General features: G+C 42.5%; 5 protein-coding genes, 4 long non-coding RNA genes, 3 other non-coding genes and 7 pseudogenes across 17 annotated transcripts; 8 read left to right on the forward strand and 11 right to left on the reverse strand.

Annotated features, from left to right (window-relative positions):
- The first annotated feature begins 13239 nt into the window (after positions 1 to 13239).
- On the forward strand, positions 13240 to 32937 carry LOC134809937 (uncharacterized). Of its 2 annotated transcripts, XR_010156764.1 has the most exons (7): positions 13240 to 13466; positions 13612 to 13689; positions 13794 to 13940; positions 16195 to 16267; positions 28462 to 28576; positions 30829 to 31342; positions 32380 to 32937. It is a non-coding gene; the product is annotated as an uncharacterized LOC134809937 (long non-coding RNA). The 2 variants fall into 2 exon arrangements; XR_010156765.1 differs by lacking the exons at positions 13612 to 13689; positions 32380 to 32937 and having other exon boundaries at positions 13249 to 13466; positions 30829 to 31927.
- On the reverse strand, positions 18770 to 33412 carry LOC134809938 (uncharacterized). Of its 2 annotated transcripts, XR_010156767.1 has the most exons (4): positions 32879 to 33412; positions 27229 to 27380; positions 20114 to 20242; positions 18770 to 19148 (listed from the first exon to the last, which is right to left on the reverse strand). It is a non-coding gene; the product is annotated as an uncharacterized LOC134809938 (long non-coding RNA). The 2 variants fall into 2 exon arrangements; XR_010156766.1 differs by lacking the exon at positions 32879 to 33412 and having other exon boundaries at positions 20114 to 20238.
- Positions 24448 to 25806, reverse strand: LOC134809850 (survival motor neuron protein-like; annotated as a pseudogene).
- A 151-nt stretch (positions 33413 to 33563) lies between the features above and the next one.
- On the forward strand, positions 33564 to 35054 carry LOC744083 (CBY1-interacting BAR domain-containing protein 1-like; annotated as a pseudogene).
- Positions 35055 to 93759: 58705 nt separating this feature from the next.
- LOC134809939 (putative uncharacterized protein WWC2-AS2) lies at positions 93760 to 94758 on the reverse strand (annotated as a pseudogene).
- Positions 94759 to 95087: 329 nt separating this feature from the next.
- WWC2 (WW and C2 domain containing 2) lies at positions 95088 to 310191 on the forward strand. The gene is given in 24 exon segments (XM_054683510.2): positions 95088 to 95484; positions 188971 to 189080; positions 203304 to 203507; positions 204305 to 204381; positions 235509 to 235588; positions 240789 to 240918; positions 244126 to 244272; positions 245332 to 245405; positions 249150 to 249392; positions 255069 to 255158; positions 256348 to 256967; positions 260422 to 260551; positions 261132 to 261212; positions 261309 to 261395; positions 264406 to 264598; positions 266508 to 266669; positions 276146 to 276283; positions 276285 to 276337; positions 278369 to 278567; positions 279887 to 280051; positions 281627 to 281719; positions 285053 to 285295; positions 304003 to 304130; positions 307336 to 310191. Coding segments are annotated over 24 exon segments (3645 nt in total). The 5' UTR covers positions 95088 to 95353; the 3' UTR covers positions 307403 to 310191.
- LOC112209167 (small nucleolar RNA U3) lies at positions 172172 to 172352 on the reverse strand (annotated as a pseudogene).
- Positions 269886 to 269989, reverse strand: LOC112209125 (small nucleolar RNA U13). Its single transcript, XR_002943792.1, has one exon. It is a non-coding gene; the product is annotated as a small nucleolar RNA U13 (small nucleolar RNA).
- CLDN22 (claudin 22) lies at positions 310115 to 311958 on the reverse strand. Its single transcript, XM_001160888.7, has one exon. It carries the CDS (start codon positions 311868 to 311870, stop codon positions 311208 to 311210), a length of 663 nt encoding a protein of 220 aa, XP_001160888.2. The 5' UTR covers positions 311871 to 311958; the 3' UTR covers positions 310115 to 311207.
- Positions 311959 to 313415: 1457 nt separating this feature from the next.
- Positions 313416 to 314175, reverse strand: CLDN24 (claudin 24). Its single transcript, XM_063810014.1, has one exon. The coding sequence runs from the start codon at positions 314076 to 314078 to the stop codon at positions 313416 to 313418; it is 663 nt and encodes a 220-aa protein (XP_063666084.1). The 5' UTR covers positions 314079 to 314175.
- A 6776-nt stretch (positions 314176 to 320951) lies between these two features.
- LOC112209124 (small nucleolar RNA U13) lies at positions 320952 to 321053 on the forward strand. Its single transcript, XR_002943791.1, has one exon. It is a non-coding gene; the product is annotated as a small nucleolar RNA U13 (small nucleolar RNA).
- Positions 321054 to 371281: 50228 nt separating this feature from the next.
- On the forward strand, positions 371282 to 372658 carry LOC100611507 (N-chimaerin-like; annotated as a pseudogene).
- Positions 372659 to 409871: 37213 nt separating this feature from the next.
- LOC100611609 (rRNA 2'-O-methyltransferase fibrillarin-like) lies at positions 409872 to 411322 on the reverse strand (annotated as a pseudogene).
- An 18199-nt stretch (positions 411323 to 429521) lies between these two features.
- Positions 429522 to 439849, forward strand: CDKN2AIP (CDKN2A interacting protein). 2 transcript variants are annotated; one of them, XM_517548.8, is made up of 3 exons: positions 429522 to 436719; positions 437190 to 437320; positions 437742 to 439849. In XM_517548.8, exons 1-3 carry the CDS (start codon positions 436448 to 436450, stop codon positions 439079 to 439081), a joined length of 1743 nt encoding a protein of 580 aa, XP_517548.2. In that variant the 5' UTR covers positions 429522 to 436447; the 3' UTR covers positions 439082 to 439849. The 2 variants fall into 2 exon arrangements, with proteins under 2 accessions (XP_517548.2, XP_009446894.1); XM_009448619.5 differs by having other exon boundaries at positions 435297 to 436719; positions 437190 to 437289.
- Positions 439850 to 454360: 14511 nt separating this feature from the next.
- LOC129143797 (uncharacterized) lies at positions 454361 to 456928 on the reverse strand. Its single transcript, XR_008547675.1, has 2 exons — positions 456461 to 456928; positions 454361 to 456357 (listed from the first exon to the last, which is right to left on the reverse strand). It is a non-coding gene; the product is annotated as an uncharacterized LOC129143797 (long non-coding RNA).
- On the forward strand, positions 474955 to 476023 carry LOC461624 (vesicle transport through interaction with t-SNAREs 1B pseudogene; annotated as a pseudogene).
- On the reverse strand, positions 486101 to 496289 carry LOC134809940 (uncharacterized). Of its 2 annotated transcripts, XR_010156768.1 has the most exons (3): positions 495237 to 496289; positions 489152 to 489231; positions 486101 to 487366 (listed from the first exon to the last, which is right to left on the reverse strand). It is a non-coding gene; the product is annotated as an uncharacterized LOC134809940 (long non-coding RNA). The 2 variants fall into 2 exon arrangements; XR_010156769.1 differs by lacking the exon at positions 495237 to 496289 and having other exon boundaries at positions 489152 to 489727.
- A 16-nt stretch (positions 496290 to 496305) lies between these two features.
- Positions 496306 to 502365, forward strand: ING2 (inhibitor of growth family member 2). Of its 2 annotated transcripts, none has more exons than XM_517550.8 (2): positions 496306 to 496937; positions 501551 to 502365. In XM_517550.8, the coding sequence occupies exons 1-2, from the start codon at positions 496766 to 496768 to the stop codon at positions 502219 to 502221; spliced, it is 843 nt and encodes a 280-aa protein (XP_517550.2). In that variant the 5' UTR covers positions 496306 to 496765; the 3' UTR covers positions 502222 to 502365. The 2 variants fall into 2 exon arrangements, with proteins under 2 accessions (XP_517550.2, XP_009446895.1); XM_009448620.3 differs by lacking the exon at positions 496306 to 496937 and adding an exon at positions 497667 to 497888.
- A 69846-nt stretch (positions 502366 to 572211) lies between these two features.
- Positions 572212 to 572318, reverse strand: LOC112209142 (small nucleolar RNA U13). Its single transcript, XR_002943809.1, has one exon. It is a non-coding gene; the product is annotated as a small nucleolar RNA U13 (small nucleolar RNA).
- Positions 572319 to 576716: the final 4398 nt, after the last annotated feature.

Consider the following 576716-nt stretch of genomic DNA (forward strand, 5'->3'; position numbering starts at 1 on the left):
TCCACCTTTAAACACGGGGCTTGCAACTTAGCTCACACCCGACCAATCAGGTAGTAAAGAGAGCTCACTAAAATGCTAATTAGGCAAAAACAGGAGGTAGAGAAATAGCCAATCATCTATCGCCTGAGAGCACAGCGGGAGGGACAATGATCGGGATATAAACCCAGGCATTCGAGCTGTCAACAGCTACCCTCTTTGGGTCCCCTCTCTTTGTATGGGAGCTCTGTTTTCACTCTACTAAATCTTGCAACTGCAAAACACACACAGACACTGAAGTACAAAGATGAATGACACCATGATGAAACTGCATCAACTAGTGTGCAAAATAAGCAACTAGCATCATGATGACAGGATCAAATTCACACATAACAATATCAACCTTAAATGTAAATGGGTTAAATGTCCCAATTAAAAGACACAGACTGGCAAATTGGATAGAGTCAAGACCCATCAGTGTGCTGTATTCAAGAGACGTATCTCAAATACAAAGACACACATAGGCTCAAAATAAAGGGATGCAGGAAAATTTATCAAGCAAATGGAAAGCAGAAAAAAGCAGGGGTTGCAATTCTAGTTTCTGACAAAACAGACTTTAAACCAACAAATATTTAAAAAGACAAAGAAGGACATTACATAATGGTAAAGGAATCAATTCAACAAGAAGAGCTCACTATCCTAAATATATATGCACCCAATACAGGAGCACCCAGATTCATAAAACAAGTTTTTAGAGACCTACAAAGAGACTTAGAATCCCACACAATAATAAGGGGAGACTTTAGACTTTAACACCCCACTGTCAATATTAGTTCATTGAGACAGAAAATTAACAAGGATATTCAGGACTTGAACTCAGCTCTGGATCAAGTGGACCTGATAGATATCTACAGAACTCTCTACCCCAAAACAACAGAATGTACATTCTTCTTAGTGCCACATGGGGAGGGAGAGCATCAGGATAAATAGCTAATGCATGCAGAGCTTAACACCTAGGTGAGGGGTTGATAGGTGCAGCAAACCACCATGGCACACATTTACCTATGTAACAAACCTGTATGTTCTGCACATGCATCCCAGAACTTAAAATAAAATAAAATTTAAAAATTTAAAAAAAGAAGGGGACAGAGGAAAAAAATGATCAATGTAATGAACCATATTAACAGAATGAATAACAAAAAACACATGATCATCTCAATTGATGTAGAACATGTATTTGACATAATTTAACACCCGTTAATGATAAACACACTCTACAGACTTGGAATAGAGAAAAAGTACCTCCAAATAATAAAAGCTACATATGAAAATCCACAGTGAACACCATACTTATAGTGAAAGACTAAAAGCTATTCCTTTAAGGTTAGAAACAAAGCATAGATGTCTACTTTCTCCACTTCTATTCATCATAATATTGGAAGTTCTACTCAGAGCAATCATTCAAGAAAAATAAATAAAAGGCATCCAAGTTGGAAAAGAAGAAGTAAAATTATCTTTGCAGATGATATGATTTTATATGTAGAAAACCCTAAAGATTCCACATACAAAAAGTTGAACTAATCAATTAATTCAACAAAGTAGCAAGACACCTTTGTGTCTTTTGCATGTTGACTTTTCAACATGCAAAAATCAGTTGCATTTTTATACACTGACAATAAACAATCTGAAAAGGAAATTATGAAAATAATTATATTTACAATAGCATCAAAAAGAATAAAATACTTGAGAATCAACTTCACCAACATGGTAAAAGATTTATACAATGAAAACTACAAAATATTGATGAAAGAAATTTTTAAAGGCATAAGTAAATGGAAACATATCCCTTTTTCATGAATTGAAAGATTTAATATTGTTAAGATAGCAACACTATCCAAAGCAATCTATAGACTCAATGCAATCTCTATCAAAATCCCATTTTTTTGTAGAAATAGAAAAACCCATCCTAAAATTCATACGAAATTTCAAGGGATCCCAAACTGACAAAACAATCTTGAAAAAGAAGAACAAAGCTGGAGGACTCACATTTCCTGATTTGAAAACTTAATACAAAGCTACAACAATCAAAGCAGTGTAGTATTGGTATAAAGACAGAAATATGGACCAATGGAATTGAATAGGAAGCCCAGAAATAAACCTGCACATTTATGTTCAAATAATTCTTTTACAAAGGTGCCAAGATCCCTCAATGGGGAAAAGATAGTCTTTTCAACAAATGGTGCTGGGAAAACTGGACAGTCATATGCAAAGAATGAAGCTGGAGCCTTACCTAGCACCATATGCAAAAATTAACCCAAAATGGATAAAAACCTAAATGTAAGCCCTAAAACTATTAAAATCTTAGAAGAAAACATAGAGCAAAAGCTTCATGACATTGAATTCGGCAATGATATCTTGGATATGACATTAAAGACATGTGCAACCAAAGAAAAAATACAGAAAAATTGAACTTCATAATAATTTTAAATTTTTATGCATAAAAAGCTATACAACACAGTAAAAAAGGCAACCCACAGGATGGGAGAAATTGTTTGCAAATCATATATCTGATAAAGGATTAATATCCAGGATATAAAAGAATTCCTGAAACTCAACAACAATTTAAAAACACAAACAAACCACCTCAAAAGCAGGCAAAAAAAAAGGTCAGGTGCAGTGGCTCATGCCTGTAATCCCAGCACTTTGGGAGGCTGAGGTGGGTGGATCACTTGAGGCCAGGAGTTCGAGACCAGCCTGGCCAGCATGGTGAAAACCATCTCTACTAAAAATACAAAAACTATCCGGGTGTGGTGGCACATGCCTGTAATCCCAGCTACTCGGGAGGTTGAGGTGGGAGAATCACTTGAACCTGGGAGGGGGAGGTTGCAGTGAGCTGAGATTGCGCCAGTGTACTCCAGCCTGGGTGACAGAGCAAGACCTTGTCTCCAGAAAAAAAAAAAAAAAAAAAGGCAAAAAATTTAAATAGACATTTCATTAAAGAAGATGTACAAATAGCCAACAAGTACATTAAAAAAATGCTTAGCATCTCTAATCCTTAGAAAATACAAATCAAAACAACTATAAGATACCACCTCACACCTATTAGGAGGGCTACTATCAAACAAACAGAAAATAACAAGTGTTGGTGAAGATGTGGAGAAATTGAAACCACGTGCATTGTCGGTGGGAATATAAAATGGTGCAGTCCTTGTAGGAAACAGTATGGCAGTTCCTCAAAAAATTAAGACTAGATTACCGTATGATCCAACAATTTCTCTTCTGAGTGCTGAAAGAATTGAAAGCAGAGTCTCAAAGAGATATTTGCACACCCGTGTTCATAACAGCCTTGTTCACAATAGCTAAAATTTGGAAGCAACTCAAGTGTTCACTGATGAATGGATGAATGAATAATCAAAATGTAGTATATACATACAATGGAATATCACACACACTTACAAAGGAAGGAAATTCTGACATACGCTACAACACAAATGAATCTTGAGGACACTATGCTAACCAAATTAAGTCAATCATAAAAAGAAAAATACTGTGCGATTCCACTAATAGGATGTATTAATACTTAGAGCTATCAATGTCATAGACACAAAAGTAGAATGGGGGTTGTCAGGAGCTGGGGGTAGGAGAAGATGTGGGAATTTAATGGGTACGGAGTTTCTGTTTTACAACGTGAAAAAGTGATGGAGATGAATGGTGGTAATGGTTGCATAACATTATGAATATATTTAATGCCACTGAACTATACACTTAAAAATGGTAAGATGGTAAATTTTATGCATGTGTATTTTAGCACAATTTTTAAGTGAGGGGAAAATGAAATCTGATATATGCTACAACATGGAGGAACCTTGAAGACGTGATGCTAGGTGAAATAAGCCAGACACAAAAGACAAATGTTGTATAATTCCTCTTTTATAAGGTTCCTGGAAATAGTCAAATTCATAGAAACAGAAAATAGAACAGTGGTCACCCAGGGCTGAGAGGAGGCAGGAATAGGGAGTTAGCGTTCAATGGCTACAGAGTTTAACGGGGGCTAATGACAAGGTTCTGGACATGGATGGTAGGGATAGTTGCACAACAATGCAAAGGTGCTTAATGCCACTGAATGGTACAAGGAAACATCAGTAAAATGGTACATTTTATGTTATATATACTTCACCACAATAAAAAAGAAAGATTTCCAGCTCAGATTTGGAGTCGGTGCAGAGGAAGACACGTTAGTGAAAGAGTACATTCTTAGGCAGAGCTCAATTCTAAAGAAACAGGCCGTTTCACTAAACCCTTAATTGTGTGGCTCCTCAAAAGCTCAGAAGGAGCTGGTGTCAAAATTAAAGCACCTCTTCCACCAAAGTGCTGCAGCGTTGCAAGGAAAGCACCCGTTATCTTGATCTCTGTGCCTGAACACATCTTCTCATGTTTGTTGTCACACTTTGATGAATGCCCCCAGCCAGCCAGCTACACTACGCGGCTGTGTAAACTCCTCCTCTTGCCCTCAACCCCGGGGGTGACCTGGTGCGTTAGTGACTCCTGGCTGAGGTAAACGATCCGGCACGGTGGTAATGGCAACTGTCAGATCCTCCCCTTTTATCTCCCTCCATCCACTGTGAAGCGTCTCTCCCCAGCTCCCTCCTACCAGGGATCAAAAACCCAGATAAAGGGGAAAGGAGTTATCTGAAGTATTGTGTGTCCCCTGTAAGAAATCCAATTATTTATTGTCACTGGAAACATTTTCTTTCAAGTGTGTTAGTGAGTGACCTAAACGCATAGTTTTCCTCCTACCATTAACATAGCTCTTCGTCTATCCCACATTTTAAAATCTTAAACAGCCCTCTCCCTCCTTCAAAATGGAGACAAAAGTTAGTGGAAACACGGTATGGCCAGTTACAACACAGAGAAGACACAGGATATTGGAGCCCTGTTCTTTAGTTTCTGGTTTTTGCTTAAAAAAAAAAAAAGAAAGAAAAAAACCTGCTTCTAGGACTACCACTGATGTAATTTTAAAATGAGAGGTGAGCGGTGCCATTATTCCAGAGGATACCTTTCTTAAGTTCTGCTCTGTGAAGGGCAGAGAAGCCACACAAAAGAATTCAGTTATTGCAGCCACTTCCTCAGTCCCCTGTATGAGTGACAAGATAGACCCCTGAGGTCACAGGAGTAAAGCCTGACATCCCACTTTGGTGGAGGAATCTTTAGGTAGACCTAATGATTAGCTTCGTTTTCCAAAAAGCCTTCAACCTTCCCCCACCCTTGGTGCCAATTACGGGAGAGCAGTTGGGGAACAACACACATGTCCCAGACCAATAGGGTCCCTGGGGGATCTGTGAATTGGATAGATGGAAGCGTCTTTGAATCCTTGCTCTAGAAAGTGTTTCCACTTCAGGTGTCCCCGAGCTGCTTAGGGAAAGGAGCTACTGTGCTTTTCCTTGAAGCCTTTTTGCCATTGCCGTGTGTGAGATAAATCTACCAGTGAAGTTTCTAAGGAGCTGGAGGACAAAAGGTCGGGATGAAGATCTAGCAAGAGATTCCACTTACTGGCTGTGGTCTGTGCCTTCTCTGAACTTGCATGTTCAGAAAGAATGAGAAAGAACCCGAGGCACCTGGGGCTCCAGGTCATCCCCCCATCATGGTCCCAGACCCCCAGCAGATGCAACAACCCACTGAACAGCCGCTCACGTCTCCTGGGCCTCTCCTCTTCCCTTTGCCCAGTGTTTCTCAACCTTGTTTTCATTAGCACCCCTATAACCAGCCTTTCTTAGACACTTTTGTTCCTAATCACCCCCTCCATGAGATGTTAATAGCACAGGCATGCTGGATATCTGTTTATGTACTATATTGGCGCTTTACAGCAAGAGAAAGATTCCTGCCTCTTCTCAAGAACCAATTTTTGCCCCACTGGGGACAATATCGCACCCATTGAAAATGCATGCCCGAACACCTTTGGAGAGCCAGCTGGAATAGGCATGACTTGAAGACGGAGCTGTGGTGGGGCATCTTCCCGCGGCCAGTCTGGCGGAATGGGAAAAACACACTAACTCTGGGGTCAGAAAGGCTGTGTCAGCATGCCAGCTCCACCTGCCCCTAGCAGGACCAGCAGGCTAAATTTAGGAAATACCCATATTCCCTCAAGGCTCAGTATCCTCATCTATAAAATGGGAATCATTTCTATCTTCAGATTGTAGTGAGAATTCGGTGATGAAATCTGTATTACAGCAACAAGCATCCATCATATTGAGTTCTCATCTCTCTCTCTTCCCTTTAGCTTCTGTCAGAAATATAATATTCTGGTTTACAAGAGCCAGTTTGGATTCTTTAGCAAGATTTTACTTCCCTTTCCAGAGACATACTGGATTGAAAACTAATTTGCAAACGAATGTAAAATGTGTTGCTACTATAGCTGGTGTGTAAATGTTACTATCGAGAGGTAGTAAACCTAATCATACATCAAGGGGAAATAAAAAGTTACGCACATACTCAAACTTTACAGCTCGCTGAAATTTCTTTGCACTGGAGAAACTGAGTATATTAATCACCCTCTTCTCCCTACTTTCCTTCCCTAATAAAATTTCACTATTCTTTATTTAAGGTTCCATGGTAAGATTAGCAACAAAATAGAAAGCATTTTCTTTCTTTCTGAAGGTATAACAGACTCCCTCAGGTACATCACTCAAGAGAATTATGAAGTAAGTAAGCCTCTCAGATGAGATTTTAAAAGGTGACTAACTTTCTCTGGTCTGCCCACCTACTCCTTTCTATATACCCGAAAGTCAGGGTTTGTTTTTGAATTTAGCCCATTGATGGGGAAGGTGCAAGAATGAGAGTGCTTTGGAAAGTTTGTGATGGAAGCAGCAGGGCTTGATGGCAGCCTAATTGGGGAAGAAAAAGAGTCTAAAATTCCTTCACATGACACGTTTCAAGAGATACTAATCTTCCATCAAGTACAAAATGTACTTTAATGCATACTGAAAACTAAGAAAGTCACAGTTATTTTAAATAAGTAAACAGACAAGATTAAATGACATTAAATATCAAAAGCTAATTTGAGTTTCTGGCATCAGAGCCAATGCTTCCTCCACACATGTGGGTAGTGGGTGATAGATATTCCAGACTTGGATTGTCACCAGCCTTCAGAGTTTGGGATGTCATCAGTCACCCACGGGAACAGTGAACGATGAGTCAGAGACTTCCATGGAGAAAGCGCTCTTCTGGAAGGGAGTTCACTGCTATGTCCGCTTGCATATAATAGGGGCACAGTAAATGTTTACTGATATGTGGTTTTTCTTGCTTTAGAAAAAAGATAAACAGTCTACTAGTGTGTGTAGGCAGTGATATGTTAGGGTAACAGATAAAGTCTGAAAACTCAGTGACTTAGCGCCATGAAGGTTCATTTCCAGCACACACACAGTCCATCGCGGTTGCAGTGACTGCAGCTGTGTCTTCCATGTCATTGAACCAGCTTGCTTATGACCACGGGCTTTACCCATTCAACGTGCAACTTCAGTCCAGAAATGAGGCTTATCCACTTCCCCTCTGCAGGGGCTGAGCCTGCAGGGGAGCCTGGGAAATATCTGCTGAGTATTCTGTCTCTGTCACACATGGGTGGACTTCTGCACATCTCCCTTTCAATACCGGATGATGGGTTCCTCTTGACTGTGCTTCCTATTGATTTGGGATGGATGGGAAAGGACTAACTAGAATTATTTATTAAAGGGCCAGAAAGCTATTTCCCTCCCAAATACATCAGCTTCTAAGCAAAAAAAAATTCAGCACGGTTGGCTATAGCAGTAGAACCACCAACTAGCAAAAGCACAGCTATTGTGTAGTCCACGCTATGTTAGCTACAATTTGAGTGATAAATTTTAAGCTTAAGAGGTCAATGAATATTGGTTGATATTAATGAATACTCATCAGCTGACAAAGTCAGCATCTTATTTACCCATGTCTTCTTCTTTCCTCAAAGTATTTCTGGAATAAAATGGGATTTAGTCTCCCAAGACTCTGTTCCTTCTGGTAAAAGCCAATACTCAAACCCAGGAGTTTATCCGAAACGTCCAGACATCTGGGACCACAAATAGTGAAAAATGGGACTGTCCCAATAAGCGCAGATGGCTAGTAAGCTTGTGGTACCATGGACTCATTTGCAGGTATGAGATCAGTCGTGATGGAGCCAAGTTATTTTCTTTTATGAACTTTTAATGTTTTTTGGCATACTTGAAAAGTGCAATAAAAATGAAAAAATATTCATCAATATTAGTGTTATCTCTGTAGTCCTACTGTTGCATGGTAATATCATTAATTATGTATGGCTCCCACAGGGTAGTGTGTTTCAAGGGAGTGGAAATTGAATACAAAGTCTTTTATTCTTGTTTTCACTCCAACTCAAGTCATTAGTTCTCTCAGCAGATCTGCCCCCAACCCCAAGCCCCCAATCCTAATGCCCCCATCCTTGCCCACTCACAGCAACTTTCTGGCAAGCCAAAGCGCTATACCTTGAAGTGAATTCGTGGTTTTCCTCCAATTCCCAGCAAGCGAGCATTCCTATTTTGAGAACTGGCTTAGGCTAAGATAGCCACTCATTTCTCCAAGTGCCGTCAGCACAATTGTATTTTGTGTGTGGCATACACATTTAACCTTCCGCCCTTGGAACAGTGTAATTGCTTGACATTTTGGCTGCCTAGACACATTTGTATCTCTGACCCCCCAGGTCCCATACCCAGAGCAGTGACAGGCTGGGACGGGTATCTGAGAGAAAACATCTTCCTCCTCCCTTGTGAGCCGCTCCTAACAGCTGCGCTCCGTTCTTGAGACCCTCCTTGCTTTTTCATCCTCGCAGCCAAGAAACTGAATTGAATCCACTTGCAGGGCCATCCTTCTCCTGAAGATGGCAGAATCTGAACAGCCAAGTGAAAGACAGGGCCCCCCCCCCCCCCCACAAGCCCCCGTCCTACCCACGGATCCCGAAATAGAAGGAAATGCCCTAAGCTAGGAAGAAAAGCGCACCAAGAAAAGTGCATTCTGAGCGACACCTTCCATGTGGATAAAGTCAAGACTTGGGTTTCTGGAAGCGGAAATCTTGTCACTTTCCTTCATCATTCGTTTTTTCTTCCTCTTCCTCTTCCTCTTCTCTTCCTCTTCTCCTCCTTCTCCTCCTTCTCCTCCTCCTCCTCCTCCTTCCCCTTCCCCTTCCCCTTCCTCTCCTTCTCCTCCTCCTCCTCCTCCTCCTCCTCCTCCTCCTTCTTCTTCTTCTTTTTTAGAGACAAAGTCTCACTCTGTCGCCCAGGCTGGAGTGCAGCGTAATCAGAGCTCACTGACCGATGGAGAGGGAAGCCAGATGGGGACAGAAAAGAGGTTTAGGGGCGAGAGGGCAGAGAGGTAAATACAGACAGGTGGAGACTGATGGCAGAGGGGAGGGGCACAGGGAAGGAACAGTGCCCTGCCCTTCTCCCGGTCACACGCGGGAGGGCAGTATGTCCACCCGCATTTGGCCCGCGGGGGCGCAGCACAGTACTGCCAGGAAAAGGCCCGTTCCCCGGGAAGTGGGGATCACCAAGGGGGCTGAGCTCCTTTGATTCCTTCTGAGAAATCCTCCTTCCCTTTCCGACTCTCCTCCAACCATAAGCCACTTCTCAGGCCTGGCCATTCTCCTCTCTCATCAGACTAGACAGAGCTGGGGGCATTTGAAGATGCAAACTTCACGGAACGTTACCAACGTTCCACGTTATCACGGAAAGTTACCAACGTTCCACGTTATCACGGAAAGTTACCAACGTTCCACGTTACCACGTTACCAACATGCCTCCTCCTCTGTGAAGCACCCCCGATTGCCCCTCCCATCTTCCGTCTCAGTGCACTGTTTTCACTCACCCGCCTCTCCCTCCGGCTCTTGAGCTGACCGAGGGCAGGGACTGTGTCGTGTTTGTTGTTGTATTCTCGGTACCCTCTAAGCTGCCTGGGGCATGGTAGGAGATCGATAAATATTGGACAAATAAATTAACAAATGAGTGGGGTGCGGTGGCTCACTCCTGCAATCCCAGCACTGTGGGAGGCCAAGGTAGGTGGATCATTTGAGGTCAAGGGTTCGAGACCAGCCGGGCCAACATGGCGAAACCCCGTCTCTACTAAAAACACAAAAGTTAGCCGGGCGTGGTGGCGCACACCTGTAATCCCAGTTACTCGGATGCTGAGGCAGGAGAATCGCTTGAACCTGGGAGGCGGAGGCTGCAGTGAGCCGAGATCAGGCCCCTGCACTCCAGCCTGGGAAACAGAGCGAGACTACATCTCAAAATTGAAAAGAAAAAAAATTAATTAATTAACAAATGAATGAATGGAGCACATTATTACTTCTAAAAACGCAATGCTGAGTGTGGCATTCTTCTGCAAAAATAGAGACTGGAACCCTTTGTATGTGGTTTTTCCCTCAAGGAAAACCAGGGCTAAGGAAATTCAGCCCTTCCGGACAACACCAAGGAAAAGCCTGGCCAGCACAAAAAACCATTTAATTTCCTTTCGCAACATCTCTGGTCACCACTGTTCTTTATTTAATCCTATAAATCCCTCTTTATAAATTTACTTATTTATATTTAAGTTAACATGGATACTCATTCACTACTACTGAGTTTTTCAAAACTATGTGTCTGTCTCAGCATATTTTATCGTCTGAAGCCCATGCCTGGCCAGCTGCTAGAGCCGCTGGAACCGGCGTTTGGATCAGTGCTGGAACACGAGTCGGGGCCAGAGTGATTCCGGCTGCGACTGCTGACAGCCAGCTTGTGAAGCACTCAGGTGCTGATAGACCTGGCATATAAACAAACCTCGACTTCTGATAATATTTCTAAAATAATTAAGTGTTGTTGGGTAGACCGTAGTATTTGATGACAGAGGCTAGACATTCTGGCAGAACCATCTTAGAAATGAAGATAGACATATTATCATTTAAATTTCCAAGGAAACTTACAGCACTGGTATATTCAATCTGAGCGACACGTTCCCTGTGGATAACGTCGAGGCTTCGGTTTCTGGAAATGGAAATCTCGTTAACTTTTCTTCACCTTTCAGTTTCTTTCTTTAGGAATGAAGTCTCACTCTGTCATGCAGGCTGAAGTGCAGTGCGATCATAGCTCACTGCAGCCTCGATTTCCTGGGCTCAAACAATCCTCCCGCCTCAGCCTCCTGAGTAGCGGGGACTACAGGCACACACCACCACACCCGGCTCTTTGATTCCTTTTAGTTTTGTTGAAAGTAATCAACTCAAATTGATCATCTTTTAGAGAATACGTGAGGGATACGGTACCTAACAGAATTCTTACCAGCTAGCAACACAAAGAGTGGACCAAGCCAATCAGACCAGGTTAAGTCTGTAACACTTTATGCTAAGTGAATTTCCCAAAGACCTGTTGAGACGCTAGGCTATTCCAAGTGGCAGAAACCATCCCCTCTGGTGTCTGCATTCTCTGGTCCTTATTCTGTATAACTTCACTGCAGTTCCTCCAGTAAAAGGCACAAACTGCCCATTGTGGGCTGCATTTGGCCTACAGACATTTTCCTTTGCTCACTCAGGAGTTTTGAAAGTTTCCGTTAGGTGTTGACATTTAAAAATTGGGAGACCTCATTTAAAAAAAAATCTAGGTTTTATTTTCTCTTTAAAAATCAGAAGATGTAGCAACACTGAATATGAATTCTTTTATGGACACATTGAGCTCAAATAGGAGCAATGGACTCTCTAATAACATTATAAGAATAATAGTAGTAATAGCTATTCGTATAATAGGATGTACTATGTGCCACCTGCTCCTTAAGTGCTTTGCATATATTACATCATTTTATCCTCACATCAACCCTATGAGGTGGGCACTATAATTACCTGCAGTTTCTAAGTAAGGAAAACAAGACCTGGTGAGGTCAAGTCACTTGCCTGTAGTCACACAGCTATTTATTTATTCGTTTATTTATTTATTTTTGAGACGGAGTCTTGCTCTGCTGCCCAGGATGGAGTGCAGTGTCATGATCTCAGCTCACTGCAACCTCCACCTTTCAGGTTCAAGCAATTCTCCTGCCTCAGCCTCCTGGGTAGCTGGGATTACAGGCACACACCACCACACCTAGCTAATTTTTGCATTTTTAGTAGAGACGGGGTTTCACCATGTTGGCCAGGCTGGTCTCAAATTCCTGACCTCAGGTGATCCACCCGCCTCAGCTTCCCAAAGTGCTGGGATTACAGGCGTGAGCCACCGTGCCCAGCCAGTCACACAGCTTTAAATGACAGAACCAAGATTTGAACCAAGCAGTCCAAATGGTTAAATACTCATAAATGCAGTCTCCCAAATGATGCTGGGTAGGAACAAACTATTGTAGGCACACGGATGTCTAGATGTAAATGCTGTTGTGACTAACATATAATAGTTCAAAAGAGTATGGGGTCTGGAGTCAGATTCCCTCCATTTGAATCTAGTCTCAGCCACATTTCACCTGGGAGAACTTGGGCAACTTGATTAATATTTTTAAGCTTTAGTTTCATCTGTAAAATGAGGAAATAGTACCTTCCCCATGGATTATTTAGACTTTACAGAATTAAGTGAGGTAATAAAATCCTTATCCTTAGCATAGGTAAGCAGTGGCACATAGTAAATGCTCAATTAATGGTCACTATTGTTATTTTTATCTAGGTAACTTTTAGCACTGAAAATTTCATGTGTCTGATTGAGAGAAGTCTTAAGCTGATGCAAAACATATTCTCCAATTTCTAACATTTTGTAGTTTAAAGGAAATTATTTATAGACAAAAATAATACAGCTCTTTGGGAAATAGTGCTCAAGTACTATTTCGCTGGAGAGCACAAACATAAAATGAAACGCCGCTTTAATTTTAGTTTCAGTCTTTCCGTAAGTACAGGAGTCCCTCCTTATCTGTGAGGGATATGTTCCAAGACCCCCAGTGGATGCCTGAAACCGCAGACAGTGCCAAACCCTATATACAGCAATTTTTTCCTGTGCCTACATACTTATGATAAAGCTTAACCTATAAATTAGGCAGAGTCAGAGATTAACAACAACAATAATAAAATGCACCAATTATAATGGTACACTGTAACAAAAGTTATGTGAATCTGGTCTTGCTCTCTGTCTCAAAATATCTTACTGTACTGTACCCACTCTTCTGATGATGATGTGAGATGATGAAATGCCTTTGTGATGAGTGAAGTGAGGTGAATGTCATTGGCATTGTGACATAGTGTTAGGCTACTGCGGACCTGCTGACGTTATGTCAGAATGGGATGAGGTGCTACAGGTGGTCCGGGTCACTGGGCCGTGACAGTGTTGATGGTTGAACGTCAGGAGCCAATGATGTTGATAGTTGGGGATCCTGGATAGTTGAAAGATTTTTTGCTGAAAACTTTTGGAAGAACATTGTAATCAGAAGTTGTCCCTAACTCTTCAAAGCTTTGCTGCAGACGTTCTAATCCTTTGGTGATCATGCAGGTGACTTTAATGCTGCATTCCAACTAAGGATCACATTTCATAATTTTGTCTTTAAAAGTCTGTGAAATCTGAAACACTTCAGCAAATGTTGGTAATGTCCACGTTGCTGGTTCTGCTTCAGTTTCTTCTTCCTCTTCCTCTGTAGATGACTCAAGTTCTCCCAATTCCTGGTTTAACACTTGTCAATGGCCTTCAATGTGTTCTCCCACTTCCTATCAAGCAGGTCGGCAAATCGTTCTCCACCAACTTGTCTTTCTGCATGAGTGATTTTCCTAACTTCTTCAATCCCAGAAAGCCTTTAAAATCATTCTTGACTTCACTCCACAGGTTCTTGCAGCAGACATTTATCATTGCTGGTTTCGATTCATGCATTGTAGCTTTGGTGAGTGTTATTGTGTCAACGATAGTGAATAATTTCCAGCACCACATTATGTCCAGATTAGAGTCTGCATCGATTGCTGATCAAAATCTCAGGTGGGTGTATATGGTTTTGACAAGCCAAATGATGTCATGCCCTGGACAAAGGGCTGAAGCAACAAGGATGTAATCGGAAGTAAAAACACAACCTTGACATTTTAATTTTCACAACAAACAAATTCAACAAAAGTTGTACTCGGAAGTAAAAACACAACCTTGACATTTTAATTTTCACAAAAACAAATTCAACAAACAAAACAAAAAAATTGTCCAGGTGCAATGTCTATTGTCCAAACAGGACTTTAAATTCCAACTCTTCCACTTCCATTTATTTTTTCACTTCTGGGATGAAGCATCGGTGAAGCCATTCCATAAACAAGATGATTCTCACCCACACTTTCTGATTATTTTGACAGAAGATGGGCAGATAATTGGGGGGGGTTTAAATCATGAATTTTTTTAATTTTTAATTTTTGTGGGTACATAGTAGGTGGTGGTGGTTGTTGTTGAGAGCACATGCGTTCTTCACTTTGTGCATGACACCTGGCTTTATCGTATGCCCTGCAGCATTGCCACCTGGTACCAGGGTTAATCTGCCCATCCGTGCTTCATGCCCCAGTGCCTCCTTTGAACTTTTATGAATATAGGTTCTGTCGGGCATCTTCTTCCAGAAACACCTCATTTCATCACAGTTGAAGATTTGCTTTGGATGGTATTCTTTCTTCTTAATCAACTTCCTCAGCTCTGCCAGAAATGCAGCAGCTGCTTCTTCATCAGCAGGTGCAGCTTCTTCAGTAATTTTTTTATTTTTTCGTCCAAACCTATTCCTGAATCTGTGTAACCATCCCTTACTTGTAGTAAATGGCTTGATATCACTTGTTTCAGGGGACCCCTTGCTCAAGGCTTCCTATAAGTTCAGTGCTTTATGGCACAACGCATTTGTCATCAATTGAAACACATTTTCCATTCATGTCCTCCACCTGCAAATCTAGGTGGTTCAACCTACTACACACCTAGGTACGTGGTATACCCTATGGCTCCTAGGCTACAAACCTGTGTACCATGTGACTCTACTGAACACTGTAGGCAACTGTAGCAAAATGGCAAGGATTTATGTATCTGAACATATCTAAACACAGAAGAGGTACAGTAAAACTATGGTATCAAAGACAAAAATGAAACGCCTGCATAGGGCAGCTCCATGATAATCTTGACCGATGCTGATCGAAACATCGTGATGTGGTGCACACCTGTGTTTATAAAAACCTAAAATGGGCATACTTTATGACCAATTAATTTATCTTGCATAAATTAATTTTAAAGGCCGGGGCGGTGGCTCATGCTTGTAATCCCAGCACTTTAGGAGGCCGAGACAGGCGGATCACCTAAGGTCAGGAGTTCAAGACAAGCCTGGCCAACATGGCAAAACCCCATCTCTACTAAAAATACAAAAATTAGCCGGGCATGGTGGTGGGCACCTGTAATCTCAGTTGCTCGGGAGGCTGAGGCAGGAGAATCACTTGAACCCAGGAGGTGGAGGTTGCAGCGAGCTGCAATCGTGCCACTGCACTCCAGCCTGGGTGACAGAATGAAACTCCATCTCAAAAAAAAAAAAAATTCAACTTAAAATATGATCTCATTGATGAAAATGAGCAAAAAGTGATAAACCATCCAATAGGAAAAATAGGCAAAAGATATGAAAAATAGAGCCATCGTCCCTGTGTTCCAAGACCTCCAGTGAATGCCTAAAACATGTTTTCTGTTCATGTGTTCCACCCACAAATTTGATGCCTTTTTTCCACCTTCACTGAGCGCTTACCACACGCTGTGGCCATGACTATAGCAATCTGATGTGCAACAGCAGAACCAGCACACATTTCTCATTCCTTCTTCACAATTTCACGATAGAAGATTTGACCTTACTGTAGATCTTAAGAACCTCAGCATACAAGTTTTTTCCTTCCTTATAAGTTGAAAACTTTCTCTTTTTCACATTCACATGGCTTCTCTTTGGCATATCCAAATTGCCAGCATCACTACTCTTGCACTTTGGGGTCACTAGAAAGTAAAATAAGGGTGGCTTGGATGCGAGCATTGTGATACCCAAGACAGTCAATCTGATAATCAAGCTGGCTAAGGGACTAGCAGGCAGGTAGTGTACACACCACAGATATGCTAGACAAAGGAATGATCCACCTCTCAGGCGGGACAGAGCCAATGTTGCAAGATTTCATTATGCCACTCACAGCAGCATGCACTTTCAAAACTTATGAATTTTGTATTTCTGAAATTTTCCATTTAACATTTTCAGACCAAGGTTTGCTGCAGGTAACTGAAACCATGGAGAGCAAAACTGTCCATAGGGGGAATCCATTGCATTTTCAGTAAGTATTTATTGAGCATCTACTATATCATATTCATCATTCTATCTCTAGTATTTTAGCCTAGCCTATAGTAGGATTCAGATAAATGTCTGCAGAACAAGTAAAGCCAAAAGTGAGAAATTGATAGAATTTGGTTTGTTCTTCCAAAAGGTAAGATGCCAGAAAAAATTCTGAAAATCAGTTCATGTTAGAGTAAGCAAACAAAAAAAAAAAGTGTAATCAAAGAAATTTTCCTTGTTAAAATCAGAATGCATTAATACTAATGAAAAGGAGAATGCAGACCCCGTCTGACATATTTTATACTGTTTAAAGATAAACATTTGTGCACTGCAAGCCGCAAATGGATTGAAACTCCAGTGAGGACTTTATAAGCCGTCTGCTAGTCTCCTAATGAGGCTAGTAACTATCATTGTTTACAGTTAGGCACCAGGGGTCATGGGTATTTGTTATAATGAAAGCTGCAATGCATCACTGCAGAAACTAAAAGAGACTTTCTTCATAAGGGCTAATTACAAATATAATAAAACAACATTTAAAAAATCTCTTGAAGCCCACAGAGAAACCTAACTTGGCACACGAAGTACAAACAGTAGTGCCCGCTCTGTTTTCATTTAGTGGATTCTGATTACAGAAGCCATATCATATTTAACTACTAACAATACAAGGCCACCGATGGGTCCTTTGCCTCAGATCACTTAATCACAAGATGCTGTGTGAACCATCTGGATCTCTGAGATATTTGCTCTGACAATCTATGCATAGAGTATGCAAACTCACAGCAAGACCCATGGGGTTTTTGTGTCTGTGTGTGTGTTTTTAATAAGATGCTACTTTAAAGTTCTGCCTCCCTGGTGTCCACACTGAACTTTGTGAGTTAGTTATCTCAGTGTAGGGGTGGAATGTGAAAAATTGATTGCTTAGAGTCATACAAACAAAGGAACTAATAGGCTGACTACATTTTTTTACTTTTTATTGGCAATTTTAGCATCCTAAATATGTAGTCCAATCTTAATTGTTTTGGCCAATAGATAGTGGCAGTATCTCCACAGTCCAGTGGAGAAATAATTTGGCCTGTTGCATTAGTGGATGACAACCACATCAATTCATGTGTTCCCAGCATCTCAGACTAGGAAAACTTAAGAGTCACAATATGAAGGGCTTCTTATAAAATGTTATATCAGTAACAGTATCAAGACCTGAGATCTCCCAGATGAGAAAAGGTTACCTATTTTATTAAAATTGCCTGTTAATAGGATTACTAATAATAAGACTACAAGAAGAAAAATGTCTCATATTTGTAGAGTGCTTCTCGCTTATTCCAAAGCCTCGTGCATGAAAACCAAAACCCAAAAACCACTAATATATGCACATCCCCTGAAGAATAGCCAATAAAAATGTGAAAATAGAAGAGAAATTATGTGGATCTCGCACTACCAAATAGGAAAACATACTAAGCTTAAGTAAAGTAGTGCAGTGCAAATGCAAGAGTAGAATAAGGGATCAAAACGTGGAACAGAAAGAAAAGAGATTTGCCTGCAGGGCTGACATGAAGGGCGCCCCTGAAATTGTGCTGAAGGCATATAAGAACGTGTGTGTGATCAACATGGCAGTGGAAATAAATGGAGAAAATAAAAATGATTTCATGAGTACTACCGAGATAATATGTTAACTTTCTGGAGAAGGAATGAGATTCTTATATTATATGCAAAAATAAAGTCCAGAGGGCTGGGTGTGGTGGCTCCTGCCTGTAATCTGAGCACTTTGGGAGGCCAAGATGGGCGGATCACCTGAGGTCAGCAGTTTGAGACCAGCCTGGCCAACATGGTGAAACCCCGTCTCTACTAAAAATGTAAAAATTAGCTGGGCACGGAGGTGGGAACCTGTAATCCCAGCTACTCAGGAGGCTGAGGCAGGAGAATCGCTTGAACCCAGGAGGCGGAGGTTGCAGCAAGCCAAGATCACACCACTGCACTCCAGCCTGGGCAACAGAGCAAGACTCCATCTCAAAAAAAAAAAAAAAAATCCAGAGAATTAAATAACTAAGGATAGAAAATAAAACTATGAAAAATAACTTTTAAAAATGTGAGCAAATATTTAATTTGCAAGAGAGGAAGAAGAAGAGAAGGCAAGAGGTGGAGAGCAGTGTGGCTCACACCCCCTGGGTCATCCCTGTAAGGCTATCATGCATCCCACAGGCAGCCTCAGAGGAAAAGCTATGAGGCAATTTTGTTCATATTCATGTCATAAATTTAAAATGTAAGATAAACTATGCTTTTCAAGAAATGCCATTAACATGCTAAAAATAATTATGTGTTCAGAGGTTGCACATGAGCCACAAATTGTGCTGATCATTTTGGAGGGAGCTGCTATCCGGTAAGTAGGGTCTGCTACCTTGTGGCTTATGCGCGTCTGAATCATTTACATAATACTGCTTACTTTATTCAAGCTGCCTTTTTATTTTTACGCACACATTGCATTTTAACTTCATTTCACAAAAGTGGATTAGTGGTGCAAATGGTTTATTGAGGCATAAAGGCAATAACGAAATAATAACATACATACTACAACCAGAATAACACCATACACAAACATAATAAACAAGACTCCAGCACAAATGTGGAATGGGAACTCTTACATGTTGGGACAAGTGAATCTGTGAAGGTGATGATTTCACACAAGCACTGGAAAAGAAAAGTGTGAATAGGATGTAGCATCATGAATATCTGAAAATTGGATTTCGTTCGACAAGTGATTCATTCACTTTTTGCCCTTCATGCTTTGTCTGTATTGAATTTTGTCCCATAATGGCACAAAGCCATCCAAACTTTTGTATCACTTTCACACAAGCTCAGTGACCTTTCCAGCATCCACATGAGGTTTCCTGGAATAAAAGCAAAGTATCACTTTTCAAGTATGAAACCGATCAATTGTATCACTAAAGGCAGAGAAGAGGTAGTAGCAGTAAGAGATATCAGTGACATGAACATTAAGAAATAAACAACACCAGCCCCAAAGTTAATGGCCAATATTATGCATAAAGAGAAAGCGGAATAATATGGCAGATAAATTGAAAGAGTCTTTACTACCACATCCTCTTGCTAGCAGATATTTCTCACCAAGGCTGGACAGAACTGAGGAACAGGGCATGAAGCTGCTTCTAGCGTACATGTTTTCCTTGGGGATAATGTTCTACGGCTTTTGATCTTTTTTATCTCTGAAAGCACAGACTCTATAAACAGGTATTTTCTTGTTTTGTTAATGATGATCTTGTGAGCTGTAGGGCACTTGTCACTGAAAAGGCTTTGGGATCAGAGCTGACAGAGTATCTGCTATGCATGAACATAGAATGTGAGTGAAAGAGAATTCAGGTGGCAGGGTGCGGTGGCTGGTGCCTGTCATCCCAGCACTTTGGGAGGCCAAGGCCGGAGGATCACTTGAGCTCAGGAGTTTCAGACCAGCCCGAGCAACATAGCAAGACCCTATTAAAAAATAATTTTTTTCTATTAAAAAAATTTTTTAAAATGCCAGGTGCAGTGGCTCACACTGTAATCCCAGCACTTTGGGAGGCTGAGGTAGGCGGATTACCTGAGGTCAGGAGTTAGAGACCAGACTGACCAACATGGTGAAACCCCATCTCTACTAAAAATACAAAAAATAGCCAGGCGTGGTGGCAGGCACCTGTAACCCCAGCTACTCAGAAAGCTGAGGCAGGAGAATGGTTTGAACCCAGGAGGCGGGAGGTTGCAGTGAGCCAAGATTGTGCCACTGCACTCCAGCCTGGTGACAGAGTGAGACATCGTCTTAAAAAAAAAAAGAAAACATTTAACCAGGCATGCTGGTGCTTACCTACTCAGAAAGTACGCTCCTACTTGGGAAGCTGAGGTGGGAGGATCGCTTGAACCTAGGAGTTCGAAGCTGAAGTGAGCTGTGATCGCACCACCGTGTTCCAGACTGGGTGACAGAGTGAGATCCTGTCTCAATTAAAAAAAAAAAAAAGAGAGAGAGAAAGAGAAAGAATACACCTAAATGCCGATTCATCCACTGCTTTAATTATGGAGAACAGTTGGTGGACAAAAAGATGCCTTTTGATCCAAATTAGGTGTTGAAGGAAATGGTGAAACAGGTAAATATAATCAAACGGCCACCACTAAGTTTGCGCTGTGTGGAGAAAAGGAGGAGCATGCTCGGCTTTTGAATGCTGAGGCACACCAGGTATTTAACGGAGAGACAATCAGAGAAGACTTCAGTGTCTTTGGGCAATTTTTATGACATCACTAATACCCATAACAACCGTTTTGTGATTTCCAGTGATTTGTTGCCAGTAATTTAATAGGAATATCTTTGCTACTATCTGCCACCTTGAAACTCTCAGTCTTACAGCTTTGTCTGAAGCTTGTTGGCTTAGCATCCAACAAAGCAGTGAGCGTAGACTTTAGCAAAAAAGCTTGACATATTTTCAAGATCTACCTTCTATCTTCATATGCAGAACTAACTGACAGACTATCAAATACTTGTTGTCATTCCTGAAAGCTGAAATTTCATAGAAATAAACTAGAATGGAAGGATGATATTCTGAGGCAAGACAGTGAAAGCCTACCGCAGTTCATCCCACGGAAATGAGAACTAATGCGCTTTCCTAAAGGGTATTGAAAGAATGCCCTTCCTAGATTAATAGCTGCATACCACAGACCCAACCTGGGTTCATCTGCTCTGTAAGGATACCATATCCAGAACAGCAGCTAAAATTAGGGTTAAGTTTGTGATTGTCCACTGTCATCTGCCATGATGCACCTAGATTTTGCAGAGGCGAGACCGGTGAATTAAATGGAGTTACAAGAAGGACCGCCAGCTTTGAACTATTAAAGTCTTCAAGGGTGGCACCCATCTCTGCTATATCTCTGAATGAGATATTTACTATCAAGGTCAGAGGGGGTAATTTCAGGAACTTTCAGGTGGCCTTTCCTACTATGGTAGTTCTTATTCTACAGTCAAGGAACCAATGTAGGATTCTGTCTGCCAGTTGCCACATGTGGTCAAGAGCTTGTCTCTGCTGGGCCCAGTGGCTCACACCTGTAGTCCTAGCACTTTGAGAGGCTGAGGCGTGTGGATTACTTGAGCTCAGGAGTTCAAGACCAGCCTGGGCAACATTGTGAAACCCCGTCTCTACTAAAAATACAAAAAACTAGCCAGTTGTGGTGGTGTGTGCCTGTAATTCCAGCTATTTGGGAGATTGAGTGGGAGGATCACTTGAACCCGGGAAGTTGGTGGTGCAGTGAGCAACGATCAAGTCACTGCGCTCCAGCCTGGGCAACAGAGTGAGAGCTTGTTTCAAAAAAACAAAAAGGGAACTTGTCTGTAAAAGAATAAAAATGAAAAACTTACTTAGGAGACTGATGAATTCTGGGACTAAGGAAATGACACCCAGTGTTGTGGGTGGCAGGATGCATAGACCCAATGAGAGACAAACTTTATCAAGGACTTTCTTTTCTTTTTTTATGAAAAAAAAATTTATTATAGACTTTTAAACATAAAGAAAATAGAAAAATAGGACAGTGAACATTCATAAATATACCAATTAGGTTCATTAACATTTTGCCATATATACTTTACACACACAGACACACACACACATATGCACACATTTTGCTAAACCATTTGAAAATATCTTAGAGACATTTTAACGCTTCACTCCTAAATACTTCAGCACGCACATTTATAAAGACATTCTTCTATAAACTACAATACCCTTATCCCAGCTCATAAATTAGCAATAATTGTCTAATATCATTTAAAATCTAGTCCATATTCGAATTTCTTCAGTGGCCCTTTGCCCAGGTCTTTTACAGATGACTTTTAAAACCAGGCTTCAGGCTGGACACAATGGCTCACACCTGTAATCTCAGCACTTTGGTGCGGGCAGATCACCTGAGGTCAGGAGTTCGAGACTAGCCTGGCCAACATGGTGAAACACTATCTCTACTAAAAATACAAAAATTGGCCAGGCATAGTGGCGTGCACCCAGCTACTTGGCTGACTGAGACGGAAGAATCACTTGAACCCAGGAGGCAGAGGTTGCAGTGAGCCAAGATCGCGCCACTGCACTCCAGCCTGACCCTGTCTCAAAAAACAAACAACAACAACAACAAAGCATGGGTTCCAATCAAAGACTGCGCATTGCATTTAGTTGTTAAGTCTCCTAAGTAACTTTTATTTTTATTTTTTTAGAGACAGTGTCTTGCTCTGTCACATAGGCTGTAGGGCAGTGGCGCAATCATAGCTCACTGCAATCTGGAACTCCTAGGCTCAAGAGATCCTCCCATCCCAGCCACCTGAGCAGCTGGGACTACAGGCATTCACCATCATGCCTGGCTAATTTTTTAAGAATTTTTGTAGAGAATGGGTCCTGGCTATGTTGCCCAGGCTGGTCTCAAATTCCTGGCCTCAAGTGCTTCTCCCGTCTCAGCCTCCCAAAGACTTGAGCCACCCTGCCTGGCCTTAAGTAACTTTGAGTATAGAAGAGTTACCCACTCCACCTCCTTCTTCTTCTTCCCGAATGCTGATATTTTGAAGAAATGAGGCCAGTTATCTCTACAACATTCCACATTCTGAACCTATCTGATCATTTCTTTAATGGTGTCATTTAACTTGTTGTTCTAGCCTCAGTATCTTCTGCAAATGGGAAATTAGATCTAAAAGCTCGACTAAATTCCAGTTGAACTCTTTTGATAAGAACACATCATAGGTGCACACTACATGACAAATGAAAAAGCATGTCTGGTTGTCTGACTCCTGGTGGTGCAATGTCATTAGATGCTAAGGATCTCTTCATTGTAAACGGATGTTGTGCCCACAAAACCGATCAGCAAATCTTTGGTAAGATGATACTTTGACACCATGAGAATTCTGGGGTGGATGTAGATCAATTTTTTATCTAATAGTTTTGGCATCAAAATCCCTTTAATGTTGTTTTACATTAACTTTTCAACTATTTAACAATCCGATTTTTTAAATATTGTAAAACATTTGTTTTCCACAAACCATAAAATGTATGCAAAAGTAAGATTCACTTTTATAATCATAGCAGAATTACTCCTTAATTGACATGTGAGCACCTTTCTTTTTTATTTTTATTTTGAAACTCACCGGGCGTGGTGCCTCATGCCAGACATGGTGGCTCACACCTGTAATCCCATCACTTTGAGAGGCTGAGGTGGGCAGATCACTTGAGGCCAGGAGTTCAAGACCAGCCTGGGCAACATGATGAAACTCTGCCTCTACTAAAAATACAAAAATTAGCCAGGCGTGGTGGCGCATGCCTGTAATCCCAGCTATTTGGGAGGCTGAGGCAGGAGAATCGCTTGAGCCCGGGAGGCAGAGGCTGCAGTGAGCCTAGATTGCACCACCCATCTCAAAAAACAAACAAACAAACAAACACATAAAAAAACCCTCATATGTATTAGTCAAGGTTCTCCAGAGGGACAGAACTAGTAGGATATATGTATATGTATATACATGGGTTATATATATATATATAACATATATATGTGTATATATATATAATATATATACATATACACACACACACCGTTTATGTTAATATTATATATATATATCATATACATATCATGTATTGTGTATGTGATTGTGTGAGTCAGTTCTTCCTATGAGAGAGTTTATCAGGGAGGATTGGCTCACACAATCACAAGGTGAAGTCCCATGATAAGCTGTCTTCTAGCTGGGGAAGAGAGAAGCTGGCAGTGGCTCAGTCCGAGTCTGAAAGCCTCAAACCAGGGAAGCTGATTATGCAGCCCTATGCAGACTGAAAGTCTGTGGCCAAAGACCCAAGAGCCCCCAGCAAGCCACTATGCAAGTCCCAGAGTCCAAAGAACCTGGAGTCTAATGTCCAAGGGCAGGAGAAGTAGGAGGAAGCACCCAGCACAGGAGACGGAAGGCAGCCAGAGGACTCAGCAGGCAAGGTTATCCCACCCCCTTCCACCTGTGGCACTGGCATCTGATTGGATGGTGCCCACCCACATTGAGGGAGGGTCTTCCTCTCCCGGCCCACCGACTCAAACGTCAGTCTCCTCTAGCAATACCCTCACAGACACACCCAGAAACAATACTTTACCAGCTATCTAGGCATCCTTCAATCCAATCAAGTTCACATCTAATATTAACCATCACACCATATAATAGCCAGTATGATAGCCAGTTAGGTACCAAGAGATGATCACACTTCCCAAAGCAAAGCATCATTAAGAGACTCTGGACATATGAGAGGTGGGAGTGGAGGAATTATTGATGGTCCAGAGGGAAATGAAGGCAGCCAGCATGACAGGAAATGGGGTGCTGGTGGAGGAACATTGAATTTTAGACCTGGCTTTCCTGGTCTCAGTCCTGACCCTGGCATGGGGGTGGCAGAAGGAGAAAAGAGTTTCATGGAGTAGCTTTTGATTTGATGTTATTTGGTTTATTTCCAGGAGACCTGGAGTTCTCATTTTCATCCATTGGAACTTGACTTTCATTCTCTCGAGTGTTCTATTCTATATTATCAGCTACTTCAGAGGTTGGGGAAAGTAGTAGATCAGGCAGATTTTGCTCTTCTCCATTTCCATATCCAGTGTACACCGCAACATGGGTTTTTCCGTTAAAATCAACCTAAGTGGCTCAGGCTGTGGTGGCTCACGCCCATAATCCCAGAACTTTGGGAGGCTGAGGCAGGAGAACCGCTTGAGCCCAGGAGTTCAAGACCAGCCTGGGCAATGTAGTGAGAACCTGTCTCTACGAAAAATAAAAATTAAGTCCCAGCTACTCAGGAGGCTGAGGCAGGAGGATTGGTTGGGCCCGAGAGGTGGAGGCTGCAGTGAGCTGTGATGGTGCCACTGCACTCCAACCTGGGTGACAGAGCAAGATGCTGTCTCAAAATAATAACAATAAAAATAAAATACAATCAACTGAAGCAATGATGTAGCTGGGTGAAGGCAGCTGTCTTCTGACCTAATGGCAGAACATGCGCCACCAGCTTTCCTGTGTTTCAAGGGAGTTGCATATTCTATTTTTGGCTCTTCTTGGGTTTTCTTTTAGGTGTGACATTTGGTTATCTGAAGTTTCACAAATGTCATTCTTGTGAATGGTGGCTTAAATGAAGCATGGCTTTATCATAAGCTTCTATCAATGCTGTATCATTCCAAATGTCACAATCATCACTCTGGCCTGCACTGCCCAGGAACAACACCCAGTCCTCCTATCCAGGACTCCATCTCCACCTCTACCACCACCACCGCTGCTGCCCATGGCCATGCTGAGCCTACTGCCTTATTTATTTTCTCACACCCGCATTTCTCTAACAGGGAGGCCACAGTGACATTTGACTTCTTAGATATTGCTCTATTCAAGGGCCTTGGATATAAGATCTGGGTGTTCCCTTCTTTCCAAGGTATAGCACCTACATGGGTGGCTGTAGTTTCTTTTGGGAGCACTGGGGAATCCATACTGCATAGGCTATGCTGTATATCCTGCATGTATGGATCCTTCCTCATGGACCCGTATGGACCTTTTCTTTACTCAATGAATTCTGGGTCTGAGAACTGGCTTAGGTCTTGAAATTGGGCAAGAAGGTATAACTTCCCACTAGGAATGGCTGACTTTAGCCTCCTTATCATCCATTCTTTTTTTTTTAATTTTTGTGGGTACACAGTAGGTGTATATATTTATGGGGTACATGAAATGTTTTGATACAGGCATGCAGTGAGTACTAATCACATCACATAAAATTGGGTCTCCATTCCTTAATGCATTTATCCTTTGTGTTACAAACAATCCAATTATACTTTTAGTTATTTTAAACTGATCATCCATTCTTGATCTCTCTTTAGAGCTTAAAACTGCACTAAGATTTTTAGGATACCCTGTAAACAATGCCCTTGTTGCCTGCCCACTTATCTTTCCCCTAGAAACACCATGTTTCTAGAAACACCTCCCTGGATCTCCCCTGACTGTCATTCCAGATTTACTGTCCTTATTATGCCATCTAGCTTCTGACAATTAAGTGCTGCTGGCCTCTGCTACTGTGTGATCAGTTCTGTAGTGTCATCTCTTGTCAGCCCCAACCTACAGAAGACAGCTGCCACTGAGTTTCTCAATGTGCTGGTGTCCTCACTGTCATGGGTAGCAACTATCTAGGGCTGGTGGCACAGATGGTAAAAAGAATTTATCAAGATAGTTTTAGGTAAAGAAAGGCAGATTTATTGGAAAAAGTAGGAAAATGTATTTCAGGAAAGCAATGGGCAAGTCAGCAAGAGAGGAGCTGACTGCAAGGAGACAAAAGCTTGCTGGGGATTTTATAGGATGGTGCTTGTGCTGTGTGCTGAAGAGGGCTTTGTGCGGTACTGATAATGCCAAGGTCGCAGTGAGCTAACTTGCATTTTTCTATCAGCCGAGGGTCTGGTGATAGCTGGGCGCAGGAAGATTGTGAGTTATTTGCACAGGATGGCTCTGTGTCCTGGACCACGAAGAAAGGCAAACTTACAGCTTATCTGTTTTTTGCTTTACCCCGGTCCCAACCATCTTGACTCCTTTTCCCTAATTAGGACTCCAAACTCACCAGTGCATTCCTTATCACCTGCATCCATGCAGTGTTCTCCCCAGGAGCATGGTCAACTGACCTCCCGTGGGAGAACTATTCTAGCATGTCCACTTCTCCAAGCCTCTTGATTCTTTTCTCCACAGTCAGTGCTGGTAGTTCTGCCATCTTTACTTCATTTTTTTGTAGGCCAACACTTTCTGCCAGTTTCCAGGACTTATCCAAGCAGTGTATGAGACCCACATCCTGGGACCCTTGCCAGGTAGCTAATTCTGAGTGAAAGAGGAGTGCCCCCTTATAGAGAAACTCTCTCTTATCCAGTTTTATATTCCAACCCTTTGGTCCAGCACCATGGAGATTCACTTCCAGGCATACTCACCAGTTCTTGCCAGTACACATCAGCCAGGTTCTGAGCTGCTTGGGTGTAGAATCCCTCTTCTCCCTTAGCAGGCTCTGCTTTCCCCGTTAGGTTGTGCTGACATCTGACCTTAATTATGAATCTTGTGGCTGGGAGTGGAGGTAGAGCAGATCCTGAGGAAGACAGATGTTGTCTTATAAGGCACTGTCTCACTATCTGGTCTTCAAGTAAGAAGGGCCCACTATCTTCCAATTAGGCCATGTGGGCCACTTCTGAAGTTCATGGATTCCAGAGAATATTACAGTGAGAGCTCTCGATTGCATCTACCTATTGTCCCCAACCTAAGCCTTGGGATCTCACTCCTTCCCTACCAAAGCTCTGAGTTCATCTTCCCACCAAACCAACCCTTCTTGGTTTTCTTTCATATCATAAAAAAGAGTCATTTATTGAGAGCACTGGGCTAAATTTTGGAGCATAAAGAGATATGACTAGTGCCTTCCTTCATGGGACAAGAGTGAGTTCACATTGGCTCAAGCCAATGACCATTTCCCATCTCCTTTGCCACATGACTGTGTTAGGGTTGGGAATTTAACCCAAGTGAAGCCAAGAGGACATGAAGACTTAGCTGAGGCTCTGGGAAATAGGGTCCTGCACTCTTTATTGAATTTGCTGCTCCAAAGACGTGAAGCTTGCAGTGGGCTTCCTCTGCAGCATCTTGAAACCAGGATGGGGAATCCCAGAGATTCTGGGAGTTGAAGTCAGGAGATGCTGCCATAAACACCTGGCAGGGGAACCAAGCTAGAAGCAGCACTGTGGAGAAGAGAATCCTGCTGACACAATTCCTTCTCTCAGTCAGGCCATACTCAACTGCACATCTGACTTGTGTGAAATGGTAGCCTCCCACTTCTGTTTAAGTCAGTCTGAGCATTTTGTCATGGTGTCCACCCTAAAGAAGTTCATAGTGCAGCAAAAATCAGTCACAGTTTATGATAATCTGACTCATATTTTATACGATTCCCTCAAAAACTGTTCAGTTATTGTTTCCTTCAGTTGGGAAGCTAGATTGTCTGCTCTGTTGAGTCCTGGTCTTAGGCCTTCTCCACCAGAATGCATATTTATAGAGGACATTCAATATACACTTAATGCATTGTGTAGAAATTAAAAGAAGACCAATCAAATGAGAACTATGAAAAGTTGTTCATTCAGAGCTTGCTACAACAAGGGAATCACCCACTATTACTTGCGTTGTTGCAGAGACTCAACAGAAGGCAGAGGAGTGGGAAAGCTTCAGAGTAGAAAAAAGAGAAGGCATCAGGTGTGCCCTGATGGAGACCATGGCCTGGGGAAGCTGCAGGCGGGCTGGCTAGAGGTGAGCATCCTATGTGATTGGTTAGGGGGGCATACTTGGTGTTGGAAGCAGGGACAAAAGTTAGGGAAGCTGTCAGTTATTAATCAAATCTTGGCCATTTAGGGCCAGTTGTTACAGAAGCATTTTATATATGGTCTGGCCATGGCTCATTTTGTATATTCAGTCTCTCTATTGATTGAATCTCCTTTCCCTAATTTATATCAAAAATAGACTTTTCAGGAATAGTTTGGGGATTGTTGTCTTTGTTGCTAAAACTTAAAAAAAAAATGTGTCTAGTACTGTCACTGCCTTCAGGGCTGATTCAAATCCAATATGGATTTAGAGAATTAAACCCAATCTATGGTGATATTGAAGAGAAGCTCAAAATGAGAAAAACAACTCTACTCAGACTAAATACACAATAATTAATTTGGATGCTGCACTTAGCAATGAAAGACAGAACCTAAAAGGGCATTTCTCAACCCGTGGAGTGTGTCTCGAGCAGTGAAACCAAAATTAGTGATGATTAGGAATTGAAAAAGTCTTCCTCATCAGGCAGAAGTTCTAGAAATTATTAACACATTTCACATGTTAAATGATGATACCAAGTATAAATATTATGTAAGTACAGCCACATATCCAGTGCTGGGGGGTATATTTTTAGACTGAATTTAAGAAACTTAAGGGCTGGGCGCGGTGGCTCACGCGTGTAATCCCAGCACTTTGAGAGACCAAGAAGGGCAGATCACCTGAGGTCAGGAGTTTGAGACCAGCCTGACCAACATGGAGAAACCCCGTCTCTAGTAAAAATACAAAATTAGCCAGGCGTGGTGGCACATGCCTATAATCCCAGCTACTTGGGAGGCTGAGGCAGGAGAATTGCTTGAATCTTGCAGTGAGCCAAGATTGCACCATTGCACTCCAGCCTAGGTGATAGAACGAGTCTAGATAGAAGAAACTTAAAAAAGTGCACAGCAAATATTTTTTAAAAAGAGGAATAAGATTCTAGGATAAGTTTAATATTTGTAACAATTACCCTTTAAAAATAGAAAGCTGATCAGCAAGAAAGACTCTCATAACCAATTTGATGATGTTACAGCTACATTTTCACAGTATATGTTCATAAACTTAAGTACTGGAATTAAAACAAAGCAGCACATATGGTAAGACTAACAAAATGTAAAGTGACAGATGTCTGTAAATATGAAAATCATGTATAGTATAGTTCATTAATTACCTGTCATTGGATCTTAAAATTAGGAATGATATTTATTCCCACTCAGCCATTTAATGAATAGACTTTGAATGAGGAAAATAAGATATAACAAGCTGGGGCTTTTTATATATATATATATATTTTATTATACTTTAAGTTCTAGGGCACATGTGCACAACGTGCAGGTTAAATATGTATACATGTGCCATGTTGGTGTGTTGCACCCGTTAACTCGTCATTTACATTAGGTATATCTCCTAATGCTATCCCTCCCCCCTTCCCCTACCCCAAACAGGCCCCAGTGTGTGATGTTCCCCTTCCTGTGTCCAAGGGTTCTCATTGTTCAATTCCCACCTATGAGTGAGAACATGCGGTGTTTGGTTTTTTGTCCTTGTGATAGTTTGCTGAGAATGATGGTTTCCAGCTTCTTCCATGTCCCTACAAAGGACATGAACTCAACATTTTTTATGGCTGCATAGTATAAGCTGGGGCTTTTTTAAGGTGTTACTTTACTTTTAACAATCATGCAATCAGAAGTATTGTGTTGATTTTTGTGGGGGAAAGTGGGGTCTCACTATGTTGCCCAGGTCTCAAACTCCCAGCCTCAAGTGGTCCTCCCACCTCAGCCTCTCAAAGTACTGGGATTACAGGTGTGAGTCACTGCACCCAGCTTTGTGTTGATTTTTACTACACTGTCATAGTGTGAATATTGCAAACTAGAGCTTAATTTAAATTTAAATATACAGTTGGCCCTCTGTATCTGGGGGTTCCGCATCCATGGATTCAACCAACCAGGGATCAAAAATATGTGGGAAAAAAAATGGATGGTTGCATCTGTACTGAAAATGTACAGACTTTTTTCTTGGCCTTATTTCCTAAACAATACAGGGTAACAACTACTTACATAACATTTACATTGCATTAGGTATTATAAGTAAATGGTGTAACTAGTAGAATCAAGTATATTAAAGGAAAATTATTAATATTTGACCTGTTTGATATCAACATTAACATCAGAGTAAAAAAAAATAGCAATGTTCAACTCTCTTTCTCCTAGGAAACATTCCTAGGTGGTTGAGGAGGGTGACTTACGACTTCCTCTCAAAGATATCTAAACCAAGACGTCTTCAACTTTAGCCTGCATATGCATCACCTGGAAATCGAGGTGTAGGGTGGGCCCTGAGTTTGCCTTTCTAAGGAGAGATGCTAACAAGATCTGGACCATCAGCCACTCAAGACCTTTAACATGTTTCATACCTGTCGACACCCTGATACACCTTGGCCTCTGAAATACTTTACAAGCTTTGCTAAAGAACACGTTCATAATGTACCAGTTCTTTAGCACTGATTCCCTTAGGGAAATCTGTTCTTCAAGGCAAGTTTCCCATTGCAGTTCTCTATCAACCTGGCGGGGTAAGTTACTGCCAATCATTGACCAAGCAGCACAGATCGGGAGAACTCCGTACCTTGGCTCTATAAGCAACATCACTGTTCAGAATGGTCATCCGAAGCATGCACATTGGAGATACTATGAACTCTGATCACGTAAATGAAGGATTCACTGTACTTTTGTAAGCAGACAGAGAGGGTTTCCAGGGATTTTAGGAAATGAATAATCAACCTGAGCAAGCAGCCTGTTTTACAGCCTCTTGCCCTGCAGCCTGTGTGGAATGCAGTCGCCTTGCTGGTTGGAACCAGCAACTGACAGACCCCAGCAACTTATAGATGAACCCCAGTGAAGTTTCTTCATGCCATGCTAAAGCCCTCCTCCCCTAGAGGAGCTATAGCTTTATTATCATAACCTGTGACCCATCATGGCATGTAGAGGGGGTGTCTGGGCCACTGGGACCCCCCCATACACATGCCATGATGCACCTCTCCCTTCTCCATCACTCCATCAAACCCTCCTGTCACTTTCCCTTGGGAAGATACGGCTTTGGAGAACACTTCCCGTGTGTGTCTTACTTATGCCAAGTAACACAATGCCTATTGATCAAAATCTGAGTTCTCCTGGAGAGTCGTTTGTTACTCACCAGGCAAATAAGCCCCAGTTTTTGGGAGGTAACATTATGAAATATTCTGAAGTAGTCCCATGAAAGATTTCTACTTTCCTTTTCAAATTATTCATAAATAAATGAGCTTGCTTTGGGCTATGGAGATAGTTTTACATGAATAAATCAATTCCTCTGAGCAGGGGCACCAGTGTGGAGATACAGGCTGACCCACCAGCTCTCGCCTGTCCCTGGGTGGGAGGGGCTGAGCCGGTGCCTCCCCTGGATTGTTTCCTGTTTAGGCATTGCCAGAGGCGGGATGAGAAGAAAGGGCTGTGGGGATCTGAGGCTTGGAATTCCAAGATTGCTCCCAACTAAGCTGTGGTGCTTAGATGGACACCTGCACACCCCGTTATCCTCTGGCTGGTCCTACATGTTCAAGGACCCTTAAGGGGCTCTCCACAACAGACTTTCATCTCTTCTTCCGAATTGGCCTGCTCTCTGTTCAATTCCCTCAAGGCAGGGATGGATGACTGGCAAAGTTATCCAAGTGTTACGTGAGAGAAAGAGAACTATTTCTTTTGTCTGAGTCCTTTGTCTATCTTTTTCTTTTCAAGTATTCCCTGTCCTTCAAGAGCCAGGTGAATGCCACGTCCTCTTCAGAGCCTTCCTGGATGTCACAGCCGACCATTGCTGGGGCTCAGAAAAAGCTACCTGAACATATGGCGCTCTGGCCTGCAGAGTACTTTGAACTGGAGGAGATTGGAAGGCTTCAGCAACGGCCTCAGCACTAAGATCTCTCTGACCTTCTCTTGCCCTTGTGTCTCGCTCCTCTTTCTCCCCTAAGCACAGGGAGGGGCTGTCCCTGAACTTTCCTTGTCTCCTTAAAGATAGATCTAAAAAGGAACTCAGTTTCTCCTCCAGAGACAAGATTCACTGTATCATAGGAGAAGAGACTGGGGGTCCGGGCCACTCACAGACATCGCCATAGGCTATCACCTGTTCGTCTTCCCCAAAAAGCACTTATTCTCCCCTAAGCAGCCTACATGCCCGATCCCCTCTTCTTTATGAAGAAGTAGATAAGCTTGTCAATTTCACTGGGTTTTGGGTACTCACTTTTGTTTCTCCTGCTGCTCCCATCCATGTAATAAATGTGCATGTTTTTTTCTCCTGTTCATCTGCCTACTGTCCTGGAGTCAATTATGAAAACTCAAGAGAGTAGAGAGAAAGTGTTTTCTGTCCCTACAGGAGGCAGCCGTTGCTCTCATGGCACTCATCACTGTCTGCCTGGCGTCATGCGTAAGTACCCGGTTGACCCTAAAAGATTGCAAGCTCTGTGGGGGCGGAGACTGTGTCTCATTCATCTCCTGCAGGCACTCAAGAAGGAGGAAGAAATGGATGACGCCTCTTATGTCCTAAGGCCTGCTAAGGTGCTTATGTAATCAAATTTTATCTTATCCTTATAATATGTGTTGCTTTACCTTTGATCACTGTAATGCCACTTATATAGCATGTTATAATTTATAAAGACATTTTCATATACTTTCTTTTTACCAACATTAATTTCCAACATCCTTCCATGCGTGTGATATTTTGGGGACAGTGTAGCTATCTGTTCTTTTGCCCCAAAATTACAACCAGCAGATGGCTGCCTCCATCCCCACTTAGAGATGTTGCCTGGCCGACAGCTCTCTGACTTCACAAAGAGGTCATCAGTCATCACAGAACCACAGAATCATGATGTGAGGGCGGCTCGCACCCCAGCGCGCACCCAGGCGCCTTAGAGCCCCCGGCTTTGGCTCCCCCGGGGCCCCTGGTTGTGCGCCAGGCAAGATGTTGAGATGCACACTGGAAAACCGGAACGCTCAAACCAAGCAACTGCAAGCAGCTGTCTCAAATGTGGAGAAGCATTTGGGAGAACTGTGCCAAGTCTTTGCTTCCTGGGTGCGGAAAACTGCCAGATTGCGAGACAAAGCGGACCGAGGATGAATGAAATCAACTCATATGCCGCTACAGAGGCCCCACATCTAAGGCTGGGCCTGATGAACTTTGCTGATGAGTTTGCCAAACTTCAGGATTATTGACAAGCAGAGGTTGAAAGACTTGAAGCCAAAGTAGTTGAACCCTGGAAAGCTTATGGAACCATTGTAAAAATGAAACGGGATGACCCCAAAGCAACATTCACAGCAAGGAATCGAGAAGCTAAGCAATTAACTCAGGTAGAAGGAACAGGTCAGCGAAACCCACCTCATCTGATCGACATGTTATTGTATCCTTTGAATTTCGACCTTTAAAAAAAACGTTTTTTAGGCCAGGCATGGTGGCTCACGCCTGTAATCCCAGCACTTTGGGAGGCTGAGGCGGGCAGATCACGAGGTCAGAAGTTCAAGACCAGTCTGGCCAACATAGTGAAACCCCATCTCTACTAAAAATACAAAAAAAAAAAAAAAAATTAGCCAGGCGTGGTGGTGGGCGCCTGTAATCCCAGCTAATCAGGAGGCTGAGGCAGGAGAATGGCGTGAATCCAGTGGCGGAGGTTGCAGTGAGCCAAGATCACGCCATTACACTCCAGCCTGGCTGACAGTGCAAGACTCCGTCTCAAAAAAAAAAAAAAATGTTTTTTTAAAGTTGTTACTGCCCAGCTCAGCCAGAAACCACATGAGGAGTGGCTCTTTGAGAGCCTGAGGGGCTCATTCCTGAGGGGAGTCCCTGGAGCAGGGGTTTGGGGCTGCGCCAATTGCTTGGTCCTTCTTCCTTTGGACCAAAGGCAGACACAGAATTACAAAGAGCTGCAATGGATGCTACCCGAACAAGTCATCATCTGGAGGAAACTATTGACAACTTTGAAAGGCAGAAAATAAAGGCTATAAAGACTATATTTTCCAAATTTATCACAATCAAAATGTTATTTCACAGCAAAGCTTTAGAGGTCTACACAGCTGCCTACCAGAATATACAAAAGATTGATAATCATGAAGATTTAGATTTACAGGTTTTCCTAAATTCCCTGTACGCACCAGATTATTCATCTCGTTTAGATATGGTAAGAGCAAATTCAAAGTCACCTCACCAGAGATCATGTCAGCTAAGTGTGTATCTGGAACAGGACAGGTATCCACTACCAACTAAGAAAGGATCAGCAAGCAGACGATAATGAGGATGAAGAGTCAGATGTTACAGAAGAAGACAATTTTCTCAAGTAAACTACACATTTCCATTTTCATCATAAATGACATGAAATCCACAATGACTAAATTGTAGAACTTTATACTCACTTTGATATGGTAAGGCTCAAAATGAAATTCAACTAGAAATGGAAAAATAATTAAAGGAAACTTACGCTGACCAAAAATGAAGGCTTTAAAAAATATTATACACCAGTCATTTCAACATCCAAAAAAAAAAAAAAAATGACTTGAGCGTAGCAATTTGTTCTCTACTACAGCTGAGGGAAAGAAACCCTTGACCCTGAAAAGAAGTGTTTTGCTTAATATATTATCAGAACTGGGAAGAGGGTTGTCTCTTTTCTCCTCCTCCTCTTCTTTTTAAAATTAACACCCCTTTTTTCCAAAAATCTACTCTATTAGCTTCAAATTGCCTTTTTGTTTCATTCTACTTTTCATTTAGATTGCCTTCTTTTGTTCTCATTTCTTTCTCTATTTCTTGTAAATTTTCATCTCTTCTTTGCTATTGTCCGTTTCTTTGAACCCTTTATATATTTATTGTCTAACCATGTAAAATGTGGTATGAACAATAGTCATCTTATTCCCTTTCACTTAATTTTTTGGTATCATTTATTTTCTGTCCTTTCATCAGTGTCTCATTTTATGAATTTTCTACATTATCACTTCCTCCATTATTTCAATTATTTTTTCATTTAACATCCAGATGATCCAAAAACAAACAAACAAACAAACAAAAAAACAAGTTCAGAGAATTATATTACAAACACCTGTGGGCCCACTGTTCGGCTTTATCTGAAATTTTGCCAAATTTGTTTCAGGTTTTTGTTTTCTTGGGAAATAAAAAATAGGTTAAGAAAGTCCTCTTCTACTCCTGTTTTGGTAAAAACAAAATGTTATCATGAAGTGATGTTGAATTTTATCAAGAGCTATTTCTGTATTTCCCATGATGCTCCCATTTTTTCTCAATTTGTTGGTATGACAAAATAAACAAAATTTTCTGATTTTATTTTATTTTATTTTATTTTTTATTGATCATTCTTGGGTGTTTCTCCCAGATGGGGATTTGGCAGGGTCATAGGACAATAGTGGAGGGAAGGTCAGCAGATAAACAAGTGAACAAAGGTCTCTGGTTTTCCTAGGCAGAGGACCCTGCGGCCTTCCGCAGTGTTTGTGTCCCTGGGTACTTGAGATTAGGGAGTGGTGATGACTCTTAACGAGCATGCTGCCTTCAAGCATCTGTTTAACAAAGCACATCTTGCACCGCCCTTAATCCATTTAACCCTGAGTGGACACAGCACATGTTTCAGAGAGCACAGGGTTGGAGGTAAGGTCACAGATCAACAGGATCCCAAGGCAGAAGAATTTTTCTTACTACAGAACAAACTGAAAAGTCTCCCATGTCTACTTCTTTCTACACAGACACGGCAACCATCCGATTTCTCAATCTTTTCTCCACCTTTCCCCCCTTTCTATTCCACAAAACCGCCACTGTCATCATGGCCCGTTCTCAATGAGCCGCTGGGCACACCTCCCAGACGGGGTGGTGGCCGGGCAGAGGGGCTCCTCACTTCCCAGCAGGGGTGGCCGGGCAGACGCGCTCCTCACCTCCCGGACGGGGCGGCTGGCCGGGCGGGGGGCTGACCCCCCCACCTCCCTCCCAGACAGGGCGGCTGGCCGGGCGGGGGGCTGACCCCCCCCACCTCCCTCCCGGACGGGGCGGCTGGCTGGGCGGGGGGCTGACCCCCCCACCTCCCTCCCAGACAGGGCGGCTGGCCTGGCGGGGGCTGACCCCCACCTCCCTCCTGGACTGGGTGGCTGCCGGGCGGAGACGCTCCTCACTTCCCAGATGGGGTGGCTGCCGGGCGGAGGGGCTCCTCACTTCTCAGACAGGGCGGCTGCCGGGCGGAGGGGCTCCTCACTTCTCAGACGGGGCGGTTGCCAGGCAGAGGGTCTCCTCACTTCTCAGACGGGGCGGCCGGGCAGAGACGCTCCTCACATCCCAGACGGGGTGGCGGGGCAGAGGCGCTCCCCACATCTCAGACGATGGGCGGCCGGGCAGAGACGCTCCTCACTTCCTAGATGGGATGGCGGCCGGGAAGAGACGCTCCTCACTTCCTAGATGGGATGGCGGCCGGGCAAAGACGCTCCTCACTTTCCAGACTGGGCAGCCAGGCAGAGGGGCTCCTCACATCCCAGATGATGGGCGGCCAGGCAGAGACGCTCCTCGCTTCCCAGACGGGGTGGCGGCTGGGCAGAGGCTGCAATCTCGGCACTTTGGGAGGCCAAGGCAGGCGGCTGGGAGGTGGAGGTTGTAGAGAGCCGAGATCACGCCACTGCACTTCAGCCTGGGCACCACTGAGCACTGAGTGAACGAGACTCCGTCTGCAATCCCGGCACCTCGGGAGGCCGAGGCTGGCGGATCACTCGCGGTTAGGAGCTGGAGACCAGCCTGGCCAACACAGCGAAACCCCGTCTCCACCAAAAAAATACGAAAACCAGTCAGGTGTGGTGGCACACCCCTGCAATCGCAGGCACTCGGCAGGCTGAGGCGGAGAATCAGGCAGGGAGGTTGCAGTGAGCCGAGATGGCAGCAGTACAGTCCAGCTTCGGCTGGGCATCAGAGAGAGACCGTGGAAAGAGAGAGAGAGGGAGAGGGAGACCGTGGGGAGAGGGAGAGGGCAAAATTTTCTGATTTTAAACTATCTTTGCACTCTGAGATAAATCCAACTTGTTCATGATATATTCTTATTTATATATTGCTAGAACTATGTTGGCCAAAATTTATTTAGGATTTTGTAACTATATCCACAAATGAAATTGGCTTATAATTTATTTTTGTATTGTTCTGTTCAAAATTATATGTGTTCATAAGATAAGTTGGGAAACATTCCTCTTTTTCTGTTTAAAAAGTTATTAGATTATTCAGAAAACCATTTGTTATTCATGTAACATTTCTTTGTAAGATTGCGTTTTTGATGGTTTGATTTTTAACTGCTGATAAAATCATGGAAGCATGATTATTGATGTATGCAAGTTTTCTGTTCCTTTTCAAGTCTCTTTTGATATGTTACATTAATTTTAGGAAAATGTCCATTTTATCTTTTTTTTCAATTGTCATTAAGTTGTGAACAGCATTCTCGTAGGGTTTTCAAAACCTCTATTCCCTCTTTGCAATGACTCATTTTAGTCCTAGTGTATTTGTGTGTGTGCTTTATCTCATTTTTTCTACTCAATCTTGCTTGCAAGTCATTCCATTTTATTTGTTTTTACAGTCAATCAGCTTTAGGCTTTACAATCTTCTCTATCATTTCATCAACTTATGCTTTCTATTAATTCCTTGTATCTACTATTTTGGGGTTTACTCTGTTGAGTGTTTACGTCATTACTTTTCAGTCGTTTCTTTTTTACTAAGATACAAGCATCTGAGATAATACACCTCCCACTTACTACACTTTTTAAAAAATTTCAACTTTTATTTTAGATACAAGGGGTACATGGCAGATTTGTTACGTGGGTAGATTGCATGATGCTGAGGTTTGGGGTGTGGATCCCATCACCACCCAGGTAGTGGCATAGTATCCAATAGGGAGTTTTTCAGTCCACTTCCCCTACTTCCCTCCCCGCTCTAGTAGTCCACAGTGTCTGTTGTTCCCACGTTTATGTCCATGTGTGCTCAAAGTTTAGCTCCCACTTACAAATGAGAGCATGAGGTATTTGGTTTTCTGTTCCTGCGTTAATTTGCTTAGGATTATGGCCTCCAGCTATATCCATGTTGCTGCAAAGTATGTGGTTTTGTTCTTTTTTATGGCTATGTACTTACTACACTTTCGATGTGTTCTGCATATTATACTTTTCATGATCATTCAGTTACATTTTTTTTTTTTTTTGAGACAGAGTCTCGCTCTGTCACCCAGGCTGGAGTGCAGTGGCACAATCTTGGCTCACTGCAACTTTCGCCTCCCAAGTTCAAGCGATTCACCTGCCTCAGCCTCCTGAGTAGCTGGGATTACGGGTGCACGCCACCACACCCGGCTGATTTTTGTATTTTTAGTAGAGATGGGGTTTCACCATGTTGGTCAGGCTGATCTCAAACTCCTGACCTCATGATCCTCCCGCCTCAGCCTCCCAAAGTACTGGGATTACAGGCATGAGCCACACCCCTGGCCTCAGTTACATATTATTTTCTAAGTGAAGAAGCAGTTTGGGGTTGTGTTAAAAAGGATGTGTTCTGCCTCTGGGCAGAATCACACTGTTCCTCAGTTTCATTATCTGTAAAGTGGAAATAATGACAGTTCTTACTTGGGGTCCTATCAGGATTAAATGAGCTAAACATGTAAAATGCATGGAAGAATGTCTGGCACATCATAGAAGCTCAACTACTGTTGGTAATTATCATTGTTATAATTTTTTGATTTTTAAGTTTTTAGAAGGTTTTTTAATCTCTAGAAATATATCCTTTGTTGCCTATTTTTTATTAATTTCAAATTATTGTACTGAGGTAAGAGAATGCAGTCAATATGATAAAAAATGTTTTGCTCTCTACTGAAATTCCAGTATCATTTTTCACAGAAATAGGAAAAAATCCTAAAATTCACATGGAATCACAAAAAAAAACCCCAAATAGCCAAAGCAATTCTGAAAAAAAAAAAAAGTTGGAAACATGACACTTCCTGATTTAAATTTATATTACAAAGTTATAGTAACCAACACAGTCTGATACTGGCATAAAAACAGACACATAGACCAGTGGAATCAAATATAGAGTCCCAAAATAAATCCAAACACAGATAATCAATGAACTTTTTTTTTTTTTTGAGACAGAGTCTCGCTCTGTCGCCCAGGCTGGAGTGCATCGGCATGATCTCAGCTAACTGCAACCTCCGCCTCCTGGGTGCAAGTGATTCTCATGCTTCAGCCTCCCGAGTAGCTGGGATTACAGGTGCCCACCACCACACCCGGCTAATTTCTGTATTTTTAGTAGGGACGAGATTTTACCATGTTGGCCAGGCTGATCTCAAACTCCTGACCTCAGGTGATCTGCCCGCCTCAGCCTCCCAAAGTGTGGGATTACGGGTGTGAGCCACTGCACCCAGCTGGTCAACTAATTTCTGACAAGGGAATCAAAAAAATACAATGGGCAAAGGATCATCTCTTCAGTAAATGGTGCTGGGAAAACTGGATTTCCACATGCAAAAGAATAAAATTAGATCCCTATCTTACACATGCATAGAAGTCAACTCAAAATGAATGAAAGACTTAAAATATACGACCTGAAACTGTAAAACTACTAGAAAAAAACATAAGGGAAAGGCTCCATGACATTGGTCTGGGCAAGGGTTTCTTTGGATAGGACCCCAAATGTTCAGGCAACAAAAGCAAAGATAGACAAGATTGCATCAAACTAAAAAGCTTCTGCACAAGAAAACAACTAACAAAGTGATGAGACAACCCACAGAGTGGGAAAAAATATTTGCAAATTATATATGTAATGAAGGTTAGTATCCAAAATATACAAGGAATTCAAACTACTCAGTGGCATGAAAACAAATAACCCAATTACAAAATGGACAAAGAACCTGAACAGACACTTCTCGAAAGAAGACATAAAAGTGGTCATCAGGTTCATGAAAAAAAAAGTGCTCATCATCACTAATCATCAGGGAAATGCAAATTAAAACTGCAATGAGATACCACTCCCACCTGTTAGAATGGCTCTTATCAAAAAGAAGAAAGGTAAGTATTGGTGAGGATGTAGAGAAAAGGGAACCTTTGTAACCCATTGTTGGTGGGAATAAAAATTAGTACTGTCATTATGGAAAATGGTATAGAGATTCCTCAAAAATCTGAACATAGAACTGAGAGGTGACAGCGTGCCGGCAGCCCTCGCTCACTCTCGGCGCCTCCTGCGCCTTGGGGCCCACTCTGGCCGCGCTTGAGGAGCCCTTCACCCCTCCGCTGCACTATGGGAGCCCCTCTCTGGGCTGGCCGAGGTCAGAGCCGACTCCCTCTGCTTGCAGGGAGGTGTGCAGGGAGACGCACAGGCGGGAACTGGGGCTGCGCCCGCGCTTGCGGACCAGCACGAGTTCGGGTTGGGTGTGGGCTCTGCAGGCCCCGCACTCAGAGTGGCCAGCCGGCACCGCCGCCCCGGGCAGTGAGGAGCTTAGCACCCAGGCCAGCAGCTGCGGAGGGTGCGCTGGGTCCCCCAGCAGTGCCGGCCCTGCGCTCGAATTCTTGCTGGGCCTCAGCTGCCTCCCGGCAGGGCAGAGCTCTGGACCTGCAGCCTGCCATGTGCCAGACTCCCCCACGCTGTGGGCTCCTGCGCAGCCGAGCCTTCCCAACAAGCACCACCCCCTGCTCCATGGTACTGGGTCCCATCGACCACCCAAGGGCTGAGGACTGCAGGCACACGGCACAGGACTGGCGGGCAGCTCCGCCTGCAGCCCCAGTGCAGGATCCACTAGGTGAAGCCAGCTGGGCTCCTGAGTCTAGTGGGGACTTGGAGAACCTTTGTGTCTAGCTAAGGGATTGTAGATAAACCAATCAGCACTCTGTGTCTAGCTCAGGGTTTGTAAAGGCACCACTCAGCACTCTTGTGTCTAGCTCAGGGTTTGTGAATGCACCAATCAGCACTCTGTATCTGGCTAATCTGAGGGGACTTGGAGAACCTTTATGTCTAGCTAAGGGATTGTAAATACACCAATCAGCACTCTGTGTCTAGCTCAAGGTTTGTAAATACACCAATCAGCACCCTGTGTCTAGCTCAAGGTTTGTAAATACACCAATCAGCACTGTGTCTAGCTCAAGGTTTGTAAATACACCAATCAGCACTCTGTGTCTAGCTCAAGGTTTGTGAATGCACCAATCAGCACTCTGTATCTGACTAATCTGTGGGGACTTGGAGAACCTTTATGTCTAGCTAAGGGATTGTAAATACACCAATCAGCACCCTGTGTCTAGCTCAAGGTTTGTAAATGCACCAATCAGTGCTCTGTGTCTAGCTAATCTAGTGGGGACTTGGAGAACTTGTGTGTCTAGCTCAGGGATTGTAAACACACAAATCAGCACCCTGTCAAAATGGACCAATCAGCTTTCTGTAAAACCAACCAGTCAGCTCTCTGTAAAATGGACTAATCAGCAGGATGTGGGTGGGGCCAGATAAGGGAATAAAAGGAGGTTGCATGAGCCAGCAGTGGCAACCCACTCGCATCCTCTTCCACACTGTGGAAGCTTTGTTCTTTTGCTCTTTGCAATAAATATTGCTGCTGCTCACTTTTTGGGTCCGCACTGACTTTATGAGGTGTAATACTCACTGCGAAGGTCTGCAGCTTCACTCCTGAAGCCAGCAAGACCACGAACCCACCAGGAGGAATGAACAACTCTGGACGAAAGGAACGAACAATTCCAGATGCACTGTCTTAAGAGCTGTAACACTCACCGTGAAGGTCCACAGCTTCACTCCTGAAGCCAGCAAGACCATGAACCCACCAGAAGGAAGAAACTCCGAACATGTCCGAATATCAGAAGGAGCAAATTCTGGACACATCACCTTTAAGAACTGTAACACTCACTGCGAGGGTCCGCGGCTTCATTCTTGAAGTCAGTGAGACCAAGAACCCACCAATTCCAGACACAGAACTACCATGTCATCCAGCAATCTCACTTCTGGGTGCATATCCAAAAAAGTTGAAATCAAGATGTCAAAGTAATATCTATATTCCTATATTCATTGCAACGTTAGTCCCAATAGCCAAGATAAGGAATCAACTAATGTCCTTCAACAGATGAATGGATAAAGAAAATATAGCATATGTATACACAATGGAATACTAATCAATCTTTAAAAAATAATGAAATTCCTCCAACCTGGCTAACATGGTGAAACCCTATCTCTACTACAAATACAAAAAAAATTAGCCGGGCGTGGTGGCAGGCACCTGTAGACCCAGCTGCACGGGAGGCTGAGGCAGGAGAACGGTGTGAACCCGGGAGGCGGAGCTTGCAGTGAGCCAAGATCGCACCACTGCACTCCACCCTGGGTGACGGAGCGAGACTCCATCTCAAAAAAAAAAAAAGAATGAAATTCTGTCATTTGGGACAACATGGATTAATTTAGAGGACAATATGCTAAGTGGCATAAGCCAGGCACAGAAAAACAAATATTGCATGTTCTTTCTTACATGTAGGATCTAAAAATAGTTGAACTCGTAGAAGCAGAGAGTAGAATGGTGGTTACCAGAGGCTGAATGGTTTACTAGAGGCTGAGTGGGAGAGGGAATGGGGTGTTGCTGGTCAAAGGGTACGAAGTTTTAGCTAGACAGGAGGAATAAGTTTTCAGATCTACTGTACAGCAGAGTGACTATAGTCAATAATAATGTATATTTCAAAATATCTAAGAGAGGAAAGTTCAATTGTGTTACCACAAGAAATGTTGAGTGAGATGATGTATTTGTTAACTAGCTTGATTCAATCATTCTACATTGTATACATATACCAATCATTGTATTCTATAAATATAATACAATTATGATTTATCAAATAAAGTAATATTAATTTTAAAAAGCTTTGTATGGGTATTTGCTTTGTGACCCTAACATGTTACATGTATGCCTAAACATTATGTGTATTCTCTGCTTGTGAGCCATAGAAGTTTTCTGTTTGTTTAGTTTTTGGGTTTTTTTCTTTTTTTTTTTTGAGATGAAGTTTCGCTTTTGTTGCCCAGGCTGGAGTGCAATGGCACTATCTTCTCTCAGCACAACCTCTGCCTCCCGGGTTCAAAGGATTCTCCTTGCAGCCTCCTAAGTAGCTGGGATTACAGGCCCACGCCACCAAGCCTGGCTAATTTTTTTTTTTAATTTTTTTTTATTTTTAGTAGAGACAGGGTTTCGCCATGTTGCCCAGGCTGGTCTCCAACTCCTGACCTCAAGTGATCGGCCCGCCTCAGCTTTCCAAAGTACTAGGATTACAGGCGTAAGCCACCACACCAGGCCTCCATTTAACTATTTTTTAAATCCCCAATAATACTTTTTGCCTTCAACACCAAGATGCCCAATATTGTTATAGCCCACAAGGTTTGTTCCGTTTTGTTTTGTTTTGTTTTGTTTTGTTTTCGGATAGTAGATGTTTGGTTGCCCTTTTTTGATTGTTTACTTTTGACTTTTCCATATCAGTAGGTATATCTCTTATAACAGAATACAGCAAGAATCTTTAAAACACAAGTTTTAACTGATACTTTATCTATTTATATTTGTTAGAATTACTGATATATTAGATTTCTGCAATCTTGTTTTTGTGCTTCTTTCCATACTTTGCTTCTTATTTTTCCTTTCTCATCCCCTAGTAAATTAACCATTTTCATCATCCCTCCCTTTTATTTTCAACTCATTTTAAAGTTCTATGTTCTCTTTATTCTTTTAGGAATTACCCTTACATTTTCTCGATGTATTTTGACTTAAAACCAAAAGTTAATCAATATGCTCACTCGTTTCCCAAACATCATTAGGATTTAAAAACACATTTTAAAACTCCCAAAACCTTATGTGTCATTTTTCCAGTAGTTTAGTTACAACATTGTTTTTACACCCTCAAATTAGCTATTATTGAGTTTGTTCTTTGACATAGTTAGTGCTTTTTAGACTTTGCCGAAAGTTTATAAATTTCCTTGCTTTCTATTTATTTTTGTAACTTGGTCTTTCCTTCTGAGCACAGTTATCTTCTTCCTGAGGAGGAAAATCAAATGGTTCTGTCAGTGAGTCTGTGAAGACAAATACATGGTAGTGGTGTTCCCAAGCCAAGAAATGCACATAAACTGGTATCCTTGAGTTGGGACTGTGGATTTATGCTGATCTTTCTCTTCGAGGTTATTGCCTTTCACAGTTCTCAGATTTATGCAGGGATCTCAGTTCTTACCTTCCATCAACAGTAGGCCTAAGGCCCCATTCCTTGTGCCTGCATGAAAGTTAAACCCAGGTCCCTGTTCTCCAGGGACGCTCGCCTACGGCTGCTTCAGACCATGTGCTAGCAGCTCTGGTTGTCATTTCTGGATATTTCTCCAGGCAATGCTTTCTTGAGCACTCAGGTTTACATTTTAGAAAATATTTGTTCTATTTTTACTAGCATTTGTAGTTCTTTAGAGGCGAGTTTTCAATACATTAGGTCCACAGTATTGACAAGCCAGAAGTCTTAGATCTACAGTTTATTTCACAAAAATTTCCTTTCTGGATTTGGATCATATTTTTCTGTGACACTGTCATGTATAACTTTTCTCTCTCCCAAAAGGCTTCAGTAAATTCTAAAATACATTGTACAAATAAAATTTTTCAAAATAACTTTAATAACCACTTTTACACTGAGCAGAATATGTCTCTCATTCTCTCAAAAATGGTCAGGAGATAATTTTTTCATTTATGAGTTTCTATTGCAGCTTTCATTTTCTTAGGTAGACACAGTTTCAGAGACAATTCAATTTCAAGTTTGTTGCTGCTATTATAAAATATGGACTCAGTATAGACATTTAGAATACTAATTGGTTCATAGAAACAGAATGTTTCTGCACTAGACAGGCAGGCTGCCAATAGTTTCCTAGTATAAGTTCTGGCAAATCCCTTTCCCAAGAACCGTATGAACCAGGTAACCCTGTGAGGAATGCACATTACAAACTCCTGAACACACTAAATATATAAATTGCTTTTCAGAATATCTTTAGCAATAAGTTCTTTAGTGATATGTTAGTGGCAGTCTCGAAAGGTCCTAATTTTATGTGTCAGACACACACACACACACACACATATTTGTTTGTTTTCTAAATCAAAATATCTGGAAAAGGATAATATTGGGTTCATGTCTCCCCTTAAGGCCAAAGAAAAACAGTAATGGAGAAAGAAAAAAAAAAAAAAGCTCCCCTGTTGATGTGCCCTGTACTGTGATTAAGATAAAGAAAAGATTTTTCTAGATCATAAAAGTCAGCATCTTATTAGTGTCCAGGAACTCAATAAAATATTAGCAAATCAAATTCAACAACACATCAAAAAGATTAAACATTATGATCAAGTGGGATTGATTGCTGGCAGGCAAGGCTGGTTTAACACATGCAAATCAATCAATGAGATACATCACATTAATAGACTAAAACATGAAAACCACACAATCAGATCAATTGACACAGAAAAAGCATTTGACAAAGTTTAACATTCCTTCTTGATCAAAATTCTTAACAGTTTAGTTATAGAAAGAAAGTTCCTCAACATAAGAAATACCATTTACAAAAACCCACAGCTAACATCATAATAAGGGGAGAAACTGAAAACTTTTCCTCTAAGACCTGGTACAAGGCAGGGATGCCCATTCTCACCACCCTATTCAACATAATACTGAAAGTCCTATCAAGAGCAATTAAACAAGAAAAAGAGACAAAATCTATCTGAATTGGAAAGGAAGAAGTAAAATTATCTCTATCTGCAGATTACATGATTCTATATGTAGAAAATCCCAAAGATTCCACCAAAAACTGTTAAATATAATGAATAAATTCAATAAAGTTGCAAAATACAAAATCAGCATGGAAAAATATGTGGCTTTTCTATACACAAGTAACAACTTAGCTGAAAAAGAAATTTAAAAACCATAGATCATGATGCTCATCTAAAGAGGAAAAAGAAAGAGGAAAGGAAAGTAGTTAATTAAAATTTTTTTAAAGAAATTAAAACACCATCCCATTTACAATATCATAAAAAATAGGAATAAATTAACCCAGGAGGCGATAAATCTGTACAATGAGACCTATGAAATAATGATGAAAGAAATGGAAAAGGACACAAATAAATGGAAACATATTCCATGCTCATGGACCAGAAGAACTGATGTTATTAAATGTCTATGCTACCTACAGCAACATGTGGATTCAGATTCAATGCATCTTTACCAAAATCCCAACAACATTCCTCATAGAAATAGAAAAAACAATCCTAAAATTCATATAGAACTGCAAAAAAACTCCGAATAGCCAAAGCCATTCTGAAAAAAAAAAAAAAAGTTGGAGACATCACACTTCCTGATTTAAATTTATATTACAAAGCTATAGTAACCAACACAGTATGGTACTGGCATAAAAACGAACACATAGACCAGTGGAACAGAATGGAGAGCCCAGAAATAAATCTAAACACATATGGCCAACTAATTTTCAAAAAGGGTACCAAAAAGACACAGTACGGAAACTATAATCTCTTCAATAAATAGTGCTGGGAAAACTGAATTTCCACATTCAAGAGAATGAAATTGGACTCATCTCACACCATACACAAAAAAACTCAAAATGGATAAAAGACCTAAAGGTAAGGCATGAAACCATAAAACTCCCAGAAGTGTGCATAGAGTAAAAGCCTTGGCAATGATTTCTTGAATACCACAGTAAAATCCAGGCTACAAAAGTAAAAATGAATAAAGGGACTATATCAAACAAAAAGACTTCTGCAGAGCAAAGGATACAATCAACAAAATGAAAAGGCAATTTACAGATTAGAAAAAAATATATTTGCTAACTATATAACAGATGAGGGGTTAAGGTCCAAGATTTATAATGAACTTGTACAACTTAATAGCAAAAAATCCCATATAACCCGATTTATAAATTTCTCCAAAGATGACATAAAAGTGGACAACAGCTATATGAAAAGCTTCTCAGCAACACTAATGATTATGGAGATCAAAACCATTATGACATATCACCTCACACCTGTTAGAATAGCCATTATCAAAAAGACAAGAAATAACAAGTTTGGGGAGGGTATGTGGGAAAAGGAACACTTGCATGCTGTTGGCGGGAATGTAGCATTGACCCTTGAACAACACAAGTTTGAACTGTTTGGCTCCACTTCTATGTGAATTTTTTACAGTAAGCATATTGAAAACATGTTTGGAGATTTGTGACAGTTCAAAAAAACTTGCAGACAAACTGTGTAGCCTAGAAATGTCTTAAAAATAAGAAAAAGTTAGGAATGTCATGAATGCATAAAGCACGTGTAGTAGTCTATTTTATCATTTACTACCTTTAAGTATACACAAATATATTATAAAAAGTTAAACGGACAAACACAGACTGTACTTGGCACCATTCATGGTCAAGAGAAATGTAAACCAATGTAAAGATGCAGTATTAAATCATAACTGCATAAAATTACCTGCAGTAATACTGTACTACTGTGATAATCTTGTAGCTACCTCCTATTGCTGTTGTGGCAGAGCTCAAGTGTTGTGAAAGTCCGCTTAAAATGCCGTGTGACGCTGATCATCTCTAAGTGGGCAGCTCATCTTGCCAGTAAATTGTGCGTTGCAGTAAAAAGTGATCTCTTGTGGTTCTCATGTATATTTTGTTGTGTTTAATGCAATACCATAAACCTCGAATAAGACCACGGGACTCATACGAAGTGCCACTAGTAATGCTGGAAGTTCTCCCAAGGAGCAACTAAAAATCATGACATTATAAGAAAAACTTGAATTTTTTTGATATGTACTATAGATTCAGCTGTGGTTGCCACCATTTCAAGATAAATGAATCCAGCATTCAGACCATGTTTAAAAAAAAAATGGAAAGGAAATTGTGAAGTTGTCCCTACAGCTACACCAGAAGGCATGAAAACCTTGCACTTTTTATGAAATGCCTATTTGTCTCATATAGAAAATGCAGCTTTTATGTGGGTGCAGGATTGCTATAAAATTGGCATAACTATAGGCTCTAATATAACTGTGGGAAAAGCAAAGTCATTAGATGATGAGTTAAATGACAAGGAAGGTGAAGGATCCAAAGGTAGAGAATTTGGTCGGGCATAGTGGCTCACGCCTGTAATCCCAGCACTTTGGGAGGCCGAGGTGGGCGGATCACCTGAGGCCAGGAGTTCAAGACCAGCCTGGCCAACATAGTGAAACCCCATCTCTACTAAAAACATACCAATTAACTGGGTGTGGTGGCAGGTGCCTGTAATCCCAGCTACTCAGGAGCCTGAGGCAGGAGAATCGCTTGAACCCGGGAGGTGGAGGTTGAAGTGAGCCAAGATCACACCCTTGCACTCCAGCCTGGGTGACAGAGTGAGACTCCATCTCAAAAAAAAATAAATAAATAAAAGTGGAGAATTAAATGCCAGCAAAGGATGGTTTGATAATTTTGGAGAGAGGTTTGACTTTTAAAATGTCAACATAACAGGAGAAGCAGCTTGTATTGACCAACAGGCAGCAGATGAGTTCCCAGATGCCATTAAGATAATCACTGAGGAGAAGAGATACCTGAATGAATCAGTTTTTTTGTTGATTTTTTGTTGTTGTTGTTTTGAGACAGAGCTCACTCTGTCACCCAGGCTGAAGTGCAGTGGTGATCTCAGCTCACTGCAGCCTCTGTCTCCTGGGTTCAAGCGATTCTCATGCCTAAGCCTCCTGAGTAGCTGGAGTCCCAGCTACAGGTGTATGACACCACACCCGGCTAATTTTTGTACTTTTTGGGAGAGACAGGGTTTCACCATGTTGGGGGCTGGTCTGGAACTCCTGGCTTCAAGTGATCCACCCGCCTTAGCCTCCCAAAGTGCTGAGATTACAGGCATGAGACACCACGTCCGGCCCTGAATCAGTTTTTAATGCCGACAAAAGTGCCCTATTCTGCAAGAAAAAAAATGCCACAAAGGATATTCATTAGTAAGGAAGAGAGGCAAGCACAGGATTTAAGGCAAGAAGGGATAGGCTAACTCTATTGTTTTAGGCAAATATAGTTGAGTTTATGAAAACAGGACTGCCCTTATCTATAAAACTGCAAACCCCAAGCCTTGAAGGGAAAAGATAAACACAGCTGCCAGTTTTTTGGTTATATAATAAGAAGGCCTGGACAACAAGAACACTTTTTTTGGATTACTTCCATCAATGTTTTGTCCCCAAAGTCAAGAAGTACCTTTGCAGTAAGGGATTGTTTTTTAAAGGTCTTTTGGACAATGCTCACTGGACACCCAGAACCTCATGAGTTCAACACCAAAGGAGTCAAAGTTGTCTACTTGCCCCCAAACACAGTTTCTCCAATTCAGTCTCCAGATCAGGGGGTCATAAGAACCATAAGGCTCATTACACACTGCAACTCTACGGAAAGGATTGTCAATGCTATGGAAGAGAACCCCAAAAGAGAACATCATGAAAGTCTGGAAGGGTCACACCATTGAAGATGCCATCATTGTTAGGGACAGAGCCATGAAAGCCATCAAGCCCACAACAAGAAATTCCTGCTGAAGAAAACTGTGTCCAGATGTTGTGCATGACTTCACAGAATTTACAACAGAGCCAATCAAGGAAATCAAGACAGATATTGTGGCTATGAAAAAAAAAAAAAAAAAGCTGGAGAGTAAAGGGTTGCAAGATATGCATCTTGGAAAATAAAAACAAAATACACACACACACACACAAAAACACAAAAAATGAGTTTTGGTTTTTTTTTTTTTTTTTTTTTGAGATGGAGTCTCACTCTGCCACCCAGGCTAGAGTGCAGTGGCACGACACGATCTCGGCTCACTGTAACCTTCGCCTCCCAGGTTCAAGCAATTCTCCTGCCTCAGCCTCCAGAGCTGAGACTACAGGTATGCGCCACCATGCCCAGCTAATTTTTTTGTATTTTTCATAGAGATGGGGTTTCACCATGTTGGCCAGGCTGGTCTCAAACTCCTGACCTCAGGTGATCTGCCCACCTTGGCCTCTCCAAAAAAAGTTTTAAGATATTGATGTAGGAGAAATTCAAGAGTGAATAGACACCACCCTAGAGGAATTAACAGACAACGACGATGGAGTGAGTGCTTCCAAACCAGCGCCAGACAATGAGGCAGTGCCAGAAAACAAGTTGGCATTAGATGATCTGGCAGAAGGGTTTTGATTATTCAAGACTGCTTTTGACTTCTTTTACAACATAGACCCTTCCATGATATAGGCAATGAAACTAAAACACATGGTGGAAAAATGATTGGCATCATATGCAAATATTTTTAGAGAAATGAAAAAGCAAAAATGTCAGGCAGAAGTTACAATGCATTTCCATAAAATTACACCTACTGTGCCTGCCTCTCCTGCCTCCTCTTCCACCTCCTCCACCTCTTCCGTATCTGCCAACCCTGAGACAGCAAGACCAACCCCTCCTCTTTCTTCCTCTCAGCCTACTCAATGTGAAAATGACAAGGATGAAGACCTTTATGGTGACCAACTTCCACTTAAAGACTAGTAAATATATTATCTTTTATGTTTAATTAACATGAATACATAACAGTTATACATATTTATGGGGTACATGTGATATTTTAAAACAAACAAGCAATGTGTAGTAATCAAATTAGGGTAATTAGAATATCCAAAACCTCAAATATTTATCATTTCTTTGTATTAGAAACATTATAATTCCACTGTTTTAGTCATTTTGAAATATACAATAAATTATTATTAATTATAGTCACCCTATTGTGCTCCCAAATACTAGGTCTTATTCCTTCTATCTAACTGTATTTTTGTATCCATTAACTATTCCCTTTTTCTGTCCACCCTTCCCCTCCTGACCAACTACCCTTCCTAGCTTCTGGTAACCATCATTCTACTCTCTATTTCCATGAGTTTACTTTTTCTTCCAAACTCCCACAGATAAGTAAGAACATGAGATATTTGTTTTTCTGTGCCTCACTTTTTTTCACTTGACATAGTATCCTCTAGCTCCATCCATGTTGTTGCAAATGACAGGATTTCATTCTTTTTTGTGGCTGAATAATATTCCATTGTGTATATACCCCACATTTTCTTTATCCATTCATCCATTAGTGGGCACTTAGGTCGACTCCATGTCTTGTCTGTTGTGAATAGTGCTGCAATAAACCTGGGAGTACACATATCTCTTCGACATACTGATCTCCTTTCTTTTGAATATGTACCTATCAGTGAGATTGCTAGATCACATGGTCGTTCTATGTTTAGTTTTTTGAGGAACCTCCATACTGTTGTCCATAGTGGCTATACTAATTTACATTCCAACCAACAGTGTACAGGTGTTCGCCTTTCTCCACATCCTCTCCAGCATTTATTATTGCCTGTCTTTTGAATAAAAGCTATTTTAACTGGGGTGAGTTAATATCTTATTGTAGTTTTGATTTGCATTTCTCTGATGATTAGTGATATTAGACATTTTCTCATATACCTGTTGGCCATTTGTATGTCTTCCTTTGAGAAATGTCTGGTCAGATTGATTGCCCATTTTTAATTGGATTAGTTGGGATTTTCTTCTATTGAGTTGTTTCAACTTTTTAAATATTCTGGTTAAGAATCCCTTGTCAGGCTGGGTGTGGTGGCTCACGCCTGTAATCCCAGCAATTTGGGAAGCCAAGGAGGGTGGATCATGAGGTCAAGAGATCGAGCCAACATGGTGACATGGTGGCCAACATGGTGAAACCCTGTCTCTAGTAAAAATACAAAAAATTAGCTGGGCGTGGTGGCACGCACCTGTAGTCCCAGCTACTCAGGAGGCTGAGGCAGGAGGATTGCTTGAACCCGGGAGGCAGAGGTGGCAGTGAGCTGAGATCATGCCACTGCACTCCAGCCTGGTGACAAAGCAAGACTCTGTCTCAAAAAAAAAAAAAAGTGTGTTATATTCAGAATTTTTGCTAAATGGGCAGATTATAGTTGTACTTGTCACCAGATGGGGCCAAGGAGAGTGTGGGGCTGAGGAATGGGTAACTATGTGAGATGATGAATATGTTTATTAATTTTTTCCATCATAGTAACTATTTTACTATATATGTATTTTGTGGGTTTTTATTGTTGTTTTTTTGAGACAGAATCCCACTCTGTTGCCTAGGTTGGAGTGCAGTCACACAATCTCGGTTCACTGCAACCTCTGCCTCCTGGGTTCAAGGGATTCTCCTGCCTCAGCCTACCAGGTAGCTAGAACTACAAGCGCGCACCACCATGCCCGGCTAATTTTTGTATTTTTAGTAGAGATACGGTTTCACCATGTTGGCCAGGCTGGTCTCCAACTCCTGGCCTCAAGGGATCCTCCCACCTTGGTCTCCCAAAGTGCTGGGATTACAGGCGTAAGCCACTGCGCCCGGCCTATATATGTATTTTATAACATCATGTTGTATGCCTTAAGTATACACAATAAGAAAAAAAAAATTTTAGATAGAAGTTTCCGGGTAGCTGTGTGGAAAAATCACCATAGCAAACATGATGGGATCCCCTTCACGTTTCCCACACTCAGTAAAGCAGCCCTGTGCAGACAGAGCTGCTCCTCTGTGCTTTTCACTATTGCTTTGGGCGATAGAATAGCTATACATGTAGAGTTTAGCCATTAGTTATAAAGCCAGCCGGTGTAACTGTGACCAGAGTGAAGGAAAGCTGTGGCAGTTGTCCCAGAGCCACTCCTGATACCTCCTCCCTCGCTCCCTGCAGAAGTCACCACTCGCCTGACTTCTGTGGTAGTAATTTATTTGCTCTTTATCTCCTCCATGTGTGCACTCTAAACAACAGAGAATCGCTTTGTCTATTTATGAACTTTTTAAGGAACTTTAAATAAAACCATTGATGTTTATATTGCTTTGTGATTTGTTTTCTCCTTGGCATTGGTTCATCCTGGTCATGAGTAGCTTAATTCATTCATTAGGGTTGCTATATAGTAATCGCTCTATGACCATACCATGATTGATTGATTGATTCTCTTGTTGCTCTGCCATATTTTATGACAATAACCTCCTCCAAGTCCTCTGTATTTACCACTGTGCCTCCCATCCTCTGCACCCAAGGGGTGAACATCTAGCTCTTTACATACTTTGGACGTGATATATTACTTTTGTCTTTGGCACTCAAGAGAATCTACAGTTGTTTATACTTTTCTTGAAATTCTTGGAATGCCAAGAGTTGCTTCATTAGTAATAAATAATATTCTTAAAGTCTTTTTTTTTTACCTTCAATCACAGCATTTATCTCAGACAAGGCCCACAGTGAGCAGTCAGCAAATTCTTGTGTATGATAATATTGATGATGCCTGGCTGGTCACCAGAAACACTTCAAAGCAGAGGTTTTTTGTTTTTTTGTTTGTTTGTTTGGTTTGTTTTGTTTCTTGAGAAAGAGTTTCACTCACGAAGTTTCACTCTTGTTGCTGAGGCTGGAGTGCAATGGTGCGATCTCAGCTCACCACAACCTCCACCTCCCGGGTTCAAGCCATTCTCCTGCCTCAGCCTCCCGAGTAGCTGGGATTACAGGCATGCGCCACCACGCCCGGCTAATTTTGTTATTTTTAGTAGAGACGGGGTTTCTCCATGTTGGTCAGGCTGGTCTCGAACTCCTGACCTCAGGTGATCCGCCCACCTTGGCCTCCCAAAGTGCTGGGATTACAGGCGTGAGCCACCTCACCCAGCCCAAACCAGAGTTTTGAGTTAGACATAGTTAAAGCACATCTTTCTTTTCCCCATTGAATTGAATAATCAAGATTAAAGAAATTCACTTGTTCTTTTTTTAAAAGTGGTAAAATATACATAACAGAAAAGTTACCATTTTAACAATTTTTAGGTATACAATCCAGTGGCATTAAGTATATTCACATTTTTTCTGCAACAATTACCACTATCCATTTCCAGAACTTTTTCATCATCCCAAACAGGAACTGTTCTTTTTAAGCACTATTAGTTCCTTTTAAGCACTAATTCCCATTCCTCCCTCCCCTCTAGCTCCTGGAAACCACTGTTCTCCTTCCTGTCTCTATGGATTTGACAATTCTAGGTACCTCATATACAGGCAGTCGTACAATATCTTGCCTTTTGTGACTGGCTTCTTTCATCACGTGATGATTTTGACCCACGAATTAAATGAAGTGTCATGAATAGTTAAAAAGTAAAATTCAAGCCCCAGATCCAATTCAGAGACCAGCCTTGCACGTGTATTCCTTTAACTTCTCCCGCCTCTTGCCACAGTGCCAGGCCTGGCTCCTGTGATGCTGGTGGCTGGAGAGCTATCAGTTCCAGACCCACCAGGGAGAATGAACGGGAAATCCTAGAGTTGTTTCACTGGAAGGCTGTGAAGTGGTTTCCTTAAAACTGTTAGTTGCTTTTGCCACAGTATCATCTGATTGAATAACCATAGAGCAGTAGCATGCTTTACACTTATTTATTTATTTATTTATTTATTTATTTATTTATTTATTTATTTTGAGACAGAATCTCGCTCTGTCACCCAGGCTGGAGTGCAGTGGTGCGATCTTGGCTCACTGCAACCTCTGCCTCCAGGGTTCAAGCAATTCTCCTGCCTCAGCCTCCCAAGTAGCTGGAATTACAGGTGCGCACCACCACGCCCAGGAGTTTTTGTATTTTTAGTACAGATGGGGTTTCACCATATTGGCCAGGCTGGTCTCAAACTCCTGACCTCAGGTGATCTGCTCACCTCAGCCTCCCAAAGTGCTGGGATTACAGGCGTCAGCCACTGCGCCGGTCTGCTTTTCTTTTTTAACTGTGAAATACATCAAGGACAGAGAAGAATACGTGAAATATATGTGCAGCTAAAAAGAGTCATAAAGTGAACATCCACCTAACAACCCAAATCAAGATATAGAACTTGGCCAGCACCCAAAAGTCCCCCGCCTCCCTCTCCCACTAGAGAGAATAACCATTCATCTTGACTTTTACAAGAATAATTTCCTTGCTTTTCTTTGCAGTTCTACCATCCATGAATGCAAGCTTTGCTCACTTTTGAATTTTATGTAAGTAGAATTCTATTGTACATATTATTTTGTGACCTGCTTTTTTCTTTTTAATTATGGTAAAATATATACAACAAAGTGGTTACCCTCTGAACCATTTTAAAATGTACAGTCCAGTTACATTAAGTGCAATCACCTTATGGACTTATCACCACCATCCAGCCACGGAACTCTTTTTGTCTTTTGCAAAACTGAAACTTTGTGACCATTACACAACTCCCCTCCACAGCCCCGAACAACCACAATTCTACTTTCTGTCTCTGAATTTGCCTATTTCTAGGTACCTCAAATTAGTGGAATTACAGTATATGTCCTTTTATGACTGGCTTATTTCACTTAGCATAATGTCCTCAGAGTTCAGCCATGTTGTAGCATATGTCAGAATTTATTTCCTTTTTAAAGAAGAAACATATTCCATTGTATGTATATATATATATGTGTGTGTGTCACATTTTCTTTTCTCTTTTTTTTTTTTTTTTTGAGACAGAGTTTCACTCTTGTCACCCAGGCTGGAGTGCTATGGCGTGATCTTGGCTCACCGCAACCTCCACCTTCCAGGTTCAAGCGATTCTCCTGCCTCAGCCTCACAAGTAGCTGGGATTACAGGCATGCGCCACCATGTCCTGCTAATTTTGTATGTTTAGTAGAGGTGGGGTTTCTCCATGCTGGTCAGGCTGGTCTCAAACTCCCGACAGGTGATCTGCCCACCTTGCCTCCCAAAGTGCTGGGATTACAGGTGTGAGCCACCACGCCCGGCCCACATTTTATTACTTTTTTTTTTTTTTTTTTTTGAGATAGGGGTCTCATTCTGACGCCCAGGCTGGAGTGAAGTGGCACGATCTCGGCTCACTGCAGCCTCCACCTCCTGAATTCAAGCAATCCTCCCTCCTCAGCCCCTTGAGTAGTTGGGACCACAGGTGTGTGCCACCATGCCGGGCTAATTTTTGTAGTTTTTGTACAGATGGGGTTTCGCCATGTTGCCCAGGCTGGCCTCAAACTCTGGGCCTCAAGCAATCCACCTGCTTCAGCCTACCGAAGTGCTGGGATTGCAAGGGTGAGCCACCGCACCCTGCTCACATTTTCTTTATCTATCCATCCCTTGATGCTTGGGTTGCTTCCTCCTTTTGGCTATTGTGAACAAAGCTGCTATGAACCTTGGCGTACAGATATCTCTTTGAATATCTGCTTTCAGTTCTTTTGGATATATACCCAGAAGTGGAATTGTTGGATCATATGATAGTTCTATTTTTAATTTTTTGAGGAACTGCCATGTTTTCTACAGTAGCCACACCATTTTACATTCCCATTAACAGGCACAAGGATTTCAATCTCTCCACATATCTGCCAACACTTGTTATTAGCTGTTTTTTTTTTAATAGTAGCCAATCTAATGGATGTGATGTGTATGTATCTCATTGTGGTTTTGAGTTGCATTTTCTTTTTTCTTTCTTTCTTTTTTAGAGATGAGGTTTTGCTATGTTGCCCAGGCTGGAGTGCAGTAGCTATTCACAGGCACAATCATAGTGCACTGCAGTCTCAAGCTCTGGGCCTCAAGGGATCCTCCTGCCTCAGTCTCCTGAGTAGCTGGGAGTACAGGCTCAAGGCAACATGCCCAGCTTTGATTTGCATTTCCTTAATGATTAGTGATGTTGACCATCTTTTTGTGTGCTTATTGGTGGTTTATATGTTTTCTTTGGGGAAATGTCTATTCACTCATTTTTAAAACTTGTTGTTTGTTTGCTTTTTGTTGCTGTGTTTTCATTCTTTATATATTCTGGAAGTGAACCCCTTATCAGACATATGATTTGCAAATAATTCTTTCATTACATAGGTGGCCTTTTCACTTTGTTAACTATGTCCTTTGATGCACAGAAGTTTTAAGTGTTTGGTGTAGTTCACCTAGCTAATTTTTGTTTTGTTGTCTATGCTTTTAGTGTTAATACAAAAAGTCATTGCCAAATCCAGTGTCATGGAGCTTTTCTCTTATATTTTCATCTAGGAATTTTATAGTTTTAGGTCTTATACTTAAGTTTCAAATTAATTTTTATATACAGTGTAAGGTAAGGATTCATCTTCATTTTTTTTTTTGGCATGACAATATCCAATTCTTCCAATACTATTTGTTGAAGAGACTGTCTTTTCCCCAGATATTGGCACCCTGTTGAAAAACATCTGACCATATATGGGAGGGTTTATTTCTGGATTCTCTATTCTATTCCATTGGCCTACATGTGTGTCTTTATGCCAGTTACCACACTGTTTTGATTATGATAGCTTTGTGGTAAGTTTTGAAATTAGGATGTTTGAGACCTCCAACTTTGTTCTTCTTTTTCACCATTGTTTTGGCTATTTGGAGGTCCTTGAGATTCTATATGAATTTGAGGGCTATAAGAATGTAACCTGCTTCTTTTCCTCAAATTAAGCTTGTGAGTTTCTCCCAAGTTGCACATTGTGGTAGTTCATTTATTTCCACAGTCATATTTATCCAGTCTACTCTTGTTGAACATTTGGGACCTTTCCACTGGGGCTACTAAGAACAGTGCTGCTATATACATCCCTACATATATTTTCCGGCATGGTTGTGTAACAGTTTCTCTAGGGTATATCCATAAGAGTCGAATTTGTATGTTTATCTGCAACTCTATAGAATATTCCCCTACTATTTTCCAAATGGTTGATACCTGTTTATGGCATATAAGATTCCATTGCTCCACCTTTTTATGTATTCACCTGCTGTGGTTTAAATGTTCCCTCCAAAGCTCACCTTGAAGTTTAATTGCCATTGTAACAGTGTTGGGAGCTAAAACCTTTAAGAATTGATTAGGTCACAATGGCGGGGAATGGATTAATGCCATTATCATGGAAGTGGGTTAGTTATGGTGGGAGTTCAGCCCCCTTTCTCTTTGCCTCGTATGCTCACTTGCACTTCTTCCCTTCTGCCATCTTACGATGCATCTGGAACTCCTTCACCAGACATGACCCCTTGAACTTGGACTTTCCAGCCTCCAGAACCATAAGCCAAGTAAATCTCTTTTCTTTAAAAATTACCCAATCTGTGGTATTCTGTGATAGCAGCAGAAAACAGACTAAGGCATCACCAAATTTTGTTTTTTATCACAATAAAAAATATTAGAAGCAACTCAAATAGCTATCAATGGGCAGTTAGCTAAATAAATTATTACAGAGCCATACAGCAGAATATTTTACAGCCATTAAAAGTGACAAGAACAGCTAACCTTTATTATCTAGGCACCAGGCTCTGTTCTAAGTGCTTTCCATATATCATCTAGTTTGATTCTTACAACGACTCCATGAGGTAAATGTTACTATTCTGCCCATGTTACAGGTGAAGAAACTGAGACACAAAGATATTAAACTACTTCATTGGGTGGGGTGCAGTGGCACATGCCTGTAATCTCAGCACTTTGGGGGGCCGAGGGGGGTGGATCACGAGGTCAGGAGTTCCAGACAAGCCTGGCCAGCATGGTGAAACCCCATCTCTACTAAAAATACAAAAAATTAGCCAGGCATGGTGGTGCATGCCTGTAGTCCCAGCTACTCAGGAGGCTGAGGCAGGAAAATTGCTCGAACCCGGGAGGCAGAGGTTGCAGTGAGCCAAGATCGCACCACTGCACTCCAGCCTGGGCGACAGAGCCAGACTCCATCTCAAAAAAAAAAAAAATTACTTCCTCGACTTCACATAGCTGATAAATAGAACAGCCAGGATTAAAACCCAGCCAAGCTGATTCTGTAGCTATTATTAAATGGTCCAAAATAAAATTTAGAAATGAAATAAAAATAATCAAGAAAACCAGAACTAGGCAAATCCTGTTAGTCTTAAAGCTATCTAACCTCCATATGAAATTTTGTGGATTTCTTTAGACTGGATTTCAGAAAAAGAAATACAGAATTTTTCCCATGGTCACTCTTCTGAGGCATAGTCAAAAGTGCTAGGTCATTAAAAGAGCTACTAAAAGTTGAAATATTGACAGAAATATCTATATTCCTCATACATGACACATAGCCATTCAAAATCCATTTTGCTTGCAGAATACTCAAAATGTATTTATGTATTTTCAATCAACTCCAGGATTTGGTAGTTTTTAGAATTTTAAAGAGTCAGTTCCTATTTTAGAATATCTTTCTCTGCAAATGTCCACTCCTCTTGCCCTATCACCTCTTCCCCTCAGCTGATAGCCTCGTGTCCTGTTTCATAGAGACAGGCAGTAACCACCGTGTGAAGCCCACCCCAACTTTCTGTCACCGAAACCAGAAGCCACCCAGATCCGAGGCCAAGCCCTTCTCCTTCCCTTAGAGGGAGTGTCCCTCCTGATAGTGTCGTCCAATGAGCCCTCAACCCCATCTCTGCACCCTGTCTCAGGAAGTTCAGTGCACCAATTATCCCCTGTACTCCTCCTCTCAATTTGGCCTTTCCCAGAATCACATAATCATGCTCTGACAGCTCCCACCTTAGCAAACAAACAAACAAGTAAACACAAGTACAAGTATCCAAACAACAAATCAGACATCTGGTCAAGATGGTGCAATGAATTTATGCTTTAAAGCACTCCTCTTCTTAAAACTTAGTCATGAGAGATAAAATATAAAAATAGAAACCAGACTCAAAAAGAAAACAAAACAAAAATCTCTATCTCTTTGCACTGGAAATAGAACAGAACTGCAAAGCAAGGCCAGATGGGCTCCAGCTCCAGAGGAGAACAGTATGGTTGGGATTGATTCCTGTGTGATAAAGGGGTGAAGCCAGGCTCAATAACAAGGCCAGGACCTGGGGTGGAGCTTCCCTAGCATGTGAAAAGGGGTGGAAAAAACTGTTCCTGCACACTGTATTAACCACATCTTTCATTTTCTGTATTCTGATGCTTTGGGCATCCAGGGCCTGGTTGACCCTGGAAGGACTGCTCCTCCCAGGGTAAGCCAGTTTTTAGAGATAGTAAACAACTCATCCACAAGCATGTTTTTCAAATACCAATGAACCAATCCAGAGCCCAACCACCTCCTGTATTGGGCTCACATACTCTGAGCTAGTATCCCCTTGCTCTAATCACCACAGGACTAGGCCAGGCAACTAGGGCCAGTCACTGTGTCCAGAGTCCACTGAGATGATTCCAGCCAGCCATCCTAAGCCTGTTTACTCGGCCTTGCCTGTTTGTTCCTGTGGAAACCACAGTAAAGACTCTGCCCAGCTAAGCGCGGTGGCTCATGCCTATAATCCCAGCACTTTGGGAGGCCGAGGCAGGCAGATCACGAGGTCAAGAGATCGAGACCAACCTGGCCAACATGGTGAAACCCCGTCTCTACTAAAAATACAAAAATTAGCCAGGTGTGGTGGCGGGTGCCTGTAATCCCAGTTACTCAGGAGGCTGAGGCAGGAGAATTGTTTGAACCCGGGAGGCAGAGGTTGCAGTAAGCCGAGATCGTGCCACTGCACTCCAGCCTGGCCACAGAGCGAGACTCCAACACACACACACACACACAAAAAAGACTCTGCCCACAGTTCCTACTCTCTTCCTCTTCCTCCTGAGCAACTTGGTTTCCCTTATAGCCCTGCCTGGCATGGTGTGCCCTTTTTCTCCTGGGAACTGTAAGTAACAAGCTCTCTTTGCAATGTCAGTCCTCTCCTGATATGTTGGCCTTACAATACCTCGAATTTTCTACTAATAGACTATATTTTAAAACAAACACAACCTAGGGCTAAATATTTTAGCAAATAGCAGACCTAAGGCATGGATGGTCATGGAAACCCTTCATGACCAAGTATTATGGCTTGAGTTGTGTCCTCCAAAAAGATGCCTTGAAGTCTTAACCCCTTAACGGTCAAAGACTGTTAACAGTCTTTGTAGATGTAATGAAGTTAATATGAAGTTGTTAGGATAGGTCCTAATCCAGTATGACTAGTGTCCTTATAAGAAGAGAAGAGAGGCCAGGTGAGGTGGCTCATGCTGGTAATCCCAGCATTTTGGGTGGCCAAGGCAGGAGGATTGCTTGAGCCCAGGAGTTCCAGACCAGCTTGAGCAACATAGAAAGACCCCATCTTTACCAAAAAAAAAAAAAAGGGAAGAGACACAGACACACTGAGAAAGACAGCCATGTGAAGATAAAGGCAGAGATTGGAGAGATGCTGCCATAAACTAAGGAAAGCCTGGGGACCCCAGAGGCCAGTTTACAGAACACTGAAATAACGGAAGGCAGTTCCTAGAAAGGCCAGGACAGATCCTCCCCTGGAGCATTCTGAGGAAGCGTGGCCCTGCAGACACCTTAATTTCAGACTTCTGGCCTCCAGACCTGTGAGACAATAAATTTTTGTTGTTTTAAACCACTCAGTTTGTGGTAATTTGTTACAGTAGCTCAAAAAAAATGAATGCACCAAGCATTGACCAAGCAGAAGGATTAGATGTACATTATGGTTTGAATTGTATCTCCCCAAAATTAATACATTGAAGTTCTACTCCCCAGTACCTCAGAATGGGACTGTATTTGGAGATGGGGCCTTTAAAGAGATAATTAAATTAAGATCAGGACATTGGGTTGGGTCCTAATCCAATATGACTGATGTCCTTAAAAAAGTGGAAATCAGGGCCAGGCGTGGTCATTCACGCCTGTAATCCCAGCACTTTGGGAGGCCCAGGCAGGCAGATCACGAGGCCAAGAGATCGAGACCATCCTGGCCAATATGGTGAAACCCTGCCTCTACTAAAAATACAAAAATTAGCTGGGCGTGGTGGCGCATGCCTGTAGTCCCAGCTACTCGGGAGGCTGAGGCAGGAGAATTGCTTGAACCTGGGAGGTGGAGGTTGCAGTGAGCCAAGATCACACCACTGCACTCCAGCCTGGTGAAAGAGCAAGACTCCATCTCAAAAACATCCCCCACCCAGAAAAAAATGGAAATCAGGTCACAGACATGCACAGAGGAAGGCATTGTGTAGACACAGGAAAAAGACAGCATCTACAAGCCAAGGAGACCTCGAGAGAAACCAACCCCTCCAGCACCTTAATCTTGGACTTCCAGTCTCCAGAATTGTACAAAAATAAGTTTCTGTTGTTTAAGTAACTCAGTCTGTGGTACTTTGTTAAGGTAGCCTAGGAACCTAAGACAATGTGCAACTCAATATTACTACAACACAAGAGCCCCAGAATGCCACTATAAGACTAAAAACAGGCTGGGCACAGTGGCTCATGCCTGTAATCCCAGCACTTTGGGAGGCCGAGGTGGGTGGATCACAAGGTCAGGAGTTTGACATCAGCCTGGCCAAGATGGTGAAACCCCGTCTCTACTAAAAATACAAAAATTAGCCAGATGTGGTTGCAGGCACCTGTAATCCCAGCTACTCAGTAGGGTGAGGCAGGAGAATTGCCTGAATCTGGGAGGCAGAGGTTGCAGTGAGCCAAGATCGTGCCATTGTACTCCAGCCTGGGTGACAGAGTGAGACGCCAACTCAAAAAAAAAAAAAAAAAAAAAAAAAAAGACTAGAAACACTTTTGTGTTGGGGATTGGGGGCCTTGAAGCCAAGTGGAAACATCTGAGTAAGATAGCGAACGATCAGTTAACAAATGTAAAAGATAGTTGATGGCCAGGTGCAGTGGCTCATGCCTGTAATCCCAGCACTTTGGGAGGCTGAGGTAGGTGATTGCTTAAGCCCAAGATTTCAAGACCAGCCTTGGCAACATGCCAAGACTCTGTCTTTACAAAATTAAAAATTTTTTAAATATAGTTCAGAAGCTCCAACAAACATTTCCAGAAGAAAACGGAAAGAATGGCAGGGAAACAACATTTGAATAGCCGAAAACTGCAAGTGTGAGGTGACTGCACATTGAGAGTGAACTCTGAGCAACAAGCAAGATTAGGATGAATTCCCATGGAGACACATTCAGATGAAATTAAACGACAAGAAGAGAAGGAGTAAGTCTCAAAAGCTATCAAAGATAAAAGACAGATTATTTACAAAAGATTAATCATTAAATTGGCAGCAAGAATAGATAGATGCCAGAATAAAGTAGTCATATATTTAAAGGACTGAAGGAAAATAACTGTCAAATCACAATTTTGTGTCCAGCTTAAGTTTCACACAATTATGAGAGCAAATTAAGGATATTTTCAGACATGTACCAAAAGAAACATTGAAAGAGGTGCTTCAGCAGGAAGAAATCTGATCCCAGGAGAAAAACGTGAGTTACAAGAAACAAAAGTGAACACAAAATTTGATAGACTATGTCAGTAAATGTAACTGATTTGTAAATAATTAATATATTTGAGTTTTAAAAAAATCCAACAGACTTTTCTGGCAATCAGACAAAGCTGATTCTAAATTCATATGGCGAAAACAAACACATCTGACCTTTGTTGTCTGGTAATGATGTGCTATTTCCACCAACCTTCCACCCGAAAACAACTAAAAATGCTAAATAAAATATTTTTAAAATCCTCATCTGATCATGAGGAATTACCCTGCAAATGTTGGAGGAGAAACAGAAACCCAGAATGGTAATGTGGAGTATGAAGGCTACATTTGCCCAAAGGCTATCTGTGGATCCTAACAATTGTGAATTTTCAGTTTGAAGCTGAAGAGGACAAAGGGAAAAGAAAGGAAGCCCTGGGTCTGAACAAGGTGGAGGCTAAGAATAGAGTTATATTCTCAGGAGAGGGCTCATCCTCCCTGAGATGAGCAGCCCAGGTTTATGTTACCTGAGAAATCCCAGAGGACCTGAAGCCAACAACATGGTGCAAGGTGCTCCTGGGCCAGTGGTATTTCCAGGTGCCTAGAAGAAGCAAATGAACATCTTTTTTGCAGAAAACCTTCATCTCAGATCCCAGGGAAAACCCCTTAACTAATAGTTTAATGATAGTGACGAACACACAGTCAAAGATAACCAGGAACACAAGGAAATAAGGCACCATGAATGAGAACAACAGAAATAACAGACCTGTTAGTCTGCTGAAAAAAGCAGACACCATGATGGGGTTAAATGAGAAAGAGATTTATTACGGGAAACACCTAATACTTCTCGAATGCAGGAAATGAGGGAAAATGGGCATAAGCCAGAGAAGATGGGGAGAGCCATCAGACTGTGACGCAGGTGAAGGAGAAAGAGAAGGAAGGAGCGGGGGATAGAAGAGTCTTACCCTGCAGGTACAGTTCTAAAAGAGCTTGTCAAGGCCGATGGGAAACCCTGAGCCAAAGGTGCCCATCAGAGGAGTTTTGTGTTTCCCAGGGATAGACCCAGCTTAGCATCCCTGCCCTGCTTGGGCATTAGCTGGGAGCAGCTGAGGCCGTCGGTCAGTTATACTCCCTGAAACTGGAGACCTGAGAGAAGTATCTCCCAGCCACCACCCCTTGTACTGTCCTGCACTTCTCCATATGGGTTCAGGGAGGAGTTCCTCTTTGGTTATTGTGGGAATTTATTCTTAACAAGCGGAAACCTAAAAGAGGAGTGTCGGGGGAATGATGCCTCTATCACTGCAGCTGATTTCAGGGCTGCAGCTGTTACTCCTCTCCCCAGTTGGGATTTGCCTCATCTTCAGCAATCATCTCAGCAGCTCTTGATGGCTCACCTGGTGGTGTGAACCAACTCTTCATTCCTGAGAGGTCTGAGCCCCTGATGATCACACTCTCCTAAGGCTGGGCTTGTTGCATGTGTCCATTCACAATTACAGCAGGGCAAGGGCATACCAGGATGCACCCAAGTGGATCATGTGGGTTCCATTCATTCTCCTCCACTGCAGGAGACAGGGCCCCTTTGTAAGTTACCACTGAGCCTCCTACAGTTAACCATGAATAATGTGTTAAGGGTCCCAGTTTCTCATTATCTCTCTGCATGGCATCAATACAATGTAGCAGTAACTAGCCACTCTGCTGTCTTGGTAGGCATGGCTTCCTGCCCCCACCTCCAAATCTTTTGAATGCCTGCATCTCTACCACGGCCCTTTCACTGGGGCGTTTTTTCACATCATTACTGGTGAAATCTCTAGTAATTAAGCCTCACTTTGTACCAGGGACTATTCACACCCCACCTACCAACCAGGATAGCATCATCTTTGCCCACCTGGCAGTGTGTGAAGCAACTTCAAATCCCCATTTATCATCTGTTTTCTTCAATTATTCCTTGTACCCTTTATGTTGGTCCAGGTTCTACAAGAGGCAGACACCAAGACAGAATTAGACATGCAAGAATTTATTAGGGGAATGCCTGTCCCGGAAAGTGGGTAGGCAGCCAAGGGAATTGTGGAATAGGGGAGAGTTATACTACACTGCCGTCCTGGTCCCTGTGCAGCAGAGAGGGAACAAGGAAGGCCAGGAGGAAGAATCTTGAGCTGCAATGCAGTTCTAAGGAAGTTCAGTAAGACTGATGGTGAGTCCTTGAGCCAAAACACCTATCAGAAGAATCCCACGTCTCCCAGAAACAGGCTTTGGGCACAGTGGCTCACACCTGTAATCCCAGCACTTTGGGAGGCTCAGGCAGGAAGATCACTTGAGGCTAGGCCTTCTAGACCAGCCTGGGCAACACAGCAAGCCACCATCTTTACAAAAAAAAAAAAAAAATCATGTTTTAATTAGCTGATATATCAGTCTGTTCTTGCAGTGCTATAAAGAACTACCTGAGACTGGGTAATTTATAAAGAAAAGAAGTTCGATTGGCTCATGGTTCCACAGGCTGTACAGGAAGCATGGCCGGGGAGGCTTCAGGAGATATACGATCATGGTGGAAGGTGAAGGGGAAGGAGGCATGTCCCACATGGCTGCAGTGGGACAAAGAAAGTGAAGGGGGAGGTGCTACACACTTTCAGACAAACAGATCTCACTCACTATCACACTATCACGAGACCGTCAAGGGGAAAATCTGCCCCCATGATGCAATCACCTCCCACCAGGCCCTTCCTCCAACACTGGGGATTACATTTAACATGAGATTTGAGCAGGGACTCAAATCCAAACCATATCAGCTGGGCATGGTGTCATGCACCTGTAGTTACAGCTACTTGGGAGGCTGAGGGAGGAGGTTGAGACTGCAGTGATCTATGATCACACCACTGCATTCCAGCCTGGGCAAAAATAAACAAAAACAAACAAAGAAACAAAAGAAACAGGCCTTCCTCAGAGTCCTTGCTGTGCCCAGCCACCTGTTTTTACGTATTAAGAAATAAAAGACTACCCTGAAAAATATCTCTGGGAGCCAGGCCCTGTGGTTCATGCCTGTAATCCCAGCACTTAGGAGGCTGAGGGGAGAGGATTGCTTGAGGCCAGAAGTTTGAGACCAGCCTGGGCAACATAATGAGACTCTGTCTTCACACACACACACACAAAAACATAAATAAAATTAGCCAGGTACAGTGGCATGTGCCTATAGTCCAAGCTACTTGGGAAGCTGAAGTGGGAGGATTGCTTGAGCTCAGGAGGTTGAGGATGCAGTAAACTATGATCTCACCACTGCCTTCCAGCCTGGGCAGCAGAGCAAGACCCCATCTCAAAAAAGAAAAAGAAAAGACAAGAAAATGTCTTTGGGGAATCAGGAACTATAAAATTACACTAACAAACAAACAGAACTCCAAAAAACAAACAACTCTATAACTAAAATTAATTACTCAAATATAGTTTAACAGCAGGCTAGACAGAGCTAAAGAGAAAATTGGTGAACTGGTTGTTGGTCAGAAGAAATTATGTAGAATGTAGCACAGAGGACAAAAAATACAGAAAAGAGGTTAAAAAACATTGATGATAAAATAAGAAGGTCTAATATACATTTAATAAGTGTCCTAAAAAGAGAGGAGAAAAAATAACTAAAAGACAATATTTGAAATGATAATAACTAATAACTTACAAGAAAGACAAATCCACAGATTTAAGAAACTCATCAAATCCTAAGCAGGGGAGAAAATCTACAACTAGATACATGCAGTGGAACTAAAACAAAACAAAACAAACAAAAACATGAAACAATACAATTATTTTAAAGGTGCAAAGACAAATTTTCAAAACAGCCAGAGGGGGAAAAAACTAATTACCTTAGAGGGAGTTAAAACAGACTGTGTGAGACCTAATTCTTTAACAGCCACAGTGGAAACCGGAAGACAAAGAATGAGATTTTCAATGTGCTAAGAGAAAATAATTGTCAATTTGAAATTATTTCAGGAAGGAAACAAATAAAGACATTTTCAGACAAAGAAGACAAAGAGTTTATGACCAGCAGAAGCTTGCTAAAGGGAATTCTAAGGGGCATATTTTAAAAAAAGAAAAATGATCCCATATGGAGAGCCAGAAATGATGAAGGAATGAAGAACACAGGAAGCTCTAAATGTGTTGATAAATCTAACAAACATTGACTGTATAAAACAAAAATAATGATGTCTTTGGGGATTAAAAATAAATGATAGAAATGTAATTAGTTTAATCTCTATGGAGGGAAATTTAGCATTACTGTACTTATCAAAATTACAAATGTACATATCCTTTGATTTAGCAATTCCACAAAGAATTGTAGGAATTTATTTGAAGGTTGAGTATTTCTTATTGTAATTAGTCTTCACATTGTTTTGACTGCAGGCAAGGATATTTCAGATATGTGAGCGCTTACTGGAACCAACGAAATTCTTAAGTTGTATAATTCTTCCAAATTCTTTGATAATTCCTGGTTCAATCTGTGTTTACCCCCACTAAATTTATGACTACTTCTGTTTCTAAATGCTTTACAATTGAATCACAATTAAATGTAATGAGAAGATCATATTTAAAACTCCATGATTAATTATTCTATAAAATAACACTTTTTTTCTATCATAAAGAAAATAGCCTCTAATTTATCTGTTTTTCAAGTGCAGAAAATTGTCATGTTGAAGTGGACTGCATTGCAAAAGCTTTTAAGCTGCTCGTGTGAACTCTGAATAATTTTTCCCTAAAAACCATTTTATTAAAAATGATTGTATTCACAAATAATCTTAAGAAAGCTGATTTAATCCACAATGAGTTGAAATGGTCCACACTTGTGATGAAAAATAGTAAAAAGCAACATTTGTTATTTCCAGAAAAATGAAAATGGATAAGAACAAGAATAAATCTTTTTGTTCAATGTCGGTGCCTCAGGAAAAGTGGGTAAAAGCAATGTAGACACACAATCAGATGAGAAGACGACAAGAGCCTTCTGTAGAACTCTGGGCCCTTTTTGAGGCCTTTATGAGTTTATGGAGAAATCATGAAATGTATTATTTCCCTTTTCCTTTTCCTTGGAAAAAAATATCTAAGACCATAACACGTTTGCTTTAAAGTTGTGATTAGTGTCATTACTGCTGCACAAACAGAACTCGAGAAAGAAGAAGGGAAATCATCTTTTTTTTATTATTATTTTTTATTATTTTTTGCGAGACAGAGTCTGGCTCTGCCGCCAGGCTGCAGTACAGTGGTGCGAGATCTTTGCTCACTGTAGCCTCCACCTTCCGGGTTTAAGCGATTCTCCTGCCTCAGCCTCCTGGGTAGCTGACACTACAGGCATGCGCCACCACACCCAGCTAATTTTTGTATTTTTAGTAGAGATGGGGTTTCACCATGTTGGCCAGGATGGTCTCGATTTCTTGACCTCGTGATCCGCCCGCCTCGGCCTCCCAAAGTGCTGGGATTACAGACATGAGCACTGCGCCCGGCGAGAAATTATCATTTCTAAGGAAGCCAAACGGGTTAAGAGAGGCAAGGAGGAAGAGGAGGGTTTAAGAGAATATGAGTGCCAACAAAGCAACTGCATGAGACTAAATAAACTGAATTATAAATGGAAAAACACAAAGGAAAAGTAGCTAAAGACAGGTCTGTCCCCTGGGTAAGGATCACAATGCCTGGCCTTCGTGAAAGCTCAATGAAGATTTATTGAACAGAGCAGAACTGAACTGCCCCCGAGAAAATCGTTTGAGGGTAGATGTTAGTTACCCATGTGGACCACCAGGTGGCAGCATGATCTCGTGACCCCTCAATTGTCCCAGGTAAAACCCGGATGGGTAAGAAGCCCATCTACCACCAGATTTTTGTGGATAGATGTTCATTAGTCAAATGTTCATAATTTGGTAAGAATTTGTATGACTTTTCTCAAATCAGGTGAAGGACGGCTGAAGGAATCTTACTGATGGAATTTGGGTCCCAAACTCCCTACCTATTTTAACCTGAAGTCATTATTCTTCAAAAATTACCCAAAAAACTACATTGCTACATTTCTAACCATTAATATCAAGTTAAAAACACATGGAATGTGTGAGCTAGCAATAATCTAGATGACCGACATTCAGATAGAACTATTGCTACTACATGTTGCCTTTTGCTTTTTATAGCTGTGAATTGACCTGTTTCCCAAAAATACAATTAGTCCAAGCTTTATTATTTCAGGCTTATTCATACATGAATATTCCTCTGAGCATTACTAAAATAAAAATCAAGTAAAACAGATTAAAAACTATATTTAATGGTCCCCAAAGAAACCCTTAAAAAAAATCGTCTCTCTGCCCATACTGAAGAATGATACCAAAATAGTTTGAAAGTTTAAAGCAAATAATTAGAAAGTAAAACAAAATGTTCTTAGGCTATGTTGATGGAGATCTGGCTAAACCCTTGAGAAGACAGGAAACGTAACTGAGAAATACGCTGCTCTCCTTTATCTAAGTGTGATTAACTACAATGCTTGCTCTGCAAGGTCGGGATCACTTTTCATGAATTCTTTCTCCGAGTGCGTCTTGCAGGGTCAGGCCCTCCCCTCCTGAACTCCATGGTTGACAATGGATCCACTGGTACAGTTCTGCTTCTCTCCTGGATGTGGAAAACCCCAAAATTGCACTCCTCACCCAGATCTCTTTTCCACCTACGCTCAGCACTCTGTCTACTGAACATTTGCAATGGTGAACCTGAGGGTCTGGAAGCCCCCAGGAAGAAAAGTAAAGTGAGATTCCATTTCATTGCCATTACTGCTAAGGGTTATTCACGCAAGAATTCCAACAATTTATATAAGGATCATTAGCCTCACTGGAAATGCATTTCATTGCAACAGACCTGAGTCTTACATTCTTGACATTTTCCAAGGAGTGGCACTGGGCATTGGCCATCAGAAATGGCCATGGTGATTATGCAGTTTTAGAAATATGCCTAAGATACATGAGGGATGCATTCCCCCAAACCATTATCCTCAGCCCTAGAGTGATCTGGATAAGATGTGCTGAAGCTCCATGGAGTTTAAAGTAGTATTTATTGGCCGGGGACAGTGGCTTATGTTGAGGTGGGAGGACTGCTTGAGCCCCGGAGCTCAAGGTTGCAGTGAGCTATGATTGCCCCATTGCCCACTGCACTCCAGCCCGGGGGGACATAATGAGAACCCGTCTCAAAAAAAAAAAAAAAAAAAAGCACTTACTAAAAAATCTGAATTCCCCTTTGTTTCATTCACTGTATAGGGTCTACTTTGAAGGGAAGTGTTGTAATCTACAGAAGGCAAGGGTGACCTATTAACATTTGCAGAAGATAAATGATTACTCTGATTACTATTTGTAGGATCACCAATTTACACTGATTCTGCACTAGTCTGATACAGCAGCAGTCAGTGTAAAGTGTACTAGGTGATTTTGTGGAAGCCACAATTTGTGCAAAATATATCCTCTCAAGCTGAAAAGGATGTTTAAAAGATCATGGAAATCACGAATGCCAGTGGGAGTAATTTGGGGCTTTATTTGTTAAATTAGGCAACAAAATATCAGTAAGATATTTCAAGAGGAAAATATTATTTGTAATTTAGGGGAAAAAAATCCCTGAAAAATGGAGATCTGAAACCAAAGGTAGGGAAAATCATTAGGAAGAAATTGAAAAATATTAGGCAAGAGATGAATCCTGGGTCTGTGTAGCGGGGAATGGGGAAAGAGTGAAAAGTAAAGGAAACTGCGGGAAATGAGTTATAGGGCTTAGGGGAAAGAGGGTGATAAGAGAAGGAAACAATGGTTGATTTCATAGCAGGGGTCACTAAGGCAATGATAAAGGCATTAAGGGAGGGAGGAGAAGCAGGAGGAAAAATCTGGATGAAAAGACAATGAGCTTGGTGGGGGGTATATTAGCAAGATATCCTCATGATGTCTAGCAGGCATTTGGAAAGTCTGTGTGGATTTCAGGGGAGTAAAACTAGAGCTATAGATTTGGGACTCCTGGGCATAAAGGTGGCAGTTGGATCTATGAAAATGGACCATCAGTTCATCCTCACGGGGAAATATAGAAAGAAAAAGTGTTGAGGAAGAGCCTGGGGAATTTTACACTCTGGGGACAGAAAGTGGCGAAGGAAGCTGTGAGATGGAGATGAGGGGCATCTAGAGGGATGGGGGAATCAGAAAGGTTCAAGGGCAGAGAACCCCAGGTTGGAGCCAGTTGCAAGGACAGAGCTTGTGACTGGACAGTGTATTCATTTGCTGGGGCTGCCAAAGCAAAGTACCAAGATATTAGCACCACAGGCCGGGGGGCTTACAGAACAGAAATCTATTCTCTCACAACTCTGGAGGCTAACAGTCCAAGATCAAGGTGTCAGCAGGGTCAGTTTCTTCTGAGGGCCTCTCTCCTTGGCTTGTAGGTGACCATCTTCTCCCTATATTTTCATGTGGCCTTTCTTCTGTGTGTCTGTGTCCTGATCTCTTCTCGTAAGGACATCAATCATACTGGATTAGGGCCCACCCACATGACTTCATTTGACCTTAATTACCTCTTTTTTTTTTTTCAGAGTCTGGCTCTGTTGCCCAGGCTGGAGTGCAGTAGCAGGATCTCAGCTCACTGCAACCTCCGCGCCCCCGGGTTCAAGCAATTCTCCTGTCTCAGGCTCCCGAGTAGCCAGGATTACAGGTGCCTGCCACCATGGCTGGCTAATTTTTGTGTTTTTAGTAGAGATGGGCTTTTGCCATGTTGGTTAGGCTGGTCTTGAACTCCTGACCTCAGGAGATATGCCCGCCTCAGCCTACCAAAGTGCTGGGATTACAGGCATGAGCCATGGCGCCTGGACAGTTTGACCATAAAGGCCCTAAATTCAAAAACACAGTCACTTTCTGAGGTACTGGAGAGTAGGCTTTCAACATATGAATTTGTAGGGGGAGACACAGTTCAGCCCATACCAGGCTGTTAGGTCTGGAAGTTCCCCACTGGCCAACTGAGGGATACGCATTATAATGGCAATGGTGAGCCTGTCCTCAGCACATGCTACCTGCTGGGTTCCGTGGAGAGTGCTTCACATGTATTAGCCCATTTAACATTCACAAGCACCCTATGAAGTAGGTACTATTATCATCAGCATGTCTTTTTCCAGAGGAGGAAACAGAGGCACCAAGAGACACTTTGCCCAAAGTCACAAAGATAATAAGTGGCAGAACCCACGAGCTCGGCTTCTACACAGTGAATTTCATCAGCGATTTCTAGCTTGCTCCACCCTCAACAGACACCTGAGAAGTAATGATGTTGCTGAATTACTCAAAGGAACAGATGCATTTCCCATCAGCTGTCACTGACTGCAGGCTCTCTCTAAGGTATAAGGTGAATTCCGCAGGTAGATGTGACAGCTTGAAGAGAAAGGAAAATAAACAATAACTAATAGGTGGTTAAAGTGTCTCAGATTTAAAAAGCAAAGAGAGCAACCCTATTATGACTTCAAATATGTGTGTTTATTTAAGTTGTGTTTCTTACATTTGGGGTTGTGATTCTGGAAAGTACTGTAAAATGCAATGAGAAGGCCAGGTGTGGTGGTTCACCCCTATAATCCCAACACTTTGGGAGGCCAAGGCAGGAGGATCGCTTGAGCCCAGGAGCTTTAGACCAGCCTGGGCAACATAGCCAGACCGTGTTTTGTAAAAATACAAAAATTAGCTGGGTGTGGTGGCTCTCACCTGTAGTCCCAGCTACTGTGGTGGTGGAGGCTGGAAGATCCCTTGAGCACAGGAGTTCAAGGCTGCAGTGAGCTGTGATCGTGCCACTGTACTCCTGGGTGACAGAGTGAGGCCCTGTCTCAAAAGAAAGAAAAAATAATGCAATGAGAAAATATTTAACAATGCATTTATACACTGAAAGCCTTTTTTGTTTGTTTTTGTTTTGATTTGTTTTTTGGAGACGGAGTCTCTGTCACCCAGGCTGGAGTGCAGTGGCGCTACCTCAGCTCACTGCAACGTCCGCCTCCCAGATTCAAGTGATTCTCCTGCCTTAGCCTCCTGAGCACCTGGGATTACAGGCGCACACCACCACACCTGGCTAATTTCTGTATTTTTAGTAGAGACGGGGTTTCACCATGTTGGCCAGGCTGGTCTCGAACTCTTGACCTCAGGTGATCCACCTGCCAAAGCCTCCCAAAGTGCTGGGATTACAGGCGTGAGCCACCATGCCCGGCCCACTGAAAGGTTTTTTGACTTGCAATATGTAAAAGCATCTGTTAAATTCTAGATTTTCTATCGTTTTGGCTTTATTGGTTTTTAACCAGAGATGACTTTTTGAACTATTTTAACTTCAGGTTAGCCTTTAACATGAGAAGAGTGAGGAGAAAGAAACACACACAGGTACACACAGAGATGCACGCACGCACACACACACACACACACACCTTCAAACATGGATACACGGAAATAAAGAAGTGAGAGGAAAAGAAATAAAAATCAGGTTACTAAAATTAAAATTCAAACAGGACCCTCTGGTGAGAATTCCTGCGAGAAGCTGGGTAGCCTGTCACTTTTATCTAAGAGAGAAGAATTCCCAGGACAATGGCACAAAAGCTGGGAAATGGCTCTAAAATGTCTCTATCTTCACTTCTTAAATCCCTCTCCAGTGTAACTGCATGGCGCAGGAAGCCACAAAAGCCTGAAAGAAACTGCCTGAGGGTGAGTGGGGCTCTTCCGAAAAGACTGAGTGAGGGCCCCCCTCTTGGGCTAGGCGGGCGTACCCCTGCACCCCACCCCTGCAGTACCTGCAGATGGGTGTTGCTGCCGCCTTCGCTCTCCCAGCTTTGAACCACTCGTCTCTGCGTCACTTCCCGTTGGAAGCATCTGATTGGCTGAGTCCAGTTCAGAAGCACATTGGGAGCATCTGATTTGCTGGGCTAAGTTACTTACTACCTGCATCCCCTTTCTAGTCCTCTAGGTGGAGACATTCCCCGCCTTCCATCAAGGCTCCTGCGCCAGGCGGTACCCAAACTTAGGAAAAGGGTTGAGATGTTACCGGAAAAAGGAAGTTCATTACATATTTTAAGCATGTATTTTCAGAGACGCTGAAACATCTGAAGGCACAAGATTTCTAAATTAGAAACTTTAAAAGTTTCCATTTATTTGGTAAGGTCAAACTATTGAAAAACATACTTTTTTTTTTTTTCTTTTTGAGACAGAGTCTCGCTCTGTCGCCCAGGCTGGAGTGCAGTGGCACGATGTCGGCTCACTGCAAGCTCCGCCTCCCGTGTTCACGCCATTCTCCTGCCTCAGCCTCCCGATTAGCTGGGACCACAGGCACCCGCCACCACGCCCAGCTAATTTTTTTGTATTTTTAGTAGAGATGGGGTTTCACCATGTTAGCCAGGATGGTCTCGATCTCCTGAACTTGTGATCCGCCCGCCTCAGCCTCCCAAAGTGCTGGGATTACAGGCGTGAGCCACCACGCCCAGCCTCTTGTCTTCTTTTTTTGAGTCTGAGTCTCACTCTGTCACCCAGGCTGGAGTATAATGCTGCAATCTCGACTGACTGCAACCTTCGCCTCCTGGGTTCAAGCAGTTCTCCTGCCTCAGCCTCCTGAGTAGCTGGGATTACAGGTGCGTGCCACCATGCCTGGCTAATTTTTGTGTTTTTAGTAGAGATGGGGTTTCACCATGTTAGCCAGGCTGGTCTCGAACTCCTGACCTCAGGTGATCCGCCCACCTCGGCCTCCCAAAGTGCTGGGATTACAGGCATGAGCCACCGCACCCGGCCAAAAGCATACTTTTTTTTTTTTTTTTTGGCCATGAAAATGCAAATTTCATGTTGGGGAAGGAGATAAACAGAAAGAGATGGCAAAGACAGACAAGACTGTTAGAGGGCAGAAGATGGAGAAGCAGCAGGAGCCAGGAAAGTGAACTAATTCTGACTGTCACCTGATGTCAGACACATTGTCTCAGTGCTCACTGCGATTCTGTGAGGTGGGCGCTTTTGCTCCTATGCAACGCATAAGAAGATGGGAACGCAAAGTAAAATGACTGTGAGGGTCACCCACTAGTAAGCAGTGCAGCCAGGAATCCCGCAAGATCTGTCTGACCCCAAAGCCCAGGCTTTTTCCCTAGGCTACTATAGTTTCGCCTAGTGCTCCTAAGAAAAGCTGTGGGGCACAAATACACTAGAAGAAATACAACCAGAAGAGAAATGAGAAAAAGGAATACAACACACATATTTATACATATCTCCAAATTTATGCCTGGGGATATTGCTGTCTCCGTGTCATTCAAAGAAAAAGAAGTGAGAAGGGAGAGAATTCTGTAGATTCTGGAATAATAGTTAAGCTCTCTAGCTGCATCTTTCCATGTACCAGGGTTGTGGGATTCAGGGTTCTACCCATTCCTATTCTTCATAGTTCAACAGCTCTTTATACCTGCACGTGAAGGGTCCTGGTTCTGGACACTTGCAGGGACATTCAGGCAGGGGAGTTACTGATTCCCAATGAAGCCAGGGTAGCAAAGACATTCACACCCCAGGAACCCTTAAATGGAACCAAAAGCTCCATTTTGTTCCATGGAGGCTGCGTCACCCCTTTGCAGCTTTGTAAGAAGAGTCTTCCAGCTTGCACCTTGGACTTTTCAAAACAGTCCAAGAATGTCCTCTGCCAAAAGGAAAAGACCCTGTTGTATCTCTACCATATCTCTTGTCAACACTTTTTTTTTTATTGAGTAACCAGAGCAAAACGCTGAAGTGAACTTTGTAGCTGTTTCACTAAAAAATCAAACACTGGCCAGATTGTTTAAAAGCTAACAGTGATCAGATGGCTATGCCTTTTAACTGCACGTTTGCAAACACACATGTATATTGTCTTGTGTATACTGGCCTACAAAATCATTTTAGTTGGACAATCTTTCTACGGTTCAGTATGAATCAATATTAGTGCTGTGGTACATTTGTCTGCCTTCATTGAGTTGAACAGAAATCCACCAAGAGGTTTGGCTAATATGTGGCTCTAGTGTATATGTCTCAGTCAAGAACATCTGAATGTGTGACTTCTCTGGGCATCGAGCCCAAATTAATTATGGTGCTCACTCTCTCATATTTATTTTAAGTGTTTATAAATTATTATTCTGCTATTCATAATATAGACTTTAATGGGTCTGTATATAAGAATGAAAAAGCATACAGCTATGCAAATCATAATCACCATGGAAGAAAAATGGTCTTTTCATGCCTGTTAAAATTTAAGAGCCAAAATAGGAGAATTTTCTGGCCTTTATGGCTGGTCAGAGTCCATCTGTTTCATCTGCTATTTGGCTGTCTGAACGGTTGGACTTTATTTCCTCTACATCATACTGAACTTTTAAGAACAAACAAAAGACTTTTATCTGAGGATAGTACACAGATGTGTTGTGTTACATACTTAAATAGGCATTTATATGCACCTCGTTTTTATATCTGAAATAATTCAGTGAATGTTTCTTTTTTATCTTTTTTAGCATTTAATCCATGACTCTCACCAGTTCAACTAACATACTACAAAATGTCTTATGCAAAACAGCCACTCAAGAATGTTGGATGTTTAAAAGACATTGTTAGTCCAAATAAACTAGAAAAGCAAGCAAAATTATTTAGAATCAGTACTAGTAAAAGATTTTTATGTGTTAAAATTTTTTTCATTACTCTTATTTGTACCAAAAAGTGTAATTTCATGAGGTTTGATTATATAATACAATAAAAGTTATTATTACTAAGTATACTCTATTTCAGAATAGTCTATATGACATATATTTCTTAGCATTCATAGATTACTAGCCACTGTTGCATAAATTGAATTTTTTTTTTTGAGACGGAGTCTCGCTCTGTTGCCCAGGCCGGAGTATAGTGGCGTGATCTTGACTCTCTGCAACCTCTGCCTTCTGGGTTCACACCATTCTCCTGCCTCAGCCTCCCAAGGAGCTAGGACTATAGGCGCCCACCACCACTCCTGGCTAATTTTTTGTATTTTTAGTAGAGACGGGGTTTCATTGTGTTAGCCAGGATGGTTTCGATCTCTTGACCTTGTCATCAGCCCGTCTCGGCCTCCCAAAGTGCTGGGATTACAAGTGTGAGCCACCGCGCAATTAAATCAAATTCCTATTAAGTTGGAATCATAGATCTGGAAGAAATCTCAAGACAGCAAATGATGCAGCCTCCTCCCCTAGTAGTAGACCGACCTACCGGCTATAAAAAATAATGATTGCCTTTGCACATTTCAAGATATTGCCAGGGCCAGGTGAGGTGACTCACACCTGTAATTACAGAGCTTTGGGAGGCTGAGGTGGGAGATCATTTGAGGTCAGGAATTTGAGGCAACAGTAAGCTATGATCATGCAACTGCACTCCAGTCTAAGGGACAGAGTGAGAGTCTGTCTCAACAACAACAACAAAACAAAAACAAAAAAACAACAATATCTTTAGAAAGGGGTATTTCACATCATTTGATTTCTTATTCCAGTACGATATTTGATCTTACAGAAAAGCAGTTGTTGCCGGCTGGGCACAGTGGCTCACACCTGTAATCCCAGCACTTGGCCCAGGAGTTTGAGACCAGCCTAAGCAACATAGGGAGACCCGGTCTCTACAAAATACCTCAAAAATTAGCTGGGTGTGGTGGCACATGCCTGTAGTCCTAGCTACTCAAGAGGCTGAGGTGGAAGGATTGCTTGAGCCCAGGAGGTTGAGAGTTGAGGCTGCAGTCACCTGAGATCGCACCACTGCACTTTAGCCTGCGCATCAGAGCAAGACCCTGTCTCAAAAAAAAAAAAAAAATGCCGCTCACGGTGGCTCACACCTGTAATCCCAACACTTTGGGAGGCAGGTGGCCAAAATGATGAAACCCTGTATCTACTAAAAATACAAAAATTAGCCCAGCACGGTGGTGCATGCATGTAATCCCAGCTACTCTGGAGGCTGAGGCAGGAGAATTGCTTGAACCTGGGAGGCAGAGGTTGCAGTGAGTCGAGGTTGTGCCACTTCACTCCAGCCTGGGTGACAGAGCGAGAGTCTGTCTCAAAAAAAAAAAAAAAGAAAAGAAAAGCATTTGTCTTAGCTCTACCTAAGCTATTTTTCTGTTTTTAATTCTTTACCTTGGAATATTCTGGACTTACAGAAAAGTTGTAGGATGAACCATTCACATGCACACTTTCTCCAGTCTTCCCTAATGCTAAAATCTTACAAATCTATGGTACATTTGTCAAAGTAAGAAATTAACACTAGCACATTATTGTTTACTAAATTCCACACCGTATTTGGATTTCATCAATATCTCGTTCTGTTTTAGCATCCAATCCAAAAAGCATTTAGTCATCATATCTCCTTAGTCTGCTCTGTTCTGTGACCGTTTTTCAGTCTTTCCTTGTCTTCCATGACTTGTTTTATAGAATGTTCCTCACTCTGGGTTTGTCTAATGTTTTCTGAGGATTAGGCTGGAGTTAGGGACTTCAGGGGAAGCCTATATCAGGATGAAATGCCCTTCTCATCACATCATACCAGGGGTACATGCTACCAACGTGACTTATCACTAGTAATATCAACCTCGTCACTTAATTAGGTAGTGTTTGCCAGATTACTCCACCGTAAAGTTATTTTTCCCTACTCAATTTTTTTTTTTTTTTGAGATGGAGTTTTGCTGTTGTCGCCCAAGCTGGAGTGCAGTGGCGCAATCTCGGCTCACTGCCACCTCCACCTCCCGGGTTCAAGCAATTCTCCTGCCTCAGCCTCCCGAGTATCTGGGATTACAGGCACCCGCAACCATGCCCAGCTAATTTTTGTAATTTTAGTAGAGACGAGGTTTCACCATGTTGGCCTGGCTGGTCTCAAACTCCTGACCTCAGATGATTCACCTGCCTTAGCCTTCCAAAGTGCTGGGATTACAGGCATGAGACGCTGAGCCCGCCTCCTACTCTATTTTTAAAACGTGGGTCACTAACTCCAGCCCACAACCAAGAGGGAAGGGATTAGGCTTTGTTTCATGGAGGGAGAAGTATCTACATGTATCATTTAGAATTATGTGAGGAAGATTTGTCCTTTCTCCCCATTTATTTATTTATTCATTCATTTATGTAATGCGTTTGGACTCACATACATTTATTTTGTTTTGGGTTATAATCTGTGATGGTTATTATTGAGCGTCAACTTGATTGGATTGAGGGATGCAAAGTATTGTTTCTGGGTGTGTCTGTGAGGGTGTTGCCAAAGGAGATTAACATTTGAGTCAGTGGACTTGGAGAGGCGGACCCACCCTCAATCTGAGTGCGCACCATCTAATCAGCTGCCAGCACTGGTAGAATAAAGCAGGCAGGAGAAGGTGGGAGGACTTGATCGGCTGAGTCTTCCAGCCTTCATCTTTTTCCCGTGCTGGATGCTTCCCACCCTCAAACATCAGACTCCAGGTTCTTCAGCTTTTGGACTCTTTGACCTACACCAGTGATTTGCCAGGGGATCTCAGGCATTCGGCCACAGACTGAAGGCTGCACTGTCAGCTTCTCTACTTTTGAGGTTTTGGGACTCCAACTGGCTTCCTTGCTCCTCAGCTTGCAGATGGCCTATTGTGGGGCTTCGCCTTGTAACTATGTGAGTTAATACTCCTTAATAAACTCCCCTTTATATATACATCTATCCTATTAGTCCTGTTCTTCTACAGAACCCTGATTAATACATAATCCAATTCTGTGTATTTATTTTGTTGCTCAAAATTGTGTCAGATTTGATCATTATAGACTTTTTAAAGATGACTCCTGTGTGACTTTGATGCACCCTCCTTGTTTTGTTTCTTGGGCACTTCCTTACTCTGAGCCTGCAAGATTCCCAGGCTCACCTTGTATTTTCCCTGCTCTATCTCTAGAATCAAATCAGCCATTTTTCCAAGGACCCCTGATTTCTTTTATTAGAGAATGGTATTTAGCAACCAAGATCTGGGTGCTGGGTATCCTCCTTATGACTGGAGTGGCATTGCTTCTAAACCTAGGAACACAAGCTCAGAAACTCGTGTGTCTATGCTAACCCAAGCATACACACACATCTCTCATTTTCTGTCTGTCTGTCTGTCTGTCTGTCTATCTATCTATCTATCTATCTATCTATCTATCCATCCATGCATGAGTTCATACCCATGTCTCCAACCTAATCCTGTATGACAGGATTCATTCTACACTTCCCTCTTGCTTATTTGTATTTGTATTTTTTTTTTTTTTTTTTGAGACGGAGTCTCGCTGTCGCCCAGGCTGGAGTGCAGTGGCGCGATCTTGGCTCACTGCAGGCTCTACCCCCAGGGTTCACGCCATTCTCCTGCCTCAGCCTCCTGAGTAGCTGGGACTACAGGCGCCTGCCACCACGCCCGGCTAATTTTTTGTATTTTTAGTAGAGACAGGGTTTCACTGTGTTAGCCAGGATGGTCTCGATCTCCTGACCTCGTGATCCGCCCGCCTTGGCCTCCCAAAGTGCTGGGATTACAAGCGTGAGCCACCGCGCCCAGCCGCTTATTTGTACTTTCTTTCTGTGTTAGTGAGAACCCTGGCTCAGGTCTACCTAAACTTTTGCCAGTAATAATCACTAGGTTTTGAATGGAGACAGAAAGTAAGGAGACAATGTGCCCTCTTCATAATCGTGCATATTAACCACTGCTCCACTGTGCTATGGCTAGTAACACAGACACTGAAGCCCGTCCCTTGGGTTTCATCCGGCATTGTCATTTAATAGCTGTGTGATCTTCGGTAAATGACTTAAACTATCTGTGCCTCAGTTTCTTCTCCTCTCAAAAAAGAGTCATAATAATGAATATCCCATAGGGCTGAAGGGAGAATTGAAGAAGTTTACACAAGTAAACACTTCAGAGCAGTGCCCGTCTCATGCTAAGTGCTCAAGAATTAACTTTAGAAACAAGTTTATACCAGAAGATTTATTTGACTGAAATATCAACAGCCAACAGGGGCCTGACAAATTAAAATTTTAAGAGTGTCTGTATATATTATTTATAAATCAATATAATAAATAAAGAAAAATAGACCAGGCTCAGTGGCTCACGCCTGTAATTTCAGCACTTTGGGAGGCCAAGGTGGGAGGATTACTTTAGCCCAGAAGTTTGAGACCAGTCGGGGCAACATGGCGAGACCCCATTTCTACCAAAAAATAGAAATAAATAAATAAATAAACAAAACAGCCAGGCGTGGTAGCCTGCACCTGTAGTCCCAGCTACTTGGGAGCCCGAAGTGGGAGAATCTTATGAGCCCAAGAAGTGGAGGTTGCCGTGAGCCGAGATCACGCCACTGTACTCTAGCCTGGGTGACAGAGAGAAATAGTCTCAAAAAATAAAATTAAATTAAAAAAGTAAAAATATCTGAAACAGCCTTGACAAAGGTACAAAAGTTATGTTCTGAATCTATCATTCACACATATGTCATTTGAGTGTTATAGCTACTCTGTTTGCCTGTATCCAGCCTGCACTATTTTCTTTAAAGTCCATGGTTATTGCACTATTTTCTTTAAAGTTTCATGGCTATAGGTCCCTAATTAAATAAAGTTTGTAAAGTTGGGCAAAATCAAAATATTGTAGAATGGAAGAGAATATTCAGAGTCAATCAGGGCAGTTTTTTATACATTAAATGTATAAAACCCATTTAATCAAAGGAGTAATGTGGAACTTGCTCAAGAGAAGCTCAAGGTCGTTGTTAAACACACAGACTCTCATTCCTTTCCTTGGAGAGTCTGAGGTAATAAATCTGAGCCTGGGAATAAGAATTTTATTTTTATTTTATTTTATTTCATTTTATTTATTTATTTATTTTTTTGAGATGGAGTCTCATTCTGTCACCCAGGCTGGAGTGCAGTGGCGCGACTTGGCTCACTGCAACCTCCGCCTCCCAGGTTCACGCCATTCTCCTGCCTCAGCCTCCTGAGTAGCTGGGACTATAGGTGCCCGCCACCACGCCCGGCTAATTTTTGTATTTTTAGTAGAGACGGGGTTTCACTATATTGGTCAGGCTGGTCTCGAACTCCTGACCTCTTGATCCACCCACCTCAGCCTCCCAAAGTGCTGGGATTACAGGTGTAAGCCACCACGCCCGGCCTTATTTTATTTCATTTTTTAGAGAAGGGGTCTTGCTTTGTTGCCCAGGCTGGTCTTAAACTCTGGACCTGAAGCAATCCTCCTGCCTCAGCCTCCCAAAGTGTGGGATTACAGGTGTGAGCCACTGTGCCTGGCCATGAATCAGAATTTTATTTTTATGTATTTATTTTGAGGCAGGGTCTGTTTCTGTTGCCCATGCTGGAGTGCAGTGGTATGATCACAGCTCACTGCAACCTCAACCCCCTGAGCTCAAGTGATACTCCCACCTCAGCCTCTCAAATAGCTGGAAACACAGGTGCGTGTTCCCACCCCTGGCTAATTTTTGTATATTTTTTTAGAGACAGGGTATCACCATGTTGCCCAGCCTGGTCTCAAGCTCTTGGGCTCAAGTGATCCAACTTCCTCGGCCTCCCAAAGTGCTGGGATTACAAGTGTGAGCCACTGTGCCTGGCCTGAATCAAAATTTTAAACAAGAGTTCCAAGTAATGCCCATCAGGCAAATTCCGAAAAACTGATTTAATCCAGATCCTGATTAATATGAGAAAACTGAGGCCCAGAGGAAAGACAATCTACCTCTCCAATGTTCATTAAGCATCTACTTCTATAGGGCATTACGGAAGTACAATGGGAATATATCAAAAGGTTTGGGACAATGCATTGCGATGCATTTCTGGTGGACTATAAATTGGTACAATCTTTTGGGCAGACAGTTGGGCGATATGTATCAAAATATTAAGTGTGCTTATCCTTTGACCCAGTAATTCCAGAAGAAAATATTTCTTAGAGTTTTCATTCAGACTACCTGAATCAGAACCACCCAGGGTTCCTGCTGAGGATGTAGATTTCAATGTCTCAGATCAACTGAACTAGAATCTCTGGGAGTGGGACCTGGCATTCTGCATTTTAACAAGTTCATCAAGAAATTCTGGCTGGGTGTGGTGGCTCATTATTATTATCTCAGCCCTTTGAGAAGTCGAGGTGGGAGAATCACTTGAGGTCAGGAATTTGAGACCAACCTGGTCAACATAATAAGACCCCTTTTTTTTAATAAGAAAAATTAGCCAGGCATGGTGGCACATGCTTGTAGTCCCAGCTTCTCTGGAGGCTGAGGCAGGAGGATCACTTGAGCCCAGGAGTTTGAGGATACAGTGAGCATTGATCATGTCACTGCTCTCCAGCCTGGATGATACAGTGAGACCCTGTCTCAAAAAAAAAAAAAAAAACAAAAAACAAAACAAAAAAACCCCACCAAACTAAAAGAGAGACTTATGTTCACTAATTTGTAAGAAATGCTTCCCTAACAAAGGGAAGCAGAGGGAGAGTCCTGAGCTCAAGCGATCTTCCTACTTCAGCTTCCTGAATAGCTGGGACTATAGGTATTCGCCAACATGCCCAGCTAATTTTTTTTTTTTTTTTTTTTTTTGAGAAGGAGTCTCACTCTGTCCCCCAGGCTGGAGTGCAGTGGCACAATCTCGGCTCACTGCAAGCTCCGCCTCCTGGGTTCATGCCATTCTCCTGCCTCAGCCTCACGAGTAGCCAGGACTACAGGTGTCCGCCACCACGCCCAGCTAATTTTTTTTGTATTTTTAGTAGAGACGGGGTTTCACTGTGTTAGCCAGGATGGTCTCGATCTCCTGACCTCGTGATCTGCCTGCCTTGGCCTCCCAAAGTGCTGGGATTACAGGCGTGAGCCACTGCGCCCGGCCTAATTTTTTATTTTTTATGGAGAAGAGGTCTCACTATGTTGCCCAGGCTGGTCGCAAACTCCTGGGATCCTTCCGCCTCAGCCTCCCAAAGTAGTGAGATTACAGATGTGAGCCACTGCACCCAGTCTGGATAATTTATAATGAACAAAAACTTATTTGGCTCATGGTTCTGGAGGCTGGAAAGTCCAAGATTGGGAGGCTGCATCTGATAAGGGCCTTCCTGCTGCATCATCACATGGCAGAATATATGGCATCACAAAGAAGCATGCACAGGAGACAGAGGAAAACTGGGCTGAAATCCCATGATAATTAACCCACCCTGACTATAACGGCATTAATTCATTCATGGAGCAGGGCCCTCACGACCTAATCACTTCTTAAAGGGCCCATCTCAGTACCATTGACATGAGTTTTGGAGGGGATGTTTAAACCACAGCACAGGGCAAAAAGGGCTACACAGACGGGCAGCTGGGCATGGGGTATTAGAGCCCAAGAGGGATCCGAAAAATGTCCACAGGGATGGGGAGTAAGACAAGCAGGGTGAAGATGGTGTCCCCATAGAGGAGTGTACCTTGTACCTGTGTGGGGTGTCACAGCCCCAGAAGATGAGGAGATCATGTATATGAGAGGACGGGGGGCCCGGTATGGGTGCTAAGAAAGGGTGCCTGTGCAAGCGGGTGGCCTGTACGAGGTATATGAGCCCACCAAGGGGGTTGGCCAGGTGTGAGGTGTGGAGGCCTGAAGGTACAAGAAGGGCATCTCCTTGGGGAGGGGGCAGTGGCAGCCTCAGGAGATTGGCTATGTTCAGGGTGTTGACTAAATACATAAGTATTTTAAATTTAAGGAGAGTCAGGTTTCTCACTGTTGTAGAAGGGAGTTCTGAATATGGAAGGGAAACTGTATTACTTTGTTTAAATGCTGCTGATAAAGACATACCCAAGACTGAGCAATTTACTAAAGGAAGAGGCTTATTGAACTTACAATTCCACCTGGCTGGGGAGGCCTCACAATCATGGCATAAGGTGAAAGGCACATTTCACATGGTGGCAGACAAAGGAAGAGAGCTTGTTCAGGGAAACTCTTGTTTTTAAAGCCATCAGATCTTGTGAGACTCATTCACTATCACAAGAACAGTACAGGGAAGACCTGCCCCCATAATTCAATCACCTCCCACCAGGTTCCTTCCATGACACGTGGGAATTGTGGGAATTACAATTTAAGATGAGATTTGGATGGGGACACAGCCAAACCACATCATAAAACTAGAATGAATGCCGAGATGTTGGATTTGAATGGAAGGAATTTGGCGTGAACTTGTGGTTTTCAATAGGTAGATAGATACTATGTACCTAGACAGTGTCTAAACTCCGTCTACTAAGAGGGTGACACTCCAATAGCAATGAGTTCTCCTGGAAGCCCAGATCTAACTACCTTTTCCCACTAAAGGGAACTGGGGCCCTTGGAGAGATGACCTACTCCAGCTCTGGGATAGGGAAATCATAAGACGGCCAGAACATCTTCTCATATCAGAAGACAAGGAAGTGCTCAAAGAATGTGGGAGCCATGTTAAAGGACATAGGAGCCAGCTTGTGGCCAAAGGAGTTCCCACTGGCCAAATCTAAGACCATTTGAGCATGATTAAATAGTGATAGTGTAGTTTTCAGGAGCTAGGGAGAGAGAGGAATGCAGTTAGTATTGATAGGTATAGAGTTTCAGTTGCAGAAGATGAAAAAGTTCTGGAAATGGATGATGATGATCATTGTACAACAGTGTGAATGTACTTAACGCCCCTGAATTGTACACTTAAAAATGGTTTAAAAAATAATTTTGTTATGCACATGTTATGAGAATTTTTTAAATGATGGCAATAGAGTATAACACACTAAATAAAAAAATAATCCATGAGTCCTGCTGTGGACTGAATTGTGTGCCACCCCCCTGCAATTTACATGTTGAAGCCATAACCTCCCAGTGTGGTTGTATTTGGAATAAGGAAGTAATTAAGGGTGAATGAGGTCATAACGGTGGGGCCCTGATCTAATAGGATTAGTATCCTTATAAGAGAAGACACCAGAGAGCTTTCTTTTTCTTTGTGTCATGTGAAGACACAATGAGAAGGCGGCTGTCTAAAAGCCAGGGAATGAGCCCTCACCGAAACTAAATTTGCCAGCACCTCAATCTTGGGCTTCCCAGTCTCCAGAACTTCAAGAACATAAATTTCTGCTTTTTAGGCCACCCAGTCAACAGTATTTTGTTATGTCAGTCCAAGCTAAGACAAGCCCCTAATGATTTTTTTGTTTTGAGACAGAGTCTCACTCTGTTGCCCAGGCTGGAGTGCAGTGGCATGATCTCAGCTCACTGCCACCTCCACCTGCCAGGTTCAAGCAATTCTCCTCCTTCAGCCTCCTGAGTGGCTGGGATTATGGGCATGCACCATCACATCCTGCTAATTTTTGTATTTTGAGTAGACGTGGGGTTTCTCCATGTTGGCCAGGCTGGCCTCGAACTCCTGACCTCAAGTGATCCACCAACCTCAGCTTCCCAAAGTGCTGGGATTACAGGCATGAGCCACCACGTCCAGTGCCCCTAATGATTAAAAAAAAAATAGTAATAATGGCAGGAAGGGATAGGAAAAGTCTCCCCACATAAAGATGCTGGCTCAAAAATGTAGAAGAAATCCTGCTGTTTTGGAGCTATCAATGTAATAATTAATTCAAGCATGGATCTTCAATGGATGTCAAATCCAATGAATGAAAGATTTGATGAGGAAGAGGATATCCATAGTTTTACCGTACCATCCCCACAGACAGTTATTAATTGCAGAGGGAAAAGACACCTTTAAAATGGTGTCAGATACACCTGTCAGGTACCACTTAATGATCAAATTTAGTATCACCAATGATGAGACAAAACTGACATTACGTACTTTTCAATGTGATGGAGGGAGAAGTATACAACCTCCCCATAAAGTTTTCTTAACAAAAATGCGAACCTGAATCTAATGAGGAAATACTCTAAAACCAAATTGTGGGATATTGGCCTAGATTCTATGTCGTTGTCAAGAAATATTTTTTTTTTTAAGGAGGTGAATGATCAAGATTAAAGGAGACTGAAGAGATATGACAACCAAGCTTAATGTGATGAGCTTGCCCAGATCCTGTTTTACACAAACAGACAAAAAAACAAAAAATAGTTACAGGGGGTGTCTTGAGGCAATGGAGGAGATTTTAATATGAGCTCTATATTAGTCTGTTATCATACTGCTATAAAGAATATATAGCCTGGGTAATTTATAAAGCAAACAGGTTTAATCGGCTCACGGTTCTGCAGGCTGTATAGGAAGCATGGCTGGGGAGGCCTCAGGAAACTTATTGATTATGGAAAAAGGTGAAGGGGAGGCAGGCATGTCTTACGTGGCCAGAACAGAAGAGAGGGAGAAGGGAGGGGTGCCACACACCTTTACACGACCAGATCTCATGACGACAGCTCACTCACTATCACCAGAACAGTACTCAGAGGAAACGCGCCCCCATGATCCAGTCACCTCCTACCAGGCCCCAGCTCCTGGAAATTACAATTCAACATCAGATATGGGCGGGGACACAAATCCAAACCATATTCAGCTGTATACTAGATAATATTTGCTGTATCAATTTTAATTTCTTAGGTTTGATAATATTGTAGTTATAGGCCGGGCACGGTGGCTCACGCTTGTAATCCTAGCACTTTCGGAGGCTGAGGTGGGTGGATCACCTGAGGTCAGGAGTTTGAGACCAGCCTGGCCATTATGGTGAAACCCCGTATCTACTAAAAATACAAAAATTAGCTGGGCATAGTGGCGGGTGCCTGTAATTCCAGCTACTCAGGAAGCTGAGGCAGGAGAATCGCTTGAACCCGGGAGGCAGAGGTTGCAGTGAGCCAAGATTGTGCCATTGCACTCCAGCCTGGGTAACAGAGTGAGACTCCGTCTAAAAAAAAAAAAAATGGTTATATAGGAGAATGGCCTTATTTTCAGTATTGAGGTATTTAGAAGTCAGGTGTCATGATGTCTATAATTTATTTTCAAATTGTTGAGCAAAAAACCCTACATCTCCATAGAGAGAAATAAAAGCAATGTGGTAAAATGGCAATCTCTCCTGGTGAATCTGGAACACAGATACATAGGTACTCATTTTATTATTGTTTCAAAGTTTCAACAATTTTCACATTTTTCAAATGAAAAAGAGTCTAACTCTCTTGGATGTGTCTCAAGAAATACATAGGTCAGATTTCTTACTTATTTTTTATTTTATTTTATTTATTTATTTATTTTTGAGACGGAATCTCGCTCTGTTGCCCAGGCTGGAGTGCAGTGCACGATCTCGGCTCACTGCAAGCTCTGCCTCCTGGGTTCACACCATTCTCCTGCCTCAGCCTCTGGAGTAGCTGGGACTACATGAGCCTGCCACCACACCTGCCTACTTTTTGTATTTTTAGTGAAGACGAGGTTTCACCCTCTTGCCCAGGCTGGACTTGAACTCGTGAGCTCAAGTGATCCTCCCACCTTGGCCTTCCAAAGTGCTGGGATTACAGGCATGAGCCACCATGCCCGGCCCAATCCTGTCTTTTAAAGAAGGTATTTTCCAGACTATAAAGTTGGAACAGAAAAAAAGGATGCAAATTAAAGATGGTCAAAGGAAAACAGAATCTCATATTATTTCGTTACATAAGAAATAATGTAAGCCAGATGCGGTGGCTCATGCTGTTATCCCAGCACTTTGGGAGGCTGAGACAGGAGGATTGCTTGAGGCAAGAAGTTCGAGACCAGCCTGGGCAACATAGTGAGATCCCCATCTCTATTTTTTATATAATTAAAAAAAAAAAAGAAAAAAAGTACATGAATTATTCACCCTAAAGCCCTACCCTACAGAGAATACAAGAGGTGCCCTCTGAGACCCTCATATGTATATAAACGTGGTATTTGAACTTCTGCTTCTTTTTGCTAATGAGACAGATATTTTAAATGTTCACTTCTTTTTTTTTTTTTCTAGCAACCACAAAATTTGCCCAATGTCGGTCTCCTACCTGCAGTAAATAAGGTAAAACAGAATCTGTTTGATGTTGCTTATTATTAAATGGGAATGACTTTTTGCCTAAGGTGTTGGTGTAATCATTAACTGCAAGGGAAGTGGTTATGGTAATTGAGGATTCTGGTCTGACCCAGCTCTGGGAATTTTTTTTTCTTTTTTTCTTTTTTTTTTTTTTTGAGACAGGGTCTCGCTCTGTTGCCCAGACCGGAGTGCAGTGGTGCAATCTTGGCTCACTGCAACATCCACCTCCCAGGCTCAAGCAATTCTTCTGCCTCAGCCTCTCGAATAGCTGGGATTACAGGCATGCGCCACCACACCTGGCTAATTTTTGTATTTTTAGTAGAGATGGGGTTTCACTATGTTGGCCAGGCTAGTCTCGAATTCCTGACCTCAAATGATCTACCCGCCTCGGCCTCCTGAAGTGCTGGGATTACAGGAGTGAGCCACCACGCTTGGCCAGCAGTGGGAATTTTTAAAGATCACATGCCTTTCTTCTTAAGGACTGTCTAGACAATAAAATTTAGAATTGCGGCTTGGGGTTACCTAATCACAATAATTAGAGATATTTGTTTTAACCAGTTCAGTTGCCAAGAAAAAAAAATGCCACTAGTTTGATTAAGAAACAAAGCACATTCTTTTATTTAGAATTTGAAAAGTGTATAATCCCTGATCTCCTTGAAGAAACAAGGGATATTAAAATATTGAAAACCAGTTCATCTTGTCCTACACAGAGCTGACTCACTAGCATAGTGAAGACGGTTCATACACTAACAACTAATTCTTACACACATAACTGAAAATGTAGACCACATTGTACAAAGAAATAAAATTATATCAAATTGTGGAAGGCCAAAAATAGGATTATAGATGGCTTACTTAATTCTATTTGACTTGCACTGATGTTTCCCTCCCAAGGTTCACTCCTGCATACTCAGTTCTCTACAGACTTTTAGATGATAGACATTCAGCCATATATTTGCAGTCCTGACCTTTGCTTCGAGCTTTAGTCCTGACCTTTAACTTTCTGCTGGGTATCTCTAATTTCTAAAGTCAACTGCATCTCAGATCCCCCTTTGGACTTCCTCATTTTTTCCAGCCCTTTGACAGTCTAAAACCTTAGATTCACCTCAGATTCCTCCTTCTAGCTTATTTGCCTCTCTCTTCTTAATCTAATCAGTTGCAAATTCTTGCCAAACCATTTCTTTTCATCCTTCATTGCCTTATTTCTGATCCAGACCTTATCTGTCTCATACCTGTACTATCACAACAGCCTCCTAACTGGATGGCTCCAGCCAGTCTTGGGCTCTTTCGTGCTAGCTTCATCTTTGAACTTTGCACACCCGTTTCTTTCCTCAAACATGCCCCGCCACGCCTGTCCATTTTAAACTCATGTCTATGCTCATCTCTCCCCATCCTTTTTCTTTAATGATTATTTACCTCATGATACTTCTCTGATGGATCTCCCTGACAGCACTAATCCTCTATAAGAATTTCCTTCCTTTACTATCTGTGTTCTTCCTTTGACAGGAAGGAAGTGTACAGGAGGCTGTGTTCTTTACATGATCGGCCCCATCTCCAGAACTGACTGGATTGTAACGCCACTGAACTTAGCCAGCCAAGTGTCTTTTTGCACCTTGCTTTTTTTCACTTAACATATACTGGAGATCTCTCCTTACCAGCACATATATGTTTATCTAATGCTTTTAAAATGCTTGCTAACTATGGATAATTCATAATTTATTTAATTAGTCCCTTACCGATGGCTACTGGTGGTTTTTCTGGCTTTGTTATTATCAAACACGCTTCAATGAATATCCTTGTATATCTAGAGCAACTTTAATGTCACAGGAAAATAATTGTACTGGGATTGCTGGATTAAAGGTGTGTGTGTGTGTGTGTGTGTGTTTACATATAAACATTTTTTTTAAGAGGTAGGGTCTCCTTATGTTGCCCAGGCTGGAGTGCAGTGGCTATTCAAAGGCACGGTTATAGTGCCTTGAACTCCTAGCCTCAAGTGATTTTCTTGCCTCCTGAGCAGCTGGGACTATAGGTGTGCTTGATATATTTTATTTTTATTTTATTTTTTTTAGATGGAGTATTGCTCTGTTGCCCAGGCTGGAGTGCAGTGGCAGGATCTCGGCCCACTGCAACCTCCGCCTCCCAGGTTCAAGCGATTCTCCTGCCTCAGCCTCCCGAGTAGCTGGGATTACAGCTGCCTGCCACCACACCTGACTAATTTTTGTATTTTTTAGCACAGACGGGGTTTTGCCATGTTGGCCGGGCTGGTCTCGAACCCCTGACCTCAGGTGATCCGCCCACCTCAGCCTCCCAAAGTGCTGAGATTACAGGCGTGAACCACCACGCCCGGCCCACCTGATATCTTTTAAATTTGTACATAATAGAATTATCTTTTAAAATATTTTTCACTGTCTACTCCCATTTTTGATATTACTAATTTTCCTGCCACTCAAGATTAGGACATTGACAGTGGGAGCTTTGTTTATGGTGGCTTATCCCCACGGATTTAGCGCTGGAGAGAAAACGTAAAGCTAGGAGAAAAGAACATTTTGAAAGCCACAGAATAGGCTCTTCAGCGGCTAGAACACGGTTCCAGGCTAGGGCAATATGGCGTCCTGGACACCGGATTGCATCATCTTTCTTTGCCAAGGATCATCTGGAGCTCAAATCAAATCTAAATGTGTCCACCTCTAAAATGGGGATAATCTTCACGTTTCTTTTCCTTTTACAGATATAAATGCAATTTCATTGTCTTGACCGTTAGGAATTCTCTGAAGGTCTGTTACTACGTAAATTGTGTGAACTCCGAACAGCAGAGTTCAAACTTGATCAGAACAAAAAAGGCTAGAGAGTGGCAACTCTCCTTTCCGTCATTTTAATGGCTTTTGTATGACCAAATGTTTCCTTGCCAGTCACTGGGGAAGAAGCAGCGAGCTTGTCTCTTAATTGCTTTAGAGTTCTGTTTGTCTATTTAGCGTTTCTTTTTGAAGTCTGAAGATTTATGGAACAATAAACGTCATTTAATGCTGCGTGCTATTTTGGATTCCTCACTGGTTTTAGAATTTGGGTAAAACTACTTAGCTGAAAGTTTAACAAATTTGAAATTACAAGTATTGTAGAATAGTTCATCTCAGTGACATAAAATTACGGCAGCAGCAAAGTGTGTTACTTTGTTTTTTTTTTAATAGTAAGATGTAGACATTTTAGTATAACAAATGTTTTCAAGTTGTTTGGGAAATAAATAAGCTAGGAAGCAAGGTTTAAATAAGAATGGTTTGGTTTGGTGCTGAATGATGTTAGTACACCGCAATTCAAGTGTTGGCTATGCATTTGGGCCAATTTAGGGAAGTCCAAAACAACGCACATTCGCTCAGTAGTGTGAGAGATTAATTGTAGGCAGGTCCCATCTTTTTTACAGTATTCAAACGTTCAACCTTAAGACCCCACCAGGGCGTCTCATTCCACCGGGAACTAGAGAAGCTTGACTTGTGTATCACCTCCTGATGAATGGACTGGGGCGGAACACAGATCCGGAGGTGGGGGCTTCTCTTCACGAAGCGCAAAGCCTACCTTCCAGAAGGCTGGCTGCACAAGCGGCCGCCCTAAATGCGGTCAAATTCGCCGTGGGTGCCTTCCTTCCCTACCTCCGGCCCACTCTGGTTGCTCCTTCCCAGGTGCTCCAAGCTCTCCAGAGTTTCTGGTGGTTTAAAGTTTCCGCTTCACGCCCAGACTGCTCTAAGGGCAAACACGACCCCTTTCCTCTTCTAGGACCCCTTCCGTGAAGTCTGTTCCAACCCTGAGCCTCTCCACCTTCGAGATTGGCCGCAGATGCCCCGACGGGATGGCCTGGGGAGCCAAAAGCTGTCCCCAGCCCCGGACAGCTACTGCCCACGCCGCGCAGGCCAGCCTCACACAGTAGCGAATCTCCTTCACGCGACTTCCTCGCAGGCCTGTGAACCCGCAGGGGAGGCGGAGGTCGGTTCAAACCCTGCGAGAGCCCCTGCCCAGCGCGGAGTCCTGCACACGGGGGAAAGTCCTTACGCATTAGCGGGCAGGATTAAACGACTTCACACCACGAGGTGCAAGACTGGGCTTCGGGGCCTTCCCCGGTGTTGCTATTTTAAAAGAAGCTGCTCAGTAACCCAGAAGAAGATGACGGGGGACGGTGGTGTAGACCCGGCTGGAGAGGAGTCCAGGGCCTGGGAGGCGCCCCCTCTGACTGAGGGGCTGGGGACCCTGAAGCTTGGGGTCCAGGCCCCGCCAGCGCTGCACCCGGCATTGTCCCGCCTGGGGCAGGCGTCCGGTCCCTCGGCAGTGCGGGCCAGCACGTAGTAGCTGCTGAATAAATAAATGCCTATGCAACAGGGAACGTCCCGGCCCACCCCGGCCGGGCCAGGGCCTAGGAAGGGCGGGCGTCCGGCGCCGCCGTGGGTCCCTCCGGCGTGGCCGCCCACACCTCCTGGCCACGGCGGGGCTGCGGTGGGGGGACATCCTGGGGCGGGCGGCTGGACGGAAGGGACTAGAGTCGGGGCGCGTCCACGGCCAACCGCCCCGAACCCAGCAGGGGAGGCCAGGGACCAGGAGCTTCCGGGGCCCCGCGGCTGGAGCGCCCGGACGCGAAGGGGCGGCGGGTGACTTGGGGCGCGGTGCGGGCGGCTACAGGGCCGGACGGGAGTTCCTCCGCTTTCCGCCGCGCGGCTCGCGGTCTCAGCCGAGGTCATCGAGGGCCAGGAGCCCTGCGGAGGCCCCGCCGTCCCGGACCCACCGACGCACTCCCAGGGCTTGGCGCTTTCCCACCACCCCGGACCGCCCTTGGGGTGCCGGAGGGGCTCGGGGCGCGGCGTGGGGAGCCTTTGTGCCCTCTCCGCTTGTTGAGGTTTTTTCTCCGGAGGAGAGCTCCCCGCCCGCCACCCCTTTCCTCTCGAAAGTTTTGTGGTTTCCCTAGAAGACGAAAGAGGTTGAGAAGGTTGCGGAGACTTTTGCAATCTTCCCCGTCCAGAAACTCTAAAACCTCTCGGCGTTTGGCCCAGGGGAGCTATCTGGGGTCAAGGGGAGGGAGCTGGCCGCACATTCCTTCGCCCGCCTTCCTCCCACCTGGAGCCGCGGCCCCGCTGGGGCAGTGCGTCCGAGCTGGTGCGGCGACGCTGGCAGCGGCGGGGTTAAGCTCAGGAATGCGGCGCGAGGAATGCGCATGCAGATGAGGCGGGCGGGCGCATGCTAATCGCATGCAAATGAGGGGCCCGCCGCTGCCGCGGCAGCGCCGCAGCTTCCCGGATCCGAGCCCAGACGGCGGCGGCTCCGGCAGCCTGGGCGCCGCGACCCTCGGCGGCCACAGGGGGACGGGGCGGAGGAGGAGGAAGAGGCGGAGGCAGCGGCGGCGAGGGGGAGGAGGGTTCGCTCGCCGGCTCCGACGCAGACATGGTGGACTGATCCCCAGCGGGGCCGCGAACAGCGTTTCCTGAGGCACCTCCCGCGCGTGGTTCCGCCGCGCCCGGCGCCCTGCGCCCCTCAGCCCCTCGCCGGCGCCCGCGTCGCGGGTTGGCAGCCTAGCCCGGCAGCCGCGTTCCCGCCGCGTCCCGCGCCCGGTACCTATGGAGGCGCCGCTCGCCGGCGAGGCCGCCGACCATGCCTAGGAGGGCCGGGAGCGGTCAGCTGCCGCTGCCCCGGGGCTGGGAGGAGGCCAGGGACTACGACGGCAAGGTCTTCTACATCGACCACAACACCAGGAGGACCAGCTGGATCGACCCCCGGGACAGGTGGGCGCCGGCCGCGGGGGCGCGGGCCCGTTCGGACACGGCGGCTGTTGTCCCGGAGACCCGGCCGCGCGGGGGGCGGGGGCGGCGCCGGCCCGCGGTGCCCCGAGGGGTCCCGGGAGGGATGTGGGGCTGGCTGCTCCGGCGGGGCCGAGGAGCCGCCCGTACCCGGGCTCCTCCGCCCACCGGCTTCCCGACGCCCCTCCGGGGACCCTGCGACACGCCCGGCCCCGAGGCAAGGCTGGAGTCGCTGCCCCGGGCCGACGCCGCACGCCAGGCTAACGGACCCGAGGGGCCACTTGAGCCCTGTTAGGAACTTCCCTAGGCTTCGAGGTGCCCACGTGGAGGCTGCAGGACACCTTCGGCCTCTGGGCAGCGGGGGTGGGCTAGGGCCTCACTGCCAGTTGGGGAACGAGCCCTCCGGGCCACCTGTGGCATCCCTCAGGCCGCCCTTGGCGCGGGAGCCTGGGCTGCGAGCTCTTGGCGGGGGCGCCCAGACTGGCCGGAGGTCCCGAGCTGGGAAGGGGCTCCCGCCCCCCGCCGGGCCCTGCTAGTGGGTGTGACTGACTTTGCCCCTCAGAGTTTAAAAACGCGCGTTTGGGGGTTTCACTGTCTGTCGTTATTCTTCACCTGAAAACTTGAACCGACTCCCAGATCGGGAACAGGCATATTCTGTTTGGAAGGGAGATGCAGTGAAATTAACGTTGGGTATTGAGGCACTCTGATTTGAGCTTAGCCTGGTTTCTTTGTTTTTTGTTTTTTAAATTAGTTCAGGAACTGAAGGTTCACAAATGTTTCTGTGTCCCATATATTTTTTACCCTTAAAATTTCTTAGAATTATTGTAAGAATAATAGGAGGTATTCCTAATTATAAATTTGTAAATTATCCATTAAGGAGATATTCCTAATTGTAAATTTAAATAACGTGCCACCAGGGATAACTTTGACATTTGGACTTTTGTCATTTCTGAAAATTACAACTTTTTATTGAATGTGGCCCTTTGGGCTTTATATACTTTTTAGGTGCTTCTCCTATTTAACATTTTCCCTTTTCTCAATTTGAAGCTGAAATACCTAACTACTTTATAGTCTCAGTTACTTTTGCCCTAAAAATGTTGTTTTTGAAAGCTACTAAAAGGCAATTACAAGAAAGTTGTAAATAACATTATAAATTTATGGAACAATCCTTGTTCAATTATCCATGAAGCTACGGGCCTAGGTTTCCCTCCTGAAATGAGAAAAGGCACCTGTGCTGAGGTTCGGTCTTGCCGCAGCCTGGCTGCCTGTTGCTGGCCTGATGAAAATTGTGACAGGCATCACACCTTCCCAGTGTCTCCAGACGTGCTAGTTGTTGTCGTAAACTTCACGCTCCAAGCCAGTTATTTGACTTATGCTATTGCACTTTGAAACTACTTAACAGATAGTAAATGTCAGTGCTGATGGTGTGCACCCAACTGCGGCTTTTAAGGCACCTGTATAAATATTTGACTTTTACAGTTGTGTGGTAATTCTTTCTGCTTTCTGATACTTGGAGTTTCAGGTAATTGAAATAGCAATAAATTCTTGAAATATTTAGGCATTCTAGGTTCTCTTCTCCTTCGGTTTACATGCTTTACTATATTATCTCAGTTGTGTTTACCGGAAAGGATTACAAGAATATGTAATGTCTGGGTAAAGTAAATAGAAAGTGGAGTGAAATTATATGACTTGGCGTATCCATATCACTACTTTTTTCACAAGTCAAGCATGTCCTTTGTTTTAAACTCTTAATGGATTAGTAATTATTATGAACTATTTTCAGGAAACTGGATAAACAATTCATTGGATAGGGACAAATAGTTTTGACTAAGATAGCTTTTTATTTTTCCAATTTTCCTTGCAGCTGTTAGGTCTTAAATATTCAGAGACATAAATTTGACGACTTACAAATATTTCTGGATCTCAGAGTTTTAAAAGATATTCTGTTGAGATCAGAGTCACCATTATATACTCAGTTTAAATTTGATTATATTTTCTTTTAGGGCAATTAAGTGACTAAATCTTACTAAATAGAGTAAGAGCTGATGGGAACGTATATTTGGAGTAACTATTAACTCCTGTCAGTTTTGTTACACACTTACCAAACATATAGAAAGAGAGATGTTACACAGGCCAGTAGGAGTGTGTGGATTCTTCTGCAGGATCAACTTACAAATTCTGAAAGAAAAACAACTTAATATACTATGGGTCTGCAGTACTTTTGAACTGTTTAAGCCATTTAATTAGAATGGTCACGATGATTTACCTTGCATATTTTTTATGTTATTCTGTTAAGGAAAAGAATTTTGTGTTTTTGATAGTCTATCAGAATTTGTTGAATATTTCTGATTATACAGATAATTATGCCGATTTAGTAGGGGAGGCTAGGGCACTTTATAAGAACATAATTTCATTCAACAGGTAGTCATGCCAGAATGCTGAAGCATTATTCTAAAATGCTTTTAAGCCTTTGGAGGTGAATGACGTCATTCAAACTTTGCTGGGATGTGATCAAAGCTTTTATTGCTCCACCTCTTACTTTTATTGACTAAGTTTATGTGAGTTTCTGAATCCCTCTAAACCTCCATTTTTCAGCTCTAAAATGAGGATAATATCATCTTCTTCATAGGGGTGTTTGTGGGCTCACCATTAGGGCCCAGCCTAATTGTATTAGTGTAGTGTTGACATTCCAGTTTAGGAACTGAGTGACCCTGGAAATAGTAGAAATACTAGCATGGACAGTATTTACTCAGTGTGTATTGTGTGCTAGGCACTCTGCTAAGCTCTTTAACTGTGATCTCATTTCATTCTCCCGTTGGTCCTGTGAGGTAGGTACTACTGTCATCTTCCAGTTACAGATGAGGAAATTGAGTCACAGAGAAGTAGCCCTTGTTAAGTGTGGAGCTAGGATTTAAAGCCAGACAGCTTGACTCTACAGCATGTGTCCTTAATCATTCCTTTAAATTGTCTCGACGCTTGCGCATGTTCAGGGGTCTTTGGGTGGAGTGCACAGAGGGGCAGAACCTTTTTGCCCAGTGTTTATTTTTCAGGCTGAGCGACTAGGCTAATCCTGGGGAAATCTCCCTGTTTGTGATTAATTCCTTGTCCCCCTACCCTGCCTGCATGGGCCCACTCCCCGAGTGTTATTTTGTAGGTTTACCCCCTCTTTTTTTGCTCACCATGGACCCTTTTGAACAAACCAGTTGGTGTTTATGGTAGGCCATAGGTCTTGGCCAAATGGCCTGGTGCTTTTTTTTTTTTTTTTTTTAATTACATTCAACAAAGGAGAAAAAGGTGGGATGGATTGGCTTCATTGCCTTTTGGAGGAGTAGGGAGCTTAAGTGGGCAGGCCTCAGAGATAGGGTGGGTTGGCTTTACCAACTCCCAGTAGAATTTTGCTCATTTTCTATCCTTGGATTGAATGTTACCCAGAGATACAATGACTTTGTCTAGTTGAACTGAAAGATTTCACACCATGCAAAGTGACTTTCCATTAAAACCCGCTGATAGACACTAATCTGTGGGTTATGGCAAGGGTCAGATGTTGAGCAACCTGTACCTTCTAACTGAATAAAAATAATCTTGGGGGGTGGGGAGGGTGAAAAGGGAGGAAGGGGGTGCCAGCTGGGTATATCATTGATGTCACAGTTAACTTTTGGCTCTCCACACCCGTTTGAGGCATATGACTAGGATCAGAGGAACTCTGTATTGTCTTCTTTTTTTTTTTTTTTTGAGACGGTGTTTTCGTTCTGTTGCCCAAGTTGGAGAGCAATGGCGTGATCTCGGCTTACTGCAGCTCCCGGGTTCAAGCGATTCTCCTGTCTCGGCCTCCCAAGTAGCTGGGATTACAGGCGCCTGCCACCACGCCCGGCTAATTTTTTGTATTTTTAGTAGAAATGGGGTTTCACCATGTTGGCCAGGCTGGTCTCAAACTCCTGACCTCAGGTGATCTGTCCGCCTCGGCCTCCCAAAGTGCTGGGATTACAGGCATGAACCACTGCACCTGGCCTTGTCTTTCTCTTTTTTTTTTTTTTTGAGACGGAGTCTTGATGTGTCGCCAGACTGGGGTCTTGCTGTGTCGCCAGACTGGGGTCTTGCTGTGTCGCCAGACTGGAGTGCAGTGGTGCGATCTCGCCTCACTGCAACCTCCGCCACCTGGGTTCAAGTGATTCTCATGCCTCAGCCTCATGAGTAGCTAGGATTACAGGCACCACCATACCCAGATAATTTTTTTGTATTTTTGGTAGAGATGGGGTTTCACCATGTTGGCCAGGATGATCTCCATCTCCTGACCTTGTGATGCGCCCACCTTGGCCTCCCAAAGTGCTGGGATTACAGGCATGAGCCACCACGCCCGGCCTGGCCTTGTCTTTCTTTCAAAGTCTAAGTAATTTCTTTTTTTTTGAGACAGAGTCTCACATTGTCGCCCAGGCTAGAGTGCAATGGCGCGATGTCGGCTCACTGCAGCCTCCACCTCCTGGGTTCAAGTGATTCTCCTGCCTCAGCCTCCCGAGTAGCTGGGATTACAGGCACCTGCCACCACGCCCAGCTAATTTTTCGTATTTTTTTTAGTAGAGGTGGGGTTTCATCATGTTGGCCAGGCTGGCAAATTAAGTAATTTCTATGAACCCACTGCTAGAGTGTAAACTCCTGGAGTCCCCGATTGCTTATTACTGCTTTTTGAATCCTTTATACATGGTATGTTAAATAAATGTTGGTTAATTTAGTTAATGAAGACAGTTTGTTGAATTAATGAAAGAATATTAATTGAGCTACTCTCTTATTTCCAGATTCTTACTGTTGGGCTTTCAAAAAATAAACCCATAACCACCAACAGAGACAACTGACTTTCCAGTTAGATTTAAAATAATAAGAGAATTGAGCTGCTACATTTTGAGTAATAGTATAAATATGAGAATTACTTATAAGAGCAAAGAAAACAAAATGAACCTTGATAGTCTTAATCACAACTGCCATTGTCATAGACTGCTGGAATTGTTCCTCTCCAGCAGGCCCTGAGTCTGGGTGCCAAGTGGTTACTGTGAATTATTTGAGTGATTATAGTATTTGAAGTGTGGAGAGGTTGTTAAAAGAGGATTTAAAAAATCACTCTAGGAAGCACTAATTTAAAGTATGCTGTCTTCCAAAAATTCCAAAAGAAATATTCTTTTTAACACAGTTTGGTATAATGCTTGCTGGAGTGAACAGTACTATAGTTGCTTAGTATATCGGAGGGACTAAGAGTTCTCCAGTGACGTTATTAGTCCATAGCTTGCAGTGTAATTTTGTTGGAAGACTCAGGACAATAATTGCTTTTTAAATAAAATAAATATTTTATTTATTTATTTTTTGAGACAGAGTTGGCTCTGTCGCCCAGGCGGGAGTGCAGTGACACAATCTCGTCTTACTACAACCTGTGCCTCCTGAGTTCAAGTGATTCTCCTGCCTCAGCTTCCTGAGTAGCTGGGATTACAGGTGCACGCCACCCTGTACCCGGCTAATTTTTGTATTTTTAGTAGAGATGCGGTATCACCATGTTGGCCAGGCTGGTCTCAAACTCCTGACCTCAAGTTACCTGCCCGCCTTAGCCTACCAAAGTGCTGGCATACTATTATCTTTAAATATGTTATTTGTTTTGAGCTGCAAATCCCTAAGCTTCATCTACATAGTCAGCCATTGTGACATGTGGCCTTCAACAAGTTGGTATTTAAATTTAACCGGAGGAAGCCCAGGTGCACCAGGAAAAGCGTGGAAGTTGTCTGTTGGCCCACACTGCCGGGCCCTGCATTGCCTTGTAAATGGCTCTTGCTTACTTATTTTCAGTAATTTTCTGTAGGAAAATGAGATTATCACTTTAGAGGGGCATGGCCAACTTCTTCTTGCCGATGCAGGAGTTACTAAATTAGCAGGAAACAGTGTTAGCCCTAATACACTGTGAATTCCTTATGATAGGGCTTGAGTCTGTATGTATGCCCTGGTTCCTATGAACTTGATTGAAATTGGTTAAACTGATCTTGTGTTAGAATTTTGGACTTGCCGGGCGCTGTGGCTCACGCCTGTAATCCCAGCACTTTGGGAGGCCAAGGCGGGTGGATCACGAGGTCAGGAGATGCAGACCATCCTGGCTAACACAGTGAAACCCTGTCTCTACTAAAAATACAAAAAATTTGCCAGGTGTGGTGGCGGGTGCCTGTAGTCCCAGCTACTTGGGTGGCTGAGGCAGGAGAATGGCGTGAACCCGGGAGGCGGAGCTTGCAGTGAGCAGACATCGCGCCACTGCACTCCAGCCTGGGTGACAGAACGGGACTCTGTCTTAAAAAAAAAAAAAAGAATTTTGGACTTCTTTATGCATTTCTAAACTCCTGTTACTGAAAAAGTTACCACAGAATAATGTAGAAGAGGAAAGGGATTTTTTTTTTTGACAAGAGTTTTATTCTTGTTGCCCAGGCTGGGGTGCAGTGGTGTGATTTCGGCTCACTACAGCCTCCGCCTCCTGGGTTCAAGGTTCAAGCAATTCTGCCTCAGCCTCCCGAGTAGCTGGGATTATAGGCTCTCGCCACCACGCCCAGCTAGTTTTTGTATTTTTAATAGAGATGGGGTTTCACCATGTTGGCCAGGCTGGTCTCGAACTTCTGACCTCAGGTGATCTGCCCATCTCAGCCTCCCAAAATGCTGGGATTACAGGCATGAGCCACCACACCCGGCTGAGGAAAGGGATTTTTAAAGGCCCAGTGTGTATGTAAGTTGTGAGATACAAATGATTTATCAAAATATAGGTTCACAATGTTTTCAATGTCTTCAGTGATTTTTTCCAATTATTTTATCTTTATTAGATTAAAAAAATTCCTCAGCATAAAATTATTCATTTTAACCATTTTGAAGACTACACCTTAGTAGTTTTTAGTATATTCATTGTTATGAAACCATAAACACTGTATAATTCCTGAACATTTTAATCACCCCCAAAACAAATGACCCCTTACCTATTAAGAACTCACTTCTCATTCATCTCCCGTCTCTACAGCTTTTTGCAAAAACTGATCTACTTTGTGTCTCTGAATTTGCCTATTCTGAACATTTTATATAAATGGAATAGTAAAATTTGTATCCCTTTGTATCTGGCTTCTTTTTTTCTTGGTGTAATGCATTCAGGGTTCATTTTGTAGCATTTATTGTACTACTGCATCATTTTCATGACTTAATAATATTCGATTGTGTAGATATACCATATTTTGTACTTTCATTAGCTGATGTGCATTTGGGTCGTTTCCTCTCTGTGGCTGTTATGAATGATGCTGCTATGAATATCCCTGTACAATTTTTGTATGAATGTGTGTCTTCAGTTCTCTTAATTATACATGTCTAAAAGTGGAGTTGCTGGGTCATATGGCAATTCTATGTTTAACTTTTTGAGGGGACTGCTAGACTGTTTACCACCATTTTACATTCCCACCAGCAGGGTATGAGTGTGCAAATTCCTCCACATCCTCACCAACACTTCTCTCTCTTTCTCTCCTTCTCTCCTCTTTCTGTCTCTCTCTTCTCTTTCCTTCTCTTCTCTCTTTTCTTTTCTTTCTTCTTTTGAGACGGAGCCGGTCTCTCTTGCCCAGGCTGGAGTGCAGTGGTGATCTCGGCTCACTGCAGCTTCCACTTCCACCTCCAGGGTTCAACAGATCCTCCCACCTCAGCCTCCTGAGTAGCTGGGATTATAGGCACAAGCCACCATGCCTGGGCAATTTTTGTATTTTTAGTAGAGATGGGGTTGGGCTGGTCTCGAACTTTTGACCTCAAGTGATCTGCCTACCTTGGCCTTCCAAAGTACTAGGATTACAGATGTGAGCCACCACAACTGGCCTCACTTCTTTCTTTTTTTTTTAAAAAGTTATTTTAGTGGGTGTGAGGTAGGATCTTACTGTGGTGTTGATTTGTATTTCCCTCTTTGTAGTGTTTTGATAGCCTTAATTTGACCCAAGCCTTCCCCCTTTATTCTAGCCTTTTATAGCTGTTGCTATTCTGCCCCCCTTTTTGTTTGTGTACTCTCACTCTTACTTGATCAATAAAAAGTTAGGTAAGAGAAATTAGAGGGTTTTTTTAGTCTCACATTGCTCTTCCCTTTTCTCCCTATCTGATTGCTTTGAGTGATTATTTAATACTGACATTGTAGATATGCATTAATTAACAGTTTTTATTGTATCAACCAGCCAGGTACCCTGGACTCTGGGAGATAAAGATGGATAAGATTTGGTCCCAGCTCAGCTTGCCTACAATCTAGTGTGCATAATCATCATTTAAAAAGTGAAAGAAAATTTTGAGTATTATCTGTTAAATTTTCTCTATATTCCTATATTTCAGTTTAAGGGTACCTTCTTCCTAAACACTCAGAGGGAAGACAGTTGAAAGGAATTAAAAGCAGAATATATTGGCAAAGTATATATTAATTTTTTTCTTTATTTCAAATGTGATGTATTTTATGAGGCATTTGTGTGAGTCACGTAATGAATCATAGGTGCAATGTATATACATCAGCTTATTCAAAATGATTTGACATGTAAAGGCTTTTCCTTTTAGCTCGTTATATATGTGAAGAATTAAATTTATTTTTGTTCATTGTTTTTTTAAAAAATGGCAGGAGCAAACCTGACAAGCGCTGCCTCCATCAGGTGATCAAAGGGAACATCCAGGGCACTAAGTCCTGCTGATACACCCTTAATGTGATGTGGTGACAATGGCATTTTATCTTTGTGGTCTTTCTCCCCCAAAACCGTAGTAACTCCCGTCTAATCTTGAGAAAAACACCTACTGGATCCCAGTAGAGGGGTATCCTATAAAATACCTGACCAGTACCCCTCAAAACCGTCAAGGTCCTCACCAATAAGGAAAGCCTGAGAAACCCTCACAGCCATGAGGACCGTAAGGAGACACCAGGACTAAATGTAATGTGTCCCAGGGGTGGAGGAGTCCTGGGCTGGAAAAAGGACATTAGGTGGAAACTAAGGAAATCTGAATAAGGTATGGATTGTAGTTAAAATTTTTTTTTTTTTTTGAGACACAGCCTCACTCTTTCGCCCAGGCTGGAGTGCAGTGTTGTGATCTCGGCTCACTGCAGCCTCAGCCTCCCGGGTTCAAGCAATTCTCCTGCCTCAGCCTCCCCAGTAGCTGGGATTACAGGCATGTGCCACCACACCCAGCTAATTTTTGTATTTTTAGTAGAGATAGGGTTTCACTATGTTGGCCAGGCTAGTCTTGAACTCCTGACCTAGTGATCTGCCTGCCTCGGCCTCCCAAAGTGCTGGGATTACAGGTGTGAGACACCACACCCGGCCAGATTGTAGTTAATTTTATTAATGTTAATAGATGTACCATACCAACAGGGAAAAGTAAGTGTGGACTATATATGGCAACTTTCCACACTAATTTTGTGTTTTTTTTCCTATAAATCTAAGACTGTTCTAAAAAATAAAATTTTAAAAGACCTCTTAAAAGTCACACAAAACGAAGTGATTTTCTTTGGTGGAAGCATAACCATGTTTGTTGTTTATATGAAAATTCTGCTTTGTAGGCCTCATTTTAGCCCTCCAGCTAAGAATGGGTTTTAAATCATGAAAGGCTGTAAACAAACAAACAAAAATAAAGAAGAATATGTGACAGAGACTAAATGTGGTTCACAAAGCCTGGAATGTTTACTTTGGCCCTTTACAGAAAAAGTTTGCCATTGTCTTTAAAAATTTTATAGCAATATTTTTAAATGTTTCTATAAATATTAACCTTTTATGATAAAATGGCACATTTATTAGTGATCATTGCACATTCTTTTATGCCAGCAGTCCCCAACCTTTCAGGTACCAGGGACTGGTTTTGTGGAAGACAATTTTTCCACAGAATGGGATTGGAGGAGTTGCGAGGGATGGTTTCAGGCTGAAACTGTTGGATCTCAGATCATCAGGGATTAGTTAGATTCTCATAGGAGCGCACAGCCTGGATCTCTCACATGTGCAGTTCATTACAGGGTTCGCTCTCCTATGAGAATCTAATGCCACCACTGATCTGACAGGAGGCAGAGCTCAGGCGGTCATGCTTGCTCGCACCACACACCTCCTTCTGTGCGGCCCAGTTCCTAACAGGCCATTGACCGGTACCAGTCTGTGGCTAGGGGTTGGGAACCCCTGATTTATTCCACAAGGGATTTGGACTCTAGGTACTGTGTGGGACAAAGGTGAGTCAGACATGGGTGCTGAATTTGAGGAGTTGTCTTGTATCTCATGTTACTTTTTTTTTTTTTTTTTTAAACAAGGAAATGCAGCATGTTACTTAGTTTCCCAAACTGGTTCTTTGAATTAGCTGGACCTAATGGTAGTGGAAATAGGTCTGTTACTCTTAAGGTAAGAATGATTTCATGGGTCCCTGTTCAAATGTAGCAGCCTGTGGATTCTGTGTACCTCATGATTATTTTGATGGAAAATCAAGAGACATCTCTGGGCACCTGGCTTTGCCATGGCAGGGCCTAAAGTAGAGATTGCTTTTGTGGTGTAGAGACAGCTCAACCCCAGTCACTCAATAAAGTTACCAGATACCAGGCGCTGCTATATAATTCTTAAGAAGAGTTGTACATAGGACATGAGAAAAACAGGCAAAATGAATTTTTGGAAGTACCATAGTTGTTTGTTTATACTTGACTGTTGGAAGTATATAGTATTATGCTTTGGTAGTTAGAAATACTGACTTTCTTGTGGCATATTGATAATATTTATAAAATTACTAGGTGATGATCAAGCAAAAAATTATTCCATGTATTATCTTTGTGATGCCTGTCACTTTGAAGCATGTCCCAAAGACTGCTCTGTAGAGCTTTTTTTTTTTTTTTTGCTTTGTCAGTAATTTTTCCTATACTGTTTGCCCTGATGTCACTAAACAAATCATGGTTCCAAAATGGAGCCAGCTCAGAAGTGAGGTAGTCATGCACTAACAGAGTTATGTATTGGGAGCTGTTTTTTCACTCCTGTAGCTCATGAGGAATTACAATAGTTCCAATAGAGCATTTGAATAAAGGTGTACATTTAATGTACTTTGGTTTCACTAGGAGTGGAGGTAGGAAATTTAATTTTAAAGAAGCATAGACATTGTGTTATGACAGTAATCACTTTTAACTAAGTAAGTGTCCCTGGTATTTTTGTGAAAATGAGTATGTCAAGATTTGGAAGGCAAAGAGGCTTTCCTTTGGTGTGAACTTTGCTCCTGCTGCATGTGCAGTGTTGTTTTCTGGTGTGGCCTGGGTTGTGTTGGTCACCAGTTCTGAATGTGAACAACAGAGGTAAATGTTGAATTATAGAGATTGGTGCTACAAACCCCTGATTAAAATCCTGACTTACAGGGCTGGGCGCGGTGGCTCACGCCTGTAATCCTAGCACTTTGGGAGGCTGAGGCGGGCGGATCACGAGGTTAGGAGATTGAGACCATCCTGGCTAACATGGTGAAACCCCATCTCTACTAAAAATATAAAATAATTAGCCGGGCGTCGTGGCAGGCGCCGGTAGTCCCAGCTACTCGGGAGGCTGAGGCAGGAGAATGGCGTGAATCCAGGAGGCGGAGCTTGCAGTGAGCGGAGATTGCACTACTGCACTCCAGCCTGGGCGGCAGAGCCAGACTCCATCTCAAAAGATAAAATAAAATTCTGACTTACTAATGGACTGTAGAATACGTTACATACTTTATTGACAGTTGTGCATTTTATAATTGCATAATTGGTATGAAGTGGCAGTGATATTCAGTTAAGTTTAAAATGTGGTAGACAACTTTGCACAAGATTTGAAGAGCATGTAGTTTTATTTAGTGTGAAACTTGAATCTACTCTGCAGTTTTCCTTAGCATTATGGTTCTTAATAGAGATACATTAGAATTCCAGTCTTTTTTTTTCTTTGAAACTGTGACAGTGAATGAATGTGTGGAATCTGCTTTGTACATAGTATCACTGGGTTATCAGTTTTGTTGACTTACTGGTCTAGGTGTAATTTTGGGCTGGTTGGTAATTCTGTCCATACCATATGTTCTTTTCTTATCTGCTGGTTATCAGTGTTTGAGTTTGATAAAAACAGATCATTTACTTTCTGTTTTTTTTTTTTTTTTTGATACCAGGTCTCACTCTGTTGCCCAGGCTGGAGTGCAGTGGCGTGATCATGGCTCGTTGCAGCCTCAATCTCCCTGGGCTCAGGTGATCCTCCCACCTCAGCCTCCGGAGTAGCTGGGACTACAGGGGTGCGGCACAACACCTGGCTAAGTTTTTTTTGTACTTTTTGTAGTGTCAGGGTTTCGCCATGTTGCCCAGGCTGGTCTCCAACTCCTGGCCTCAAGCAGTTCTCCGATCGTGGCCTCCCAAAGTGCTGGGATTACAGGTGTGAGCCACCACGCCCAGCCAGATCATTTACTTTTTTCCTTCTTTGTCTCCCTTCCCCTTTTCTGCTAAATGACATAGCTAATGATATTTCTCATAGGACAGCATGACTAGAAACCAGTATTTAACTTGGCAGAATGTTTAACATAACATCAGTGCCCTGGTTTGCTATTGTAGATTGAAAGACTACAAAACTAACTTGATTGTCTAACTCTACTTTCAGTCCTTCATTTACCCCTGAAGGTATGCCTGTAGAACGTATGTAGATGCATTCTTGAGAGATTTCCTAGTGTCTCATGTGTAAGGAGCTTGTGTGTGTCTGCATCACTAATGTTTTCATAAAATTGATTCTAAGTTATTTGAGAATAGAGACCTGCTTTGTGTGTGCCCCTTCATGCTCTGTGCTTAGATTGCCTGTCCCCACAGGGACACTTAACACGGCGGAGGCCTGTACCCATAGAAATGAAATGTATGCATTTGAAGGACCTTTTCCTTCTTCCAGTAACCTCCATAATTTGTCCCCAGCTTACTTTACTGACTTCACCACCTAGTCATTCACTCAGTCACTCATTCATTCATTCAATCAAACTATTCGTCACACATTTATTGGAAACACTATATGCCTAGCACATACATTTCGGGGACACGGTGTTGAATGAAATAGGTGAGATCTCTGTTTTCATGGATTTTATATTCTACTTTGGGGAAGGCAAACAGATTCTAAAGATAGTAGTGAATTTGCTTTGATTAAAATAAACAAGATGAAGTGATAATAGTGTCGGTGGGAGCTGCTTTGGGTTAGGTGATCAGGAAAGGCCTTTCTGAGGAGCTGGCATTTAGCTGAGCTATGAGGATAAGAAGGAGCCATTCATGTGAAGATCTGGGGGGAAGAGTGGTCTAGGCAGAAGAAAAGACTAAACAGAAGTACTAGCCCTGCGCTTTCCACTATGATACCTTCTAGGAGTATGTGGCTATTTAAATTTAAACTAGTTAAAATTAAGTTAGAAATTTAGTTCCGCCGGGCACGGTGGCTCATGCGTGTAATCCCAGCACTTTGGGAGGCCGAGGCAGGTGGATCACCTGAGGTCAGGAGTTCGAGACCAGCCTAACCAACATGGCAAAACCCCATCTCTACTAAAAATACAAAAATTAGCCAGGCGTGGGGTGCATACTTGTAATCTCAGCTACTTGAGAGGTTGAGGCAGGAGAATCACTTGAACCTGGAAGGCGGAGGTTGCAGTGAGCTGAGATTGCACCACTGCAAATACAGAACATTTCCATCAGCACAGATTGATGTAGAAACAGAGGGAGGAGGGTCTTATGAAATGAGGCAGAGAAGTATTAGGTTGGTGCAAAAGTAATTGCTTTCAATGCAAAAACCACAATTACTTTTGCACCAACCTATAGAAAGGGGTCCTATCATGTATGCCTTGTAGACCATCAAGATTTTAAGGTTGTTTGGGAGCTATTGGAGAGTTTTAAATTGAACTGAGGTAAGGTGGGGCCTGTGTGTGTGTGTGTGTGTGTGCGCGTGCGCGCGCGCACACATGCACGTGCATGCAAGATGATCTTACTCATTTTTGTTTGTTTGTAGAGACAGAGCCTCAGTATGTTGCCAGGCTGGTCTCAAACTCCTGGCTTCAAGCAGTCCTCCCTCTGCAGCCTCCCAAAGTGCTGAAATTTACAGGTGTGAGCCACTGTGCCTGGCCTTTCTTTTTTTCTTTTTAAACATCTTATTTTAAAAAAGAGATCACTACTCTATGGAGAAGGAATTACAGATTTTTTTTTTTTTTAGTGAGATAATCTGGATGAGAAACAATCAGAGCTTGCACTAGAATGATGGCTTTGGCAGTGGGAAGCAGTGAGTGGATTTGCTTTTACCTAAAAAACCTATTTTTTTGGGTAAAAATGAAAGAACTTGCTCATGATGTGGGTACATGAGGCTTGAGGAAAAGAGAGAATAAAAGAGTTACCATTAGGGAAAGACCGAGGGAGAATGTGGTTGGTTGGTATCCATTTGGATTGCTAATCCAAAGTTCTGTTTCCAATGTATAGGTGTGATAGAGTTTGAATATGTGTCCCCACTATTGTAATTTGTAATTCCTAGTTGGAGGTAGGGCCTGGTAGGAGGTCGGGTAGTGGGTGAGTTCTTGCAGTATCTGGTTGTTTAAGTGTACGGCACCACCTCCTCCCCCCGCCATCCTCTCTCTTGTTCCTGCTCTGGCCATATGATGTGCCTGCTCCTCTTTTGCCTTCTACCTTAATTGTAAGCTTCCTGAAGCTCTTCCCAGGAGCTGAGCAGGTGACTGGGGCCATGCTTTCTGTGTAGCCTGCAGAAGTCATAGGTCCAATTAAACCTCTTTTCCTTATAAATTACCCCATTTCAGGTGCTTATAGCAATGCAAGAAATACAAGGTGTGAGACCCCTATGAAGACATACAAATAGAGAAATCTAGTAGACACCCAGATATAGAATCTTTTGTTCAGGAGACAGCTCAGAGCTAGAGATACTAAATTTGGTTTATACATAGGTAGTATTTGAAGTTGTGGGATGGGATGAGATTACTGGAAGAGAGGAAAAGGAGAGGTTCCAGGATTGAGCCTTGAGACATGGCAATATTTTTTGTGAAACCTTGTTTCAGCTAAGATGGTTTATTTGTTTTCACTGGAACATACCTTTTTTTTTTTTTTCTTCCAACATTTATTTCAGGTTCACAGAGTACACACGTGGATTTGTTAATGTGGGTAGATAGTGTGTTGTGGGGGTTTGGTGTACAAATTATTTCATCACCCAGGTAATAAACATAGTACCCCGTAGGTTGTTTGTTTGTTTGTTTTTGTTTATTTATTTTTGAGCCAGAGTCTCATTCTATCGCCTAGGCTAGAGTGCAGTGGCAAGATCTGTGCTCACTGCAACCTCTGCCTCCCGGGTTCAAGCGATTGTCATGCCTCAGCCTCCTAAGTAGCTGGGAATAGAGGCATGCACCACCACACCCAGCTAATCCCCATAGGTAGTTTTTTGATCTTCACCCTCCTCCCACCTTCCACTCTCAAATAGGCTGTGATGTCTGTTGTTCCCTTTTAGCTTCCATGTGTACTCAGTGTTTAGTTCCCACTTATAAGTGAGAACATGCGGTATTTGGTTTTCTATTCCTGTGTTAATTTGCTTAGGATAATGGCCTACAGTTCCATCCATGTTGTTGCAGAGATCATGATTTCATTCTTTTTTGTGGTGCATAGTGTTCCATGGTGTATATGTACCACATTTTCTTTATCCAGAAATGGGCCTTTAGGTTGATTCTATGTCTTTGCTATTGTGATTAGTGCTGCAGTGAACATAAATGTGCATGTGTCTTTATGGCAGAATGATTTGTATTCCTGTGGGTATATACCCAGTAAAGGGATTGCTCGGTTGGATGGCAGTTCTGTTTTAAGTTCTTTGAGAAATCTCCAAACTGCTTTCCACAGTGGCTGAACTAGTTTACATTCCTACCAGCAGTGTTTAAGCATTCCCTTTCCTCTGTAACCTGGACAGCATCTTTTGACTTTTTTCTAATAGCCATTTTGACTGGTGTGAGATGGTATCTCATTGTGGTTTTGATTTGCATTTCTCTAATGATCAGTGATGTTGAGAATTTTTTCATATGCCTTCTTTTGAGAAATGTCTGTTCATGTCCGTTGCTCATTTTTTATGGGGTTGTTTGTTTTTTGCTTGTTGATTTGTTTATGTTCCTTATAGATTCTGGATTTCAGACCTTTGTCAGATGCATAGTTTGCATATATTTTCTCCAATTCTGTAGGTTACTCTGTTGACAGTTTCTTTTGCTGTGCAGAAGCTCTTTAGTTTAATTAGGTCCCATTTGTTGGTTTTCTTTTTTGTTGCAGTTGCTTTTGGCCTCTTTGTCATGAAATCTTTGCCAGGGCCTACGTCCAGAATGGTATTTCCTAGGTTTTCTTCTAGGGTTTTTATAGTTTTAGGTTTTACACTTAAGTCTTTAATCCAGCTCTAGTTGACTTTTGTATATGGTATAGGAAGGGGTCCAGTTTCAGTCTTCTGCATATGACTGGCCAGTTATCCCAGCACCTTTTATTGAATAGGAAGTACTCTCCCCATTGCTCATTTTTGTCAACTTTGTCAAAGACCAGATGGTGGTAAGTGTGTGACTTTATTTCTGGTTTTTCTAACCTGTTCCATTGGTGTGTGTGTCTGTTTTTGCACCATTCACTGGAACATATCTTATACTTTCACCACTGTGCTAAAGATGATGATGATGACAAGTACCATAAGTTATGTGAAGAGCCCTTCATATATTTATCTCAAGCTTCATGAGGGCAGGTGTTGTGTCTGTCTTGTTCACTATTGTATTCCAATGCTCAGCTTTGTGCAAGCTCTTAGTAACTATTGAATAAAAGAAACTTTGATAGGTACCATTATTATTTCCATTTTAGGAAACTGAGACTGAAGAGGTTTAAGTGACTTGTCTAAGGGCACAAAGCTGTTAAGTGGTGGCAGAACTCAAGCGTGTCTGTCTGACTTCCAAGCTGTACATCTAACAAGATACTGCCTTCGATTCCTGCTAGGAAAGGCCTTTGGCCGCCTCCCTGGCTTTGGAAGATAGAGCCTCCTTCAGGATTTAGCTGAAGTTTCATCACTTAAAGTTTGCCTTAACAACTTAGCCACACATAATCTTCCAGTGCTTAATTCTTACGCTACCTGTTTTTAGCATCTGTATTAAAACTACATGTGTACTGTATTTTGACTCCTTGAATTAAACTATTACTTTTTCAGAATTTATTTTTTATTTTCTCAAATTAGGTTATAGGCTCTGTTTAGTTAAATCATGCACAATATTATTTATTTATCCTGCCTTGCAAGATACCCAGTACAATGTCTTGTGGATATTAGTTGCTCAAATAAATCCTAATTTGATTCTGTCATTTCTGCCTTGTTCCAGTGTTTTCAGTTCTTTTAGAGGCTGAGATCTATATGCTATAAATCCTCTTCATTCCTGTCCTGTCTCTGATTCTAAAAACGGTTCGGTGTTGTCCCGCAGCTTCTCCCAATCTAGGCTTCTGTGGAACCATCTCCTTTTCAAATGTGCCACTTACACCACCTGCACTTCTGCATATCCCCTCCCTTTTCGAGACAAGTTGAACTGATCATGAAGGATAGAGAATTTTCAAAGTGATAAAGCGGAGTTCCAGCTCTTCCACATTCTTCTTTTTTTTTTTGACGGAGTCTTGCTCTGTCCCCCAGGCTGGAGTGCAATGGCGTGATCTTGGCTCACTGCAACCTCTGCCTCCTGGGTTTAAGCGATTCTCCTGCCTCAGCCTCCTGGGTAGCTGAGATTACAGGCACCCGCCACCATGCCCAGCTAATTTTTGTATTTTTAGTAAAGATGGGGTTTCACCATATTGGTCAGGCTGGTCTCGAACTCCTGACCTCAGGTGATCTGCCCGCCTCAGCCTCCCAAAGTGCTGGGATTACAGGCGTGAGCCACTGCGCCCGGCCACGTTCTTTTCTATAGTGCTTTTTCATTAATTTAAACCCTGTTGGGTGTCTACTATAATCCAAGAAAGCCTTGATTTTACCACAAACATGTAAATTACAAAGCTTTTTTTTTTTTTTTTTTTTAAACACTGAGACAAGGTCTCATCTCCCTGTGTTGCCCAGGCTGGTCTTGAACTCTTGCGCTTAAGGGATCCTCCTGCCTCAGCCTCCCAGAGTGCTGGGATTACAGGCGTGAGCCACCATGCCCAGCCTGCAGACCTTGATTGGGGATCTTTTTTTTTTTTTTTTGAGGTGGAGTCTCGCTCTGTCGCCCAGGCTGGAGTGCCAGGCTGGAATGCAATGGTGCGATCTTGGCTCACTGCAACTGCCGCTTCCTGGGTTCAAGCGATTCTCCTGCCTCTGCCCCCCAAGTAGCTGGGACTATAGGCTCGTGCCACCATGCTCGGCTAATTTTTGTATTTTTAGTAGAGGCGGGGTTTCGCCATGTTGGCCAGGCTGGTCTTGAACTGCTGACCTCGTGATCCACCCACCTTGGCCTCCCAAAGTGCTGGGATTACAGGAGTGAGCCACTGCGCCTGGCTGATTATGGATTTTTTTTTACCTCTACTCTTATAGTCGAGCCTCAGTCTTAGAGGAAAAATAGTTTCTTTCAGTCGATTGCCACGTTATAGTTTGCTTTAAACTACTTAGATTTGGATTCAGGGTAAAGAGCCTTCATAAATAGCAAGTGATAGAAATTCAGAGGGAGTGTGGCATGTTTTTGTTTGATTTACTTATGCTGTGAAACTTACCTGGAAGTGTACAGGCAGTCACTAAACTATGGTTAAAGAGAAATCTTTTCATTTGTACATTCCTTATCCCTGTTACAGGTCGCTGCACTTTTTTTTTCTGTCTTTATGGTAGCTAGAAATATATTGTGTATCTGATTTTATGTTTTCCTACATTTCTACATTTGACTTGGTTTGAGATCAAGTTTGTGAATTTTGATTAAATGCCTAGATTATGCATGTGAAAAATCTTTTGTCCTGTGTTGCTATGAGCAACAATTGTTAAAATTAACTTTTTTAGAAAATGTGGACAAATACATGAATCTTAACAGATTTTTAAAAAGTCATCATTTAGCATTGTGAGTGTTCTGTCTATAAAATAAATTGTTACTGTGACCATAATTATCGTGGTGAAGGGAGGAATGCAGTAGAAGTGAATAATCATCAGACACATTGACAAAACATTCCTAAAATACTATTCAAATGAGGAAAGACATGGGGCTGCAGCCGAGTAGCCAAGCGTTGAGTCCTTTTAGCCAGTTGTCTGACCGGATTTACTATTGTGACCAAAAAGAAGCTGTGTGTAGTGGTTTGCATAGAAGGGTCATGATTTATCTGAAATATCTCAACTTTTTTTTTTTTTTTTTGTAATCCTGTCTCTCATCCTCCCCTGACAACACTTTACCTCATTCTTAAAGACTCCTTTTGTCCTGATGGTGTTTGTTTCATTGCTTTCCACCGTACTCCAGTCTGAATTTTACTGACTCCTAGTGATTGCTTAGACTTGCTATTTGATTCTGTTGTGTGATTTTTTATTATACTCCTTTGTGCTATTTAAACTAGCAGTGTTTACCTAAATTAGTGGTGGTAGTGAAGGACACAGGTTGGCCCATTTGAATGAAAATCAAGAGCATTGCCCTGGCCCTGCCGTTGAGATGAATTTCCATGAATTCCCTCTCCAGAAGGGCACTAGGAATTTGGCTGGACTACAGAAGTCACTTCCCCAGTTAAAGGCATGGAGTCTGGGAATGGCTTAGTTTAAGGATATATAGTGATAATGTAATTAATTCTCCCACTGAGAATATAGGACGAAGTGAAGAGATGCCCTTTGTCCTCTTCCTGCATCCTCGCCTCTTCTTCAGGTCACTATTGAGAATGAACCCTGAAGCACTTGTCCTTTACACAGTTAGCAAGAAGAAACCATGACTTACTTCTTAAGATTTTGGAAGAACCTGCTGGGCGCCTCATTTCAAGACGGGGTGTAAAGCCCCTCCTCATATTTACTTCTCTGTGTAACCATGCACTTTGCCCATGTATGTTGGAAAACAGTGAGTTTTTTAAAAATAGAAGTTTTAATTTTAAAAACTAAAAATGGACTTTTTTTTGGTTAAGATGTCAGTTTTAAAAACATAGATATAACTTAGGATAATTCCAAAAGATATTCTGAGTTATGGGTGGGAACTTAAAATGAGCACATAGTATATTGGAGATGGATATTCATTTAACCCATTGGGGCAAGTTTTTTATGTGTAAATCATGGAAGTCTCTTAGTACTACGTTCATTTTCTTTCCACGATTTTCATTTCTTCTGTGGTCAGCCTTTAACCTCTGGGTTCTTTACTCTGATATACATCCATAGTGATAATTATATGATTCTTAAACAGTTCATTCACAGAACTTAAATTTATTTGTTATTGGGTTTTTTAAAAAGCCACAACGGAAATGGAAATCATTTAAACAGCTGGTTTCATCAAGACATCAGAAGGGATATCCTAGCCGTAGAGATGAAAAATTACCTTTACAAGTATAGAAAGGATGTTTTGCTACTTTATGATTAAGTTAATAATTTAGGAAAGCTGGTATCCTTTTTGGCCTTGTAGAGGAAAATGAGGAATCAGTTAGTTGGAAAACCAGTTATTTAAACATTTTCAATGTCAGCTGCCTGAAAGGGAATGTATATAAATTTTATTGAAAAACACCTTTATTCATGTTAGTTAAATCATGGCATATAGAATGAAATACTGTGAATTGATAACAAAGATGTATTAGTGCCCAAATACAAAGATCTCTACTGTGATTATGTTTGGGTTAAAATGCATGTACACAGATTGATGCTGATGTTTATGAACTAGAACCATTTTGAACAAGGCATCTTTATTAGTGGCTGCTTCTGGGGAGTAAGACTGTAGACTAGGGGAATAACTTGGAGTTTATGGAATTACTTTTTGGGTCACTTGAAATGATTATGTGTATACTGCACTGTTTTACACATTTAATTTAAATGAAAATTCCCTTTATAGAGAAGAAAATGTTCAAATATTCAAATTTGTACAGAGAAAATGCAAGCATTTGTTAAAATCATGATATTCCCTAAATTTCTGTTAATATTTAATATTATTTAATTTTACCTTATCTTTAGTTTTGGGGAAGTTCTTTTTAATTTTGGTATAAGTTGGATGTGAACAATAAAATACATTTATTTAATTAATGGCTGGTCTTGCTTTGTGGCCCAGGCTGGAGTGCAGTGGTGCCATCATGGCTGCCTGCAGCCTTGACCTCCTGGGCTCAGGCAGTTCTCCTGCATTGGCCTCCCAAAGTGCTGGGCTCACAGGCATGAGCCACCATGCCCAGCCAGAACACATTTTAAAAAGTAACATTGTGGCCAGGAGGGGTTGCTCACACCTTTGATCCCAGCACTTTGGGAGGCCGGCAGATCACTTGAGCCCAGGAGTTTGAGACCAGCCTGGACAACATGGCGAGACCTTGTCTCTACAAAATAGTACAAAAGTTAGCCAGGCATGGCGGTGCGCACCTGTAGTCCCAGCTACTTGGGAGGCTGAGGTGGGAAGTCAAGGCTGCAGTAAGCTGTGATGGTGATCCTGCCACTGCACTCCATCCTGGGCAACAGATAGAGACATTATCTCAAAAGAAAAAAAAAGTAACATTGTGGAGGAAAATAATTAAATTGTTGACATGTAATTTTCTGTGATGATTGTTGTGCTAATAGAGTTTAGGTGTTCTTGATCTGAAATGCTTGGGACCGGAAGTGTTTCCGATTTTGGATTTTTTTTTTTTTTAATTTTGGAATATTTGCATTATATACTTCCCAGTTGAACATCCCTAAACCAAAAATCCAAAATTCATAATGCTCCAATGAGCAATTTCCTTTGAGTGTTATGTCGGCATTCAGAAGTTTCAGATTTTGGAGTATTTTGGATTTTGGATTTTCAAATTAGGGATACTCAATCTAATAGAGGTGGGTCAGAGGTATATACATTTATAATTTTGATAGATTGTTTCAAATTGTTCTTTATGAAGGTTGTACCAATATATATTCCCAGTAACCCATGAATTTGTGCCTGTTCCCCACACCTTTGTCAAACATTATATTTCAAAATAGTTTATATTTGTTATAGATAAGGGAAATGCAAATTATAACTACAATGAAATAGCATTTTTCACCTATTATGAGTGAGGTTGGACATTTTTTCACTTGTTAAGAAGCTTTTTTTTTTTTTTTTTTTGCGACAGAGTCTTGCTCTGTTGCCCAGGCTGGAGTGCGGTGGCACGATCTTGGCTCACTGCAAGCTTTGCCTCCTGGGTGCACACCATTCTCCTGCCTCAGCTTCCCGAGTAGCTGGGACTATAGGCACCCGCCACCACGCCCAGCTAATTTTTTGTATTTTTAGTAGAGACGGGCTTTCACTGTGTTAGCCAGGATGGTCTCGATCTCCTGGCTTCGTGATCCGCCCGCTTCGGCCTCCCAAAGTGCAGGGATTACAGGCGTGAGCCACCACGCCCAGCCAAGAAGCATGTTTTTTCTGTGAACTAGATTTCATATTCTTTGCTCTTTATTTTTATTGGAAAGTTGCTATTTTATTACTGATTTATAAATGTTATTTATGTATTAGGCAAATTATAAAATCAGTGGGGCAAGAATGGATTATTTAATAAATGGTGCTGGTACAATAGGCCATCTGTTAGTATATTAAAAAATAAAATTCTGATCCCTATGCCTTCCCACACACACAAATTAGTGCATTGATTTATGCCTAAAATCAACAGGGAGAAACAGATTTTAAGCTATTAGAAAATTATAGGTGGATGGGTATCTGTATTTCATAGTGGATTACAATAAAATTAAAATTCTGACATGACAAAAGGCATAAATTAAAGACAAAGGGGAAATGTTGGCATATAATCAGTAAAAAATTAGTATCCTGAATAAATAAAGATCTGTATTTTATTTTATTTTTTTTGTGACAGAGTCTCACTCTGTTGCCCAGGCTGGAGTGCAGGTGTGATCTCAGCTCACTGCAGTCTCCGCCTCCCAGGCTCAAGCGATTCTCGTGCCTCAGCCTCCTGAGTAGCTGGGATTACAGGCATGCACCACCACCCCTAGCTAATTTTGTGTTTTTAGTAGCAATGGGGTTTTGCCATGTTGGTCAGGCTGGTCTTGAACTCCTGGCCTCAAGTGATCCACCCAACTTGGCCCCCCAAAGTGCTGGGATTACAGGCATGAGCCACCGTGCCTGGCCAAGATCTGTATTTTAATAAGTAAATGAGAAAGAAGAAAATGGGGTAAAAGTAACAGCCAGTTCCCAGAAGAGAACAGAGTGATCAATGAATATATGGAAAGATCTCAGTTTCATTAGAAGTAAGAGAAATGCAGAGTTAAACTACAATGAAATACCATTTCATTTCCATGACATTTACCAAAATTAATAGGCCTAACAACATCAGGTATGGAGAGGATGTAGGGAAATAGGAACTTTCATCATTGTTGATAGGAGTGTGAGTTGATATTACTACTAAGGAGAGCCGTTGGCACAATGTATGTCAGGTTAAACATTTGCATCCTGTTCAGCTCAGGATTCCATTTGTATATCCTAGAGAAACTCTTGCATGTATGTTCAAGTAAGTTCATTGTAGCTTAATTTGTAAACCCAAAAAATTTTGAACAATACAAATGTCTGTCAATGGGAGATTGTATTAAACAATTTTTATGGTTTAATTACAGAGTGCTATACAGCTGTTAAAATAAATGAACTTGAATCTTCCTACAAATACCAACATAGACAAATCTCAGTGACAGTGTTTAGAGAAACACAGCAAGTTTCAGGTGTGTGTGTGTGTGTGTGTATATATATTTCATGTAAAATTTAAAACCCCACAAAACTAAGGCATATAGCATTTATGGATATATACATAGGTGGTCAAGATTTTAAAACAGGAATGCTCTACCCCAGCATCAGGATAGTGATTGTCTGTGGGGAAGGAAGAGTGTAAGGGGGTCTATCCTGAAAGATATCTACAGTTCTTTGTTTTTTAAATCTGAAGGCAAATATAGCATAATATCATTTCTTAAATCTTGGTGTTATAGACATACATGTTTATTGGCCTTCATATTTTTTGACATATATTAAATATATATTTTGAATTTTCCGCATGCCTTTTCACTATACAGAGATAGTTTGTGCTTTACACTATTAATATGATGAATTTTATTAATAAATTTAAATTTAAAAGATTTCCTAATTTTGATATGAAGCTGGATTCTATTTGTTAATTTTTTTTTAGGATTTTTACGTGAATATTTGTGAGAGTAGTCTAGTTTTATTTTCCTCCTCTTTTGATGCCTTGTTTACCAGATTTTGGTTGTAATGTTATGCTGACTTCCTAAAAAAATTCGGAACATTCATTCTTCTCCATGTTTTGGAACAGTTTAAGTATCATTGGAATTAAATATGTTCCTTGCAGTTTGGTAGAATTCAGATTTATAGATTATGAGATCTTGTACTTTTTCTGGGAAGGGGTTGTTCTTCTAGATATCCATATAGATACCCAAACAGTTCCTGTTAGTTATCTATTTGGTAGCAGATAATTGTTTGGGTATCTATATGGCTGATTTTCTTGTCTTCAGGGGTCAGTTTGGTATTTACATTTTCCTGGAAAGAAATCTTCAGTGTTTTCAAATTTATTGGACAGGATAATCCTTTAATATTATTTTCTTTTCTACTGTAACTGCAGTCGTTTTCCTGTTCTCATTTATAGCTTTGTGTATTTGTGCTTTTTTCTTTTTTTTTTCCTTTCTCTAGTTCAGGTTACCTAACCTCTCAGTTATTTGGGTATTTTTTTCTTAAAGTAACCAGCTCTTGGACTTATTGATACAAATGACTCTTTCAAATTCGGTACTTTATGCTTTTGTTTTTAGTTTTTCTTTCTGCTTTTTCTTTTTTTCCTTTTTCTTTTTTTTTTTTTTTTTTTGCTGGGATTACAGGCATGAGCCACCATGCCCAGCTTGCAGATCTTTTTTTTTTTTTGAGACGGAGTCTTGCTCTGTTGCCTAGGCTGGAGTGCAGTGGCATGATCTCGGCTCACTGCAACCTCCGCCTCCCGGATTCAAGCAGTTCTCCTGCCTCAGCCTCCCGAGTAGCTGAGATTACAGGCACGTGCCACCATGCCCGGCTAATTTTTTGTATTCTTAGTAGAGACAGGGTTTCACCATGTTGGCCAGGCTGGTCTTGAACTCTTGACCTTGTGATCTGCCTGCTATGTTGTGATTTCGTTATCTTGTACTTACAGTTTTGAATTCTTTATTCAGAACTTAGAATCTATGGTAGCTCAGACTCCTCCACAAAAGCGTGGAAATGATTAAACACACTAAATTTTTCTGATGGAATGTGTAGCCAAAGAAATAGTCCCAAGAGCAGGAAGCGTTCCCAGTGCTCACCATTGCCAGGGTGTTTGGAGGGGACCCGGGGCTATGAGGGCTGCTTGTAATGTGTGGGACCGATGCAGGGATAAGGGCTGGAATTACAGGCTTTCCTTCAGGGCTGCTTCATGCCCGCAGTGCCTCAGGGATGGAAGCTTTTATATCAAATAAGGCATGTTTCCTGGAGTGAAGATGCAGGTCCATCCTCGATTTTTACAGGTTCAATTTGCAAGTGACTCAGTTCAAGGGTACCATGAAATCTGCTTTTGGGTGCTGTGTTCAAATTATCTGCACATATTTCTAGTTATATATGAGTGCTCCCTGACATCTGTCCTGTTTTGGTATTGTAGCTGTCATTGCTTATAGCTTATAGTTATTGTAATACTTTAAGTAAATTCTTTATCATTTACAAAAGTGAATGTTAAAAAGTTTTCAAAAATGCTATTTCTAGTGAAAAACATGAGGATTCCTTTGCTTCAATTAAATGTTTGTTTGATTTAAGCCAGTTGTGTACGTGTTCCGTTGTGAAAGAAAATGAAAAAGATTTAGTTTGGTATTGCATTGTGTAATACTGGGTCTAAAGTTTTATAATATTGTCTAGTCTTCTTGCTCCTGCCAGTCCCCATATAACATTAAGCCCTTTGAAAGCTTTTCATACTCAACTTAGTATGCCTTTTTAGGAATTGTTTTAATATCGAAGTAGAAAACTCCGTACAGTCTTTGAGTTTACTTGAGTCTGTAGGTGTTTTATTTATCTTCGGTGTTCCAGAAGAATTCATGCTCATTCCCATGTTCCTCTCTCCATGTTAGAAGGGAGAAAACATCCCTCATTCCCAGCTGCATGGCACTGAAGGCCTTTAGGACTGTTTAATGAACACACACAATTGGTGAAATGAGAAGGATTGGCCTTGTTCATGTCCACGGCTGGACTAGGGTGAGGCAAGGCATCTCACTAAGGAAAGGCCCAGGGTGCAGAATTTAAGGAGGCACTTGCTCTGCCATGCATGTAGATGCAAGGTCAGCATGGCATAACCCTCAGAACAAGTGCCCCTTAAATGTTGTGCCTTAGGACCCTGGCTTGCCTCACCCTGGTCCTGGCCCAGTTCAGTTCCTCCATGTGTCCACTCTTTCCTCCTTCTGCAGACTCTCTCTGAGCCTGTTTATTCTCAAAGTAACTAGGAAACCACTGCCTTGTTCATTGGGGTATTCAGATAAATTTTGTCCACTGCTGACAGAACTGGGTGAGAACAAGTTGTTATTATGGATCGTTTGAGAGGTAATGTCAGTGTTTCTCTTCCTGGATTGCGTATTTAAAGACAGTCTTGCTACTGAGAGCTTGTTGCTAAAGCCAGTCCTCTGGGATCCTATTATGCCAGAGAAGGTTATCAGATGCAATGACATCCTGGTTCTCAACTCAGCAGGCATCATGGAGCTTCTCAAATATCTAGTACTTGCCCCTAAATATGTCTTGGGTGATAGGTATGTGTTCTTTCTATCCACTGTTGTCATTTTTGTGGCAAATAACACTAGGGGGTTCTTAGGAATAGGAGAGGACTGTTGTAGATCAAGTGGCAGCAGAGTTTCCTTAGCACTTTCCAAAACCTACATATTTTACTTTCAGGTCAAAGGATAGATTAGTTTTTACATCAAACCTAGTAGAGTGAATATGAAGAAGGAAAACTGTGATTTGGAAAGTCTTCTATGGCCTATGTATGCACACACACTGGTTTATTTTATTTTATTTATTTTTTTGAGACAGGGTCTTGCTCTGTCACCTAGGCTGGAATCATGGCTCACTGCAGCCTCCACCTCCTGGCTCAAGTGATCTTTCTGCCTCAGCCTCCTGAGTAACTGGGACTACGGGTGCAAGCCACCATGCCCAGCTAATTTTTTTTTTTTTTTTTTTAAGAGAGATAGCGTCTCACTGTATTGCCCAGACTGGTCTCAAACTCCTGGGCTCAAGGAATCCGCCCACCTCAGCCTCCCAAAGTGCTCTGATTATAGGCATAAGCCACCATGCCTAGCCAGGAAAGAGACCTTTTGATGAAGAAAGGGTCAAAGTCATGAGAATTACAAATGTCACTGGAAAGCAGAATTGGTTTGCAAAAGAAAGGAGAAGAGTTTGACCTTGAGCATGTTAAATAATAAGAAAATATATTTCTGATGATTCAAAGATTAAACATATAAAATTATTCCTTAAGGAAAGCAAGAAGAAAAATAGATGAATAATCTTCAAATAGAGAAGGCCTTTCGAGGCATTATATAAAACCCAGAAGCATAAAAGACTGGGAAATTTGATTAATAAAAATTCATGTTCATGCCACAACACAGATGGACCTCAAGGACATTATACTAAGTGAAATAAGCCAGACAGGAAGAAAAATATTGCTTGATCTCACTTACATGTGGAATCTTTAAAAACAAAAAGTCAAATATATATATGGAGAATGAAACAGTGGTTATCAAGGATGAACTAGGGGCTAGCAAGTGGGGAGATGTAGGTTCAAGGATACAAAGTAGCAGATAGGGAGGATGAGCAAGTCTAGAGACCTAATACACAACATGAGGGCTACAGTTAATTATAGTGCATTATATTTGGGATTTTTGCTAAATGAGTAGATTGTAGCTTCTCTTGCCCCCACCAAAAAGGGGGGAATAACTATGCAAGGTAATAGATGTGTTCATATGCTTCACCATATTAATCATTTTACTATCTATATTATATACCTTAAATGTGTACAATACAATTTTTTAATTGAAAACACGAAACTATAAAAATCCATAAAATCTAAATTGAAAACATATATATGTAACACATTACAAAGTGCCAACTGTCCTAATTATATAAGAGCTTTTTACAGATCATAAGATGCATCCAATTTAAATGTGAGACATTTTCCAAGGAAACTATGAGAACAATCCAATCTAATAAAGAAATGTACATTATAATTATACTAAGTGAAATAAGTATAGGGTGTTGGGACTAGGAGTTCAAGACCAACCTGGGCAACATAGTGAGACCCCATCTCTGAAAAAAAAAAAAAAAGGCCAGGTGCAGTGGCTCATGCCTGTAATCCCAGCACTTTGGGAGGCTGAGGCGGGCAGATCACAAGGTCAGGAGTTCGAGACCAGCCTGGCCAATATGGTGAAACCCCCTCTCTACTAAAAATACAAACATTAGCCAAGTGTGGTGGCACTCACCTGTAGTGCCAGCTAGTCAGGAGGCTGAGGCAGAAGAATTGCTTGAACTTGGAAGGCAGAGGTTACAGTGAGCCAAGACCGTGCCATTGCACTCCAGCCTGGGCGACAGAGCGAGACTGTCTCAAATAAAAAAAAAAAAGAAGACAAAAATTAGCCAGGTGTGGTGGCACATGCCTGTAGTCTCGGCTACTCAGGAGTTTGAGGTGGGGAGGATTGCTTGAGCCCAGGAAGTGGAGGCTACAGTGAGTTGTGATTGTGCCACTGCATACTAGCCTGGGCAACAGAGCAAGATCCTGTCTTAAAAAGATCAAAATATGTCTTTTTGTGGCTCTTCCTATAAGACAACCTCCTTGTTCTTCACCTTCATCATTTACTTTCTACTTGTTTTTTGATTGTGTCTTCCAACCCCTTAAAAATTGGTGTTTTTCAGAATTCTAGGTAGGTAGGGGCCATTTATCTTGCTACCGTTGTATAATCAGGGCCAGCGCAATGCTTGACACATGTGAGAAGCTGTATTTATTGAATGAAAGGATGAATGTACCTCTGTCCTTGTCCTCCAACTGTTTTCAGGATTTTCCACATTGGCATTCAGATGTTGCCTCCAAAATAATGTGTCCCAGAACAATCTCATGCAGTAGATGTAGTGTATCTGAACAAGGTATTTATAACATTCTTATGAAGAACACAGTGAAATATAGACTTACTAGCTTTTTAGTTAGGCATACTAGTAATTGAGTGATTTATTATATAAGTACTGTATTGCCTGGTGGACATATAAAGGGAAAGGACTTAAGAGTTTTAATTGATTATTTGGCTCAACATAAGCAAAGAGTGTGACCTGATTTTTGAAAATGCTAAGGTGATTTCATATGATCAGAAGAATAAGTTTTGCTTTTTACTATGACACTATACCTGGAATATTGCATTTGATTTAGGGATAGCAGTTACTTGGAGTTCATTTAGAGCTAACGGCTTAAAGAATGGTGAAGGGACTGGAAATTATGTCACAGGAGGAATGGCTAGTGGAAAGGTGAATAGTTAGCTTGAAGGAGAGAATGTTTTTGGGGGAGGGGTATCTCTTATGACTGGATGATGATATAATTTATTGTTCAAACCAGGGCTCTTTGAGACTGAAGGTCATCACTATCTATACTTATCCTGGGATGATGGGCATGGACTAGGACTGTCTTAGCAAATGGAAACATGGTTACCTACTTATCTTCAAATATTTTAAGGTCTGTCTTGCAAAAGAAAGATCAAACCTCATTTATGGGAGATTTAGGACCAGTGGACACAACTACAAGAAGACCTGCATCTTTTTCCTTATAACAAGCCATAATCCAATTCTTCAGTTGTTGAAGAATGTAAGGGCTGCCTTACGAAGTGGTATGTTTCTTATCACTGTTGATGCCAAGAATCTGTACAGTTGTTCTTTCTAAGTCTTGATAATGTACAGGTTAGATGAATCGATTTGTACCAACCCATCAAATGTTTGGGTATTTTATTCTTTTCAGGTACTATGCAGATGTCCATGTACTTATTACATTTAGTTTAATCATTTGGATATTTCTGGCCTTTTACTAGGGAAAGTTAGAATCCATGTCTTTGATGGCTTTTGTGATAGCTCTATGTCTACAGTCATGTGATCACTTACACCAGCTGCACAACTTGTCCATTTTATCTTACAGCACAGCTCCCTCTTTTCTCTTCAGCAGAGTGCAGGGCTGTTGTGTTTTCTGTCTCTGGCCTTTTTCTCCACTTTCAGCATCTGCCCTTGTTTTGCCTGGAAATGTAAGCGTATGCTCTTATTTGGTGTAACACTCTTCTTTATTCCTAAGTATCTTTTTTTTTTTTTTTTTTTTTTTTGAGACAGTCTTGCTCTGTCGCCCAGGGTGGAGTGCAGTGGCATGATCTTGGCTCACTGCAAGCTCTGCCTCCTGGGTTCACGCCATTCTCCTGCCTCAGCCTTCCAAGTAGCTGGGACTACAGGCGCCTGCCACCACGCCCTGCTAATTTTTTGTATTTTTAGTAGAGACGGGGGTTTCATCGTGTTAGCCAGGATGGTCTCGATCTCCTGACCTCATGATCTACCTACCCGCCTCGGCCTCCCAGTGCTGGGATTACAGGCGTGAGCCAACGCTCCCAGCCATTCCTAAGTATCTTTAAAATTAAAAAAAAAAATATGTGTGGCTGGGTTTTTATGCTAAACAAAAGGTGTTTATTGTGATCTTCATGGCAGAGTAGTTAAAGGGATGCAAACTTTGGATGTGTTCAGTTTGTACTGTGAGTGCTGTGGTCTTTCCTTGGCTTTCCACAGGGCACTGATTATGTACTTGATTCTTTGGTACCTTATTTAGTCCTTAACAGCAACTCTAAGAGGTAGACGTGACTATTTCCATTTTTTAAAGAGGTTTAGAAAGGTTAAATAATCTGTCTGAGGTGACCTAGCCAGGAGGTATCTTAGCTGGATCTGAGCCCAGTTTCTTCATTTGTCCACGTATTTATTCATTCAGCCACTGTCTGAGTGCTTGCATTGTGCCAGGCATCATGCCAGGTCCTGTCTGCTTCTCTGGATTTGTACCTAACAAGTCACCTTCTTCTTTCCCTGCAAATACACACTCTAATCACATTGGGCATTCTCCTCTACCTCCTGAAAAAAGACTCAAAATGTACTATTTAAATGTTAAATCTCATCCGAAAAGTACTTTCACAGCAACATCTAGACTAGTGTTTGATCAAATATCCGGGTACTGTGTCCTAGCCAGTTTGACACATAAAGTGAACTATCACTGCAATCAAGACAGTGTGGTATTTGTGAAAGTTAGATATAGATCAGTGAGACATAATAAAAAATCCGGAGGTAGAGCCACACAATTGTGGACATCTGATTTTCAAAAAAGCTCAAATGCTGTTTAATGAAGAAAAGTTACTCTTTTTAACAAATGGTATTGGACATCTATATGCAGAAAACAAACTCCCGTGTAAACTTCACATCTTACACGGAAATTAACTCAAAGCTGATCATAGATATGAATGTAAAATATAAAATTATAATTTTATAAATTTATAATTTTATAAATTTTAGAAAATACATCAGAAAAAATCTTCATGACTTTCTGTTGGGCAAAGAGTTCTTAGACATGATACCAAAGCATGATTCATGAAAGAAAAAATGGTAATTTAGACTTCATCAAAATTAAATACTTCTGTGGATGATGCCGCTAAGAAAACGAGGTTGAACATATTTTTGTATGTTTATAGGCCATTCGTTTACCTTTTCTTTGAAATTCCTAGATGGGGTTTTTGTTTTTTCTTGATTGTTCATGTTCTTATTGGTTTGTTAATCTTTTATTGATTCTTACAAGTTCCTTAAGTATTTTAGAAGCAAATCTTTGTTCTATGTGCTACAAATATCTTCTTCTACTTTATTGCTTGTTTTTTAACTGTCTTTGTGGAGTTTTGGATAAATGGCAGTTCCAAAGTTAGTATAGTCAGATTTGTCCATCTTCTTTCTCATCTGTGCTTGCGCATTTTGTTTTATGTTCATCCTGAGGTCATAATATGTTATACTACATGATCTTTGCAAAGCTTTAGAGATTTGCCTTTATATTTGGGTCTTCAAATCACTAGGATTTGATTTTTGAGTATGGGTTATAGGATGAGACCAATTTCATTTTTTTCTCCTGTATGTCTAACTTGTCATCACGGCTCTGTGTATTGAAAGGTCCAGCCTTTTCACACTGAGCAGCTATGATGCCTCTTCCACACCAGTTTCTTCTATAAATCAAGTCTCCAAGTTTGTGTGGGTCTATTTTTGTGTTGCAGTTCAGTTCCTTTAGTTCTTTTATTCATTCCTTTTGCCAATATCATGTTGTCTTCAATATTATAGTTTTATAATATTGATAACAAATCTTGATATTTGGTAGGGAAAGTCTCCCAGATTATTTATGTGAAGACAGTGATATCATTTACAAATAATGACACTCTTGTTCTTCCTTGCTTATCCTTAATCCTTTTATTTTGTTTTCCTGCCATTCAGTACTAGCTCAGACTCCCAGTACAGTGTTGAATTGAAGTAGTAATAATGAGCATCTTTGTCTTGTTCTAAATCCTACAGGGAGTACTTTCAATGTAAATAGATATTTTGTAGACACCCATTATCAGGTTAAGGAAGTTCCCTTCTGTTCCTAGCTTGCTAAGAGGTTTCTTTTTTTTAATATACGGGTGTTGAATTTTATAAAAAGATTTTCTGTTTCTTTTGAGGTAATCAAATGATTTTTTTTTCTGTGAATAGTAGAAGTTATATTAAATACATTAATTTATATTCTAACATCAAGCCAACTTTACATTCTTGGAATTAACCAAAATTTGTCACGAATGATTGTTATTATTATTGCACTTGCTAGGATTTGACTTATCAATACTTTATTATTAGCCCCTGTTCCCAAATTTAAAATGGGTCCCTATTTCAGGGATATTAAGTTTTCTTTTCTTTCTTTTCTTTTTCCCTTCCCTTCACTTACCCCTTCCCTTCTTTTCCCTTCCCTTTTTTTCCTTTTCTTTTCCCTTCCCTTTTTTTCCTTTTCTTTTTCCCTTCCCTCTTCCCTTCCCTTTTTCCTTCCCTTTTTTTCTTTTCTTTCTTTCTTTTTTTTTTTTTTTTTTTTTGACCAGGTCTTGCTCTGTTGCCCAGGCTGGAGCTAGAGCACAGTGATGTGATCCTGGCTTACTACAGCCTTGAACTTCTGGGCTCAAGCCTTTGTCCAGTCTGTGCCTCCCAAGAGGCTGGGACTATAGGAGCACACCCCCTTGCCTGCCTGTTTTCTTTTTTCAAATGACTGATGATAATTATAGGATGCCATAGATTAAGATGTATTCTGGTTTTAGAGATTTAAAAATGTATGTCTTAATGTCAGTTAAATGTTCTGATTTTTTTTGTTTTATATCTATGTTCTCAGGTGAGCTTGGTTTACAATTTTACTTTCTCATGCTTTTCTTTTACTTTTTCTTTTTGAGATGGAGCCTTGCCCTGTCGCCCAGGCTGGAGTGCAATGGTGCGATTTCAGCTCACTGCAACCTCTGCCTTCCAGGTTCAAATGATTCTCCTGCCTCAGCCTCCCGAGTAACTAGGATTACAGGTGCACACCACCACGCCCAGCTAATTTTTGTATTTTTAGTAGAGACGGGGTTTCACCGTGTTGGCCAGGCTGGTCTTGAACTCCTGACCTCATGATCTGCCCACCTTGGCCTCCCAAAGTGCTGGGATTACAGGCGTGAGCCACCGTGCCCCGCCTTCTCATGTTTTTCTTGTCAAGTTTTGGCATTAAGATTATGCACCATGATGAAATGAATTGAGAAACGTGCCCACATTTTCTAGACTCTGGAATTGTTGGTGTAATATTTATTTCTTGACTGGTTGAACAAGCCCATAAAAGCATATGGTTGTGGCATTCTAACTACTGATAGTTTCTTTATTGCTTACAAAACTATTCAGGTTTTCTATTTCTTCTTGATTCTGGTTTTTTCAGTTTCATTTTTTAAAGGAATTTGTTCATTTCATCCCTATGTCCGAATTTGTTAGCATAAAGTAACTCATAATAAATTCATGTATGATTAACCTATATAACATCTGTTGTCTCTCTCTTGCTTTTTTTTTGTAGTTCTTTTTGTTTGCTTTTGTTAGATGTTAGTTTTATTATTCTTTCAAAGAACTAAGTTTTGACACTGACATTGTTCATCTTTTTTATAGTTTGCATTCTGTTTCATTATTTTCTGTGCCTATTATTAATATTTCTGTACTTCTACTTTGGGTTGATTTTACTGTTTTTTTTTTGAACCTCTTAAAAGGGATGCTTAGCATAGTAGATGTTGGTCTTTTCTCTTTAAAAGTTATGCTTATTAGATAATAAACCTAAGTACATTGTGCTTTACTTGAATCTCATGTTTTTATATGTGGAGTTTTATTATTTAGTTTTACAAAGTTTGTAATTGTTATTTCATTTTCTTTTACCCCTAACTATTTAGAAGTACCATTCTGGCTTTACAGACAACTGTTCTATATGTATGCATCAGATCACACTTGTTAATTTTATTGCTCAGGTGTTTTATCTTGTTGCCTCTTGTCTGTTTCATCTCTCTCACCATGAATTCTAGTTTGTGAATTTTTTCACATAATTCTCATGATTTTTGCTTTATATGATAATTTGTTAGTAGGTACGTGCAAACTTAGAACTATGACATCTTGCTGAATTGTCCCTTTTACTGTTATGTAATAACTTTTATTTCTAAAATGCTTTTGCCTTAAAATCTATTGTTTCTATTATTAATATAACTACACTAACTTTTAGTTAGTAATTTCCTTATTTTCCTTGTTTAGATGTGTCTTTTGAACATGATATATTTAAATTAAAAAAATCTAATCCGATATGATCTTTATTTTTTTTTTAAATTCGAGACAGAGTCTTGCTCTGTTGCCCAGGCTGGAGTGCAGTGGCACGATCTCGGCTCACTGCAGCCTCCACCTCCTGGGTTCAAGCGATTCTCCTGCCTCAGCTCCCGAGTAGCTGGGACTACAGGTGTGTGCCACCACATTTTTTTGTATTTTTAGTAGAGATGGGGTTTCACCATGTTGGCTAGACTCGAACTCCTGACCTCAGGTGATCCACCCACCTAGACCTCCCAAAGTGCTGGGATTACCGGAGTGAGCGACCCCGCCCGGCTGATCTTTATCTTTTAACTGGACTACTTAGTTTACATTTATTGTAATTATTACTATGTTCATATATATTTCTACTGTGTTATTTTGTACTTTTTGTTTCCCCTGCCTTTTCTTCCTATTTAGTTGATTGATTAGTTTTTCTCTCTACTAGCTTAGAGGTTTGCTTTTTTTTTTGGTGGCTACCCTAGAAATGATGAGGTTCATATTTACTTTTTTCTGATTCCATTAATAATTAGTATCTTTATCTTCTTTTAGGACAAGTCGAGAACCTTGTAGTACTTAAAGTATCCTTTCCCAATTTATATGCTACTTTTGTTCAGTACTTTTATTATATATATAGATAGATAGATAGATAGATAGATAGATAGATACACATGTAGAAAGAGTACATGAGAGAGAGAGGACAAAAGAGCATTAATGTTTTATATAGTATGTTTGTTTAATTCACTTGCGTACCACTTTCTTGTTCTTCATACCTTCTTGCAACTCAAACCTACCAGCTGGGATCACTTTCTTGCCTCAGTGCATACCTTTTCAAGTGTCTTTTGTCAAAGATCTGCTGGTTGCACGCTCAATTTTTCTTGGAAAATGTCTTCATTTCATTATCATTTTTGACAGATTTTTTGCTAAATATTGAGTTATAGGCTGACAGTTATTTTCTCACAGTACACTGTTGATACAATTCCACTGTCTTCAGGCTTTTATTTTTGGTTTTTTAAAATCAGCTAACAGTATGTTATTCCTTTAAATGAGTTTTCTATTCTCTTTTCTTTTCTTTTCTTCTCTTCCCCTTTTATTTTTTGAGACCAGGTCTCACTCTGTTTAAAACATTTTCTTGTTATCTGTGGTGTTCCTCAGTTTCTCTTTGATGTGTGTAGGTATGGGTATAGATTGCTTTCTATTGATGCTTCTTGAGATCCACTAGGCCTCTTGAATCTGTAGATAGGTGTTCTTTTTATGAATTCTAGAAAGGCTTTACATAGTATCTCTTTACATATTGCCTCTCTCCCATTCTCTCTTTCTTCTTTATGGAGCTCTATTTAGAAAAATGTTACTTACTCTATGGTCTATACCTCTTTCATATTTTTCATTTCTTTGTCTTTTGGGGCTTCCTTTTGGATAGTTACTTCAGTTGCGACTTTCAATTCACAAATTCTGTCTTTGATTGTGTCTAATCTGCTGTGAAACTTCTTATTTGAATTTTTAATTTTGGTTATATCTTATTTCTGGGAGATCTCATTGGTTCATTTTCAAATCTGGTCATTCTTTATTCATTTTTAAGACTTTCCTGGAAACATAGTACGCATGCTTATTTTAGGGCCTGTGCTTGGTAATTCTTACACAGTCACGCTTTGCTTAACGATGGGGATACGTTCTGAGAAATGTGTTATTAGGCAGTTTCGTCATTGTGTGAACATCATAGAGCAAGCTTATCCAACCGTGGCCTGCGAACCGCATGTTGCCCAGGACAGCTTTGAATGCAGCCCAACACAAATTCGTAAACTATCTTAAAACATTATGAGATTTTTTTGCAAAATTTTTTTAAAGCTCATCAGCTGTTGTTAGTATATTTTATGTATGGTCCAGGATAGTTCTTCTTCTTCCAGTGTGGCCCAGGGAAACCAAAAGATTGGATACTGCTGTCATAGAGTGTACTTACACAAACCTAGATGTTATAGCCTGTTAGGCCTATACCTAAAACCTAGGGGATGTGGTGGTGCCTATTCCTCCTAGGTTACAAATCAGTACAGCATGAGATTGTACTGAATACTGTAGGCAGTTGTAACACAATGGTAAGTATTTGTGTATCAACATATCTAAACATAGAAAAAGTACTGTTTAGGGCCCTTAACATGAATGGAGCTTGCAGGACTTCCAGGAAGTTGCACTGAGTGAGTCAGTGGTGAGTGACTGTGGAGGCCTTCAACATTACTGTACACTACTGTACCCTTTATAAACACTGCACACTTAGGCTACATTACATTACATTTATTAAAAAATTTTTCTTCAGTAATTAATGCTAACGTACTGTAACATTTTGACTTTAAAACTTTAATTTTATTGAACTTTTTGACTTTTTTAAAATAACAGCCTAAAACACACACACATTGTACACCTGTTCAAAAATATCTTTTCTTTGTGTCCTTGTTCTATAAGCTTTTTTGTTTTAAAATATTTATTTATTTTTTCTTTTTAAACTTTTTTTGTTAACAGCTCAAACGAACACACACATTAGCCTAGGCCTGCATAGGGTCAGGACCATCAAGATATCCCTAGGTGATAGGCATTTCTCAGCTTCTTTGGAATTTTTTTTTTTTTGAGATGGAGTCTCACTGTTGCCCAGGCTGGAGTGCAGTGGCACGATCTTGGCTCACCGTAACCTTGACCTCTCTGGTTCAAACAATCCTCCCACTTCAGGCTCCTAAATAGCTGGGACTGTAGATGCGCACCACCATACCTGATTAATTTTTGTATTTTTTGTAAGGACAGGATTTTGCCATGTTGCCCAGGCTTGTCTCGAACTCCTGGACTCAAGCAGTCTGCCTGCCTCGGCCTCCCAAAATGCTGGGTTTACAGGTGTGAGCCACCGTGCCTGGCCTATAGTCTTATGGAACCAAAATGTCATTGTGTAGTACATGACTGTACTTGACTTTTCGTTGTTACTGTGTGATAATGCAGACTTGTTTCTTTTGATTCTTGTTCTTGATACCTTTGTTTCCTTGTATGTTTAGTGATTTTTGACTGTGAGCTAAGTTACTTATTTTTAATAGAACTTTGTATGTATTGATCCTTTGAGGCCTGGCAAAAGATGGGTTCTTTCAGAAAGGGTTTATATTTACTTTTTCTAGGTGCTGAGGGGCTCTGCCAGTCTGGAATCACCTAAATTCCTATCTTTGCTTCGTTTTAGCCACCACATAGGGTAAAATTGGGCTGTAAAACCTATCTGGAAGTTGTATTGATTTTATGAATTCTTGGGGGAGGTAGGCTTCACCCTCCCCCTATAACCTTTGGGCTGGAGTTTCGGACAGGCTCTTTTTTTTTGCAGTCTTCTGGGGTTCTGGGATGGACGTGAGTATTACTTTACCATTATAAGAGGATCTAGTCTCTTTGGCATCTGAACTTAATGGTAGGGTTTTGCTTAGTTTCCTCACTTTGGTCAAACTCTGAGTGTGGTTGTAGATCCTAATTAGGAAAACTCATGCTTAGCTCAGGGGTTTGGACATTGTGGTCTGCAGACCAAGTCTGGCCTGGTGTTTTCTTTTTGTAAATAAAGTTTTAATGGAACACAACAACATCCATTCTTTTATATGTTATCTATGGCTGCTTTTGTACTTCAGTGGCAGAGTGGAGTAGTTTCCGCAGGAGACCATATGGTCTGCAAAGCTGAACATATTTATCGTATGGTCCTTTATATAAAACTTTGCTGACTCCTGCGCAAACTCATTAACCTGATGGACACCCTATCTAATTAGGTGAAAGTCTCCTTTAGGGCCCCATTTCCTTTTCTGGTTACTGCTTTCCTTCAGTTCCTGGCCTGAACATTCTTTATTTTCTCGCTAGCTCATGGACAAAGGCAAGTTTTTTGTTTTTTTGTTTTTTAAGTAACACATTTAGTTGTCTTAAGCAGGATTGTTGGTCTGGCATCTAGTCCTTCATGTGGCTGGAAACAGTCTCTACGTATGTATTTTTATAACACGGCCCCAGTGATGTATTGTCAGGCTTGGGATGTACTACAGGTAACAGCTGGATAGGTGAGTTTGCAGAGAATGCTATCACATGTACTCTGCGTCTTGAATTCTAGTCAAACTTACAGAAGATGTGGGAATTGGAAGAGTGGCAGTCGATTGTAGTGGAGGTTTGTATCAGTAACATATTACTGATTCTGTCTCTTAGCAGCCAAGAAATCTAGGAGGGACCAGCTGCTTTGTAGCCCCAGACTGCAGGATCACAGTGATAACTCTTTTGCCTCCTTCCTTTAATCAAGGTTCAGTTGGGAGTCAGGAGCTAGAAGCTGGAAATCCAGTCATTGTTCCCATTTGGATGGGGTAAGCGGAATGAGGACACTCACTTCCTTGGTGATCTCATCTAATCGTAGGTTTAAATTCTACCTCTGTATGCTCAGAAATCTCCAGTTCACATTGCTGGCCTAAACTTCAGACTCTATAATGGCCTACTTGACAGGTCTACTTTGATGTCTAGTGGGCCCCCTCATCCAAAACATGTCCAAAAATGAACTCCCCATCTGTCCCCCACATTTGGCTCTTTCTTTTCCATCTCAGTAAATGTCAACAGCATTCCACCAGTAGATCAGGCCAAAAACCTTACAGTCATTCTGTACTTCTTTTTTTCCTCTTGCCATTTGCCAAAGTCCTTGAGCAACCACAAAGAACAGAGCCCACTCTTGACAGATGATGAATATGATAGTGTGAGTGAGAAATAAACTTTGCTGTTTGAGATCTTAAACTTGTTTGTGGTCCTAGAATAACCAGGCCTATCCTAACTGATACAGTTTATTATGCTGTAAGTACACACACATATGCATTCACCCGTGCCCCCCTACCCCTGTCATCTGCCACCACATAACGTTAGTTCTCAGAGCAGGGAATTGGTTTTTGTTTTTGTTTTTGTTTTAAATTGAGACAGAGTCTCATTCTCTTTCCCAGGCTGGAGTGCAGTGGTGTGATCTCAGCTCACTGCAACCTCCATCTCCCGGGTGCAAGCAATCCTCCTGCTTCAGCCTCCCGAGTAGGTGGGATTACAGGTGCACACCTCGACGCCCGGCCAATTTCGTATTTTTAGTAGAGACAGGGTTTCACCATGTTGGCCAAGCTGGTCTCGAACTCCTGACCTCAGGTAATCTGCCTGCCTCTGCCTTACAAAGTCCTGGGATTATAGGCGTGAGCCACTGCGCCCAGCCTGGGAATTTGTTTTGTTTACTGCTACATCGCTGGTATGTATAGGTGCTCAATAAATACTTGTAAATGAATGAATGAATGTGTACTGTGTTGTAGGGATTGAGAACTGTTCAGGAATGTACAGTGGGGAGGAAGATAGATGTTTAACAAATATTACTCTAAAACAGTGAGTACATTGTAAACTGTGACCTTGGTGGTCCAACATGTATCTGAATCCTGTGGGCTCCCGATTAAGAGTGGAGATTCCTGTGGTGCCTTGCCCGAGACCTACTAAGTCAGGATTTCTAGATGTGGGGCCTGGGAATCTTCCTTTTCAAGCAGTTATTGCAATGATTCTTTCATACACAAGATTTGAGACCACTGCTTCAAGGGGAGAGTGGTCTGGTGCTGCCAATAGATAAAGACAAAGCAGATTTGCCCTTGTGTTGTTAATGGGAAGATACTGACTCACGTGGGAGTCATGAGTATAAACTATTAGAACTTTTCAATACTTTAAAGAATATATTGGGTTTAACAAGTATTTTTTTACTGTATATAAAGAAGCATTATTTTTAATAAGCAGAATTACAGTTTTACTGCTAGATCAAATTATTAATAAGACCTTGGAAGAACAGCATGGAAAAGGAAAAATTCATTTACCTTCTTGACTTGTGCCCACTCTACTAATTTTATAGTTTTTATAATAAAAGCCACAGCCTTTACTGAATTTTTACTCTAGGCCAGACACTGAATTAAGAGCATAGACTCTAGAGTGAGACTGCCTGATTTCAAATTTTTATCAATCTGCTTAATAACTATGTAACCTCTCTGTGCTTCAGTTTCCTGAAATGAGGGTACTAGTCATGCCCACTGCATAGTATTATTTTGGGAGTAAAATTGGATAATTGTGCTCTGAATAAGTGTAGCACAGGGTGAGAAAAATTTGTGGGAAACCACAGGAAGTACTGAACAGCCAGAAGAATGAGCTGAAGGATTTCAAGGCTGTTAAGGAGCATCTGATTTCTATTCTCCAGGTATTAGTCAGCTCAGGCTGCCATAACAAAATACCGCTGACTGAATGGCTTAAACAACAGAAGCTGATTTTTTCACAGTTTTGAAGTCCAAGGCTAAGGTGTCAGCAGATTAGGTTTGGGTGAAGGCTCTCTTCCTGGCTTGCAGAGACTGCCTTCTTGCTGTGTCCCCACATGGCCTTTCTCACCATGCGTGTGTGCTTGGGAAGGGGAGAGTGTCAGTTCTCCCTTGTCTCTTTATAAGAACATCAATTCTATGAGATCAAAGCCCTGCTCTTATGACCTCATTTATCCTTAAATACCTCCTAAAGACCCTGTCTCCAGATATATTCACATTGGGAATTAGGCTTCAACATATACATTTGTGGGACCATAATTCAGCCCACAGCACCCTACTACCACCCCAGGAGGCAAATATATAGCATCCTCTAAGCCGAGATGATTTCTCTAGTATCTTCTAATGAGTGTCAGTTAAAAATTATTACCAAGTGGCTAGATTCACCTTTGTATCACCAAAATACTTATTTCAAAGTATTTGGCATTTCTGTAGGTGCCGGTGTGTTGCAAAAATAAGGTACAAACACCCTGGGAGTCAGTCTTTCTGTATACTGAGAGGTGTATCATTATGTAGATATACAGTTCTGATATCTTCATGAATTATATGTGACAGCTTTATGTTATTTTACATTTCTAACTAAATAGATATTATCTAATACTCATTTAACAAATGTCTATTTGTCCTGCTGTATGCTAGGCACTGCTTGTAGCCATGAATACTACAGCAAAAAGCTTAGCAGAGACAAGGCTCTGCCTTCATGGCATATAGACTATAGCAGGGGACATGTGTTTAGTAAGTAACAGACAAAGAAATACATAGCACAATGTCTATGTGCTGTGAAGAAAACACAGAAAGCTATGGTAATTGTTGAGGAAAGCAGTTTGGTGGATTGGAGTGCTCTTTTAGAAAAGTGATAGGAGAGCATGGGCATTCGTCAGGGAAATATTTGAGAAAAGAACATTTTCTGGACAGAGGGATGAAATACCAAATACAGAGGCCCCATACCTGGGATATTCTTGACAAGTAGTATAAGGGTGACACCCCCTGGTTCTGGGGTTATATTGCCTGGAAATGCTCAATAAATGTCAAATATTGCTGTTATTAATGTGAATAAGGTCCAGATTTAACTGCAATACACATTTTCCTGTCTGTCCCAAATATGCTTTTTTGTTTGAGGCTAAGTTGTTACAGGGATTAGGTTGCCACCCCTCCCCTTTTAAAATCAAGATAACTGTTAAAATTTCTGAGTCAGTTTTCAGTTTATGCACACTGATGGAGTAATGTGTTGCTGAGTTTTCAACCCAAGTACAGTACTCTTAATGGAAAGAAGGTTGACCCCGACAAAGAGAGTGTGTATAGGTCCTTCCAAAAAGAACACTTCTTTGTAATCTTTTCGTTTTCTTCTAAAGCTTCATGCCAGTTTTGTATTCTTTTAGAGAATATATTTGTGCCTATTTTAATATTGGAATAATGTTTTAAATGGTGGTTTGGGGAGCTGTGTCATGTCTGTCTTGTGGATTTGAATACCCTTGCCCCCAGGCACACTCCTGGCTTGCACCAGTATGAGAAGCCCTGGACTAGAGCCATGTGGCGTATGTTCTGGCTTACATTCAGCAGCAGGCTAATGTTACCCAAGGGCATTAGGGTGTGGGCTGGGTGGTTTTACTGTTCAGTATCCTGTAAAGCAAAACACAAATGTTCAACTTCCTTCCATAAATTATATATAAAATAAAAACCACGAAAATGCTGTTTTCTTCCCAGAATGAGCAATAGAAAGTGAAGCATGAGAAAATCCAATCTCCTGTCAGAAATGAACAGTGAAATTCATCATTCTGTCACTGTCAGAAGAGAATCACCAGATAGAAGGTGTAGCAACAAGCACTGTCCCCACACCATGTTTATTTGGCTTTGGAATTCATAATGAGACACTCATTTTTGCAGGCTAATTTTCTTTTTAAATTATGTTTTATTGAAATAATATTAAAATTAACTTAGCAGTTTCTGAGTATTTATCAATAATGGGTGTAGGTGACTCAAGCATGGCCTTGGGTCAGAAGAAAGCCAAACTCTTTGACATTTTGCCAGAAAAAAAACTGCATCAGTGATGGCGTCGATGTGGCCCCTGTACTCTTGATTTGCATTCCAATCATGGCATCTGCTTTCTCATACTCCTTCTCAACAGCTTCTGCAGTAAGTCATTACTAATTGATGAGAATTGCCAAGAGATGAAACTCATTTGTCAACTCTGTCCTGTTAAGTATAGATGAACCCTATTTGGATAATTAGAAACGTGCTATAAAGTAGTGAACATTTTTAAAGTTTCATGTGTTTTTAATAATATACAAACATTTTTTGGCTGGGCATGGTGACTCATGCCTGTAATCCCAGCACTTTGGGAGGCTGAGGAGGGTGGATCACTTGAGCTCACAAATCGAGCCTGGGCAATATGGCAAACCCCATGTCTACAAAAAATGCAAAAATTTAGCTGGGCATGGTGGTGTGAGCCTGTGGTCCCAGCTACTTGGGAGGCTGAGGTGGGAGGATCGCTTGAGCCCAGGAGGCAGAGGTTGCAGTGAGCCGAGATTGTGCTACTACACTCTAGCCTGGGCAACAGAGATAGACCCTGTCTCACCTCCTCCCCGCAAAAAAAAATACACACAAACATTTTAAGGCAAGAATTATGTTAAGTTTTACTTCTAGAATATTAAGTGAAATATATTTAAAGCTTTTACTAAAATTGAAGGTGGTACGTATTTTAAGTGATGACTTTGTATGGTTTGATATTCCAGAATGAACTCTTTTCTAACAGAAAGGCCAAACTACTAGTGAATATGAAATTAAGATAACAGATACAGAGAAATAAAGAAGGAAATTATAATAAACTCTTCTGAGTATCTTCAGGTATATGTATTTCAGAAGCCTGTTTAAATGGGAACAGTTGATATGTCACTTGCATTTCTTCAGAACTTCTGAATGATTTGTGTCTTCCATTTGAATTACCTAGTATTTGAAAAATAACCAAGTTAGTTTCTTTTAAATGGTGAGTTGATTTTATTAGTTTTTCATTAGTCTGAATCGAGGAGCTTTTGCTTTGCTGTTTGTTGTATCTGTGTTGAAAGGAAGTGGTTGCAGAGATAATGTAAGATTATAGTTTGGTGAAATGTCACCATTTGACATGAATAAATAATAATTGCTCACTCTGAAACTTTAAAAAAACTGCATTTTTTTTTTATTTAAAAAAAACTTTAGTGTCCTATTTTGGAATTTCAATTGCAGGTTGAAAAAAATTACAGATTTAGAGACTATAGTGCTAAGAGATTAGTACTAAAATGTACTATGGTGAAGAAAACTGCTTGGCATTTCATAATTGTGGAGCATTGCTAAATCGTTATTTTGAAGATTAAAATTAATATTTGAAAGTAATAATTAAGTCCATGGCTGCCAGGACTAATTGAAATTTTTGTAGCGAGAAAATATATGATCCCAAATGCCATTACTTATTCACGATATGTCTTACTAATAAGAGGTTCTGGGTTCAGTAGTTTTCATACTCATTGTTTATAACAGACAAGATTTGTTTAATGATGTTTATCATATACAGAACGCTGTTCATTGTAAATACACGTTTCATTCTAATTAGAAGATAATGTTGTAAGCAAACATTATTACTTTTAACTATTGGGAAAAAGTGTCATGGCAACATCTAGGGCATTCTTAAATCCACTGTGCTTTTCTTGCTTTTCTTAGTCCTTGTTAGATTTGGTTTTGTTTAGCTGTCAAAGTCTGACAGAAATCACAACCTAAGGGAGTATAGCCGTAGGCGAGATGCTGTGCTCATAGAATTCCCGGTGCTTCTTTAGAGTGGTTTGATACCCTGTAGTTAGAGAGAAGGCGTTATCAATTTAGCAACTGCAGTTGGGAAGTAGCATGGCCTGTGGTTGAGGCTATGGTTTTAATTTTGGCACTGTAGATTACTGACTTTGTAGCCCTGTGGCAAGTTTCTTTGCCTCTTTCCCTCATAGCGTTGTTAAAGAGGTTAAATGTGTGTCATTTGTAACATTTAGAATAACAACTGCCTCATAGTAAGTGAATATAAATGGCATTTAAAAAGAATATTCCTGGCAATATTTATTTTCGAGCTATTTGAAAGTATATTTAGAAGGATTATTTTTTTTTATTGTTAAAAAGATGATAGAACAACAGTATTAGAGAAGAGTTTAAAAATAGTTATCCATATTATCAATAGTTTAAAATAATGTTTGTTTGCTTAATATCTTGTAATTTCAATTTACCTGCATGCATATTTTATGTAACTGAAATCATAATTACATAGCAAGCTTGCTAGGGAATGGGTTGGGCATAGTGGTCACAATATAGCCACATGGGAGAGGGCAGAGCAGTCTTTCCTCAGAGAGAAGGACTGCTAAGCAGCTGGAGCAACTTCTTCAGGAAGTTAAATGCATAAGGAAGAAGAACTGTTTTCCCCTTCCAAAACTGACAGACTTGAAAACATCAGTATATAAGCACTCTTGCATAGCAGTAGTGAGACTGTAAATTGAATATTTCCAGAGCCAATAGCAGAGAAACAGAACAGTTGTTTGATCTGAACTTAACTAAAAGGATAATCTCGGATTGATGTTTTTATGTATCATGAAATCTTCTTCTGTAACCCTAGTTTTCCTGTGTAGTTTATGGGGCATGCCTGCCTTCATCTCTTATACTTGTTTGAGATCATTACTCTGACTTCCCTGTCAGAGATACTACAATTCCTTAAGTTTTGAAGTTTGGTTGATTAATGTGTCTACTTGAAGGATTTATTATGACACATGTAGAATAAACTCCTTAGTTGGGTATCTCATATTGATGGTAGGAAGGTCTGAGTAACAGCTTTTGCTTATCCTGGCTCCACCGTTGGAGAAGTTGAGCCGACTTATCTTTTGGAGGCGGTTGCAACAATTCATTGCCAGAATGGTGGTCCCAGTCCTTTCTCCCTCCAGGTCTGAGGGCTCATGCCGAGTGGGGTTCTGATTGAACTAGTGAGCATGTATTAGTAGAGGCCAGCCTCTTGAAGCCAAACAGATTGGACCATGATTTCATTTTCATCGTCGGCTTTAGGTGTTGGTAGAACTGGACTTTGAGAGGGCACTATTCCAGAGGAAAAAAAGAAGGAGGAATATGGATCACGAGGACCTGAAGATCAGTTGCTCTCTCTCTAGATGAGGGCCGTAGGGGGTGGATTCAGTTATGGTAAACAGAACAGCTAGTTTTTTTTAAACCTTTCTTATTTGACTTGTTGGAAAAGCTTTGACAATGAGATGTATGGAATTCAGAGTTTGAGGGAGTTCTTTCATGCCCAGGTACCATAGGTTTGCAGCTTGATGTTTGGAACTTCCTTTTCTGGGACAGGGTGGGGAAGGATCACAGGAATTGAGTGTGCACAGGCTGGCCTGCTCATGTGCGCAGCGTACAGCCTGGGTGGACACTAAGCCCTTTTAGATGTCTGTCTGTATGACAGGGTGGGGCTGGGGCTGGGGAATGTGACAATGACAACATTGTCAGCACGAAAAGACTCTGCCAGGAAGGTTAGAAACCAGTTGTGTTCTGAGAAATGAGTTGGTGAAGCCAAAAGTGAAATCTGCACAGCTGGGCAGTTGAAGGATCTGGAGTGACCAACAGAGAAGGAGACAGGTAAGCAAGGATCAGAAAATGGGATCCTTAGTCAATCATGGGAGGGTGCTGCATAGATCTATTTTGTTTTTCAAGATCAGTGGCTCTCCAACTTTAATGTTCTCGAGAAACACTTGGAAACACTTGGAAACGCTTGGAAAGCTTGTTAAAATAGTTTCCTATACTCATCTTCAGAGATTCGGATTTATAGGGTTGAGCTGAGGCCCAAGCCATGAACAAGCTCACAGGTGATGTCAATGCTGCTGGTCCTGGGACCACAATTCTGTGTTTACACTGTATCACAGGCAAACTTTTCTTACTCCTCCAGTCTCAACTTTTCTGAAAAGAGAAGGAAATAGGAACTTTTGAGTTCTTGTTCTATCCCAGATGCTTATATATATGTATAGCATCATTTACTTCTCACAGACATAAAAGTCATACTATCTCTATTTTCTATGAGGCTGTGGCGGCTCAGAGAAGCTAAGTAATTTGCCCAAAGCCACACAGCTAGTCTGTGTTATGACTGGTTTTTTGAGTTAATGCCAAATCCTTATTGTAACTCTTAGATTATTTTCTCTACAAGTCGCTGCACAACAGGGTGAAGCTTTAGGCAGTGGAGGGAGACTTCCCTTCAGTCATGGGTGAGAAGCACTCAGATCACTCTGTTGTTATTGTAGATTTCTGTATTCACCAGGATCTAAAACGTGACAGTTAACACCAAGTGAATTTCAGAGATCTGTCATTGGTAAAACCCCTTCAGCTTTTTGCTTAAAAATGTCATAAAAGAGAATATTGAAAAATAATGAAATTTTAAAAGCTTAGGATCAAGCTGAAATGTTACAGAACTTTCTGGCCTTTTTCATTTAGGATTTCAGTTTTAATTTTGTTATGAGAGATTTTGAGTGATGTTAAAACAAAGGATTGTCTGCATTATTTAAGTTCTGTGTTTTGAAATGCCATGAAGACAAAACATAAAAGCATATCAAGGCAGATAGAAGAACAATAAGGTAAAACATGTTTTTCTCTGGTAAGGTATATATTTGCACATGCTAACATACTTCGTTCTGTTTCATTGTTCAAAATGAATGGGAACAGCCTTTATAAAATAAATACTTAGAGTGATTGTACTGAATAATCCTTTTGTTTTGAGTAGTTAAAAAAAAAGCAGGTTATAAGAAATCTTAGAACTCTGTGAAATTCCAGCTCTGCTGTGAAATGATCTCATTAAAGCCAACCTTATACTCTGCTTTACCTCCCGAGTACAAAAGATACATGTAACGTGTGAGGTTGTGGCCTCTCACAGTACCTTAGGAACGCACGTTTTCCCCTTTATAGACAAATACCTGACTTGGCAAAACTGAGTTTTTTTGGGATATAAAGTACTAATGAAAAATACTGCTTAAAAAAAACTATCCAAGGTTTCATCTGGTGATGATATTATTCCTTATTTATATCATTGCTGATGAATAGTGAATTGTAGTAAACTTGGTCTAGGAAGCTTGTTTAACCTTATTTAAATTAGATGTGAATCTTAGATTTTAACTAAGTAAATGTATTTGAGATTATTCTACTGCTTGTATGTCCTCCTCCCCATTTTAATATAATGTAAAGAACATTGATATCCATCTCTGATTTTCTTGTTAAGCTATCTTAATGTTTACTGAATTCTATGAGTATGTTCCCTGCTGCCTTCCCCATTTCTCTGCTTAAATCAGAAATGGCTTTCCTCCTCTCCAAAGGTGGCACTATATAAATGACATAAATAGGCTCAAGATTTCAGAAAATGATGGTATGTCTTCGCTTCTTTCTAGATATCTTTGTTGTAGCTCTCAGCTCATAAGATAATGATCTGTGTTCCTATGCAACTTCTGTTCCTAAATTTGAGCTCCTTGCAGCAAGGACTTTCCTATTCAACTAGGAATTTCTAGAAGAAACTGCTTCTTTCCTGTGCCAGGGTGTCCCGAATGAGTTAGAAAAAGCATTTCGTGTAGATGAGCAATTAGGAATGGACCCAGCCGGGCACAGTAGCTCATGCCTGCAATCCTGAGGCAGGAGGATTGGTTTAGGCCAGAATTTTGACTTTTTAAAGTATCAAATCCAAATTTTTTTTTTTTTCGTAATTGGAGTAGTGGTAGTAGGGAAGGGCCTTATTTACTGATGCTCAAAGTGCCTCAGTACATACTTAGCTTAATGGATAATCTGGAATTACCTTTAGAATCTCACTCATCTAAGTCTTTTTTTTATTGTAAAAAATAAAACCTATAGAAATCCACAGAAGACAAAGTAGTATGGCTTTAATGAATTGTCATAAAGCGAATACCCTCCTAACACCAACCAGAACACTAGAACTTTGCCAGCCACCCCGGAAGCCTTTTACAGTCCCCTTCTCATAAAAGTAATTATCCTGACCTTTATGGCAATCATTTCCTCGCTTTTCTTTAGGAATACATGCTTGGGTGACAAAATGACAAATATCATAGGTGGTTGTTTCTTTTGAAAAACAAATCTTTGGCCGGGCACGGTGGCTCACGCCTGTAATCCCAGCACTTTGGGAGGCCGAGGCGGGCAGATCACCTGAGGTTGGGAGTTTGAGACCAGCCTGACCAACATGGAGAAACCCCATCCCTACTGAAAATACAAAATTAGCCGGGTGTGGTGGTGTATGCGTGTAATCCCAGCTACTCAGGAGGCTGAGGCAGGAGAATCGCTTGAACCTGGGAGGCGGAGGTTGCGGTGAGCCAAGATGGCGCCATTGCACTCCAGCCTGGGCAACAAGAGTGAAACTCTGTCTAAAAAAAAAAAAATCTTTAAGTATTTTTTTAATCTATAGCTTCTCTTTTTTTTTTTTTTTTTGGCTGATAGAATCCCCATTGTGCAAGTTTGTATTTCTTGTAAATTGATAGTGGATCTAGAGATTTGCTCACATTCAGAATATATGTATATGAACATTTCGAAAGCACACAGTGTCTGAGATGTTAGCAGCCGTTGATATCTACTGTCTAGATCCATGAATTAATATGGGGTTGCAAAACAATGATCTCATTCAGTCATTTCTTTTTCATTTGTTCGCTCAAACATTTCTATAAACTGGGGTTTCTCTTCATCTGCTTCTTTGTTACCCAGTAGTATAGGGTACCCAGGAGGCTTCTGGGTTGCTGGGATTTACTAGCTATGGGGTTCTCCTGGGACCTCTTTGAGGTTGAGAAACTGAACATACCTAGAAAGGGCCATTTGATAGGCATAGGTCCAGTGACAGTGTCTTGGTTCTTAGGTTGGACAGGGAGTGAGAGGTCCTGGCCTGCAAGCCTGTTGCTGCCATTGAGTACTTCAGAAGAATGGACTCTGTACCTGTCCATTTCAGCTGCCCAGTTTTTGGATCTATTCCTGTTTGTTGACAGATTTAAAACCTTATTTTGCTATATGAAACTACTAAATATCATCTGGTCCTATCGCTTGCCATTAGTAGTTTAAGAGATTTCAATAGGTGAAGAGATTTCCATCTTACAGAGAGTTCAAGGTCATCAGAGGCCAAGTTCATAGATTTTAATCTCAAAATCAAAGTCTGAGTTAGATTTGCATCTTAAACAGAGTTCAAGGTCATCACAGAAGCCAAGTTCATCAATTTTAATCTCAAAATCAGAGTTTTACATTGTACGTTGATGTCATTATATAGTATTAGGTTTGTTTTTTAAAAAAAGATTTTAAAAACTAAACTTTTTAAAATTATTATACTTTAAGTTCTGGGGTACATGTGCACAACATGCAGGGTTGTGTGCTGTGTTGGTTTGCTGCGCCCATTAACTCGTCATTTACATTAAGTATTTCTCCTAATGCTATCCCTCCCCCATCTCCCCACCCCACAACAGGCCCCAGTGTGTGATGTTCCCTGCCCTGTGTCCAAGTGTTCTCATTGTTCAATTCCCACCTATGAGTGAGAACATGCAGTGTTTGGTTTTCTGTCCTTGCGAAAACCAAACTAGTTTGCTCAGAATGATGGTTTCCAGCTTCATCCGTGTTGCTACAAAGGACACGAACTCATCCTTTTTTATGGCTGTATAGTATTCCATGGTGTATATGTGCCACATTTTCTTAATCCAGTCTATCATTGATGGACATTTGGGTTGGTTCCAAGTCTTTGCTATTGTGAATAGTGCTGCAATAAACATACGTGTGCATGTGTCTTTATATTAGCATGATTTATAATTCCTTGGGTATATACCCAGTAATGAGATTGCTGGGTCAAATGGTATTTCTAGTTCTAGATCCTTGAGGAATCACTACACTGTCTTCCACAATGGTTGAACGAATTTATACTCCCACCAACAGTGTAAAAGCATTCCTATTTCTCCACATCCTCTCCAGCACCTGTTGTTTCCTGACTTTTTAATGATCGCTGTTCTAACTGGTGTGAGATGGTATCTCATTGTGGTTTTGATTTGCATTTCTCTGATGACCAGTGATAATGAGCATTTTTTCATGTGTCTGTTGGCTGCATAAATGTCTTCTTTTGAGAAGTATCTGTTTATATCCTTTGCCCACTTTTTGATGGGGTTGTTTGATTTTTTCTTGTAAATTAGTTTAAGTTCTTCGTAGATTCTGGATATTAGCCCTTTGTCAGATGGGTAGATTGCAAAAATTTTCTCCCATTTTGTAGGCTGCCTGTTCACTCTGATGGTAGTTTCTTTTGCTGTGCAGAAGCTCTTTAGTTTAGTTAGATCCCGTTTGTCAATTTTGGCTTTTGTTGCCATTGCTTTTGGTGTTTTAGTCATGCAGCCTTTGCCCATGCCTATGTCCTGAATGGTAATGCCTAGGTTTTCTTCTAGGGTTTTTATGGTTTTAGGTCTAACATTTAAGTCTTTAATCCATCTTGAATTAATTTTTGTATAAGGTGTAAGGAAGGGATCCAGTTTCAGCTTTCTACATATGGCTAGCCAGTTTTCCCAGCACCACTTATTAAATAGGGAATCCTTTCCCCATTTCTTGTTTTTCTCAGGTTTGTCAAAGATCAGATGGTTGTAGATGTGTTGTGTTATTTCTGAGGGCTCTGTTCTATTCCATTGGTCTATATATCTGTCTTGGTACCAGTACCATGCTGAAAAACTAAACAATTTAAAAAATTACATTTTATAGTAAACACTTTATATAAGCCTCCATATACATTGGAATCTAGAATTGGGATTTGTTAACCTCAGTGTCGTAACTGAAAGTGGGTGTGGAGAAACATTGCTTGTCTCTTGGATTCTGGAAAGTATCAGTGTAGTGTGGACTTAGAAATCCACAGAGACAATGTATCTGTCCTTGTTTCTTGTAAGAAAGAAAAGGATTTAACATTTATTAAGTTCTTCCTTTGGGTCTGGTTGTTCTATGTACATTTTAAAAATATATAGCCCACCATGGTGGTTCATGCCTGTAATCCCAGCACTTTGGGAGGCTGAGGAGGGAGGATGCTTGAGCTCAGGGGTTTGAGACCAGCCTGGGTAACATAGTGAGACCCTGACTCTACAAAAAATAAACAAATTAGCTTGGCATGTAGGTGTGTGCTTGTACTTCCAGCTACTTGGGAGGCAGAGGTGGGAGGATCACTTGAACCCAGGAGGTGGAGGTTGCAGTGAGCTGAGATTGTGCCACTGCACTCCAGCCTGGGCAACAGTGCAAGACCCTGCCTCTTAAAAAAAACAAAAAAGGTAAAGTGAAACTTAAAAAAAAAGAAAAAACGCACACACATGTGTTCACATGTGCATATAGTTTTGTTTTCGAGAGTTGGGGTCTTGACCGGGCACGGTGGCTCACACCTGTAATCATAGCACTTTGAGAGGCCAAGGTGGCAGATCACCTGAGTCAGAAGTTCAAGACCAGCCTGGCCAACATGGTGAAACCTGTCTTTACTAAATATACAAAAAATTAGCCAGGTGTGGTGGCGGGTGCCTGTAATCCCAGCTACTCGGGAGGCTGAGGCAGGAGAATCGCTTGAACCCAGGAGGCAGAGGTTGCAGTGAGCCAAAATTGTGCCACTGCACTCCAGCCTGGGTGACAGAGTGAGACTCTGTCTCAAAAAAAAATAAAAAATAAATAAAAATAATAGAGTTGGGTTCTTGCTCTGTCAGCTAGGCTGGAATACAGTGGTGTGAACACAGCTTACTGCAGCCTTGAATCCCTGGGCTCAAGTGATCCTCCTGTCTCAGCCTCCGCAGTAGCTGGGATTATAGGTACATCACACTACGCCCAGCTAATTAAAAAAATATATATAGTTTTTGTAGAGACAGAGTTTCTTTATGTTGCCTAAACTGGTCTTGAACTCCTGGCCTCAAGCTATCCTCCTGCGTTGGCCTTCTAAAGTGCTGGCATTGCAGGTGTGAGCCACTGCACATGGTCTTATATGTTTTTATGTTTGGGACTTTTAGGCTGTTGATGTTATTTATACCCATTTAATAACTGAGTGAACCAAAGCTCAGAGAGATTAAATACCTTATCTGAGATTACAGAGTAGGAGATTCAAGTAGGGCTTCAAAGCCTGGACTTAGTCCTCTTTGCTTCACTGCCTCTCAGGTAAAGGAATGTGAAGACTGTGTCACATTCCAGATACATTTGGTAATCTGGCTGAAATGTTCTAAAGATTTAATTTGTGTTTACTTCATTTTGGTTTGAAAAGCCACTATAATTCATATGTGTAACTAAAATAGTTAAACATTTGAAGTGTGTGCCATTTAAAAATATTGTTATTAAAGAAAAATATTCATACGATACTAATGTGTTATTTTAACTAATAATTGAAATGTCAGTTTTTAGTAAACATTATTGCCCTAGAAGTAGTCTTTTTTTTTTTTTTTTTTGGTAAGACATGGTTTTTCTGTCACCCAGGTTGGAGTGCAGTGGCGCAATCACGGCTCACTGCAGTCTTGATCTCCTGGGCTCAAGTGATCTTCCGACCTCAGGCTCCTGAGAAACTGGGACCACAGGTGTGTGCCATCACGCCCAGCTAATTTTGTATTTTTTGTAGAGATGGGGTTTCACCATGTTCCCCAGGCTTGTCTTAAACTCCTGAGCTCAAGCAGTCACCCACCTCATCCTCCCAAAGTGCTGGGATTACAGGCATGAACCACTGTGCCTGGCCCAAGCAGTCATGATTAGTGGACTTGCTCTTTTAACAGTGAATTGCTAGCTTTAAAAAGCAAAAAAAAAAAAATCCCCAAATCTAATTCATCATTTAGTTCCTTTTAAATTAGGCTGCATTTAAGGAACTGCAATTAAAATATTAAATTTCTGGGTTAATTTTTAGAAAGCATAACTTATTTGATCTTTGTAAGCACATTTGTGTTTTTGTAGTAGTTGAGTTCATTATGGACTCTGGAGACAGACAGACTGCCTGCATTTGAATCCTGGCTCTGCCTTTCACTGGCTGTGTGATTTCAGGCAAGTTACTTAATCTTTCTGGGCCTCAGTTTCCTTATCTGTACAGTAGGGGTTATAGAAGGACCTTAAGTCAAAGGCTTATTATGAGGATCCAGCGATACCTGCTCAACATGTGTTAGTGTGATGACCTTAAGTTGTGAAAACTGTATTTGGGTTATGTGCCATTCCTGAAGGCCATGATCCCCAGGGAATATCTCATGATGACCCTGAAGCCCTTGTCCTGAATGAGGAGGAAAAGGTCAGGCACAACCTTGTGATTTCCCCGGTGTTGGACTTCTGCGTTCACCAGCAGGATCTCCATTTCTATAACCAAATGGCTACATCTTGCATAGAGACTCTACCACTGTGCCTGAAGGTATGGCAACATTTCGCAAATTTGGATTTATCTCATTATAATTTTTAATAATTTAACCAGATTAAGATGAAGCTCACTCTTCTGTCTATGGTGGCATTATTTGCTAACCTTCACCCTCTTGCAGCCATCCCCCACATTCCCCTATCTGCAGCTGTGGAGCCTAGGAGGATAGTAGATATGCCGTATAGCCAATGACAGTATGCTGCAAGCACAATGCCCACCTGTGGGTTGGGCTCAGAACCGCTCTACTGCCTAACCCGGACTCTGGCCCCTCTCTCAGACCGCAGATAACAATCCTTCAGTGCTGGTTTTGCTTTCATGCTTCTTTAAGCACTAAATTCCTTTGACACCGCCTTGCTCTCGCAGCTGCTCTGTCCCGTTGTATTATAGAATAAGCACATGCTAGCGTACCTGCAAAGCAGGAGCAATAAAAACAATGAGAGGAAGGAGGGACATTGTGGGCACAAGTTAGATAATTGACATTCAAACATGAAGGAAAAAATTAGAAAAGTTAGAACTTGGGCTGTCATACTGCTTATTTATTTGCAGCAAGTTCTAATGACTTCATCTTCTGAGGAGAGAGAGAGAGAGAGAGAGAGAGTTGGCGTGGTGAGGGCAGGCTTCCTGCAGTCAGCTGGCTCCACATTTGGCTTTGAGGATCGGCAGGCAAAGTGCTAGGGGTCAGCAGAGGCATAGTGGCCAGTTTTGGCAGAAGGGAGATGAGAGAAGTAGTTTGGAAAAGAAGCTGAAGACTAAATGATAGGAGGCCTTGGATATTGAGAGTAAGAAACTTGGACCTGATTCTTTAAGTTATAAATATCTTTTGAAGGGTTTTGCTAAAGGAGTGTGACGTGGAAGGGGTATTTTAGAATGAAGAATCTGGAAGAGTGTTGCTGGAGAGGTTGAAAGGCAGAGTGACTGGAGGGAGGAGACGAATTTGGACAATACTATAATGGTATAGGGGTGAAAAAGGTGTCTGTGTAGAGTGCTGGTATTGGAATGAGATTATGTTAAGAGTCACTCCATTATTCTCCCTGTTAGCAGTTGGTTGGACTACATGTACTTTAAAGTCATAAGATGTACTTTAAGAAAATGTCGTATACAGTAATGCTGACTTTTCACTCAGTCCTTTTCTGTACGTGAGTGCCTTATGCTAACAGAGAATCTACTCAGAGTCATTGAACCAAGACACCCCATAAGAAGAAATAGTAGTACCTTTTTCCAGTTCTGTCTGTCAAGGTTGGTGGTTTAAATCAGGATTTTTCAGTCTGTTTTACAGAGCCTGATTACTTCACAAGTTTATAATATTTTTCAAGTTTTCTGAATTGAGATTTTAAGATGATGTGATGATGTCACTTGTGATTTGCCAATTCCGTTGTGTTGTTTTTTTCTTTCTTTCCTTTTTTTTTTTCTTTTTTGAGACGGAATCTTGCTCTGCCGCCCAGATTGGAGTGCAGTGGCGTGATCTCGGCGCATTGCAACCTCCACATCCCAGGTTCGAGCTATTCTCCTGCCTCAGCCTCTTGAGTAGCTCGGATTACAGGTGCCGCTACCACACCTGGCTAATTTTTGTATTTTTAGTAGAGATGGGGTTTTGCCATGTTGGCCAGGTTGCTCTCGAACTCTTGACCTCTGGTGATCCGCCTACCTCAGCCTCCTAAAGTGTTGGGATTACAGGCGTGAGCCACCATGCCTGGCCCTTTGTTCTTTTTTTTTTTTTTTTTGAGACGGAGTCCCACTCTGTTGCTCAGGCTGTAGTGCAGTAGCACAATCTCGACTGCAGCCTCCACTTCCTGGGTTCAAGTGATTCTCCTGCCTCAGCCTCCCAAGTAGCTGGGATTACAGGCATATGCCACCATGCCTGGCTAGTTTTTGTATTTTTAGTAGAAACGGGGTTTCACCATGTTGGCCAGACTGTTCTCGAACTCCTGACCTTGGGGGATCCACCTGCCTTGGCCTCCCAAAGTGCTGGGATTACAGGTGTGAGCCACCACGCCCGGCACCTTTGTTCTTCATTTATTCTCCCATCTACTCTGCAGTGACCTCACTGTTCTCAGTAAATGAATTAAGGACTTGACCAGAAAGTACACATTGGAAAGCTAAGTACAATTTATCTTTTGCTCTTTTTTCTTATTTGGAAATAATTTCATACTTACAGTATAGATGCAAAAAGAGTACAAAGAATTCTCATTTACCCTTTACCCAGATTCCTCAAATGTTAATATTTTACCATGTTGACATTGTCATTCTCTCTCTCGCCCTCTTTCCTTCCTGCCCTTTATACACACACATACATCTCTTCCCTCGTACTCATTAATTTTTGTTCTGAACTGTGTTAGAGTAAATTGCAGATATGATACCCTTTACCCCAAAACAATAGCATTCACTTACCTGATCACACTATAATGATCTATATATCTATTCAAATTGGGCAAGATTGTCCCCTACTGTCCTTTATAGGGCCTTCTTTCCCCTGGTCCACATCCAATTCAGGCTCACCTGTTTTATGTAGTTGTGATGTCTTTTTGTTCTCCTTTAATCTGGATGATTTTCTCAGTTTTCTTTATTTTTCATAAATTTGACATTTTTGAAGAACACAGATCACTTATTTGGTTCCTCAATTCGTGTTTGTCTGATATTTAAACATTAGATTCAAGTTATGCATTTTTGGCTGAAGTACGCTGTGTCCTTCTCAACATACCATGTCAGGGGGCACATGATGATGTCTCTTGGTTCGATTCCCCGTGATACTAACTTTGGTCTCCTGTTGAGGGATGTCTGCCAGGTTTCTGGCAGTGTCCTCTAGTGGTTGCTTTACTGGGTGCTTTACAGAAATGGGAAGGGGAAAGGACTTGTGTGTCACTCAATTTTTTTTTATATATTTATTTTGAGACGGAGTCTCGCACTATTGCCCAGGCTGGAGTGCAGTGGTGCAATCTCAGCTCACTGCAACCTCCACCTCCTGGGTTCAAGCGATTCTCTTGCCTCAGCCTCCCAAGTAGCTGGCATTACAGGTGCATGCCACCACGCCCAGCTAATTTTTTGTATTTTTTAGTAAAGAAGGGGTTTCACCGTGTTAGCCAGGATGGTCTGGATCTCCTGACCTTGTGATCCGCCTCCCTCTGCCTCCCAAAGTGCTGGAATTACAGACGTGAGCCACCGCGCCCAACTGTGTCACTTAATTTTTTTTTTTCACTGTCTTCTGAATTTCTCCTTTTCTTCTTTTCTCTTTACCATGCAGTTTTCAAAGAAGGTCTCCTTTTCTAACTACTTTGTTTTCCCCCAAACAGTTGCCTTTCCAAGGGACTGCCTCCTAGAGTCCCAAGGTGTATTTTTAAGTTCCTTTTCTGTAGTATGCGATGATGCACCTTCCCCCCTTTCCTCCATCTCACCTTAGTATTTTCACATTTAGATGGACTTTGTCTTTTAGGGAGTGATTTTAGATCAATCTTAGGGCCACATCTAACACCCCCTTATTTCTTCCCTTCCATTTTTCCCTGTATACTCTTGTTCCTGTTAGGGCTTATAGCAGAAACTTGAGATATACAGTCAGTTCTGTTACAATGCAGCGTATGCATTCTTGAAAATCATTGTGCTATGCAAAATTGCACAATAAAAACCACAGCGCTTGTGGAAAAAATGAGGTTTGGGTTATATATTAGTTTGTAGGGCTGCCATAACAAAGTAGCACTGACTGGGTGGCTTAGACAACAGAAATGTATCTTCTCACAGTTCCAGAGGCTGAGTCTGAGACCAGGGTGTAGGCAGGGTTGGTTTCTTCTGAGACCTCTCTCCTGGGCTTGCAGATGCCGTCTTCTCCTTGTGTCTTCACATGGTCTTTCCTGTCTGTGGGTCTGTGTCCTGATCTCCTTTTCTTACAAGAGTGCCAGTCAGTCTAGATTAGGCCTACCTACATCATCTCATTTGACCTTAATTATGTCTTTAAGGGCCCTGTTTCCAAACACAGTCAAACCTCAGGTTATGGTGTCGAGGGTTAGGACTTGAGCATGAATTTTGGGGGACACAAGTCAGCTCATAACAAGTCACAGTGCTCAAAACGTCAATGACACATTACAAAAATACAGAAACTAGTAAAAACTGTAGCACCATTTTACCCCTGTTAAATCATTAGAAATACATAAACATTCCAGTAAACATGGCACTTTACCTTGGAAAAGATGGGAAGTTTGCTTGTGGGAGTGGGCATAGGAAGGAGACTGTAGCGTGTAATTTATTTTGAAATGATGCAGGCAGGTTTATCTTATGTCAGATGGAAAGTTAGCACCAGATGAATGGCTGTGGCTTACAATGGCTGTGGTGAGCCAGGGTGGCTGGCAGATGCTCCAGGTGTGCTGTGTGCTTGTGCCTGTGTGTGTTTTGTATATTATTCCTGCCAGCTTGGTTCTGCTGGGTGCAGTTTTCTGCATTCACCTAGTATCTCAGCAGATGAAAATACCCATAAAATGCAAAATTCTCATTATGTTAAAGTTGTTCTCTAATATATCAATCACATTTGAACACCAAATTTTGTGTTTTTAAAACAGATATTACAGCAGAACTGATAGTAGTTCACTAGAATTTGATGTTCACTTTTTTACTTACAGGTAATTTGAAATTACCCTAGTTTTCTGACTAGGCATGGATTTATGTAGTCCCACTTGTTCTTGCTTTTTAAAATTGTCTTTTTATATTTCTGGAGAAGGCGTTGGGAGGTTTGACTTTGCACAGCTGCCATTACTGCTGCTACTCAGATTCTTCTCTCAACATTTCTTATCTATTTATTTATTTATTTGAGACAGGGTCTCACTCTGTCATCCAGGCCGGAGTACAGTGGCGAGATCTTGGCTCACTGCAGACTCGACTTCCCGAACTCAGGTGACACTCCCACCTCAGCCTCTAAGTAGCTGGGACTACAAGCATGCACCACAACACCTGTCTAATTTTTTGTATTTTCAGTAGAGACCAGTTTTTGTCATGTTGCCTAGGCTTGTCTTGAACTCCTAGGCTCAGGTGATCCATCTGCCTCAGCTTCCCAAAGTGCTGGGATTACAGGCATGAGCCACTGTACCTGCCTGAACTTACCTTTTTAAAAAAAAAAAAAAAATTGATCACAATGCATTAATTTTGTGGAGTAATGTATTTCAAAGCAAAAATTTGTAACTCCTTTTCCTCCTTCCATATGCCTTATTTGTATAATGAATTTGTCCATATTTGATCACAGTGTAGGGATCTGCTTTTCCCTAAAGTTTCATCATTTCAATAAGAATTGAAAATCTTTAGCTCAAATTGACCTAAACTAATTTTTGAGCAGGTATTGGAATGAAATAAGACATTTCTCACTTTGCCTGATTCTGATGTGCACATATGTCAGTTATGATGGTTTACTTAAATGACACCAGTCCCCCAGCAACTTGATTGAAATTTCACCTTCCACAGTTTATTAACTGCGTAAAGTACAGATTTTGCTTTTGGCCCTTCAGTCCACAAATCCTGTATAAGTAACAAATGTGCATCATGATCAGTGACAAATCTCATTTCTTTTTCAACTCTATCAGTAATTGTCACTGTTAATCTGTTATTCAGTTCATACACAGACAGCAAAGTATGTAGTTGTATTGCCTCTTTGTGTCACCCACTGATAAACTCACATAACACTTTGTAAGAATGAATAGTTGAAAGACGAATTAGCCAACAAAGATAAAAGTGCAGCAAAGAAATGAAAAGTGATAAATGCTCGAAGTGAAATTGGAAGTGATTAGAAGATCTGAAAATATTGATAGCAAAGCAAATGTGGGATGAGAGGTAGACCTGCATGAAGCAGTGGTATGAACCATATTGAATCAGTCCTGTGAATATAAAAAACAAAATAAAATCAAGTCACTATGTTTTAGTTTAAATTTTACTAGGAACAGAAAGCTGCTTATGGCTAAAGTGGAGTATTACTTTCACTTTGGATTGAAGACCGTTTAAAAAAAATCCCAATCAGTTTGGTTAGCATTAAGTTCAAAGTATTGAAGTTAGTTGCCACATTGAAAGAAAATGGTAATTACACTGAGATTGAAGAAGAAATTCTACCAGTAAAGACTAGCTTCATCATTCAGAAGTTGGCGTGAGTTGATTAATCTGTTAGGTGAAGCTGTAGCACAGAGAAGGATGCTGCTGGGAAATTTGCATCCAGATTCCAAGGATTATTTAAGGTGGGTGATGATAATGATCATCAAATATTTAATATTGATGAGATAAGTTGTAAGGCAACTCCATCAGGAACTTGTGCCACAGAAGATGTAAGATCGAGAAGTAGCTTTAAGGAGTTAAAGATAGAGCAACTTATTAGGAGACAACACAAAAGGTAACTGTAAAATAAAATCTATGCTTCTCTGTCTGAGAATCCTAGAGCATTAAAAAAAAAAATCATGAAACAGGCATCTCAGCCAGTCATTTGGCATGCAAATAAACAATCATGGGTTACAGTACCATTGCTCCAAGACTTGTTTCAGTTGTGTTTTTGTCCAGAGGTTGGCAAAATAATTTTAACTTTTAGAGCACAACTACTACTGTTGGATAATGTTGCAAGTCACCCCAGTTCTCTTGAGTACTTAAAAGAAAATGTGAAAATCTGCTTTTTACTACAAACAGAAACTTCATTAATCCAGCCAGTGAACCAAGGAGTTATTTGAGCTTTTAAGGCCTGTTATCTTAGATGGAGTTTCAGACAGGTTATTAATGCCAGAAGTAGAGATTATGCATTTCTGTAGCTGAATTTTGGAAGAAATATGACATAAAGCATGCATTAGAAAACAAGCATCATAGCGGGAGGTAACAGTGAGTAATGTGTGTGCAGTATGGCAGAACGTTTACCACACTGTGCAAATAACCTTGCAGAATTCGAATTGAACATAGAGTTATAGAAGAAACACAGTCACACGCTGCATAAGGACATTTTGGTCAGGATGGACTGCATATATAACAGTGGTCCCATAATATTAAAATACCATATTTTTACATACCTTTTCTATGTTTAGCTACACAAATACTTACCATTGTGTTACAGTTGCCTACGGTATTCTGTACAGTATCATGCTGTACATGTTTGCAGCCTAGAAGCGAAAGGCCTTTCCATATGGCCTAGGTGTGTAGTAGGCTACACCTCCAGGTTTGTGTGAGTGCACTCTATGAGGTCCGCACAATGAAATCACCTAACCACACATTTCTCAGAATATATCTCTGTTATTAAGCAACATGTAACTGTAGTTGACTTTGTGAATGTTCCACCATTTGAGAGACTTCAGATATGTACTCATAGGAATGTAGTGAGGGCAGATTTTTCAGCATAAATGAGGAAGGATGGAGATGTCTCAGGGGAAGTGATGCTACCAAATGTCTTTACTTTAAAAGAGATAATACATGACATTGAAAGTACAAAGGAAAAATTGTTGATAGTGAATCCAAACTTAGGAAGGAGTATTGCGACTTGTTAAGATACAGAAAAGATACTTGCTCTGTATTGTAAGTTATACAACAAAGAAGGCAAACCCTGTTCAAACTACCCCTGATGAGTTTTTTTTACAAAGAAACAAACCCTAATTCTCAGTGTTTCTAATGTTTCAAATTGCAGTGTACTAAATATTATTTTTACTATATTTTTCATTTGCCTATACACTTATAGAGAATTTTAAACGTTTTGATAAAAATTCTCAAAGGTCATGGAATAATTATACTCTGTTCTCATAATTATTAAAATTACTTTGCATATTTCAGCTTGCAAGGTAATTTTTATGGTGCAGCACTACCATGCAAAGCAAGGACTGCCTTTCCAAAAAATAAACGTTCTTTGCCTCTTCCTGCCATCACTTTCCTTCAGCAAACATCACCATCGTTTTATTGTCTTTATTGAACTCTTCCTAGACTCTTAGTAGTATTCCCTTTACTCTTTGGCACCTTGTCCTCCAGCTGCTCCTTGACTGACATTTCTTCATCTTCCCTCTTTTCTGATCTGCTGTCTTGACAGCTGGTTTTTTTGCAGGAATTTTAGGTTGTCTGACTCATGAGAAACTACCATTATAGTATCATTCAACCATTCTTCTTACCCCATTCCTTCTTCCCACAGAGGCCCCTTCTCCCCTTCCAGCATCATCATTTCCCCCTTGTCTAGTTAATCTAGGTTAGTGGTTATTTGGTTATTCTAGAGCATGTCCTTAGGGTCTCATCCACAATCCCAAGGCCTTATCAAGGGCTTTGCCTTTTCTAATGTATTCATCTTTCTTTTGCGTTCCAAGAAGCGCCTTTATTTCCTGGTGTTCCATTTTTGTTTTTCTCTCTAGTGCCTTGGTGAGATGAGATGACTTCAAAGGAAGGAGCCCTTTTACATGAGTGCCTAGCAGTAAAAAGCTTTGAGATAAAACAGCGATTTCCATTAGGGACAAAAAGAGGGTAGAGCAAAGCTGTAAGACTTTCTTCAGTGAACCCATAAAGGGGAAAAACTGGAACTATTAAAAAGTGGTGACAGTAAAAGGAAAGCAGGCAGACCTGTTCACGTGGCCACAGAGAGATTAGAAAATAAGTGTCTTGGGAGATGTTTAGTACTTAAAGTGTGCCAAGGTGATGTTGACTGCCAGTAGCTCCTCACTCTTTCTAGTCCACACCCCACACTGCCAGCTCACCCCTGCCCTGGGCTGCCGGAATAGCCATCCATCAGTGGAGTGCAGCTGGAAGCTGAGAAATCTGTTCTTTCATCACCAGAAGAGAAGCCCAGAGCCCATAGCCGCAGGGGATAGTAAGAACAGAACAACAAATCAGTCCAGTAAAAAAACTGGTCACATGATAGGGAGGATGCAGAGAACTTTATTTAGGTAAGCTGTGAGGTTGAGACTTCTGTGATCTGGTTTGGGGGCATGACAAAATGAATAACCTGAGTGCGAAACAGCTGACTACCAATGAGTGTTTGGGGCATAACCTCAGTGTAAATTAGGATACGTCTCTATTTCCTTTATTTTTCATTTTGGTTGTTTGACTTGACCTACGTTACAGGTCATTGCTAAATTACTTTGGAAGTACCCTTTGTCTTGATTGTGTTACTGTATGTGGATGGTGCTCAAAATTATTAAATTTAATTCAGAAGTTTCAATTTTGTGAAGAGATGGTGGGTATTTTCTAGGTCATAATACAAAAGTGATTTGTGATCTAGCTATTGGGTGCCTCAAATTGTATAACATAATTATAGTTAGAATTGAATCATCAAATAAGGTGGCAAGATTAATGGGAGTGGCTAGCTTTAATGTTCCAGGTTATATTAATTTTAGATAAAATGAAATTAGTATTCCTATGGACAATTGAGTCAAGTTCTTGAATTACTGTATTCAGTTGGGATTGACTCAATTTAACAAAATGGTACTATTAGAGTTTTTGAGGATAATGAGAAAATGGAACTGAAATTAAAATTGTCTCTTGCACTTTGGACAAAATAATTTCTGTGAGCAGCAATTAAGAAGGTCCATATAAGAGATTCACCTTCTGCTCTAATTTCATTTAGTAAGATTGCATGATCTTAAGCTCCGTGATATTTTACTTGGAAAATGTTATGACTTAACGTAGGTCAGTGTCCCCTGCATTATGTGATTTGGTGTGCGTATATATATATATAATATATATATTTATATATATTTTTAATATATATATTTTAAGTAGTGGCACAGAAAGAAGAGATTAGGAGTTGATCTTCAAAAGGCAGAGAAAATTAGAACTAAGGAATTCCTACCTTTTTTAAAAAAGCTAAAAATAATTTTGGGAAGCTCTTTAGACAGTTCACACTGTTGGAGAAAAACCCTGTGATATGAATGGCTTTGAAACCAGCAGCAGAGAAGTAGGTCCTTTCCTGTGGGTATGGGTCCTGGAATGGATTGGGTTTAGGCCCACTTGGCTCACCTGTTAGGAGGATGCTCCTTGGAGCCAGGCCTTGTGGGTATTCTTGGGCAGCGCTTGACTTCTGAGGACATGGGCACATGTTTTCAAGAGACCAGGCAAATTATAGTTGGCTGGGTACCAATTCCATGTGGCAGCCTCCAGTTAAGTGACATCCACATTCTGGTTACCATAAGGATTTTTAATGACCAATGGTATACTGTAGAAAAGGCACATTTTAGGCATTTAGTATACTAGAGGTATTGATAACTAATAATAACTAATAGTAATAAGTACTGCTGCAGAGGTACTAATAACTAATAGTAAATGTTAGACTCATTTAAGAGCTGGATTAACAATCATTACCTCTAGCATAACACAAACATTCCTGGGTCTGTGCATTTCACATTCCATTTGTTTCAGAGTCTTGTATTTACTGGGTAAATGCCCATGGGAATTCAAATCATGGTTGGGCAAAGTTGGTTTGAGGGTAGGACAGGGAGTACGGGATTAGAGAGGGTAGAAGAGGTACAAGGGCCTCTTCTGACTTGGAGTGTCAGGGACACATTCATGTCAGGGCTTTGGAAGGGCCTCTTGACTGGGGTTTGGTGTGTGGAGAGTGGAAAGCTGAGTTGGGAAGCCTTCTTTCCTCCTAAATTCCACCCTGATAACTACAGAAAAGCATCTTTGGCCTCTATGACATTAAAATATTTGAGCATTAAGGGTCAGGTGCTAGGCTTGAGAAGCTATTTAAGCCAGGCTAAATACAACTTTAGTGGAGATGTGCTGAGGAATAGGTACACTGTTTCTTTTAGTAACTAATGTTTAATTTTTAGAGAACACAGCAGGCCTTTTGAAGGCAGTTTAAGGAATGGGTGTGGAAGGGGGTGTGGGGGAAGGAAATCTCAGCAGAATGCTTTTAGATATTTCCTGTTATATAAATGCTACATACTTCTCATGCCTTCAGACTCATAGCAAATAGGACTGAAGCCCGTTGAGGCTTACATTTAATTACTGTTACAAAGAATGTAGAAACTATATAGGTAATCAAAGAACCTTAAAAACTGGCACCAAATGCAACTTTTTCTTTTTCATCCAAATCTTACATTGTGGAATTTGAATGTGGTGTGATGAAATACACTTGGACAAAAAATAAGTGTTTGATTTTTAAAAAATGCTTTTGTTTAATTCATAAGACTTTCTGTCATAGTAAAAGAGTCTGTCTTCAGGTAGACATTCCAGATGACAAAGTGTCTCATTTATGGAGTCCCCAGAGTAGTAACTCGATACATTTATGTAGCAGTGTTTTAATGCGTGCTTGTGATGAAGAGTGCCACACTGATATCATACTGTTAGTACCTACATGTAATGTAATAAATTGAGATCTTGTGTTAGTAATGAGAACATACACATTAAAGCTTTCTACTTCTAATTTTGTCCTACATTCTTTTTTTCTCTCATTTATGTTACTCCCTCCCCCAGATATAGCCAGGTTTATCTGTACTAGTGGCTAAAAGACACAGATACTGAAAGCTTTTTTTTTTCTTCCTTGATTTCAGGGAAATTGATAGAATTGGGTAAGGCATTTGGGTATTTGTCTGCTGTAGCCTGTGGCATTCAGGGATGAGAATAGCCATCAAACTTGTAAATATTTTCTTTATATAAATGTCATGTCTGTCAAGTTCATTGCAGTGCTCCTGTGTCGGCAGAATGTCTCGATTTCAGAACTGGCTATCCCTTGGCTGCTCATTCTGGACAGTGCTCTTCACTTTTGTGAGCCATAGTGTTTTGTAAAGTGGAGCCTCATTAAATCTATCTCACAGGATATTTTTTTGCCTATAAAGGAGTTGGAATACATGAGTGAAGCAGGCCTGAGTTCGTGTATATTTGAAACATGCTTCAGCAGGGCCATGAGAAGTCTTGTTTCAGTTGGTGAACAATCTCAAGTCATTTACTCACTCGTTTTTGAAATTAATTCAGCCAATATTTGTTGAATATGTATAATATGTGTTATTCTGTGTACTCTGAGGTATACAAAGATCAGTGATTACAGCCCTGGACCCTCAGGTGTCTAGAATATATAACTAGAAGGTAGTCAATATCATAAGAAAGGTAAGATCAAATACTTTGGGATCCAGGGTAGTCAAAATCTTATTGGATTAAAAGGTAATCTCTCAGCTCTGTGTCCTGAGAGCTGAAGCTCTCCTAAGTTGAAACAATGCTCTTCTTGAACTATCTCCTCACAAATTGGAAGCACAGAGTTCTGTAGGTCTTGCACCAGAGCTTAGACATGTAGTTAATACCAAGGCACCAAGTAGCTGGGCAATATGGTTTCTGTCCCAGCCTGTATGACGTCATATATGGATTTGTCATTTGCACCATGGAAATTTCACATCAGGACAAACCACCATGGTTTGTGAACATGGGACATCTCTGAGGAACACAGAACTTTCATATGGCCACGGAGTGTGGTTCTTCTCTGTGTGAACTCTGGTGTTGATTTTTAAAAGGCATGCACTGATTCGAGAAAACCTAATTTTATATACTGGAGTTAGACATACCTAGGAAATAATTCATCCCATTAGACATTTATTGAGAACCTACTGTATGCTAGACATTGTGGGGATAATGATGACTCAGGTTAGTGAGGGAGAATAAAGCCTTTTATACACATAGCTCGAATACATGCAGAAATGATAAGTGAGAAGAGATACAAGTGAAAAGTGTGGCAGAGATTTAAGGGAGAGAGAGGTTATTTCTGATAGATGTGCATTTGAGTTGGGCTTTGTGTAGAGCTGTCGTATCTCCCAGTCTGCTTGGGTCAGCCCCGGTTTACTCCGGATGTCCTGATGTCCCCTCCAATTAACATCTTTCTGGTCAAAATTGTTCCAGTTTGTGTGATAAATTATATGGATGGTCCCCCTAGCTTTGAGAATCAGGAAAGACTTGGCTTAGTGGAGATAGAGAACAGTCTAGGTAAAGATAAATGGCATAAACAAAAAACATGGGTGATGGAACACTTTGGTGCACTTAGAAAAAACATGTTTAGTTTGACTGTAGCTTTGGGAACAGGAAAGCGAATCACTGGAAATGAAGGTTGGGAGGTGAGTTGAGGTCAAATTTTGAGTATCCTGAATGCCAGACTAGATACCTTGATTTTACGTAGTTGGCCATGGAAGTTTGTGATTTTTTTTTTTTTTTTTTTTGAGATGATGTCTTGCTTTGTCACCAGGCTGGAGTGCAGTGATGCGATCTTGGCTCAGTGCAACCTCTGCCTCCTGGGTTCAAGCGATTCTCCTGCCTTAGCCTCCCGAGTAGCTGGGACTACAGGTGTGCGCCACCATGCCAAGCCAATTTTTTTGTATTTTTAGTAGAGACAGGGTTTCTCCATGTTGGCCAGGATGGTCTCCATCTCCTGACCTCGTGATCTGTCCACCTTGGTCCCAAAGTGCTGGGATTACAAGCATGAGCCACCACGCCCGGCTGACTTTTTTTTCTTTTCTTTTCTTTCTTTTTTTTTTTTTTTTTAAGATTTAGAAAGATCCTTGTAACTACTGCGAGATACAAAAAAGGGCTCTTTTGGGTAACAGGGATTTAAAACAAAATTCTTAGGACCCATTGCCAATTAAGGATCATTTAGATATTTTTCTAAATTAGTGGGAAAATAAGATATAAATTAGTACAGTGTACAGTGAAATGTCACAAAACCTAAAAAAATCATTAAGTTTTAGAGCATGAATTGACTTTGGATCTTTGAGTCAAACATTATCATTTTATAGAAGAAGAAAATTGGCAATCAGACAGATTGTTAAATGTCAAAACTCTCCCAGCAAGCTCTTCATAGAGATGGGGTTAGAACCTAGATGCTGTGGTTTCTTGTGCAGCGGGTATTTACCTTTCCTATAGAGCTTTATTTGGAGACTCCATTATTGACTGTTGTTGGGGCCACATCAATGTCTGTGTCTTGACTGAGCTGTGATGGAACTAATCATTCCATCCCTGGGTGTCATTGCCATTGTATGCACTGGCTGTAGTGGAAATTGTTAAGGATAAAAATGAAAAAACGAGGACAACAGATACCATTCTCATTCAGTGAAATAGGGTTTCAAATTACGGCGTGTGAATACAGGAGTTTTAAAAAACTCTTTAAATATGAAATGTCATTTTATGGCATATAGTATTATAATTTTTTTTTTTGAGACAGAGTTTCACGATCTTGTTGCCCAGGCTGGAGTGCAATGGCACGATCTCGGCTCGCCACAACCTCCGCCTCCCGGGTTCAAGTGGTTCTTCTGGCTCAGCCTCCCGAGTAGCTGGTATTACAGGCGTGCACCACCACGCCCGGCTAATTTTCTGTTTTTAGTAGAGATGGGGTTTCTCCATGTTGGTCAGGCTGGTCTTGAACTCCCGACCGCAGATGATCTGCCCGCCCTGGCCTCCCAAAGTGCCAGGCTTGCAGGCGTGAACCACCACGCCCAGCCTCTAAAATTTATATGTGCATATTTAAAAAACATTCAGAAGTTGTAAAATCAACAGAATTGATCAGTTAGGTATAAACTTACAAATCATTGGCACATGAAACTTTTAATTTTGCTTAATCATTATTGATGCTCCTTGAAATTTTACGTGTTGCTATAAAGCTGTTAAGAGTTGAGGAAGGACTGACTGACAAGTACGCTTAGTGTGTTTTTTACACATTTATCGAAGACTGGAAAACCTGCTAGATGAATTCTAAAAGAGCTGTAACAGGGACTCAAAGCTTTTAAAATAATTTTTTTTTTTTTTCGTAGAGGTGGAGTCTCACCATGTTGCCATACTATTCTTGAACTCCTGGCCTCAAGTGATTCTCCTGCCACAGCCTCCTAAAGTGCTGGGATTACGTGTGTGAGCCACTGCACCTGGCCATGTTTTTCTTAATCATTATGTTTTTTGGGTGGCCATCAGAGAGACCCTGTAAAAAATATGATTTTGGAATGACCATGGGATACCTAAATAATAGGGTGAATATCTTTATGCATATAAGCCTAATTTGTTTATATAATATAGTATTTATGTTAAAGGAAGCAAGTAATTTTGGAGATTTAAGACTGTGCATAAAGAAGCATTAAAGTGCTACAAGTTCCCCTCAAACCAGTGAATCACTAAATTTCTAATAATTGTATTATCAAGTAAATATTCATGTAAAATTATGTTTTCATTGCAGGAACACTTTTGAAAACCCGATTTCTAGCTTACTTTAATATAAGCAATTAGGTAGACTTTTACCTAAGTAGAGAAGCTGCTGTAAATCAATACTTTCTCATGGATACTAATTTGAGCTTCAAAAGAACAGTATAATTCAAAGGATGCTTTTATTTGGAAAGTAGGTTTTCAAGTTACTTGAAGGATAGTTGGTTTGTTGGAAAAAGTGAACAGAAAGCTATAGCAGAAATAATGCTGAGAGGATTAGTATTCCAGATGCTTATTAACTTAAAAAGACACGAGCATTAGTTTAACAGTTATTGTGCCCTTGGCCAGAGAATGATTTCCACTGTAGAAAATAGTGGGTCATGCTTGATCCATTATCTGTCTTAAAACAGATTCAGGAGGCAGACACCTAGAGTCACAATGCGGGACCAGCTAACCAGTTCAGCCTCACTGAGGCTCGAAGTGTATAAACTAAAACATTCCATAGCCTTGCACAAACATGCTCTTCAGACACCTGACAACAGTTTCAGGGGCTTCCTTGGACAAACTTTCCAGCTCTCAAGTTCTGGAGTCAGTCATTAGGATGCCTGTGGGGTACGTGGACGGTGGGTGGGGTAAAGAGAAAAGCACTTTTGAGGAGAGCAGGCTTGGGAACATGTATTGCAAAGGGTTGGCACAGGGAGAGGTAAAAGTCCTGAAGGTGAAACCTGGGGAGCCTGGGATGCTGAGATGCACTTTTGTGACATGATTTTGCATTTCTGTTGATTTTCATACTATTTATCGAAAGCACGGTAGAAATAACAGGGAAGAGAAATAAATAGTCATCATGTTGTGATTTATTTATTTATATTTTTTTAAAGTGACAGGGTCTCGCTCTGCCAGCCAGACTGGAGTGCGGTAGCATGGTCATAGCTTACTATAACCTTGAACTCCTCAAGTGATCCTTTTGCCTCAGCCTCCTGAGTAGCTGGGACTACACCAGCTAATTAGTTTTTTTTTTTTTTTAATAGAGAGTCTCGCTATATTTCCTAGACTGGTCTTGAACTCTGAGCTTCAAGTGATCCTCCCGCCTCAGTCTCCTATTATGACATTTAGAAAAAGTAATTTCTTCAAATCAATGTGGTTTTCCACTTTGTAAAATGAAGAGAGAATGTAACTGATGAGAGCTTACAGTGACATCCATTATTTCAGATGCAACCATAAGGAAGCTTTTCTAATCAAAGGCCTTCATTTCTTCTTTGTACTGTTTACAGGGTTCTTAACACAAACTGCCTTAGATTATAAACATTTCTGCATGTGCCTTATCTTTCCAATTAGACTCAGTCTTTCCAATTAGCCTCATTGAGAGCAGGGTCAAGGGTTAAAAATAAAAGTGAAAACATTTATGTTATGCTTTAACTCTTTATAGAATACTTTTCATATATATTATTTGGTGTGTTTTAACAATATATTGACTGGGATTTCCAAATGAAAACTGGAAGAACAAGGTATAATATTTATGTTTTCAAATTTGATTTAAGATTCACTAGAGTTTAGTTATACTAAAAGCGTATATTGGTAATATCTTCATATTTTTATATTATGTATTTTGGAGTACTGAAAAATATACTTTACATAATCTCTGAGCAAATGTAACTAAAGTTTTATGAGATTTCTTTAGAGGTAAATTTGAAATCAGTAAATAAACATGGTAGGGAAACTTTTCTGACTTTTAAAATTAAAATTGGAAACTTAGTGGGAGATTTTAAAACTTTACGTTAATCAAAGTTATATCTGTAAATGATTAACAAACACTCAACTAGGTTCCCAAAGCAAAGACAGGCATCCTGTGACCCACTACTCTCCCCCACACTTGATTCACTGTCTCTAGAGTCGACCACATTTACATATTTAAAAGTTTCTTTTGGTATTTGCCGCTGTGTTTTTAAATAACTTTATCTATCTATCTTGACTTCTTAGCTTTGGATTTTGAGAACTGACTTCCCACCCTGGTTGAGGATTCAGCTTTCTTACTGTGCCTTCCTCATGCACATGTGCCTCCCTCCCCTCATCCTCTTGGTGTTTTCTATCACCTTGTAAAGAAATCAGTAGTCTGTGTTTACATTTTTATGACTATGTAAATATTATTCATGGATGACCTATCTGGTGTACTATGATTGCATTTCCTTTTGTTTTCTCTGTAGTTAATAATCATCTCTTTTTTCCATTGGCTTACTTCTCTATATTCCTATTACCAATTTGTGGCCAGAATTATAAATCTCCTTTCAGTACATTCCAACACACTGTGTATTCTGTTGGTTTGGAACCTCCTGCACCTTCTGTTCTTAATCTCAAGTTTGTCCTGGTTAATCATTGTAACTGCTGCACATTGTCATCCTATGGCCTCCATTTACTGTCATCTTGTAGGTTTCATTTGTCATTTTCCTGTGTTGGGTGCTCATTTGCTGGATATCATGTCTTCCAGTTTTCTTGGTTTATTCTGTTTTGGTGGAGTAGTGTTGGAAAGGGAGCATAGATTTGTTGAGGCTTTGCATCTCCACAAATGCCATTATTCTGCTCTCATATGTGATTAATGTTTTAGCTAGGGACATAATTCCAGGTTGGAAGTAATTTGGAGTAAAAATTCGATGGTACTGCTTTACTGACTTGTATATTCCAATGTTGTGTTTGAGAAGTCTGATGCTTTTATGTTTCTTGTTTTTTTTTTTTTTCTTTGTTATTGTTATTTGTTTGTGTCCTCTTGGTGACCTGATTCCTCTCTGAAGTTTTTGGGTTTTGTTTTTGCCCTCATGTTCTAAAATTTCACAATGTTGGGTGTTGATGTAGGCCTTTTGTAACCATTGTGCTAGGTGGGTCATATATAATCAAGAAACCAGTGTCATTCAGATTCAGTTTAGGGAAATTTTCTTGCACTAGTATTTTGATAATATTTTTCTCTTTGTATTTACTTTGTTCTCTCTCTCTGGAACTCATGCAAGTCAGATATTAGACCTCCTAGATTGGTTGTTCACTTTCCTTATCTTTTCCCTTCTGTCTTACTCTTTGGGAAATTTTTTAAACTTGATCTTTTAATTTGTCAATAGATGGTTTCTGCCATCATATTGTTCATTTCCAGGAATTTTTAAATTCTTTTCTCCAAATATTTATGTATGTATTTATTTACCTCCCCTCCCCTTCTCTCCCCTCTCCTCTCCTCCCCTCCTCACCCCACAGGGTGCTCTGTCACCCAGGCTGGAGTGCAGTGGTATAATCACAGCTCACTGCAGCCTTGACCTCCTAGGCTCAAGTGATCCTCCCACCTCATCCTCCTGAGTAGCTGGGACCACAAGCATGTGCCACCATGCCTGGCTAATTTTTTAATTTCTTTGTTTTTGTAGAGGTGGGGTCTTGTTATGTTGCCCAGGCTGGTCTCAAACTCTCAGGCTTAAGCGATCTTCCTGCCTTGGCCTCCCAAAGTGTTGGGATTGCACGTGTGAGCCACCGTGCCGGGCCACATATTTTTCTTTTGATGGTAACCTGTTCTGTCTCTCTGATATCTCTCTGTTCAATATCTCTGAAGAAATGAATTCTTCAGTTTTATTTTTTCAGTGTTGTTTTGGTTTCTGCTTTCATTTTAGGGGACTAGTATTCTTAGCTTTTGCGTTTGAGATAAGTAATACCAACCATTCTGGCTCTTCACTCCTTCCAGACACAGGAGACAGGATTAACTTCCCTGCCTCCATGTGACTTGTTTTGACCAGTGGATTGCAAACAGAAGTGATGTGCACGTCTCCCCTACCTGGATGATCGATGCTTGTGTTGAGATTGGAGATGCCACAGGCACCCAAGATGCAGTGTGGAATGCTCCACACTGAGGGGGCCAGCTGCCTGGGGATTCATCCAGAGCCACTTTGGACTTGGCTTGAATGGGAAGTAAATGTTTGTTGTTTTTAACCACTGAGACTTTGGTATTGTTTTTTATCGCAGTGTTATCTAGCCTGTCCTACTGAGACAGCTCTCAGTCATATTTAAGAATGAGGCACAAAAAGCTGTTTGGAAGCTCTCTACTAGTGGGTGGGGTAGTCGTATGGCAGTGATCTGGCTTAGCATTTCTGTTAAGGCACTCCCAGATGTTAATGTCAGTAGATCTTTTCTCTTGGTCTGGTCAGTTTTCCCAGGAAAAACCCTCCAATTCTTCGGCCTGACAAATGTAAGCCCAGCTCCTGGGTTCTGCAAACTGAGTAATGGAAATGGGGCTTGGGATGCTTGCTGTTCAGTGTGTGCACACTCTATAATGTTCCCTGTTTTTAATAAGGTACTCCTTTCAGCAGTCCCAGCCACCTGGAAGTCCACGGCCCATCTGATTAAGTCTTTCTAGAGAATAAACCTTCTGTTTCTGCCCAGGTTGGGCAAAGGCAGGCAGGGGGTCTGACTGCTTCTTAACAGACTTCTGGCGAGTCCTCCATGGTCACACCCTCCGTCTGAAGTCTTTGGTGCTGGAATTCCTGAGCCGTTTCAGGCTTTTGCAGTATGAATGGATCTGCTTCTGGGCTTTCTCTATGACTAACCTAGGCTTTCTGTTTCTCACGTCTCCTGAATCACTTACCACGCTGCAGTTTGCTTCCCACCGTCCCAAATTTTGTTGTTCTCAGCCGCTGACCTTCCCATTGTCCTTTTGTGTTTATGCCTTTTAAAAAATCCCCTTTCTGCTATTTTCTAGAGGGAATGTAGGGAAGCACATATATTAAATCTGTGTAGTGTTTACCGGAAATTCTTTAATAATGAATTTTATCCTCCCAACTTTTTATTTTGAAAATTTTCAAACATAAGAAAAAATGAAAACAGTAGAATGGACACCATTGTATATATCCCGCTCTTAGATCTGACAATTAACTTTTTGCCAATTTTATCATCTCCTTTTCCTCCTCTCCTCCTTCTCCTTTCTCTCTCTCTCTCTCTTTTGCGCTCTCTCTCTCTGTAATATTCTACAAGTATATATGGTATATGTAAGATAAATATATCTATGTCTATATTTTCTCTTTTGCTGTAACATTTGAAGGTAAGGTACAGATATTATGACCCGTCACTCCTAAATAGTTCAGCATACATTTCCCAGTATATATGGTATATGTAAGGTAAATATATTTATGTCTATATTTTCTCTCTTGCTGTAACATTTGAAGGTAAGGTACAGACAGCTATTATGACCCTTCTCTCCTAAATAGTTCAGCATACATTTCCCAGGAACAAAAATATTCTCTTACAGGACTATAATTATCATACCTATGGAAAATTAAAAAAATAGTTCCATAACGTCATTTAACATCTAGCATGTCTAACATCATCTGACATCTAGCATAAATTATATAGTTTCAAAATTTCTTATTTATTTTTGTTTTTTTTTTTTTTGTTTTTGAGGCAGTGTCTCTGTTGCCCAGGCTGGAGTGCAGTGGTGTGATCTTGGCTCACTGTAGCCTTGATCTCCTGGGCTCAGGTGATCCTCCCACCTCAGTCTCCCAAGTAGCTGGGACCACAGGCACACGCCACCACACCCGGTTAATTTTTTGTATTTTTTGTAGAGATGGGGTTTTATCATGTTGTCCAGGCTGGCCCCAAACCCCTGAGCTCAAATGATCTGCCCACATCAGCCTCCCAAAGTGCTTGGATTACAGGCGTGAGCCACTGTGCCTGGCCTCAAAAATTCTTTTATAACTATTTTTGCCTTAAAAATTGCGATCCCATCGTGGTAAACATGCTGCAACTGGTGGTTATTTCTCTTCTGGACTAGAACAGTTTCTCAAAGCATCGTTTTTTGTACTTGATTTTTTGCTTTTAATTAATCTTGAACAGAGCTAGCACCTATAGAAAAAGATAAATAAAGATGAGGCCCTGATAAGGAGATGTTCGTGAAAGCACTGGGAAACAGAGCACATTTTATTTTTTAATGGTTTGTTTTTCTAACCCAGGTGCTACTAGTCTAAAACTTAGCCACGCAGTGCTTTGCACATTCAATTAAAACAAAGAAGCAGTATTTGTCTTCACTGTGATGAGGAACTATATTTAGAGTTTTCCCAGCCCACCCCACTTCACCTTGCATACTTTGCCAGCATTCAGCCTCATGACTTATGTTTGCTTCAAACTGAATTTGAGTCTAAGCTCAAAGGGCATGCATTTTTGTTTATGACTAAGGGCTGATCTCTGAAGTTAGTGTAGTTATCAAACATTCCTCACATTCCATATGTCTAATTTTTAGTGCTTGGAGGATCTGGTGCTGTGCCAGAGGAACATAGAGGCTAGAGAGCACACGGAAATATCACCAAGGAAAGTCTCCATGTAAGCTATAAAAATTCAATCGTATGTTTAAATAGCAAAGCAAATAGTAGGTATGGGATTGATTTGTGGCATGTTAGTACCATTCTTTAGGCTGCTTAGGAACGTTTCTTAGTTTTCTCTTGGTTCTTGAAATTCCAGCCCCAGAGCTTAAAAAAATCTGTGATTCTTTCAGTTTGTCTTTTAGTTGTACTCAGGGCCAGAATAAGGAGATTTTTTATTTTTTATTTTTATTTATTTATTTTTTTGAGACGCAGTATCACTCTGTCACTCAGGCTGGAGTGCAGTGGCACAATCTCAGCTCACTGCAACCGCCACCTCCCAGGTTCAAGCGATTCTCCTGCCTCAGCCTCCCGAGTAGCTAGGATTACAGGCACCTGCCACCACGCCCAGCTAATTTTTGTATTTTTAGTAGAGATGGGGTTTTACCATATTGGCCAGGCTGGTCTCGAACTCCTGACCTCAGGTGATCCACGCACCTTGGCTCACCAAAGTGCTGAGATTACAGCCATGAGCCACCATGCCCAGCCCTTTTATTTTTATTTTTGTTTTTTTTTAATTTTTTTGAACCACTCAGACTGCATCCTCTCCTTACTCTCACAGGGGAAGAGAAGAATGATCATCAGTGGCAAATGGCAGCTGCAGCCAAGCAACACTGGCCTCACACTCCAGGCAGAACTCTGTGCCCTCCTCATGAAGGAGTTTTTCAATACTGCAAAACAAATACTTGCAGAAGCTAAGCGTGACTTAGTGTACGGTTGAAGGGGTCACCAGTGCAGATGTAGTGGTCACCAGAAGATAGGTTCATTGAACACATGTTGAATGAGCAGCAGTCGCTGTTCTAGCCACTAAGGACCACAGTGGTGGACAAAGTAAGTCATGGGGAGGTAGGAAGGAGGACTAGAGCAATAAAGGAGATAAATTCAGACATGATAATAGCATTAAATAAATCAACTGTATGCCATGATAGATAGTGACTACTTTATATAGACTCATGCATTAGTCAGCTCTGCTGTGGTAATAAGCAACCTGTAAATCTGTGACTTCCACAACAGGTGTCTCCTTCTAGCTCGTATTACATTGTCAACTAGAGAATAAAGTGAAATAATTATGTAAAAATCTCAAGTCTAAAGATCATGCAAGATCTGTGAAATAGTTTGGTCACTAAATGTTTAGAAAAAAATTCAAATTGGTCTTGGTGAAATATATGCATAACACAAAAGAGTCAGATTATGACAATAAAAATAGAACCTTTGTAAATTTAATATGAAACAATTTAATATAAAGAAATCAAAGAAGGAAATTGTAGGGCCTTTGGTCAGAAGCTCCTTTGTTGTTTAGCAAGGTTCAAGAATAAATAAGGCTGTTTCCTCTTCTTAATAAAGACATTATATATAAAAAAGTGAACATTTTGTAGAAACAGACTATAATAGAAACTTGAATCTAAGTTTAAAATGCCTTAGATGATGTTAGAAAAAAAAGAGTAACATTTATGAACATGGGCATATATTTTTTGGATGTCTATAAATAGTCATCTTTGAAATGTTAAGCATGCTTTCCAGCATGTGCTTTTTCTCTGGCCTGAGAAGCTACAGGTGCACCGAGATTGATTGACTCATTTACCTTCTTAAAGCTTTTTTGGGAAGCAGTTAGACTTGGTTTAATTGTCTAGTAATCTGGCCAGCTGCCTCCATGATCTTCACATTCGGGAAGGCCCGTGCTTAACTGAATTTCTTCTTCACTTTGGGACCCTGGAAGATCACTGAGAGTCAATGCTGGGTAACTCCATTTAGGTCAATTATGTAGAGATCCCTTAGTTAAAGACCAGGCCCTGCTAACAGCATCACTATAGTGTTAGGATATTTGTTCAGGTAAATCGCACAGAAATGCAATGATCATGTGGCCAAACCAACATACTTTCTTCTTGCATTTATCCAGGCAAGATTAAGAGTTGAGATATACTGAAATAACACCAACTTCACATTATGAACATTTTGAAATTTATTGTGAAAATCATTTATTTTGTCTCTAAATGTAACAATAGCTGTAGACTGCAAAAGAAGTTAAAATCAGGGCCAGAGAGTGGCTGATGCCTATAATTTCAACTCTTCGGGATGCCAATGTGGGAGAATCACTTGAGCCCAGGAGTTTGAGACCAGCCTGGGCTACACAGTGAGACCCTGTTTTTACAAAAAAAAAAAAATAAATAAATAAATTTAAAAAATTAGCCAGGCATAGTGGCACATACTTGTAAGTCCTAGCTTACTCTTGAAGCTGAGGCAGGAGGATCACTTGAGCCCAGGAGTTCGAGGCTGCAGCCCAGCCTGAGCAGTAGAGCAAGACCCCTGAAGTCTTGCTGTGCTGCCCAGAGTCTCTTAAAAAAAAAAAAAAAAAAGTAAAAATCAGAGGGTGGAACTGAAGCACCAGGTACTTCCCCACAAGCTATTAAGGCTGAGTTAGTTCTTATAACTCTCCACTGACAGCAGCTGTGCCTTTACACCAGGGAGCTTGCTGCATGGAAGCTCGGACTCAGTCTGATCTAGCTGAGCTCTCCGTTCGGAAGCAGCAGGCTTCAGGGCGCATAATCGAGAACTACAAGTAAGGCTAAGGCACCATGGCCCCAAGTCCCCTTACTGCAGGAGCTGCATAGCAGGCAGTGCTTCCTGAGGTTAACTTTATGAATCTGTGACTGAGTAAAATACTTGTCAGTATGTAACTTAGGGCTCATTCAAGGATATTCAGTACAGTGTTGTTTTGGATACAATTAAAATGGCTATCAGTACCAGACAATACTGGAAGGGCTAAACTGTGATCTAAGCTTATTGTAAAAGATGCTCCCGTGACATAAAATAAAATTTAAAAAAACTTACTATTAAAAACGAGGTAGCAACATGAAAAGCCTCATAAATTATATTGTTGAATGAAAAAAGTAAACTTCAGAACGATGTGCACAGTATATTATATTTTCTAGGCTGTATGTAGAGAAAGGCCTGGAAGAACACATACTGCCCCGGTGGTCGTGGATACTTCTGAAGAGAGGAGTGTGAGAACTGGAATGAGAGCTGGTGGTCAAAGAGACTTAGCATTGTCTGCAGTATTTTAATATTTTACAAGGAGGGTATATTCATGTATTTTTTAACTAAAATCTTATATTAAAAGTAAGATTTTAATAACTATTTTCAAAAGACCACCAGCTGCTGTGTGGAGAATGGGTTATAGAGGGATGAGAGTGGAAATGTAACAACTAGTTAGGAAGTTAATCGGGGCAAGAGATGCTAATAGGTTGGATTAGAGAGGTGGTGGTGGAGGAAAAATAGTTGTAAATAGGGCTGTGTTCTGGAGGGTGAGCCTGCAGGATGTTGATGGAGAGGGGGGCATCAAGGATGACTGCCTCCCGGGTTGTGAGGTGAGCATCTGGGTTGATGATGGTGCCATTTTCCAAACAGGTCATTTGGGGGAGGAATGGGACTGGGGAAGTGGTCATGAGGGGGAAGTTAAAGCGTTGTTTTTTATGAGTTGTTTGATGTGGCCATTAGATACCCTGCTATGGAATGATCAGGGAGATGCTCTCTGATAAATCTGGACCTCTAAGGAAACGTCTCTCTGGAAATCACTCACTCACTGTTTTCTCTAACAAACATTGAGCACTGTGTACCATGTATGTGCTTGGCATGCAGAGATGAAACAACCGCTAGGAACTCGGTGAACTGAACAGAGAAGTCAACTAAAAAATGTAAACTGTGTGAAATATTTTAATGGGAAAATACTTCCAGAGCTTAACAATGTCACTAAATAGTGACAGCTTTGGGAAAACATGATGTCTTCCCCAAGAAGATGATGTTTGAATTAATTTTTAAGGACGTTGAATCTTAGAAGAAGACAACTGTTTAAGTGTGAAACTATAAAAGGGGCAGGATGGTGGAAAAGTGGAGGGAGAGAAGATGTTCCAGGTGGAGGGAACTGCACGTGTTAAAGATATTTTTACTACTTGTATATCAGGCCGACTGGCTTCTCCTTGACCTCTCCTGGGCTTCTTTTGGTAGATTTTTCAGTAGTTGGTGTCATAGGCATCTGCAACGCAGATGTCCTGCCTCTGAGCTGTGAAGTAGTACTTCCACACTTTGCCGTCTTGTCTCATGATTTCCTTGTATTCATGAGGGTATCTTGTTGGTATTAGCTGACATTTCTTTCTTCTTAGATGTTTAGTATTCATAGAATACTGTGCCTGTAACTCATGCCAACGATGTTCTGAAACCTGGCCAGTCTCACCAAGCTTGAAGCCTATTTTATTTTATTTTATTTTTGCCTCTCGAAAGCTAGACTGGGATGCAGACATTTATAGCAACATCATTCATAGTAGCTAGAAGTGGAAACAATCCATATATCTGTAAACTGGTAAATGGATAAGCAAAATGTGGTATCTGTGGAGTGAAATACTATTCAGCAATAAAAAGAATGAATTCTTAATGCATGCTATATAATAACATTATATATCTTGAAAACATTTTGCCAAATGATAGAAGCTAGACACAAGAAACCACAAATTGTATGATCTTATTTATATGCAATTCCAGAAAGGGCAAATCTGTAGGGACAGGAAGTAGATGAGTGGCTGCCTGGGGCGGGGGCGGGGAGATTTCCCACAATTCGAAAAAACTTACGTGAACTACATAGTCTACAAACATTGAAAAAAATTAAGAAAAAGGTATGGCACGAATGCATAAAATATATGTACATACTAGACTGTTTTATTATTTACTACCATAAAATATACACACCATTATAAGTCTTTAAAATTTATCAAAACTTATGCACACATTAAAAATTGTGCATGATGCCATTTGTAGTTGAGAGAAATGTAAACAAATGTAAAGAGGCAGTATTAAATCATAACTGCATATAATTAACTATAGTATATACTGTACTACTGTAATGATTGCATAGCCACCTTCTGTTGTGGTGAGCTCAAGTTTTGGGAGCATCTGCTTAAAATGCCCTGTGATGCTAATCATCTCTGTGTGAGCAGTTCCTCTCTTTGGTAAATTGCATATCACAGTAAAAAGTGATCTCTCACGGTTCTCAAGTATTTTTCATTGTATTTAGTGCAATACCGTAAATCTTGAGTACACTGTGGGACCCATACAAAGTGCCACTTGTGATGCTGGAAGTGCTTCCAAGAAGTGGAGAAAAGTAATGACCTTACAAGAAAATGTTGACTTGCTTGATATCTACAGTAGGTTGAGGTCTGCAGCTTAGGTTTCCACCATTTCAGATGGACGATTCATGGTGTATAAGCAGATAACCTAAACTTAAAGCATCAATAAATACAGTACGGTACTGTAAATGTATTTCTTTTTCTTTTTGGTTTTCTTAATGACTTTTTCTTTTCTCCAGCTTAGTTTATTGTAAGGATACAGTATATAATACAGTGTAGAAAATACGTTACTTGACTGTTTATGTATTGGTGAGGCTTCCGGTCAACAGTAGGCAATTAGTAATTAAGTTTTGGGGGAGTCAAAAGTTATAAGAGAATTTTCATCTGTGCAAGGAGTTAACACCTCTAACCCCTGCATTGTTCAGAAGTCAACTGTACATAAGTTTATACATGGACTGAAAAAATACCAAAGTATTGGAGTAGATGTCACTCTACAGGAAGGTGAAGCAAGGACTTTAATAACAGTTCATCCTGTTATTTTCTGTATTCTTCATAATGAGAATCTATTAACTGTTTTATAAAATGTATATTTTTAAGTCAACATTGAAAACTACAGTATACATAGAGTTTGTTTAGTTTGATACCAAAATATGATGTATATTTTGTACATAATATTATATCTACATATGTATATATTTATTTAAAAAACATAGCCTAGAGTGAAACACATCACATTGTTAACTGGGATTATTCCTATGTAGTGAGGTTATAGAGATTTTTTAAAGTCCTCTCAGTTTCTTAAGTTTTGATAAAAGTAATACAGGTGTATTTTAATCATTTAACTTCTTCAAAAGGGAAGTTGTGGCCCTTCAGAAAGGTGTGCCATGTGTCATTTCTTTGTTGTCCTGACTGGAGCTCAATTCTCCAGACTGAATACTGAAGCCTCTTCTAGTCTTCGTCCATGAGCAATTATTATCCACCATGAAATTGACTGGCTGTGTGTTGAACTACAGGTTGGGAATTGAGGCAGCCTTGGTGGATTTCTGTTATTTGTTTGGACAATAATCCTTTTTAAGTTCTCTACCTCTCTCAAACAGTCATACTTTCTTTGCTGGCATAGCCACTTAAAATTTCAGACTATTTTTCAAAACCAAATAATCTGACAAGCAAACATTTCTTGGCACTTAGGAGAGAAAAAGAGGTTCAGGTTAAAGTGTTTGTTTGACCACTTTGTTTTCTTCCGTGGCATAAAAATACTTTAAAAACCTGCTGAATTATTGGAATGCTTGAGATAAATTCTGTTATGTCTTTGTCACTTAAATCTGTTTTCTGTTAAGATATTCATTATGATACAGAATGTAATAATAGCAAAAATAAATCACAAGACCAAATATTTTGATGCAGTATTGAAAGATTTTCTTGTATCTTGTTCCATTGTCAGGAAACATATGTATCAACTAACACCTTAATACCAGCCTTCATATTGTTATTTGAATAAATGCATATACTATTACTTCTGTATAAATAGAAAATTTTTGAAAGAATAAATTATAACCCTTTCATGATGTAGTTGATGTTTTCTTTCTGCCTTCCTTCCTACTCTTCTTCCATTTAGTCAAAATTTATTATGTGTCGACTGTGTGTGAGGTAGGCATTAGGCATTGTGCTAGAGAGCGAGAAGAAGGCAGGGTCCCTGCCTAGAGACTGAGTCTGAGTGTAGTAACATGCCTTAGGTGGCAGCTGATCCCTGTGGAGGTGGGACAAGATTCATGCAACACAATCAAGAATAGTATTTCTAGGTTAAAAGGAATTAACATTTTAAAAAATTTAAATATTTTTATTTTAAGTTCTGGGGTAAGTGTGCAGTAATGCGCAGGTTTGTTGCATAGGTAAGTGTGTGCCATGATGTCTTGCCGCACCTATCACCCATCACCTAGGTATTAAGCACAGCATGCATTAGCTGTTTTTCCCTAACAGTCTCCCTTCCCCCACCCAGAATCAACATTTTAATGGTTTTTTAACACTGCCAAATTGTTTCTTAAAAGGACTGTATCGAGTTACAAAGTCACCAGCAATGAATGAAAGTAGCTGATGCCCCACATCCTCACCAGAGTGAGTTTCATCACTAAGACAAAGCAAAACAGCCGGAAGCAGTGACTCATGCCTGTAATCTCCACGCTTTGGGAGGCCAATGAGGGCGGATCACTTGAGCTCAGGAGTTTGAGACCATCCTGGGCATCAGACCTCATGTCTACAACGGAAAAAAGACATTTAGCCAAGCGTGTTGGTGTGTACCTGCAGTTCTAGCTCCTTGGGAGGCTGAGGTGTTAGAATGGCTTCAGCCCGGGAGGTTGAGGCTATAGTGAGCTAAGCCATGATCGTCCCACTGCACTCCAGCCTGGATGTCAGAGTGAGACCCTGTCTCAAAAAAAAAGAAAAAAGGCAAAAACTTGATATTTTAATAGGCTTAAATTTTAGCCTCATTATTTTATTGTATTTGGCGTTTCTTTTTATTATTAGTGATGTTTAACATTTTCCCATGTTTTTACTATCTTTTGTGAAAATATTTTATTCACTTTAAGTCTTGGCATTGTTGTTTACTTGCTACTCCTTTTGAAAACCACCTTACTGAAGTGAAATTCACCTAATGTAAATTAACCATTTAAAATGATCAATTCAGTGGCATTTAAGTACATTCACAATGTTGTGCAACCAACCCCTACATTTAGTTTCAGAACATTGTCATCCTCCTCCAAGGTACCCACTGAGCAGTTTCTATTTACCCCTTTCCTTGTCCCCTGGCAACCATCAACTACTTTCCTTTTTTATGCATTTGTGAACTAGCTATTTCATATAGTAGAATCGTACCATATGTGACATTTTGTGCCTGGCTTCTTTCACTTAGCATAATGTTTTGGAGGTTCATCCATATTGTAGCATGTATAAGTACTTCATTCTTTTTTATGGCTGAATAATATTCCATTTCATGTATATACCACAATTTTTTTATCCATTCACCTGTCTATGGGAATTTGGGCTCTTTCCACCTTTTGGCTATTATGAATAATGCTGCTATGATCATGCACACACATGTACTTATTCAAGTACCTATTTTCACTTCCTTTAGAAGTAGACCTAGAAGTCGTATTGTGGGATCATATGGTAATTCCATTTTAACTTTCTGAGGAATTGCTAAACCATTTTCTACAGAGGCTGCACCATTTTACGTTGCCACCCACAATGTACAGAGTTCCCATTTCTCCACATCTTTGTCAATACTCGTGTCTTCTGTGTGTGTGTTTTTTAGTGATAGCCCTCGTAGTGGGTGTGAACTGGTGCTTCACTGTGGTTTTGATTTGCATTTCCGTAATCACTAATGATGTTGAGTACTGTTACTATTTGTATATAAGTGAGAAAATGAAGGATAAAGAAAGCCTTGCTCTTGAAGTTATTTTCAAATTAGTTAAGTATCCTTTGAAGAAAGGAAATGTTTACTTAAAATTAAATGAAGTGTCTACTATTCCAAATAGGAGGACTGTTAAGCCATTATCTGTTTAAATATTTCATTGTTTTCATAACAGAGATACTTGTAAAGCCTTCAGGTTTATTTTTAACTTGAGCTTGTTTTCCATTTCTCCATCACCTGGTTGGATTAGGGATCCAATCTAATTTACGTCTTTTAAACAATAGCACTCAAGGTGAACTTCTGGTCCCTGAAGTTTACCGATCAGTATTACCTCAGAACTTAGAGATGTAAATCCTCAGGTCCTTCCCAAATCTACTGAGTCGGAAACTGAGAGGGTGACCCCAACAGTCTGTGCTTTCATAAGCCTTTCAGTTGAGTCAGATCAGATGCACGCATAGGTTTCAGAACCGCTACTGTAAACCAACATTCTCAGATTGATTCTATGATAAACAGCTCTTGTGGGAGGTGTAATCCACAATGTTGGTCTCATTAGCACCAACTTTTTTTTAGCTCAAGTAGTCAGACAATATGAACAATTAACTTGGAATCATGTTATAACCTCCTATTTAAGGAAGCATAAAGCATACAGTTTTACCTAGAAATTGCTATTCGGTTTACAAATCATGTAAAAAAGAGGAAAGTATTTTTCAAAAGCGACTTTTGATCTTTGGCCAAATACTGAAGTAATTTAAGAGGCACATACCCATGATGTATATTTTTCCTGTTATTTGTAATTTTTCAATTTTTTGGCCCTGCTTTTCATGAGCTATGTTTCCTTTTATTCGTAACTAGACTTTATTTTTTACTTCTTCAGAGCCAACATTGTGAAGGTTTTTAGTGTGAAGGGCTATGCGGCAGAGCTTGCAACCACCACTGCCCTATAGTACAAATGTTGACTGGAGAGATGTGTGTGTGTGACCCTAACACATGCTTATTTGGAGAGGAGTGTTTATTTTTTTCTCTGCCCAGGCTATTCAAATGGAAAAAGTATACCTACTTTGCAGAGTTTTATGTATGTACGTTTATGTATATTAGAGCATGTGTGGTACATGATAAACATTCAGTAAGTGTTTTATATTATTAGTATAATTGCTGTATGTAAAATTTGACCTTTAACATAGATTTTTTTTTTTTTTTTTGTGATGGAGTCTCACTCTGTCACCCAGGCTGGAGTACAATGGCGCAACCTCGGCTCACTGCAAGCTCCATCTCCCGGGTTCACGCCATTCTCCCACCTCAGTCTCCCGAGTAGCTGGGACTACGAGCGCCCCTCACCACTCCCGGCTAATTTTTTGTATTTTTAGTAGAGACAGGGTTTCACCATTCATAGGATGGTCTCGATCTCCTGACCTTGTGATCCGCCCGCCTCGGCCTCCCAAAGTGCTGGGATTACAGGTGTAAGCCACCGTGCCTGGCCTAACATAGAATATTGTAAGCATTGAAGCTTTTGCAGATACTATATCTGGATCCCAAAACCCAACAGCATGAGCCATGTGCTTTTTCAAAGGCAAATCACCCACAAATACTGTCTTTCAAGAGTGTATTCATGAAGTAACTGTAGGATTAAGTGTTAGGTGGCAGAAGGGAAATTCTATGATAGGGCCTCCTAAAGTCCTCCTGTTTACAGCCTCTAGGTTAGGATGAGGGAATGGTTAGGAATGGTTAGTAAGTGAATGTCAAAAGAAGAATCAGAAGGTTTGAGGAAAGGTTTTTTAGGGTAGGGGGCATTGAATATAGACTGAAGGAGAAAAAATTAACCATATGAGAAGAGATAAATATCAGATAATGAGAGATGGAATGAGACTGCAGAGTAGAGAGGAGCGGCTGGGGTAAGGGCAGGAGACTGGCAGGCTAGCCTGGAGTGGGGGATGCGAGACATGTAGAGAGGAGTGGGGTGTGTGGGTCTCGGGGAGCAGACCTGGGAGACAACACAGTTGTGTTCAGATATTTGAAAGTCTGTCATGTGGAGGAGGTGTCAAACTAATTCTCGTTGGTACCAGGCGACAAAACTCATGCCAGCTGTAGGAGGACCAGACCTAGGACCAACAGAGGGGAGAATTGTCTGAGGACCCAAGCAGGTGCAGACATAACATGAACTAATCTGAAGAAATGGTCTTGGTTAGGCTACCTCGTTATGTTTCCTGCCAGCTCTGTAGCACTGGGTGAATCATTTAAATCTTGGAGCAGCAGTCTCCTTCCTAACCCATTGCACCACGCTAGGGGCCTTCCTGGCCAAGTCCTAGGGTGACAAATTAGTTATCTGCTTGGCTGTCCTCACCTTGGCTCCCCAGGGCAAGCACCAAGTCCTTTCCTTGTTATATCCCCCCACTGCACACAGACAGGATCTAAAACACAGGATTTTGTGACACGTTTTATGTTTCACGTAAAACACAAAATTCTGGATGTGTCACATACAGAATTAAATCTGTAAAAAATAGGAATGGGGCTGGGTGCAGTGGCTCACGTCTGTAATCTCAGCACTTTGGGAGGCCGAGGCGGGTGGATTACCTGAGGTCAGGAGTTTGAGACCCACCTGGCCAACATGGTGAAACCCTGTCTCTACTAAAAATACAAAAATTAGCTGGGCATGGTGGCACGCACCTGTAGTCCCAGCTACACAGGAGGCTGAGCAGGAGAATCGCTTGAACCTGGGAGGTGGAGGTTGCAATGAGCCGAGATTGTGTCACTGCACTCTAGCCTGGGCGACAGAACGAGACTCCGTCTCAAAATAATAATAATAATAATAATAATAATAATAATAGGCATGGTGCGGTGGCTCACACCTGTAATCCCAGCACTTTGGGATGCCAAGGTGGGTGGATCACCTGAGGTCAGGAGTTCGAGACCAGCCTGACCAACATGGAGAAACCCCATCTCTACTAAAAATACAAAAAAAATTAGCTGGGCGTGGTAGCGCATACCTGTAATCCTAGCTACTCGGGAGGCTGAGGCAGAAGAATCACTTGAACCTGGGAGGCAGAGGTTGCGGTGAGCCAAGATCGTGCCATTGCACTCCAGCCTGGGCAACAAGAGCGAAACTCCGTCTCAATAAATAAATACATAAAAATAAAAAAAAAAGAGACCAGAAATACCCATTTTGAAGGGTTGTTGTTAGGGCTAAATGAGATAACATATGAAACAACCTTGCATAATTCTTGGAACATAATAGACAACTAATAAAATTAGTTTCTTTCCTTTCTGAAAAAATTAGTATGTCACAAAATGATCTTCAAAATATTGAGTAACTGTTCTAATAAACAGTAATATAAGTTGCCAGACACCCAAAAGGGCTCATGGCAGGAAGAATGGGGGAGTGAGGCTAGATTGGAGCCTCCAGATGTTGCCCAGTCTATTTTTTTTTCTTTAGGTAAAAATGATCTTAGGAAGAGATGATTCTCCCCATTGTGACCTGTTCTTTTGTTTTGTTTTTGAGACAGAGTCTCGCTGTGTCGCCCAGGCTGGAGTGCAGTGGCACAATCTTGGCTCACTACAACCTCCACCTCCCAGGTTCAAGAGTTTTCCTGCCTCAGCCTCCCGAGTAGCTGGGATTACAGATGCCCACCACCACACCTGGCTAATTTTTGTAATTTTAGTAGCGATGGGTTTTCACCATGTTGACCAGGCTGGTCTTGAAGTCCTGACCTTAAGTGATCTGCCTGTCTCGGCATCTCGGCATCCCAAAATGCTGGGATTACAGGTATTAGCCACCGCACCTGGCCCATTGTGACCTATTCTGATATCTAATGTTTGTTTTCTAGAAATTCTATCTAATATGACTTCTCTCTCTCTCTCTCTCTCTCTCTCTCTCTCTCTCTCTCACGAAGTCTCGCTCTTGTCCCCAGGCTGGAGTGCAATGGCCCGATCTTGACTCACTGCAACCTCCACCTCCCGGGTTCAAGCGATTCTCCTGCCTAAGCCTCCTAAGTAGCTGGGATTATAGGCATGTGCCACCACGCCCGGCTAATTTTTGTATTTTTAGTAGAGACGGGGTTTCACCAAGTTGGCCTCGAACTCCTGACCTCAGGTGATCCACCCACCTTGGCCTCCCAAAGTGCTGGGATTACAGGCGTGATCCACCGTGCCTGGCCCTCCAATATGACTTCTTTCTAATCATTTAAGCTAATTTCCCCACACACAGGGAAGGAATCTCATTATTATCTTCCGAAGTGGTTTGTATAATTTTTCTTGAAAGCCATTTTTTTTCTTGTTGCCTCCATCCACTGTTTTCTACCATTCTCCTTTGTTTGTTTCTTTGTGTTGCTAGTTTCCCTATCTAGTGATAGATAGAAATTGTTGGCCAGGCGCAGTGGCTCATGCCTGTAATCCTAGCACTTTGGGAGGCTGAGGGAGGTGGATTGCCTGAGGTCAGGAGTTTGAGACCAGTCAGGCCAACATGGTGAAACCCCGTCTCTACTAAAAATACAAAAAAATTAGCCAGGCGTGGTGGCAGGCGCCTGCAATCCCAGCTACTCGAGAGGCTGAGGCAGGGGAATTGCTTGAACCAGGGAGGTGGAGGTTGCAGTGAGCCGAGATCGCGCCACTGCACTGTGGCCTGGGTGATAGAGCGAGACTCAGTCTCAAAAAAAAAAAAAAAGTTATTTCGAGGGAACTAATTGACATGATTATAAATGAAGATTCTTTTAGGACTGTGGAAAGATTTCTAGTGCTTTATCCTTGCTTTAAAATTCAAGTTGTGAAACACATCTTTACTTCCTCCCTGTTCTCTTAGAGCAATTCAGTGATGTTTCTGTGAGCAGATTCTGTAGTAATCATAACCAGTTGACAGGATTGGCTCTGCTTTGTGTTAGCTAAACAATGAGAACAGCAGATGCTACAAAGTAAAAATAACTGTTAAGACTTTTAATGTGTGTGCTAAACTGTACATTTGGGAGGCTCTGAATTGTGGCAAGAGTTTTAGTAACCTGAAATGTTTTTTTCAAGTGCATATTCATTTAGTGCAGTTAGTACAAACTCAGGTTTTTTTGGAGTTGTGCTTGTACTCACCATCATGTAATTGTGAAGTGAACAAATACATCACTGTGTGGCATCTCATGTCATAGGACGTGTATTTGAGTTGACAATAAATATTAAATGACTGTGAAAGAATGATATAATGCCAGCAAGGAGAGGAAATACCACGCAGAGTTAAATTTTGCATATAAACGTTGGCAAAGTGCTGCAGTAAATTACCGTTTTCTTCATAATATGAAATTCCTTTGCATGGTGCAAAGGAAGACCTTTTTAAGCAAAGAGTAATGTCTGGAATTCAGCATTAAGACTCTAGTTAATTTCAGGATTTTGTTGTTGTTGTTGTTGCTTGTTGTTGCTCCTTTGCAGGGAACCAACCAAAAACAAACTCCATCCATTTTTACTGACTTAACATCAAAGAAAGCTTGAATGTGTAAGAAATTCCTTGTGCACAACAAGAGGAAGAAATTTAAAAGTTAATTAACATTTCCGTTCACTGTATTTGTTTTAATTTATATTTTTTGTAATTTTGGAATACATCTGTTAGTTCTTTTTGCTTTGTGTTACCTCTTAGTACGTCGTAGTAATATTTTCTTTTTATCAGGATAGCACCATAACTGGGTACTTAATTTGTTTGGAACCTGAGAATGTTGTTCTATTTATATTTTATAATTTGCGTAAGAATTCAATCCTAAAACTTTAATATTTACAAATATCTATGTAATGGTTTTACTATTGATAGAGTGCAGAGAAGGTATATATATTTATCCATATATAGAAAATAAAGTATTAAATTGATATTTGAAGGAACTCTGCAGAGAAATTTTTGTATTAAAAATTTTAAGAATGGAATCTTCTGAATTTTTCAGAGTTCACAATTACATGTATACCTATAGATGTAATTGTAGTCTTAGAACAGTGACAATTAAATGCTTATCTGCTAACCAGTTAGTGGAACAAACTGGATTATTTCCAAATGTAATCAAGTTACTATTAACTTGTAATCATAGCACATGCTCTCAAGCTTTTGTAACTTCTTATTCTTAAAGTAATAAATATATTCCTGTCATACTCACGCTTAAGCACATTGAATTGGTGCCTGGGTAATACTGGTCTAATATTTCTCTTTTGTCACTTAAACTTACCGTTCTCGTGTTTTCTCCTTCTTCATTTCTTTAGGATGCATGTGCCTTTTAGACAGCATTGATAATGGAGTTAGTGAAAGAGAATCATCAAACAGTGATACAGAGGGTGACCTGGCACCGGAGCTCTATCTAGTTGCTTTATTGAGATAGTCAAAGAGACCATGTATGCAGACAAGGAGGTGTCCTAGGATGTAGGAATTTTTGATATGGTATCTCACTCTTTGTCAAAAGAAAAATCAATTTTCTGAGGCAGTTTTTGATAGAAGACAGAATTTGAGCACAATTCTAAGAATAAAATGTTTTGCATTTGAACTCAGATTGAGTTCAGATGCACTCCATGTTTACAAAGTAAATATGGCCAGTTTCCATATTTGGGCACATCGCTTAACATGTTTGAGATTCATTTTACTCATCTAACATATATTGAAGCTTACCATTTCTCGGGTGTTATACTGTTTAGTTCTCATCTAAACTTAATCTTTCCTCCTACCCCCTTAAAAAATACATTAGGAAGCTAGGGCTTTTAAGGCTAATAACTTGCTCTAGGTTGTATAGTGAGTAAGTGGCAGAATAAAGATTTGAGCCCAGATCTCTTTGATGCCAAATTTCAAGCTCTTAACTTCTAAGCCGGTGGTTCCCGCACTTTAGTGTGGAGCAGAATTACCTGGAAAGCATACATTGCTGGGACTTAGAGTTTCTGATTCTACAATAGGGCTCAAGAATTTGTATTATTTCTATTATTATTTTTTAATCATTTTAGTTTTTTTTAGAGACAGGGTCTTGCTCTGTTGCCCAGGCTGGAATTCAGTGGTGCAATCATGGCTCACTGCAGCCTTGAACTCCTGGGCTCAGGTGATGCTCCCATCTTGGCTTCCCAGAGTGCGGAGATTACAGGCATGAGCCAAGATGCCTGGCTAATTTTTTATTTTTTTAGAGACAGGGTCTCACTGTGTCGCCCAGGCTGGTCTTGAACTCCCGGTCTCAGCCATCCTCCTGCCTCAGCCTCCCAAAGTGTTGGAATTACAGGCGTGAGCCACGGTGCCCAACCAGAATTTGTATTTGTAACAAGGTCCCAGATGTTGATGCTGCTGTTTCTGGGAACTATATTCTAAGAACCACAGTTCTATGCTGTGCTGCCTGACTTGATTCCTCTGAGGGATAAATGAGAGAATTCACATGTGCTTGTGTTAATAATCACTGACATTTATTGACTACTTATAACGTCCTGGATGCTCTTCCAAGTTAATTCCTTTTTATCCTGAGTTTATTTTAGGAGCTAGTTAAATTGCAGGGAGAGTACGTGAGGGTATTCTCACTACTTCAAAGAGAAGGAAACTGAGGTAGGAAGAGGTGCCCAGTAAGTGGTCTCACAGTGAGTCAGTGGTAGAGCAGGTTACCCTCATTATTGCTTCTGTCTGCTGAGCTGGTTTGGAAGGCCAGTGTCTTCTTTGGAGCCATCTCCAGAAGGAGAGATTTCGTGCTATAGGAAGGTTGAGAGAAAAGTAGACCCTTCCTTTCATCTATTGGTGTTTTTTGTCCTTGGAGGACTATTGCAGAGCAGGCCTGGAAAAAAAGAATTTTCCTCCTTTTTATATCATTCTTGAGCATTCTGAAGGGTGGATGATGTACTTTGTTATTCTGATGAATGATATGATTCTGAAAATGACCTATATTTCAGTTGAACTGTGAGATCTTTGATAGTCATTAGCATGAATAAAAGGGATTCCAGGAGATTTTGTATGTAAGAACCATGCTAGTGGTGCCAGTGCATTAAATTAGAAAATGTGTTGACTGATGGTGGCCACACTCCAGCAAGGCATCTGTGGGGTTCTGCCCATGGCCGCTCCAGTAGCCAAGGAAAATCTCAAAAGCAAAATGCAAGAGAGTGAGAAAAAAAAAATCTATTGTAATTAAGTCTGAAACCTGTACTCTGCTTAGGAAACTGTGTGGTTTCTTCATTAGTTTTAAAGAGAAAAATCCTACAGAGAAAGCGTCTTAAAGAAAAAAATGGTCTTAAGAGAGAGTATAAAGCAATTTCAGAAGGTGAGATCACATTGATATATGAATGAATACTTGATGTATTTGGTTCAGTTAAAAATTTTGTTGAGTGACTGTTATGTACAAGATACTTATAAAAAAATTTGTCCTTCATCTCAAGGAGAACTTATAGTAGCCTTCACAGTTGAATGTTTAGTTAATTTATAAACGAGCATCCAGTCTGAAATTAGTGTAACCTGATGTGGATCTTGTCTCCATGCTACTGATAGGATTTTCATGATACCAGTATTTGAATCTTGGGACACATTTTTCTTTTTAATGGGGTATCTGTTTCACTGCAGAGCTAGAGCTAGATCCCAAGCTTCCTCACTCTCAGCTTGGCATTCTCCCTGATTTAGGATGCCTTTATTTATTTAGTGTATAGATTTATCTCCAAATATTAAGCAGTGAACTTTCAAAAGGGTATTACGACTTGTCCTACTTTTTTTGATATATACATCTGTATTTTATCCTTGGTTTTTTGTTTTCTTTAAGATTTTAAATGCAACCTAGACACTTGTGGTTAGGGTGCTGAATTTTGACATATGCGGTTTGACAGAAAGAATCACTGGTGTGTCAATTCTGGTTTGTTGTAGGTTAACGAAGCCCTTGTCATTTGCTGATTGTGTTGGGGATGAGCTGCCGTGGGGATGGGAAGCAGGGTTTGACCCTCAGATTGGTGTCTACTACATCGATCACATCAACAGTAAGTTTTCCTTTTTGGTAAAAGCAAACATATCAGAAAAGTAATCCCCCAAAACCTACAGTCACACAAAAGAATAAACATGTTACAAAGTGAATTTCCAAAACGCCATTTTCTTAGTGACTAATATTTAACTGAAGTGCCTGTCTTGGTATTTGGGGCATGTACATAGAGTTGTCCTTATGGGGGCAGAGAGGGAGAAAGGGTGTCTGGCCCGTGTGCCTGCCTGCCTGCCTGCCTGCTGGGGAATGAGGATTCTCCTTCAGCACAGGTCTGGGAACCTGTGGGGATCAGAGCTGCTGGGCTCCTCTTTCCATGGCCACTGCACCTTCTGACAGGTTCTTCCTTTCCTTGTGTTTGCCACAGAAAGACTTGGGCGTTGGCACAGTGTGGTTTGTAGGCTGGGACTGGGGAGGGGTTGGCCCGCATCAGTGGCTCTGGAAGACATAGCGTAGCTGGGAAAGGTCCTAAACCTCTTCCTTTTTTCTGTTTCCTGATTTCTTTGTCATTGGAAGGGAAAAACCTCTCATTTTAACAGCTTTTAAATCTGTCACATCTCTGACATGGTCAGTCTAGGGCAGAGGATTACTGTGGCCGTGAATGACTTTCAAAAACACATACTTTGAAATTTTTTTTATATTTTTGTGTATGTTTGTGTGTGTGTGTTTATATGAATATCTAGCGCTCTATCTACTCCTTTAAAAATTTATTCAGATGGTAGCATACAATACTCATTCATTTTGCTTATTCACTTAAAATAATTATTTTATTTTTATAAGTTTTGGGGAATACATAATGAATTTATTCCTCATTGTCTTATTTCTTTTAGATCTATTCTTACATTTAAAATTTGTATATGCAGTACTCTGTAGTATCTTTAGGAACAGTATCACTGTAGCAAAGTGTTTCATTTGATACTCACTCATTAGTGATGGCTTGCAGCTGCCCTTGTGTAGGTAGATGATGTATTTCTCAAGAGGCCAAAAAAGCCTGTATTATTAGCTGTGAGGCACCATCTTCCAGGCGGGTGAGGTGGAAGGGCAGAAAGGAGCGTAAGCACTCTGAAGTCCGGTGAGCACATATGGTTAGTGATCTGTTTCAGTAGAACACCTGTCATACACAGCTTGGGAACCAGCTTTCATGTATACTGTACATTATTAGTTCAACACAAATACAAATAATAGTTTCTACAAGTTGTTACCTCAGCCTCTTTTATATGACCAGAAGAAATGTGACTTTTTTGTAGAGCTATTATTTATCTCTCCCTGAAAGTTTCTAAAAGTCCTATGAAGAATCAATGATTGTGTTTTTAAGTTAGCTTTTAATTTTGTTTTCTAATAAATGTTTATTGATATACTGTATTAGTATATACCAGGTTTTATTGTGTATCAGTCACTGACAACCAAATGTCATCTGTAAGGGTGAAATGAACTAATTTTGATAAAATTCAGTTCATTTTAAGCACTGTGTCTCACCCTTATGTCATTGCAAATAAACAAGTCAGTGAAATACCTGAAATGTATTAACTATTTAACTCTCACTTTTATGCTTATTTTAGATGAATAATTGTGTAGCTTTCTTTCCTTAAAGTAGTATTTGGGAAACCAGAAACCAACCTCGCCATCCTGGGTCAACAAAAATAAGCTCTCTTGGTACCAAAATGAGAAAAGGAATCCTCTTAGCCTCCTTCTCAACACCTACAAACTCTTTGGTATCTAAACCCACCTTCAGGGCTTCCTCCTCTTTCTCAGTGAAGGAGGCATTCCTCTGGACACCTCCACCCCTACAGATACCTCTTAATAACTTTTCTATTTCATCATTCTCTCCTGTTTGGTATCTTTACTAGTTATTTCCTGATTTTAAAATGTTCTCCCACCATTTCTATTAATAAATGATTCTTTTGTCTTAATGTATAAACACTGGAAACTCTCAAAACAAAACCAAAACTGCAAAAGAAATACAAACAGATGGCATTAAACTCCCTTTCCTCACCCTCTCAAAACCATCCTTCAACCAGAATCCCTTGCCAACTGTAGTTGCCTCCTCTTCCCTTCACAGCCAGACTTGCTGAAAGCTATAGTCTGCAAGAACTCCACTTCCTCCATTGTTCTCCACTATCTCACAGAACCTGTTCTTGCTGAGGGCACCCGAGACCCCACGATGTAGTTTGGATATTTGTCCCATCTAAATCTCATGCTGAAATGTAATCTCCAGTGTTGGAGGTAGGGCCTGATGGGAGGTGATTGGATCATGGGAGTGGATTTCTCATGGTTTAGCGCCATCCCCTTGGTGCTGTCTTTGCTGTAGTGAGTTCTCACAAGATCTGGCTGTTTGAAGGTGTGAAGCATCTTCCGCTTACTCTCTTGCTTCCTCTTTCACCACATAATGTGGTGCTCCCGCTTTGCCTTCCGCCAAGAGTAAAAGTTCCCTGAGGCCTCCCCAGGAGCCCAGCAGACGCTGGGGCCGTGCTTGTATATCCTGCAGAACCATGAGTCAATTAAACCTCTTTTCTTCATAAATTACTCAGTCTCAGGTATTCCTTTATAACAAGGCAAGAAGGGTCTAATACACCCCGCAAACTGTCAAATCCAAACAACACTGTAGTCTTGTCTCTGTGACTTGCCACTGTGAGTTATCCCTCCTGCTCTTTACTCTTTGGATTTTGTGACATACTGTTCACATACCTGACCACACCTGCCCAGCTTTCTTTTGCCTCTTTCTTCTTCACCGGGACCTGCTGTCAGGATTTCTATAATAGTCTTTAGTCTTCTGCTGTTTGCATGCTGCAGATCTCCTTGGGTGATAACTTCAGTTACTTCCTTCAGACTGCTGGCTGCCACATCTGTCTAAGTCTTTCTCAGAGTCCAGATGCATGTGTTCTATTCCTTGCTAGAAGGCTCTTCCTAGTCTGCTTGCATGGGCCTCTCCTTTTTCATCTCCTGCCCTGCCTGGCACTGGAGGCCTTTAGGAGGACCCTGTGCCTCCTCAGCTGGCTGCCTTTCTTTGCATCTGTAGAGTCTAGCCTGAGCACTCTCTGCACAGCCCCTAGGCCCTCCCTTTGTCTGAAGGCCACATCCTTCTAGGGGCAGTCTGCTTAGGTGCCACTGCTTCCCACAGGCCTTCTCTGATACCCACCCCTCCACCTCACAGGTCACCGTCCCATTCTGGTCGAGTGCCCCATCCAGATATTTCCAGAGGACCAGGTGCATAGGGATTTTTTTAAAAAGCATTTTCATATTGCATTTATATTATTTTTTGTATGTTTTCCTCACTAAATTGTGAGCTTCTTGAGGGCAATGACTGCATCTTTTATGTTTTCATCGCTGGGCAACTAGTATAACGATAAACTCTTAAAATGTTAAAAAGAAGAGCTTTATTGCTTAACTCAGCAACCAAAAGCTTTCTGTTATTTAAAGGAATTAAAGTACACTTCAAGTATAAATTGTGTGTCAAAAAAAGCCATTTTGAATATTTTAAAACTTCACTATTAGAATATAAAATTTTAAGTCTGCTATTTTGCTGTAATGGTAATGGTATTCTGGTGATCTGTTGTACCCAAATGACCAACAGCAAACAGTTCACCCACTGAAAACGATCTGGTCCATTGTCTCATTAATCTTCAAGACATTCCTGTGAAGTAGTTTAGGAAGCAAATGGTATTATCTTCTCAAACAGCTGTTCCACACATATGTTGTGTTCTGACATCGTATAGTTTCAGCATCATTTTCTCATTATTTAAATAAAAAATGAAATAAGGAATGTTGGCTGTTTAACACTATTTCTAAGAAACACTATTGAATATTTAGAAGTAAAAGATTTGACCTTGACTGTGAAAGTTATTTTAGGCCATCAGTGTTGTATGATCATATTCACCTTCCAGTGGGTATATGTGGAGTGGGGGTGTAGATATCAGTGAGGGATGTTTGCAGCTAACTAGAAGGTAAATAAGGAGGTATGGTTTATAAGGTTTTGATATTATTAATACAACCAGAAGTAAATCACTTTTTGGTAGAGTCAGAGTTGTACTGTAATTTTTTTTCTTTTAGTAATCAAGGTTTCATTTACATACACAAAAATGCACTGATTTTAAGCGTGTATTTTGGGTGGACTTTGACGTATGTATAGTCCTTTGTAACTTGCCCCCGCATCAAGGTGCAAACTTCGTCCGTCACCCTAGTAAGTTCTGTCCTGCCCCTTTCCAGTCAGCCCTCCCTACTGCGGCAGACATTGTTCTGATTTCTATCACCATAGCTTAGTTTTGTCTGTTCTGGAACTTCATATAAAAGGATTGTGTTCAGTTTTGGGAATAGATCTTTCAGCGTGTTTTGCAGTTTGCACCTGTAGTCCCACCTACTTGGGAGGCTGTTTGCACCTGTGGTCACACCTACATGGGAGGCTGAGGTGGGCAGATTGCTGGAGCCTAGGAGTTCAAGGCTGCAATGTGCTATGATCACACCGCTGCACTCCAGCCTGGTTGACAGAGTGAGACCCTGTCTCAAGAACAAACAAACGAAAAGTAACGGTATATAGGAGAAAAGTAGAAAATATAGATAAGTGAAAAGAAGAAAAATTATCTATGTTCATACAACCCAGAGTTAACTAAGTATTCTAAATCTTCTGACATGTATCCTTCCAGACTTTTTCATATTGATACACACATGCACATATACACAGTTTCTTAAAATTTATTTTTGTTTTCATTTTTTGGGGGTAGAGATGGCATCTCTCTGTGTTGCCCAGACTGGTCTTAAATCTGACTTCAAGGAATCCCCCCACCTCACACACAGCTTTAAATGTATTTTACATCGCAAATGGGATTATATTATATATACTGTTTTATAAACTTTTTCATTTAATGTATAATTTTCACCAAAAAATTTTTTGCACCATGATATCAATTCTTTTGATAATAGAACTTCACATTTCTGTCAGATGATTTTCATAGAATATAGTCAAGATTCTTTGAAGCTGAGCATGGTGGCTCTTGTTTGTAGTCCCAGCTACTCAGGAGGGTGAGGTGGGAAGATCGCTAGAGCCTAAGAGCTCAAGGCCAGTCTTGGTAACATATAAGACCTCGTCTCTTTACAAAAAAAAAAAAAAAAAAATCCTTTTGTGCTCTTGCATAAAACCCTTCTGTGGCACATTACTGCTTTCAAAATGAGTTTCATGTTCATTTACTGTACATTCAGGAGATCATAGGCTAGTCCTTCTTGGGGTATTGGTAAAGAAATGAGATTGTGTAGTGAAATAAGGAAAGGACCACCACCATGCCAGGAGAACACGGGGAAACATGAAGAAGCAGCCTTTCCATTCTAAAGAGTGTAGCCACAGCTACTTGGAGAAAGTGCTTCAAGCTGAAACCAAAGAGATGACTGAGTTAACCAGGCTGGAGAAAAAGATGGTGGGGAAGAAGGAGGACCACAAGTAGATTCAAAGGTCTCAAGAAGCAGGACTTGAGGAAAGACATGCAGGAAATTCAGTGCAGCTGAAGGCTGGTGTGACTGGGGTAACCGGGGGTTTTGACTGGGGCAGGGAATGGGCCAGGTTCTTTTGTCGGGAATCTTTCAAAGCCATCTTTAATTACTGCCTGTTCCACGGAACTGTACTCTTTTCAGCCAGAAGAAACGCATTTGTCTCTAAACTGCCATGGTACTAGCCATTCTCATACACTAGCCATGCACATAGCCATTCTCCGCTCGAGGCACTAATTGTGTTCTACATACATCTATGTCACTATTTCTTCTACATTTTGTAAGTTTCTTGGAAGGAGGGATCATGCCCGATTATCTTATTTTTCCAAACCCTGTAGTAGATGGCCAATAATTGTCTGTAGAAATTAACGAACAAATAATAAATAAATATAGCAGATACTTTATAAAAAGGAAGATAAGGAAAGTTACTTATATTCATTTGATTTATTCTTCCTAAGCACAGTAGGAAGAATAGAAATATGCATTATAGACAAAAAAATCTTCTTTGAAGAATCTAATGTTATCTTCCATGATAAGCTCTTGTAATTCACATGTGTTCTCTACCTATAAAGTTTCACATCTATAAAACTGATGGAATGTGAATTCCCTTGAGGTACAGGGCATTTTGACAGTATTATATATTGCTTCTTTAATATAGTAGAAAACAGCAAATTATATTATAATGCCATGAGCTCCCAAGGCCACTGGGTCTTAATAAAAAATACCACATTTGTATAATATACTTGAGTATTTACATTTAAAAATAATCTTCACAAATCTATTCTGCAAATACAACGATGGAGATGAAGCACCATCCTGCTTTATGAAGCCTTCTTCTAAGGTGCCTTTGGGAACCCTCTTTTGTAGTTCATATTTGAATTGTGCAGTATTTCAGAAATGAGAATGCTTCCCACTGACTCTCTTGTAATATGCGGTGTTTAAACCAGTCTACTGGAGTGTTTTTCCTGACCTATCCAAGACAAATGCTGATAGTTTATTATCATCATCATTATTGCCCTTTATTCATTTAAGTGTCAGTCAGTGTTTCTTGGCATTTTAGCCAGTGACAAGTATTTTTTTGAAATATACCGTGTCCCCAAGATGGAGGGAAATATGATTGGCTGAAACCTCAAAAGATTGAGAGAGAACTGAGAGTACATATCTTATAATTATTATAACTTAAGAACATTTCAGATTTTTAACATACATTTTTAATTTTTATTATCTCTTTATTTCATTAGTTTATTAATTATATATCTCATTGTCACAAATTGTCCCAAAACTTAGTGGTTTAAAATAATATTTATTATCTCATGGTTTCTGTGGGCCATGAATCTAGGCAGGACTTAGCTGGATCCTCTGGCTCAAGGTCTCTGTGGTAGTTTGCAATCAAGGTGTCAGCCAGGCTGCAGTCATCTCAAGGCTGACTGGAGAAAGATTTGCTTCCAAGCCACTCGTACGGTTGTTGGCAGGATTCACTTCCTTGTTGGCTGCTGGCCACAGGCCTCCCTCATTCCATGCCACGTGGGCCTCTCCACAGGACAGCTCACAATGGGGCAGCTTGCTTTGTTAGAGCCAAAAAGCCAAGAAGAATCAGGGAGAGAGAGAGTGAGCAGGACAACAGCACAGTCTTTTGTAACCTAATCTCAGAAGTAATATCTTGTCACTTATTCTATGTTCTGTTCATTAGAAGCAAGCCCTCAGATCTAGCGCATACTCAAGAGGCATAAATTACTAGGAGATGAGGATTATTGGGAGTCATCTACAGTTCTGAAAACTTTTAAAGACCATACATTTATGTTCGTTAGAGGATGAGTTCTGTACTTTGAGGCAGGTTGCACTCACATATATAAATATTGGAAATAGATACAGGTATTAAATATTAGGATAATCAGAGACCTGAGTTATAATGAATATTTAAACCTGAGAAGTTTGGACTCTTATTGACTGATCTCCGCCCATCTCCCACATTCTCCAGATGGCTGGGCTGCCTTGTGGTGGTGATGTCCTTGAAGATTCTTGGCTGGAGGGTCTGTCCATCCTGTACATCTCTTGTTTAGACATCAGCTCTAGCATACAGTTTGTTTTTTTTTTTTCACAGTTAGGTGAGATATACATCTTCTGCATATTTAAATATTTACATCTTTAAAATTAGTGTTTAAAATACTACTTTAGAGAAAGCTCAACTTTAGCCAGTGAGTGTGAGGCAAGAGCTCTAGGTCTAAAGCAGTGGTTGCACTGTGCCCGTCTGACTCAGGCCATTTTGTTGATCACCCAGGGCTTCTCTTGGCCTCAAAAGGACCCAGACTTCACAGCCTGAATCACTTTAGTTTAGAGTCATCCCTTATCCCTAGAGGCCAGGTTAAACACCCACAGAACCAGTCTGGTCTCTAGAAATTCCTGTGGGCCAAGTCAGATGCCCTCTGACTTATTAACGAACAAATAATAAATAAATATAGCAGATTGTTCTCTAGGTTTTGACTTGCTGTAGCTCTTGGGGCCAACCAGAAATACTTCATTGGGCTGCATTAAGATTGAGATTACCAGGCAAAGCTTTTTGAAGACAGTATGTGCCCCTGGGCATTCCAGAAAATTGATAGTATTTCTATTCTAATCTATCAGGAACAGGTTCTTACGTTCATATAGTGGCCAGCCCCATGGCCCATCTTGTTTTGATTATACCCAGGATTTAATTTATAGAGGTGACTGAATGATGATGGGAAGAGGTCAGTGCCATTGAAAGAAGTTTTATTATAGTTCTCAAGGGAAGGGGGCATACTACACCATTCTGGGCCACATAGTGGGGAAGCGCTTGGGTTGGTTGGAAGGCAGAAGGAGCAGAGGAGAAATCATGGCCCAGAGCCTGTATTGTGATTTCCTGGGGAAGGAATGAGTGAGGCAGGGTAGGCAAATCTGAACAAGTTTAGGATTGGCTAGATTGAATAATTTCGGCAGACTCTGGGTTATGGGAATGGTCTCTAGTTGTCCAGTATCTTCTCTGGGGGGTGATGTAGGGCTGGGGAAATATTGGTTTGGAGTCTGAGTTAGATAAAAGAGGAGGTTAGGGATATGGGCTTTGGACTGTTGGTTTACATATGAAGGATGGGCTCATGGGAGTCATTTGGTATCCCTAAGAATTAAATTAGCCCTGGGAGGGGCAGTTTCTTCCCAGACAGCAAGGCCCCCAAGACATCAAAGCATCATAAAATATATAAAATTTTTAAAAATGATCAATACACCATCCACTGACAGATGGAAAGTGCAACATTATGTGTCATACTAAGAAACTTTGAGAAGCAATATTTTCTTGATTGTTTTTCAGTCTCATCTGCTGATCTGCCCCTGACATCTTGTATAAATACATATGTGGTGGAGTGTGCAAATTCCACTAAAGGAAGAGGGAGCAGAGTGGATATAATTTTATAATTTATTAAGTTACAAGTCTCTTTTTTCCCCGGTGTTGCTGCCATGTGCACAGATTGAGGGGAAGTGTTGAGCATATGTATATATAATTCATTTGTTACAGCTGACTCTATCCCATTTTCATCAGCTGGTTCAAGCCAGGGTCGGTTAACATGGGTGCAGAGTGATCTGTGGAGCCTTAGTTCTAGACACAGATGCTCTCTGGAGTCAAGGCTGGGGAAAGGAATGTGACTTTATAATTTCTTTGCTTTTGCAATCTGAGTATCAGAGACAGTGTTATAGCTTACTAGCATTAAAGGCTTTTTATATTTTGCAGTATCTCATTTAATCTTCCAAACAGCCCCCTGAATTAGCTCCATTTTATTAAGGAGGAAATTGAACCCTGGAAAGGTTTAAGAACCTGCTCAAGGTCACACAATTTGTAAATGACACACCTGAATTTGAACCCAGTTAGACTGAATACAGGGTTTATGATCTTGACTACTGGGATATTATATCTCAGTTCTTTTTCCAGTATTCATATTCTTAAAACTTCCTCAGGACTCAAAATAATTCATTTGCTTTTTTTTTTTTTTTAAACTTTCATTACGACCTGAGTCTCAGTATTCTCAATGTACATTCCAATATGGAATCATTTTAATCATTCAGGTATTAGGTGGAAGGAAGAGTTATCCCTCCTTTTCCTGTTTAGTTTTTCACAATGCAGGTACCTCAGCCCTTCTGAGGTACCCGCATTATCACCCAGGTGGTAGTGCTACCATATCGTTTTGTTTTTTTCTTCTTCCTCCTGCACCTCTGTACCTCCTCATCCCCTTCTAGTAATAAGTGCTGAGGTTCTTATTGGAACACTTTCCTTTTATGTGTTCCATAGTCCTTCTGTATCCACTCCTTTCATTTCCAGTGTGGCCTGGGCTGACTAATGTACACTCTCTACACCCCTAAGAAAGGGGTTGTGGAACTCTGAGTGGGCTGTGGAAGTATTTTCAGGTATGATATGACATCAAGGGCTTAAAATCTAAGAGTATTGTTACTAATGGTGCACAAAAATGATTTTACTGAGTCAGTTAGGCTGTGCCTTAATCTAATTTTGTTTTACAATAACCAGAGCTGCTTATTTATTCAGTTCTCTAGTAGAATCTTAGAAAACAATTGCTAGAACTAGCCGTTACGTTTCTCTATTAATGACAGGTTTATTTTCCTTTTTTATTTTCAAGAGTGATTCTTCCTCTCGTTTCTCCCCTGCCTTGCCCATACACACAGTGTTACTAGGAGCCGTCACAGGAGGGTGTGAGTAGTACAGTCCAAGACCAAACTTCTTCAGTTTCCATTTGGTAGATTATACAAGGGTATGCTGGGTTGAGTTCTCTCAGAAGCAAGCCCTAAGCCAAGAATTTAAGTGAAAGTGGTTTATGAAGGAAATCCCAGGATAAACCAGTAAGGAAATGAGGAAAGAAAGAAAGTGGAGGGAAAAAAACAACTGAAGGTTTTATTTCTGCAAAGTCTCTGACTCCACATGATTGTGGTGGCTCTAAAGTACAATTTCTACCTCAGAGTTTGCCCTACCTGGGAGTTCTGTCTGTCTTCTTCACTAGTCAGTCACTGGCTGCAGGTGAGTTAGCGAAGTGCTCTAGAGCAGTCAGACATCCATCAACAACAAACAGCAGGCTGTGGCAGAAAGACCCGAGAATACCAGGATAGGACACCAACAGTGTCCGCTACAAAGGCTACATCGGAAAATATTCGTCCATATTTCAGCCTCTTTTTACAATCGAGAGACATGAGAGTAAGAGAGGTAAAATACTTCTCTTAGAGTCTCACATCTGGCTAGGTGGATATGGAACCCACACAGCCTTACTCCCTAACCAGTGCTCTTTTCAACAGCTGGTAGTGGCAAAGGATTTTATTGCTGTTCCATTATACCTCATTTCTCTTTATCAGTCATCATCAGTCATTCATTTGAACCTTGTAAAGCATATTTTAATAATAAACTGTAAATCAGCTTTATTATTATATACAAATACGTAAATTGTATCTATTTTCACTATACAATTCATGAGTTTTGACAAGTGTATACCATGTAACTATCACAATAATCAAGATAGGGAACATTTCCATCCCCTCAAAAAGAGCTTTCTTCTTGCTCTGTTGTAACAAGTACTTCTTAGTACTGCTGGGCCCAGGCAACCACTTTCTGCCATTGGATTAGCTTTACTTTTGCCCGAATTTCATATAAATGGAATCATACAGCATGTGGTCTTTTGTGTCCGGCATCTTTTCACTCAACATGTGTTTGAGAGTCTTATATATTGCTGTTGAGTATTTTGTTTCATTTTATTGCTGAGTAGTATTTTATTGTATGGATATACCACAGTTTGCTTAGCCATTACCTGTAATAGTTTTGTCTATTATGAATAAAGCTGCTAATGAGCATTTGTTTAGAGGTCTTTTTGTAGATACATATTTTCATATCTCTTGGGTAAATAACAAGTTGTAGGATTGCTGGGTTGTATGGTAATTGCTAAGTTGTTCTCCAAAGTGATTGGACCATTTTAGATTCCCAGTAGCAATGAATGAGAATTCCAATTGCACCACACCCTCTTCAACACTTGGCATTGCCAGTTTTTAAATTCTAGCCATTTTACATAGTGAGCAGTGGTATCCCATTATAGTTTTGACTTGTATTTCCCTGATAATCAGTGATGTTGAGTCTCCTTTCATCTGCTTACTGGCTATTTGCACAATAGTCAGTAGATGTGCAGGTTTATTTTTGGACTCTATTCTGTTGCAACATAGCTGTTTTATCTAGATTATGCTTATTCCATCATTTCTACATTTCAAGATCTGTTTCTATTGACTGATTTTTCTCCAGATTATGGGCCATATTTTTGTGCTTTTTATGTTGGTAACATTATAGTGGATGCTAGACATTATAAAGTTGGTTTTGTTGTTGTTGTTTTCATTGAGTGCTAGGTTTTGTGCCTTTTAGGGAGTTTTATACTTTTTTTCTTCTGACCGGCAGTTAAGTTACTTGCTGACCAGCTTGGTCTTTTAGAAGCTTGTTTCAAAGCTTTGTTAGGTTAGGTTCAGAGTAGCCTTTACCCTATGTCTTATTTAGCTCTGTTGTTAAGGTGTAACTTTGCTGTGGTCTCCACTGGATTCCCTAGATGTTCACTGTGGCCTTTCTCCTCTGGCTGGTCATAATTTGAAACTGTCACAGCCCTGTGTGAGCTCGGGGAATTTATCTGCCTATAGCGTCCCAGTTGTCCTTTGCCTGGCCTTGTGCATTTCCCGTTGTCATCTCAGCATTCACTCACAGACTTCTTATGACCCCTGTGCAAATTTCTGGAACTTCTTCAGTCTCTGGAGCTTCTCCTGTGCTTTGCTTTACAAATTCCACCTGTCATGGCTTCCGTGAAATCTGCTTCCCTCTCCCTGCAATTCAGCAGTGCCTCCTTTCTCTGCTTGAGTTACCCCTCTTTGCACTGCTGTCCAAAAAGTGCTTTCAGACAGAAATGTAGGATAATCGTGGGGTTCATTTCCTCTCTTTCAGAGATCACAATCCTGTACTACCTGTTGTCCAACATCTGAAAACCATTGTTCATATATTTTATCTTCTAGTTACAGTGGCCCTGTTATTCCACCATGGCCTTCTTTGTGTTTTGCTTTGTTTTTAAAAAATCTCTATTAACCTTTTGTGTATCAAGCTTCATGTGTTTTCTGTATTAAAGCCATACTTCTTTTTGTCCCAAATTATCCCGTTTGTGTTTGCTGTTGTTGGGAGTGGGGTCCACTCGGATACAATATCCTGCTAGAGACGAGATCTTAAGTCACAATACCATAGTTTTTATGCCTTTGAACTATTCCACTTTTATTTTAAAACATGTATTACTGAATACAACACACAGAAAAGTGCATAGACTGAAATAACATAGTTTAACAAATATTTTAGAAGTGAACTGTGTAATTTCGATGGGTGAAAGAAATAGAACATCAGCATCCAGGAAACCTCTTTTATTTACTCTGTCCCATTCTCAACCCCTTCCTCTACTGGCAAATGGCCACTCTCCTTTCTTTCACAGCAGAGGGGTCCAGTACATGTCTGCAGACACAGGGGGATAGCTCTTAACCAGCCTGCACTAACCATCACCAAAACTGTCCATTCTCTTGTATACACCATGGTATCCCAATGCTGGACAGCAGTACACTCCAACGCCTTGGCCCAACATGTGGTCAAAAAATATGTTAATTTTAAAATGTGAGAACATAAAATGTTTAGGGTAATCTGATTCTTTTGTTTTTGTTTTTCTTCATGTTTTGTGGCCCCTACTGTAGCTTCACCGCACAGTAAAGAATGTGTTTGGAGTTTATAAACTGAGCATAAGCTGCCATGGAAGACAGAGGATAAAGGGCTGACTTGCAGATGAGGTGGCTGGGGCACCTTCTGCGGGAGGCAGCATGTGAATGCTGTTGCAGAGCACTGGTTCTTGGGCTCGGCTGCTCATTGGAATCACCTGAGCAGCTTTGAAATCTACAGTGCCTGGGTTCCATCCACAGAAACTCTAGTTGGTCTGGGTTTTTTTTAAAAAAGGGTCTCTGGTTGATTGTAGTTTGTGGAAGTGCAGAATCAAGAACCAGGGCCTTAGGCTAGAGCATTCTGTATAAACAGGACCAGGGTTCTGTTTGTTTGTTTATTTTTAAATTTCAGATCCACTGCGGACTCACTGATATTTTTGTAAAATACAAGAAAAAGTGAATTACTAGAAAAGTGATAATGTATACACACAAAGAAATGCACAGTATTTATCAACAGATAAACAATAACTGACTAAAATCGCTATAATGATTACAAAATGTTTTCTATTTCTGTCATTACTGTTGCGGACATGAAACTGAGTTCATGGACTGGTGTTGGTCTGCAGAGTAGACCAACTTTGATTAGTGCTGATGCAGAGGGCAGTGTGTCCACAGTCCTGTATTAGGTGAATGAAGGTGGGTTGGGTCCAGCTTATGCAGGGCATTGAGTGCTGGAATGAATAGCTTGGCTTTTATTCTGTAGGCACTGGGGAGCCACAGAATTCTTGAATGATCTGATTGACAACATTGTGTGTGGTAGATTTATAGTGAGAATACACTGTTGATCAGAACCTGGAAGAGGAAGGAAGTTGATGAGACTGGGTAAAATAAAACTAAAATTTCTGGAGAAGTCACTCCAGCACAGCTAAATAAACTCCTTAGAGGATACAAGAACTTAAGCTAGCCTACTCCATAAAGCTTAAACAATCTGGAAAACAAAGTTAAATTCTAAAAAGTACCCTCCACTTAATGTTTTCAGAAACCACACAGATAGAAGATCCAAGAAAACAATGGAGGGGGGAACAGGAGAAGATGCTCAAGGACTACCTCTCTGTGGCACAGGATGCCCTCCGGACACAGAAGGAACTGTACCATGTGAAGGAGCAGAGGCTGGCGCTGGCCCTGGATGAATACGTGCGATTAAATGATGCCTATAAGGAAAAGTCAAGTTCTCGCACAAGCTGTAAGTACAATGTGGCTATTCAGACTTTGGAAGTGGAGACTGAATTGTAGATAACAGAAGACCACTTACATTTCTATGGAGTTTAATTTTGAGTTCTTTTCCCTCCTAAGCAGGAAGAGTCTCTCAAAACCGTTGAGAGGTGAGGGAACACCCCAGATTTTCTCACCCCTACTTCAGATAAAAGAATCTCCATTTGGGTGTTATGCATGCCTTCTGTTTCTGCACCTGCCTCTGCCAGGTTGCCTTTTATGCATTTACGAGTTAATTTTTACCTTTTCAGAACAGTGCAAGTAGTTTGGCCCTTTTTGCTACTTTTGTACAATATTTTTAGTGGGGAGGAACTGGGACTATTACCTAGAATGTAATTTCTGTTGACCATCTGAGTTGATTTACCGCTCCCTCATCTGACAGATTGACTATTTGGAGCTGGCTTTGTTTAAAGAAGCAGCTGTGATGAGCTCAGAAGTTCTGCTTAAATTATAAATTCCTTGATAATGCAAAACTCTGATATACTGCTGCAGTATAGTCCTCTGAGGACATAGTGTGTATAAAATCCAGAAGAAAATTAAGCACCAAGGTCTTAATGACATTTCTCTTTACAGAGTTAAAAAAATGGTAGTGGTTTGAAGATTACTTTTTATATTTAGGTGTCTGATGAATGGCAATAAAGGAATTATAAAAAGAAAGCAAGTATTCACAGAAGCACATAAATCTTGTTTTTAGCTTCAGTAAATTCTAAGCTGAGAACTAGTTATGCAACTTGTAAATAATTAGTTTTTCTTTTTTCTCTATAAAAGTATTCTCAGGATCTTCATCCAGTACTAAATATGATCCCGATATTTTAAAAGCTGAGATCTCCACTACAAGATTAAGGGTAAGAGGTTTTAAATTGTGGTTCTATGTTGACCCACATGCATAGAGTCTGAAGGCTGTGGAAGGGGCTTTAGTGATCAGTTCTCATCTCCATTTGGTGTAGAAAACTCCTCCCCTTATCCCTGATGAGTGGTCCTTCTACCTTGATGTGAACAAGTTCAGAGTGTGGGATAGTCTTTATTATTGAGACAATGTGTTCCATTATTGGGCAGTGTTTTTTTTTGTTGTTTGTTTGTTTGTTTTTTGAGATGAAGTCTCACTCTGTCACCCAGGCTAGCGCACTGCAATCTCCACCTCCTGGGTTCAAGCAATTCTCCCGCCTCAGCCTCCAGAGTAGCTGGGATTACAGGTGCGTGCCACCATGCACAACTAATTTTAGTATTTTTAGTAGAGATGGGGTTTCACCATGTTGGCCAGGCTGGTCACATTGGTCTTGAACTCCTGACTGCAAGTTATCTGCCCGCCTTAGCCTCCCAAAGTGCTGGGATTATAGGTGTGAGTCACTGCACCTGGCCTATTGGGCAGTTTTATTGTTAGCAGTTAGAATATTGAATTAAAATTTGAGTCTTGTAACTTGCTTTCCCTCATTGTGCTGAGTTGTGTCCTCCAGAGTTAAGCCAAGTTGCTCTTTTGTCAGACAACCCAATATTTCAAGATGCCCACAACTTAAAAGTCCAAGTCAGACTTTACTAGGTCCTCATAATGCCTCATGGAGAGGTGTTTCCTGAATCTTGGCCTGAATCTTTTTAACTAAACTGATGTTAAGGCCAGAACTTGTTTATCCTTGATTTTTAGAATATTGAAGTCTGTTCACCAAGTAAATAAACTCATGTAACTGATACCCCCTGGTCATGAACTAGGTTATTACCATGATTTCTCCTCATTATTTCACCTCTCCATTAAGGTGGTACTAGCCTCATGAGCACTGAGGGTTAATTTTTCACCTGCTTTGAACTTCCTAAGACTGGAGACCGTATGTGTTAATTTGATGGCTCGCCTTGCTCAACAGCATTTCGAGATCCACGTTCATTTTTGTTGCTGTATAGTGTTCCACTTTTGTGTAAATACCATCAATTCTTTATCTCATATAATATTGATGTACATTAAAGTTTATTTCAATTTCTGATTATTAAAAATTATGCCTTAATGTACATATCTATTATGCATTATATGTGGAACACTTATATGTGGACCCTTAAAAGGAGATCAAATATACTGAGATAGAGAATAAAACAGTGGTTACCGTGGACCTCGGGGTGGGGCGGAGGTGAGGGGAGATGAAATGGTGAGATGTGGTTCAAAGGATAAAAGGTGCAGATATGTGGGATGAACAAGTCTAGAGATGTAATGTACAACATGAGGACTATAGGGAATAACATTGTATTGTATTAGGGATTCTTGTTAAATAAGTTAAATAAGTAGATTTTGTGACAAAAAATGGTAACTGTGTGAGCTGATAGATACGTTAATTTGATTCACTATAGTAATCAGTTTACTATCTCCATGTATCCCATAACATCATGTTGTAAGCCTCAAATATACACAATAAAATTTATTTTTAAAAAATACAACCACGGCTCACTTAACAACGGGTATACATTCTGAGAAGTGTATTGTTAGGCAATTCCCTTGTCCTGTGAACATCACAGAGTATACTAACGCAAGCCCGTATCACAGGGCTACTACACACCTCAGCTATATGGGATAGCCTATTGCTTCCAGGCTACAAACCTGTACCGTATGATACTGTACTGAGTACTGGAAGTACATATTGTAAGTACATTCAGTACCTAGAATTATAACATACAGTGGTATTTGTGTCTAAACTTATCCAATGGTAGAAAAGGCAGTGCGAGACATACCGTCTTATATGCAGGGAAATGTGGACTTGTGGCACCTGACTGTACATATCTCAGTGGATACTGCCAGTTTCAGCCCTTCTTACTTGCTCATGTCTGCACTAAGTCTCTAAGTTACTTTCTGCACAGGCTTTTGCCTACATCTCACAAGTTTTGAATTTTATATTTCCACTGTTATTCAGATCAAAGTATTTTCTAACTTCCTTTATGATTTCTCATATGAGTGCATTGCTTAATTTTCAAACAATTGGAGATTTTCTTTTATATTTGAAGCTGGGTGCAGTGGCTCACACCTGTAATCCCAGCACTTTAGGAGGCCAAGGTGGGAGGATCGCTTGAGGCCAGGTGTTCAAGACCAGCCTGGGCATCATAACGAGACATAATCTCTATTAAAATTTAAAAAAGTTTTAATCTCAGAATTTCTATTTGATTATTTTTCAATTGTTTCTAGTTACTTGCCCAAATTCTGCACATTAATGTGTAATTTTTGAACACTTTGTTATCCTAGAGAGGATTTAGTTTTGTTTCTTTTAGGTAGTCAGGCCAGGGGCAGGTAATTTTAATATAATCATCATTTGAGCTGACTGTAGCCTGGGCTTCAGTCCTTCTCTAAGGGCAGGTCAATTTCCAGTTTCCCTTTTCTTTTAGGGCAAAGCTCTTCAAAATCCCAGTTGAACTCTTGAGGTGTTTTACCAGGGCCCCTTCCGTTCGATAGATGCTGAACTTCACGTCTCTTCCCTATGCCTTAGCTCTGTGGGGCTGCCAGCCCTTCTCTGTGTCTCAGGTGCTCAGTCACTGCATGCTCCCAGCCTTTCACTTTCTCTGTTGTGTGGGCAAATACCTCAAAAGCAGAAACGGTGCCATGTTTGGATTATGACACTGAGCTTCCCTTATCTTTTGGATTTTTTTTTTTTTTTTTTGACGGAGTCTTGCTCTGTTTCCCAGGCTGGAGTACAGTGGCGCTATCTCAGTTCACTGCAAGCTCCGCCTCCTGGGTTCAGGGGATTCTCCTGCCTCAGCTTTCCGAGTAGCTGGGACTACAGGCACCTGCCACCACGCCTGGCTAATTTTTTGTATTTTTAGTAGAGATGGGGTTTCGCCATGTTGGCCAGGCTGGTTTCGAACACCTGACCTCGTGATCTGCCCACCTCAGCCTCCCAAAGTGCTGGGATCACAGGTGTAAGCCACCGCGCCCGGCCTCTTTTGGATTTTTAACACAAGTTCTTGCTGCCTTAGTCCTCGAATGTCCTCAAATAGATGTATGTGTTTGTTTTCTCATAATTTTTCTATTTCTTTTTAGAAAAAGAGTATGAAAAAGGTTTGTCTACACTTACTGGAAGTAAATCTCTTTAGTTTGGATTTCTTTATTTATGAAGTCGTCATTCTATGTCACTGTACAATAATACCACTCCAGGGTGTCCTGGACGCTTTACTTTGTCAGTCCATCCATAATTCTCTGTTCTTGCAGTGGTTTGTCAAATGCCTTGGTACTGTATCTCTGTACCGTGTCTATATGTTTGTTTCTGTGATCTACTAGGCTAGTACCTTATCTTACAAAAAAGGAAATGAAGACATTTTTGTCAAAACTTACTCTCAATAAACTTCAATACTCGAGCTGTGCGCTTCTCAGCAAGTTATTATTACTTCCCTCTGAAATTTTCACCCTTTTCATAGTTCTTATCCTTGCAAGACACACTGTAAATGGAATAACCACAATAAGCTGTTAATCTGTACACTTAGATCCGCTAAGAAATATGCAAACTGAGGGAGGGATTTAGAAACAAAAATATATTAGGATATCTCATAAAACTAACCATTTAGAAGGAAGTGGAGCCTCATCCCAATCAGGGGTAGCACAGGAAATCCCAAGTGGTCACATTCCCCAGAATTGTCTTCTAATGTAGCGGAATCTCTTAGATTAAGCTTCTTCTATGCCAGGTTTAGTTCGCTCTTAATATCAGAGGCCTATATTATATATAACATATAATATATATAATATTTATCACCTTGTGACCACAAAGATGAGTCGGAGAGAGACGCCCTCTTCAAGAAGGTGCTTCCCTCACAAAAAGAAGACAAGATATTCATACATAACTATAATAAAAGATCAGAAATGACACTGGTCTCATCCCTTTCATTAGTGCCTAGGTGCTTGTTTAATACTTCTTGGCACTGTGAATGCCTTTTTAGAAATGCTGCCATAGCAGATTGGTCCTCACGGACTGTGTTGCTGTTGTGATGTTTTGAGCTGTGTTTGAACACTTGGGCACAGATGATGCGCTGTTTGGTATCTGTGTCCGTTTTGACCAGGTAGCACTTTAGGAATGGCCCAGCCATTCAGAAGTGGATGGGTAACTTGGCAGAGTCTGTTAGATTTTGATAATCTGGCCCTTCTTGGTTTGCGTATTCTGTTAAAAATCCCTTTCACGAATTAATGCCGTAGGAGTAGTAACTCTTGAATAAATTAACTCATCACTTTGGTGTTTTGGAAGACTTGCCTGCATTTTTGGTCACAATAACAATTTTTAAAGCAAAGCCAAACACTAGTTTTATGCTTTAATGTTTTGTTGCAACAATATTAGCAGGTGTACCTCAGTTGTTTTACTGAATTAGTACTAGCAGGTCAAGTATTTGGGAATCATGTATTTAGAAGCACCTGTCTAAAATATGTTTCATGTTATATTATGGACATAGGTACTGATAATCATTGGGCTTGTTTCCTCTTTGGTCAAATGGGATAACAGTACTTCCCGATACCTTATTTTTATTTGTCAAAATGATAAAATGAATGCATTAGTGCTTTTTATTAAGATACTCTTAACTTTTAAAGCTGGTGTTTAATTGCTTGAGAAAATCTCAATAGCCATTTTTTAAGGAAGAAGAATATAAATGTTTTTACTGCAAAATTTATTATTTATTTATAATAGATCTTAGACCATAGTCACCTTGGGTTAAAATATAAACTGTCTCATGCAAATTAAACTTTAAATTCAATTGCCGTTAAAAAAAAACACAATACCGAAGTTTATAAATAGGTGAAATTTGGTGAAAATTTTGTGGAGAAAGTTTTTGGCTAATTTTTATTAAATTTTTACTATTGTTAAGCCTAAATAGAGTGTTAGAAATGTAAAAGAAAGTCTTTAGGAATACTAATGTATTTGAGAAGTGTATTGAGTACCCATTGCATGTGCTTTAATACAACTTTTAATTTTGTGAGAGTGAAGAACAAAGACCCCTTTGGTTAAACTATTTGCACCGCATTCCAAACACATAGCTGGCTAGGGGGCACTGTTATTAATAACAGTATACTATCTTTTGTTCTCAAGTATGTACTGCTCACACATTGTTAATATAGACTCACTTTGAATTCGTTTTAGCAGTGGTGATGAGCTTAGAAAAGTCATCCACAGTCTTAGCTATTTGTAATCTTGGAGACAGATTTAAAAGAATGGCAGTCAAATTTAAGGTTCACTTTGTAACTGTGAGTAAAGTAGTAATGTGCACATCAAAATATGACACTTTAGCTAATTATCTCACACAGCAAAAATCATATCAGTATTCTTCAAATAAAAAGAAATATGCTGGCCAGGCACGGTGGCTCATACCTGTAATCCCAGCACTTTGGGAGGCCGAGGTGGGCGGATCACCTGAGGTCGGGAGTTCGAGACCAGCCTGACCAACATGGAGAAACCCCGTCTGTACTAAAAATACAAAATTAGCCAGGCATGGTGGCACATGCCCATAATCCCAGCTACTAGGGAGGCTGAGGCAGGAGAATCTCTTGAACGTGGGAGGCGGAGGTTGCGGTGAGCCGAGATTGCACCAGCCTGGGCAACAAGAGCAAAACTCCGTCTCAAAAAAAAAAAAAGAAATATGCCTTTGGAGAATGTAAATTGCCGCAAATATTCTCTCTTGACTAGACATGAGAGATATCCTTATTCTCATACTATGTTTACAATTTAGCTTACATTTCAAGTTCTTTCAGCTGTGACTTTGCTTTCTTTTAGGGTGTTGAAAGAGAATGATGCTAACTTGCAACACCAAACTGTAGATAAGGTTATTCTTAGGATATTTGGAAATGAATTTGTATTGTACAGTAGCTCCCCCTTATTCATAGGGCATATGGTCCAGGCCCCCCAGTGGATGCCTGAAGCCCCAGATAGTACTGAACCCATTGTATACTGTTTTCTCCTATACAGCCATACCTGTGATAAAGTTTAACTTATAAATTAGACATAGTAAGGGATTATGACAATGACTAATAATAAAATTGAACAGTCATCGCATTATACTTTAATAAAAGTTATGTGGACGTGGTCTCTCTCTCTCTCTCAAAATATCTTATTGTATCATAGTCATCTATTTTTGGACCGCAGTTGACTGCAGGCAACCTAAACTGCAGAAAATGAAACTGTGGATAAGGGAGGACTATTATAGTTAGTGTTGGGTTAGAAAATAGTGCAACAGTCTTAGTGAATTTTGAGTGAAATTAGGAATGAGATGACTTGACTTACATTCGCAAGAAAAAAAAAAGCAAGACAGAAAGAAAATGAGAGATTCTCTTTAATACAAGAACTGGTGTTATCTAATATGACATGCTAGTAACTTGAAATAATTAAAATGTATAGCACAGTAGTGTCTTCTTTCAAAAGCATACCAGAATTTGAGCAGAGTGAACTTTAATACTTAATCAATTTATTGATTTTATAATGTTTTATTTCTCTCGCTCTCTTTCTATGAGTTTGGCCTCCTTTTCTAGCTTTGAAGGGTATGAAACTGCAGGCTAAATATGTATTTTAAAAAAGAAATCATTCATTGGCACTGTGTTGTTGAGGAGGAGATATTTAGTTTCTCTTCACCTAGCTAAGCTACCATGTCAATCTATATACATCCTAATTCTTAAATACCCTTATATTCATAATGCTTGTGGCATTTTACAATATTAAAAGCAATTAATTTTTCCTGTTAGAGAATATATAATCTGAGCAAACAGGATTGACAGGAAAATATCACTCATAAATGATCTATTTTAAATGATTCTATAAAGCCTACAAAGCTCATTTGCTTATATTTTGAAGGTCATAGGGGCTAAGCTTTGTGGAATGTTATGAGATAAAGATATAATGAATACATTCAAACCAACACTTCCTTATATTTTGGTACTTTTCTTTGACATGTACGCAATAAATACATTGACCTAACATGTTCACATTGAATTTTGAAACAACCTCCTGACGCCATGACAGTGAAAGTATGAAATAGCTATTTATTGTACATATGTTTTGCAATCTTCAGCAGCCTCGGGTGCACATTTATTTCTAGAGCTGAGGGTGGTAGACATAATACTCTCAGCTTCTACTTAATGAAGGCATCAGAATTTTAGCTCCTTCAAGATGTAAGGGAATAAAATTGTGTGATTCAAAAGTCGTCAGCTGGATGACAATTTTAGATGTGTCTTTAGAGAGAAGGTGATATTGGTGAAATAGGCTCAACAAGAAGACATTTTGCCTAAAATTCAGGCTGTCAAAATCATGTGGATATATTTTAAAAGATCCAGCTTACTTCTGTTTCTGTCCATGAAAGATTAACTACTACAAGAATTGCCCTCTAACAGCAGGTGATTAGAGAACTAGACAAAAATCTAGGAAACAGCTGTTTTCAGACTTCAGGTAACAGTAGAAGACTGTAATTCTTAACTGAAAGGAAACAGATGAAGTGAGCCCTGGGATTGCACTGTTTGCAGTATGAGGAGAAGGACCCAAACATAGTCTAGTGGTGTGCATGAGTTGATGAGACAGAAGAGAAAAGTTCATTGGCGGAGAAGTGGCTAGAATATATAGGAAATACCGGAGAGAAGGGAGCTACAGAGATAGAAGAGAGCAAGAGCAGGCAAGTGCCAGTCTAGAGATTTCTAGTAGGGTCTCCTCAAATCTTTGACTGAATACTGATTGAGTAGCCATGGTACACAATACCGTGAGGCTGGAGAAAGAAAGTGATAGAACAGTTCTCAGAGCTCACATAGGGCTGGGAATAGTTTGTGTTTCCATCAGCCAGCATAGAGACATAGAACCTTGAACAGAAACATCAGAAGGGTAATGCCATAGTAGTGGGACCAAATTAGTCTGAGGCTAGGGCTGCATTGGACTTATTCTAACAAAAATTGAAAGCAAACATTGAAAGGATCAAATTGATTTAAAATAATTTATTTGTGTGCTAGAACAAAGTCCAGGATCCTTTAAGATAATACAGTAAAATCCAGCACCAAGAATGTAAAATTCACAATGGCCAGTATCTAGTCAGAATTTTTCATGTGTGTTGGGGATGAGAGTAGTGTGGAGGGGCAAAAGAGGGCTTACCAAGAGGGCATCAGGAAACCTTTGGGAGTGTTAGGTATATTCTAAAAGTGTATTGACAGTTACATGTGTATATACATGTGTCAACACTTATGTATGTAGTTTAAACATATTCACTTTATTATATGCTAGTTATACATCAATAAAGCTGTTAAGAATGCTCAGGTATGCAAAGAAGCAAGAAAATATGATCCACAACAAAAAGAAGAAATGACAGGTACAATTTAATTAGCAGACAAACATGTTAAAACATGTTATGCATATGCTCAAGAATGTAAAGGAAAATGTGAAAATGGGGAGAAAAAATATATTAAAAAAACAAAATGGAACTTCTACAGATTAAAAATACAATATCAGAAATAAAATAACTATATGGGAGTAACAGCTGATTATACATTACCAAATAAAAGATCAGTGAAGTTAAAGACATAGGAATAGAAACTACCGAAAATGAACTACACAGAGAAAACAAAGTCTGGTAAAAATTTATCAGCGTATCAGTGTCCTGTGGTTCAATATCAGGTAGTTAGACGTGTAATTAAAGTTCCCTAGAAACAGCAGGGGAGGAAATCACAACAATTATTTGCAGAAACTGAAATTATTAATCCATCAATATAGGAAATTCAACAAACCCAAGGCAGAATGAAAAAAAAGATCATACCAAAGCACATGATAATCATATTGCCAGAAATCGATGGTAAAGAGAAAATCTTAAAAGTAGCCATAGAAAAAGGCATTATGTACAGTGGAATAACGATAAGAATTACAACAGACTCCTCATCAGAAATAATACAAACTATAAGATAGTAGAGTGGTATTTTAAGAGTACCAATACTAAAAGAAAAACTGTCAGCCTAGATTTCTATACCTAGTGAAAATATCTTTTAAATTGAAGGCAAAACAGCCAGTATAAAAATGGGCAAGAGACTTCAATAGACATTTCTGCAAAGATATACAAATGGCCAATAAGCATATGAAAAGATGATAAACATCACTAGTCATTAGGGAAATGCAAATCAAAATTACAAGGAGATATCACTTCACACCTATTAGGAAAACTATTACTTAAAAAAAAAAAAAAACAACTGACTAACACAGGTTGGACATTGGTATATAAGTATCTGTTTGAGTCTCTGCTTTCGGTTCTTTGGGGTATATATCCAGAAGTGGAATTGTTCGATCACAAGGTAATTCTAAATTTAACTTTTTGATACATATCTATATAGATTTTGATACAAATCTTCTAATCTAGGAAGATATTTGTTATAAAGAATTGGCTGACACAATTATGGAAACTGGCGAGTCCAGATTTGCGGCATGGGCTGACAAACTGGAGGCACAGGAGAGCCAGTACAGTTCCAGTCCAAAGACCAGCAGCCTGGAGACCCAGGAAAGCTGATGGTGCAGATGAAGTCTGAAGGCTGGCAGGCAGAGACCCAGGAAAGCTGGCAGTGCAGATGAAGTCCAAAGGCAGTCTGTTGAATTCCTACTAGGTTAGAGAGGTCAGTTTTTTTATTCTGATCAGGGCTTCAACTGATTGGATGAGGTATATTCACATTATGGAGGGCAATCTGTATACTCAGAGTTCACCAGTTTAAAAATTAATCTTATCCAAAAATATCCTCCAAATTGACACATAAAATTAACTATTACATACCTACAACCTATATGTCCATCACAGGTAAATGTCAACAAAATATGGCATATACATATAATGCAATATTATTAAGCTTTAAAACATAATGAAATTCTGGTACATGCTACAACATGGATGAACCTTGAAAACATTATGTTAAGTGAAATAAGCCAGACACAAAAGAACAAATATGATTCCTTATATAAGGTACCTAGAATAAACAATTTCATAGACACAGAAAATAGAACAGTGGTTACCAGGGGCTGAGGAAGAAGAGAAAGGAGTTACTGTTTAATAGGGACAGAGTTTCAGTTTAGAACAATGAAAAATTTCAGGAAATGACCAGTGATAATGGTTGTACTTAATACCACATGATTGTATACTTAAATGGTAAGTCTTAACATTTATATTTCACCACAAAAATAAAGAATAAAATAATTTTTCAGACAAACAAGAGAACTGAGTGCCTGCAGAGCTGTAACATATTAGATGTTAAAGGTAATTTCTTCAAGCAGAGGGAAAATGATACCACATGGAAATTTGGATCTAAATAAAATAATGAAAAATGTTAGAGATGATACATATTCAAATACAAGACTTTTTAAATAATTTGAAGTCTCTTTAAATAAAAATGCCTATTTAAACAAAGATAATAAAATAGGTTGTGAGGTTTATAAAATATTTAAAAGCAAAATATAAGACATCACAGAATGGGGGAGAACGGAAGGATGCTGTCATAAGGCACTTTGACTATTCATAAAGTAGTGACTTTTATTGGAAGTAGACTGCACATTTTATACATTAGAGCAAACTTTTTCTATAAAGATCCAAATAGTAAATATTTTAGATGTTGCAGGTATAGTAAGCAGAATTCTAAAATATTTTCCAATCCTCCAAGGTTTTCCCCTCCCCCACCTTTCCTAGTATACATGCCTTTCATAATTTCCAGGCTGAATATGATTCATTATTTAATATGGCAGAGTTAACTTTAAGATAGAGAAATTATCCTGGGTGGTAGAGAAATTATCCTGGGGAACTGGAGGTAACACACAAGCCCTTTAAAGACAGAGTTTCTCTGGCTGGTTGTAGGGGAGGACATTAGATGTCAAAGCATAAGAGGGTTTAAATGTACCATTGCTGGATTACAGAGGGAGAGGCCAACATGGGAAGAAACTGAGAGCAACCTTGACTGATAGCCAGCAAGGAATACAAGTCTCAGTCCTAGAGCCACAAGGAACTGAATGCTGCCAAAAGTGAGAATGAAGTTTGGAGTGGATTTTTCTGCAAAGCCCCAGATGACAACTCAGCCTGGCTAACACCCTGATTTCAGCTTTGTGATAATTTGACCAGAGAGCCCAGAGAACCTAGTGAGCTATTAAATAATTGTAATTAATTTTAAGCTGCTAAGTCTGTGGTAATTTGTCCTGCAGCATCAGAAAACTCATATAGCAGGCCATGTGCAGTCTCTGGTGCAGATTTTTGCTCTTTTTTTCTACTTTTCTTGGATAATAGTTAAACATTTGCAAACCTTTATTAACTTGTGGGCCATAAAACAAAAACAAAAATCAGGCCACAAGATGAGCTGTCATTTGCTGATTCCTGCCCTAGAGTATCCACTTAAAAAAAAAAAAAAAATGGCCGGGCGCGGTGGCTCACGCCTGTAATTCCAGCACTTTGGGAGGCCAAGGCGGGCGGATCACAAGGTCAGGAGATCAAGACCATCCTGGCTAACACAGTGAAACGCCATCTCTACTAAAAATACAAAAAATTAGCTGGGCGTGGTGGCGGGTGCCTGTAGTCCCAGCTACTCGGGAGGCTGAGCCAGGAGAATGGCGTGAACCCGGGAGGCGGAGCTTGCAGTGAGCCGAGATCGTGCCACTGCACCCCAGCCTGGGCAACAGAGCGAGACTCCGTCTCAAAAAGAAAAAAAAAAAAAAAAGGTAACACTTTTAAGCCAATAAAGGAGATAAAATGGAACCATTAGAAAAAATTTAGTTAACCCAAAAGAAGGCAAGAATAGAGGAAGAAAATATGACAATAAGAAAGCTAATATACTAAATGTATTAATAAATGGCCTAAATGCTCCAATTAAAAGGCAAAGATTATCAGAATGGTTAAAACAAGACCCAATTTCATGACAGCTGCAACAGACCTACTTTAAATATAAAGGCCTAGATAGGTTAATTAAAATATTCAAGAAGATATATCATGAAAATACAAATCCGAAGAATGTTGCAGTTGTCATATTAATATCAGACAAACTAAACTTCAGAACAAGGACTATTACTAGAGATTTTATAATTATAAATGGATCAGTTCATCAAAGGACATAAGAATCTTAAAGATGTATGCACATGCTAACAGAGCTTCAAATACCTGGAATAAAGACCAATACAACTGCAAGGTGAAGGACAAATCTCTAATTATAGTTGGACATGATAGAATGTGTAGTCAGATAATCAGCAATGCTGTCGAAGATGTAAACAATAACAGACCAACTTGATCCAATTAACATTTATAAAATAGAACATACCATTTAAAAACAGCAGAAGTGCACACGGAACATCACAAAAGTAATCCTTACTCTAGAATATGAAAAGAAGTCTCAGTACATTTAAGAGGACTCAAATTCATAGAGTATAACTACAGTGGAATTAAATTAGACATCATAAACAGAAATATATCTGGAAAAATTGTCAAATACTTGGAAATTATTAGCATACTTCTCAATAATTCATTGGCCAAAGAAGAGAGCTCATGAGGAACATTTAAAAATATTTTGAACTAAACAAAAGGGAAAATACACTGTATAAACATTTATTGGGTATAGCTACAGCAGTGCTTAATGGGAAGCCATTAGCAAATGGAAGTCTCATACATTGCTATGGGAATGCAAAATGGTACAACCCTTTTGGAAAGCGGGTTAGCGATTTCTTACAAAGTTAAACATATTTAACATACTATCTAGCAATCCCACTTACAGGTATTTACCCAATATAAATGAAAGCATATACCCATACAACGAATTCAGTGTAAATATTTATGAGAGCTTTATGCTTATTAGCCTAAACCGGGAACCAGCCTAAATGTCTATCAATAGATAAATGGATAAACAAATTGTGATATATCCATAAAATGTAATTTAAAAGGAACAGGTTACTGATACAACATGGATGAATTTCAAAAACAGTGAAAGTTTAGTGGTTGCTAGGGGCCAGGTAGGGATAGACTATAAAGAGGCATGAGGAAATATTTTGTTGTCGTCCTGGTGGTACATGATTATATATACTTGTCTAAACTCATCATATTGTACATTTAAAATTTGTGCCGTTTATTATAAATAAATATGGTTAAAATACCATTTTCTATGTGGGAGGAAGAGATTCAGATGAATAATTATTAGAACTAATAAATAGAATCTATATGTATTTTATATATATGTAAAATCTTTTAACATATCTATGATAGCCATTCGTAATATATAAAATAAAAAAATCATATTCACAATAGCAAACCCAAATCATAAAATATCTAGAATTAACTTTTATCAAGAATTATAGTGGTCCTATCTAGAGAAAATTATAAAACATTTTTGAAGGATATAAACAAATTTTAATAAATGAAAGACATATTTTAAAAAATAGAAACAATATAAGGATGCAATATCAAAATCCTAATTTGGGGATGTAGGAGGGGGAACAAGAGAGAAATTTTCAGAATATCATCTGGACATGTTACTAGAACAAATTTACCTTACATATAAAAATATATTTATGTGGCCAGGCGTGGTGGCTCACTCTTAGCACTTTGGGAGGCTGAGGCGGGCAGATCACTTGAGGCCAGGGGTTTGAGACCAGACTGGCCAACGTGGTGAAAACCCATCTCTACTGTTAATAAAAATACAAAAATTAGTCGCATGTGGTGGTGCACATACCTGTAGTCCCAGCTACTCAGGAAGCTGAGGCACGAGAATCACTTGAACCTGGGAGGCAGAGGTTGCAATGAGCTGAGATTGTGCCACTGTACTCCAGCCTGGGAGACAGAGTGAGATGCTGTCTCAAAAAATAAAATAATAAAAATATAGTTACGTGCCAAATAAATGACACTGCAGTCAATGACAAACCACATATATATGATGGTAGTCCCATGAGATTATGATGCCATGTTTTTGCTATACCCTTTCTATCTTTTGATATGTTTAGATACACAAATGCTTACAATTATGTTACAGTTGCCTACAGTTTTCAGTACAGTAACATGCTCTACAGGTTTGTAGCCTAAGACAATAGGATATGCCAAGTGGCCTAGGTGTGTAGCAGGCTATGCTATCTGGTTCTGTGTAAGTGTACTCTGTGATATTCACGTGATAGCAGAATTGCCCAACATCGTATTTCTAAGAGTGTAATCTGATGAAGTGACACATGACTAAACTTTATTATGGGAAATACTAAACAATATACATGAGTAGAGAGAATAGTATAATTTTCTCCCATATTTCTGTCACGTGTCATCCATTTTATCTTTTACTTTCAGCCTACCCTCTGAATTATTTTGATGACAACTTGAAATAGTGTATCATTCACCTGTAAACATTTCAGCATGTATTTTTAAAGCTAAGAAGAAAGTAACTACAATGCCATTATTATTTTTGAAAAGTTAACTAGAATTCTTTATTGCTGTCCAAATGCCTTATCAATATTTATGTTTCTCATTTGTTTTTCTATTGGCTTTTTTGAATCAGGGTGTAAATATGGTCTATATATTGCAATTGGTAAATATATTTCTGAAGTCTAATTTTATTTTATTTTTTATTTATTGTCTTTTTTTGAGACGGAGTCTCACCTTGTCTTACCCAGGAGTCTTACCCAGGCTGAAGTGCAGTGCGGCAATCTCGGCTCACTGCAACGTCTGCCTCCTGGGTTCAAGTGATTCTCCTGCCTCAGCCTCCTGAGTAGCTGGGACTATAGGCACCTGCCACCATGCCCAGCTAATTTTTGTGTTTTTAGTAGAGACAGGATTTAGCCATGTTGGCCAGGCTGGTCTCGAACTCCTGACCTCAGGCTATCCCCCCCCTCGGCCTCCCAAAGTGCTGGGATTACAGGTGTGTGCCACCGCACCCAGCTGAAGTCTAATTTTAATCGCCCTCTTTTCTTTGTAACTTAAAACAAAACAAAACAAAACTAGGTCATTTGTGGAATTCCTTGCTGTCTGATTTTTGTATCTTACATCCCCATGGTGTACTTAAATTCCTTTGTTCCTATAATTCCTGTAAATTATTAATTAGATGTAGAGGATTATGAGATCTAGTTTTTTTGGGGCGGGGACATTCACCATGGGTTATGCTGTATATATCCATCATGAAGTGCATGTCTCTTTTTTATTGTAGTAGTAATTTATGATCGTCTAGATTTGTTATTTCATTAGGGATTGCAAAAATATTACAGTCTAAGTATACCATTCCTTATTTATTTATTTATTTATTGGAATACCTCTATAAAGAGAAACTTTCCCCCTGCATCACCACTTCTGTTTGTTATTTACTGATCCTCAGCTCATATTGGAAAGATAGATGAAATTATAAACTGTGCCATATCTCTGTCTAGCACCTGCCAGAGATAACCAACAGAGTTGAGGTTTTTGTTTAGTTTTGTTTTTGTTTTTGTTTTTTGTTTATTTTTTGAGACGGAGTCTCGCTCTGTCACCCAGGATGGAGTGCACTGACGCCATCTCAGCTCACTGCAACCCCTACCTCCTGGGCTCAAGTGATTCTTGTGCCTTAGCCTCCCGAGTAGCTGAGATTACAGACATGTGCCACCACGCCTAGCTAATTTTTGTATGTTTAGTAGAGATGAGGTTTCACCATGTTGGTCAGGCTGGTCTCAAACTCCTGACCTCAAGTGATCTGCCTGCCTCAGCCTCTCAAAGTGCTGGGATTACAGGTGTGAGCCACTGCACCTGGCCTATTTGTTTAGGTTTTAAAGTATCAATTTGTGCTCACAGATTTAAACATAACTGACATGTTTTAGGTCATTGTAATTATTATGCTTATTGATCCACAAATTTTCCTATCTTGTGATAATGGAACCTCTTTATGTTGACTCCTCATACCTTTGATCCTAGTATTCTGAAAGTTTTCTTTTACTCTGGCCTGAAAAGATGTTTTTGACTTTTTTTTGCACTAGACCTGGAATCAGACATTTATTCAAGAAACTCTTTTTGTAAAATGTTGTATTTACAGACCATACTCTATATGCATGAGTGTTTATTGCAACTGAATTGGCAATAAAATTGAACTTGTGTGTAAGTTCTTATCTTACTGTATTTAAAATACATACATTACCAGTAATTACAACAGTGTGATAGTGACACAAAAATAGGAAGATCAATGGAACTGAACATCCACAAATAGGCAGAAACATCTTGTTGAATTTAAAATATAATGAAAGTAGCACTTTTTATGATTAGAATAAAACTGGATTATTCAGTGAATATGTAAGGATATCTCTTTGCCCATGTTAAAAGAAATTAAATAAAGGTGAAAAGAAAATAAAGGTGAGTCCCTACCTTACTTTTTGTATCAAAGTAATTCCAGATGGACCAGTAATTTAAACATGAAAAGTCCAATCATGAGCTCATTTAAATTAGTCACAAAACATTTAAAGAAAAGATCGAGAAAACAATGGGGGGGGGGGTAGCAGACAAAACCAACCTGCTGGTAAGACATTTTAAAAATCAAATGCAATAACTAACAGGATGAGAAGCCTTTAGTCGTTCATTCATTAAGCAGTTATTTATTTAGTGCTTCATATATGCCAGACACTGTTTTACACAAGTGATGTAGCAGAGAACAGATACATTTCAGACACTATTCTAGGCAGTGAGATGTAGCATAAACAAAACAAACAAAAGTAACTGCTCTCATGGAGCTTATGCTGTATTGGGGTGGGGAGATTTGAACAACTAAGTTAATAAGCTTGGTCTAATGGTTGTATGTGGAGCCCACCAAATATTGAATGCAGATTTCTTTCCATTACTCATAAAAATTAACCACATGCTAGTCATAAAGCTGCCCTTAAAAAATTAATACAATGGATTATGAGCATACTGTCCAGCCTGGATGCCAGCTAAGTAAGAAGTCAATAACAAAAAGCCGAAAAATGCAGAACTCGTCTGTGAAACTTTTCTTTTCTTTTCTTTTCTTTTTTTTGATACAGGGTCTCGGCTCTGTCATTCAGGCTGAGTGCAGTGGTGGAATCACACGGCTCGCTGCAGCCTCAGCCTCCCAGACTCAGATGATCCTCCTGCCTCAGCCTCCCAAGTAACTGAGACCACAGGTGGTATACTACCATGCCTGGCTAATTTTTGTATTTTATGTAGAGACAGGATTTTGCCATGTTGCCCAGGCTGGTCACAAACTCCAGGGCTCAAGCAATCCACCTGCCTTGGTCTACAGGAAACTTTTACACATACTTTCAGTATAATGCATGGGTTAACAAAATTAAATAGAAATATAGAAATAGAATTAAGTGGTCATAAAAATACATATAAATTTCGTAGGCTGCAACTAAAGCAGTTTTTAGTAGGGAATTCATATAGGCTTAAAGAAGAATACTAATAATAACTAAGCTTTGCATTAAAAATCTTAAGGAACAGACTAAACTGAAAGAAGACAGGGAGAAACAGAGATAAAGACAATAATTAATGAAAATTTTAAAATGGGTACAATAGAATAGCTCTGCAATATTTAAAAGCTAGAAAACAAACAAACAAACAAAAAACACCAAATCAGGCTTTGTCAGGATTTCACAAGAAGAGAAGAGAGAAAGCACCAAAAAGCCAACATTAGGGAACTTTTTTTATCCAACCATTCAGTGGACAATATGTCCACACTGTATGTCTCCTTCTAGTGATAACTAAAAATTGTGAATGTAATATAAATGAAGATAAATGCAAGTCTGGATAAGGTAGAAAGAAAGATTTCATAGAGACTGTAGACCAGGTTCAGAACTCAGAATAGTAAGCAGAACACTAAAGCTGGCTTTGCCCTGAGGAAATTTGATAAGCTAGGCGCATATTCCCTTCTATTGTGTCCCTTTCTTGGTCTCATGGTGACAGACCCCAGCTGCATCAAGTGGGGACTCAGACAGTCACTAAGCCTTCAGTGTAAGAACACTAGAATTAAATTCAGCCAGCCCAACCACCCTAGCATACCTCCCACCACCACCACCACTACTACTTGTTGAAGACAGCAAGAAAGGTTGCCTATCTAGAGCAACAATGCTAGGTAGATAAAGGAGGAAAAAAAACATTGGGACCGTTGGATTTATCACCATCAGATACCCCTGAATTCACATTTACCTGGATGGTCTGAAAAAGCCCAAGCTAAACACTTAGCTGTGACAGTTGAATCAGTGACAGATGGTTGTGCCTCCAGACACTTGCAGATGCACATCTTCTCCAGAGTAATACACCTTCAACTAGTGCTTTCAGTAGGAAAGTATGAACGCATAGCCCAAATCACAGATGTACAGAGAACAAAGAACTGGCAGGATAAAAAGAACAGACAATAGAATTTGATCTTCAGATGCTTGAGATTTTTGAGAAATTAGAGAAAATACAAAATATCCATGTTTAACGTGTTTTTAAGAAATAAAAAAAGAGATTGGAAATATAAGTAGGGAAGATACCATGAAAATTATCAAGAAAATACGGAAACAAACTAAGTAGAAGTTCTACAAATTAATCACGTAATGAATTAAAAATCAAAGCTGGTGGGGAATTATTTGCAAAGGTCCAAAATTAGCAAGTAATAGCTTATTTTTTCATACCAATCGTGTTTTCTTATACCTTCGGTGTTCTATGAGAAAATAACCATTAACCAGAATGTTATACACAGCAAAACATCTTTCATACATATGGGTGAAATAAAGACATTTTCAGGCAAAATTTGAGAGTAATGTATGGCATCAGTTGTTCACTATATTACTATAGAAAGCAGGAAAGGAGAGAAAAGAATAAAAAATACAGGGCAAATGAGTCTAATATAAGATGATAAACGTAAATCTCAGTGTATCAATAATTAGAATTAAGTGTAATTGGATTAAATGCTGTAGTTAAAAATACAATGATTAAAAGACTGGATTTGGAAAGAAAATCTACCTATATGATACTTAAAGAGACACCTAACAACAAAGATACAGAAAAGTTAAAAGGACGGGAAGAAAAAGATACACCAATCAAATCCTAACAGAAAAAAGCTGGTATACACAAATAAATAAGTAAATAAAGCTTTGTTAATGTCCGAAGTGATAGATTTTATGGCAAAATGCTTTACTGAAGAAAAAGGACCATGAATCTGTAATGTGTCCATTAAAATATGGGCCCCAAAATATATAAAGCAAAAATTGGCAGAAAATCCACAATCATAGTGAGAGATTCCAATATAACTTTTGGTATTTGATAGATCAAGCAGATTTAAAAATTAGTATAGAATAGGTAAATACACGTGGGTGACAAGCTTTATTTAATTAATGTATACAACATGGAGCTTATGCTATATTGGGGTGGGGAAAAATGGGAAGCAAAAATATTTTTCAAGCACATTTAGCACATTCAGGAAAACTGACCATATTCGGGCCATTAGACTTGTTTCAATATATTTCAAAGTATTGGTTAGACCACATTCTCTGTAGTGAATTTGTTAGAAATTCATTTAAAAAATAACAACAAAGCTGTTTCCCACCTTTCAGAAAAGCTAAAATCCAAAAGACGAACAATATGAAGCGTCGTTAAGGATGTGGGGCAGCTGGAACTCTTTACTGCTGGTGGGAAACTGGCCTTTACTAATAAAGCTGAATGTGTGCATGCACACCTGCTACCATGCAGCTCCACCCTAGAGTGTTTGTAGTGTGTAGCCTGTGTCTGGAAGTATGTGTCTGTAGCCTAATGGATGAATGCATTGTGTATGGTCATGCAGTAGAAGCTCATCTAGCAATGCAAATCCACGTACACAACTGCATGCAGCAGCACAGCGATGAGTGGGTGAAGCTAGACACAGAAGAGTACACACTCTGAGTCCACTTATATTAAGTTCAGAAAAGACAAAACTATTTACAGGCCTAAACGTTGAGATAATGGTTACTTTTAGGGAAAAGGGAAGGTTTAGTAATTTGGAGGGCACAAGAATGGCTTCTAGGATTCTGATAATGTGTTGTTTCTTCAGCTGTTGGCCATTACCTGGCTGTTTCTACTTCGAGGACACTCACTGAGGTGCTACGCTTAAAGTTTTTTTACTTCCAGTGTCTATGTTGTTCTAAGAAACCTGGAAGCTACATAATTTGGAACTCTAGAGTAATACGCTTCTAAATAATGGGTCAAACATACATGAATGTTCTTTGCTAAAATTAGTGAGTAAAACTTTGAAAAAGAGGATATTTGCATTGCTTCAAAGCATCTCCCCTCAACTTTGTATTACTTGACCCTGGTGGTTTGAACATGTCTGCTAATTTTGGTACCTCTTTCTTCTTCTTGAATTTGGGCTGGATCCAGTGAGTACCTCCTGACAAATAGAGTATGGAAAGGAAAAACAGCTGATTTACACTATAGAAACCTGGCAGATCCCACTGGAACCAATTGATGAATGTTTCCATCACCAGGGATAAGTCATGTGGAGAGCATATACTCATACATCATTAGATGAGAAGGGCATGTCACCTCTGTGGTATTCTTTTCCAGCATCCATCATCTCAATCTAATTATGAGAGAGTATCAGGCAAACCCAAATAGGAGTACACTTTATAAAACATCTGACTAGTGCTCTTCAAAAATGAATAGGTCATTAAAGACAAGAAAGTGAGGAACTGTCACAGACTGGGGGCAACTAAGGAGACTTAACTGCTGAATAAAGTGGTTTCCTGGTGGGTTTTTGTTGTTGTTGTTTTGAGACAGAGTCTCGCTCTTTCGCCAAGGCTGGAGTGCAGCGGCTCAATCCGGCTCACTGTAACCTCCACCTCCTGGGCTCAAGCAATCCTCCCACCTCAGCTTCCTGAGAAGCTGAGACTACAGGTGCACTCCATCACAACCTGGTAAATTTTGTATTTTTTGTAGAGCTGGGGTTTTGCCGCATTGCCTAAGCTAATCTCAAACCCCTGGGCTCAGGCAATCTTCCTTCCTCGGCCTCTCAAATTAAATTGGGATTAGAAGCGTGAGCCACCACACCCAGCCTCCTATTGTTTTTTAAGAGTGGCAGGGTCTCGCTACGGTACCTAGGCTGGACCTGAATCAAAAAGGACGTTAGTGAAAAATCTGGGGAAATTCAAAAAAGTCTGTAGTTTAGTTAATAGTATAGAATGAATGTTGGAGAAAAACTTAAAGCTTTAAATGCTTGTACTAGAAAAGAAGAAAGTCTTAATGAGCAATGTAGTCAACCTAAGAACAGAATAAGCCAAAGCCAGTAGAAGAAGATAAATAAAATTAAAAGCAAAAATTATCAGCTGAGCACAGTGGCTCACACCTGTAATCCCAGCACTTTGGGAGGCCAAAGTAGATGGATCACTTGAGGTCAGGAGTTCGAGACCAGCCTGACCAACATGGTGAAACCCCATCGCTACTAAAAATACAAAAATCAGTTGGGCGCAGTGGCGCACGCCTGTAATCCCAGCTATTCGGGAGGCTGAGGCAGGAGAATCGCTTGAACCTGGGAGGCAGAGGTTGCAGTGAGCTGAGATTGCGCCATTGCACCCAGCCTGGGCAACTGCCAAGAGCAAAACTGTCTAAAAAAAAAAAAAGTAATAGAAAACATGGCTATAATAGAAAGGATCAACAAAAGCAAATTTTGGTTTTTTAAAAGAGTAATAAAATTGACATGTCTCTCAGCATTGACTCAAAAGTAAGAAGAGAAAATGAACAAATAAAAAAGTACAGGAAATGAACACATGCTTAAGAAATAGAGACATGAGAAAATTTATACTATTACATTTGAATTTTGAAGTGAAATGACTAGATTCGTATTGAAATATTATTAACCAAAACTGATTCGAGTTGATAGAAAAAATCTGAATGGCCCTATTACCATGAGTGAAATTCCAGAGAAACGCTCAAGATTAGTCTAGCACAACTTTGACATCAAATTGTGACAAGATTGTATGAACAAAATAAAAGCCGACCATATTCGTAAGCAAAGAAGCAAAATTCCAAAACAAAACATTGTAAACTAAATACAGCAACATTTTAAAATTATATGTAATAGCTAAGGTGGGCTTATCCTAGGAATATACAATTTAGGATTTGAAAATTATTCACTGTACTAACAGAGTGAAGGGAAATTATTAATTATTCCAACAGATACAGTGAAAGCTTTTTTTTTTTTTTTTTTTTTGAGACAGAGCCTCACTCTGTCACCCAGGCTGGAATGCAGTGGCGCGATCTCAGCTCATCACAACCTCCGCCTCCTGTGTTCAGGCGATTCTTGTGCCTCAGCCTCCTGAGTAGCTGGGATTACAGGCGGGTACCACCACACTCAGCTAATTTTCATATTTTTAGTAGAGACAGTGTTTCACCATGTTGGCCAGGCTGATCTTGAACTCCCGACCTCAAGTGATCCACCTGCCTTGGCCTCCTAAAGTGCTGGGATTACAGGCGTGAGTCACCATGCCAGGCCCAGAGAAAGCATTTTGATAAATTCAGCTTTTATTCATGTTTTAAAAAATTGATTCAGCGAGGAATGAGTGCTACAGAATAGGACATAGGGAATGAAGGAGAGCAGGTTGCAGGATTTTTGTTATTGTTTTGGTTTTTTGTTTAAGAGACAGCAGTGTTGTCCAGCTTGGACTCAAACTTCTGGGCTCAAGTGATCATCCTGCCTCAGCCTCCCGAGTAGCTGGGACTACAGGTACACACCACCACACCTAGTTTGGTTGCAGTTCTGAATAGGTGTTCAGAAGAAGTCTCATTGAGAAGGCAAAATTTGAGCAAAGACTGGACAGCAGTGATGAAGAAATTAGTCAGGTGGGGGAGAATCAGCGTACATACAGGTTTTGACACAGGAGAAGGTGTGGGATCTTCCAGAAACAGTTTGAAGTCAAATGTGGCCTCAATAGAGAGAGAAAGGAAGAGAGTTAATCCAGGTGATGGAATGAAGACAGAAGAGCGTGTTGGCCTGACACACCACTGGAAAGGTTGTGGATGTGCATCTGAAATGGGAAACCATTTGACCATATGTTTATTATTTGTGTTTAATGTTTGCTAGTTTAATTGGTATGTAATGACATAATGCTTTTCTGTTTTGTCTTTATTAGTAGATGATTTTTAAATGATGTTTTACCATGTGTATTTCCATTTGCTAGTTTATTTTTTTTTAATTTAACAGCTTTATTAAGAAACCATACAATTCACCCATTTAAAATGTACATTTTAATGGATTTTAGTACATTCATAGTTACATGCCCATTATTGCAATCTAACTGTAGGACATTTTTGCCCTGTCCCCAGAGGGAACCTTGTGCCCATTAGCAGTTCTCCCCATTCCCCACACCTCCCTCCTCCATCCTCTGAGCCCTGAACAACCACTGTTTCCTGTCTTTCCCAATGTGCCTGTTACAGACATTTCATATAAATGGCATCGTATACTGTGTGATCATTTGTGACTGGCTTCTTTCACTTGGCATATGTTTTCAAGGTTCGTTCATGTTGTGGCATGTATTAGAACTTCATCCCCTGTACTGCCAAATAATATTCCATTATATGAATAAAGTTTTATTTTATTTTATTTTTGAGACAGAGTTTCTCTCAGTTGCCCAGGCTGGAGTGCAATTGTGCGATCTTGGCTCACTGCAACCTCTGCCTCCCGGGTTCAAGTGATTCTCCTGTCTCAGCCTCCCGAGTAGCTGGGATTACAGGCGCATGCCACCACACCCAGCTAATTTTTGTATTTTTAGTAAAGACAGGGTTTTGCTATGTTGGTCAGGCTGGTCTCGAACTCCTGACCTCAAGCAATCCATCCACCTCGGCCTCTCAAAGTGCTGGGATAGTAGGCGTGATCCATTGCGTCCAGCCGTATTTTATTTATCCAGTCATCAGTTGGCAGATAATTGTTTTTTTGCCACTTTTTGGCTATTATGGATAATACTGCTGTGAACTTACATGTACAAGTGTTTGTGTGGACATAGGTTTCTATTTCTCTTGGGTATATGCCTTGAAGCAGAATTGTTGGCTCATGTGGTAATTTACTGTGTGTGTTTTTTTTTTTCTTTTTAAACCTTTTTTTTTTTTTTTTTTTTTTGAGAGAAGTCTCGCTTTTGTCCCCTAGGTTTGAGTGCAATGGCTTGATCTCGGCTCACTGCAAACTCTGCCTCCTGGGTTCAAACGATTCTCCTGCCTCTGCCTCCCAAATAGCTGGGATTAAGGCACCTGCCACCACGCCCGGCTAATTTTTGTATTTTTTAGTAGAGACAGGGTTTCACCATGTTGGCCAGGCTGGTCTCGAACTCCTGAACTCAGGTGATCCACCCACCTCCGCCTCCCAAAGTGCTGGGATTATAGGCGTGAGCTACTGTGCCCAGCCTTACTGGTTTAATTATTTGTGGAGATCTAGCATTGACCTTCCATATATTAATATTTGTCTGTTATTTGTATCTTGAGATAGTATTTTCATAAATGTTTTATGTAATTTTTCTCATTGGCTTTTGTTTTATTTCCTTTTTATTATTGTTAAACAAAAGATTTAAAAAAAAATTGTGTTTAGCCATCTCGTTTCTGATGGCCAATTCCATTTATTAGCCATCATACATGGTTCTAGCAGCATCTGGGATTCTGCTTTCCTCTGTGCTTTATGAAAGTTAAACAATGTTTTATTCTGAATTCTTTGACTATCTATCTGGAGTTGACTTCTTGTTTTCTTTAAAGGTGGCTTCAGAGATGAAGTAGGTGTTGAGGATTTTCAGTAAGGTGGAAGTGGTAGTCAGGAGAGGGATTTCCAGAAGGAGCAAGTTGACAGTTGCCCTTTATTGGCTTGCTTAAGGAGCTCCCTGCAAGACAGTGGAGAAAATGGTGAAAAGGGAAGGCAGTCATTAGTAAAATACCATTTTGCTCGTTAGAACTTTAATGTTGCAAGATTCACTTTTAGGGCAAACTTTTGAAACCTGTCTGTCTTGTGATCTTTCTAAGGTCTACAGGTTTCCAGAGTTTACTTTTCCTTCATTGTCATCTTCTTTCCCCTTCTTTTAAAATAAAACCTATGACACTAGGATTATAAGAAGTGGTAAGAAGCTCTGGATTTTCAGTCCTACTTATCACGTTTAATCACAGTATCTTCCTGGTTTTCAGAAATAACTGAAATCAATGTAAAATATCAGTTGCTTTAGCGTAGTTAGTGTAGACAGTGGGAAATGCGCAGAAATTGTGGGCTCTTGCTTCCAATTTAGCACTCTGGGTTGTGAGATTTGGCTCCACAGAAATAAAATTAGGTGGTTAGCTACAGCTGTAGTTAAGTTCAGTGATGTGAGAGAAAACACACACACTGGGGATTGTGGGCTTTTCATGTCTTCATTTCCAGTGGGATACAGGAATAATGAAGTTTCTAAGGCAGAATAAGGGTCACAGATTTTATTTAGGTCGTTTTGCTACAATTCTAATTTGTCTTTCTTTTTACATGTATTATCATGCCATTAATAACAAAACTTTTTAAATTGTATTTTTAGAAGTTCTCCTGGGTTCTAGATAGACTGTGATAGCAGGGTAACCTTTAGCAGGTTACTTACCTTTCCTCTTTAGGTCCCGGGTTCTTTACCAATAAAATGAGAATGAAAACTGTATCTAGTAGTGTAGTTTGAGGATTGAAAATGGGTATTTGTATTTAGCACAGTGCCTGGAATACGTTAAAAGCACTTATGAACTTAGCTCTCATTATTGCTTCCTAGTAGAGTCTACATTGTGCTAAGCTTCTAGGTCAGCATTAGCTTAATCTTCTAGTTGGGATCTAAGGACATTAGTTTTTACATTCTGTGTCCTACATTTGAGGCTGGGTTAGAGAACAGAAGAGTGAAAACAGTGATCCTCCAGTAGCTAGAATGATGCCAAGTGGTTCCAAAGAAGAAAGGTTGTTGAACTACTAATTAACACCATACCGATAAAACCAAAACAACTAGAAATAATGTCTGCTTGGAAATATTCATTTCACTTATGGGAGCAAACTTTTTGATAGTTCATAAAATGCCATCTCGGTATTTGGGAGCTAAGAATCATTCAGGTTGTCCATTAAGAAGACTCCCCAGTATAAAACCAGTAGCGTATAGCCAACTTTAGGTAAACTAAATAATATGGGGGACAAAGAAAGCACAGGTTAGCTTCCTATGTGATTGTCACCCAACATAGAATAAAATTTCACTCATATCACCTAAACAGAGGAGAGTCCAACTTTGTCAAGTCAATTTTAGATTTTTTTTGAATTTCCATTTCTTTTGTAGTAACACTTAACATGAGATCTGCCCTCTTAACAGAATTTTTAAGTGTATAATATATTCAACTATAAAAACAATGTTGCACAGCAGAGTTCTAGACTAATTTTCATGTTGCATAACTGAAACTTTATTTCCTTTAGCAACTCTGCCTTTTCTGTACACCTCAGCACCTGGCAACCACCATTTTGCTTCTATGAGCCTATTTTAGATACTTTATATAAGTGGAATCATACAGTATTTGTCCCTCTGTGACTATCTTGTTTCACTTGGCACAATGTCCTCAAGGTTCATTCATATTGTCACATATTACAGACTTTCCTTCTTTTAAAGGCTGCATAATATTCCATTGTGTATACACACTATGTTGTTTTAATCCATTCATCTGTCAATGGACATTTAGAGTATTTCTATATCTTGGCTATCGTGAATCATGCTACAGTGAACATGGGAGCACTAATATCTCTTCAAGATAAAGAATGTCTTAAACAATTTTTAAAAAAATTTAAATTGACCTATCATCATAATCCAAATGATTTTTTGTGTAATATTTATCTCATGTAATCCAAGTGATTTTAAGACTTCTATTTTATGTCAGTAAGATATAGTAATTGTTTTAATTCATTATTTCTAAATGGGTTCAATATCATCCTTGTTTTAATCAACTGTTTTCACTTGATTTTTGTATATGAGAGAGATAGGGGTCTAGATTCATTCTTCTGCATATGGATATTTGGTTTTCCCAGCACCATTTATTGAAGGGACTGTCCTTTCCCCAGTATATGTTCTTGGCACCATTGTCAAAAATGAGTTCACTGTACATTTATGGATTTGTTTGCTGGTTTTCTATGTCAATGTGTCTGTCTTTATGCCAGTTGTGTGCTGTTTTGGTTACTGTACCTCTGTTGTATAATTTTGAAAAAAGAAAAACTTCAGCCGAATTAAATTTAAAGGAGTTTAATTGAGCAATGAAAGATTCGTGAATCGGGCAGCCCCCAGAATCACGGCAGACTCACAGAGACTCCAGGGGTGCCTTGTGGTCAGAACAAATTTATAGACAGAAAACGTACAGTGATGTACAGGAATTGGAAGTGAGGTACAGAAACAGCGAGATTGGTTACAGCTTGGTGTTTGCCTTATTTGAACACAGTTGGAACATTCAGCGGTCTATGAGTGGTTGAAGTATGGCCACTGGGATTGGCCAACACTCAGTTATTGTTACAGGTGTATACTATTAAGTTAGGTTTTCAGTTTTGTCTGACTATTAAGCTAGGTTACAGTTCATCCACAAGGTCTCAATTATAGAAGTATGAAGTCCTTCTTAGGCCATATTTAGTTTGCTTTAACAATTTGAAGTCAGGTAATGTGATTCAGTTTTGCTATTTTTGCTCAGGATATTCTGGGTCTTTTTTGGTTCTGTATAAATCTTAGGATTGTTTTTTCTGTATCTGTGAAAGGATTTTGATAGGGATTGCATTGAATCTGTAGATTACTTGGGGTAGTATGGACATTTTAATAACATTGATTCTTCCAATCCATGAACATGGTCTATCTTACCTTTTTTTGTGTGTCCTCTTCAACTTCTTTAATCAATGTTTTATAGCAGGGTTGTTCAATCTTTTGGCTTCCCTGGGCCACATTTAAAGAAGAATTGTCTTGGACCACACATAAAATACACTAGTACTAACAACAGCTGGTAAGCTAAAAAAAAGAAAAAAAGAAAAAATCCTCATAATGTTTTAAGAAAGTTTACGAATTTGTGTTGGGCTGCATTCAAAGCCATCGTGAGTTGGGCAAGCTTGTTTTATAGTTTTCATTGTAGAAATCTTTCACTTCTTTAGTTAAGTTAATTCCTAGGTATTTTATTTTATTTGTAGCTGTTGTAACAAACTATTTTCAATGGTAAAGACAGGTTTCAGCTCAGATATTTGAGTGCTGTCAATTTTTGGACTGATTTTTTTTTTTTTCAAAAGATAAAAGTGTTGCTGTCTTTTTGGCAAAAAGCACTTGAAAATGCTGTTCTAAATAGAAATACATGTAGAATGAGCTACTGATTGCTGTGGCTGTTTTGATATGATAATAGTTTAATATTAAAACTGAAATGTTTTTGTGATATACTGCGAATGAGCTCATTGCTCTTAATTCATATTACAACACCTTTAAAATCCTGTTCAGGTAGCCTTCTCCAGGAGTTCCACCCTCATCCCCAAGCCATAAGTAATCCCTTCCTCCTTTGAGTTCCAGTAGCACTCTTTATACCTCTCTTTGTATTTATAAACTGGGCCTTGAAACATAATTATTTGTATTTCTTTTCCCTAATAAAATACAAGTACCTAAGCACAAACTGATAAACATTCAGGTTAAACTCAACGGATATGTTATTGAATATCTGCTTTGTCCAAAGCACTGTGCCTAAAGCTATGCAAACATGAGTATTACACCGCTCTTGTCTTTGTCACGTTGTTCCTCATAGTGCCTGGTCTCCCTCTTGACATTTTTCTCTTGTATTCGAGGATGCCCTTTTTTTTCCCTCTTACATCTCTTGCCACTACTTCACAGTGTATTTTGTCTCTGTCTCTAGTAGACATGTGAATAATGAATATGCCCAAGGCTTGCTCTCGAACACTCTTCTCTTTTCAATACACACCCACTTTAGGTAATCTTGTTTATTCTCGTGCACCTAAAATATCTTTATGCCAGTGACTCTCAATTATCTATCTCTAGTCCAGACACTTCTGAACATCAAGTTCACATATTCTAGTTGCCATTGAAGTCTCCTGGGCATCACGGAAATGAATGTCTTAAAGAAAACTCTTCCTCTTTTCTTCCACATTTGGTCCTGTTGTCCAGGAAAGCACCTTCGTCCACCCTGCTGGCAAGCCAAAATCCTGATGTGATCTTGGTCACATGCTTTCCCCCACCCTCCACGTTGAGTCCATCACCAAGTCCTGTTGATTCTGCCTCTGAAGTATCTTCCTCCTCTGGCTCTTGCCCACATGCCAGCCCACAGTGCTGGCATAATGGACCCTCGTGGCACTTCTGCTCAGTCCCCACAACGTTGTCACAGTGACTATTTAAAATCATAAAGCAGGTCTTGCTTTAATCTCCTTGATTCTCGTTGTTCTTAGAGTAAGATTTAGAAATTCTCAACGTGGCATCTGTGTATCAGTCCTTTTCCGGTTCCATCTTTTGACACCCCCACCCTCTGTAATCCAGCCACAGTGGCATTCTTTAAATTCCAGAGGTTTGCTGAATACCCCTCACCCCGCTGTCCCTTCAGGGTTTTGCACAAGCTCTTCCTGTTGAGGACCCCTTCTACCAAGTGAGCCCCACTAACCCTCTCAATTGAAACACTGTTTCCTCAGACAGGCTCCACCCAAGCCCTCAGACTAAATTAGGATCTGTTCTCTAGGCATATCTAGGTATCCTGAACTTAGAGCACCTTTGGTAATTACTAAGATTTCTTTTGTTGGCTGATTATTTGCTCAATATCTGGCTGCTCCATGGTCTGTAAGATCCCTGAGGGCAGGGATCATGTCTGTTTTGTTCACACTCAGGCCTAGCACCAGACACATAGTAGAGAGTCAATACCTATTTGTGGAATGAGTAAAATAAATCAACATAAAAGTTCAAAAGCACTCTAAAATATTGCGCAACAGAATGTGTTTAAAACTTAAGGCTCTGGCTGGGCATGGTGGCTCACGCCTGTAATCCCAGCACTTTGGGAGGCCGAAGCGGGTGGATCGCTTGAGCCCTGGAGTTCGAGACCAGCCTGGGCAACATGGTCAAACCCCATCTCTACTAAAAACACAAAAACTAGCCAGGCGTGGTGGCGGGCGCCTGTAATCCCAGCTACTCTGGATGCTGAGGCATGAGAATCGCTTGAACCCGGAAGGCGGAGTTGCAGTGAGCCGAGATTGCACCACCACACTCCAGCCTGGTTGACAGAGCAAGACTCCGTCTCAAAAAAAAAAACAAACAAACAACAGAAAAAAACTTAAGGCTCTAACTTAATATATGGAAGTAAGTTTCTAACCCTTGTGAGAAGACCTTTATTAGTTTGTGACTAAACCAGGCATGTGCTGCTTTTCTGATCTGTCCAATTTTAGAATTGTTATTACCAAAGTATATATTTGACAACAGGAAAAATATATTTTATCAGTTTGACAACAAATATTTATTGATCATCTGCTGTTTGCTTGGCATGGTTGTAGATGCTTGGGATATAGCTGGTGGGTTGCAGCTTACTTTCCCACGGAGGACAGACAGTGTACACGGAGAATTTCAGCTCCTGAAAAATACTCTGGTCTAAATAAAACAGAGCCGTGGCAGGGGCAGGGGGGCTAGAGAAGTCCTATTTGAAAAGATAACATTTCAGCTAGCATTGGAGGGACAGGGAGTCAACTGCGGGAGATCTGGGGAGAGCTTTCCAGGCAGAAGGAACTGCCAGGACATCTGAGGAACGGAGGGGTGGGCAGTGGCCCTTGGCACAGTGAATGAAGGAAAAACACACACTTTTATAGAGATGCCATGACTTGGAGTTCTTATTCTGCCCATTTTGGTTGGAGACAATGATGATGTCCAGCTCATAAGAATGTTGCTAAGTAAGGTAATGAAGGTAAATAGTAGTAATAATACACATCACTGATAGTTTTAAACATCATTAATATGCCTTCCACAGAATTTATGTGAAGGAGAAACTGATAAAGTAAATGTTACTTTAACTCATGGCTTTGTTTATGTGTTTGTTTACTAATTTATTTTAAAACTGTAGACTGTGTTGCTAATTATCTGCAAATATTAATGTTTATGTTGATTTCTCTTTAAAGGTTAAAAAGCTAAAGAGAGAGCTCTCACAGATGAAGCAGGAACTGCTCTATAAAGAACAAGGCTTTGAAACATTGCAGCAGTGAGTATGAAAAGACTGAATCAACTTTAGAATAAGCTCTCTAACTAGTATGAATACAAAGAAAATAGAAGTACAGATTACATAAGCGATTTCTTAAAGAAACGTAAAGTAAAAAGTTCAGAGCTCTACACCAAAAGAAAACAAAGCAATCAACCAACAGATAAAAAAACTTGGGAAAGATCTATGCACTTGAAAAGATCCAAAGTTTTTATTAATCATTGGAGATCCAAAGAAACCAAAGTGAAAAGCCTTTGTCTTACCTTTATCTCCTGGACCCTTGCTGGCCTCCTCTGAGATTGTGGTACAGAGCTAAGAGACTAGGCACAAGAAATTCCTCTCCACATTCGGCTGGGCTGGCTGTACTTGACCCCTGTGTGAGCCTGCAACTGCCCTGGGCCCTCGGGTGGAGGCGTGTCTGTCTCTCTCTCTCTCTCTGCCAGCCCCAGGGATGACCTAGAGTCTAACCCTGACAGATGGCAGGGGAGCAAGAGCAAGTTAGGATTATTAGCAAAGGAGCGGGAGTGCGCTCCTCACTTCCTGCGTTCCTCTACCTTTCCCGTTTGCTACTGAAGTTGGCTGGGCCGTTAGCAGAGCCCTAAGCTGGGCCAGGTAAAGTGGAAATGGAGGTGACAGAGGGTAACAGGATGAGGATATCCCTTCCGCATTCCCGGCCCCTGAAAGCCACTGTTCTCCCTGCTGCTGAGGCCCAGCCTATCCAAACCGTGACAGGCACACCTGAGACTTTCTAATCCTGCAGTCTCCACTCCACAGGGCCTCTTGTGGGAGAGAAGCAGTCCGTGGTTTTCACAGCCACATGACCACGGAGAGGAGGTAAAACTTCCCTCCTGCTTGGTGCCTCCAAGTGCGGTGCAGTATTTTTAGGGATGTCCCTGGTCAGTTTTGTGTTCAGGCAGGTTTCGTGTTCTTCCCAGAATCTCCCGTGGTAGCACCTCAGGAATGCCAAGCTGGTCTCAGGCGCCACCTCTGTGGAAAGTACCCAGCTGTGTTCCTTTTCCCTGTGGAATCTTACTTTGCCTTCTGCTCTTATTTGGGATGCTCCAAGCAGCAAGCCCCTTTAAAGATCCTGTGTGTCACTGGCCAGATAAACAAACTGGTTGTTCTTGTTTGGGTGATTAGACATATCTTGGGATACGCAGGCACTGCTCTTGACCACCAGTCAGACGCATGACTTTAATTTCACACGTGCTGTTATCATCCAGACTCCTTTTTTCCTGCTCACCGCATAGAATCATGACCCTGATACTCCTTCAGATGCTCCCATCCTAGTGGTTCTCAAACCTGACTGCATATTAGAGTAATCTGGAGAGTGCTTAGGAAAATAATGTTTCTAGTCTCTATGCCAGGTATATTTTATGAGATCCCAAGTGCTTCTCAAGTCCAGCCCTGTTGTAAGAACCTCAGCTGGTTGCAGAGCTCCCCGATAAACCAAGCAGAACTAGAATGACATAAATGCATTATTTAGTAATTGTTTATCAGCATAAAGCAGGGCTTCGTGGTGGGGGTGGGGAGAGAAAACAGAGTTTGAAGAGTGCCGTAACGTGTTTAGCCATATGTTCCACATTTTTAAGGCACGTGAAATTATAACTCGCGTCACCATTTGGGATTAAAGGTTAGCCATACTTGCTGTCTTTGTTATATTGATGTAACAATGCTGTATTGTTTCAAAGCAGTTTGCTTGCAAGCAATTTTTATAGGAATCTAAGGCATGTTTAAGAATCTGTCAATAACATTCCACAAGAAAACAATAGACATTTGTTGTAGAAATTCAGGCATTCTCTTGGAATGATTCTAATCCCTTGAACCGAGAGCAGAAAGATATGATATCTAACATCAGAGACCTCTCCTGTTTATCTTAACTATAGACAAAATAAAGCTGTTCTTATTCAAATGTTAACCACCATACTACTAAAACACTGAATGATCAACAATCAAACCCAGCAGCCAGACTTTTTAAGAAACCACATTCTTGATACTATAAAGGGACTTATATTTGTGGCATGACAGAAAATATATTTCAGGAAAAGATTTAAATAGAATCTGATTGTAGGCTTTTGTAACTTTTCATTTATTTACAATAGAATGGAATATATTTGTTGAATCTGGAATTATAATGTAATTTAAACTTGAGCTTTCATTTTACTTGGTACAATAGTTTTATACTGGGTAGACAAATGTGGCATTGTTCTCTACGTTATTCATTTCAGTTTGTGGTCCCAAATTTGACTTCAGCCTAAGCAGCAGTGTAGTATATGTGTAAATGGATACCAGGAAGATGCCTATTTCCATTTGCTGCCTCCAGTGTGCATTCAGAATTGGAAAACAGGCTAGTGATGAAACAGCAAGTCACAGGCATATACAGATTCTGTGAAAATTTGGTTCTCAAGGTATACACTTTCCAGAGAAGGAATGCAAGTGAACATATTTTATCTTTCAAAAGAGACTAATATATTGATTGAAAATTAGTTATAGGGCACACTCAAGTCAAGAACTTCCAAAAGAAATTTTAAGAAAAAAAACAGCTTTTCTCATATTAAGAACAAAAAGCATGATACTTTAAGTCAGCAAATGATGCTCATACTTCGGTTTATTTTATGACAAGTTAGGGTCAAAAGAGAAAAGGTGGGAAATGAAAAGTGGAGGAGAAAAACAAGAAACAGTGAAATAAAGGAAAAAGGCAGCACTTAGAGAAGTTCAAAGGAGGCAAAAGAAAAAGAGCAGAAACGTTCCATGGTAAAAGCTGAGCTGTGTTCTTCACATTTAGCATTCTGTTGAGCAGTGGATAGCCAAGAAATTTTCATGTATTCAGAGCTCTCTGAAATTTAAATTAGCAGTCTTGAACCAGTCCTGCTTTTATTTTTTAAATGTTAAGGTTTTTTTCTGAAAACAGCTTACCTGCTTTTATTTTCAAATGATAAAGTTTATGTTCATTTCTGAATCAAAGATTTGTTTTATCATTAAATTCTGAAGACTTTACACAAACAGGAAGAAATTACTTGAGTTTTAGAAATTCACTTTGACACAATTTCAGATATCCCTATTACTACCTATTTTATGAAACCCCACATTTTAGTTTTTATTTTTAGTTAAAAGGTGCTACATTTGAAAATGCCAAAATGCTATATTTGGAAATATCATTTGTTTTATTTAATAAGCCATTTCCTCAGCCAAGTTGGTGGATATAATACTTCAGGGAGTCAGAAATTCCATTGATAAATCTCTTCCCAAATAAGTAGAATTAGCTGATATTCAAAGTACTTCACTAGTCCCATCAGATATTCTAAATGTGGTAGTCATAAGAGCCCCAGTTCTGAATCTGTCATTTTAGGATAGTTCCCCTACTAGCTAAGTGTCTGTGCAATTTGGGGTATAAATTTGCATTCAGTTTCTCCCTTGCCTTCTTCATTTGGAAGAAATGTGACTAGGGGATCTTTAGGGGCCCTTCCCATTCTAAACACTGTGTGTGTGTGTGTGTGTGTGTGTGTGTGTGTTTAATCTGTGACTTGATTGGTTGTACTTTACTATCAGATGATCTTATGATCAAGTTTATTTTATTTTCTTAGGTTCTTGAAGTCTTTAATTGCTTGTTCAGCAGCATAAGATAGTTACTAAAACAGTACTTGGGGAAATACATTATCTATAAACCGCTCTTGTTTGAGTGGACTTTGTTTGGAAGAGTGATTAAGATGGCATTGCTTTATTTTTTTTCAGATTATACCTTTCACATTGAAAATAAGTATTAATTATTAAATGTTTTAAACCAAACGAGTTTAAAACAACCTGTTTTCCCCGATTCAGTAGGTACTATTTCTCTGGAGACTCTGGATAAAACCAAAAATATGTCTAAGAACGTGTATAGAGTTGTTGGGTGGGGCAGAGGCATAGCCATATGTCCCACAAGGAGAACTCGTGCAGTATTCATAATGAATCCCAGATAGCACAGGCAGCTGAGGAGGACCAGGAGAATGATCATGAATTGTATTCATAATGAATCCCGGATAGCACAGGCAGCTGAGGAGGACCAGGAGAGTGATCATGAAGAGTACATGAAACTATTTTTTTAAAAGAATTAGGTAATTCGATTAGGCCCTTCAAACACAAAGAATTAGGTTACATGAAATCCTCTAGCCTAAGGTGACGATGTGAACTGTAAGGACACTTGGTAAGCAGCTCTGCAGGGATAATAAATTAGCTCATTGAAGAGCTGTTTATTCAATATGAGTTGAGAAATGACTACTGCCCTTCTGCCGTTTTCCTAAGTTTGAACTCATCCAGCAAGTCAAGCAATTTTATCTTGACTCATAACTTTCATAAAAGCAGAATAAATATTATATACATATATATATAGAGAGAGAGAGAGAAATAAAAAACTAACCACACAATCCAAACATTGTAGGATACTCACTAGTATAAATAATAATTTATTTATTAACCATTTATTAAAGGCCTCCCAAGCTGCAGGCCCTGTGCCAGGTTTTGCACAGACATTACAGCAAAACATTATGTAAAATCAGGTGGCAGTCTACTTGCCTCTGTGTTCTTCAGCTAAAGCATTTGCCCACGTCTTTTACCTTTCTTGGGTGAAGATCAGGATCAGCACTTGATAAGGTTTGGGTTCAGCCAGCAGTGGGATCATTCAAACAGATTGAAGGCAAAGAGACATGCATTTGTTTGAGCCCAAAAGTGATTAGAAATGGACTGGGTTTGAAGTGAGGGATGGGAGAAATCTTAGCTGCCTGTGATTGAAAGAGAAAGGAGGGGCCGAGACGTGCGGATCACGAGGTCAGGAGTTCAAGCCTGGCCAGCATGGTGAAACCCCGTCTTTACCAAAAATACAAAAATTAGCCGGGCATCGTGGCGGGTGCCTGTAATCCCAGCTACTCGGGAGGCTGAGGCAGGAGAATTACTTGAACCCAGGAGGCGTAGTTTGCAGTGAGCTGAGATCATGCCACTGCACTCCAGCCTGGGCGACAGAACAAGACTCCATCTCAAAAAAAAAAAAAAAAAAAAAAAAAAGAGAGAGAAAGGAGGAGAAACCGCCTGAAAAGATGATTGCTGGTATATGACAGTCAGCAGTGAAATAATCATCCAACTGAGACAATTCCAAACCACTTCCTACTCTCTGCTTAACTTATATGCTATCATTCTTTGATATTTTTTCTTTCTTTTTCTCTTTTCACAGAATTGATAAAAAAATGTCTGGAGGCCAGAGCGGGTATGAACTCAGTGAAGCCAAAGCCATTCTAACAGAACTAAAATCTATCAGAAAGGCAATTAGCTCAGGAGAAAAAGAAAAACAAGATCTGATGCAGGTACATTATAAAACATTTTGTTAAGCCAAACTTCTACCTTCTGAGGCCCCCAGAAACTCTTACTGGGGCAGAAGTGCTCCCTCAGAGTCTGGATGACCCTTCTACCTCTGCCACATTTGTGCAGAATGGGCCCTGTGGAGATTGTTGCAGGCACAAAGGTAGCCTGCTGCCTTGGAGGAGAGCAGAGTGATTCCAAGTGACTGGTAGGCTTCGTTGTAAGCAGCCTTTGGATGGCCTTTGAGATAGTGGGTGGTGGGGCCTGGAGCTCATGTGAGGAGATTAACATCTTGGTGCACCCTGAAACTCACTGAAAACTTCATATGAGTCCCCAGTAAGCAGAATTCTCAGCCCAGGATACACAAGGGATATATCATTTGCCATCAGTAAGTAGAAGGCTTGCCTTTTGGGGATGAGGCTATGTGAGGAGCTTAGAAAAGTTTTCCAACCCAGTTGATTCTGGGGTGCCAGCTAAGGGTGGGGCGGGGAGTGCTGACCCAGCTGGGGGATGCCTATACAGTTACCCTAGCAAAGCTGCCAATGGCCATAGATCCCCTTACTAAACCTGTTCGCTTCTCAGCCTGTGGGTCTTAACTCCCAGTGATCCAGCATCATGTGTAGAAAACACAAAATAGCCATTAAGTGATCAGTATTCTCAGTATCTATACTATCAAATACAGTCAAGTTTTTTTTTAAGGGTGTCTCTCTTCCTCTCCTTCCCTCCATCCCAAACACTAAGAATTCTTCTTTCGTATATTTGGAGTTCTTACTTAGCTGAGGGATAATTTAGTCCGCATCTATGGGAAAATGTTAGAGTCACTGATGATGTTTACATTCTCAATAGAACATCTACATTTAAATACCATATTTAACTACTTGATGTTGGTTTTCAAAATATTAGTTGAATATAGATAAATATTCTTGGGTCCATATAATTTTGCATTACTTGCAAGAAGAAATCTAATAGAAAAGACAAAATAATAATAGCATGTAATTATAAATACTGACTTTGTGCCAGACATTCTTCTAACTGCCTTGCATATAAATAATTCCTTTGATCCTTACAACAGCCACTAAAGGTAGGCACTGTTATTATTCTCAGCTTACAGACGAGGAAATTTCAGCACAGGAAAATTAAAGTTTCTTAAAGTCATACAGCTGGTAAGTAGCAAGACTATGGTTCAAACTCAGGCAGTCTGGGTTAACGTGGTTTTAACATACATATAACACATGCAAGACTTTACTTGTGTGTATTTTGGTTTTGTTCCACAATTGTCTTGCTGATTAAGTCAGTCATTCCAGAAATGCATGTAGTAGGTCCTTTAAAAAAAAAAGTTAATAGAACTGGAGCAAATCTACATTGGAACCTTCTAATTCAACAATTTTAGGTCATCTTTCGTTCTTCCTATAAACTTTGGATTCATCTGCAGGCCTGATTAAATTAAAAGATTAGATCCCTTTTCAGTTACTAAATTACATTAATTAGTAGATGCAGAGATTGACAATAGAGTTAGAAGAAACTTTAGATATCTTCTGTGACTTTCAAACCTCTTTGACCACAGTAAGAAATAGATTTTACATCAAAACCCAGTAACACACAATTGTGTGTACCTATAGATACACAGGTGTGCATGCACGCGCACACACACACATACACACTCCAAATGAATTTCACAGAAATATGCCTAATCTTAAACTGGTGATGTACTCTGATTTTATTTTCTAGTATCTTCTATTTCATTTAAAAAAATACTAGTAACAACCTACTAAATTGATAGAATGCATTGCCATCACAGATGAGTTTGAGGAACACTGACTTTTTTTCACTGTATAGATGGAAAAATAGAAAAGACTTGCACAAGGTCACTAAAAGGTTTTTTTGTTCTTTTCTATATTATTTGATGTGACCATTTAAGTTTTATCCTCATATATATATACTATATATACTATTTATACTATATATATACTATATATACACTATATATACTGTATATACTATATATATACTATATATTATATACTATATATATGCTATATATACTATATATACTATATATACTATATATATGCTATATATACTATATATACTATATATACTATATACTATTTATATGCTATATATACTATATATACTATATACTATATATGCTATATATACTATATATACTATATACTATATATACTATATATACTATATACTATATGTACTATATACTATATATACTATATGTACTATATATACTATATACTATATACTACATATATAATATATAGTATATATATTATATATGTAGTATATAGTATATATATCCCTTTGAGAGAAAATAGAGAAAGTTAGGTAAAAAATTTCAGATCTCTGATATTTCCAATTCCTCCTAATCATGAAAATTTTAAATATCAGGATTAAATACAGGCTCTTTTGTTGATAATAATGGTTTCTTATCATTTTATTAGGATTACCCTAGGGTTTCCTTTTTATTGTTTTGAGTGATTCGGATTAGTCTTCCCTTTTCAATACTTTCACTTGTTCATATCCTTACTCTAAAGTAAACACAGTTTATTAAACCTGAGTGCCCACAGCAGGCACATTTGCTTTTGATTATTCTCTTTACCAAGCCAAACATGTCACCACAGGCAGTGCCATGCAGTAGACACACAGATGGGCTTGTTCCATGCCTGTGCCACTCATTAGCAACTTCTGAGCCTCAGTTTCCTAATCCCTAACATTGATGTGAGCTAAATAATCTCTTGGGTCCTGTCCAGATATACAATGGCTTAATTGAAAAAGTCTTCAAAGTAGGAAGTTCTTTTACTGTATCTAAAATGAGAGATTATGTTATAGATATTCTGTTTCCACAATTTCAGCTGCATGAAGTGAGTGGGTTCCTATTGAAATAGAGATAACTTCTTAATGAAATTTTTAGAAATAAGACATGCATGTATTTTAAAGATACCGTTCATAGGAAAATGCTATTTTGAAATAGATAAGACAACTGGTTTAATATGATCTCGCTTCCAAAGTCACATGTATGTAGGTGCAAAATTATATCCTGCTGTTATTTTTTCAGTTATATAAAATGGTAAGTACCTACTAAAATAAAGTTGTTTTTTTCCATTGAGATTAGCTCTTTCCTTTTAATTTCACCTGGTAGGGAAGGTTTGCTGTCTTACATGTTAAGCTTTATGAAACACTTTGTGTTTTCTGAACAGAGTCTTGCTAAGCTGCAGGAGCGGTTTCATTTGGATCAGAACATTGGCAGATCTGAGCCAGATTTGAGATGTAGTCCTGTGAACTCTCATTTATGTCTCTCCAGACAGACCCTTGATGCTGGGTCACAAACAAGCATTTCCGGAGATGTAAGTTATCTATGCTGAAGAGTTGGCCCAGTGTTGTCCTTGATGGGCCTTAATTGCAATATGGATGGTGAACTGGAACCAGAAGTATATGTGACTTGGATTCTGGCTGTGTGCATTCAGTGTTCCATTTTCGTAAGATTAGTTTTAAAAATCATAGCCTTATCTTTTCTATCTAGGTGCCAAGCATGTCAGGATTTGTCCATATGAGTAGCTTTGTTCAAACTTTCTCATGCTATATTCCTTTAGAGACACGCTGAAAGGCTAGAGGCATATAAGAATTTAACTTTTTCCTATTACGTTTAGAGTCTTGGAAATGTAGGTCCTTTCAAATAAACATTAGGCCAATGAGAAACAGAAAAACATGCCTTTTAAGACTAATAAGAAAACTTGTTTTTGTAAATCTTAATTGATTATATTAAAATGTTTAATTTGTGATTTATATCTGCCATTTAAATATTTAATGTGGCTTGGCTATTGTTAACTATTTTACCTTCTCCATTTTGGGATGCCATTAGCAGGTATTTACTTCTCAGTACATTCCCATTTATTTTCATATTCTTTTATGCTGCTTTGAAATATGTGCTGTGAAAGTAAAACAGGTAGAGATCAACAGTAGGGCTTACCTGTTTGAAAATTAATTTTTGAACTTATTTAGTTTATATTTTGTACAGTTGAAAGCTAAATGCTAGAAATTAGGCTCATAAAGGCAAAAAAATTAGTTCCAGTTCATAAATTTTATTGACCTGTACACCCTTCATAAACTCTGAGATACCAGACACATTTACCTTGGTATTTACAGTATCAGGATATTTTTTATCTTGAATTTAACGTGTAGAGAAAATAATGTTAGAGTCTTTGAAAAACAGATGAGCTTGAATTGAAAGAAATGTTTTGCCCCTACTGAGACAATAAAATAAGTGTCTTTTAAAATTGGTATTTCCCAATTTCAGTACCATCTTCTTTAACTTTTCAATTACACATACTTCCCAGAAACAAAAGCAATTTACTTCATTCATTAGCAGAGTTAATTGACTTTTTTCCTTTTTCTTTTTCCACTAGATTGGAGTAAGAAGTAGATCAAATTTAGCTGAAAAGGTCAGGCTAAGCCTACAGTATGAAGAAGCCAAAAGAAGGTAATGACAGAGAAGCTGTTTTGTGCATGGCTCAAACATTTTCTTTTCCAGAATTAATCTTTACTCCTGTGGTGACATCTGCTGGGCACTCCCCATACATTCTTACCAAGGCCACCCTTCGGTTTTTAGCATGTCAGGGCTGCTTCCTCTCTGGTCTACCTTTTCTTCCCCCCACCCCCCGCCCCCCAGCCACCAAAAGCTAAAGAACAGGGAGAATTAATGAGAAGTATACAAATGAAATTGCCCCCTTCTCCTCTGAGAAAAAAGAAGCTTTGAGTTGGTACAATACTTAACTCTCAATTAAAAGTGAGAAGATTGGTTGCTTTGATGGAAACATGATACAGTGGTTCAGGTATAGGACTAAATGGCTGTTGAGGAGTTCTAAGGCAAATAAGTATTGATTTATTTGCCTTTGATTTGAAGGGAAGTCTTACTGCTAATGTCCTTGAAGGTGCTGAGGTGGCAGTTCCAGTCGACTTACGTTAGGGAAAAGGAAGAGAGATTCTCATTTCTCTCTTTTACCTCATAAACTCTTCTTAATCCCTGTGCTATCTTTTACTTACTTTGTGATTCTGCTGGAGTGAGACACAAGAAACTTCCGTCTCAACAACAACAACAAAAAAGAGATTTCACTATCCGTATCTAGTAGATAGACTCAAATATTTTTCATAATATAGAACTCCTTATTATGAGGGAAAGGATTATACTGATACATTTGATTTCATTATTTTCCTCATAAGAGCTTTAAAATGCCATTGGGTTATTATTTAGGAGGACATTGGGAGAAACTGCATTATCGTCCTGCAAGAAACAGGAATTTATCATGTTTCTCCCCATGACCATGAAAAGCTCAGCTGAGAACCAGATATTGAAGTATATTCCTTATTATTGGTGATGATGATAACTTAAAAGCAATTGGCCGTAGTCCTTAGAGGTTATCAGGCTTTAACAAAGTAAAATAAATACAATATTCACCTCTATGTAACCTGTATTCTTAATATTACTTGGTTCCTCACTTCCTGAAAGAAACCTAAGCTTCATTCCACAAATTATTAACCATGTGAGCTCGAACAAGTCACTTAGGCGATCTGAACAGCAATTTACTCAGCTAATTTTAATGCCTTTAAATTTTCTCTGGGAGATTCTTAATTTCTTCAGGTTAGGAAAAAATGTTTAGGCTTTATTATCTCCTTCTCAGTGCCCAGATTAGTGCCTTCCCTTCAATAAGTATTGAGGATCAACTTCTGGTTTTGTGGCCCGGCAATGTGCCAGCTTTCGGTAGATAGTGCCTGTGGTCCCCTTGTTGTGTGTCCACCTGGGCAGGGCTGTGGACAAAGCCATGAATTGGGTCTGCTTTTCTGAAAGAGAATCTTGGAGAACTGGGCCTTATGCCCCTGCATTCTTTCAGTCTTGACTCTTGCTTCCCATGGATCAGCTTCAACTTTCACCCTCCTTTGACTTCTAAGTTAATTTTATCTGGAGCTCACATCACATTTCTCTTCCTAGGTGCTTCTAAAACTCTTCTTCATATTCTGCTTCCCAAATTTGGAACACTCCTTCTAAAATAAAATTTAAGACCTGCCTAATGTCTGATGACACAAATAATAAACGGGCGCCTCTTTTTCCTGTATTATGTTATTGTTCCTGGTTCAGTTGGTTAATTCAGTCACATCAAAACTTCAGACATTGGTTCTTTCCCACTTGGTTGCATTGGCGTGCCATTTGGGGTTTTGTTTTAAAGTTACTAGTGATGCTGATGAGAAAGTAAATCTCAAGCGCTTATGCATATGTTGAAAATGCTTTTTCCTCCTCAATTCTGATTAAGTAAAGAGGCAGGTTGTGTTTCTCTGAAATCTGTTTTCTCCTCCAGCCCTTGTTTTATGTGCTTAATGAAGCTAATAATATCATGCTTATTTAGCATTTTGATGATGAATTTTCTAGTATGTTGAGACAGTTGTTTATAATTTTGTGGTTAAAGCTGAAGAATAGCTGATGTTACTTACATCTATCATAAGTGCAGATGGTGGGAGAAAATCAGAAGTACACTGCATACACCGTGCCAGTCTAACATGCAATTTTATTTTTAATTAGAACAAGAAACTTATGGCACAAAGGTATAGATCTACTTCCATCTTTGCTCTTGATTATGTTTTTCATTCACCTTTTCTCTTCCCTTCTACAAGTTCTCCCATGAAAATGGGAAAGTATTTCTTTTCTGTTTTTCGTATTTTGGTGTGTACTGTTAACAATATCCAAAGTAATCATCCAACGTTTTTCTGTAGAAACATAGATTCCTTGTGCAGACATCAGTGGAGTTCATAGTTCACTGAGATCTTGTCGTTATGGTCGAAAGAACCATGTGCCGCTTACCTTATGAACAGTCCTGATTGTCTTTACAGTGCCACGTAGCAAATTATTTGACTCAGGTGGTTAGGACATTCGTACTGAGTCGGGGGTAATGTTAACTCTACCATGTGTTACGAAGCTCTAGACATAAGAGAAATCTGGGGTCAGGCAAAATTATGGAAACAGTGAGATTTGCCTTTGGTGCATTTTCCTCCTCCTTCTCCTGTCCCTGTCCACATCACTTCAGCACCTGTTGTCACTCCGGTGGTGTCATGCCAGCTGCCTGTACTAGTGAAGGTCCACCGTATGCTGCCTGTAAATAGCTGTGTACAGAGCAACCACAGGGCTAGCACAATAATGTATAAAGTGTCAGTGCAATGACTGCTCAGTAAATGGCTTGTACACCAGTCGGGGCACTGATGGGGAGGAGACTCACATGCAGCTTAAGGAGAATGTGAACGGCAGAAGGCCAAGCCCTGCCCCTTCTCTTTGGCAATGGGGGAGCCTTGATGGATCAACCCCTGACTCCCTCCCAGGGTCTTGCTCTGTCACCCAGGCAGGAGTGCAGTGGCGCAGTTATGGCTCACTGCGGCCTCAAACTCCTGGGCTCAAGTGATCTCACCTTAGCCTCCCAAGGAGCAGGGACCACAGGCACACACATCACCACACCTGGCTAATTTTTAAAATTTTTTAAATATTTTTGGTAGAGACAGGGTCTCGCTATGTTGCCCAGGCTGGTCTCGAACTCATGGCCTCACATGATCGTGCTGCTTGTCCTCCCAAAGTGTCAGATTACAGGCATGAGCCACTGCACCTGGCCCAACTGCTTTCATACCAGTTGGCCACACCACTGCTCTCTTTGCTGCTCTCTCTTTCCCTGACTTACTAATGTCCTAGTCTCTGTCCAGCCTGCCCTGGGGTTCCCGTTTTACTAGCGGACAGCATCTAAAACACATTGGAATAAAATGTATAGTGATGGCATCTCAGACATCATTCACCTCAGTTTTTTTAAAGGGAACCCCCCAGGCATCTTTCCTGTCACCTACACAGGCAGTCACACGTCAGAGCTGGCCTCTCGTGGCGCCCAGAGCACTCAGCTTTTGAAGCCTCTGTGTACTTGGCCTTCACCCTTTTGTCAGGTAGCTGGGTATGCTCACTTACATTTTAAAGATGGGGGAAAGAAGTGGGTGACAGCTGAGTGCAGAGACAGGCCCAGAGACTGGTGTGCAAGGCTGCTGCTCCCACTCCGGCCTCTCACCAGTAGACCACACCTCTTTCTGGTAAGGTCAAGTTAGGAAAATCTGGACAGCATGTCAACCCCAAATTTGGCTTAGGCTGTGTTTACCTTTCTCAGGAGTTTTAAGTATGTGCATACCTCTTTTATCTTTTTTTTTTTAGTATGGCCAACTTAAAAATTGAACTGTCAAAATTGGACAGTGAGGCCTGGCCTGGGGCACTGGATATTGAGAAGGAAAAACTGATGCTGATTAATGAAAAAGAAGAACTTTTGAAAGAGCTTCAGTTCGTCACCCCACAGAAACGTACCCAAGATGAATTAGAACGCCTAGAAGCTGAAAGGCAGCGGCTAGAAGAAGAGTTGCTGTCTGTGAGGGGAGCACCAAGCAGAGCTCTGGCCGAGAGGTTTGTTTTCCTTCTGGAAATAGGGCAGCTTAACTCTTGTGGGGGTGTCTTAACTGGATACTATTTTCCCTGGGTTTGGAAATCTCAATTGCATCTGTTCTTAGTGGACTGAGAAACAGCACAAATGGACTTTCTGTAGAACAATAAAGTGCACCATCCTAATGCCCAACAGGATAAGTTCTGTGTTTTAGGAACGTGCAAAACCTGTGACAGATGTTGAATAACTAAGGAATGCTGACATAAAACCAGGAATGTACATCATTGATGAAGTCTGATAACAATAGCTATAAACTATTGCACTCCGATAAGAAAAATTATCTAGACTGTTAGAGCAACTGAAGCTTCCTATTCTGGGTTTTATTACTCACAGGAATGCAAAAGTTTATTGCTAGTCATTTCACGAGGAAAAGACAGCTTCCTCCCTGTGATACCCTAACAGGTCACAACGTACTCACTTGCATTTTGTTTGTCAGTTGCAGCCCTCCCGTGAAACAGGTGAAACTGTAAAGGAAAATACTCTAGGCAATTTTCCCATCTTTCTCTGGGAAGGTGTGAGTTGATTATTCCATCTAAAAAAATCCAGTTCTGCAAAACAGATCAGCTGGAATGTTAAGTGAAGGGACCTCTGTGTGTCAGTTTGACATGAACGCATCTGCATAAGAGCCTGGGTCCAGGCCTTGGTGGCAGAATGGGTTGGATACCTGTTTCAGGACAGACCAGAGAGCCATTGAGAACGACCGCATGTACATCCTTTAGGCCAGCCAGTAAACAGCAGTGCCTGTTTCAGGGTGATGGGAAAGAAATTCACATTGATATAATTTCAAGTGGCCTGGAAGTAAGTTTAAAACACCCAGCCATAATCCAGTTGCTTCCAAAAAAAAAAATTGTGGCGTCTTGCCTTCTAATTCCTTGTCCTCAATAAATGTTAGGGTTGCATGGCTACATAATATCAAAACATTTGAAAAGCAGGGGGAGGGAGAGAGGAAGACGTCTCTGACATTCCCAGGTAGGTGTTAGCATGGGGACTCACCCACCCCAACATTAACCGTTTTAGGAGAGTTGACTTCTGTGGGTTAAAATGTTGATCAAGGTAACACGCAGCCTCAGTGTCATAGCTGTAGGGAACATGAAAACGTATCAAAAGGAAAAGCCTCTGAACTATAATCTTCTGCCCTCTTAATAATTCTCATCTTTGCCTCCATTTCCCCTTCTTTTCTTCCCTTCTTGTTCTGGCTTTTCTGTCTAATTTTGCTGACCAAACGGTCAGCCTGAGGGAAGTGTCAGCCAGGCTGGCAAAGCAAGGCCCCATCTGACAAAGACCAAAAGGAACAAAAAGAGTAAGAAGGCAAGGGAGAATTAATTTGTTTTTGTTGTTGTTGTTGCTGTTGTTTTTCTGAATTACCCTGATATGTCTAAATTTGTATACTAAAGTTTCTAGCTACGGATAGTCATCAGTAGCTATGATGAAACAGGTAGCTTTTATGTGGCCCATGTATAAAACAGCAATGATGTTTCATACTACTACATAGCATTTACATATTATAAAATTTTATATAATCATACGTGTCTAATGTGCCACGTCCATCTCAGCTGTTCTACTTTGTAGTAGGTGAATCTAGGAAGGACTTACAAACCAGATTTGTTCTGGCAGAGAAAGAAGACATATTTGTTTGTCTTAGTTTTTATTGAGGTGGCGTCTTGCTTGCCTTTTTTATTAGGAGTAGAGCTTCCAAAAAATGACTCATGATATAACATTAAAGATAGCAATTTGTTCCTGAGAACCTAAACTTTGACTTTTTCCTAAGTACCTAAACTTTATACTTTTGTTTGCACACACATAGTAACTCAAAATTCCAGCGAAATAGGAGGCTTTTTTTCCTTTTTTTTTTTTTTTTTTTTTTAACAAACAGCCCAAACCTCACCAGAGACAGTAGGCTTGAACTCATTAGGAAGAGGAGCTATAAGATATTTATTTTAAAAATTATTTATTTAGTGAGATCCAGCCACTGGGTTTGTGTCATCTGGGGAGTAAGTGGTGTGGATATGATACCTCCATGGCCCTGTCTCCCATGATTGGATGTTAGCAGGAAGGGAAACGTGTATTTTATATATGTAGTATGTTGACTTTCTGAGTTACCTGGAAGAGCCAGGTCATTTAGTATTCCAAATAAGTGGATACTAGTTTCCTTATCAGTGTCTATGGCCAAAGGCAAATCCTCATACTTACATTGCCATCAAAGGTTGAAGGACTCAGACATTCTTGCTTGATCAGCTTAAAGCTTTCTAACTCCTATCCTGGGATGCTCAAAGTGACTCAGTAGTTCACATGTCCAGAAGAGCAGAACCTGCTGCCATTGGGAACACTGAATCCTTTCTTTCCCAAGTAGATACAACCTCGTCTGGCTTTGGGTTTTGCTGTTGCTATTATGGTTTTGCTTTCTATTCCCCCATGCTCTGGCATTTTTTCTTATGGCTTCACCCTTTCGTGTCTTCCTCCTGTGTGTGTGGGTTTCTGCTCTGCTCATTGTTGCTGTTGCACTGACGCCGGGAGTTTAAGAGGGAAGAGAACACCCTTGCCAGCAGTGTCTCCTCAGTGTCAAAGCAGGGCTGGCTGGAGCTTCTTTTGGGAAGTAGGATTTGCTGTGTGAAACTCAGTTTCATCATAGAACAGATTGTGTGCCACCAACCCCAAATCCTTCCTTTTCTTCTTGGTACCTACATGACTGTCAAAGCTACCTGCCGTATTCCCCAACATATTCCTGTTTTCCACTTATATTTGGGGTTCCCCATTATTTCAGGGGTGACCTCTGGCAAGATTCTGAGTCATTGCTGAACGTTGGTATCTGAAGGAGCTAGATGCACATGAATTTTCAGTCTCTGAGTGTGATCCTACAGCCCCCCCGGCTCTGTTCCTGCCCCCACAGGGCTGCAGTGTCGCCCACTGGGCCTGATGGCAGCGACTGTGCTCGCCACCTGGTGGTGGGAAAGAGGTGCTCATGGTGAAGCATTGCCAGGCCTAAAGAGAAATTGCTCGCAAATGAAAAAAACCATGCAGGGAAGGTGTTTCTATGCATCTTTCGTATTCTTTCCATGCAGTTATTGAAATTCCTTAAACTCTGTGCTTTCCTATAGCTGGTAAGATCTTAACATTGCTCCTTGTTTTCTCACAAGTGTTGGGGGTTTGCCTTGTAATTGCCAAGACGTCTTAATTGTTTCTTAATTATTTGAATGTTTTTGCCACTGCTTCTGAAAAATTTTTTAAAGCAAATAGGTGGGGGCATGAGTGTCACTTAGTTTTGAGTGGAAAAGGGACTTCCTGCTTCTATAGATGACATGAAATTTTCCCTAGGTGCAGAATTCTGAGTTCAGGAGAAACCAGGCTGTGCTTCTCTCCTGCAGGGCACTGAGGGCAGAGGCAGGCAGGTGTGAAGGCCCACACTTCACAAAGGGCAGCTTGAAAGGGGATGTGGAGCAGATGGGCCAGGGGGAGGAATCTTTTAAGGGCCAAGTAGAGGAAACCCTTTCTCATCCAACAGACCAACAGGCAGGAGTTGGAGAAGAACCTAGAGAGACAGGTGTGCACCCTTTTGAGAGGGCTGATGTCTGCAATTTCTTCTAACCCCTGGTTATGGGGAAGTTGGGGAGAGCATTTCACATGAAATACACCTGGATTCTGAGGAAGACTTCGGGCTTTCGCTAGGAGAGGCTTTGGTGATAACATCAGAGACAAACTGCGGCCCACTAGGAGGGTTTCTGTGCCTCTCCCCAGTGCCTTCCTCATGCTTCTCCCAGGGAAGGTTTCATCTCAACACCAGCAAGAACGGAGGGACTGGCCAGGGCACCCTGTGCTGCAGGGAGAAAGGGCTGATGTCTGCATTCTGGGATTGTAGGAGCTAAGTGGGAAACATGAACAAGAACACAAAGACAGGCATCTGTGGTTCAAAGCAGACATTAAAGGGCTGGAAGAGCAGCTGCCGAGCATCACCTGGAGAAGGCTGAGGACGCTCCCTAGTGATGGAGAAGGGACAGCACTGAAAGTGTGGCTCAGGGTCACATTCTGACGTCATCCTGGTGCCTCCTGAAAGCACTAGAAAAAGGCTTCATTTTAATAAAAGCAATATTGAGTTTTAAAACTTCCTTCCGAAGTGTTTCTCTTGTTTCAGAAGACATGGATTTTAGTAGAGTTTGGGGCTTTCTTCAGACCTGTGTGCACTTTTAATTCAGTTAGTCTACTTCATATTACTTTTTTCCTTGTTGAGTTTTTATTTATATTTGAAAGATTTTAAAAATGACCGCTGCTTTTAAAAATACACCTTTGAAAGCCATGAATTAAGAATTTATCGCGCTTTTGAAGTATTAAAGAAAATGGCAAGAATTACTTTTTTTAGTTTAACATATAATGGAATAGTGTTGTTGACACATCAAAGGGATAGATACCTATAAATAAAATATGGGCATGTTTCCTTACTGCCAAAAACATATATAACATTTCAAAGAGATTAGAAATTAAGGAAATTTTATTTTTCTCCAAAGAAAAGTGGCTAATTTTTATATCACCACTTTTCAGGGCATGCTGAGGCTTTGAACAAGTCAGATTTGTTTTTCTTCTCTGTCGAGCACTTTCTCATACATTACTCCATTGATCACTTTAACAGCCTTACCAGGGAGACACGGGAATTATAGTCACCATTTTACAGATGAGAAAAGTAAGACCCTTGATTCAGCGACTTACCAAGGATATGCAGCTAGTAAGCTGCAAATCAAGATTAGAAACCCAGGTGCCCTTTTTCTGAATTCCATTCTGCTGCTTACTGCTCTGAACTACTTTATTTCATGATGTCTAAAGACCTTCACACGACATAGACTATACTTGCGCAGACTCTTAGTTGCATAAACCCCTGGGTACTTGGTATATTTTTAAATGACTTACTATTCAAGCATACAGTTCTATAATGCTGTACTCTAAAAAAAAGAAAAACTTTTGCAGTTGAATGTGGATGAAATTTTATGATAGTCCGACGCTTTGCAGTTGAATGTGGATGAAATTTTATGATAGTCCGACGCGGATGATGAGATGTGCTGTAGCTCGGAAGGGGAATCACTTTTAGGTCATCCTCTTCCCTAAACAGTTGAGCCCAAATTAGCCCACAATGGTATTGTGGACTAAAAGTGTTTCTTAATTGCTAATTCTTACCAAATCAGGGTTGGGAATGTTATCACTAAATACTATGTTGGAACAAGCGTTACTAAATTCGGTGTTTAGGGTGACCTTTACTGTTGCTGTGAAATGTTTTAGGAAAGGGTTCCCAGGTCACAGATCTGTGTCAGGATTCTAGTCTTTGGTTAGTTTTTTGTTTCCTTGGTTATTTTCCTCCTCACTCTTCTTCCCCAACTCAAAGGACCATATTACTTACCCATTTAAAAAGATTCTAGGCTACCAGCAATTTTAAATTCTCAGTGACATGGTGATGGGGCATAACGCTCTCTCCCCATCCTTCAGCTTGGCTCGTGCAGCTCTGCCCCCCACACTTCTTGCCGGTGTCCTGTTTTCTGTCTGTGGAGCCCATTCACATTTTTCCCTTGTGATCTTTAATGTTTGTACAATGAGAATCTTTCTTTCCTTTTAGTTTTCATATTTTGTTATAATCATTTGAAAATAATTTTTTTTCTTCCTAGATTGAGATTGGAAGAGAGAAGAAAAGAGCTGCTACAGAAACTTGAAGAAACTACTAAATTAACTACTTATTTGCATTCACAACTTAAAAGGTGAGCTTATCAGATTTTTGAGGGGAAGGCTTTTTCTCCGAATACATTCAGGCATGTTCTTGTTCATCTTTGATTACTTTTCACTTTAGTTCCAACTACTTTAAATAAAATCATTATAGTAGTACAGTTACTGTTTGAGTGATCAGATTTAAAGTCACATTTTCTTTTGCATGAACCCAGTGTCATATTTGGAATACATTTGAAATATGTTATAGAAAGAAGATATGTTTTAGCTGTCAGTACACTTAGGAAAATAACGCATTTTTCCCATTGCCCCATTTTTTAAAAAGGGAAAGTGGGGGAGCTTTGCCTTAAAATAGCCATAGATTTCCTTACATTGATGAGAAAAATACTCACTCCTCACATTCACACACAAAGAGGAAACGTGAGCGAACCCAAGGGTCTTTTGTGTGACTTCTCTCTTTTTATAAGCTTGCCTTCTTTTCTCTAAAAATAAAAAGCTTTTTTTTTTAATAAAAAACTACATTAACGCTTTTGCCCTGTTTTTTCTTGCTTTCAATATTTTTTAATGGCAAAGTGGCTTCTAGATGTCTATGCAAATAAACTTATCAACAGGTATTTGATTCCTTTTATTTTTGCAAAAGGAGGATAATGTTTAATAAGAATAGATTTGCTACTTAAAGAGTATTTGGAGAGCAAGGCTGAAAAGGTTAGTGAAGAAGCATAGACATGGTATACAGTTAGGTGCCACATGATGACTTTTTGGTCAAGGGCAGACTGCATATATGATGGTGGTCCTGTAAGATTGTAATACTGTATTTTTACTGTGCTTTTTCTAGTTTAGCTATGTTTAGATACACAAATACTGCCATTGTGTTATAATTGCCTACAGTATTCAGAACAGCAACTGCTGTGCAGGTTCGTAGCCTGGGAGCAATAGGCTATACCACATAGCTTGGGTGTGCAGTAGGCTGTACCGTCTGGGTTTGTGTAAGTACACTCTGTGATGTTTGCACAGTGATGAAATCACCTAACCATGCATTTCTCAGAACTAGACCAGGTCGTTAACTGACACACGGCCGTAATATAGGAGTTCCTCTGTCCCTGGCCATTGATTCCATTCTTTAGCAGGTTTCTTCCCTCTGCAGATCTGAAGGAGCCAGTAGGGATTGTGATTAGGTTTTCCATTTTGTAACAGATTTTATGGTGTGTGCTTTTTGTCTTTCAGCCTCTCTGCCAGCACCCTGTCCATGTCATCTGGGAGCAGCCTGGGTTCCCTGGCATCGAGTCGGGGCTCTCTGAACACCTCCAGCAGAGGGTCACTCAACTCCCTCAGTTCCACCGAACTCTATTACAGCAGTCAAAGTGATCAGATAGATGTGGATTATCAGTATAAACTGGACTTCCTTCTGCAAGAGAAAAGCGGTTACATTCCTTCTGGACCCATCACCACCATCCATGAAAACGAGGTGGTCAAGTCCCCTAGCCAGCCTGGCCAGAGTGGACTCTGTGGAGTGGCAGCGGCAGCAACAGGCCACACTCCTCCACTGGCTGAGGCCCCGAAGTCTGTGGCCTCCCTGTCCTCGAGGTCCTCCCTTTCCTCCTTGTCTCCTCCAGGCTCTCCCTTGGTTTTGGAAGGCACGTTTCCCATGTCTTCTCGTGATGCCTCTCTCCATCAGTTCACTGCTGACTTTGAAGACTGTGAATTGAGTAGCCATTTTGCAGATATCAGCCTCATCGAAAATCAGATTTTGCTGGATTCTGATTCAGGAGGAGCCTCCCAGTCTCTTTCAGAGGATAAAGACCTTAATGAATGTGCTAGGGAGCCATTATATGAAGGAACTGCAGGTAAATGCAGCCCTTTGCTTTCATGTATTCCCTGTTAGTGATTTTAAGGAGAATGATTGGAGCATTATTTTTCCATATAAACAAAGGGTATGATTCCCCTTCTCTTTCTTTTGAGTAATCGTTTTGGCTTCATTTAAGAAGGAGCTTTTATTTATATACCTAGATATTTTTCATTATCAAATAAAAATTACCTTCCCTATTTAGTAGACTTAATCATTTAGTACCTGCTCAGTTGTCCAGAGACACTCTGTGTGTGGTAGCTGACTGGGAACATATTTTGTGAACATATTTCCAAGTAGATTCCAGTTCTGAAATAGCAAGGCAAAGAAGAGGATTTTCTTTTAAAAGTTGGCCTAAAACAGATTAAAACCAAGGCAATTAACATAGTAGCTAATTAGTACCAAGGTTCAGTGTTTAGATTGTTCAGGGAATTCTATATAAATACAGTTTTTGTTTCAAGCCAGACTCCTTTTCTGGCAAAAAGTTAATTTAAAACAGCAGGTTGCAGTGTATGGTATTACCCTGCCACCTTCTGGCCAGGTTAACAGTTGCAGCCCCGGGAAGGGATTACTAGAGATTGTAGTTCTTAGGCCTGCGTTTGTATTCAAAAAGACAGAAACAGGAAAAATATCATTTTTTGTTTGTTTGTTTGTTTTCCTTTGCAAAGCAGGAACTTTGAATATGTTAGATATGATTGTAAAGAGCACAAGATGTTTCCCTTGTTGGCAGATGATCACTGTTGGTCTGAGGAGGATGATCTGTTCCAGAGCTAGCTTGAGACAAAATGTGAAATAAAAGCCCCAGTGCTCATCTATAGCTGTCCTGTTCATAGCTACATGTTTTACTGACCACACAAAACAGGGCAGGGCTCTTTAGAAGTGCTCTCTTCCTGTTCCCAGAAGCATTTTTATTTGTATGTATGGTCCTAAGAATTCTGAGTAATTGATTGGCCAATTCAGATGTGTAAAGACATTGACAAATCCACCTTGTTTCTACGGTTTCAAATACTGAAGAGCCAAGTGCTGTGCCCTGTCAGTGGCCTGGGCCTGTGGGAGGGCCCATGAGACATTTGTGTGGTTTGTGCGCCCCCTCCTGGGGAGATGTCAAACCTACAAGTAGCAGGTTATGGAAATAACCACAAAGAAAATAACCAGGGGAATGGTGTGTGTACATAATGGCCCCAACAAAACAGAAAGCCGCGTGGGGCCTTCACCACTGCTTCTGGGAAGGAGTACGGTGTGTGTGTGTGCGTGTGTGCGTGCGTGCGTGTGTGTGTGTGTGTGTTAGGGGGTGCATACCACTCCTGGAACCAGCCAAGCCTCCACTCACATTTTAGTCACCAATGTGTTTGGGTAAGCACACTACCCAATCTCTCAGGATTATGATTCCTTATCTGCAAAATGGGGTTGCTACAGTAATCCTTGGGTCAGGCTGAAGGATTAATGCAGTGATAACATGTGAAGCACTTAACTGTGTCTGGCACTCAGCACACAGTTCATGATAATTATTAGTACTCTGTGACAGTGATGATGATAAGTAATAAACTCTGGCTAAACACAGTTCTTACTGTAAACCATGGAAAGCTATGAGAAGAAGAAAGAGAAGAAAATGGAATGTTCTGTGCCAGCATTCCTTCCTGTGCTTTGAACTTACATCTTTTGACCTTTCAAGGTAGTTTTGCTCTTCCTGTATTTGGAGTGGTATCTAGTGACCACTTCTAACGTTCCGTCAATTTGGAGGGGCAGTAAGTGAGGCTGGATGCTGGAGAAGAGGGGAGAGAGTGATGAGGGAAAAAGTTGCCTAAAGTCTGTCACCCACCCAGTAACCCTGAGGTCTGGGAGTCCTGTCTTGCAAGTGTGTCTGGTTGGCCCATGCCTTGCTCCTGACACTTGGGTCTTGCTGTGTCTGAAAAGTTTGTGCATGGAGACAGTATCTGTGAAGCTTTTGTGAAACAGTTTTTAACTTTTTAAATGCATATATTAGAAAACTGCTGTTAAAAAGTTACCCTAAGAGAAAATACATCCAAGAGCTTTGATTGCAGATAATATTCAGTTGCATGTCCGAAAACAAGTGAAAGCGTATATTTAACCATAAAGGCTAATTCTCACAAATTAGCTGGGCATGGTGGTGGACATCTGTAGTCCCAGGAGGCTGAGGCAGGAGGATGTCAAGGCTGCGACGAGCTGAGATTGCACCACTGCACTCCAGCCTAGGCGACAGGAGTGAGACCTTGTCTCAAAAAAAGGAAAGATGAATTCTCTTCAGGTCACCAGCACTTTTTTTCAGGGGACGTCTGCCCTGCATGTGGGGTGGTGGCTCCCTATCAGGGATGTTTGTCATCTCCCTCAGTGCTCTAGAGGCTTAGGCAGGTAAAGTCAAGTCCCTTTTATGTAAACTTTGCTGTCCAGTGCCAGTCCCTGCTGGATGACACCAACCACGTTGGAATAACTGCAAAGGCCTTCCGCAGTCAGTCACTGTCATTGTCAAAGTCAATTTCAGGCTGCTGTGGTTATTCCTGGGGGTAATCAATAAATCATGTCATCACCTTCACCCTTCACAAAGGGGGGTGGGCGGAGAGAAGGCACTTCATCATCAAGGAAAAAGCATTCCCACTGCCAGAAATAAAGTGGAAAATGCAGCAATCAATCCTGTAATCTGAAGCCTTAAAACTTAAACATCTTCACAAGATGTAAAGTCACTGCTCAGAAGGGGGCCAAAATGCATACCAATACAGATCCCTGCGCTCACTCTCACTCACTGGAGGATGAAAGAGCACCACAGGCTTGCAGCTCATTACAGTACAGAGCACAGCCTTAAATGAATGTTCCTTGCTCACTGCAGGATGCTGGTGTATGAATATGAGTTCGAGATAAAAGTTAAGTGGTCATTGGTACTAAAGATTCAGTAGCACAAAAAGTTTTTTAATGGTATTGGCTGGTGAGGAGTTCCTGTGAGTCAAAGACATTTTTTCTTTATTTCTGTTAGAACAGTAGCACAGGAGATGTAGGATATGGCATGTGGAGAGAAGGGGAGACCAAAAGAGGTGGAAACTTATCCATTGAGTAGCTAGAAGCTCTCTCTGTGATAGAAATGTCACTTGAGGGAGATAGATCATTTCCTGTTCCTGAATATATGAACACTGCAGTGAATGCTTGAAAGAAAGAGACTAAGGACCAATGAGAATTTGTGTAACTCATCCCTTCCCTTAAAATATTTCAGGACAAAGAAAAACCATATTCCCTTCCAAGTAATGACTGAAAAAACTGGCGTCCCAGGAATCTTATAAGTCATAGTGCCTTGAATTGTTTACATCTGTAGATTTGAATATTAACATCCTTGACTCCCAGAAGGAAATCTTATTTTGGATTGCTCATGACCAAACTGTGTATGTATTTAATACTTAACTTTTCCAAATAAGACATTCTGATTAGTGCTCTCACCCTCCCCTCCATAGATGTGGAAAAATCATTACCAAAAAGAAGAGTGATCCACTTGCTTGGGGAGAAAACCACTTGTGTGTCGGCTGCTGTATCTGATGAGTCTGTGGCTGGAGACAGTGGGGTCTATGAAGCTTTCGTGAAACAGTAAGGATTCAGCAGGGGTGCTTTTAGCTCCAGCGAATCTCCGTCGCCGTGGATGTGGGTTATATGCTGTAAATGGACTGCTACCATTAGTCCGCTCTTTGGCTTAGTAAGGACTTTAGCCGTTAAAGAAGTGGTATGCCTGAAAATTTCAGTATATCAAAAATGACTTAGCCATGGAAATTATCGATAAACAGATTGGTGTACCCAGAGGCAACTGACCCTCTTTAGAATTTAAAAACCTTGAATTTAGTGGGAATGTTGGAAGAATTCACCAGACCCTGTTTGGCACATGAAGCTTCTCACGTGTATTTCTGAAAGTCTGAAATGTCTCAAGGGTGTGGTATATTTCTAGTAATAAGGAAAGTAGTCATCAGAGAGGCTTTGCCCTAAAGCCCAGAGGCGGGCTCTTCTTGAAAAGAGCCTCTGAAACAGTAAGCTTTCACTGGGATCAGTTCCACTGGGAGGGCATAGGAGTGCTGTTAATTTGGATTTTCATTCAGAATCACTAAGTGGCAAACTGTTAACCATAACAATCGATAACCCCATTAATTAACTGTTCATCTACTCCCTGTCCATATAGACCTAGTGAAATTGAAGATGTCACATACAGTGAAGAGGACGTAGCCATTGTAGAGACCGCCCAGGTTCAGATAGGACTCAGGTAAGGAATGTACGTGGGAAAGGAGCAGTTCTGACATCTGTGCAGGGCAAGTGGCCTGTGGTGATTCCTGACTTCATTTAGCCTCTCTTTTGACAGATACAATGCAAAAAGTTCAAGTTTCATGGTGATTATAGCACAGCTCCGAAACCTTCATGCCTTCTTGATACCTCATACTTCAAAAGTGTAAGTAAAATCAGCGAAGATCAAATTGAGGAACTTAAACATTTCCATGTAAGAGAATTTTACACTGTAATCATGCAGTTCATCAAAATGAAGATACGGAAAAGACATAGCAGGGCTGATCATGTCTAAATGAATGGCAGATAAAGATGAGAAGGGAAATGTGAGGAAGACGTATTGAGTTTTAATTCAACTGATTCTTTTTAAGAGTAGAAGGCAAGACATTTAATCTCTTTTTTGTAACCAGAAGCACTGTTTTATGCTGTGTTGGAATTTGATTGAAATATGGGTAAAATTTTTGTTTTTGTGTAATTGTTACTACTGTTGTTTAAGGAATTTTCTAATCTTTTACATTAAAATGTAGTGATTAAATTTTATGTATCTGTACAACATTGCCAGTCAAACATTTTATCATGCTACATGTAAGAGTATGTTTTTATCATCAAGCATTTACTTCCCTGTGACCAGTGAGTTCTTAAAGTTATTTCACTTCATCAAACCAAGAATCCCAACAAAGTGATGACATAATGCTACACAGTCCATTGCTTAGAGACTTTTTGCTTCCTGACAGATAAGCCTAAAGATCTCATGACAAATAAGTCTGGAAGTCTTAGACACCACCATTCACATTTTCTGACATCAGAGTTTCAGTGACTCTGAAGGGCTCATGGCTGGAAAGTACCAGGAAGAATCCAGACTTCGACTTAGCACTATGACGTAGAATCTGGAATATACATGTCCACTCTGCATTGAAACTTCCTGTAAGAAGTGGATCTTAATAATATTTTGAATATGCAGTGCAAGGCTTTGGAAATTTAAAAAGAGCTGTTGAGGGGTGATCCCCAAGACTCTATACCCAGCCAGGTGAATGTTTTCCTTAATGATAGAGTATATTCCTTAGGATAAGACTTTTAATAGAATAAATTTAAGAGTTCTGCATGTTTTTCCTACAGAGTTGCTTGTAAGTTCACCTCCTAACATTGCAATAATCATCAGAAAGAAGAAACTGGATCTAAGAGAAAAAGAACTAGATAGAAATTATGTAGTTGACAATAGAAGAATAGAGATAGTGGCTTTCTTTTTTTTTTTTTTAAGAGATGGGGTCTCACTGGGTTGCCCAGGCTGGTCTTGAACTCCTTGGGCTCTCCCACCTTGGCCTCCCAAAGTGCTGGGATTACAGGCATGAGCCACCAAGCCCAGCCAAGATAGTAGATTTTAATGTGTTGCCAAGCATCAAAGCTGGAGGTAGGATAGGATTCCAGGAGGAGGGTGAGCTTAGAGAACTTCCTGAATCAAGGTGTGGACTGTCCACATCATTAGTGAGACCAGTAAGGAGAGCAGGCATCACATAGAAGTGCCTAGATCAACGCAGAGAGCCTGCTTCCCAAATGCGAGATGAAAAACACCAGTCAGCGGTGTCCAGGAAGACTGGCTTGATATAAACTGTGACTTCTCCCTACCAGTAGATAAGCTGTGATGTTGGAGCATGCCATTGGTGGCCTTTTAGTAAAGCAAATCATGGAGAAGACCAGTCTACCAGAGACTGAAACAAACAGTGAGAACTAATGCACAACTTCAGGAGAAAACTACAGAATACCCCAAGAACACACACCTTCTTTAAACTCACTGTAAGGGTGCACCTGCAATATGCTCTACTTCAACTAAACCAATCACAGTCATTCTCACTTACCTCATAGGATGTCACCAAGTCCCTTCTGGAGGCATGGTGATACCTGCGTAGTGTAGGACCAGTGAAATACTCAGCCCAACCAATGAGCAGACATTTGCTCTTCGGCTCCCCAGCTTGTATGCAGGCACTTGTTGAGTTGGTGCGAACCTTCCTGACATATATAGCAATCTTTCCTTAAACCCACATGTAAAAGCCTTGGCCTAAATAATGACACTGCTAAACATGACAGCTAGTATGAAATATTCTTAAAATTGTTCTTTTTTTTCCCAACCTCAAAAGTTATTTTTTGATTATTAATTGTGACAAGCAGAAAAGATTTTCTTCTGCTGAATCTTCGGCCTCCCAGGGACAGTGAGCTGTGTCTTCGTAAGGCTCTTTAATCAACAGCAGTGGGCTTCAGGCCCACTAGGTTTTCATTGCTGAATCTCCATAATTAATATTGATATGAAATACAAAATAATATGACATTCCTCAGTTCTGCATTTGAATTACAGGTTTTCTAACGGAGAAAGGCATGTTTTAGAATCTAGATTAGACAAGCCTGGAAATGGGGGTGGAGGGGATAGACTTAGCGGTATTCTCTTCCTGGGATTTGAAGGAAGTTACCTCATGCTGTTTCTAAGAATTGTGGGTCCTCATACAATGTGTGCTCAGAAAAGTCACTTTAAAGTAGTATTAGAAGTTATTGTTTTTCTATAATTCTTCCTCTGAATTTTACAAAGCACGAGACTCTTAAAACAGTTTGTCGTATCTCAGAATTTGGAGATGCTAGACAGTGATATTTTTGAACTGTTATTTCATCTGTTTTAAATTTTCTTAACAATATGCTACTCAGCCTTTCTTTTTCTCTAGTAGGATAATGTATTCCATTCCTGGGAGGTGATCATCAGCATCTCTTGTTTAATACTCAGGATGAGGATTCTGTGAGATAAAGTCACCAGTATCTACTTAGTGTGTTCCCACCTTCCCAGGCTCAGAAATAACTTATTTTGGAATTGGCTGTCCATGGGGCAGGTGGGACGTTAAATTCGTCTGCCCTACGGATTTTCTTCCTCTTCACTTTCCTATCATGTGCCTTTGCTGCAGTCTCGTGGTGAGTGGAGGCTGGGCCGTTGCATGCTCAGGGGCGTAGTCAGCTCGGGTGGGTTAAGAACAGAGCATCTATGCAGCTGAGCACGGACCCGTGATGGCAGCAACACTTTAGATTAATCTTGAACTCCACGATCCCTCATTTTCTCTCTTTGCAGATAATTTCAAATGATAGCTGTGAATCTGGTATAATTAAAGTACCTATGAAATCCATTTTATTCTTGTTCTTTGCAGATATTTTAGGGTTGCCGTTCTTCCTTCCTCAACTGATGTCAGCTGTCTGTTTCGCACAAAAGTTCATCCGCCCACAGAATCCATTTTATTCAATGATGTGTTCAGAGTCGCCATTTCCCAAACAGCCTTACAACAGAAGACACTGAGGGTAGACCTTTGCTCTGTCAGTAAACACCGAAGGGAAGAATGCCTGGTAGGATTCTTCATAATTCCCATTACCAAATAACACTTACGATTGGATGGTCTGAGGATATATTTTGTAGTTGCTATTTTGCCAGCCCTAGAAATCACTACAGACCTGCCCAACATCTTGGGATACATCTAGTGTTTGTTCATTTTTTTCTGAAGTAGTGGTTTCTGTTTATTCTCTTATTCCAGACCTTTAAAATCTGCTTATAAATTGTGATTTTCTATAAAAGTTGCTTTCTATTTCTACCTTTTCACCACGGAAGAACTTTACCTTTGTGACAGCTATCACTCATGGAGTGTGCTTACCACTCCCAGTACCAATGCCAAGCTTTGCGTGACTGCTGTGTATATATTATCTCATTTAATCCTCATGACAACCTGATGAAAGATTGGTTATGAAATGGATGATTATCCACTATTTTCAGATAAGGAGCTGCTTAGAGAGGTAATATATTCAACGGTCATACAACTAGTAAGCGATGAATCCAGATATCAAAAAGATATCCCCACATAATTCACTATTACAAATTAAAATTAAGCAAGACCACTGAGTACTATATAGTACCCTTATTCACTTCATTCTCCTCCACCACAGTATTGGAGCTTTCGGGAAGATGTGATGTTACTGTTTAAAGCAATATGATATTTAAATGCTACAGCAGAAGACTTCACAGTTAACTAATTGTGAGTTTAATACACTTTGTGCGTAATAACCAGAAAACCATTACGTCCCAGTAAAGTTATATAAGTATTCAAATGCAGGCATCTAGAGATGTGCCATGTGTTCAGAAAACAATGTGAGTCTCCAATTGAGCTTTTCTCTGCAGTCCAGTGGGAAGCACAGAAACACATGTTTCATGATGAACAAAGTTTAAGAGGGGTAGGTTTCTTCTTAATTTTTCTTCTTGTTTTCTTTACTTGAAAAAAATATCTGATGATATTGTCTGACAATAAAGTTAGAAAGAAGCAGAGCTAACAGACTCGTTAGGCTATCAGAAAGGCTTTAGTATCATAGATGTCATATTTAGTATAATAGATGTCAGAGGCTCCCACAAAGTTCATAAATATGTTAATTGATAGCCTTAAAGAAGAGTGTAATTGAATTTAGATTTTGTCTATGTGTGGTTTGGTGGAATATGAAAGCCTTTATCCTTTACTTTTTTTGCCATTCTACTAACTTATGTATCTAAAGAAAACTGTTGCTTTCTGATGTCTTATTCAAGAACCAAAGTGGAGTTTTTATTTTTTTTTTCAGTGGATAATGGGTTGTTTGTGAGTAAGTCACCTTTACAGCATATTATAAGAAGTACTATGAGGCCGGGTGTGGTGGGTCATGCCTGTAATCCTAGCACTTTGGGAGGCCGAGGTAGGCAGATCACCTGAGGTCAGGAGTTCGAGACCAGCCTGGCCAACATGGTGAAACCCTGTCTCTACTAAAAATACAAAAATTAGCTGGGTGTTGTGGTGCGCACCTGTAATCCCAGCTATTCAGGAGGCTGAGGTAGGAGAATCGCTTGAACCCAGGAGGTGGAGGTTGCAGTGAGCTGAGATCACACCACTGCACTCCAGCCTGGGAGGCAGAGCAAGACTCCATCTCAAAAATAATAATAATAATTTCACATTTACATAAAAGGCATGCTTAGTCATTAGGTCTTTGCAAAATGGTATCTCACAAACTAATCCCAGGATTAGCTTTTAGGTTGGGGGTTATTTCTTATGTAGTCACAGCTGAAAATATAACATATCCCCATGTTTTAAAAAATCCAGCAATGCTTTATGTCAGGAGAATTGCATTTTTTTTACCCTAAAACAAGCTCATTCAATAATCTTTATTGTATCAGAACAAATACTAATGTAAACATTTTATTTTCTCTTCTTTATTTTTTTTTCTTTGTTTTCTTTCACTTACATAGGCTGGAACTCAGATCAGCCTGGCAGATTTACCATTTTCCAGTGAGGTTTTCACTCTATGGTATAACTTGCTTCCTTCCAAGCAAATGCCTTGCAAAAAGAATGAAGAAAATGAGGACTCTGTATTTCAACCAAACCAGCCGTTAGTAGATTCTATAGACTTGGTGAGTCAAAATTACAGTATAATATGAAAGTAATGTGAAATACATATATGAAATACATATATGAAAGTAATACGAAATATGGAATGCTACGAGACCAACATGCTTTTATCACTTTCACTGTCCTTCCTTTTCTCCTTTCACAACTTTGATTTTCCCAGCTTCCTAAAAAAAAAGAAAGTTAATTTCCAGCTTTGTTTCAAATATGGTTTATAAAAGGAGCACTCTTTTCTGCTCACACTTCCTTGTAAAAATAAACTGACATAGGGGCTTCACTGGTTTTAAGTGATGATGGAAAAAACCTTTTAATTTAAATATATACTTTTCATGCATTGTGTTCACATTGTTTGATTCCACTGTCAGGTTATACATTTGGCCCTTTTATATTTTGCAGATTTGAAATTATGAAGTCAAAACAGTGTGTTAGCTTTTCATTTGTAACATCAATAGCCATAAGTATTTTCTATTAAATAGTTTTGTGAAGGCCAGGCATGGTGGCTCAGGCCTGTAATCCCAGCACTTTGGGAAGCTGAGGCAGGCGAATTGCTTTTGCTCAGGAGTTCAAGACCAGCATGGGCAACATAGCAAGACCCTGTCTCTACAAAAATAACAAAAAAATTAACTGGGTGCAGTGGTGCACGCCTGAAGTCCTTGCTCCTGGGGAGACTGAGGTGGGTGGATCGATTGACCCTCAGAAGTTGAAGTTGCAGTGAGCCATGATCATGCCACTGCACTCCAGCCTGGATGACAGAAAGAGACCCTGTCTCAAAAAAATGGGGGTTAGGTTGTAGCCAGCAACCATACTTCAATGTAGTACTTCAAAAAATTTACAAAGGGGCCTTTTGTGAGGCCGTTCATGAATTTGGCATTTGTGGATATTGTTATTGAGTTCAAGTTTGTTTTAGATTATGAGGAAGGCATTTCCTAAGCAGAAGTCAGATAATTAAACAACAGTGTTTTGTGGATCATCTACTGTGTGTGAGAAACTATAGTAGACACTGTAGTGGGTGGTGAAAGGGAAACAAACATAACGGTACATTTTAGATTACATGCCCAGGCTTGTGATAGACGCTGAACAACACATACAAGATGGCAAAATATGATGTTTTATCCTTAAGAATGCTTTTACAATGGTCACACTCTATGTAAGTTCTTAAAAATAGCTTTATTACAATATAATTCATACATCATACATTTCACCCATTTAAAGTGTGACAGTTTATCCATTTGAAGCACCCAACCCAGTGGTTTTTAGGATATTCACAGAGTTGTGTGTGCAACCAACTTTACAGTCTAATATTAGAACATTGTCATCATCGCCAAAGAAGCCCTGTGTGCACGAGCAGAGACTCCCAGTTCTCCCTAACCTCTTTCCCCAAGGCAACCACTAATCTCTGCTACAAGGTAACCACTCATCCCTGTCTCTAAATTTGCTTCTTCTGGACATTTCATGTAAGTGCAATAATACAATATTTGTTCTTTTGTGGCATCTTTCACTTAGCATAATATTTTCAAGTTACCTCCATGGTGTTGCAGTATTAGTATTTTATTCCTTTTTATTCACACATAATATTCTATTGTGGATGTACCACATTTTATCTATCCATCAGCTGATGGGCATTTGGGTTGTTTCCACTTTTTGGCTATTATGAAAAATGCAGCTATGAACATTTGTATACAAGTGTTTTTGTGGACATATGTTTTCATTTCTCCTGGGTAGGTACCTATGAGTAGAACTGTTAGGTTGTATAGTAACTTTGTGTTTAATATTTTGAGGAACAGCCAAACTGTTCCTAGGTGTTTGCACCATTTTGCATTCCCATCAGCAGTGTGTGAGGGTTCCAGTTTCTCCCTTGCCATGTGTTATCTGTCTTTCTGATTCTGGCCATTCTTGTGGGTGTGAAGTGGTGTTTCACTGTGGCTTTGATTGACATTTCCCTAATGACTAGTGATGGTGAGCATCACAGCCTTATTGGCCATTAGTATATTTTTTTTTTGAGAAATGTCTTTTCACATTCTTTGTCTATTTTTAAAAGATGTTATTTATTTATTTTTAATTTATTATCATTATTTTCTTTTGAGACGGAGTTTTCTTCTTATTGCCCAGGCTGGAGTACAATGGCACAATCTCGGCTAACCACAACCTCCCCCTCCCAGGTTCAAGTGATTCTCCTGCCTCAGCCTCCCGAGTAGCTGGGATTACAGGCATGCACCACCATGCCCAGCTAATTTTGTATTTTTAGTAGAGACGGGGTTTCTCCATGTTGGTCAGGCTGGTCTCGAACTCCTGACCTCAGGTGATCTGCCCACCTTGCCTCCCAAAGTGCTGGGATTACAGGCGTGAGCCACTGCACCCAGCCTGTTTATTTTTTTATTATTGAGTTATAAGAGTTCCTTACCTATTCTTGATGCAAACCCCTTATCAGATAAATAATTTGCAGATATTTTCTCTTATTCTGTGGATTGTCTTCTCACTTTCTTGATGGTTTTATTTACAGCACAAAAGTTTTTAATTTTCCTAAAAGTCCAGTTTATCCATTTTTCAAAAATCCTTGTGCTTTTGGTATCATAGCTAAGACTGCTTTGCCTAAACTAATATCACAAATATTTATTCCTGGGTCTTTTTCTAACAGTTTTAAAGTCTTATATTTAGGTCTCTGATTCATTTGAGTTGTTAACGTGGATCCAGTTTCATCTTTTTGTATGTGGATATGCAGTTGTCCCAGCACCATTTATTGCAAAAACTGTTCTTTCACCTTGAATTATCTTGGCACCCTTGTTGAAAATCAAGTGTGAGGGTTTATATTTCTGGACTCTCAATCCTGTTCATTAATCCACATGTCTGTACTTAAGCTAGTACCGCACTGCTTTGATTACTATAGCTTTGTCGTCATTTTGAGATCAGGAAGTGTGGTTCTTCCAACTTTGTTTTTCTTTTTAAAGATTATTTTGGCTATTCAGAGTCCCTTGCATTTCCACAAGAGTTTTAGTATCAGTTTACTAATTTCTGCAAAAAAAGATAGCCAAGATTTTCATGGGGGTAGAATTGGACCTGTAGGTCAGTTTGGAAGATACTGTCATCATAACAGTTCTAAGTCTTCTGATCCATGAACATAGGACGTATTTCCATTTATTTAGGTCTTTAATTTCTTTCAATAATATTTCATAGTTTTCAGAGTCAAAGTTTGCATTTCTTTCATTTTTCTTTTTTTATTTTTATGTCAGATGGGTAATGTGCTGATGTCCTAATGAGATTTGAAGGAGGCACATGTCACACATGAGCATGAAAACCTAATCATCACACTTAGGAACTACAAAAGGATCAGTATGCGACTTCTTTTGTTAAACTTATTTCTAAGTATTTTATTGTTTCTGGTGCTATTGTGAATGGAACTGGGCTTTTAAAAGTTTTGTTCATCATGGCCCCATACAACAACATGAAAAAGATCTATACTATGACCAAGTGAGATTTATCCTAGGAATGCAAGGTTGGTTTAACACTTGAAAATCAATAAGTTATATCAGATATTTAATCATTTAAATGTTTTAATCATTTAAAACAAAGTTTGAGGACCCACTGAAACAGTGTGATGTTTCAGTACATGTATTCATTATATAATGATCAAATCAGGGTAAATTAACAAATCCATCACCTGAAACATTTATCATTTCTTGTGATGAGACTATTCAAAATCCTTTCTTGTAGCTGTTTTGAAGTATGTAATACAATGTTGTTAATTACAGTCACCTTACTGGGCATTAGAACAGCAGAACTTATTCTGCTTCTCTAACTGTAACTTGATGTTCCTGTTGAATAACCTTTCCCTTTTCCTCCTCACCCTCCCTACTCTCTCCAGCCACTGTGGAACTGTTTTCTCAGTTGCATTTTTAAGTGTTTGTTGCACAGTTGATTTTGTTTATCTTGTATCCTGCAACCTTACTGAACTCATTTATTAATTCTAATAGTTTTTTTAGTGGATTCCATTAGATTTTCTATAAGATCATATTGTTTGCAAATAGAGGTGATTGGCTAGAACTTCCCAGACAATATTGAAAGAAGTAGTAAGAGCAGACATCCTTGTCTTCGTCCTGATCTTAGTGGAAAAGCTTTCAGCCTTTCACCATTAAGTATGAATTTGGCTGTGGCTTTTTCATAGATGTCCTTTATCAGAATAAGGAAAAGCTCTTCTTTTCCAAGTTTGTTGACTGCTTTTCATCATTAAAGGCCGTTGGATTTGTAAAATGCCTTTGTTGCATCTGTTGAGATGGTCATGTGGTTTTTGTTCTTTATTCAATTGATATAATTTATTGATTGATTTTCAAGTATTAAACCAACCCTGCATTCCTAGGATAAATCTCACTTGGTCATAGTGTAGATCCTTTGTATGTTGTTGGACTCAGTTTGCTAGTATTCCATTCAGGATTTTCGTGTCTGTATTCATAGTATTCTTGTGATAGCTTTGGTTTTTATCACGCTAATTCTGGCCTCATAGTATGAGTTAGAAAGCATTCTACCTTCTGGAAGAGTTTGAGAATAATTTGTATTAATTCTTCTGTAAACGTTTCATAGAATTCACAAGTGAAGCCATCCAGTCCTGTACTTTTTTGTGTGTGGAATTTTTTGTTTACAGATTCTATCTCTGTACTTCAGTCTATTTAGACTTAGAAGTATTGCTTTTTGAGTCTGTTATTAGGTAAAGTAAATTTAGCATTTACCTTTAGCATTGCATTGCATCTTTCTGTTCAACTGAACCTTTTATCATTATGAAATGTTCCTTTTTATTGCTAGCAATACCTCTTGTTTTAAAATCTACTTTGTCTGGTGTTAGTAAAGCTACATATCAGCCTTTTTGGGTTAGTGTTTGCATGATTTATCTTTTTTCATCCTTTTACTTTCAACCTTTCTGAGATATTATATTTAAAGTATTCTACTTATAAGCAGTATGTAGTTGGTTTTGATTCATTATCCAGTCTTAAAATCTTCATCTTTTAATTGAAATATTTAGCTCATTTACTTTTAATGCTATTATTGATATATTTGGGTTTGATCCTATTATCTTCCTATTTGTTTTCTTTTAATTCCATCTTTATTCTTTTTCTTCCTTGTTTTGAATTATTTTTAAATTTTCATTTTCCTCTCTACTAGATCTGCAGTCTTTTATTTTTTGCAGTTTCCCTGGAGATTATAGCATGAGTTCTTAACTTATTAAAAACTACCATGAATTCCTTTACTTTTTCCCAGACAATGCAAAGATTTTCAAAGACTTTAACTCCATTTTATTCCCTTTCCTCCTTCTCTGCTATTATTGTCATATATTTTGAATCTCACAAGATATTATTATTGTTTCATTGACAGTTAGTATTCATTCAGATTTCCTCACGTTTTTACCCTTTTGTTATATTTTATTTCCTTCTGCATTATTGTGCTTCCATTTGAGACATTTTGCTTCTGCTCAAAGAATTCCCTTTAATATTTCTTTTAGTATAGACCTGTTATCTATTTCAACTTCATTTGTGAAGGATAGTTTTTTTGCTGCATATTCAGAATTCTAGGTCTGCCGTTATTTCTTTGAACGTATTAAAAATACCATTTTATTGTCATCTAGCTTCCATTGATTCTGTTGAGCTTTTGGAGGACAACTTAATTGTTAGTTCATACAGCATCATTTCTTTTTTATTATTATTATTATTATTATACTTTAAGTTTTAGAGTACATGTGCACATTGTGCAGGTTAGTTACATATGTATACATGTGCCATGCTGGTGCGCTGCACCCACTAACTCGTCATCTAGCATTAGGTATATCTCCCAGTGCTATCCCTCCTCCCTCCCCCCTCCCCACAACAGTCCCCAGAGTGTGATATTCCCCTTCCTGTGTCCATGTGATCTCATTGTTCAATTCCCACCTATGAGTGAGAATATGCGGTGTTTGGTTTTTTGTTCTTGTGATAGTTTACTGAGAATGATGATTTCCAATTTCATCCATGTCCCTACAAAGGACATGAACTTATCATTTTTTATGGCTGCGTAGTATTCCATAGTGTGTATGTGCCACATTTTCTTAATCCAGTCTATCATTGTTGGACATTTGGGTTGGTTCCAAGTCTTTGCTATTGTGAATAGTGCCGCAATAAACATACGTGTGCATGTGTCTTTACAGCAGCATGATTTATAGTCCTTTGGGTATATACCCAGTAATGGGATGGCTGGGTCAAATGGTATTTCCAGTTCTAGATCCCTGAGGAATCACCACACTGACTTCCACAATGGTTGAACTAGTTTACAGTCCCACCAACAGTGTAAAAATGTTCCTATTTCTCCACATCCTCTCCAGCACCTGTAGTTTCCTGACTTTTTAATGATTGCCATTCTAACCGGTGTGAGATGGTATCTCATTGTGGTTTTGATTTGCATTTCTCTGTTGGCCAGTGATGGTGAGCATTTTTTCATGTGTTTTTTGGCTGCATAAATGTCTTCTTTTGAGAAGTATCTGTTCATGTCCTTCGCCCACTTTTTGATGGGGTTGTTTTTTTCTTGTAAATTTGTTTGAGTTCATTGTAGATTCTGGATATTAGCCCTTTGTCAGATGAGTAGGTTGCAAAAATTTTCTCCCATTTTGTAGGTTGCCTGTTCACTCTGATGGTAGTTTCTTTTGCTGTGCAGAAGCTCTTTAGTTTAATTAGATCCCATTTGTCAATTTTGGCTTTTGTTGCCATTGCTTTTGGTGTTTTAGACATGAAGTCCTTGCCCATGCCTATGTCCTGAATGGTAATGCCTAGGTTTTCTTCTAGGGTTTTTATGGTTTTAGGTCTAACATTTAAGTCTTTAATCCATCTTGAATTGATTTTTGTATAAGGTGTAAGGAAGGGATCCAGTTTCAGCTTTCTACATATGGCTAGCCAGTTTTCCCAGCACCATTTATTAAATAGGGAATCCTTTCCCCATTTCTTGTTTTTCTCAGGTTTGTCAAAGATCAGATAGTTGTAGATATGTGGTGTTATTTCTGAGGGCTCTGTTCTGTTCCATTGATCTATATCTCTGTTTTGGTACCAGTACCATGCTGTTTTGGTTACTGTAGCCTTGTAGTATAGTTTGAAGTCAGGTAGTGTGATGCCTCCAGCTTTGTTCTTTTGGCTTAGGATTGACTTGGTGATGCGGGCTCTTTTTTGGTTCCATATGAACTTTAAAGTAGTTTTTTCAAATTCTGTGAAGAAAGGCATTGGTAGCTTGATGGGGATGGCATTGAATCTGTAAATTACCTTGGGCAGTATGGCCATTTTCACGATATTGATTCTTCCTACCCATGAGCATGGAATGTTCTTCCATTTGTTTGTATCCTCTTTTGTTTCCTTGACCAGTGGTTTGTAGTTCTCCTTGAAGAGGTCCTTCACATCCCTTGTAAGTTGGATTCCTAGGTATTTTATTCTGTTTGAAGCAATTGTGAATGGGAGTTCACTCATGATTTGGCTCTCTGTTTGTCTGTTGTTGGTGTATAAGAATGCTTGTGATTTTTGTACATTGATTTTGTATCCTGAGACTTTGCTGAAGTTGCTTATCAGCTTAAGGAGATTTTGGGCTGAGACAATGGGGTTTTCTAGATATACAATCATGTCGTCTGCAAACAGGGACAATTTGACTTCCTCTTTTCCTAATTGAATACCCTTTGTTTCCTTCTCCTGCCTAATTGCCCTGGCCAGAACTTCCAACACTATGTTGAATAGGAGTGGTGAGAGAGGGCATCCCTGTCTTGTGCCAGTTTTCAAAGGGAATGCTTCCAGTTTTTGCCCATTCAGTATGATATTGGCTGTGGGTTTGTCATAGATAGCTCTTATTTTGAAATATGTCCCATCAATACCTAATTTATTGAGAGTTTTTAGCATGAAGAGTTGTTGAATTTTGTCAAAGGCTTTTTCTGCATCTATTGAGATAATCATGTGGTTTTTGTCTTTGGCTCTGTTTATATGCTGGATTACATTTATTGATTTGCGTATATTGAACCAGCCTTGCATCCCAGGGATGAAGCCCACTTGATCATGGTGGATAAGCTTTTTGATGTGCTGCTGGATTCGTTTTGCCAGTATTTTATTGAGGATTTTTGCATCAATGTTCATCAAGGATATTGGTCTAAAATTCTCTTTTTTTGTTGTGTCTCTGCCTGGCTTTGGTATCAGAATGATGCTGGCCTCATAAAATGAGTTAGGGAGGATTCCCTCTTTTTCTATTGATTGGAATAGTTTCAGAAGGATTGGTACCAGTTCCTCCTTGTACTTCTGGTAGATTTCGGCTGTGAATCCATCTGGTCCTGGACTCTTTTTGGTTGGTAAGCTATTGATTATTGCCACAATTTCAGATCCTGTTATTGGTCTATTGAGAGATTCAACTTCTTCCTGGTTTAGTCTTGGGAGAGTGTATGTGTCGAGGAATTTATCCATTTCTTCTAGATTTTCTAGTTTATTTGCGTAGAGGTGTTTGTAGTATTCTCTGAGCATCATTTCTTTTACTGCTTGTAAGATTCTTCTTTTTCTTTGATTTTTCAGCAGTTTCACTCTGATATGCTAATGTGATTTTCTTTTTGTTTATACCACTGAAATTCTTTATCATTTCATTCAGTTATTTTAGCATATTATTCATAAAAACTTAAATTTTTCTCTCAATGCCTGTAGTGTATGGATCATCTGTGGGTCTGCCTTATTTAGCTATTGTTTTTCTTGACTTTCACTCTTTAGGTCCTAATGAAATACTGGATGTTACATATGAGAATAACTGATATCTTCCTCCAGAGAGGATTTTCTATTCTTCTGAAAGGCAAATGACAATATGGGTAGCTTACCTGAATCATGTGGGGACGGGAATTCCAGTTTTACTCTCCATAAGACTGAATGGGACAATGGAAATATCTGCTTACTATTTTAGCCTGATAGCAGCTGTTTTTTTTTTTTTTTTTTTTTTTTTTTTTTGCTTTGTTTCTCAGCTTCTTGCTCTGCATATAGGCAGCTTAGGAATGGCAAATGCCATGACAGGAATATCATGTAGAATATTGAGCTCACTTTACAGTTCATTTTCTCTAACCTCTTGTGAGTTGACTGCCTTGGTAGTCCTGAACTCAATTTTAGTCTTCATATCCTACTGACACTGCCACTGTTCTAGGCAGCCACAGTCTGTTTAGCCCATGTACCTCACCACTAGAATTGACAAATACGCTAAGGGAAAAGAGTGGCAATGGCTCACCTTATTATATTTCTGTTCTACCTGGGATCTTGGCCCTCTAGTCCTGATTGCCTTTGTTGCTCTTCATTGCTTTAAAACATCTGAGAGGTTTTGCTTGTTTTGGGTTCTATTTTATTCAGCTTTCATATTTGTTTTCAGCAGGAGAGTTGAGTCGTCTTTACAGATAGAAGTGTAAATTCCCATCTGATGAGTTTTTAAGTCATTTTTTCAAGTATATTATGTTAATTGCCATATGCTTTACATTCTCCAGGATGCAGTGTCAGCCTTACTTGCAAGAACATCAGCTGAGTTGTTAGCTGTGGAACAAGAATTAGCACAAGAAGAAGAAGAATCAGGACAAGAAGAGCAAAGGGGCCCAGATGGAGACTGGTTAAACAGTTATTTCCTTTTGCTATTGGGAACTCAAAGATGATGTGTTTACACGGCTTACAATGAAACCTTTGTAGGCTCATGTTTTATTCCAGAATTATGGAATGCACTGCACCTTCAGGAAGCTATGCTAGGAAAAGTCTTTCCTTGGTCATTAGAGAGTTAAGGAAGTAATGGCAAGATTATGGGCAAAGTTAAAACATTAGCCAGATTCTTTGTTCTTGTTTAGAGTAATTTTAAAACACTATTTTCTGAGCCTTTTTTTTTTAGTCTAAACTTGATTTTGAAAGGTATGGTAGCTTATTGTAGAGTTATAGATAATTTTAAAAGTGACTCTATTTTTCTTTTAACTACCTGGAAGTACCATTTAGGCTCTAGTAAGACAAAGCAGGTATTTAAAAAACAACTTCTGAGTACTCATTTCTCTGTTACCACTCTTACCTTCTTTTTCTGTGTCCTTCCCTGTATCCATACCCAAACCTTTAAAAAGGGGAGGCAGAGGGGGAAGTTATTACAGTTATTGTCCAGGTTCATTTATATATAAAGAGCTCTCCTTCCTGGATTGTACTGTTTCTCTTAAATTTTAGTGAATATTTCACTTTTTAAGTATATATGTAGGCTGGGCGCGGTGGCTCACGCCTGTAATCCCAGCACTTTGGGAGGCCGAGGCGGGCGGATCACGAGGTCAGGAGATCGAGACCATCCTGGCTAACACGGTGAAACCCCGTCTCTACTAAAAATACAAAAAATTAGCCGGGCGCGGTAGCGGGCGCCTGTAGTCCCAGCTACTCGGGAGGCTGAGGCAGGAGAATGGCGTGAACCCGGGAGGCGGAGCTTGCAGTGAGCCGAGATCGCGCCACTGCACTCCAGCCTGGGCGACAGAGCGAGACTCCGTCTCAAAAAAAAAAAAAAAAAAAGTATATATGTGAAATCATTTGAGTTAATTTTTAATATATAGTTGTTTATACTGTTATGTTTGGTTAATACATGTGCATATACATATATAGCATGCATTTGTATGTGTGTATATAGAAAACTTTTTAGAAACTTAGAGTGACATGGTATATCATAAATAACGCAGTCATGGACATTTGGAAGGAAGAGCTTCTACTGTGATGTAAAAAGATATAGATATACTTTGTCCTTATAAAAAGTCCTTCATAGTGAGTAAAAATCACAGCACTGCAAAACAAATAAATACGAGAGTGATTATAAGGTTCATTATAGTATCTTTAAATAGTAATTCTCATATATGTAAAATACAAGTTGTTTCACACATATTTCCAAACAGTACTCTTAATATGTAAACAAAGGAATTTATAACTCATAGTAGTCATTAATGGTTGCCCTTATGTTCACTTCATGGCCAGACATTTATTAACTAGTCTGTGCCAGTTTGTCATTATGTCACCAATCAAATTAAAGCTGAACATTTAGTTATCAATGGAAAGAATGTCTGCATTCGGAGAACATGAAACTCAACAAAGTATGAGATGTTCTAAACCATCCTAGTACTCCTGCTTTATATATTCCATATAAGCTGTATTTATATTCTGGAGCACCACTTATACCACTTATAATGCCACTTCAGCCCATGCCAGGGCTTTTGTTAAAAATGAGCCTTCTGCTAGTTCAGAAGAAAAACTTCCTTAACGTAGGATTCTCCCTGCTCGACTGTGAGTACACTCAATAAAATGAGGATTTAAAATCCTTGTTTCTGTATTCACTGTCATATGATTAATTTTACAATAAATGAACAACGAATACCAAGTTATTTTATAGTGAGTGTCAATATTTTTAAATGCTAACATTAAACTCTATATGTGATTTTCAGAATATGTCTATTTTGATATCTAGAAGTTAGGTTAAATTTCATGAGTTTAACTTTTTAGTACCACATTATGGTGATTTTGCTGCAGGTTACTAGAGGGTGAAGTGAGGATTTTTTTTTATGAGACATTTAGTTAAAAACCCCAGCCAAAGAAATGGCTTGGCTCATTGTGTGAGTCTGTTTATTTCCCAGATAACAACTTAGCATGCCCGGGTTGCGTGTTCATGGAGCATGCCTGCCTACCAAAAGTGTTTTGTTTTTGTTTTACCATAGGCTAACAATGCTAAGAGAGGCCTCTGATGAAATTGTGGCTGAAAAAGAGGCTGAAGTTAAATTGCCAGAGGACAGTAGCTGTACAGAAGATTTAAGTTCGTGCACTAGTGTGCCTGAGATGAATGAAGACGGGAACAGGAAAGAAAACAACTGTGCCAAAGAGCTCAGAAGTCAGCCACCGACTGGAATAGCAGCACTGGTGACTAGTCCGCTGCGCTGTCTTAGAACTGACACCTTACAGGCACCATGTGGACTAGGGAGATGCTTGTCTGTCTCCTTAGGTGTAAATTCCATGTCAGGATTTTGTGCCAAAAGCTGATCGTGAAAGGCATATGTGGGAATAGGCTCTAAGAAGCATCATAAATGCTTTAACGTTTTAAAATGGGCCCAAAAGATTCTCCACTTATATTTGGAGAATATACAAGAAGAGAAATAGTGCTAGTTACTTTAAATCTATAAATATTCTGTGAATATTAAAAATATTTTCTGAATTCCTAGGAGAACAACAGGGTGTCTTGTATCAAGTTCCGTATGTGTAGTAAGTTTTATTTCCATTTCAAACATGAAGTAAACATTTAAAGTTCATTTTGGTTAGGCGATGCCCTGATTAGAAAAGTGACAGGTGACTTAGTTTAGGCACAAGTGCCAACCAAGTTATTAAACAGGTAACTTTGCTAGTTAAGTGAGAGATGTATTGAGACTGTCAACCCCATATGGGGAAAATATTTTCAAGCTTCATGGATGCTCACACACTGGGGATATTGGTAATAGAGTTTAGAAAATTATAATTTTGTATTCCTGAGAAAATAATATTATGCCCTGAGAACTTCCTTTCTCAAAGGAGCAAACTTTTATCAAGAGGCAGGTTTGGAATCAAATTATACCTATAAGATAAAAAATAGACATCTGCCTATGCCTACTGAGTTTGTATTTTGAGAAACTTCCATTTTTACTTAGGTTTTATTTTTGTTACATTTCTAAAGATCCAGTAAAAATACAACTCAGCTTCACAACAGTTATGTTTATACATGTATAATTGCATATTCTATTTAAACCTACAAGTTTGTGGTATATTTCATTTTCTTATATTTAATTATCTTTATCATTTATTTGGAAAACAATGTAATCAGAAAGTTGAATAAAGTTTAATGATGATATGTACCCAAATAGGATTCTTTATAGAATCACTTTAAATCTAAACCTTCATTTTTATGTTCAACCCTTTGGAGGCAGCACCTCTATTTATGGTGCTTGTTGGACAGATATCACACGGCCTGCTGTGCAGAACTTCCTAAGAACTTAGTACAAAACCATTCTTGGTAGAAAACTGAAGAACAGTTCTCCCCAGAAGTACTTCAGAAGTACTATAGTCTGTAATGCAAAGCCTTTCTCTTAGGAGTGGCCATAGTGCTCCATGAGTCTCTGTTGTAACATTAGATATTTTTTCTTTCTTAGAAGAAAGGAGCATAATGTTTACACATCTTTCAGCTCCTGACAAATTGTTAACTTCTCTTATAGGTTGACAAAGAGACAAACACTGATGAAGCCGCTAATGACAATATGGCAGTTCGCCCCAAAGAGCGCAGCAGCCTGAGCTCTAGACAGCATCCGTTTGTGAGGAGCAGCGTGATAGTGCGCTCACAGACCTTTTCTCCAGGAGAGCGGAACCAGTACATCTGCAGGGTAAGGTGGCAGTGCTCGTGGCGAGGCGCTGGGACTGCAGCTTCTTCCCTGCTGGTAGGGAGTGGCCTGCAAAGGACAAGAGACTGTGCACTGGGAGTCCACATGACAACGACAAATGCTAGAAATGCTGTAAAACAGATGTAGAATATCACGTGCTTATGGTCCCTTTTAGTTTGTTTGTTTTTCCATCAAATTTAATGCCTCCTTGGTTCCAGTGTGATTTATTTGGCAAGTAAGCGAAGTTTAAGGATCTGAGTGCTGAGTATTTGTACGTTATTTGGACTTCGGTCTGTATTTAGAAACATAAAGTGGTTTTTTGAGATATATGTGGTCTGTATATTTCTGTTCTATATCATATGTCCTTCAAACCATGTTTGTCTTGTTGAACTGAGAACTGTGAATTGCATTTTAGAGCAAAAATCCTCTTTTAATAATGCTTATAAACACTGAATCACATCCATAGTTCTATGAAGAAAATTATGAGATTTGTATCAGTTTGCCAAATTCTACTTCTAGAAGTATTTCTGATTTATCTAGTAAGATAGACATAATATTATAAACTGGGTTAGAAATACTTTTTAAATTCTAAATTTATTCATTCAGTTCAACACATTTTTATTAAGCACCTGCTTTTAAGCATTTTCTTAAATACTTGGGATTCATCTAGAAACAAGAGACCCAGAGCCCTGCCATTGTAGAGTTTACATTCCTGTGAATCGAGCCAGACCACAAGCAGTAAATAAGATGAACAAGTTATGAAGTATCTTGGAAGGGGATCAATGCTATGGACAACAGTAGTGCAGGGGGTTGGGGGTGATACGCAGGATTCAGAGCAGGCTGCATTTCAGTAAAGATTTGAAGCAGATGAGACAGTGAGTGTGGGCTATCTGGGCCGAGAGCATTCTAGATAGCACAGACTGTGTCTCAACTCTGACCTTGAGCTCTGCTTCATGCAGACCTTTCTTTAAAGAAACAAATATCATGTATTAGCTAAAAATACAAAGGATAATTTTATTTCAAAAAATATATAAGTACCTTAAACATATGATTTTTAATAGCCACTACCAAAAGGCAGCTATTCAGATTATTTGCAGGCACAGTGGCTCATGACTGTAATCCCAACACTTTGGGAGCCCGAGGAGAGCGAAACACCTGAGGTCAGAAGTTCGAGGCCAGCCTGGCCAACATGGTGAAACCCCATCCTACTAAAAATAGAAAAATTAGCTGGGCATGGTGGTGTGCGCCTGTAATCCGAGTTACTACAGAGGCTGAGGCAGGAGAATTGTGTGAACCCAGGTGGCAGAGGTTGCAATGAGCCGAGATCACGCCACTGCACTCCAGCCTGGGTGACAGAGTGAGACTCTGTCTCAAAAAAAAAAAACATAAATAAGTAATTTAGGAAAATGAAGTTATTTAACAAAATAGAACAGGAAAAACTTGTTTGAGGGGATTTTCTTAAAGAAATAAACTCTTAACTATGACTACCTGCTTTACTTGGTAAATGTCTCAATCCCAAACTTCCACTTGCACTCTGTTTGATATGCAGTGATTTTTTTTTAAATCTTTTGTTGCCAGTTAAATCGGAGTGACAGTGACAGTTCAACCCTGGCTAAAAAATCACTGTTTGTGAGAAACTCCACCGAACGCCGCAGTTTGAGGGTCAAAAGGGTATGTATTCCCTCAGCCACGTCGCACTGTCCCTGGACCAGTCCAGAATTGTCACTTGTGCAGCACAAACTCCAGAACTACAGAATGAATGTCAGTGCTCCATGCGCTTGGCCTACTGAATGCAGCCACTGGGATACACAGAGACGCAGATGCCATGGCCGCTATGGAGATGGGGGGGTGTGAGGGCATTTATTCATCATTGGTGTGGAACCTGTGATGGTTAAGGCTGGAAATGCAGTTTCAGTATCTCTGGAGAAGGGGCCTTCTGAGCCTGCAGGGGTATCAGACGATGGTAGAACACATTTCTGATGACTCTGCATACCATGTCCAGGTCTTGAGCGATTGTGGGAAGGGGTGTAAGACCTGGTACCTTTTCTGAAGGACACACATTCTGGTAAAGGAGGAACACACAGTTTTTGTAGCTTGCTTACACAGATATCTTTAGAAGGTTAAAACTCATGTGGGTGGGCAGCTCGGGTGGCATTTTCCTGGAGGTCATGGGTCTCTGCATGAGCCTTAAGGATAAGTCTAAGAGAATAAATGAATTAACAGGTTGGTCTGTTCAAGTAGTTCAGAAATTCCTGTTTACTTGCTAACAGCTGAAATACTAAAGGAAAATATTTGTTTACTGTGATCATTTTGGCTTAAAATGTGTGGTTCGGTGACTACAGAGCACCACATGTGCTGAGCTCTGTTGACGGCAAGCTCACACCCTCAGGAGTCCATGGTCTAGAGGAGGACACAACACACACAGGACTGTCACAGCTGTGCCAGGTATGACAGGGAATTAGCCCATCTGATTGAGAGTCAGAAGGGCTCAGTTGACAGCAGGTGGGGGGTCTCGACACTTGAATACAATTTCCAAAAGAAAATGGTAGCTTTGGGGCAGGGTGGGGGTGTGATGGATACTGGGCGCTGTGGGTAGGTGGCGTAAAATGATACGGGAGCAGGGACACACGGCATGAGGAGTGTCAGGTTCTGCCAGCAGCTTTGGCACTGTGGACGGGAGGATCAGGCATGATGGCTGGGAAGGTAAATCAGAAGCATTGTCATCACCAGGGCCACTCTGGTCTCATTCTGCCATGTGCAGAGTAAGAGATGCCTGGCCAGGCAGCAGTGGGCGCCCCTGGTTTAACTTCCTTGTTACTTGAAAGGCATAAAAGAATATTTTGTTTTTCTAAAGGCAGATGAGATGTGCTAGCATTTATTCAGCATTCGTCATTTTCAGGAAATTCTGAAATGTTGATTTTTCAGGTTACCAAACTTTATGCCTTAAAAGCACCTAAATTTTTATCATCTTGAATGAAAAGTCTTCTCAACTCCTTTCTAAGTCACCTGCCTTCTTAAGCAGCTCATACTCTCAGGGGATAGTTTCACTCTTCAGATAAATATTAACCAAAAGTGTTTATGAATCGAGTGGAGTTGAGAAGCGGTTAGGTTACTGATAAACTTAGTTGTTAGGACTACTTGAAACAGACAAAGGTTAATCCTGAAGCATATGTAGGAGATGGTTTTAAATGGTTTTTAAAAGTAGACAGATATGGTTTGATAGGAACAAGTGGAGAATGGTATTCTGCTTTAGGAATTACAGCATAAGCAAGGTATAGAGGTGTATGAGGACAAAAGTATCTGCAAAGATGAGTAAAAGGTTCATCTGAATAGAAGAACAAAGCGCCAAGTGTGTGAGTGATGAGGTTAGAGGGGTACCGACTGGCAGAGGTGTGCTGCACCCTCCTCACGCTGGCTCACAAGAGCCAATTGTGCTCGTCTCTTGCCAGTTAAATCGGAGTGACAGTGACATCACAGTCATAGCTTGAAAATGGTGATGGTAGGAGTATTTACCACATAGAAACTGGCCAACCCTACAAGTCAGTGCTTTCTTCTCTCCCAGAGAGAGCCAGTTATTAAACATTTACCAGCAGACTCTTGTATGTGGAGTCCTTAGGCTCTGTGTGCATGACAGCTAGGAAAGATTTCTGATTCCGAAAAGTAAGTAATACAGTCAAAGATAATGTGTGTCTAGATGATTCTTACTGTGTAATGCATTTGTAGAGAGGAGAGGGTACAGGTTGAATAAAGGGAACCTAATAATAAGAATGTTACAGAAGACCACGCAGTATGTACTGGATGTGGAGGAAGAACAGGAGGACACAATAAGAGTGATTCTGACTTGGGCTAAGGCTCTGAAATCAGCATAGGGACAGACAGGCCCCCTCCCTGCCATCTGGCATGAGCACTACCATTATTTTAGATCTTCAAACTGGAGTACTTGTCAAATTTGAGTCCCTCCTCACTCATATCAAATAGTAACAGTTCTTATTAATGATCACTTATTTTGCATTCTGTCTGCCAATAATCTAGGCAAGAAATACCTCCGTGTTCCCCTCTGCTGGTAGAGTCTCACCTCTCACCCAGCCTTGTTTAAAATCTCTTCCTCAAGTGCATGTGCCCTGACCCTGAGTGATCCATCCCCTTCCCTGACTTCCTGTGCACTTCTGCACTCACTCACAGCTTCCTCTCGCTTAAGTCCTCATGTCATTCTGCAGCCGAAGTTTTCAAGGGCAGAGATTGTGTCTTCTCTTCCTAGTACTTTGCCTGCACAGCCCCAGCAGACATTTATTCATATATGTTCAATAATTATTGCTTGATGAATAGGTTAAGATTGCCCCTGGGAAGAGCCATGGTGATTCAGTGGTGAAAGTAAGTAGCACACAATGGGAAATCAAGGAAGGCAACTCAGTTTAAGCATTCTGATTGGAGGAGATAGTCAAAACTTAGCAACACTGTCCAGCTGTATTCAGGCTGACTGTCATGGACATGGTAGGAGTTATGTGTCCTGAAATGGAGGAAACAGAAATGTCTTGCAATGTATTTATTTATTACACTAGGCGGGCTTCATGCAATCAATTGGTCAGGCTAAGTAAGCCAGGCTGTACTATGGTAACAACTTAAAAAATCTCAGTGGTATAAAACAATAAAGGTTTATTTCTTGCCTAGCTACTGGTTCACTGCAGGTTGGCAGGAGGCCCTGCTCCATGTTGCTCTCACCCAGGGCCCAGGCTGATGGAGCCTCCCTCTGTGGTTCTTTGCTCTCCCTCCAGCAGGGGACAGAAATGTGCACCTCTCACACTGGCCTTGACAGCCTTCTGCCAGAAGTAAGGCATGTCTCTCCCACTCACCTGCCATGGGCCAGAGCGAGTTGCTCCTGCCCCTTAGGCCCTGGCTTCTAGGGTGCAAGGAAGCACCATCCATCATGCTCCAGGAAGGAGGGGAAGTGGGGTAACCACTGCCTGTATAACCAGGGTGTTCGTCATTCTGTTTCTAACTATCCAGACGGTTTGCCAGTCAGTCCTTAGAAGAACAACACAGGAATGCCCAGTGCGGACATCTCTAGACTTAGAACTGGACCTTCAGGCATCTCTGACCCGGCAGAGCCGCCTCAATGATGAGCTGCAGGCACTGAGGGACTTGCGGCAGAAGCTGGAGGAACTGAAAGCTCAGGGAGAGACTGACCTTCCACCAGGCGTGCTGGAGGACGAGAGGTTCCAGAGGCTTCTGAAGCAAGCTGAGAAGCAGGTACGCAGCTCAGGGTCTGTCATCTCGGAGGGGCTTACATCTTTTTTTAAAGCATGCCACGTAGAAGGTACCCAACTTACACTTCTGTTTTGCGCATAAGTCTTTAGATGTTTTACTACAGCTTGGAACATATTTTTCCCACTGTTATAGGCCCTTTTTTTTTTTTTTTCCAAACCAAAAATGTTGAAGGAACAAGGAAGCCGGGAAGGTGGGTGTGGCAGCAGGGGATGGGCGTGGCCAGTGGGGTGAGGGCGTGGCCAGTGGGGGTGAGGGTGTGCCCAAAGGAGAAGTGGGAAGTAGTCATAATTTCTCCTCCATATTTTTCTCTAAATTAACGTAAGACTTGACAAATAAATGCAGTATAAATTCTGGCATAAGTGGGACATTTTGTTTGGATTTTCTATAGATATCTTTTTAAGGTTCGTTAACCACATCAATTGTGAAATACATTGCTAATTTTAATGCTACTAAATTTTCACTTTCATTCTTATCTTAAAGAAAAATTACACTTTGCTTATTACATTCTCCCTTACCTTTCACCCTACAAATAGCTATACTAAAAAAAGATGAAATCACTGATTAAAAAATAGAGTATTTTTGGCTGGGCGCAGTGGCTCACACCTGTAATCCCAGCACTCTGGGAGGCCGAGGCGGGTGGATCATGAGGTCAGGAGTTCAAGACCAGCCTGGCCAAGATGCTGAAACCTTGTCTTTACTAAAAATATTTTTAAAAATTAGCTGGACGTGGTGGTGTGCCCCTGTAATCCCAGCTATTCGGGAGGCTGAGGCAGAGAATTTCTTAAACGTGGGAGGTGGAGGTTGCAGTGAGCCGAGATCGTGCCACTGCATTCCAGCCTGGGTGACGGAGTGAGACTCCATCTCAAAAAAAAACAAAACAGTATTTTTAAAGAAACTATTTCCATTATTTTGGCACCTAAATACTATTGAAATTTTCAAGAATCTGCATACATATGAAATTGATTTACTTTCTCAAGAGTACAATTTATATTTTGGTTTAGGATTGTGTATTCATATCCATATGTAGTAGCAAATAGAATTTTCCACATAGCTGAAATACTAATACTACAAATGCCAAAACATTGTTTTCTATCAGTCCCTTTGGATGGGAATGTAAAATGGATTAGACACTTCCTGAAACTAACAGAAAATCTTGTCTATGATATAAACTGCTCTTTTTGACCCAGAGTTGTTATTTGATCATGTCATGTATAGTACTGTCAGGAAAGTGTGAATCGTCTAGCTGACTGGAACTACTGATCCTTGATGGAACTCAGAAACTAAATGAATGAATTTCAAGAATCAAACTGACACCAGTAATAAAACTTTAAGCAACAAAATGTATTACATGTATCTATCTTATCCCACCCGATAGAAGGAAACCTTCACGTTCAGTAGGACCGGTGTTTGCTCAATGTGGAGTTTAATGTTAGGCCTTACATTTGCCACAGCAGTGAATACAGGATAATTAGGCACTGTGCTGGTTTCATAAAGGAGATGAGCCAGACACTCCAGGTCTACGAGAGCAGTGCTTCCTGGGGAAGTCATGAGAGGTTTCATGGAGGAGGTGGCACTTGAACTGGCTTTTAAAGTGGGTAGTGGAGCTTCACAGCGGGGAGAGGCCCAGGACTCTCCATTAGTAAAGGTCCAGATGGGCTCCAGACAGTGGAGGGCTGTGGGCAGGAGCCTGCAGGAGAGTAGGGCCACAGCAGGTGGAAGGTAGTCTTATGAAATGGAAGATTGAATTACAAGCAGAAATGACCTGCTCTTAGTTTGTAATCTCAATAACCAACATTTTTACTCTCTTGAGTTTTTAACTCAACATTAGCAATAATTTCAAACTCTTAGTTGACTTTGACCTACTTTACTGTCATGGAGAAGCATCGCAGTCTTTGACTGTTATGGGTCAAAGCCTTCCAAAGCTGAATTGGAGTTTTACAACTATAGATGCAAACAGAACTTTGTGTCTTTGGTTGTTTCTTCATTTCTAGTGTGTCATGATATGAAATTCTAAATTTCTAGATATCAATAATTACTAAAACTATAGGACTTAAATTTTTTTACTTAATATCATAACGCAAAGGTTCATCCATAAATTGCATTTCATTTTTTTTGACTGCTATCTAATCTCCATTGTATAGAGAGAAGCTCAGTAGAGCAAAAAGTTCTTTGAAAAAAATGAAAGGAAAAACAAAGCTCTGGCAAAATTAATGAAGAGAATATACAAATAAAGAATGTTATAAAACTAATGAGGGACAGAACTACAGGTATATTTGAGATTTAAAAAATAATTACAGCTGAGGTGGGAGAATCGCTTGACCCCAGGAGTTGGAGACCAGCCTGGGCAACATAGGGAGACCTTGTCTCTACAAAAAAAGTTAAAAAAAAAAAATTCACTAGGCATGGTGGCATGCACCTGTGGTCCCAATTACTTGGAAGGCTGAGGTGGGAGGGTCACTTTAGCCCAGGAGGTAGAGGCTGCAGTGAGCTGTGATTGCACCACTGCACTCCAGCTTAGGTGACAGAGTGAGACCCTGTCAATCAGTTATGAAAAATTAAAAAATAAATGATAAATGCATACACACAAACACACACACAGACACACACACACACACACACTTCCAGTGCTTTGGGAGGCCAGAGTGGGAGGACAGCTTGAGGCTGAGAGTTTGAGACCAGCCTGAGTGACACAACAAGATCCCATCTCCATGGGAAAAAAAAAAAAGTTAGCTGAGCATGGTGGCACATAGCTATATAGTCTTGGCTATTCCGGTGACTGAGGCAAGAGGATCACCAGAGGTATGAGGTTGAAGTGAGTTATGATCACCCCACTGAACTTTAGCCTGAGTGACAGGAAAAAACAGTTGAATACTATCAAAAGTATATGCCTACAATTCGGACATACGTCTAGGAAAATCTACTAGAATGGATGTTTGGAAAGAATAAAAAGGATAGAAAATCCTATAACTCTTTAAAAAAAAAAATGGAAGCAGTGATTAAAAATCTATCCACAAAGAAAATATAAGTTCTGGATGCTTTATACAAATTCTGCCACACTTTCAAAGAAGAAATTACCTCAATTTTATACAAACTCTTCCGGACACTAGAAAAAGAGAGAACACTTCCACAACTAATTTTATGTTAATGCCAACACTAGATAAAGATACTATCAAAAGGAAAATCGCAGGCCAGGCCAGTTTCATTTATGAGTGTAGATGCAAGAATCCTGACTAAAAAATATTAGTAAATAGAATCCAACACTGTATTAAAAAGATTGTACATGTTGACTATGTTGAATTGTACAAAGGTTTTGTTTTCTTTGGTTTGGTTTTTTGAGACAGTGTTTCTTTCGCTCTGTTACCCAGGCTGGGGTGCAGTGGCACGATCTCGGCTCACTGCAGCCTCTGCCTCCCGGGTTCAAGAGATTCTCCTGCCTCAGCTGGAGAGTAGCTGGGGCTACAGGTGCACACCACCACACTCAGCTAATTTTTGTATTTTGAGTAGAGACAGGGTTTTGCCATGTTGGCCAGACTGGTCTCAAACTCCTGACCTCAGGTGATCCACCAACCTCAGCTTCCCAAAGTGCTGGAATTGCAGGTGTGAGCCACCACTCCCAGCCTAGAGGATTTGCGATCTTTATTATCTGATGAACCAGCACTTAGTTGGTTTGAAAATTAGTTTGCATACCAAGATAATGAGGGAAAGAAGATCCTAAGGATCTTTCTGTTATGATTGTGGTAAAGCCTGAGATAAACACTTTTTTTTTTTTTTTTTTGACATGGAGTTTCACTCTTGTCACCCAGACTGAAGTGCAATGGCACAATCTCAGCTCACTGCAACCTCCACCTCCCGGGTTCAAGCAGTTCTTCTGCCTCAGCCTCCCAAGTAGCTGGGACTACAGGCGCGCACCACCACTCCCGGCTAATTTTTTTATATTTAGTAGAGATGAGGTTTCACTGTGTTGGCCAGGCTGGTCTTGAACTCCTGACCTCAGGTGATCTGCCCATCTTGGCCTCCCAAAGTGCTGGGATTATAGGCGTGAGCCACTGCACCTGGCCTGGGATAAACACTTCTGTTCTACTGCTTCACTAAGAGGCTGCAGCCCAGGGGAGCTGAAGAGAGACAAGGGAGGAGATGGCCGCTAGTGTGCTGCCTGCTTGCTCCCTTGGGACCAGCACCCAAAGGCCATGCTAACCACATCTCACAGTCATAACTCAGAGGAGAAATGAGGAAGAATTGTTCTACCCATGTGCACATATGGCTGCCAGACAATCTCATGGCACATGTTGGCTTCAACAGAAAGGCCATGGCAGGGGCCAGAGAAGGGACATAAGGGGAGACACTAGTTATACCTTCATGAAGTCCACCAGACCCTGCAGAGTTGATGACTGCAAGGGCATTTGGGAAAGGTCAAGAGGATTTGAACTGATATGTTAGAGGTCTCTTATTCAGAATGAGAATGTGTGTTTTCTAGTTCTTGCCAAGAAAATTTCAGCTTAACAAAACATGAAGATACATCTAAATAAATTTAAGGGCTGGTAAACCTGACAGTCTTAATAATTTGTATTCAGCTTTCTCCATGCCATAGCTATTGTTTTTCTAGATCACTACTGTGAATATCTTGGGGATGCCGTTAACAGTTCAGTATAAAACTCCTTTGTCAGAGGAGTTGAACCTCATATACAAAATGCTGTCTTTTTATACCCAAGATAGGGCCAAAACTCTTTAGCTAGCCTGATGATACCCAGGGAAAGAGCCATTGGTATACACCTGAGGTCCCTGTTTAGGGTCCAAGTGAAAAGAGACTATAACAGCAAGGCCAGGAGACCCATGAGTGCTTGTGGTGTCAGAGTCAGATCTTAGATGCTGTTGTGGCTTCACTTTCTCATTACCCTTCCCCATTCCTTTCCCTCACAACTTCTTTCTTCTTCCCATCAGAAAATAGGTAAATGAAAACAAACCAGCCTTATAAAATACCATAAAAGTATCCATACCTGCAGCTTATGTTTTTCCCATGCACTAATAGGATTTTATATACTCACCTATGAATTAAGAGGATTGAAGTAGATAGCCACCAGAATCCCTTCTAGTTACAGAATTTTGTGATCTATTTGAGATCAAGTCTAATGTGCTTTCAGTATAAATAAGGATTCAGAGAGAGTGGAAATTGAAGTCTGCATGGCCTAAAGGAACTGAACCTTTAGGGTACATGCAGTACTTTGATAATTCTGAAGTCCCAGGTGAAATGTGATTCCTGGAACTTTCTCATATCAGGATACTCAGAGTGCAGTCTTACACAGGTTATGCAGAGCAGATTTTTTATCACACTGTAGGAAACTATGCTGTCTTAGTCCATTTTGTGCTGCTATAACAAAATGCCACAGACTGGGTAATTTATAAAGAAAAATTTATTTCTCACAGTTCAGGAGGCTGGAAAGTCCAAGATCCAGAGGCTGTAGCTGGCAAGGCCCTTCTTGCTATGTCATCCCATGGTGGAGGGTAGGAGGCAGGAGAGAGATCCCACTCTCAAAAAAGCTATTTGATTAGGGTATTACACCCACACATGAGGGTGGAGCCCTCATGCCTACTCACCTCTCAAAGGTCCCACCTCTCAATACCGTTACAATGGCAATTGAATTTCAGCATGAGTTTTGGAGGGAAAAACATTCAACCCGTAGCAGATGCCAAGCCCACTGCCCCTCCGTCTTTGCTTCCTTCTGCTACTGGCAGTTTCACATCAAGCAATAGTGAAAAAAGCTCACAAAACAAGGTGCATTTATCCTGCTTTCAAAATGATTTGATTCTCCCTAGTGCAGAGGGTTTTTATCGTTATTTTTAACAACTCTGTGGATATATAAACTGTTTGAGTTGTGTACTTTTCTCACCAGTGAAATTTGCAAAAACCAGTTTTGTGAAAAAACAAACTTTCCATTGTGTGCCTTTCATTATAGCAACAGAAACTCATGATCACCACTGACTTCCCTCACCTGCTTCCTCCTCACTTCCACAGTCATTTGTTAACATACACATGGGTACACTAGCACCTGCACACATGCACACACACTCTAACTCTGCCACACTCACACATTGCCCTTTCATCTCCATCATTTCCCTGTGGTATTGGGGATTTGTGAGGTTTTCAGCAAGATGACCATAAAGTGCCTAAGGATGAGCAAAGAGCCTGCCAATTGCCATAAAAAATATGGCTCCCAGAAAAGCGATGAATCGAAGCCAGCAGCAGATCCTGGATCTGCCTCCCTTGTCAAGGAAAACTGTCAGGTCTCAGGGTCACACTCCTTAACCTTCCTCCTTTGTGGCCCAAAGTCTGTTTTGTAGCTCAGAATAAAAAAGAGAATCTTATTTAGTGTCCTCGTGTATTGTAAAACCCCCTCAGGAAGCAGAGCAAGAAGCTCAGGACTGTAAATTAAGACTGGATTGTGCTTTTTATTCCATTAGGCTTCTTAACACAACTATGAATAAATCACTGGGCCTCTCTGCAGGTTGGGCTCCCATCATGTAAACTGGAGGTGAATCACACCCTTCTGGAGTCCTCAGCATTCCAAGTGGCTCCCAGGCCTCGTAAGCCAGGCATCTTATCGTGATTCGTTGGGTGAGGGAAAAGCATGCCGAGAGAGGACTGGGGTTCTTCCAGAGGAGCCTCGTGGTCCTTACAAAGCAGGAATTTCTTTTTTTTTTTTTTTCCATAGAGTGTTTCCCTGTCAAAATGCCAAAATTTTATGGTGCTAGACTGCAGAACTGCTAGACTTTTTGTAAAGTTTAAAATAATGCAAATGTTAACACTCTTAAAAGTTAGATCTATTTTTAAAATTATGCCAAAGATATTAATACACTGCATTCAACAAAATCTTAATGATTACAGAAAAGTATTCAGCATTGAGGTTTAACTACCTACAAAATTGTTTGGTATTGATTATTAGCAGCTGATAATAATTCTATGTGTTTTGCCACCTAATTTGTGGAGAAAGATATAGGTGTAGATACAGATATAAATATAAAAACATAGAGACAAATACAGTCTTCAGTAAAGTATATTCTTACTCAGCAGGGAAGGAAATATCTTCCGGTGTTCCCTGGTCAGCTTTTTTTTTTTTTGTAAAACAAAGCCAAGTTTCAAAGTAATTTTGTAGTCACCATAGAAATGCTAGAAGTTGAAAACATCAGCAGCCATTACACTACTTAGAGGGACTGCCAAAAGACTTCTCTGCGAGGGATAGGATCCTCTGCGTTCTATTCCTGTGGAAGGTGGCAAAGACGGAACAGGATCCTGCGAACCTGTCTTATTTCCTATCTGATAAAATCACTTCTAGGTAAGAAAAGTGGGTTAGATTTTCTTACCTATGCATGATTCATTTCCTTCCCTGACTTTTCCTGATATATCCCTTGTTAAATCAGTCAACAGATGTCTGTTTTAAGAGTGATTTTTTTCTTATGGTATTTCATGAAGAATTTGAATAGCAGCAAAATTTTTAGTATATTTACTAATTTAGTAATTTGACATACCATAGCAAGATAGAAGTCATTTCTCAGTGTGTACTAAGTCAACAGTTCCTTATCTGGGACCTAATGAAAAATTACCCATTTACTAAAGATAGGACTTCACAAAGTAACTAAAATATCACATTTGTCACCCTTGTATTTGAATCACATAAATTCACAAGCTCCAGCTGGCAATTAAATTATCTCATCAATTACAAAGTAATCAAGAGAGAACTCTTACTTAACAAATATAGGCTGCTTTTATAGACAAACCCTTTTAAACCGGGGAGAGGAAATAGGGGGCAGTAAAAAAAAATACCTGGAAAAAGACACTGTGTGATGAAAAAAAATCAAAACTTGTTGCAGTAGATGATGATTAGCAAAGTACTAGGGATGCCCCATTGTGGGTTATTTAGCTTTCCATAAAGTAGTGTGAGTATAATTGATTCTTTATAAGTATTTGCTGAATAAAGAGTTTTCATAAAAGCTCATCTTTCCTAAAAGTGCCACAGTATTTTTATTTGCAGATTTAAAGTGAGTTTAGGATATTTTTGCTTTGAGAATATTTTAATTTTTTTTAAATGCTTAAGTAACACATGGTTATTATAACAAATTCAGGTGATGCAGAACTATATAAAGCAAAAACTAGAAGTCCTTCTTGGAATTGTGCTTCCCAGAGGTTACCACTGTTGACAATTTGGTGTATGTCCTTCCAGCTATTTTTTTATGCAACGTGTGTGTGTTAGTGTTATTTGAAAGAGTTGTACAAAAATGGGGTCATAAAGATAGATTGTTCTGAAATTTGCTTCTTTCCCTCACTTAATTCTAATAGTATGTGATGAACAGCTTTCCATATTAGTAAATGTTACTGTAACTCATTATTTTAATGCATTCATTTGTATAGCTCTATCGCAGTTATTTAATTATTCTAATAACAATTTCCCAAAATTTCTATTATAAACAATGTGGAAACACACATTTTATGCATATTTTTGCACCTTTCTGGTCACACTAGTATTCCTAAAGCATAAATTCTTAGTAAGAGAATTGCTGATAGTATCAGTTTGGCTGTGAACCATAGTCAAAGATCTTGTCTTTGTCGAGCCTTTTAAGCCTGAAGACCTTGTTTGATTTCCTGGCCTTAAAAGTGTCTGAAGCAGTGGATGCACGTGGGATGACAAGGTCCTTAATTGCCCTTTTTGCCAGCACCAGTCTTATTTCCTTCTAATGTTTCTAACTGCTTAAGTCATAACAGAAGCAGTTGGCTTTTCAAGTCTAGAAGCATCGCAATTGTGGGACTATCCATCAGCTTAGATTGCAGGCGCAGGCTACCCACCACCTGTAGACCTTTGCCTGAGTCGATGTTGACGTCGATCTCTCTCTCTCTCTGTCAGGTACAGTACGAGGCAGCTTCTCAAAGCACTGCTGGTTAGCATAGTTTCCCCAACATCCCCAGTGAGAATTGGGAGGGAAAGTGAACAGGAAAGTTACCCTGTATTCGCAGCAGAGATTTTGCTTAGAATGCCTTCTCTTAAAGCAGCCTTCCAAAAAATTGACAGAAGCCAACTCACATATTTGTAAGACCCCACTGTCCCTCAAGACACAAATAAATTAAATTAGATTTGTATGTCTGTCAGATAGAGGCTGGGTGCATTGGCTTATGCCTGTAATTCCAGCATTGTGTGAGGCCGAGACGGGTAGATCACTTGAGGTCAGGAGTTCAAGACCAGCCTGGACAACGTGGTGAAACCCCGTTTCTACTAAAGATGTAAAAATTAGCTGGGCATGATGGCAAGCACCTGTAATCCTAGCTATTCTGGAGGCAGAGGCAGGAGAATTGCTTGAGCCCAGGAGGTGAGGAGGTTGAGCTGAGATCATGCCACTGCACTCCAGCCTGGGTGACAGAGCGAGACTCCATCTCAAAAAAAAAAAAAAAAAAGGATTTGTGTATCTGTCAGATGGAGATAACAACTGTTTTTGAGTATGTATTGGCAAGATTGATTTAAGACGAAACCACTCCCCCTCATTAAATGGATGTGTATTATATAATGAAGTCTCCAACCATTTGATTTAATTAATTCCTTTTGTAAGACAGCGTTGCAAGTAACTTCTGCAAATATAGACAGTTGTCAGAAATAAACTACTGGTTCAAAAATTGTATTGAGCACTTGAGCCTTTATGAATTATGTTAAACAGACTCATCCTTTGCCCTCCTGAAGCTTTTGGGCCCAGTGTAAACATCTCAGCCACCAAGGCAAACCTTGACCCATATCCTAAGTTAATAACTAGGCAGCCTCTTAGCATACCTACAAGAGGGAGTCAGTGCCTTGGGTGGAGGTCAGCAAATGGGGAACAGAGTCATCGTGGCCCTTTTACCCCGTGACGACAGTCCTCACCGTGAATTACGTAACTTTCTAATATGAGTGTAGGAGGAGTAACAAGTAGCACATTCACAATTTAAGCCTTATTTTCTATTTCACCATTTGTTTACATAGCTAAAGAATTGTCTTTCTATTTAATACTTACTGATAAATAAACGTAAATTTGGATTTTATATCAGGGAAGCTTTATTCAGTATTTTACAATATTAGGTGTTTTTAAAACTCAAAGTACAGATTAACATTAGTTTTTCCCTGATAATGGAGTAATATAAACAGTTATATGAATACACTGATGTAGGCTTATTGTGGAGAGTTTTTTTAAACTATATAGTACATGCCTGCATTTATTTATCTCGAAATCTAGTATAGCCACATGTTCATTTACCAAGATTTTTAAATGTTAAATCCCACTTGAGTGAACATCGCAGCCTAGAAATAATTTAAATAGGTGATTGTAGAGGGTTTGTTAGATAATTAAGCTGTAGCTACTAAGTAGAATGTTATGAGATCATTAAAAGCTACAGGCTTCTGGTTTCTGGTCCAACATATAAGGAGTTTGAAGTCTTCAATCTAACAGCAAGTAAAAAAATTGAACAAAATGAAAAATCAATTCTTCTTAGATCAGTTAGAGAGGTGAGGTCATAGGGCAAACTACTGCCCCCAAAATTGGAGAGACAGGCAAGCAGAACAAAGAATCACAACTTACTGGAGTAAGAACCTATGAGCAGTGACCTCTGCAGGAACCAATACTGGGGTAAGAAAACCTAAACTGTAATTAACATACTGCTGGAGGCTCACTACAGAGAAGTCTGAGAGTTAAAAACTGCAGGAGTACCCAGTCATGAGAAGTCGGGGGCTCTCCACACTTTTGTTAGTTTTACTTCCAGGAGCTTGACTGGGTCCTCACGATGGATGTCGAAGAAAAATCTTGCCCTGATTCTGGCAGAGGGAGGAAAAAAGTAGCCATTTGAAACACACAAAAGCATTCTGTTCTTTTTAGCAAGGCCTGCCCTCAGGAGAAACTATATTATCAGAACTTAACTGACTTTGGCAAGGGAAATACTCAACTCTAGCCCCCTCTAGTCTTCCATGTGGAAGAAGGGGAGTACCCAACTCCAGCCCATCCTAGATATTCTGTTCCACCTAAGGAGGGGGAAAGACTGAGAAGCACTTGTGAAACTCGTAGCCCAGGAGCACAGGCCTACTAAAAGACTGAAACCTGTTCATAGAGCTGTAGAACACTTGCCTTCTTTACCCCCATCTTACCACAAAACTAAAGGCTGTTTGCCAGAATATCTTTCACCTAGTATATTACGTCTGGGTTTGAACTAAAAATTATAAGGCCTACTAACAGGCAAAAAACAGAGTTTAAAGAGGCAAAACAAGCATCAGAACCAGACTCACACATGGCAGGGATGGTGGACTTATGAGACCAGGAATTTAAAATAACTGTGATTAATATGCAAAGGGCTATAAGGGAAAAAGTAGGCAATATGCAAGAACAGATGGACATCATAAGGAGAGAGATGGAAATTCTAAGCAAGAATCAAAAAGAAGTTCTAGAGATCAAAAACACTGTAACAGACATGAAAAATAACTTTGATGGGCTCACTAGTACACTGGACATGACTAAAGAAAGAATATCTGAACTCTTGAGGATATGTCAATAGAAACTTTCAAAACTGCATAGCAAAGAGAAAAGAGACTGGAGAAAAAAAAAGGAACAGAACATCCAAGAACTGTGGGACAACTACAGAAGATGTACAATGTGTTTAACAGGAATACCAGAAGAAAGAGAAGGGAACAGAAGAAATATTTGAAGGAGTAATGACTGAGACTTTCTCCAAATTAATGTCAAACATTAAACCACAGAGCCAGAAAGCTCATAAAACTCCAAGCAAAATAAATACACACACACACAGAGAGAACATTACACCTAAGCATATCCAAACTGCAGAAAATTAAAAATTAAAAAATTTTGAAAGAAGCCAGAGGGGAAAAAACTTCCTTATAGAAGAACAAAGACAAGTATTATATGTGACTCTTCCTGAGAAATCATACAAGCAAGAAGAGAGTGAGATGCAATAATGTAAATTGTTAAGAGGAAAAAGAAACCAACCTAGAATTCAACAAAATTCAACCCAAACACAAAATTATTCTTCAAAAGTGAAGGAGAATAAATATTTTTTCAGACAAACAAAAATTAAGGACATTTGTGCTCAGTGGACCTGCCTAGCAAGAAATGTTAAAAGTTCTTCAGAGAAAAGGAAAATGATATGTTAGCAACATGGATCTATGTAAACAAAGGAAGAGTATTGAAAAAGGAATAAACCAAGGTAAAATAAGAATTTTTCTTATTCTTAATCACATAAATAATTTTAAGTAATGATAGCAACAGTGTATTCAGTTACATACACATGTGTATATGCTTACGTATAAGTGAAATGAGTGGCAGCAATGATGCAAGGGACAAGAGGGAAGAATGAGGGATATTTTGTTATTATAAGGTACTTGTACTACTCATGATGTGGTATAATGTTATTTGGAAGTGGATTTGGATAGTATAATACAAACTCCAGAGCAACCACTAGAAAAAATAAGAGAGAAATATAAGTGACATGCTAAGAAAGGAGAGAAAATTGACATTATATAAAGTCCTCAATTAAAACCACAAAAGGCAGTGAAAGAGTAGAAGACAAACATAGGAACAAACAACAAGGGCAGCAAACAGAAAACAGTAACAAATTGGTAGATATTATTCCAGCTGTTTCATTAATCACTGTAAACATCAGTGGTCTGAATATACCAATTAAAAAACAGTTTGTCAGAGTTGATCAAAAAAGAACCAGCTGTATTTTGTATGTAGGAAGCCCACTTTAAACACAAAACACATATGGACTAAAAGTAGACAATGCTAATACTAATCAAACGAAAGTGGGAGTAGCTATATTAATTTCAGATGGAGCGGACTTCAGAGCAAGAAAAGTTATCCAGGATTTAAAAAAAAAAGTATGACATAATGAATAATAAAGAGATTATCCAAGAAGGGGTAACAATTTTTTTTTTGGAGATGGAGTCTCGCTCTGTCACCCAGGCTCCCAGGTTCAAGTGATTCTCTTACCTCAGCCTCCTGAGTAGCTGGGATTATAGGCGCATGCCACCACACCCAGTTAATTTTTGTATTTTTAGTAGAGACGGGGTTTTGCCATGTTGGCCAGGCAGGTCTCGATCTCCTGACCTCTGGTGATCCGCCTGCCTTGGCCTCCCAAAGTGCTGGGATTACAGGCATGAGCCACTGTGCCCGACCAGGATAACAATTCTTAAACATCTATGTGACTAACAACACCAACTATATATGAGGCAAAAAAAAAAAAAAAAAAAACTACAAGGAGAAGTGGATGCATTCATTATTATCCTCTGTCAGAAATAAACAGACCCAGCAGGCAGAAAATCAGCAGACATAGTTGAACTCAATGGCACTATTACTTAACTGGATATAATTGACATCTATAGAGTACTTCATTTAATGACAACAGACGGCACACTCTGCTTAAGCTCAATTGGAACATTCACCAAGATATAGACCACAGTCCAGGCCATAAGATACATATTTACACTGTCTGCTTTTACCACAGTGGAATTAAACTAGAAATCAGTAACAAACATAGCTGGAAAATTCCAAAATACTTGGAGATTAAACTGCACACTTCTAAATAACAGATGGGTCAAAGGAGAAATCTTAAGAAAAATTAAAAGATATTTTGAACTAAATGAAAAACAATCAAAATTTGTAGGATTTTGGAGGACAGCCACTGAGTCTGTCACAGTGCCTGGCCTCTACCGAACAATTAAGGAAAAAAACTTTATCAACTCTCTGCAATCTCTTTTGGAGAACAGAAACAAAGAGAATGCTTCCCAACTTATTCTGTGAGGCCAGCATTATCCTAATACCAAAACCAGGCAAAGACAAGGAAACTACAGCCCCATATCTCTTGTGAACATAGATGCAGAAATCTTTAACAAAATATTAGCAGATCATATCCAACTATATAGAAAAAGAATTATATACCATGACCAAGGGAGATTTATCCCAGGTGTGCAAGGCTGATTTAACATTCAAAATCAATTATTGTAATGAATCACATCAACACCTGCTCATGCTAAAAATAACTCCCAGCAAACTAGGAATAAAAGGGACCTTAAAGAACATGTAGAAAACTCTACAACTAACATCATACTTAATGCTGAAAAACTAGAAGCTTTTCTGCTAAGACTAGGAATGGAGTAAAACTGTCCCTCTCACATCTTCTTTTCTGTATCACACTATAAATCTTAGCTAATGCAATAAGAAAAGAAAAAAAGGTATCCCGCTTGGGAAGGACGTCAACATTGTCTTTGTTTGTCTTTGTTTGCACATAAGATGGTTGTCCATGTAGGCAACCTGAAAGATTTGACCAAAAACCGAACAAACAGAAACAACTCTGGGAACTAATAAGTGATTATAACAAGGTTGTAGGATATAAGGTTAATATACAAAAGTTAATCACTTTTCTATATACCAGCAATGCACTAGTGGAATTTGAAATTAAAAACAATGCCATTTCCATTAGTATCCAAAAAGTGAAACGCTTGTAAATCTTAACAAAATATGTATAAGGTCTATAGAGGAAAACTGCATAACTCTGATGAAAGAAAATGTAAAAGGAACTAAATAAATGGAAAAATATTCCATGTTTATGTATAGGAAGACTCAGTATTGTCAAGATGTTGGTACTTCTCAAATCAATCTTATAGATCTAATGCAATTCCACTCAAAATCCCATCAAGTTATTATGTAAGACTCAAACTGATTCTGAAGTTTATATGGAGAGGCATAAGACCCAGAATAGCCAACACAGTATTGAAGAAGAATAAAGTTGGAGGACTGACGCTACCTGACTTCAAGACTTACTGTAAAGCTATGGTAATCAAGGCGGTGTGGTATTGGTGAAAAAATAGACAAATCAGAACAGAGAGCCTAGAAATAGATTGACCCACTTAAATATACAGTTATCCTTCAACATACTTGGTGGGGATTGGTTCCAGGACTCCCCATGGACACAGATGCTCAAGTCCCTTATATAATATGGTATAGTATTTGCATATAACCCACATCCTCCCATATACTTTAAATCATTTCCAGATAACTTATAACACCTGTTATAATTTAAATAATATGTAAATAATTGTTATGCTGTATTTAATGACAGTAGTAATACAGTATAATGTAGTAATAATGTCATTAATGGAATAATGACAAGGAAAAACAATGTCAGTACAGTTGCAACCATCCATTTTTTTCCCAAATATTTTCTATTCATGGTTGGTTGAATCCATGGATGTGGATCCCACAGATACAGAGGGCTGACTATATTCAACTGACCTTTGACAGAGGAGCAAAGAAAATAAATCAAAAAAAGATCATCTTTTCAACAAATGATGCTGGAAGAACTGGACATTTATTCACATGCAAAAAAACATGAATCTGGATATAGACCCTTCTGCACCCTTCACAAAAATTAACTCAAAATGATCACAGACCTAAATGTAGAATGTAAACTATAAAACTCCTAGAAGTTACCCTAGGAGAAAATCTAGATGACCTTGGGTATGGCAGTGACTTTTCATATACAACACATCAGAGGCATGATCCATGAAAGAAATACCTGATAAGCTGGACTTCATTATAATTTAAAACTTCTCTGTGAAAGACACTGTCAAGAAAGAGAGAAAACAAGCCACACATTGGGAGAAATATTTGTAAAAGTTATGTCTGATAAAGGACTGTTATCTAAGTTACAAAAAACTCTTAAAATTCAAAAATACAAAACAAACACCCAGTTTAAAAATCGGCAAAAGACCTGAACAGACACCTAACCAAAGCAGATGACAAATAAACACATGAAAAGATATTTAACATCATATGTCAATAAGAAATTGCAGATTAAAGCAACAATGAGATACCTCTACACACCTGTTAGAGTGGCCAAGATGCAAAACACAGACAACACCAAATCCTGACAAGGATGTGGAGCAACAGGAACTCTCAGCCATTGCTGATAGGAATGCAAAATCATACAGGCACTTTAGAAGACAGTTGTAGATTTCTGATAAAATTAAGCAGATTCTTACATACAATTCAGCAGTTGTGCTCCTTGGTATGAGTTGAAAATTTACGTCCACATGAAAACCTTTGCATGAATATTTACAGCAGCCTTATTCATAATAGCCAAAACTTGAAAGCAGTCAAGATGTCCTTCAGTAGGTGAATGGTTAAGTAAACTGGTATATCCAGACAATGGAATACTCTTCAGCACTAAAGAGAAATGAGCTATCTATCAAGCCATGAAAAGACATGGAGGAAACTTAAATGCATACACCAAGTGAAAGATGCTGTTCTAAAAAGGCAGTGTACTGCATCATCCAACTGTATGGCATTCTGGGAAAAAGAAAACTGCAGAGCCAGTGAAAAGATCAGTGGTTAGGGGGAAGAGAGGGAGGAATAGGCAGAGCACAGGGGAATTTTAAAGCAATGAAACTCCTCTGTATGACATTGTAATGGTGGGTACATGTCGTTATACTTTTGCCAAAACCCATCGAATGTACACCAAGAGTGAAGCTTGATATAAACTATGGATTTGGGGTGATAATGAAGTGTCAATATAAGTTCACTGATTGTAACAAACGTACACTCTGGTGGAGGATGCTGATAGTGGGAGAGTTTATACATGAGTTGGGGCAGGGAGTAAATGAGAACTCTACTTTCCACCCCATTTCGCTATGAACCTAAAACTGCTCTAATAAATAGACTGTGTTTTTCAGTGTTAAGTGACGAAGGTTTAACCTGAGAAAAAAACAATATATTGTTAATTTTTAATAATTATTAAACAATTTCTGTTCTTTGCTGTTGTTTTTCTCTGCCACTGGTCTTCACCTGTTTGTTTGTTTTGGTTTTTGAAACAGGGTCTTGCTCTGTCACAAAGGCTGTAGTGCAGCGGTGATCATAGCTCACTGCAGCCTCAAACTCCCAGGCTCAAGTGATCCTTTCACCTCAGCCTCCTGAGTAGTTGGGACCACAGGCACATGCCACCACACCTAGCTAATTTTTTTTTTTTTTCATAGAGAGAGTGTCTCTCTATGTTGTCCAGGCTGGTCTCAAACTCCTGGCCTTGAGCAATCTTCCCACCTTGGCCTCCCAGCCTGGACTTCATCTGTTTTGTTCACAGCTATAACCCTGCCTCCTAGTACAGAGCCTGGCATATTGTAAAACAACAACAACAACAAAAAAGCAACAGTAATAGCTTCATTCTGAAATAGTATATTCAATGATGTGTTGGGTACTGCTCTGAGTACTTTACATATATATGTACTCATTTAAACTTCACAACTTTGAAGTAAGTGCTTATTCCCAGTGTACAAATGGAGAAACTAAGACACCAGAAGGTCAAGCAACTTGCCCAGATTTACATCACTAGTAAGTGGTAGAAATGGAATTTGACCCCAGGCCGTATGACCTGAATGTTTGCTCTTCACCAACTTATACCACCTTTCCTTAAAAGACAGTCCACAAATATTTATTGATTGGGTGAATGAATATGAGTGAAATAATGAAATGAAAAGACAATTAATATAGTATCATTAGTACATTTTTATTTTAAAATGTGTCCATGCACAGTACCCAAATGTTCATTATTACTAACAGATGATAAATTGTAGTAAAGTCATACAGTGGAATACTATATAGCAGTGAGGAAAGTGAGTTACAACTACATATAACAGCGTGTATGATTCTCGTGAGCATAATGTTGAGCAAAAGAAGCCACACCCTAAAGAGTCTCTGTTTACTGTTCCATCTATACCAAGGACAAAAGAGGCACATTAGAAGTCAGAATGCTGGGAACCCTCGGGGCAGAGCTGGAAGGGCAGGAGTGTTCTCCCCTTCCTCCGGTGCTGGTTACATGGGTGTGTTCAATTTGTAAAAGTTTTTTGAGCTATACACGTATGTGTGCAGGTTTTTTTTTTTTTTTTTGAGACAGAGTCTCACTCTGTCACCCAGGCTGGTGTTCAGTGGCGCGATCTCGGCTCACTGCAAGCTCCACCTCCCAGGTTCAAGCCATTCTGCCTCAGCTTCCTGAGTAGCTGGGACTACAGGTGCCCACCACCACACCCGGCTAATTTTTTTATATTTTTAGTAGAGACGGGGTTTCACCGTGTTAGCCAGGATGGTCTCGATCTCCTGACCTCGTGATCCGCCTGCCTCGGCCTCCCAAAGTGCTGGGATTACAGGAGTGAGCCACCGCACCCGGCATGTGCAGGTTTTTTGATTGGTAAATTCTACTTTAAATAAACAGCTTTTTAAATGACTAAGTTAGATAAAAAGGGTCAAAAAGATAAATAAGATGTTGAAAGTGTATTTGCCCAAAACATTCTTTAACTGTAGATATTTTTTGGAAACAGTGCTATGAGTAATTTTCAGTTTCATTTTTGAGAGTTCTTAGGTTTTCAGATGTAATAAAATTGTCACATATTGCCTGTGTAATTAGATTTCTAAAATGTGATTAAAATGAACTTACCCCAAAATCAACATATGCTCAGCATGAGTTGGTCATGTGGGTGTTGGCCCCTGATGGGTGATAAAAAGGACACCAGCCCACTGGCTGCCTTGCTTGCCCTCCTGACTTTAGTCCACAATCTTTCAAGCTTCATAGGATGTCTCCAGGGATTTCTAATCAGTGTTTTGTGTTTTTCTTACATTTTTGTTCCCTTTTCCAGGCTGAACAGTCCAAAGAAGAGCAGAAGCAAGGTCTGAATGCAGAGAAGTTGATGAGGCAAGTCTCCAAGGACGTGTGTCGGCTCCGGGAGCAGAGCCAGAAGGTGCCTCGGCAGGTGCAGTCCTTCAGGTGAATAGCCCCATCCAGGACAGCTTTTGGGTTGCCCTCACGGGGTCTGATTGTGTAGGAATTCACCTCAGTGCAGTGAAAGTTAATATGAGGATCCGAGACAGAAATCCTCTGTTCTCTACCTTGAATATATAATTTTCCATTTGCACCTGAGGTGATAAATGTGACTGGCAGAGTTAAAGGCTGATGAAAGCCTAACTCCGCACAAGAACCCAGGGTGTCCCCAGCTCTTAGTAGCTGTTAGCACATCTCACTGGGCTATCTTGACACAGGATACAAAGGTACAGAAAACTCAGACATCTTTGGGATTTTGTTCACTCATTTTACAGACATTCCTTGGGCAGCCCCAGAAACCTTACACCTTGTCAGGCCTGAGATGTGGAGGCTAAGAACATGTGCATTCGTTCTGCTCTTCTGGGGGGCTCTAGGCTGTGGCAGGGATAGGCGGGTAACCAGGTCATTGCAGCGCATGTGGAAAGAGCTAACTAAAGGGATAGGTAGGGACCTGTGAGAGATGTGGGAGGAGCCTCAGTCAGTATGGGGCAGGTGCTGGGGCTGCGGGCACCAGCAGAGGAGATTATAAGAGAACCCATCATGGAAGGATGGCTGCAAGCTCCTTAGGCACCTAGGGGTGACAGTTTTGAGTGGGACATTGAGGCGGGAAGAACAGCGCGGACAGAGGCACAGACCTTAGAAGTCAGTGCCAAGCTCTGGCGCATGGGGAGTTGCCAGCTGGTGAGCCTGCCCAGGAGAACTGGGCTCAAGTTGCACAGGCCTTGGAAGCTGTGCAGAAGGCTTCCACCCGTGGTCTCTGATGGGGCGGCCAGCAGGGCTCTCCGTGCACAAAACCAAATGATGGGGATGGGTTTTATGTAGGGCAGATACCAGAGGCATTGTGGAGAGTGGGCTGGAGAGAAGCGGGTAAGGGTGGCCAGTTAGGTTCATGGGAGGTTTGTGGGGGGCAGCGGCTGCCCTGTGGTGCCAGCGCTCGAGATGGAGAATGCTGGGGAGCAGGGGTGTGGGGAGGATGCTGACCTCTGCCATGGCACACCAGGCAATGCCAGCAGGCTACTGAGGTAACCATGACCAGTAGACAAGTGGAAATAAAAATCTAAAGCCAGGGTTAGGGGTCAGGATGGAGATTAAAAAATGGGAGTGCTCATCTTCAATGCACTGGTCTCATCTGTGGAAATGGGCCAGACATCCCAGAAAATGTGAGGTGACTGGGAAAGGAGGCTGGTGGGCACCAATCACTGAAGGGCTCGCCCCAAAAGAGATGCTAGAAGGAATGGCTGGAGAGGTCAGAGGAGAACCAGGAGCCTGGGGCCAGAGGGTGGGAAGAGGAGATTGATGGAGAGAACTGAAAAGTACATCCGGGATCCCTGGTGAGCACACTAGATGGTTTCAGCCCCGACGGAGGGAGCTCAGCAAAAAGGTTTGTTCCTATTGCGTTTTTATTTGGTTTTGGTTGAGGTTTTGTATAGACGAGTCTTTGGAAAGTGTTTAGGCATAAAGGGGAGAAGCCCAGAAGAAGCGAGTGTTTTTGAAGTGTGGGGAAGCTAGGTCACGTGGTGGAGCAGGGACAGCTATGGCAGGCTGGGGTCTGGTGCCAAGCGGGAGGGCAGGGCCACGCACCGTGTGGCGGCAGCAGTGTGCCTTAGTGGGCTCACAGCTCTTTCATTTTTCTGCAACACCCTGTAGTAGAGAGGTTTTTCCACCCTCTTTTCTGCTAAAGAATCACATTTGTGACTTTCAGGGAGTGCCACTACTTGGGTTTTAGAACTGCAGGTGAGGGGAACCCATCCATGTCCCTGGTGCTGTGGTCACTTAGAGAATAAGCAGCATTGTCTAGCATGGAAAGTCACACAACTCACAGTTGTTGCTGAAACCCGAAGCAAAGAATCCACGAACATTCCCAGCTTCCCTTAAGATACGAAGCATATTATATCACCAGGCAAGTGATGAGAATGATGAGGTGGACCAGGGTGAGACAGAACATGCTGGAAGCGTGGGATTTGCACGGCTGCCGTTGCCTGGCCTGGGGTGGTGAGATCAGGCAGCGGTGGGGCCTGGGCCGTTCTGCCCGGCACCACCCCAGCTGCTTGTTTCACCTGGAATCAGGAGCCCGATGGTCCCTGGCCTTCTAATTTTTCAAGAGAAGTTAGAAATCAACAATTTTATGTGAAATATCTCAAATGCAGGTGCCGGCAACTAGTTCAGGTATTTTTAAGCACCCCAGTTAGCAGCTGCGCCTTAAGGCCTCCGCTGACATCACACCCACACTCGTGGCATTTTTTGTTCTTGTTTTCCTCTTATGAATTGAACAAATTTAAAGGACACTGTTCACAGCAGTAGCTCGTTCCAGTGCCAGTGTCCATAGTGTTCTCACTCCTCCTTTTCTTCTCTATCCTTTCTTAGTCTTCAGAATATCCCCACCTCAGCTCTGGTTTCTAACCCGCACCTCCTCCCCCATCTGGACTGTTCTTTCGCAAGGGAGAGCCAGTGCTTGATTCTTCAGCTACCAGCATGCCCCTTGCATGTAATATGCCCTCAAGAAATACGTGCTGACGGCATAAATGCCATGTACAGTGTGAAGTTCTGTAGGGAAATAGACGCACTGTTTGCCTTTTTTTTAAGCACTCTCCTCACCTGAAAACCGCTCTGCCCTGTCTCAGCCTCTCCGCTGCTTCGGGACCAGGGCAGTTACTACCTTTCAGATAGTGAGTTCCTCCTTCTCCTTTCATTTGCGTCGTGGTGTCGCTCATCAGGTTGTCCCTGCCCCGGCATGGTATCGATTGTAAAGACTTTTCCTGTTATTGTGTGCTTTTCTGTGAGGTTACTGAGAAGTTTCCATGTAGGATTTTGGGCCTTTTGAGTCTTCTGCTACCTACTTCGGAAACACCCATCCTAGACCAAACCCTTACTAGTTTAAAAACTGTCTTCTGTTGGAAGTTCCCTGAAGGGAACTTACGGGCTTGGTCTATAGGTGACTTCCGTGATCCAGAGCTGCTGTTCTCCTTGATACCCCCCCTTTAAGCAGGCAGAGGCTCTCCTGATTTTAAATGGAGTTCTGCGTAAGGAAAAGAGCTTCTACCTGTGCTTGCAGAGACATCACTGCCACTGCAGGTCTTGGGGACTGTTTTAATGGTCCCAGAGTATTTTTAGCATCATATATAAGTCAATTTATTTCTCACCCCAACTCTAGGGAGAAGATTGCCTACTTCACCAGAGCAAAGATAAGCATCCCATCCCTGCCGGCTGATGATGTGTGATTACATGACTTAAGAAATTATTTTTTCATCTGTTCACTTTCTTAGGGAGGGTAAAAGACTGAAGATTTGTGTTTTTGTTTTGGTGTTTGGTTTTTTTTGGTAACATAACTGTCAACTCTTGAAGAACTTTTATTTCACATCAGATTTTCAACACATTAATTTGTAAAGTACCTTGAGTGTAATTTTTATATGCTTAAAAAAGAAAAAATCATATAAGAAAGATGGGATAACCTGGTACACAAATGTTGCCCAGTATGTGCGCATTGCCAGTGGACTTCATTTTGTAAAAATGGAATAGAGGCAGTACCCCACGTGCGTACTGTTGAGTCGGCTGTTGAGAAACAACTTGGTTCAGCAGGTGGTTTTGCTTCTCCTTTGTGTTCCTGTGAGTAGGCTGTGCCGATGGCAGCAGCGCCACGTGGTATCTGTGCGCTGGCGAGGAGAGGAGCGCTTTCCATTTGGAGGCAGTGTGAGCACACGCTGGAGTGCAGCGTTCCAAAGTCCACCCGAAATGGATGCTGCGTTCACGGCCATCACCTGTGCGGGAACACCTGGTTTCCTTAAGACAATTTCCTTTTTGTGCTTTTATATTTTTCTAAAGAAAACTAAGATATAAACTACCAAGTGCTCTTAAGAATAAAAATAAGAATAAGAATACAAAGGAGCACTACTCTTGGCTACACGAAAGATCTTGGGATTCATGACACTGAGGGCAGGGAGAAGAAAGAACACCAGCCACGCAGAGATGCAAATAAGCTCATCAAATGAGCAGCTGGTTTGTCTCACTCAGCCTGAATTTGCATAAGTGTTCAAAAGTGAGTTTCTGGCTTGCACCAGTGTTTTGCCCTACATCTAAGGATGTTGCCTAGTGGTGGCCCTGTGTTCTGAGGACAGAGAGAGCTGGAGGGGTGGAGGGAGACGCGTCGGCACTCATTTGGTGTAACCAAGAAGAGGGGGAAAGATGTCTTGATAGAATCAAAGTTGCCAAAAACAAAGAAGAGTTTATCAAGCAGATTTCTAACATTTAGTAGAAACTACTTCAAAGCTCTCATTTTTAGGGGGTTCTATCCATAATTTATGGTAAATAGTTGGGAAGAATGTGTGTGGGGGGATTATTAATTTGAAGTATAAGCTAAATTGTTTATTAAAAGGCCTATTTTGGATGAACAAGTTTAGAGAGATAAACTGACTAATGTGTCCTCCAGTTTAGAATTTCACCTTACCCGAGCCAGGCACTTCTTAAAAACACAGATCCTCAGTGCAGCTCTGCCAGCATCAAGGCTTTTAAAATATGTAGTATTTAGGCCATTTAAACCATACTTATTACTCAATAACCCAAGAAACAATTTTGGGTTAGCCATCTAATATAGCAAATAAAATAGATTTTTAAAAGAAATCCAAAATTGTCTTAAAGGAATGGACCCCTTAAAGAAAAAAAAAAAGTTTTGTTCCTCAGTTAGAATGCTCACTAGCAAGAATTTTTATTTTCTTGAAAGCAATTATATATATTTTGGAAAGTTCATGTTATTGGAATTGAAGTTCAAATTAAGCAACTTCTGAGCCTAGAACTTTAATTACTTTTTCCTAAATGTCCCAACACTTACATACAAATTTCTTTGAAGACATAACTGGACATGGCAGACACTGCTTTGAACAAAAACCAGCCTAGTGAATTGACTGAGTACAGTCCTTTAAGGCTGCCCAGTTCATTCTATTAGATGACTAAGGAAAACTAGAAAAAGAATACAGCTCACCCTTGTCAAGGTCAAATGTGAAAGACAGAAGTTTATTTAACGTAGAGGTAAATGAAGGTGAGCTGTTTTCAGCATCTTAGTTTGACCATGAAAATGTCTATAGAATTATGTGTAGTTGTTCCGTGCGATTTTATTTTCTTCATTTATTTATTTACAGTCTTATTTATGTTCTGTTTAATATATAGTTTGATTCTGGCCATTTTAAATATTTGACACAGAAGAGACTATATTGGAATATTTACAGCTTTATAAGTCTTTCATCAGATTAGCTGTTGACTTTTTGTAATACAAAAAGTTTCAGACAAGTATTAAAGAATAAAATCTGTCTCAGGCTGGTAGTTAGCAGTTGTGACCAAGATGCTTTTGGTTGTTGTATTTCACAAAATTTCCTCATTTCTAACATGAGAGATGAACTTATTTTAATATAATCCTTTTTCTACACTTTAAAAGTCAGCAATAGTGTTATGTATTTATAGGCAGCTTTTAATAATCTTGTCATATTTGTACTAACCCAAATGATTCACAGTGACAAAACATTTTAATAACTTGATCACAAAACCATATGGACAAATATGAATTTTAATATTATAAATACCATTTTTAAAAGGTAGAATTTATTCGCACAGGGTAAAAAGAATGTAATATTTAGTTCTCAAGTTTGAATTATCAGTATATTATTACAATTTTGTATATCAGAATCTTAAGTGTTACAGGTACAAAAAGAATATTGCTAGCCAAATGAACAAAGTTTAGCTAAATCTCTGTAGCATGCAAATCAAATAAATTAAAATTTTTTGCTATTGCTTTATCTATATTGTATTAAATATCAAAAGCTCAGGACTGAACTTAATATTTAATCAGGTTAAATTCTGAACATGTTTCTGTTTTAATTTGTCTTGTTTGTAAACGTATGCAAATACATCACATAGATTAACTGGTTTCTGCACTTTCCATGTGTTTGTGGGTGGAAAAAAATTCAGTGGTTTTTAAAAAAAAAAAAAACAAAAACAAAGCTACATATTGCCTAATACTCTATTTCAGTGTCGTTTATTGTTCAGTTTATTTCCCTGATTGGCACAAACACAAGAGTTTCCTTGAACCATGTACCAAGCAAATACAAAATATTTCATGAAGAAATCCCCAGGCTGGCAGTTTGTGATGAATAGTTCTTGTTGGAACTATATGTATTGCTGATAAAAAAGGACAAAGTATTTTCATTGAGCAAATAAAATGAAGGGCTCCAGAATATGTGCTCTGTGGTCGCTGCGCCTGGGCTGGCAGTGTGCTCCACGGAGAGGCAGCCGTCCCAGGAGGTTCTCTACCCACACACCCCAGTCCTGCCCTGCCGTGCCCCCCACAGGCTGCTCAGTGCCAGGGAAGCCAGAAACGCTGCCCGTGAAATACAGAACACAGGATGCAGAAGCACGTTTGTGTGGCAGAGTCTACTTGAATCATCCAAAACCCAAGATCGCCCTCCTGCCTCTGACAGTATAGAAGGCGTGACTGAATGTGGCTGCCTTTTGAAAAAGGTTCCATAGAGACACTGAGGTGTCTGATTCAGAAGGAGATGATGTGTCTACACCTTTCACCTCTGAAGCTTCTAAAGAGCTAGTAATTATTTTATATAATAAGACGTCATGCATTTTAAATAAATATGCAACAAGACCTCAGGCTTATTATACTAGGTTATCTTAAACACCTGAAAGAAGTAAATGATTTGCCAAATGATTCCGCTCCATATGAATAATACCTTCAAAGATACATAGAGATTAATGTTTTATTTACCACTTCTGTGCAATCGCTATTTTAAAATTGAGAAAACTCATCCACAGTAATGGGTGTCATTACTATTCAGTCTTGATTGATTTTGGTCTCAGACTAGAAGATAAAAATGGTTTACCAGTCTTGGAAAGAAACTATAGTTTAATAGCCACAGGAAAAAATGCATTTTCAAAAATCAAAAGCACAGTGAGATGACTAGAGCGGGACATCCTACCAAATCCAGTGTTGAGCAAGCGTCTCCTGAACAGCAGACGCTTGTCCTTTCTGGCTTAGTGTTTCAGGTTGGTGTTTCTCGTCTCCAGTTCTTGATGATGATCTTGTGTTTGCGCCACTGCATAGTGGCCCGAAGCTAGGGGAGCGTGGCTGGAGCAGGCTGCACAGTGGAGCAGACACCCTCCTAGCAGAAGAGAAAGTCCAGCAAACCAGCCCAGAAACAGGGCCTCCCCAAACTCCCACCTGGGGACAAAGTCTGGGACGTGCTCATCCCAGAACTCCTGAACCGTCTTGTGGGCAACCCAAGAGACGGGAACCAGGGCTGTGACTCCCGAGGCCCAGGACAGAATTCCTCCCAGGATCAGCAGTCGCCTCTTGAGATCTCTCTGACTCTCTCCAGTTCTCAAACAGTCCAGGCCAAACCCAGAGACCAGCAGGCCCAGAAATCCCAGCCCATTCGACAGAAACATTAAGATCCTGGAGACCCTGAGTTCAGCAGGCAAAGCCAGGAAGGAGTCAAAGTCCTTGCATTGCATCCCCACTGCCTCTTGGATGACACAGGTTTGCCAGAGTCCCATGGTCCAGTTTTCCATTTCATTTAAGGCCAGGTTGAGGTTCTTCCAGTGTGGCAGGTAGTTTGTAAGACAGGATAAAACCCATCCCAGCAAAGATAATGAAACTCCAGCTAGTTGAGCCACAGTTCTAAATACTAAAGCCATTATAATGTCCTGAGAGCTTTAGCCAAACTAACTCCTGCCCTTCGGTTGCTGTGAAAAGAAGTGTGACACTTGTGTTATAACTTATGAAACTCAGAAATATTTCTTCATTGTGTATATAGGAGGATTCTTGCCAGAGTTGCTATTGTTTGATTCCATGTTGAATGGGTTTCACAAAAGGATAGGGAAATAATGCCGCCAACCAGTAATGCCAAGGTGTGGCCAAGATCGTGTTTGTGTCCTGTGGGCTGGATTTGACAGAAAGCAGTTTGTCACTGAAATATAATTAAGTGATAATCTCCTTTCATTGTCAAGGTTAAAATGGCTTTCATGTTATTCCCAACCTTTCTAACAAAGAATTAAGTCTAAATGCAAAATGTTTAACTGATGGTTTTGGTTCAACTCCTCCTGCTTTGTGTTTCACTAACTGCACCTGTCAGATTTTCATCTCTTATAGTTCTCACATTTCAAATGTGCATGTTATGGTAATACTGAGTGTTATTTTTTAAAAATAGGTTTAAGAAAAGTATTTCTTAACCAAATAAATCAATCTTATCAGAAATCTCTCTACACCTTAACTCGGGCCTGCGTTTCAGAAATTCCTCAGGCTACATATACCACATGGCATATGAAGCAATACTGAACTACATATCTAGTTTATTTATCTGCATGCCTTTCTGTCAAATTCACACTTGTGTGCATAAACACTTTTTTTCCTTATATATGCTTTCTGTGCCGAGGAAAGTTCAGCATTTGGACTCTGCAGGTTGGAGTCAGCATTTCTGTTTATTCACCACTAAAGTATATATCCCCATGTTAGTGATTTTTCATTGAACAAAGGAAAGGTTTTATTCAAATGACCTGACAATATCAGGATATCAAGAAAAATGTCTTTGGAATTGTTTTTCTTTTTTTAATACGAAGGTTTTGAGGGAAAGGATGAGAGAAGAGATTGGCCAGCATTTTAAATCTGAGAGGATCACAAGGTACTGAAAACTCTTCAGCCTCATAAAATCTTGCCGCACTGAGTGCCTGGTAATATCCTAAAAACAAACCACTTCTGTTCAAAGAAGAAAAAAGTCGTTGTTGTGGAAATAACACTTTGAGGTTGGCTTAGAATGTGGTTTTGCTAAAGTAGAACACTTAAAATTTTCAGATTGTTAGTTTTTTTCTTTAGGAAACAGAAACTAAAGATCATTTCTGACTACCAACAGCAACAACAAAAAAAAGAAAAACAGAAAAAAGCTTTCTAATATGAAATTTACACATTAAAGCTTGAAACTGACTGTATTGGACAGCCACCACATTAATTTCAATAACCAGATCAATGAAGCTTGTTTCACTTCTACCTGTATAATGCTTACCATAATCATTTTCTTTTAGATAAAAGATTTTTCCTTCATTATTCAGATTTTAGAGGGAAGTGGGTCTACCTACTGTAGAAAAATAGTGAATGAGAAAACGTGAGCATCACAGATTTAGCTATAAAACAAAGAGGTCTTTGTCATCACAGTTGATACAGGATACATCTCTGGCCTTGTCGGAGTCTTACACTTGAGGATCTGCTGTCCCATCTTCCAGGTAGGGACACTGAGTTTGCATTTGCGCCACTGCGTAGTGGCCCGAAGCTAGGGGAGCGTGGCTGGAGCAGGCTGCACAGTGGAGCAGACACCCTCCTAGCAGAAGAGAAAGTCCAGCAAACCAGCCCAGAAACAGGGCCTCCCCAAACTCCCACCTGGGGACAAAGTCTGGGGCGTTCTCATCCCAGAACTCCTGAACCGTCTTGTGGGCAACCCAAGAGACGGGAACCAGGGCTGTGACTCCCGAGGCCCAGGACAGAATTCCTCCCAGGATCAGCAGTCGCCTCTTGAGATCTCTCTGACTCTCTCCAGTTCTCAAGCAGTCCAGGCCAAACCCAGAGACCAGCAGGCCCAGAAATCCCAGCCCATTCGACAGAAACATTAAGATCCTGGAGACCCTGAGTTCAGCAGGCAAAGCCAGGAAGGAGTCAAAGTCCTTGCATTGCATCCCCACTGCCTCTTGGATGACACAGGTTTGCCAGAGTCCCATGGTCCAGTTTTCCATTTCATTTAAGTCCAGGTTGAGGATCTTCCAGTGTGGCAAATAAGTTGTAATAATGGATAAAATCCATCCCAGGAAAGACAGTAAAAGTCCAACAGATTGCATTGCTATTCTAAAGATTAAAGCCATTGCGACAGGTCTTAGGACTTTGCCACCCCTATAGGATCTGCTGTCCTTTGTGGTTGACGGTAATGTGACAATCTTGGTTCTATGCTGCCTGGAATATAAGCTGTGGTCATTAACTCTTTGGGCGCTCTGAAATGCGTTTTTGTTCTTCTTGAATATAATGTTTCACGTAAAGGACGCAGGACTTTGTTAAAACTATGAGTTGGGCTTTGTGATAAGGACTTGATCTGTTACCTTCCAATTTGGTAAAATTATATCCCCAATGCTTGATGATTATAAGTCTAAGGATGAACAAAGAGGGCTCTATGACCCCTCACCCTAAAATACAACAGAAATCTTTGTGCTTCAGTATGGATTAATTAGATTTTAAGTGGTGATAAAAGGCCAGCTCTTTCTACAACAGGACTTCATTGTAAGAGCTGAATCTGAAATTTCAGGGATGCAAAACAAGGTCTTGTAAAGAAAGGTAGACTGTTTCCTATAATCTCTATTCTTCTCAGACTTCCTTAACCTACACAAGAGCCTGGCCCACATCCTCGAGTGTCGCAGGAGCTCAGAGTTGGCAGGAAGGTTCCTCGGATTCCTTTGAAAGGTAGAGGCTGGCTTACGGGACTGATTAAAATGAAAAGGACCGAGGCTGATGCCGGGGGATACTGAGTGCGGAAGGGAACGTCCCGGGCAGTTCCAGCATTCACTCTGTGGTTTTCTCCATCCTCGTTAAGGACTTGGGGGTAAAGCATGATATCTTAGCGTCCAGGGAGGTGTTTTTTGTCCAGAGCTGAGCTGTCCCCTTGTCATTTCAGCAGCTTACGCAGAGCAACACCAGGCTTCAAGACTCCTGCCAGCTCCCAGACAAAAGTCTCTGGTACAAACACAATAGCCACAATGGAGCTGAACTTTGAGGCTTCATCTTGTTTATTTTTTTGGTTGAGGCCACACCTTGAGAGCATACTTATGCAGAGGGTTGACCCCTCAGAGAACACAGGACCGGCCTCACAGGCCAGGACAAGAGGTCACCTGCCCCAGATTCCCAGGGCTGCACCGTCTCCTCTCCACATGGCCCCTGGGCATCCTGCACCCGCTCAGAGGAGATAAAATCAGATGGGCCCACAGGTCAGAAAAGTCCCTAAAGGTGGAGCCACTCCCCTGAGAGGTTCTAACCTGGAGAAGTAGAACCACTGCCCATCACGTTGCAACAGTGGAGTGTAGCCCAGGATCAGAAATTATCTTTTATGGTGTCTCTAAATAGGAGATCGGAGAGACAGAACCTGGATCCCGATGTATCCAAATTACTTTGGATAAGATTGCATAAGATGTAGATTTGAGGTGGTACTTTCTTCAGCTTTTCCTATCATCTTAAGTTTAAAAAGAAAAAACTATGCACCAGATGAACTCTTCCTTAATTTTTACAAATTTTCAGAATTCCTGAGGATGTATTGGTGCCCCCACCATCCTGAAATAAGTCATTCCAGGGTGCATAAAGGTACCTGGATCCAGAGGGCCGGAGACCTGTCTGGGGCCTCATCACCAGTGCACAGGATATGGCAAGCTTGAGCTCTCTTCCAGGAGGCAGTCGGGGTGGTGAAGGCCTGGAGAGCAAGTGGGAAAGATCATAGGGAGATGATTCTTAATATCACAGTGAAACGCTTTTTAAAAACCTAATGGAATAGGCTGCTCCGTGACGTAGTGAGCTCTCCCTGCTGCAGGCATCTAAGCCAAAAGTTATCACCTGCCAAGGTTATCACGGAGGGGATTTCTGCTGTGGTGGGTGTTGGACCTGCATAACCTCTGAGCACCCTCCCAATTCATTTATTCTGTCAGCATTAAAAAAATATGTTGTGGGCTGGGCGCGGCGGCTCACGCCTGTAACCCCAAGACTTTTGGAGGTCGAGGCGGGCGGATCACAAGGTCAGGAGTTTGAGACCAGCCTGACCAACATGGTGAAACCCCGTTTCTACTAAAAATACAAAAATTAGCCAGGCATGGTGGCGGGCGCCTGTAATCCCAGCTACTCAGGAGGCTGAGGCAGGAGAATCGCCTGAACCGGGGAGGCAGAGGTTGCAGTGAGCCAAGATGCGCCACTGCACTCCAGCCTGGGCGACAGAGCGAGACTCTGTCTGAAAAAAAAAAAAAAAAAGTTGTGAGCCCCTCCTGCTGAGCAGGCACTGGGTGCTGAACAGGAGTCCCTGAACCCCTGACCTCAGGTGATCCGGCTGCCTCGGCCTCCCAAAGTGCTGGGATTATAGGCATGAGCCACCGTACCCAGCTGGCAATTTCTATGTATTTTGCTCATGAATGTGCAGCCTGGGACTCAGCAGGGACCACTTGTCTCTGCTCCAGGCAGCGTCAGCTCAACTGGGGGCTGGAGGGTCCCTTTCCAAGATGGGTCACCCACATGGCGGGCTGCCAGCAGGGAGCTCAGCCTCTATCGTCATATAGGGTACAAAAACCACACAGACAAGGCCACCTCAAGCCAGATGGTAGCCAGATTGCTGCTGTAAGCAGCCCCACCTCATCAGCTGGCAACAGGAGCCATGGACCCTGGGTCCTGCAAGACAGGGTTGAGGAAGGACGAAGGCAGAGGCCCGAGAGGTCCAGTAAAAGCTTTGGATTCTGAAGTCAGTGGAGAAGCCAAATCCTCCATTGTCAAAATTACCCTTTAAAAATCCCTTAAGCATTGGAGATCAATACACATCTCTCCCCAGGCCCAGCTCGCTAGGGTCTTCTCTGGCAATGAGCAAGGTTACTCTGGGTCCACAGGTTGAGCACAAAATGAAGAAGGAGGCTTAGTTTGGGATCTTGCAGGAAGATTATCTGCTGAATCTGAAGGCAGCAGAATCCAGAGAGGAGGCCAGGAAGAGCCGCCCTTCCTCCTAGCAGGCGCGGGCCTCCCTGGCACTTTGATAAATAGGTGAAGATGAGGGGTTCCTCTTGCTAAACATAGTTTTATCTGATTAAAAGAAAATCTATAGTTTATTTTTTCTTGATTTTTCTTTCTTTCTTTTTTTTTCTTGGAGACAGAGTTTTGCTCTTGTTGCCCAGGCTGGAGTGCAGATCTCAGCTCACTGCCACCTCCGTCTGCTGGGTTCAAGTGATTCTTGTGTCTCAGCCTCCCATTTTGTTAATATTTCTTATCCTTCTAAATAGTAATTCACACTATTAATGCTATTAAGCTTGTTATTAAGGAGAAGACACGCTGTTACCCTCACAACCCCCGCAGCACAATACCTTGTATCTACTATGTGTTCAGCAAATATTTGTCTAATAAGTTGATTAGAAGGATCCTTCTAAATGATAACGAAAGTAAATATAGAATGCCAACACTATAGATGCCATTCCCATTGCCAGTGCCCTTTCATCATGGTGACAAAACCAGCTGTCCTGGAGCGTCTGAGCATGAATAATGAACTTAAATAGAAGAAATGAACTCACCATCCACCTAGAGTGGGAGAGGAAATATTGCTGAAGCCTCACGAGTTAGCAAACAAGAGCATCCCTTTCCAGACGGGCATCAAGAATGACATCTCTTAGGTGCGGGAAAAAGACTAGAAGGCTGAAGGCCCCCCAAAATATTCACAGGGTGCTAGAAATGGATGCTTTTTCTTTTCCTTGTTTTGATTTTTATTTTCTAAATTTTCTACAAAGACTGTGCAGGACGATCATAAGAAAAAGAATGATATAAAAGAAAAAAAGATGATCTGCTGGACAAAATTAACTTTCTTTTGTCAGATCATAATAATAGGTAATAGTTATCAAGAGCCTTCTACATACCGGCCACTGTTCTGAGACTTTAACATGGATTATCTCATTGAACCCTCACAATCACACGATGGGGATAGATACTAGGTACATCACTATTTTACAGACGATAGGGCTAAGCACAATGGGCAAGTAACTTGCCCGAGGTCATGGGGTCATTTACAGAGCCATGGAGGCAGCACCTCAGTTCCTTTCCCAGTGATATGGTTTGGCTGTGTCCCCACCCGGATCTCATCTTGAATTCCCACGTGTTGAGGGAGGGGCCTGGTGGAAGGTAATTGAATCATGGGGGCAGGTCTTTCCCGTGCTGTTCTCATGGTCATGAATAAGTCTTACGAGATCTTATGGTTCTATAAGGGGGAGTTTCCCTGCACAAGCTCTCACTCTCTTTGCCTGCTGCCATCCATGTAAGATGTGACTTGCTTCACCTTGCCTTCTGCCATGGTTGTGAGGCTTCCCCAGCCACGTGGAGCTGTAAGTCCATTAAACCTCTTTCTTTTGTAAATTGCTCAGTCTCAGGTATGTCTTTATCAGCAGTGTGAAAATGGACTAATACACTCAGAGCACAGAAGTACCTGGGGCTGGACCTCTGAGTCTATTCTGCACAGTGTTGTTCCAAGAAGAGCTTCTGCATTGAAACCACCTGAGGAGCTTATCCAGCTCGACTTTCGGGTTCCCCAACCCCTGGCTGCAGCGTGCTGGTAAATGTTCAACAGCAACTCTCAGGTTGGTAGCCCTGGATTACAACCTCTGCCAATTTCCATGGTGTAAATACTCTCACCATGGCCAATTCCAGGCTACCAATGTGGAATCACTGAGTATGCAGTGAGTTAGGAAGAGATAATACAGTCATATAATGGTGACTATTTATGGCAGTGAGGACACATGCTGAGAAATGAGTCATTAGGCAATTTTTGTCATTGTACAAACATCACAGAGTGGGCTTACACAAACCTAGATGCTCTAGCCTCCTCCACCCCGAGGCAGTATGGTATGGCCTATTGCTCCTAGGCTGCAAACCTATACAGCAGGTTACTATACTGAGGACTGCAGGCAGTCTTAACACAATAAGGATTTGCGTATCTAAACATAGAAAAGATGCAGTGAAGGCCAGTTGCGGTGGCTCACACCTGTAATCCCAGCACTTTGGGAGGCTGAGGTGGGCGGATCACCTGAGGTCAGGAGTTCAAGATCAGCCTGGCCAACATGGTGAGACCCCATCTCTACTAAAAATACAAAAATTTTAGCCAGGTGTGGTGGCACATGCCTGTAATCTCAGCTACTCGGAAGGCTGAGGCAGGAGAATCACTTGAACCTGGGAGGCAGAGGTTGCAATGAGCTGAGATTGCACCACTACACTCCAGCCTGGGCAACAGAGTGAGACTGTGTCTCAAAAAAAAAAAAAGAAAAAAAGAAAAGAAAAGAAAAGAAAAAAGATGCAGTGGAAGTGCAGTATTATAATCTTAATGCACTGCCATATACACAGTCTGTCGTTGACTGAAACGTCAATATATTACATGAGGCTATCTAGATACAATAGCTATAGATAACCTCAAGAACATAGATAATAGTAAAATAATGAGGAAGGGATATGTTTGGAGTGTTCATTTGCTTGTCATATCATTTATAAGTTTATATAATTCAATTTTCAGTGATGGCTGTGTTTAACAACTCACTCCCAGAATTCCTGAAAAATTGACAGCTCTCTGGAGCCCATGTGAGACAGGTCCTGCACATCCCCATGACAAGCACAGACATTGCACATCCCAGGGAGGGTCCCGGGAGCTGGGGGCAGGACTCTGCAGGTCAGCAAGCTCCTCCAGCTCTTCTCGCACACACTGAGGCTTGTGAGTTTGAGAACTGGGCTATCGGGCTTTACTACCCGGAGCACAGGTCTAAGACCCCTCAGAATCCTCAGCCAAGCCCAGCCACACCACGGATGCTCAGCTTTTAGGCCGTGGAGGAGGCAGAAGGGCAGGCTGGTCTGGATTTTACCAACCCCCCTCCTGTGGTGCCTACCTCTTGATTTTTGCTGTTTCGCTCAAGTGAATTGTCTGAAATATAGAGTGGTCCCTTATGTCTTTCTGTTCCAATCCTCCAAACACCACCAGCTTGGCCTACAAACATTTAGGATGTTGGTGATTAAAAATATATATTGCTTTTGGATTTATAGCACTTACTGGTTACTTGAATTGATCATTTAATTTTATCATTACCAGCCAATCTATTAGTTGAATGCTCCTGAAGCTTTCATCAAAGGGTTTGGGGAAAGAAAAGAGAACAAAAAAGTCCAAGTTCTTGCCCATTGGAGGAAAAAAAGAAAGCCAACCAGAGACTCTAAGGAAAAAATATATAAACAAGTATAAACTCACACTTATCTGAAAACTGGGACTTTAAACTTGCAGGCAGTGGCTTCCTACATCAGAGGATCTTTAGGGAACCACCAGCAGAAAGTTCCTCCCTGTGGCCTGACACATTTTGCCCAGGACATTCAAGGGGTGAATGGAATGATAGCAGGTGGTGGGAGGGGTTCAGCCCAGCAGAACATCACCAGGACAGATCCAGAGGGGTGTATGCAGACCCCTCCAGAAGGCCTCATTGCTGCTGCCCCGCAGCTCCCAGTCCAGAGGGTGGGGGTCTGAAGACATAAGCAGGATGTGTCGCCTCCACATAATTACTCTGCTGTGAGTGACTCCAGGGGTGCCCTCAGTCCGATTCGGGTGATGGCATTTAAGAGAGGAAGTAGGGGAACCCTAGTCAATATTCACTTGATCTCTGCTTGTGTGTACACTGGCAAGGAGGAATGTGTGGATTTCCAGCAGCAGGAAACAAACCATTTTCATAGCTGAGTGTGTGGGGGTGGAGTGTTTCTAAAGCCTAGTTATCTCATGTGTCTGTCTTCTGAGGCCCTAACTGAGATTTTATGCCAAACTTTCAAGGTACTAATGTCTAAGAAGTAACAGGAGACAAGGAGACATCGGCTCTCAGTAGTGAAGGGAACATCCTGTCATGCAACAACCAAGGGACATAGGCCAGAATAACGCATCTCAGTCTGTTCTGTGCTACTGTAACGGAATACTTAAGACTAGGTAATTTATCGGAAATGTATTTGGCTTGATCCTTCCGTAGTTCGTGAGCATGATGATTGGGTGCTCACACACGTGTGAGATGTGCCACCCTCAAACCTTGTTACAATGTCGGCACATTACCCATCTGACCTGAAAAAAAAGAAAGAAAAGGAAACGTATTTGGCTCACAGTTCTGGAGGCTGGGAAGTCCAAGACCATGGCACTGGCATCTGGTGAGGGCCTCTGTGCTGTGTCATGCCATGGCTCAAGGCAGAAGGGCAAGAGAGGATGAGGGTGAGTGGGCAAGAGGGACCCAAACTCGCTTTTATAACCACCCACTCTCAAGATAACTCACTCCCAAGACAAAAGCATTAAGTCCTCCCTGAGTACAGAGCCCTTTTGACCTAATCACCTCTTATAAGGCCCCACCTCTAAACACTTGCACCGAAGATTATGTTTCCAATATATGAACTTTAGGGGACACATTCAAACCGTAGCAAAAGCATAATAATAATAGCCAGTATTTATTAAGCACTTACTGCTTGCTGGGCGTTAGGTTAAGAGCTTTAGCTGTGTTACTGTATTCTCACAAGAACTGTCTGATGTAGACACCATTTTTATCTTCATTTAACAGATAAGGAATCTGAGGCTTAAGTAAGCCAATTAGTTTGCCAAACAATGGTTCAAGGATTGAAGCCTGTCTCACACCAAAGTCTAGCCCTTAATCTTTTATGCTGTATAGAGTGATCTGACACCATTGTCATGGTTGCCTCTCCATTTTGTCCTGAGGCTTTGCTTGCTAAAGTTGGCACTCACTTGGCAAGCCCTGTGCCTCCACCTCGGGCCAGAGTCAGAACCCTGAATGCATCCTCCGGCAGTGGGGGCTGAAGCTGTGGGAAGCACATGCTGGCTTTGTGGCTGTAAAGTTAGAAACTGCTACAGCAGAGGGGCTTGACAGGGAAGGTTATGGGAAATGTCCTAGCCAGGGACTCCATCTCCACCCACTACGCAAATAGAAATGAAAAGACTTCTATTTTGGGATTAACTGGGTTCTTTTATTTGTAAATCCTTTCTAAATATTAATCTAAGCTCCCAACCCTCACGGCTAATGTTTCCTTTAAGTTTCCAGTTAACACATGGGAAAATCATTGCAAATTCGTGACAGCCTTGGCACCTACTCTTGAAGAGGTGGGTGTCTGAGACTCATGGAACCCTAGAGGCAGCCAACACCTCAGGCATCACAGTGCCTTCATTTTCTAGTGAGCTGAGGATCAGTGTCGAGACTCTGACCCGGCCTCCAGACTCAGATTCCAGGGCTTCTTCCCCTCTGCTGCACTGCTGGAATCCACAGCCCCAGCTGGTGCCCCAGCCATCAGAATATCTGCCCTTTTCTCCAGGAGAGAGACTGAACTCCATGCAAACATTAGCCAAACACAAGCCATGTCCTGGAAGGCATGCTGAGAGCTGGCAGAGAGGGGAAGGTGAGAGATGGAAGCGCCTGGCCCCGGGTAGATGTAGCAGGAGCACAGGCAGGGCCATGGATGTACCCAATCTGGGGACCATCACAGGGAGCCCTGGCCTTCATGAACAGGAGGACTCTGGTCCTGCTTCCTAGGACGACCTTAAAGAAACATCAGCCTGAAGACTTTGGGACCATCCCAGGCCCAGCGAGGAGTTGAGACATAAGGACTTTCTGGGCACAAAAGTTAAAAATTGAACTTGCACCATCGCCTGAGTCAGCTTTGCTGTGTGCCCTTCTATCTGGAGCACTTATGTTGCACAACTCCAGGGAGCAGCATTTCCATAGAACACAGTGTCAATCCCATCACTTTCATTCTTTCTCTTTAACCAGAAAGACCAACTGTAGAAAAGCTAAGGTGCTGGACACTCATTCAACAAGCCTTTGTTGGGCATCTAGTGCCAGCCTCAGGGCCAGGCCCTGGTTATACAGTTAACAAAGTAGTCATGGTCCCTGCCTTCACGGAGCTTGAAGTGTAACAGAGTTTGGCAGAAAATACGTATACAATGCCTAAATGAAACCAACTATGGGAAAGACATCAATTGAATACCCACAAGCATCCATGCCCTGGGCTTCCGGGACCTGCGGCCCCCAGCCTGGCAGAGTCACTACCCTCAGACACTCACCAGGGAGAAGTGGGAAATCCCTCCTGAGCCGGGGAAGGGAAAACTCTGCTTCAGTCAGACCTGCCCCCTGAACCTCAAGGAGCTCAGGTCACAGGCTTACAGACCTTTCCAGAACAGTGAGCCTTCCTGGGAACCCATCTAAACAGCTGACCATGTCCCAGAGACTTTAGTGCCGCCTGGAACTCTGGAGGATGTGACGTTCCAACTTGAAGCAGCTCAGGATGTCCAGTACCAGCATGGCTAAGTCTGGGGTGCGGGAGGGGCTATGGAGGGGAGGCCTGCCGTGGGTCTCCCGCCGACACACTCCTGCGGCCGCCAGGCTCCCGTGTGCCACAAACACAAGCGCTCTTTGCTCTCTCAACAGGTTGTTCCATTCAGGTTTTTTGAAAACAGTGCGCTAACCGGGTCTGAAGGAGGTTTCTCTCTTAAATTCCCCTGCAAAGGAAATCATGGGGTTGCAGTGAGACTTTGTGTCATGGCCTTCTCTTTCATAAAATCCATGTTGTCTGTAATACTCCTGTTTCCAGCTCAGAGGCTGCTCCCAAAATCAACAGACTTCCCACCCAACTGCAGAGCCCGCAGGTCAAACTCCTCCAAAGAGGATACTATTTTACCCAGTTGAGGTAAAAGAGCCTTTGAAAGTCCCCACCTAATACTCATAAAAATGGTCTTATTTCAGAGTTATTACGCGGATTTCTCCCTCAAGAGGATGAAACTTTTCCATAAATTAAAGATTAATTTAATGCAAATGGAAGACTTGGCTCTGAGATTAGAAAGACCTGGGTTCAAATTCTGACTCTGCTACTTAAATCTACGTGGCCTCTCTCGGGTGACGTAACTTCTCTGAGCCTGTCACCTAGTCTGTAAAATAGTGATAGTAACTGTGCCAGCATTCACATGGTGAGATTGGGGATAGCATAGGAAAGTCTCACAACACATAGTAAGCTCTCAATAAATAAGAGTTCCTATTTTTATTTTGTATTTGGTTTTTCAAACCCATTTTCAGAGGCAGCTGTGAAAGTGCATTTCATCTGCGAGTGGGTGGTTTGTTGTGGTACACTGGCTGAAACAGATGCCCTTTTCCTGTCTTTATGCAACTGGATGCTTCTAAAATTCTTTTTTGTGCCATGGAAAAGGCTTGCCTGCCCATGGATCGCTCTTCCTCCTCCTCCGACATGAGCGAGTGCTTCGTGCTTCTCTCTCTGGGCTGCTCCCTCCCACACTGTGCCGTCCATGGCGTTTGTGCTGAGTTCTCACTTTCCTTCAGACTGAGAGGATCAGATACCCTGGTCAGTGACCGTGGTTCCGGCCTACCTGCTCGACCTGGGGCTGCGGCTGGGAGGCTGGATTCAGAGGCAGTGTTTCTTGCCAAGTTTCCCTCAGATCCTGCTATGGGAGAAGAGCTGTGGGTATTATCAGCACAAAGATTCCCACCAACCTTCCCTGGAAGAAAAATATAATTTATAAGAGGAGAAACACTGAATAAAGAGATTGTATATGTGAAATACTTTGCACCTGTATCTGAATCTTTTCATCCATCATCCATCCATCCATCCACCTATTCATCTATCCATCTGTCCTCCCATCCATCCATCTGCTCATCCATCCATCTGTCCATCCATCCATCCATCCATCCATCCATCCATCCATCCATCCGTCTGCTCATCTGTCCACCCATCCATCCATCCGTCCATCCATCCATCTGTCCATCCATCTATTCTTCCTGCATTACGTATCCTTGTGTTGAATTCCTGTAATAAGCACATCACACACAGGGGATCAGGGATGGAGAAGAGGGGTCCTCTCTGTCAAGTAACTCACAGACCGTTCAAGAAGGCAGACAAGGAAAGAGGCAACTGCAATACCGTGTGACAAGTGTGAGGTGAGGGAGGAGGGAGTGGGAGAAGATACCAAGCACTTGGCTAGGACACGTAGCCTGTGCAGCACCACCAGGGAGGCTTCCCAAAGTTGGTAATTTTTCATGTCCATGCAAAGCATGATGGGAGCCACCAGAATTTAATGCCAAGCAGAGAGGAGGGAACGGACAACACAGGGGTAAGGAACAGCATGTGCGAGGCCCAGAGGCCACAGCAGATTCCCAGGCTGGGGGCCAGTGGCAGCCACAAGGCAAGGGCTGGGCTCAGGGCTTCTCTTTCTTTTTTGAGCCATCAACCCCTTGTGCAACTCTGTGAGGTTTATGAGTCTCTTTTCAGAGTCATGTTTTTAAATGCATAAATTAAATACACAGGATGACAAAGGCAACCAATGACATTGAAATACAGTAATCACAACATTAAAAAAATAGTAATAGATGTCGTCTATTAACACATTAAATAACAAGATCTAGCAAAGGGTCTCCAAGTACCATGGTGTCTCAGTGGTGAAATGTGTAAATATTTCAAGATATTGTCAACAACTGCCATGTAATATGAAAATATCTGTAGTTTCCACTGGTGTCAAAATACCGGTGCTCCTAGACCACATGGTTTATTGCCCACATTCATAATTAAAGAAAATGCTAAATTTCAGTTTGAAGTTAGTAGAAAATGTAATTCCTCCTCCCCACCATTTCCTATTCCCAAGAAGTCCTTTCTTCGCGTTCACGGACTCCAGCCTCACAAACCCCTGGTCCTAACTCAGTTAGCTCCTCCTGCCACAGCTCCTCAGTCACTCTGGATTCCATGACCTCAACAATCCCAAATGCGATCATTGACACATTTGTGTCACTGTCCTTCTCGCCTGTGGGCAGGAATTGCGTCTGTCCTTTCACTTCTGTGAATCCAGAGCCCATCAGAGCAAGTCTGCACACATTAGATACTCAGGAAATGTTAAATGAATGAATGAGTCACGTCACACCAAGGATTGTGGACTTTGGACAGGGATTTGGGGGTGGAGATTGGAGTGGCATGATGAGATTTACTATGAATTTCAGAGCGTGACAAAATCAAATCTCTGAGGTGTCCCGTTTCTACCGCATCTATTGTGGCTCAGGTGAGGCAACTGCAAGACAAACAGGAAAAGATAAATAAATCTTTATAATAAGGAAAAGATAAATAGATTTTATTTCACTTGTGGGATTCATGCAACTCCTACCTGAATCTTTAATAACAATGGAAAAAAACCATGATCCTGTGGCAAAGAAAAGAAAAAACACCTTCTTGGCCAATTTTAAGACCTGCTGTGGAAAAACAAAAGTGCTTTAAGAAATAAACATAGAAGTAAATCTTTAACAACCAGAGAGTTAATTTAATGCCATGCAGATATTACAAAATATGAGATACAGCTTTAATGTGTCATTAGTTTTGAAACTCAAAAAAAAACAAACAAGAATGGACTTTGAATGATAAGAATATGTGTTAGTGTTTCTCGAACTTGAAGAATTTACAGAGAAATAGTTTTTAGGCTTTCATAATATGCTCATGAACCCCAGTTTGAGAAAACACTGACTTAAGAAACTTAAAGTCTTTTTATGAAAATATTAAATATAAATTACCATTGTAAGTTTTCTCATTATATTCTTAGAATTGCTAATTTAAAAAAAACTAAAATAAAAATATAAAATTAAAATCTTGCAGCTATCCAGGCATCTATGATTCCCAGAATGAAGAACTTTGTATTTTAGAAAATTATAATTACAGTAAATAGAATATCTAGTTGCCTGAGAAATAGGTAGTTGCCATTTTCTTTGATGTTGTGATATACTGACAAAACTTATATTTTAATTGTAAGTGGCTGCAACTTAAGGGAAAAAGAAAATAATAGTAGAATCAAGAGATTCTACTTTTACTATTAATTTATAATTTCTATCTCACCTAACCTATTTCTCTAAATAATCTGAAATTGGCTAAAACAATTATAAATTCTGCAAAACAACATTGTTGCAAGAATTTTTAGTTTATTGATTTACCTCTTCTCCACAGAGTATGTGCAACTTTAAAATTTTGAAAATTAAATTAAAAGTGATTTTTGCAACCATCTTTGATATCAAAGGCATGATAAGTAAACTCTTGCTTAAGTGAAGACTAATATGCATCTTGTCTAAATTATTAAATAGAAAGATATTGTCAATGTATGTGTCATCATTGTAAAAAGTTAAGTGGTTATGGACGGGAAAATCACATCTGTTCTTACCAGTTCATTCTTGGTACTATGACTCATGGCTGATTATATGTCTGCTGTCCCTGCCTCCTGTTGGAGGAAGTTCTTGAAGGAAATGACCATATTCTCTTCCTTTCTGGAAAGTTCTTTCCATTCCTGACATAGTTGGCTTTTCTGAGACCATTTTGCGGTGACCACTGCCAAAACAAGGCTTTGACAGTGCAGCTTCCCACTGCCTGGCAGTGCCCACACCTCTTCCTCTCTCCTGCTGCTAACTAAATGCTTGACAGCTTTGGCCTGGGCCACCCACTGTCTTACCCTTCTTGCTCTTAGACTTAGCTTTCAGCACAGTTCCCAGCTCGGATCACTTTTTGTTCGTTTTTTGCATTTCCTGCGATTGTCTCAGGTTAGAATTTCTGCACCCACCCCTAACCCAAGAAACCCCACCTTTGGCTCCCCATGTGTCCAGAATCTAGGAACTGCTCATCACTGTGTGTGAATTAAACTGAATGAAGCGTGGTGATGAGAGGACTCGGGGACCTAAAATGCATTGTGATACATGAATATTTTGTAAGGGCTTTTTAGACCGACATAGTAAAAAAGAAAATTTGCTTCCTCACAACAGAGTTTTGATTTATCGTTTTTGTTTATTTTTAATTTTCTAGCCTCATTCCACAAGGGGATGCTGAGGTTGCTGGAAAAAACTAGAGCCTGACGTATGTTAGGAAGAAATTATTTTAATTTTACTAAAGCCAAAAGATAACCATAGAGCTGGTTGCCTGCCAGGTCCCAGAGCACCTCCCTTCTCCCCCACTTGGGAGTCAGTCTCAGCCATCTCCACGGTGTGGTTCTGGAGTAAAGAGAGCCTGATGGCTCATGTGTCTCAGAGATTTCACAAAGATCTGGTTCAACTCAGGATTGCGACAAACCATAGGCCCTGGTGGCCACTGTAAATATAAGGGTTAATTAATTCACCCTTTCATCCTGTGACATATTCATCCATTCTCTCAACAAACCGAGCCATGCCCTGGGTACTGTACTAAGGCAGATACCGAGATGGGTCAAACGTGGTTCCAGCCACCATGATCCAGTATGACAGGCGTGAAGAAGAGGAAGGGCAGGGTGCTATGGGAGCCCAGAAGGCAGCTCCTAACCCAGAAGGGGAGGTCAGGAGTGAGCTTCCTGCAAAAGCTGATGTTTAAATTAGAGGATTTAACAAGAGGAATGAGATGGAGGAGGCACCCAGTCAGAGAAACAGCAGGTCTGGAGGCTGGGAGGTGAGAACCCCACAGAGAAACAGCAGGTCTGAAGGCTGGGAGGCGAGAACCCCACAGAGAAACAGCAGGTCTGAAGGCTGGGAGGTGAGAACCCCCAACAGTGGATCTACAGCTCTCCAGACAGGATCATCTTCTGCTGACCCTGAGAATCTCCGCCATCAAAAACGTTCATGGAACTGAGGCCACTTCCTGTCTGGGGGCACCCAGCTGGGAACCCTGTGGCTTAAAACCTCCCTCCGCACAGACCTCCTGGGGCTCAGGCAGCTCGCCTGTGTCTGGGCGAGAGGTCATTGCTGTAGGGGAGATGTTGCTGGAGGCAGTACGAGGGGCTTAGCCTCAGCGCACATCCTGAGTGGGAGAAGGAGGGGCAGAGCCAAGCTCCCAGTCCCTCCATAGCTTCCCAGAGTACCCCCATAAGACCAACAAAGCCCCATTCTAGCCCACTCTTCCATATAATCCAAGCTGGGCCTACCACCCTCAACCTCCTTCCAGAAGGTAAGGAGGATCTTACTGTTTGTACCCCCAGACTAATAGAAATAATTCTTGGAGTCTCCCCCCAGGGACCAAACGTGGAGTCCGCATTCAGTGAGCATCTAGGGTGTCCCACACACGTGAGGCACAGGGCTCCCTGCAGTGAGTCTCGTGGTGTTGGGGAACCGCAGCCGGGCACTGGCTGGCTTGCCTCGTAGTTGACCCCTTTCTTCTCCTCTGGGTGTGGCTGGCTGCATGATGTCGGGCTGGGATCCCGACACAGACCTGTGGACATCTGGGCCCATGCCAAGTTGGTGTATTTCAATGACAGCAATGACAGCAATGACAGAAATGTCACTTAAAACAATCTCCTGTCTATTAAGGTAGCACAATTTTTTTTTTTTTTTTTAAAGAATAAAGCACAATACTGGCAGGACTTTCAGGAAATAAGCATGCCCATATGTGATGGCTTCTTATGGTGTTCCTCTCTTTCTTTCTTTCTTCAGAAAGATCAGACAATAATGTAACAAGAGCTATGGAACTGTTTGGCCCAATAATCCCGCTTTGGGGAATACACTACAAGAAAATAATTTCAAAGAAAAAAGCTAATATGTACAAATAAATACACAGCAGCTGCAACTGCACATGGTATAAAACTGGAAACAAACCAGACAAACAATAGAGGAAAGAGCTAAACAAATTATGGAGTGCCATGAAATACTTTATGGCCATTGAAAATGACAAGGACAGGGCCAAGTGCGGTGGCTCACCCTGTAATCCCAGCACTTTGGGAGGCCGAGGTGGGTGGATCACCTGAGGTCAGGAGCAGAGATATGGTGAAACCCCCTCTCTACTAAAAATACAGAAATTAGCCGGGCATGGTGGCGGGCGCCTGAAATCCCAGCTACTCGAGAGGCTGAGGCAGGAGAATTGCTTGAACCCAGGAAGTGGAGGTTGCAGTTAGCTTAGATCACACCATTGCACTCCAGCCTGGACAACAAGAGCAAAACTCTGTCTCAAAAAAAAAAAAAAAAAAAAAGTAAAGAAAATGACAAGGAAAGGACCATTTTGACGCATCAACGTTGGAATATTTAAGCAATGATACAATGTAAAGCAGCACACGCATGCTGCATGGAACTATATTTTTTTAAATGCTTAAGTGTTCTACAAACACTACAAGATAGCCTAAAAGGAAATAAGTTGAATTTAAATGTTCACTAGGTCCTTTCTTTGCGTTGCTCAAGTTCATCATTTACAAAGCACAGTTTTCCTTTTTTTTTTTTGAGACGGAGTCTCGCTGTGTTGTCCAGGCTGGAGTGCAGTGGCGCGATCTCGGCTCACCGCAAGCTCCGCCTCCCGGGTTCACGCCATTCTCCTGCCTCAGCCTCCCGAGTAGCTGGGACTACAGGCACCCGCCACCGCGCCCAGCTAATTTTTTTTTTGTATTTTTAGTAGAGACGGGGTTTCACCGTGGTCTCGATCTCCTGACCTCGTGATCCGCCCGCCTCGGCCTCCCAAAGTGCTGGGATTACAGACGTGAGCCACCGCGCCCGGCCACAAAGCACAGTTTTCAAAAGCAGATGTCTCTTTAGAAGGACAACAACCCAAAGGATGGGATCCCTGGGACGTGGCCGGGGATGCGCTGTCAGAGCATTCGTCTGCCAGGTCACTTTGTCTCTGACTTGCACGTCATATTTGCACACCTCCCTCAGCCGGAATGCATGCTCCTCTGTTCTCCAAGCACAGCAGTCCAGATGAATGCAAAGGAAGTGGCTTTTCTCATCTCCGCTGCACGTAGTGCCGGGCAGGAATTGACAACAGGGGAGCAGGAAATTTTCCATTTGAATTAGAAGGCTAAGATGTCCCTTACCTTCTCTGGGACAATTGGTCCGTCTGGGCTGGCATTTGCTGTGTGGAATGGAAAGGAGTTATGCTGGAGGAAGTGAATGAGCAACAACCTCATATCAGGGATATTTAAGGTCTGACAGCTGAGAAGCTCATCAGCAACAATCCTGGTGCAAATTGGGAGCTTCTGGAAACAGGGACCACCAATTCTCCTTTCCCAATTTTATTATGATTAGGTCCCAATCAAAAGATTATTTGGGCCGGGCACCGGGGCTCACGCCTATAATCCCAGCACTTTAGGAGGCCGAGGCAGGTGGATCACCTGAGGTCAGCAGTTCAAGACCAGCCTGGCCAACATGGTGAAACCCTGTCTCTACTAAAAATACAAAAATTAGCCGGGCGTGGTGGCACACACCTGTAATCCCAGCTACTGGGAGGCTGAGGCAGGAGAATCACTTGAACCCGGGAGGCAGAGTTTGCAGTGAGCTGAAATCGCACCACTGCACTCCAGCCTGGGTGACAGAGCAAGACTCTGTCTCAAAAAAAAAAAAAAAAAAAAAAAAAGGAAAGAAAGAAAGACTATTTGGGAACAGCTTTATTGAGCTCTAATTCACATATCATACAATTCATCCATTTGAAGTGTTCGATTCCATGGCTTTTAGCATATCCCAGAGCTGTGCAATCATCACCACAACCAATTTTAAAACATCTCCGTCACCCCTCAAAGAAACCCAGACCCTTCAGCCCTCACTCCCTCATCCTCCTCCCATTACCCCCACATCTAGGCAACCATGAATCCACTCTCTGTCTCTGTAGATTTTCCTGTTCTGGACATTGCATATAAATGGAATGGTACAATATGTGGTCTTTGTACTTCTTTCACTTAGCGTAATGTCTTCAAAGTTCATCCAGGTTGCAGCCTGTAACACTAGTCCATTCCTCGTTATGGCAAAATAATATTGTGTTATACGAGGAGACCACATTGTATTAATCCACTCATCAGTTGCTGATCATTTGGATTGTGTCCACTTTTTGGCTATTATTAAGAATGCTGCTATGAACCTTCATGTACAAGTTTGTGGGTGGACGTATGTTTTCATTTCTCTTGGGTGTATGTCTAAGAGTGGAAGTTCTGGATCATATCGGAGCTCTGTGTTTAGCCTTTGGAGGAACCACTGAATTGTTTTCCAAAGTGACTGCACCACTTTGCATTCCCACCAGAGTATATGCGGTTCCCATTTCTCCCATCCTCACTAATACTTGTTATTATCTGTCTTCTTTATTCTAGCCATCCTCGTCACTGTGCAGTGGTCTCTCACGGCAGTTTTGATTTGCATTTCCCTGAGGATGCATGATGTTGAGGACTTTTTCATATGCCTGTTGGCCATTTGTGCATCTTCTCTGGGGAAATATCTATTCAGATCCTTTGCCCATTTTTAAATTCAGTTGTCTTTTTATTATTGAGTTGGAATAATTATTTATACATATTTTAAATGCAACCCCTGTATCAGAGATGTGATTTGCAAACATTTTCTACCAGTTAGTTTCTTTTCACTGTTTTCATGGTGTCCTTTGAAGCACAAAAGGTTTTGGTTTTGATGATGTCCAACTTGTCTATTTTTTCTTTGATTGATTATATGCCAAAGACTCTTGCCAAGCTTGGCCCTATGGAAACATTCTGTGTGGGGTTTTTGAGGAAATTTAATTTAATATAAAATGTAATTTAACTTAAAACTCCTACATTGCTATCATATTATAAATCCAGTTCGGGATTTAGAAATGTATAAACTCTGTAAATATGCCACTTATAATTCATTAGACTTTTAACTTACAATGCTCCAATTCTTGAAGAGGAACATTTTGAATAATGGAGAATACTTCTTTTCCCCACAGCAGCCGGGGGCCTGACCCTCCATTATCACTTCTCTTAACAACTTCCCAAAGCCTCCACCAGTATCAAAAGATGTCCCAAGTACCTCTCAGAATTTAATATACATATACATTTCTTCCCACAATTTCCACGTCTAGAAATTGATTCTGAAGACATTCTTACAAAGATCACTATTCAAGGATGTTCACCGCAGAATTACTTTGTAAAAGGGAAAACATAAGCCTCATCTAAACCTCCATCCATAGAGGACTGAAGAAATTAAAATTGTAGTACGGAAGTCTCTGGAACACTTTTAAAAGGTGATGGATCTTTAAGTGTTGGCTTCAACGAATATTCACAATATATTGTTTACTTAAAAAAATAGAGGTAAGGTATGGAAAATATACACTATATATAGTTTTTTTTTGTAAAAAAACTAATTTGTTGGGCATTCACAGCTTTTTTTTTTTTTTTTTTGAGATAGTCTCACTCTGTTGCCCAGTGCAGTGGCACAATGGGCTCACTGAAACCTCCGCCTCCCGGGTTCAAGTGATTCTCCTGCCTCAGCCTCCCAAGTAGCTGCGATTACAGGCATCCACCACCACACCCGGCTAATTTTTGTATTTTTAGGAGACACGGTTTCACCATGTTGGCCAGGCTGGTCTCGAACTCCTGATCTCAAGTGATCTGCCCGCCTCAGCTTCCCAAAGTGCTGGGATTACAGGCATGAGCCACCGCGCCCGACCCGCATGTCGGTATTAATAGCAGATAACCAAAATGTGCAAAGGAAATACGGCTTTGTCTCTATTTTCATAATTGACCCAGTCTTCTTCAGGGCCCCCCAAGGAACAGAACTTACATTATCTGGATAACAGCTTTTCACTTTGCTCCAGTTTGAACAGTCTCTCTCAGTTTAAACCGGTCTCTATCCAGTAAGTACTCAGTCAATTCCAGCTTCAAGTCCCCAGGAGGGGTGTTCCTCTGCTCCCTTCCTCCTGCTGGGAGCAGGGGCGAGCTCCTGGTCCTCTGGACTCTGTGGGCCCCAGGCCAGGGTGGGTCCCTGTCCCCCTCCCGCGGCAGGGCAGGCGGTTCTGTCCCTGGGCGCGCTGCTGCTCTCCCCTGAGGGAGATCAGCCGCTCCTGTCCCCAGGACCCCTTGGCCTCTGCACCTGGCACCTGGGTGTGGGGCTTCATGGCTGTTTTCTTGAGCTGCTCAGGGCCTGGAAGCCCCCCTTGCCTCACAGGCCCCCTTCGCCTCTCACTGGTGCTGCCGCTGCACCGCCAGGTCTGGCTGCACCCGGAGGACGGAGAACCCCACGCGGCCCGGCCCCGGGGCCCACCCTGCTCTCGTGGCTACGCCCCGCTTCTCCCACGGCCACCACCCTCTTCCCCCGCCCCCCTCCCTCGTGGTGGCCTCGCACGTGGCTTTTATTCCTCTCTTCCTCCCCTGGGAGGGGCCGCGCGCAACCCTCACCCAGGCGCTGGGCTCCCTCCCTCCCTCCTGCAGGGCCCGCAGCGCAGCTGTGCTGCTTCCAGCCTTGTTTGTTTTAAGCTCTTGGCGCCCCTGGAGGGGTCCGTGCCAGTCGGCCCTGGTCCTGACTCTACCTAGCAGGGGACTTCTGCTTTGCGGGACACGGCTGACTACAGCCCCCTGACCCCCAGCCCACGTGTCCTGACGGCCCCCTCCTCTCTCCCCTCCACACTCTCCCCACCACTGGAGCCACCCAGTCACCCCTCCAGCGTCTTGAGAATGGAGACATCTCCGGGCCATTGTTCCTCCTTGAACCACTAACGCGGTAGCATTTCTACACGGAATGCCACTTCCTCTGGCCCCAGCCCGTTGTTCACAGATTTGGGGCCGCAGCTGACCACAGTCAAATAGAACCTTCTCCAGCAGAGGTTTGGGAGTGTGGCTGCTTTCGCAGCCCTTCAAGGTTACATAGCAGGCACAAACCCATTTTCTTTTTTTCTTTTTTTTTCTTTTTGAGGCAGAGTCTCCCTCTGTCGCTGAGGCTGGAGTGCAGTGGCACAATCTCAGGTCACTGCAACCTTCACCTCCCAGGTTCAAGCAATTCTCCTGTCAGCCTCCTGAGCAGCTGGGATTACAGGTGTGCACCACCACGCCTGGCTAATTTTGTTTTTGTATTTTTAGTAGAAACAGGATTTTGCCATGTTGGCCAGGCTGGTCTTGAACTCCTGACCTCAGGTGACACACCCACCTCAGCCTCCCAAAGTGCTGGGTTTTACAGGCGTGAGCCACTGCGCCTGGCCACAAACCCCATTTTCTATGTGAGAAATCAGACCCAGCTTCATTCTGTCCCCTCCTCCAGTTCTCCCACTGTGTCTGTGCCTCTCTCCAGGCAACATGTGGTTCCCCGGCCATGCTGAGTCCTGTGCTGCGCATTGGCAGGTGGACCAGACCGTGAGGGCAAGGTCTGGGACACAGCCTGTGAGTCCCCAGCCTCGGGCAGGGGCTGGCTGGGGAGGAGGAGGAATAGACCCATTTCGCTAGAGTGTATCCTCTGCAGAATTTGCATTTGTGAAGTGAGCGTTTTATATTTTTATTTTTTTAAAACAGTTTTCACCTTTAATCACTATTCACTTTGCCCTCTTTCCACACACGTTGTTTGTTTTGCCAATCCCCAGCGTCCACTACACTGAAAAGTCCTTCGGCATCTGCAGTTGAGACAGGATGCCATGCATAATACTTTTTGTTTGTTTGTTTGTTTGAGACAGTCTCACTCTGTCACCCAGGCTGGAGTGCAGTAACACAATCACAGCTCACTGCAGCCTCTCCTGGAAGCCCTCAAACTTCTGGGCTCAAGCCATTCTCCCGCCTCAGCCTCCCAAGCAGCTGGGACTACAGGTATGCACCACCACGCCTAGCTAATGTTTTCTTTTTTTCTTTTTTGAGATGGAGTCTTGCTATGTTGCCCAGGCTGGTCTCAAACTCCTCACCTCAGACGATCCTCCTGAGTAGGCCAAAGTGCGGGATTACAGGTGGGAGCCACTGCACCAGACCATGCCATGTGCAATACTAAAATAACATCAGTCATGGCCATCGCAGAACTCATGCAGAGTACACACAACACGTGCGGGGACATGTGTGTTACCCGCCCAGGGCCCATCACCCCTTGAGGCCTCCCTGAAAGATCTCCATCCCCACCCCAACCTCATCCCCGAATATGTGTCCCCGGGGAGGCCAACTAACCTCACCCCAGTCAAGCTGGGCCCATCTAGCCTGAGAGAAGCCTACTCCCCGCCTCCTGGTGATGGGTTCCAGAATGGACTGGGACCCAGTTCTGTCCAACAGGAAATGAGAACGCCCAGGGCTTCAAGGAAATGTCTCGTCAGGTCTAGAAGGATCCCTGAGAAGAGATGGCCCCTTTCTTGGCCTGGATGTGATACACAGAACTGCCCCAGCCATCCTGCTTCCAAGGAGGAGGTCAGCCCTGGTGACGGCAGAGTGGAGAGGTGGAGAGAAGTGGGTTCCTGACGAAACTGCACCCCACGGAGCCAGCCACCCCGAAGGCTGCCCGGCCTCCTGGCCTCCTGCTCTGGGAACATAGATTTGCTGATTTCACAAGGCCCCTTGCGTCAGCATTTCCAGTACAGGCAGTTCAAAATGTCCTCCTTGATATTCATGGTCAGGGCCCAATTTCTTGGAATTTACTTCCAGCAATAATGATATGCAAGTGAAGTTTTATGCATTAAGAAATTTCTTAATGACTTTTACAATTTTTTTACAGGTTAGGGAGTGAGCATTTCAAACCATCTGGATTCACACCTGAGACCTGAGAGAAAAACTGTAATATGTGTTTGATTCATTGGGGACACAGAGGGTGGGAGCGCCAGGTCCTGCTGTCACCTCCAGGGCAGAGGCCATTGTGTCTCAGCACGTCTGTCCCTCGTGCAGGACCCAGTGTCACCGCACACAGCTGTGCAGCTCTGATTTCAGTCTCTCTGAGCCTCCGCTCACAGTAAACGGCGACAGATCTCTTGGGGGGTTGTTGTGGGATTAGATGAAAGAAGGCATGGAAGGCTCTGTCACACATAAGGTGTTAAACAGTGGTAGTCTATTGTGTGTTAGCTGGGTAGCTAATGCCACATTTGGTTTAATTCATGCTGTAATTGATCCTCACTGTGAAAAAGAATTATCATGTGGACTCTAAGCAGCTCAGACATGAATCAACTGGGCTCAACAGAACGTCCCAACAGAATGGTGTGCAGAGGAGTTTGCAAAGCAGCAGTCCACCCGAGATGCTGGCCCTCAGACGTGCCTTGTTTGCTTTCTCCAGTTTTTTCTTAAATAATTGAGCCAACATTTAAAACTGTGGAGAATTCACATTAAAACAAATAAAACAACAGCAACAACAAAAGCCAGATGAGCAGATTTCTGGCTCCTGTGAAGATTCCGAGGTGTTATGATAGCAGGGGCCACCTGCCTGGTGGCTGCCACCCATAGCAGGGGAGGAGTCCAGTCCCGCTGCCTGCTGCTGCTGTGTGGAAACTCCTTCCCACAGTGCCCGCCACTGCACCTTGACTGACATCAAACCCTTAAACTGCGTCTACTGAGCCTTTTATTTCAACTAGATGCGTTCACACTTCATAGTTCTATTTAGTTCTTTTTTTTTTTTTTTGAGACAGAGTCTAGCTCTGTCACCCAGGCTGGAGTGCCGTGGCACGATCTCGGCTCACTGCAACCTCTGCCTCCCATGTTCACGCCATTCTCCTGCCTCAGCCTCCCACGTAGCTGGGACTACAGGTGCCCACCACCATGCCCAGCTAATTTTTTGTATTTTTAGTAGAGATGGGTTTTCACCATGTTAGCCAGGATGGTCTCGATCTCCTGACCTTGTGATCCCCCCCCCCGCCTCCCGCCAGCCTCCCAAAGTGCTGGGATTACAGGCGTGAGCCACCGCGCCCGGCCCTTAGTTCTTTAAAAATAATGGCTTAAAGCTGGGTGTGATGGTGGACACCTGTAATCCCAGCTACTCCGAGGCTGAGGTAGGAGAACCACTTGAACCCAGTAGGTAAAGGTTGCAGTAAGCCGAGGTAGCGCCACTGCACTCCAGCCTAGGCAATGGAGTAAGACTCCATCTCAAAAATAAAATAAAGTAAATAATAATAAATAATGACTTACTGTTCCTGTTTTATATGATCAATATCTTCCTTTTCTATTAAAATAAATGATATATATACACACACACTTTTTTTTTTGGGGGGGGGGACAGAACCTTGCTCTGTCATCCAGGCTGGAGTGCAGTGGCACCATCTCGGCTGACTGCAAGCTCCGCCTCCCAGGTTCAAGCCCTTCTGCTGCCTCAGCCCCCTGAGTAGCTGGGACTACAGGCACCCGCCACCACGCCTGGCTAATTTTTTTGTATTTTTAGTAGAGACGGGGTTTCACCATGTAAGCCAGGATAGTCTCGATCTCCTGACCTTGTGATCCGCCCACCTCGGCATCCCAAAGTGCTGGGATTACACGCATGAGCCACCGCGCCCAGCCCTAAATAATAAATATTTTAAAATCCTAGTCAGCCTGTTCCAATAATTCTGCTTTAGATGGTATATGTCGTTCCACTTTTTGGCTTTTCTTTTATGATGACGTACCGCAGGGTGCCTAGTTACTTTGGTCTCTAAGCTCATGTTTCCCGGGGGCACTGGCCACTCTGTCAGGGAGTGCCCATTTGGGCTGAAGGCCAGATCCTAGTGGAGGTGCCTCTTGGGATGCTAAGGAGCAGGGAGGGATGAGCTACAGGGCGGGGAGACACGGGGACCGTAGAGCTCCTGACTGACCACCCCTGTCTGCTGCTGTGATGGTTAATTTTATACGTCAACTTGGCTGTGCTGAGGGATGCCCAGACAGCTGGTGAAACATTATTTCTGGGCGTGTCTGTGAGGGTGTCTCCAGCAGAGACTGGCATTTGCCTCGGTGGACTGAGTAAAGAAGACCTCCCTCTCCAACATGGATGAGCATCATGCCATCTCCTGAGGGCCCGAATAGAATACAAAAGCAGAAGAAGGGTGAATTCTCTCTTTCTCTCTCTTTCCCCTTGGACTGAGACATCCATCTTCTTCTGTCCTTGGACATCAGAGCTCCCGGTTCTAGGGCCTTTGGACTCTGGGGCTTGTATTAGAGCCCTTCCTCCAACCCCAGCCCCCAGGCCCCAGGGGTTGGGGTTCTCAGGGCTTCAGCCTCAGACTGAATTGCACCGCCAGCATTCCTGGATCTTGAGCAGGCAGAGAGCAGATCATGGCACTTCTCAGCCTCCTTCTCATAACCCATGAGCCAAACAGTAGATCGCCTCCTCTCTATGCACAGAGAGCCTGGGGTTCTGTTTCTCTAAAGGACCCTAATACAGCTGCCGTTCCACCAGACAGCGCCTTTCCTCTTGTCTAGCTTTTAGGCTCTTGGAAATAAGTGACGGGGAGGAGACAGTCTCCCCATGGAGCTGAAGAGGGTGCAGGAGTGGTACAACACCCAGCACAGTGGTGGAGCCCATCTGCTTTCCTCCACCTCCGTCCCTTTCCTCTCCTGACCCTGTCCTGCCCCAATATCGGTGTCCCAGACACTGGCGCCAATGGCCTGGACTGCTGCTGCAGATTTCTGTGGTGGATGGGGACAAGCAATAATTATTCCACAGCGCCTTGAGAAATGGGAAAAAAACAGAACGTGCTATTTTTGTTAGTTCCTCTAATCCACACTTCTCTGCGGGGTCGGTCTGGAGGTAGAGGGCCAGAAACCTATGGGAGTCCACGGTCTTGCTGGACGCCTTCGCCAATTTTCTTATGGCAGGAAACCACCTCTTTGCACCAGAGGCGGACTTGGTGATGCTAATGTAAGTGCGCTCCAGGGCCCTGCACCCGCAGGAGTCCGTTCCAGACCCTGGGAGGGGCCTAGTAATTTGGTCACAAATTGGTCATGTTTTTCTTAAAATTTGCGAGTAGGATACTTTGCAATCAGTCAAGGCTACTCTCTCTTCCCTCCGTGTCTTTCCCCTCACCCTCCTTCCCCTCATGGGGGCCAGCGTTGGAGCATCTGCTTTTGGGGGATTTGACTCAGGAGAAATTGAATGGGGCTACATTTAATTGAGGTTAGAGGCAACGTCTCTGTGGTTGACAGTTATTCCCATGCATCAGGTTGCTGGTCACCCTCCCACTCCCTACCTTGCTGATGCGCCTGGCATCACGGCCTGCCTGACGACGCTGGGTGTGGCGCAGTGGCAAGGTGAATGTGGCCATGGGGGCTGGCCCCAGAACTCCAAAAGCAGTGTTGTCAGAGGCAATCGAACCACAGCGACTCCATCTTGAATAGGCAGTGGGTAAAATGAGGCTGAGACCTCCTGCATTCCAGGAGGTTAGGCATTCTCAGTCACAGATGAGATAAGAGGTTGGCACAAGATATAGGTCACAAAGACCTTGCTGATGAAACAGCACGTGTTAAAGAAGCTGGTCAGAACCCACCAAACCAAGATGGTGACAACAGTGACCTCTGGTTGTCCTCACTGCCATTATATGCTGATTATAATGCATTGGCATGCTGCCACACATTTCCACCAGCGTCAGGACAGTTTAGAGATGCCGTGGCAACGTGAGGAAGTTGCCCTATATGGTCTAAGGGGGAGGGACCCTCAATTCTGGGAATAGCCCATCCTTTTCCCAGAAAATTCATGAATAATCAACCCCTTATCTAGCATATAATCAAGAAATAACTATAAGTGTAATCAGTGGGCAGCCCAAGCCGCTGCCCTGTCCGTGGAATAGCCATTCTTATTCCTTTACTTTCTTAATAAACTGGCTTTCACTTTACTCTGTGGACGCACCCAGAATTCTTTCTTGTGCGAAGTGCAAGAACCTTCTCTTGGGGTCTGGATCGGGACCCCTTTCTGGTTACAGAGTGACAGACACAAGGTTTGAAGTGTGCAGAACCAGATGCTGGCCTGTGGAAAATCTTCCCACCTCAGATATATAAAACTGTAAGCAGTAGATTCTGTTCTCATTAACACCTCGTCAAGATGGAAGATCTCGCCCATTTCATACATCCTTCAGAATGCATAGTACACCATAGTAAATGGACCATGTTTCTTTTTTATGGAAATGGTGTGAAATAGAACTTACCAAAATTCCCGTGTTTGAGGGCACAAATCTCTAGCAGTACTTCAAATGGGAAGTACATCCGTGCGTGAAGTTGCATGCTTTATGCATCAGAAGTCTCGGATCGGGCCTTAGTGTAGCTGATGCATCTGTTGTCCAGATGAAGTCTGGCAGTTCCAGATAGAACGGCATGCAAAATTATCCCAACACGGTGAAATAACCCAGAGAAACAAGTATTTCCAGGAACAAAACTACACATATTCATCAGTGAGTCAGTGTATTTCACCCAAGGATTTCCCGCCTGTGCGGCTCAGCACAAGCCTGAACAGTTTAAATGCACTTGAACGGCTCGGAGGAGGCCTGAATACTGCATTTCTTTTCTTTTCTTTTTTTTTTTTTTTTTTTGAGATGAAGTCTCGCTCTGTCACCCAGGCTGGAGTGCAATGGCGTGATCTCAGTTCACTGCAACCTCCGCCTCCCGGGTTCAAGGGATTCTCCTGTCCCAGCCTCCTGAGTAGCTGGGATTACAGGTGCGCACCACCACACCCGGCTAATTTTATTTTTGTATTTTTAGTAGAAACAGGGGGTTTCACCACGTTGGTCAGGCTGGTCTTGAACTCCTGACCTCATGATCTGCCCGTCTCAGCCTCCCAAAGTACTGGGATTACAGGCGTGAGCCACCGCGCCCGGCCTGTGGCTGCCATTTCTAAACCACCCCTTCCTTGAGCACAGATTCTCTCCCCTCCAGCAATCCTCCCCCTTCTCTCTGGCATCCTCCACTCTCCGCTCTGTTCTGGCTCTCACCCATCAGCATGGGCTAAGGGTCCTCCCCGAAACAACACACCCTCTCTTGGCGCCACGTCTTGTTCCAGCCACTACCCTATCTTTCTCCCTCTCTTCACAGCAACTCCTAAAACAACTTTTCTGTATTTGCAATTCCCAATTTCTCTTCTCCATTTCCCTCAGGAACTTGTGCCCATCAGGCTTGTGTCCCATGGGTCCCCTGAAACGGGTCATTTCAGCCCTCTCCTTAGTTAACCCAGCGGCAGCACTCCAGCCACTTTCTTCACTTACATTCCAGCCCAGAGCGTTTCTTAGGCAGCTGCATCTCGGTCTCTGTTCCGGAGTGAACGGTGTCGCCTCAGAAAGCTCTGTTAAAGTCCGTCATGCCACTTCCTCGGACGGTGACCTTATTTGGAAATAAGGTCATTACAGATGGAATCAGTTACAATGAGGGCACGCTGGAGCACATGAGTGTGTCCTTATGGGAAGACAGCCCTGTGCAGACTCAGAGAGAAGACAAAGGGAGCTGGGGTCCCTGTCCTAAGAAGCTTAGCACTTCTCCATGCTGATTCCTATGGATTTGGAGGTAACACTTCCAGTATCACCACCGGGATGGATTTCCTATTTATCTCGCACGGTTCAGCAGGGTTTTGCATGCTTGTCATTTTGACAAAGAAGACAGAAAGAGCAGAGATGGCCATTCAACCTCAGCCTGATGGGGGAGAGGTAACGCAGATGAGGAGGCAAGCCAGAGTATGAGAGACAAGAGGGAGGGGAGACTTGACGGTGTGTTTCAGTCAGGGATCTAGTCCATTCTACAGGTAGCACCAGTCTGGCCCTGCCCAGTTATGTGTCAATTCATGTCCTTTGTTTTTCTTTTTGTAGAGACGAGGTCAGGCTATGTTGCCCGGGTGGGTCTCAAACTCCTGAGCTCAAGTGATTCTCCCGCCTCAGCCTCCCAAAGTGCTGGGATTACAGGCATCAGCTCCTACACCCAGCCATTGTCTGTTTTTTTCTATTACAGTAATTCATGCTAAGTCTCTGTAACTTGCGCTTGAAAGAGCTCACTGCAACCTCTGCTTCCCGGATTCAAGCAATTCTCCTGCCTCAGCCTCCTGAGTAGCTGGGATTACAGGCATATGCCATCACACCTGGCTAATTTTTAGTAGAGATGAGGTTTCACCATGTTGGTTAGGCTGGTCTTGAACTCTTGACCTCAAGTGATCTCACTTGGGTTTTAGGAGAAGGGTAAAATATGGACAAGGAGGCCAGTCATAGGATTGTGAGTAAAAGCAGCTCTCCTGGGTAGCTGGGCAGATGGAAGCACACTGCCTGTCACCTCCCGTCACCTCTGCTGCTTAGGGAGTTCTCCAGGGGTCAAAAGTCAGGGTGCCACAGAAATGTGGGAAGTACACAGAGAAGAAATGAGAGAAAGAAACTGAGATTCAGAAATTTAAAAGAGAAAACTCGTTGAACAGGCAAATTTGTGGAACTGAAATGCATTTGAGGACGTGCATTCCCAAAACAGCTACCTTTTTTTTAATGAAAAAGGGCTCTCTAGAGTGATAGGCAGGTATCAATTTGCTGTTTCCAACCCTACCAGGTGACCAGAGGGCTGACAAGGATGGATAATGAATAAAGACAAGGCATACTCATGTCCTAAATCTGCTGTAAGAAGTCTGCTGTGGGCCAGGCCCGGTGGCTCATGCCTATAATCCCAGCACTTTGGGAGGCTGAGGCAGGTGGGTCACCTGAGGTCAAGAGTTCAAGACCAGCCTGGCCAACGTGGTGAAACCTCATCTCTACTAAAAATACAAAAATTATCCAGGTGTGGTTGTGTGTGCCTGTAATCCCAGCTACTCAGGAGGCTGAGGAAGAAGAATTGTTTGAACCCGGGAGGCAGAGGTTGCAGTGAGCCAAGATCGTGCCATTGCACTCCAGCCTGGTGACAGAGCAAACACTCCATCTCAAAAAAAAGAGAGATCTTCTGTGGCTTACAACAATGGGAATTTACTCTCTTACAGTTCTAGGGCCCAGGAGCCCCACATCGAAGTAGTGGTGGGGCTATGTTCCCTCTGCGGGCTCTGGGGCACTCCTTGCCTTGCCTCATCCAGCTTCTAGTGGCAGTTGTGTCACCCCAGTCTCTGCCTCTGACTTCATTCACGTGGCCTTCGTGAGTGTTCTGTCTTCTCATATTTGTATAAGGACACTTGTCACTGGGCTTGGGACTCGCCAGGTAATCCAGGATGATCTCATCTCAAGATCTGTAACTTAATTACATTTGCAAAGACCCTTTTTCCAAATAAGGTCACATTCACAGTTCCAAGTGGACATATTTTGTAGGGGTCACCTTTCAACCTACAGCACAAGTACTTGCAGCCAGTGAGGTACATGGCATTTCTGCTCAGGCAGACGACGATTTCTAGCTTTTTCTCTTTCTATTTATACATGGTGGTGGAAAAATAAGCATTTAAAGACTGAAATAACTTCTAAATGCCTTCCTCTTCTAATGGGTATTGAAATAAGTGTATCCATTAAGAGACGGTTTTTGGCCTGATGCAGTGGCTCACACCTGTAATCCCAGCATTTTGGGAGGTCGAGGTGAGCAGATTGCTTGAGCCCAGGAGTTCGAGACCAGCCTGGGAAACATGGCAAAACCCTATCTCTACAAAAACTTTTTAAAAGTTAGCTGGGTGTGGTGGCACATACCTGTAGTCCCAGTTACTCAGGAGGCTGAGGCAGCAGAGTCACTTGAGCCCAGGAGGTCAAGGCTGCAGTAAGCCATGATTGTGCCACTGCACTCCAGCCTGGCTGACAGAGTGAGACCTCGTCAAACAGAAAAAAAAAAAAAAAGAGATGGGCTGGGAGCGGTGGCTCATGCCTGTAATCCCAGCGCTTTGGGAAGCCAAGGCAGGTGGATCACCTGAGGTCAGGAATTCAAGACCATCCTTGCCAACATTGTGAAACTCCGCCTCTACTAAAAATACAAAAATTAGCCAGGCGTGGTGGTAGGTGCCTGTAATCCCAGATACTTGGGAGGCTGAGGCAGGAGAATTGCCTGAATCCGGGAGGCAGAGGTTGCAGTGAGCTGAGATCATGCCATCGCACTTCAGCCTGGGTGACAGAACAAGACTGTCTCAAAAACAAAACAAAACAAAACAAAAACATGGTTTTCAATAATTTTCACACAGCCACACATATAAAGCACACCTTGGGAGAGGAGGATCCCTGCTGGTGCCTGTGGACCACTGCAGGCTGCCATGTCGATAAAACGGATCACAGGAGATTGCAAGTTCCTGCCACAGCTCGATACCCCACCCTCTTTCCTATGGCTCAGACACTCCAGCTTTAGGAACCCTCATGTTTGTTTCTGTTTCTTTAGTTCATGAGGTGCCCCAGCTTCCCCAGTTTCCAAAGCCACGCAGGTGTATGAAAATCTTCCCCCGATCTTCTTGCAGGTTATAATTAGAATATTACCTCAGCAATCCCCAAGGTGGAAGAAATGAGAAGCAGAAACATTTCATTAGTCTAGCACACCTACACGAAGATTGTGTGCCTACAGATGTGTTGACAAGTTTTGAAGGAACACCAAAGGGAGTAGAAGATCCGGTCTTGCTTAGAAGAAATTATTTAAGGAGTAGAATTTCTTTGAGACCACGAGTGAGCAGGTTAGGGCAGTGCCAGGAACCCTTAGGGACTCCCATCAACCCCAGCATCAGAACCTTCTTCCTAGGATGCAGAAGCATCAGAACCTTCTTCCTAGGATGCAGACATGAGTGTGAGGAGAAGTTTTCACTCTGCCGTGATCAAAGGCCAGGTGTATTTCAACCCCTGAAGGCATGGTGTTTCACAAGCCCTGACTGGCTCATGTGAGCAAATATAATTAAATCAGTTCTGTCAAAGCCAGCATGTGGTCTGTTTTCTTTGTTGTGATGGGACAGAAATCAAGGGCCAAAGATCCGCAGAACTCAGTTAGATTGCTTACGGGCTCTGAAAGCATGAAACATAAATGCCGTTTCCCTCCATGTTGTCAGGCGAGAGGCACGGGTCAAATTACGGCATATACAAATAGACCAGGTTCGAGGACCTTTATACTTATATATTTATTTTTTTACGCCAGGTATCAATCATTCAGCCTTTTTTTTCCTTTTTCCTTCTCACTCTCCCTTTCCTTTTTCTTTCCCCTCCCTCTTTTTTGGTGGCTGTTGTTTGCTTTTTTATATTACAAAAGTAATACAGCACCATCCTTTTTTACATGTAGAAAGTAGAAATAAAACAAAGAAAAGTCATCTGCAAACTTACCACAGAGGGAGACACTCTAAACATTCCTGGGTGTGTTTTTAAACATACTGTACATGTGCATTTTTAAGCATAAAAAAGAAATTTCTTGAAATACACTTATTTGGATAAATAATTTAGAATATTAATAATTTATTTAATATTATTAGTTAATAGTAATGGCTAGTTACTTAATATGAATATTTTATTGATGATTTTATTCTGAAGCTTTTGCTACATACTATAAAATTGCTCTCCAGAAATGTTCGATCCCCTTTCACTCCCACTGGGAATGTAGAATACCTGCTTCCTCGCGTCAGCTCTCATCAACCTTGTTGGATAAATAAGTAGACCCAAAGATCTAGTGGTCTCAGGTTTTGTTACTAAAGGCAAAGCTGCTTATTGTAAACATAGGAGAAAAGAAATCTTTCTGAGTGGTGACTGGAGCTTTCTGGAGTGGAAAGGTATTGTAAATGAAAGAAAGACAGGTGCCACCTCTACTCCAGGGTTATCAAGAGCTTGTCTGAAATACTTTGTAATGAATGATTTAGGTCAATGAGAGGGCGATTCCAGTGAAGGAATTTTAGTATCGAGAAGGCAGGTGCGGGCAAGAGTAAGTGAATGGCCGTTATTGTCTGAGATTAAAGCAGCAAACCCTTCAAATAGAGAACGCATTGTGTGCAAGAGCTGATTAAGAACACGGCTGAAAGTGAACATCAGTGTACATGGGAGGGTTGTTCTAACTATAGAGTTTGTGATTTACTCCATGACATAGACCTTATCTTGAGTGAGTTATATTTTCTGGGTCTCAGCCATGAGCCCTCAATGAGCTGACCTTATTGTGGTAAAATAATCAGAGTTCAGGTTAGTCATCACCATCTATCTGGGCATGCCAAGGAAAAATAATAAATGGGCAACTGTGTAATGCTTAGATTTAATCTCATTAGGAGGCCTTCGTGGTAAAATTGTGGGAACTGAATTACAGTGAACTAAGTCTGGAACCTGTGCTGTAATGTCAGAATCATTCTCTTCTATTCAAAAAGCAATTATGCCTAAAATTAAAACATAACTGGTGTAAACTAGTTTCATGTTTCAAGCGGCAACCAAGCGGTTCTGAACCACGAGATGCTGAGTGAGTAGACAAGCTGGGACTAAGGTCAAGGGGTCTGCCTCTGAGCCCCTGGGCCACTGAGAGGGCCGTTCAGGATCCCAGTGGGGCAACTAGTCCGTCCATCAAATCCAAGCCCTGCAGACAGGAAAATTAACATGCATCTAAGGCCTTACAAAATCAAACTATGGGAAAGAGGAGATGTTGAAAAAAAAGTTGAAAATGAAACTCACCATTCTAAACATGACGCCTACCCTCAGATGTGAGCCCACCTTGAGTTAGCCGTGGCCGGTGGCTCTTCCTCCCTCAGGCCTAAGCCACACCTCTTCAAAACTTCGGTCTGCCTATCCTCCGAGTCTGGGTTTCCTCCAACATCGTCCCTTTCCTTCTTCCTTCCTTCCCTCCCTCCTTTCTTTCTTGCCTCCCTTCTTCCTTTCTGCCTCCCTCCCTTCTTTCCTCCCCCCCCCCCCTTCTTTCCTCCCTCCCTCCCTCCTTTCTCCCTGCCTTCCCTTCTCCCTTCCTGCTTATCTTCCACAGGCAAACACAGGGCCCACTCAGCCCCAAGCCCCGCTCCGGGCCGCAGCACTAGACAAGTCTAGCGGGCACGGTTTGCAGCCTGCCTGGGCGTCCAGCAGCCATGCTCTCTCTGGACAACCAAAGGCAAGTTCTGCTGGAGCCTGACCGCCAGCTCAGTCCCCTCCGGGGTTGGTTCCCGCCATTCCTCTTGATCACCTCTCCCTCCCTCCCCACCTGGCTCTAAGGGATGGGTCGTCAGAGCCCGGAAGGGGGCAGCTGTGGAGCCGCTGCCTCTGATGATTCGTGGCTGAGACCCCGTGCAAGCGGGAGGCCCCTGCGATAGGGTTTCAGTCTGAAGAAGATCTGGAGGGAGAGGCATTTTTTCTAAGATGTTGATGTTTGAGTAGCAGTAATAAGGACAAGTAGGGCGTATTGTTTACAGCTGAAGACAATGAATAGTCTACTTCTACTCCTCTAATCTGTGACTGTTACCCCCTACAGCAAGGAGCTGACAAGACGTCCATGAAGCAAGAAGACATGGAAGGGGAGGAGCAGCCTCTCCCCGCCACTCTCCCGCCCTGCCCCGGCCTGCCCTGCCGGCACCAAACACAGGCATCAGGCTCACCTGCTCTCCGGTGTGTGTGACCAAGAACCCTGCGGGCTCCTCTCCACCCTCCACTCTCAGGAAGTAACAGGAAAGATGTCTCCCTGGCATGCCTGGACTCGTGCGTTTATTCACTCAGCCCAGGAGTGCAGGTGCTCGGGTGCAGGCCTGGCCCCAGCACTTACTGGCCACCTGCCTGACCTTGGGGAGGTTGCTGAAGCTTTCTATGCCTAGCTCCCTCACCTGAAAACTGTGGCTATTACTAGTCCCCACCCCCTAAGGCTGGTTGGGAGGACTAGGAGATAAGGCAGGTGAAGGGCTTGGCACACCATAGGAGTCCACTGCATGCTGTCTCTTGTTGGAGAGATGGCCATCAAACGCCTGCTATGATCCAGCGCAGGGACATGGCCCCTTCTCCCAGCTGGAGGATGGGCAAGAAAACCACACAAGACAACCCATGCCGGCCGTCGGGGTCTGGAGGAGCAAGGTGGATGGACATCCAATCAGGCTGGGGTAGGAGAAGGGACTCAACGGAGATTTTGCAGAGGGAATGACCGATCGATTGAATTCCTAATGGTAAATTAGGCTTCACCAGGTGAGGAGAGATGGGGATGGGAAAGGGGAGAAAACTCCAGGTAACGAGTCGTTTGCCGGTGGTTCTCTAAGGTTAGAACAGATCACAAAGACTCTCTGTGGCAAAGAGGATGCAGTCGAACCGGGAAGTGTCTCTTCTGCCATGGGAAGAAATTTAAACTTTATCCCAAAAGCCAAGGGAAGACCCTGAAGGATCTTAAACAACCTGACCCCCTAAAGGAGTAACAAACCGGCATTCGATTGTCCACCCTCATCCTTATCATGTATCTGAAAGAAAACACAGGGGATTTTTTTGTTTTTGTTTTTTTGGTCTTCTCAAAAATATTTGCTGTAACACATGTCTGGGATGTGAATTGTGGCCAATTTTTCCTGAAGCAGTAGTTATGATTTTGTAGAGGCAACTGGCTAGATATTAAATGCTTGCTCCTGTGAGATTTTTTGTCCCCATCTCTTTTCTCATGTTGTACAATCATTTCCGAAAAGGACCCACCAATTGTATTTCTTTATCCGGGTCCTCCACATGGATGGATTCCTGGCAGGGCCTTTTGCAACATTTAGGGCAAACCACTTGGCTGAGCTGTCAAGTCAGCGCGCGGGTAATCAGCAGATTTATTCGAGGAAATGTATTTATGGTCCTGAATGGCTGTTAAATGGAGCCATTATCTGGCCTTCTTGCTGTTGCTACAAATGTCCCTCCAGAGCGTGGGTACCCACACTAAGCCCATGATGCTTCCAGGTCATGAATTCAAGACGGTATTTATGCTGCCTCCAGTCAATGCACACGCATGTGCTGAGGTCATGTCAGTCGCGCTTCTTGAACGCTGAGGCACAAACTCAATGCCAGATGCTTTATTAAACATTCCCAGGGCAATCAAAGGCAGAAAGAGGGAGAAAGAGGATTTGTTGAACAGCCAGTAGAGACGAGGGGTTGAAATGCTGCCCTAAATTACTCATGGCTTGCTCTGAGCTGAGGAGGAATCATAATAAGCATCCTGGGGCCATTGTAGAGGACATCATCTTTCTTCTGGCCTCAGGGGTGCCCTCTCCACAAGAGTTTAATGAGAAAAAGCCCAGCTGAGCAAGAAGCCTGGACCAGTGGACCATCTGCAAGGAACGGCAGGGCTGGAGGTCTCGGGTTGAGCTTTCTGAAGACCTGGCACAGCTGCAACGCGACCAAAATGGAAACTCTTGGTTTCCATGTTCTAGTCCCCACTTTGCAAATATGCTTTGAGACATCGATGCTTTGAAATTTCTTACAAAATGTCTGTGCTAAACCCCAGAATACCATTTCCATATGTTCTTGTTTTGCTTCCATACCTCTAAAGCTTGTACAACAGAAATGGGAACAGATTCTTAAAGAACGTACCCATTTTTATTTACTTAAAGAACTAATTTTGTATGTATAGACATAGGCATGTGTGTACAGAAATACAGAAGGGTTGCGAGTATCAGCAACTTAGATGCCTCCAAAGTCTGATATATGTGCACCTTTAATGAGGAGAGATTACTATTTCAAAAGGGAAATTCTTACAGAATTTTCACATTCTAGGGGAAAAGGCATTGTTCAATGTAGCAGGCGGCCAGTCGTGTTGACTCACACCTGTAATCCCAGCACTTTGGGAGGCCGAGGAAGGCAGATCGCTTGAGCTCAGGCATCCCAGACCAGCCTGGGCAACACGACGAAATGTGGTCTCTACAAAAAAAAAAAAAAAAATAGTTGGGTGTGGTGGTGTGCGCCTGTAGTCCCAGCTACGTGGGAGACTGAGGTGGGAGGATAACCTGAGTCCAGAAAGTGTGGGCTGCAGTAAGCCAAGATTGCGCCACTGTACTCCCACCTGGGTGACAGAGCGAGACCCTGTCTCCAAAAAAAAAAAAAAAGTAGGTGGCACATAGGCTTAAGAAAACATTTACGGGCCTTTTGGTCAGGAAAGATGAAGGCCCTGTCCAGTCTGGGTGACTTGGGATTAGGCAGAGGAGAGTGGGAAATGAGGGAATTAAATTGCTCAGTTCAGTAAAGTAATGAGAACTTGGGTGTTCTGGCAGTTCTAGAGGGAAAAGACTCTGTGGGCCTAGAAGATGAGAAGAGGAACAGAAGCGGCTAGAAATGGAGTGCAGGCCTCAGAAAACATAGCAGGGGGCACTGCCAGAATGAGAAGGCCCTGGGCAGGAACAGCTGGTAGTTAGTTGCAAGTCATTGCCTAATCCGAGCAGCACGTAGGACTCCTCTTGAGCCCTAAACTTTCATCAAATCCTTGTGCTGTTAGTGCCTTGGGAAATGAAGAGAGAGGAATTGAGCCCACCAAGGAACGCAGGCCACCAAGGAACTCAGGCCACCAAGGAACTCAGGCCACCAAGGAACTCAGGCCACCAAGGAATTGAGGCCACCAAGGAACTCAGGCCACCGAGGAACACAGGCCACCAAGGAACTCAGGCCACCAAGATGCACGAAAAGCAGGAATTTGTAACAAGAGATCATTGTGGGAACATAAGGCTGTATCCCCCACCCCCAAATCTGGGTAAGTCTCCAGAAGGCTTGGTGAGACCTTGAACCTTCTGTATCTAGAGCATGCTGGATAGCCTCCAGCAAGTCACACGAAGATGGCAGGGAAAGGACATTCCAGGGGCTGGAGGACGTTAGGAGCATCCAGGCAGCTGACCCCAGATCCCAATCATGCATAGTTTTGTGTCAGTATCAGAAAAAGAAGAAAAGAAATGCTTGTGAGTCATCATCTCCAGATTAGCTGTTCTGAGTCTCCACTGGGCACCAAATCAACACCTCCGTCTCCCGTTATAGACTAAATTGTGTTCCTCCAGAATTCATATGTTGAAGCCCTAACCCCCAACATGACTTGGAGAGTGGGCCTTTAAGAAGTATTATCATTAAGGTTAAATGAGGTGATAAGAATGAGGTTCTAATCTAGTAAGGCTGGTGACTGTGTAAGAAAAGGGAGAGAGACCAGAGACCTGTCTCGCTGCAAGCACAGAGGAGCAGCCGTGGGAGGGTACAGTGAGAAGGCAGATGTCTGTAAGCCAAGGAAAGAGGCCTCACCAGAAATCAACCCTGACAGGGCCTTGATCTGGGATTCTCAGCCTCCAGAACTGTGAGAAGATACATTTCTGTTATTTAAGGCACCCGTCTGTGGTATTTCATGGTGGCTGTCCAAACACACGCACGCAGCTCCTGATGCACTTTTCTTTCCTTGGCTATTTTTTTAAATGTTGCTATAGGCCTGGAGCAGTGACTCACGCCTGTAATCCCAGCACTTTGGGAGCCCAAAGTAGGTGGATCACCTGAGGTCAGGAGTTCGAGGCCAGCCTGGCCAACATGGTGAAACCCCATCTCTACTAAAAATACAAAAATTAGCCAGACATGGTGGTGGGCACCTGTAATCTCAGCTACTCAGGAGGCCAAGGCAGGAGAAACGCTTGAGCCCGGGAGGCGGGGGTTGCAGTGAGCTGAGATTGCACCATTGCACTCCAGCCTGGGAGACAGAGCAAGACTATGTAAAAAAAAAAAGTTGCTATAGTTTGAATGTTCTGTCCCCTCCAAAACTTATGCTGAAATGCAATCCCCAATGCGACAGTATTGACAGGTATGGCATTTGGGAGGTGATTGAGACATGAGGGCTCTGCCATCATGAATGAGATTAGGTGCTCTTATAAAAGGGCTTGATGGAGGAAGTTCAACTCTCTTGCCCTTCTGCCTTCTGTGAGGACACAGCCTTCCTCCCCTCTGGAGGAGGCAGCATGAAGGCGCCATCTTGGAAGCAGAGACTGGACTCTCACCAGATTTGTCTTGGACTTCCCAGTCTCCAGAACTGTGAGAAATACATTTCTGTTTTTACTATAATTATCCAGTCTTAGGTATTTTGTTATAGCAGCACAACATGGACTAAGCAAATGCCTTTTCAGTTTTTCTGTTTGATAAAAAGAAGAGACCTCCAGTAGGCACAGTTCCTTCTTTTTAATTTCTTCAATTAATGAGGTGCTAGTTTCCCGTTTGTCTAATTGAAGCCATTTTTCCACCTTTCACTAGTGTAACACATAATTGCCTCATATCTGAAGAATGGCCAGATGGCACAAACAATTACAATATTTTTTTCAAAATAGAAGTGATTTTATTGGGTTTTATACTAGAAGATGAATTTTTTAAGAAATATATGTCCATTTTTTTTAAATCAGATAATACAGAAACCTAGAGAAGGAAATAAAAATACCTCATTTTCTACTACACAGCTTTTTTACTTTCTAAAAATGCAGTGGTAGCTTGTGTGCAGTTGCATAGGTGGCTTTAGTGCGTTATAGCTCTATATTGTGAATATCTTTCCAAGTCATTAAATAGGGAGCTTTATTTTAAATGGTTGCATAGTATTCTATTCTATAAATTCTCATAATTCATGTAACCAATCTCTCATTTTTAGACTTTTTAGAAGCCATGAAGTCAAATGACCTTTGACTGACATTTCTGCACACTTAGCCAATTGTTTCCTGGGATGTATTCGTCCTAGAAGACGGATGCATTCAATACCCTTTAACACATGTGTTGTCTTCTAACGCACAGCTGGAATGAACACTGGAGACAGAACAACGATCCCAAAGACGGACATGGTCCCTCCTCGAGGTTTTGAGTCCGGTGGTATTACACAAGGTGCTAAAGTGTGATGAGTGTTTCCATGGGGAAATACAGAGCATTTTGGTTAAAAGGAAATGTACTTCTTTTTTCTTTAGAGACAAGAGTTTCCATCACAGTGCACCATAACCTCAGCTCCTGGGCTCAAGCAATCCTCCCATCTCAGCCTCCAGAGTAGCTGGGTCTACAAGCATGTGCCACCAGGTCAGCTAATTTTTATTTTTTAAATTTTTTGTTGAAATGGAGTCTGGCTATGTTGCCTGGGCCTGCCTCAAACTCCTGGCCTCAAGCAATCCTCCTGCCTCAGCCTCCCAAAGCGCTGGGATTACAGGCATGAGCCACTGCGCCTGGCCAGTGCACTTTTAAAAAGGCTCTTGCAGGTGGGGCACAGTGGCTCATGCCTGTAATCCCAGTGCTTCGGGAGGCTGAGGCAGGAGGATCACTTGAGCTCAGGAGTTTGAGACCAGCCTGGGAAAGGTGGTGAGACCCCGACTCTACAAAAAAAAAATAAATAATGCTTTTTCTTTTTCTTAGCTGGTGGTTCCTCCAGGAACTTTGTGTTAATGTGTACCCCCCCAGCCACTATGGAAGCACCTGTGCCCCAGGTCTTTAGGCAACCTGCGAACTCACGTTGTTCCATCTTTCTGGCAATCCCAAAAGCCAACATTCTCATTGCGGTGTAATAGCAACTCATTATTCAACTAGGTAAGGTTATTTTTCTGTTGTCCTGAGCATTTGTAAGAAGACACTTAGCAACCCTAATTGCATTTCAAAATGCAATTCACATTCTGAAATCATACGTAAGTCTTCACTTGTGTATGATTTTCAAATCAAGTGAAGACTTGTGTATGATTTCAAAATGCTAATTGCTTAATTTCCCGAAGATACGCTTAAATGTCACACCTGCAGCAAATTGTTCAGAAGCTGAAATTGGTCCCTTGTAGCCTTTCTTGTCTAAACCTCCCTGACTTCACTATGCTCCATGGCATCCAGCCATCACGTTTCCTCCCACCCACGCAGGGACTGCTTCCCGTGCTACTCCTGCTGAGTACTACCCATCCCTGCAACTGAGAGTTTGCAGAGGCCTCTGCTGTGCCCTGGACCTCTTCTGACGAATGCATAGCTGTTCTTTACTTTCTGCACAAAGTGCGTTCATGTGGAAGGCTTTGGGTGAGTGGAAAAATGGAATGAAAAGGGTAAAGGGTTGTTGTTGTTGTTTTGAGACGGAGTTTCGCCCTTGTTGCCCAGGCTAGAGTGCAATGGCATCGTAATCTCGGCTCATCGCAACCTCCACCTCCCAGGTTCAATCGATTCTCCTGCCTCAGCCTCCTGAGTAGCCAGGATTACAGGCATGCGCCACCACGGCCGGCTAATTTTGTATTTTTAGTAGAGACAAATTTCTCCATGTTGGTCAGGCTGGCCTCGAACTCCTGACCTCAGGTGATCCACCCACCTCGGCCTCTCAAAGTGCTGGGATTACACGCATGAGCCACCGCACCCGGCGGTAAAGGGTTTAAATAGTGATCCAGTCTGGGAGAACCTGGGAAAGTTGGCAAATCCCACACCAGGTGGATGGATCCATGGCTACAGGCATATCCATCATGTGGCCCCGTAAATCAGTCTGAGAAAGAAAGTGCCATTCATTCATACAACTAATATTTTTTGAGCTCCCAATCTGTGTGAAGCCTAGTATCTGAGGATATAACGTGTGTTTATGGTTCTACGAAGATCATAAATTGTTGTATTTCAGTTACTGTTATACTAGGGGACCTGCAGACCTGGAAAGCCATTCCCAGGAGGGGGCGTTGGTAGGTCCCATGAAAAGGTGGACAAGTTCATTGCATCAGTCCTCAGGGTGACCCCTCACGTGGGAAAGCAGAACTGAGGGGAAGAGCACTAGGGGGTGGGGCTTTCCTTGGAATCAAGGAGGAGACAGATGGAGGACTGACCTGAGATGGCCCTGTCACCTACCTGTCACCCGCTGCACGAGGCCGGCCCCTGCGCCTGTGAGGCTGCACTGTGCCATGGAGCGAGAACTTCCCCGTGGTAGGATCAGACCTCTGTCTCTGGAAATCTGACTTTTGTATGCTACCAACATTTTTCTGTAACTATTTCCTCTTTGCTTTTCTTTGTCAATGCCCTTTTGAAAATGCCAACTTGTCTCCTTTGTACTAAGAGACACCAAGGAAAGGAACTGTGTGCGTGCTCAGGTTGGGCAGTCCCCTGGGGACAGTGGATTAGCAGACGAATCAAAGCCTGGGGACGATGAGGGCTTTCATCTTTCTCACACTACCATCCATCCTCTTTCTCTTCCTCTTTTTCCTGCTTCCTCTTTCTCCTCTTTCTGTTTATTTTTATCTCTGACCACCCCTTTCCAGCCCCTCTCTAGCTCAGTGACAAGCTGAGAAAGAGCCAGACCTCCTGAGACCCCATGAAGAAACAATACTGCGCAGGAAGTTTGATGGTGACCCCCAGGGCTGCCGCCAGTGGGAATCATCCTCCCAAAGCGCAGAAGGGCTTACCGCAGCCCTTCCTGACTTCTTACATTTCCACGGGAGAATAATATCACTCTTTGATTTAATTATAGTAGAGCTTTGTTCTTTCCATGCAGGAAGCCCTTAGTGATAGGGCCCAGTGAGAAAATATAGAGGCTGTTCTCAGTAGACCTGATAAATCCTGAGCCACGCTGGAAGAACAGTGTCTCAGGTGTTTGATTCATTTCAACACAGTTCCTGTATTATTGGATTTTCCTTGTGATTTTGTGAGGTTTTCACGGATGGTTTGGGGTGTTTGCGTTCTTGCTCTGATAGGGAAGATTTGGGTCTTTGTCTGCGTAAGAACCACACAGCATCCCGAGCCTGGAGCAAATCAACGCAAAGATCCACCCATCCTGGGCAGGTGGTTTACAAGGGCAGTGCTGACAGCCGGGCACATGCACTCGGGGTGCAGAGCAGGGACAAATCAAACCACGACCCCAGTGTTTGTTGTCAGCGTTGGCTACACATTATTGGAATTCAGAAAAGATTCGATCGTGTGCGAATTATTGTAGCTTGATTTGTTTATGGACTTTTATTTTTAGACTTTAAAAACGTTCCCAATGTTAAACTCTCCAGGCAGATGTACGGTAACAATACAGTTACACGACCAGCAAGCTGACGACAGCCAGCCAGCTCCTAAAATGGTTTAAAACCAATCTCTGCTGTCACCTTCTCTCAGATCAAACCCAGAGTAAATATCCGTAGTCTTTGCTCTCTGTCACTAAAGGTCAGAACAGATACCAAGATGTAGGAGGCCGATAGCACCAGTGCAGTTTGGAGCTGAAATCTGCCCTATAGTACCCCCAGATGAGAGCAAAGTCCTCTTTAAAAGCTCGCTAAGACCAGGCACAGTGACTCACGCCTGTAATCCCAGCACTTTGGGAGGCCGAGGTGGGTAGGTTGCTCGAGCCCAGGAGTTCGAGACCAGCCTGGGCAACGTGGCAAGATCCTGTCTCTACAAAAGATACAAAAATTAGCCAGGCGTGGAGACGTGTGCCTGTAGCTCAACCTACTTGGGAGGCTAAGGTGGGAGGATCACTTGAACCCAGGAGGTTGAGGCTGCAGGGAGCTGTGATTGGGCCATTGCATTCCAGCCGGGGCAACAGAGTGAGACCCTGTCTCAAAAAAAAAAAAAAAAAAAAAAGGCTTGCTAATTGATTTGTGAGGGCCAGCAGTTGGAATCATCTCCCTAAGCACAAGGACGTAATGCCCCAGCATGAAGCAAGAAGTCAGAGGACCTGGTATACGGCTGGAACTTCCCAGCTGCACAGCCTCGAGCAAGTGCGCCTTCCAGAACCTCAAGCCCCCATCTGAGAAGAGGAGAAATGATGCATACTTACAGGGTTTTGAGCATGACATCATTCACCCAACACGTTTTTACTGGGTCCGAAATGTATTCTAGAAATTGTTTTAAGTACTGTGGATACAACTGTGAACAAGACAGATACAGGCCCTGGCTTGGTGTTTAAGGTCATGTTGGTAACACTGAGACATGAATAGACAGTATTAATAACTGTGTCATCACTGCAGTGGGACGGGAGAAATTCAGGATGCCACAGCCCTCAACACAGCTAGGGGGCTGCAGACAGCCTTCTAGCATCGAGTCTTCCACACTGAACGCCAAAGGCTGAATCAGAGTGGCAGGCATTTGCAGGGAAAGTGTGCATGATGAGAAGAGGGAGAGGACGGGAGGGGAGGCGAGGCCCAGGCCTGGTGATTCCTGCCTCACCCCAGGTCAGTCCCGCTTTTATACCCAGCTTGGAGGGTAAGGCCCGGGGGAAGGTAGCTGGGTGAGCTAGCTAGGCGAACCTGGAGGCCACAGGCTCCCATCTCTCAAAGGCCGCATCTCCCAGAAGCAGGGTGGCGAGCAGTGCTCCCACAGAGGAAACCCGAAACATCTGCTGGTTCTGTGAGTTGGTTCGGGCAATTTATTCAGTGAATTGGTTTCTGTTAGGTCTGGAGGATACTTTTAGACAATTCAGAAGTGCTTGTCTGATCTAAAATACTCACTGACCTGGGTGGGGAAGCAATTCAGTGGCCCTGGGGTCTTATTTAACAACTCCCTGCACCGTGGACTCTGTCGCTCCTACCCATTCATGACCCCTCCTTAATTAGCCCGGGCAAGCCATCAGGTGACCCCAGCCCCAGCCAATATCTGACGGCAGCTGCACAAGAGACCCAAGGAGAATCACCTGCACCCAGGCAGGCCACTGAACCTCAGAGATAAACATATACTGCTGTTTTAAGCCACTAGGTTTCAGGGTGAGGGTTTGCACAGAGATAAATAACCAGAACAAAGGACAACCTCAAAGGTAGCTGTTAGCTTGGGAGGCCGAGGCAGGCGGATCACAAGGTCAGGAGATCGAGACCATCCTGGCTAACATGGTGAAACCCCGTCTCTACTAAAAACACAAAAAAATTAGCCAGGCATGGTGGCAGGCGCCTGTAGTCCCAGCTACTTGGGAGGCTGAGGCAGGAGAATGGCATGAACCTGGGAGGCGGAGCTCGCAGTTAGCCGAGATCACACCACTGCACTCCAGCCTGGGCAGCGAGACTCCGTCTCAGGAAAAAAAAAAAAAAAAAAAAAAGGAACTGTTAGCACTGTGGTGGCATCAGATTTGCCAAGGCTGACACTCTGCCTAAGGAAGCTGTAGCGTAAGAAATTCTGGTTTTGATTTTGGTGTTTGTTTGTTTGAGATGGAGTTTTGCTCTTGTCGCCCAGGCTGGAGTGCAGTGACGTGATCTTGGCTCACTGCAACCTCCTTCTCCTGGGTTCAAGCAATTCTCCTTCCTCAACCTCCCAAGTAGCTGGGATTACAGGTGCCCACCATCATGCCCGGCTAATTTTTGTATTTTCAGTAGAGACCGGGTTTCACCATGTTGGCCAGGCTGGTCTCAAACTCCTGACCTCAGATGATCCACTGGCCTCAGCCTCCCAAAGTGCTGGGATTACAGGCATGAGCCACTGTGCCCAGCCAAGAAATTATGTTTTAAAGAAATAAAGTAAGGCCTATAAAACCACTGTCTTATTACAGGTACAGCTTCCAAGGCACTCATAAGCATTCAGAGAGTAATATCTACTTATCAGGAGCCCCAAACCAGAATAAAGAAAAGAGAAATGTTGGAAATAACTACCTTTTAAAGACAATTAGGTGTCAAGGCAAAGCATCCTAAAATTTATAGTGTGAATAAATAAGAACATTACACAATGACCAAAATTAGATTCTCAACCTTCCAGGAAGAAACAGATACTAGACAGCATTAAGGACACTCACACTTCAAAAGTTACATCTCACAATCACAGTAATCCAGGTCACTTCGATCCCCAACCTGCTTTACTCGACATCAGCCAGCCTGGGGTACAACTAAGGAGAAACAGAAATGAGAGTTGAATTTTCCAGGTTGGTCATCTACACAGCTCCACTTCACCGGACAGCTGCTAAACCCCCACGTTGACACCTGTCAAGAGGAGCTTCTGCTATTTTTGCAAGTTTCAATGCTATTTGAGCACCGATACGATGCCACAAGTAGAAAATTCCACAACTAACCTCAAGTGAGACTGACAGGTTGCAGTTAAAACACAGTCAAAACTGACCAGGCACGGTGGCTCACACCTGTAATCCCAGCACTTTGGGAGGCCGAGGTGGGCAGATCACCTGAGGTCAGGAGTTCAAGACCAGCCTGGCCAACAGGGCGAAACCCCATCTCTACTAAAAATACAAAAATTAGCCAGGCATGGTGGCACATGCCTGTAACCCCAGCTACTTGGGAGGCTGAGGCAGGAGAATTGCTTTAACCCAGGAGGCGGAGGTTACAGTGAGCCAAGATCACGCCACTGCACTCCAGCCTGGATGACAGAGCGAGACTCTGTCTCAAAAAAAAAAAAAACAAAAAACAGAAAACAAAAAAACCCACCACAGTCAAAACTTTGTTTCATGCATAAAATTACTAAAACTATTGTATTAAATTACCTTCGGGCTATGTCTATAAGGTACATGTGAAACAGAAACAAATTCTGTGTTTAGACTTGGGTCCCATCCCCAGGATATCTCATTATGTATATGCAAATATCCAAAATACAAAAAAATCCAAAAACCAAAACACTTCTTCCCCACCCCCAAGCCTTTCGGACAAGGGATACTCAACCTGTGGTTCAATAAGAGAATCCATTAACCCGTGCAACCACCAAAATGTATCAGAAGTAAAATAACGTGCTTTTCAGATATTATGAGAGATTGCTGAGGATTTAGAAAACACTTACACTTTTGATTTTGTAAACTAAGGCTTGTAAACCAAAGCATCTGCCCAACTTTGGATTCTCTCAGCAGAGCATCAAAATACGATGAGAGAACTGGAGTGAGTGAACTGTAGAAAAACTGACAGCATCCAGTTGAGGGCGAGACATCACCGCACGGGGAAGCCTGCTTGGTGTGTCAGGCGGAAGAGCACTGAGAGGCCACTGCAGCTGGGCGAGTTTTGATGAGTGTGCCCTGGGAGCAAGTCAGGTGGTGTTAGGGTTCTGATGAGGAGGTGGGCTGTGAGGCTGGCCTGTCTTGAGGCTAGGGAAGAATAAGGTAAAGGATGCTTTGATGTTTTTATTTAAAGCTTTGGCTCGATAATTCAATAAGAAGATCCATTAACCCATGAAACTGTGAAAAGGTGTTTGGAGTAGAATAAAGTTGCACACTTTTTCACTATTTTTGGGGATTTAGAAAGGATTGATCCTTTTTGTTAATTGGCATTTTCTCGTAATCAAAGAGGGATGGAACCTCCCCCTCTAACTGGCAGAAGTGAAGGAGAAAGCAGGCACGTGAAACCCATGAAAAGAGGCGGGATTGTCTTCCCTACTAAACTGTTGCTCACATTTCCTTAAAAAATTAGTGTCTCATGTACCCCATAAATATGTACACCTATTATGTGCCCACAAAAATTATAAATTAAAAAAATGGTATTTCCTGGTGAATGTCTCTTAGAGAAAAAGAAAAGGCTATCTCTGACAAAGAAGTCTTCTACTTTAAAAGTTCTAGGCCGGGCATGGTGGCTCACACCTGTAATTCCTCTACTTCGGGAGGCCAAAGCAGGGAGATGGATTGAGCTCAGGAGTTCAAGACCAGCATGGGCAACATAGTGAAACTCCACCTCTACAAAAAATACAAAAATTAGCTGGGCCCAGTGGTGCCCACCTGTAGTCCCAGCTACTCAGGAGGCTAAGGTGGGAGGATTGCTTGAGCCCAGGAGGTCAAGGCTGCAGTAAGCTGAGATCACACCACTGCATTCCAGCCTGGCAACAGAGCAAGACCCCGTCTCAAAATAAATAACTGATTTTAAAAATTTAAAAAGTTCTGGCCATCCTTAGCTTTTGAGAACTGAAATGTAAAATTGTCCAGGTAAATGGATTGGTCGAGTAGAAAGAAAACGAATTAGGCATCAGGAGCTCTCAATTCTGTCTTCAGCTCCAAACAAGAAAGCTGTTCCGAGCTCCATCCAGCAAAGGTGAGAGGCAGCGAGGCAGGGAAGAGCTATTGGCTATGAATGTTTTCGGAGACTCTAAGATGTGTGAGACATTTGAGCAGTGAACATTTCAGAAATAAGAGAGATGTGATAAAAGACCAGGTGGAGGAAAACCGATGGTGTTGAGGCCGCTGAAGAGAGGCAGCTAAAAATCCCATGGAGAAGAATCAGAAAGAAAAATAGAGCCACAGAAAATGAGGGAAAGGGTGCAGTGGGAATATGTAAGTTTTTAGCGGCTCTTCAGTTAGCAATGACTCCAATATGATGAGAAAAATGGAAAGAATCCGTTCAAAAGAAAAATGAGCTCACAGACTCAAAAAGAGCAATGTTTTATAGCACATTGCAATTTTTTGTTCTAATTTTCTTTGTGATGGATATTTTCAGTACTAGGCTCAGAAAGATATCTTTATTAATACAATATTTCTGATGGTTTCCTTCCTGTCACTAATGATGAAAGGGAAGCCACCACCCATATCAGAAAGCACTTTGGGGGATTCTAAAGTTATACGGCTGGGGGTAAGTGCTGGCTCTTCCGTGCTTGCAGGCGCTGGTCGTGCAGGTGTTTGGGATGGGGTGGAGTGCGGGTGTTGGTACTGTAGCCATATCCCTGGCCTCACTCTCCTCCCAGTACTGCAGGTGACGTCCGGGAGGGGTGGGGCCCTCCTCCACAGCTACACTTCCCCATGCTGGGCATGCTCCAGGGAAGGATGGGCGTTGATTGCCTCAGGTCTACAAGTACAGAAGGGCTGACAAGGGGATCACAAAAAGAAAGAACCCGGGACCCATCTAGAAGCAAAATGAGCTCACAGAGAAAGGCAGAAATTAAGCAAATGTAAAGATTTACAGGCTATATGGCCTGAGGGGAAAGAAGGCTTGAGCTCTGCTGGAAAATTTCCTCCTGCCAGGTGAGGTCAGCTTTTTGTTCTGTTCAGGTCTTCCACTGGTACAGAGAAAAATATGCTTTATTCAAAATCCACTGATTTAAATGTAAATCTCATCCAAACATATCCTTACAGAAACATCTGCAATAATGTCTGACCAAACATTTGGACACTGTGGTCCAGGGAAGTTGATACATAAAATTAATCATTGTAGGAACCAAGCTGAAATTATTTCTTTAGAAAACATAATATGTAAAACAGAAGAAAATATATAATATATTAAACAGCAGAGAAGGGTAAGACTTGAAACCAAAGAAAAGAAAAGTATAATATCTGAAACAAAAAATCCATTGGATGGGCTTAAAGCAGAATATAGATGACAAAGGAACAGGTCAGTGATCAGCAGAAATAGATTAATAGAAATTAATTAATGTAAAGAAAAGGGAGAAAATGGATTTAAAAGAGAGAGAGCCTCAGAAACATATGGGACTCTATCAAAAGGTCAAACATACATGTAGTTAAGATTCCAGAATGGGCCAAATATAATTTGAAGAAAGATGGCTGAAAATTGGTAAAAGTATGAACTTCCAGATTCGAGGAAATCCAAGAACCTCAACCACAATAAATATTTTCCATGCCAAGGAATCACATAATCAAATGCTGAAAACCAGAGGTAAAGAGAACCTTGTTTGGGACGGTGGCTCACACCCATAATCCTAACACTTTGGGAGGCCAAGGTGGGGGGATTGCTTGAGGCCAGAAGTTCAAGACCAGCCTGGGCAACACAGCAAGACCCTGTTTCTACCAAAAATTTTTTTAAATTGGCTAAGCATGGTGGCACACACCAGCTGCTTGGGAAGCTGAGGTGGGAGGATCACTTGAGCCCAGGAGTTGGAGCCTGCAGGGAGCTATGATCCCACCACTGTACTCCAGCCTGGGCAACAGAGCGAGACACCTTATCTCTAAAAATAAGAGAGAGAAAGAAATGCTTGTGTATTAGGCTGTTCTTGAATTGCTATGAAAAAACACCTGAGACTGGGTAATTTATTTTTTAAAAAAGAGGTTTAATTGGCCCTTGGGTCTGCAGGCTGTACAGGAAGCATGATTCTGGCATCTGCTTGGCCTCTGGGGAGGTCTCAAGAAACTTACAGTCATGGCAGAAGGCGAAGGGGGAACTGGTGCTTCACATGGTCAGAGCAGGAGGGAGAGAGGGGAGAGCTGCCACACACTTGTAAACAACCAGATTTCATAAGAACTCACTCATCATATAGTACCAAGAGAGGATGGTGCTAAACCATCCATGGAAACTACGCTCCCATGATCCAGTCACCTCCCACCAGGCCCCATCTCCAACACTGGGGATTAAAATCGAACATGAGATTTGGGGAGGGACACGGATCCAAACCTTATTACCTTGAAAGAAGACAAAGTGACATCTGGGAAAATGATGATTCAAGTAATCACTGACTGCTCGTCAGAAACAATGGGAGGCCAGCAGTCAGCGGTACAGTCTTCAAAGTGCTGAACAAAAACCATTCAACCCAGAACTCTGTATTAATTAAAAATATCACTCCAGAATGAAAGCAAAATAAATACATCTTCAAATCAAAGAAACCCAAGAGAAGTCACTGCCAGTAGACTTGTACTACAAGAAACGCTGAAGTCAGTTCTTCAGGCAAAAAAGAAAATTACATCTCATGGAAACTCAGATTTCCAGGAAGGAATGAAAAACACTCAAAATGTGTGGCTACATATAAAAGAAAATTTCCCCTTTTAACTTCTTGCAAATGCATATGACTGTTTGAGGCAAAACTTACAACATTATCTAGGCCTACGAAGCTGAAAGGCTAGAATAACCGCCCGGAAGCTGATTTAGAGCCAGTGCTTCCACAGCACAGGGAGACCTGCATGGTGCCTGTCATGAGATTCTGTAGACCATGAAGGGGACAAACACTGTGGATTCCATAAGTGCCCCAAACCTCAGCCCACATAAGTGCAGCACCTCTGTGATAGCAGGAACTCCATGCAGAGTGGTTTATGGAGCTTTCAAGTTCTGAGCTAGGCTCCAGTTCAGACACCCTCGGCAGAGGGTTCTCACAGGCTGACTTTGCATTCACACGGACTATCTTCAATTCCGCATCCCAAATAACAGCCACCATTTACTTACATCTGCAAACAGAGGTGATCTTACCTTTTGGCTTTCTGCTCCTTATGCCTTTTTTTTTCTTTTCTTGCCTTATTGCAAGTGCTAGACCTCAAGTAGAAATGGAGACACTGGGCATCCTACTTTGTCCCTGATCTTAGGGAGAGGCATTCAGTATTTCACCATTAAGTATGATGTTAGCTCTGGGTTTTTTATAGATGCCCTTGATCAGAATGAGAGAGTTTCCTTTTCTCCTATCTGGCTGATAGTTTTTTGTTTGTTTGCATTTTCTAAAATCATAAATGAATATTGAATTTTTTCCAAATACTCTTTCTGCATCTATTGAAATAATCTTGTGGTGTTTCTCTTTTATTCTGTGAATGTGATAGATTACACTGATTGTTGAACGTTAAATCCACTTTGCACTGCTGGGATAAAACCTACTTGGTCATGATGTTTTTTTTATATATTGCTGGATTTTATTCACTAATATTCTGTTGAGGATTTTGTCTATATTCATGAGGGATATTGGCTCCTAATTTTTTTGCTTATGTTTTGTCTAATTTGGATATTAGAGCTATGCTGGCCTCATAAAATGAGTTGGAAGTGTTTCCTTCTCTATTTTTCAAAAAGAGGTTTTGGGGTTTTTTTTTCTTATGTATTTGATACAATTCACTGGTGAAATAACATAAACCTGAAGTTGTCTTTTTTTTCTTTTTTCTTTTTTCTTTTTTGAGACAGGGTCTCACTCTATCACCCAGGCTGGAGCGCATGGTGCAATCAAGGCTTGCTGCAGCCTCAAGCTTCTGGGCTCAAGTGATTTTCCTGACTCAGCCTCCAAGTAGCTGAGGCCACAGGCACACGCCACCACACCAGGCTAATTTTTTTATTTTTAGTAGAGATTAAGTCTTACTATATTGCCCAGGCTGGTCTCAAACTCCTGGGCTCAAGTAATCCTCTCGCCTGGCCTCCCAAAGTGCTGGGACTACATGCATGAGCCACCACAGCTGGCGGGATCTGGAGTTTTCTTTGTGAAGTTTTTGATAAATTCAATTTCCTTAGTAGACATAAGGCTATTCTGATTATCTGTTTCATCCTGTGCCAGTTTTTATGTTATTCAAGGAGTTTATTCAATTTCATCTAAATAGTTACATTTGGGCCAGGTGCAGTGGCTCACGCCTGTAATCCCAGCACTTTGGGAGGCTGAGGTGGGTGGATCGCTTGAGGCCAGGAGTTCGAGACCAGCCTGACCAACATGGTGAAACCCCATCTCTACTAAAAATACAAAAAAAAAAAAAAAAATCGAGGTATGGTTGTGGGCACCTGTAATCCCAGCTTTTCGGAAGGCTGAGGCACGAGAATCACTTGAACCTGGGAGGTGGAGGTTGCAGTGAGCTGAGATTGTGCCACTGCATTCCAGCCTGGGCTACAAAGTGAGACTCTATCTTAAAATTAAAAAATAATAATAAATTGTTACATTTGTTGGCATAAAGTTTTTCACAATATTCCCTTATTATTCTTTTAATGTAGGATCTGTAGCAACCATAACTCCGCTTTCATTCCTGATAGTGTTAATTTGTGTTCATTCATCTTGTAATACACACCAGCACTTCATTTATTTTTGGTGCTGAATACTATTTCATCGTATGAATATACCACACCCGCTTTATCCATTCATCAACTGGTGGACATTTGAGTTATTAATACTTCTTGGCTTTTATGACTAACAACGCTCTAAACATTCACATACAAGTGCTCGTGTTGACTCCTCTAGCTAGTTTGATTTAAACTGGTTTGATCCCAACAGACCTCCCCAGTTACACCCAGTCTCAGTTTCTCACTGCTGTGTAATTAAGAGATTCACTTGCTTCCTGTCCCTGAGAGTCAAGGGATCATGTAGCCTCAGCTGGATTAAGCCTGGGGCGAAACCTTGAGGGGCCCCAGACATCTGAAGGCTCAGGCAAGCTGGCCTGGGAGTCCCTGAGCTGTTGCAGGAAGTCCAGAAAAAGCCACAGCAGGTGCAGAGTTTTATTCCTTGGTTGGAAACCCTTGCTTAGGAATTCCTAGCGATATGCAATTTGTCAATTCATGTTAATGAACTCACATACTGTTAACAGTATCATTTTTGCCTTTTAGACTGGTTTTGTTCATGTGCTCACTCTTTAATCCCTGGAAATCCTTCAGAATACCTTGTTATATTCTGGAAGATTTTACCCCTTGGAATCCAATTCCTCTTCTGCAATTTGCATATAACTCCAACAGACAAAATGCCAATAATGCATTTTTCCTTCGCGTTTTTATCATTTACCCATTTGATCACCTACCCGTAAACACTTCCTCGGAAGCCTGCAAGGGTGCTTCACATTAAATGAAAAATCGCCAAGTCCCTTGTTTTCTATTTTCCTCTTAAAGAAATTCTGGGTGAAGCTGTTGAAAGATCTTTATATCGGGTAACAGACCAGGTCTTGAATTTGCTTAATAAGGAAAGAAAGGAAGGAGGAGAAGAAGGTTAGCTATGTGTGAATTTATAGATGTTCTGGTGTCTGGAGTCCACGTAAATAATATATTACCTCGCTGTAAAGATGAACTCTGCTAGAGTCTAGGTCTTTAAACACAAATTAGCAGGAGCTCCAGGGAAGGAAGAGATGTTCTGCTCTTAATGATCTTTTTAACACTAGCTGCAGGTCCTGAGAACCCCGTAGGGAATTCCTGGAACGCGTAGTCCTTAGGATACTGGTATCCCGTGTTGAATAGTCTGTAAGGTGGGGGTGGGGAGAAGAAATCCTCTCTATAAAATAAAAACTAAAACACTCAAGCAATTAATCCTTTAAGGACAATTACAATAATTGGTATTGGCCTGGAGACTCCAGGCTTTGAAACATTCAGTGGGTAATTTTCTTCAAAGGTAATAAAAGTGGAATATTTGACCACGTTTATTAGCAGGGGCAAGGCTTGTCTGGGGACACACGATTCACATGTCCTTCCAATGTGAATGAAACTCAGCCTTTTTGTTTTTGTTTTTGTGTTATTGCTGTTGCGCTATTCTGCCCTCCAAGTGGACCCTCTGGGGCCCACTTTTTCAGCTTCCACAGAAGTGAGAGCACGCGGGGCCCGTCTTTCTGTGCCTGACTGACTCCACTTCACATAAAGGCCCCCGCTCCCCCGACCCCGGCTCCCCGCCCCGCCCAGCTCACCCACGTTGCCGGGAATGATCCGTTTTCCTTCTTTTCCATCCACCTTGACTTTCTTATCTCTTATTCTGGCCTCTCTGCGAAGACCACAGCAGGAACTCCTGCGCTCCCCACCTGGGTCCCTCCTCCTCGCCTCTGCTCCCCCGCTCCTCCCCCGCCCCACTGTCCACCTCTGCCCAGTGCCCAGGCTTCCCACACGCCCTCTTCCTTACCCGCCCCCAGCGCAGTGGCTCTGTGGGGGTCCCCACGTGCCCCACCCCCTTCCACCCCCACCCCGCCCGGCCCCTGCGGTGCTGCCCCATCCCCCACTCCCCACCTCTCTGCCACCCCCCTCTGCGATCTGATCTCCCGGGGTGTCCCTGCCCACCGCCAGATGCCTCAGCTGCTCCCGCCCTTCCTCTTCCTCCAGGCTGGTGACCTCTGATACTACCTGTGTGACTTTTGCAACTTGCTTACCTTCTCTGAGCCTCTTCTCATTCTAGATGAGAATATTTGGAGGATCAAATGAGACCTACTAAAGATGCCCAATAGACCTTAGCTAGTTCGTACCTGCCTGACTGCTCCTTGTGCCCGTCATTTGGTGCTGGGACTCTTCACTCCACACCCCCTCCCTCCTCTCCCAGGCCGTAAAGGTGCATTTCAGGGACTGGGTAATGGGCACAGCCCTAAGTAAGCTCTGCATTCACCCCTCAGATTAGGGGGAACAGCTTGGCTGATTGGGTGAAGGCACTGCAGGCCAGTTATCTGGTTGCAAAATATATTTTATGGGTTTAGAAACAAAAAGAACTATTTGTGTGTAGTGTTTAACAAATATATAATTGATTATGGGAGAAAGCAGCCCTTCCTTCCTTCCTTCTTCTCTCCCTCCCTCCCTCCCTTCCTTCTTTCTTTTCTCATTTGGAAACCTAACCACTACTGATAACATTATTTCCAAGGCATAGATGATTGGCAGCAGGTGATGGAACCCGAGTTTTCCTAGGCCTCCCGTGTCTGGAGGAGGTAATGTAAAGAATAATTACAAAGGCTCTTGCCTCCACCTGCTAACACAAGAGTGCACGCTTGTCAGCAGAGCTGCTAACTCTGCTAACACAGAGGAGTCCCCGCTATGCCCAGCCAGCTCTAGGACTTCCTACTAGAGCTGCCACTGTGTTGCCAAGCACCATGCCTCATCTTGATGTCCCCAGGGCACAACTGTAGGGATGTCACTGATGCCCTGAGTTCTCATGGTTCCAAACCTGTGGAGCAGTGAACTCCACGCTCCTCCAAGGGAAGTGTGCCGAGACCAGCTTGTAGCAGGACAAGCCGCAGACAAAACCCCTCAGACACCAAGTTAAAGAAGGAAGGGCTTTATTCGGCCAGGAGCTTTGGCAAGACTCAAGTCTCCAACAACCGAGCTCCCCAAGTGAGCAATTCCTGTCCCTTTTAAGGGCTCACAACTCTAATGCGGTCCGTGTGAGAGGGTCATGATCGATTGAGCAAGCAGGGGGTACGTGACTGGGGGCTGCATGCACAGGTAATTAGAACAGAACAGGACAGGGATTTTCACAGTGCTTTTCTATACAATGTCTGTAATCTATAGATAACACAACCGATTAGGTCAGGGCTCGATCTTTAACTACCAGGCCCAGGGTGTGGCGCGGGGCTGTCTGCTTGTGGATTTCACTTCTGCCTTTTAGTTTTTACTTCTTTTATCTTTGGAGGCAAAAATTGGGTATAAGACAATATGAGGGGTGGTCTCCTCCCTTAAGCTCAGTCGTGGAGACCCTAACCCAGTGGTGCTAGAGGAATTAAAGACACACACACAGAAATATAGGGTGCGGGGTGGGAAATCAGGGATCTCGCAGCCTTGAGAGCTGAGAGCCTTGAACAGAGATTTACCCACATATTTATTGACAGCAAGTCGGTGATAAGCATTGTTTCTATAGATTATAGATTAGCTGAAAGTATTCCTTACGGGAAACAAAGGCATGGGCCAAAATAAAGGGATGGGCTCTGGCTAGTTATCTGCAGCAGGAACATGTCCTTAAGGCACAGATCACTGATGCTATTGTTTGTGGCTTAGGAACACCTTTAAGCCGTTTTCTGCCCTGGGTGGGCCAGGTGTTCCTTGCCCTCATTCCAGTAAACCCACAATCTTCAGCGTGGGTGTCATGGCCATCACGAACATGCCACAGTGCTGCAGAGATTTCGTTTATGGCCAGTTTTGGGGCCAGTTTATGGCCAGATTTGGGGGGCCTGTTCCCAACAGGCGTGGGTCCTAAGGTGCTATTGCCCAGCCCCAGTAGTTGATAGAGCGTATGGAGGCAGAGCTTTCTGGTTTTCACTCTGACCTTCTCTCTCTCTCTCTAGGCTCATGTGTGTGCAGTAGCCTGGGCCAGGAACTGGCTGGAGTAAGAGCTCCACCCTCCCCGGCATTCAGGGCCTCTTTGGGGCCAGTTTCTTGTTCTCTCCGGATGAGTGTCTCTGGGAAGCTCCCCAGCCTTTGCCCATGGAGCTCTCCAGCAGAAACCCAGGCTGAGCCCCTTTCTGGGAAGCTCCCCAGACCCTAGCAAATACATTTCTGTTGGGCCTGCCCTGCTTCTGCACTGTGGACTGCAGAAGACCACAGTTCCAGTGAGGACTCCCCCACATGCTCTTACACATAGCTATTTTTTGTAAGCTATGTGTAAGCTTCTGTTTTTCAAACATTAACAACTGCCTATCCAATGGTTCCTTCAGGTATACATGCACTATCATAAAGAATTATTCAGGCGGTGGCTCATGCCTGTAATCCCAGCACTTTAGGAGGCTGAGGTGGGCATATCATGAGGTCAGAAGATCGAGACCATCTTGGCTAACATGGTGAAATCCCATCTCTACTAAAAATACAAAAAATTAGCTGGGCATGGTGGTGGGTGCCTTTAGTCCCAGCTACTCAGGAGGCTGAGGCAGAAGAATGGCATGAACCCGGGAGGTGGAGGTTGTAGTGAGCCAAGATCGTGCCACTGCACTCCAGCCTGGGTGACAGAGAGAGACTCCATCTCAAAAAAACAAAAATATGTTCAAAATAAGTTGGGAGAGCTTCCCAATAGTTGAACATGTGGAGGTCCCTGGAGGGTGGCATGGAAGCTCTCTGCCCCTTCCCCCATACTCACCCCATGCATCGCTTCATCTGGATCCTTTGTAATATCCTTTATAATGAGCTGGTGAGCATTACTCTTCTGCAGGTCAGAAATGTTCCCAGATGCTGTGGTCATTTCAGTTTGATTTCATTGGAGATACTCTGACTTGATGATGACATTAACATCACTGAATCCTTCAAGGAATTTGTTGAATTGCTCAAAAAGGTAGAGGAAGAGAAGATGACGATAGCACACATGCTAGTGATTTTCTCATCAGACCCCTGGGAAGCTTCCAGAAGGAGCAAATAGGCTTCATGGAGGCTGTGTGAGGACGTGGTGAGAATATGGCCATCTGCAAACCAGGAGGATGCTCTCACCAGACACCAGTCTGCTGGTGCCCAGCCTCCAAAACTGCGCAAAATAAATGTTTGTTGTTTACATCCTAAATAAATAAGTAAATAACAAAATAAGTTGGGCAATCATTTAAAAAAAAATACCTGGCTATGGCTGGGTGCAGTGGCTCAGGCCTATAATCCTAGCACTTTGGGAGGCTAAAGGAGGAGGATTGCTTGAGGCCAGGAGTTCAAGACCAACTCAATATTTAAAAAACAAAAACGAAAAAAATGTGGGGCAATAGTCTTGTTTTCTAGTAGAGTCTTTTTGCAAATAATGCTGTGATGCTATCCATGTTCTTGAGTCTATGGGGAAAAAAAAAAGATCGGCCCTGACCCTGTTTGATACAGATGAAAATCAATTTCCTATTTGGAAATCTTACTTATATCAGCTACAACAGGAAGCCCCTCATCCTCGAAGGATTATCTGTACTTTCAAGGGAGAAAACAGCCCAAAGTATCATGGAAGAGAGTTTCACGGCATGATCTCTGGAGAAGCAGCTGACCAGCTCTTGAGTGTGGCTGAGGGAGATACATCATGGGGACAGGCAGCAACAGCCGGGGCCCTACACTTTAGCTTTCAGATTGGGAAGTCAAACAAGAAACTTCAGGTTCTAGTGCAATGGAAATCACTTTGCTGGGAAGAAACACTGTGTGTCCATCCACAGTCTGGTAACTGATGGCTTGATTACTCTCTATATTGAAACAAGGCAGCAGAATACATTGCCAAGATGATGATAAGCCCAGTTTATGAGCACATAGGATGCACAACCTTAAACAGAGAGTCTGCTTGCAAAAAATATATGCCAGTCCTGAAAGAGACACGTGGTGAGATTCTATAGGCCAGGATGAGGTGTCGGAGAAAAGGGTGACATCACTCATTAGGAGAGCAACTCTGAAAGAAAACAAGCAAATTCCAAAATAAGAAAAGGTTCACAATTTCAAGGTCCATGCATCGAGAGGCCCACGCTGGCATGAATACTGTGCCATCCTCATGTATGGTCTCATTGCTCAGGGAGTGAACTGTGTGGATTGATTTCAGTGTTCACAAGCAGTGACCCAACATGGTCCCAAATGACTGGAAGCCAGGCTTGAGGCATGCCAACGTGTCCAGCTGTGACCTTACAATGCTTGTCAAAAGCACACACTGCTAAGCAGCCAAGGGTGGCAGACATGTGCAACAGGGAGATTGAGTCTGAAAGCCCAATTCTGAAGGGCCATACCATGTATCAGGATTTAGTGACTTAACTGATGTCAAGACAGCTTTTGACAGATGGTGAGAAAGCAGCTATTTCTGTGAACACATACGAAGATATCAACATTATCACTGGAACTCCGAAACTGCACTTCAGGGATTTGCCAGTTTCACTAATTACGCATGATATCTACCGTAAGTTTATAGAATCTGCCAAAACTACGGATCCTAGTAATTGGAAACCCTTCATGAAGCATTGAAACTACTGGCACCTGCTCACTGTGAAACCCTCTGATCCCTGATGGCGTGTCTAAAGAGAATGACGCTCCATGAAAACGAGAATCTTATGAATGCGGAGAACCCTGGAATTGTCTTTGGCCCATCCCTTCTGAGACCTCCAGAACAAAAAGCCATGCCCGCACTGAACGATATAAAATATCAGAGACTGGTGGTGGAGCTGCCTATCAAAAACAGTGACATTTTACTTTAAATTTTACATTTGAGGGGAAAATGAATGTTTTACAGATGAAGGCATGTTTTATAGTAATTTAATTGGCTCCTATAGCTGAATTATTTCTTGATTAGAGATTCGGGCATATAACCAGATTAAAATGAAGGAACTTTCTGTTGTTTAACTGTCTTACACAACAGTGAACACACACTTTCTGGTGCTAGCAATGCTGGGTGTTTATCACATTAAGAAAAACTCAAGCTACTGCATGATTAGCCCCCATCTGGCAGAAACTCCATACAGAAGACACAAAAAACCTGCCCCAGCACAGCCTCTGTGTCCTGCGTAATCTGTGGTGGTAATCCAGCATGTTTCAGAATAAGCCTGTTGTGACTTTGCTTTAGGATCTGTGTCATTGGTTTCTGATGCTTGTACAAACATGCACACCGAAATGGATAAAACGGTACCTCTGGCTGTTATGTTACCAGACTATATCATATGCCTATTTTTTGCAAATGACTTCTGGTTTCTCTTAGCTCCTCTCTAACACAGCACTTTTTTTTTTTAATTTTTTTATTTTTTTTGAGATGGAGTCTTGCTCTGTCGCGCAGGCTAGAGTGCAGTGGTGCGATCTCGGCTCACTGCAACCTCCACCTCCCAGGTTCAAGCAATTCTCCTGCCTCAGCCTCCTGGGTAGCTGGGATTACAGGCACCCACCACCGTGGCTGACTAATTTTTGTATTTTTAGCAGGGACGAGGTTCCACCATCTTGGCCAGGCTGGTCTCAAACTCCTGACCTCATGATCCATATGACTCCGCCTCCCAAACTGCTAGGATTACAGGCATGAGCCACCACACCCGGCCTAACATAGCACTTTCTTTCCACCACCAGCAAAAGCAAAATGTGTTTTCAGATTTGTTACTTTAATAAGTTATCCATACCAATAAAAAATGTACAACACAGAAAAAAAAAGATTAAGATTCTTTGTTAGTGGAGAGGGAGCAACTGGACCCTGGTTATGAAGCCATGGCTCCAAACCACTTGGTACTTTCTCCAGCAGAATCAGAGGATGGAGGGCAAAGGAAAGGCTTGTGAGGACACACACTGGCCACGTATGTGTCAAACGCTGAGGACAGCAGGGAAGGTGGCTTTTTATTGGTGTTTTTTGAGATTCTGGGAGTTTATTGGTCACGTTTCATTCCTTAGGGAAACCATTCTGGAATTTCATCATGAAAGACAAACAGAAAGCCATTTGGTTGCTTCAGATCTCTTCCTTGGGTCCCCCCTCTTACTCTTGTCAAGTGCCATGTACATGATAAGCACTGGGGATTCAGCTGTGAGTATGCACATCCCTACCTTTAACCCAGGGGATGGGGCACATGGGGAAAGGGAAAACCATCAGTTATAATATTGTGGTACACCATAGCACCTACGGTATTGAAGGTCATTTTCTCATACTTCCTTCATTTTCTCTTTGACATGGCTCCTGACCAGACTTATTGGGGTGCTGCTGATGGTGACAATGTCCCATCTGGAGCAGCCACTGCGAGGACATCGGCTGTAGCAGGTGTTGAAGGGCATGGCAGGTGCTGCATGCTCTGTGGAGCCAGCAGGAGCTGGGGCAGGTGAGGGCCCCACTCCTTACTAAGTTGGCAGGGCAGGAGCACATGCTCCCGGGCACAGCCATAGCCACCCAGCAGCAGCTCAGACCCCGGCATCCCTGCTCTCTCAGTGGCCTAGGAAGCCCCCTGCCCCTGCAGGCTTGAAAGTGCCTGCTCCCACTCCCGGGCCTTTCCCCACTTCTGGCACCTGCTCTGGGGTGAGCAAAGTTGTGGCCGAGCCTCGGCACTGTCGCAACCCAGCTGGGTGTGCACGCACTCAGAGTGGCACTGACACACTAGCCTCCTGCCATCTCAGCCACCTCCAGACTTTGGGCACCAATGAGCATGGGATGGGGCTGGGGCACTGAGGGCAACTCAGTGTGGACCTGCAGGCACCCATTGTGACAGACAGCCTGGGTGCTGCAATGGCATGTTGATGACTGCAGGAAGCAGACAGATTCCTAGGTAGGAAGGGGTAGGTCCCTGGTGAAACCTCTCCTTCAAGCCAGGAATGGCCTGAAGCCTGGGGGCTGGGCTGCCAGTTCCAGGTGAAATTAGTGGCCCAGAGTGAGAACTTCATTGGTGACCATTCGTCCAATCAGATGTTGCTTTTTCCAGGCCTGCCTGTGGCCACCCATGGACCAATCAGCACACGCTTCCTCCATTCTGAGCACATAAAAACCCCAGACTCAGCCAGGCTCACACACTCACTGGGACGATCTGCCTATGGAAATGGGCTACCCACCATGGGTCTCCTCTCCACTGAGAGCTGGACACTAGTCTGGATAACCTGCCTACAGAAAGGGGCTACCCAGTGCGGGTCTCCTCTCTGCTGAAAGCTGGACGCTCATTGGAACGACCTGCCTGTGTAAAGGAGCTACCCACTGTGGGTCTCCTCTCTGTTGAGAGCTGGACACTCATTGGGACAACCTGCCTGCATAAAGGAGCTGCCTACTGTGGGTCTCCTGTCTGTTGAGAGGTGGACACTCATTGAGACAACCTGCCTGTGTAAAGGAGCTACCCACTGCAGAGTCTCCTCTCCACTGAGATCTGGACACTCATCAGGGCAACCTGCCTGCAGAAATAAGCTACCAACTTCAGGTCTCCTGAGAGCTGTTCTGTTGCTCAATGAAAATCCTCTCCACCTTGCTCACCCTCCAGTTGTCTGCATACCCCATTCTTCCTGGACGTGGGACAAGAACTTGGGACCTGCTGAATGGTGGAACTAAAAGAGCTGTAACACAAACAGGCTGAAACATACCCCCCTGCCCACTTCTCACCATGTTGCAGGTGATGAGAAGGAGAGAAGGGCTGCTGCCCTTCAGGGAGCCCAGACCTAGTGGCTCCCCAAGCCAGGGCTGTGACACCTCTTTGGGGCTCTGTGGTTCCTGGCATCTCTAAGCTTCCAGGTGCCACTGCATTCCCCTTGTCCAGATGCGGGTGCCCTCAGTGGAAGCCGCTCATGTTACATCTGATCCAGCCGCAGCCTTTCATAGAGCCAGCATCTGTGCTGGTGCCTCTTGCTGCCTGCCCCACTGTAGCAGCTGGCATGCCTGGCTATGTGCAGTGGCCGGACCTTGCGCTTGCTCGCTCACACACCCCTCACCACTCTGTGCCTGGCTTGCCCTTGGCAGGCATGTGATCCTGGCTGGTAGTTTGGCTGAGCAAAGCCTGCTTGGCCAAGTGGGTGGAATAAGCCCAGGAGGCCTAAACAAAACTTGGGCAAAGGTGTCACTGGCCTCAGAGGTTTCTGGCTAGAAAAACAATACCTTAAGGATCCTATGACACTGCCATGGCCTGCTGTGCTTCTGTTCCAGGGGCATATACAGATTCCAGTGATCTGTGGCACCACAGAAAGCCTACTTTCCATGGTGTATATGTGCCACATTTTCTTTATCCAGTCTACCGCTGACGGACATTTAGGCTGATTTCTTGTCTTTGCTATTGTGAATACAATGCAGCTATAAAAAAGAATGAGATCTTATCCTTCGGAGGACATAGATGAGCTGGAGGCCATTATCCTTAGGAAACTAACACAGGCACAGAAAACCAAATACCACATGTTCTCACATAGAAGTGGGAGCTAAATGGTGAGAATACATGGATGCAAAGAGGGAAACAACAGACATTGGGGCCTCCTGGAGTGCGGAGGGTGGGAGGAGGGAGAGGAGCAGGAAAAATAACTATTGGGCACTAGGCTTAGCACCTGGGTAACAAAATGATTGGTAAAACAAACCCTTGTGACTCGAGTTTATCTATATAGCAAACCTGCACATCTACCCCTGAACCTAAAATAAAAGTTAAGGAAAAAAAAAGAAGGCTGGGCACGGTGGCTCATGCCTATAATCCCAGCACTTTGGGAGGCTGGGGCAGGCAGATCACTTGAGGCCAGGAGTTCAAGACCAGCCTGGCCAAATGATGAAACCCCCCATCTCTACCAAAAATACAAAAATTAGCCAGCTGTGGTGGTGGATGCCTGCAATCCCAGCTACTTGGGTGGCTGAGGCAGAAGAATCGCTTGAACCCAGGAGGCAGAGGTTGCAGTGAGCTGAGATTGTGCCACTGCACTCCAGCCTGGGCAAGACAGTGAGACTCCATCTCAAATTAAAAAAAAAAAAAAAAGAAAAAAGAAAGCGTACTCTCTTCAGTGTCCCTGTCCCATGACAGATCTTTGTTATATGCTCCTGAGAAGGCCTCCCATGGGCAGCATGTCCGGCAGTCTCTCCTTCCCTCTGGCCCTGTGCTGTCTCAGGGACAATGGCCACATCTCTGCAAGAAGCTGTGGCTTGGGGAGAAAAAGTAACCCTTGCTGCCAATTCAAGCCCCTACTATGCAGCAAGATGTTGGCCAGGTGCTTTCTGACAAAATCCTTTATGCCCTCCTGGCACTAAGAGGGAGGTTTTAATACCCCCACTTATCAATGAGAACATGGAGAATTTGAGCGTTTATAAACTTTCCCCAAGTTTTCATAACTACTAAGTGGCATAAAGATAAAATTCCAAACCAAGTTTACTTAATTCAAAGGAAATAATTAGAAAAACCTAAGTCTAGACTGGACTGTGAATGATGCCTGTGATCTAGGTTTACATACAAATGGAATTAAAGACATTATACACTTTCCTTTTTCTGTTTTTGTTTTTGTTTTGAGACGGAGTTTCACTTTTGTTGCCCAGACTGGAGTGCAATGGCGCAGTCTCGGCTCACTGCAACCTCCGCCTCCCGGGTTCAAGTGATTCTCCCAGGTTCAAGTGATTCTCCTGTCTCAGCCTCACGAGTAGCTGAGATTACAGGCACATGCCACCATGCCGGCTAATTTTTGTATTTTTAGTAGAGATGGGGTTTCATCATGTTGGTCAGGCTGGTCTCGAACTCCTGACCTCAGGTGATCCACCCGCCTCGGCCTCCTAAAGTGCTGAGATTAGAAGCATGAACCACTGAGCCCAGAACATTTTCCTTTTTCTACAAATATGGGAACAATCCTCTTATTTCACGCACACCTTGGTGACACTCTCAGGAGGCGACCTAGAGGACGTACTGGCTTAAGGGGATAGAAAGTAGGGACAGTCCTCTGGGGGCAGGTACCCTCATTCTACTCCATGTAGTGACAAGGTCTCCTTGACATGTCATTTCCCAAGAATTCGCATGCCACACACATTCGCATATTCCCACGCCTACCTGTTGCACAGAAGACTAGCGTTAGCTTTCACTGCTGGGAGGGTTGCCTTTGAAACATTTTCCCCAAAGTGACCTCTAGCAAAGTCATTGGAATCTCCTGTCTTGGGTTCTTGTCACTCTGCTCCAGGAAGGGGGAACGGCCCAAATTTACTGCACTGAATCCTGACCACCTGGGAAGGAAGAAGAAATACAGCCTTCTTTAACACCCCAGGCTAATTAAAAAGGAATTGCCATTTGGACCTGGGGGAAATAAGTTGAAGGGGAGGTGATTGGTTTTTAGGTAAACTCTGTACTTAAAACACAATCCTTCACTCCCTCTACTTTTTCTTTAGATGAAACCAGATTTCATCTTGCCAGATATTTGAGGATATTCAGATCAGGTGAGTCAAAGCCATTTGCAAATGTTATTATCTCTTGTATAAAAGTAGGACAAAATGAGAGTATCGTCTTCAAATCTGCAAATGAACCCAGGTCACCTAGATCTTCAGCAGAAATCAATAAACCCATAAACCCATGACTGCTCATGACAATCAGTTTCTTTTTTGTTTTGAAACTGGCAGTGGCTTTCATTCTCTATAAAGCTTTAGTCCTGCATTGGACTTTTTTCCTGATACTTCAGAGATCATCCTGGGAAATAAAGCTGCCATGCCTTACCTACGGGCAAGGAGTCAGACCCCGGATTCTGACTTCCTGAGAATAATGGAAATTTGGATCCTTTTTGCTCTTCATGGATCTTATCCTGCCTGCACGCAGCAAGACAATGATCAAATTTTCAGGTGGAACTAGAGCTCCAAGGAGTCCGGCGGCTGGGAAAGGGATGCATCCCACTGGCCCCAACCCTATTCCAACTCCTTTCCTGGCTCTAACTAATGCCCAGGTTCTGGGATTTGCAACACATACCTCACCCTGTGGCCCCCCCGCCTCTCAGGATGCCCCTCTCTTTTGGCCTGGCCTGACCTGGCCTGGTTCTTCTCTACTATTTTGGGATATTTACCAAGTTTTCCATTCTTACAAGTCTAGCGCTGCTGCAGATAGTCTGACTCTCTGGCTACAGCTCGAGAAAGGTTCTCACCCACCCACACAACTGCTGGGTGACCCGAATGCACCGAGTTCAGGTAACATGCCAGAGATGGAGAGACAATTAGTTAGCTGCAGGACTGTATTAATCAGTCTCTCCAGATGCAGTCAAGGCACAGAGCCCAGGGGAGTTAGCCCTTTTTGATTGTTTGCATCTGAATTAAAGTAGTCGCTCCTTTCATCAATAGCAATTAATATTTCCTGAGTGCTTCTCAGTAGCATGGCATTGCATTAAGTCTGCCTAGGGCTTTTCACAACATAGAGGATGTGAAATTTCTGGTCTTGATGAGCATATAATAATAAGCAAGACATGACAATTAATTAGCAAATATTTACAGAGTGTGTATTTAGCCTAGCCATTTCACTGGAAGCTTATACACCACAACTCAATAATCATAGAAGGGACCCTCAAATAGGTGGAGGCTGTCTCCAAAGCCCCGAGCTTCACAAAGGCATGAGAGAGTTTGCTCTCACACTCTGGCCCCAGGCACCGCCAATGGTTTCCAACCATAAGCAGCACCTTCCTCTCAGGGAGTGCCTGGAAATGTGTGGCAGCATTTGTTGTCTGCCTTAGGCTACAAACTGGCATTTACTGTGTGCAGTACAGGGATGCTGATGTTCGACAATGTGCCAGACAGTCCTTCACAACCGAGAACTTTCCCACGCAAAATGCCTGTAGAACTCCTGTTGAAAGCTGACAGAGTAAAAGCTATGAAAATATCCAGAGGATTGGGGAGTCCTCTGGCGATTTTCCTCCCCCAGAGTTTGAGAAATCCTCTTTTGGAGGGGGAATGACGTTTGGAGGGGTGAGGGCCAGGTTAGCCCAAACTCTCCAGGAGCCTGACTGCTTCAGGCATCAGAGAGTAAGCCTCAGTGGTTTGTTCTGCTAACAAGTCCAGAAAATCATATTTTTCACTGTTATGGCTGAGTTACCTCTTTTGGAAGAAGTTAAGCAAGATTCTCAGTTTAGAATATTATTTGGCCCTTGTTTTCAACTCAACAGTCACATCACAGTGTGTCTTTCAGGGTAATGTTTCTTAATAATTGCGACCAATTAAAAAAAGGAAACAAGGAACATGAAGTATAAACGGACTAGCGCCCTGTAGTAAAATGTTCATCGGAGACCCCATAGCCACCTGAGCCCCAAGCTTCCCACGATGGTCTGTGTTATGGCCAAGCTGCCCGCAGATTTGCAGCAAGAGGCCAGTGAGGGGCAGCCTGAAACCACAGAAAGCAGTGGAACAGGTCAGGCGCGGTGGCTCATGCCTGTAATCCCAGCACTTTGGGAGGCCACGGTGGGCAGATCACCTGATGTCAGGGGTTCGAGACCAGCCTGGCCCACATGGTGAAATCTGGTCTCTACTAAAAAAAAAAAAAAAAAAAAAAAAAATTAGCTGGATGCTGTGACGGGCGCCTGTAGTCCCAGCTACTCAGGAGGCTGAGGCAGGAGAATCACTTCAACCTGGGAGGTGGAGCTTGCAGTGAGCCAAGATCGCACCACTGAACCAGCCTGGGTGACAGAGCAAGACTCCGTCTCAAAAAAAAAAAAAAAGAAGTGGAACAAGCTGTGGCCAACCTGGGGCAGGCAGTCGGAGAGAGTAGTAGGGACGGAAAGGAGAATGACACCCAGCAGAAGCAGAATGTGGATGAGCCAGCCTGAATCTGCAAGAGGGGGCCGGGCATGTGGGGTAAGGCACCAGAGTTCCAACCCACTTGCAGCAATGCTCTTCGGAACCAGACCGAAGCATGGCCTTGGAGAGCAGCATCTGGCCCTGAGGAAGCCACTGACGCCTTCGGGAAGGTGAGCCATCTTCGTTCACTCACAAGAACAATTAAGGCACAATTTCTTTTTTAATTAATTAATTAATAATTCTGAGACAGGGTCTCACTCTGTCGCCCATGCTGGACTACAGTGGCGCCATCCTGGCTTGCTCCAGCCTCAACCTCCTGGCTCAAGTGATCCTCCTGCCTCAGCCTCTCGAATAGCTGGAACTACAAGCATGCACCATGACAGTGGCTAATTTTAAATTTTTTTGTAGAGAGCGAGTTTCCTTATGTTGCCTAGGCTGGCCTCGAACTCCTGGGCTCAAGTGATCCTCCCACCTTGGCCTCTCAAAGTGTTGGGATTACAGGTGTGAGCCACCGCGCCTGGCCTCGGGGGTTTCCTTGATCACTTATTACCACTTCTATTTTCTAAGAGATCCTTTTTTACATACAGCCCAAGACAGCATCAGTCCTTTTTTGCAGTGCGATGTTATGGGCTCATATGTACCCTAAGTAATTACTCACTATTACTCCTGCTTCTTTCCTACATTGCTGTTTCTTAAACAGCAGCCTTCCCTGTTAGATATTTGTGGAATATTATTTCTCCCCAGGTGTATTACCTTACATTAACCTATACACTTATGCTAGGATTACATTATCCCAAATCAAAAGTACATTTTTTATATAAAATATTTTCAACTTACCATGGGTTTACCTGGATGTAATCTCATGGTAAGTGGAGGAGCTACCGAATGCGTATTGCTTTTGCACCGCTGTAAAGCTGAAACTTGTAAGTCAAACCATAGCAAATCAGGGACTATCTGTGTTAAATCTAATCTCATTCACTTCATTTCCTCACTAAATTTGCCAGATCAAACTACAATTTAATCCGTGTTCTTCTGTCTCCCTCCATCTCTTTCTTCCTTCCTCCTTCCTTCCCTTCCTTCCTTTCTTTTTCTTTTTCTTTTCTAATTTAGTAGTACAAATCATTTTCCTCTTTCTCGTTAGTAGATAAATTGTGGTGGATAGAGTGTAAACAGTGTTACACTCCATACCTCCCCCTTCCAAGAGCATTAATAATCAGTGCTTACTGTTGTCAATCTGATTGTCAACAGTTTGCATTTGTCATGAGGGTTGGCAGTAATGACTGTGGATTTGGCTTTACTGGAGGGGAATTAGTTGTGGAGTCCTGATAAGATAAGGAAGCAACAAAGAGGAAGGGACCCCAGGTGGAGAAGGGCCCTAGCTGGGGAAGAACAATGAACAATTGCTCTAAGAAACAGCTAATCACAACTCCTGGGTACAATGATCTCTTTCTATGGGCACAACGACCTCTTTCTGCAGGTAGCCCCTCCAGTGCGACCCTATAAAACTTCCCTCCAGCCTCTGCCTCTTTGCAGACAGCCCCTTCTCTGCTGTGCTGCCTGTTGCTTTCTTGCAACATATTTTCATACTTTCTCTAATAAATCTGCCTTTCTTTACCTACAACGGTCTTGGTAAATTCCTTCACCACCCTTGCCACTGGCCCCAGCTAGTCCCGCCTGTGACATTAGTGTCATATATTGAACTCTTAACTGTTGAAGTAATTGTTTTCCTTTGCAGATTGACCTGGCTTTCCTGCTCATAGTTGGCTACAGGACAGTCAGCAATCTTGCACTTCCTTTTCTCTGTAACATAGGCATTGATAGGAGGGGACTCGTATCCAATCATACTTGCATGTGCACACTACACTCTTATCCCACCGTTACTTCTCCAGTCTACACCATGATGGCAGCTGGGAAGAGCAGCGCTCCATGGTTGGCCACTTGATTCTGGGTCAAGACTCCTGCCTTCTAGTCCCACTTAGTTACAGCTTTGGCTGGTGCAGGACGCCCAGCCTCTCTCTATCTTGGTGTTCTCTGTCTGTAAGATGGAGAGCACCTCACAAGATATGGGGTGTGTGGGAACAAGCCAACATCTGGGGTATTTTTAAGAGGCTGGGATTTTAAATAGAAATAAATAAATAAGGCTTCGAAAGTCAAAATCCTAAAAAAGATCATAACAAGAAGAGATCACCTGTATAACTGGGATTGCAGGGCTTGAAGCAGAGAACACAGGATTCAGGTAAGTTGGCTCTCAGTTGTATCTTTGAGGTATGACTGGGTCCTCATGCAGCTCAAAAGTTGGGGAACGGCCGGGCGCGGTGGCTCACGCCTGTAATCCTAGCACTTTGGGAGGCCGAGACGGGCGGATCACGAGGTCAGGAGATCGAGACCATCTTGGCTAACACGGTGAAACCCCGTTTCTACTAAAAATACAAAAAATTAGCCAGGCGTGTTGGCGGGTGCCTGTAGTCCCAGCTACTTGGGAGGCTGAGGCAGGAGAATGGCGTGAACCCGGGAGGCAGGGCTTGCAGTGAGCCGAGATCGCGCCACTGCACTCCAACCTGGGAGACACAGCGAGACTCCGTCTCAAAAAAAAAAAAAAAAAAGTTGGGGAACTAGGTGTGGGTCCATACACGCGAGTGCAGTCAGCACCATCTCCAGCACCTTTTAGTTTCACATCCTCCCATATTGCACGGATGCATATGACTTTGGAAGAGATGCTGGGTTCTAGGGATAATCCCAGAATCAGGTAAGTCTGGGCTACACTGAGTATCCAAGTTCATTTTTCAATCATTCATGTCAGAGAAACTGATGAAACTCTGTCATTTTCAAAACAGGAAGTGACTTCCCCAGGATCACACAGTTACAACACTTCTAGGTCCAGACCACACGCCAGAGTGCAATTCTGTGTGGTGGTTAGGAGCACAGGCTTTGGATCTGACAGATCTGGGCTTTAGAACCCTTGGAAAGCAAGCAGCACATCTGTCATTATTTGCAGTCTACCTGGGAAACCCAAGAAAATGGGTCAAAAATTTGACCAATTTACTAGTCTTGTCTTCAGGTGAATATTGTAAAATAATAATGATTCCTAAATTGATATTTTAGGTTGAATTCTAGAGTCGGAACACATAATAACAAATCCAATTTTGTAAATGAGGGCAGACGTGTACTGAAAGATATCTAAATACTTATTATATATTAAACACACGTGCACACATAGGATGTCATACTTGCACAAGAGTGAACAGACAAACCAATGGAAGGAAGGGTGAATTATTAAATAAATAGTGCTACAAAAAAAAAATTGAAGGCCCATTTTTTTCCAGGTAAAGTAAGGCAGTAAATGTAAAAAAAAAAAAAATGTCACAATAAGAAAACTAGGGGGAAAAAAATAGCTAAATACTTATATGACCTATGGCTGGGAAAGAACTTTGAAAACATTGAAAGTACAAAGAAAAAGATAATTTGACTACATAAAAATGTAAAACGTAGGCACATAAAAATTAATTTAAAACACAATAAGCTAGAAAATGACAGACAATGAGTTAATGTTTCTTCTTTCATTTGGCAAATATTTCTTTTTTCCTTTTTTTTTTTTTTCTTTGAGACAGAGTCTCGCTCTGTCACCCAGGTTGGAGTGCAGTGGCAGTGGCGTAATCTCGGCTCACTGCAACCTCCGCCTGCCAGGTTCAAGCAATTCTCCTGCCTCAGCCTCCCGAGTAACTGGGACTACAGGCAAGTGCCACCATGCCCAGCTAATTTTTTGTATTTTTAGTGGAGAAGGGGTTTCACCATGCTGGCCAGGTCGGTCTCAAACTCCTGACCTCCTGATCCGCCTGCCTTGGCCTCCAAAAGTGCTGGGATCACAGGCGTGAGCCACTGTGCCTGGCCTCGGCAAATATTTCTTGAGCACCTACTATATGCTAGGTACTTGCTATGTGCTGGGAGTGCAACAGCAGACAATATAGGCAAAAGCACCTGCCCTGAGGGAGTAGACAGTGGACAAGTTGTTAAGAGGGGCAGCAAACCCCAGCAAGAAAATGGACAGAGCATATGAGCAGACAATTCACCTAAGAGAAAAACTGAGCACACATAATCAACCCCTGTGTGGTGCTTCCCCAAGTCTGGTCTTAATTCTGCAGTCGGAACCTAGATCCTGTATCAACTGCCTAGCTCCCACTTGGAAGCCCAGCCTTCCTCCTATTCACTGCATCAGACCTTTGCCAACACTGGCTTCCCTGTCCATACTCTTCAGCCAGGCCTTGCCATCCCTGCCACCCATCTGGGATTCCAGGCTCCCTGGAATGGTTTGGGATCCCGGCTCCTCCATGTAAGACCTGCATGACCTTGGGCAGGTCACTTACCCTCTCTGTGCCTCTGTTTCCTCATCTATGGATTGTCAATTAAAGAAGTACCCCCCTCTTAGGGGTGAGGATCAAAGTCCTCAGCACAGCACCTGGGCAGAGAGGCAGCTCTCAATAAACAGCCGTAATTATGGCTCTCCTTTCAAGGTGGCCCAGAGCCGGGTCTACCGAGGGGCAGCTGTGCTGGGACTGGAGGAAAAACCCACTCCCCACAGGCCAGCGGGAGAGCTGCCTCTGTGCAGGACTGGCCCTGCGTCAAAGGTTTACAGCAACTGCCCTCACCCTCATGGCAGTAAATCTCTCCTCTGAGCCGACTCCGGGTGCGCAAGGCTGGGGAGAACTCAGGATCAGGAAACTCTCACTTCTCGTTGTTCTTATGGACATGTTGTGGGTCTTTATTTGTGACATCCAAATGCATTGCATTGCAGGACTTCCCGCTGACTCTTCATGAGCTCACCTGGTATGGTTCACCAAGTCCTAATAAACTCCTACCTGGCCTGTCTCTTGAGCCAATGCGAAGCAATGGAAAAAGACCTGAAAAAAGGTCTCCTTGAACCCCCAAATAATGAATGAAAACTAAGAAATCTTGCTAGCATTCCTCCGCTGATCTTGTCTAAAACAAGCCCTACCCTATAACATGTTTATTCTTCTGCCTGGGCTTCTTCAGGTATCCCCCCGGGGAAATGCTACAATCCTGGGGTTGTATTTCAACGTGGCTCAGTCCTGCCTCGGCAGTGGCACAAGATAGCAAAACTACTGTTCTCCAAGGTAAGAGGGAGATTTAGGGTTCGTATTCCAAGTGGCTGATGTGAAATTTCAGGGTCTCTTGGATTCTTGGCTTGGGAGCAAGGCCGTGAATAACTAAGACTTTCAAAATGTCTTTATTCTCCCTGCTCCCTTACAAAGCACCTTAGGAAGGAGAAAGTGCCACATGGAGAATTCCATAGTGGAACTCTAATGCTGTCCTCGTTCACAAAACCAAGATATATTTCAATACAACAATACAAACATAGCTCTTGGCCATAAAGATAGAATTTTCAAAAGCATAGATGATGCTCAAATTTTTATTTTCAAATTTGAAAGTTGCTTTTCCTAACTTCAACCCTCCAGATTTGCATGTAGGAATATTATAGTTCATCAAAAATTCATATTCCAGTACATTAATACAGTGGTGAAACACAGGAGAGAGAACATGTATATAGCATGAGTATGTAAATTAATAGGCATGCAGCTTTGAAAAGGAGATCCTGTTAGAGATTTAATTTTAACTGTAGCAGCGCCTGGTTTCACCTTTGTTTTTCCTTAACCCATGTTCTCTTTTATAATCCACAATTAAATAAAGCATTTACATAAAGATATTTTTACCTGGCAAAAAAATAGCTAGAGAATTACTGACTGAATAAAATCTCCCAATGATAAGCAACAGGCCAGTTACATAAATGAATGAACAGGCAGTATAGGCAACACGACCAGTAGAGCCTGTAAACTGAAGATAAGCTTCGGGGGGCAGCAGCCACTCAGCCCGCACCTGCCAATTGTTGCCATTCAGGCTGGGGGTGCAGTGACACAAGATCTTCCGATTTTTCAAGAGAAGTCAGACATTCTGATGTTTATGAGAAATGTCCCAAATTTTTAATTTGGAAATCCATGCGAAAATCAAAACAAAACATGGTAAAAACAAACAAACACATCTCTAGTCTGGTAACATTTTATGAGTTCCCAGGTAGCAAGCTCTGTAGTAAGGGGCAGGTGTTTGATTTTGTTTCGTTTTTAGTTATTTTCTTTTATTTTTTGGAGACGGAGTCTCACTCTGTCGCCCAGGCTGGAGTGCAGTAGTGCGATTTCGGCTCACTGCAACCTCTACCTCCCAGGTTCAAACAATTTTCCTGCCCCAGCCTCCCGAGTAGCTGGGTTTGCAAGCACCCAGCTACTTTTTTTGTATTTTTAGTAGAGATGGAGTTTCACCATGTTGGCGAGGCTGGTCTCAAACTCCTGACCTCAAGTGATCCACCCCCCCTTCAGCCTCCCAAAGTGCTGGGATTACAGGCGTCAGCCAGCGCGCCCGGCCTGTTTTCAGTTATTTTGAATGCTATTTGAGTTTCATAGCAAAAGGAAAATTCTCATAAAACGTTGAATTTGAAGATACAAATGTATTTAAGAAAATAACATTGATAGCTTAAAGTGGAGATTTTATCTAAATGAGAACTATCACTGGAAACTGTGATGACACATAGAGGAAGTATAGAATGTTCTAGTACCTTCTGAGTCAGCCTAGCTGCATGGGCAGGCTAGCACAGTGTCTTGATTGAGGGTTTTTCATGATGCCATATCACAGACCTATGAGAAGATGGGTTTCAAAGGACAAGTCATAGGTAACCTGTAAACAAGCAGTTAAATCCACTTTGGCACTGAAAGTTCCTTGAAGCACAGGTTAAATTTGTTCTGGGTAAATTGCTTCGATTGAAGAAGCTGACACTTCCCACTTCCTTCCTGTTTCTGTTTCCACTTTCTGTGTCCTAACTTTCTTCTTCCAGATCAGTTAGTTCTTTCCTCCTCCTGGACTGGTTTCATCATATCTATCATACAGACAATTCTTCTTGATTAATTAAGATAATCGTTTTGGTTTGGTTCTGAGATGCATTATCCCACCTTCTTAGTTATTTACAATATTTTCCTTAGGCTAATGTTAAAATTGGTCTAAGGAAACTATGCCACCCCGTTCTCCCACCCAGCCATGCCTTTCTCCTGCTACAGAAACTCCCATGCACACAGACAAGGACAGCCACTATCTGGAAGTGCCGGGAGCCATGTTGGGATTTATGACAGGTGCTACACCTATTCTGGGGGCTGACGATGGAATGCGCTTCTGGTCTGCTCTGCCTTAATTTGTTTTTCTAGACGTGTTCAACAGCTGGACAAGATCCCTATGATCAATTAGGCGCTGTGCCCTTGAAACAAACACTCACACAAACAGCTGGAGAATCCCTACAGGCTCACACTCCCCATGGCAGTCCCTAAGAAGCTCGGCTTTCCCGTGACCAGACATCTAGAAACAGAATGAGTGAGGCAGGGGAGGCGTACGGTATAAGAAGTGGAAGGAAGATTCTAAATGTAAAGAAAAGAGAGACCCCAAGGTCAGGCACCGTATTTGGTCCTGGAGATACAAAGATCCATATAGTGAGATATCTTACTAAGATCATAAAATAAATAAGATGTGGGATCTTAGAGTCTAGGAAATGGAACAGACAAGTAACTCAATAACTACCAATTTAGTATAATAATAGTAATAGAATGTACAGGCCTCAGAGGATGTGCAGAGAAGCAAGAGTGAGAAACCCTATCTGAGGGCATAAGGACAGGTTTTGTTGTTGTTGTTGTTGGGTTTTTTTTTTTTGAGACGGAGTCTCGCTCTGTCGCCAGGCTGGAGTGCAGTGGCGCCATCTCGGCTCACTGCAACCTCTGCCTCCCGGGTTCAAGTGAATCTCCTGCCTCAGCCTTCCCAGTGGCTGGGACAAGGACAGGTTTTAAAGAGAATTTAGCCACAGAGTTTTGAGAGAAGAGTCGACTAGAAAGATTCAGCGGGGCAGGATGCTCTGGGCGCGATGGAGATGGACATATACAACCTAATAAAGAAGACAGGAAGGACCGCCTCCTGCCCTCTAATAAAGACATGGGGCCTGTTTCCAGCCCTAACATATAGGTGTGTCTGCTTAGTGGACACTGAAATGAAGAGCAGGCTCAGAGGCAAGCATGTTAGACTGGGACGTTCAGGAAAGAGCAGAGAAGTTTGCTGCTCAGTAAAGAGGGGAGAGGGGGACCCCAGGCCGCTGTGAAGGCTCTGGAGGAGGCAGAACTTGCAGGCGCCCTTGGGTTCTCCGAGGGGGCTTGGCAGCCACGGGGACCAGGGAGGCGTGAGAAATGAGGGTAGTTAGGGTAATTAGGGCAGGGCCCCCTGAAGGAGAGCCTTCCAGCCCAGGCTGCCTCGGGAGGATGCACTTTACCATCCAAACCAAGTGGGGAAGAGGAAGAGAGGCGATCAGTCGCTGCAACAAACCAAGTGCTTCAGGTGGGAGGATTACTTGAGGCCAGGAGTTTGAGACCAGCCTGGCCAACATAGCGAGACCCTGTCTCTCTTTTTTTTAAAAAGGCAAAATTTAAATTAAAAAAAAAGAAAGAAAGAAAGAAAAAGAGGAAGTGCTGGCCGGCACAGCAGAAACCTTGGGGCAACAGTGACCACGTGGGCAGAGGCTGCGAGTGTCAGGAAAAGAGGACAGGCCGAGAACTGCTGGTTTGCAGACCCCTAACTGGCCCCCGCTGGCCCCCGCAGCTGACTCAGCGCACCCTAAACTCGGAGGAAGTGCCAGACGGCCAGGTCCTGGGCAGCCCGGGCGCTCGCCCCGCTCCAGGTCTCCCAAGCAGGGGTGCAGGCCCGAGGCCGGCACCCCTAGATCCTCCCGGGGCGGCAGCTCACCAGCCCCCGCCTTAAGTGGCTGGCTTCCACCCAGCCAAAGCCAGGAAATGTCTGTCCTTAAGCCTCGATTTGTTAATTATTTAAGCACTCTGTGTGTGTGAGAGAGAGAGCGTGTGTGTTTAATTTCCTTTATTTAAAAAGCACGCCGAGCCCACTGGGACCGCGGTGCTGAAGAGGCCGCCGGGCCCGGGAGAGACTGCATTCTGAGAACCAGCCCGCAAGCCCCGAAGTCGGAGATCGCAAGGTCCTAGTGGCAACAGAGCCTCCTAGCGATGACAGCGAGCCTCGCCCCGGCTGCGGTGAACCCGCCCCCGCTCACCCCGCCACAGGTCTGGCGTCTCCCGGGTCCGCCGCGGCCGGCCGCGGGCAGAGCTAGGAGGGCTTCTCAGCCCGCGGGGCAACCCTGCTGCGGCTCCATCCAGACCCTCCCGCTGCCAGGCGCCGGGACCGGGGACGCTGGGCCCCGGATTCAAACCTATCATGGTGCATGATAACACATCACATCACATCACATCACATAACAACATAACATAACAACGTCACATCACATCACAACACAACACAACACAACACAACACAACACAACACAACACAACAAACACTGAGCGTTTAGATTCAGCATGTACTCTGGGCCAGGCTCAGCTCTAAGCTGGTGCGGATCACCACGATGACCTCTAGAGTCTCCTCTGAGGTGGGTTCTACTGTTAGCCCATTTAACAGATGAGAAAATGGAGATAGAAGTGGTGGAGGAAGTGGCCCAAGCTCAGGCGGTGGCTAAGTGACTCCAGGGCAAGCCCCTCGCCCCCTGTGCTGGAGGAAGCCCACGCCCAGGCTCTGTCGCTGAGCAGGGCACGCCTTCCACGCAGCACCCAGATGCATCGAACACTGTGCACGTGCACGGGAATAAGAAACCGTGACAAAAATACGGGTGCATCAATGTAGAGTAATGAGAAGGGAAAGCTGTTTGTAAGCACGATACAAAACCCAGAAAACATCAGGGGAAAAAATGGAAAAGCCCGACCAAATACAAAATTTTAAACCTAGGTTGGCTATAAAATAATATACCACTGAAGAACTGGGGCCCGGCATGGTGGCTCAGGCCTATAATCCTAGCACTTTGAGAGGCCACAGCGGCCTCCCAAAGGATCGCCTGAGGCCAGGAATTCAAGACCAGCCCGGACAACACAGTGCGATCCCGTCTCTATTTATTTAAAAAAAATAAAAGAGGAAGTACTCGCGGTACAGCACAGAGGATTGCTTGAGCCCAGGAATTAGAGACCAGTTTGGGTAACATAGCAAGACCTCGTCTCTACTAAACAACAACAACAACAACAACAACAAAAATTACTCAGGCACGATGGTGCACATCTGTATTCCCAGCTACTCTGGAGACAGGAGGATGGCCTGAGCCCAGGACACAGAGGCTGCAGTGAGCCGAGATCGTGCAACTGCACTCCAGCCTGGGCAACAGACTGAGACTCGGTCTCCAAAAAAACAAAACCAAACCAAAACAACTGAAGAACTGGGAAAATATTCATGATACTTATTAGGAATGAATGGCTAAGTTTACTAATATCCCCAAAACTCTTAATGACAAAAGATGTAAACACACATTTCAGAGAAGGAACTAAAAATGGAGGATAAGCAAATTGAAAAGGTGCTCAATTTCCTTCCTTCCTTCCTTCCTTTCTTCCTTCCTTCCTTCCTTCCTTCCTTCCAGACAGATTCTCACTCTTTTGCCCAATGGCACAATCTTGGCTCACTGCAACCTCCACCTCCCAGGTTCAAGCGATTCTCGTGCCTCAACCTCCCAAGCAGCTGAGATTACAGGCATGTGCCACCACGCTAGGCAAATGTGTGTATTTTTAGTAGAGATGTGATTTCCTCATGTTGGCCAGGCTGGTCTCAAACTCCTGGCCTCAAGTGATCCACCCACCTTGGCCTCGCAAAGTGCTGGGATTACAGGCGTGAGCCACCGTGACCAGCCAGGAGGGCGTTTTTCACCTGTAACGTTTGCAACTGTGAGTTCACATCAATTGCCCCATTTTCAGTTCTGCACCGGAGACTTCAATCTAGTTTTCTTGTTTTCCATAATTATAACTGTTCTCTCTAGTAGTGAGAAACTCGGCTCCCGTCACTCTCAATATATTTAGTTACGGAGTCCTCCTCCTCCATGTATCCAGTCTCCCATTCCCTCTGCCCCACTATCCTACTGCTTGGACTTGGGGACCCTTCTCTGGCTGCTGCCTCCACTGCCCCTACACAGATGCCCCCTCTAACCATGTAGATTCTGCCACCCTACTGTGTCCTCTCTACCCCGCCCCCACATGGACACCTACCTCGACGTTGTTGGCTGTACATTCCCTGTGGGTCTTCCCTTCCATGCAGGTGCCCTCCCTGCTTGGCCCCTCCGTTAATTCAGACATTAAAGATAAATCTGGCCGGGCGCAGTGGCTCAAGCCTGTAATCCCAGCACTTTGGGAGGCCGAGGTGGGCTGATTATGAGGTCAGGAGTTCAAGACCAGCCTGGTCAACATAATGAAACCCCGTCTCTACTAAAAATACAAAAATTAGCCAGGCACGGTGGCGGGCGCCTGTAGTCCCAGCTACTTGGGAGGCTGAGGCAGGAAAATCGCTTAAACCCAGGAGGCAGAGGTCACAGTGAGGTGAGATCATGCCACTGCACTCCAGCCTGGGCGACAGGGTGAGATCCTGTCTCAAAAAATAAAATAAAATAAATAAAATAAAGATAAATCCACTTGTGTGGAATGATTGGCTCAAAGGCCATACCTCTTTGAATACACATTGCCAAATTGCCTTCCTAAGTGTTTGTGCCAATTGATCCTGCACTGAGAATCGCATCTGAGTGCCTGTTTAACGACACCTTTGCTGGCATTGGATATTATCTATATTTTTCCAGTCCCTTTTTCTTTTGGTTTCTTTCATAAGGGCTGTGCCCAGGACAGAACGAATTCCAGAGCTCTTTATGGAGCCATCTCATCCAGCCGCCTGACTCACCTACGTTCATACCTCAGCCATCTGATTCGTTTTGATCACCAGTTTTGATCTGATTAACTGGTGAGCTGCAGAGTACTAAACCATTGGTATAGTTACCACATTTCTTTAATGAGCTCATGCTCCCCCCATTCAAAAAGTAGTGACTGAGCAGCAGTATGATGTGCTGGGTTTTATACGAGTTTGCAAAGGTGTGTAAGTTACAGTCTCTGCCCTCAATGCTCTTGTATTCTTGAAAAGGGCAGATATTCAGATGATATTATGAATACAGTGGTCATGTGATAAGAACTCCAACATAATCTGGGGTTCAGGTTATGCACCTGGAAAGTGGTGTGTCCAAAATCTTCCAGTGCCAATATTCAGAGTGATTCCACAGTTACACGCCACCACCCTTTAAACTCACCTCCCTCTCCTTCCCAACACAAGCCCTGTGCCCCCATCAGACTAGTCTCCTGGCCTCCAAATGCAAAAATACACTGTGTTTACTACTGATGGCATATCTTATCAGAACCCCTCCCACTCCTCAAGCAGCTGCATACATACGTTCTCTCATTTAACTCACACGGCAACTCTGTTGAGGCAGTTATTTTAATCTTCCCTCCTTAGATACTGACACTGACTTCAAAGATGGTCTTGCCAAAGGTCTTAAAAATGGGGCAGAAAGTTGAACCTAGGGATGTCAGACCCCAAATTGTGTGGGCATCCTTCCCTTGCCACGGGCAGCTTCATTGCCAGGGTATCCTTCCCCATGTCCTGCTCTTCTTCCCGCAGGGACCACCCTCCCTCTCTGCCCAGTGCCTGCCTCTTGGTTTTTTGTAGGTTTTATCCATCCATCAAGGTCCAGCTGAAAAGCCCACAAAATTTCCCAAATCCTCCCGGCTGAGATTTCTCCGGGAAGCTGAATCACAGTCTTTGGTAGACTTTTCACAAGGTCATCTGGCAAGGTTTTGATGGAGATAGATGGGATCTCCAAAGGAATAATTCCTGGGCCCCAAGCTGACTTCTAGTGACATCCCCAGAGTCACGTGTTCCTCTGGGTAGAAACTCTTTTAAAACAAATGTTCACCTTATTCACTGGGCTTGATAAATTCTCCCTGGGTGAAGGCCACATGGAGCCCCTGGTCTGATGGGGACAGGAGGGACTGTGTGTGAAAAGGAAATTAATTCAATGCTCGCAAAAGGAAGATTCTATCAGGAAATATACCTAATTGGTGTAAAAGGCCACTGTCGTTGTTGGCACTAAGCCACTCACCCTGCCAGCCTCAGTGCTTAGTGTATTTATGTCCTTTGTCACCTTCCTAATTGGAAGGAGTGACTCTACTGACTCACCATCTTTCTCCCCTGTATGGAAGAGCCGTAGGAGGTAGTGTCACTCAAGGTCAAGGGCTCAGAATTGGTCTGAGTCTGCAGTGAGATGGTGTCATTACCCTGAGAGCTGCTTGGCAGCGTTTGGAAGGTAAATTAGTGTCTTCAGTTGAAGACTTGCTGCACAGATGGCCACCTTAGTTGGCGTGACATCTCACTTCCTTGTCTCCCCCTCAGAGGAAAATGCCTGGGCTGGCTGGGCCTCATGACAATGAATTTCCATTACTTTTTTTTTTTTTTTCCAAGATGGAGTCTTGCTCTGTCACCCAGGCTGGAGTGCAATGGCGTGATCTCAGCTCACTGCAACCTCTGCCTCCCAGGTTCAAGCGACTCTCCTGCCTCAGCCTCCCGAGTAGCTGGGACTACAAGCACGCGCCATCACGCCCAGCTAATTTTTTGTATTTTTAGAAGAGACAGGGTTTCATTAAGTTGGCCAGGTTGGTCTTGAGCTCCTGACCTCAGGTGTTCCTCACCTGAGGAAACTGACCTCAGGTGATCCACCCACCTCGGCCTCCCAAGGTACAGGAATTACAGGCATGAGCCACTGCACCCGGCTGAATTTCCATTACTTTTGAAACACAATAAAATAACTAGAAAGAGAAGCTTAAAATCAGCCCAGTACTAAGAATGTACCCATGAGGATGACTGAGGCAGCAGGATGTCAAAACTGTGCTTGGGAAGCAGGCAGCTGGGCGGGCGCTCAGACACACTGACTCAGGAGCTCAGTCTGCCCCTCATCGCTCTTCCCTTCACTCAGAGAATTCTCTTGCCCCCAAATGCAAGTGTCAGACTGCTGAAAAACTCCTTGAAGTTCAGGCATTTAGTCTTTCTACCCTCCTGTCCACCCTCCTGGCAGGGGCAATGAATCAAATTTCTAACAACCTCTCTTTCCTCTGCAAGCTTGGCCACGTCCAAAGGGAAGTCATCTTAAAGCTGGGATGGAGAAAGAAAAGAAGGTATAAGCCATGCTCAGAACCTTCTGGGCTCAACTCTAGTGTGTGTTCTCACCCAGCCCCAGCCTGAGAAGGCTTAGACTGAGAAAAGCCAACCAGATCATAGAAAAGCCCTCGGGGACAGGGACCAAGGCCCTTGGCCCTCAGCCTAGCTTGAGCTCCCAGACAACAGCCAACTCCGATTTTCCAGCCATGTGCAAGACCCATCCTGTAAATGGATCCTCCAGCCCCCGGTGCAGCTGCCCTGGGGCCCAGTCAATGCCATGTGGACCTGATATGAGCTTTCCCTCTGTGTCCCAGCTGCAGATCTGATGATCTGCTATTTCAGTGAAGCTTTGGGATGGCTTGCTACGCCGCAACAGATAACCGCAGGACCAGGGTTCCAGCATTCCCCGAGGCAGCTCAGAGGGATGCTGACCACTCAGCACGCCTCAGGAAGGGGCCACTGGCCAGCCTCGCACAGGCAAGACGATACGAGCCTGTGAGATGGCATCTGAACGGCAAGCCCAGCACTGAACACCTTTTACACACCTTTCATGCTTTCCAGCCCCCTCTCCCACTACTCCTCACCCATATCCTTGGATCTTGGGAACCTGCTCAGTATTTGGGAGACTTGACCACAGTTGCTGTAACTTAGTAAATATAAATGGGGAGTAGGAGCCCCAGTCACCTTTTCTCCCAAGTCCAAGCCCATTACCCCCGCTGCTGTGGGGCCTTGTGCGGGCTCCCTTCCACACCTAGCATGTTGCTTTGTGGAAAATGGATTCCACAATGGGAACAAGGGGAGTTTGGGGTCTAGGAGGAAATCCAAGGGATGTGATTGCTGCAGGAGCCCAGGCAGGAAGGAGTTCAAGGAGATCAGGACCATTAGTATCACGTAGAATAGAGAGGCCATGAGAGAAAAGAGACTAAAGCATCTAGATATGGGAGAATGGACATGAGTTCCAAGAGCAGAAGGGACAGAAACTAACTTGGGGTGGCTTAGAGTGAGTAGGAGGGAGGAGGTAGAGCCGGTGGGTGCTCACAGGCAAGCCCATCCTAAAGCTTGTTGAGAATGGAAGGGAAAAGGTATGAAGTAGCCAAGGGGGGAAGGTGGAGGGGCTAGGGAAGATCTCTAGTTTCTAGGATAGTTTGGTTTTTAAGAATGAAGTTGCTGGCCGGGTGCGGTGGCTCACGCCTGTAATCCCAGCACTTTGGGAGGCTGAGGCAGGCGGATCACAAGATCAGGAGTTTGAGACCAGCCTGGCCAACATAGTGAAACCCTGTCTCTACTAAAAATAGAAAAAATTAGCTAGGCGTGGTGGCGGGCACCTGTAATCCCAGCTACTTGGGAGACTGAGGCAGGAGAATCGCTTGAACCGGGGAGGCGGAGGTTGCAGTGAGCCGAGATTGTGCCATTGCACTCCAGCCTGGGCAAAGGGCGAGACCTTGTCTCAAAAAAAAAAAAAAAAAAAAAAAAAAGAATGAAGTTGCTAAGCAAGTTTATTCAAGAGAACAGCCGAGAGGAGGGGCTGACCCTAAGGCCTGGTCCCTGGACCGTCTCCTGGTCCAGAATGCAGGAGCTGTCCCTGAGCAACCGTGGACATGCTGGGGGCTGAAGGGGCCCACGGGGTGCAGGGAGCCAAGCAAGGAAGGAAGTGCCTAATCAAAGGACTGTGTTAGCGCCTTCCGTGCCTGCGTGCAGGAGGGGCTGTGGGGCAGCAAGCCTTCGCCAGGCCATGGGCCTGGAAGCTACATGTGCCTGCAGCTGAGCTCTAACTCTTAACTCAGATGGTCTTCTACAGACCAATAAAAATAGCATTTTCCAAAAACAGGTTGATTACCCCTTATCTAGAATGCCTTGGGCGAGAAGTGTTTTGAATTTTGGATGTTTTTTGGATTTTTAAATATTTGCATATACATAATGAGATATCTTGGGGATGGGATCAAAGTCTAATTCATTTATGTTTCATATACATCTTATACACATCATCTGAAGGTAATTTTATAAAATATTTTAAAATAATTTTATGTAGGCCAGGCACGATGGCTCATACCTGTAATCCCAGAACTTTGGGAGAAAGAGGTGGGAGGATCACTTGTATCCGGGAGGTGGAGGTTGCAGTGAGCCAAGATCGCACTGCTGCACTTCATCCTGGGCAACAGAGCGAGACTCTGTCTCAAAAAATAAAATAAAGGCCGGGCACGGTGGCTCACGCCTGTAATCCCAGCACTCTGGGAGGCCGAGGTGGGCAGATCACGAGGTCAGGAGATCGAGACCATCCTGGCTAACACGGTGAAACCCCGTCTCTACTACAAAATATAAAAAATTAGCCAGGTGTGGTGGTGGGCGCCTGTAGTTCCAGCTACTCGGGAGGCTGAGGCAGGAGAATGGCGTGAACCCAGGAGGGGGAGCTTGCAGTGAGCCGAGATCGCACCACTGCACTCCAGCCTGGGCGACAGAGTGAGACTCCATCTCAAAAAAAATAAAAAAAATAAATAAATAAAATAAAAATAAAGGGTAGCTTTTGGCTACCCAGGGCACACTGCCCATGGGGTAGCCCTGCTCCTCAAGAGGCAGTTAAAAAAATAAAACAGAGGCCGGGCACGGTGGCTCACGCCTGTAATCCCAGCACTTTGGGAGGCTGAGGCGGGTGGATCACGAGGTCAGGAGATCCAGACCATCCTTGCTAACGCGGTGAAACCCCGTCTCTACTAAAAAACACAAAAAAATTAGCCGGACGTGGTGGCGGGCGCCTCTAATTCCAGCTACTCGGGAGGCTGAGGCAGGAGAATGGCGTGAACCCAGGAGGGGGAGCTTGCAGTGAGCCAAGATCGCGCCACTGCAGTCCAGCCTGGGCGACAGAGCGAGACTCCGTCTCAAATAAATAAATAAATAAATAAACTAAAAATAAAGAAAGGGTAGCTTTTGGCTACCCAGGGCACACTGCCTATGGGGTAGCCCTGCTCCTCAAGGGGCAGTTAAAAAAGAGGCCGGGCGTGGTGGCTGAAGCCTGTAATCCCAGCACTTTGGGAGGCCGAGGCGGGTGGATCACAAGGTCAGCAGATCGAGACCATCCTGGCTAACAAGGTGAAACCCTGTCTCTACTAAAAAAACACAAAAAAATTAGCCGGGCGTGGTGGCGGACGCCTGTAGTTCCAGCTACTCGGGAGGCTGAGGCAGGAGAATGGCGTGAACCCAGGAGGGGGAGCTTGGAGTGAGCCAAGATCGCGCCACTGCACTCCAGCCTGGGCGACAGAGCGAGACTCGCAAGGACAGAAAACCAAACACCGCATGTTCTCACTTATAGGTGGGAATTGAACAATGAGAACACTTGGACACAGGAAGGGGGACATCACACACTGGGGCCTGTGCAGGGGTGGGGAGAAAGGGGGAGGGGGGAGGGATAGCATTAGGAGATATACCTAATGTAAATGAGGAGTTAATGGGTGCAGCACACCAACATGGCACATGTATACATATGTAACAAACCTGCACATTGTGCACATGTACCCTAGAACTTAAAGTATAATAATAATAAAGAAAAAAGAAAAAAAAAAGATGTGCTCTATTCTTTCTTTATGTAAAAGAGAGCAAACCTGGACTATCCACGCTGCAAGTGGTTGTGGAGGGGCTGGCCCGCTCCCCTTCCGCGCAGTCTCCTCCCGCATCACCTCTGTGACCGCTGTGCCCAGTCAGGCCCCACAGAAGCGGCAAGCGACGTCCTCAACTGCAATCTCGGCTCCTCGGGCGCCACCCAGTGGCCTCAGGGCGGAATCTCGGGCGAGCTCGGAGGGGCTCGGGGTGGCGCGGCGCAGCGCGGCGCCTGTAAAACAACCCTTTGTCTTCAGAAGGCGCTTGTCCTGCCAAAGCAAAGCACCGTGCTTTACAGCTGCTGGAAGAGCAGTCCTGAGAAACAAAGCCCCGATTTTTTATAGCCACCGGGGAAACCAGACCCCGCTTCCTTCCTCCAGGACCAGGGCTTTATTGATGCGGATCATCTTGTTTCAGGGCTGACCTGCTGCCATCCCTCCACGAGAGACAGGAGAAAGATTGACGCTCTCTCAGGGAATGTATCAAAGGTTTTTCTGTTCAGGTTACCAAACTGTTACAAAGAACTCTCTTAGGGATCTCTTTATCTTTCTTTTCTTTTCTTTTTCTCTTTCCTTTCTTTCTTCTTTCTCCTCTTCCTTCTTTCCCTTCCTTCCTTCCTCTCTCTCTCCTTCCTGCCTTCTTCCTTCCTTCCCTTTCCTTCCTTTCTTTTTCTTTCTTTCTTTCATTTTTTTCTCTCCCTTTCTTTTCTTTTTTATTTTTGAGTTTTTAAATAACACAGCGTGATCCGCCCTTCCCTGCACAGCTGAGAGGAAGAGACTTGGGGGTACGTGATGAGTGACACCTTTAGTGCCCTTCTGTGCCCTCCTGTCAGGGAGGGAAACAGCTTCTGCCTCTGGGAGGGAGATGCCAGGAAGCTCAGCACAGGACCAAAGGGGGCCCAGGTGAGGAGGGTGTTTGGGGCGGGGAGCCGGTGGGCACCATGGGCCCTGGTCTTCTTCAGGCCTCGGTGCCCACCGTCCCCCACTCCCCCAGACAGCCATGCATCCAGGTGCTGTGACCAAGTGAGGCGATACAGCGGGTGCTAGACCATGAATTCAATTTCTCATAAAGGAATCTAGGAGAAACCATGTCAGAATAAAGATTTCACCAAATTCAAGAATGAAAACTCCGAACCAATTATTAGCCAAAGACGATGACGCAGGGAAGGTGGCCTTCCCAAGCAGGGGGGTTGCTTTGAAAGTTCTGCTGTGAGTGATCAAGTTACTTAACCCTCTGAGGCTCAACCTCCTCTGCTAAATGGGGATGTCAATGACACCCACTTCAGAAGACTGTTGTGAGTTTTTATTGAGGTGATATACATTTAAGGGTGATCAATTTTACTCATAGACTTGGAGTATTTAAAAAAGTGCCACATTCAGAATGTTCCCAAATCATATTAAATCAGCTTGCCTCTATGGTGAGAAATTCAATCCGTTGAATTTGAGGTGTCCTTCTTGTCTCTAGGATCACATGAGAGTCGTTGGTAACCCTGTTGTGTCCAGAAAGCCAGTGCTGGGCCTTTAGCTCTAGTCCATCAGGGTAATGCCAAACCCCTGCCCAGCCCAGACCCTAAGACTGACAGCCATGGAGGGCAGGGCCAGGCCTCCCAGGGCCCCCTCCCAACCAAGCCCTCTGGGTTACTTCCTCCTTCCTGAGGGGGCTCAGTGTGGGCTGATGGGGCAGGGCTTGTCTTTATTACCAGCAGAATACACACACACACACACACGCACACACACAGACACACACACACACGCACATCTATTCCGCTGCCAGCCTTGGGAGCTGTCTCCAAGACTGGCACTCTGCACCCTCCACCTCTTGCCCTCCAAGGGCTCTGTCTTGTGCCCTGAAGGAGAGATTTCACACAATCCCCAACATGAGGCTGGAGAGCCCAATACTTGGGATGGCAAAGGAGAAACAAAGACAACAGCAAGAACGACAACGTGGAAAACACAGATTAATTCCTCAATGAATCACCCTGTAAAACCATAGCACATGTACAAGGCAAATCCTCAGTAACTGGGAATTGTCATCAATGTCAGAGGCTGGATTGGGGACACATAAACTATTGTCATTAGTGCTGTATTATTGCTGTGCTGCGGCCTACTCGGCTGTTCCTTTTGTTGTATGGACCTACCTGCCCATTGGTGCCCTACTGGTCTGGATGTAGGCTCTGGATAGCAGAGAGCAGCTTGCTCAGAGCTCACTCAGGGGACCTGCCTAAGCCTTTGCTATGTGAGTTTCTGCTGTGTGTGTGTGTGTGTGTGTGTGTGTTTTCAATATCTACAGAGATAAATCAGTTCAAACAAACTGTGCTGTGTAAGTGATCTGCCCTTGGTGAGCCCTCACTGCAGATTTGATCTTTCAACCACAAGAGAGAGAACTGTACTCCAGGGGAGATAATTGCATCGGGTCAGGAGGTCTGGGCTGTCCTTCAGCCCGCGGTGGCTCTGTGCTCGGCCTCTGCACTGGGACCTTGACGTTCACTATCTTGGGTTTTTCTCCTCTGATGGGAGATGGGGTGGAGGCAGGGGATCCCACCTTCCCTGCCTACCTCCCTGGGATCAAAAGAGGTCACAGGATATTCAGTGGACACATTCTGAAAAACACTTGTCAGACGCGGTAATTATATTTCAGATAATAATGTGAGCAGGGAAATGCCAATGCCTGAAATTCCCTACGTCACAAAATAGCTTCGTGCTAGTCTGATACCCAGGTGTGACAGAAACTCAGAGCCCATGCCACTTTTTGGCCTCAAGCTTGCATTCTTCCATGGGGCGTGACCGGGCCAACCATCTCTGTCATCTACTCCCAGCCTCCTGCCACTTGCCGAGAGTGGGGGCTGTGGAACTATCCCTTGGGGCCTCTCGACCTGTCTCTATCCCACCTTCCTCCTCTTCCATACCACCCCACTGGCTTCCTGGACCTCCTACTTGAGGCAGCCCTGGCCCCTCCTCACTGATCACTCCCGCAGGGGAGAGAGGGCTGAGCCTCGCAGAGAAAAAAGCTCGCGTTTCATGAACGTGTGGCATGAGCTGCATCGTCTCATCAGTGCTTGTACCACCCTCTGACTTGGCCTTTTCATTTTTACAGATGAGGAAACTGAGGCTCAGTAACGTGTTCAGCTTATGCCCAAGTTCACACAGCTGAGAAGACACAGAACAAGACCCTGCGCCTTCATCCCTGGACCCTATCTCTGCAGTGCCAGAGGGGGCTCCGAAGCCCGGGTCTCCACCCCATTCTCTGCCTCTCCTAAAGGGACTGATTCCCAGCTTGGCCACAGAGTGTGGGCAAAACAGAATTGGCCCCACTCAGTCACCTCTGAAGAGCTTTCCCAGCCCAAGAGGAAGACACCCAGCTAAGCAGACCAGCTGCCTGCAGAGGCTTTGGGGAGACGGTGGCCCCAGGAGGGGTTCCCATTGATTCTATTTAAATAAGGGAAATGTAATAAGTATTTTTTGTCACAATGGTCAAAAAACGACAACAAATTTAGTTTAAAGATCTTAATTGTGGTTGGGCATGGTGGCCCATGCCTGCAATCCCAGCACTTTGGGAGGCCGAGGCGGGCAGATCACTTGAGGTCAGGAGTTCGTGACCAGCTTAGCCAACATGGTGAACCCATCTCTATTAAAAATACAAAAAAATAGCCGGGTGTGGTGGCATGCATCTGTAATCCCAGCTACTCAAGAGGCTGAGGCAGGAGAATCGCTTGAACCTGGGAAGCAGAGGTTGCAGTGAGCCGAGATCGTGTCACTGCACTCCACCCTGGGCAACAGAACGAGACTCTGTCTCCAACAAAAAAAAAAAAAAAAAGAAAACCTCAATTGATTATTTATTTGTGATTCCAGAATCAGGCAGCCCCTGTACTGGAATAGGTTCAAAGCACCGTGGCCAGACAGCACGGTAGTCAGGCAGTAGCAGAGGATAGAAAATGGAAGGGCAGCCTAGTGCTGAATGGTTGCAGCTGGGCGTTTGCCTAAGTTGACTCAGTTGACCACCCATGGTTGACTGAAGCTCAGCTGCTGTAATGAGTGGAGGCTCAGCTGTTTGTTACAGAAGTATGCTCCTACGTTAGGTTTTCAGTTAGTTTCTGAACTAAGCCAGGCGGCAGTTTGTTATGTCAGGGCTCGAGTGTGGAGGCATCCTCGGGCCAAGCTTAGGTTAATTTAACACCACTGAGAGACCACAAGATGACAAAGAAAAATCCAGCATTGACAAGGCACATCTAGAAATTTCACAATACTTCCCAGCCTCCGTGACTCTTGTAAATATTAATTTAACCCTCTGGGTAAATTGGTAATAAAATTCTCTTTGTATTAAGGCAATGGTAAAAGTTAATAGGCTGTAAGCCAGAATAATTCCTGGGTGGTTTTATTGCGGAGCATGTGAGTGCCTCGAATTGTACTGTGAGGCACTGAGTTTCTAGGCCACACTCCATGACTGGAATAGCATTATCAGTGACTCATGTGGCATTCCCATTATTGTTATACAACCTGGTACAAAGCAGGTGTTCAATAAACATCATTGTAAGGCCAGGTGCAGTGGCTCACCCCTGTAATCCCAGCACTTTGGGAGGCCGAAGCAGGTGGATCACCTGAGGCCAGGAGTTCAAGACCAGCCTGGCTAACATGGTAAAACCCAGTCTCTACTAAAAATACGGGTGTGGTGGCACGTGCCTCTAATCCCAGCTACCTGGGAGGCTGACGCAGGAGAACCACTTGAACCTGGGAGGTAGAGGTTGCAGTGAGCCGAGATTGTGCCGCTGTACTCCAGCCTGGGCAACAGAGCGAGACTCTCTCAAAAAAAAGTAAAATAAAATAAAGATAAACATCATTACAGTAAGTATTGAACTCAGCACACATAGCACAAAACAAAAATCTAGGGGCTACAGTTAATATTTTTTTAATGTCCATGGTTCAGGAATGGATCTAGAAACTTCTTCCTTTAGTGCCCTAAAACAGAGATCCTAGAAAACTAAGATGCTTTCGTTTGGGAAGTTTCCTGATCCCTTGTAGAATCTTCCTGATAGCTGACCCCAGTGCTCAGAACGATAACAAATTCTGAATTTTGTACAGGAAGTGTGAAAAAAACCACATTTTACCACTGACCTCAACAAAAATAACAACCCCAGTCAAAGATCTAGTGACACCAGAATATCTTTAAAAAATACCTGTAGGCCGGGCACGGTGGCTCATGCTTGTAATCCCAGCACTTTGGGAGGCCGAGGTGGGCGCATCACCTGAGGTCGGGAGTTCAAGACCAGCCTGGCCAACATGGAGAAATCCTGTCTTTACTAAAAATACAAAATTAGTTGGGCATGGTGGCAGGTGCCGGCTACTTGGGAGGCGGAGGCAGGAGAATCCCTTGAACCCGGGAGGCAGAGGTTGTGGTGAGCTGAGATCGCGGCATTGTATACCAGCCTGGGCGACAAGAGTGAAAAGCCACCTCAAAAAAAAAAAAAAAAAAAAAAAATTGCCTGCTACCTGGTCACTAAACCTCAGGAATCCAAGGCCCCGGCTCACTCGGTGCTCACAGTTTGAGGGTGACATCTGCCTGGTCTCTCTAAAAGAGCAAAACATCATTCCATAGCGTCACTAGGAACAGTTGGCCTTACCGTCATTCTCCTCATTTCATCCCAGATCAGTCAAGCCAGGAAGGAAGAAGTCAGTAAGACACTGGCGCCTTTCCTGTCAGACAACCAGGAAGAGCCGCGTTTAGTTATCACACTGTCAATCAATCCTGACACCCTCTCCGTGATCCCAGGTCTTCCTGTGATATTCACTCTTTTGTTTATGTCCTTTTGCTTTAATTCAAGACCCTGTGACCGCATCGTGCCCAGCTCATGCTCTGCATTAGTAAAATAGTGGCCGCTGCGGCGTTGGGGTGTTTTTCTTGCCCTCGAGTTTAGCTCAAGTACTGGGGCTTTCATGTGCAGACACACCGTGGTGGGTGAGCAAGGATCTGGAGGAGCCTGGAGGGTCTGGGGCTGGTGGGTGGTTCTGGAAACTAACGACTCTAGTGCCTCACCATTCACCTGACTCCGCCACTGTCTCTGTCTCTTTTTCTTGTGATGCTTCTCACTTCTCCTGCCCCCAGGCAGCCGCTGCACTGTCATCTGCTTGTCATTGTCTGTGTCTCCTGCCCAAGGGAAGCCTCATCCTGCAGTGATCCCTCGTAGCCCTCCTGCCTCATCGCCTTTCCTGCGCAGCCTCTCAGCAAACTCAGGTTCCACTGCTGCCAGCCTGCCTCTGCGTATTTCAGAGAGGTGACCTGGTGGACATGGCAGAGCTCTCCAGGTCAGGCCCCTGCAGGGCCGATGACAAGCCTACCATGTGGCCCAGAATAAGACACCAGGTGCCAGCAGCAGCCCGGTTCTGCGCAGGTGCAGCTGTGTTTCAGGAGCAGGCTGAGCGCGGCAGGGGCTGTGACGGACACATCCAGGACAACAGCCCGGGTCACAGGAGCCTTTCCTCTGCCTCTCTATTTGGGTTTATGCATCCGTTCATCTGGTCTACTTGGGGTCACCAAGGTCCTCCGTGTTGTTGAGTCTGATGGCCAATTTCCAGGCCTGGTTCTCCCTGACTTTGCACAGGCATCTGACCAGCTGTCTCCCTCTCCTCCTGGAAGAAGCTCGGCCCCAGGACACCACACTCGCCTGCCGCCGCCTGACTTTCCCGGCAGCCCCTTTCTTGGTCTCCTTCACTCTTTTGCCCCTCCCTTTATCGTTCCCTAAGCAAGGGCTACAGATTCCTTGATTCCCTCATTGATGTCATTGGTCTGATCGCTTTGAATACCATCTCCACGCTGATGACTGGAATTTACACCTCCATCCCAGGCCTCCCTCTGAACTCCAGCTGCAGACTCCCAGCTGCCGACTTTCCACTCAGTTGTCTAACACTCATCTGAAACCTAAAGTGCCCAAACTCCTGATATTCATTTCTAAGTTTATTTTAATTTTTGTACATTAAAAAATTTAGGCCAGGTACAGCTCATGCCTGTAATCCCAGCACTTTGGGAGGTTGAGGCAGGAGGGTCACTTGAGCCCAGGAGTTTTGACCAGCCTGGGCAATATGGCAAAACCCTGTCTCTATTAAAAAATATATAAATTGAGGCTGGGCGCGATGGCTCACACCTGTAATCCCAGTACTTTGGGAGGCTTAGGCGGGCGGATCACCTGAGGTCAGGAGTTCGAAACCAGCCTGACCAACATGGTGAAACCCTGTCTCTACTAAAAATACAAAAATTAGCTGGGCATGGTGGCACGTGTCTGTAATCCCAGCTACTCAGGAAGCTGAAGCAGGAGAATCGCTTGAACCCGGGAGGCAGAGGCTGCAGTAAGCTGAGATCGTGCCACTGCACTCCAACCTGGGTGACAGAGCTCTGTCTCAAAAAAAAAGATATATATATATATACACACACATATATATATAATTATATATATGTATAAATTTAATAAAAATGTTTCTGTAGCTAAACATCTTGGTATGTTGCCCAGTCTAGTCTCCAACTCCTGGCCTCAAGTGATCCTCCTGCCTTGGCCTCCCAAAGTGTTGGGATTACAGGCGTGAGCCACCACACCTGGCCTGACAGCCATTTCTATCAACTCCTCCCGCGATCCCTCCCAAAAAACCCCTGCTCCTCTGGGCTTCTTTGCAAATGATAACTTTATTCTTCATGTTGCTCAGACAAAATCTATATATATGATAAAATATCTTAAGAGATATATTTTATATAGTCATCTTCAACTTCTCTTTTTTCTCTCACTCCCACTTCCAGTCTTCAGCAAATTCTGTCAGTTCCACCTTCAAAACGTGTCCAGAATCCACCCTCGGCTAACTCTCTCCCCGGCTCCCACGATCCTCCTGGCTCGTCACCTGCTTCCACCTTTGCCTGCTGTGGTCTCTTCTCAACTCAAGCCAAGCAACTCCGTTCAAATATGATTAGATCATGGAATTCCTTAGCTCCAAACTCTCCAATAGAGCTTCCTCTGTTACTGAAATTCAATCCAAGGCCATACAAGGCTCACAGACCCACGGTACCTGGACCCTTGCTGCATCTCTGACCCTTCCTCCTCCTCCTCTTGGTTCTCTTGCCCCACTTCCTCCAACACCCCAGACATGCCCCAACCTTGGTGGTCTTTGTCCCTGAGAGATATCCTCATGGTTGCCCCACCATCTCCTGCAGGTCTTTATTCAAATGTTGCCTTCTCTTGAGGCCTTTCCTGGACACCTCAGCTAAAACTGCCACCTCTACCCCCTAAAGCCCCCTCCCTTCCCTCCTTAGTTTCCCTGATGAGCACAGGCCACTGTCTAACACCCCACATTCTTACTGATTTATTGTCTGTATCCCTCAGTGAACAAAGCCTCCGGGAGAGCAGGCATTTGTGTCTGTTCTGTTCTGTGCTGTATCCCTAGCACCTAGAAGAGTGCCCGACACAGAGGAGTTTTCCATGAATACTTCTGGAATTCGCCAACCCATGGAAATCTTCATCGCCCTGTTCATCAGTCTTTGCGAGGCAGCTGCTGTCCGTGTGTGCACGCCTTCTCATGGCTGGTTGCTAGCTGTCCTTCAGCCAAAACAGAACCTTTCCAGGGTGCAGTTTGCCTAGACAATGCATTACTCACTTATGTGTTGTAGATCGACTGAGAGAGGGATTTTTTTTAAAACAATTTATTTATTTTTAGATGGAATTTTGTTCTTGTTGCCCAGGCTGCACCGCAATGGCACGATCTCGGCTCACTGCAACCTCTGCCTCCCGGGTTCAAGCGATTCTCCTGCCTCAGCCTCCTGAGTAGCTGGGATTACAGGTGCGTGCACCACCACACCTTGCTAATTTTTGTATTTTTAGTAGAGACGAGGTTTCACCATGTTGGCCAGGCTGGTCTCGAACTCCTGACCTCAGGTGATTCGCCCACCTTGGCCTTCTGAAGTGCTGGGATTAGAGGCGTGAGCCACTGCACCAAGCTGGATTTTTTTCTTTTTTTAATTCACAAGACTTTGTTACTCTGTTCCTTCATTGGTACAGTATTTAAAAATTAAGAATATTCACTTCACCCTAGTCTCCTTTGCAACTAAAGATGGATCTATATCACATGGGCGCTATAATGTTAGAAAGACAATAGAAGAGTCTTTGTCAGAGGCCCTTGGTTACTCACTATTAAAGTCTCTAAGCTTCAAGAAGTTGGAATCTCAGAGAAGCAGGGCATTCTTCGTTGAGGGCCAGGGAGGGCGTGTATGGGCGGCTTGCTGACATCTAATTTGTAGATCTAATCAGGAAACTGTCGGACCACCTGTCAAAAAGCAACTATTTCTACGTCAGTATTGTTCCAGCCACATGACAATCTGATGATAATCTTCATCTGGTCATTTAAAACTATGTCAGAATGACATTTAATTCATAATCCCTGAGGTGAAATTTAGGGGGAAAAAACTTTCTGTAATTTAGTTTAAAATGTCCATATATTGAAATGAACAGTGTTCAGTGTTTATTGCACGAAATGACACTTCCTCGCTTTCTCTTATGTACATTTGTCATGTTATATGTTAAAGTATGAATGATTGTCAGGCTCTAGCTGAAAAGAGAGGGGCTGTAACAAGTCACCTGGAGTCCTGATTCCTTTCTCCATTGATTTCAGTTACCCCACAGTTCACGATGTCTAGTCCATCTGGCAGGCACAGGTGCAACTATAAAATAGGAAGAGGTTTTTATTACTTTCCAATCCCATTCTAAATGGAGCTGGTGACTGCAGTAGCCTGTCAACCTGCTGGTGATAAAACTTTTCAAATAAAAACTTCTCTTCGACAAAGATAAAGAAAACTAGATTCAGAGTCTAATCTCCTTGCCTCTCATAACGTTCTTCTTCTTCTTTTTTTTTAAGAGCCTCTGTGAACATTATTTTTAAAGCCAACAATGAAACTCTACACTTCCACAATACAACCTAGGCCTTCAAAAACACAGATGCTGCTGACTTTGAATCACGGCCTCGCTCATTTCCTTCAGTCCTGGCAAATGAAGCAATTCAGAGGAATTGAATTGAGGCCCATCTCTATCCGCCCTGCATTCTCCTCTTCCTTCCAGGCTGTGCTGCTGAAGGAGACAGCTCAGGGGAGATGGCATGGATGCATGCTGGAGGATCCTGCAAAATCCCGGCAAGCTGGCTATGAGGCCAGCGGTGCTGACCCTCTACGCCAGATGGGAAGGCAGAGACACAATCTGTTTTGCTCCGCAAACATCTGGGAACAAAATGGTCTGTCCACCAGTGCAAAATACCACCCCTAAGCAGTATTTCCAATTGTTCTTTTTATGGGCTGTCTGCACACACTCAGTGAAGCCAGCTCAAGTGGTTATTACTAATAGTCCATGCTTTACAACCACACCAGCACACAGAAAAAGAAAGAAGGCTTTTCTGGTTCTTTTTTTTTTTTTTTTTTTTTTTTTTTTTTGAGACAGAGTCTCGCTCTGTCCCCCAGGCTGGAGTGCAGTGGCGCGAATTCGGCTCACTGCAAGCTCCGCCTCCCAGGTTCAGACCATTCTCCTGCCTCAGCCTCCCGAGTAGCTGGGACCACAGGCACCCGCCACCACGCCTGGCTAATTTTTTTTTGTATTTTTAGTAGAGATGGGGTTTCACCGTGGTCTCGATCCCCTGACCTCGTGATCCACCCAACTTGGCCTCCCAAAGTGCTGGGATTACAGGCGTGAGCCAACGCACCTGGCCTCAGTTCATTTCTTGATGTCAAAACAACTCTGGCACCAACACATCTGGCAAATACCTTGCTGCGGGCACACAAACATGAAACCAATATTATTTATGATAGATGCACACATTCTAAATAAAATACTAGGCCAGGTGAGGTGGCTCATGCCTGTAATCCCAGCACTTTGGGAGGCTGAGGAGGGTGGATCACCTCAGGTCAGGAGTTCCAGACCAGCCTTGCCAACATGGCAAAACCGTGTCTCTACCAAAAACACAAAAAAAGTAGCCAGGCGTGGTGGTGTATGCCTGTAATCCCAGTTACTCGGGAGGCTGAGGCAGGAGAATCAATTGAACTCGGGAGGTGGAGGTTGCAGTGAGCTGAAATCGCACCACTGCACTCCAGCCTGGGCGACAGAGCCAGACTGCATCTGAATAAATAAATAAATAAATAAATAAATAAATAAATAAATAGAAAACATATCTTGGACAAGAGCGAAAAATAGTGCAAATGGGTCCTGTCTTGGTCTGTTCCTGCTGCTGTAACAAAATAGCTTGTATTGGGTAATTTATAAACAATTGAGGCCCTGAACTCCTGGCCTTAAGCGATCCTCCTTCCTCAGCCTCCCAAAGTGCCGGGATTCCAGGCATGAGCCACCATGCCTGGCCTGGAAGATGTTTTCGTGACAGATGAGTTTTTCAATAGAAAACCCGCCTTGTGAGTCCCTCAATCCAGCCCCTCCCACCCTCACCCCTCAAAATAAATAAGAAAAGAAAAAGAAAGCCCCCTTGCCACACTATCAACACACTTCATCGCAATCCGGAATGTGCTGAACTTCAGCTCCTCACCTTGGTGGGTGGCCTGTCCACTCCCAGGACCACAAGCTGGTCTCTCTGGTGTGGCTCTCGGGCCAGCCACTCCGGGGCTTCATGTTCTCTTGTTCCATCCTTTTCGCATCGCACACAAACACGGCCTCTGCTGGGCTGTGGACTCCCTGCAATTGGCCTCAGTGGAAATCTGTGTCCTCCAATCGGCAGGAAGGGGTGGGCTTTCAGGGCCACAGTCCGGGTTTGGCCTGGCAGGGCCACGTCAGCAAAAGCCACATCACCACGGCCATGAGCACATGGTACTTGTGCTGGTGCCGAGCACCCTCCCTCACAGGAAGGATGTTGGTCCTCTTCTTGGTCAAGTTAACGAGGCACGGCCAGAGCGGTGGGAGGACTCCATGGCCTAGACTAGACCACCTGGGCCTACGATGTCAGAGACATGGGAGATGGTGGTGCCTGAGGCAGCCCCGAGGGAGAGCACCTGGGCCCTGGCTTGATGTGGGAGGGGTTCCATGCTTGGGACTCCATGCTGTCGTCTCCCAGCGAAGCGGGGACTCTCTCCTCTCCATAAACTGATTCTCCAGGGACCAGATTCTCAGTGACTAGTGCATGATCCTTTCCTCCATAATGAAGACACCTCAGCCCATACAGATCCACTGTCACATTCTTCCCAGACTGCTTTCCTCCTTCTCTACCGCACCACCACCCCGGTGGCCACCAGAAAGGAATCCTCCATCACCTGTTCCTCCTCCCCCACCACCTCTTCCTCCTCCTCCACCACCTCCTCCTCCTCGTCCCCCACCACCTCTCCCTCCTTCCCCACCACCTCTTCCTCCTCCCCATCTCCTCCTCCTCCCCCACCACCTCTTCCTCCTCCTCCCCCACGTCCTCCTCCTCCTCCCCCACCACCTTTTCCTCCTCCCTCACCACCTCTTCCTCCTCCCCCACCACCTCTTCCTCCTCCCCCACCACCTCTTCCTCCTCCTCCCCTATCTCTTCCTCCTCCCCCACCACCTCTTCCTCCTCCCTCACCACCTCTTCCTCCTCCCCCACCACCTCTTCCTCCTCCCTCACCACCTCTTCCTCCTCCCCCACCACCTCTTCCTCCTCCCTCACCACCTCTTCCTCCTCCCCCACCACCTCTTCCTCCTCCCCCACCACCTCTTCCTCCTCCCCCACCACCTCTTCCTCCTCCTCCCCCATGTCCTCCTCCTACCACCTCCTCATCCCCCTCCCCCACCACCTCTTCCTCTTCCCCCTACCTCCTCTTCCTCTTCCCTTACCTCCTCCTTCTCCCCCCACCACCTCTTCCTCCTCCTTCACTTCCTCCCTCTCTTCCTTCACCTCCACCTGGACCTCGGCCTTCACCAAAGCCTCCTCGACCCCACCACAACCGCCATGGTCACCAATGTCCCCTCAGCTGCTGAAGCCACCCCACAGGGACTAAAACCTGGCTTCATAGTGAGCCCTGACTTGTGCAGTTCCAGAATCCACAACGCCACAAGTCTGGTGCTTTCGCACGTGGGAAAGAGTGGAAGACATTTTTAAACACAAGAGTACTGAGGAGCAATTTATGCCACCATGCAGTACAGTGTGTCTTTTAAAGAATGCCGCAGTAGCTATGCAAGTTGAGGAGTAAAAGCAGTTATGCAATTTGAGGAGTAACTAAATCCAATAATTGCTAATGCTAGTAATGCCTTTTATTAAACTACATACTTAATAAAACAGTAGTGCTGTTGGATTATCCAACAAGTAGATCAATGAAACAAAATGTATTGAATGAAATTGAGTATGTTGGCCGGGCACAGTGGCTCACACCTGTAATCCCAGCACTTTGGGAGGCCAAGGCCAGCGGATCACCTGAGGTCGGGAGGTCGAGACCAGCCTGACCACCATGGAGAATGGAGAAACCCTGTCTCTACTAATAACAGAAAAATTAGCCGGGCGTGGTAGCGCATGCCTTTAATCCCAGCTACTCGGGAGGTTGAGGCACGAGAATCGCTTGAACCCGGGAGGCGGAGGTTGCAGTGAGTGGAGATCGCACCAGTACACTCTAGCCTAAGCAACAAGAGAGAAACTCTGTCTCAAAAAAAGGAAAAGAAAAGAAAATTGAGAATCTAATATGTTCCAGGCAGTGGGCACTACATAACCTATGTTTGTATGTGGTTCCTGCCTGTGAGGTTATGCTATAGTGGAGACTGACCCTCAGTGACACTGCAGTTACTAATGATTAGAGTGACAGGGAGTTGATAGAGGTGTGATGGATTAAATGGTGCCCCCCAAAAAGATCTGTGCACCTGGGACCTGTGAATGTGGCCTCATAGAGAGTCCTTGCTGGGTGCAGTGTCTCACATCTGTAATCCCAATACGTGGGGAGGCCAAGGATAGCTTGAGCCCAGGAGTTTGAGACCAGCCTGGGCAACATAGCAAGACTCTATCTCTAAAAAAAAAAAATAAGAAAAAAATTAGCTGGGCATGGTGGTGCACACCCATAGACCCAGTCACTTGGGAGGCTGAGGTGGGAGGATCACGGCTGCAGTGAGCTGTGATTATGCCACTGCGCTCCAGCCTGGGCGACAAAGTGAGACCCTGTCTCAAATAAAATAAAAAAGAGAAACACTGAGTGTGCCTAAGCCCCTTGAGTGTGTATTCTGTCATGCCTTTTCCTCTAGAAGATAAAGTTTGATAGTAGAATTGTTATAGATTTCCATCCTTGGATAAAATACCCAGAGATGCGCCTCGTCCCTCCGGGGCCAAGCCCGGAACAGAAGGCACAGCCTCCCGACTCTCCCTAGAGCAGAGTTTCTCAGAGTATGATAAACACAGCACCTGAAAGCGTACATTAAGGTTTAAAATCCAAGGCCCTTGCCCAGATTTCCTGAATCAGAGTCTGCTGGGGTGGGGCCCAGGAGTATGCATTTTGAAAGACTGTCTCATGTATTTGGACACACACTTAAATTTGAAAACCACTGCATTCACGCATCTATGACACCCCTTCTCAGCTCTAAAGCGTCTGGTCTACATTGCATTCTTGGTTCTGTTCCCGCCTATCAACTGAGCCTCCAGCTACCTATCTAGAAAACAGAGAAAAATTTTATCTGCCACTAGGTACTTGTCTAGCAGTCTTCGAAATCCTGAGATCAGAGGGTCCAGATAAAGGAGCACTATTATTTATCCACCCTTCATTTTCAAGAGACAGCCCTCAGCATTTTCCTTCCCTATTTGTGCTGGAATTTGCCAAAGTCGGAAAGGCCTGGGAGCCTGGAAGATTGTTGTTTCTCTCTCACTCCATGTATGTGGCAGGTTAACATGATAAGTTTCTTTTTTTTTTTTTTTTTCTTTTTTTTTGAGACAGGGTCTTGCTCTGTCACCCAGGCTAGAGTGCAATGGCCCCGTCTTGGCTCACTGCAACCTCCGCTTCCCATGTTCAAGCAATTCTCCTGCCTCAGCCTCCCGAGTAGCTGGGACTACAGGTGCGTGCCACCACACCCGGCTAATTTTTGTATGTTTAATAGCGACAGGGTTTCACTGTGTTGGCCAGACTGGTCTTAAACTCCTGACCTCGTGACCGCCTGCCTCGGCCTCCCAAAGTGCTGGGATTACAGGTGTGAGCCACCGCGCCGGCTGACATGATAAGTTTCAAGGGCTTCAGATGTCTCTTTTTTTCCCTTTCCTTGAAATAATCTGAATCAAATCTGGAGACTGCCCTCAGGCCCAGTTGAGCTCTGAGGAGTCTGAGCTAGTCGTCTCCAAAGGACTCATCGCCAATCTCGGAAACCAGTTACTCCACAGGAAAGCCCCTCTACCTCCCAGCACCTCAGGGTCCCACAGTGCAAGCAGGTGAGCTGGCTGGACGATCGAGTTCCTGCTCAGTACATGGGATTATTCGCTTAACACTCCAGCAGCTCCACGAGCTGGGGTTCATTATTTTCATTTTTGAAACAAGAACAATGAGGCTCAGAGAAGTTAAGTGGCAGAAAGTCACACGACTGGTAAAGTGGCATCGTTGTGATTTGTGGCCGATAGCATCCTGTCTGTGACAGGAGGCACACTCTGGCACTGCCCCAGGCTCCAGCCAGGTCATCACCGTGATGAGCACTGGCTCCTGCCCGGCCTGCAGCCTCAGGGAAGGTGCTCCACAAACATTTGGTGAAAGCATGATACCTCTACTTAGGAGTGGTTACCTGCCCCTGAACTTGAGCTGCCTTCTCTCTTACAGGCTGCCTGACCCCAGAATGTCCTCCCTGAAACTATCCATCCTGCAAGCCCCACTCCTCTGTCCCACTATCTGATGGGACCCTATTTGTATTGGAAACCCCCTCCATTTCCCCACCAACTGCTTGGCTGTGATACCAGCGGTTTTCCAGGCAGGTGGGTTCCCAATATTTAGTTTGCTGGACTGAATTTCCCTGTGGTCCCTACAAGTGAAGATTTATCGTTTTTCGAGGGCCTGACCCATCTCAGCGTGAGGGTCTTTGTCAAGGGCTGGGCCTATTCCTCCCACCATTTTTCTGTGGCTAACATCCTAGGCCCAGTTACATTCTCAGACAGGACAAGGTGCTGGATGGCTGACACTTGTGCAGGGACTTACTGCCTGTGCAGGGACAGAGATCACCAGGCTTCCGAGATTCTGTATTCCTTTCCTCCTGGCAATCCCATTAAAGTTATTACAAGTAATAAAATAGCACTAATCCCACAATACCAATGATACAGAGGCGCATTCAGCAGGCTAGGTATTTCAACACATTTAGAGCAGATGGGAAGGGTCTGAAGCGAGGCAGGGAAAGCTGCCCTCCAGAGGGGGCATGTGGCTGAGCAGACGGCTGACCTGCCGGGCACAGCACCAGAAGCCCCAGGTATACACAGCTCAGGTGTGACAGGGGCAGGAGGTGAGAGGAGAGTGAAATAATGAAATGCAATGGAACATATACATATATATGTATATTTTATTTTCTTACAAATGTTACACATGCTTCTGTAAAGATTCAATTAATGCTGGAATGCCTAAAGTAAAATGAGTCATCTTTGCCTGTCACCCTCCAATAGTTGGAATGTACTTCCTTGGCGTAATTATGGTTAACAATTTTTTTTGTGGTGGGGGACAGAGTCTTGCTCTGTCACCCAGGCTGGAGTGCAGTGGCGCAATCTCAGCTGACTGCAACCTCCACCTTCCAGGTTCAAGCAATTCTCCTGACTCAGCCTCAAGAGTAGCTGGGATAACAGGCACGTGCCACCACACCCGCCCGGCTAATTTTTGTATTTTTTTTTAGTAGAGACAGGGTTTCCCATGTTGCCCAGGCTGGTCTCAAACTCCTGGCCTCAAGTAATCCACCCACCTCAGCCTTCTAAAGTTCTGGGTTTACAGGCGTGAACTACTGTGCCCAGCCGACTGTTAACACTTTTTTTTTTATCTCTATCCCTGAATTTTCGTTTATTTTTTGAAACACATGTAAACACGTGCATTTGTAGATTTTTAAAACATAAAATGGGATCACACTATACGTTTTAAAATGTAGGTTTCATTATTATTCAGGTAGGGTGAGGCCAACTAATCAGGAAACAACTGCCATTAAAAACACAGTTTTGGCCAGGCCCGGTGGCACGTGCCTCTAATCCCAGTACTTCGGGAGGCCAAGGTAGGAGGATCACTTCAGGCCAGGAGTTTGAGACAAGCCTGGGCAACATATTGAGACTTCATATCTACAATAATAAAAGTGAAAATAATTCGCCAAGCATGGTGGTGCACACCTGAGTCCCAGCTATTCAGGAGGCTGAGACAGGGGAATCACTTGAGCCAGGAGTTGGAGGCTGCAGTGAGCTATGATTGCGCCACTGCACTCCAGCATGGGTGACAGAGCGACAGCCTGTCTGTCTCCAAAGAAAAGAGATAGTTTATTACTCCCATTTCCCAAGAGGAAGGGAGACACTATACCAGGCAGGGCCACTTGGGGAGGTGCCAGGGTCACTCAGGAGGCAGCAAGAGTGAGGGGAAAGGCTGGCCAAGAGCCTCTATTGTGGTTTTCCTGGGAAGAAATGGGCAAGGCAGCCTCAGCAGGACAGGCAGGTACGGGAGTGCTTAGTCTGAATAACGGATGTAGGCACTACCCTAGTTGCTTGTGCCTGGCCCTGGTGTGATTAGAGCAGAGAGACAGTGGCCAAACCTGGGAGAGGTCAGTAAAGGAAGGAGGTGTCAGGGATGGGCTCTGGATTCACGAAAATGCAAAGTGCACTCCTAGGGGAGTCATTTGCTATTGTAGGAATTAGCCAGCCCTGGGAGGGTTGGTTTCTCCAGGATCAGCAACACCTTAAGATGCCAGATTAGCAAGAGTACAGAAAATTTAAAAATAAAAATAAAAGGTTAATATGGCATATCTCTAACTTTTAAGCTAAATGATGTGTTCAGGCTGGGCACAGTGGCTCACGCTTGTGATCCCAACACTTTGGGAGGCCGGGGCGGGCAGATCGCTTGAGACCAGGAGTTGGAGACCAGCCTGGCCAACATAGTGAAACCCCATCTCTACCAAAATACAAAAATTAGCTGGGCATGATTGTGTACACCTGTAATCCCAGCTACTCGGGAGGCTGAGACAGGAGAATTGCTTGAACTCGGGAGGCAGAGGTAGAGGTGAGCCGAGAACACACCACTGCACTCCAGCCTGGGTGACAGAGCAAGACTCCATCTCTAAGTATAAAAAATAAATAAATAAGTAATGTATCCAGAACAAGAGTACATACGTAACAGCTTGTTCTTTTTAATAACTTCATCATATCCCATAATTTGGATGTTCCCCATTTGAATGTGAATTCCATGAAGGGGCAGTTTTGTCTCCTTTTATCCACTACTATACCCCCAGAGTCTAGAATAGTGACAGATACAGGGTAGATGCTCAAAAATATCTGTCAAATGAACAAACAAATGGCCCACAATGGACTCAACCATTGCCTTATCAACAGATATTCAGATTGTTATTTTTTGTTATTTCAGACAACACTTCAATAAACCTATCTGTATCTACGGTTGTGCCTCAGTATCCATGGAGGATTGGTTCTACAATGCCCCACGTCAGATACCAAATTCCCTGATATAAAATGGCATAGTATTTCCATAGAACCTACACACATCCTCTTGTACAGTTTAAATCAACTCCGGACTGTTTATAATACCTAATACAATGTAAATGCTATATAAATTGCTGTTATACTGTTTTGTTCAGGGAATAATGACAAGAAAAAAATCTGTATATGTTCAGTTCAGACACAATCACCATTAAAAAAAAAATTCCATCTGAGGTTGGTAGAATCCATGGATGCAGAATCCAGGGATATGGAGGGCCAACCCTAAATCTTTATGCACTCGAATTAGTTAGGACTGGGCTTGGAGAGTAAAAGAATGACCCAAATAATTGCGGCTTAGCCAAGACAGATTTTTAAAATATTTGCATTCATTTATTTTTATTTCAATAGTTTTAGGGGTACAAGTGGTTTTTGGTTACATGGATGAATTGTGTAGTGGTGGAGTCTGAGTTTTTAGTGCACCCGTCCCAGGAATAGTGTACATTGTACCCAACAGGTGATTCCTTATTCCTCACCCCCTCCCACCCTCCCCCCTTCTGTGTCCCCAGTGTCCATCATACCACTCTGTATGCCTTTGCATACCCATAGCTTAGCTCCCACTTATAAGTGAGAACATCTGGTACTTGGTTTTCCATTTTGGAGTTACTTCACTTAGGATACTGGCCTCTAGTTCCATCCAAAGTGCTGCAAAAGACATGATTTCACTCTTTTTTACGGCTGAGTAGTATTCCATGGTATACATATACCACATTTTCTGTATTCATTCATTGGTCAGTGGGTCCCTGGGTTGGTTTGATATCATTGCAACTGTGAATTGTGCTGCAGTAAACACATGCATGCAAGTGTCTTTTGATATAATGACTTATTTTTCTTTGGGTTGATGCCCAGTAGTGGGATTGCTGGATTGAATGGTAGGTTGGTCTACTTTTAGTTCCTTGAGAAATCTCCATACCGTTTTCCATAGAGGTTGTACTAATTTACATCCCCACCAATAGTGTCTAAGTGTTCCCTTTTCACCACATCTGTGCCAAATTCTTTCTTTAAAAACTTTTTAATAAGTGCCATTCTGACTGGAGTAAAATGGTATCTCACTGTGGTTTTCATTTGCATTTCCCTGATGATTGGTGATATTGAACATTTTTTTCACGTTTGTTGCCAAGATAGATATTTCACTGTCTTATGTTCAAGAAGTCTGGAGGAGGTCAGGTCAGAATTGATCTGGAGCTCCCTGGATTCGGGGCTCAAGCTCCTGCTACCTTACTGTCTCTGCCCTTCACAGCTTCCACTCCGAAGTACCCCACATGGCCCATCTTGCTGCCAGAGCTCCAGCCAGCAGCCTGTATTACAGGAGGAAGAAAGAAACAAGTCCCAGGGAGCATTACTCCTCCTTTTAGAGGTTACTTCCTGGAAGCTGCTACTTCTGTGTATATTGTATTGCCTAGAACGGCAGTGCAAGATCAAACCTAACTATAACGTGTGCTGGGAAATGACATTATTCCAGGTGACCATGTGCCCAGCTCAGCATCACAGGTTCCTCTGTTACTGAGGAAGGCAGGGTGGATGGATATCAGAAAACATCTTGCTCTTATTTCTGTCAGATAAATTTCCAGAAGTAAAATTGCTATATTGAAAGATACATGCATTTAAACATTTTTAATAAACACTGATAGATACTTTCAACAAAGGCTTCAGTAATTGAATCCCAGCAACAGTGAATGAGAGGATCTATTTCCCTACTCACTAACATGGATGAGGGCAAGACTTCTTTTTTTTGGGGGGGGGCGGGGGGTGGGGGACGGAGTCTTGCTCTGTTTGCCCAGGTTGGTGTGCAGTGGCTCAACCTCAGTTCACTGCAACCTCTGCTTCCCAGGCTCGAGCAATTCTCCTGCCTCAGCCTCCTGAGTAGCTGGGATTACAGCTGCTTGCCACCACACCAGGCTAATTTTTGCATTTTTTTAGTAGGATGGAGTTTCACCATGTTGGCCAGGCTGGTCTCAAACTCTTGACCTCAGGTGATCCACCCGCCTTGTCCTCCCAAAGTGCTGGGATTACAGGTGTGAGCCACCACGCCTGGCTGAGATGCAGGCAAAACTTTTTTTTTTTTTTTTTAGACAGAGTTTTGCTCTGTCACCCAGGCTGGAGTGCAGTTGCACGATCTCAGCTCACTGCAAGCTCCGCCTCCCAGGTTCACGCCATTCTCCTGCCTCAGCCTCCCCAGAAGCTGGGACTACAGGCGCCCGCCACCACACCAGGCTAATTTTTTGTATTTTTAGTAGAGACAGGGTTTCACTGTGTTAGCCAGGATGGTCTCGATCTCCTGACCTCGTAATCCGCCTGCCTCGACCTCCCAAAGTGCTGGGATTACAGGTGTGAGCCACCACGCCCAGCCTGCGGGCAAAACTTTTAAAGACTGATAATCTGATAAGCAAAAGAAGTTATCCCGCTGTTGTTTTGGTTTGTGTTTATGTGATTACTAGTAAAGCTTAACATCTTTTCACATATTTACTTGCCATTTTCTAGTCCTCTTCTATGAATTGCTTTTTTTTTTTTTTTTTTTAAGACAGGGTCTCACTCTGTCACCCAGGCTGGAATGCAGTGGTGTGATCTTGGCTCACTGCAACCTCCGCCTCCCGGGTTCAAGCGATTCTCCTGCATCAGCCTCCCCAGTAGCTGGGATTACAGGCACCCACCACCACGCCTGGCTAATTTTTGTGTTTTTAGTAGAGACAAGGTTTCGCCATGTTGGCCAGGCTGGTCTCGAACTCCTGACCCCGGGTGATCTGCCCTCCTTGGCCTCCCAAAGTGCTGGGATTAAAGACGTGAGCCACCGCGCCCAGCCAAAACGTAGTTTTAAAATCCTGGCTATACAGAATGTCAATGAGAAATCCTTTGGTTGCAAGTGGCAGAAATCCACCCGAAACTAGCTTTAACAAAAAAGGAGTTCATTGGTGTGAGAAAGAAAAGTAACTCAAAGCAATCCTACGCAAAAGATGCAAAATGTATCAGGCCCAGAAAAATTAGCTGGGCATGATGGTGCACACCTGTAATCCCAGCTACTCGGGAGGCTGAGACAGGAGAATTGCTTGAATTCGGGAGGCAGAGGTAGAGGTGAGCCGAGAACACGCCACTGCACTCCAGCCTGGGTGACAGAGCAAGACTCCATCTCTAAGTATAAAAATAAATAAATAAGTAATGTATCCAGAACAAGAGTACATACGTAATGGTTTATTCTTTTTAATAACTTCATCATATCCCATAATAATAAAAAAAGTTATTACAAGTTATATAATGTGACCCTCACCCATCATCTTCTTGTTCCTAGAATTTGTGATACAAAGAACAATGTGTAGCCAATCAGTAGCTTATTTTCATGTTATTTTATGAACCAATGTAAGAACTGCCCCTTCTTTTTTTCTTTAAAAACTTACTGGCAATTGCTGCTAATCAGAGCATAAATTCAAGGCAACTGCAATCTGTGTCTCCCAGGTTGCAGTCCTCAAATTTGGCTCAAATAAACTCTCTACTTATATTAATTTTGCCTCAGTTTCTTTCTTTAGGTCAATAGGATCATTAATGACACTATCTAAAACAGTACTGCCCTAATGTGTTGCTTTTTTCTGTGATGGAGTTTTGCTCTTGTCACGCAGACTGGAGTGCAGTGGCGCGATCTCGGGTCACTGCAACTTCTGCCTCCCAGTTCAAGCGATTCTCCCTGCCTCAGCTTCCCGAGTAGCTGGGATTACAGGAGTCTGCCACCATAAAAATTTTTGTATTTTTAGTAGAGACGGGGTTTTCGCCATGTTGGTCAGGCTGGTCTCGAACCACTGACCTCAGATGATCCACCTGTCTCGGCCTCCCAAAGTGCTGGGATTACAGGTGTGAGCCGCTGCGCCCGGCCCCTAATGTGTTTCTTATTCTGTTCCTTTCTCCTTAATAGAACGTATCACTACCAGAATGATCTATAGGTCTACATGTCCATCCACGCGTGCATCCACCCATCCATGTACCCCACCCATCCACCCACCCACCTATCACTATGTCTTGATGTTTTCTTCACCAGAGCTTCACAAGGACCGAGACTTGTTCACTGCTGAATCCTGGTGCCTGCACAGAGCAGATGCTGAGGCCTGACCCTCGCTCTCTCCATTTCTGGGTTCTGTAGCTGCCTGCTCCTTCACGATTGCAATCCATGCTCTGCATTCTATGCATCCAAAGGATACACACATTCTTTTCCTGGTTGCTCCAGCAAAAGTCTCACAACTGGCTTTCAGTGCCAGGCCTGGGTGACATGTCCCCTGGATCCAGTGACTGGGGCCAGCCCCATACAGACCACAGGGACTGCCAGAGGGAAAGGAGCAGAATCCTGGGGGAATCAGGAACTGTTATCAGACGAAGGGGGACAACAACACAAATCCATTCTCTTTGGTCAGCCTGCTTCAACCATTTAGGAAGAGGTCAAGGAAATGTATAGACACAGACACACTGAGGGCTGTAAGAATTCACATGTGACAAACGTTACAGTGAAACAAACAGGAGAAAAGCACAACCACTCGGGCCACACCTTTCACCAAGGATTTCTTCTTTCGCAAATGCTCTAGGTGTTTGTTTTCTTTCTCACTGTGATCTCCTAAGTCCAGCTCTTGTCAATACACATTCCTTAATCTAATAAAGATGGTTTATTATTAATAGTAGCAGCATTTATCAAACATCCACAAAATGCTAGGCAAGATGCTGAGATATTTATAAGGATTATCTCATTTTTAAATTTATTTTTTATATTTATTTTGAGACAGGGTCTCACTCTGTCGCCCAGGCTGGAGTGCAGTGGTGCAATCAAGATGCACTGCAGCCTCGACCACCTGGGCTCAAGCGATCCTCTCACCTCAGCCTCTCGAGTAGCTGGGACTACAGGCGTATGCCACAACACCTGGCCAGTTTTTGGATTATCTCGTTTTATCCTCACAACAATCCTAAGAGGTAGTCACCACTGTTGTCCCATTTTACAGATGAAGTAAGCAAGGCTCAGAAAGGTTAAGTAACTCCCTTGAGGTCAAACAGCTGGCATGCTGAGAAGGAGATCCTCGTAGGCTTGGAAGCTTTTCTCCATGGGCAGGGCAGAGCAGGCAGAGCAGGGCTGGCTTGACTGTGGGACAGCAGAGAGAAGGAACTCTTAAGACATAGGGCTGGGTAGGGTCTGCACCAAGAAGGACGGCTTTCTCAGCCCCCCAGGAGCAGGGGTTTACCGGCCAGAGGTTTACTGGCCTCAGGGGAGCTCAGGGCCTGGTCAGCAGACTCGAATGCAATCCCCTAGGAATGCATAGCGCCCCCCCACTGCCTCTCTCCTCCCTTCTGAATCCAGAACTGTGAGAACGACCAGGAGAAATGGACTGAGCCCCAGGCCTGCACTTTGGAGAGGCCGCCATGGGTGTGATTTCCTTTGCACTGTTTGGGCCTCTGGCACTTCCTGCCAGGCAGGAGATTTCTTGAGACTTCAAAGGCGGCACACAAGAGGAGTGTTAAGCAGATTGAGCACTAATAAAGAACTAACGCCTAGAACAATCACAGCTTCCCTGTGATTTCTGAGAGTGAGGAAAGCACAAAGAAGAAATGAAAGTCTCTCGCTAACCCTGGGAGAAACTAAAACATCCAGGAGCAGATTCTATACTCAGTAATGTGACAGAGTTCACAGAAAGGTTATATTCACACTCGAAGCTACTGACGCTCATGCTCAGCTTCATCGAGAGTGGTATCACCACACCCAGAAAAAAATGGCCTCCTATGGAAAAAGCCAACCTAATATCATGCATATTATTCTGGAACAAAATAAGTAGAATGATATACCTTATATTTCTAGAGTGCTTTTACTTTTTAAGGATTTTAATACCACAGCAGCCAACATTATCTTGTTGCTTTCTCACATTCCTTTATAAAAATTTTCTTTAGAATGTTCAAAATCACATTCTTGCTTCCAGAAAGTCGTAAGAATAAAATTGCATTTCTCTCTCTCTTTTTCTTTTCTTTCTTTCTTTCTTTTTTTTTTTTTTGAGACAGCCTCACTCGGTTGCCCAGGCTGGAGTGCAATGGTACCATCTCGGCTCACTGCAACCTCCACCTCCTGGGTTCAAGTGATTCTCCTGCCTCAGCCTCCCAAGTAGCTGGGATTACAGGTGCACGCACCAGCGCACCTGGCTAATTTTTGTGTGTGTGTGTGTGTGTATATATATATGTGTAAAAATATATGTATATTTTTAGTAGAGATGGGGTTTCGCCATGTTGGCCAGGCTGGTCTTGAAAGGCTGACCTAAGTGACACGCCCGCCTTGGCCTCCCAAAGTGCTGTGATTATAGGCATGAGCCACTGCGCCGGCTGAAATTGCATTTTTAAATGTAAAAGGCCCCAGAAGGAAGGAGACTAAATACAGTTCCCAGGCTCCACGCAGCTCTCCCCATGGGCCTACGTGAGTCTCCATGCTGAAACCTCGGGGTGAGGGGGAGGCCAGGGGAGGGAGTCGCACAGCAGTGGCCAGTGTGGCTCTGAAGGAGGTGCTGCTATGTGGTTAAGACTCTTCACACTGTGGTATGTACAGTCTTGCGTTGTTTTCTTCTTGCCTTTTAAGCATTGTGAATTCCCCAAGTGAGCTTAACTGTAAATCAACTTGGACCCTGGATCCTTTCTTTGTATCCGACTAGGGAACTTCAAGTGGTAGCCCTGACTAGCCTTTTCTCTTCTGGAGACCAGGGCTCGTAGAAACAATATTGACCTGGAAATTGTGTTAGTCACTGCTAAATGGCCTCTCTGAGCCTCAATTTCCTAGTCTTTCCTAAATTTCCTAAAAACGAGGAAACAGCTTCAGTTACCCCCAAGGAACCTGCCTATAAAAGAATTCCATGAATCTATGATGTCATAAGACAGCAGTCCCCCACTTTTTTGGCACCAGGGACCGGTTTCATGGAAGACACTTTTTCCATGGAAGGGGGGTCGGCAGGTGGTTTCAGGATGATTCAAGCGCATGATGTTTGTTGTGCACTTTATTTCTATTATGATTACATTGTAATATATAATGAAATAATTATACACTCACCATAAGGTAGAATCAGTGGGATCCCTGAGCTTGTTTTCTACAACTAGATGGTCCCATCTGGGTGATGGGAGACAGTGACAGATCATCAGGCATTAGATTCTCATAAGGAGCACACACCCCAGATCCCTCACATGCGCAGTTCACAGTAAGGTCCTCACTCCTGTGAAAATCCAACGCTCCTGTCTGATCTGACAGGAGGTGGAGCTCAGGTGGTCATACGAGCAATGGGAAGTGGCCGTAAAGACAGATGAAGCGTTGCTCACTTGCCAGCTGCTCACCACCTGCTGTGTGGCCCAGGGTTGGAGGTAGTGGCGGGGGGACCCCTGTTATAAGAGAATTGAAATGTTTAGAATTGAATAATTAGATTTGAATTACTTTCAGTTTTTTCTAATAGTTCTTTCCCCCACCCCCCAATGGGTATATTACATCTCCTCTCTCTGAACCAGTAACTCAAGCATATATGATCTCTGTCTTGAAAGACAACCAATTGAGAGGTGACAGCGTGCTGGCAGTCCTCAGAGCCCTCGCTTGCTCTCGGCGCCTCCTCTCCCTGGGCTCCCACTTTGGCGGCACTTGAGGAGCCCTTCAGCCCACCGCTGCACTGTGGGAGCCCCTTTCTGGGCTGGCCAAGGCCAGAGCCCTCTCCCTCAGCTTGCAGGGAGGTGTGTAGGGAGAGGCACCAGCGGGAACCGGGGCTGCACGCGGCGCTTGCAGGCCACCTGGAGTTCCGGGTGGGCGTGGGCTTGGCCCTGCCGGCCCGGGCAGTGAGGGGCTTAGCACACAGGCCAGTGGCTGCGGAGGGTGTACTGGGTCCCCCAGCAGTGCCAGCCCACCGGCGCTGCGCTCGATTTCTCACCGGGCCTTAGCTGCCTTCCCGAGGGGCAGGGCTCGGGACCTGCAGCCCGCCATGCCTGAGCCTCCCACCCCCCTCCATGGGCTCCTGTGCGGCCCATGCCTCCCCAACGTGCGCTGCCCCCTGCTCCACGGCACCCAGTCCCATCAACAGCCCAAGGGCTGAGGAGTGCGAGGGCACGGTGCAGGACTGGCAGGCAGCTCCACCTGCAGCCCCGGTGCAGGATCCACTGGGTGAAGCCAGCTGGGCTCCTGAGTCTGGTAGGGACGTGGAGAACCTTTATGTCTAGCTCAGGGATTGTAAACACACCAATCGGCACCCTGTGTCTAGCTCAGGGTTTGTGAATGCACCAATCGACACTCTGTATCTAGCTGCTCTGGTGGGGCCTTGGAGATCCTTTATGTCTAGCTCAGGGATTGTAAATACACCAATCGGCACTCTGTATCTAGCTCAAGGTTTGTAAACACACCAATCAGCACCCTGTGTCTAGCTCAAGCTTTGTGAGTGCACCAATCGACACTCTGTATCTAGCTGCTCTGGTGGGGCCTTGGAGAACCTTTATGTCTAGCTCAGGGATTGTAAATACACCAATGGGCACTTTATATCTAGCTCAAGGTTTGTAAACACACCAATCAGCACCCTGTGTTTAGCTCAAGGTTTGTGAGTGCACCAATCCACACTCTGTATCTAGTTGCTCTGGCGGGGCCTTGGAGAACCTTTGTGTCGAAACTCTGTAGCTAATCTGAGGCGGATGTGCAGAACCTTTGTATCTAGCTCAGGGATTGTAAAGGCACCAATCAGCACCCTGTCAAAACAGACCACTCGGCTCTACCAATCAGCAGGACGTGGGTGGGGTCAGATAAGAGAATAAAAGCAGGCTGCCCCAGCCAGCAGTGGCAATCCGCTGGGGTCCCCTTCCACACTGTGGAAAGTTTGTTCTTTCGCTCTTTGCAATAAATCTTGCTGCTGCTCACTCTTTGGGTCCACACTGCTTTTATGAGCTGTAACACTCACCGCGGAGGTCTGCAGCTTCACTCCTGAGCCAGCGAGACCACAAGCCCACCGGAAGGAAGAAACTCCGAACACATCCAAACATCAGAAGGAACAAACTCCAAACGCGCCACCTTAAGCGCTGTAACACTCACCGCGAGGGTCCGCGGCTTCATTCTTGAAGTCAGTGAGACCAAGAACCCACCAATTCCGGACACACAATGGTGATGCTAAGTCCCCAATGCTATGACCCAGGGCCACTGAGGCCAGGCCAGCGCCCAGCGAGCAGCGGGACAGCCCACACACATCAAGCTCCTCTCGTGAGTCTAAGCTGAAGCCTTTGGCCGCAGTGTATGACTCTACCTACTTGCTTACTAAAACGTGCCACCAGAGGTCTTCCCCCATGATAAGAAGTAAATTCACAGCCTTGGGGGTGATATAACCGTGTTCTTTTCCCTTCCTTTCTGGTTCTAGTTTCAGGTGGCAGTGATAAAAGGAGTGTTCTCCTCCTCTTAAACTCTAGATTGGAAAAATAAATGAATGTGAATGGACATCCCCCACTCTCTTCATTCTGTATCAAAGCCCTGGGGAATCCATTTTTACCACAGTGAGTCTCACTGAAGTCAACCGCGTAAGCTCCTGCATTCATTTCCATGAGACTTGGCATTGTGGAAATAATTGGATGGCACTGCCCTCTAACACTCCTTTCGGGAAACAGAGAAAATGCGCCTTTGCTAGTAGGTGGAGTGAAAACTCGTCTGAGTGCTGGTAGGTTTCACCCTGTGTTTTCAGTATTGTCTTGTCAAGAGCAGTTATTATCAAGTCCCAAATGAGCCTGGCAGTACAACCCTCAAAGAGGTGTTTAAAACTGCCTTCCCTAGTGAGAAAGAAAACACTGCTTTTGTTCTCATTTTAAAAATTGACTGCATAGTATTACCACTATCAATGAGGTGTTTAACATCAAAATTGTCTTCCCTGGTGGGAAGAAAAACATTTACTTTGTTTCCTTTCTTAAAATTAATTGAGGTTTTTAAAAACTTATCCTTATTCAACCAACAGTCGCATAAAGGGGAGAAGAGACGAAAATGGGATTTTAAAATGTTGTCTTTGGTGGCCCATCAAAGATTGTCAGCACATTCTTCCTGTTTAGGCCACTTGCTGAACACTTTTCTTCGCCTTTGCTTCATTTCTCCCCCATTATATTTTATAACCTTGGCCTCATCGGTGCAGTCCTTGGTAGGAAGCTAATCATAAGATCTTTGCAGGAATGACTACATTGATCCATGTATTGGTTTTTTTTGTGTTTTTGTTTTGTTTTGTTTTAGATGGAGCCTTGTTCTGTCACCCAGGCTGGAGTGCAGTGGTGTGATCTTGGCTCTCCTCTACCTCCGCCTCCCGGGTTCAAGCAATTCTCCTGTCTCAGCCTCCCGAGTAGCTGGGATTACAGGCACATGCCACCACACCCACTAATTTTTGTATTTTTAGTAGAGACGGGGTTTCACCGTATTGGTCAGGCTGGTCTTGAACTCCTGACCTCAGGTGACCCGCCTGCCTCGGCCTCCCAAAGTGCTGGGATTACAGGAGTGACCCACCGCGCCCGGCCTGATCCACATATTCTTTATTAGCTTGCAAATTTTCCACAAGGCTGCTCTATCTATTCTATAAGGTTAAAGAAATTGCTTATGAAAAGTTAAAAGTCAGCCTGTAGTATTAATACCTAAGGGGGCTTTGGCAGATATGGCTAAGGATGCTCCTTCCCTCATTTCCTCAGGGGATTCCGGGGGCGGCTCTAACCTTTAAAACTGCCTCTGCCTGCTTCTGCCTCTGCTCGAGGCGTGGGAGTTCTATGGCCATTACCTTTTACAAGATGCAGCAGAGAAGAGAAGGCAGGAGAAGCAATGCCCTGGCTTTTATGGGCATAATAACAGGTTTCGGAGGACAAATGAAGACCCAGGCTACCTCATATCCAGATAAGAAATTATCCAATGGAAAGGAAAACTTGAAGGGTGAGGGGGGAAGCTAGGGAATTCGACTGCTGGTATGGTTCCCAGAAGAGAGGCCCCTTGTCCTGCCTACCTGTACCTCCAAGGCCGAATTGCAACTGGCCGGCGGGGACGCGGCGGTGGGGCGGGGGGGCGGGGTAGAAAGGGAAGCAGAGAGGTGGGGAAGGATGATGGCAATTTTAAAAGGTTTGGGGGACCCATGAGTAAGGTGGCCATGCCCATTCCCAGCAGAAGCCAGCGAAGCTGCAAGATCTGGAGCATCCATCCCTTCTCCCTGGCACGGCACAGAGGAGTAGACTAGAAATGACAGTGTGCCATGTGTGGGCAAGTGGACTGAGAGGGCCTCAGAGAGAACCTGTGCTCCCCAGCACAGTGCAGTAGGCGATGGAATGTTCACCCGTGCCTGAGAGAGGCATGAGCACGGCACGGAGAGTCACCTGACCTAAAGAGGCGCTGCTACAGGGATGAGGAGGAAGCAGCAGTGGCCTTTGTGGGCCAAAACCTGGTGGGAAGATGGCTATTTCAGGGGATGCCTGGGAGCGCCCCACCTTGTCCCTGACCCTGCCTTTGTGCCTCAGCACTGTGTCAGCTCCCTGGAATGGATACTCAAATTCGTACAGAAGGAAGTAAAATCTTCAGGTGACTGAAATTAAGTTTCCACCATTTGGTAGGATGGGACCTTAAAATAGAAAACAAATTTAGGCCGGGCGCCGTGGCTCACTCCTGTAATCCCAGCACTTAGGGAGGCCGAGGTGGGTGGATCACCTGAGTTCAGGAGTTTGACACCAGCCTGGCCAACGTGGTGAAACCCTGTTCTCTACTAAAAATACAAAAAATCAGCCGGGCATGGTGGTGTGCACTTGTAATCCCAGCTACCAGGGAGGCTGAGGCAGGAGAATTGCTTGAACCCGGGAGGCAGAGGTTGCAGTGAGCCGAGATTGTGACACTGCGCTCCAGGCTGGCAAGAGAGCGAGACTCTGTCTCAAAAAAAAAAAAAAGAAAAGAACACAAATTTAATCAGAGGAAAATACTGTAGCTACATTTGTTTACACACCTTGAAATTATGGACAGAGATTTGTACCTACCATACTCAGAATTTATTTGAAAAAAAATGTTCTCTGCATAAACAACAAAGAAACAATTATTAAACTTTGTCAATATTACCAAATAAAACCTAAAATGTTTCTGAAGTTCATTAATTGGATTTAAACTATGTGCCTTTATATACATCATCTCGTTTATTTCTTATGATTCATAGGTGCTGGTATCCCCTTTTACAGGTAAGGAAATGAAGACTTAGAAAAGTGAAATAATTTGCCCATGGACACAATGATGGTAATTAGCAGAACCAGAATTCCAACTCAGGAATGTCTGACTCCCAAGTCTATATTCTTGATCACTAAATTAAGCTCTATGCTGTTCTTTCCTCTGGCTTTCTAGATCCCTCCAGGAACATTCCTTTCTGCTTCCTTGGCTGCTCACACTTACAAGGCAATCACACATTGATGAACTGGAGCCCTGGGTACAAAGAAGCACAAATTTTTTTTATCCTTCCTGCTCCTAATTCCCAAAGGGCCCAACAATTAAGTGGATTATTGTGGTCATAATCTTAGTTTTTTGATTTAACAAGTGTTTTTTTTTTTTTTTTCTTTTGAGATACAATCTCACTCTGTTGCCCAGGCTGGAGTGCAGTGACGCGATCTCAGCTCACTGCAATCTCCGCCTCCTGGGTTCAAGCGATTCTCCTGCTTCAGCCTCCTGAGTAGCTGGGATTACAGGTGCGCACGACTATGCCCGGCTAATTTTTGTATTTTTAGTAAAGACGGGGTTTCACCATGTTGGTCAAGCTGGTCTCAAACTCCTGACCTCTGATCTGCCCGCCTTGGCCTCTCAGAGTGTTGGGATTACAGGCGTGAGCCACCGTACCTGGCCTGGATTTAACAAGTCTTAGCTCAGTTCTTATTTATCTTTCAGTCACCACACCTTGTGAGTTAATCATTGGACAATAATCAGCTTGGACAATAAGTTAACCACTCTGAACCTAGGTTTCTTTGTCTACGAAATAAATGCAATCTCTAAGGTCCTCCTCCAGCTTAAATTTTCCATGATTCTGAAGAATCAGGATCAAGTTTATTGTTTTATGGGAAGTTGAACTGCAGTTCTCCAAATACTAACTCTTCTCTGATCTCCATCTCTCTCGTAGATTTAAATCTCCCACATTCTGGGATGAGGGATAGGTGTAGAGCTTCACAAAGGGATGGGAAAATAAAATATAATAATATCTCACCTTGTCGGCATGAGGAGGAACATGAAGACTAAAAAGATGAAACTGTCTTCTGTAAGGCTCTATGAAACAGCATATAAAAATGTAAAAATTGGTATAAAAAGGTTTTTCACTTTGGCTAAAATGGAAGCCATCCTGACAGCAGTGCCTCTTAGAATTGCCTGGTGTCATTTAAACCTGCTTACTACTATCGTTTCTTTAACATCTTTTCTGGTATTTGGCCATCCTTCTATTCATATTGTTTTAGCTCCATTTCCTTGAGTGTAAATTCTTTTATTTATTGAGTTTGTTATTTTCCTTGCATGATACTGACCTTACTCAGATATTTTATCATTCTTAGGGTGAGTGCATGACTCAGACCTGTACAGTCGTTTCATACACCTGGATAGAGTGTTTATGTAAGGGATATATGACTCAACAGGACAAAAGAACTCCCAACAGAACCTTAGGACGCTGGCAGAAACTACCAGGAAAGAGAAGCTGTCTTGCTACTGAAGTTGCTGAGCTATGAAGAATGTATGCTGTGAGCTAATAGGAAGCATTTTGCCACTCCGTAGGAAGAGCTTGCCTGAGACTGTAGAGACAAGAGAAACAGGTTTCCTGACTATATTGTTTCAGTACCTGGATCCCACAGTCGGGGGAGAGTCCCCCTCGGGACTCTCAATAACACAGCCAATAAATTCCCTTTTTGTTCAGCACAAGCCATTTTAAATCATAATTTTTTGTCACTAGCAACCGAAATTAATCAAACGAAAATCTGTGAACCTGTAGAGAAAGTCCATAGTTCTCTAACTTCACATCAGTAGATGCCCAAGGGGCCTTTCTGTTTTTTCGTTTTTGTTTTTGTTTTTTTGAGATGGAGTCTCACTCTGTCACCCAGGCTGGAGTGCAGTGGTGCGATCTTGGCTCACTGAAACCTCCACCTCCCTGGTTCATGCAGTTCTCTGCCTCAGCCTCCCAAGTAGCTGGGATTACAGGCACCCGCCACCACTCCCGGCTAATTTTTGTATTTTTTTAGTAGAGACGGGGTTTCACCATGTTGGCCAGGCTGGTCTTGAATTCCTGCCCTCAGGTGATCCACCTGCCTCAGCCTCCCAAAGTGCTGGGATTACAGGCATGAGCCACCGCGTAGAGGTCAATTGCGACACTACAGGAAAAGAAGGTAAAGTGGAGTCACATCTGACTTCCATTTACATGCTGGTTTTAGAAACTCACCCCCATGAAAGGTATAACTTCGCAATCTACTTAATCCTCACAGCAGCAAACAAATTTATTAACATTTATTAATGTTAAGGCTTAATGTAAAAACAATGGCATAAATCCTGCAGGTAAGTAGGAAAACTTCAGAATTATCCATCTGCTGTCGATTTATCACAAGAGATTAGATTCTACCCTAAACGCATATTTTGGGAATATCTAAATATCTGTAATATGGTCTCTCCAGAATTTTCTTACATGATGTGGAAATCAAGAGCTACCTGCCTGAAGTTGATAGATTTAAAAATGATGATTAAGTATAATATTTGAATTTATGACAGGTAGCCAATGGGAAAACAATAAAAGATAACAAAAATTAGGAGAAAAAAGGGGTAGTGTAAATGATATGGATTTCTCAGCTTCAACATTCAGGAGTGAAATAAGTACTGCTTAAAGTTGAAAAAATAAGAAATGGAAGTATAAGCATTTAATTTGGAGTTATGAAAATAATCACCCAAAGAAATCAAGATAGAAATGACATGAATGCTGATGTCCACAGAGTGGGACCAGGTTGAGTGAGGGAGATTGTTTGCTTTCATTTATGCCTCTTTTTTTCTACTTAGATGTTTCATTTTTGTGTGCACACATTATATTTTTATTTTATTTTAATTTTTGAGACAGTCTCCCTTTATCGCCCAGGCTGGAGTGCAGCGGTGCGATCACAACTCACTGCAACCTCGACCTCGTGGGCTCAAGTGATCCTCCCACCTTAGCCTCTCAAGTAGCTGGAACTAGAGGTATGTACCAACACACCCAACTATGTTTTGTATTTTTTGTAGAGACAGGGTCTTGCCATGTAGACTAGGCTGGCCTTGAACCCCTGGGCTCAAGTAATCTGCCCACCTTGGCCTCCCAAAGTGTTAGGATTACAGGTGTGAGCCACCACGCCCAGCCTGTAATTTTAAATTGGCCAAAAAGACTATGTTCATCTAGGCAGCCTGCTCTTCTGCCCTCTAAAATATCCATTGCGAGCATTCTCTGCACCATCAGATGGCCTCCATGTCAACGTCTCAGCTCCAAACTTACGTCTTCTTTTAAAACAGAGGAAGTGTCTGCCCACCTAAGGTTAATCTCTCCACCTGTGTGTGGATCCCAGCCACACCTATGTCTGCAGAAATTGCTAATTACCCTCTTTCTCTTCAGATCCTCAAACTCTCCTTTTCTGTGAGTTGCCTTCAAGCAGTGGGCAACATGCTCAGGCTACTCCCATCTGAAATTGAAGCCACCTTGACCCCATGACCCTGTCCAGCTTCCTCTATCTTCTCCCCTTTACAGCCAAATATCTCCATTTCCGACTCCTGAACTCACTCTGATATGGAGTCTTCCTTATCACTGCAGTAAAAACGGCTTTTGCCAAGCTCACAGGTGGCTCCAGTCTGTAATCAGACTGTTACTACCTATCTTCATCCTACTTGATTTCTCAAAGCTTCTAACAGAGGGGATCACTCTTAAAACATTCTCTTACTTTTTCGGAACATCCCACCTTATCACTGTAATTTGGCAGATTCGTGTCCTCACACATCATTAGCATAAAATATTTCCCCTCACCATGAAGTATTTCTCACATCAAGTCATAACCTTGGCCATAACTGGAGTATTTGCTCCTCACAAGCCTCTCTACATGCAGACCTTCCTGCCAAAGGCTTTCTTGCTTCCACAGTCACATCCAGGAACAGGGGCAATCCCTTCATGTTGCTCCATGGGAAAGCCATCTGCAGAAAAGCCAGCTTGCCGCTGGAATTTTTACTGGATGTCTTCAGAGAGATATGCTACAGAACCAGTTTCAGTGAATGGGCTTCCACTTACAGCAGAAAATTTAATCCTGTGAACTCAGTCACTTGTTTGAAACTCAATTTGGGATGATAGTGGATCTTTCTCAATTCATTAGAATTCTCTCCCTTTTCTCCTCTGAGTAGATTTCTAGTGAGGGCAGTGGTGGGGCGAGGCTTGGTTATCATCCTAGCATTGTCTTGTGCTTTCTTCCCTGTGGGCTCTGCTGAGAGTATAACTGCTTGATCTACCAGCACAAGCAATGCACACTGATCATTTCAGGAGAGGTTGAGGGTCCTCTCCTATTGATGTGGCCTGGCGGGCACTGGTCTGATGACTTGCTGAAAACTAGCTGCATCTTCCTTTGCTGACAAGCTGACCACCCCTAGCCTCATTCACCTTGGACCCTGGTGCTTGGTAGGCACTTCACCATTCAACTCTTTCTTGGGAACCTTTTGGATCTCCTCTAGGCCCTGTGAGATATATGTGCATAAATGCGTGTGTGGGTGTTATGTATATATACACACACTCATATGTGTATATATATACACACTTGTGGGTTAGGGGCAGAGGAGGGAGTTGTACAGCTGGTTATCAAAGCTATAAAAGGCCCTTTCTATGTTCATTTCTAAAGGCCAACGCATACAGGCTCAGGGCACTATTGGGCTGTCTTCTCTCAGAAACTCGGGCAGAGCCAAGTCCTTCTGCTCTTAGACCCAAAATCTACCTAGCAATTTCTAACAGCCAACACTTTCCACCCTGCATCTTATTCCCTACTCCCACAGACTTTCCTAGTTATCACCTAAATTCTCTCACCTTTTCTCTCAGAACGTCTCCCCCAGCTTAGAGAGGAATTTGTCTCTGCAGGTGGGAGGGTCTTTAAAAAAAAATGAGGCCGGGCACAGCGACTCATGCCTATAATCCCAGCACTTTGAGAGGCCGAGGCAGAAGGATTGCTTGATATTAGGAATTCAAAACCAGCCTGGACAACAGTGAAACCTTGTTTCTACAAAAAAATAAAAAATTAGCCTGTCTTCGTGGTGCCCGCCTGCAGTCCCAGCTACTTGTGGTTCATAGTCTTTGAATCTTTATATGCAAAGTCAACTTTTTAAGAATCAAAAAAGAAAAATGCATGTATCTTTTATTCCAAGCACCTGGTTTTTGCACAAGTACTCCACCTTTCAGACTCTATCGCTTTTATTATAATTAAAAACATTGTTTGAAATTCAGGCTCTACTTGTTCTCCTTTCAAGGCAATGAAGCCCATGAGTGGGAAGAAGACTACAGGGCAACAAGAAAAAAAGTGAGAACATCATTATTATTTTTTTTTGAGATGAAGTCTCACTCTGTCACCCAGGCTGGAGTGCAATAGCTTGGTCTCGGCTCACTGCAACCTCTGCCTCCTGAGTTCAAGCGATTCTCCCGCCTCGGCCTACAGAGTAGCTGGGACTACAGGCACGTGCCACCACACTTGGCTAATTTTTGTATTTTTAGTAGAGATGGGGTTTCACTACATTGGCCAGGCTGGTCTCGAACTCCTGACCTCATGATTCGTCCGCCTCGGCCTCCCAAGGTGCTGGGATTACAGGCGTGAGCCACTGCACCTGGCCGTGAGAACATTCTTGATTTAAAATGCACATATATAATCTAGGTATGCGATCATAGCTTCTTTTACTTGCTATGGTCCCCTTGCCAAAGAATTCATGAAAGGAGAAATCATAATTTCTCCACCTTTTAAATAGCCAGATTTCTGCAATCCGTCCACCCCCTCTAGATTTTCAGCAATTATCTGTGAAAAGGAGGAAAGAACAGCAAACTAGAAGCAAAATCACAAAGCTTCAAAATTTCTTTGTGCCTCCGTTTTTATGTAGTTTCTTTTGGTATGGCAGGAAAATGGGCAATATTGTTTTCATACAATAGCTGTATTTTGTTCCAGCATGCACATAAATTACACAGTTAACCTTATCTGATCTTACCTAAAGTGACCTTTTTTTGCTTGATTATTCTGATTCATGCATTTTTACATCAAAGTCTACATTTATTGAAAGAAAAATTTCATAATTTATATCATTTAACGTATTAATCTTACAGTGCATGTATACCTGGAATGGGAAACGTAACAATAAGCCAGCCAGCAGTTAAGAGTACGTAACTGTGGGAAATGTAAAGTGGAAAAAAAATATATAGAAGGAAAAAACAGCTCTAACAGGGAGAGAGGTTTGGGGCCCTATAGATAAATAGGTACATTTCCACTCCACCTCCGGACATCTGCCGGTTGGTGGTAAAGTTGTTGATTTCAGGAAATTCTAGAGACAGAGCGTTGTCGGGGTGTTGTTTTCCTACTGAGCAGAACAGGAAGGCAATGCCTGGATTAACTAGAGACCCAAGAAACTGCGGAAACAAGCCCTACCGCTGCGGGGCCAGGGCCAGCTTCGAAGGCTGCAAGCCTCACGGCAACACGGAGCCAGGTCTTCGTGTGACCTTACTGTCTACTGCTGCTATGTAAGGGGACTGGCACTCCCGCCCTCCTGAAGGCGCGGAGACCCCGACGGCCTCGGAACGCTTCGCTCGGGCACACTGAAAGCAGCGCGAGACGCAGCTCCCAACACTCTAACATGGAGGCCGGCTTTTGTTTGTTTTGGCCCCGCTCACACACAGGCGTCTCACGGCGGAGACCATAGGCCCCGCGGCTGCGGGCGGCTCAAGGTCCCCCGGGACGCCGCCCTAGAGGACTTTGCCCGCCGCGCCCGGCTGCCTCCCTTGCCCGGGCCCTGCCCCTCTCGCCTCTGCTCCCGGCGCCGCAGCTGACCCGGCGGGGGAGGAGGACGGCAGGAGCGCGCGGCGTCACAAAGCGAGGACAGAACGCCCGGGGTTCCGCCGAGACTCGGTCGTCCCAGGCCAGCTCGACTTGCAGTCCGCCCTCGTGGGGCGGGAGACGCCCGACGCCCGCCCACCTCACCCCCGGGGTGCCCTCCGTGGCCTCACGGGGACGCAGCGTCGCAGCGGCTCCGGCGCCGCAAAGCGTCCTGGGAGCGCCGGCTCGCGCCGGAAGATCGCGAGGGCGCGCGGCGGCGGCGAGGTTATAAAAGGGAAGAAGCCGGCGGTGGGCGGAAGTGGGCGGTTCGGCGGCTCTGGGCGCTCTTGTTTGGTCTTAGGCCTGCGGAGGGGCGTTATCTGGAGGGCCGCGGGTGCAGGCCGCAGTGACAGGGCCGCTCGCCCCGCTAGTCCTGCCTGTCTCCCGGTGCAGCTGTGTTCGCGGCCTGCAGGCCCAACATGGCGCAGGAGGTGTCGGAGTACCTGAGCCAGAACCCGCGGGTGGCAGCCTGGGTGGAGGCGCTGCGCTGCGACGGCGAGACTGACAAACACTGGCGCCACCGCCGGGATTTTTTGCTTCGCAACGCCGGGGACCTGGCCCCCGCTGGCGGCGCTGCCTCCGCTAGCACGGATGAAGCTGCCGACGCCGAGAGCGGGACCCGAAACCGGCAGCTGCAGCAGCTCATCTCCTTTTCCATGGCCTGGGCGAACCACGTCTTCCTCGGGTGCCGGTGAGTGAGGCAGCGTCCCTAACCAGCACGCCCCGTTTTGTCTGCCACCTGCAGACCGGGGCCCGGCGCCCTCCGCGGGGCCGGCCTCGGCGGGGAGGGGAAGTTGTGAAGCGCGGGAATCCGCCGGCCCGGCTGCCCTCTAAGGGTGAGAAGGGCGTCCCTGCGAGGAGCCGACATGATTCCCGGACGTCTGTGTGCCCGGTGGTGTGGGCGCAGCTGCTGGTAGGGTTGCTTGTGTTAGGGAACAACGCTCTTGGGGACGGGTGCTAGATTGAAGATTAGTGAGGAGGTGCCCTGCCTCCCAGACCCTGGGGCACTTGTTTATGGGGTTCCAGGAAACAGTTCTTGGCGGTTGGTTCACTTTCTTGATTGCAGCCAGGAAATGCAGTCCCTGTGGCCTGTTTTTTGCACAGCACAAGTAGGACCTTAGAAAAAACACTTTTTAAAAATGACTTTTCCTTCTTTTTCAGATACCCTCAAAAAGTTATGGATAAAATACTTAGTATGGCTGAAGGCATCAAAGTGACAGATGCTCCAACCTATACAACAAGAGATGAACTGGTTGCCAAGGTGAAGAAAAGAGGGATATCGAGTAGCAATGGTTAGCAGATCATAGATGTGAACATACATAGGAGTTTAGAGCATAAGTTTGATATAATTAGGAATTATTGTTATTAATTTTTTAACAAGCCAGAATTTTTATGTTATTAATAAGTAATAAAGTTGGAATGTTAAACCTAAAGTATATATCTGTGTCTTTAGGCTTTGAATTTGATAGTTTGCTTTGACTGCTTTAGATTTTGAAGTGTCCACTGTTGTCTGATGCTGTTATTTTTTTAATATTAGACATTCATGATGTTATTCAACACTGTTTTAAGAAATTAATGACTCCACACTTTTTAAAGAAACGATTAGTCTTGAAATGTTTTCACTTTGTGCCTTTATTTTAATGTGTATTTGTCTCATCACCCGTTTTGTACGAGGTATTCTTAGTCACATATCTATGTTTTTCTTCTTTTTAGAAGGGGTAGAAGAGCCATCCAAAAAACGAGTTATAGAAGGAAAAAACAGTTCTGCAGTTGAGCAAGATCACGCAAAAACCTCTGCCAAGACAGAACGTGCATCAGCTCAGCAGGAAAACAGTTCAACGTGTATAGGGTCGGCCATCAAATCGGAGAGTGGGAACTCGGCTCGGAGCTCTGGCATCTCCAGTCAGAATAGCTCTACAAGTGATGGAGATCGATCTGTTTCCAGCCAAAGCAGCAGCAGCGTTTCCTCTCAGGTAACAACGGCAGGATCTGGGAAAGCTTCTGAAGCAGAAGCTCCAGATAAACACGGTTCTGCATCATTTGTTTCCTTGCTGAAATCCAGTGTGAATAGTCACATGACCCAATCCACTGATTCTAGACAACAAAGTGGATCACCTAAAAAGAGTGCTTTGGAAGGCTCTTCAGCCTCAGCTTCTCAAAGCAGCTCAGAGATCGAGGTGCCCTTGTTGGGCTCCTCGGGAAGCTCAGAGGTAGAATTGCCACTATTGTCTTCCAAACCTAGTTCAGAGACAGCTTCAAGTGGGTTAACTTCCAAAACTAGTTCAGAGGCAAGTGTTTCATCATCAGTTGCTAAAAACAGTTCCTCATCAGGCACATCCTTACTGACTCCCAAGAGCAGCTCTTCAACAAATACATCGCTGCTAACTTCCAAGAGCACTTCCCAGGTAGCTGCATCACTACTAGCTTCCAAGAGCAGCTCCCAGACCAGTGGATCTCTGGTTTCCAAAAGCACTTCCTTAGCAAGTGTGTCCCAGTTGGCTTCTAAGAGTAGTTCTCAGACTAGCACCTCACAGTTGCCTTCTAAAAGTACTTCACAGTCAAGTGAGAGTTCTGTCAAATTCTCTTGCAAGTTAACCAATGAAGATGTGAAACAGAAGCAACCTTTTTTCAATAGACTATATAAAACGGTGGCATGGAAGTTGGTAGCTGTTGGTGGCTTTAGTCCCAATGTGAATCATGGAGAGCTCCTAAATGCAGCTATTGAGGCTCTGAAAGCAACACTGGATGTATTTTTTGTCCCACTAAAAGAATTGGCAGATCTGCCTCAAAATAAGAGCTCTCAAGAAAGTATTGTTTGTGAATTGAGGTGCAAGTCTGTGTATTTGGGCACTGGCTGTGGAAAAAGCAAAGAAAATGCAAAAGCAGTTGCATCAAGAGAAGCATTGAAGTTATTTCTCAAGAAAAAGGTGGTGGTAAAAATATGTAAAAGGAAATACAGAGGCAGTGAAATAGAAGATCTAGTACTCCTTGATGAAGAATCGAGGCCTGTAAACTTACCTCCAGCACTAAAACATCCTCAAGAATTACTATAATGTGTCCAAAATATCACTGCATACAATATCTGGTATTTGAAGAGAAAAACTGACTTTTGTACAGTATAAAACACAGGCTTTCACAAATTTTGTATTGCTTTTTTTCCAGTTTTGCAGAAAATTTACATTCTAGTTCTCTTCACACAGTAGCAGTTGTAAATAATTTATGAATGACAGTACACATGAAAAGGTATGCATTAGCAGCATATTAGTATGCTGTTTTATTTGCTGAAGAAAATACTGTCTTCTATTTTTAATGATACATTAGGTACGATGTGTAGTTCGGTAGAGTCCTAAAATTTTTGTACTACTTTCAATTTGGTGAAAATGTATTAAGTTGTCTACCATGTTTTCTTTTCTAGCTGAATAAACCACATCAAAGAAAAGGGACCACAGTATTTGAATGTTTGAAAGTCTGTAAAGCTTAAGGTTTTAAAAATGTTGCCCGTAATGTTGAACATGTCTGTTAAAAAATAAAAGAAAAAATAGTTGCTTCAAACTATTTTTATGAGAAGTTGTAAGCATTTTTTAGATATAAAGCAGTATAAAGTACTTGTTATTTTACTCTGAAGTTGTTTAAAATTCACCATGACTTTGACCGCTGAAGATTCTTTAAGCGGGTTAATTTATGTTTTGAGGTGGAATACAATTTACACTTTTTTCTTAAAAACATGAATGTGGGTTTCTATATTAAGCATATTTTGTGACTACTATTAACAGATTGATTTGTTTAGATATTAAATGCTTTAAGCTATTTTACCTTTTCAAGAAGTTGTGTTTTTTTTCTCCAAGTCAGAACCAATTCCTGCAAATAGGCTTCCCATGACTTGTCATTATAAATTAGACAACCAGGTAATTGTGTGATATACATCTTTATTTAATTTTTTTTTTTTACAGCAACCCCCTGAGCCAGAATAGATTAAAAGCGATTCCCTTCAATTTTCAAATCTAGAACTGGATGGTTTTTGTGTTTATGCATCTTTTAGAATACCGGAAAGAACAGAGAGCCGTGTTCAGCTCTTGATAATGAGCCTATTCAATTTAACTACATTCGTTAAAGTGAAGTGGAATTTTGTTTTTGTCTTAGGTGATTCTGCCTGTTTGTCTGTCATTGTATATTCTGTTTACTTTGCTTCAAACTGGCCCCAAGATGTTATTTTTGTGGTTTCTGGCTTTCTAGATTCTATTTTTAGATACTGCCCATTGAGCAATAATGGTGATAATATAGAGAGAAAAGAAAGACCTTTCATGGGCCAGTTGTGTTGGAATAGGAAAATCAAACGTAAGCACAATTTAAGTATGTAGCAGTTATTCCTATTTTGTATTCTAGGAATAAAAAGATACTTTAATTTTTTATGCTAGAATTACATAATCAGATGTTTTAATTTTACCGTATAACCTTTAAAAATGATTCATTTTTGAGGATATTTAATTGGATACCAAAGCTAAAATCCATATACTGTAAGTGGGTTGCCTTTATAGATTGCGGGACACAATAACATGAATGTATTGTGAAAGCACTTTTAGTTACCTCACTTTCCTCAGTCTTGGAATGTGTATTTTGTGGGATAATGATTATCAGAAAAGCAAAAAATTACAACGAACAAATAAATTTATGTAATATATCCAATTAGGTGGTTTGGTAATTTCCTAAATTGGCTTGTTTCAAGTTAATATGAAGGTTACTGAAAATGTTTTATAGTGACCTTTGATGTGGAGGAAGTTGTTTAGTGTACATTTATGATAATCCTATTTAAAAACCTAGAAAAATACTCTTGGTTAATAACATTTAAAGAATCCTGATTTAAGAGAAATGCATATTTTAGAATTCTATTATTGAGAGTGAATCTTGGCTGTCTCTTACTAGACATGTAACCTCTGGGAATTTAACCTTTTAACCTTACTTCGTCTGTGAAATAGAGCATGGCAGTTAGATGAGATGATACATTCAAAGTGCCCAGCATGGTGCAGATATCCCATGGTTCACTTATATATTCTCATTCCTCTTACGAGGAGCTCTTCTCATTTGGCCTACTTTTCAGATGGAGAAACTTACACAGAGTAATTTGGTCAGATAATTCAAGCCCATATCTGATTTCAAAACCTAAGCTCAAGTATGTTGTACTGCTTATTATCCTTGTCACTTCTCTATATGCTGAAATTTCTGAAAATCCCTCCCAGAACGTGATTTTCTACCAGATTAAGTGACCGCATCTTTCTAAAGCCTCCTTGAAATGAGTCACTTCAGAGGCTCTTCTATTATTAATGCTTCTAATACTTGCATATCTTGAATATCCTCAACTAGTGAATCATCCCATATGGATGCAGTTGAACTTTGTAAAAAGACCATACACACACAAAAGAAATCTGCACAAAAACCCCCCCAAAACCAAAAAACCAAAAAACCAAACACACCTGCCTAAAATAGTGTATAATCAAGTTGAGTGAATGAAGTCGGCTACCAAGATGGGATATACTGTTTTTTTCAGATGAGTGAGGGGAGACGATTTCCTGAGACATCAAGATTTTTCTTGATGTTAGAATGAGATTTTTTTTTAATGGTAAAATTAGTTGACTTGTAAGAACGATACTGTCATGAGTTTTTGACCTAAATTCTTGGAGCCTGTCACTGCTGTCATTGGCTAGGATAATTGTCATAGGGATATGTGTAACTTTAAGGCCTTTGATATGTATTATCAAGAGCCTGCTCCAATTTGAATTATGTTTACCCTGCCAAGTGCAGCTTTTCTTGGTACAAATTTCTCCTTGCTGTTTAGATTTTTGAGTAACAGCAGTGAGAAAGTAACAAAAGCAAGCAGCAATTGGGAATCAGGTCAGTCCTACAGGTATTGTGTTACTACTTTGTGGACTTTGTCCTCAAAAACTGTGCTGAAGTCCTATATTGATCTACTTTCTAGACATTGGTTATCCATTCCTGCATGATTTTTAAATAATATTTTCTGTGATTGATGAATAAACTATTTCACTTTCTACTAGAACAAAATGTTCAAGCTGAATGAAGGGTTGTTAAGCCATTTATTGCCCAACTACTCCTCCCCAAGAAAAATATCAATCATATTTCTTTGGCATCCCTGCACACAGCTTAGTTGCCATCCAGTTAGAACCATTTCTTACTACCAACTTTAATTTTAATATCTCTCGATTTTCCTTTTGTTTTTGTTTTTTTTTGTTTTTTGGTTTTTTGGTTTTTTTTTTTGAGACGGAGTCTTGCTCTGTCACCCAGGCTGGAGTGCAGTGGTGTGATCTCGGCTCACTGCAACCTCAGCCTCCTGGGGTCAAGCAATTCTCCTGCCTCAGCCTCCTGAGTAGCTGGGATTACAGGCGTGCATCACTACACCCAGCTAATTTTTTTGTATTTTTAGTAGAGACGGGGTTTCACCATGTTGGTCAGGTTGGTCTTGAACTCTTGATCTTGTGATCCACCTGCCTCAGCCTCCCAAATTGCTGGGATTACAGGCGTGAGCCACCGTGCCCAGCCGATTTTTCTACTTTAAAAGTCATTATCTGAAAATTATTAGTTTTTAAAGTTCTTTTTCTGTTCCTTTGCTATTCATCTAGCAAGAAAAAGAGTAGACAAGGCCCCAAACTAAATGGACTTTTAACTTTGAAGGGAAAAAAGAAAAGTAATGCTAGGTTGGGCATGGTGGCCCACAACTGTAATCCCAGCACTTTGGGAGGCCAAGGCAGGCGGATCACCTGAAGTCAGGAGTTTGAGACCAGCCTGGCCAAAATGGTGAAACTTTATCTTATAAAACTACAATATCAGCCGGGTGTGGTGGTGCGTGCCTGTCACCCCAGCTACTTGGGAGGCTGAGATAGGAGAATCGCTTGAACTTGGGAGGTGGAGGTTGCAGTGAGCCATGATTGTGCCACTGCACTCCAGCCTGGGTGACAGAGTGAGACTCCGTGTCAAAAAAAAAAAAAAAAAAAGTAATACTAAACACAAAGGGTTGGATACAGGACATTTTTAGTAAAAACTAGAGATTACATATGCCAGTACTTAAGAAGCAATCAGAAATACTTTGTGAATTTGAAACTTTATTGAATAGAATCAGAATCCTTGGAGGTCTTAGGAAGCAACCAAACTAAACAATATAAGTAGTAAATACACTAAAGACTGCCATTTTACTGAAGTGGGACTATCATGTGCAATGTATATAACTTGGAATCTAGAGACAAATGTACAAAAAGGTGATTTGGGAGGGAATCACCTAGTGATTTCCTTATACTGTTTTCAGTGTACCAGGGCTTAGACACTTAAAAATGATAAAACCCAAGTTCTGAATATGTCATCAGTGGTTTTCAAACTTTAGCCATATTTCTTCAAAGAAAAATGGGGGCATTGTGTATGTAAAACAGAGAACTACTTTGGTCAAAGGAGGGTGGCCACACCCTACAACTGAATTATACGTTTGGTTCTTAATTTCTTTTTCTTTGTTTTTTGAGACAGATCTGGTTATGTTGCCCAGGCTGGAGTGCAGTGGTTCACTGCAACATCTGCCTCCCGGGTTCAAGCGATTCTCCTGCCTTGGCCTCCTAAGTAGCTGGGATTACAGGTGTGCACCATCACACCCAGCTAATTTTCGTATTTTTAGTAGAGATGGGGGTTTCACCATCTAGGCCAGACTGGTCTCGAACTCCTGACCTCAGGTGATCCAGCTGCTTCAGCCTCCCAAAGTGTTGGGATTACAGGCGTGAGCCACCACACCCAGCCTCTGTTCTCAGACTCAATTTCTGAGCTACCTCCTTGGACTATGAGCAGAGGGGATGCAGCAACTAGGAGGCTCAGTGTAAACAGCCAGCTTCCTTCTGCAATAGGTGTTACAGTGGATGTGGGTCGAAGCTGCCAGTTTACTACAAAGTTGAACTAATTAGTTTTTTAAAGTAGTATGCCATATTAAAATTTACTTGAGTGGGGACTCAGATCAGGTTTAAGGGATTATTACATAAATTAACATTTAAGTAATACTAAAAATAGCTGCCTTTTGTTTCTTTTTATTGTGAAATACAATTGCAAAAACCCATAAAGTCCACACATGTAAAGTCCAACAATTACTGAATGCCCATATAATAATTATGTAAGCCAAAAAATAAAATTTTATCAGCACCTCAGGGACCCAAATCCAGTGTTCTTACAGAAGACTTGAACAGTGGTTTGGTTCTGATTTGGGGCAGTGAATGTAAATGCCAGTGAGACGTGCTGTCCCATGATCCTTGTTTCCTATATTCCAGAAAATAGTAAGCGAAATGCACACTTTGAGGAAAATTTGAGAAATTTTATGTTCAACTATTTAGGAAGCTTCTAAAAAAGTAAACTTTAAAGAAAACTCAATGATCTGAATCATTAGAAAATTTTTCTAGACATTCTATTTGTAGAATTCAGGGACAATTTACAGAGGCAATGATATAACCAATGCGTCGAGACGCATGATGTATCTTAGGAATGCTGTCTGTTACTCTTCACCACTTGCATATTATTAAATAATTTTCTATACTAGCTAAGGAAAAAATGATTCTCATGAAATAAAATCTGAGTTCCCGGGAAGCATTTCTAGTGTATCTTAGCTATGTGCACTGATAGTGGATCATATATACTTAATGCGGGAGTTTATCATGAATGCTCAACCTGCAGTTTGGAAACTAGTATGGGGTAGAAATATGTGCACCTTTCTGTCTTTGTTTTTTGTTTCAAAATAATATTGTATGTGATTAACAAGAGAAATAAGATGGAGTAAAATAAGGATACTATTTTGAAAATATTCACTACACTCCCCTGTAATTTGCATTCTCTAGCAATCATTCTGCCACTATGGTTCTCATAGGGAAGGATGTTGAGGAGGTTAAAGAGGCAGGCATTTGAGACCTGAGGGTCCTGACCTCTATGACAGTGGTCCCCAACCTTTTTGGCACCAGGGACCAGTTTCAGGGAAGACCATTTTTCCACGGATGGTGGGTAGGGAATGGTTTTGGTATGATTCAAGCACATTACATTTATTGTGCACTTTTTTTTTTTTTGAGATAGAGTCTCGCTCTGTTGCCTAGGCTGGAGTGTAGTGGTGCCATCTCAGCTCACTGCAACTTCCACCTCCCAGATTCAAGCGATTCTTCTGCCTCAGCCTCCTGAGTAGCTGGGAGTACAGGCATAAGCCACCATGCCTGGCTGTTTTGTATATTTAGTAGAGACAGGGTTTCACCATGTTTGTCAGGCTGGTCTTGATTGAACTCCTGACCTCATATTACCTACCTGCCTCGGCCTGGCAAAGTGTTGGGATTACAGGCATGAGCTACCACACCCAGCCTGTACACTTTATTTCTATTATTATTACTTTGCAATATATAATGAAATAATTATACAACTCACCATAATACACCATCAGTGGAAGACCTGAGCTTGTTTTCTACAACCAGATGGTCCCATCGGGGGGTGATGGGAAACAGTGACAGATCATCAGGCATTAGATTCTCATAAGGAGTGTGCAATCTAGATCCCTCACATGCACAGTTCACAATAGGGTTTGTGTTCCTATGAGAATCTAATGCCACCGCTGATCTGACAAGAGGCAGAGCTCAGGCGGTCATGTGAGCAATGGCGAGCAGCAGTAAATACAGATGAAGCTTTGCTCACTCACTCGCTGCTCACCTCCTGCTGTGTGGCCCCATTCCTAACAGGCCACAGACTGGTACTGGAGGCTTGCAGGTTGGGGACCCCCTGCTCTATGGTGTAGCATGAATTTCACCTGCGTCAATATAGCAGAGATGAGAGTGATGACAATTTTCATCCAATGATCCTGCTGCTTTTTTTTTTTTTTTTGAGACGGAGTCTCGCTCTGTCACCCAGGCTGGAGTGCAGCGGCGCAATCTTGGCTCACTGCCAGCTCCGTCTCTCGGGTTCACGCCATTCTCCTGCTGCAGCCTCCTGAGTAGCTGGGATTACAGGCACCCGCCACTACACCCGGCTAATTTTTTGTATTTTTAGTAGAGACAGGGTTTCACCGTGTTAGCCAGGATGGTCTTGATCTCCTGACCTCGTGATCTGCCCGCCTCGGCCTCACAAAGTGCTGGGATTACAGGCGTGAGCCACCACGCCCGGCCGATCCTGCTTCTTTTATCCCCTGGCTGTAATTAAAGAATGCATCACTTCTTAGGAGGTTCCAAGAGAGCAAAGCAAAGAGGGCTTGAGTAAGAAATAGTGAAAGCATCAGGACCTTAAATACAGAGCCACCTAGCTGTACACACCACGGGGAGCCATTCACAAGCAATGTAATAGACATCAGTTACTACAATGAGTGGTGCCCCCTGAAGTTGTGGAAGAAGGTGGCCCTTTTTGGAATCCCTGTGATTGCTGTATATAGTGAATTTATTTTTAAAACCTTACTTTAAAAAGGAATTCAGTTCTGTAATATGGAAAGAGCTGCTAAAGAAAGGATTTTGAAAAAAAATAGTATTAAAGGTCTATGAAGCATTGATAGCACATAAATTCTGAGAAACTCTTCTTGGAAGTAGCATATATGCTAGTTATGTGCTGATACTGGGGGCACTATTTATACTTGGTCATGAATTACTTTGCCCAACATATTCTTCTACAGGAGGGATTATTTCAAGACTGTCCTAAAATAAAAGCACATAAGATAATGTAAGGCTGCTTAGATTATATTTGTTTTGTTTCTATTCCCAAACCTTGGGGGAAAATCAGGAACTAGACAGATGAAGAATTGTGTTGGCTCAGATATGGAATAAAACTTGAGTGTCTGCTTTGTGTTCTCTCCTACAAATAGATAATGTCCCTTAATTTATCACATCACTTGTTTCTGAACATTTGGTGTAAACCCACCATCTCTTGCCCAGTTTCATTTTCATCTATTGCTCCTAGCTTTCCCAAGATAACATGGCCTGAGCCAAGAACATACTTGAATTCAAAGCTATGGGACCAGAATGAAGGTTGGTTAACCTATCTGTCCCTGGGCATTAGACAACAGACCCTTGAAGCAGCTAAAGCGCCTATCCTGAGCTGGGCACCTTGACTGCCATCCCCACTGAGACCATATGACCTGGGTATGGGTGGCTGGGCAGTAGTGGTGGTGGGGAGAATTCCTGAAAGTTCTCATTGCCTCAGGGATGACTTTCCAGAGGGATGTTTTAACCATAAAAGGAAAAAATGTGCTGGGCAAGCCAAAATAGATGTCCTGTAGAATGACTCAGGGTGAACAAACAGCCGTTGAGACCTCCAATAAGTTCTTGCCATGGTCCACGCTGTACGAAGATGGTCATGAAAGCCATCCAGCACTCCCAGGTCCTGGAGCACACTCTCCCCATTCTCAAGGTCTTTCTCCTAGCAAGTTCCCCAAACACTGTGCCTCAGAAAGAAAAATGGTCAGGAGATTTCCCTCAGAAACTCAAACAACTGATCAGAATAGGGTGATGCTGGTGCCCTCCCACAACGGATTTCCTCCCCCTGGTTCCTGTGGTTTTCATTCTACTGGTCTCCAAGCTGCCATCACATCCAGCCAAAGCAACTCTTTGCTGCCAATGCTGCCAATATGGGCAGCTTTTTCACCAGATGTCTATCGATTAAAACCACTGGTAAGAGCCATTGAACGATGCCAAAAATCTTATCTTACAGTGGACTTGGTCTCTCTTAGTTTCCTACCCTAATTTTTTGGTTATCACTACCTTCCTGGGAAAGCTGTTTCCACTAAGATAATCTGTAATGTTTTGTTCCTTCCAACAGTTAGACAGATGGTCATCACAAATACAGTACGTGCCTTTAAATCTGATATAATCTGTAAAAAGAATAGATCACTCAATCTTCCTTATTCTATCATTAGCAAAAAATTACTTGTGATATCACTTAGAGCCAATGGGTGTCACACTGATGAAAATGAAAATTGCTGCCTCCTCAAGAGATGAAAGAGCCAGACTCACAGCATTATGCGCTTTTAGACAAAGTCTATCTCAGGAGAGTCTGGTAGCGGTGTAGCTCTTTGGTTTTCTTCCACTCTCCAGGAGAAATTGTTAGTATTCTAGCAACACTGTTTTCAGGCGCTGGCTGGAATACTTAGCAGGCAGAAAACCGGCCACTCTTGAGTGTTAATGAGGCTCAAAGCATGCTAGCACATCCTAAGCACAGGGTGCCTGTCCTAACATCAGGCATTTTCACCCATGTCCTCCAAAATACTTAATCTATCAAAAAATCCCAGAAACCCAAGAGTCTGCGGAGCCCTGAGGTATACAGCAGACAGTCTCACATTCTTAGACCCTATGGGTCACATTATGAGCCAACAATGACAGTCTGAAAATTGGGACCAAACATTACTCCATGAATTAAAAACAGCAGCAGCAACTTAAAACAGCAATCAGTTCTATGAAGCAAGAGCTCAAAGCAGAAGTGTGGTAGCTCAGGGAAGAAAGAATGAGCACCAGGAATACATAAAACAGGCTGGAGGGACTCAGGAACTGAGAGGAAGCAGTAAAGTCAGCATAGAATTGAAAACGAGATCGGAAGAAGCACAGGCAGAGAAGATGCTGCTGACGACACAGGAGCAGAGTCGAAAGCATAAAAGTGGATCAAAGGAAGTATCAATTTGGGATTTTAAAATTAGAGCGAAATGACAGAGAAAATAGACAAAGGAGGTGAAGAGCATAATTGGAGTCTCAAGTTGAATTGTTGAACAGGACGAACATTTAATAATACTTCAAACATTTTTATAAAATAAAATAGGATCAACATGCTGAAAGAGCACACCATATTTCAGGGAAAACTGGCCTATAATACTAAATATTCACATATATATATATTTTTGAGATGGGGTCTTGCTGTATTGCCCACTCTGGTCTTGAAATCCCAGGCTCAAGAGATCCTCCTGCCTCAGCGTCCTGAAAAACTGGGACTATAGATGCATGCACCATGCCCAGCTCTAAATATTTACATGTATCTTAATAAAATTATTGGACTTCATAGATTTTAGAAGGGATCCTTTGGGTGTCCAGGCAAAAAGATCAAGTAATGTATAAGAAAAAACTCAGGGTAAATTCATACTTCATAGCAACACGAAGCACCAGAAGACACTAAGAAAAAATTGTGAAGAAGAATTTTATCCAGGCAAATAATGATTCCAATACAGACACAATTTTTAATACCCAAGAACTCAAGTATATTGTCCCATGAACTCTGCATAAGTAAGGAAGTTTTAACCAGCAAGCTGACTGGGAAAGTTAGCACAAAGGGATGGGAAGCAATCACTGACTCTATTTTTTTTTTTTTTTTGAGACGGAGTCTTGCCCTGTCGCCCAGGCTGGAGTGCAGAGGCGCAATCTCAGCTCACTGCAACCTCTGCCTCCCAGGTTCACGCCATTCTCCTGTCTCAGCCTCCCGAGTAGCTGGGACTACAGGTGCCCGCCACCACACCCGGCTAATTTTTTGTATTTTTAGTAGAGACGGGGTTTCACCATGTTAGCCAGGATGGTCTCGATCTCCTGACCTCGTGATCCGCCCACCTCGGCCTCCCAAACTGCTGGGATTACAGGTTTGAGCCACCGCACCCAGCTAACTTTATTTAACAGTATAACCAAGATGAAAGCAAACTCAGGGATTAAAGCGACAGAAAAGAAAGTAAATTTTATATTTTCTGATAATGTAGAAATGATATAATTAATAAAAGTTGGAGCAGAAAAGAGAAGGAAGGTAGGTAGAAATAAGTGTGCAAATTTACTCATCTTTAACAGATGAGGTCAGCGTTTACCATTCAATGCCGGCGAGTCAAATAATAGAGGGTTTTAGGTTTTTAAAGAACACACTGAAAGGTAAATAATGAGAAAGATAATAAACTAAATTTGGGAATAGTATTGATATGGTTTGGATGTTTGGTCCCTGCAAATGTCATGTTGAAATATGATCCCCAGTGTTGGAGGTGGGGCCTGAGTTCACATGAGATCTGGTTGTTTAAAACTGTGGCACTGTCCTCTCTCTCTCTCGTCCCCACTCTCACCATGGGACACACTGACTCCCCTTTGCCTTCTGCCATGATAGGAAGCCTCCTGAGGCCTTCCCAGAAGCAGATGCTGGCACCATGCTTCCTGTGCAGCCTGCAGAACCGTGAGCCAATTAAACCTCTTTTCTTTTCCTTTTTTTTTTTTTTTTTGAGATGGAGTTTTGCTGTGTCGCCCAGGCTGGAGTGCAGTGGCACAATCTTGGCTCACTGCAACCTCCGTCTGCCAGGTTCAAGCAATTCTGCCTCAGCCTCCCGAGTAGCTGGGATTAGAGGCGCCTGCCACCACACCTGGCTAATTTTTGTATTTTTAGCAGAGACAGGGTTTCATCATGTTGGCCAGGCTGGTCTCGAGCTCCTGACCTCAGGTGATCCGCTCGCCTCGGCCTCCTAAAGTGCTGGGATTACAGGTGTGAGCCACTACACCTGGCCTTAAAGCTCTTTTCTTTATAAATAACCCAGCCTCAGGTATTCCTTTATCACAATGCAAGAATAAATAAATAGATACTCTCTAAAAAAGTGAGAGATTAAGGGCACAATATAAAGTCACATTTAGAAGGGTAAACTCTGGGAGGAAAAACCCAAATCTTTCTACCTTTCAAAAGAAAAACATATACACACAACACAGAAAATAGGTCATACAGTGACATCTTTTAAAAGATGTAAAAAGAGCACAAAATAAATAGGACAGAATCAACACCAAATGTATGTGGCTCATCAAAAGTATAAATGAATAAACTTACCTATATAAAGAAAACAATTTTCGGATTGAATCATAAAGCAAAATACAACTTTATGCTGCATTCAGGGGACACAATTAAAAATATGCAAAAAGTTTGAAAATAAAAGGATAAGCAAAAACATATCATTAAAAGTAAAAAATATTAAATGAGGTAATGTGTAGAGTGCTTACAACATTGCCTTGCACCTAATGTGTAGTATTAAAATATCAACCAAAAATAGACAAACTATCCAAAAACAAAGCAGGAGTTGAGCTCTTACTGTTAGACAAGGTTGAGTTCAGGTTCAAAAGTAAGAAACAAAACAAAGAATAGCGCTTCATAATGGCAGACGACATAATTCACAATATACATCTAATGGTTATGAACAGTTAAGCACCAAATAGCAGAGAGTTAACATTCAATATTCAAAAGGAAAAATTATAGGAGAGACCACAAAAACAGACATCAGTGCACTGATGACTTTCAATCGCCTCTCAAGGTCCATGACAGATCAACTGGACAAAAATCCAGGCTACAGAGGAGCTAGATAACACAGTTAATGAAACAGATCTCAGTTATATATCCAAATATATATCAAATGATGATTGCTGAAAAAAGGCAACGGTCTGTTTTTACAAGTACTCATAGAATATTCATAAAAATGAAAATGTACAGACAACAATCTCAATCACAATGCAACGAAATTAGGAGGTAATAACATCACCCAAAACAAAAACTATCTGCCATCTGGAAACTTTAAAATACTTTCTTAACAGCTCTGGAATTCAAGATGAAATCAAAGTAGAAACTGCAAAATAGCAAATAAAAATAATAGAAAACATTCCATATTTGTATGTATGGGATATGAAGCTTAGCTACAGAGTCAAAGTAAATAAGAAGGAAAATACAAATTAGAAGAATAAAAAATAAATGTAAGGAAAGCAGAATAAAGAAATGAATAATGATAAAATCAAAAGTTGATGAAATAGAACAATTTTTTAAATCCACAGAACTGGAAACTAAATTCGAAATCTTTTTTTAAACAATAATATAGGCGAGGTGCAGTGTCTAATGCCTGTAATCCCAGCACTTTGCGAGGCTGAGGCAGGAGGATTGCCTGAGCCCAGGAGTTCAAGACCAGCTTGGGCAACGTGGTGAGATCCTCTCTACAAAATATATTTTAAGAAATTAGCTGGGCATGGTGGCACATACCTGTAGTCCCAGCTACTCAAGAGGCTGAGGCAGGAGAATTACTTGAGCCTGGGAAGTTGAGGCTGCAGTAAGCTGTGATTGCTCCACTGTACTCCAGCCTGGGTGACAGAGCGAGACCTTGTCTCAAAACAAAACAAAACAAAACAAAAACAATAAAATGGACAAGCCATTGCTTAACCTAATGAAGGAGAAAAACAAGTATGCAAATAAGAATTTATTGAGGCCGGGTGTGGTGGTCCACGCCTGTAATCCCAGCACTTTGGGAGGCCCAGGTGGGCAGATCACCTGAGGTCAGGAGTTCGAGACCAGCCTGTCTAACATGGTGAAACCCCGTTTCTACTAAAAATACAAAAAAATTAGCTGGGCGTGGTGGTGCATGCCTGTAGTCCCAGCTACTCAGGAAGCTGAGGCAGGAGAATCTCTTGAACCTGGGAGGCAGAGGTTGCAGTGAGCAGAGATCAGCCACCGCACTCCAACCTGAGAGACAGAGCGAGACTCTGTCTCCAAAAAAAAAAATTACTGATAAGAGGAAAATAACCACAAATATAGTGGAAATCTCATATAAAAATGAATAAAATTGTTTTCTAGAAAAGTGTCATTTACCGTAATCGATTTTTTTTTTTTTTTTTGAGACAGAGTCTCCTTCTGTCGCCCAGGATAGAGTGCAGTGGCACCATCTCAGCTCACTGCAACCTCCGCCTTCTGGGTTCATGTGAGTCTCCTGGCTCAGCCACCCAAGTAGTTGGGATTATAGGTGTGCGCCACCACACCTGGCTAATTTTTGTATTTTTAGCAGAGACAGGGTTTCACCATGTTGTCCAGGCTGGTCTCGAACTCCTGACCTCAAGTGATCCACCTGCCTCAGCCTCCCAAAGTGCTGGGATTACAGGCATGAGCCACCACGCCAGGCCCACAATCGATTTAGAAGAGAAAAAAATTTAAACAGATCAATTACCATAAAAGAAATAGGAAATTGTCAAAAAAAAAGAACCCTCAAATTCCAGCAGTTCCAGAGGAATTCTGTAAAACCTTTAAAGAAAAGACAACTCCCATATCTTAATTTTTTCAGAGCATATAAAAAGAGGTAACATTTCCAGTGTTTAGTTAATGAACCAAGCATATTTCTACAGAAATATATTGTTATTATTAATAGGTATAAGAAGAAAAATTCTATACAGATATGTATCACTTAATGATGGAGATATGCTCTGAGAAATGTGTCAGGCAATTTTGTCATTGTGCAAACATCATAGCATGTACCCATGCAAACCTAGATGGTAGAGCCTTCTACACACCTAGGATCTATGGTCTGGCCTCTAGGTATGGCCTACTGCTCCTAGAGTACAAACCTGTGCAACATGTGACTGTGCTCAATACTGTAAGCAACTGTAATACCATGCTAAGTATTTGTATATCTAAATATAGCTAAACATAGAAAAGGCACAGTAAAAATATGGTACAAAAGATAAAGAATGAACGCCTGCACAGGGCACTCACCATGGATGGAGCTTGCAGGACTGGAAGTGGCTCTGGGTGAGTGAGCGAGTGAGTGGGGAGTGAGTGTGAGGGCCCAGGACATTACTGGGCATGGGTATAGACTTTATAAACACTGTACACGCAGGCTATGCTAAATGTATAAACAATAATTTTTCTTTCTTCAATAATAAATTAACCTTCGGCTACTGTAACTTTATCAAGTTTAATTTTTTAAACTTTTTTGTAATAAAAGCTTAAAACATGAAAACATTGCATAGCTGTGCAAACATATTTATAAGCTTTTTCATGTTTTTAAAAACTTTTATTTTTTATGTTTTTACTTTTAAAACATTTTTTTGCTAAAAACTAAGACAAACACACACATTAGCCTAGGCCTACACAGGGCCAGGATGATCGGTATCACTGCCTTCCACTCCTGCAGCTTGTCATCTCCTGTAATAACATGCCTTCTTCTGGAATAACTCCTAAAGGACCTGCCTGAGGCTATTTTACAGCTTTCTTTCCTTTTTTTTGTGATGCAGTCTTGCTCTGTTGCCCAGGCTGGAGTGCAATGCTGTGATCTCAGCTCACTGCAACCTCCACCTCCTGGGTTCAAGCGATTTTCCTGCCACAGCCTCCCAAGTAGCTGGGACTACAGGCATTCACCACTACACCTGGCTGATTTTTGTATTTTAAATAGAGACGGAGTTTCACCATGTTGGCCAGGTCAGGCTCAAACTTCTGACCTCAAGTGATCCGCCTGCTTTGGCCTCCCCAAGTGATAGAATTACAGGCGTGAGACACCACAAAGCAGGAGTACACTCTAAAATAACAATGAAAAATATAGGATAGTAAATACATAAGCCAATAACATATCCCTTTATTATCAAGCCCTTCATTATGTGCTGTACATGATTGTATGTGCTATACTTTTAGATGACTGGCAGTTCTGTAGGTTTCTTTACACCAACATCTTCACAAACACGTGAGTAATGCATTGCGTTATGATGGCTACGATAGCACTAGGTGATAGGAGTTTTTCAGCTCCATTATAATCTTATGGGACCACCACGGTATACATGGTCCATTGTTACCAAAACATCATCATGCAGCACATAACTGTACTCATGTCTAAAAAAGCTATCAAAGACATTGGAAAAATTCCATATAAAAAAAGAAAAATTCCATATTCATACTTGATGTAAGTTCTTAACAGAAGTATACAAATACTTGGTTAGCATAATGAAATATATTTATCTCAACCACAAAGAATCTGTTTAATATGGAAACAGCATGGATATAATATTGAAACACTCCTGCTAAGTTATGGACAAGATAAGCACTTTTTTTTTTTTGGGGGATGGAGTCTTGCTCTGTCGCCCAGGCTAGAGCGCAATGCCGCGATCTTGGCTCACTACAACCTTCGCCTCCCAGGTTCAAGCAGTTCTCCAACCTTCACCTCCCAGGTTCAAGCAATTCTCCTGCCTCAGCCTCCTGAGTAGCTGGGATTACATGCGCGCACCACCACGCCCACCTAATCTTTGTATTTTTAGTGGAGACGGGGTTTTCACCATGTTGGTGGGGATGGTCTTGAACTCCTGTCCTCATGATCCACCCACCTCAGCCTCCCAAAGTGCTGGGATTACAGGTGTGAGCCACTGTGCCTGGCAAGTACTATCTTAAGCTGAGGAGATACGCCATTTCTCTTACTGTTTCCTGTCCCTGAAGAGAAGGAGGAAGTAAAAGCTGAAAAACAACAGAAATGAAGTCAGCGGCAAGACCAACCGGCGCCACTGACCAGGCCTGAGGTTAAAGATTAACCCCCCACTCTAACTATGTGTATTACCTATAGATCACTTGCTGGATATCTTTCACGTAGACCCCCATAGAGTTGTAAGCCCTTAAAAGTGTGTCCAGACTTGGTTCCCTCTGGTGGGTTCTTGGTCTCACTGACTTCAAGAATGAAGCTGCGGACCTTCACAGCGAGTGTTACAACTCTTAAAGGTGGTGTGGACCCAAAGAGTCAGCAGCAGCAAGATTTATTGTGAAAAGCGAAAGAACAAAGCTTCCACAGCATGGAAAGGGACCTGAGCATGTTGCTGCTGCTGGCTGGGGGTGGCCAGCTTTTATTCCCTTATTTGTCCCCACCCATGTCCTGCTGATCGGTCCATTTTACAGAGTGCTGATTGGTCCATTTTACAGAGTGCTGACTGGTGCATTTTTACAGAGTTCTGATTGGTGCATTTAATCCCTTAGTTAGACACAGAGTGCTGATTGATGTGTTTTTGCAGAGTGCTGATTGGTGCACTTACAATCCTTTAGCTAGATGCCAAGTGCTGATTGGTGCATTTTTACAGAGTGCTGATTGGTGCGTTTACAATCCTTTAGCTAGACACAGAATGCTGATTGGTGCGTTTACAATCCTTTAGCTAGACACAGTGCGCTGATTGGTGCGCTTTTATAGAGTGCTGATTGGTGTGTTTACAATCCTTTAGCTAGACACAGAGTGCTGATTGGTGCATTTTTACAGAGTGCTGATTGGTGCGTCTATAGTCCTTTAGCTAGACACAGAGCACTGATTGGTGCATTTTTACACAGTGCTGATTGGTGTGTTTACAATCCTTTAGCTAGACACAGAGTGCTGACTGGTGCGTTTGCAATCCTCTAGCTAGACAGAAAAGTTCTGCAAGTCCCCACTCAACCCAGGAAGTCCAGCTGGCTTCACCTCTCAAAAGGGCCAGGAATTTTTTCTTCAGGGAGCTTGGTTCTTGAGATGCAAGTCTGCCAAGGTTCCCAGCCAAATAAAGCCTCTTCCCTCTTTCAGCCGGTGTCTGAGGGGTTTTGCCTGCGGCCCATCCTGCTACAAAGCAATAGAATTAAATGAGAGAAAACCAGCCTGGTCAACATGGTGAAACCCCGTCTCCACTAAAATACAAAAATTAGCCAGGCATGGTGGTGGATACCTATAATCCCAGCTATTTGGGAGGCTGAGGCAGGAGAACCGCTTGAATCTGGGAGTTGGAGGTTGCAGTGAGCTGAGACGGTGCCATTGCACTCCAGCCTGCCATTGCACTCCAGCTGCACAACAAGAGTGAAACTCTGTCTTAAAAAAAAAAAATTCAATGAGAGAAATATATGTTTAAACATTGGAAAGAAGGTAAAATCATTGTTATTTAGATATAATTGTATACTAGAATTTCCACCCCTAATCAATTTAACAATCTAAATAAATAAGTGAATTCAGTCAAGCACCTGGGTATGAAATTAATGCCAAATACCAATACAAATCTGGTGCTTTAGTATATAAAAATAACCAACCAGAAGACATAATAGAGAAGACCTTATTTACAATAGCAACAGAAAATAAAATATTTAGTGATAAAGAAGCATTTAAAATCTGCATGCAGAAAACATTTAAATACTAAGGGACAAGAAGGAATTTTTCAACAAACAGGAAAACACATAAAGCTCTTAGATACAAAAATTAACTTCATAAGTGTAATAGTTATGTTTGTTTATCTATATTTTAACATGATCCCAAGAAAAATACCAAGAGGATTTTTATACTAGATAAGCTGATTCAAAAGTTTGTAGGAAAAAAAATATAAGTAGTCAGGAAAACTCAGAAAAAAAAAGAATAATGAAGGGGTATTATCCCTACCTGATATTAAAACATATTTTAACCCTATAAATAAAAACATATTTTAACCCTTGGAGTCATAAAAGTTAAAACTGTATAGTAGTGGAGCATAACAAGATAGGAGATAAATGGGAGAAAATAGAAAGTTCAGAAATCAGTCAAATTTTCTAGGGAATATAAAATATGATAAAAGCAGCATTTTGAACTAGTGGGAGAAAGATAGCTTAATCAAAAACTAAATTAAGTAGCAAATTGGAAATGAAATTAAGATCCATCTCTGCTCTCCAACTTACACCAAGATAAATTCAAAGACTTAAATATAAAGTGTAAAACTATGAAAGTACTAACATGAGCAAATTAATCTTGAAGTATGGTGTGGGGCGGGGGGTGGTGCTTTCTAACTTTGACACAAAATTCAGAAGCCATTAAAGGAAAATACCAATTAATATGCTGATATGTTTTGGTTGTGTCCCTACCGAGATCTTAATGTGAATTGTATCTCCCAGAATTCCCACATGTTGTGAGAGGGACCCGGGGGGGCGGTGATTGAATCATGCAGGCCAGTCTTTCCCTTGCTATTTTTGTGATAGTGAATAAGTCTCACAAGATCTGATGGGTTTATCAGGGGTTTCTGCTTTTGCTTCTTCCTCATTTTCTCTTGGTGCTGCCATGTAAGAAGTGAATTTCACCTCCCCCCATGATTCTGAGGCCTCCCCAGCCCACACGGAACTGTAAGTCCAATTAAACCTCTTTTTCTTCCCAGTCTCAGATGTGTCTTTATCAGCAGTATGAAAACAGACTAATACAGTAAATTGGTACCATTAGAGTGGGGTGTTGCTGAAAAGATACCTGAAAATGTGGAAGCGACTTTGGAACTGGGTAACAAGCAGAGGTTGGAACAGGTTGGAGGGCTCACAAGAAGACAGGAAAATGTGGGAAAGTTTGGAACCTCCTAGAGACTTGTTGAATGGCTTTTTCCAAAATGCTGATAGCGATATAGACAATAAGATCCAGGCTGAGGTGGTGTCAGATGGAGATAAGGAACTTGTTGGGAACTGGAGCAAAGGTGACTCTTGTTATATTTTAGCAAACAGACTGACAGCATTTTGCCCCTGCCCTAGAGATTTGTGGAACTTTGAACTTGAGAAAGATGATTTAGGGTATCTGGAAGAAATTTCCAAGCAGCAAAGTATTCAAGAGGTGACTTGTGTACTGCTAAAGGTATTCAGTTTTGTAAGGGAAGCAGAGCATAAAAGTTCAGAAAATTTGCAGCCTGACTATGCAATAGGAAAAAAAAAATTTTTCTCGGGAGAAATTCAGTGCAGCTGCAGAAATTTGTGTAAGTAGCAAGGAGCCTAATATTAATCCCCAAGACCATGGGGAAAATGTCTCCAGGCCATGTCAGAGACCTTCATGGCAGCCCCTCCCATCACAGGCCCAGAGACCCTGGAGGAAAAAGTGGTTTTGTGGGCCAGGGCCAGGGTCCCTGTGCTGTGTGAAGCCTAGGGACTCGGTGCTGTGCATCCCAGCCCCTCCAGCTGTGGCTGAAAGGGGCCAACATACAGCTCAGGCTGTGGCTTCAGAGGGTGGAAGCCCCAAGCCTTGGCAACTTCCACATGGTGTTGAGCCTGCAAGTGCACAGAAGTCAAGAATTGTTTGGCAACCTCTGCCTAGATTTCAGAAGATATATGGAAATGCCCAGATGCCCAAGCAAAAGTTTGCTGCAGTGGTGGGGCCCTCATGGAGAACCTCACTAGGGCAGTGCAGAAGGGAAATGTGAAGTCAGAGCCTCCACACAGACTCCCTACTGGGGCACTGCCTAGTGAAGCTGTGAAAAGAGGGCCACCATCCTCCAGGGCCCAGAATGGTAGATCTACTGACAACTTGCGCTGTGCACCTGGAAAAGCCACAGACACTCAATGCCAGCCCATGAAAGCAGCTGGGAGGGAGGATGTACCCTGCAAAGCCACAGGGGTGGAGCTGTCCAAGACCATGGGAATCCACCTCTTGCATCAGCGTGACCTGGATGTGAGACTTGGAGTCATAGGAGATCATTTTGGACCTTCAAAATTAGACTGCCCTGCTGGATTTTGGACTTGCATGGGCCCAGGAACCCCTTTGTTTTGACCAGTCTCTGCCATTTGGAATGACTCTATTTATCTGATACCTATACCCTCATTGTATCTAGAAAGTAACTAGCTTGCTTTTGATTTTACAGGCTCATAGGTGGAAGAGACTTGCCTTGTCTCAGATGAGACTTTGGACTGTGGACTTTTGGGTTAATGCTGAAATGAGTTAAGACTTTGGGGGGTTGTTGGGAGGGCATGATTGGTTTTGAAATGTGAGGACAGAAATTTGGAGGGGCCAGGGGCAGAATGATATGGTTTGGCTGTGTCCCCACCCAAATCTCAACTTGAATTGTATCTCCCAGAATTCCCACATGTTGTGGGAGGGACCCAGGGAGAGGTAATTGAATCATGGGGACCGGTATTTCCCATGCTATTCTCATGATAATGAATAAGTCTCATGAGATCTGATGGGTTTATCAGGGGTTTCTGCTTTTGCTTCTTCCTCATCTTCTCTTGCCGCCACCATGTAAGAAGTGCCTTTTGCCTCCTGCCATGATTCTGAGGCCTCCCCAGCCACGTGGAACTGTAAGTCCAATTAAGCCTTTTTCTTCCCAGTCTTGGGTATGTTTTTTCAGCAGTGTGAAAACAGACTAATATATCTGTTTACATAGAAAAAATCTGCAAGGCAAAATCCTTTGACAGAGTATCCGTCTTTGTGGATAGAAAATTGTAGCATTTTAAAGAATCAAGTTTAAAATACACAAGTACACTAAGCGTTAAGTGTTTGTGGACAGGGATGACCTGCTTTTGCACATCACCAAACCTTATGTTCCAGTGTGGGGGGTGGACAATAAATGTTTGAAGTCTCTATGGGACAGAGGAGTTCCAGAATGCATGTGCCACAGTAGGCTGAGACATCACCCTCTGCATACCGAATCACCTCAGTCCCCCAATCTCCTCTCGGATGCCACGACTGACAGCAGTAAATAAGCTCTCGCCGTTGGAAAACTGGAGTGAAAGTTTCATTCTAAAAGAAGAATTTTAATGCACTGTGACTCAGCTGCCCATTCCTGTTGTTTTGCTGCTGTAAACATTGCAACACATGGATTGTGCAGGGTAGAAGTGAACTGTATTATTACTTATTAACTTTTGCTTGCAATTCTCATCTAATATTTATTATGCCCTCTGTTCATGTTTGTTGGTGTTTTTTAAAGTCTGATGGTTAAATGTAGCAGTTTTTAAGGAAAATATACTAAATGGAAGAGCAGTATTCATAGGCTTATACCTGTGAATAATTCTGATTAAAGCTAATTACAACCTTCTGAGTCATTTCATGATTCAGCATTAATATGATTAAGGATGCACCAAAAAGTAACAATCAAAGTTATTTGTTGATGAGTTTTAGGTGGTCTGGTAATTCAAGTTGGCCTAGTCTGTTATATGTTGAGCGTCATCTTACAAATACAGCAGTGGCTCCAAAAAATTGGAAAAGAACCTACCTACAAATCACAGCCATTTAATAGTAAAAGTGCTGATGTTTTTTAAATGACTATTGGAAATTCCAAACAGGGAAAGCTCTCGCAAGAAAAAAAAAGAAAGAAAGAAAGAATGAAAAGAAAAGATAATCACATTCAGTGGAAAGGCTTACAGCAACTTATTTACTAGCTGGACTAATTGCTCAAAAAAGGAAAAGTCACACCATTGGTGAGAATCTCATTAGGCCAGCATGTAAAATTACAGTGAGTAAAACGACAAGATAAGATGCAGTATAAGAAGTTGACAAGGTTCCACTTTCAACAGTATAGCTCAACATAGTGATGACATGTCACATGATGTGGAAGAGGATTGGAATATGCTACCCCAAAATATGCCACTTTGGCATATGAATTATTTTGAGCTGAAGGCATTTGAGAATTAGCAGATGCAAAGAGAACCTTCCTGGGGCTTTCCCTATCTGACTAAAAGCAGAAATGCCTGAGAAATGAGAACTGCCACAAATCTCCTCTCCCAGGGACATTTTATGACCATGAAGAAAACAGAAAGTTGGCACCAAGATGGACCTGCACAAACCAACCTTACTAAATTAACCCTTATCTTCCATTACTTTCCCCATATGTCTATGATCCCACAGAGGGCAGCCCCTAGAAGCTTAAAACCCTTTTCCTGCTGGTGTGGTGGCTATACCTATAGTCACAACTACTCAGGACTGAGGTGGGAGGATTGCTTGAAGCCAGGAGTTCCGGGCCAACCTGGGCAACATAGCAAGACCCCATCTCTCTTAAAAAAAAGTCCTTTGTCTTGTCACTTTTCCACAATTTATTGCTCTTTGTTGAAGATGGTATATAAGCTCTCAGATCTATCTGCTTATTTGGCTCTTCACTTCTTTTCCAGGAAGGCCCTTATATATAAAGATTAAGATCAAATAAAATTTGTATGTCTTTTCTCCTGTTAATCTGTCTTTCATCAGTCTAATCTTCAGTGCCCCAGACAATGAACCTAAAGGAGCAGAGGAAAAAGTTTATATTCCTTTCCTGTGATGCTGAAGAATTTTGCGTAATGAACTGGAAAACAATAGCTTCCTTATTCAGGTTGATGAGTCAACAGACGTTACCAATAAATATCACTGGGTAGCACTGGGAAGATTTGTAAGTAATGATGAATCTCAAGAAACCTTCCTGCTGTAAAAATTCACCTCAAGGCCAAGATACATTTAATGTTCTGTCTTCCTACCTGGAAACAAAAGCTCTGTCTTGGAGGAACCATGCTCACAATCTGGACCATAGGGTCTCACGCATGGATGGTTCCATAAGAATTTTCACCTCTTGGCCGGGTGTGGTGGCTCACGTCTATAATCCTAGCACTTTGGGAGGCCAAGGTGGGCAGATCACCTAAGTCAGGAGTTTGAAACCAGCCTGACCAACATGGTGAAAACCTGTCTTTACTAAAAATACAAAAATTAGCTGGGCGTGGTGACGGGCGCCTGTAATCTCAGCTACTCTGGAGGCTAAGGAAGGAGAATCACTTGAACCTGGGAGGCAGAAGGTGCAGTGAGATGAGATTACACCACTGCACTCCAGCCTGGGTGACAGAGCAAGACTCCATCTCAAAAAAAAAAAAAAAAAAAAAAAAAAGAATTTTCACCTCTTGTAAAGAAAGAAAATTCTGACAAAGTCACAACACACTACTTTCTTTATAGAAAGGTATTGAAGTAAAAAACTCTTGGAGGTGAAGTGACCAAAGTTCTGAGTGATTCTCAAACATGAGAAACTACATTTTAAAAAGCCCAGTTCACTTGAGTATGCTTTAAAAACTAAGAAAACCTGGACAAAGGTACATGAATCTCCCAGTACAGAGAAACCAGGTGGCTTAACAAAGGAAGAGTTCTCAGAGTTTGAGCTGAAAGGTGACTTGCAGGAGGACTTTCAAGAAAATGGAAAGTCAGATTTTTCTTAATGCTTTGAAGATAAAGAATGTCAGCAGAACCTAGCCTACTTAGCAAATACTTTATCACATAAACTAGTTGAACAAGTATCTTGCAGGCCCCAGGAGAAAACGTGTTGACTCCAAGTAATGAGATTCTTGGATTTAAAAGGAAACTGAATTTTTGAAAAAATCATGCTGAAAAAATCTTAAAATGCTTCCAATGTCGTTTGGCCCTATGAGCAAGGAAAGACATCAGTAAGTCTCACATCTTATTGAAAACCTTCTGGAAGAACTTCAGGACAAAATGAAAGGGCATTTTCTCTCCCTTTCAACACCAATGACCGGCCGAGGGACCTTTCCTTTAAACCTACTCAGCTTGAGAACTTGACTTTGAGAGGAGAGAAAGAACATTGTAAACTGCAGTCTGATAGTACCTTCAAGATGAGATTCACTGATCTCTCCCTAGGCGAGTTCTGGATTTCTGTGAAAGAAGAGTATCCTGCTATTCGTATGCCTAAAACGAAAATTTTGTTACAATGTTCAATTTCTTACTTATGTAAGCAAACTTTTTCCAGTATAACAAGCATGAAGAACACAGACAGAAATTCTCATTTCAATTGAAAAGGAAATCTGCAGGTGCTTAGTCCAAATTCATCCCAGGATCCAGTATTTGTGCTACCAAAAATAAGCACAGGTATCCACTTAAAGAGGCAAATTTTACTCTTTATTGTTAATTTCAAAAGTAATATTTTACGCCTAAACAGGCCTATAAAAAGATCAAGAAACAATAATTTTGTAGGTGGGAGACTAGCCTGACTAACATGGTGAAACCCTGTCTGTGCTAAAAATACAAAATTAGCCGGGCATAGTGGCGCATGCCTGTAATCCCAGCTACTCGGGAGGCTGAGGCAGGAGAATTGCCTGAACCCAGCAGGTGGAGGTTGCAGTGAGCCGAGATTGCGCCACTGCACTCCAGCCTGAGAAACAAGAGCCAAACTCCGTCTCTAAATAAATAAAATAAAATAAAAAATTAAATCCCAATTTTGGCTTAAGCCAGTTACTTATTTTGTTTCAAAATTTTATGGAAAGGAAAGATTCATCTCAAGAAAGGAAAGCTAAATATAGCGGTTTTGTAAAAAGGAAGTTTGGCTAAAAGGGAATTGTTTGTTTTAAATAGGAGGAACTAATCTTGCACATGTCCATGTAACCCTTTTATTCGTAGGCATTTTTATTAAGACTTTCACGCCCACTTGGATAAAGTTTTTAAAAATCAAATATAGAATTTAAAAGAAAGAAAAACGTATTTCTCTTATCTATACCACTGATACCCTTTAACATCCTTAATATCCTTTGTGAGGAAGGGGAACTATACAGTCAAACAGAGCCATGGTTCCCAGCCCACGGCATTGCCAAGGAGGGTTTGGGCTCCCAATGAAGGGACCCTTTAGCCACCAGGGGGCAGCACCAGGACACTTATTTCTCAGGGAATAAACAAAAAGAAGGAAAAAGTTACCTTATTCAACAAGTATCTATTGGATATCGTATCGTATGTGCCAAACACTTAAGGAATTTACATTTACTGGAGCAATGGAATGGTGATAACGGGTATCAAAAGCAAAGTTGCCTACCTCCAATTTTACGAATACCTCATTAGCATTACCTCTTCCAAACACCCATGTTGACCTTTCAACAAACATATTTTTCGCTTCTTTCTCATTTGTAGGCCCTCTTCCTTTTATGAATCCCACTTTTGGATGGATAATAGTTCAGGTGAGCCTCTGATCATTTCCTAAGTGGAACAAAAAATTGTCACTACTGGCCACTCCTCTCTCAAAATTATAGACACTATGTCAGACTTTTTTCCTACCAATGTCATTATGGAAATTTCATTTTTCCTTCTTTTTTTTTCTCTCTTGGCCTGAAAAACCTAAATTATTTATCATCTGGTCCTTTACAGAAAAAGTTTGTCAACCCCTTGATCTACCCCACCACCTTCTCTTCTTTGCACAACAAAAGATTCCAGGCCGTGTGTCTGCTTCTTCAACCTCCTGGCCTCTTTTCTCTTCCTCAGACAGTCTTTCCCTTCCTCGGGACTTTTATCCTTGCTGCATCCTTTAACTGCAATGCCTTTAGAGGCTCATTCCTATCCCTTAAATCTCATCTCCAACACCACTATCTAGAGTAAATATCCCCTTCTCTAGTTACTATGTCGTGAAATCACCCCTTTATTCCCTTCATAATTATCTCACTTATTGTCTATTTCCTTCACCAGAATGGAAGCTCCATGAGCTCAGGCACCTGACTGTCTTTTTCAACACTGACTAGTACATAACAGGTGCTCAATATTTTTTTTAATTGTGGTAAAATATACATAACAAAAGTTACCATTTTAAGTATATAATTCAGCAGCGTTACATACATTCAAATTGTTGTGCAACCATCACCACCATCCATCTCTGGAACTTTTTATCTTCCCAAGCTAAGGCTCTTGGCCCATTAAACAATAACTTCTAATTGCATCCTTCCCTGTCCACCCTGGTGACCATCATTCTGCACTCTATGAATTTGGCTACTTTATGTCCCCCAAATAAGTGGAATCATACAATAGGTGTCCTTTTGTGACTGGCTTATTTTCCTTAGCATAATATCTTCAGGGTTTATCCATGTTATAGCATGTAACTGACTTTCTCTCCTCTTTTATTTATTTATTTTTTTTGAGATGGATCCTGGCTCTGTCGCCCAGGCTGGAGTGCAGTGGCACGATCTCAGCTCACTGCAACCTCCGCCTCCCGGGTTTAAGCGATTCTCCTGCCTCAGCCTCCCGAGTAGCTGGGATTATAGGTGACTGCCACCATGCCCACCTAATTTTTGTATTTTTAGTAGACACAGGGTTTCACCATGTTGGCCAGGTTGGTCTCGAACACCTGACCTCAGGTGATCCGCCCACCTCGGCCTCCCAAACTGCCTTCCTCTTTAAGACTGATTAATATTCCTTTTTATGTACATACCACATTTTGTTTATCCACTCATCTGTTGATGGACACTGTAAGACTTTCTTAGTATACACCTATAATCCCAGCTACTTGGGAGGCTAAGGCAGGAGAATTGCTTGAACCCGGAAGGCAGAGGTTGCAGTGAGCTGAGATCACACTACTGCACTCCAGCCCGGGTGACAGTGCAAGACTCCGTCTCAAAAAATAATAATAATGATAAGAATAAGAATAATCTTGGGGCAGGGTGCGGTGGCTCACGCCTGTAATCCCAGCACTTTGGGAGGCCAAGGAGGGCGGATCATTTGAGGTCAGGAGTTCGAGACCAGCGTGGCCAACATGGTGAAACTCTGTCTCTACTAAAAATGCAAAAATTAGCTGGGCATAGTGGCGCATGCCTGTAATCCCAGCTACTTGGGAGGCTGAGGCAGGAGAATCGCTTGAACCCGAAAGGTGGAGGTTGCAGTGAGCTGAGATCATGCCACTGCACTCCAGCCTAGGCAATAGAGCGAGACTCTTGTCTCAAAAAAAAAAAAAAAATCTTGGCCAGGTGCAGTGGCTCACACCTGTAATCTCACTTTGGGATTAGCACTTTGGGAGGCTGACCTAGGAGGCTTGTGTGAGCACAGGAGTTTGAGACCAGCCTGGGCAACACAGTGGGACCCTATCTCTACAAAAAAAAAAAAAAAAAAAAAAGCTTTTTTTAATTAGCCGGTGTTCTACAAGGGTGTACCAACAATAAACAGAAAATAAAGAATACATAAAATAAATAAATAAATATATAAATTAGCTGGGTGCAGTGGCACGTACCTGTGGTCCCAACTACTCAGGAGACTGAGGAGGGAGGATTGCCTGAGCCCAAGAGATGGAGGCTACAGTGAACCATGATGACAACACTGCACTCTGGCCTGGGCGAAGGAGTAAGACCCTGTTTCAAAATAATAATAATAACAAATATCTTATCAATTGTCAACATTCCCTGGGGCTTTTAAATGCCATTTGGCTTAACTGAGTTTTACAATTACAATCAATGTTCAGTTAGTATATGCTTAATTTCTTAATTTTCACGCCTGTAATCCCAGCACTTTGGGAGGCCGAGGTGGGCGGATCATTTGAGGTCAGGAGTTCGAGACCAGCCTGGCCAACATGGTGAAACTCTGTCTCTACTACAAATGCAAAATACCTACTCACTAGCAAAACAAAGGGAGTAATAACAAATACCAGGTACATTACATATCTTAATGAGAGAGACTTTAAAAGCATTTGGGTGGACAGCTTTTTTTTTTAACTTTGAAATTATGGAGTATATCAAATATACATATATAATACAATACATCAAATCCCCATATAATCATCACCCAGCTTAACAACTATCAGCTCATTGTGAAGCAAATCACATCATGTTGTCTGTATTTCAAATGCCTTCCTGACAGATTAGTAAATGGTTTGAATGTCTTAGCATTTTATGAAGAAGATTTTTTCAGCTGAATTTGGTATCAGATTCGTATCTGCAAATCTGTGATATAATATGGTAGAAAGCATTTCATTAATACAAATTTCAAATTGAATATTTTAGAAGGATTTTTACATGCCTGATTATTTCAAGAATGCAAATTTTGAAGGAAAATATTTGTCAACAATTAGTCACTAACAAAGATAAAAATTGTTGGACTACAAGGTGACTATACTTCTTTCAGTAACTGGTGGGGGCTCAGAGACTACGTCCATGGTTCTCCACTTGGTGAAAGAGTCACAGGGAACTCAGTTTGCTTGTTTGTTTTTGAGACAGAGTCTCCTTCTGTCACCCAGGCTGGAGTGCAGCCGCTTTCTGGGCTCAAACGAATCTCCCACCTCAGCCTCCTGAGTAGCTAGCACTACAGGTGCACACCACACATGGCTAATCTTTGGATTTTTTTTTGTAGAGATGGGGTTTCACCATGTTGCCTGGGCTGGTCTCGAACTCCCGGGCTTAAGCAATCTTCCTGCCTCAGCCTCCCAAAGTGCTGGGATTACAACAGGCATGAGCCACCATGCCAGGCCCGGAAAGAACTTGTTTAAAACGTAGGTTCCGGGGCCTCATTTTTGGAGATTTCAGGTTAGGTCTGGGCTGAGGTCCAGAAACATGCACTTCTAGTAAGTGCCGACGGTGATTCTGATGGAGGTGGTCTGAGACCCCATTAAGGGCAACACTGGGTGAAAACCCTTTTGCTAAGTTTGGCAGTAATTTGCTCCCTGGCTTTGGCCATTTAAAATTTGGCCTTTTAGTATTCTCTTCAGTGAAGATTTTCATGTACCAACCAGATAAATATACCACAACCCAGCACAGCCTTTCTTTCCATTCTCTGCTTTGAATGATGCACACTCTTCCCACAGCTTTCATGATCATATATTGTCTCACTTGTGAGTATGATTCGTTTTCATGGTCTTTGTAAATTCTGATTTGATTTCTTTGTCGGTTTCCAGGAGCAACGAACGGTATCATTAAAATTAGATGGCATTGGCCTGAGCAATTTATAATATAGTGAATATTTAATACTACTGAGGATGAGGAAAAATGTAAGAAAAGATTATCCATTTTGGTAATAGTCATTTCTTTTGCATCAGCTTGTTTACTGTTGGAACACAAAAACAATTTGCCTGAATCTTCTTAATTTAAAAACAGGCCAGGTGCGGTGGCTCTCACCTGTAATCCCAGCACTTTGGGAGGCCAAGGCAGGCGGATCATGAGGTCAGGAGATGGAGACCACCTGGCTAACACAGTGAAACCCTGTCTCTACTAAAAATACAAAAAATTAGCCGGGTGTGGTGGCCCGCACCTGTAATCCCAGCTGCTCAGGAGACTGAGGCAGGAGAATCCCTTGAACCCGGGAGGCAGAGGTTGCAGTAAGCTGAGATTGTGCCACTGCACTCCAGCCTGGGTGACAGAGCAAGACTTCATCTCAAAACAAAAGCAAAAACAAAAACAAAAGCAAACAAACAAACAAAAAAACCCAGAACCTAAATCAGCAATGCTTTTTATTAATTAACAGCAACTAATAGCAATCAACAGCAATCTTCTTAGAAAATAATTTTATGCTACCAATTAAAGTTCCAATTTCACAGCAATAGAGCTAAAGCTAAAGGGAAAACCTCAGGAATAAGTGGCCTGAACATGAGGAAAATGTAATAGAAGAAAGCAAAGAATAAGAGGAAACTGGATCTGAGTTATTTATCGAAGCACATTAAAGAACAACCATAGGCCGGACGCGGTGGCTCACGCCTGCAGTCCCAACACTTCCAGAGGCCGAGGCAGGTGGATCACCTAAGGTCAGGAGTTCCAGACCTGCCTGGCCAACATGGCGAAACCCCGTCTCTACTAAAAATACAAAATGTAAAAATACAAAAGTTAGCCGGGCATGGTGACAAGCACCTATAGTCCCAGCTACTCAGTAGGCTGAGGCAGGAGAATTGCTTGAACCCAGGAGGCGGAGGTTGCAGTGAGCCGAGATCGTGGCATTGCACTCCAGCCTGGGTGACAAGAGAGAGAGACTCTGTCTCAAAAAAAAAAAAAAAAAAAAAAAAGCCATAAATTTAAGAAGCTCAGAATTGGCACCCCAAAATATGCCACTTTGCTAAAGCATTATTTTAAACTGAAGGCAACTGTGAAATAGCAGGTGCAGGAAACACTCTCTGTCCTCCCCTTTTCTACCTAAAAGCAGGATACTTTTCCCTTTGTGAAAGTATCCCCCACTCTTGTACCAGGAAGGGAAAAACAGCCTTTATCTCTGGAGATGGAGGTGTACCGGGATGCGGCTGCAGGAATTAACCTTATCTTCCCATGAGTTTCCCCCATATTTTACCTTCCCAGAATTTGCCACCCTAGAAGCTCCACTGCCCTCTCCTTGGTCTTATCACTTCTCTACGTTTTGTTGCCCTTTTTAAGATGGTATTTAAGTGCCCCGAGTTTAACCACTTCTTTGGGTCTTTACTTCGTATGAACGCTTTTGAGCACATAAAAAACAATTAAAATATTAACATCAAATACGTTTGTATGCCTTTGTCTTTTGCCAGTTTAATTCACAGGCTCCAGTCACTGAGCTTAAGAGAACACAGGAAAGTTTTTCCTCCCCTACAATATTATTTGGGAACTTAATCCACTGGGCATTTGCTCACAGCCTTCCCTCCCTCCCTCCCTTCCGTTCCCTCCCTTCCTCCCTCCCTCCTTCCTTCCTTCTCTCCCTCTTTTCCTGCTTTCCTTCCTTCCTTCCCTCCTTTCTTTTCCCTCTCGTCTCCTCTCCTCTACTTTTCTCTTCTCTTCTCTTTTTTCTTTCCTTTTCTTTCCCAAGATCTTGCTGTGTCACTCAGGCTGCAGTGCAGTGCAATCAGAGCTCACTGCAGCTTCAATCTCCCTGGCTTAAGCAATCCTTCTGCCTCAGCCTCCCGAGTAGCTGGGACTACACATACATGTCACCATGCACAGCTAATTTTTTTTTTTAATTTTTTGTAGAGATGGGGGTCCCACTATGTTGCTCAGGCTAGTCTCAAACTCCTGAGCTCAAACAATCCTCCTGCCTCGGCCTCTCAAAATGCTGGGATTACAGGCGTGAGCTATTGCCCCCAACCACAGTTTTCTTTTAACTATGAAGGGATACTGGCGTAGGAGAAAGAACTTTGAAGTTAGACAAACCTGGATTGAAATCTCGAACCTATTAGTTAGTGCAAGTTATTTAAATCTGTGCCTCAATTTCTGCATCTATAAAATAAGGATGAGACCTATTTAATCTAACAGCTATTGAAAGTTCAATAAAATGAAACATGTAAAATACTTAGCACAAGGTAGAAGATTGGTAACATTTAGTCCCTGAATTCTGATGTGTATCTCTGTGGCTAAGATTGCTAGAAAGAGATGCATTTAGAAAGCTGGATGGATAAAATGTAAGTCCTGCGTTTTTCTCTTTTCTTTTAGGTGGGGCTGTCATAGCTATATGCAGGGGTCCCATTGTGCTAGCTGGCAGGCTTTGCACAAGATTTTGCAGCTGAAAGAGGAATTTGAGAAAAATACAAGATCCCAATGAGTATAAAATAAAAGCACAGAAGGACACAATTACCATTGTGGATATTGCCAAATGATTCACAGGGCAGCAAGTGGGAAGGGAAGGAGCAGAATCTGTCCGATTCTTAATATGTAGCAAGAGCTTCTACTCAATAATTCTGCTTTAAGGGGCCTCTGTTAAGGAAATAATCCTAAATACATAAAAACAAGCACATAGGTGGTCATGGGATATTACTTAGCCATTATAAATAATACAACTTAGTATATACATTATCAACTCAATTATGTTTTCTGAAAAGGATACAGATGAACAAAGACTAGAAAGAAATACAAAACAGTACTATAAGTACTTAATTTTTGTATGGTGAATTATGTCTGTGGAATTTCAATATTCATTTTAGTTCCTATTTTGAAAATTTCTACCCTTAACAATGTCATTTTTATAATCTCTCTACCCCCAAAAAAAACCCACAACAAAAAAATGATCACCATAACACAAAAGTTTTTCAAAAAATAAATGCATGGAAATTATCTGTATTGATTTAAAAAAGATCCAATCACTTCAGGTTTCAGATTTGTAGGTGGCAAGATGAAAATTTCTTTCTTTTTTTTTGAGACAGAGTTTCGCTCTTGTCTCCCAGGCTGGAGAGCAATGGCACGATCTTGGCTCACTGCAACCTCCACCTCCTGGGTTCAAGCGATTCTCCTGCCGCAGCCTCCCCAGTAGCCGGGATTACAGGCACACACCACCACGCCCCGCTAATTTTTGTATTTTTAGTACAGACAGCGTTTCACCATGTTGGCCAGGATGGTCTCGAACTCCTGACCTCAGGTAATCCACTCGCCTCGGCCTCCCAAAGTGCTGGGATTACAGGTGTGAGCTACCGCACCTGGCCGGAAATTTCTTTATGCAAATTAAAGGGCCTGAAATTTGTGTTTCCTATAGGGTGGAAGGCCTCCATGGCTCCACATGGAAGAAGACTGCAGAGGGATCGCAAAAGAGAGTCAACATCTTTTTTTTTTTTTTTTTTTGAGACAGTCGCTCTGTCGCCCAAGCTGGAGTGCAGTGGCATGATCTTGGCTCACTGCAACCTCCGTCTCCTGGGTTCAAATGATTCTCATACCTCAGCCTCCCAAGTAGCTGGGAATACAGGCATGTGCCGCCATGGCTGGCTAATTCTTGTATTTTTAGTAGAGATGGGGTTTCGCCATGTTGGCCAGGCTGGTCTTGAACTCCTAGGCTCAAGGGATCCACCTTCTTGGCCTCCCAAAGTACTGGGATTACAGGCGTGAGCCATCGCACCCAGCCATACTTTCAATAGTAGGTTTAGATCTATTGTATTGAGCAAAAAAAGTTCTCAACTACAGCCTCGACATTTTGTACTTGACAGGTGTGGTGGCTCACACCTGTAATCCCAGCACTTTGGGAAGCTGAAGAGGGAGGATGGATTGAGGCCAGGAGTTTGAGACCCGCCTGGGCAACATAGTGAAGCCCCCATCTCAACATAAAATTTAAAAATTCTGCACGTGTGGTGGCCTGTGCCTCTAGTCCTAGCTACTTGGAAGGCTAAGGCAAAAGATTGCTTGAGCCCAGGAGTTGGGGGCTGCAGTGAGCTATGATTGCGCCACTGCATTCCAGCCTGGGCATCAGAGACAGACCCTGTAACAAATAAAAATATGAAAGTTCTATACCTTACAGCATGGTAGAGAAAACCATGGCTTGGATTTTGAGGACTATTGTTTTTTGGGACAGAGTCTCACTCTGTCACCCAGACTAGAGTGCAGTGGCACGCTCATGGCTCACTGTAGCCTTAACCTCCAGGGCTCAAGTGATCTTCCCACCTCAACCTCCTGAGTAGGTGGGACTACAGCTGCGAGCTACCATTCCTGGCTAATTTTATTGTATTTTTTGTGGAAACAGAGTTTCGCCATGTTGCCCAGACTGGTCTCGAACTCCTGGGCTCAAGCAGTCTGCCTGAGTCAGCCTCCTAAAGTGGTAGATTACAGGCATGAGCCACCGCGTCTGGCCCTATTGTTACTAATACTCCACATTACCATAAAAAGACTTTGATATGACTATTAGAGAATGATTCTTAAACAGGACTGTGTTCATATGATTGATCATTAGGGATTTAAATCTGAAAACTAAAATGACTTCTCATTCCTTGGGCCTGGCAGGAGTTTAAAAGTGTTTCTATAGTAAATGCTTTTGTCCTTCAAAGGCCTCTACTAGGAATCTATAAGTGTATTTCCCATGACTGAGACAATGTATTTTCCTCTTGATGACATTTCCACCACTAATAGGATTTTCCATGGCCCACTCCACATGGACATTTTTCTCGTGGAGTCCCATTGTGCCTCTTGGTCAGGATTTTAAATGGCTCCGGACTCTGGGGCCTTCATGTGATCTGCAGGAAATACTCAAGCAACATTGGGCCTGACAAACTCAGGAATGTAGGCTGATCCCAAAATATCGACGACCCCTTCTTCATGCCTGCCTTTTCAGGAGCTAGTCATCTCTTCTTTGTCTTTCTTGATTTCTAGGTGAGATTCGGTTAATGCACTGCCTTTTTAATTACGGGTGAACATATTAGATTTTCTGAAAGGTCCCACTAAGTCCTCCCCTCCCAACCTGAGGTTTTCTGCCCCCTCTTTCCCTGGAGGACTCCACCGCACAGCCATCTCTATAGTCATCTTCACTATCTATTTACCTTTTAAAATACTTAATGGAGACTAGGGGCTCAAGACACATGTATTGGCCAGGCTCTGTGGCTCATGCTAGGTCCGGAATTGGGGGGTTCTTGGTTTCACTGCCTTCAAGAATGAAGCCGCAGATCCTCTCAGTGAGTGTTACAGTTCTTAAGGTGGCACATCTGGAGTTTGTTCCTTCTGACGTTCAGATGTGTTCGGAGTTTCTTTCTTCTGGTGGGTTCGTGGTCTCACTGGCTCAGGAGTGAAGCTACAGACCTTCGCAGTGAGTGTTACAGCTCTTAAGGCAGCGCGTCTGGAGTTGTTAGTTCCTCCCGGTGGGCTCGTGGTCTCACTGGCTTCAGGAGTGAAGCTGCAGACCTTCGCGGTGAGTGTTACAGCTCATGAAAGCAGTGTAGACCCAAAGAGTGAGCAGTAGCAAGTTACTGCAAAGAGCGAAAGAACAAAGCTTCCACAGTGTGGAAGCGGACCCCAGCGGGTTGCCAATGCTGGCTGGGGCAGCCTGCTTTTATTCTCTTATCTGGCCCCACCCACGTCCTGCTGATTGGTAGAGCCGAGTGGTCTGTTTTGTCAGGGCACTGATTGGTGCGTTTACAATCCCTGAGCTAGACACAAAGGTTCTCCACGTCCCCACCAGATTAGTTAGATACAGAGTGTCTACACAAAGGTTCTCCAAGACCCCACCAGAGTAGCTAGATACAGAGTGTCGTTTGGTGCATTCACAAACCCTGAGCTAGACACAGGGTGCTGATTGGTGTGTTTACAAACCTTGAGCTAGATACAGAGTGCTGATTGGTGTATTTACAATCCCTGAGCTAGACATAAAGATTCTCCAGTCCCCACCAGCCTCAGGAGCCCAGCTGGCTTCACCCAGTGGATCCCCCACCGGGGCTGCAGATGGAGCTGCCTGTCAGTCCCGGGTCCGTGCGCCTGCAGCACTCCTCCGCCCTTGGGTGGTCATGGGACTGGGCGCCCTGGAGCAGGGGGTGGAGCTCGTCAGGGACGCTGGGGCCGCACAGGAGCCCATGGAGGGGGTGGGAGGCTCAGGCATGGCGGGCTGCAGGTCCCGAGCCCTGCCCCGCGGGAAGGCAGCTAAGACTCGGTGAGAAATCTAGCGCAGCGCCGGTGGGCTGGCACTGCTGGGGGACCCAGTACACCCTCCGCAGCCGCTGGCCCGGGCGCTAAGCCCCTCATTGCCCGGGGCCGGCAGGGCCAAGCCCACGCCCACCCGGAACTCCAGCTGGCCCGCAAGCGCAGCGTGCAGCCCCGGTTCCCGCTCGCGCCTCTCCCTCCACACCTCCCTGCAAGCTGAGGGAGCAGGCTCCGGCCTTGGCCAGCCCAGAAAGGGGCTCCCACAGTGCAGTGGTGGGCTGAAGGGCTCCTCAAGTGCCGCCAAAGTGGGAGCCCAGGCAGAGGAGGCGCCGAGAGCGAGCGAGGATTGTGAGGACTTGCCAGCACGCTGTCACCTCTCAATGCCTGTAATCCTAGCACTTTAGGAGGCCGGAGTAGGCAGATAACTTGAGGTCAGGAGTTCGAGACCAGCCTGACCAACATGGTGAAACCCTGTCTCTACTAAAAATACAAAAAAATAGCACCCCGGAAGAGCCTCGTCCTGGGCAGCGGTGGCACGGCGGTCGCTGTGATAGCCACGGGGCTGGGCGGCTGACCGCTGGGCTAGGAGAGGGCCCAGCGCCCCGAATCTTGGTGGCCGCTGCTGGAGCGCGGCCTGCGCCATGGCCACCTCCGCCGCCTCCTCCGAGCGTTTCAAGAAGCTGCACGAAATCTTCCGCGGCCTCCACGAAGACCTACAAGGGGTGCCCGAGCAGCTGCTGGGGACGGCGGGGACCGAAGAGAATAAGTCGATCAGGGATTTTGATGAAAAGCAACAGGAAGCAAATGAAATGCTGGCAGGGATGGAGGAGGAGCTACGTTATGCACCCCTGTCTTTCCGTAACCCCATGACGTCTAAGCTTCGAAACTACCGGAAGGACCTTGCCAAACTCCATCGGGAGGTGAGAAGCACGCCTTTGACAGCCACACCAGGAGGGCGAGGAGACATGAAATATGACATATATGCTGTAGAGAATGAGCATATGAATCGGTTACAGTCTCAAAGGGCAATGCTTCTGCAAGGTCCTGAAAGCCTGAACCGGGCCACCCAAAGTATTGAACGTTCTCATCAGATTGCCACGGAGACTGACCAGATTGGCTCAGAAACCATAGAAGAGCTGGGGGAACAACGAGACCATTTAGAACGCACCAAGAGTAGACTGATAAACACAACTGAAAACTTGAGCAAAAGTCGAAAGATTCTACATTCAATGTCCAGAAAAGCGACAACCAACAAGCTGCTGCTTTCCGTCATCATCTTACTGGAGCTCGCCGTCCTGGGAGGCCTGGTTTACTACAGATTCTTTCGCAACCATTGAACTTCCGGTAGGGAAGGGTTTGTGGACCAGAACTTTCACCTTGTGAATGCATGAGGTTAGGGATGTGGATGGAATAAGCATATTGCTGCTGAGGGCTAACAGTTCAGGCATGCACTGTGTAACCAGGCTGTGGGAGGAGGCAGGAAAGATGGAAAGCCACTTAGATGTGAAGGAACAGCAAGAAGACCAGTATGATATACCAAGGTAATAAATGCTGTTTATGACTTCTTTTAAAAAAAATACAAAAACTAGCTGGGCAAGGTGGCACAGGCCTGTAAGCCCAACTACTTGGGAGGCTGAGGCAGGAGAATCACTTGAACCCAGGAGGTGGAGGTTGCAGTGAGCCGAGATCGCACCACTGCACTCCAGCCTGGGTGACAGAGCAAGACTCTGTTTCAAAATAAAAAATAAAAAAAAGACGCATGTACCTATGCTAAGGTTTTTGCATGATGGTTTATTTGGAAATGACATATACAGACTCATTGCCTCTACTGAAATTTTGACAGGAAGCCTCCCAACTAACATCCTATAACATCCATAAACGCCTGCATATGCGCAGCAAATCTCTGGCTTCTTTTGGGAAGAAACTGGCTTTTCCTCTGGGAAGAGAAGCTGCGGGGGCTGAGGTCAGGGGCAGAACTATATTTATTTTATTGATATCCCTTTTTACTGTTTGCATGTACTATGCGCATGTACTACTTTAAAAAAATTCAAATAAATTAAACAGAAAAATATATAAATAAGGAGAAGATAACTTCTGCATAAGTGGATATTAATATTGTGCTCTTGGTTGGGACAATTTGTCATTGTAGAATTGTTCAGTCCTCCAAAGTTAATCTATAAATGTGGTGCAATACTAATAAAAATCCTATCAAGATTTTTTGCAAGAATTTGACAAATAAATGAATAAATAAACCTCTACACACTAGCTAATATAATCGAAAAAGAATTATCTATATTATTATATGTATAAGAATTATATAAAGAATTGAAAAAGAAAAGAGAAAAGAATTGCCTATCAATATAAAGACACAGTATCCAGCCAACAAAATTTTAAATTTCTGTATTTTGGGTAGTGGGCATAGAGAAAGAGCAAGGGAATGGAGAGAGTCAAAGCACAGAGCCAGGAATGGTACAGAACGGAGTGTGGGCTAGGAGCAGTGGCTCACACCTATAATCCCAGCACTTTGGGAGGCCAAGGCAGGAGGATCACTTGAGGTCAGGAGTTGGAGACCAGCCTTGCCAACATGGTGAAACCCTGTCTCTCCTAAAAATACAAAAATTAGCCGGGCATGGTGGCACGCGCCCGTAGTCCCAGCTGCTTGGGAAGCTGAGGCATGAAAATTGCTTAAACCTGGGAGGCGGAGATTGCAGTGAGCCGAGATCATGCCACTGCACTCCAGCTTGGGTGACAGAGCAAGACTCTGTTTGGAAAAAAAAAAAAAAAAAGAATGGAGTATGCACGATAGCTGAATCACCTGGGGGTGGCATGACAAATCCTAGGGGAAATGGTCATTTAGTGAAAATGGAAAAATGGCTTGCTTCATGGAAGAGAAAATAAATTATGTCTCTACTATATACAACTTATAAAAAATAAACCTTAATTAGGTTAGAAGTGTGAAAGATAAAAACAATATATATATGTATTTATTTATATTTGTTTTGAGAGGGAGTCTTGCTCTGTCACCCAGGCTGGAGTGTGATGGTGCCATCTTGACTCACTGCAACCTCTGCCTCCCAGGCTCAAGCATTCTCATGAATCAGCATCTGGAGTAGCTAGGATTACAGACACCCACCACCCCACCCAGCTAATTTTTGTATTTTTAGTAGACAGCGTTTCACCATGTTCCAGGCTGGTCTCAAACTCCTGACCTCAAGTGATCTTCTGGTGAGATTGAGAATCTCTTTATGAAAATTCCTACTCATAGCCTTTGACTATTTTCCTTTAGGGTTTCCTGTTTTATCTTGCTGATTATCAGAAGTTTTTTTTTTTGAGACAGTCTCACTCTGTTGCCCAGGCTGGAATGCAGCGGCGCAATCTCGGTTCACTGCAACCTCCGCCTCCCCGGTTCAAGCGATTCTCATGCATCAGCCTCCTGAGTAGCTGGGATTACAGGTGCCCGCCACCATGCAGGGCTAATTTTTGTATTTTTAGTAGAATGGGGTTTCACCATGTTGGCCAGGCTGCTCTCAAACTCCTGACCTCAGGTGATCCACCTGCCTCGACCTCTCAAAGTGTTGGGATTACAGGCGTGAGCCACTGTGCTCGGCCTGCAGAAGTTCTTTGTAGCTATTTATCCCTTTATTGCTTTTATATGTTGTATTTCTTTCCAGTCTGTTACCCATGTGTTAACATGGTCTATTCTTTCTTTGAACAAAACTATTTAATTTTGGTGTACTCTTATTCATTTATGAATTGAGGATCTTGTTTAAGAATCTTTTCCACTCTGATGTTTTAAAAATATTTTTCTTGTTTAACAATTGGTTTTGGCTGGGCATGGTGGCTCACACCTGTAATCCCAGCACTGTGGGAGGCCAGAGCAGAAGCATCGCTTGAGCCCAGGAGTTTGAGACCAGCTTGGGCAACACAGTGAGACTTCATCTTTATTTAAAAAAAAAAAAAATTGGCCGGGCGGGGTGGCTCATGTCTGTAATTCTAGCATTTTGGGAAGTCGAGACGGGTGGATCACCTGAGGTCAGGAGTTCAAAACCAGCCTGGCCAATGTGGTGAAACCCCATCCCTACTAAAAATACAAAAGTTAGCTGGGCTTGGTGATGGGTGCCTGTAATTCCAGCTACTTGGAAGGATGAGGCAGGAGAATCACTTGAACCTGGGAGGCAGAGGTTGCAGTGAGCCGTGATCATGCCATTGCACTCCAGCCTGGATGACAAGAGTGAAACTCCGTCTCAAAAAAATTAAAAATAAAAATATAAAAATAAAAGATCCTTTTAGGCCACGGACAGTGGTTCATGCCTGTAATCCCAGCAATCTGGGAGGCCGAGGCAGGAAGATCACTTGAACCCAGGAGTTTGAGACCAGCCTGGGCAACATAGGGGGACATCATCTGTATCAAAAATAGAGGTTAATCTAGTGTGGTGGCACACATCTGTGGTCCCAGCTACCCAGGAGGCTGAGGCAGGAAGATGGTTTGAGCCTGGGAGGTCGAGGCTGCAGTGAGCTGTGATCAGACCACTGCACTCCAGCCTGGGCGACAGAGTGAGACCCTGCCTCAAAAAAAAAAAAAAAGATTTTTAAAATTTGTACAGGATAATGGAAGGACTTTTATTGGAAACCAGAAGACCTGGCTCCACTATTCAGTAGCTATCTGACCTCCATGTTAGAATCTGGCCTCTGTAAGCCTATTTCTTCATCTGTGAAAAGCCGCCTACCTCAGTGTCAGTGTAAAGAACAAACCAAAAATACTCAGTGAAATGTAGTGTTATAAACAAAAACCTAAAGATTTATTAAAACTCTTCTTTTGATGTGAAATAGCAGCTCTCCTAATCATTTTCTTAAATGGATTTATAAAACTCAATTCACACAAAACTTTAAAGGGAAACGTGCTATTTAAGAAAAAAATATTTCTTGGTCAGTTACTTTCAAACAACGTAGGAGGTGGAATGTGTATATTAGAAGATTCTGGGGAATTTAAAGATACTAAGGAATGACAGTTGGCTATGAGCCAGCCTTTATTTGCTCTTTAGAATAAACTCAGTACTTCCCTCAGAGAGAAATGTTCATCGTTTCAGGACAAGTGTTATTTATCACATTACAAAGAAACTCGAATATGTAAAATTTTTAATGTATGTTACATTATTTTAACCAGCAAAAAAAAAAAAAAAATGGAAATCTAACTTTGCACATAAAAATGATTCAATTATCAAAAAAGGACATCCTATTTCAAATTCACCATAAACATTTTTGGCCGGGCGCGGTGGCTCACGCCTGTAATCCCAGCACTTTGAGAGGCTGAGGCAGGCGGATCACGAGGTCAGGAGATCGAGACCATCCTGGCTAACACGGTGAAACCCCGTCTCTACTAAAAATACAAAATAAATAAATAAATAAACAAAATTAGCCAGGTGTGGTGGCAGGCGCCTGCAGTACCAGCTACTCGGGAGGCTGAGGCAGGAGAATGCATGAATCCAGGAGGCGAAGCTTGCAGTGAGCTGAGATCACGCCACTGCACTCCAGCCTGGGCAACAGAGCAAGACTCCATCTCAAAAAAAAAAAAATTATAGTTCATTCTTCTGCAGGTGTTGAGTGCAGTTAGGTGAGTTAGGTCAAGGTGACTGATGGTTTTGTTCAGCTCTTATGTCTTTACTGATTTTTTAAACATGTTCTATCACTTCCTGAAGAAGAGGTGTTTAATTCTGTCAAATTTTGCTTCAAGTATTTTGAAGTGCTGTTAAGTACATACCCACTTACAATTATCTTTCTAATGTAGTGACTGTTTTATTATGAAATGTCCAGACTGGGCACGGTGGCTCATGCCTGTAATCCCAGCACTTTGGGAGACGGAGGTGGGCAGATCACCTGAGGTCAGGAATTTCACAACCAGCCTGGCCATCATGGTGAAACCCTGTCTCTACTAAAAACACAAAAATCAGCCGGATATGGTGGCAGATGCCTGTAATCCCAGCTACTCAGGTGGCTGAGGCAGGAGAATTGCTAGAACCCGGGAGGCGGAGGCTGCAGCAAGCTGAGATCACACCACTGCACTCCAGCCTTGGCGACAGAGCAAGACTCTATCTCAAAGAAAATAAGTCCCTCTTTTCCCTGATAATTCTCTTTGTCTGGAAATCTACATTATGTGATAAATAGCCACTCCAACCTTCTTATGCTTATATTTTGTGCCTATCGTTTTCCATCCATTTACTCTCAACCTATCTGTTTTTATATTTAAATATCATCGATAGACAGCATATAATTGCCTTACTTTTTAATGCATTCTAACAATCCTTGCATTTTAATTGGAGTTTTTAGTTTATTCAAATGTAATGTAATTATTGCTATGGACGAATTTAGCAAAACCTCTTTGAGTTGCTTTTTTGTGGTTGCCCAAGGGATGACAATAACCAACCTTAACTTTTCATAGTGTTTTTAAAGTTAATATTGTGTCACATCACATAAAAATACAAGCCCCTTGCACTCTACCTGTACTTTAAGCTATAGCTGTCAAATACATCACATTTCCATGTTATAAATTTCATTACAGGGTTTGTTATAATTTTTGCTTTGAACAGTCCCGTATTTTAAAGAAATTATGAGGAAAAGGAGTCTTTTATACTTGCCCACATATCTACCTTTCTGAGCCTCTTCCTTCCTTCCTGAACATTCAGGTTTCCATCTGGTATTATTTCCCTTCTGTCTAAAGAACTTCATTTAGCATTTCTTGTAGCACAGGTCTGCTAGTGACAGATTCTACGTTTTAAGTAAAAATGTATTTAATTTGCCCTCATTATTGCATGATATTTTCATTTCATCTGTATGATTATTTCCAGATAAAGGGTTGATTTTTTTTTCCAGAACTTTAAATATGTCATTTCATTTGATTCTGATGAGTAGTCAATGGCATTTCAAATCTTTGTTCCCCTCATAAAATGTCAGTTTCCTTTGGTTACTCTATTCTTTTTATTTTTTCCTTTTCAATGGTTTGGCTCTGTTTTGTTTTTGTTTGTTTTTTGTTTTTGTTTCTGAGATGGAAGTCTTGCTATGTTGTCCAAGCTGGTCTCAAACTCCTGGGCTCAAGTGATCCTCCCACCTCAGCCTCCTGAGTAGCTGGGACTACAGGTGCACGCCACTGTACCCAGCCTCATTTTTGAAATTTAAATACAAAAAGTGAGCACTGGCTTTTTAAAAACATACACACAGGCCGGGCATGGTGGCTCACACCTGTAATCCGAGCACTTTGAGAGGCAGAGGTGGGTGAATCACCTGAGGCCAGGAGTTTGAGGCCAGCCTGGCCAACATGGCAAAACCCCATCTCTACTAAAAATACAAAAAATTAGCTAAGCATGGTGGTGGGTGCCTGTAATCCCAGTTACTTGGGAGTCTGAGGCAGGAGAACTGCTTGAACCTGGGAGGTGGAGGTTGCAGTGAGCCGAGATTGCGCCACTGTACTCCAGCCTGGGCGAGGGAGCGAGACTCTGTCTCAAAAAACAAATAAAACATACGTACAAGTCTAACAGCCAAAATGCACAGAGGAAATGATCTCCCACTCTGTCCTCCAAGGTTCCCATTCTGTGGCTGAATTTGCTGCTGGCCTTCCTCCTTTACAACATGCATAGAAATCCACAGCATCCACTTTACACTACAGCTGTAATGCATTTTGTCTGCTTCATGCCATGTGCACATCCTTCCTCATTCTGATTGATGGTCAAGGATACATCCCTCCACTAGCATCAGTTCCTGCCCTACGATGGGATAGCGAGGAGATCAACCAGTTAGGAAAAATCTAGTCAAAGGGGTAGGGTGGCTACAGATGGAGCAGCCCTCTGCACTGATGTACTGTGGTATCTGAGTGAGGAGAGAAAAAATGGGGCAGAAAAGCATAGAGGGCACAGTTGAAAGTTGGGAGTCTCTCTGTGAAACGCTGTGAGGAGGATTCTTCTAACCTGCTTTAGATAGATCAATGTGCCAAAGTAAAGAAAAAAAATCCGGCCGGGCATGGTGGCTCATGCTTGTAATCCCAGCACTTTGAGAGGCTGAGGCAGGCGGATCACGAGGTCAGGAGATCGAGACCATCCTGGCTAACACGGTGAAACCCCATCTCTACTAAAAATACAAAAAAATTAGCCGGGCGTGGTGGTGGGTGCCTGTAGTTTCAGCTACTCGGGAGGCTGAGGCAGGAGAATGGCGTGAACCTGGGAGGCGGAGCTTGCAGTGAGCCGAGATCACGCCACTGCACTCCAGCCTGGGCGACAGAGCGAGACTCCGTCTCAAAAAAAGAAAAAAAGTCCAAATAATCAGCAGTCTAGAGACTTGAATTTCAAACTTCTCCCACCAGGATGGCTCATATATGGCAGTAACAATCTAGATCTCTCCAGGAGTGAAGGGAGAGCCTGTGGTAGGCCCCGTGGTAGGCCCTAGAAAGTATCCACTGCTGCTTCTAGTTGCTGCTGTTGTTCCACTTGTGACTTAGTCTCCAAGACAACAGAACAGCCAGGAGTATAAAGAAAGTGGTTGCAATCCACAAGGCTGTTCTGGAAAATCCGTATATCTTTTGAGCCATGAAGAGGGAGAGATCAGAAATGGATCCAGCTACAGACCAGAGTTCTTTGGGAGCATCTCCATTTGGCGCCATTGTCATGATGGGTCTCATTTAGCTCCTTGTGGCTCCTATTCCACCCCCTCCTCAGTCTCCTCTATGTTGCCTTTTGGGCGCAATTTGGGGACAGGGGTACCCCCGTGCCATGGCAGCAGCAAATAATGGGCATCCATTTTCTCTTTCCTTTCTGGAACCCTATACACGTTGGATCTTTTTGTATTGTCCTGTCTCCTAGGCACCATTCCTTATTTTATTTTTCTCTCTGATCTTCAGATTGAATTAATTTCTATTGCTTTACCTTCAAATTCACAGATACTTTCTTCCGTTATTTCTATTCTGATCTTTTTTTTCTTTTGAGACAGAGTTTCCTCTTGTTGCCCAGGCTTGAGTGCAATGGAGTGATCACTGCTCACTGCAACCTCCACCTCCTGGGCTCAAGCGATTCTGCTGCCTCAGCCTCCTGAGTGGCTGGGATTATAGGTATGCGCCACCACATCCAGCTAATTTTGTATTTTTAGTAGAGACGGGGTTTCTCCATGTTGGTAAGGCTTGTCTTAAACTCCCAACCTCAGGTGATCGACCTGCCTCCACCTCCCAAAGTGCTGGGATTACAGATGTGAGCCACCACACCTGGCCTCTATTCTGATCTTAAGGCTATCCAGCAAAAATTTCATTTTAAATATTATATTTTCAATGTTAGCATTAACCTTTGGTTCTTTTTTATGGTTTTTCTCTTCTGTGATTTCCTATCTTTTCATTCATTATGAGTATATTTTCCTCTAAATCCTTGGGCATAGTTTTGACAGCTGCTCTAAAATTTTTGTCTCTAATTCCAACATCTGGTTCATCCTGGGATAACTGATCGACTTTGAGTCACATTTTCTTATTTTTTCGTATGCTTAGTAATTTTAGATTCTATCCTGGACACTTGGATGAACTCAAACTTCTCAGTTCAGTTATTTAAGGCTTATATGGGCTGCTTGGAGTCTGCTGTGCACATGTGTAGTTTAGGTTCGGCAAGAAATTTGGGCATTTTCTATATAGTCTTTGAGGCTCCTCCTTTGTGAATCTCTCTTTTCTGTGATTTCTCCTCTACTTCCCATTGCTGTGCGTTTGCATCCCTCCTCCTCGCCTCTTTGGTGAGGGAGGGATTTCTACTGTAAGGCTATGGGAATAGGCTAAACACAACACAAGACACTACACAGATGAGACTGACAGCAGTGTACTAGTCACATATACTCACAGCCTAGCAGAGAACACCCACTCCACACAGGGCCAGGTGGGGCCTGCACTTGGAAATAGAGAACAACCACGGGTGCAGGCTTTGTAGTATCAAGAGGATGAGGTCGCTCCTGGTTCCTGAGGGAGGACGTGACTGGTGTGGATGAATAATTCCATAAGCTGTCAGGGAACTAAAACCTGTGACTCAGGAATAAGCAGGAAATGTGCCTGATCCTTGAGCTAAGGAGCGAAGTGTGGACAGCAACTTGTAGTTAAGCCATTCAAGGGCCTCCTGATTTTACCAGATATCAAGGCAATACATGGTATTAACTTTAGACCATACACCACCTGTGGTTGTCCTGGACTCCAACCTCTGGCTCTTCAAGCCAGTAAGTCTGCAAGTTTGAAAGTTATAGTCATTCCACATGGTACTGATGAGGGCCGGCCCCCAGGCTAAATGACATTCTTATATGATGAAACTCATGAACTGCTATTTCCTTCTTCCAAGTGTGGACTCCCATCTTGGAGTCCCATCCAGAATTTGCCTTCTTTTTCTTGCTCTCCAGTGCCTTTTGGTAGATTTTTAAATTCTGTTCAGAATGTATAGCTGTTATTTGCAGGAACACTGATCTGACAGGAGCTATCTGGCCATTACAGGAAGTAGAACCTTCAAAGTTCCTTCTTAATCTTGGCTGCTTAGAGTCTGCCCTGCACATGTGTAGTTCAGGTAAACTGCTTTGGACACGAGCAGCTTAACCACACAATTGAAGGAATTATCAGGTGTGACTAATTATAACAGGACTTGGCATGGAGTCTCTGGGATAATAACACATGAGAACATTATCCCACAGCTGAAATCCGTAACTGGAGGGCTCATAAAAAATTGTTGCATAAAACACTTAAATTTTGATTTAGTACAAATTTAGATTCCGTACAAATAATTCATCAAACTTGAGTTGAGCTTGGAATATATCAGATAAAATCCAAGAAAAAAGTTTTTTGTTTTACAGTTTTTACATACTGCTAAAGTACATATGGGGGAAAATTATGGCTATCATTTGATAATGCAGTCCTATATCTCTTCTTAAATACCTACCATCTTTCATTAGCCTTGCTTGATTTTTACCAATTTTAATCTCTCTTTAATTCTGCCATCATTGCCAATTTGCTTTTATTTATACTTATGCTTATAAGCATTTCCCTAACATGTGTCATGTCCCTATAAAGACTATAAATGTCTCATGGACAAAGACCAAAGCCTTGATTTCATTTAAACCTCGACACTGCAGATACTCACATATGTTCATTATTCTTTTTCAGTGAATCCTATCAAGACTCAGATGGACAAATTGGGCTTTTAAAAAAATCTCTTCAGTACTAGGTATATGGTTGTTTCCTTTGGTGATCCCAGAAGGCCTCACAAGACTCAATAGCAGGTTATATATTAATACGTGGCTAAGATTAACGACAGCAAAGGATACAGAGCAAAAGCAACAGGAAAAGATGTATCAGTGGAGTCCAGAGAGGTCCAACATAGGATTCTGTTGTCCTTTGTCTGCAGCTACACAGGAATTCTGTCTCTCTCTCAGCAAACTATAGACACGTGTGGAATGTCTCTGCCCACAGAATCCCACTTGAGTCTCAGGGTCTAAGGCTTTTGTGGGAGGCTGTTCATGTACGCATACTCTGCTATGGAATTGGCTATGGCAACCAAAACTCAGGGGCCCAATAATAAAACCAGGTGCCTATTTATCAGTCTTGGTGGTTGTGCAACGCAACCTGGCGAGCCAGTATGGAATGGTCCAATGCTCCAGGTGTATACAACAAAATCATCATCACTAACATAAAGAACACTCCAAGGATTGCAATCCAGGGGTTGGCCAAGGTCAAAGATGGTTCCCCTGGAGACATGCAAGGGGTAAGCATCCAGAACTGCTACAGTAACTCTTTTCCTCACAAGGCCCTGCGCATCCTTGCTTATCACCTAGTACTAATTCTTGGCTTACTAATAGGAATAATACAAAGCTAATTAAGTCTGGGCACGTGAGAAGATATTTAAACCTATTTTATTGCTAAATCATTCCCTCTAGTCTCTCTACCCTACCCAACATATTCTAGCCTCCAATTTCTATCCTGGTAGATAACATTACATTTGCATTTTGTTATTCCAGAAGGTGCATAAAGTTCTTTGTTTTTTTCTTCTCTTTTCTTTTTTTTGAGATGGAGTCTTGCTCTGTCGCCAGGCTGGAGGGAAATGGCATGATCTCGGCTCACTGCAACCTCCGCCTCCCGAGTTCAAGCGACTCCCCTGCCTCAGCCTTTATGAACAGGCAACATGTAGGCAGCAGTAGTTTATGCTGCTTAGAAGAGGAGGCCTAAGAAGGATAGAGCTCAAAGTTGTAAAATCTACAGGGTTCATATCCTTGTATGATTTACATTTGTATCATTTCCCCCACACACCTGCGTTACCTCCTGGATTTTCTATTTCGTACAGCCTTAACAAGATCTACCTGTGGCCCAAGCCAAAACCCTAGATGATACCTCTTCTCTCCCATCCTCTAAATACAGACACTAAACCCAATTGATATTAGCTCTTAAAGACGCCCTGATCTATTTCCTTCTTTCCAGATGACATCATTTTCCTCTTAACTGCTCCTTTCTCTTGCTTCTCTCCCCCTCTCCCCCAGGCCATTATTCATGTCAGCAGGGTTCTCCCTCCCATTCTTTCCTAGAAAGCCAATGCACCACACACTGAAGAATAATTTTCTGAAAAAGATGTCTTAAGTAATGAGGTATTATTACCACTTATCTCTATTTTCGATTGTTTCCTGTATGTCATAGATCTACTAATATCTATTTTACTGGAAAACAAATTAATTATATCTCAAATTGAAAAAATATGTCCTTAGGATAGAATCAATTGCTTGGAGTTCTCTGAGCCAAAGTGCAACAGAAATAATAAGAGCTGCTTCCTGTGCTTCATCCTCTCTTTGCTTTACGACATCTGGAGTCTTCTCCCAATCTTTCTTTCTCAACTGCTATGTTCAGATTCCTCTTCATTAAATATTTCTGCCAGATTTCATTCCTACAGAAAAGCCCACAGTCAGAAAAGGATTCCTTGGCTAGTTAATATTTCATAGGTCCCTTCCGAGGGTGTAGGCAGATGTTATAGACGGTGTTAACATATAACATCAATCTAAATTTGAATTTTAAAACATCTGATTCATAAAAGTGATAAGAATTGTTCCATCTGAACCTAAAATACTCAAGTGAGATCCTGCAAAAATTGTTAAAGCTCTTAGCAGCAAGTTGAGGGCTATACTGAATGAGAAGAGGGTTACCTACAACTTCTCTTAAACTGCTAAAAATTTTTCACAAAAAATGTGTTTCTAAGCCAAAACTGCCTAGATTAATTCCTAAAGTGAGAAGTCTTCAGAAGCTTCAAATTTACCAACTGTGGTACTTCTTCGCTTTAATTTGTGTAATAATTTATGTGTTATTAGAATGCTGGTATACAAAGATCAGACATGACTAATAAGTAAAAAAAATTATCATAAAAGTGAACTAAATCCAAATATTTGGTGTATCTACTTATCTACTCTTTTCCTGGTAGATAATATTACATTTGCATTTTGTTATTCTAGAAAGTGCATAAAGTTCTTTGTTTCTTTTCCTTTTTTTTTGAGACGGAGTCTCGCTCTGTCACCAGGCTGGAGTGCAATGGCGCGATCTCGGCTCACTGCAACCTCTGCCTCCCGGGTTCAAGCGATTCCCCTGCCTCAGCCTTCCAAATAGCTGGGACTACAGGCACGCACACATCACGCAATTTTTTGTATTTTTTTTAGTAGAGATGGGGTTTCACCATGTTGGCCAGGATGGTCTCGATCTCCTGACCTCATGATCCACCCGCCTTGGCCTCCCAAAGTGCTGGGATTACAGGCATGAGCCACCGCACCCACCCAGTTCTTTGTTTCTTTTATATTTTAGATGAAGCATAGATTTTTGTTAAAATAATACATATACCAAAAAAAGAAAAACAAATGTGCAAAAGGATAAATGAAGCCTCTAGATATTGCTGGACTATTTTTCCAGAGATATTTAATCTGAATACAAAGTTAACATTGTTTAGGATATCCTAAATGTAATATCATATAAGGAAGTCACTTGGCTTTTTGAAGTTATTTTTTAATCAACATACCAATTATCAAGTCAAAGACTAGGTTAGATATGCTATTGCTCTAACCCTGTATTACAACTATATATACACACACACACACATACACACATATATATATGCACACACATACACACACACACACACTTTTTTTTTTTTTTTTTTTTTGAGACAGTCTCTCACTCTGTCACCCAGGCTGGAATGCAGTGGCGCGATCTCAGCTCACTGCAAGCTCTGCCTTGTGGGCTCAAGCAATTCTCCTGCCTTAGCCTCCTGAGTAGCTGGGATTATAGGTGCCTGCCACTGCACCCAGCCAATTTTTGTATTTTAGTAGAGGTGAGGTTTCATCATGTTGGCCAGGCTGGTCTCAAACTCCTGACCTCAAGTGATCCGCCTGCCTTGGCCTCCCAAAGTGCTGGGATTACAGGTGTGAGCCACTGCACCTGGCCAGCAACTATATTTTTTGTTATTTAAAAAAAGTATCACAAATAGTCTCCATAAATAAAATTTGTATATCTCAGTCCCTAAATTTTAATTTTAATGTTCTACCATCATCAGTAATGGCTTAAATAGTCATTTCTTTCTCTGATTCTTCTATTTCCCCTTAACATATAGCTTTTTAGCTTCTAATACTTCCCATATAATTTTCCCCCATATATTTTATATCTTTGTTTTTAATCTAATTTTCGTACTTACTTTAGCCAGATACCAGAAGAAAACATGTGTTCTGTCACTTCAGGCACTTTTTCGAAGTCTTTTCCCTGAAGATATCATTTCTGTGATGAAAAGATGTTGTACTAAAATATCTGCAATATACTGTATAGTTAGAACAAGAAAATGAAAGTACATCTAGACTGCAGTTAATGAACACTACCTATGTTTTCTCAAGGTAACAACAGAGAAAAATAAAGATAAATTATTTGTATTAAATGAATATTTTCATTTTCAAAATTTCGGTCTCATTTTATAGAACTGGCACATTTAAAATTACCTGATTTAGCAAAATAAGATCTAAATACAATTTTCCAGAAATGTATGTATTGTGTAAAGTGAGATATACTGGTTTCATGTATAAAACAGTCAGAGAATGTCAATTTATGGAAATAAATAATTTTTAAATATCTGTTACCCTTACTGGGCATGGTGGCTCATGCCTATAATCCCAGCACTTTGGGAGGCTGAGGCGGGCAGATCATGAGGTCAAGAGATCGAGACCAACCTGCCCAACATGGTGAAAACCCATCTCTACTAAAAAATGCAAAAATTAGCTGGGTGTGGTGGCGTGCGCCTCTAGTCCCAGCTACTTGGGAGGCTGAGGCAGGAGTATTGCTTCAACCCAGGAGGCAGAGGTTGCAGTGAGCTGAGATCACACTACTGCACTCCACCCTGGTGACAGAGCGAGACTCGTCTCAAAAAAAAAAAAAAAATCTGTTACCCATGAAAGATAATCAATACCTATCAAATATTGGATTAAATTAACCATGCTAAGAGCAATTAATGTAACAATAGCTCCAATAAGACCTCATTAAATAATCAAGTACTTCAAATAAACAATAGATTTAGCAAAAAGCACCTAGCCGACAGCATTAGTTTCATTTTTAAAAGACTATTCTTTAGCTAGTGCTGAAAGCATAAGGCATTGATCCTTTAAAATAAGAATAAAGGATACACAGTTTCTAGTACTTTTGACTGGGTGGTTACTTGAAACATTATTCTCCAGGAAATTCTAATTTTCCTTCAGAGATGTTAAATTTGCTGCGAGACTTCACAGAAAAATATTTTGTGATATCCGAGTTCTTAATTTTTTCCCATGGGCCTGCTTCTCCCCTCAATAATTGTCAGCCAGAAAAAAGATAATTATTTGTTTAACTCTTAAACTTTTAGGTATATACTTATTTTATGGATTGTTATATGACACTGGGCAAGCTAACTTCTCTGTGTCCCAATACTATCACCTGTAAAAAAGCTGGTCTGTAGGTGATCTGTAATAGTGATCTCCATCCTCTTCCCCATCCTTACATAGATGATGGTTAGGATAAACCACCATCAGCAGCACTGGCTCCTCCAGCTACCCAGTTGAGCTGCCTGTTGCCTGCTCTTCCTTCCTTTGGAGAAATCGTTGATCTAAGATAACTTCAGCATTAAAAAATTACGAGTCTAGAGTGATCATGAGATTGAAAACAACTATCTGAAATCATGCAACCTTGAGATGCATTTTCTTTTTGAGACAGGGTCTCACTCTGTTGCCCAGGCTGGAGTGCAGTGGTACGATCCTAGTTCACTGCAGCCTCAAACTCATAGGCACAAGGGATCCTCCTGCCTCAGCCTCCCAAGTAGCTGATACTATAGGTACACACCACTGCACCCTGCTAATTTTTTAATTTTTTGCAGAGACAGGATCTCTCTGCTACTTAAGCTGTTCTCACGTTCCTGTTCTCAAGTGATCCTCCTACTTTGGCCACCCAGAGTCTGGGGTTACAGGTGAGCCACAAGGCCGGCCTTTTTTTTTTTTTTTTTTAAATAAAAACATCTTTTTTGTAAGGTTCTTAGTAAAAATAATTATAATAATAATACATATAAAGGGTGAAGGCTGTGCCACCACAACTTTCAATACATTCCCTTCCTGCCACTCACTTCCATTTGATGAAATCAATAGGAAAATTGCTGTACAACAAAGAGTAGCATCTGACAGGCACTGTGCCAACCTTTACCTCACACTTTCAAAGACCGGAAGAGTTCAAGGCTTTAGTTTACACATGGTTTGGCTACTCTCAGACGCTAGGCAATTGTTGGGTTTCCTGATTACCTGCAAAAACATTTTTGGGTAACAGCTCATTGAGAAAAAGGGATATCTACAAAGACAGAATATGTCATTTTTATGGATCTAGCTATTATGTTATTTATATAGGTTGAATAATTTATATGTACTATATCAACTATTAAATTTTGGACAAATTTTTAGGCTTTGCCAGCAAAATTAGACCAAAATTTCAATTTTGAACAGAGTATAAATCTCTCTTCTCTAAATTAAAAACCCTTTCCCCTGCTTTTAGAAAACATAATTGCATAATTCAAACTCCTTCAATACTGTGACCTAGTTCCCCCTCTTGATGTTATAAAGGGCTCATGTAACTATGGTAACTAACCAGGGAAAATTGAATGTTTTTCTGGTCAGCAATATGCAAAGTATACCATATGTGCTATTTTTTCTCTTTGGGATAGCTAAGGGGATATTACGTTTGCCTTTTTTCTTGGTTATGAAAATATGAGATCTTATTATACCGAATTTCCTCTTCACTACAATCCCAGTCATTCACACGGTCCCTTCGTTAAAACGTTTTAGGATCATATTTTGCTTTTAGTAGTCATCCTAAATGCTGAATAGTACTATAATCTAAAGCAGTAGGATTGACTGTATACACCAGTTAAATCTGTGCAGTCTAACACATAAACTCCAAGTACAGGGTGATATTGCTCAGATTTCTAATATTCCTTCTACAGAATCTGATATTTTCTTAACTTTGTCCTTTTTTTTTTTTTAAATGAGACAGAGTTTTGCTCTTGCTGCCCAGGCTGGAGTGCAATGGCACCATCTCGGCTCACTGCAATCTCTGCCTTCCGGGTTCAAGCGATTCTCCTGTCTCAGCCTCTGAGTAGCTGGGATTACAGGCACATGCCACCACGCCCGGCTAATTTTTGTATTTTTAGTAGAGATGGGGTTTCATCATATTGGTCAGGCTGGTCTCAAACTCCTGGCCTCAGGTGATCTGCCCACCTCGTGGCAAAGTGCTGGGATTACAGGCATGAGCCACCACACCTGGCCTAACTTTGTACTTCAATCCTAGCCAAAGTGTTTTCTTAAAGCAAAAGAACTGCCAAAATGGAATTACATCTTGGAGTATATTTAGATATTGAGAAGAGTTATCTCCAGTTTGTAGTGACTTTTATATATCTTTTTATTTCTATTTAAATTTTTCTACAATAATGTGTATTACTTATGTAATAAAGTAATAAAAAATGCTTTAAAACTGAGTTCAGTGGAGACGCACACTATTAGGTTTTTTTTTTTTTTTTTCTTTGAGACGGAGTCTCGCTTTGTTGCCCAGGCTCGAGTGCAGTGGCATGATCTCCGCTCACTGCAACCTCCGCCTCCCGGGTTCATGCCATTCTCCTGCCTCAGCCTCCCCAGTAGCTGGGACTACAGGCGCCCGCCACTACGCCCAGCTGATTTTTTGCATTTTTAGTAGAGACGGGGTTTCACCCTGTTAGCCAGGATGGCCTTGATCTCCTGACCTCGTGATCCGCCCGCCTCGGCCTCCCAAAGTGCTGGGATTACAGGACTATTAGGTTTTTCTTTAGTTGCTTTTTGTACTAATGAATTGATTTAAAGTTTTAGGGTTTTTCACTATAATTTAAGATGCTTCACTGGACCTTCTAGAACAAATTACACTCTAACACAGCCTCCTAGATTATTAAGGATTTATTTATTTGCATCAGGTACAATTACATTTCTTACAACACGCTATCAATTGGTGACTTTTTCATATGAGGATTTCTTCTTGAATTTCTCCATATTTAAAGCAGTGATTTTAAACTACTTAAATATCTTCCTCAGAAAAACATTGCTCTCTGCTTCACTGAATTAAACAGGGAATTAACTGCCTCTTGCTGGTTTGGAAAAGACCTCAGTAACCAAATAAAATGCATGGGATTTGCTGGATCCTGTTAAGCCAAATGTGAAAGATTTACTGAGACAATAGGAAAATTTGAATTGTGTAGTTATTAAATGATAGTAAGAAAATTTGGGGAGGCAGAATACATGGTATTCTGGATATGCTTAAAAAACTGTTACCTTGGCCAGGCGCGGTGGCTCACGCCTGTAATCCCAGCACTTTGGGAGGCCAAGGCGGGCGGATCACTGGAGGTCAGGAGTTCCACACCAGCTTTAACCAACATGGTGAAACCCCCTCTCTACTAAAAATACAAAAATTAGCTGGGCATGGTGGCACATGCCTGTAATCTCAGCTACTTGGGAGGCTGAAGCAGGAGAATCGCTTGAACCTGGGAGGCGGAGGTTGCAAAGAGCCAAGATCGCCCCATTGCACTCCAGCCTGGGCGACAAAAGCAAGTCTCAGTCTCAAAAACAAACAAACAAAAAACAACTATTATATTTCACCTATTCATATTATTCATATTTAAAGTATTTACAGATAAAATGATAAAAATCCAGCAAGAGTGAGGGAATGTGAAGGGCTATAGATTAAATAATCTTAGCCATATGTTGCTAAATGTTGAAGCTGGGTAAACGGTATATAAGGATTTATTGTAGTATTACTTTTGCCTTTGAAAATTTCCATAAATGTTTAAAAATATTAAAAAGTAGAAAAAAGAAAAGGATTTCAGTTATTTGATCTGACTCAAACAGAAGCTGAATTTTCTCAGCAGGCATCTTTAGGAATCTTTCACCATTACTTGCCAGTTTGTTTTCAACCAGTTTGAAGTTGTTGCTCTCCCCAAGAGATAGGTACGGAGGCATACACATTTCCTGCCAGGGACCTCTTAAAGTCAGACTTAGAAATTCAAGGTAATCCCAGACTAATTTGGGGAGATCAGTTACTTATCTTTTTTTTAGGGTTGCTTTATGGTAGATAATACACTGTAGAGCAAATAAAATGCCTTTTTGCTTTATTCACAGGATTAAATACCATAAATTAATTTCTAGTTGCTGAGAACGGGAGATTTTAAATTTTGCATTTAGAAGACAAGAAATTCAATCTGAAGAGGCCCCATATTTCCAGTTAAGTGACCACTCAGAAGGGAAGGACAGCGCTCAATAACCAAGGTCAAGAGTTGGGTTTAGGGTTTGTGGCGATTTTTTTTTTTTGGGGGTGGCAAGAATAAGCCGTAATCTCTTAAAATAAATATGGCAAGAAAAGCATGCCTAAAATAATTCATACATATACATATATTATCATATTACAGTGTTTTACAGTTTTAGATCAGTACCAGCTAAAATATTCTTTGGATTGTTTTTGCTTTTTTACCAGCCTGTTCAACAGAATTATAAAAGGTGACAATAATGCTGTAAATGTCTCCTATCCCATGCTCATCCCTCCTCTCATCTTGCTCTGTTTCTGGAGTACTCTAGGTATTCTGCATCTTTGCCTTTTTCCCCTTCTAGTTTCTGAACACATTTCTTATCTACTTGCAGATCACTTATCAGACTGAATAAAATCCATAGGTACATTCGGTGTCTGACCTGTAACAAGGCACCCCACATTATTTTGCGCCTTTGATAAAGACCAGCTTATTCAAACTTGTGAGAAAACAAAAATAGCAGGGTTCAAGTAAAAACCAGTAAAATTCAGTTCTTCACAGCGGCGGTTTTTTGACAAGACCCGGCCGAAAGATTTCACGAACAGTAAAATCCCAGAATGTTCTCAGAAATACTATCCACTGTACTGTCTGGGTTGCTTAATACTGGCCCAAACCTCAGTGTCCTAGGATAATAACCCAAGACAATTTCCCAGTCCTTTGAAATAGTTGACGTCCCAAGATGTCAAATTGCCTGGAGTGCTTTATTTTGGTTTGAAATTTAAAATTTCCTCTAGATAAAGATCTAGATTTCTCTTTGCAAGTCAAAGGCTAGTTACTATTAACAGCTGTTTCAAAAGTGCTCTAAATAGGTCACCATTCAGGTGTACCAACGCTGCAAACTGGATCTAAGAAGATCCAAATTTGTCACCACTCACTCACATTTTAACTCAAAGGTAGTACTCACAATTGGGCTTGTTTACATAGGCATTCCATTAAAATTATCCATGCGTTCATTCTATTTGCACCCATTTCTTTCAAAAATGTCCATCTGTAATTAAAATCAGCTCCTCTGCCTGACATCTCATTTACACTACACCGAAATTAAACCCCACTAGGAGATCACGTAGATTATGGGGCCGAGGGCCCGCCCGCTGACTAGGTTTTCACTCGCGTCTCCTCCATGCCCCAGGTCCCCTCCGATTGCAGTCCTGGGGCAGGACTGAGCAAAAAGTCCCGTAAAGCTGGCGTGTGCCCCACTCCGCCAGGAAGCCTCACCGACGTCCTGTGCTTAAATGTTCTGACACCCCCCAAAAGCAGTTGTTTTTAAAGGCTGTCTGTGGGACCAATGCGTTGTCAAACAGATGCCGTCCCGCATCCCCTCCCCCTAAATGACACAGAAGATTCCAGCGTAGGGGGAGGGCCACGAAACCCGCAGGGCACACGACGCCGGGGGCCGGAGGGAGCACCGCCTACCTCCCTGATCAAGCCCCGCGGTGCCGGGCGAGCCCGAGGGCCCGGCAGGAGGCGGGCGGCAGCCCCAGGCGAGCTCGGAGGCGGCGGGAACGCAGCCGCCGCGCATGCCGGGAGCCGCCCGCCGCCCGCCGGGGCGCGCAGTCCCGCAGGCCTCGCTCCAGGTCGTCCGAAAAGGAACCGCCTGCTGCTCCTTTGCAGGCTAGCGAGGAGCCGCACTCGGACCGCCTGATGGGGAAAAAGCCGGTGTGGCCGGGCGGAGCGAGCCGAGCGGAGCTGGAGCTGCCCCTCCCAGCGGGGAGGACGGCACGAAGGACCGAGCCGCCTCCCCTCCCGGGTCCCATTCAGACGCGAGGCGCAGAGACTGGCTCCCCGGGCTTCCCCTTTAAGGGGGGCGGGGCGCGGCCTGCCGTTTGGCCGCCCCCCACACCCTCCCCCCCTAGCCCGGAGCCGGCAGACCAATCGCCCGGGCGGCGGAGCGAAGGCGGGAGAATGCGAACCCTCCGGTAGGCGGTAGGGGCGGGCCCCGGCTTTATTCGCAGGGAGCGCTGCGCAGGCGCAGAGGCGGCCGCGGGCGGAGGGGCGGGGGCAGGCTAGCGGGAGGCTCTCCGTGAGGCACGGAGGGTGACTGGGGACAGGCGGGCGGCGACGGGCTTGTCATGGGGATCCGGGCTGCGAGACGGCACTCGTAGCATCTGGGGACTCCGAGGGGGACAGGAAGTGTCAGCGCCCGGGACCCCGGCGCCGGCCCCGCCGAGGGGATCCCCACTGCTCCGGTCCTGGAGCGGGAGGGGAGAAAGGAGGGAGCCCTGGTTTCGCCCCGCCCCTGGGCTGGTGCTGCGGGGGCGGGGAGTGAGGGCTGCTCTAGGGGGAGTGGAGATCGGGGAGCGCGGCCGTGCCCTCTCGAGCGGCTGCGGGGTCCCCGCGGCGCCCGGCTGCTGAGCTGAGGACCCGCGGCGGCCGCGGCCGGTGCATGTGCGGCTGCTGGATGCGGAGGCGGCGGCGACGGCGCGGATCGGCAGGATGTTAGGGCAGCAGCAGCAGCAACTGTACTCGTCGGCCGCGCTCCTGACCGGGGAGCGGAGCCGGCTGCTCACCTGCTACGTGCAGGACTACCTTGAGTGCGTGGAGTCGCTGCCCCACGACATGCAGAGGAACGTGTCTGTGCTGCGAGAGCTGGACAACAAATATCAAGGTAGGGGCCGCGGGGCTGCCGGCCTCGGGAGCCGGTGGCGGGGAGCCTGTCCGGGGGAGTGCCACCTTCCCTTTCTCCCGTGACAGTCTCCCCGAGCGCACCGAGGGTCTGCCGAGCGGGACTGGGAGGACTGGAGACCGGGTTGGCGGCCCTCCGTTGCCCCGCGGTGGGCGAGTACTTCTCTGGGGTCCCCAGAGTGGGGGTGGGGGCCGCTTGTCAGCCCCCGCTGCAGACCCAGCGGCTGCAGCTGCCGCTGAGGGGAATCAGCCATTTTAAGCAGCAAGCATTTGTTCAGGCGCTGGCCCGCCCCGTGCCGCAGACCCTGCCGCCCCGGCCCGGGACTGCAGCCGGGCAAGGGTCGGAGGGAGTGAGCGGCCGGGCTCCCGCTGGTCTGCGGGGCGCGCTTCCCCACCTCACTCGCCCCCACCCCGGAGTGCGGGTGCTTTGGAACGTGCGGGGGGAGGGGGCGAGAGGCCGCGGAGGCGGACTGAGGGGGCCTTCCTCCGCGCTCCTGCCCCGGCCCGGAGGAGAGCAGTCCGTTCCGCTCTCTCGCCCCGGGAAAGTTCGCGGGCGCCCCGCGTTGCAGCCCTAGCCCAGTTCTTTCGGCAAAATGGTTAAGAGGGGAGGGGTCCCCCGCGGGAGAGGAAGAGAGGGGCGTGTGTGGCGGGGAGGGCCCCCGCGCCGGGGGCGGGGCCTGCGGGCTTGACGAGGGGCGTGGGAGGGGCGCGGCGCGCGTTCCCGCGGGCCTGGAAAATGGCTGGTCGCGAGAGGGGCGGTGGCGAGCTGGCTGCTGGGGAGGGAGTCGGGGCTGTGCGGGGGCGTTGGTTCGGCCCCAGCGGAGTCCGAGTCGGGGTTTGCAGCATGTTTTGCGGTGATGTTTCCAACCTCTTTCCCAACCAATGGATCAGGACGGCGATCAGCAGCTCGGACCGTCGCGGATCCTGGCTCCGCGTAGGTTCCGGGACGTGTCACTTCCGGGCTTCAGGAGGAAGTGGGTTGGTTGACTGGGCAACCGCCTGGCGTCCCCGAGCCCCTCCTTCTCCGACTTTAAGTGTGGAGGCGAAACCACCCTTTGCGGGCCGACCCGGGAACCCGGGACAGAATCGACCTTCCTTACAGTGTTACCACCTACTATCGGTGGTGCTACTAGGAGGGCAGTTTAAAAGGGGAAATGTGTTGCGCTTAATAACCTTGAATCGAGGAACAGACCTTGAACATAGTATGGAAACAGCCATACGAACTTTAAAGATAATTTCCTGGACCCATTCTCTGTTTTTGTAGACACGCCAGTAATCCTATAGTTTAAAAGTCTCTAAGGAATCCACTTCTTGGGTGACATAAGTGTCTCTGATGTTTTTTAGTTTATAAATTTGTTTCTGTTTTCTGAATCCATAGGATTCATAGGACTGATCCGTGTTTGGGGAGGGGGTGGGGAGGGAATTAAAACTGATGCGCTGGGTCCAGACCATTATATAAATATTTCTTTTACAGATTACAAAGAGTTCAAGTAACTCGTCCAGTTAATTCGATGTAGAATATTTGGCTCCAGAGCCTGCTACTGTAGGTGCATATCTTTGTTTTCAAACAATTTAAATTTTAATAAAAACTGTCCAAGGGGATTTCTACAGATATGGAGCACAAACATGAATGGTAACCTAAAAATGATACGTGCTTAATAATTGTATATGGAACCTTTCTAGTTTTTCAGATAACACCAAAGTTTGTAAAGCTTGTAGTTTGTGTTGTTGTTTTAGACAGAGCCTTGCTCTGTCCCCTAGGCTGGAGTGCAGTGGCTCGATCTTGGCTCACTGCAACCTCTGCCTCCCGGGTTCAAGCGATTCTCCTGCCTCAGCCTCCCGAGTAGCTGGGATTACAGGCAACTGCCATCACGCCGGGCTAAGTTTTGTATTTTTAGTAGAGACGGAGTTTCACCATGTTGGCCAGGATGGTCTTGAACTCCTGACCTCAGGTGACCCGCCCGCCTCGGCCTCCGAAAGTGCTGGGATTGCAGGCGTGAGCCAGCGCGCCCAGCAAGCTTGCAGGTTTTTACATTTCTTTGAAGGCACATGTTTCCTTTCACAAGAGTTAAGCTATTTGAAGTTGGTGAGGGATACTATAATTTGTTGACAGGGAAATCTTTCGGATCATCTATAATTGTCAGGTATTAATAGCTCTGGTAACATTAGTAATATAGTAGGCCTTACAAGATTGAGAGATTATACAAATTCTTAGCTCTATGAAGTTTGTGATTAGTGATTAAAAACTCATCTAGTTTTCACTCTGCACGTGGTTACTGAGCTCAACTTTCACAGTTTTATGTTTATGTATATTTTGGGTTCAGATTTCATGTTTTTTATATCTTCACTAGTGCTTAAGTATTTTCTGGTTTTGGATCTAATATTTCTAGCAATATTTAGTGATATAAATTATATAGGCAGTCAAATTTCTTTCTAACCTACTTGAGACACTTTCAGAACTGCTGAAAAACTTATAAAATGAGAAATAAAGAAGAAAACAATTTCACAATTGAAGTACTTATTATGGGATAGGGTTATTAGAGAACCTTTATTTTTATTCTAGTGTTCCCACTCATAATTTCTTAGATAAATAACAACCTTCAAACTAAACTTTGATACTTAATTTCAAGTGCCTTTCATATAGTTTATAGAAAGTGCTTACACTGCGAGGTCAGACATACAGATCTGGCACAGTTCAAAGTCTGGGGTTCTTATCTCTTGAGTTGCAGTTTTTTTCACAAGCAGAAGTGATGGCTTCCTCATGGGGTTGCTGTGGAGATTAACTGAGAAAATCTTTACCACATAGAAGGGGCTGAGTAAATGTTAATTTCTTGTCTTCTTTCACTATATAATAAGGTATCTTACAAATTTTTTATCTCATCTATCAATGTGCTGGTATGATAGATACTGTACTTAGCCTCTAACACCTGATTATTAGGTACAAAATATTTGAAAAGAGGTTTGCCTCTTTTTTTTTTATCCTCAATTTTTTATGTGTCTGAGGGAACCAGTTTCCTTATTTTTCCTGTAGGGAAATGAGGTTCTTAAGAAATCTGCTTAGATGCCGAGCTGAGCAAATGGAATAGACATGAACTTTGTTCGAAAATATGCTATGCAGGTATAAGTACTCTGAACTGTGTGGTGGCACTTTGTTATATATTCCAAGTTAGACAGTTGTACATCAAGTACGAGTACCTGCGATTTCCAGGGAGAAGCTAATTAATGAGTTCTGTTGAATATTTGCTTTTGTGTGCCTTACTTGCAGACAGCCCCAATGTATATATCTACTTGCCTAACATTTCTGTTTTTAATAATTATAATATTGGAATATAAAACTAGTATGCCATGTGGTATGAAAAATACCATGCGGACAGAACTCTTTTGAGATAGCATTACATCTTGTAAGAATAAGAAGTAAAACAGATTTGAGCAAAACTGATCTTAAGTAAATTTTTGGTGACATCTGAAATTATATTTTCAGATTTTTGGATACCTTCTAGTGACTCAGCTATTTTTATTTGATTTAAGTAAGTGTATTCCACGTGCCATACAACTAAATCAGCAGTTCAGAAAGCTCAGAACCAACTACTGATTTATCTACAAAGGCAGAATGATCGAGTGCTGACTTTATTGTAATTTTGTTAGTGGTTTGGTCAGTTGATGCCAGAACCAGAACCTACTCTGGAAATAGTTTCATTTTCAGAATTTCCCATGTGAGGCTAAAGTAGAGCCATTAAAAGTAAGATGATGGGAAGCTAAGAGTTGCTTATGCCTTCTTTGTTAAGAATGTATGATGTGAAAGTGAAGCTATATCTCCGGAGTCATGTCACAAGTCATTGTCACAAGTCATTGATTGGACTGTAAATCCTGTAAACACAGTTGGGCAGTAATCTGTAGCCTAGTCCTGTAACCTTTTCAAGTTTTAGAGCTGGACCCCAGCCTGCACATTTTATATATAGGGTTGTTTTGAAGGTGTTACAGTACTTAGTAGACTAAAGTGGCATTCAGTGTTCCTGCCCATGAGAAATACTTTTGATCATTAATTAGCCAAACATCTCTTATCCTTTTTTTTTTTTTTTGAGACGGAGTCTTGCTCTGTCTCCCAGGCTGGAGTGCAGTGGCGCGATCTCGGCTCACTGCAAGCTCCGCCTCCAGGGTTCACGCCATTCTCCTGCCTCAGCCTCCTGAGTAGCTGGGACTACAGGCGCCCGCCACTGCGCCCGGCTAATTTTTTTTGTATTTTTAGTAGAGACGGGGTTTCACCGTGGTCTCGATCTCCTGACCTCGTGATCCACCCGCCTCGGCCTCCCAAGGTGCTGGGATTACAGGCGTGAGCCACCGCGCCCAGCCTCTTTTTAATATAGATTAATGAGTATTAGTTTTGTGTTCTTTCTTTTCATTACTTTATTTCGAACTATACTTTCATATTAGATAATGTGGTCTTTGTATGAAATAGTTTTTAATGTATATGTACCAAAGAGGAGTATGGTTTCATGGTTTGAGTTCTAACTTCAATTCTGTAAAAAATAACTACCTTGGAAATGTTGTGTCTGCTAACACATGATAACGTTCTCATTTTTCTTTTCCTTTTTTTAGAAACGTTAAAGGAAATTGATGATGTCTATGAAAAATATAAGAAAGAAGATGATTTAAACCAGAAGAAACGTCTACAGCAGCTTCTCCAGAGAGCACTAATTAATAGTCAAGAATTGGGAGATGAAAAAATACAGATTGTTACACAAATGCTCGAATTGGTGGAAAATCGGGCAAGACAAATGGAGTTACACTCACAGTGTTTCCAAGATCCTGCTGAAAGTGAACGAGCCTCAGATAAAGCAAAGATGGATTCCAGCCAACCAGAAAGATCTTCAAGAAGACCCCGCAGGCAGCGGACCAGTGAAAGCCGTGATTTATGTCACATGGCAAATGGGATTGAAGACTGTGATGATCAGCCACCTAAAGAAAAGAAATCCAAGTCAGCAAAGAAAAAGAAACGCTCCAAGGCCAAGCAGGAAAGGGAAGCTTCACCTGTTGAGTTTGCAATAGATCCTAATGAACCTACATACTGCTTATGCAACCAAGTGTCTTATGGGGAGATGATAGGATGTGACAATGAACAGTGTCCAATTGAATGGTTTCACTTTTCATGTGTTTCACTTACCTATAAACCAAAGGGGAAATGGTATTGCCCAAAGTGCAGGGGAGATAATGAGAAAACAATGGACAAAAGTACTGAAAAGACAAAAAAGGATAGAAGATCGAGGTAGTAAAGGCCATCCACATTTTAAAGGGTTATTTGTCTTTTATATAATTCGTTTGCTTTCAGAAAATGTTTTAGGGTAAATGCATAAGACTATGCAATAATTTTTAATCATTAGTATTAATGGTGTATTAAAAGTTGTTGTACTTTGTCTGTGACCTTAATTTTCTGCACTGAGTTACCAAATATTTCCAACCAGGTAGTCTTCAGATCACCTGATGAAAGGAGCAGGGAACAGGAAGAGGGTGGTGTAAACATTATAAAAATTTCACAAACGATGCCTATTTCATTTTCACTTAAAACTGCAATGTTATTTTTTGGGTAAACACAAAAGTTTCACTAGCATTTTAGTTATACATGCTTAAAAAAATGTTAGATGTAGTGGGATTTCTCTTAAGCATCAAATGATCTTGGGTACTTTAAAATACAGACACTATGCCATTTGAGCTTCTTTTTCCCTAGTCCTATTTATACGTTGGCTTGTTCATCTCTAGTCTTCTAGGAGTTTAAGGAACTGGAGATAAGAGTAATTTGGGATTCCACGTGGAATAATGTGCTCTTATGAGAGTACGTGCTGCTGTCTTTTGCTTAGTAGCATTTTGATCCACTGTCAGTAGCCCATTTGTCAATGCCTTGCTGCTGCTTTGTAGATATACTTAGTCTAGTGCTTAATAAGGGAGTTGTTTTGTGTTTTCTTTTAATTGGGACAGGTAAGAGTAGTTAGCATACCAAAAATATACATTGGCTTACATTGGCAAACTTTGGGTTATATAGTATCACGGCTCAAGGTTGAACAATTTAAAAATACATCTTAATTAATAGTATTTTCCATGTGACCTGCTGCCAGGATGCCTAGCCACAGGCCTGTCAGTGGAAAGGGGCATATAGTAGTCTTTACATATTGCCTTTATGTCAGAGAGTTGTTTTAAATGGTTTTGCTAGTGGTTATTGTTCATTTCTGTCCCAATCAGTGACTATTTTAAATAATAGTGTATTTACCGTCTTAACTTCTAGTATTGGTGCTGTTTGATGTTTTCACATTTAATTAACTTATTTCATCATCATAATGCAATTAATGTATTTGTAAATTGAATTTTCCAAGATTCTGATATTTGAAGGGTAAGCATCTTGATGGATGTATGTCCATATGTTTAGAGAAGGTTTTGGTTTTGGGGGCAGCAGATTGACTAGTTCTTTAAATCTATGTGTAACATATGTTTTATTCCTCATTTCTTCCTAATCTGATGATCTTGATTCTTTTTGATTAACATGAAAAATCCTGTCTGCTTGTTTTGGGAAAAAAAAAAATGCTTTTTTTCTCTTCTAGCTCTCCTGTGTGACTTTTAGGCATGTCATTTCACCTTGTCTGGGTGTCAGGTCATTCACCTGTAAAATGAGTTGGCTTAAATATCTCCAAGATTCCTTGGAAATTTCTAGTATTTGCACTATAGTGAGGATTTTAATAATGACATGACTTCTCTTTCATTAATTTTGTCCTTCATTCTGAGGTATAAAGATAGTTTAAAGGTGAGTTTGGAGATGGGTAAATGTGCAATATTTGTTAGCTTCTGTCCTAAGAATATTTGGATTCATGACTGGAGCTAGTTGATTCTATTACCTTTTGAGTGAGAAACGTTAGACAGCATGATTAAGAATTTAGCAAATCCTTTCTCATCACCATAACTTAGCTGAGTTGTAAGGAAATCCTTTTGAGAATATGGCATTTTGTTTTAGTGATTACAACCTTGTTACCAGAATGGAGCTTTTTACTTGACACCATTAAAAATATCAGTATGGACAAAACCCCCAAAGCCTTCAGATGCGACTTACATAGAAGTCACCACTTTTTCATACGTAAATCTGCCTTGGCAGATGGGAGAAAAGAAACGACTTCCTAATAGAAATGCCAAAGTTTGGATTAGACTTGATGGGAAAACGAACCTGGAAAATCCTGGAAGGTGTGCTCTCTTTAAGACCTAATATCTGAAACAGTTTTATGACTTTTTTGTTTTGTTTTCTACACATCTTGGAAGTAGAAGTCTTAAGCATGCGTAGCATTAGGACTGGAATTTCTTTTGTTGAGTATTCTGGATGTCATATCATGGTTACCAACTCATACTGTATACACCAGTGGTTCCCAAACTTAACGTTGGAATTACGTGGGAGTTTCAACAAATACTGGTATCTGTGCCCCACCCTCAGCAATTGTGATCTAAATTCATTTGGAATGTGGTTTAAGCATTAGAATTTTTTAAAGATCCCCATTATAATATATGGAAATGTTTTGGAACCACTGCCACATTTCACAGTTTTCAACTTATTGAAAGCTGCTGTGGATTATCTACATCCAGATGTATGCAAATCTGAAGCAGATACAGATGCTTATACACACATGAGAGCATCTCCTGCCCCCAGTGGCTCCACCACCAGTGCCTGAATACTCAACATCTGAGTGCTAATTAATGTGCCAGGCACCGTTTTAAGCAGTTGTGGTGTAAAAAGGAAATATCCCTGCTTGTGGACGATACATTCTAGTGGAGGAGTCAGATACCTAAAATGTCAGGTAAATTGCTAAAGTGAAAGGAAAACTGAGTAAAGGGCTGGAAATGAATGGAAGGGGGGGTGGCGAGTCTTTTATTTATGGTAATTTTAAAAGGTGTCCCTAAGGAAGTAATCCTTAGAGCTAAGAGCAGAAATAAGGCAGGCAAAGATTTGAGGGAGGGAGGAGGGAACAAGCTTGGCAGGTTGACTAAAGCAGGGCATTAGAGCACAGTGTACAAGGGGCTGGGAACTGGGGACTCTTGGAAGCCATGGTAGGAAACTTGGGAAGCCATTGAGGGGTTTGAGCCATGGTCTGACATAAAGGTCACTCTGGATACTGTGTATACAATATTATAGGGAACCTGGGTGAAAATAGATTTAGGAGAAGCAACTCAGAAGATTTAATAGCAACTCAGAAGTCTTCACATCGAGTGTTGGTGGCTTAGCCTAGGGTGGTAGCAGCAGCAGTAGTGGCTAGTGGTAGGACTCTGTGTACTAAAGGTACAGCCAACAGAACTTTGGCCCAGGGATTGGAAGGCAAAGAGATGACAAGGGTGACTCGGGTTTTTGGCCTGAAGGGGGAAAAAGAATAAAAATTTATGGTTTGCACTTAGGTTTGAGATGCCTAATAGATTTCCAGTAGAATCCAGCATGGAGCCCCGCGTATGACTCTTAGGGTAATAGGAGGTGAACATTTTGGAGAGTCATCTCTATGGCATTTGAAGCCATGTGACTGAAATTACTCAGGAAATTAGAGCTTCTCAAATGTTAATAAGCATGTTTGGTTAAGATCCAGATTCTGCTTCAGGAGATCTGACGTGGGGCCCGAGGGTCTGCATTTCTAGCAAGCTTCTCAGTGATGCTGATGCCGCTGGGCCGGGGCCCGCATTTTGAGTAGCAACCAAGTAGATGGGGAGGAGAGAGGGTCAGCCCTGTGTCACTCCAACATCTAAAATGGGGAGGAGCCAGCAAAGGAACCTGAGGAGAGCTCTCCGTGATGTGAAATAAAGTGTTTCAAGAAGGGAGTCGTCGGCTCATTCAGGTGCTGTTGAAGGAAGATGAACACAGAACTAACTGTTAGATTGCGGGGATTGTCGTTAACAAGCTGCACGTTTGGAGTCTGGATTGTGAGCAGAAGGGGACTGAAATAGAGATGGCAACTGCAGACAAGCCTTGCAAAGGGGAACAGAGATGGGTTATAACTGAGGCGGAGGTGAGCTAAGGCAGGACTTAAGCTATTCGGGAAATAGTATGGCCTGATTGACCATATGCTGGAGGAATCCCGTTAGGAGGGGCAAGTGAATGCTGTTGATGGGGAAACTGAATAGGCAAGACGGAGTGGGATGCAGGACTCAGGAGAGGCTGGTCTCAGTAGGCAGAAGAGGCAGTGCCTTGTCCATGTCCACAGGGAGGGCAGCACTTTTATTCACTTACTCAAATATTTATTGTGCACCTATTTGCAAGGCATCGTTTGTACTGGGGATAAAGCAGTGACCAAAATGAGACAATCTGTAACCTTGTGGAGCTTAGATTCTGGAGTGAATGGGGCGTATATGCAGGTAGGTTGCTAACCTTGTTATTGGGAAAATGATAGCTTCCACTTTCCCAGCTGAGGAAGTGATGGGGAAGGGAGTTGCAAGTCTGTAGGAATGAGAGGTGTGGAGCATCACCTGGGAGAGTAGGAGAGTGAATGGCCCCGGAATGCCAGGACTGTGGCCAAGCTGCAGGTTTGGATCAAAACTTCACATGAGCTGACTACTCATTTTGTTGCCTGGATGCAGGCATGAAAAAATAAACAAAAAATAACAAATTTTCAAAATCTCTACAGTACACCAGAAAAATTGCATCTCCCCAGTCCTTTTCATATACCTATTAGGTGGCTTCCTCTGGGGTTCTGTCCTCATTCCCCCTCCTGAAATGGAAGGAGCAAATTTTCAAGGAGCAGTTAACGTAAGTAAGCTAGACGGCTAGACGGCTCTTCGGCGCTGTCTGAATCAAGTACTTAGTAGTTTTATGTTGTTCAAAATACATTTTAAGTGAAGTTAGTTATTTTGGGACTTCCTTTACTATATTGCCTGAACTACATCAATCAGAGAAACCACAGCTCCTTCATCGTCTCCTATTTCAATGCGAGGGAAGTGGTCTGGACCAAGATTCCAGAGACGCGGACTCAACCTGTGATCTTGGACAGGTCACTCGTCCTCTTTGGCCTGCAGTTTGTTCAGCTGGAAAATGGCTGATTTAATATATGGTTACCTAAAGGTGTGGCTGTGATTCATATCTTAACATTAGTCTGAGGAAAGAGGTCGCCTGGTCGCAAACTTACTAATTGGGTAGTTTATAAAATAACAGCTTTAATTCACGTGCGTTGTAAGTAGACTTTAAAGCAGGGCTTTCTACACTTCAGACACCACAGACAGATCTTGATGGATTTTGCCATTTCTGCACACCATTCTAATTTTAGATTTAAAACTACTATGTGCTTAGTACTTTTAAAGTCAACTCACTGTTTGATGTAAATTTATTTTAAAAAGGAAGCATATCACTTTGGCAAATGGAAAATTAGTATCACTTTCTGCGACTAGAAGACTACCTTAAAATGTAATAAAAACAGTGTTATTAAACTCTAGCTATGCAGTACGGCCAGTGAAGAGAGCCCAAGTCTATCCTTTTTTTAATTAAAAGGCGTGATTAGTAAGTAACGTTAGGTAAGGGTAAAAGACACGTAAACACCAAATTGAGTCTTTCTGCATGATGTGATCAAATGGATTTTGAGACTTTTCTTGAGTACTTACCTTACCATCCTACTCCGGAAAACACTTTTAACAAAAGGTTAACCAGTGCAGTTCCTTGACTATCAGTATAAAACAATATTAACATTTCTTAGTTTAACAGCACTTGTCTAGCTGCATGCAGATGGATGTTGCCTCTTAATTAAGGTTTCTGTAAACCTCATAAGGTATTTGCCAACATTGTCTATATCAGTACTAGAGTGACATTATCCTGACCCCAAAGGAGTTTCTAGTCTTACCTCTTTTTTCATCTGAGGATTAAAAATGGCACCTTCTCAGTGCATCTCTCTCTTTTTTTTTTTTACACGGAGTCTTGCTCTGTCACCCAGGCTGGAGTGCAGTTGTGCGATCTTGGCTCATGGCAACCTCCGCCTTCCAGGTTCAAGCAATTCTCCTGCCTCAGCCTCCTAAGTAGCTGGGATCACAGGCGTGTACCACCACGCCTGGCTAATTTTTATATTTTTTGTACAGACAGGATTTCACCATGTTGACCAGGCTGGTCTTGAACTCCTGGCCTCAAGCGATCCGCCCCGCCCCCCCGCCCCCCACTTGGCCTCCCAAAGTGCTGGGATTACAGGCCTGAGCCGGGCCGTAGTGCATCTCTTTGGGAGCTGAGAGAGGTTTCCTGGGCCAGCCTTGCAATACCATCACTCTTGGGCCCAGCATTCCAGACCTGAAAAATCCTTAGAATTACCCAGCTAATTTCCTCAGTTATCCACTAGCTAGTGGGTTCTTGATTTAGCAGTCTCTATTATCAAAACAAAAATTCCAATTTCCTTACAAATTGGATAAAAGCAACATGTCCATGTCATAAACACAGGAGGAATGAGATTTTTACTGCAGCAGCATATTTTGGTATTTTGGATAGCTGTGTACCTATAAGAGCTAAAAGTAGTCTTTCAGATTTTAATTGTATTGGATAAAAATTTTCCTGCCTTCTTAAATATGTCCTTAAATTCTTCTTGGCATATAGTAGGACAAACAAACATTTAATGTATTCATCCTTTGACTCAACACCATGTGATTATACAGTGATATTCTTAAATCTTGCTCCAGTATGGAGGACCATTTGCCTCTGTACTTGCTTCCGAGTGGTTTTTAAAATAAATTTGGCTGCTTTTGATGTTTTTCATGCTTCCTTGCTTCTAAAACTGTCTGCCTTGTAGTTTGTATCCCTCTTAGTTTGTTGTGTGTTGGAAAAGCATTTGGTTGAATCTGTGTCTAGCTTCAGAATAAATAGATTCTAAGAGAGTATCTAGTGCTTGACTTCAATGTATGGTTTTTTTTGTTTGTTTTTTTTTGGGTTTTTTTGAGACAGAGTTTCGCTCTTGTTGCCCAGGCTGGAGTGCAATGGTGTGATCTTGGCTCACCGCAACCTCCGCCTCCTGGGTTCAAGTGATTCTCCTGCCTCAGCCTCCCGAGTAGCTGGGATTACAGGCATGCACCACCACACCTGGCTAATTTTGTATTTTTATTAGAGATGGAGTTTCTCCATGTTAGGCTGGTCTCGAACTCCTGACCTCAAGTGATCCATCTGCCTCAGCCTCCCGAAGTGCTGGGATTACAGGTGTGAGCCACCGTGCCCAACCAGTTTTGGTTTTTTTAATATGTGGATTGTTTTTTCTCCCCTGTTCTTGTGGTCAGATAGCAGTGTTTCGCCATCTACTAGCTTTGAACAGCAAGATCTAATTGCTTTGTTTGACAAGAGGACTTAACTTATTTATACAGTATTCTAATCTTAGAAACTTCCCACACAGAAACAGGTGTTAGGCCAGCTGGCTAGTTTTCTCTCCAGGTGTTCAGGTTTTAGATTAGTAATATGGAATCATATACCCTTGGTGGGAAGTAATCTTTTTGATTCTAATAGAAGAATGTGGTTTACCAACTATATGAAATGGTAGAACATAGCAATTTCAAGCCTTTTAGACAGACTTCCATTGCTTTTCTGTGCCTTCCTGAGATGTGATAACATCTTCCAAATTTCAGAAATTTTTTTCTGTAATCTTAGAACACATTTTCCTTTTTGGTTACATTCATTTCCCATCAACTTGAAAAAAGTAAATTCTCATAGATTAAGCAATTATAAAGCACCGTAGCAAAATCGTGACTGGGAAATTCAATTTTCACAGCAAAAACTTTGCAGTAGCTTTGGCTTTGAGTTTATAGTGTTTGAGTATTGCATAGACTATTTTCTTCATCAATGTCATTGTTACTTCAGGATAATTCTGACTAAGGTGCAACTTGGTGGAATTGACAACCCAGCACTTTTCTAATTATCCAGTGACAAATAAGGACATTTTCCTGTGCCCAGTTAAGAGAGGGAGAAAAGCTAGAGTTACCTAAAGTATTCTCTCTCTCTTTTTTTTTTTTTTTTTTTTTGAGACAGCCTCACTCTTGCCCAGGCAGGCTGGAGTGCAGTGGCGCAATCTTGGCTGATTGCAACCTCTGCCTCCCAGGTTCAAGCAATTCTCCTGCCTCAGCCTCCCAAGTAGCTGCGATTACAGGTGTGTGCCACCACGCCTGGCTAATTTTTTGTTGTTGTTGTTGGTTTTTTTTTTTTTTTTTTTGAGATAGAATTTCACTCTTGTTGCCTAGGCTGGAGTGCAATGGCGCAATGGCACAATGGCACGATCTCGGCTCACTGCAAACTCTGCCTCCCAGGTTCAAGTGATTCTCCTGCTTCAGCCTCCCGAATAGCTGGGATTACAGGCATGCACCACCAGGCCCGGCTAATTTTGTATTTTTAGTAAGACGGGGTTTCTCCATGTTGGTCAGGCTGGTCTTGAACTCCCGACCTCAGATGATCCACCCGCCTCGGGCTCCCAAAGTGCAGGGATTACAGGCATGAGCCACTGTGCCTGGCCTTGTATTTTTTTTTTTTTTTTTTTAGAGAAAGTCTTGCTCTGTCACCCAGGCTGGAGTGCAGTGGCACAATCTCAGCTCACGGCAACCTCCACCTCCGGGTTCCAGCAATTCTCCTGCCTCAGCCTCCCAGGTAGCTGGGATTACAGGCATGCACCACCACACTGGCTAATTTTTGTATTTTTAGTAGAGATGGGGTTTCACCATGTTGGCCAGGCTGGTCTCCAACTCCTGATGTCAGGTGATCCGCCCCCTTCGGCCTCCCAAAGTGCTGGGATTATAGGCGTGAGCCACCTCACCCGGCCTAAAGTATTCTCTTTCTATTTTAGTCTTCACTGTATTAAATTTATTTTAAATTAGATTTCCCCTCCTAATAGTAGACTAAATGCTTAATTATCTGGAATTGATTTTAAAAATTTATATCATTTTCATGTCACTTGAAGATCTCAAAACGAGACTTTTATCCATTTAAGCTAACAAGAGTGAGTCTGGGTTCTTTGTAAAGCACTTTTGTAAAAAAGTACCTTATGTGTGAGAGTTTGCAGTACCTCCCTAAGTATTTCAACAAGTGGCTAGTCCAGTGAGTTGCAAATAGTAGCTAAAAGTAGATTTTTATACTACTTTACATCCAGGATTAAGGTAGAGGGTTTACTATTTTGTTTTGTTTTGTTTTTACTAGATACTTACATCTTTGTTTTACTTGTTGTGCTCCACTGAGGTCTGTCCTACCAAAGGGACAAGAGAAGCAACCGTTATGCCATGAAAGGAATTTTCCCATACATAAGCATTCGTAAATAATCCCCAAGTGTAAACACAGTGCCACTTGTTTCCTTAACATTTTCTCAGACCTGCCACATCCTGACTTTCGACATTGATATGACAATTCAAAGATAAGCAGAATGTGAAAGATAATTTGCAAAAGCACGCCATGTAGAACGTGGAGAGGAATCCTGTAGTAACTAGGCGACGTCCCTCGGCTTGGGGTGAGACTGTGTTCCAAACTACGGCTTCCCAAAGCGTTCCATGGATCCTAGAATGCTAACTGGCCCAAGAAAGCTGGGATACTTTGCATATAAAATTCTTCCTCTTGGAGATTCAGAAGGCACATACATATTAGAGGTTCTGAGAAATACTGCCACTTTTCCCCCATAATACCTTACTATTCTGAGGAAGTAGGGTCCTTTCAAATGGTTTGAAAATGTTGCCCTACACTACACCATGAAAGGATGGATCATATTCAAATCTACTGAGTAATCCTACTGTAGGGGGACTTATACCCCAGCTCCCTACTTTCCTATATCCAGCACTATGGTCTTGGTGCCATTTGTACCATTGTTTAAAGACAGCAGTCAGGCATAAGGACCGGTATCTTCTTTCTACTAGACAGTACTGCTCAATTGGGTGGAGGAAGTATAAGTGTTTAAAGCCTCCCTAACCAAATCTGGTGCAACAAGTAACAATACTGTTCAAGAATTGTGTGTCAAATACAATTGGGTTATATAACCCACTAGCTCAACCTTGAAAATAAATTAACTTGTTTGGCTTCTTAATTGGTAGAATTCGTATACGTTCATAGTCACACATGGATAGTAACCTTCATATGTGATCAGAGGAACTCCCAGAAAGGACCACTGTTCGTCTTATGTCCCTTTCTGAGAAAGAAAGGACTATAAAAGGCAAGTGATAAGGAGGGTCTGAATTCAAGCCACATTCTATTGTTACCATGAGGGTCAAGTAGATGTGAGAAGTGGCCCTAGGCAACGATCTTGTGCTCCCAGTGGGCTCTGAAGTTTATTCGAATCATGATGCGCCTTTGGCTTTATAACCTGTAAAGATCAACTAAACTGTTTTCCTAGGAGAGTCCCATTGTCATCTTAAAGTAATTGTTTCTGTAAAATGCATTTACAGAAAGTCAGATTTGCTTAACCAGTGTCACCATCAAAAATTTCTATTAAGGGTGGAAAAATACCATCTGTAGATAGAATTAAAACCTGAATTGTGCATGAGGCACAAGATCTCTAGAGAAAAGGGGTAGTTAATTGCCCAAGAGTAATAATTCCAGCAGAGTCATTGACGGGGCTCCAAATTTGCCATTTCTAGCATGTTTTAGTGAGAGAGTAGGAAATCTGTCTTTCTGTTTATTTCATCTCTTAATTAGTTGAAGTCTTCAGGAAAATCAGCAGCTATGAAGGATTAAATGATGAATTTATTCCTGGAGCCAGAAAATTGAGTTACAGCAGTGTTTGATGCTCTATATACTGAGAGGTAACAGGCTCTCTGTCACTCTGTGTAAATTTTTGTGGTAAAGCTATTTTGAGACTAGTTTACTGTTTATTCTGAAGAGAATAAAATATGAAGTCCAAGGGAGGAGGATGTGCAAAGGGAGAATTTCCCTTCTCCCTTTTCATAACCATCCTCTCATCTTACCATAAAAATGGGGGCCGGAAGCTCTGACCCTGCCACCATATTGCTGTGATGCGTTACCTGAGTTCCACAAACTGCTGGAGCCATACGTTCTAAAACAATGAACACCAACCAGCTTTTCACTTTCATGGTTTCGTCACGGTTCTGAACACCACACTATACTGGAGAGCATACCGTTTAGTGGCTTCAGATTTTAAAAGCTTATGGGCCACCATAGGGAATATTTGAAATACTGACACTGGGAAACCTTTTCTCAAAGCACCATAAAGTTTCCCCCCAAATCCTTGTCATGTTTAATACAAGTTTATGAATTTTAACAATTCCCAGTGTTCATGTTTCAATCAATTGGGAACTAATAATTGCAATACTAAATTCAGAAAAAGTTTTTAACTTTGAGAATTATATATGCTTTTGTTTGTTGCAAGAAGTATAATAGGGTAATCAAATGACTCGAGAATAAGAATACATCATTAGGATACTATTTTGTGGGGGAAGTGGAATAGAAATACAATTTTAGGGGAAAAGCAATGTTAAAACTCTTATTGTAGGTATTTTAAAAAATATGTGGTATAGCACTTAGATTCCGTTGAACTTATTTGAGCCATGTAATATTTAAATTTTTTATTTAAAAATGACAGTATAGGCCAGGTGCAGTGGCTCACAGCTCTAATCCCAGCACTTTGGGAGGCCGAGGCAGGTGGATCACTTGAGGTCAGGAGTTTGAGACCAGCCTGGCCAACATGACAAAACCCCATTTCTACTAAAAATACAAAAATTAGCCAGGTCTCATGATGCATGCCTGTAGTCCCAGCTACTCGGGAGGTTGAGGCAGGAGAATCGCTTGAACCTGGGAGGTGGAGGTTGCAGTGAGCCGAGATCACGCCACTGTTCTCCAGCCTGGGTGACAGAGCAAGACTCTGTCTGAAAAGAAAAACAAAAAAGACAGTATAGACAATATACCGGAAATTACATTTGTTGTAATCATGGAAGTTTATAGCAAAACATTTTAGAGGTCAACTTATATATGTGAGAGGGTACGTAGTATTTCAAAAATATTTTAAGATATGTGAGAGCAAAAACATTAGAAATGGACAGAAACAATCTGTTCAATATTCTGGCCTTGACTCACACCTTAAATCCTGCCTCAGCCATCTACCTCCTTGGAGTTACCTTAGACTTTGCAAGTACCAAACTCTACCTACCACCAAAAAATACACTCTCAATTTGAAGCATCCCACCCTCTGGCCAACATTGTTGTTCACTCCCTCCTCTACTCTCACTGAACAGTTGTTCAGCACCACCATGACCTCCAAAATATTTCCTCCAAACCCTCCTTCCTACCCTTCCACCTTCCCAGGTTGGCCTTGGCCTCTGCCTGACTCAGATTGTGTGGCTGTCATGTTAATCACCCGCTGGTACACATTTTCAACCCCCTCCCTCCTCCCCCTGCCTTGGCCCTGTCGTCTAAACCCAGCTGTCAGCCTCCTCAGCCGCTGCAGTCAGGCAGCTAGTAAGTGGCCAGAGTAACACACGACTATGCTGACGGCTCATTTGTTCAATTAGCGACAGAGTTCAAGCAGGCCCTTCAAGTTGCCTGACAATCCGCCTACATTTTCTTTTTTCCTTTTCTTTTTTTTGAGATGGAGTCTCGCTCTATCACCCAGGCTGGGGTGCTGTGGTGCGATCTCAGCTCACTGCAACCTCTGCCTCCCAGGTTCAAGCGATTCTCCTGTCTTAGCCTCCCAAGTAGCTGGGATTACAGGCACCCACTACCATACCCAGCTGATTTTTGTATGTTTGGTAGAGACAGGGTTTCACCATGTTGACCAGGCTGGTCTCGAACTCCTGACCTCAGGTAATCTACCTGCCTTGGCCTCCCAAAGTGTTGGGATTACAGACATGAGCCACCACGCGTGGCCCCCCTACGTTTTCTTAGTCAAGTTACTCTTTCACCTCTGAGACCATGATTCTACTTTTTCTTCTTTCCTCAAACCTTCAGTACCCAATATCCCTCTCCCTCCGCCTTCACAGGGTGATTAACTCAATTCTTATTTTGTTAAAAACAACAAAACAAAGGTCTTCGGAGCCCTCCCCCTGTTTCTACCACAACTGCCGGCCCACCTGCCTTCCATCTCTTTACAGTGGATGATTGTCTATTCTTAGGGCCAACCCTTCAACCTCTCCCTATGCGCAGGAACTTCACTCCCGCAATTATTCCCTCCCTCAATCATCCATGTTTCCCCTTCCAGTGGACCTTTCTATCGATATGTAATGTTGTTACAGTGCCAATCTTAAAAAACAACAATGAACAGCTAACTACTGTCCCATTTTTTGTGTGTTCACCTTTGTGGAGAAACTCCTCAAGAGTTGTCTATTCCATTTTGTTGTTGCTGTTTTTCATACCAACATTTATTGACTTATTTTTCTATGGTCCTCAATCACAGAACAATTAAGCAACCATATAAAAATTTAATGTACCTGAATATGAGATGTTGCTTTTTTTTTTTAAGCCAGGATCTCGCTCTGTTGCCCAGGCCGGAGTGCAGTGGCACAGTCTCGGCTCACTGCAGCTTCAACCTCCTGGGCTCAAGTGATCCTCCCACTTCAGCCTCCTGAGTAGCTAAGACAACAGGCATATGCCACCATGCCTGGCTAATTTTTTTATTTTGTAGAGATCGGGCTCTTGCCAATGTTGCCCAGAGTGGTCTCGAAATCCTGGGCTCAAGCAGTCCTCCCACCTCAGCCTCCTAAAGTGCTGGGATTACAGGCATGAGCCGCCACGCAGAGCCCAAGAGTTGTCTATTCTTGTCTCTGCTTTCTTTCCTTCCATTCTTTCCAGAATGGCTTCGTCTCAAACACTCCAATACAACTGCCTTAACATTAGTAAATTCAATTGTCAATTCTCTGTCATTATCTTTTCCTGCTCTCATTTGACACAAATGATCACGTTTAAAATGCTTTTTCTACTTCGCCTCCAGGGTACAAAGTACACCTGCTCTAGAATCTCCTCCAACCTCAGGGACTGTTTCTTTTCTATCTGCTTTGCGGAATCTGCCCCTTCTTGCTGTCCTCCAAATACCAGAGTGTCCTAGGTGAAGGCTTCAGAAGTCCTCCTCATATAACCATTCCCTAGGGGCTGTCATCCTGTGCACTGGCTTTAAACACCTTTTATACTGTGGTGACTCCCAATGTCTGTCACCAATCCAGGACTCCGATCTAGACGGACATACTCAGTTGCCCCCAGCATTTCTGTTGGTATGTCAAGTGAACATCTCAAACTTCACGGGCTAGTTCCTAGTTTTCAACCACCCTCCCAGCACGAGCCTTCTCTTCTTCCTTTCATGGTAAATGAAAATGAAAATTCCATCTTTTACTTGTTCAGGCCAAAAATCTTGGAGTCATCGTTGACTCCTTTCTTTCTCCCCACCCACCGCCCCCCTCACCGTCTCTCTCTTTTTCTTTTTTTTTCTTTCTTTCTTTTTTCTTTTTTTTTTTTTGAGACAGGGTCTCACTCTGTTGCCCAGGCTGGAGTGCAGTGGCATGATCACAGGTCACTGCGGCCTCAATTTCCTGGGCTCAAGTGAACCTCCCACCTCAGCCTCCCCAGTAGCTGGGACCACAGGTGTGCACCACTATGCCCAATTAATTTTTGTATTTTTTGTAGAGATGAGTTTTTGCCGTGTTGGCCAGGCTGGTCTTGAAGTCCTGGGCTCAAGTGATCTGCCTGTTTCAGCCTCCCAAAGTGCGGGGATTACAGGTGTGAGCCACCACACCCGTCTCTTTTTTTCCCTTATACTCCAAAACCAATTTGTCTGAAAATTCTGTCAGTTTGGCCTTCGAGATATACTCAGCAGCCTGCTGCTCTGCTGCCCCTTGCCTCCCGTAGACCACGGTCACCTCTACCAGGGCTGTTGGAACAACCTCCTCATCAGTCTTCCTGCTTCCACCTCTGCCTTTATGTTTATTGTCCGTAAAGCAGATAAAGAGATTCAGCCACATCCATCTCTCCTATGCCTAAAATCCTCCAATGGCTTCCCGTCTTACAGTAAAATCCAAAGTCTTTATGTTGGCCTAAAAGGCCCCGTGTAATCTGGCTCTGAGCTCTGACTTCTCCTAGCACTCTCTTTTTGCTTACTCCATTCCAGACACATGGGCCACCTTGCTCTTCCCTGGACACACCCGACACTGTCTAGCCACGGGCCTTTGCACTTACTCTTCCCTCTGCCTAAATGCTTGTCCCTTGTCTCAGATTTCCATTTCAGTTGCTCCTTTTATCGCATAGCTGATCCTGCAATGCCTGTTTTATATTCTAGAATGCTGTTTGTTCCTCTGACCCATCAAAACCCTTCTCCAACATCATCGAAGTTAAAATGAAGATCATAACCTATGAAACTCTAACTAAAGGAAGGTTTTCTGAACTTAACCTTTTCAGATAATTTTAATACTGCTAGTCCAGCTAAAGTGATATTAATCCAAACAAATCTTGACTTTGTGTAAATCTGAGGCAGTATACAAAGACATAATTCAAATAGAAAAGAAATAACCCCTATGAAAAGAGAAAGTGTTCTAATACCATGTTATCAATCCCATCACTTTTTTTTTTGAGACGGAGTTTTGCTCTTGTTGCCCAGGCTGGAGTGCAATAGTGTGATCTCGGCTCACCGTAACCTCCACCTCCTGGGTTCAAGCGATTCTCCTGCCCCAGCCTCCCAAGTAGCTGGGATTACAGGCATGCGCCACCACGCCCGGCTAATTTTGTATTTTTAGTAGAGACGGGGTTTCTCCATGTTGGTCAGGCTCGTGTCAGACTCCCGAGCTCAGGTGATCCGCCCAGCTAGGCCTCCCAAAGTGCTGGGATTACAGGCATCAGCCACCATGCCCATCACCTTTTCTTTTTCTTTTCTTTTTTTTTTAATTTTTTTTTTTTTTGAGACAGAGTCTCACTCTTGTCACCCAGGCTGCAGTGCAGTGGTGCGATCTTGGCTCACTGCAACTTCTGCCTCCCAGGTTCAAGGGATTCTCCAGCCTCAGCCTCCCGAGTAGGTTACAGGCACGCACCACCACGCCCGGCTAATTTTGTATTTTTAGTAGAGATGGGGTTTCATCCTGTTGGCCAGGCTGGTCTTGAACTCCTGATCTCAGGTGATCCACCCGCCTTGGCCTCGCAAAATGCTGGGATTACAGGCATGAGCCACCGCTTCTGGCCCACCTTTTATTTTCTTCATAGCATCTGGTTATTGGACTGTCTTCTTTCACTAAAATGTAAGCTCCTTGAGAGCAGGAACTGTGTGTGTTTTCTTCACAGCTGTATTTTTAGTGCCTAGAACAGTGCTGACACCCAATATGTTATGTCCTTAATAAATACATTTTGAATGGATGTCATGAAACTTTTGTTGATCCAATCCAGTGTCTTTGGTTTTTAAACCTATCATCCCTTCTCACTAGGCCTGTTTTCTTTCTTTCTTTCTTTTTTTTTGAGACGGAGTCTCGCTCTGTTGCCCAGGCTGGAGTGCAGTGGCACCATCTCGGCTCACAGCAAGCTCCGCCTCCCTGGTTGACGCCATTCTCCTGCCTCAGCCTCCCGAGTAGCTGGGACTACAGGTGCCCGCCACCACGCCTGGCTAATTTTTTTGTATTTTTTTAGTAGAGATGGGGTTTCACCGTGTTAGCCAGGATGGTCTCGATCTCCTGACCTCATGATCCGCCTACCTTGGCCTCCCAATTTTTTTTTTTTTTAATAGAGGCTGGGTGTGGTGGCTCATGCCTGTAATCACAGCACTTTGAGAGGCCAAGGCAGGTGATCACTTGAGCCCAGGAGTTTGGATAGAAAGAAAGAAGAAAAAAGAGAGAGAGAGAGAGGAAAGAAGGAAGGAAGGAGAAAGAAAAGGAACAAGGTAAGAAAGAACGAGAGAAGGAAAGAAAGAAGACAGAAAAAAGAGAGAGAGTGAGAGAGAAAGAGAGAGAGAAGGGGAAAAAGGAAAAAAGAAAAAAGAAAAAAAATAGAGATGGGGTCTCCCTATGTTGCCCAGATTGGTCTCGAACTACCAGGCTCAAGTGATCCTCCCATTTTGGCCTCCCAAAGTACTAGGATTACAGATGTGAGCCACTGTGCTTGGCTTCACTAGGCCTGTTTTCTTAGGATAAAGATGTTGAGTGGATTAAGTGCTTGTACCTATTACTAAGTAATATTAAATAATTCTGGTAGGAAATCTACTTCTCAGGGCATCATGGGAGCACTTAGTTATTGTATTTTTTCCCCTAAATTTAAAAGCTGATGCATTTTGTCCAAGTGGGGAAAAACCCAAGAATGCTTTTGGTTCCAAAGCAAGAAGCAAGATTTGATATTAAATAGGGGAAATAAGAAATTAATTTTAAAAATGCTTACTTCGTCAAGAAATAGTGCACAGCACAAACCTGTTATAGAAGCATTAAATGTACAGTCAACCATCACAAAATACTAATTTCCTATTGAGCAGCTTGGTCTGAGTAAAGGAAGATGGGGCTCTCTGAAGTTTTACTTGAACTCTGCTCTGATCTCAGAAGCAAAATCCATCAGATTCTGTGATGGTCAAGTCACACACACAGGGCTTGCTGCTTGTCCATTGGGAAAGATGAAGAGTCGGCTTGTTACCCTTGCTCTCCTATGTCAAATTGTAGACAACCATCTTCTGTCATCCAGACACCAAAATTAATCAGGGAGGACCTTTTGCAGGGCTGTCTCGGTCAGTGTACAAAAGCTTCCTTTTCAGAGTGTTGTTCTGCACCTCAAGAAGCTGAAGACAAACAGTAAATGTGCAAGGTCACAGGTATATTAGAAGAAATGTTCAAAATGTGACATCCCAAGATGATACTTGCTGGCCACAGTTTCGTATGGTTCAAGGACAGGGAGGTGGAGCAACAGCAAATATTTGGCAAGAGTGCTGTCAGTTAGATACCCATGCTGGACATAGCTCATATTTTTCACGGTACTCTTTACTTGCTGAACTGCAATGACCTCCAAAGTTCTTCTCAATATAGATTTTAGGGAGCCACCATCAATTGATTGGCATTAACACTGAAGAGCAAACCCATTTGTTTTTTGCAGTTCTGATGGAACTTTCAACATTCTTCACAGGCAGGCACTCTGCTTTCTGATTGTCATTCTTTGTTGACAATTTTGCAAAAGATGAAAATCTGTCATTGTTAGTCAACTCATCACCGACTGGGTTAAACAGGATCCACAGAGAATTTGCCTTTTGCTTGCTGGATTCCAAATGTGGGTATTTTTCACCTTCTAAGTATGTAGTGAAGTACCTTGAGATTTTCAGGCTGCATTGAGCTGGGAAAGCAGAGATCAGCACTTCTGGATTAGACCCCATGTTAAGCATGTAACACAGGCTCACCACCAACAGACTGCAATGGGAATGGTATGCATGGCTTACCTCTAGCCATTATTTTGCCCTTAAGAGTTGGGACTCAAAAAAAAAATAAATAAATGAGAGTTGGGACTCATGCCTGTAATCCCAACACTTTAAGAGGCTGAGGTGGGAGGGTGGGAGGATTGCTTGAGGTCTTGAGTTCAAGACCGGCCTGGGCAACAGAGTGAGACCCATCTCTACAAAAAAAAATTTAAAAATTAGCTGGCTGTGGTTGTGCATGCCTGTAGTCCCAGCTATTCAGAAGGCTGAGGCAGGAGATTCGTTTACACCCAGGAGTTCGAGATTTCAACAAACCGTGATTGTGTCATGCACTCCAGCCTGGGTGACAGAGCAAGACCCTATCTCAAAAAGAAAAAAAAAAAGTTAGGACTGTTAAGACTTAGTGGTAGTGTAGTTGAAACATTCTTAGTAGGCTGATGTCTTTTCTACTTCTTTCTAAAATGCCTCCCATTCTCTTTAACCTTTGTTGTACTCAACAGTTTTGTCATTTTTTAACACTGTCTGATTGTGCCTCCATTGAAGCCATACTCTCTGCACTTGCTTTTTACATCTCTGACCCCTTTGTGTATCTGCATTAGTCCCTCTTCTTTCTCTGGCTCTTTAGCTGGGAGTGTCTTCTGTTGCCCAGCCCTGGCCTCCTGTTACTTTCCACACACTCTTCTGAAATCTCAAGCTTGGGTGGGAAAGCAAAGGTGTCATTTATTCACTCCCTAAAACTTCCACACTTAGTCAATAATTGGTCCTCAATAAATAGTTGTTGAGTCATTAAAGAACTTTTCCATTGTACAGATTCTCCCCATCCCATGTTATTTGGCTTGGTCCAGGAGAGGACCCATTGGAATTGCAGACTCAAAAGCCAAGTGGCAAGTGATAGGCTAGTATGGGGTCTCTGGTAGAGGGAACAAGTCAGTCAGCTTGTGTGCCAGATTTCTTGCACAGAACCTTGTCCCAGAAGTCAGGGTGTCTAGCACAGCACAGGTGAGGTGAAGTTAGGGCAGAACTTTCCCTACAGACTACACCACTTTTGAGCTAAAATTGAAAATGGAAAATTTCCGGTAACTGATCACTAAAATCTCTCTTGGTGTTTATTAGTTGCTCCTTGGAAGAGAGGAGTGGATTAGACATGTTTTATCCATAATAAAACAGAGTTCTGAAAGGTGGCAATTGAAAGAGTAGAAGTGGTCACAGAGGCGTTCTCTGCTGGTAAAATCTGCTGGCTGGATTAGGACAGGAGTGGTGTAGTCTTCTTTCTAGTTGTCTTTTTTCTTCCATTTTCCTATCCCAAGAAGTCCAAAAAGCTGAAGCCATACAAGGGATTAAGGAGAGGGAGAGGAGAGTGGCCTATCCATACAAATCCAGAATTTGGAGAACGAGGCCTATTATAGATCACAGATATTGATACAGTAAGCTAAATTAGCATCTCTTCTGCCCACTCAGGGATAGAAAGGATGAATTTAACACCTTTATTTCAAAATTGCTATCAAATGTATCAAACATGCATGTGAGGACTCTCAATATAAAGAACTGACTTGGTGGATCACGAGGTCAGGAGTTCAAGATCAGCCTGGCCAACACGGTGAAACCCTGTCTCTATTAAAAATACAAAAATTAGCTGGGCATGGTGGTGGGCACCTTTAATCTCAGCTACTCAGGAGGCTGAGGCAGGAGAATCACTTGAACCCGAGAGAGGAGGTTGCAGTGAGCCGAGATTGTGCCACTGCACTCCAGCCTTGGCAACAGGGTGAGAATCCATCTAAAAAAAAAAAAAAAAAACAAATAAAAAATAAAAAAAACAAAGAGCTGACTTGAGGTGGATCCGTACTTAGTAATAGGGGACGGTGACTCTATCTTGGTCTTTAACCTTTGAGGAATGCTGTAATTCCTAAATCACTCCCAATTTTGTTTCCTTCCTAAATTTGGAATAATCAACTCACTGTCTTCATTCCATAACACAGGATAGTTCTGCTTCTTTGGATTCTCAGTTCCCAAGGGATTTAAAATTCTCAGGATCCAATTTTGGGGTTAGTTACTACATGGTCTTTGTAGAAATATCAAGAGAGAGACTCACTGCTCAGGGATTATTTGATATTTCAATTTGATATATGTTTGCCCACTTGATAGAAAGGACTACCAGAAGAACAGGATATTTACATGGTGCCAAAGTAAAACCTCGCACCTTGTTAACCAACTTCAAAGGCAAATGTACCAGGTCAGTGGAATTATCTGGCTGTCAGCATCGTAATCAAACCAATCATTACTAACAGTGAGACAGGTCACTGTTATGTATACCCACGATGCGATCTGAGATACCAAACATCACCTATGAAGATTTTTGCCAAAAATGCTGACTCTTAAGTCAAATGAGATCTCTCTAGATGTAACATCTAGAGGGGATAGACAAGTTAAATTACAAGAAGAAGAAACAATCAGAAAAATCCAGAATGTGAGATAACTGGCATGGATGTTTAAAAAGTCAATGTTGGCTGGGTGTAGTGGCCCATGCCTATAATCCCAGCACTTTGGGAGGCCGAGGGGGCGGGTCACCTGAGGTCAGGAGTTCAAGACCAGCCTGGCCAACATGGCAAAACCCAGTCTCTACTAAAAATACAAAAATTAGCCCGGCATGGTGCCTTGTGCCTGTAATCCCAGTTACTTGGGAGGCTGAGGCAGGAGAATCGCTTGAACCCAGGAGGCGGAGGTTGCAGTGAGCCAAGATCATGACACTGTACTCCAGCCTGGGCAACAGGGTGAGACTCTGTCTCAAAAAAAAAAAAAAAAAAAAAAAAAGTCAGTGTTTTTGGGGGAAAGGAGGAGGGGAGAGTATTGTGGATTAAAAGAGACATACCCAAATGTAATGCCTGAACCATGATTGGATCCTGTCTTGAACAAAAAAGGCTATAAAATACGTTTTTGTAATAAATGGGGAAATTTGACCATTTATTATGGTCAGTATTAGATGATATTATGACTAGATAGTAGATGATATTATGAAATTATTGTTAATTTTCTTAGATGTGATACTAGTATTGTGGTTCACAGGAGAATGTCCTTACACTAGGGAGATGCAGGCTGATTTCACGATGTCTGCAACATATTTTCAAATGGTTCAATAACAATAACAAAGACAAGTAAAATATACACATACATACAAATATGGCAATTACTAGATCTGGGTAGAGGATAAGAAGTTATTCATTGTACTATCTTTAAAATTTTTTCATGTATATGAAATTTTTCTAATAAAAAGTTGGAGGAGAAAAGTTGATAAAGCAAAACCCAAAAAGTGCAGTCAGGTAGCTGTGGTAACACTTCAGAAAGATAGCCCTTTCTTTTCCCAGCCTAATCAAATCTTGCCACACATTTGTGAATTTGTTTTTGCGTGAGATCTTATTTATAGTGGACCATAGGAAGGGCTTGGTACTGCCCAGACACCAATGATTCTGAGACCCTTATTGTGTAAACACATTCATTCTGTGGAGCCAAAGGAGCTCTCCTAATAGAGGCAGGAATAACAGGAACTAGTGTATGCCTCTGATTTGTGTTTAGCGTGCTCTGTTGTTATATTTAAAGTACGATTGCTAAATTCATTATTTGGGAATTGTTACAAGATGTGGTTTCAAACCTTTAGAAAATAGTATGATATTATTACAAAGAATGCCTAAAACAACCTCCATTCTGCTTTCCAGCCTACTATGGCATATCTTTGTTTCAGCTTTCTGGCCTGGAAACCTCTTGGTTTGTGGAGACCCATGGAAGAGACTCAAAATTGGCAGATACGTGAAACTGGCAGATGATCCCCTCAGCCAGGTCTGGGGCTTACCCTTTCAATTCAGGGTGTGGAATCTGCTTTTGGACACCTGGCATTTTCCTTAGCTGGGCCCAGAAAACTCATTCGGTGTGACTCTTTATGGGTTGCCCAGATGCTGACCCTAAGCCTATCCAGAAACCAGGAATGTTTTACTGTGGTAAAAGAATTCTGGTTAATGAGGAAACCTAGCTATTACTCAGCTGGAAAAAAGCCAGACGGCCCAATCCTGCTAAGAGTTAGCTGCATCACTCTCTGTGACACTTTTCTCTGAGTACATGGAATACATGCGTTAAGGAAACCCTTGCCTTGTGAAACTGCTATGTGTTTGCTTCAAACAAAAAAACTTCGGTACTGCTTCCAACGTCGGTACTGAAGGGGAGCGGGGAGAGGGGCTGCAGAGGAAAATGTCCTTTCAGAGCTTATTACCTCACAGGGGAGATGGACGCACACACATCTGCAGAGAAGCCATCAGGGACGCTCTCATCTTCAAATTGCCTGTGCCTTTAGTCCCACGCTCTGCCTTCCTGTCCACCCCTTTCTGCAGCCAACCATTTCCCTTGCGTCCTGACCCCACCCTGGCCTTGTTAAAGACTTGCTTCTTCAGGTGTCCTTCTCTCCTCCCTGCCTCATTTCTCTTTTTTTTGCGGGGGGTGGGGGTGGCTGGGGGAGACGGAGTCTCGCCGTGTCGCTCAGGCTGGAGCGCGGTGGCGCGACCTCGGCTCACTGCAACCTCCGCCTCCCGGGTTCAAGCGATTCTCCTGCCTCAGCCTCCCCAGTAGCTGGGACTACAGGCGCCCCCCGCTACGCCCGGCTAATTTCTTTTGTATTTTAGTAGAGACGGGGTTTCACCGTGTTGCCCAGTCTGGTCTCGAACTCCTGAGTTTAGGCAATCCGCCCACCTCGGCCTCCCAAAGTGCTGGGATTACAGGCGTGAGCAACCGCACCCGGCCCCTGCCTCATCTCTTATCTCTGCGGCACCATTCTCAGTAGCCACCGGGGTCTAATGACATCTCGTCTTTAAAAGTAACAGGCCGGTGCGGCGGCTCACGCCTGCAATCCCAACACGTGCCTGCAGTCTCAGCTACTCCGAGGCGGGGGCAGGGGGAGGGCTGTGGGGGTTGTGGGGGAAGAACGGCTTGAGCCCGGGAGTTCAAGACTGCAATGAGCTATGATTGCGCCACTGCACTCCAGTCTGGGCAACGGAGTGAGATCCTGTCTCTAAAAAAACAAACAAACAAAAGATAAAGAAGAAAATAATTGTACACCTCGCCCCCCAGATTCAGTGGTCTTCTTTCCCTTCCAGCCATGGTCGCGTTCTCTGCTGCTCCTCCAGCAAAATGACTGTCATCATCTAACCGCCGAGCAGTTTCCATCCCCGCTCCCCCTCCGAGGCTGCTGTTGTCCATGTTTCCAGGGACCTTGAAGTTGTTGGCTTCCATGGGAGCGTCTTTGTATTTCTCACGCTTGGCAGGATTCAGTCAGTTCCCCACTCTCCTCCTTCTTGAAACAATTTCTTCTCGTATTGCCTGACAGCAGGCTCTTCTGGTTTCCTCTCCACCTTAAGAGATGCTGCCTCTCACTCTCCTTTGTTCTTCCTTCTCCATTTGACTTCTAGATGTCAGGGGCCCCATCTGATGTCCGTCTACATACTCTCCTGGCTGACCTCATCCAATCCCATAGCTTTCGATACCTCCATATCCTGATGACTTCCAATCAGTGTCTCCAGCCCTGACATCTCCCTGGAATTCCAGATTTATAGAACCAACCACCTACTTGATTAATCAACTGATAGATTTATTTAATTAAAACATTTATTATTTTTTGAGACAGGGTCTCGCTCTCTCGCCCAGGCTGGAGTGCAGTGGCATGATCATGGCTCACTGTAGCCTCAACTTCCCAGGCTCAAGGGATCCTTCCACCTCAGCCTCCTGCGTGGCTGCACCATCACGCCTGGCTAGTTTTTTGTGTTTTTTGTACAGACAGGGTTTCGCCATGTTGCCCAGATTGGTCTCAAACACCTGGGCTCAAGTGATCCTCCTTCCTCAGCCTCCCAAAGTGCTGGGATTACAGGCAAGAGCCGCCACAGCTGGTTGATAGATTTATTAATTCCATGAATATTTATCGATTACCTATAAATGCCAGATACTATTCTAGGTTTGGAGGATACTTACATCAGTTAAAGACAGATAGCAATCACTACCCTGGAAATAATGAACATCATAAATAAGTAAATCAGACACTATGTTAGAGGCTGGTAAGTACATAGAGAAAAATTAAGCAGGGGAGACAGATAGTGAGTGCCAGGAGGAGAGGGTACTACAGTTTTAAAGAGGATGGAGACAGAATGTCCTACTGAGAAGGTGACACTTCAGCAAAGACTTGGAGGAGGTGAATGAGTGGCCCATGTGGCTCATTTTAGGAAATAACAGTGGAGGCAGAAGGTACAGTAAGTTTCAAGTCGCTGTGGCAGGTATGGCTTTGTGTGTTCAAGAAACAGCAAGGAAGTGAGTAGAGTGAGGGAAGAGTCGCAGGACAGAGGATCAGAGAAGAAACGGAGGGTACAGGTGTGGATCCCATGGAGCATGGTCAGCCATAGGAAGGACTTTGGTTTTTGTACCGAGATGGAGATCTGCCAACCGTTTTAAGCAGAGGAGTGACATAATTTGTCTAACTGTAAAAGCTCTCTTTGCCTGCTTTGTTGAGAATAGCCTCTAAGGGACAAAGGAAGAAGAGCTGGGAGGCTATTTTAGCCGTTTCAATGATGATAGTGTCTTGGCCCCATGTAGTAGCAGTGAAGATATATAACAAAAAGCTTCAGATCGTGGATATGTTTTGAAGGTAGAGCCAATAATATTTGCTGACAGAATGGATATGGGATGTGAAAAAAAGAGTGAAGGAGGACACAAGTATCTCTGGCCTGAGCAATTGGAAGGATGAAGTTGCTACCAGTTAGGACAAAGAAGACAGTGGGTTGAACATGGTTTTGAGTAAGGTTGCTGGGTTTAACAACAAAAAATCAGGAAGTCCAGTTAAATTTGAATTTCAGCAAAACAACAGACACTTTAGTATAAGTACATCCCATGCACTATTGCTTATACTTATTATGTGCTGTTATTCTAAATTTACTGGGCATCCTTTATTTTATCTGGCAATCCTAATTTGAGAGGAAAGTTTGAGTTGTGTGTTAGAGATGTTGAGAAGGCAGTTGGATATATAGGACTGGATATCAAGGTATAAGTCTGGCCTGGAGATTAAAATTTGGGAGAGAATAATAATATTTAGGTAGCCTATAAAGCTATGAGATTAGAAGAAATCCCCAAAGGAGTGAGAATGGATAGATGACTGGCCCAGGAAAGGAGCTGGGGCCCTCCAATGTGAAGAGATTGAGAAGATGAGGAAGGAGCAGCAGAGAAGAGGGAGGAGAAGGAGCTAGTATAGTAGGAGAGAAATCAGTATGTCTACTCTGACAGAGATCCTGAGGGAAGCAGCAATTGGTACCTACGACTCCTGACTTCTCCACACGCCCCCTCTCAAATTCTGCTTCCACCCCTATACTATCTCAATTCGGGATAGAACTGCATCTGTCCAGGAACAAAGACCAGAGAGACAGGAATTATTTTTAATTCTCTTTCCATCACTCTTGTCTGTGTTCAATCCAATAGCAACTTCGGTCTCCTCTCCTTTCAAGACATGCTCTGAATTCATCCAGTTCTCTTCATCTCCACCACTACTACCATAGCTCAGCCCTCATCATCTTTCAGCTCAGCTCCTACAAAGCCTCTGATTCCCTTACAGTCATTCTCAACATGGCAGTCTGAACCATTTAAATATGTTCTATGTATGTGTGTGTGCATATATACACACATATATGATATACATTATTTTTTTTTTTCGAGACAGAGTCTCGCTCTGTCGCCCAGGCTGGAGTGCAGTGGCGCGATATTGGCTTACTGTAAGCTCTGCCTCCCGGGTTCACGTCATTTTCCTGCCTCAGCATCTCGAGTAGCTGGGACTACAGGTGCCCGCCTCCACGCCTGGCTAATTTTTTGTATTTTTAGTAGAGACGGGGTTTCACCGTGTTAGCCAGGCTGGTCTCGAGCTCCTGACCTTGTGATCCACCCGCCTTGGCCTCCCAAAGTGCTGGGATTACAGGAGTGAGCCACCGTGCCCGACCAATATAAATATTTTTAATATACATATACATACAGTGGACCCTCGAACAACACAGGGCTAGGGATGCCAGCCCCCACACAGTTGAAAATCCACATATAACTTTTGAATCCTCAAAAATTTAACTACTAGGCCTGACATGGTGGCTCACACCTGTAATCCCAACACTTTGGGAGGCCAAGGCAGGAGGATTGCTTGAGTTCAGGAGTTCAAGACCACCCTGGGCAACATAGTGAGACCTCATCTCTACTAAAAAAAAAAAAAAAAATTTCAAAAAAATAGCTGGATGTAGTGCCACATGACTGTAGTCCTGGCTACTTGGGAGGCTGAGGTGGGAGGATTGCTTGAGCCCAGGTGGTCGAGGCTGTAATGAACTATGATCATGCCACTGTCCTCCAGCCTGGGTGACAGAGTGAGACCCTGTCTCAAAAAAAACCCCAAACACCCCAAACTTAACTACGAATAGCCTACTGTTGACCAAAAGATTTACCAATAACTTAAACAGTTGATTAACACATATTTTGTATATATATTATGCACCATATTTGCATAATAAATTACAGAAAAGAAAATATTTTTAAAATCATAATGAAGAGAAAATATATTTACTCTTCATTAAGTGGAAGTGGATCATCATAACGGTCTTCATCCTCGTCAGCTTCATGTTGAGTAGGCTGAGGAGGAGGATGAAGAGGCGGGGTTGGTCTTACTGTCCCGGGAGTGGCAGAGGTGGGAGAAAATCTGCATATACACGGACCTGCGTAGTTTGAACCTTTGTTGTTCAAGGCTCAGCTGCTTGTATGTGTGTGTGTGTGTTTGCGTGTGTGTGTGTGTTGAGGTAAACCCTCTGCTTCAAATCTTGCAATAGCATTTCACTGTCAGTGTCAGTACAATGAAGCTGAAACTCATTATCATGGTCCCTGTTACCTCTGACTTTTCCCTGTAACCCTCTCCCACTCACCCCCTAGGATTTGACCACAGTGTCTTGATTATGCAGGGATAACCAAAGGCGTCCATTTTAATAGTTCCAGCAAAGAAAGGGGGCATGACCTGGAGCAATGGGGGTACATAAATATCAGAGAAAGCTCAGAAAGAGACACAACAAATAGGTATTCCTGGCTTTCTACCTTTATTCTTTAGGAGTCTCGATTTTAAATCACAGATAATGATGAATTATCTGAAAAGGCTAAAAGGAAAACCCGAGTCTGGGTAATTTGTGAAGAAAAAGGCTTTATTGGCTCGTGGTTCTGCAGGCTGTCAAGAAGCAGGCACCAGCATCTGCTTCTGGTGAGGGCCTCAGGAAGCTTCCACTCATGGCAGAGGGCAAAGAGGAGCGGCATCACGTGGCAAGAGAGGATGGAAGACAGACAGCTAGAGAGAGTGGAGGGAGGTGCCAGGCTCTTTTTAATAATCAGCTCTTCTGAGGTCTAATAGAGGGAGAGCTCATTCATTACCATGAGAACAGCACCAAGCCATCCATGAGGGATCCACTCCCATGACCCAAACATCTCCCACCAGACCCCACCTCCGACACTGAAATCACATTTTAACAGGAGACTTAGTGGGCCTAACAAACCATATCCAAACTATAGCAACCAGGTTGTGACTGTTGTCTTTCAGAAGTGAAGAATTGGGGGCCGGGTACGGTGGCTTACACCTGTAATCCCAGCTCCCACTTTGGGAGGCAAAGGTGGTGGATCACTTGAGGTCAGGAGCTCAGGACCAGCCTGGCCAACATGGCGTAACCCTGTCTCTACTAAAAGTACAAAAATTAGCCGAGCACGGTGGTGTGTACCTGTAGTTCCAGCTACTCGGGAGGCTGAGGCGGGAGGATCACTTGAACCTGGGAGGTGGGGGTTGCAGTGAGCCAAGATCATGCCACTGCACTCCAGCCTGGGTGACAGAGCGAGACTCCATCTCAAAAAAAAAAAAAAAAATTGAAGAACTGGCTTTCTGTTGATTATTCTAAATGGTGGCAATTGCTTATTGAAAACCACAAATTCTGAACAGCCATGTTGTGAGCTCTTCATTTGTTTGTAGACACAGAAGTTTTAGAAAGAAAATGTAGATGTTGGATACAAAATATTGAAGGAAAGCAGCAATCAGGCTGCAATCTGCTTTTTCCCACCTGCCTGTAGATCTTCTCAGGTTATTGCTATTTAGCTTTCATGAGAAATTACCTGGACAATGCTAGGTATTATTCAGTCAGTGTCCACACAGGCGTTTGTGATCACAAGGAAAAAGTGGCAAAAATGAATTTTGCTTTTGAGACAGGGTCTTGCTACGTTGCCCAGGCTGGCCTTGAACTCCTGTGCTCAAGCTGTCCTTCTGCCTCAGCCTTCTGAGTAGCTGGGAATATAGGCATGTGCCACCATGCCCGGCTCAAAAATGCATCTTAAATAATTTTAAAAGATTGCCCTTTAGGGTTTGTCCAAAAGGATACACAAGAAACCAGAATCAATGCCTGCCTCTAGGGAAGGAAACTAAGGGACTGGAGGTCAAGAGTAGGAAGAGGATTTACTTTTACTGTATATCTTTTCATGTATTTTGAATTTTATATTGTGCTTTTGTACTACCTACTTATAAAAAAAATTGACTGGGTGTGGTGGGAGGCTGAGGCACTTGGGAGGCTGAGGTGGGAGGATGGTTTGAGGCCAGGAGTTTGGAACCAGCCTGGGCACATAGTGAGACCCTGTCTCTACAAAAAATTTTTTAAAAAATTAGCTAGGCATGATGACGCTCGCCTGCCTGTGGTCCCAGCTACTCCGGAGGCTGAGGTGGGTGGATCACTTGAGCAGGAGTTTGAGGTTGCAGTAAGCTATGAGTGTGCCACTGCACTCCAGCCTGGGCGTGACAGAGTGAGACCTTATCTCTAAAAAGAAAAAGAGATTAATTTTTATAAAATGACAGCTTAAGAAGGCCAGAAACATCAAATCTTATTTGTTTATGTTTTCTGGAATCACATATGCACATTTAAAAAATTTCCCCAGCTACTCGGGAGGCTGAGGCAGGAGAGTCACTTGAACCCAGGAGGTGGAGGTTGCAGTGAGTCGAGCTCGTGCCACTGCACTCCAGCCTAGTCAACAGAGCAAGACTCTATCTCAAAAAAAAAAAAATATATATATATATATATATTTTTTTTTTTTCCAAAATGGGAAAATGGTTTGCAGATTGTAGAATTATGTGCGTGGCCCTGGGCATAGCACTGGGAGCCTGGGACTGAGGGCAGTGATGCCTGACTTTGGAGCTATCCAGACCTGGGCAGGTCCTGCTGCTACCGTGCATTCTACTGCTCTCAGCTGTCAAACATGGGACCACACGGGGTGATCTCTGTGGCCGCCTGCAGCTCAGATACTCCATGAATGTCTTCGCCCATGCATTTCACAAAGTGGAAAAGTATCTTTTGACCTATGAGAGGAGCTGCTTCAATCGGTCTTGCCCATGAAATTTCATCTCAAAGCCTGGCTGAGGGCTTGATTTCAGAGCTGAGCCCCACCAGCTTTTCACACCTGCGAGGTTGGTGGATTTCTTGATCAGTTGAGACTCGCACGGCTGCCGCTTGCCTGTGATCTACAGGCCTCCACTTGCCAACCCACATGGGTTGAATCTGAATCTGAATATTAATTCCACCCTCGGGAGCCAACACATATGGAAAATATTAATGCTTCCTTCAAATGGAACTTTTTTCCCTTTAGAAACAGATTTTTAAAGAAGATTCTAGGTACTGTGCTACCAAAAGAAAAAAGTCATATTTCCAAATGTGCATCGCGTCATTGTACTGTAAAGAAAAAAATAGTGTTTACTTCAGGGAAGAATGAAAACCGAGTCAAGCTTTTTCCGTCAGCGCTACAATTGTTAGCTTTAACAAACAGAGCGTGCTATCTCCTTGAAACAAACCCAAGAACATCAGTGTCCATGGGACCGACGTGTTGTTTCATCCCTGCCGAGTCTGCTGGGCTGAAACACAAGCCTGGCTTCTTCACCTCTGACCCTTACGAGACTTCCAGTGCGTTAATTTCAAGTGTGGAACCTGGGCCAGCGCTGCTCAGGCCATATCTAGTTAAAAATGTAAACACAAAGTCTCTGAGACCAGGAGGGCACGTTCTCATGGTAACCGCGGGCTGCCTTTCTTTTCTCTCTGAAGTCCTTAACTGCTTAACTGATGTGCAATGGACGTGAGGGAGTCTCCTTAAGGGAGGGTCTTTCCAGAGGCCTTTGAAGGCATTTAAATTTAGAAATATTATGCCTATCAAACCATATCTAATATTTCTGTCTCTTGTTGCCCAAAGTCTAACAGTCTAACAAATGTAGTCCATATAGTTAGGCAATGCTGGTTCCTATGTTCCTTTCCCTTTTGCTGTGTGGGGCTGGTTTGTCCTGAGCTAGACTCTTAGGTATGAAGGAAAAGAGTGAAGAGGATTTACTCTAGCATTGATGGGGCTAATTGGGATAAAGCTCAGAATACCTCAATTAAGGGGTTCTTCAAGAGGCCGGATTTGTTGCAGACAGCTTCAAGAATGTGGAATTCAGCCTTCTGCATTCCCCTTGCACAGTCCCCGAGCGCCAGAAGGAGAATCCACTGGCTCCTCAGGGAGGGTGGCCATGCAGAGAGCAGCTCAGGGCTGTGTTTGCTCCTGTCAAAGCCACAGACCTGGCTTGCTGGCTTATAAGGGATTGGGGGCAGCCAGAACAAGGGTGTTTGAGAAAGGAATATTCAAGAGGAAAAATCTACTCACACAAAAACCCACACGTTGTGCACATGTACCCTAAAACTTAAAGTATAATAAAAAAAAATTTTTTTTTAAAGAATACAAACACTCAGAGTATGGCAGGTGCTTTCCTGTCGCCCTTGGCAAGAACCCATTGGGGGCCACGAAGAGTTAGGGGTCCTGAATGACCCTCTGCCCCACTGTTCTCCAATTGCTCTCCTTGTGAAAAACAAATCGATAAGTAAAACAGCAGCTCTTTCCAACCCAGGCGCCTCCATGCTCTGTGAAAGGGACTCCAGAAATCTGAGTTTTGGGACGGCACTTTTCTGTTTCTTTTTACATGTCGTGGAAGTCCCTGTCACCTCCCAGGCTGAGGCACAGGTCCATTTTCCCACAGATCTGATTCTTATGCTAGGGTAGGGAGCAAAGCCTTGTCTTGTGTATCGAAAGTTATCTTGCTGCTGTGCTGAATTCACTGATGGTGTGCACAGCATGAGCTATCAATTATACACTAATTATATGGCTGACTTCATTATCTCCCTTCTGAAAATATGCAGTCTGTCCCAAACAATTAGCACTGAATTATTTCCCTATATTGTTTCCTAATTTTTCCATATGTTGGTTTTTACTCTTCAGCCAGACTACACACCTCCGGAAGGCAGAGACGGGGACTTGAACTTCTTTGAACTCACAACGTGGCAATATTTATTGGTCCTGATACTGTCACTGGCAAGGTTGGTGTTTTAGGGAAGAGATGATAGTGTAAGTATCAACTAATCTGAATTCTTTGGGTGAAGGCTGAGCAAAGCTGAAATAGTTTTAAGAAGAAAAAAACAAAACTGCAGGATGTTTAGTTAATTTGTTCATCATTCAAGTTCCCAGAGAACAGGGATCACGTCTGTCTCTTGCAGTGTTACATCCCCAGCACGCAGCCCACAGTTTCACAAGCAACAAACACTAACAATTATTTTTAATGAATGAGTGAATGAATACATTTCTTGAGCTTCTGTTATGTCTAGGTCTTGCGCTAAGTGAAGATACAAAGATGGTCTTCTCTCTTCAGAAGCTTTCAGTCTGGGAAAGAAGAAAGGCAGAATTGAAAACAATTGCTATAAAACATGAAAGATGCAACTCTGGGTGCAGTGGCTCACGCCCGTAATCCCAGCACTTTGGGAGGCCGAGGCAGGCGGATCACCTGAGGTCAGGAGTTTGAGACCAGCCTGGTCAACATGGTGAAACCCTGTCTCTGCTAAAAGTAGAAAAATTAGCCAGGTGTGGTGGCGGGCACCTGTAGTCCCAGCTACTTGAAGGGCTGAGGCAGGAGAATCGCTTGAACCTGGGAGGTGGAGGTTACAGTGAGCTGAGATTGCGCCATTGCACTCCAGTCTGCGCAACAAGAGCAAAACTCCATCTCAAAAAAAAATAATAATAAAATAAAATAAGAAAAATGCTGTCTGAATTCCATTCAAAGTGCTTTGGATTCAGAGGAGGAAGCTGCTGACCATTTAGGGGAGTCAGAGAAACTTCATGTTTAAAAGCACAGGCACAAAAACATTGGATGGATTTTGAAGGAAGACTAAGCATTTGCCAGCTGGAAAATGTGAAGACATTCTAGGCAGAGGGAACCGCTGGGTCCAGGTCAGACAGCTGTGAAAGGCTGCATTTTCTGGGAACCCTACAGCTGTCCCAAAGGCTAATAAGGTGTTTTGAGGCAGGTGGATGAAATAGGACAAGTAAGTTGGGGCTTGTTTGCAAGGGTTTTAGGATTGACACTTGAGACAATGGGGACCTGCAAAAGTTTTTAGCAGGGAATTGATGTGAATAGATTTGGATTTGGAGAAATCACTGTGGACAGCGTAGAGAGGAGACTGGAATGGGAGAAACTGGAGTCGGCCACCTCAGGGTGATCGTGGCACTTTGGATTAGAGGTCGTGGGATGGGGGATGGAGGGAAGTGGACTAATTTGAGAGCTATTCAGAAAGTAGAGTCATCGGAAGACCAAGAGGCTAGTCGGACGTGGGGAAGTGGGAGGTAGGAAGACAGGAGTCCAGAAGAATTTCTAGTTTCTAGAGTAAATTAATCAAGAACCCAGAATAAGCAGCAGGACTGGTGTGATGGGGAAAAGAAGTTTTCATTTTTGACTGCAACGAAAACCTCTTTTGCAAAAGCAGCGTCTTCTCTGTTTGTGCTGACTTGGGATATGCTGTTCTCGTTCAGACTGCAGGGGAGTTCCCCACTTTGTGGGGAGGGAAGAGAGATTTCCCTGATGAGGTCAGGCTAGGACATGAGTCGCATGGGGCAGCCATTTTGGAAGGAAGACATTTGTCCACGTGGAAGCTGTAATTCAAAATGTGGACTTCAGCAAGAGGAAACACCTAGCTCTCTCTTGAATCCGGGTTTCAAGAAGCACTCACCAGATAGCTGCACATCAGACTGCAGGTAGATTGCAGCCTGTAAGACTCAGAGGAGGACATATTTTATAAGCCAAATAATGTAGTTATATTGTATCATGTGCTTTTTTTGTTTTTCTTAGTCTTGAGCAGAGAATTATAAAAATACTCTAGTCTTACTGTTAACTGTGCTATTATGTCTTCGAGAACATAAAATGAATAGTATAATTCTTCCTTCCTTCAAGCCAGTGAGAAATAATAACAATTAGGGGAGATCTCTGCAGCACAGATGAATTTGGGACAAAGGCTCTCTTGTAGAGATTCTCCCCCCATCGCCAACATTAAAAGATGAGGTTTTATTTTGTTAAGGTAGGCATATATGTTCTTAAACAGATATGTTGTTTGAGATGCCTCGGCTACATCATTCAGAATGTCTACTAGCAAATACCATCTCCTGCCTGCCCTCAACTAAAAAGAAATAAAACATCTACATCATTTAACTTATCTTGCCCCAGTTCTAAATACTGACAAACTTGTAGTAAATGGATTGTCAAATGGGTCTCCAGCCACCCCACCCAGCTAATTTTTTAACTTTTTGTGGAAAGGGAGTCTCCCTATGTTGCCCAGGTTGGTCTCAAACTCCTGGCCTCAAGTGATCTTCCCGCCTCAGCCTCCCAAGTGCCTCAGCCTCCCACTGTGCCCGGCCAGTTTTTTATGAGTAGGTAGTACAAAAACACAATAAAATATTCAATACACATAAAAGGAGCTGGGCTCGGTTGCTCACGCCTGTAATCCCAGCACTTTGGGAGGCCAAGGCAGGCAGATTGCTTAAGGTCAAGAGTTTGAGATCAGCCTGGCCAACATGGTGAAACCCCGTCTCTGCTAAAAATACAAAAATTAGCCGGGCATGGTGGTGGACGCCTGTAATCCCAGCTGCTTGGGACGCTGAGATGTGAGAATCGCTTGAACCTGGGAGGCAGAGTTGCAGTGAGCCGAGATTGTGTCACTGCACTCCAGCCAGGGCAACAGAGCGAGACTCTGCCTAAAAATAAATAAATAAATAAATAATAAAATAATATGCAATAAAAATAAATCCCCTTCCAACTGTTTTTTTTTTTTTTTTTCTTAAGATGGAGTCTCACTCTGTCACTCAGGCTGGAGTGCAGTGGCGCCATCGCAGCTCACTGCAACCTCTGCCTCCTGGGTTCAAGTGATTCTCCTGCTTCAGCCTACTGAGTAACTGGGATTACAGGCACATGCCACCACTCCTGGCTAATGGTTGTTTTTTTTTTTTTCGTAGAGACAGGGTTTCCCCATGTTGACCAGGCTGGTTTTGAACTCTTGACCTCAAGTGATCTGGCCTCCCAAAGTGCTGGGATTACAGGTGTGAGCCACTGCGGCTGGCCCCCGTTCCAACTCTTGACCTCTTGTCCCTGGGTTCGTTTCCCTAGAGGCAGGCATTGATTCTAGTTTCTTGGGTATCCTTTTGGACAAACCGTAAGGGTGTTCTTAGTCTGTTGAGAGAACCCTTATCTAACAATGCTAACCCCATCCCAACATACTATCCTTTTTCTTTTTTTTTTTTTGAGGTGGAGTTTCACTCTTGTTGCCCAGGCTGGAGTGCAATAGTGTGATCTCAGCTCACTGCAACCTCCGCCTCCCGGGTTCAAGTGACTCTCCTGCCTCAGCCTCCCGAGTAGCTGGGATTACAGGTGCCTGCCACCATCACGCCCAGCTAATTTTTTGTATTTTGAGTAGAGATGGGGTTTCACCATGTTGGCCAGACTGGTCTCGAACTCCTGACTTCAGGCAATCCACCCGCCTTGGCCTTCCAAAGTGCTGGGATTACAGACGTGAGCCACAGTTCCTGGTCTGTCTATGCTTTTTCTAAAAAATATTTTCAATTGTGATAAAATACACATAACATAAAAATTACTATCTTTGTATGTGTGTGTGAAACTGGGTCTCACTCTGTCACTCAGGCTAGAGTACAGTGGTGAGATCATGGCTCACTGCAACCTCCGCTTCCAGGGCTCCAGCAATCCTCCCACCTCAGCCTCCCAAGTAACTGGGCCCACAGGCATGCGCCACCATGCCCGGCCAATTTTTAAATTTTTTGTAGAGATTAGATCTCACTATGTTGCCCAGGGTGATCTTGAACTCCTGGCCTCAAGACATCCTCCTGCCTTGGCCTCCCAAAGTGCTCGGGTTACAGGTATGAGCCACTGCGCCCAGCTACCTTACCTGTTTTTAAGCGTACAGTTCAATGGTATTCACTACATTCATACTGCTGTGTAACCATCACCACCATTCATCTCCAGAGCTCTTGTCATCTTACAAAACTAGACCTTTGTACACACTAAACAATAACTCCCCATTCTCTCATCCTCCAGCCCCTAGCAACCACGAATCTCCTTTCCTCTCTGTGAATTTGACTACTCTATGTACTTCATATAAGTGGACTTGCACAGTGTGTCGCTTTTTGTAACTAGCTTATTTCACTGGCATAATGTCCTGAAGGTTGATCCGTGTTGCAGCATGTGGCAGAATTTCCTTCTTTTTAAGGATGAATACTATTCCATTGTGTGTACAGAGCACATATTGTTTATTCATTCACCTGTTGATGGACGCTTGGTTTGCTTCCACCTTTTGGCTATTGTGAACAATGCTCCATGAACGTGAGTGCACATGTCTATTTTTTTGCTGTAATTTTTAAATATAGCATTTGTCATGCAGGATATATGTTATGTCTGATATATGTATTGTTTGCTACCTCTCCCTCCCAACTAGAATCTAACTTTTTGAGCTCAGGAATTTTGTTTTGTTCACAGGTGTATCCTCAAAACTCAGAGCAGAGTCTGGCATATGGTAGGTGCTCAATAAATATTTTGCCGAATGAATGGATAGTGGACTAATAGTCATGATTCCACCAGAGTTTCTGCACTGAGGTCTATTCTATTGCCGACCATATTGCTAGGTGGAGGAAAGCTTTTTTTTGAGAGAGAGGGTCTTGCTCTGTCACCCAGGCTGGAGGGCAGTGGCGCAATCTTGGCTCACTGTAGCCTTGACCTCCCAGGCTCAAGCAATCCTTCCACCTCAGCCTCCCAAGTAACTGGAACTACAGGCACATGCCACCACACCCAGCTATTTTTTGTAGAGACAGGGTTTCACCATGTTGTCCAGGCTGATCTCAAACTCCTAAGCTCAAGCGGAACGCCTGGGCCAAGCGATCTGCCCACCTCAGCCTCTCAGAGTGCTTGGATTACAGTCATGAGCCACTGCGTCCAGCCTCTGGAGGAAAGCTTTTGAACAAAGTTTTCAGTTAGATTGTCTTTCACTTTCCTAATCTCTAAAGTGGTTATCAGTCTTTTTTTCTTCTTTTTAAAAAGTTAAGCAATTTATTTATAAAAGACAAATAAATATTATATATATTTATGGTATACAAGTCACATTTTGCTATCCACATACATTGTGAAATGATTAAATCAAGCTAGTTAGCATATCCATCACCAGACATGCTTATTCTTTTCTTGCAGTGAGAACATTTAAGATTTATTCTCTTAGCAATTTTCAAGTATGAAATACATTATGACTAATCATAGTCACCACGTTGTTCAATAGATGTCCAGAACTTATTCATCCTAACTGATATTTTGTACCCTGTCACCAACATCTCTCCATCTCCTCCCCTTACCTCCAGCCCCTGGTAACCACTGTTCTACTCTCTACTTCTATGAGTTCAATTTCTTTAGATTCCACATGTAAGTGAGATCATGCAGTATTTGTGTTCCTGTGCCTGGCTTATTTCACTTAGCATGATGTTCTCCATGTTCATTCATATTGTCACAAATGACAAGATATCCTTCTTTTTTGGCTGAATAGTATTCCATTGTGCATATACACCAAATTTTCTTTATCCATTCATCTGTCAATGGACACATAGGTTGATTCAATATCTTAGCCATTGTGAAAATGCTGCAATGTACGTGAGAATGTAGATTTCTGATTTCATTTCCTTTGGATATATACACAGTAGTGGGATTGCTAGATCATATCGTAGTTCTATTTTTAGTCTTTTGAGGAACCTCCATACTGTTTTCCATATGGCTATACTAATTTGCATTCCCACCTACGGTGTAGAAGGCTTCCCCTTTCCCCACACTCTTGCCAACACTTATCTTTCATCTTTTTTCCATCCTAAATGTGTGAGATCATATCTCATAGTGGTTTTAATTGGCATTTCCCTGATGATTATGAAACCAACCCAATAGTCCCATAGATAATTTTATGGATAAACATAGAAATTGACCATTCTGGTCTTAAAATCAGAACCTTACATTTGTTTTATCTGAGTTCCTTTCTCAGAAAACCACTTTCAGACCTCTCGTAAAAAAAAAACAGCAAAGAACACCAGATCACCACATCCAGACAATGAGATGTGGGACCCTCATTCATCATGATTACTCCCTCGCCCCTCTCTAGTTTCTGTTTTCTTACACATTGTTACATTTCTTCCCTGCTATATAAACCTCTAGTTTTAGCCGGTCAGGGAGAAGGATATGAGACTGAGCTCCCATCTCCTTGACTGCAGCACCAGATTAAAGCTTCTTCCTCAGCAATACTCATTGTCTCAGTGACTGGCTTTCTGTGCAGTGAGCAGCAGGGCCCAGTCCAAACCCCTGGTGTTTTGGTAACAATTAATGATGCCGACCACCTTTCCATATACCTGTTAGCTATTTCTATGTCTTCTTTGGAGAAATGTCTATTTGGGTCCTTTGCCTATCTTTAAAATCAGGTTACTTGGGGGTTTTTTTTTGTTTTTTGTTTTTTTGCTATCGAGTTGAGTTTCCCATATATTTTGGGGAACTTACCAGATGCATGGTTTGCAAATATTTTCTCCCACTCCACATGCTTTTTCATTTTGTTGATTGTGCAGAGGTTTTTAGTCAGATGGAATCCTTAAAATGGGTGTCAGCCTTGCTTTCAGCAATATTTGTGAACATCCCTATGTGACAGGTAGCTCTGCCTGGGTCGGCCGGCCCAGTCACTGTATTTTCTAGCAGAACTCTGGCCAGCTCACTGGAAGGAAAAGCGGACTCCTTGAGTGTGGCTTCCGGGGTTTCCTTGCTCGTTTACTTGTTCTAAAAGGTGACAGCTTAGTTTCTTCAGTTACATTCATTTTAAATTAAAAATAAATTTCCCTTGAACTATGATTCAATGATGTATTTTCTCAAATTATTATCCTAAATCATAATTAAATGAAACTGTAATCATACCAAAATCGAGTTATATCGTTTCCACATTTAAGTGAGAATTTATGTGTAAACTTCCTGTAAAAAGTTCACATCAATTTTACTCAAAACTATGAGTCATGTTGTTCATTCTGAATGTTATTTTTATGCATTTTCATGAGTTTATTATAATGGCTCATTTACAGAAGGCCTTGAAAGGGACTCAAGTGAAGTATGACTTCTTCAATTTGCTTATTTGTACTATTTCATATTTGTCTCCCCGAGTAGGTAGGTTTATCAGAACTAGAGAGTCTGGAACTGGAAATTCTCATCAAAATGTGTAAGCAGGGAGCAGTGAAGAGAGGATTCCCTTTTGTAAGAAATTTTACCCTCCTTAACCTTCTTGATTTGAGTATTAAGAGTTAAAATATCTTCCTATTTTCTGATAGACAAGCTTCTAATACGCACATTATATTTATGCTCTGGGTGGGTGTATCATAAAGACCACACATATTTCTTTTCATAGAACTATAAACTGGTAATTTCTGAAAATCAAAAAGAAAGACAATCTTTATGATTTTCAGGGCCGGGCATGGTGGCTTATGCCTGTAATTCCAGCACTTGGGAGGCTGAGGCAGGGGAATCACTTGAGCTCAGGGTTTGAGACCAGCCTGGGCAACATAGCAAGACCTCGTCTCTGAAAAGAAAAAAAAAAAAGGCAATTTAAATGTTATTATACATTGAAGGAACACTTCAATATATAAGAAGTATAATGCTTTGGTGTTGATGATTGGAAAGCAAAAGTGCTGCCTCTCTGCACTCTACCCCTGGCTGTCTCATCCCGAACCCCAGGTCAGAGCTCCTCTCAGGGTGGTTCTCCCTCACCACTGGCTCCTTTCTGTTCTGGCAAATGCTCTTCTCCTTGTCTGGTTCACCCAGAGGTGGGGCTGCGGTATCTCTTGCAGTTTCTCTATACCTTAGCCACACTTCTGTAAATAGCCTCTTTATTAACTCACATCAACATATCCTTATCTGAGCATGCCTGCTTTTCTCCTGTTGGGTCTCTGTTTGACACACAAGGTTTAACCAAAGGAAATGATTTCTGTAAATGAGAAAATATTTTATTAAACATTGCAAAATATGCAGACTTTCTTTGAAACATTAGGCAATACAGTAACAAAAAGATGGAAAACAGGAGAAAGAAAGGGTGGAGCTGGGGAAGAGAAGTAAAGAAAGAGGGGAAAACAGCAGGGCATGGTGGCTCACGCCTGTAATCCCAGCACTTTGGAAGGGCTAGGTGGGTGGATCTCCTGAGGTCAGGAGTTTGAGACCAGCCTGGCCAACATGGTGAAACCGCATCTCTACTGAAAACACACAAAAAATTAGCGAGGCGTGGTGGCACACAACTGTAATCCCGGCTACTCGGGAAGCTGAGGCATGAGAACTGCTTGAACTTGGGAGGCAGAGGTTACAGTGAGCCGAGATCATGCCACTGCACTCCAGCCTGGGGGACAGAGTGAGACCAAAAAAAAAAAAAAACAAAAAGGAAAGAAAGAAAGAGAGAGGGAGAGAGAGAAAGGAAGGAAGGAAGGAAGGAAGGAGGGAAAAGAAAGAGAAAGAAAGAAAGAAGGAAGGAAAGAAAAGAAAAGAAAGAAAAAGGAAGGAAGGAAGGAAGGGAGAGAGAAGGTAAATGAATACAAGAAGCCTTGGCTTTTTCAGTGCAGGAGGGACTCTGAAGTCCTAAAGCAATTGATGGGGGTGAAGGTCGTCAGATACAGAAGACATCATGACGCCAGCTCCCGTCCACTGAATGCTCTCTGTAGCCTAAATTCTCGCCTCAGCTTATACCTGTGCTGCTGTATTAGGTAGCACAAGCCCAGGGGGCAGGAGAGAGCTCAGGGAGCGCAGCGGGGAAGGTAGGGCAACCATGAGGAAGGTGAGTTACCAACCTGGCCACTACCTTGGTGTCCAACTTGATCATACGGACCGTCTTCTAAGACAAACAATCACTTTTTGGGACACCATTTAGGGGAGGAAGGGGGAGGAATTGATCTCTGGAGTTTGTGCCTGTGTGAAGTTGGTAGGAGTCCATGCAGAGCTGATGGCTACAGTGATGGTCTGGCCTGAGGCCCCAGATCAAGAGAGGCCAAGAGACCTGAGGAGGGATCCGCCATGGTGCCATCATACATGAACACGAATCCTCACAGTAACCCTCTGAATTAGCCAGGTGTGGTGGTGAACACCTGTGGTCTCAGCAACTCAGGAGGCTGAGGCAGGAGAATGGCTTGAGCCCAGGAATTTGAGGCTGCACTGAGCCATAACTGTGCCACTGCTCTCCAGCCTGGGCAACAGAGTGAGACCCTGTCTCTAAAAAAATTAACTATAATAATAGTAACCCTCTGAGCAGGCATAGGACTCTGGGTACGAGTAATACAGACTCACTTGGGAAGGGAAAGGCCGTTTCTTGGCACACTGACCAGACCTCAGAAAGCGCAAGAGTGTGGCAGACCTCAGGGCTCACTGGAACCGAATGCTTGAAGGGCAGCAACGCCCCGCGCCTCCCTGAATTCTCTCAGAATGGTTTCCCCTTGATTGGGAACCAGGATCCCTGGCAGCCCTGGGTCCTGCCACCAGAAACTGGAAACGAAAGGGTTTCTCCTTCTCTTAGTCTGAAGGCATCCCAGGGAAGAGCCCTGACCTCACTCTTGGTCAGGTGACCCCTCCTTGGACCACTCAGTGTAGCTGGGGGGCTGCCCTGTGCTTGGCCACTCCTGGGCTGAGTCTGCCCTGCAGCGGAGGGTCGGCCGGGTCACTCAGAGCTCACCAGAGTCTGAGTTGTTCAACGTCACTAGTAAGGTCAGAGGGGGTCGTTCCATTCATCTCCACTCCCAGAAATAAGAGGAGCCCACACACCAGGCAGGAGAACAGCAGCTGCAGCAGGCCCTCCAATAAGGACGTCATGCTGAAGAGAGGAAAACGCTTCCCTCAGGCCCCGTCGGTGGGGGCTGCCTGTTCTCACTGCCGCGGGGCTTTTCTCCCAGGGTTCTGGGTTCCTCCCGTGTCCCAAAGCTGGGCCCATTCGTTTAACTGGCATGTCTCCATGGTCTCAGGGTGGGTGAGGGTGTGTGGTTGAATGTGGGTGAGCGTGGGTGAAAGTGAGTGTCAGCGAGTGTGAGAATGAGTGTGAGAGAGTGTGGGTGAGTGCGAGGATGAGTGTGAGAGTGGGGGTGAGGATGAGTGTGAGTGGGTGAGTGTGAGGATGGGTGTGAGTGTGGGCGTGAGGATGACTGTGAGAGTGTGGGTGAGTGTGAGGATGGGTGTGAGTGTGGGTGTGTGAGGATGAGTGTGAGAGAGTGTGGGTGAGTGTGAGGATGAGTGTGGGTGTGAGAATGAGTGAGAAAGTGTGGGCGAGCGTGGGTGAAAGTGTGAGTGTGGGTGAGCATGAGAATGTGTGGGTGAGTGTAGGTGAGAGTGAGGGTGAGTGGGTGACAGTATGAGTGAGGGTAAGTGTGGGTGACTGTGGGCGAGGGTGGGTGTGAGGGTGAGTGTGGGTGAGGATAAGTGTGGGTGAGTGAGGGTTGTGAGGGTGAGTGTGAGGGTAAGGGTGTGTGAGTGCGGGTGAGGGTGTGGATGGGGGAGGGTGTGTGAGTGGGTGTGGGTGAGTGTGGGTGAGTGTGAGTGAGTGCAGGTGAGTGAGGGTAAGTGTGGATGGGGAGGGTGAGCGTGAGTGGGTGTGTGTGTGGGTGAGTGTGAGTGAGTGCAGGTTAGGGTAAGTGTGGATGGGGGAGGGTGAGCGTGAGTGGGTGTGTGGGGGTGTGAGTGCAGGTGAGGGTAAGTGTGGATGGGGGAGGGTGAACGTGAGTGGGTGTGTGTGGGTGAGTGTGAGTGAGTGCAGGTGAGTGAGGGTAAGTGTGGATGGGGGAGGGTGAGTGTGAGGGGGTGTGTGTGGGTGAGTGTGAGTGAGTGCAGGTGAGTGAGGGTAAGTGTGGGTGAATGTGGGTCACCCTGCAATGGGAGGGCATCCTGACCAGAGCGGGTCCCACCTGGCATCCTGAACTGCTGGGATGCCCCTATTTCCCCCCACTTCCTTTTCCCACCACCCGGACCTGGAATAAGGGGATACTTCTTACTTGTTTTGATTAATTCTTCTTAAATATTTGTATGGCTCACATTTATTACAATGTGTAACATGAGAAGTGTTTTGGCCTTTATTTAGAACTTTGATGATATTCTTGTGATGGGAAATTATGCCCTGGGAACTTAACTCTGGTTTATATCAATTAACCTATGGGAAAATAGGTTTTGTTATCTGTCGTTTTGCTTAAAGTTGCAGTTTCCAAGAACCTACTGATGGTGTTAAGTGAGGATTTACCGTATTGTGTTTACACATGTAGCCAAAGTCAACCCTTTCTACCTCGCCCAGAAGTATATTACAGGGAACACATTTTGCACTATTTTGTCTTCATCATTCACATATAAGCAATTGCCAAGTCTTGTCCATTTCTGTTTCTTAAGTGTCTCTTGAGCCCTCCCTCTTCCTCTCCTCATTGCCACACCACAGTACCCGCCCGCACCCTGTCAGTTGGCTGTTTGCAATCACCAGCTGGTCTCCTTGCCTCTCTCACCTTGTCCACCTTATGCTGTCACCAGAGTTATCACTGTAAAACAAATCTTATTGAACCATTCTGTTCAGAGGTCTCTGGTGGCCCACTCTTTCTTCTGTATTTAGTATCAACTCTGTGAAACTTCCCCAGAAAGGAAGAATGAAAGAATTTGACTTTTCCTGAAAGAACCTCTCTAGTACTTCGTAGTAAAAATACTCTTCTGTTTATATAAACTCTCTTAGGGTGGCTGGGCTTGGCAGCTCACACCTGTAATCCCAGCACTTTGAGGGTCTGAGGAGGGAGGATCATTTGAGGCCAGGAGTTCGAGACCAACCTGGGCAACATAGCGAGACCTTGTTTCTACAAAAAGTTTTAAAATTATCTGGGTGTGGTGGTGAGAGGCTATATGTCCCCAGCTACCTGGGAGGCTGAGGAGGAAGGATTGCCTGGGCCCAGAAGCTGCAGGCTGCAGGCTGCAGTGAGCTATGATCATGCCACGGCACCCCAGCCTGAGGGATAGCGTGACATCTTATCTCAGAAAAAAAAAAAAAAAAAAGAAAACAAAACCCCCACAACACTCTTAGGGTATTTATCATATTTGATTGTATGTTTTTGTTTGTCTGTGTTAGTTTCCTCTACCAAATAGACACTTATTCGAATGAGCAGAAACACTTTCTTAGTTATTATTGTATCCATAGCACTTGTCATGCCCTGGTAATAGACATTCAATAACTGCCAAATAAATAATTAACATTTAGCTTTTTCTTTTATTCCCTGGTGTCTGGAGTAGGGGAAGAAGAAAAAAGGGGAAAAACAACAGAAAGAGAAATAGGAGAGAAAAAAATCCAAAATTACATTTAATCCCCGTCTCTTGTATCAAATCAATTTTGGAATGAAGTGAGGATATAAACAAGTCAGTCAACAAAATAATGACATTTCATATTAGTAACATGCAGTCTTATCTCCAGACCATAATCTGCCCTGATGTTTGTAGTTTGTCTCTTGGTTCCAAAACGCAATGTTATTGAAATGAGGCTGTGGATAATACCGCGGTTGGAAAAGGCATGAGGGTCAATGCAAAAATGCAGTGACGGAAGTAGTACATTGTGTGTGTCCACAGTCATTCAAATTACAGCTGTCCTTGGCATCCTCAGGGGACTGGTCCCAGGACCCTCGAGAATACCAAAATCCTTGGATGCTCATGCCGCGATATAAAATGGCGTGGTATTTGCATATAACCTATGCACATTCTTTCCTATACTTCTTAAATTTTATTTTTTATTTTTTGAGACTAAGTCCCACTGTAGCCCAGGCTGGAGTGCAATGTCGCGATCTCAGCTCACTGCAAGCTCTGCCTCCCGGGCTCAAGCGCTTCTCTTACCTCAGCCTCCCGAGTAGCTGGGACTACAGGCGCACGCCACGACACCCGGCTAATTTTTGTGTTTTAGTAGAGATGGTTTTCACCATGTTGGCCAGGCTGGTCTCAAACTCCTGACCTCAGGTGTAATCCCAAAGTGTTGGGATTACAGGCATGAGCCACCGTGCCTGGCCCTTTTCTAGAAATCATCTCTAGATTACTTATAATACCTAATACAATGTAAATGCTATGTAAATAGTTGTTATACTATATTGGTTTTAAAATTTGTATTTTTAAAAATTTTTTTAATTGTTCTTTTTCCAAATATTTTCGATCTGTGGCTAGTTGAATCTGAAGATGAGGACCTCAAGAATACAGAGGGCTGACTGCACTGACAAAACTCAGTGGAAACCTCTGGAAGATTTGATGGTAGATGGTCTTATCATCTGCAGCTGTTCACTCCTCCACTGTGTCAGAGAGGATTAGACATCCCTGTTCATTGCAGGTGACCTCACATCACCCCCCATAAACAGGGGCAGGGTGTGCTTCCACACCTTGTTGTCAGCCCGGGCCAGTGAAATCTGAGCAGATGTGACTTACACCAGGATGAGCAGAAGCTTCAATGTGATTGCCTGCTGTGATGGCCAATTTTAGGTGTCAACTTGACTGGGCTAAGGGATGCCCAGATAGCTGGTAAAACATGCTTGCAGGGTGTTTCCAGAGGAGGTGAGCCTTTGAATTGGTAGCTTGAGTAAAGAAAATCTACCCTCATTATTGTGAGTGGGCATCATTCAATCTGTTGAGAGCTCAAATCGAATAACAAAAAAAGAAGAAATGGTGAAATTGTTCACTCTGCTTGAGCCAGGAACTCCATCTTCTCCTGTCCTTGGATATCAGAGCTCTTGAGTCTCAGGCTTTCGGACTCAGACAGGGATTTATACCACCAGTCCCCTCCAGCCCCCCTTCTCAGACCCTTGGACTTGGACTGAATTACACCACTGGCTTTCCCTGTTCTCCAGTTTGTAGACAGTGGCATATGGGATTTCTCACCCTGCATAATGGTGTGAGCCAATTCCTAGACGAAATCATATATATGTATCTATCTCTATATATCCTATCTATATCTATATATCCTATCTCTATATATCCTATCTATATATATGATCGATCTATCTATCTATCTATCTATCTATGTTTCTCTGAAGAGCCCTGATTAATACACCTGCTTTGGCAAGGACCCTTGCTCTGCCCCCTATCGCAGCCTGTCCCGGATCAGGGCTGCTTCTCTGGTGGAGGTCCCAGATTGAGAAGACACCAGAACAGACTTGCCGCCCACTGGCCGTCTGGAGCAGAAGCACAGTCCCGGGCTGACTGGCAGACTCACATGTAACACAAGCAAGACATACACGTGGTTTTTATTGTAAGCAACTGACATTTTTGTACCTGTTTGTTACTGAAGCAAAGCTGATAACTTAGAGAAGTAAATCAAAATTCTTAAGTGGAAACAACCAGCAAAATACTTTTAAATATGAACCATTAAACCAAATTCCAATAGAAGTAACAGGGAATTTATTGAAGAGAGACAACATTCTTTTTGATTGCTGGAAAGAATAGAATCTTCAATTAAACAAATTAGTAAGCAAATCCATGCCACGTAGTAGATTACACTATTACTCCCAATTATTTGTTGCCTTTACTATGGAAAATTATACTTGCACACATCATTTACATGAGGCTTGGCCATGTGACTTGCTTTGATGAGTAAAATGTGAATAGAATTGATGTATGCGGCTGGACACGGTGACTCAGGCCTGTAATCCCAGCACTTTGGGAGGCTGAGGTGGGTGGATCACCTGAGGTCGGGAGTTCAAGACCAGCCTGGTCAACATGTTGAAACCCCATCTCTACAAAAATGCAAAAATTAACCGGCATGATGGCGGGTGCCTATAATCCCAGCTACTCGGGAGGCTGAGGCAGGAGAATCGCTTGAACCTGGGAGGCAGAGGTTGCATTCAGCCGAGATCGCACCATTGCACTCCTACAGCCTGGGCGACAGAGCAAGACTCTGTCTAAAAAAAAAAAAAGGATTGATGTATGCCACTTCTAAACAAAAACTTTAAGTAGGATAATTTGAGCAGAAAAGGTTTCCAGGAAGTGGAGACGCAGCAAGGGATGGAAAGTGCTCAGTGATATGCACCCCCCTTTGTTGAACTTCTCAAGGGTCGGCGTCACCAGAAAGAGGCCCTCTGGTTAGCCATCTAGGGGCCTCATAGTAGGATTCCTTTAATTCCTTTATGGTATTCTTCTCTTAGGTGTGCACATTCAGAAACTTCATCTCATTAGTATGACATATTCATTAGGTACATGGAGAAAGAGGCTCATGCTAATACAATTCACTAGAGGCCAGGGTATCAATGGGATCATCGGTGTTTTACTCTGTGAACTGCAATTTCCTTTCCAGCACTGAACTGTTCCTTTCCGAGTCCTCTGCGGTACAGAGAGCACGTATTCCTCTCTAACAAGGTATCCAGGAAGCCGGTGATAAAATCTCGCATAAAAGATAAGGGAGACAGCATCCCAGCCTTGTAAAGCCGGAACACTGCCTGTGTTTCAGGGAAACCATTTGATGTGTATCCGTCAGTCACCAAACTTTCTGCTGCACGGAGCTAAATCGTCTCCCAGTTCTGCCCCTCAGACCCTGCCCTTTTCTGCGCTTAACTGTTAAACATTCTCCCTTCTCACTGACTCTTTAGGTGAGTTTAGAGCAGTCATTGGTTTTTCAATCCTACATTTGCTCTTTTAGCTTCTGGCGGATCTTTTGATTCCCGATTCAGAGACAGAGTGGAAGAAGCATGGATTCTGGAGCCAGACACATCTGGGTCCAGATCCAGCCTCTACCACTTACTAGCTGTATGTTTCTTAGTCATTCTGAGCCTTGTATCTTCTACTATAAAAAAAAAAAGGGATAATCTACATCTCAGGGTTGTTGAAAGGGGAAAAAAAGAAATCAGATTCTAACCTAGCTGTCACATAACAAATGTAAGATTTTCTTATTTCTATTGCTATGAAAACATCATGCAAAATAATCTTACAATGGTAATAAAAATAACAATAACAACTGTAATAATACTTATTAAGCCCTACCATGTCACTAGTACTATGCTAGAAACTTTAGTCTTTCGTTACCATTCTTTGTGGAACTAAAATTTATCCTTTAATGCCCTTTTCTTCTCCTCTCTGCTGTTCTATATAAACCTTCATTTTGTATAGAAGCTAGAAATTTTCTGTAGCTAAGACAGCTCTTGATGCTGATGAAAACCTTCATATCCTATTCCTCTCTGGTAATTACAAAGCCTCTTATCTGCACAAGTGGATTCTTTCTGAAGCATCATTTCCATTATCCCTCTGCTCTGATTAAGAGTTCACAATGGTTCTTTAGCATATATCAGATTGAGAGATTAACCCCTAACTCCCCAGTCCCTGGTCAGCCTTCCAACCAGTTTTCTAGGAGAGGCACCTTTCCCGTCTAACTTTCCACCCTGCCTGTGCCCATGGCTCACTACTGGTTCCCTTTATGCAAACTCAGTTTATGCTTTTCCTCTCCTGGAACAATAATTCTTTCCCTATTTCCAGTCATCTAAATCCTACACTTCTTTTAAGATGAAATTTGAAGTCCACAAAACCTTCTAAGACTAACCAAACCTCAAATCTCTATAATTAATTTTTGTTTTGCTTTGAAAAATATTTTTTTTCAGGTAAACAGGACATATGTCCTCAGCTACTGCAGGTTAATACCTCAAAGACAAGGATATTGTATTCCATTACTTTGAAGTCTTCCTCCATCTCTAAGCCTAGCCAGGCCTACGGGAAAGAGTAGGTGCTTAATACTTGGTGAAATGAATCACTGTTATAATGATCACTATGCCACGAAACCGGCCACCACAAACACTTCGTGGACCCCTGAAGATTTCACCTCAGTCTGTGAAGAAACCTTTGCTTAATTGATATATACTATACATAGGGTTAATTTTGTTTTAAAATTCATGCATTTTTCAAAAGTCAGCCTACTCAAGAAGAGTCCAGGAATTCGCAATTAAAGCTACATAAGGATGATTAAAATGTGGGTAGTAGGCTGGGCCAGGTGGCTTATACCTGTAAAACCAGCATTTTGAGAGGCTGAGGTGGGTGGATCACCTGAGGTCAGGAGTTCAAGACCAGCCTGACCAATGTGGCGAAACCCCATCTTTACTAAAAATACCAAATTAGCCAGGCGTGGTGGTGGGTGCCTGTAATCCCAGCTACTTGGGAGGCTGAGGCAGGGGAATCGCTTGAACCCGGTAGGCGGAGGTTGCAGTGAGTAGAGATCGTGCCATTGTACTCCACCCTGGGGGACAAGAGCAAAGCGAAACTCTGTCTCAAAAAAAAAAAAGTAAAAAAAAAAATATATATATATGGGTAGTTGGCTGGGTGCAGTGGCTCACGCCTGTAATCCCAGCACTTTGGGAGGCTGAGGCAGGTGGATCACCTGAGGTCAGGAGTTCGAGACCAGCCTGGCCAATATGGTGAAACCCCGTCTCTACTAAAAATACAAAAATTAGCCAGACACGGTGGTGCGCACTTGTAATCCCAATTACTCCGGAGGCTAAGGCAGGAGAATTGCTTGAACCCGGAAGGCGGAGGTTGCAGTGAGCCGAGATTGCATGTTGCACTCCAGCCTGGGCGGCAGGGTGAGACTCTGTCTCAAAAATAAAAATAAAAAAATAAAAAGTGGATAGTTAAAGAAGAACCATGTAATGAAGGAGGGAGATAATTGTACAGTTTAGTCTCCAGGTGGGTGGAAGGTTTACCTTTCCGAGTGTGAACTTTTCTGTCTTTTGGAACTTAAAATAATTGCATATGAATATAATCATGCACAAAATGAGAATGACATCCAAGCAAGGTGTTTTTCAGTAACCTCTACCATTGTTCTTTGTATCTTAAAAAAGCAATACATTATATGGCTTGTTTGTTAATAGAAATATAAGCAAGAAGAAAGCAAGCCAGATGCAGTGGCTCATGCCTGTAATCCCAGCTCCTTGGGAGGCCAAGGCGAGCGGATCACCTGAGGTCAGGAGTTCGAGACCAGCCTGGCCGACATGGTGAAGCTGTGTCTCTACTAAGGGTACAAAAATTAGCCGGGGGTGGTAGTGGGCACCTGTAATCCCAGCTACTTGGGAGGCTGAGGCAGGAGAATTACGACATTGCACTCCAGCCTGGGTGACAAGAGCAAAACTCCGTCTCAAGGGAAAAAAAAACAAAAAGAAGTACAAAGCACATAATCACTTAACATACCTTCTTCTGTGTGCCAACTTAGATAAATGGAGGCAACAGTAGTTAATGAACATCTGGAAGAGGCTGAGGAAAAAAAAAAAACAGTGGCAGTCTGGAATTTTCCTGGAGCTCACTGTGGGACAAAACCAAGCAGCATGAATAAAATCTCCGTCATTCACACACTTCTGTGATTTTACAGCATGGCAGGGACAGACACACAAGTGTGTGTGGCCTGAGTGCTTCTTGAACTCAAGGATTCCTGTGCCAGGATCCGTAGCTGAGCCCAACATTTCGCTGTGACTTCATGGCAGTCAAAGAGGGATGATGATTTATGTGTCTGTTGTTATCTGACATTTTAAGAAGTCACCAATTCTTTAGGAGATGAATTTGTTCTCCAGTAGAAAAGTGTAAGAGAAGCTGATCCCGGGATACTGAAAAGCTAAGGCAGGGTAAGTCTTCAATGGAAATTTCAAAAACATATGGCCTCTCTTGTGGAGAGACAGGAACATACGGTTCCAAGAGAATTCTGTAAAATATTTTCACAGGGAGCTAAAGTGACTTAATCTATATCACTTTCTGATATAGCAATATTAAAAGGTCATGAGGAAAATGTAGGTGGGTTATTTTATTTTATTTTTGAGACAGGGTCTTGCTCTGTCTCCCAGGCTAGAGTGCAATGGCACGATCTCAGCTCACCGCAGCCTCCACCTCCTGGGCTCAAGCAACCCTCTCACCTCAATGTCCTGAGCAGCTGGGACTGCAGGCATGCACCAGGATGTCTGCCTAATTTTTTTTTTTTTTTTTTTGTGGAGATAGGGGTCTCACTATGTTGCCCATGTTGGTCTTGAACTCTGGCTCAAATGATCCCCCCACCTCGGCCTCCCAAAGTGCTGGGATTACAGACGCGAGCCATGGCGCCAAGTCTGTTTTTATTTTTTTCCTTTTTAATTGTTTTCTTCGTCCGGGTTCCAGGCTTATTGTTTTTATTTTTTAAAGATGAAAACAGTGAAAGTATGGCTCAAAACAGTTTCAGGAAGTCAAGTTAGCAAAGCCATTAAAACTTTTTCTAATCTTTTCCTTTGTTCTGTTGTGGTTTATTTGTCGATTAAAAAGTAACTTACTGATGTGACATTTTGTTACTGTAAATAAGTTAATATTTTTCAAACACTAAATTCTTCCATGGTGTTTGCTGCCAGATATGAGCTAGTTGTCTATTCCTGCACTGCTATTTGCCTCAGTGAATCCCAGCACTTTGGGAGGCCCAGGCAGGAGGATCACAAGGTCAGGAGTTCAAGACCAGCCTGGCCAACACAGTGAAATCCTGTCTCTACTAAAAATACAAAAAATTAGCCAGGCCTGGTGGCGGGTGCCTGTAATCCCAGCTACTTGGGAGGCTGAAGCAGGAGAATCACTTGAACCTGGGAGGTGGAGGTTGCAGTGAGCAGAGATCGCGCCACTGCACTCCAGCCTGGGCAACAGTGCGAGACTCCATCTCAAAAACAAAAACAAAAACAAACACACACACACACAAGCTCTCCCAGGCTTCAGCTGACGGGAGCACTGGGAGATGACGGCCTGTCTGGGCCGAACTGTTTCTGTAATTTGTCTTCCTTTCCTCCTCGGGCTTCATGTTCCCAGTGAGACCCTCTCTGTTGCTTTGCCTCTCCTGCGTCCAGTCTGGGCCACAGGAATGCGCTATTCCACTTTGAACTTGAACCCAAGCCTGGCCAAAACTATCTTTCTTTGGCTCCCCTGAGCATTCATTGCCTTCACTCATTTGGCAACAGTTAATGCAGCATCTTTGCTTGGTCCTCTCCTGGATCCTGAGCAGCAGGGATGAATGAGGCAGACAAAATTCTTTCCCTAAAGGAGCTGTCCCTTTAGTGGGAGAAGACAGAATAAACACATACAGAGGAAAAAGAGCTATTGTTAGTCATTAATACCATTAAGACACTTTTCAGTGTTTCCAAGAGCTTGCATACATCAAGGGAGAATAAGAAGTAATTATAGAAGACACAAATAACAAGGTATTTATGCATGTTACCAAGCACAGGTTGTTCATTTTAAAATGACTAAGCTCTAGCTTCAGAGTGGGCACTTTGCCCCCAACCTCTTTCTACTAAGCAATCTCAGCCACCTTGCTGTGGAGCTCTCAATAGCTGTTCTAATTCTTGTCTTGTCTCCTAGACTCAACATTTTTCTCTTTTCAAACGTCATTGCCAAGAAGCCCTCAATTTCAAACGAGTCACTGACCCAGTAAATTACCTAATGCGTCTACAGCTCCACCCACCTTCACAGTCTCAGAATGCTCAAGTGGAAAACGTTGCTTGGGGCAGGTGACTCCTTAGGACTTGGAAATGAGGGAAATGTGGTTGCTTCCACCATAAAATCGGAACTTCCAAGGGGGCACAATAGAGATATGCCAATCTGGGGAAAGACTCTTAGGCTGGTTAAAGGCCCTAATAACCTAATAGAAGATGTTGGCTTATCTAAATTATGTGTCACTGTAATATGGGGGTTGGTTGGCAAAAAAGGACCAAAATAGTAGAGTCTGAAAGGCTGGGGCTGGTGGTGCCCTTGTGGACAGGGTGCAGGGGCTTCACTGGCAAGTGTACCCACCAACTACAGAAATGAAGAAATTGGGCAGTTAGAGCCATATGTTACTAAACATTCAAATGATAACTTCCCTTTCTCTGAATCTATGCTCATCAAGAAATATTATGTGATTGACTTTCCAAATCTTCAGGGAAAATAAGGCAGGTCTTATGAATTCTGGGCCCACTTGTCAGTTTTATTTCTTATGGAAACAAATATATTGGAATTTCCATTACTAGAATTCAATGTCTTATCAGCATTTTCCCCAAGTCTGATCAATTTTCTTTTTTTTTTTTGAGAAAAGGTCTCGTTCTGTCACCCAGGCTGGAGTGCAGTGGCATGATCTCAGCTCACTGCAACCTCTGCCTCCCGGGCTCAAGCAATCCTCCCACCTTAGCTTCCTGAGTAGCTGGGACCACACATGCACACCACCATGCCCAGGTAACTTTTGTATTTTTTTTAAAGAAAGGGTTTCGCCATGTAGCCCAGGCTTGTCTTGAACTCCTGGGCTCAAGGGATCCGCCCACCTCATCCTTCCAAGGTAGTTCAATGACAAGGTGTGAGCCATCGCGACTGGCCCGCGTTTCATTTTCTAAGTCCCAAAAAGCTGTGGGCTGCATTAGGAATTCGTCTGATCATTCATTCATTCAGTTGAATATTTTCAGAAACTTGTTACAGCCCAACCGCTGTGCTTAGGAGTATAGCACTGAGCAGAAAAGACTCATCCTGACAACCAATTGCTCTAACCTGTCTTCCCTTTCCTCCTTGGGCTTCACTTTCCCAGTGAGACTTTCTCTGTTACCTTGCCTCTATCACCTCCAATCTGGGGCACAGCAACACGCTATTCTGCTTTGAACTCGAGCCCAAGCCTGGCCCAAACTGTCTTTCTTTGGCCCCCCTGAGCATTTGTTGCCTTCACTCATTTGGCCAAGTTAACGCAGCATCTTTGCTGGGTCCTCTCCTGGGTCCTGAGCAGCAAGGATGAACCAAGCAGACAAAATTCTTCCCCTAAAGGAGCTGTCCCTTTAGTGGGAGAAGGCAGAATAAACACATACACAGGAAAGAGAGCTACTGTTAGTCCTTATTAGATAGTCACAATATTTGAGCCTTCAAGCTCATTTGTGCTTTCACGCAAATAGGTGCAATAAAGTGTGACAAGGATTTCTTTTTCTTTTCTTTCTTTTTTTGAGATGGAGTCTCACTCTGTCGCCTGGGCTGGAGTGCAGTGGCATGATCTCAGCTCACTGCAACCTCTGCCTCCCAGGTTCAAGCCATTCTCTTGCCTCAGCCTCCCAAGTAGGTGGGATTACAGGCGCCCTCCACTACGCCCAGCTAATTTTTTGTATTTTTAATAGAGACGGGGTTTCATCATGTTGGCCCGGCTGGTCTCAAACTCCCGACCTCGTGATTTGCCCGCCTCGGCCTCACAGAGTGCTGGGAGCCACCGGGCCCAGCCGACAAGGGTTTCTTGACTTTGATGTTTGAAGGAAGGAAAAGGTGGGGTCTAGAAGAAACAGCTGGGTTCAGGAAGGCTTTCTGGAGTAAACAGTATCTAAACAGCAACCTGCTTTAGGAGTTTGCCCAGTGAATAGGGTAGAAAGAAGAGAAGAGAATGGAGGAAATGAGGGAAGGAGGAGAGCAGGGTGAGATGAAAGCATCCCAGAGAAGTCCAGGCAGGCAGGCACCTAAGTGCTGGGGAAAGTGAGACAGAGGGCAGGCGAGGGGCCTTGCGGCCAAGCTTCTAGAAGTTTGGGCTCTATTCTCAGAGCAGTCCAGAGCCACTGCACAGCTTAGCGTGAACTAGCATGATCAGATTTGCATCTGGGACAAATCTCTGGCTGTGCAGCTGCTGAATTAGGGAGGAGCGGAGGGCAGGCATGGGCAGAGAGGCAGGTGTGATCTGTGTGAGCGACGATGGTGGCCCTAGGCAGAAACGGGGATTGAGAGAGAGGTGAAAGAATTTGAAAGACGTTTCAGAGGCGGAACTGAGAGGACTTGTGGATGGATCAGTATGGATAAGTATGGATGGGTGTGAGGGAGATGGAAGAATGCAGGAAGATTTCCGGGCTGCTGCCTCAGGCCACTGAGTGGGTGGAAAGGGAACGTCCTGACTTGAATCCTGGTCTTCTATTTAGACTTTTCTTGAGCATACACAAAAGGAGAGGCTGGACACAGTGGCTCACGCCTGTAATCCCGGCACTTTGGGAGGCTGAGGCAGGTGGATGCTTGAGCCCAGGAGTTAGAGGCTGCTGTGATCATGCCACTGCACTCTATCTAGCCTGGGCGACAGAGCGAGACCCTGTCCCTTTAAAAAGAAAAAGGAGAGAGATGTGCTTATATGAAGAGAAAGGTCATCTCCCACAAGAGTACACAGAGCAAAGAGAAAAGCTGAAGATGGAAATGACCGGCACATTTTAGGACTCTCCTAAACTTCGTCAGTGAAGAAACTGCTATACTATTTCGAATGGAACACCTGGAGAAAGATCACCAGCTGCTTCCCCACCACCAGCTCCTCAGGACTCCAGGAGACAGAAACCTAATAGCAAGAGATCAAATAATAAACATTGGTGCAATTAAAATATTTTCTTTCATTTCTGTCTTTGTTTCTCTTTATATTCATATTTCTCCCAGAATGGTTGTCTTCAAAATTCATTATCTTCCTTCTTTGTTATTTCATTGAATTTCTTACTGTATCAGCCTGTATTAGTCAGGGTTCTCCAGAGAAACAGAGCCTGTAGGAGATATACAGGTATGTAAGAGGAGACTTATCATGGGAAATTACTTACATGATTATGGAGGTCAAAAAGTTAAACAGGCCAGGCGCGGTGGCTTACGTCTGTAGTCCCAGCACTTTGAGAGGCCGGCGGGGGGGGTGGATCATCTGGGGTCAGGAGTTCGAGACGAGCCTGACCAACATGGTGAAACCCCGTCTCTACTAAAAATACAAAAATTAGCTGGGCGTGGTGGCAGGCACCTGTAATCCCAGCTACTCAGGAGGCTGAGGCAGGAGAATCGCTTGAACCCGGGAGGTGGAGGTCACAGTGAGCCATCGCACCATTGCATGCCAGCCTGGGTGACAAGAGCAAAACTCCGTCTCAAAAAAAAAAAAAAAAAGTTCGATAATCTGCTGTCTGTAAACTGGAGACCAGGAAAGCCCGTGGTGTAATTCCCAGTTTGAGGCCAAAGGCCTGAGAACCAGGGGGCCACTGGTGTAAGTCCGAAGGCCCAGGAATGATGAGCTCCAATATCCAAGAGAAGGAGAAGATGGATGTTCCAGCTCCAGGAAAGAGAGAATTCACCCTTCCTCTGCCTTTTGTTCCATTCAGGCTCCCAACAGATGGGATGATGCCCACCTCTGTTAGCGAGCGGGATCTTCTTTACTCAGTCCACCAACTCAAATGCCAACCTCTTTGCAGAAGAGAAATGTCCTCGCAGACACACCCAGAAACAAGAGTTCACTAGCTACCTGGGCATCCATTACCCTAGACCAGTCAACACATGAAATTAACCGTCACACAGCCTTCGGTTGGTCTCACACAGTCCGTTACAAGGCTACAGGGATACTTTGCTTTTGGGCACTCAAGCTCTTGAGTTTATCTAACATTCTGAGCTTGGGCCGGGCGTGGTGGCTCACGCCTGTAATCCCAGCACTTTGGGAGGCTGAGGCAGGCAGATCACGAGGTCAGGAGATCGAGACCATCCTGGCCAACATGGTGAAACCCCGTCTCTACTAAAATACAAAAAATTAGCCGGGCGTGGTGGTGTGTGCCTGTAGTCCCAGCTATGTGGGAGGCTGAGGCAGGAGAATCGCTTGAACCTGGGAGGTGGAGGTTGCAGTGAGCCGAGATCCTGCTACTGCACTTCAGGCTGGAGACAGAGCAAGACTCCATCTCAAAAAAAAAAAAAAAAATTATGAGTTTGATTTTGAATACTACCTATCTCCTTAATTGCCCATGAAGTATTGGGCAATTAATACTCCCTTATTCCCCCTGAATGATTGAATTCTGCACACTTTTAGCTAACCCTTCCAGCAGCCCACCTTGCAAAGGCCGCTATGTTAATGCTGTGGTTTTTTCTGTGTACCCTTATCAGCATTCCAAATACTCATACTAGATATTAGTATTTTGGAGGGGGTGGGTTCATGGATTAACTGGCTTCAGCCAGTCTAGTACATTTTAATTGTAAAGAAAAAATAATTAGATTCACTTATGTTAACTTTTCTCTTGGATTTGAATTCGATGTTCAAGCATGATGAAAGGAAAATATAGATGATAAAATATATGTAGGAAAATTATCATGATGTCCATATTAAAAGTAACCATCAAGAAAGATTCTGGAATTATTTAATAAGCTTTTGGCAGTCTTTCCATTAGGCCTGTGAAAAGTGGCGTTTATAAATGAATAATCACCAATCTTCAATGGACTCCCAGCTCTGCCTGGAAGTCTTCATATATTTCTCTGGTTCACTCCCTTTCTTTCTCTATTGGACAACAGTTCTGAAACTTTCCTGCTTTCCTCAAACCTCTAATCCTTTTACCTCCCTTCTCACCCTTAGCTTCTTAGGGTAAAATGAAGCCAACAGCCAAGAACTCTCTCGATTTCTTTTAAATTAATGGCAAAAATCTCAATTACTTTTGCACCAACCTGGCACTTGCACCTAGTCTCTCTGTGCTTTCTGTTACATTAGGAGATGTTCTTTCTTCCTGACCTGTGGGAGGTCTTCCTGACCGCTTTTGCAATTATCTCTTCGCTCCTCTGTGGCTTCAAAGTATCCCTTTCAACTGATTCTTTCCATGGCATCCTCATGTCCCTCTCATCTTAAACCTAACAAAACCAAAAACTATGCCATGATTTGCACTCCCTCCAGCAACCTCCACCTTTCTCTTCTCTCCTTTATGACTAAATTTAGTGAAAGCTGTGTATAGATTTATGATTTTTATCTCCTCACTTCTCATTGCCCAATCCACTCCCATCACACCAGTGTAGTTTACGGCGGGATCTCCAGTGCTCTCAACATCATTCCACACTCACTTTACCTAATCTCTAAACAGCATTTACCACATCATCAACTTATTTTCCTTCTTGAGACATTCATCCTTTTACCATTGAATATCAGAATTACCTAATGCTTTGTCCGAAGCTCTGTTCTCCTTCTATACTTTTCTTCTTTTTTTTTTTTTTGAGACAAAGTCTCACTCTGTCACCCAGGCTGGAGTATAGTGGTGCAATCTCGGCTCACTGCAACCTCTGCCTCCCGGGTTCAAGCGATTCTCATGCCTCAGCCTCCCGAGTAGTTGGGATTACAGGCGACCGCCACCATGCAGGGCTAATTTTTGTATTTTAGTAGAGATGCAGTTTCACCATGTTGGCCAGACTGGTCCCAAACTTCTGACCTCAGGTGATCCACTTGCCTCGGCCTCCCAAAGTGCTGGGATTACAGGAATGAGCCATTGTGCCCGGCCAATACTCTTCTTGAGATTTCTAGATCTCCATTCATCTGAGCTCTGCTGATAGATTCAATCATTATCCATATGACAACTTCCAAATTAACATTGCTAGCCCAAGCTTCTATTCTCAACTCCATATCTTCTCCACTTGGATGTCTCAGAAGTTTCTTGTAGCCAGGTGCAGGGGCTCATGCCTCTAATCCCAGCATTTGAGAGGCTGAGGTGAGCAGATCACTTGAGTCCAAGAGTTCAAGAGCAGCCTGGGCAACATAGCAAGACCCCATCTCTACAATAGATATTTAATACAAAGACAAAGTTGCTCAAGCTCAACATGTTCAGGATTGAATTTGTTGTCTTCTAGCTAAAAACTGGTCCTCTTCGATGGTTCCCTATCTCAGGGAATGGAACCACCATGCAGGTCGCAAGCAGGACCCTCGATGTTGTCTCCAACTATTGCCTGTCTTCACCTTCCACACTCAGTACAACACAATTCTACTGCTTTAACCTCCTAAATAGGTCTTAAATTTTTCTCCACGTTCACACTCTAGTCTAAACAACTTCTAAGGATCTTCAGTGAAACCAGGTAGCCCTTGGATTTTTTGAGGTCCCCCTCCCTTCTACCCTCATATTTAACTAGTACCAGTGGCGATGGATTTCCATAGGATCTAATAATGAACCGTGGGATAACAATAAAATGATTACCTAATACATTGTGAGCCAAATAAAAATTTGTAAACCTACAGTATCTAAATTCTTACATTATTTGTGGTTGGTTTCTACTTAAATTGTATTCTGGATGAGGCTGACATTTGAAAAAAAATTCGGTGTGCAATTGACAACAATTAATTATTTAACGGCAAGTGATGAGGATCGTAAAAGATTAAAATAGCCTGAAAATAGTACACAGAGCAGATATTTTAAAAGGGCATGCACGGGCCAGGCGCAGTGGCTCACGCCTGTAATCCTAGCACTTTGGAGGCCGAGGTGGTCGGATCACGAGGTCAGGAGATCAAGACCATCCTGGCTAACATGGTGAAACCCCGTCTCTACTAAGAATACAAAAAACTAGCCTGGCGTGGTGTCGGGCGCCTGTAGTCCCAGCTACTCAAGAGGCTGAGGCAGGAGAATGGCGTGAACCTGGGAGGTGGAGCTTGCAGTGAACCGAGATTGCGCCACTGCACTCCAGCCTGGGTGACAGAGTGAGACTCCGTTTCAAAGATAAATAAACAAGTAAAAAGGACATGCATGAAACAACAAAAGGTGATTGCAAAATCCTATTTTACATAAATTCAATTTAAAGCTAAGAGAAAAATAAATACTAAATAAAAAACATTTCAGAGGAAAACCTCTCATGAAGCCAGGTTGAATGAGGAAATCTGTTTATTCAAAGGTTCCTCATCAAGCGACACGCTCACCCTCTACAAGGAGCACACACACATGGTCTTTTCATATCTCAAAGTGCTCTCTTGGAGAGAGGCCACCACATGTATAGGAGGAGTTTCAACATGACAAAACTCTCTCTTCCAGAAGTACAGCCTGAGCTCTTCACTCTCACAAACAGCGGCCACTCATGAGTCACCATGGCAACAGCCTCTGTCATGGTTAGTGCATGCCTCTTAGAAAACGATGTCGCTCAAGGTCAAAGTCTGCATTTGTGAAAAAGTCTCACTGTGTTCCCCTGCACAGACTTGTCATTGAACAGCAGCCAAAACTCGAGGCTCCTCAACCTGGAGGCTGTCGGCCAAGTGGCCCTGCTAGCTTCCCTCCCCTGAGTCCTGCCAGCACTTCCTGTTTCTGTTCCTTCTACCTTGGAACACCTGGGTTCCTCCCTTTCCTGGAAAGCATGCTGCTGGGGACAGAGTTGGGATGCATAGCCGAGAAACTCTTCCACTTAGTCTACACATCACTGAGCATGCAGTGCTGGGGGCGCCTGCTGTAAGCCTCCGTTGTGAACAAAGTCTTGGGAGGCGCCCTGCTTCCCTGGGATGGGAGCAAACCTACCAAGCATGAGCTGAGGAGAAGCCACCTCCTGGGCGTTCTTCCAGGTCATCTCCTATGGCCGGGGTCTCTAAACGTGTTTGACTGCACATCCCTATCAGCACAAAATTTTTGAGTATGTACTCCCAATATATTTACTTATAAATTATACATAATTATATGCTAAAATCTATATACTACATTTTTGTAAAGCTTAATACTTTTCTCTCTTTTTTTTCTTTTTGAGACAGGATCTCATTCTGTTGCCCAGGCTGGAGTGCAACGGCTGGATCACAGCTCACTGCAGCCTCGACCTCCCATGCTCAAGTGATCCTTCTGCCTCAGTGTCCCAAGTAGCTGGAACTGCAGGCGCCCATCACCACCCCGGGCTAATTTTTGTATTTTTTGCAGTAACGGGGTTTCACCATGTTGCCCAGGCTGATCTTGAGCTCTAGGACTCAAGTGTTCTGGCCACCTCGGCCTCCCAAATTGCTGAGATTACAGGCATGCACCCAGCCAATACTTTCCTTTCTTTTCTGGTAAATTAGTGTATCTCATATATTCTTCCCACCTTCAACAGACTGCTTTGCACACCTCATGGGTTGCTCACATTGCACTTTGAGGATCTTTGCTCTTTACTTTCACAAGGCTCAATGTTCTAAAATAGTTCTAAAATACAGATCTCTCCCTGCTTACAACTCTTCAGTGGCACCTCATTGCTCTCAGGATAAAGTTTAGACTCTTTAACATGGACTTCCTGTGGGTTGAAAATCAGTCTGACTCTGATCTCACCACTTTACCAGCCCACAGTTTAAAACTCTAGTACTTGCATTCTTTCTAGGTCGTACATTTTCTCCCATTCAAGACTTTGCACAGACTATAGAAATCCTTTCTCCCCACACGGTCTTTCCCCCCGACTCGTATTTTTAGGAAATTCTCTGGAATTCTTCCTCTACCTCCTACCTCATTGGGATGAAGACCCCACCATGTTTCTCCCACACAGCAGGCTTTATTCTTTATGCAATACACATTATAGTCTATTGCAATTGTAAATTTAGTATTGAGCTTGCTGAAGGTTGGGATGGCTTTTGAAATTAAATGGCCTGGGTTTAGCCAGGTTAAAAAGGTGAAGAATTTCCTGATTTGAGACGGCACGCCACACAGCTCAGAGCTTGTGTCTCTTTCCTGACCAAGGAGATACCAGCTCTGGTTCTGGGAAATGAGCAGAATGGGGTGTTCCTCTCCTCCTCCCTGTCTTCTTCCTTCCCATGGTATCTAGGCCAGATCGTGGTCTAGTGGCAGAGTTTTTTGGATTTGCTGGTATGATTCATGGTAAGAAATGAATTTTATAACAGACTCAATACACACACAGACATATACACATGCAGGTGCACACACACACACATATACACACACATACATTACACATGTATTAGTGTGTTCTCACATTGCCATAAAGAGATACCTGATACTGGGTAATTTATAAAGGAAAGAGGTTTAATTGGCTCACCGTTCTACAGGCTGTACAGGAAGCATAGCAGCTTCAGCTTTTGGGGAGGCCTCAGGAAACTTACAATTATAGTGGAAGGCAAATGGGGGAGCAGGAACATCTTACATGGCTGGAGAAGGAGGAAGAGGGAGAGGGAGGAGGTACTACACACTTATAAACAACCAGATCTCACGATAACTCACTCACTCACTATTGCCATGACAACACCAAGGGGGATGGTGTTAGGCCAGGAGAAGCCATCCCCACGATCTCATCACTTCCCACCTGGCCCCATCTACAACACTGGGGATTACAATTCGACATAAGATTTGGGTGGAGACACAGATCCAAACCGTATCAATACATATGTATGCACACATCATTTGTTTACTATTGTCTCAAGTACGCTTACCTATTTACCTTATTTACAGTTGCAACTCACCCCTACCACTCTTGAACCTCCTTATATTGCCCTGTTTTTCCTTTTCCCATTGAACCTTTGAGTATACTAAATTCTTGATTTTACTACGTTTATTTTTATGGTCTGGATCCCTCCGCTAGACTGTTAGCTCCGGAGAACAGGGGTCTTTGTTTTCTTCATTCATGTGTCAAGTTCCCCAAACAGTTCCTGGCACATCATAGGCCCCCAAAGACTATTTGTTGTACAAATGAATAAATGAATTGAAGTAAATATTTTATGAAATCTATGCTTACTACGTGGAATACATACACATATTTTCTCATCTCATCTATTAAAAAAAAAAAAAACTGGCCAAGATCTACTAATGGGTCAAAACCTGCAGTTTAATAAGCACTGGCTTAGGTATTAAGACCCATGTCAGGGGGCCCTGATGTGGCTGGTGGGAAGATACCTTGTGGGCCAGGAGCCTTCCCAATTGATGCTGCAGAACTTAGCAGTAGAGTCTGGGTGTGAGGGAGGTCAGGAGGAACTGCTGTAGAAAACTGTATCCAACAAAGGCTGTGGCAGTTTTAAAATATGCCCCTGAACTCTTTGAGTTGAAAATATGAGTTTAAAATACGCTCCTGTCTTCAAAAGGTGGAGCCTAATTTCCCTCCCCTTGAGTGGGGACTGGACTTGGTAACTCACTTCCAATGAATAGAGTGTGGTGAAAGTGGGCATGTGTGGCTTCCAAGACCAGGTTAAGAAAGGTGGTGTGGCTTTCTCTCTGCTCTCTCTTTTGGATCACCTACTGTGGGGGAAGCCAGCTGCCATGCAGTGAGGACACTCAAGCAGCCCTGTGGAGAGGCCCATATGGTAAAGAACTAAGGCGTCCTGCCAACAGCCATGTCAGTGAGCCCTCTTGGAAGTGAATCTTCTAGCCCCAGTCAAGCCTTCAGATGACATTTTGTTTGTAACCTCATGAAAAAACCTGAGTCACAACCATCCAACCAAACCACTCCCAAATTTTTGACCCCAGAAGCTGTGAGATAATAAATGTCTGTTGTTTTAAGCCACTAAGTTTTGGGGTAGTTTGTTATGCAGAAATGGATAACAAATACCAGTGTAAGCTATTTTATTTTATTTTATTTTATTTTAAAATGGAGTCTCACTCTGTCGCCCAGGTTGGAGTGCAGTGGCACAATCTTGGCTCACTGCAGCCTCTGCCTCCCAGGTTCAAGCGATTCTCCTGCCTCAGCCTCCTGAGTAGCTGGGATTGCAGGCGCACACCACCACGCCCAGCTAATTTTTGTATTTTTAGTAGAGACGGGGTTTCACCATGTTGGCAATTTTAAAAAGGGTTTATTCTTATATAATTTTAGGTTTAACTTAATTGGCACACACACTTTCTTAACCGCAACTTGGAACTGCAGGGTCTTTTCATACTGTCAGGCAATGGTCTGGTGAGAGTTCCTGCAAGAGAGGTAGATGCCTCTTCCTGAATCACAGTGAGCAAATTTCCAGTCATGTGAGTACATTCTATAAAACATACTTGTAGGAGAATAGTGGTGTACACACAGTGGTGCTGATGTGGTGGGGGGGCAGTGGAAGGTGGGGGTTATGAATTTAACGTAACTAAGAGAGCAAGAATGAGCTGACTTCCACCGTGGCTAACACGGTGAAACCCCGTCTCTACTAAAAACACAAAAAGAAATTAGCCCGGCGTGGTGGCGGGCGCCTGTAGTCCCAGCTACTCCGGAGGCTGAGGCAGGAGAATGGCGTGAACCCGGGAGGTGGAGCTTGCAGTGAGCTGAGATCGCGCCGCTGCACTCCAGCCTGGGCGACAGAGCGAGACTCCGTCTCAAAAAAAAAAAAAAAAAAAAAAAAAGAAGAAGAAGAAGAATGAGCCGACCCGTGAGAGAGGATATCTGGGCACTGTCATTTCTCAGGCAGAGCTTGGTTCTCACCCAGAGTTTAGACTCTGAAAATGTTATTAAATGGCAAAACTTGCAGAATAGCTTTGGTCTGGTTCTCTTAATAATTCCCTAACTACTAATAATTCTTTTTTCTCCTAGGACTTACAATTTACATATCCACCATGACCCACATTTCTAAGCCTGTATGAACAAGTTTCATCATTCATGTGAGCAGAAGGCTTAGCTCACATTGGGAGCTAATGCTGACCAGAGTTCCCCACTCCACCGCACCCTCCGCAAGGCAGAACTGAACATGTAAGATATTAGCACTGCATATTTTCCCCGATAATAAAAATATTGACTTTATACTTGTATATTGCTGAAGGTTTTCTTGTCCACTATTCTACCATCAATCATTTAGTACTGCACTGTCCCATACAGTAGCCAGGAGCCACATATGACTGTTGAGTACCTGTAATGTGACCAGTCCAAGTTCACATGTGCTGAAAGTATAAAATACGCTCCAGATTGTGAAGACTTAGAATAAAGAAAGTAAAGTAGTTCATTAATAATGTTTATATTGACTGTATGTAGAGAAACGATACTATTTGGATATAATGGATGAAATAAAACTCTAAAATTAATTTTACTTAATTTCTTTTTGCTTTTCCAAACACGGCGGCGAAAAGGTTTAACATTTCATGTGTGGCTCACATATTCCTGTTCGACAGCGTGGACTGGAAGCTGGCCTAGGGTCTTTTAGCACCAATTCCTTGCCCAGGTATTTCGGTGAGAAAACTTGATCACATCCACACCACGTGGGTTCCTCCGTGTAGCTTCACAATCTTGCTGAAATGTTGTCCAAGTGAGCAACTGTGTGTCTGTAGGATTAGGGCTGATGAGTGGCTCCTGATCACAGCCTACTCTGGTGTGGGAAGGTGGCTGCAGAAGGGGTTACCGGACATGCTACAAGTCCTGCAGCTTCTCACTAGGGGAACGGAATTAAACTCCAGGGCCTGTGCCTGCAGAAGGCCAAGGACGTTCATTCTACTCCACTGAAATTATAGCTCTAACCTTGAGCAGAAAATGTCATTGTCAGAAGAAATAAGATTAGGGAATCAACAGTGAAAAAAATCAACTACAAACTTTTTAATGTTACGATTCCAGGGTTAAAATTCTATTTCCCCATCACCATTTGTCTGCATAGCTGGTATTTCCTCGGCCCACACATGACAAGTCTCTTTTGTGGCTTGACTCTGAAAGTTTTTACATACTTTGCCTTCCATTTAGTTAGAGGGGATTTTGTTTCACTTTAATCATTTGGTGACTTGTAGAGTCGTGAGTTCCTGTCATAATCAAATTAATGGATTAGCATTATCTCTTCAAAGCAATGCAAAAAATAATGTACAGGCATGTGCCGTACAATGATATTTCAGTCAATGACAAACTGCATGAACGATGGTGGGCCTATAAGATTATAAAGGGGCTGAAAAATTCCTATTGCCTAGTGACATCATAGCTACCAGATTCATTGTCACATGGTAGTGCCATGCATTGCTCACATGTTGTGAATACTGGGCTGCCAGTCATATAAAAGCATCGCACATACAAGTATGTACAGTACGTAATACTTGATGATAATAAATGACTATTTTACTGGTTTATGTATTTACTAAACTATACTTTTTATCATTATTTTAGAGCATACTCCATCTACTTATTTAAAAAAGTTAAGTAAAACTCAGGCAGGTCCTTCAGGAGGTATCCGGACGAAAGCATTGTTATCACAGGAGACGACAGCTCCATGCCTGTTACTTCCCCTGAAGACCTTCCAGTGGCACAAGATGTGAAGATGGAAGACAGTGATACTCATGATCCTACCCTGTGTAGGCCTAGATTAATGTGTGTGTTTGTGTCTTCATTTTTCACCAAAAAATGTTTTAAAAGTAAAAAATAAATAAATAAAAGTTAAAAACAGAAAAGAACTTAGAGACTAAGGATATAAAGAAAGAAAATATGTATATATATGTAGCCGTACAATGTGTTTGTGTTTTAAGCTGTGTTATTACAAAAGAGTCAAAATATTTTTTTAAAAAAGTTTATAAAGTAAAAACGTTACAGTAAGCTAAGGTTAATTTATTGTTGAAGAAAGACATTTAAAAAATAAATTTAGTGGCTGGGTGCAGTGGCTCATGCCTGTAATCCTAGCTCTTTGGGAGGCCAAGGCGGGTGGATCACCTGAGGTCAGGAGTTCGAGACCAGCCTGGCCAACATGGCAAAACCCTGTCTCTACTAAAAATACAAAAATTAGCTGGGCGTGGTGGCACGCACCTGTAGTCCCAGCTACTTGGAAGGCTGAGGCAGTAGAATTGCTTGAACCCAGGAGGCGGAGGTTGCAGTGAGTCAAGATCACGTCACTGCACTCCAGCCTGAGCAACAGAATGAGACTCTGTCTCAAGAAAAAAAAAAATTAGTGTAGCCTAAGTGTACAGTGTTTATAAAGTCTATAGTGGTGTGCAGCAACGTCCTAGGCCTTCACATTCACTCACCATTCACTCACTGACTTACCCAGTGCAACTTCCAGTTCTGCAAGCTTTATTCACAGTAAGTGCCCCATATATGTGTACCATTTTAAATATTTTATGCTGTACTTTTAATGTGCCTTTTCTATGTTTAGATACACAAATACTTACCATTGTGTTACAATTGCCTACAATATTCAGTATAGTAACCTGCTGTACAGATTTGCAGCCAATAGTCTATACCATACAGCCTAGGTATATAGTGGGCTATACCATTTAGAGTTAAGTATGCTCTTTGATGTTTTCACAACAACAAAATCACCTAATGACATGTTTCTCAGAATGTACCCCCACCATTAGGTGATGTGTGATTGTATAGGGAAATTTTGTGTTTGGACTGCATGTTTATTTTTCCCCCAATTCATTTTTTCTCCTAATGAACCATGTGTATTTAAATTACAGCCTACCAAATAAGGTAGCTTTATTTCTATTTCTAATTTCTCCCTTTGTGATTTCCCAATAAAGATTTAGTACTTGTCATTTGCATTTTAATTAGGCCCTGTTCCTGGTGGTGGCAGATCAGTTTTGCCTGGAGGTTTGATGCATTCCTTGACTGCGCTCTCTGTTACCTGTACTCTGTCATTTTTATTTCCTCTTGTTCTGTCTGTCATGAAGGCATGTGATAGAGAGATAGTGTCCTCAAATGATAAAAAGATAAGTGGCTGTGATAGAACTATTTACCTACAATCCTGTTAAAGTTTCAGAGCTAGTCTTGAATGCTTTGTCTGTGCACTGAAAAACAATGTATATTTTGCTGTTGTTGGGTGGAATTTCAATTAGGTCAAGTTGGTTGATCGTTTTGTTGAAATCTTGTATAAGCTTACTGATTTTATGTCTGTTTATTCTATCAATAACTAAGAGAGAGTGTTGAAATATTTCAGTATAGGCCGGGCGCGGTGGCTCACACTTGTAATCCCAGCACTTTGGGAGGCTAAGGTGCACAGATCACCTGAGGTCAGCCTGGCCAACATGGTGAAACCCCGTCTCTACTAAAAATACATAAATTAGCCGGGCATGGTGGCAGGAGCTGGTAGTCCCAGCTACTAGGGAGGCTGAGGCAGGAAAATCGCTTGAACCCGGCAGGCGGAGGTTGCAGTGAGCTGAGATTGGGTCATTTCACTCCAGCCTGGGCAACAAAAGCAAAAAAATTAAAAAATAAAACAATAAAAAACAAAACTGTCTCAAAAAAACAAAAACAAAATTGAAATATTTCAGTATAATTGTGGAATTATCTATTTCTCCTTTCAATTCTACCAGTTTTCCTTTATGCATTTTAAAGCTCTGTTATTATGTGCAAAAACATTTAAGATTGCTATATTTTTTTGATGACTTGAGCCCTTTATCAATGTGAAATGACTCTGTTTATCTCTGATAACATTCCATGGTATGAAATCAACTTCGATATTTATGTAGTACTTCAGCTTTCTTTTGATTACTTTTATCATGGCGTATCCTTTTCCATCTTTTATAACCTTTTATTATTTTCATATTTAAAGTGCATTTATTGTAAGGAGCATATACTTGGGTCTTTCTTCTGTTCAATTCTGATTTATGTCATTTAATGACTGGTAGTCCATTTACTTTTAATGTGATTATTAATATGGTTACGTTTAACCTACCATTTTACTGTTTGTTTTCTATGTATTGCATTCCCCATTTTGCCTTCTTATGGATTTGTTGAATATTTTCTACAATTTCATTTATCTGTTTGTTGGTTTGTTAGCTATACCTCTCTTTTTTTAATGACTGATTTAGGGTTTATAGTATATATCAGGGGATGGCAAACTATAGCCCCTAAGCCAAATCTGCTTGCCACCTGTTATTGTAAATAAAGTTTTATTGAAATACACCCACACTCATTAGTGTATTTATTGCCTGTGGCTGCTTTTGCAGAACAACAACAGTATTGAGGGTGGGTGCAGCAGCTCACGTCTGTAATCCCAGCACTTTGGGAGACTGAAGTGGGAGGATCACAGAAGGAGTTCAAGACCAGCCTGGGCCACACAGGGAGACCCCATCTCTACCAAAAAAAAAAAAAAAAAAAATTAGCTGGGTGTAGTGGCATGCACCTGTAGCCTCAGCTACTTGGGAGGCTGAGATGGGAGGACAGCTTGAGCTCAGGAGTTTAAGGCTGCAGCAGCTGTGAATTCGCCACTGCACTACAGCCTGGATAACAGAATGAAGCCCTGTCTCAAAAAAAAAAAAAAAAAAAAAGTAAAAATAACAATAAAATAGAACACGAAAACAGTAGAATTGAGTAGTTGTGACAGAGACCATAAGGCCTGCAAAGACGGAAATACTCACTATCTGACCCTTTACAGAAAATGTTTGCCAACCCCTGATAAGCATTTTAACTTATCATAATCTACCATCAAGAAATGTCATGCTGTTTCACATATACTTGCAACAATAAATTCAAATCCTGGATTGGCCTTTGTGCTCTTGTCAAAAATTTTACTTCTATTTATAAGGCCCACAATGCATTGTGGTTATTTTTGCTTTATAAAATTATGTTTCAAAGAGATTTTTTTAAATACGAAAAAAGAGTCTTTTATATTAACCTCCCCTGCTCCCTCCCATACCCCCTACACAATGACCATTTCTGGTGTTCTTTATTCCTTTGTATAAAACCAGATTTCCACCTGGCATTATACTTTTGCCTAAGGGACTTCTCTTAACATTTCTTATAGTGTAGGTCTACTGGTGATTAATTCTTCTGGCTTTGTATGTCTGAAAAAGTCTTTATTTTGATTTTGCTTTTGAAGACATTGTTACTGGATATAAAAATCTAAGTTGACAGTGTTTTTTGTTTTGTTTTGTCTTTTAGTACTATAAGGTTGCTTTGCCACTATCTTCTGGTTTATATTATTTCTAACAAGAAGTTTGCTGTCATTCTTATCTTTATTCCTCCATACCTGTATCTTCTTCCTGGTTGCTTTTTTTTTTTTTTTTCCTTTTTAGTAGTAGATTTAACAACTTGATTTTGATATATTTTTATCATAGTCTTCTTTACATGTCTTGTGTTGGGATTTGTTAAATTTCTTAAACCTGTGGATTAATAGTTTGCATTAAATTTGGAAATGTTTTGGCTATTCTTTCTTCAAATATTTTTTATGATCCTCTGCTTCCTCTTCCCACCAGACTCCCGTTACACAATTACACGTATATTAGACTAACTGAAGTTGCCCCATAGTTCACTTATATTTTTTTCTTTTTTTCAGTCTTTTTTTCTCTCTGTGTGTTTTAGTTTGGACAGTTTGTACTGCTATATATTCACATTTACTAATCTTCTGCACTTTCTAATCTGTTATTAATTTTATCCGATATATTTTTTATTTTGGACATTTAGTTTGATTTCTAAAAGTTTTAATTGGGTCGCTAAAAATATTTCTCATGTCTCTTTTTAACATGGGCATACTTTTCTCTACCATCTTGAACTTTCAGGATATAGGTATAGTTACTTTCTTAAAGTCCTCCTCCACTTATTCTATTGTCTCATTTCTGGGTCTGTTTATGTTAATTTTTCTGCCAATTAATTTTCATCCATTTCCCCAATATAACTCTTTTTTCTTGAGCATTTTTTTTCTTTCTTTTCTTTTTCTTTTTTTTTTTCCTGTTGCCCAGGCTGGAGTGCAATAGCATGATCACGGCTCACTGCAGCCTCAACGTCCCAGGCTCAGGCAATTCTCCCACCTCAGCCTCTCAAGTAGCTGGGACTACAGGCACACATCACCATGCCCAGCTAATTCTTAAATTTTTTGTAGAATGAGGTCTTGCTATGTTGTCAGGGCTGGTCTCGAACTCCTGGGCTCAACTGATCCTCCCACCACAGCCTCCCAAAGTGCTGGGATTGTAGGTGTGAGCCACCATGCTGAGCCTTCTTGAATATTTTGAAAGAAATCTCAGACAACATGTGTCTTGTAAATACTTCAGTGTGCATGTCTAAGTGATAATTAGTAAAGATTTTTTTTTTCACATTGGATGGATAATGTGGTGTTGATGTAGTAACAAGGTTTGAGGGAGGCTGATCTCACACTTTAACATGAAAACGAAATCATCACACTTATGAACCAAAAAAGAATGGTAAAGACTTTAAAAAACATCATCCCTTTGCTATTTATCACTTAAGAAAACTAATAACCATTCCTGAATATAATCTAACATTCAGATCGTATGTGAATTGCTCTACTTCATCTTAAAAATGCCTTTTAACAGATGATTTGTTTGACTCAGGATACAATGAGAATCACAAATTGGCTGCTATATCTCTAAGTCTCTTTTATTCTATAAGTCTCTTTTCAATATGCTATAATATGTTAAAGAAAATGGGTCATTTGTCTGCAGATCCCACAATCTACATTGGCTGATTGTTTCCTTGTGGTATCATTTGACTTGTGCTGCAAACCCTTGTATCTCCTGGAAATTGATAGTTGGACCTAGAGGTCTAAGTGGTAGGCTCAGGCTGAATTTTACAGGCAAGAACCCTCCACATGAACGCTGCGCAATTTTGTGGCATCACATCATGTGGTACATTATGGCGCACTGTCCCATTTTTAGAAAGGCCGAGATTGATCAGTATATGCTGGATGTGCCCCACTGATGCCTCCACTGGGAACTCCTACAACATCTCATCTCATGTTTTTGGCTTGCATCAGGGAAGAAAAATTTTATTTTATTTTTATTTTTATTTTTATTTATTTATTTATTTATTTTTTTGAGATGGAGTTTTGCTCTTATTGCCCAGGCTGGAGTGCAATGGGGCAATCTCGGCTCACCACAACTTCTGCCTCCCGGGTTCAAACTATTCTCCTGCCTCAGCCTCCCAAGTAGCTGGGATTACAGGCGCACGCCACCACAGCCGGCTAATTTTTGCATTTTTAGTAGAGACAGGGTTTCTCCATGTTGATCAGGCTGGTCTCGAACTCCTGACCTCAGGTGATCTGCCCGTCTCGGCCTCCCAAAGTGCTAGTATTACAGGCTTGAGCCACTGCGCCTGGCCAAAGAAAAATGTTATACTCAGATTATGAAGATAGGCAGGGCCAGTATTTTTAGGCACACATCTGCTTAAGAGGTGGCTATGGGAACACTCTTGGCTCACGCTTAGGCAGCATCCCTGTCTCCATGGCTTCTCTGGTCATTCACCCATTTGCCTGCCTGTTGGGCTGTGCACTTGTCAGAGAGGGCCAGTGGCCTGCTACGGTATCCGTAACATTATTCCATTGTAAGTCCTCACCAGAGGTTTTGTGGGAAGCCACATGAGAAACTAGAATTTTCATACTAGAAATTAAGGACAGTTGGGGGAGAGGGGCTGATAAAATAGCCATGAAAAAGACTCTTTGGCATGAAATAGTTACTCTATTTTTTTGAGGGTTAAATGTCCTTTCTTTGATGAAGTCATGTTAATGTAGTTCGTAAATGGCCAAATATAAAGTTGGCCATTTTATTTTACTGATCTGTGAAATAAAAAAGTTTCAGATAACAGGTTAAGATAATCCTCAATCTAGGAAGTATATGAGAATCTCCGGGTAGCATGCACTTTTAATATTTTTCCAAGAGGACATAGCTTAGGAAAGAAAAAAGATTGGGAAACGCTGCTCTAAAAGACAATGGAATTAGCATGATGAACATCAATCTATCAGATGATAAAGGTAACTATAACTGGCAACGTCTTTTTTTTTTTTTTTTTTTTGAGATGGAGTCTCCTGGACTGCAGTGGCGTGATCTCAGCTCACTGCAAGCTCCGCCTCCTGGGTTCGCGCCATTCTCCTGCCTCAGCCTCCCGAGTAGCTGGGACTACAGGCACCCGCCACCACGCCCGGCTAATTTTTTGTATTTTTAGTAGAGACGGGGTTTCACCGTGTTAGTCAGGATGGTCTCCATCTCTTGACCTCGTGATCCGCCCACCTCAGCCTCCCAAAGTGCTGGGGTTACAGGCGTGAGCCACCACATCTGGCTGGTAGTGGACCTTTATGGATTAAAAAAAAAAAAAAAAGGCCAGGCGTGGTGGCTCACGTGAAACCACGTCTCTACTAAAAATACAAAAAAATTAGCCGGGCATGGTGGTGGGCACCTGTAGTCCCAGCTACTCGGGAGGCTGAGGCAGGACAATGGCGTGAACCCGGAAGGCAGAGCTTGCAGTGAGCCAAGTTCGCGCCACTGCACTCCAGCCTGGGCAACAGAGCGAGACTCCATCTCAAAAAAAAATATATATATATATGTGTGTGTGTGTGTGTGTGTGTGTGTGTATTAACAAATTACATTCATTCTAATCTAACTTTATCTTTTTAGTGGATTTATTCATACCAGTTACCTTGGTAGAGTTGTACGACCATCCTGAAATCATCTGAGAACATTTTAGAACGTTTTCTCATCCCCAAAGAAACTCCATACCCACTGGCAGTCATTCCCATCTCCCTCCTTCCTTGCCTCTCACGCTCTAGGAAACACAATCTACTTTGTGTCGCTGAATTTGATTTTATTCTTATTGTTGTTATTATTTTTTGAGATGGAGTCTCTCTCTGTCCCCCAGGCTAGAGTGCAGTGGCATAATCTTGGCTCACTGCAACCTCCGCCTGCCGGATTCAAGCAATTCTCCTGCCCCAGGCTCCTGAGTAGCTGGGACTACAGGCGTGTGCCACCACTCCCGGCTAATTTTTTGTATTTTTAGTAGAGATGGGGTTTCACCATGTTGGCCAGGCTGGTCTTGAACTCCTGACCTCGTGATCCGCTTGCCTCAGCCTCCCAAAGTGCTGGGATTACAGGTGTGAGCCACCGTGCCCGGCCCTGGATTTGATTACTCTGGACATTTCCTATAAATGAAATTATACAATATGTAGTCCTTTGTGACTGGCTTCTTTCACTGAGCATCATGTTTTCAAGGTTTATCCACGTTGTAGCATGAATCAACACTGCATTTCTTTTTATTGCTGAATAACATTCCATTGTATGGATAGACCACATTTTATTTACCCATTCTTCAGTTCCTGGACATTTGGGCTGTTAAAGCTTTTTAGCTATTGTGGTTAACGCTGCTATGAACATTTGTGTGCAGGTTTTGTGTGAACATAGGCTTGAAGTTCTCTTAAGTATAGAACTAAGCATGGAATTGCTTGGTCACATGGAGACTCTGTATCTCCCTTTAAGGAACTGCCAGACTGTTTTCCGTGGTGCTTGCACCATTTTATGTCCCCACCCACAGCCTGTGAAGGTTTCAATTTTTCCACCCTCACCAACACTTGTTACTATTATCTCTTTTTCATCATAGCTATCCTCGTGGGTGTTAAGTGGTACTTCATTGTGGCTATTTATTTTTAATGTGGTATTGAGTGATAGTGAACCTTTTTTTTTTTTTTTTTTTGAGATGGAATCTCGCTCTGTCACCAGGCTGGAGTGCAGTGGCATGATGTCATCTCACTGCAAGCTCCGCCTCCCGGGTTCGCGCCATTCTCCTTCCTCAGCCTCCCGAGTAGCTGGGACTACAGGCACCCGCCACCACGCCCGGCTAATTTTTTGTATTTTTAGTAGAGACGTGGTTTCACCGTGATCTCGATCTCCTGACCTCGTGATCCGCCCGTCCCGGCCTCCCAAAGTGCTGGGATTACAGGCGTGAGCCACTGAGCCTGGCCAAATCTGTGCATATATTAAATCCACTAAATTATACAGTTTAAATGTATGCATTGTATGGTATGTAAAATACATCTTAATAAAGCTGTTATAAAATAAAAAGCAGCCTTTTGAATAAAAATCGCCTTAAAGACCTGAAATGTTTCACTCATCTGCCATGTAGCATCTCAAGATTAGAGATTTACAAAGTCAGAATTGATTTCGCAGTCATCTGGTCTTTATCTCCTTATTGGCTTTTTCATCCTCTTTCTCCATTTTTAAAATTTTAATTTAAATTAACAAGACTACCCATTTATTAAGTAACAATGAAAGACAACTCTACCAATGTAACTGGTATGAATAAATCCACTAGAAAGATAAAGTTAGATGAGAATGAATCTAATTTGTTAATTCATTTGTTTAATGAATAAAGATTTGGAATAAATAGTGTTGCATAAACCCATTTCCTGAATTAAGAATAGGGAATATAAAATATCCTAAAGCCTATAGAGAACAGTGAGCTATCATTTTAATTTTATGACAGTTTTAAAACAGAGACGGATGAGAATGAGAGCTGTTGGGCCTGTGGACATAAAGAGACAGGCAGACAGAAGGAAAACTAGTGTTGTTAGAATTGGTGGCTCCGGTATAAATCGGACAGGAAAACACTCCTTAAGATAGAATCCTTCAGGGTAGAAGGAACATGAACCTGTGAAAAGCATCTCTCTGGAATTCCTAGTCAGAGATAATATATGAAGAAAGCAGACTGTCTACTAAAGAACTAGTGACTGATAGCATATGACCACAAGTGTTTTAAACTACGGACAGTGAGAGTTTGAAACGCAGAATATCAAATACTATGTCGTGAATTCAAAATG

This window comes from Pan troglodytes, chromosome 3, assembly GCF_028858775.2.
Source record: "Pan troglodytes isolate AG18354 chromosome 3, NHGRI_mPanTro3-v2.0_pri, whole genome shotgun sequence".
In the NCBI taxonomy this organism is placed as follows: Eukaryota; Metazoa; Chordata; class Mammalia; order Primates; family Hominidae; genus Pan; species Pan troglodytes.

Excerpts from the sequence above, each read along its gene's own strand:
- CLDN22 (XM_001160888.7), bottom strand. The coding sequence starts at position 311,870 with ATGGCTTTAGTATTTAGAACTGTGGCTCAACTAGCTGGAGTTTCATTA.
- CLDN24 (XM_063810014.1), bottom strand. The coding sequence starts at position 314,078 with ATGGCTTTAATCTTTAGAATAGCAATGCAATCTGTTGGACTTTTACTG.
- CDKN2AIP (XM_517548.8), top strand. The coding sequence starts at position 436,448 with ATGGCGCAGGAGGTGTCGGAGTACCTGAGCCAGAACCCGCGGGTGGCA. Across the intron at positions 436,720-437,189 it reads CACGTCTTCCTCGGGTGCCG|ATACCCTCAAAAAGTTATGG; the intron begins GTGAGTGAGGCA and ends CTTCTTTTTCAG. Across the intron at positions 437,321-437,741 it reads AGGGATATCGAGTAGCAATG|AAGGGGTAGAAGAGCCATCC; the intron begins GTTAGCAGATCA and ends TCTTCTTTTTAG.
- ING2 (XM_517550.8), top strand. The coding sequence starts at position 496,766 with ATGTTAGGGCAGCAGCAGCAGCAACTGTACTCGTCGGCCGCGCTCCTG. Across the intron at positions 496,938-501,550 it reads GCTGGACAACAAATATCAAG|AAACGTTAAAGGAAATTGAT; the intron begins GTAGGGGCCGCG and ends TCCTTTTTTTAG.